The following is a 576716-nucleotide window of genomic DNA, read 5'->3' on the forward strand; positions in this document are numbered from 1 at the left end:
TGGACCTGACTTTGTAACGGGCCATCTCTTGATCCCTCTCCTAGCCACTGGGGACCAATATACTGGAAGAAATGAATGAAACAAACCATGCCTCTGGAGTAGGCATAGTCAGGAAGCAAGAGTGGGGTGGTTTCTCCTTGAGAGAGGCAGTGTTTGCCCACCACCTTCCTTGCCCATGCTCAGCTCTCAAGGCCTTCCACTGAGTGGTTCTGGTCCAACTTTCCAGTTTATTGCCCATCCCACCCCATGCATGGAGTTAGGGTCATTACTACATGGACACAAAGTTCTGCCCACTAACACTCCTTCAAGTCTCTCATCACTGCCTCCTTTCCACCTGCTCCCCTGTCTGTTATCTCCTGCTCAGTATTCACTGACTTCCTGTTTCCTGTGGCTAAACGGATCCCTTTGTCATGTGTGTAAAGCCCCTGTCCTACCACACAGCCTCAACTCCTCTCTGTCATGTGGAGCTACTTGCAGTTCTCCAGTCTCTGCTTTCTCAAGTGCTGAGCCTTTTTTCAGTGAGTCTTTTCTGCCTGGACCTCTTTCTCCACCTGGAGAACCCCCATTCAGTTTCATGCACCTCTGCTCCCTTCGGAAGCCTTTGCCTCTCCAACTACCTCCCTGGCTTGGCTCCCTGTCCCTCCCACATGTGCCTGTTCCCTGGGGCTTCCCTGACCTTTCTTTCTCACCACATGGTAAATAGATGCAGTCCTGGGGCACAGTGGCCTTTGAGGGTGGAGGCCACTGGGTTCCCCAGGACAGCACTTGGTGAAGTTCCCTATAATGCTGGCGGGGTGGACAAAAGCTCTCATCTCATGTCTCCCTTCATTGTCATTCACACACAATTGAAAGATGATCATACTGAAGACTGGATACTCATTTCTCAGTGTCCCTTGCTGTAAGGTGAGGCAGAGACAGAGTTTTAGTCAAGGGAATGTGTGTAAAAATAAGATGTTCTGCTTCCAGGCTTGGACCATAAAACTCCCACATTAGCTCCTCTTTGTTCTTTTCTGCTCCCAATGTGTGCAGATGACAAGGCCTGATGGAATGGCCAGGCCACTAGGTGGAAGGGCACTGAGTCCCTAAATGACCACATGGAGGATAATAGCTTCTCAGGCCTGAAATCCACCCAAGACAGCTAATCTGTAAAAAACAATCTTCTTGTTAACCCCTGACTTAACAGAGGTTAAGTCTCAGCTATCAAGCTATCACCAGCCACTGCGGCCTGAGTTTGATCCCCCACCAGGGAGGTGACCCACACAGTACAGCAGACCTCTCTTGTCTTGCCTGCTGCTCCCCTTAGTGGTGTATTTCAGTCAGTCTGCCTGTTGTACTCCCCACTCTGTCTCTGGTGAATCCTCTCACTCCATGCACCTCTGGCCTACACCCCAGTTCTTGTATGCATAAATAAATTAAAAATAAATCTTAAAAAAAAAATCTATTAGGTGCCATAGTATAACCCACCTTGCCTGACACTGACATTCCTCTGGTGCAAACCTGAGAGCAGGTGGAAGAATAATTAAGGTGCATTTGTGCCTCAATGGTGGATTGGATAAGGGGAGGTGAGCAGGGCATCAGGTAGACCTACCAGTTTCCTGGCCTGCCACAGGTGATGTAGAGGCATTCTCTTTGGCCAAGGGGCTGGGTTCAGGGGACCCAGGAGTAAGGGGGTAAGTCAGCTCTTGCCTGTTATGGTTGCATCCAACAATTTCCAAAGTAACTCGAAATAAAACATTTTGTGGAAATGTCATTCTTTGTACCTGTTGGCAATAATGCTTTGAGATATTCAGAACATGGCATAGGGCAAGAAAGCACATAGGAGAGTCAGATCAGCCCACAAAGAACCAGTTTGTAATCCCAGATTATATAGTCATCCTGCAGGTATTGAAGGGCCCAGTGGGGTTGTTGGGGTGGAGGATCTCATTGAGCTTATGGTCAATGTCAGTATTGTGTTGTCTGTGCTTTAAGAGGCACCCTTCTTTGGGGCATGACAGAGGACCTCCTGGTGAAATGGGAATCTAATGGGCTTTGTGTTAGTCAGCTAGGACTGCTGTAACAAGTTACCACAAGGCGGACATTGTGCAGCAACAGAAATGTATTGTCTCACAGCTCTGGAGGCTAGAAGTCCAAGATCCAGGTGTTGGCAGGACCACATGCGCTCTGAAGGCTCCAGGGAGAGGAGCCTCCCTTGTTTTTCATGGTATCAGCAATCTTAGTCTACTTTGATGCTTTTGGGCCTCCAAGTTCAGAAGTTGAAAGCCTAATCCCAAATATGTAGGTATTTGGAAATGGGACCTTAGGGAGGCAATTACGTTTAGATGATGTCATGAGAGCGGGGTTCTCATGAATGAATTAGTGACTTTGTAAGAAGAGACCAGCTATCTGCAAACTAGGAAGCAGGCCTTCACCATACACCAGATCTCCCAATACCTTGATCTTGGGCTTCACAGCTCTAGAACTGTGAGAAATAAATGCTTGTTGCTTAAGCTCTCCAGTATATGGTATTTGTTATTGAAGCTGGAACTAAGAACTGGGCTTAGTGATGTGTAGGCACATCACTGCAATCTCTGCTTTCGTTATCATATGGCTTTTTCTTGTGCCTCTGTGTTTTCTCTTATAAGAAAATTATACAACCTATAAACCATCATATTGAATTAAGGGCCCACCCTATTCCAATTTGACCTCATTTTAGCTTCGTTATATCTGCAAAGAACCTATTTCCAAAAAAGGTCGCATATGCAGATACCAAGGGATAGGACTCGAGCAGATTTAGGGGGTAGGGGTGGTGGGAGATAGAATTCAACCCTCAACAGATATGTAGAGTTAGGGGGATACAATTTTGGTGAAAATATTCTGGATAGAGGGGACAGAATTTGCAAGGGCATCTCCAGAGGCAGGAGGGTGTGGGTTCAAGGAAACAGGAGAATGTGCTTCTCTGATGAGGGTGAACAGTTCTTAGAATGTAACTCAGCCAGGCAGAACACACAGTCTCCAGAGGATAGGCAGAGGAGGACCTCAGGCCTGGAAACGACCCCTCCACACATCCAGGGTGGCAGGTGTGGGCCATGGTTTGTGTGAGCCCCAACAGTCTCCCTCTTCATGTCTAGGACTTCTCTCTCAGAACACTGGGAAGCCAGCCAGGGTTCTCCCACAGTGAGAACTACTATGACTGACTACTGTTTTAGAAAGTTTTTTCCAGCTTGACCAGAGTCAGTCCTAAAATGGGGAGCTGAAGTCTAAGGAGCTGTGGGAAGTAGTCAAAGCAGGTCTTGCCACAGTAGTCACAACCTATTTGCACTTAACTCTTGCAACTTACACCTTGCAGGTGCAGCCACAAAGGGGAGGATGTGAGAAAATTAATTCATGTCACTTAAAAAACAATCAAAATGCATTTTGTGTCTGACCTCTCTATTCTTGATTGGTGATTGTGTATACTCTTACACATCTATTGCCTGGCAGCTTGTATCCCCTAAACTAGGGTTCTGTATTCTATGGGCCTCTTAAGGAATTTTGGGGGGGGGGCAAATGGTTCTTTACCAATCTGAGAACCTCATTTTCATGGAAGTTACCCTCTATAGAATCTATAATGGAGCCCAATAACAAGAATATCAAAGGGACTTCCTACTGCTTCCAAATAGCCTACTGCCCTCTCTCCCTCAGAAACAGACTTGGGTGCAATATTACAGCATTCTGTGCTGAGGCTGACCCCCATTTGTCTTCAGTCTAATAAAGTATTTTCTAAGCCATCACTTCATTTGAGTCTCAGGATAATTTCATTTGATATGAGACCCTCATGCCCTACAGTAGGCAGGAACCCTGGGAAAAGTCCCCATTGTGGACTTGGAGGTGCTGACTTTGTGGCCTATCTTTACCTATGTGCTTTCAGTGTCATTGTGTGTGTGTGTGTGTGTGTGTTTAAAGATTTATTTATTTATGCATACAAGAACTAGGATACAGGCCAGAGGTGTGGGGGGTGAGAGGATTCACCGGACACAGAGTGGGGAACAGAACAGGCAGATTATTGAAATATACTGCTGACGGAGCAGTGGGAGGGACAGGAGAGGTCTGCTGCGCCATGTGGGTAGTTCTTTGGCGTCTGGGGATTGAACTCATGCTGCAGAGGCTGTGGATAGCTGTGCTTAACCCCCTATTGTGTTTTTTTTTTTTAAGATTTTTTTTTCCCATTTATTTTTACGCATACAAGATCTGGGGTATAGATCAGAGGCGTGTGTGTGGGGTTGACCGAGAGATTCACCAGAGACAGATTGGGGAGCAGAACAGGCAGATCTACTGAAATACACTGCTGAGGGGAGCAGCGGGGGAGACAGGAGAGGTCTGCTGTGCCATGTGGGGGAGAGGTCTGGTGTGGGTCAGCTCCCTGGCAGGGAGGTGGTGGGGGAGGGTCCGAACTCATGTTTCAGTGGCTGGTGATAGCTTGATAGCCCTGTGACTTTAACCCCTGAGCCACCAAGGAGGCCCTGCTTTCAGTGTTTTTGTGTATAAACTCTAGGTAAGCTCACAAAACTATTTTGAAGTTTCATTAATGTTGGTGAAAGCATTTTGCAAACTGTGCAGCACTGTCCAAATGTTATCCAATATATCCAATGACATATCGGTCTTGATATGTCATTGAGAAGGGTTCCCAAGTTCTGCTAATGAAATCCATGAGGACAAGAGCAGGAGATACAGTGAATTTATGCCCTCAGAGGCAGATGGGGCAGAACAAGGCCTCAGAGGCAGAAAAAGGATAGAAGATAGTAGTGTGTTTACAATAATTGTTAATTGTATGTTAATTATTCTTTCTCATTGGCATGGGTGGTTTGGTGAAGGGTGAATGAAACATATGCACATATGGAAAACAAAATTGTAACCCTGCCCAAAATTAAAAAAAAAATCATAAATGAAAAGAAAAAAAAAGGAATTTATGTCCAGTGGCTACACTTAGGCTATTTGACTTTGAATTTAATTGCCTGAATTACCTTCAGTGCTTGCCATCAACTCCTCTGAGCTGCATCTCTTGCCCTTATTTCCAGTAGGTGGGTGAGGGCTGGTGGATGGGGGTGTGGTATTTCTTAGGGACTTCTCTGCAAGCTTTATAGCCAGATTTCAGTGACATGACCAAGATTATAGGGAGATATGTGAATTCCAGTTTTGGACGGTAGCCTGGAAATGAACCAGAGGACATCTGCGTGTGGATACCATACCTCTAGCTGACTGATACCTTGGGGGGGGGGGGGAGGAGGGAGGAGGGGGACGGGTGTGGTGCAGTTTGGCGAAATCTTCATATTTTCTGAAGTTTATTTTTCCCCCAAATGTGAAACTGTCACATATTCATTCACATGGCTGCTCTACTGGCGAGCTGGACTAGGGAGGCAGCCTTGGGTGGTAGCTCTGGGCTTCCATTTTCTCATTTCTAAACTGATGATGGTACCACCTTCCAGAGGGCTGTGAGGAGAAAACGGAGTGCCCAACCCCCGAACGGACCTGGCTGCAGAAATATAGCAGGGAAACATCAGCCGCTTGTGATCTGTTGCTATTTGGTCATCTCCAGGTACTCAGATTAAATGGAATTACGGGATTAAGCAGGCCTTTCAAGTTTGGTGGTCAAGAAAATATTAAAGGGTTTTGTATCAGAAAAAAAGGAACTAGCCCACTCCCCAACACCTCATGGCGACACATCTTTTTAAAAATAAGTTTCAGGGGCTTCCTTGGTGGCGCAAGGGGTTAACACTCAATCTATGAAGCTATCCGCAGCCACTGCAGCACGAGTTCTATCCCCAGCCAGGGAGCTACCCAGTGGCGCAGCAGACATCTCCTGTCTCGCCCGTTGCTCCCCTCAGCAGTGTATTTCAGTCCATCTGCCTCTTCTGCTCCCCACTCTGTGTCTGGTGAATCCTCTTACCCCGCAACACCTCTGCCCTGTACCCCAGTTCTTGTATGCGTAAATAAAATCTTTAAAAAGAGTTTCAGCAAAAATTAATGAACTAAATGTAAAAACGAGTACTCGAAAGTATAATGCGATTTTAATTATCAAGATGGTGCCAGACAACCGAAGATTGGGGAACACCGTAATGGCATAGCTCTTCCCGTCACATCCAGGCCCAGCCAGGTCCGTACCAGACACACCTGCGGACTCCGCCGCGCTACGCTTCCGGGGGTGGGGGCGGGGCGGCAGAAAGGGCGGGAGCGCGGGGCCCTGCGGGCACCAACATTAATTAAGGGCTAGGCGGGCTTCGCCCGAATCTCTCCGGGCCGAGCCTTGCCGAGGGCCTCGCAGGACCCTCGGCGCCCAATCTCCACGGCTGGCTTCGGCACTTGGAGCCAGCGACTTTGTTTTGCAAGACTTCCGAGAGCGTTTCCTCTTTTGGGAAACGTAATGGTTGACACTGCCCACGCCGGGCGGACGCGCACTGGGGAGAAAGACTTCGGCCTCAGAGGGCGGAAGGTGCGCCTGCAGCTCCTCAGCCGCTGTGCTTCGGCTGCCGGCAGCTCGAGAGGAGGCCTCGATCAGGCCCGGCCCCGGGTAGCCACGATAAAGGACCCTACTCGCGCCGGTTCTAAAATGAGGACAAAGCCCGCCCGCTTCTAGCATGCGCGAGACCCTGCGGCCAATAGGACGCCGGTGCAGGGTTGAATGATGTGAGGACGCAGCCAATAAGCATGCATCTTGTTGCGAGGTGGGCTTGGCTCCGGCGTTATAAAGAGCGCCACGAGTCGGCATTGTCAGGCAGCGGCACCGCGCGGGCCCGAGCCAGCTTTTGGGTTAGTGGGTTCGGCGCGGCGGCCGAGGAGGAGGGCGCGAGGTCTCGGCGGCTCCGTCAGCGGGCGGAGGCGAGGCCCGACAGCGCGAGCGTGAGCGCGGCCAAGTCGCGGCGCCTTCCCGGCGGGTGGGGACGAGCGGGCCCCGCGGCGTCATCGGCGGCGAGGTGAGTGAGCGGCCGGGCCCGCGGGCGGCGGGCGGCCGCCGGGGCGGGAACCGTGCGGGCCTGACCGCATGTGGCCGCTCATTGCAGGAGCCGCCGCCTCCCGGCCTAGCATGTCGGAAGCGGGTGAAGAGCAGCCCATGGAGACTACGGGCGCCACCGAGAACGGGCACGAGGCCGCCCCCGAAGGCGAGTCACCGGCCGGGGCCGGCTCGGGGGCCGCGACGGGCGCTGGAGGCGGGAGTGCGGCGCCCCCGACGGGCAACCAGAACGGCGCCGAGGGCGACCAGATAAACGCCAGCAAGAACGAGGAAGACGCGGGGTAGGTGCGGCCGCAGGCCGACGGGGCCGCCGCCTTTGTTCCGGGGCCGCCTTTTGTTGGCGCCACGCGGCGGGGGGAGGGGCGGGTGGCCGGGGCCTGCTTGCGGCCCTCCGCCCGGCTCCGCGGCGCCCGCCAGCCGCCCGCGCTGGAGTTTGCAGGAGTTTGTTGCGGGGACTTTGGCGCCGCCCCGGGGCCGGTCGCGTGGGGCTGGGGGTGGCGGCCGGGAACGGCCCCGCGCTCGGACCCGGGCGGACCGGGTGTCAGGCGGCGCGGGGCTGCGTGGGCGGAGTTGGCGTGCACCCGGTCGCGCCCTCCCTCCTCCGCCTCCTGCCGAGGGCGGAGTCACGGGCTGAACGCGGTCTCGGCCCCCGGAAATCTCGAGTTCCTTGAGAACTCCGAGTTCGCGGAGGTGGTGAAGACTGCAGGGACCGTAGGCTTTTGATACGTGGTTTGCTAGGCAAACTGCTGCTATTAGTGTGCGCTCAGGTCTTAGACCCCTGGAGAGGTTACCTTTCCTTTTCCTCCAAGTCGTGGGCTGCAAAGTCTCATGAAGCTACTTGAATTTGGGAGGGTATTGGAGAGCTAACATCTTCCAAAGGTGGAACTCTTAGGACCTTTGTTCCCGATGGTGACTTTATTACTGTTTAGGGAAAGTTGGCCGGTGCCAGCCCTTCCAAAGCCACAGCTTTCTTACAAGACTTGTTGCCATGTGTCTCACCCTGTCATTTCAGAAAAATGTTCGTTGGTGGCCTGAGCTGGGATACCAGCAAAAAGGACCTAAAGGATTATTTTACCAAATTTGGAGAGGTCGTTGACTGTACAATAAAAATGGATCCCAACACTGGCCGGTCAAGAGGGTTTGGGTTTATCCTTTTCAAAGACGCAGCCAGTGTGGAGAAGGTAAGCCAGACTACTTTCTACCAGTGGTCTCTGTGCCTAAGAGGTGACATTCTTAGAACTTGATAAGTTTGTGTTCTGCATGTGGGGAGTTCTTTGGGAAAAGTAGAGGTTCGGAATTTTCCTGTTTTTGGAGGGATTATGAATACAGATTAATTGGAGTGAGGATGGGCTGGTGATAGTTCATATATGTTATCTCATTGTGTCTATTCTGGATACTGTTTTACTTAATCTAGGACTGCCTGCCCAGGAAGAGAGCCTACAGCATGGGGCCAAGGGCTGGGTGGGGGGTGGTTATTGGCATTTGCAAATACCAGCTCTATTTAAAGTTTGCAGAAAATTGGATTGATAGTTCAGGGTGGTGCAAGATTTGAAAGGTTTCTTTCTGTGTACCTGTGTTAGAGGTTGTGGATCCAAAAGAAGGGCTTTATTCCAGGGTGGTTCTGCTGAGTTAGAATCCAACTTCCTGCTGTTGCTATAGGTACTGGACCAGAAGGAGCACAGATTGGATGGCCGAGTCATTGACCCTAAAAAGGCCATGGCTATGAAGAAGGATCCGGTAAAGAAAATTTTTGTGGGGGGTCTGAATCCTGAAGCCACTGAGGAGAAGATTAGAGAATATTTTGGCGAGTTTGGGGAGGTGAGTGACCCTTCACCTGAGGTCCGTCTGGTCCTTGGCAGTTCTGACTGATTGGCGCCTTCAGCAAGGTTTCTTTTTCACCCTCTCAGGTTCTGGGTTTTTTCCTCTGTGGGTTCCTTTTAAGCCATAGGTAGGGGGTGGGCGCTGGTACTGAGCTTTTCCTGTGTTTACAGATCGAGGCCATTGAACTTCCAATGGATCCTAAGTCAAATAAGAGACGGGGTTTTGTCTTCATCACCTTCAAAGAAGAGGAACCTGTGAAAAAAGTTCTGGAGAAAAAGTTCCATACCATCAGTGGAAGCAAGGTAATGTCCTTGGCTCTGATGCCTGGCCAACTGGTGGAGAGCTGGCACTTGAAAGTGTGGGTTTGGGGTGGGGCTGCCTGCAAGAGCTCTCCAGCATAGCCTGTGTGATGCAGAGATTGTTGCTCTGATTAGGGGAAATGGCCCTATCCTTTCAGGAACTCCTTGCTTGGTAGGAATGACAGTAGATACAGATGTGAGGCAGGAGAGAGCGTAGTATGTTTGATCTGTTTTAGAGCATGTTTAACAGCCTCTTTGAGTCCTCACTTAAAGCTAGCGGTCACAGTGTCCTAGAATTAGAGCCCAAGGTGTATAAGGCCTGCAGTTAAGATTTCAGAAGATTCTAGAACTAATGTCATTTACTGATTGCTGTATTTGTCTTCTATGGACAATGTTGCATATTTTCCTGTCTCTGTTTGCCACAACATCTTTATTTCCAACTTCTTTGGGTACTTGTTTAATAAACCCACATCCAGACAGAGATCCTTCCCAAAGAACTCCCACAGCCCTGGGCAGTTTAAATCAAGGGGTGGTTTTGCTTTGAAGTGAGTAGAGCGAGAGGTTGGTATCTCCTCTCTGAACTCTAGAAGAAAGTAGTTCATGTAGATCACCAGGTGGCCAAGAGGCAGTTGGGAGTTGAGGGTGGGGCCATTGCAGGGTGTGGCAGACCCTGTCTGAGCAGGAGTGGCAGTCAGATAAGGTGGGATAGGTAGGGTGAGACTCCTGGAAGCCTCAGTCCTGCTGAGAATTAAGATTTGGATTCAGGGTAGGACCCTTTTTAATTTGGGGGGGGGGTAAGATGGTGATCTGTTGTTAACCTTAGTGTACACTTTGCTGTGCTATAACATGAAAAGGGCGCAGAGAGAGCCTATGGGGTAGTTTTGGTTAATCTGCTGGTAGTAGATCTTAGTGTGTGTCTGGCTGGCTGTAGTCAGCATTTTAATTCAACAAGAGAGAAAATGTTTTCTGTTTTTTTATAGGAGTAAGCCAGTATGTTTCACTGCAGTCCTTAATGGGGGTAGATAGCTGTTGAGGAATTTCTTGGAAAATACATTTCTGGTTTATAGAAGTAGGAGCTCTGGCAAGGTTCCTCAGCCTACACCCACTCATAGAAGGCAGATTTTTGAGCAAAAGAATAATTGATTCTGGACCCTGAGGGGACAGATAGCTGGCCCATCCCAACAGTGATCAGTGTTGAAAGAGGATGGGGTTGCAGCATGGCCCCAGGCAAGCCCTGCTTGGGCTGACTTGATGGAGGTCAGGGTCAGCAGAGGTGGATTTACTGGGTGGTGGGATGCTTCATTTCTTCTATAAAAGAAAAAAAAAAAAAGAGTTAGAAAGCCTCCTTATCCCATAAGGCTTTTTCATCCAGAAAACCATCTGATTCCCTTGTCCAGTAGGACAATGTAGCATCAGTCTTGCCACTTGGTGCGGTCTAAATACAATGGACTGGGTGTCATTGGTCGTCTTCCACTTTGACATGTCACCTGCCCACAGCAGAAAGGCCCTAGTGTGAGGCTTGTCCATCTAGGTTTCGGTTGTGCTGAGAGTTGCTAGCCTGATGTGACTTCCCACCCCAGCATATTTTGGTTTTGAAGTGATGGGCCAGATCTGCCATCTGAATGTTCATCAGTGAGGGTTGTTCATCAGTGAGGGTCTGTGCATGGTCCCTGACCCACTGTCCTCTTGACTTTTCAGTGTGAAATCAAGGTGGCCCAGCCCAAAGAGGTCTATCAGCAGCAGCAGTATGGTTCTGGGGGTCGCGGTAACCGCAACCGAGGAAACCGTGGCAGTGGTGGCGGTGGCGGAAGTGGAGGTGAGTAGAACCCAGATGAACATGGGTCTTGTTGCCCTGCCTGCATGGAGCTGCTCTGCCTGTCTTGGGGGCTCTCTGGCCCCTGGTGCTTGATGGATCAGGTGGGCAGGAGCCACAATGGTTCTCTTGGGCTGAGGTGCTGTTGCTGCTTGGAATGGAAGAGCCAGTTTCTTGTGTGGCTTGGGGTCATGGGGCAGAGGGGTCCTTTGCGCTACACGCTCAAGGTTGGGAGGTACAACGGGTTGTGCTTGGCTCTATGGCAGTCCTGAGTCTTGGTACACCCGTGGGTGGGGTGGGCACAATGTAGGGCTGTGCCAGGCGCTTTACCTCCTTTGGTCCCAGGCCCCTCTGACTCCAAAGCCTGAACTCCATCCTTATCAAGGCCAAGCTGCCAGGGAAAGGGGGTGGTGGTGATCAGGGTGATTCCAGTGAGTGAGCTGCTGCCTCGTTGGTCTGGAGCAAAGTTAGTGTTCTGTCCTATTCTGTCTGACCTCTGATCCCTTGCTCGGGTCTCAGGTACAGAGCTGGACCCAGGCCCTCTATACTATGATAGCAATTCCTTGATTTCTACCTCAGTTGCCATAGTAACCCCGCCACCCAAAGGGCAGGATTTCCTCCATCCTAGCTCCTGCGTGTGCTAAATGGTCCATGGGCCCCTGTGCCCTGCTCCCCCCACAGGTCAGAGTCAGAGTTGGAATCAGGGCTACGGCAACTACTGGAACCAGGGCTACGGCTACCAGCAGGGCTACGGGCCCGGCTATGGCGGCTACGACTACTCGCCCTATGGCTATTACGGCTACGGCCCCGGCTACGACTACAGTAAGTAGGAGAGAGGGAGGCCCCATCCGCTCACCCACCCGGGAGGCAGGACAGACAGCGCAGGGGCCATTGGCAGCAGGGGCTTTGGAGTCTGACAGGCTGGGCTTTGTGGCCTGGCTCGGTCACTGGAGCTATGAAATTTGACCTCTTGAGCTTACGGGTATCAGAAGGTGGGGAAAGTATCTTGGCTCCGACGAGGATGCATGTCAAGCGCCTGGCACAGGGGTAAATATTCAGTAAGTTGTAGCTGCTATCATCATTGTTCTTGTCCCTAGGTCAGGGTAGTACAAATTACGGGAAGAGCCAGCGACGCGGTGGCCACCAGAATAACTACAAGCCATACTGAGGCTTCTGCAGGAGTGCCCAGCTGACCGCACACGCTTTGTTTGGATATCAAGTGAACACAAACAATTATGTACCAAATTTAACTTGGCAAACTTTCTATGGCCTATCCCATGTGCATCTTATTTAAAATTTTCCCCTTGGAAATCACTCTCCTGTTTACTATTTCCAGAGCTCTAGTTTTAGGCAGCGTGTGGGTCTCAGTCCCGAGCGGCAATATGGGCTAATTTTAGTAACAGGTTACCCAGAACCAGATTGGAGGGTCTGCTTCCCGCTGCCGCTCTGCAGCCTGGACCTGTGGACCCTGGTTGTAAAGAGTAAAACTGTATCTTAGGAAACCAGTGTCACCTTTTTTTCACCATTTAATTTTATATTATTTGTGTCATACATTTCCTGTAATGGAAGTGTTAATTTTACTGTACTTTTTGGTACCTTTTGGGAATCTAATGTATTGTAAGGTATTTTACACGTGTCCTGATTTTGCCACGACCTGGATATTGAAGCTATCCAAGCTTTTGAAATAAAAATTTAAAAACCCCCAAACCTGGGTGAGTGTGGGGTATGCTATGAACAGGGGGTGTTAGGTGCCTCCGGGTGCTGGGGCCACCTCCTGCATCAAGCTTTTACTCAGCTTGGCCCGGTCGGGGCTGAACTGAGGCTGCTGATCATTTTGGAAAGCCCTCCAGTACCTTCCATGACCTTCTTGACTCTGCTCTGCCCAGGACTTTTAATTTTTTTAGAGAAAATGCTGGAGGTGTCAGGCAGCTATGCAGGAAGTAAACTGAGGGTTACTGTCCCCGGGGCAGTGTGACTATGGGGTGCTTGGGAAAACCTGATTTGGCCTAGGGAAATGAGATTGTTGATCCCAGCAAGGTGGGGCAATGTCATAGGGGCCATTCCTTGCGGTCCATTTGCAAGTATTTCTGATGGGGATGAGCCCTGGGGCTAGCTAGAGCCAGTATTGAACAAGCTGGCTTATGGGAGAGGGAAGCTTGAGTTGCAGAGGAGTAAAGAGCCATGTTGATGGCAAGGGTCTCAAGAGCAAGAGGCATAGGCCCACTCACCTAAAGGACCAGGGCTGCCTCCTGGCTCTAGCCTCAGCGTCTCACAACTTTTCACCTTTTCTTCCATGTCTGAAAAAAGATAATTAGATTTCAACCTTTTTGCCTCTGCTGAAGACCTCAAGCCCCCCTAGTTCTTTCCTCCCCCAGGCTCACTGAAAATTCATTCCTTTCCCCAAGCAGGTCTTGTGCCAACTCCAATTGTTAACAGGGACTGGGCCCCTCTTATCTCCAGTGAGCTGGGATGAGAGAGAGAGAGTGTGTGTGTGGGGGGGGGGGGCGGGCTTCTCTGATCTCTACCATGAGAAGGGGTTTGGCCTATTTAGGGCCCCCCCACTGAGCAGTCTGTTAGTGCACAGGCAAGTTGAATTGGGTTGACTTAAGCTTTCTCTGGGGGATTGGAAATGTGAAGAGCACTCATTTTGCATGTCAACAGTCCTGGATGCAAAACTCATTTTAGTAGCTAAAGATCCTACTTTCAAATATAGCCATGAGGGTCCTGCCACCTTTCAAGGGAGGGTTAAGAACACAGGGGTCTCCATACTCACAATACATTTGGGACTTACTTGACTTAGGAAGCTTTTCCCAGGTACAGGCAAGAACAGAAAGGAGGATTCTCTTCATTTGCTGCTCCCTACACTGTCCAGGGCATACTCTGGGTGGGCTCCAGAGATAAATGAACTACTTAACTGTCAGGATGTTATCCAGCTTTGCCACCACGTGTCTTGCGTTGTCCAGGCTGAAGCACATTGGGGGCTTAAACTTCAGCACGTTCTTCCCGGGGCCATCAGTGCTCAACAAAATAAAGTTCTCCTTCAGCCTGTAAGTACCACCAAGGACCCTTCACATGACCTTGGCCTCATGGTTGGAGCTTCAGCCACACTGCCCTCAAAGCCGATCATAGGCCAGTTCATACCAGGACACACCATTGTACCTCTCATGCCTACACAATCCTCTTGCGGCCCCAGCCTGAGGTGCCTAGTACCCGGTGCTAAGCCTGTTGCACCTGAGGTGGGGCCTTGCCTCATCTCGAGCCACATGGGGGCACCAATGTGGATAGTAAGGGTTCCTGCATTTCTCACTTAAGTCTGGCTCATGTGACACCTACGGTTTACTCTGGGTGGAAGATGCCTACCATTTGCACATGTAGAGCAGTAACTTCCCTGTCAACCTGATTCTGCACCTTACCCTTAGGTTATTTTGTAATCTCAGGTGGCACTAACCAGTTTTAATTTCAAGTTCTTTTTGGGAAGACTACCCTACTCACCATTATCATTGTCGGAGGCTCATTGGCACTTCAGGAAGTTACTTTGTCCTTGGGGTGGTGGTGGTGGGGCTTCTGATAAGACTTTACACACTAATGACCACACATGCCTCCCAATTTGGGGCATGTCCTTAGCTTGCCTTGTGCTCCCTTTCTGCCTGGCACTGGCCACTGCTAGAACAAGGTCTGGACTTTACATCCAGCTAGCTCTGCCACTGCCTAGCAGTGTGATTGGCGGGACATCTCCAGCTTGGTTTCTGTAAGTCCCTAGTGGATTACTGAGTCCGTGACTTGCAAGCTTTTGGAAAGGAGGGTGAGGTGGTGGCTGTGCCTAACTAGTAGAGGCCATGGAGACTGAGGGCCACTTAGGGTTAGTCTCAAATAACATGTCTGGGGTTTTTTTTTTTTTAAACTGAATTCAGAACAGTCCACTTTACAATCTGAGCAAGAATATATACATCTTAGAAGTTGAGGTAGAAGAGGAGGGGAGTAACAGGCGTTAGGAAAGAAGACAAAAAAGAAATCATGCCAGGAGGGGAAGGCCCCAAGGCTCGGGTCCTGCCAAGTGAGAATAAGCAAAACAGGAAAAGTGCTGGGGCATCTGAGTCTTGGCCACCCCTAAAACCCATTGCTTTGGGAATGGGGGTGGGGAGTGCTACATATAGACCCCAGTGAGGCTCTGGAGAAGTGCTTCTCTTAGGCAGCCTGGGTCTGATTGGTGCTGCTGGGGATCCAGGCCTGGTGGGCCATTTTCTCCATGTGCAGAGTGGTTGGGATGCACAATTAAGCTGTTCCCACCACCCCGTCCCCCCAGAGGCTCTGAAGCCCACCCCCTTTGGGCGCAATGCCTGGTAACAGCGAAAGGAGAGGTACTGCAAAGACATGTTTCAAGAAAAAAGTACCTGGATACCAAGTAGGCGGCCTCTTCAGTTGCTGGTGTTCTTGTTGCCTTGTCTTTAATCAGATCCACACCAACGAAGAGCCCAGCGCCCCTGGAACAGAAGGTGGCATCTCAGGCCAGGCCTGAGGACCATAGTCCTTGGTCTTAGCCAAACACCCATTGAAAAGTTCACTGGGAATTGTTACCTCGGCCTCCTAGGGAGGCTGAGAGTAGTAGGGACCCCTGGAGGGTGGGAAACAGTTTCAGAAAGTAACTGTGATGAGGAAGTGGAGGAGGGGGGCCGTTGAAAGTTAAGTTTGAAGGCTGGCTTTTGCCCTTTCTGGAGCAATTATCTTGGCGCTGTCACAGTGCAGTGTTTCAGTTCCTCCGTGGAGATAAAAACTCCCGCCAATGAGGGGGTGAGGAGGTGAAGGAAGATACCACTCCAGAGCCCAGCAGGTGCTGGGTTGGCAGTGGTGACTGTTGGCTCAGAGCCTCACCTGATGTCCCCGATGATGGGATGTTTGGCTTTCTGCTGCCCGAGGAGCTTCATCAGGAAGCTGCCGACACAGGCAGCGTGAGCCTGCAGCTGCTCCTTCTCCAGGACGTCCAAGACAGCGAGGCCCACAGCACAGGACACTGGGTTCCCCCCGAACTGAGCCAGGGGACAAGGCATGTCAGGTGCCCAGCAGAGCATCCCCAGGGAGGGTGAAGGCAGCAAGTGCCACACATCCTAGGGGCACTTTAAGAGCATTGGCCTGAACCCTTCAGTGCTCAGCTGTAAATGGGGATCCCCTGAGGCCCTGTGGGCTGTCCTGCTTTTCCAGGTGCTACTGTGACTGTAATCCACGTTAGGAATTCCAGGGGCCACAAAGAGAGCTGGAGAGAGGGTGTGCTGTGCATTCCCGCAACTGGTGTATTGTCAAGTAATTTAGGGCCCATGGTACAGAGTCATAGCATCAGACTGGTTTCTACCACCCCCTTCAAGGAGGGTCAAGAGCAGCATGCCAAAGCCACACCCAAGAAAAGCCACTGATTCACACAGTTCATGGCTCAACTTTCTGAGCCTGTGGCACATTTTAGGGTGCATGCAGCTTTGGATTCATTTTGCTTAGCTTGTGTGGCATGTTAAAAGGTTTATTTTTTTGAACATTTTTAAATGACAGGTTTATTAGCAAAAGGAGAAAGGAAAAAAGACTGCTGCATAGTCACAGGTGGGCAGGGAGGAGAGCTGCCCATTATAAGTTTTGGATTAGGTGCTAACATTTTAAAATAAGAGAATCCACACGAAACCATATTTCTCACAAACCCAGCTTATCTGGCCGCTTGGGCTTGGGCTGTGCCCACAAGGCACTCTCAATGCTTTGACTCATTTGCCCTTACCTGGCCCTGCCGGTGTCCATAGGGGAACCTGTGTTTAGAGTCACCATCAAGGGTGGCTCTTGTAGACCTTTTTAACTGTTTTTTAAAAAATCAATTTTACTGAAGTATAATACAATCAGCTGCATATTTTAAAAATGTCATTCAAAAGCAGCAGTGGACCTGCTTTTGTCACTATATAATTTTGCCTCTTCCAGACTGTCATATAAATGGAATCACAGAATATGGGCCTTTTGGTGCCTGGCTTCTGCTCAGCATGTTTTGGAAATGTATCAATATTGTGTATTTCAGTAGTTTTATTGCTGCATAGTATTCCATTGTATGGGCATACCACAGATTCACCCAGTCTCCTGTTGATGGAACCTTGGGTTATTTTGATTTTTGGCTGTGATGAATAAAGCACTTACGAACATTTATTGACAAGTCTTTTCGTAACCATACATTCTCATTTGGTGTGGAACTACTGGGTTGTATGATAAAAGTATGGCTAACTTTTGTGAAACTGCTTTCTGTGAGACTGCTTTCCAAAGTGGTAGAGACATTACAAACACACCATTAGATTATGAAATTCCAATTCCACACTCTCAAAAACATTTGGAATTGTGAGTCTTTTTAATTGCAGCCATTATAATGGGTGAGTACTGGCATCCTGTAGACCATCTTGAAAATCTCATACCTGAGATCACACGACGCTTCCTAGGTGTTTCTACTATAAGACAGCTTTCTGATATGTCCAAAATAAATTGTGTGTGATGGACACAGGCTGGTTTGAGGCTGCTTATTGTTTACTATCAATAACTGTGAACTCCTTAAAATGTGAGTATCTACCTACTAATAACATCTTTGGTTTAGAATCATGACTTAGCCAAGATGCCAAACAAGCATAATAGAAAGGTCTTCCCTCAAGATGACTCCAGAGGAACAAAAGAAAGGAAATGAAAAAAAGCATTATCCTGGGAATCTAGAAAGCCATGCATATGCATAGGGCTATGCTCATGCCCAGTGCTATGTACATATTTAGGAAAGGCCCAGAAAACCCTGAGCTCTCACCATTGGCTACCTTGAAGCTCTGAAGAAGGAGGAAGTAAGGGTTGAGATGGAGGTGTAAACCATGTGGCTGAGAGTTGAAGGCATGCCCCAACGTGCACCCAGTACCCCTTGTCAAAGGCTGAGAGATTTCTCACTTCCAGACAGTTGAGATTTCTGTCTAATCATCAGATGACCACTAAGCAACTAGGCTAATACAGTGACACATGACAAAGAACACAAGATTTTACAGAATTAGTTCAGAAAAAAAAAACAATACAAATAGGCAACAACAACAATAAACCATGGGGAGGGAATATGATTTCTAAAGTTGCCACATTATTTATCTACTTATTAGTTTTTATTTATTTTCGTGTAGAGGGTGAGAGGATACACCAGAGCCAGAGTAGGGAGCAGAACAGGTGGCTCTACTGAAATATACTGCTGAGGGGAACAGCGGGCAAGACAGGAGCAGTGTGCTGTGCAATGTGGGTAGCTCCCTGGCTGGAGATTGAACTCAGGCTGAAGTGGTGATAGTGCTGAGACTTAACTCCTAGGCCACCAGGGAGGTCCATTATATTATTTAAATTGTACAATTTTTAAAAAAAGATTTATTTATGGATACAAGAGCTGGGGTACAGGCCAGAGGTGTGGAGGTGAGAGGATTCACCAGAGACAGCAGGGAACAGAATAGGCAGAGTGACTGAAATACACTGCTGAGGGGAGCAGCAGGTGAGACAGGAGAGGTCGGCTGCGCCATGTGGGTAGCTCCCTGGCCGGTGATCGAACTCGTGCTGTAGTGGCCGTGGATAGCTTCATAGGTTGCGTCTTAACCCCCTGCACCACCAGGGAGGCCCCTAAATTGTACAATTTTCAACAGAAAATTATGCAATGTACAGAGAAAGGAGAAACTATGGTCCATATATAGGGGTGGAGTGTGGGAGAAGCAATCCCCAAGGAAACCCTATCTAAAGTCCTTACATAAGGATTTAAATCAGCTGTTATAAATATGTCAAAAGAACTAAAGGAAACCATATCATCTAAAGAACTAAAAAGCAAATTATGAAAATGATGTATCACCTAATACAGAATATCAAACAAGAGACAGAAATGATAAAAACCAAATAGAAATTCTGGAGTTAAAAGTAGAACTATAATGAAAAAATCACTAGAGGAGGCTTTACTCCAGATTTGGGCAGGCAGAGGAAGAATGAGCAAAACTTGAAGATACGTCATTGAGAAAAGAAAACAAAAAACTGAACACAGCGTCAGAGGTCTGTGGGGCACAACAGTGGATGTGAACATATACCAAATGGGAGTCCCAGAAAAAGGGGAGAAAGAATAGAAGAAACAATGATCAAAACTTCCCAAATTTGGGCCTCCCCGGTGGCGCAGCGGTTGAGCATTGGGTTGTGAAGCTGCCCGCGGCCTCTGCGGCGCCGGTTCGATCCCCAGCTGCTCCCCGGCCACCGGAGGAGGATCCCACGTGGCGCGCAGACCTCTCCTGCCGCCCGCTGCTCCCCTCAGCAGTGTGCTTCGGTCCTTCTGCCTGCTCTGCTCCCCGCTCTGGCTCTGGTGAATTCTCTCACCCTCCCGCGCTTCTGACTGTACCCAGTGCATGTATAAACAAACAAATAAAATAAATAAAAAAAAAAAAAAAAAAAAAAAAACTTCCCAAATTTGATTTAGCGAAAAAAATCCAAGAACAATTTACATATCCAATTGGCTCAATGAACTCCAATAGAATAAACTAATGAGTTCCATACCTAGACTTAACAAGCCATCAAAAGACAGGAAGGTGGGTGAAATGCGTGAAGGTGATCAAAGATACAAACTTCTAGTTATTAAAAAAATAAGACACAGGGCCTCCCCGGTGGCGCAGCGGTTGAGCGCTGGGTTGCGAAGCTGCCCGCAGCCTCTGCAGGGCCAGTTCGATCCCCGGCTGCTCCCCGGCCACTGGAGGAGGGTCCCGCATGGCGCGCAGACCTCTCCTGCCGCCCGCTGCTCCCCTCAGCAGTGTACTTCGGTCCTTCTGCCTGCTCTGCTCCCCGCTCTGGCTCTGGTGAATTCTCTCACCCTCCCGCGCTTCTGACTGTACTCAGTGCTTGTATAAATAAATAAATCTTAAAAAAAAAAAAAAGACACGGGTGAAATGTACAGCATGGGGACTATTGTCAGTAACAACTATCATGTACATTGCTGAGAGCAGGCCTTAAAAATTCTTATTACAAGAAAAAAAATAACTAGTGATGGATGTAAGACTTATTGTAGTGATCAGTTCACAATACACAAGCATTTCTCACTTTTTGGGACTCACGTCCTGATTTCAAAACATTGCAAAGCTGTAACAGTCTAGACTGCCCAGGGGCCTCCCTGGTGGCTTAAGGGTTAAGCCTCAGTGCTATCACTATTCATGCCGGAGTTCAATCTCCAGCCAGGGAGCTAAACCCACATGGCGCGCAGACCTCTCCTGTCTCACCCACTGCTCCCCTCAGCAGTGTACTTCAGTCAGTCTGCCTGTTCTGTTCTCCTCTCTGTCTCTGGTGAATCCTCTCAATCCCTGCACCTCTGGCCTGCACCCCCATTCTTCTATGCAAAAATAAATAATATCTTAATAAAATAGACTGTGCAGCTGAGGAAAGATCAACTAATCAATGGAACAAAATCAAGAGTACACAAAATGCATACATTTATGATCAATTGATTCTTGAAAAGGGTGCCAAGACCACTCAATAAGAGAACATTTTTCAGCAAATGGTATTGGGACAACAGGATAGCCATGTGCAAAAGACTCCAGTTACCTTACCTGCTACTTCATACCTGACACAAAAAGGGGTTAAAATGGATCAAAGACCTTAATGTAAGAGCTAAAACTGTATAATTTTAGAAGAAAACAAAATGAAATCTTCATGTTGTTTGATCAGGCAATGGTTAGATATGAGTCCAAAGCACAAATAACCAAAGAAAAATAAACTGAACTTTATCAAAATTAAAAACTTGTGCTTCAACGAAACATTGGCAATGTTCACAACATCAGTGATACACATGTTTTTGAATACTCAACCTCTATGGCAAGGAAAATAAACAATTGGGATGATCTCATTAAAAAGCTTTTACATAGTGAAAGAAAATATAAATAGATTAAAAGGACTGCTGAATGGGAGAAAATATTTACACATTACATGACTGACAAGGAGCTAATACCCAAGATTTTAATTTTTTTAAGATTTATTTTATTTATGCATACAAGAGCTGGGGTGTAGGTCAGAGGTGGGAGGTGAGGTTGGGGGATTCACCAGAGACAGAGTGGGGAGCAGAACAGGCAGATGTACTGAAATAGTCTGCTGAGGGGAACAGCGGGCGAGACAGGAGAGGTCTGCTGTGCCATGTGGGTCACCTCCTTGGCCAGGGATCGAACTGCTGATAGCTTCATAGTGCTGCGATTTAACCCCTTGCCACACCAGGGAGGCCCTAAACCCCATGATTTATAAAAAACAACCCAATTAATAAATGGGCAGCATATCTGGCCAATTCACCAAAGAGGATATCCAAAAGGCCAATAGATATGGAAAAATGTTGATCTTTATTTTTAATAAGGGAGATGCAGGTTAAAACCACAATGAGATATACCATTGAGAATGGCACATATTAAAAAAAAAACAACAAAAACAACAACAACCAGGAAGTGCTGGAGAGGAAGTGGAGAAAAAAGAACCACACAATACTGTGGGTAGGAATGTAAACTGGTGTAACCATTCTGGAAATCGATCTGGATTAAAAAACAAAAAATGGTGTATGGCTCAGCAATCCCACTCTTGGACATCTGTCCAAATATTGAAACTCTCCACTCAAAAAACTACATGCTCTAGTGTTTACTGCAGTTAGGACATGGAGGCCACCTAAGTGCTGATTGACAGAGGACTGGTTCAAGAAATATCCACACAATGAAATACTGTTCAGGCATAAGGAAAGATGAAATGCAGCCATTTACAGCAAAATGGAAGGAGTTGAAGGGAATTACGTGTAGTTAAGCAATGACAGACAAATATTGTCTGTCTTTGTCAGAATGACAAAGACAAATATTGGACATTTACATAACGGACAATTTGGCAAAGTGAAACACTTAAAAAACAAGTGGCCATAGGGCCTCCCTGGTGGCGCAGGCAGTTGAGCGCCGCACCGTGAAGCTGTCCGCAGCCTCTGCAGTGTGGGCTTGATCCTGGCCGGCCAGCGAGAATTCCACATGGCGCGGCAGATCTCTCCTGTCTCGCCCGCTGCTCTCCTCAGCAGACTATTTCAGTACATCTGCCTGTCCTGTTCCCTACTCTGTCTCTGGTGAATCCTCTCACCCCCCGCACCTCTGGCCTGTACCCCAGTTCTTGTGTGCATAAATAAATAAATAAATCTTTGAAAAAAAAAAAAAAAGAAGTGAAGGAGAGGGGAGAGAAAAACAGTCAAAGGGCTATATGGGGTGGTGGTGGGAAAAACAAACTTCAGGGCCTCCTTGGTGGTGCAGGGGTTACAGACAGTGCTGTCAAGCTATGGCCAGCCACTGCAGCACCAGTTAGATGAGTTCGATCCCTGGCTGGCCAGGGAGCCACCCCCATGGCGCTGCAGACCTCTCCTGTCTTGCCTGCTGCTCTCTTCAGCAGTGTGTTTCAGTGGATCTGCCTGTTCCTCTCCCTACTCTTTTTGGTGAATCCTCTCTCCCTCTGCACCTCTGGCTTACATCCCAGTTCTTGTATGTATAAATAAATCAATCTTTAAAGACATCGAGAAAGTGAAAAGACAATCCAGATAGAATGGAGGAAAATATTTACAAATTATGTATTTGAGAAGGATCTGGTATTTAAGACATAAAGAATTCTTACAATTTCACACTAAAAATATAATCCAATTTAAAAAAATGGGTAAATGATTTGAATGGACATTTCTCCAAAGAATACAACCCAGTGGTCAACAGCAGATGAAAAGAAGCTTAACATCCATCATTAGCCATGAGGGAAATGCAAATTAAAAATGAGATGCAACTTCACACTCACTAGGATGGCTGTGAGGACAGAAATTAACAGGTACTGGAGAGAATATAGCGAAATTGGAATCCTTATATATTGCTGGTGGGCATGGGTTGGTCTTGGAAACAGCTATTTGGAAACAGTCTGTCATTCCTCAAAAGGTCAAACAGAGTTGCCACATGACCCCGCAATTCCACTAATAGGTATATTCTCAATAGAACTGAAAATCTATTATAAAAACATATATACACACACACAGCCATGTACACAAATGTTCACTGCAGCATTATTTGTAATAGCCAAGATGTGGAAACAATCCAAATTTTCATTCATTGAAGAATGGATAAATAAAACAGGATATATTCATGAGTAAAATATTACCCATAAAAAGGAATTAAGTGCTGCTTCATGCCATAACATGAACAAACTTTGAAAATATAGTATGTGGGCCTCCCTGGTGGCACAAGGGGTTAAGCACAGTACTGTGAAGCTGCTTGCAGCCTCTACAGCATGAGTTCGATCCCCAGCCAGGGAGATACCCACATGGTGCAGGAGACCTCTCTTGTCTTGCTTGCTGCTCCCCTCAGCAGTGTATTTGAGTCAGTCCACCTGTTCTGTTCCCCACTCTGTCTCTGGTGAATCCCCTCACCTCCCACACCTCTGGCCCGTACCCCAGTTCTTGTATACATAAATAAATAAATCTTAAAAAAAAAGAGAAAGCATTATACTATGTGATAGAAGTTGGATACAAAAGGTCATGTCTTGAAGGATTCCATTTATATGAAATGGCAAGACAGGCAAATCTGTGGAGACAGAAAGCTAAATGCCAGGGCCTGCACAGAGGTCAGCGTGGAGCCGCTGCTAGTGGGTGTAGGGTTTGCTTTTTGGTGATGCAAATGTTCTGGAATTACAACAGCAGTGATGGTTATACAACTTGTTTGAGTATACTAAAAATGACTGAATTGTACTTGAATTTGAATCCACTGAACTGGTATTGGAAAGAGTAAATTTTATGGCATATGAAGTTCATAACTAAAACACAATCAGTGACTTCAGTTTTTTCAATAGCAACACTGCGTACAAAGCAACAATGGAATATACTTTTGAAGGTATTGAAGGAAATAGGGGCCTCCCTGGTGGCACAAGGAGTTAAGACGCAACCTATGAAGCTATATGCAGCCACTGCAGTACTAGTTCAATCCCCAGCCAGGGAGGTGACCCACATGGCACAGCAGACCTCTCCTGTCTCACCCGCTGCTCCCCTCAGCAGTGTATTTCAGTAGATCTGCCTGTTCTGTTCCCTGCTCTGTCTCTGGTGAATCCTTTCACCCCACACCTCTGGCTTATACCCCAGTTCTTGTACACATAAATAAATCTTAAAAGAAAAATAAAGTTATTGAAGAAAATAACATAGATTTTATATTAAGCTAAAATATTTAAACATGAGAGTGCAATATAATTATTTGTAGGCATACAAGATCTTAGAAAGTTTGCCACGTGAAAACTGGTATTGAAAATAATTTGGGGTGAAGTATTTGTAAGATCCTTAAAACAGGAAGGACTAAAAGAGACAGAAGAGTATGAGAAACCGAAATGATAATGAAGATGTTAGTTACATTAATTAATTATTATTTTTAAAGATTTCATTTATTTTTGTTTAGAAGACCGGGCAGGGGGTGAGAAGATTCACCAGAGACAGAGTGGGGAGCAGAACAGGCAAATTTACTGAAAGATACTACTAAGGGGAGCAGCAGGCAAAACAGGCGAGGTCTGCTGCGCCATGTGGTTTAGCTCCCTGGCTGGTGGAACTCAGACCACCACGGTGGGCTGTTGTGGTGGTAGTGGTGAGACTTAAACCCTAGGCCATCACAGAGGGCCAGATGTTAGTTACATTTAAATTGTCTAAAGTCATCACTTTAAAGTCAAATATAACAGATATAGGTAGAAAATAACAACTTCTACATAAAAACAGGTTAAAAGAAATACACAAAACATGAGCACACACAAAGTCTGAGGGTAGAAAAATACATTATAAGGAATATTTTAGCCAAAAGAAAGCTGGAATAGGTTTGTAAAAGCAGATAAAATAAAATTTAAGACACAAATCATTATTAGGAATGGAAAATCTTATTTCACGTGATGAAAGATCGAATTCCACGAAAATTGGACAGTCACATGCAAAAGAATGAAACTGAACCACTGTCTTACACTATACGAAAATGTTAACTCAAAATGGATTAAAGACCTGAATGTAAGACTTGGAACCATAAGATTCCTAGAAGAAAACACAGGTGGTAAGCTCCTTGATATCAACTTGGCAATAATTTTCTTTGATTTGATATGAAAGGCAAAGGCAACAAAAGCAAAAATAAACAAGCAGGGATATATCAAACTAAAAAAAAACTTCGACACAGCAAAGGAAAACATCAACAACAAAAAAAGGATCAACCAAGTGGGAGAAAATATTTGCAAATCATGTGTCTGATAAGGGGCTAATATCCAAAATATTTAAAGAATTCCTACAACTCAACAATAACAATAAAAACAAATCCAGATCATATGATTAAAAAATGGGCAAAGGATCTGAATAGACACTTTTCTAAAGACATATGAATGTCCAACAGGTACATGAAAGGTGCTCAACATTAGTCATTGGGAAAATACAAATAAAACCCACAGCATGATCACCTTGCAGCCTGAGAGTGGCTATCTTCAAAACAAGAAATAAGCACAGGCAAGGGTGTGGGACAAAGGGAACCCTCATGCCCTGTTGGTAGGAATGCACACTGACCACAGCCCCTATGGAAAACAGCATGGAGTTTGTCAAAATTAAAAAAAATAAACAAACCAACCATATGATCCAGCAATTTTACTTTGAGTATTTTCCAAATGAAATGAAAACACTAACTCAAAAAGATGTATATGCACTCCCATGTCCACTGCAGCATTATTTATAGCAGCCAAGACCCGGGAACAACTTAAGTGTGCACTGTTGGGTGAAGGAATAAAGGAAAAGTGTATACATGTACACATGTGCACACAATGGAATATTATTCAGTCATAAAAAGAAAGGAATGTCGTCATTTGTGACAACATGCCTAAATATCTTGTCAGAGAAAGACAAATATCATATGATCTCACTTATGTGTAGAATCTAAAACAAACAAAAACCTGGACTCTATAAATATGGAGAACCCACTGGTGATTGCTAGAGACTGGATGTGATAGGATAGAGGTGGGGCCAAAATGAGTGAAGGTGGTCAAAAGGCACAAACTTGCAGTTATAAAGAAGTCAGCTCTGGGGGAGTAACATACAACTAGAATAATTAATGAACATGGGAGTCAGAGTGATGGTTACCTGGGGTGGGAGGACAGCCAAATGGATAGGTTATTGTCAAGGTCCTAACTTTCATTTGGGATGATGGTTTCTTAGATGCTTAAAATATTGGTGAAATCGATGAGGGCTTTGCAGGGACACAGAAGGAGTCGTTCTGAACCAAGGATGGAACAATCTAACTATGCGCACTTCAAGAGTGATAAAGCAACAAGAATTAGCATCCTGCTTCATCAGGCTGTTTGTCTTTCACCTAATACAACACACTCCATGCTCCTCACAGGAATAATTCCTCCTTATCCTCTAGAACTAGCTCCCAGGACTTAGCCTCCACAGCGTGTCCTGCACCCCTCCTCTACCTCCTGCCTGGTATCCCGTCTTCAGCTGTGAACACGCTAAACTGGCTCAGCCCTTTTCCATGCTACTGTGGCCATGTCTATAAGGCTGCCTTCCCTGAAAGTGAACCTGTCCAGGACAGAGGCTCTGTCACCTGAGCCTAGCGTGACAGGTCGCTGAGGCACAGCCTTCACCCCTTATGACCTTCTCGGCCAAATCTTGGCCACCTTGCAAATCCTGACATGTTCCAGTCCCCAGTTCAAGCTGGCTCTTTTTTGGGAAGTCCCAGTGAGTTCTGCCCCACAAAACTCTGTTCCTTCCTTTTCTTCCCCACACCCAGATTTAGACCTCCCCCTCTCCTGCGTGGAACAGTCTGTCTTCCAGTTCTTTCTCCATACTAATTGCTGGAGGTCCTTCCCAAATGTGTTTCAGGTCTTGTCACTCCAGATTAAAGCCCTTCCATGGTTCCTCACTGCACTCAGGAGCAGTCCAGACCCTCAGCTCTTTACAGAGACGCCCCCGGTGACCACATTGCTCCCCTCACCCACCCATTCAACATGCCAACACAGGGACCCTCACTTAGGGAAGCCCTCAGCTCTATGCCCAGGACAGGGAGCCATGCCTCCTCTGGCTCTTTGGAGTCAGCACCCAGCACAGTGGGCAGCTTCTGCTGGGAGGGAGAAGGGGAAGTTTGTGTTCTTTCTACATATTTCATAAGACATGATTTCTTGTGGCAGCTTTTGGATTAGTGCTACTTTCGGAAGAGGCTTTGTTTTTTTTTCCCTCTGACCTGCTGCACCCCACCCTGGACAGCACCTTAGGAGTCTGTGGGGGCTCAGTGCTCCCAGCTTCGGAGGCTTCACTCACCGTGTTGAAGTACTCGACGCCAGTGGCTTCAAATGCTTTTGCCACAGCTTGGGTTGTGGCCACGCAGGCAACAGGGTGACCATTGCCAATGGACTTGCCCATGGTGACAATGTCTGGGACAAAGTCGTTCCCCTGCAGCTGGAAGGCCCAGAAGTGCTTGCCCACTCTGCCAAAGCCCACTTGAATCTCGTCCGCAACAAAGAGCCCTCCGGCCCTGCGGATGTGCCTGTGCAGAGGACAGACAGCTGACGGAGAATGGCAGTGAGGGATTAGCCCCGGAGTCTGGACTGAATCCTCACTCTGCCGAAGGAAGGTGGGCCCACTATTTCTTCAGGGGCAAACAGGTTAGGCTGAGGTTGGAATTTGGAACATAGGTTGGGAAGCCCCTCCAGTCCTGCTTTCCCTGGGGCATCCTCTCCCACCTACTCACTTTGCCACTTCTGGGAAGTAGCCTGCAGGGGGAATGATCTGCCCGCCCACACTGGGCAGAGACTCAGCGAAGAAGGCGGCAATCTGTGGATGAGATGGGACAGATGGGATGTCGGGAACACCATGGTGGGGGTGCTGAGTGGCAAGTGTTCTGCCAGTGCTGCCTCAGAACTGGTGCCAAACAGGATGAGTCACTGCCATCGCTTTGGCCTCTCTCTGGCTCACATAGCATCTGAAGTCTGTGACTCAGTTTTCTTTCAGGCCTCAAACCAGATCTCACCACCTGGATCCCTCCAGACCCCTTGTACTTAGCAGGCCTCAGATGGGCCCAGTGTTTTTTTTCCCCCCCCCAAGTCTGTTCCTTCCCTGTCCCTCCATCTGGTGACCTGCACCACTCCTGTGCCTTCTTCCTAGGACAGAAATCTGGCTCCTGCTTCTATCAGCACAGCATTGGACCCCACTCTGTAACATCTCTGTACCCCCTTCCCTCCACCCAACACTGCTGCATCCACCTTCAGCCTCGGCCACCTGCAGAGGCCATCTAGCCTTTCAGTCCACGCTCCACTGCCTGCCAGGGTGACGCCTGCATCCAAACGGCTGGTCACTGTCCCGCTAAAACTCTTCAAGGATGCTTTTCATTTACGGCTGTGACTTCCAAGCTGAGTTCTGCCTTGGGGCTACTTCAGAGGCCACTACTGCCACAAGGGGAGGGTGATAGGGTAGGAAACGGTCCCCCACCCCTGCTGCCACCAGAGCAGTCTTATGTAAGGAAGGTTGGTAAGTGCTGCTGAAAAACATAGGCCAAGCTGCCCTTGTCTGACTTGGCCGACCTCATCAGCCTTGGAAGCCTGCCTGTCTACGATATCCTGGCCACCAGTCCCTCAGGAAGGCCTTCTGGGGGCCTCACACCAAAAGCTTATTGCCTTCCCTCTATTGTCACCATGGCCGCTGCTCTCCCAGGGTTCACACGGCACCTGTCTGCTGTTCCCCATCTCCCCTGCATGCTCTGGGTCCAACCTCACATCACCTGCCCTCATTTGAGTGCACCCCCTGGTCTTTCTACCCTCCCTCTGAAAACCCTTGAGAGGCTCCCATGATCGGAGGGACGTCAGCACAGCACCAGCTGTTCTCAGCACACAGGTCCTGCCTGCTGGGAGGTTCATCCCCTGCAAGCTCGGCCTGACCCACACACAGCGGCTCCTCACCTCAATGCGGGCCGCACCCATGTGGTATGTCCTTCCTTTTGCACTCCCCACCCCACCCCACCTGTGGTGGCTAACTCCTACTCTCCTATGACTGAAATCAGGCAGCACCTCCTCCACAGCCCCTCCTTCACAGCCACACCCTCACAGTCTGGGCCTGGGATCCCTGCCGTGCTCAGGACATAGCCCCTTACTGGCTTCCCAAGGAGGAGGGGGCTGCCTAGCATTAGCACTGGGTGGCAACAGAGGAAGTGACAGTTACTGTTCGCTGGACTGGACACGTGTGGATGCAGTTACCTTCCTGCCCTTCTCCTGCACACTGCTGACCATGCGTTTCACCTCGTTGGCATAGGCCATAGCTGGATTGGGGTGGTCCTCCTGGTAGGGACCCCGGTAGGTGTCTGGGAGGGGTGCCTGAAGGGAGAGACAGCATTTGTCACAAAGGCTGGGGGGCGGGCACCGACCTGTTGCTCACTTGGGCAGTGCATACCACATGGACCCACTCCTTTTGGCCATCCAGGTCCCGGAACTTGTAGGGACTGATGTCGATCAGGGAGCTCAGGTGACCGTGATAAGCACTGGGGAGGAGAAAGGGGCTGGGTTCAGGCCAGGGCTGCATATTCCCTGCCTGGCCCAGATGACAGCCTCCTCACCTCAGGAGGCACACTGGGAAGATCAGCTTTTCTGACACAGCTCCCAAGTCTGAGGTACTCAAATCTGGGAGCTCCCAAATCTAGGGCTGGGGACTCACATGGTGGCTAGTCATTCACCCTCTCTGGGTTAGTTCTCTCTTCTCTCCTTCAGGGTTGTAATGGATTTTTTAAATTGAAGTAACACTAGCTTATTATAATGTTATATAGCTCTACAGACTCACGTCAACATCTGTGTACTTTATGCTTGTCACCAGAGTCTAGCTGCCATGATCACTATACAGTCAACCCCTTTGACCCAAGCTTTCTGAATCGTACTTGGCATATGCTCTAGCCCCTGGGCCTGGGTCTTGTGCAGAGCAGATGCTCAATATGTGGGAGCTATAGTGGGGAGAGTTTTAATATCAAAAAATGTTGTGGGGCCAACTCTCAATCCTTACAAAGCATTTCTGTTCCCTATATGCTGCTCTCCCAGAAGGCAGGACCAGGGGAAAGGGACCCTTGGTATATGTGGGGTGCCTCAGTGGCCAGTCCACTGCCTCATGCTTCCCTCAGCAGTCCAGGCCCCTCCACCCTCCTGTCTAGTGCATCCAAGGTCAGAGCCTCACAGATCTCCAACACATGGTGGGCCCAAGCTTCTGGAGGAGCTAAGTTGGTGAGGGGCACTCACTTACTGGTCTAATACCACCACATCCCAGTGTCCTGTGTACCGGCGGGCCAGCCTCAGGGCCAGGTCATTGGCTTCTGATCTACAACAGAGAAGGTGAGCACTGCAGGGATGGCCACCCAAGGGACTCCTCTCCTGGCTACCTGCTTCCCACAGAGAAACCCAAAAGGAAGGAGGGGCCCTCCTAGCAGCAAGAACGTTCTCTGGAGACTATACGTTAGTCATTCAAATCCATGTAGTAAGTATTTATCAAATGCCTCCTCTGCGCTAAGGGCTGGGGAAAGCATAGTGAGTAAAACAGGCAAGTCCTGACCTTCTAGTGTGTGCCATGAAAGCCAAAAAACAAAGCAAAGACATCACTGGGATAATGGAAACGGGGTGCCAAAAGAGGACCAGACGAGTTCTACTATGGGTAATGGGGTGTCATGGGCTGAATTGTGCCCCCAAAATTCAAATGTTGAAGCTCCAACCCTCCAGTACCTCAGAATGGGACTGTGAAGACAGAGCCTTCAAAGATATGAGTTAAAATGGGCCCCAATCCAATCATATTGATGTCCTGATAACAAGGGGAGTTTGGGACACAGAGAGGGACACCGGGGGTGTGTATGCACAGAGGAAAGGCTGTGTGGAGACACAGTAAGAAGTTGGCCACCTGTAAACCAAGGAGAGAGTCCTCAAAGAAACCAAACCTGTGGGCACCTTGGCTGTCCAGCCTCCAGAACGATGAGGAAATACATTTCTGTTGTTTGACCTCTACAATCCCAATGCCACAACCTATGATTTGTTGAAGTGTTCTCTCCGGGTTCTGTGAACTAGCATCCTTGCCATTTCTGTCTCCACTGCTATTCCTAATATGAGCTACCACCACCTGTCACCTGGCTGAACTGGCCCCTAGGGTGTGCATGCCTGCCCTGCTGACTCACTTGCTTGATTAAAATCTTCCGATGATAAAAACAGATTCCTCACTTGGCAGATAAGATTCTGTGTGATGGACACTGTCTCCCTCTCCAGTGTGGGTTTGCACCGTCTCTCCAGCTTTGCTGGCTTCTTTTGGTTCCTCACATGTGCTGGGGTGCCATGCTGCAGGACCTTTGCACAGGCTGTTTTGTGTGGTGACCAACCTTGACAAGAACAATTCCGACGGACAGGGCAGCATCCTTCTTTACTCCTCATTTAGTTATCTCCTAGAGAGCTCATGGTCTAATGCCATGTTTTTAAGGAAGCCCTCCCTCACCCTCACAGAGCATGCCAGTCCGTGCTACTGCTTCTGTGCTTCATTACACCCTATACATCCCCCCCAGACAAAGGCCCCTTTTAGTAATCTTGTATTTCTTCGAAAAATGACTTCATGTTTCTGTCCTTACTCAACCAGCTGAGGGTAGGGATTTTGGCTGTAGCCCCCAGCCAGGTGCTTTTGTGTACATAAAGCAGAAATAAAGCAACAGGCTGTCTCAGGGAGGGAGTTAATGGCATTCCTTACTAAAAGGCCAGGGAACTAGATCCAACAGAGTAAGCACTAGGGTCTACAGCAAGTTTGCACAGTCACCTAGCCCAGCGAGGGCTGCCTCTCTAGAGTAAACACTCATTTGGCTACATTATACTACACCCACATCTTCGTCTCAGTTCTTGTGATGGGGCTGGCCGCAGTCCACTTACCCAGAATTGAGGAAATAAAACACACAGAGCTTCTCTGGCAGGGTCTTGGACAGCCTCTGTGCGTAATCCACGATGTTGTCGTGTAGGAATCGGCAGTTGGTGTTGAGCTCTTGGTTCTGATCATGTGCTGCTTGGACCACGAGAGGGTGGCAGTGCCCAACTGGAAGAGGCCCCCCTCCATCACACATTAGCTCTGCTCAGCCAGTCCCACCCTGCCTCCCCCTGGCCCCATCTGTGAACCTGGAGGGAGAGGTGGAGAGGAAAGGGAATCTGAAGATGGGGGTAGGGAAAAGAGATGCTGGTTCTAGAAAGGGAGATCTAGAAAAGAGATTTTGGCAGAAGGCAAAAGCTCTCTGGTAGAAATCCTAGGTAGAAAACCCATTTTTTTTTAAAGGAAGTTTCATAAGGCCTTTCCCTTGAGAGAAACAGGGTCGGGGGGAGAGGGGATGGCATGGGATTTGGGGTACAGAGCACTTGTTGATGGGTTTAATTCACTAATCAGGGATGCCTGTGGTAATGTTGCTCACACTGGCCGATCAATGGGTCGGTATGATGACAACAGCGAACATTTATTAAGACACTATATGCCAAGCACATTCAAAGCAAGATACACAAATTAACTCACTACTCACTTAATCCTCCAAAATACTTTGAGGTGCATACCTAGTATTATATCTGTTTTGCAGATGCACAGAGAATTAAGTAACTTGCCCAAGATCACAAAGTCCCTAAAGTGGGGTGAGGAGGGGCAAGGATATGAACCTAGCCAGGATTAGAGTTCCTGCTTTTAACCTCCAAATTGCCTGCTGAGTCATGAAATCCCTTTTTTTCAGCTCTGGTGGGCCCCATCTGGATAACTGAATTCCTGCTTTAGTTCCTTCGTCTGGCATGTGAGACGGCACTGGGGCTTGACCCTTGGCTTTTGCCTATGGTCCTGCTCTGTTGCTGGTCATGGCTGGGAACTGGACCCCAGATTTCCAAGTCTTGCCCAATTTTTTGACTTCTGCCCAATTTAGCATAGTTACCACTTAGAAACATCTAACGCTACACCCAAAAGACTGGGCCTCTTCTGCACACAGATGCTGGTTCAGCCCCACCCAAGTTGTCTCCACAGCTCTGCAACCTAAGGATCACCCTTGGACCAGGTTCCCAGACTTGGGGCTCTTCTCCTGCCCCACCAGACTGGGACATGATACTGACCGTGAGCCACATTGTTGATGCAATCGATGTATTCTTTCCCCTGTTCATCATACATGTACTGCCCTTGGCCCCGGACAATCTTAATAGGATCCTCAGGAAAAAAGAGTCTGCAGGAGGAGCTGTGGGGACAGGCAAGGAGTAGACAGCCACAACTGAAGACTTAAGGGAGAAGGCCTTCCCCACCCTTTCTGGAAAGGACAAAAGCTTGAAGGGCAAGATAGTGCTTCCCTGCCTCACCCTCCCATTCCACAGGCGACTGGAGAGGAGGAAAAGGATAGGGCAAGAAAACCGCTAAAACGTAAGTAATTTTAGCCTAATTTCCATATGTGGACACATTGGTCCCTTGGGTGGGGGGTGAGGGGGGGCGAGTAGGGGCAAGGTGACCAAGCCAGACCCACTGGCTTAGGGGGGGCTCCCTAAGGCAGTGTCTCTTTGCTGGGATGGGTGTGAGGGAGGGCACCCCTATTAGCTGGGGACTTTTAGCCCTAAATGGCCCTTGCCAGCCAGGTGGACCTGCTGCTACGTGAGACCCACGGTCCAGCCAGCTGCGGCCTCACGTGCCCCTTGTACGGAGACCCCTCCTCACAGGTCAAGGGCGGGCTTTCTCTAAGGTTGCCTGTGAAACGACCCCCAACCCCACCCTGAAATGAACTTTCGGTTCCTTCCAGGGTCATTCTCGGGCCAAGTCCAGGCCTTGCTGGCGGGTCGCCACTGGGCGAGGTGCTCCGGACTGCGGGGGCAAAGGCTGCCAAGAGCTCGAGAGCAGCTGCTTGCGAGCAGGCTGGCGGCCCAGCGAGGACGCGGTGGGGGAAGCGGCCGGGCTGACCAGGGCTCTGCCGGGTCGGCGCGGGGGCGGCGGAGGACCTGGGGCCGGGGAGGTCGGGCGGGGCTGGAGTCTGCTGGCTCCGCGTTGGCCGTGCGTGGGCGCGCCGCCTCGCCACCGTCTCGGTACCTGAGCAGCCGCTGCCTCAGGGCCAGAGTCTCGGCCTTGGAGCGCCGATCCGCGGCCATGGTGTCTGGCAGTCGCGCGGGGGAACTCAGCGCCGAGAGGTCTCCCGCGCTGGCTCGGCCTCCCAGGCCCCGCCCCGTCCAGGCCCCGCCCCGTCCAGGCCCCGCCCCGTCCAGGCCCCGCCCAGGCCCCGCCCCGCCCAGGCCCCGCCCCGCCCAGGCCCCGCCCCGCCCAGGCCCCGCCCCAGTGCGCCTTGGCTCTGCCCCCCGCAGATCGCTCCGCTGGTCCGGTGTCCCAGTGGTTTATTTCACTTTTGGGATCTCATTCATTCCGCGGACCAGGCTGACGCCTTCCCCACCACCGCTTAGGTCTTTGGGAATCTCTGCCCGGGAGTCGGGTTTGTGCTCGCCTCGCCGAATGCTGCCGTAGCCCTGCTCCCCAGACGCACCTCATGCCTCGCGCTCCTTTTCCCGCGGATCCTTCTCTGGGAAGTGTCCTCGGGTGACCCTGCCAATGTTTCCAGCTCCCAAGCAGGGCTTTGAGCTCTAACGGTTCTCGCTCCGGGGAGCCTCGGGCTCAATCTCTGAGTCGCTTTCATTGTGCATAAAATGGCATGCACTGTAATACCTGGCGCGTGTGATGACTGGGAATGTGTTAGGGGCACCCAGTATGGTCCACAGCTGGAGGCTCAGGATAGGTGAAGCACTGGAGCAGGATCTGGTATTTGAGCAGCAGGAAGGATCAGCAGGAAGAGTAGAGGGCGGGCACAGGGCTTCTGCAAGGGCTGACCAAGGAGGTCTCGGGCACTGCCTTCAGGGAAGCACCGTTCCTGCTAGAATCCAGGCAGGGAAAAACAGATCTATCTGCACCATGCCGTGTTAAAATACAAAGAGATGGTTTCACTTATAGGAGGACTATAGGGGAAACAAATAAGGGATCAGGAAAAAAAAACAATAAAAATAACAATAAAAAACAACACAACAAAACAAAAATAAACAGACAACTAAAATCAGAGGCATTCTGCAGGGGAGGAAGAGGGAGAGGGATCAAAACGAGGGCGGGAAGAGCACAAGGGACTATGGTGATGGTGCACGGGTGAATTTGTGGTGGGAATTCTATGGGGACTACATCTGAGAAAAGAAAGCAAACATTGTAAAAAAAAAAAAAGAACAATGATGTAAAATATAAATAAATTATTAAAAAAAAAAAGGAGGTCTCATGAACCTGGAGCCCAGAAAGAGAAAGGTCGTTGCTCTCAGAAACACAGCAAATATGCAACAGAGGCTGAAGTCCAGCTCTGGTCTGCCTGACACCCAGTACAGGGAGTGAGAGGGAAATGCCCCCAAGGGCCTGGGAAGCTGGGATAGCAGAGCGATTTGCCTTCCTGGTGTCGGGCACTGGGACTTTCTGCCTCCATGAACCCTAGAACTAGAACCTGGGGCTGCAATCTGAGGGTAAGGGGTGTCCTGGGTGAACAGGGAAAGGGGAGGCCCCTGTTTGGCTCTCCTGTCTACCTCTTCACACTCCCAACTTAGACTTTGCTTCCTTTTTGCTGATATCATTTTCACCCCATAAAACTGTAAAATGCTCAAGATATTTATTAAAGAGCAGTTGACATTTAAGAAAATCGTGGTAACAAACATAACATGGAACTTTTCATCTTAAGTATTTTAAGTGTACAATTCAGGGACTTTGCAACTATTACCTCCCAAACTTTTTCAAATTCCCAAACTGAATGGAATTTCTCTTTTCATTGCAGAGTTGAATTGAACCCTATGTGTGATTCTTGAAAAAAATTTCTCCCAAATTAACCAAGAGAGGTTGCTTGTGGCCTATACTTTTCTGGGGCTCCTCCCCCACCCCTGTAGGTGACAGATAAGTGGGACTGAGGGGTCAGTGGGTATTTCAATGGATCTGTTCCTCTTTGGTGGAGAAACCCATGGGTGCCTCTATGTCCTGTGGTTTCAGCTTTTAGTGGAATGTGTGCATGAGGGATGTCTCATTTGGTTCCTATCATTGGCCCTATCTTGCAGCCCAAACACAGGTCTGTCTTATTATAGGTCCAGGAAAGCTCAGATAAGTCAAGTTGAATCAGAGGTTTTTCCAATCTCAGAGAAGGGAGTGAGGAGACTACAGCCTGGCCTGGCCCATATCTCATAAGCTCGGGGGATGTGCAGGGTCTGGAGGCCATGCAATCGGATGTCAGACCAGTTGGCCAAGAGTATCTACAACAGGGGGCAGGACACCAGCGGTAATCCTCTCCTATTTTCCTGTTCATAAAAGCTCACTCCTTCCTGGCCCTGACCCCTTGCTAAGCATTCCTCTGTCTGTTATCTCATGTCCTGCATTTGGGGGTGCCATTGGAGGCCAAAAACAGGGGAAGGGGGAGATGTGACTAGTCAAGATTTGAATCCAGGGCATGGTGTTTCTCAAAGCAGGCAGCACTGGTGTTCTTGGTGAGATGAGTTATCATTGGGCAGGACTGTCTCATATGTTTCCAATGTTTGATATCTTTAGCTCTGCCTGCTGAATGCTAGGAATGTCCCTGAATTATTGAGACAACTATAAGCATCCCTTTCATCTCTAGCAATACCCACAGATCAGGAAGAAGGAGACCTAGGTGAGCCCAATGCTCCTAAGCCTCACATTCATCTGCAAAAGTGAAATGCTTGTGATCAGTTTAGCCACCATGGAACAGAGTGGGGTTCAATAAACAAGCTTTTCTTTCAAATGGGAGTGTGAGGCAGAGCTACCTTTCTTAGCAACAGATGAGACCCTACCGTTCTCAGGGCTCAGCTGGAAGGCAGGGTGCTCCAGACCTTGATCAAGTCATTTACTCTTCTGTGATCTCTTGCTTCTACTCCAAATTCTTGGAGGGCTCAGTAGGTTCTAGGTTGTTTGCCAACCTGAGGATATGTGGTATGATGCCACAAGAGGGCAGCGTTTAGCCATGAATGGCCTCCTCCTGGGGGAAGGGGAACACATGACTTCACCCCAGGGAGATCTGCCCATTAATTATACCCCATCTTTGGCGCTGCCTAGCAAACTCCATGCCTTCCAGGCAATTTCAGAAAGACGAATTGGAGGACATCTGAAGGCCAGGCACAAGTCTGCCACCACCTCCTGGCTTTGCATCCCAGGGTAGGCGACTCTCCCTGTGGAGCCTCAGTCTTACCACATGTCACGGACTTGGTGACACCTACCACACAGCTTCTGCCCTTCAAAAGGCTGATGAGGTACCCGGGAGGTACCTGGGTGGAGGAAGGAGTGGATGACAAGCTGTGGGGTGCAGTTGATTTGTGAGATGTGGTGCTAGTGCTCCAAAGACTCTTGGAAGCCCAGTGGCCTCCATCAGTCATCACAGCCCCAAGGACCTGGATGACTGGTAAGCTGCGTGGTTTGCCATTACCAGCGGCGACTTAGGGAGACAGAGGTGGGGACTTGACGAGTTCCTCCTTCTTTGCCATCGTGGCTGGGCCTCTCCTGCTTATCAAGGGAGTCATGTAGCAATGTGCATGTCGTGGTGGGGGGACTACCCATTCTGTGACCCTCCGTAGGCCTCAGTGCTTGGGGAAGGATAAGTCTGGAGACACTGTCTCGTCTATACCACCCTGCATGTGTCTGGTGTTGTCATCTGTGAACCAGGGACACATTCCCTGGGTCCCTCTCAGGGTTGTTGTAGGACCAGCTGGGATGAGAGGCACAGACATGCTGTTCGACTATGTCAGACTTGTTTGGTCTTGTGTCAGGAGGAGAGAGGGAACTGAGTCATGGGTGCTTCCAGGCACCTGACCTGTTCTAGGTTCTTCAAGTATTCCACATAATTGTTCTCACTTGACCACAATCTGGTGTGAGCATCACTGTCAAATGAGGTGGCAAGTTGAATTTTCTAAGAGCATAGCAAAAAGATCTGTAACTCAACATTTACTTCTTAAAATAGGGACTGGTGGCACAAGGGGTTAAGACACAACCTATGAAGCTATGAGCAGCCACTGCAGCACGAGTTCGATGCCCAGCCAGGGAGGAGGCCCACATAGCGCAGCAGACCTCTCCTGTCTCATCCGCTGCTCCCCTCAGCAGTGTATTTCAGTCAATCTGCCTGTTTGGTTCCCTACTCTGTCTCTGGTGAATCCTCTCACCCTCCACACCTCTGTCCTGTACCCCAGCTCTTGTGTGCATAAATAAATCAATCCTTTAAAGAAAAATAGGAGACTGACACTTTTCCCTTGAATTGGGATAAACTTCTAATTCTGGCAGGAAATGAAACCATGTGACTTTTAAGGCTTGGCCATACAAGCTGACCTCACTTTCACCGGGTCCACCCAGGACATTTACCCTTGGAATCCAGTGCCATGTTTCGAGGAAGCCCAGATTAAAGGGAGGCCCGGTGTTCTGGACTCCTGCCCTCTCAGCTGAGAGTCAGCATTGCCCACTAGGTGTGGGAGAACTTGAGCAACCACCACCTGCTGAGCCCATTAACCCTTTAACCCCCTGCAAGCCAGAAATAGAGGGGCCCATTGCTTCAGGGCAACACATTTAGAGGTGATTTGTTATAGAGCAGTCACTGGTCAGTGGACTCCTCAAAGGCCCAGTGAGGCATGCAACTGGTCAGAGGGCTCAGATAGTAACGGCAGGTCCTGGCCTCTAGTCCGTGTCTTCCTCCTTCTAAACGCCATCTTTCCCTGACCTGAACTGCTTCCTCTGGTTTCCAGGGCCGCCTGGGCCCAGGGAAAGTCCCTTTATCTCTGACCACCCATCAAAGGACACACTGAAACCTGTTAAAAAAGAGGTCCAGGATGGAGGCACTTGTTAAGCCCACAAAGACTTAAGACCTAGCTTAACTGTGATTTTAAACCCTCTGTGGTTTCAGCCTCCCCAGGGTTGGATTCCTACCTGGTGAGCATGGAATTTTCTGACTGGCACCAATGAGATCATCTTTTCCAATTCCCCAAGGAAGATGAGATCATGCTAGGGACCTGTTTGCATTCCCCAAATGCAGGCTGCCTAAGCCTGAAATAATTCCTTCATCCCTAATCTTGCTTCTTCCTGCTTATAAAAGCAGGCGGGATACTACCCAATTCAAGGATCATTTAACAAAGGAAGTTTGATCTTTAAAGGAATGGGGTTGGTTTTTTTTGTTATTTGTCAAACCTTTCCCAGGGGTACCCCAGTGAGGGGCAGTCTGCAAGGACAGACACACCCAGACACACCTTGGCAGTTTATTAACACAGCGATATCCATCTATACAGAGAGGAGAAGCAAGTAGCTGGGCCAGAGTGGTGGCTGAAGGAGGGAAGCTTCTTCTCCCAACGGCCCCCTGGTCAGGTGGCTGGGAACCAGCCCTGAGGCTCTTTTCCTGTATCCAAAATGGTCCAGGAGGACCATTTTGGCTGGCTGACCAGAGTTCTCCTGCGTGGGAGACTTGGGGCCAGTGAAATCCGAGCTCTGAGCCGGAGGCCCGTCTCCTCAGGCCAGCTAAGTCCCTGTTTTGGGTGGCGTGGAGACAAATAGGAAGTAGCAGCCACTGCAGCCTGTGCCCCATTGTCCTCTGCACTTGGGCATCATGGGGGTCCCTCCATTTGGGTCCACCAGCTGGGTCCACATGATGGCGATCACAGTGCTTGGTCTCTACTTGGGATCAGAGGACGTAGGCTGGCTTCCTGAGGTCTACTGAACTGGACGGCAGCTAGATCTGTCCAGGCTGCTTGCCACAGCTTCTAGCATCCAACTTCAAGTGCTGGGCCAGAGTCTTGTCCTGCCCTGGTGAGCCCAGGGCCTAGGGGGACCCCAAAGAGTGGGCAAGCTGGCTCTGACTGAGGCCAGAGAGGCTGGGAGCATCTTCAGTGTTAGTCCAAGTTCTGACCTTTTTGAATGGGGTCAGGCCCGGGGGCTCCAGAGCTTCAGGGGACAGGGGGCAGCTGGAGTCTCTCTGCTGATCAGGACCGAAGGCCCAACCTGGTGTCTTTGCAGGCTCACCTGAGCCAGGCACTTTCGCCTTCGTTTCCTTCCAAGAAAGCCATGGGTACACCATTCCTGGCGACTGGCCTAGCCACTTTCCTGCAGCCTTACACGCTGGTCATTCCCGTGCCGGGGTGGGCATCTTCTTAGATGTTAAAAGGCCACAGGTGGGACATCCCATAAAAAAATCAATATATTACTGTTTTTTTTTTTTTTTACAAACATTAAAAAAGTCCACATGGATCTGTACAGGTTGTGACCTGGGTCCTGGGGATCACTGGAAGCGGAGGGAAAGACTGAAGGTGAGGAGGGGTCATGAGGCATCCACCCTGGCCTGGGCACCTGTCTTGATATATCTGTGGAGCAGGTGCGCCCCCAAACCACTTGGATCTTGGCCCCTACACCCTCATGGTGGGGCAGTTGGACAAAGTCCCAGGGGTGCTGATGTTTTGCACTAGTGGGGCCTGGATGACCAACAGGATGGGTTGAACACAATCACCCGGGACCACAGATCACACGATGGGAGAGTTGAAACTAGGGTGGTGAAGGGAAACCATTATTCACTCTGATTGTATGGGAGGCCACTGACACCCAACCTTGGGACCCCTCATTGTTCCCCCTACCTTCGCCCAGTCTGGGGGGAGACCCTTTTTTGCAAGGTACCTTATGCCAGCAGCCAGGCACGGGCAGCCCGTCGGGGCCCTAGAAAGGAAGGAGGCTTCAGTGATGGGGTTCTCTATATTCCACACACCCCTGCCATTTTACAGGGAGGTGCAGTCTAGGAGCTTCCACCTGAGGCTGCCGGATGCCACCAAGGCAAGGCTCGAATGCCTGACCCCTGGGTAGCCAGTCTCAGGATACAAGACCCCTGACTGCTTGTCCCAAGTGTGCTTTCAAAGGACTGTGCAGACCAGGAGGACACTGTGGGCTACCAGGCAGTGGGCTGGACATTTGAGGCCAGGAGAAGGCATGGGCTGGCCCTGCTGAGGGAGAGGGGCTGCATAGCTTCCTGCCTGGTGGTCTTGACAGTGGCCCTGGTCCCTCTCACTGGGGGTCTGAGAGCTTTCTCCATGAGTGAATAAATGGCATCCCTCTCAGGTCTGTCTGGGTAGCAGACAGAGTGAGGCAGGTGAAGGCCATCAGGGCACAAACTAGACAAGGGTGTGGCCACCACACCCTTGTCTAGGGGCACCAGCTGGGCAACTCAGCCATCCTACATGAGCAGTGGATGGGTTTCTTGTACTGGGGGAACTAGAAAGGGACAAAGGCTGACCTTCAGCCTAGAGTCCCTGGGACTCTTATGGTGAACGCACACTCTATTCTGAGACACATGCACAGGCCTAGGACATGTGGGAGTACAGGCTGGGGCCTGAAAGGAAGTGGGGAGGAAGGGAGAATGCAAAGGCAGGTGGCGAGGAAATGCAGGGCAGAGCCGCAGGCACAGGCGACCCAGAGGGCTGGCTCAGCAGAACACAGCACAGCATACAGCAGACCAGACCGTATAGCACAGGCCAGGGCCCACTGCCCCTCGTTAGGACCCTGGACCCCAGGGCCCCTTGTTTGCTTCTGCATTTAGGATTCTCCTGTTTCAAAGACACACACTTATGACTTAGAGGGAAGTCCTGGCCCAGGGCATGAGGTATGGGGCCACCTGTCCCCTGCTGTCCCTGGCATTTCTGTGTGTGTACTTTTGCTCTGTTCATGTCTTTACTTAATAGATTCCTCAAAACCAACAGAGGAAGGAATTGGTGTCCCACTATATGGATGAGACTAAGGGACAAAGGATGTCAGAGGTCTGGGTCCCTGGCTCTGGTACCCCTTTGGAAGGCGACCTGTACACATCATAGCTGGAGGCCCCTCTCCATGCTCTGGGGGCTGCAGCAGAGCTGGGTCTGAACATGTGGTCATATGGAAACTCAGTTGTGTTTTTCTGGTCTTTTCTGAGTTCCTCTGGAAGAGTCCAACATGTAAACCCTCCTCCCTTCTGGAAAGAGGAAACTGAATTGGTTATTTCAGAAACCAGGCTGGGGGCTGTGGGAGAAAATGGAAAGGAAAAAGATTGGGGGTGTGCAAAGGAAAAGAAGGGGCTCTAGGGCATATGGAGATTCAGGGGGAGAGGTAGAACCACCCCAGACCAAAAAAACCTTTTTCAGGGGTGGAGAGGAAAGACTCAGAGGCAAGGTAGTTTCCACTCCCCCTATGGCCCTGGACGCTGAGGGGACTCTGCCTCTGGCCAGGCTTTCATCTCTGTAGAGGGGTTGGATCCCCTGTGCCTGGGAACAGAGTGAGAGGAGCTTGACAGCAGTGCTAGCAATGGCGGCCTGTCAGCATGGGCACCCCAGGCAGAGCCAGTTTGACTTCTGGGATGTGCAGCTGAGCTCTGAGAACTGGGAAGATGTTGGACCCAGCCTAGGGCAGCAAAGAATGGGTTGAGGTGCCTAAACTGCTCTGACACGTACCACAGGACATGGCTGGTCCAGGCCTGGTGGTCCCGGTTCACCCTTCTGGCCCTTCACTCCTTTCCGTCCTGGGACACCTCGCTCCCCCTGTACAAAGAGGAGATGGGGTCATGGCTATGGCTGGCCTCCAACACTTACCAGAGAGATGAGCCTGGGTCTGCAGCCTGCCCTGTGCCCCCTCCCAGCCTCCATCTGCCTCTGTTTTCTCTCCACCTGCCCCCACCTTTTCTCCACGTTCACTCCGGTCACCTTTCTCCCCGCGGGGTCCAGGGAAACCCTGACAAAAGGATCGAAGATTAAAGTTGAAAATAAGATCTGAGGTTTGCTGCTGTCATCCGTTCATTTCTGCTCCCCTCCAGTCCATCACTGCCCCCTCCCTCCATGCATATTCATGGCACAAGTTAGCCAGCCCCAGCTCCTAGGTGACTACGTTGTGTTTATGGAAGAAAGAGCTCAGTAGTGCCACTAGCAAGGGATCTTCTCTCATATAATGGTCAGATTTAGTTGGTATTAGCCCTGGCTTCGATGGAGATAGAGAGCCAGGAAACCCATGAAAGTGTGTCACCATCTTCAACTGACTGAGAATTGGTGATTGTACTCTCTGCCTTTGACTCAGTCCTTTCATACATTTCTCCTCCTCCCCATCCATTCAAACATTTCCAAGCATCTACTGGGAACTGAGCTTTCAGATAAATTCATCCACTATCCATCCATCTTCTATTCATCATTATTCATCTATTGTCCATTCATCATCCAGATCTGATATGTTCCTTCTTTATTAATTATGTTTTTTTATTTTCTGCCTCTTATAGTCTGTTTCAACTTGTTAAAAGTCCTGTTGCTCCAATGGCAAGGGAAACAAAAACAAAAATGAACAAATGAGACTACATCAAACTAAAAAGCTCCTGCACAATGAAAGAAACTTGCATCAAAATGAAAAGACAGAGAGGGGGGATCTAGCCACCATCTGGGCATACCGTGGGTGCAGGGAAGTACCCTCTTGAATCGCCATTTTAGACCAGGTATCTTTGTGTCCAGAATCTGCCTAGACTGCGTGGAACTGGGAAAGGGCTGCCCCCACAGCCAGAGGTGAGCTGAAAAGCCCCCACAAGCCAGGCCCTGTCTGGCCACCAGTTGGAGCCCAGAGGGGGATCCAGCAATTTGGAGCCCAGCAGGTGATCCAGCCATGGACAGGGCAGTCTGTGGGACCGCAAGACCCACCTCTGGAATTAAACAAATACAGAAGGAGATTTTCTGTGACAGCGAACACTACATATTCATAGTATCACTGCCCTACTGGACTTTTGGCATAACAGTTTTTGACTCGATTGGACCACCAGTTTCTGACATCCCAAAAAGAGCACACCAAAAAGATGCCAGTCAATACCAGTGACACAGTGTCCCAATAGGACAAATTAGAAAACAAGCAGCAGGGAGAAGAAAAACTGCAAGCAAGCAAGCAAGTCCTCAAGGAAAAGACACATCACAAAAAGAAAATAACCCACCAGAATGCAAGAACAGTGACTTGGAAGAACTTCTGAGCCTTCCTGATAGAGAATTTAAAATCGCCATGATTAAAAAACTGAAAGAAGTCAAAAATGATATGGGAAAAATAATCAATGATCAGAAGAATGACACTGAGTCCCTAAAGAGGGAAGTGAAGGAAATGCAGGAGATCAAAGGATTTATGGAGGAGCTAAAGAACTCTGGGAAAAGCAGAATAGAAATATTCTGAAAACAGAATAGATGAAATGGAAGAATGAATAAACACTCTTGAAGACACAGAAATAAAACGAACCAAAACAGAAAAGGAAAGAGAAATATGAAGGAAAAAGAATGAAGAAAGACTTCGGGAATTGTCTGACTCCATGAGGAAAGGAAATATAAGAGTTATAGGAATCCCAGAAGGAGTGGAGAGACATAGGAACAGAGAAAATATCCAAGGAAATAATTGAAGAGAACTTCCCAAACATGAAGAAGTTGCTGAAAATGACATACAAGAAGCAAGAAGAACAGCAAACTTCCATGATGAAAGGAAAAATACAGCATGACACATAATAGTAAAGCTCCCAAGATCCAAGACAAGGAGAAATAATGAAGCTGACAAGAGGGAAGAAACAGATAACATACAAAGGAAAAACCAATCAGGCTGACCTCAGACTTCTCTGAAGAAATACTATGGGCAAGGAGAGAGTGGAGGGAAATAGTCAATAAACTCCAAGACAACAAATGCCAACCAAGAATACTCTATCCTGCAAAGCTTTCCTTCCTCTATGAAGAAAGAATTAGGACCTTCCCAGACAAACAGAAACTCCGGAATTTCATTATGACTAAACCCCTACTCTAAAAAATACTACAAGGAGTCCTAAAGCTAGAACCAACAGAGGGATGAATAAGAACGAAACAAGACAAAAAATTAAAACAAACAAACAAATAAATAAAACCAGAAAAAAGACAACAAAATGGCAAATACAGAGGCTAACATATCAATATTAGCTCTAAATGTAAATGGACTAAACCCTTCAATAAAAAGACACAGAATCTCAGGCTGGAAAAGAAAAAAACCCAACTTTTGGCTGTCTCCAGGAAACACATTTAACTACAAAAGATAAAAATAGACTGAAAGCAAAAGGATGGAAAACACTCCTACAAGCAAATGGACCAAAAAAGAAGGAAGGAACAGCAATACTTATATTAGATAAAACAGATTTCAAACTCAAAAAGGTAAAAAAGAGACCCAGATGGTCACTACATCATGATCAAGGGGACAATACTTCAAGAAGAAATAACACTCATTAACATATACTCACCAAATGAAGGAGCATCAAAATATATCAGACAACTATTATCATTTCTGGAAACAGACATCAGAGAAAACACATGTAGTAGGAGACTTCAACACACCATTATCAACAACAGATAGATCAATGAGACAAAAAATAAGTAAGGACACCAAAGCTCTAAATAAGGATCTAGAGCTTATGGGCTTAACAGACATCTATAGAACACTAAAGCCAAAAAGTCTGAGTACACATTTTTCTCAAGCACACACGGATCATTCTCTAGGATCAATCACATACTGGGACACAAGACAAACATCAACAGATACACCAAGATTGAAATCATACCAACCATCTTCTCTGACTGTGAAGGCATCAAGCTAGAAATGAACCATAAAAAGAGGCAAGGAATCCTCCTACCTCATGGACATTGAAACCCACACTAATGGAAGACCAATGGACTAATGAGGAGATCAAAGAAGAAATTTAAAAATACTTTGAGTTGAATGACAAGGAGGACACCAATTTCCTAAATGTATGGGATGCAGCAAAAGCAGTAATAAGAGGAAAATACATTTTAATACAGGCTCACACCAACAAACAAGAAAGAACTCAAAGAGGGACTCCCCGGTGGTGCAGCGGTTGCGCGCTGGGTTGCAAAGATGCCCACAGCCTCTGCAGCACAGGTTCGATCCCCGGCTGCTCCCCGGCCACCAGAAGAGGGTCCCACATGGCGCGCAGACCTCTCCTGCCGCCCGCTGCTCCCCTCAGCAGTGTACTTCGGTCCTTCTGCCTGCTCTGCTCCCCGCTCTGGCTCTGGTGAATTCTCTCACCCTCCTGCACTTCTGACTGTGCCCAGTGCTTGTATAAATAAATAAATAAATCTTTAAAAAAAAAAAAAAAAAGAAAGAACTGAAAGAAACAACCTAATCACCCATCTCAAAGAACTAGAAAAAGAATAACAAAAAAACCCTAAAACCAGTAGAAGAAAGGGAATAATAAAAATCAAATCAGAAATAAATGAAATAGAAACTAAAAAACAATCTAAAAGATCAATGAAACCAAAAGTTGGTTCTTTGAAAAAATAAATAAAATAGACAAACCCCTAGTCAGGTTCACAAAGGAAAAATGGGAGAAAGCACAAATAAATAGGATCACAAATGAAAAAGGAGAAATCACAACGGACACAGCAGAAATCAAAAGAATAATCAGAAACTACTATGAACAGTTGTATGCAAACAAGCGCAACAATCTAGAAGAGATGGACAAATTCCTACAACTCTACAATCACCCAAAGCTAGATAAAGAAGAAATAGAACACCTAAACAGACCAATTACAAGCAGTGAAATTGAAATGGTAATTAAAACCCTCCCCAAAAACAAAAGCCCAGGACCAGATGGATTTACGAATGATTTCTACCAAACATTCGGAAATGAATTAGTGCCTATCCTTCATAAACTCTTTCAAAAAATTGAGAAGATAGGGATAATACCAAACACATTCTATGAAGCCAACATTACACTAATACCAAAACTGAACAAGGACAACACAAAAAAAGAAAACTACAAGCCGATCTCTCTAATGAACACTGATGCAAAAATTCTCAATAAAATCTTAGCTATCAGAATCCAACAATGTATCCATAAGACAATTCACCACGACCAAGTAGGATTTATTCCAGGGACACAAGGATGGCTCAACATCCAAAAATCAATCAATGTAATCCAAAACATCAACGAAAAGAAATATAAAAACCATATGATAGTATCAATAGATGCTGAGAAAGCTTTTGACAAAGCACAACACCCATTTATGATAAAGGCCCTTGAAATTCTCAGGATACAAGTAACATATCTCAACATCATAAAGGCCATCTATGACAAGCCCATACCCAATATCATTCTCAATGGTGAAAAGCTGAAAGCATTTTCATTAAGATCTGAACAAGACAAGGATGTCCATTCTCACCACTGCTTTTCAATATAATACTGGAATTCCATAGCCAGAGCAATAAGACAAGAGAAAGACATACGAGGAATCCAAATAGGAAAAGAAGTCAAACTATCACTATTTGCAGATGATATGATAATATACATAGAGAACCCCAAAAACTCCACAGAAAAAGTAATTCAACTCATCAATCAGTTCAGTAAAGTGGCAGGATACAAAATCAACACACGGAAATCAGTAGACTTTCTATACACAAACAATAAATCTGAAGAAGAAGAAATCAAGAAAACCATCCTTTTTATTATAAAAAAAAATCAAATACTTGGAAATAAATCTAACAAAAGCGGTAAAGGACCTATACAAAGAAAACTATAAAACACTGTTAAAGAAATAGCAGAAAACACAAAGAAATGGAAAGACATCCCCTGCTCATGGATTGGAAAAATTAAAATTATCAAAATGTCCATCCTACTAAAAGCAATTTATAGATTCAATGCTATTCCAATAAAAATTTCAATGTCATTCTTCAAAGAAATAGAAAAAATATTGATGAAATTCATATGGAGTCACCAAAAACCCTGAATAGCCAAAGCTCTCCTGAAAAAAAAAAAAAGAAGGGAATGGAGGCATCACACTCCCAGATTTCAAACTATACTACAAAGCCATAATAAACAAAACTGCATGGTATTGGCGCAAGAACAGACACACGGACCAATGGAACCTAACAGAAAATCCAGAAATGAACCCACAGATTTACCGTCATTTACGGTCATTTACAGTCTTTGACAAAGGAGCAAAGAATATGCAATGGAGCAAAGAAAGCTTGTTCAATAAATGGTGCTGGGAAAACTGGGTCACTACATGCAAAAGAGTGAAACTTGACTACTACCTCACACCACGCACAAAAACCAACTCAAAATGGATTAAAGAACTAGACATAAGACCTGAAACCATAAAATATATAGAAGGACATATAGGCAAAACACTACATGACATACACCTCAGCAACATCTTTAAAGACTCATCACCCAAAGCAGTGATAGTGAAGGCAAAGATAAACAGCTGGGACTACATCAAATTAAAGAGCTTCTGTACAGCAAAAGAGACAGTAACCAAAACAAAGAGACACCCTACCGACTGGGAGAAAATTTTTGCACACAGCACTAATGATAAAGGACTGATTTCAATAATCTACAAAGAGGTGAAGAAACTCAGCAAAAACAAAGTAAATAATCCAGTCAAAAAATGGGCAGAAGAACTAAAAAGAAACTTCTCCAAAGAGGAAATGCAAATGGCGAACAGGCATATGAAAAATTGTTCAGCATCACTTGTAATCAGGGAAATGCAAATCAAAACTACAATGAGATACCATCTTACACCAGTGAGATTGGCACATATTAAAAAAAACTAGCTACAACAAATGTTGGCGAGAATGTGGAGAAAAAGGAACTCTCCTGCACTGCTGGTGGGAGTGCAAACTGGTCCAACCACTATGGAAAGCTGTGTGGAGATTCCTCAACCTGCTAAAGATGGAGCTTCCATATGATCCAGCAATTCCACTCCTAAGTATTTACCCAAAGGACACAGAATAATTAATTCAAGCGCACCTGCACCCCTATGTCTATTGCAGCACTATTTACAATAGGTAAACTATGGAAACAACCCAAATGCCCAAAAATAGATGACTGGATCAAGAAGATGTGGTACATATACACAATGGAATATTACTCAGCAATCAAAAAAGATAAACTCATGTAATTTGCAGCAACATGGATGGAGCTAGAAGGGATCATGCTCAGCGAAATAAACCAGAAAAAAAATACTGGATGGTCTCATTCATAGCAGGAATTTAGTAAACCTAAATAAGGGACCAGGAAAAAGACTAATTATAATAAAGTAAAAATCAAAATCAACAAGTAACTATAATCCAGAAACACACTCTGGGGGGCAGGGAGAGGAGGCGGGATTAGGGTCAAAATAAGGGGAGGTGGGAATTGTATGGGGAATATAACCAAGATGAAAATGCAGACATTGTGAAAAAATGAAAAATGATGTAAAAAAATATAAAAGAAAAAAAAACAAAATGAAAAGACATCCTACTGAATAGGAGAAGATATTTGCTCAATATATGTCCAACAAAGGGCTAATATTCAAAATAAACAAAGGACTTATGAAACTCAACAAAAAAAAAAACAATAAAAAAATGGGTAGGGGATCAGAACAGACATTTCTCCAACGAAGACATACATATTGCCAATAGGCACATGAAATGATGTTCATCATCTTTATTCTTAGAGAAATGCAAATCAAAATGAGATACCACCTAATATCTGTGAGGATGGCTATTATCCAAAAGACAAGAGATACCAAGTATTGGAGAGGATGTGGAGAGAAGGGGACCCTTGTACACTGTTGGTGGGACTGTAAATTGCAGTCATTATGGAAAGCTGTATGAAGATTCCTAAAAAATAAAAAAGAAATTCCATAAAAACCAGCCATTCCACTTCTGGATATTTACCAAAAAAATACAAAAATGCTAATTCAAGGGGATGTATGCACACCCATGTTTGTTGTAACACTCTTTGTAATAGCCAAGAACTGGAAACAAACTTAGTGCCAATCAACTGACAAGTGGATAAAGAAAATGTAGTTGATACATACAATGGAAAACCATTGTTCAGCTATAAAAAATGATGAATTCCTGCCATCTGTAACAACGTGGATAAACTTAAAGAGAATTATCCTTGGTGAAATAGCCAGATAGAAAAATCTCTGTATGATTTCATTCACATGAGGTATATAGAAAAACAAGCAATGACCTAAATGAAACAAAAATGAACATTTGGATATAAGACCAACAAGTAGTTGCCAGAAGGCAAAGGGGAGGGGAGGAGTGGGGACATTGGGAAGAAGGGAATAATGGTAAGATGAAGGGTAGAATTGTACTCTTAGTAGTGACCTTAAGGGAGTTTTTACACATGTTGACTCTCAGTGATGAACACCTGGGATTTACATGATGTGATGCAACCTTACTTGAAAAAAAAAAGAGGAAAAAACGTCTAGCTGGCCAGGGAGAGACAGCCTCCCCAGTGCTTGCTCACCAGCGCTGAGAGAGCAAAGGGAGCATGCCTTTCACGTGCAGACCAACTAAGTCCCAACTATCCTCTTTACCTAACTCTCACACACCAAGCCAGCATTTCCTCTGCCTGAAGTCACCCCCGGGCCAGGTGACAGGCAACTAGAGATCATGTCTATAGCCCAGGGCCCACAGGAACTATTCCAACTGGCCAGTCTGAAGATATTCGCTCTGTCCTGCCTTGTCTTTCTAAGGGAAAGCCCTCAAAAGCTCTGGCCAAGGCTTTCCCAACTCCTTTCTGGCTCCTGACCAAACCTGGTGCCTCCCCATGTGGCCCTATGTAGTGTGGTATGCCCTTCACTAGGGGAATGAAAGAAATACATTCTTCTTTCAAGGATTTTTTTTCCTTCTCTTTTCTTTTCTTTTTTGTATTTAAAGCTATTTTTATTTTTTATATTAATTTTTAAATTTTTTACATCATTGTTCATTTTTAAACAATATTTGCTCCCCCCACCCCCTCAGGTGTAGTTCCCATAGAGTTTCCTTCACCAATGCACCCGTGCACCATCACCTCAGTCCCCTGTGCTCCGCCCTCCCTCCTTCCTTCTCCTCCCCTGCAGTATGTCTCTAATTTAGAATTGTCCGTTTTTGCTTTGTTGTGTTTTGTACTGTTACCATTTTTTTTTAAAGATTTATTTATTTATGGATACAAGAGCTGGGGTACAGGCCAAAGATGTGGGGGTGAGAGGATTCACCAGAGACAGAATGGGGAGCAGAATAGGCAGGTTGACCGAAATACACAGCTGAGGGGAACAGTGGGCGAATCAGGAGAGGTCTGCTGCGCCATGTGGGTCAGGTCCCTGGCTGGGGATCGAACTCATGCTGTAGTGGCTGTGGATAGCTTCATAGGTTGTGTCTTAACCCCTTGTGCCACCAGGGAGGCTCCCTGTTATTATTTTTTTACACTGATGTCTTATTTGGTTCTCCTATATTCCTGCTATAAATGAAACCATTTTGATATTTTTGTTTTTCCTTCTGGCTTATTTCTCTGAGCATAATTTCCTCTAGCTCCATCCATGTTGCTGTGAATGGCATGAGCTTATCTTTTTTGATTGTTGAATAATATTCCATTGTGTATATATGCCGCATCTTCTTGATCCAATCGTCTATTTATGGGCATTTGTGTTGTTTCCAGGTTTTACCTATTGTAAAAATAGTGCTGCAATAAACATAGGGGTGCAGGTGTTCTTTTGAATCAATGTTTTTGTGTCCTTTGGGTAGATCCCAGGAGTGGAGTTGCCGGGTCATATGGTCACTCCATTTTTAGTAGACTGAGGAACTTTCAGACAGTTTTCCATAGTGGTTGCACCAGCTTGCACTCCCTCCAGCAATGTAGGAGAGTTGCTTTTTCACCACATCCTCGCCAACATTTATTGTTGCTTGTGTTTTTGGTATGTGCCATTCCTACTGGTGTAAGGTGGTATCTCAGTGTGGTTTTTTTTTTTTTTTAAGACATAGCTTTTATTTATTTATTTATTTATTTATTTTTATTTATTTATTTATTTATACAAGCACTGGGTACAGTCAGAAGCGCAGGAGGGTGAGAGAATTCACCAGAGCCAGAGCGGGGAACAGAGCAGGCAGAAGGACCGAAGTACACTGCTGAGGGGAGCAGCGGGTGGCAGGAGAGGTCTGCGCGCCATGTGGGACCCTCCTTCGGTGGCCAGGGAGCAGCCGGGGATCGAACTGGCGCTGCAGAGGCTGCGGGCAGCTTTGCAACCCAGCACTCAACCGCTGCACCACTGGGGAGGCCCTCTCAGTGTGGTTTTGATTTGCATTTCCTTGATTATAAGGGATGTTGAACATTTTTTCATATGCCTGTTGACCATTTGCATTTCCTCTTTGGAGAAATGTCCGCCCATTTCTTGACTGGATTGTTTATTTTGTTTTTGTATATCTTTGTGTTCAGTCCCTTATCAGTTGACTGGAGTGCAAAGATTTTTTCCCAGTCAGTGGGGTGTCTCTCTGTTTTGGTTAATGTCTCTTGCTGTGCAGAAGCTTTTCAGTTTGATGTAATCCCAGATGTTTTTCTTTTCCTTGGCTTTTTTTTTTTTTAAAGATTTATTTATTTATGCATTCAAGAACTGGGGCACAGGCCAGAAATGTGGGGTGTGAGAGGATTCATCAGAGACAGAGTGGGGAACAGAACAGGCAGACTGACTGAAATACACTGCTAAGGCAGGCAAGACAGGAGAGGTCTGCTTCACCATGTGGTTTCTCCCTGGCCGGCCGGAGATCGAACTTGTGCTACAGAGGCTGCGGATTGCTTCATAGTGTGGTACTTAACCCCTTGCACCACCAGGGAGGCCTCTTCCTTGACTTTCTTTGTTTTGGGTGATAAGTCTTTAAAGATGTTATTACAATGTATGTCTTGCAGTGTTTTACCTATATTTTCTTCTATATATTTTATGGTTTCAGGTCTTATGTCCAGTTCTTTTATTCATTTTGAGTTGATTTTTGTGCACGATGAGAGGTAGTGGTCTAGTTTCATTCTTTTGCATGTGGTGGTCCAGTTTTCCCAGCACCATTTATTGAACAAACTGTCCGTGTTCCATTGCATAGTCTTTGCTCCTTTGTCAAAGATCAGTTGTCCATATAAGTGTGGTTGTATTTCTGGGCTTTCTATTTGGTTCCATTGGTCTGTGTGTTTGTTTTTGTTTCATTGCCAAACTGTTTTAATTATTATGGCTTTGTAGTATAGCTTGAAGTTTGGAAGTGTGATACCTCCTTTCGCCTTTGTTGTCATCAATAGGGTTTTGGCTCTTCGTGGTTTTTTGTGGTTCCATATGAATTTCATCAGTATCTGTTCTATTTCTCTTTCAAAGATTTTTGAATGAGTCATCTTAATGTTATCACTCAGTCACGTCCATAAATTAACTCATCCCCTTCCCCCGTACATTCATGCCACACTGCACAATCTAACAGGGCAGGCCGTGGGGCACGGAAGGTGATGAACAAAATTCAGTGACAGATATATGAACTAAGATACCACAGGTCACAGGGAGAGGGACTGTTCTGTCCAGGTGAGAGGCAGGGAAGGTTTCTGAGCAGACTCCCCATTTCAGCTGAGCTTGATGGAACAGATGCGGGGCCAGGAGTCTCCAGGTAGATAAGGTTACCTGGATTTGGGAAGCTTCTTTGAGCTCCAGGCCTCCTAGAAGGCAACTGTGGCCATGTGGCTGGGGGTAGGGAGTCTTGCTAGCTTCGCCCCTAATGTCAGAGGAACATGGTCCTCCCAGTCAGAAACAGGTGAGAGTTCTCTCTCATGTCCACAATTGCTCTCCAAGTTGGTGTTTTCTCCTTAAACTTTAGGGGGACACCAAGACCTTGTAGCATAGCTGACATTTTCCTTGCAATAGTTACCTGATTTTATTGGGTAGCACCCTCCCTTCTCTCAGCCCATGACTCCACCCCAGCTTCAGGGTGAAGCATGTGATCAGGGTGAAGTATGGCATTCCTATGGCCACATGATGTATCACCAGGCACCTAATAGGGCCAATGAAACTTAAGACTTTTAAGGCAGTCAGTGAAATAAGACAGAAAGAAAAAGAAAAACATCAGATGGTTTCACTTATAGGAGGAATACAGGGGAACCAAATAAGGGATCAGGAAAAAGAATAAATGAAAAAACAAAATTAACAGGCAACTATTAATTAGAGACATTCTGCAGGGGAGGGGGAGGCAGAGGGATCAAAACAGAGGAGGGGAGAACACAAGGGACTATGGTGATGGTGCAAGAGTGATGTGGTGGTGGGAATTTTACAGGGACTACACCTGAGAGGAGAAACTATACATTGTATAAAAATGAACAATGATGTTAAATACAAATAAACAAATAAATAAATAAATAAATTAAAAAAAGACTTTTAAGAGTAGAGAGTGAGGCAAGTTGCTATTCTCTGGAATTTGGGCCTGGAAGGATGTGGGTCTGGGTTCCATCCCATTACAATGTGGAACTTGGAATGATGCCCATCCAGAGGAAGCAGAGATAAGAGAAAGGGAGAGGCTGGGCTGTGAAGACACAGTTGAATTCTGGATTAGAATGCTGCATCTCTGAATTTAAGTTTAAGTTGTGCTTTCTGACTCTTGCAAATGAAAGAGACTGGTATCCTTTCCAAAAAACTGCCATAACTGAAGGTTATGGCATCATTCACCAGGATATTGCAATAGGCTTCTCATTGCTCTTCCCATGTCCCTGTTCCAATGCATTATTCATTCTTCCATCACCTTTCACCTATCCAAGCATTCATCATCCATGCATCCACCTACCCACCCATCTATCCATTCATCATCCGTTAATCTATTATTTATCAATTCATTCATTCATCCACCATCCATCCGTCATCTATTCATCCATCCATCCATCCATCATCCACCCATCTATCCCTTCATCATCCATCAGTTATCCATTCATTCATTTATCCATCACCCATCCATCTTCCATCCATCATCTACTCATCGATAATTTATTCAACATCCATTTAGCCACCATTCATCTCTAGTCATCTGTCACTATCCATCCACTTACCCATCATCTGTCCCTTGTTCATTCATCCATCCTCCACCCACCTAGTCATCTTGCTCATCCATTTATTACCCATCCCTTCATATCACTTATTTATCAATCTTCCATACATCTGTTTATCCATCCATCCATCCATCCATCCATCCATCCATCCATCCATCCAATATCTACCCTGGGCTGTGAACTGGACTTGGTGCTGGGGACTCAGGGAGAACCAGTCAGTTGCAGGCTAAGCCCAGTCAATCAAATCAGGTTATTCCATGGTCAGCAGGAGGACAGAAACTATACATACTTGGTACCTGATCACTGTGAAAGGTGAATACTTACATCTAGTCCTGGCTCCCCGGGCCTGCCCTGAGGAGAAACAAATAAGAGGCTTAAAGGGGTTAGGGAAGGGACATTGGAAGCACAGGTCCTGGGAAGTTCAGTCTTATAAGTTGTCCACAAGCCTAAACTCTGGCCCCAGAACCAGTGAGGTGCAGGAGTTGACACATGGTGGGGGTGGGGGTGTGCCTAAAGGAAGGTGATTACCTTCTCTCCTTTGGTTCCTGGCAGCCCAATAAGGCCTGGTGGGCCAGCTGGCCCCTGGATGGAAAAGGAAGGGGTCAAGAGGCATGCTGATTGTAGGAATTATGGCTGGGGCAAACAAGGCTCATGAACTCACAGGCAACCCGGCGGGGCCTCTATCTCCTGTCTCGCCCTTCTCTCCTTTTGCTCCATCCAAACCCTGGAATTGAAGGGGCCACATGAGTCAGGGGTAGGGGGCCAGAGAGATGGCAGGACAGGACAGTTTGCAGCATGAATGAAGCTGGGGGACAGACTCCAGGCTCCAACAGGCCTGGCCTGGGCTTCCCCTCCTGTGTGAATAATCAGATGGCGCTGTGGGGGAGCACATTTTGCCTTTTCCCACACGGACTCCTTCGGTAATCATGGAATATGGTTAGGGTCACATTCACTTCACAGATGAGGGTGGGGACCACCTTTTTCTGTCACACAGCCAGGAAGTAGCAGGGCTGAGGACTAATCAGACTACTGAGTCCCAGCCTTGGATGCAGTCCCTGATGGCAGCTGCCTATTCTAAACATGATGTGGGGGGACAGTGACAAAACAGAACCAGAAGCAGTACATCTGGTTGGGCCATGTGCTCAGTTGGGTAAATGAGTAGAGACGCCGGGGGCGTGGCAAGCAGTGGGGCCAGCTGGCCTCCCCTGCTGTGTGGGCCTGCAGGGGCTGGGACACAGGCAGGCCACACTCATGGTTTTAATTTCAGAGTGGAGACATGACATTATATAATATACTCTGAGCACAAGACTTCATGTCCAGGCTGTGGGCTGTTGACAGATGCGCAGGGGAGTGGAATCGGGTAGAGGAAGGGTACAAGGAAGAGGGCGTGCAAGGACTACAGGCAGAGGGAGAAAGTGAATGAACAGACCCCCCCCCCAAGTATATGGAGTGGTCGGGGGGTGGGGGTCACCGTTCTGAGGGTATCAGGGAGATCTGTGCCAGGGAATGGGGTATATTCAGGCCCTGGGAAGACGCTGGACTGGTTTGGGAGGTGGAGCCCTTACTTTGCCCATTAGCAAGGTCTTCTGAAACTGTCCAGGCTGTGGATCTGTAGCAAGTAAGAGGAGTTTCTACCCATCCCTCAGAACTCACCTTGGGACCCTGGATTCCCTGAAGGCCCTGGAGGAGAGAGGACAGCATATCAGAAGGGTGTACAGATGGATCCAGACCTCAGGGCCTGAGCCCTCTTACAGCGGCCACATAGGCTTGCAGACCACTCCTGATCCCTGTGGCTCTGATTTCTGCAGCCTTTGCCCTCCCTGCCTGACATGCCCTTTCCCCAGGGGACCCTCTAGGGTCACTGCTCCTGGGCCTGGGTTCACCATGCTTCCAGTCAAACATTCTTACCACAGGGCCTGGGGGACCAGGAGGGCCGGGAGGTCCTGGTTCCACTATGATCTGGGCCTAGGAAGGAGTCAGAGGTGGGTTAGTCCCCATCACCCCACCCACTCGTGGTCTTGAGCTCAGTGGACACTGGTAGAGCAATGGGCTCCCAGGTCCCCCCGGGTCCAGGCTCCTTCCTGCCCGGAGATGGGCACTGTCTGGTGGCGGGCCAGCATCTGGCCTTTGGGCTCTCAGATGGCCCTCAGGCAGATGACACAGTCCAACATTCCCTTACTCTCCACTGCCCTGGGCTTGGTCAGGCCAAGTGGCCCTTCTGTCCCCAGGCTTGGGGCTCCAGATGGTCTGGGCTGGGCATTGTGGGGAGCCTCTGGCCCTTAGGAGCCTCCTTACCAGACTCTCCCTTAGCTTGTCCGATGCTGGCTCTCCCTTCTCCCCCTTGGGGCCGTCGGAGCCCTGCAGGACAGGATGGCCTTGAGCCCTTTCTGTCCATCACCCAAGCTACCACCCACAGCTCAGCACCTGCCTTCTTCCCCATAAGACTCTGGGAAGTAGAATAAGTTGGACTTTGCAGCTTAGAATAGTTTCCCCCTAAATCACTGTGACACACCCTTGGTGCCCAGCAGAGGTGTGTTTAGGGAGTATATCTGCCAGGCGAGGGAAAGGATCATGCTCAGCGAAATAAGCCAGAAAGAAAAAGAAAAATACCAGATGGTCTCACTCATAGCAGGAATCTAGAAAACTTAAATAAGGGACCAGGAAAATGAATAACTATAAGAAAGTGAAAATCAAAATCAACAAAAAACTATGAACCAGAGACACTCTATGGGGGGTAGGGGGCGGGAGGGGAGGGATTGGTGTCAAAATAAGGGGTTGCAATTGTATGGGGAATATAAAAATAAAATTTATTATATATATAAAAAAAGAATGCTTCCTAAACTTTGTTCTTGAGGTATGAATGATTTCCTGTGGGGCAGGGGTGGCCAGGTATTCAGGAAGGGAAGGCCAGGTTCTCTAGCTGAGTGGGCCTCCCAGGGGACAGAGGGGTACAGTGGTGACACAGTGACTGCAGCAACCCGGCAGCTCTTTCAAGGCAGCCTTGACAAGAGCAAGAGGCCAGAGGACCCTGACTGATGCAGGTACCAATTGCCATTCTCAGCCCTGACTGTGCATTCCCTGTGGGAGTGGAAATGTTCATCCCCATTTTTGAGTTAAAAATGGAGGCTCTAAGGTAGGGTTCTAGGGCAGGATGTGACCTTGGCAGTCAGAGCCTGTGGTGTAACCACCCACTGACTCCCTTCTACAAGGGGGAGTGCATCTCATTTCACCTATATGGAGGCCTCTGCGTGGGAGGCGCCAGAGGCTCAGAGAGTCAGAGTAGCTGACTGGGAGCCCAGAGCCTCCTTTCAAAGGCTCAGTACCCCCAGGTTGAGCTGAGATTGCAGGTCCTAGCCCTCAGCAGCTTCCCCAGTAGATACACATTCATCTCCCCTCCCCCCACCAGGGCCCTTCACATACCGGAAGACCGGACAGGCCCATTTCACCTGCTTCTCCTTTGGGCCCGGTTGACCCAGGCTCTCCTGGGTCTCCTTTTGGTCCTTTGGGCCCCTGGAAATGCAAGAACAAAGTTTAGGAGGTATTCTCCTTTCCCTCACCTGGAGGTCCCCCGAGCTTAGTCCAGGCCAGACCCCTACTTCCTCATCATGGGTGCCTGCCTCTGGCCTGAGTGATGAAGGTACCAAGGAGCCTGGAAGGGGCCCAGGAGCATCCCCAAGCCTCCTTAACTGTAACAGAGTCACAGGGGGCAGAGAGGGTGGGACTGGCAACTGAGGTGGCAATTAGAGGGGGCTCGGGGTCAATCCTTATCTCTCAGGATATAGTGGTGGGAGCCCCCAAGCTCCACATACAATCAACCATCCCTCCAACCCCCTTCTACCCACAGCATCCTCACTCAACAATGTGTAATGTCCACTAGGGACCCAATGCAAGACATGCCCACAAATGTCAAGTGACACCATGGACACAGTGTCTCCACAGCATCACACGTGTGTATTTACAAAACTAACACTGTGATGGTGTCTGCTAACATTTGAAGGCTCTTTGCCTCTATGCGCCAGGCACTGCCCTCAGTATTTTCCATTCATCTGTTTAATCCTCACACCAAGGCTGCCAAAAAGTAGGCAACCTGCCCCAGTCACAGGGCAGAACCAGGATGTGTTCTGTGGTCTTTTACTAGTCCTGAATACGAGTGTGTGCGTACACACACACACGCACACGCACATACACATACACATGCACACACACACAAGTGCGCACACATGCACACACAAACACACACACTCAGAGCTTGACACCAGGGACCAGCATCACCAAGGAAATGAAAAGCCCAGAGACCTTCTCCCCATCGATTCCTGGGGCACCGGGTAATCCAAGTTCACCCTAGGAAGGAGCAGACGGCAAGAGGGGTTACAATGGCTGGAGGTTCCCCTCCAAGAGATTGGTGGCCCGAAGGCTGGGTTGGGCTGGCTTTGCCCCACCTCACCCAGCACTCCCACCCTTGCTGCCTGTCCCAGGGCACCATGTAGGCTGGATGTTATAGCTTTGGAAGCTGGGCTGGAAGGCCCAGTGGTTTGCTCCTGGCAACACAAGCCAGGAACTAGGGTCACCCCTGCCAGGGGTCACAGTTTTGAGCTCCCCCAAGAGCTGAGGAGACAAGGTGTAAATGATGCATATCCATAGAAATGGCCATGCAATCTACAGAGACTTTGGGGTGTCATGAGGGAAGGTGAGGATGAAACTTCCCAGGGAGTAGCTAAGCCTGGGAAGAGGGCACCAACTTGATTAGAAAGGAGCAGGGCCCTTTCTCTGACCCCCAGAGCCCATGCTGGGAGAGAAGCAGAGGGTCATGGCAGTGAGGAGGGCTCTGCAGACAAAAGGGGGTCATGCAGCTGCATCTGCACTGACCTTGGCTCCAGGGATCCCTGGTGGTCCTGGGGGCCCCTGTGGCCCGGGAGGACCCTGTGTGAAAGTCAAGTCGATCAGTGTCCAGGCAGGGGCTCCCTGTATTTGCCCGCCCATCCCCTCTACCCTGGGGCCATGTCTCTTCCAGTCAAGGTGCACAGCCTGCTTCCCACCCAGTCACGTCAGGCTGCTGACTTGGGGAAGGTCAGGAAGATGCTGTAGTGCCCAGCTATGGAGGGCCCATAATCTTTCAGCCCTCAGAGAAAGTGCTCTATAGTTTTCTTCACAGAAATTCAGACCCAGATCCTGAGATGGACACCTATTGCCTCTGAGAGCAACCATAAATCCCCACTGGTGTTTAAGGCCAGCCCAAAAACGCATCCCCAGCAACCGCCCTGCCTTTTGGCCTGTCCTGTGGGCTCTGACTGTTGGCATCATTGCCTGCTGTGTGTGGTCCCCGGGAAGTTCCTGGGTAGGGAATGTTGTTTCTAGGTCTGACCCAACTCCCAGCTCCCTCCCCATTACAGGCTTCTTTCATGCCACCTGCCCACTGTGGCTTGTCAACCCTTGGGTATTAGCTACTCCCTCAGCCCAATAATCTATAGTGTCCCCCACCTCTACCAGCCTACCCCTTCTTGTTGAGATGTCCCTGGCCTTACTATTGTCCTCCATCCCACTTACCAGGCCCTGGGTCCAGTGTCAACCTCCCTGTGCATCCCCACTGCCTCCAGCTGGCCCCACACATACATTCTTATACTTACCATCTCATCCCTAGCTAGTCTCCCCCCAACACGTGATTTTTTTAATGTCACCCATCTGCTCAAGAAACAAGTATGGCTGCTGCTGCCCATCCAGTGGAGCCATCCTCCTTGTCTGGCATCCCAAACCTTCCCACCTCCCAGTTCTCATCAAGCTTCTCCCAAGGAGATACCATGCAGGTGCATGCCCTGGGGCTACATCACACCATGCCACACCATGCAGGCCTGGGGGCCACTGTTACCATCAGCTTGTACTTCCCTGAGGCCTGTGGGAGATAACTGGAATTGAGGCTCAGGAGTTATTAGGTGCCTGTGAGCTGCTAGCACCCAGCTTCTCTCGCCACTGGAGATTGGTCCCAAGTTGCTGTGTTGTGGGCATTCCTGAGGCTCCTGGAGGCAGGACTTGCCACTCTCATCCTCCCCCAATGATGACTGGAAAACCCAGTCCTCTAGCCTGTGTTCCCTGGGAAGGCCCCAGGAGAGCCTACTGGGACCAGCCACTACCCCTTTTTGCCTTGTCCTTTGGGGAACTCGGGGCCACATGGACCATATTCACAGCTGCTCTCTCAGCACCTATGGGTCTCAACACAGCACTAATTTCCTTATCAGGTACCTGATGAAGTTGGAGTGTTTGTGCTAAACTGCCCCTGACCCTTTGTGTGAAGAGAAGGACATATGTGGTCCAACCAGGAACATTACCTTAAGGGCATCCAAGATCCTGCCATCGTAGTCAATTACTACTGTGTCTCCTTGCTCACCTTTGAGGCCTGGGAGACCCTGAGGCAGGAAAAAGAGGAATAAGTCAGGGAAGAGCCACCTGTCTGTCACCCAGCAAACCTTGTGTCTTGAGCCCATAACCTGGTGGCACCCCAGCACATCTAGTCTTCCACATCCACACCAACAGTGGCTCCCCAGCGCACGGAGAAAACCCTCCACAGGGCAGGCAGGAGTGCACACAAGGGGAGCCAGCTGAGGAGCATGCCCCTGTCTGGGCTAGGGCTGGCTGCGAGTCACCCACTGAGCTGGATCCCTGTGTTCTGGAGGGAAAATGGGAAATCTCATGTTGACGTGAAGTTCCTCAGACTTTCAGATGCTGGCAAACAAATGCAAATATCCAAACCCTCCAAAACACTGTGGAGACCAATAAAGGACATGCTGACTGGACCTTGTCCTTGCGCTCCGGTTTCCAACTTCTGGCGACGAATGCATTCACCATGCGTTAACTTTCCCACCCAGGTCACTAGCACACATGTGCCCACATCTGTACATGCATGTGTGCATAAATCCAAACCCCCTCGCCTAAGTCTACATGCCCATACCCTCACAGCCACACAGGCACTCAAGCATGGCCAGCTGCTCTACCCTTCCCCTCTGAACCTTGCTGCCCCACTGGGTACCTCTCAGTGAGGGGAGTTATCCCTTTGATTCAGGCCCTGTGACCAGCCCCTTGCACAGGGCAGAGAGACCCGGGCCAGAACCTTATTTGCTTGCAGCCTGCACAGCACTGTACAGTTTACACTGAATTCTTGTACCCAGTGCCTAATCCAGTCCCTCTACCACCTGAACAAACAGGCTTCCAGCTTTAACAATCCTTTTTTTTCCCCTCAGGAGGAAACCAGTCTCTGGGAGGACGAGGGGATGTGACTGCCCAAGGTCACAGAGCCGAGAACAGGATCTGTCTTGTCAACTTGAAGGCTGATGAGGCTGGGTCACAAAAGATTTGGGAACAGCAGGGTGGCTGTGCTCTTGGTCACAGGGATGAGCATGAGCCCCAACTTAGGGCAGTGCCTCCCACAGGGTAGGGTGATGTGATGTGTAACAAATTGAGGGTCTGTGTTGACTAGACCAATATGAGAGTTTAGGAAAAGACCCACAGGTAAAGGGGGGAGCAGGGAGAAGAGGGGAGAGATCAGGTCTCTACCTATCCGTATTTCAGCATTTTTACCAAGAGTATATATTATGAAATTAAACAAACAAACCCAGAGAATGAATTATTATATATAAAAAAAGCAACTTCTGGTTGTGGCTTTGCTCCTCTGCGGTCTGTGGGGGACAAGGAGCTTCTGAAGCAACTGGGCAGTTGGATCCCAGGGGAAATGGCTTACCCTTAGCCCTGTAGCTCCGTCGGCACCTCGAGGGCCGGGCTCCCCCTGTGGAGATACGTGGTTGCAGCCACGTGTGTGGAGGTAAAGCCAGAGGCCCCTGTCCCTGTCCACCCCTTTGTCCCCAAAAGGCACAGGGACCATGTGCTGGAGCCCTAAGGGTCTATGTAAGTGACTTGAAACCTTAGAAATGGGATTGCTGCATGGCGGACCTAAGGGACCCTCCTCCGGCCCCACGTCGTGTAAGGATGGGTGGACTGCCAGGAGCCCAAGGCTACACAGTGACCTGGTCACATAGCTGGGCCTTGGTGGAGACCTGGCATCTCTTCAGACCCTCTGCCACCCACCCTCTGGTCAGCCTCTGATTGCCAGTCCAGTCAGACTCCTAAGTCCAGATCTCCCGGAGACGTCCAACAAAAAGGAAATCACAGTAGGTCTCCCCATGATAGGAGTGCTGGGGCCCCGAGGGAGCTGGAGCTGTGTAGTGATATCACCTTTGGTCCTGGAGCACCGTCCACACCATTTTCTCCCTGAGTCCCCGTGCTGCCTGGCTCGCCCTGTAATAGGACATTCGTGGGTGAGGGCTGCTGGCTTTGAGACTAGTTCTGGGGTGTGCTTGAGCCCATGGGGGTTTGTGGATGGACTTCAGGCTCTCCCCAGCCCTGGGGACTCAGGGCCAAGAAATCCTTCCAGGCTGGGTCTTAACATATTCATAGCAGCTCAGGGGCTCAAAAGATATTTTGGAGGCAGGCTGGGCAGGATCTGGTGACCATCTTGAGGGGTTGGGGAAGCCACTTGATATCCAGTTCTGGACTTGTGGATAGGGCAGAGGTGTCCAGCTACGGTGGGACTTGAGGAGGTGAGGGGAGGCACATGGCCAGATGAGCTGCCAGCCTCGTTGAGGAAGGCCCAGGACCTTCCTGCTGCCTCTCTGGCCAGCCTTGGGCTCCAGCCCATGCCCCCATGATTGGTCAGGGACAAAAAACCAGGCAGGGACTTCACCGGGCTGATGGGGACCAAGAGAGGGGGGAGGCAGAGGACTTTCTGGGGGAGGGTCTGGCATACCTACCTTGGGCCCCGGGGGTCCTGGGAGCCCTGGCTGGCTTGGTGTCCCATCATCCCCCTGAGGAGAGAACAGCTGGGTCAGACCTGGACACAGGCCTGCCTGACTGTGGTCCATTAGGCTTCCTCCTGGCATTCCCCAGCACACCAGTTACTTGTGCTGCCAGGCTGGTCACACTGGACGGGGCAGTGCCTATGTCCCATTCTCGCCTCTGTCCCCTGGCCCCAGCACCCAGGGCTGGTCCAGTGCATGCCTCAGCAACAGTGTACAGAGGAACAGCGGGGTGGTGAAGGCGAGGGAATTCATTCAGGCAGCAAACACCTTGTAAGCATACTCTGCGGGCCAGGCAGATGTGTCCCTGTGAAATGGCTCAGAGGAGGCAGAGGGCAAAGAAATATCCAGAAAAATACACAGCGTCATGCAGGGAAGAGGACGTAAGAGAAGGGAAGGATGGGTGGTTGGGGAGGTCCTGCTTCATCTGGTGCTGAGGATGGTGTCCAGAGGGGAGAGCTGTGCTGAGACCACTATAGGGAGGAGCCCCAGGCAGGGGAGGGGGAAGAGGGAAATCACAGAAGGTCAGTGGTTCCCAAAGGGGCTGCTTCCACAGAGCATGGCCCATGCACAGCAAGTAGGTGGGCCCCACAATGAGCATGTCAGACAAGCCCCTAGTGATACTGACACTGTGGGTCCAAGGCCCACCCTTGGAGAACTACAGTCCTGGAAACAAACTTGATGTGCAGTATGAGGAAGGGGCCGAGTAAGTGACTGAGTGAATGAGATCCTGGCTTCAGAGACTTACCCACAGGGAGGCCGCCAGTCTGCTGTGTGAAGGGCATCTTCGTGCAGGGTGGTCCCCAGCCCCGCCCCAGTCCCAACCCTTCTTTCCAGCTACTTCCCATACCCCCACGAAAAGACCCCTCCAGGGATCCCCCTCACCTTTTTGCCAGGAACTCCGGGCTCACCCTGAGGGGGAAGGGGTGCAAGAGAGAGGTCAGAGCCACCAGGCCACCTGCTCTTCTGGTCAAATCAGCTCCACTGAGCCCAGTGACCCCAGCTCCACAGAGAGGCACACACGGTGGGTGGGGCCAGAAGCTTGGGACTCCACTCCCCACCCGGTTCCCTCCAAGATGAATTACTCCAGGCAAATCACTGCTCATGGAACTGGGGATGAGATACCTAGTCTTGAGGATCGCTGTGAAGTTAGAGAGAAGGTGTTGAGAGCTAACATGTTTAATTATTTGAGCCTCACAAGCCAGTGTGGCGGTATAGCAGTAAATGTTTGTCATATTTTTTCAGCCTTATTGAGGCATAACTGACAGGTGAAATGGTAAATCTTTAAAGCATATATGATGAGTTGATGCACATATACAGTGTGCAAAGACTTCCCTTGATTTAATTAAGGCATTGTCACCTTCAATATTTTACCCTTTTTTGGTGTTGAGAAAATTCAAACTCTACTTGCTTAGCTTGTCATTCCCCCATTTAACAGATGAGTAAACAGAGGCACTAAGTAACTTGTCCAGGCCTGGGGAGGAGGATGGGGATTGAGAAGCACTCACCTTGGCTCCGGGAGGTCCTTTGGGGCCCTGGAACATGAAACGAGGTATGAAACACGATGTGGAGGGGCAGGGTGCAGGGCTGTGTACCTACAGTCACAAAGCCCAGTGCGGGTGTGTGTGGGAGTCTCCAGGCCTGGAACCCACCAGCCTAGGCCTCTGAAATGCCCTGGGTACTGACCATCTCGCCACCTTGTCCAGTTTCTCCTTTGGGACCCTGAGAGATGCAAGAAGATGAACGTGAGGGAATGCAGGGATGTCAGAGCTCACTGAGCTCACATCTCGTACCATACCCCTGAAAAGGAGGAATCACTGCCCCCCTTCACAGATAGGGAAGTGGAAGCTCAGGGACTTATGTCCCCAACATGACAAAGAATGGATGAGTCAGCTGAGTAGCTGTCCTGAGAGGGGACCCAGGTGGAGTCTGATGGGGGTGTCAGCTCTGCAGGGGAGAGGAAGGACAGGCTGGAGTCCCTGGTCTGGGAGAGGGACCGTATAGTGAGGTCTGGTTTCTGGAGTTCAGGTTAGGACTATGGGGGAGGAGGGCATCTGAAGCTGACTAGTTAGTACTAGAGACTAGTGGGGAGGGGAAGGGAAAGAGAAACAGAAATTGTTAAAGATCTGTCCCCGTGCAGGTGTGAAGGCTGGCACTGAGATTGAGCTAAGGCTAGGGTCAGGGTGTATGTAGGATTAGAGGGTGGGATAGTTGGGTTTGGAGTCAGGGTCAGATTTCAGGGTCTGGACATTAGTCCAAATTGGGGGTATGCATCATTATTTGGGAATGAGTCAGGATCTCATTAGTCTGGACTAGAGACTCAGTTAATGTTAGATGGAAGGTTTCACTAGGGTAAAGGTCTAGGTTGGGCTAGGGTCTGGGCTGAGCTGGAATTGGTTCTGGGACCAGGGCCTGGTGGGCCTCCCTTACCGCTGGGCCTTGTGCTCCCCTTGGGCCATCTTTCCCAGTGTCTCCAGGAGGGCCCCGGACCCCAGGGGGTCCAGGGGGTCCTGGAGGCCCAGCAGCTCCATCTTGTCCTTGGTCTCCCTGAAAGAGATGGGGTGTGGCATGACTCTGAGGGGGAGGGAAGGGGATGGGTAGCCCTGATGCCTTCCCCTCTCCCAGTCCCCTTAGGCTCAGAGGGAGGGAAGGGCTTTGTGATTCTTGCTGCTTCTTGACAGTCACATGAAGGGACAGGTCTCTCTCCCTCAGCATGAGGCTAACAGGTTAACTTTTTACACTGCAAACAATGCACATCTCTAGCCCCTGCACCTGAAGCCCACCTCTGGAGCTCAGGTGAGAGGTGAGAGACCCGGGTGTGGGAGAAACACCTGTCCCACGGCCCCCTCTTTCTGGAAGGGGGACTGCACATCTCCTGACAGACCTTCCTGCTTGGCCAACTCCTGCTTTATTAAGTGATGGTGGTGCATTCTTAGGTTTGGGTTCCAGAGAAATGAAACTTAATGTTCACACAAAAACCTGTACACAGATGTTCATAGCAGCTTTATTTGTAAGAGCCCCAAACTGGAAAAATCTAAATGCCTTTCAGTGGGTGAATGGTTAACCCACTGGGGTGTACCCATATCATGAAACACTGCTCAGCAAGAAATGAAAAGGAGCATAGTATGAAGACATGCAGGAACTTGAGTGCATCTGAGGGCCAATTATGCTGGGAGGAGCGAGCCAGTTTCGAAGGCTGCATGCCCTATGATTCCATGTACTGGCCACTCACACAATGGCAGAATGACAGAGCTGGAGCACAGATTAGTGCGGGCTAGGAGTTAGGCGTGGGGAAGGGAGGGCAGCAACTATAGCTGTGAAAGAGAAGTGGGAGGGATCTTTGTGTGATGGTTATGCTAATCTACCCATGTGACAAAATCACAGAGAAGTAAACAGACACAAAAATGAGTAAAATGGATAAAATCCGATAAAGGTTGGTGGATTGCAGCAATGTCAATTTCCTGGTTGTGAGATTGCATTAGTGTGATGTAAATGTAACTTCATCCAGGGAAACTGGATGAAGGTCCATGGGGTATTATTAATTACAACTGCATGTGTAATAAACAAACTGCACTCAAAATAAAAATTTAAAAAAGGGTGACAAAGAGCCACACAGTCATGCAGCCTCCAAGTCCCAGCCCTTGGATCTGGTGTTAGTGCCAGGTCAGACCTCAGGCAGCCAGAGCCCTCATCTCAAAGCACCCCCTGCCAGGAGGGAAGCCCACAGCACCAGGGTGGGACTTCCAGCTGCCCCTGTGGTACCCGCCAGCACTGACACCACGTGCACTGTGCCAGCGCTCCTAAGCTCCTTGCTATGAGTGGAGCTGACCCTGGCAGTGTCTCACCCAAGCTTGCAACCTCCTGGCCAGGGTACTGCTATTGTCCCATCTTACAGATGGGGTGGCTGGGTATCAGAGCAGGTAATAGATTAGTCAGGGTGACAAAGTGAGGATAGACAGTGCCTCATCTAACCACTGAAGTCTGTGGTCTCTTTCAAACCCTTTTTCAAGTGTGGACCCCATGACGTGGAAGAGCGCACTTCTCTAGCAAACTGTTCCTAAGACAGTTCACGAGTTTTCCCAATTAAAAAAATCCTGAGATTCTCAACATCCATCATGCAGACTGGTCTGACCTGGTCTGGGTGCTGACCAAGAGGACCTAATCCCAGCCAAGAATAGAGAAAGGGGTATGTGGCTAGGTCACCCAGCCATGGGTGGAGATGGTGGTGGGCAACTCGTTTCATTTTGTGCTGTACTGGGAAGAACCTGAAGACATTCCAGGAACCATTTGCCTGGACACTACTTACTTGAGCAGCAAATGCATTTAGACATTTGAGTAGGTTCCTGAAGAGGTTTTTAGGATCTCCCTGAGTTACTCGGGAATCCTGCAGGGATCTGATGGCTGAGGTCTAACCCAGGAGCGTGGGGCGAGTTGAGGGGGGGAACACATCAGCAGGCCCAGACACAGCACTCGGCCTGTCTACCTTGAGCACGTGACGATGGTACATGTGATGGTCTCTGCTTATAAAGCCCGGGTGGAGCCATGGGAAGACCATCTAGTCAACAAACAGGTTATGTGGACAGAAGGCAGGGGGTGATTTAGAAAACCACAAGGCTATTTCTGGAGGCAAAGCCACATCACCCAGCCCAGAGAAAGGCAGTTCGGTGATTGGAGGCAGGGGAGATACGCCCCGGTCTGAGGGACCTAGTCCAGCCAGAGGGTTAAGCACCCCTCTCTCACCTTCCCCTTTTCATTCCTAGATATACAGTGTCCTCCTCTGGGCTCTCAGGACCTTGCTCCATTCCTGTCTCTAGCCTCCAGGCTTGTAGATGCTCACAGTGGGTGACCAGACCACCAGCTCCAGCGCCCACCCCTCGACCTCACTGAGAGCAGCAGGGATTACGTCCCTCTCGTGCCTTTCTCTGGGCAGTTGATGCCCACCTCTCAGGCTCTGAGTCAGGATGCGGTGGAAATGGCACGTGCTAGGGCTGCTTAAGTGACACTCCACCATGACCCAGTTTGCAGGACCCACCTGGGGTCTCTGCTCAGCTGCAGCTTCTGCTGAGGAGCTCCCGGGCTGGGCACCAGGCTCTTCAGAGCCCCTGGGCCCAGAGAGGACACTGAGGGTCAGTGTGGTCCGGGTGGAGATTCCATCTACTGTTCCCACTTGGGGAGGGAACACCTTTATAATTGCAATGAGTCTGTCATAGCGTTGGAGTGGGGCCTGTCACCACTGCCCAGCTGGAACAACTGAGTTGTGGAAGGGTATGTTCAAAGTCACTCTGCTGGTGAGTGGTAGAGCTGAGATTTGGGTTCAGAGCTGCTGACCCTACAGCCTTCTCTTCTCCTGGGTTGCTAGGTGGGACTAGGGTCAGCCCCGTATGCCCCCATCCATGGTAAGAAATGAGACCTGGACATCTCCCAGGGATACCTGTGTATGGGTGGGGGTGTAGCCTCTGCCAGATCAAGGTGCTTGGGGCTTCCTCCCACCCAGTGACCATTTAAGTGAAAACAGGTAGCAGGACAGATCATCGGGCAGGAGGTGGGCTGCCTGGCCCTGCTTTCTGTGGTAAGTTACAGGGACCCAGAAGCAGCGCTAGATATGCCTAATTATAATAGGGAAAAAAACATGTTTGTTGGGGAAGGGCTGGTGAGAGGGTCTCACTCAGTTCTTACCTGGGGGCCAAAGTCTCCTGGTGCACCCTAGGAACAAAACACAGGGAGACAGAGCTGCACTATTTTATTACTGCTTCACATGCTTGGTCTCATTTAGTTTCAAGAAAAATGACACACGGGCTCTATTTTTATCTACATTTCCAACAAGGAAACTGAAGCATAGGGCGGTTGAGGAACCTGCCCAAGGTCACACAGCTGCAGATGAAGGGCTTGCAACCACGTCTGTTGCCACCTGCCCTCAGATGTGATGGAGCAGAGATAGCTGCTCCCACTGTGTCCCTGAACCACAGAATGGTGAGGGAGGATCATAATTACTTTACGGATTGTCTTAAGTCACTGAGTTTCTGGGTAGTGGTTTAGGCAGCAATAGATGCTGAGATACCAATTTCTCTGTGGTTTTAAAGGCCCTGGTGTAAAAATTGGAAGATATTCCATTTCTACAGCTTGGTGGCATCAACCTGTACTGGTGGGCATGTGCTTGCCATGTGCACCAGTGTCTCATCATCTACAAAGAACCCTCAGACATCTACCTCAGGCAGTTGTCCCCAAGGTGCTGTGGTATTGGTTTTAATGTCCACATAAAGAAACTGAGGGCCATCCAAGGCCACACAGTTGTGATGGAGCTGAAGGCCAAGCTGAGGCCCTGAACAGTAGATTCTGTGCCTTGTATCCACCACTCACCCCTAGGTGGGCTCTGGGCATTCCATGCCCCCGAACGTGCTGTGGACACAGAGGTAAGCTAAAGAGGTCTCCCCTCTCTGCTGCTCCCTTACAAGATATTTGTGGTCCCAGCCCTCCAGGGGCCTGTCTGTGACATTTAGTGCCAGATGCCAGTGAAGCCCTTCTCACAAGGATCTACAAAGATCCCGTCATGTGGAGGTGGAGGTGCCCTCTCCACAAAGAATGACATTAATGGTCACCGTTCAATCCCCCAGGCTTTGCTGACACCCCTTTTGTGATCAATTACTTTGGAAATTTGTCATTCTGGGCAGACGGTGCTTGGAGTTTTACTGTACTCTGGGGCCAGGAGAACTCAGATTCAGCTCTGCAGGCACTTTACTATGTCAAATATCAGCCTTGTGGCCATTTTAGGAGGTGGCACTGACAGCCCCCAGTTCACACATGAAGGAACTGAGGTTCTAGGAGGAGATGTGATGCACTCAAGGTCCACACTCTGGAAGTGGGGTTTGGAAACTGTTTCTGGCATTCTTCATCAACTACTGCACCTGGACAACTTCCAGTGTCACTTACTTTTTCTCCCTTGGGGCCTGGAAGTCCCTGGAGAAGGAAGGTGGAGAAAGAGCAGATGTGAGAGAGCAGGACCAGAAGAGCCCCCCTTCTGATTCCCTATGGCTTTGAGGGCAGAAGGCCTGTGAGCCTGAGCAGAGCTGTTTGGCAGTCTGTCAGCCCTTATGACAGACTGGCCACAAGGAGCTAGTCTGGCCACAAGGAGCTCCACTTCTCAGTCCTCAGCAACCCAGAGATGGGGACTTGGGAGTCAGCAGTGAGGGCCTCTTGTGTCCTCTCAGCAGGGATGGGGATACACATGCTAGTCAGTCCCCCCAAAGAGCAGGGTCCTCCGTGCTCAGCAACCACTGTGTCCCGAGGGCTGCTGAGACGGCTGCTGCCCCTAAGCTGCCTGCTGGGAGTCTGCGAGGCAGGCAGTGGACTGAGATCCTGTCCCCTGGTGCTTTCTCTTCTTCAAGGGAAGCAGTCTCTTGAAGTCTCTTGGGAGGGGCGCATATGTTTTAAAGGCTGACTAGATGCCAGTAATGGTGGTGTCCACACCCGCAGCAGCCTGTATGATTAATAGAAGCTGCAGGCTCAGGAAGTGAAGAGGCCTCCCCAAGGTCACACCTTCAGCATGTGGTGGAACTGGACTTGAACTCAAGTCTGACAACAAATGTCTTCTCCCTGCACTGAGCCAGGTTCTCAGTGACACTTTACTCTGGTGCCCCAATGATGTCCTGTCTCAGGATCAATTAAAACCACCATGTCATCACTTACTGGCTTGCCATCCAGACCCAGTGGTCCCTGGAAAACAAGAGAGAGCAGAAGTTACACATGGAAAGACATTTCCCCTATTTCACTCCAAGTGACGAGAGACCAGAGCCTGACTGCAGACTGTGGTCTGGGTACATGTCACATGGACTGGTGTGTTGTTTGCTCCCCAGAATCCCTTCCTCTGATGACAGAACCCCATTTCTTTTCCAAACCCACCCCCAACTTCACCCACGGGTCTTAGGCATGTGACCACCTTCCCTCTCTGGGGTGACTGGCTCAAGGGTGTAAGCCCAGTAATTTGAACAGTACTCTTGGGGAAAGAGGGCTCCTTTCTCCAGATGGGGCTAAGCCCAGAGCTCTTGGGGTCACCACATGGGTCAAGAAAGAGCCAACAGAGAGGAAAGCAGAGCTGAGGCAGAGAGAAATACAGGGTGAAGGACCTGAAGCTGACACTAGCCCTGTAACTTCCCACTGTCTGTTAATACATCTGGACCCCCTAAGACAGCGTGGATTGAGTAAGGACTGAATGTTTGTATTCCGCTCTCCAATTTATATGCTGAAACCTAACCCCCAAAGTGATGGCATTTGGAGGTGGTGCCTTTGGGAGATAATTAGGAGGTGAGGGTGGGGCCCACATGAATGGGATTAGTGTTCTTATAGAAGGGACCCTGAGAACTTTCCAGTTGCCTCTCCACCATGTGAGGGCACAGCAAGAAGTCAGTTGTGCAACCTCATGGAGACTCTTGCCAGAGCCCAAACCTGATCTTAGACTTCCAGCCTCCAGAACTGTGAGAAATCAAAGTTGTTTATAGGCCACCTGGGCTCTGGTATTCTGTTATAGCAGCCCAAGCAGACTAAGATCTAACTGGAAGAGCCCTGAGGCAGCTTTAGTTTCCTTTGCAGGCAAATGTCAAGGTTGAGAGAAGCCAAATAACCCAAAGGTGAGTTCTAAGAGCTGGGGCATCTCCAGGGCTCCAGGGGTTTTGTGGTGTCTGCAGAGGGCAACATCAACGCACAGCAGTTCCCACTGGGCCCTTCCACCTGCTTACCCACTCACCCATCTACTCAGCAAGTCTTGCTGAGCTCCATCTTCATGTGGGGCTGTAGAGGAATCCAGTGGCAGTGCCACACGCCGCTCCTGGTCTCTGCCAATCCCCTCCTGACTCCTCCCACTCCTTCCTCACATTCCCAAATACACACCCCCCTAGGTATGCAACTCTACCTTCCCAAGCCTTTACACACACTTTGTCAGCCTGCCTGGCACACGCTCCCTGCATCATCTACAGCTCAGTTACCTCCTCTTCCACAAAGCCCTCCAGGTTTCTCCACTTCTCAGAGTCAGGCAATCTTTCCTGAGCCCAGCATATCTTTAACCATCCCATGTGACATCACATATTACTCATGTGTAAGCTACTCAAGTCTTTCAGTAGTCCAGGCAAGGGGTCTGATCCCTGTGCTCCAGAGCTCAAATGAGGCCAGGCATGGAGCATGTGCCCTGAGTCAAAGCAAGGAAAGGCGGCAAGATGGATGAACACCGTGCAAATAACACAAGGAGGAAAGGGAAGGGGTGGGACAGACCAGGGGTTCTGCCAGTTCTGAGAAGGGAGATGGCGCTTAAGCTTTGGGGGGAACTGGACAAGATTAGGGAGCACTACCTTGAGGAAGTAACATTTGGAGATTTGGACACAGCAAGTATGTGTGTGTGGGAGGGCACAGTGGGCAGAGAGAATAGCCCAGCAAAGCCAGGAAGGGGGTAGTGTGTGGGTTGCTGGTGCAGAGGTGCAGGCATGGACCTACAGCCCGGTCTCACTCATAGGCGCACAGGTTTGGCCCTCATCTCTGTCTATGCCGCCACAGGGGGCCAGCATCTGGTCCTCTGCAGCCAGGGATAGCTGCTGCCACTTGTCTCCCTGAGCTCTCAAGCTTCTTTCCCATCTTCATGCCTTTGTTTGGGCTGATCCCTCTGCCTAGAATATCCTTCCATGCCTTCTCACCCAGTGGGAATGTCTCATCCACAGAAACATTCTCTTGCTCTGGGTAGATGGTTTCTTTAGGGTCTGACTCCAGCCTAAGAGTTGAAGACCCCATCTGCTGGATCCAGTGTTAAAAAGCTGGCTCTCCTGGGTGGCGCTCCAGGCTCCCTTGCATGGAGACAGTCAATCTGCCAATTCCCTAGATGTGTGACAGTGGCTACTCCTTGGTATGCACATGCCAGGCCTTGCTCCAGGTAGGGAACCTGTACAATTCTGAAAATTGGTCTCCTAAGTGATTCCGGCCAGTCTGGACTTGTGGTGATAGCCTAGAGTCAGCTGGAATTATGGGAGAAAGGAAGCAGGTCATTCCAAAGTCTTGTGGGTCCAGTTCTAGGTGCCTCTGGTCAGGCACAGTTCTGGTCCCCATCACCATCAGGATCTGACCTAGCTGGCTAGTTCCTGACTCCTGGATCCACATGCCTAGCCTTCTTCCTTCAGCAGGCCACTGAAATTGGGCCCTGCCCCTCCACTCCCTGCTGCAGCCCCCAGGCTCAGGCTCTGCCAAACCACCTCAGGGCCACACCCCCCTGGGTATCTCTGCTCTGGATTCCTCACACACCCTCATCCTCTCAGCGGCAACACACACAGGGCTCCATCCCATCCTGAATCTCTTCTGGAATCTTCTGTGCCCTGCCCCCCTCCATTACCATAGTAACCTGAGAGGCAGGTGTTATCATCCTGATTTTATGGAAGAGGACACCGAGTCTAGAGAGGCTAATTCCTTGCCCAAGGCCCTGCAGCTGGTAACAGGCAACAACTGGGGCTGCAGGCCAGTAGCCCTTGGTACTATAGTCTGGAGATGCGCTTCTCTGGCTTCCGGCCACTCTCCCCTCCACTCCACTCTCACTCGGCTCTGTTCAAACCTTTTCTGCTCCACCCCACTGTCCCCTGGACCTTGCCTACCCAGAGGCTCCTGCCCACCTCCTCTGGTATGTCTGCCACAGCAGACTTGGGCCAGGCCTGTGTGGAAGGGTGTGTCCTGCTGAACTAAGTCCAAACGCAGCACAAACTTTGTCCCTCTATCAGTCTGCATGGATTAAAAACATCCACAATGCAAACTGAAATGCAAAAGAGACTAAGGGGCATTCTGCAGCTAAATAAAGCCCTTTTCCATTCGTGTGCCAGGAGAAAGGACACAGTGGGCCTCACGGCTGTCACCACAGCAGCTGGGGACAAGACCTGGCCACAGGGCCTGGACAGGAAAGCATGATGAATTCAAAGTGCCCTGAGAATAGCCATGGCAGAGAGCAGGGCCAGGTCTGAGGAAGCAGGACAAGAGGCAGAGACTCCCTGGGGCGTGACTGTGAAGGTTGGGTCCTTTGGACTCCACCCAGCCCTGCTGTGTCCTTCATGGTGTCAGGATGATGCCAGGACTGAGCCAGTGGGCTGTCCTCAGCCTGGAATAGGCCCCCTCCACACAGAATGTTCCTCTTCCCATAGCAGGATGACGTGGTCATTCTAGGGGGACTGGGGTGTACCTCACAGGCCTTGCCTTCCTCTGGGGATTCCTGGTACCTCTGTCTCCCCAACTGAGCACATCCTTTGTGGGCAGGCTCTTTGGACCCTCTTTCATTCTAACCTTCTGCCAGAGACTGTGTGACCAGAGAGAGTTCACCAACTTCTCTGAGCCTGAGCATCCTCATCACCTCTGTTCCCAGCAGGGCTGATTCTCCAGTTTTCCCCTAAAATCTGCTGGGGTCTCATCATTCTTTAGGATTTGGAAAGAACTGCTCCAGTGGTCTCATAGGTACATCTTGAGGTCCCATGCTCTGTCATCAAGCAGGTCCCATCATGCAATTTACTGAACTTGTTTAATCTCCCTCTGCCTCCACCTGTTGAATACTGACTCATTTTTCATGGCCCAGCTCAAATGATTCCTCTTTTGGGATCCTCCCGGGCTGAAGCAACACCCGCCCAGTCTGTGTGCTGCTTTGCTGGGTCCCCACCCTCTGGAAGGAAGACTTGATGCCTACCTCTGGCAGGAGGCTCTGGATCCAGCATACCTGGGCCTGGGGAACCTGGGCCTCCCGGGCTTACTGACCCACATTCGCACGTGTGGGGTCTACAGCAAAGGTGCTATGGGCACCAGGTGGAATGTGCCAACTGCAGACAGACGGGACCAGGCAAACCTCCTCTCCTTCCCCAGCTCCTGTCCCAGGGGCAGTGTCTGCACCAGTCTTCAGGAAGCAGGTTGCAGCTACAGCAGCTCCTATTGAGTCCTTCTTATTTTTTTTTTCACCTTGTTTATTTATTTTTATTTTTAAAAAGATTTATTTATTTATTTATAGAAGCACTGGGTATAGTCAAAATTGTGGCAGAGTGAGAGAATTCATCAGGGCCAGAGCAGGGAACAGAACAGGCAGAGTGATGAAATACACTGCTGAGGGGAGCAGTGGGCACAGCAGGAGAGGTCTGTTGCACCATGTGGGACCCTTGCCAGAGGCCGGGGATCGAACCAGTGCTGCAGAGGCTGCGGGCAGCTTCGCAGCCCAGTGCTCAACCGCTGCGCCACCAGGGGAGGCCCTCCTTTCTTACTTTTAAAGTCCTTTTTCAGGGGGCCTCCCCGATGGCGCAGCGGTTGAGCGCTGGGTTGCGAAGCTGCCCGCAGCCTCTGAGGCGCCGGTTCGATCCCCGGCTGCTCCCCGGCCACCGGATGAGGGTCCCACATGGTGCGCAGACCTCTCCTGCCGCCCGCTGCTCCCCTCAGCAGTGTACTTCGGTCCTTCTGCCTGCTCTGCTCCCCGCTCTGGCTCTGGTGAATTCTCTCACCCTCCCGCGCTTCTGACTGTACCCAGTGCATGTATAAACAAAAAAAAAAAAAAAAAAAAAAGTCCTGTTTCAGCCAAACAGTATAAATCTGCTGGCAAGTTGCAGGAGAATCTGGGTTCTGGCCCTTCAAGGCACCTCACAGTCCTCTCTAGGGTTCAAAAAAAAAATAAAGTCCTGTTTCAGCCAAACAGTATAAATCTGCTGGCAAGTTGCAGGAGAATCTGGTTTCTGGCCCTTCAAGGCACCTCACAGTCCTCTCTAGGGTTCTAGGAATCCCCCACCACACATGTGAGACCCCAGGCATCATCCCCGTGGCCCTTCCCTGAACCAATTCCTTCAGTATCCACACTGTTAATGCGAAATTTCTAGGATGCAAATTTGACCACTCAGCTTTCCTATTTGATCCCCTTTTGGAAGCCCCACTCCTGAAGGATGAGGTCCAGATCTCCCCATCTGGTGCCTCGGGGTCCCTCCCCCTCTGGTGCCTCTGGCCCATCACTGAGTTCTCAGGCTCAGTTCTGGGGTGTCAGCTGGGTTGAAGCATGCAGAGCCATAGGTGCCTACTTTTCTACAAGTTTCTGGGTAAAACAGAGGAAGGAAATGGCCTGTTTTGGAATCAGGAGGCAGCCTGGAATATCCCCCCAGTTTTGGCACCAAAAGAGGAATCTCACTGCCTCCCATGGTCTCACACGTGTCCAATGGGCTGCCCCTCCTTAAAAGTGAGCACAGGCCTCTTATCTCCTAGGAGGGATGCTATCTTCTCCCAAAGCCCAAGACTGTCCCTGGCGGGTCACCTGTGGTGCAGGCCTTTTTCTGGTTCAGGACAAGACCCATAAGTGGCAGAAAACGACCTTTTCCACCAAGGGCCCTGTCTATATTTGTATATAACACAGCTCTTGGCTCCCAGCACTTGGGTTTCAAAAGAGTGAAAGAAGTTTGCAGATTCTGAATAAAGGCAGAGGGTGGGGCATGATTAGTGCCTTTGGAAACGCCCACCATGGAAGGAAAGTCATTTCCAATTCCCTGGGAACCCAAGATCAGATCTGTGTGTGATTGGATCTGATGTTGAACTGATTCCAGCAGCAAACACAGTAACCCCAAATGCAAATATTTACAAAGCAAAGGGTGATGTCTGGTCTTAGGGATAGAGTTGACTCATAGGTATGGCCTTGGTCGGTGGAGGTGGCTCTGGGCTCTTCTTGGATAACACCTGAGCAAGAAAGCTGTGCCCAGGACCCTGAACTCCTCATTGGGTAAACAGCTGATCCCTGGAGAGGCAGCCGGGTGACAGGAGTAACTGGGAGTCTCTGAGGAGGGACCTCAGGGATTAGGGAAGGGAGCAAGGGGGAGAGTCCGAAGAAACTGCCTGGCTCGAGGGCATGATTCCTTCTATCCTGGGGGAGTCTGGACCCTGGACTATGGACCCAAGAGGATAGACCAGCCCGCAGTTACCTTCTCCCAAACTGGTGTCCCATGCAACACTCTCCTGTGGGATGCTGCCAGGCTTTTCTGAGGAAAGGGATTCCTTAGCCAATTAAGTTTGAGAAACACTGTGTTCCACCCCATGAAATAGGTTTCCTTCCTGAAAGACTTGTCCAAGCTGTCATCTTTCTTGTGGGTCATTGAGAGGGCAGTGTTTCCAGCCTCACGGGACCCCTCATGTGAAAGTTTGACTGAGTCTTAGCAAAGCAAGTGCAGTGGATCATCCATGAACCAGGCACTTTCATGAACTGGAGGGAAACTTGAGTCTGGCCCTGGGTGCTCTGAGAGGAGGAGAAACACCCCAGGGAAGGGCCAGGGGCTGGTCTGAAGGGACCCATGGAGTGGGTGGTGAGGTCAGGTTGAACCAAGGTGGGGCAGGTCCAGGCTGAGTATCCAACAGCAAGCTGTTGCTGAGCAGAATCGGCTGTTCTGGAAGCCGGCAGCCTGCAGGAGCAGAGCAGAGCAGAGGTGTGCCCTGGTGGACAGGGGCTGCCATCTCATCCAGGAAGCTTCCCTGGCTCTGACCTCTGCCTGCCCCTCTCACTGCATCTTCCACAAGAGGAGTGGGAAGGAAAGGTGCCATGAGCAGTCCACGGAGTGAAGGCAGGCTTGGGCCTGGGTTCAAATCCTCTCTGTATCTCAGCTTCCCTCTAGCGGTGATCCCCAGGGCCAGATGCCTCAGCACTTGGCCTGGCCTTGCTCGGGTGCCAGTGCTCTCTGCCTGATCAAAGCCATGTGATTCACCAGAGCTTTTCAATGCCTCGCCCCTTCACGAAATCCCACAGCTGTTCACAAGCTTCGTTTCTGCTTTAAATCACCAGTTCCCGTGCACATCAGCTGAGCTCCAGGAATGTGAGAAGCAGACAAAGCCCTGGTCTTCACATGAGGAGGGCCCCAGGGACACCAGGCAGGTGAAGCTCCTCCCCCACCCTGACCCCAGTTCCCTCAGCCCCTTGCCTGGCTTGGGTACCTGGGTCCCCCGAGCCTCAGTTTCCCCATCTGTAAATAGCAGCCATGCTCTACTCTCAAATGACAAGTGTGAAATGGGTATGTCTCCTTTGTCTCCTCCTCTCCTAGACCAACTGAATGACACTAGACCTACAAGCGCTCCCCTCACTGAATATTTCTTAAGCAGGATACCACAGAGCCATCTTTGGAGAAATTTTAGCAAGACAGGCGAGAAGAGAAGTTTCTTGGTGAAATAATTGGGGAGCTGGAGCAGGCTGACTCTTAATGTGCAGCAGTGCACGGAGGAGACTATGCCGACTGCTCCCTCCAGTCTGCTGGCGCGGTCTGCCCTGTTACTGTGACTCAGTCCTCCCATGGTTCAGGCGCCCCTGGTCAGTGAGAGTATCTGAGGAACTGAACCAAATCAATAAACTGGCTGGGTTTAGGTGCAGACAGGAGTAAATGCCCAGACAGGCCAGAGCTGGGTGGCTGTCTTGCTTTCTGGTTGTAATTAATGCTGACGGCTCCTGTCGAGGGATGGAGCCCTCTGAATGCAGGGGGATGAGGCCCCTAGATGAGGGGCTTACCAGGATTATCAGTCCAGGGCCCAGTAATTATGGCCCAGATGTTGACAATTCATCAAATTACAAGGCTGTTGGGGCCTGGGGTCCCAGCCTGGGACGTGTACATTCCTGTGTGAAGGCTCCCTCATTAAGGCTGCCCAGTAGGCGAGGGGGTGGGTGGGCAGCCCCCTCAGGGCAGGTCAGCTCCATGTGTTTCTGATTTCTCAGGCCAGGCTGTTTGCACACACAGGGGCCTGTGGCAAGGGTGTCAGGGCTGAGCAATTTCCCAGACCTGAATTCCACCCTAGGAAAAGGCAAGAGAAGACCATCATTTTTTGGGTCCAGCCAGGCCACAGCTCATGGTGGCTGGTTCCTCTCAGACCTCCTTTGGTGGTCTGTGGCACTCTGCAGGGTGGGCTCTGCAGGTACCTACTGCACCCCAACTTATAGCAAGCCCTGGGACCTTCAGCTGGGTGAGGTCCTGGGACCTAGGAGCCAAGGTCAGGGACTTGCCCTTTTTCACTTGCAATGTGGCCTATCATGCTGCAACTTCCTTGCCTGTAAAGTCAAGGGCTGGACTGGTGCCAGATTTGGTTTGGTCTGTATATTAAATAAATAAATATATATATGTATATATATACAAAACTAACCAAATTTATTGTAACATTCAAAAAAATTGCGACATTTCACATATACATCAAGGTTTGGACTTTTCTTGAAAAGTTGGAAGATTGGGCACCCTGAGACCCACATGCCTAGCAATACTTGTGGGGTTAAGTGCTCCTTGAACTGGCTCTGCCCCAGAGCCATAGGCTCCACCCCTCCCTACTGCATCATACCTGGTCCATTGCCCTGACTCTATAGGGGTATCTGGGTTTATAATCCTCAGTCCAGAAAATATCCTAAGTTCCTTTTAGTTCTATTCTGTGAAGCCGGGAAGCCAGGTGGCTTCTATTTTGGGGTGAGGGAATACTCAGCAACTATCCCGCCTGCACAAGAAGCAATTACACATATGTTCACATTATACATCATGGCTGTAAGAGGTGGTGCTATGTCTTTGAACTGATCCCCAAATTCCTGTGCAAATTACACATTTGCCTTTTACATGATTACCATGTCAGGTATCAAGAGAAATTGTTCCTAGATGATGGAGGGGAATGATGCCTCCCACTGGGTGTGGAGAGTGGCGGATGGGTCAGTGAGTCGGGCTGGATCCATCTGAGCCACTTCTGGTCCTGTGCCTCCACCTGAGGCAAGTGGGAGTTGGTGTGGTGGAAAGCACTAGAAGCAACCAACAGACCAGGGTGGAAATCTAGTAGCATGGAGCAGCAGGTGACCAGAGGGGATAGTCCCAGCGTGGAGACTGTCTAAAGGGAGGCAACCTGCTGGGTACTCAGAAGGTGCAACCCAAAGCCAGCATTGCAGGGATACCAGTGGACAGAGTGACCAGGATAGTTCTCGGTGGACACAGGCTGCAGGTGCACTGCAGGGACCCCTGCTGCCCTGACTATGCCCAGGTCACCCCACTGCTCTGCCTTCCTGCCCAGCCTTATTCTGTGGGGCCATTTACCTGCTGCTCCTGGCCTCACTCAAGTTCCATTTCCAGCCTCTCTGAAAGTCACCACCTGGGTGGCAGGGCGTGCCTCCTTGAATTCCACTGACAACACAGTTGTCACCCATTGGCAATGAATGGGTTGAACACTTAAGAACTCAAAGATTCTGTGTAAATTTTGGATTTCTAGTTTCTCTTGGGATATTGGAAGATGTGGTCATGATTGACCTGCATGGGTTGAGCTGTGGGGTCCCCTTTTGAGTGGGGGCTTGTGCATAAGCCCTCTACACCCAAGTTTGGCCCAGGCCTCACAGTCCCCTGTGCTCTCCTGCAGCCCCACCTATTTCCTCATCTGGCTGCCCCTGTGAGGCATCGATGAGCCTGAGAGTCTGCAATTTCAGTCCTGATCCATCTGTCCAAATTGTGGTCCTCTCTCAGGTCCCCCTAGACTTGGCCTTTCTCTTAGACTGGCTTCCATCAGCCTCCCTGCCACTGCCTGTCCTTCCTGTACAGGGAAACCTTCTGCCCTATAGACCTTGTAATGAGCTGTTTAACTTCCCTGGAGCCAGCTTTCTTTTGGAAAGTGGGTGTGGTGTGCGTGGAATGGCCCCCCACAGGTGGCAGTGTCGGGTTGGGAGCTTGGCACCCAGTGGGCTGAAGGGTTGTGACTGGGATGCTCTGGGCCAGTTCTGGAGTGGAGCTAAGAGACATACCCTGTTTTCCTGTCTGGACAATTTTGACCCAAGCACAGTCCTGCCAGGCAGGCACTATTATTGTTCCCATTTTCCAGAGGGAAATGGGAAATGGCCTCCAGGAGAAACTGGAGCTGGGAAAGGCATGGCCAGTGGGCCTGAATCTCATGCCTGGCCCCAGAGGAATGGGGTCACCATTCCTCTCTGGATTCAGCAGCTCCTAGGAGGCCCTCACTCACTGCCCTCAGAGCAAAGCTGCCATGCCCTTGGCCTGGCATTCAAACATCCCTTCTCTGCCTTCTTGCAGACTTACAGGTCCCTCTGAGAAACCCTCTTCAAAGCAAAATTTCTCAGTTGCTCTATCTTCTGTCATCTCTCTTCCCTACATGCCCCCCACGGGCATGTCTGAGAGATGCCTGCTGATCTTCAAAGTGCCCCCTCTTCTGGCCTCCCAAACTGAGCCTCTACTACCCTGCCCGATTGAATCTGAGCCTGACTAGCCTTAAAGTGAGTGGAATGACTCACTCTCATACATGGGAGCTGACCTAGTAGGGCCAGTCTCTCCCTAGATGACCTTCCTGACAGGTGGGTGGGGAGTCCCACCTTGCACACCTCCAGGGATGGGAAACTCACTGCATCTGTGGCAGTCTGACGGGTTAGTTTAAGCCTGGCCTTTCCCAGTTTGTACACCACTGCAAATGCCTTCCACCTTGTAACTCCCCAGGGATGCTTGGTGAGGTTGTGACCCAGTGTTCTCTCCTGCCCCGCTCCCACGCTCTCCTGTTCCTGCTCCAGCCTGGCGTGTCTTGGGTGTAGCCTCTGTCTGGATGCAGCTCCCACTTACCAGCATCTACTCCAGTTTTGGCTCATACCTCCTTTCTTTGGGTGGAGGCCCTGATCCCCATTAGGCTTGGCCTGGGTTATAGACAACCCATTTCCAGCCCTGTCTACAGTGCTTAGAGAGACTGGAATTCTCTCCTGAATTTTGACTCTCTCCCACTCAGCAATTTCCGTCCTGATCCATCTCTCCAAACTGTAGTCCTCTCTCCAGTCCCCCTAGACTTGGCCTTTCTCCTAGACTGGCCTCCATCAGCCTCCCTGATGGAGGCCTCAGCTACAGCCCCCATGGGGGTCTGGACCCTGGGGTGCATTTCTTGCTATTGTATCCTAAAGGCCAAGCAAGGTCCCTCCTACTTAGTGAGTGAATAAATCAGCTGTCAAGTGAGCCCTTTCATGAATGAAGTTCTAGGGGATCATGTGCCTGGCCTGGGAACACCAGAGGGCGCTCTTGACCCGCTGAAGACTCTGGGTGCCTGGTGATTCCAGTCCTTGGCCACAGCCTGGGAGATCAGCCAGGACACTGGGCACTTGGGACATGGGCTGGAGAGGGACTCCTTCAGTCTCAAGGGCTCCACCTGCTGGGCTCAGTGACCACTGAGGAACTGTCCCTGAACCCAGCCTTTGTGCCCATTTCTAGAGCTCCCTGGGGTCATCTTCCTGGCTTTCCTGACTGCTGAAGAGCAATTGGAGACATGCCTGAGGTCATACAGTCTACAGAGCTACAAAGCCCATTCTCCCTCCATGGAGAAGGACATGGTGCCAGTCCCTGATTTCAGGAAAGAAGTGTTCTGTCTCTCCGGTGTATTCACTCGGAAGACCTGAGCTTGCCTCAATGACTGCTGCAGATGCTGAACATACTCTTCCATGCCATGGGGTGAGGGTACTTTGATGTCTGGGAAGCAGGAAGAGCTTCAGTGAGCAACTGGCCTGCAAAGGTGTTGTTACAGGTACACCACAGGGCAGTACAAGCCTTCCTGCTAAGTGCTCTCCAGAGTTTGTCTTGGGTGGGGAGGTGACTTGGAGGCTGTTATTCCAGGCTGGGGCTCCCCAGCCTCCTCCAGAAAGATGCAAAAAACACAAAGGGTGAGCGAGGCATCTGGGAGTTGCGGGCAGGAGCAGCAGCTTGGGCCTCCTGTCCTTTGGCTGCCCCACATGTGACCCATGAGGGGACGCTGAGGGCACAGCATGAGCCCAAGGCAAGGGGGGCCTGACTGGGGCTGGTGCTGGATGCTGGGGAGGAAAGGCCAGCCCTATGGGCCTTTCCCTTGGGCTCAGCTGTATCCCTCTAAGGTTTCAATCTGGGGTCCATTAGCAAGGGGCTCAGGAAATCTGGGGAGCATCCCTGCAGGGGTCAGATGAAAATAAGATGTAGGATGCTGAAATCGAAAAACAGATGAATTTGGGATATTACAGATGAATCATTTAACTAATTACATTTTTACAATCAAAGCTGTTTTTGAACTATGGGAGTGCAAGAAAGCATATGAATGTGTGTTGCTCTGTGGTCCTTTTTTATTCAGCTGACTAATTCTAAACAGTTCAACTGAGCTATTCATTTCCAAATTGGTCCCAGGTTGAGACCCTGTCTCTTAGACCTCATTCAGCTCAGAGCCTAGTCTCTGTCCCCGGCCTAGGCTGTTGGTGCTCCCATTATTGATATGGAGCTGGTAGGCAGGCTCCTCCCTCTCCCCACCAGTGTAATTAGCCAGATGGGTAAGGAGTGCTGGGTGCTGCCGAGCTCAAAGAGCTCTGTTCTGGTCAGAGCCCACCTGCCATTCCTGCCAGCTCTCATTTCTCAAGTCTGCCCCTTTTCACTCCATCCTCACTAGATACGCTTTATTCAGGCATCACCTGCGAATTATTGCAACTTCCCCCTACCTGGATGGCCTTCCTTCAGTCTCTGGCCTGCAGCCAGGGAGGCCACGCATCACTTAATGATGTTCATTGACCACATATATACGACAGAGGTCCCAGTAGCAATGCCCTGAGGCATTGGTGTGTGGCAGGCCAGCCCCTTTAGGTTTATGTCATTAAACTCTATGATATTAGCACAATGACAAACTTGATGAATGGCGCATTTCTCAGAATGTACCCTCAGTGTTAAGTGATGCACAACTGTATCACCTATCTATGTCACTCAGGGGTGTCTGTGGCCTCCACACTCTTCTGCTGGGGCCTGGTGGGGCATCCCTCACACAGCATCATCATCTCTGAGGCTTGCCCTCAGAGCCATTGGCCCCAGGAATATAGAACCACATCACACCCCCTGCCTTGTTCAGGGTGCCTGGGATGCACAGACCTCCTACTGACCTCCTGATTATCCCTAAAGATAGCCCTCAAGTGTCACCCTTTCTATGAGGCCTCCTCTGGTTCCTGGCAGAGTCAGCCACTCCTTCCTTCTTGGAGGTGAGAGGCCCTACCTGCATGCATTCAGCCCTACCTAAGGTCTGGTAAAGACCTCTGTCTGGGAGGGTCTCAAGCTGAAGAAGGGTGTCGTGGTGGGATATGTGGGGGGCAGGCCTCCATCTGTGGTCAGGATGCCAATGGATGTGGCCAGGCCCAGAAAGCTGCTGAAGCAGCTGTGAACCCAAGTTGGTAGGGACGCCGGAGCACGTACTGTGTGGGATTCCAAGGATTTTGTGGCTGTTCCTGCAAATGACTCAGTATGAGACTGAGCCCCCAGCTCCGTGTTGTGGCTGGGGAAAATGAGATGCACAGGGTTGGTTAACACAGGGCTTTGGAACTGGTGCCACCTGCAGGCAGGAGAATTGAGGGGATTCCACAGGTAAGCGTGGTGGAAGGTCAGGCTACTGACTGGGTGCTGGGAGCCGCATGGTCACTCAAGCCTCAGGTTTTTAATCTACAAAATGGGCAGGAATCATGGCATATAGGGATGGGTGTGCTCTGAAATCATGACACACTGCTCTGACCCAATTCCTAATGTTTTCATCCAAGCCTTACACTTTGCAAATGTGAACACAGAGGGTTAAGGGACAGCCAAGGGTATGCGTGGGGTATTGCTGGAGACTGACTGTGGTTCCTTGGCCAGCCTTGCTCCATCAGCTGCTCCTTAACAGTGTGGGGACCCTGGTCAGGGAACCAGAATTGGACATTTCATCATGAGGGGGATGTTTTCTTTCTTAATTTCTAATAATGGCTGTGATGCAGATGTATACCTGAGGAATAGAAAAATGGACTTCTCTGTTTGTTAGAGTTGGTTTTTGCTATTGTGTTTTGGAAAGCAGGCAAGGATCTTAATTCAGATAACAGAGGTAGAATGCAGTGCTTGGGGGAGAGAGAACTTCAGAGCCAGATAGAAACAGGGATAAGGAGTAGAAATGGAACATTTGTTCTAAATGTTTCTCTGGGAGGAGAGAGAAGGGTCCTCCTGCCAGCACACAGTCAGCCCTGAGCCTTTGTCTGCTGCTACAACTAGCTTACTGAAGGGGGACTGGAATGATGGAGAGGCTGCTGCCAAGATGTAAATCTGAGCCTTGTCCTACCACACTCCAAACTCAGTTTCCTCATCTGTCAAGTAGGGCAGAAACCATTGACCTTCTAGGGTGACACAGCATATGTGAGTATGCATCCAACAAGCACTCAATTCTAGCTCCCCTGGCACAGTGGAAGGGTTTTGAGGAGGGTGGGTGGGAGGGGACAATTCTTTCTTCCACTGTGCCATCTCTGGGAATAGTGGTCTCCATAAACACCAAGAAAAACAAACTTTCCATAAACTCCAGGAAAACAAGCTTTCCTGACCTCCCACCTTCTCATGTGGCCTCTGATATTCTGCTCAGTGCAGCCCTGGAGACTTCTCTGACTTCACCTTGTATTATTTCCCCTGTGAAGGTGTCCACTGGACTACCCAAGATTCTCAGAGCTGGTATCCTTAGGAACCCTGCTCTGGCGTGCAGATTGCATTAAGATTGTGTCAATCCAAGCCCCAAAGGTTAAAGAGAAGCTTAGCCCCCCAATTGAAGAAGTGATCACAGTTCCCTTTACTACCTAAAAGAATGAAGATTTGGGAGTATTTCTCAGGTGTAGGATAATCTTTAGAAATATCTTCTTTAGGGCCTCCCCTGGTGGTGCAGCGGTTGAAAGCTGGGCTGCGAAGCTGCCCACAGCCTCTGCAGCGCCGGTTCGATCCTCGGCCGCTGGCGAGAGTCCCACATGGCTCGCAGACCTCTCCTGCCATGCCCACTGCTCCCCTCAGCAGTGTATTTCGTCAGTCTGCCTGCTCTGTTCCCTGCTCTGGCTCTGGTGAATTCTCTCACGCATTTCTGACTGTACCCAGTGCTTGTATAAATAAATAAATAAATCTTAATAAAAAAAAGAAATATCTTCTTTATCTGAGAAACCCAATTTTACATGTTTACTTTCAGAGTAAACATGAAGTCATCCCCTTCTCATCATGTGATGCCCCCACCTCTCTTTGGTACCCCAGGTCCCTATTTTGTTTTTCTGTTTAGGATTTAAACCCTGCTCTCCAGATTGAAATCAGCAAGGGCATAATCATGTGCATAATCCTCCATGCACATATTTAAAAATTGACCTTTTCCTTCTGCCAATCTATCTGATGTTGTTTTTTTTTTTTTAAGATTTATTTATTTATTTATTTATACAAGAACTGGGGTACAGGCCAGATGTGCAGGAGGGTGAGAAGATTGACCAGAGACAGAGTGGGGAACAGAACAGGCAGACTGACAAAATACACTGCTGAGGGGTGCAGCGGGCACGACAGGAGAGGTCTGCTGAGCCATGTGGGATCCTCGCCGGCTGGCCAGGATGGAACCGGTGCTTCAGAGGCTGCAGATAGCTTCAGAGCGCTGCGCTCAACCGCCTGTGCCACCAGGAGAGGCCCTATCTGATGCTGTTTTGATTATTCAACCAGCCTGAGAAGAACCCAGAGGGATGGGAAAATTTCCCCTTGCACCTTGATATTGGTCACCTGCTGGCTCACTCCAGCCACGCTATCCTCTCCTATACCTTGGGCACATATACCATCCAACCTCATCACCTTTGTGATTTAGTATCACAACCCTTTCATTCCCCTTCAAATTGTGGCTTCTAAGATGAAAACATTTGTCTCATCTGCGAGGCTAAGTCTTGCCTACACCTAGACTTTTACTCTTCCTTCCAGAAATATTTCCCATCCCTGCCCAGATCCTGCATAAGTTTCTAAAACTTTCATAAGTTTTAGCTCAAATGTCATCTTCCACAAGGGCATTCTGATTGTTGAATACCAATTATTCCCAGTTATCCAGTCAGACAGACAGGACTCTCATTACATACCAGTTTTATTCTCTTTCTAGCACATTTCACAACGTTTCTGGTTCAACTATTTACTTGTTTATTGTTGTCTCTTTCCCACTACAGGAAGAGCTTTGTCTCTGTTGGGTGCTGGTACAAAGGTCCAGAAAAAGATTCTGACAGAGTCAATGACCAATGGTTAGGGTATGCTAACCAACCCCAGTGCCTTTGCATTGCTGGCACTTGGTGGGTTTCGTAATCTCCATGTGCCTTACAACCTAACACTTCTCATATGTTCACACATGGAAATTGCAAGCCCTTGGAAGAAGGGCTTGTTCAAGAAATGTTTAAGTTATATTCTGAAGGCAAGGCATTAAACATACTGGAAAGCCACCTGAGTTCAACAATAAGAGTTCAGAAAGTCAAAATACCAAAGATGAGGAAAAATGAGGGTTTTGATGTACATCAGAGATGATGAGTGGGTGTAATAATTTCTGTACAAAAGTCAAGTCAAGATGTAGGCAAGACTGAGCCTTGCATGTGAAACAAGTCTTTTCATTATGGACAAAAGACACAATTTGAAGGGGGAATAAAAAGGTTGTGGTTAGAAACCTCCAGGAAGGTCACAGTGACACACAGTTATTTCTCTTTCTTCTAGCCCATGGCAAAGTGACTGTGTTGGTCCCCCTCCCTGTATCTCCCCAAAGACCAACTGGGTTTGATCCATCTTTGTGGCACCCAGTAAGCAGTACAGGACATGGCATATTCCTGATGTGTTGCACAGAGCCCAGTATTCCATTTATGAGATGGGAAATAACTTTATCAACAGAAATTCTGATTACTATTCAAAAATTCAGGAGTGCTATGTCCAAGGCTCCTCTGCATGTCCCATTTGAAAATGAAAAAAAAAAAACAAACAAACACACACACACACACACACACACACAGAAAAACCAAAACCTTTTTGGTATTGGTTTTAGTTTTGAAATATTTTTTAAAAATTACATCTGCAGATAAATTCTGATAAATTCTGATAAATTCTGATAAATAAATATACTTTATTCCCTTTTTATTCACAATATTCTGAGCTCAAAATTCCCTCTATATTAGTGATATCATGAGATCTGCTTGTTCCTGGATCAACTAAAACTCTCAAACTGGCAACTCTTTACCTACAATTCCACACTCTACCACCAGGTGGCAGTGAGGTCCACACAAACGTTATCAAAACTATTTTCATCTCTACATGTCTAATTAAGATACACCCTAAATTAAAACAATATATATATATATATATACACACATATACTTTTAGCTTATCATATTGGCATAGATACAAAAGTCTGATAACACCCACAATTGGCCAGGGATTGGGGAAACATGCGGTGTTCATACGCTGTTGGTGGGAATGTAAATTACTACAGACTCCTGGAGGGCAATTTGGCAATACACATCAAAAGCCTTAAACATGTGCAAACTCTTTGGTCCAGCAATTCAACTTCTAGACATTTATTTTAAGGAGATAACCATGGAAATAAGCCTACATTTATTCCCAAGATGTTGATTATATGGGTGAAAGACTGTCAATATAAATAATATATAACTTGAAGACTGGTTAAATAAATTATACATGATATATATGATAAAAACTATGTAGCTATTACATCCTATAAGAATTTTTTTTAAGATTTACTTATTTATACAAGAACAGGGGTACAGGCCAGATGTGCAGGAGAGTGAGAGGCTTCTCCAGAGACAGAGTGGGGAGCAGAACAGGCAGACTGACTGAAATACACTGACTGAGGGGAGCAGTGGGCGAGACAGGAGAGGTCTGCTGCATTATGCGAGATTCTTGCCTGCCGGTTGGGATCGAATCCGCGCTGCAGAGGCTGCAGACAGCTTCACAGTGCAGCGCTCAACCGCCTGTGCCACCAGGGAGGCCCTCTCCTATAAGAATTCTTAATGATGTGGAACAATCTCATGATATTAGTAAGTGAAAAAAAAAAGGCTACAAAAAAGTATATTTACTGTAATCTCAGTTTTAGATAATAAATATAAAAACAAACTTGCACATAAAAATGCTGGGAGAACAAATATCAAAACATTTGAGCGGACATGTCTGTGGGTGGTAGGATTATGGATGGTTGCATTTTTCCTTTTTGTGCTTTTCTCTATTTGGGGAAGGCTTTAAATAAACCTTTTTTTTTTTGCTTTTGCTTTTGCTTTTGTTATCAGAAGAGAGCTATTAATGATTCCCCTTGCAGCAGAAAGGACAAGGAGGCTGTGGACAAGTTAATTCCCAACATTTTCAGTGCACAACCTACTCCACGGACATGGACTCCTATGCCCCTATACCTCCAACCCCTACTGGATCCACATATGGACCTGGTTTTTAGCTGGTCTTGCTTAGAGGAGGGGCCAGCCGGGATTAATCCAGAAAAGGAAGCTGGCACAGTTTCTGCCACTGTCCTGCTTCACTTTTTTTTTACTCTAATTTCCCTTTAGAAAATGACATGCTTTTAGAACAAAGGAAAAACGTCTTCCCTGAGGTTGAAGCTCCCTAAGCTGCAGAAAAACCTTTCCGGACAACTGACCATTCTCAAAGCCATTTTCCTGTCCAATGTGTGTGGGCAGGACAGACTGATAAGCAAAGAGAGTGACTGATCCATGGACTCCCACATTTGCCCTGGACTTGGACTTAGTGTGCGTAAGCCCACCTAACCCTCAACTTTGTAGGTGTGCTCTGGCCAGGTTCCCAGAGGCCAAGGAGCCTGATGGAGCCCACACAGCAGAGCCAGGATTCTGCGTGAAACTCAATATATGAGTACTTTGTAGATGGCCAGGGCCCCTCAGTTGCCATAATTGTCCTAAACTCTGGGGTGAGCACAGGGAATCGCCTATAAATAGACCCAAGGCTGGGAGTCAGGGCTTCCACAAGCCAATAGATCTGGATTTCAGTTCAAAGCATATGGGTCCCATGAATCTCTCCCACACTCAGTACTTGAGTGGCCTGCTTTCCCTCCTTCAGGGGACAATAGCAGGGTGTCACCCCCATCTATGCACCTAATGGAAGGAAGGGTGGCAGTGCTTGAGTGAGGGTGTTTGGAGGCAGGCAGTGGGACAAGCCAGCTGGCTCCTTGTTCTTCAGGCTTGAACCACTCGAGCCTGGCACCAGGCTGGGCCAGCCCAGTCAGGGAAGATGCCCAGATCTGTGTGGAAAGAAGGGAGTGCATGCAACCTGAGTAACTTCAGAAAAAGGGGTGATCTGGGTAATCGGGGTGTGATACCAGCTTTTCCTCAACCCCTTGCCCGGCCAGACCTGTTCAGGGCTTCCCAGTGGTGAGAAGCTTGAGGGGTCAAGGGCAAACAGGCAATGGGAAAGGCTTGCTGGATCCTAATCTGCTTCTTTCCCCAGAAGCTTCTAACTCCACACCCAGTGGACACTCCACATGCCCACCCAACCCTTGGCCTCCCCGCCCCAACATTCACAGAGCCCCACCTCTGGGTGGGGCACCTCACACATGCTGAATCTCTGCAATGGCCCCACTAGCTGTGACGCTCAGGGTTTGGGCTTTTAGGGCACGATCGCACTTCACCTGAACCCCAACTCTCTTCACAGGGAAGGAAATGGAGACTTAGGGCAGGCGGGGCTTGCCTATGACCTAACAGTTAGTGGATGGTGAAAATGGGACTCAGCCCCTAACCCCCTAGCCACACAACCAGATGCCTGCTTGCTCACAGAGCCTACTGGCCACCCTCGGCCTGCCCCTGTCCTGGGAGGAAGGGTTGGGTGATGGCTGAGGGAGAAGTGGCCTCTGTGGGAGGTGGACCTCTGCCTGGCCCCAGGAAAATGATTCTTGCATCAGCCAACAAACAGCCTGATGCTCCCAGCTAAGAAGAAAGAACACGTGGTCACTGTGGGATTAGAGGAGACGCAAACAGGGGAAGAGAAGAATCCTGCCCACTCTCCCTTGGGCATGTCATACGCAGTCCAGAGTAACCTGAGTGCAAATGTTAACCAGGTAATCCCAGGAGAGGTGCTGTTAGGAAGTGCCCACTCCTCCTGGGCTGGTGAAATGGACGATCCCGAGACACGGGGCCAAAATAGTCTAGCAAGTGCTGGTGGCCCTGATTAGGATTCCCTGACCCCCCTTGTCAAGAAAACTGCTGGAGAGGTAGTGCCTCCCACTGGGGGAATGGCCCTGATGGCTTGGGGGACCCCAAACTCTACTCCATACCCAGCCTTTGACATGAGGTAAATGCCCCCCAAACATTCCAAGTAGCCCTGGAGAGCCTGATTTTGCGTAGCCGTCACCTCCTAAGTCTCCTTGAATCCTCGCTCCAATGCTGTGAAGGAGGCCTTTGGCACTCTACAGAGCAGGAAACTGACCTTTTCTGAGGTCTCGCAGGCAGCAGTGTTGGAATCCAAGCCTAGGTCTCACTGAGGGGTATGACTGCCCCCTCCACAGAACCACAGAAGCCGGCTCTGGCAGGACCGGGCGGCGCCTCACCCTCCACTAATGCAGCCTGTTCTGCCTCTGTACATATCTGGCCAAAAGAAAGACCTTTGAATCAACTAATAATTCTCTCCCTGCATCTTCCTGGCCTGAGCACAGAACAAATTTGTTCCCCAGCAAAACAGTGTCGCCACACTCTCCTTCCACCAGGCTGTTCTGAGGCATCAGGACTTCTAGATGTCTCAGTTGGGGTCCTCACCTCTGTGCAGGACTCCACATTTTCACAACCACATTTCATACAGCTTCTTATGGAGTGGTCACTCAACCTAGTATAAGCTAAGTTTTAGTTTTGGTTGTAAAAGATCTGAGGCATGACGACACTACAATGCTGAACCAACAGGCGGCCCTTGTTTCCAAGCAATGACACTAGCCACTTGGAATGACACTAGCCACTTGGTCCAGCAGCCAAGGGCTGGACCATGGGGCTTGGGCTGACGCGCTGGACAGATTGGTGTTGGGTGCATTCAAATGCCAAGGAGACTCCTTCTCAAAGCCTCTCTGCTTTACCTGCAGGCTGCAGACAGTGCCTGTTAGGCCCTGGCCCTGCAGAACTGCTGTCCTGTGCCTTCATAAAGCTAATGCTAATCCTCCCCACAGAGATGGCAGCCACTGTGGAGGAAAAAGAGGAGGAAAAAGGAGCACAGACAGTTAATAAAAGCTTAGAGGGAGAATATTGGTTTGAGAGAGAGGGCAAAGAAAACAAACAAAAAAGACAAATTACCGGGTAGCCATCTCGTCCCGATTGCCCCTGTGGTAATTAATACGTCATTAATAATCAGACTTTCGGCAGAAAACCATATAGCAACACTTAGAATTCAGCCAGGGTCTCAGATCCCCCCTCAACCTCCCTGGTCTGCAGCAGAGACTGCTGATGGGTAAGTGACTTCTTCAGGGGGATAATTTGGGGTTCCAAGGGATCTGGGGGATGGAGCTCCCATTTCCAGCCTCACAGGACCAGGTTGCATGGGCCACCAGGGCATGCACCCACAAGTGTGATCCTCGCATCAGCAGGGACATATGGTGAGGGCCACGTGGGGATGTAGGGTTCCTGAAGGTGGCATCACAGCCATTGCTGAAAATGTTCCCTTGATGTGGCACTGAGGGACTATAAGAGGAGACACAGGTTTCCTGCCTGTTGTGTGTGAGATGAGGTGACTGGGAAGACAGCCTTGGCAGCCAGAGACACAGCACAGGCCGGGGGGCCCTTATGACTATTGGCTGCTTCTCTGCAATCACCATGTGCCAGGAGCAGTGGCTACCTGGCCACCATGCCACACGTGAGTGTCCATTGCAGGTTGCAGCTTGAGAATTCTGCATTTGCTTAATAGACTTGAGTTTAACAGTCAAGTACAAAAAAAAAAACAAAAAAACACAAAAACTCTCCATATCCCTCTGCATTACACACTGCAGCAAGTTCACACAGGCCAGCTTCCAAATGACAGCCAGATATGACTCAACAGTCAGAAACTGCTCGTGGCCTGTAAATCTACACATTTTTATGGGCTGGTTCCTTGGCTCGTTGTGGCACTACTAAGGCATGGAGAAGCCCAGGTCCCATAGGGTGCTGATGGGAAATGAATCATGGTAGGTGGAAGTCAAAAGTACAAGCATTCATCTGAAAGGAATTCCTCTGGAAGGTTCACTTTGATTCACAAGGACTGTCCATGTGCTTCTTGCATTGATTCGTTAGGATTTATCAGGCTCTGAAAGGCTGCCAAGATGAATCAGAGGCAGACTCGTCCTGTGTCTTGGAGAAGACAGGATTTCCGGGGCCCCGACCATGCTCTGCATGCATTGCTTATTCCCATTTCCTCACTGGAGGAAGGCAAATGAACCCCAGGACCTAGTGATCAAGCCCAAGCCCTGGCATAACTGCCTGACTCCTGAGCCCCTTTCTGTCAAAGCACATGAGTCAAAAATATTTAGACCCAGCAACAGTTTTGGGTACTTAGGAAATGTGGGCATGGTGCAAGCATTCCCCTACACAAAGCTGACCCAAAGGTTTGACAAGGAGCAGCCAGGCTTGTGCCAGCCGTCTGGGGAGGAAAACAGTCACAGAATGCTTTGCTTCACAGGGCAAGGCAAGCCCTTGCAGCTCTGTGCTGGCATTAATCCTCAAATTGAAAAAAATATGACCTCTGGCAGGGACTGACTGAGATTTATTTTTTTTTTTTATTTTTCATTTTTTGAGACACCTCTTTAACCAAGCATTATTTTCATGGAAACGAGAGAGAGAGAGAGAGAGAGAGAGAGAGAGAGACAGAGACAGAGAGAGAGAGAGAGAATAAAATGTCTTATCTTTCAGGAGCAGAGAGCATAATCCAGGGCACTTACTGGAGGACCTGCAAAACACAGAGAAACCACAGTCAGGATCAGAGGGAGAGGGGTCCCCTCACCCCGGCAGGCCTGTCCTCTTACAGCTCTTGGTCATCCCTCTGTTCAAGGCTTTGAAGGGTGAAGTGGCAGGGCAGAGGGGGCACCTTTACACTCTGTGGGGCCAAGGCAGGCGGGAATAACAGTCCCATACGTCTAGGCTCAGTAGGCTGCTGCTGCTCCTGCAGGCATTCAGCAGTGTGGGGTTGGGCAAGCCAGGTGGGAACAGGACTTTGTTCCTGCACGGAGAACAAATTTTGGTGCTTATCAGGGGCCAGTTCATTTCTATGGAAGGAAAGAGATTTAGGGGAGAAAATGGGTTTCTGGGGGAGGGAAGAATGCTCCCAAGGGCACTGGAGGGCATGTGGCCCCGCATGTGGTGGGGCTGCCCCGCAGAGAACACGCAGAGGAAACTCTCAGGCTTCTCACCTCACAGCTCGCAAAGCACACTGCATATCCACTACTTCCCAGCAATCTGTGTGAGGGGTGAGGAACATCCCATTTGACAGATGACCACTCAGAGGCTCCGAGGGAAAGAAGAGACTTCTCCAAGGTCACATAGTTGGTTAGGACAGAGCTCATCCCCGAAGGTCTCAAAACCCTGCACATGCTTCCCACTAAGCCATACCACCTCCAGTCCAGCAGCTCCTCCTCAGTCTGGACAGAGGTGGATACACAGAGGCGCATGTGGGCCAGTGGGTGCAATATTGTGATTTATGGAAAAAAAGTGTATTTTTTTAGTGTATATCTAGATGACCAAAATTTATTTCTCATACATATTGGGTCTTCCTGCACTAACTCACAGTCCCCAAAAGTCTTGGAATATTCTAAGTGTTAAGAATGATGAAGGTGTTACTTGTTATGTGAATCAGGTGCCTTTTGGGGAAGCATCTAAGGAGTGGAGCTGGGTAACCTATTAGATTAGAAGGTTGGAACTTCCAGTCCCACTACCCCCTCCCTCCTGAGAGGGGAGAGGGGCTGCCGACTGAGTTCAATGACCAATGACCAATGAGTTAATCAATTATACCTGTGAAAGGGAGCCTCTATAAAATCCCAAAATGGGGCACTGGAGTGATTTTGGGTTGGTGAACAAGTGAAGACTTGGGGAGAATGATGTGCCTGGATAGGGCCTGGAAGCTCCCCTTTTACGACCCTCTCCATCTGCCTGTTCCTGAATAATATCCTTAAATGGGTTTCCTGAGTTCTGTGAGCAGCTCCAGCAAATTAATCAAACATGAGGAGGGGGTCCTGGGAGACGCTGATCTATAGCCAACAGGTCAGAAGCACAGGTGAACGTGAGTTTACAGGTGACATTGAGGTGGCGGGCAGTCAGTCAGTAGAATCTGACGTCTCTCCAGGTATTGTCAGAATTGAGCGAAGGGGCCTCCCTGGTGGCCTAGGGATTAAGTCTTAGTGCTACCACCGTGACGGCATGAGTTTGATCCCCGGCCAGGGAGTTAGCCACATGGTGCAGCAGACCTCTCCTGTCTTGCCCACTGCTCCCCCCTCAGCAGTGTATTTCAGTAGATCTGCCTGTTCTGCTCCACACTCTGTCTTTGGTGAATCCTCTCACTCCCCTCACCTCTGGCCTGCACCTCAGTTCTTTTACACAAAATTAAATAAATAAAATCTTAAAAAAAGAAAAAAAAGAATTGTGCTGAGATACTCTCCTGGTGTCTGAGAACTGCTCGCGGTCATGGGGAGCCCCCACCAAACCCACATAGAACTGGATCCAGGAACCCTATTTAGTTGGCCAACACATACAGAGTTTTGAGAGTTCAACTTAGGATTTTTCAACTTTACCAAGGTGTGAAAGTGACAAGCATTCAGCTTGAATTTTGATCTTCCCCTGGGCTGTTGAGCTGGGGTGTGTTATCCTTGGGACACTGGGTAGTGGCAGGGAGGGCAGCTCCCAGTCAGCCTGGTGATCATGCAGGTGAACAAGCCACACCCTTCTGTTACTGCGTTGCTAGTGATTTTGGGATTTGTTTTCACATGCTGTCATGTCTACAAAATGCCCATCTGTGTCTAAGACATTCAACATTTTATTATAAATTAGGCTTTGTGTTGGATGATCTTGCCCAAGCGCGGGCTAACGGGAGGTTCTGCGTGTGTCTCGGGCTGTGGTGTTCCATGGGGTAGGTGTATGCAATGCATTCTGACTTAGGATATTTTAAACTTCTAATGGGTTTATCAGGACATAACCCTGTGGTAAACTGAGGAAGATATGTATTTATGGATTGCCTCTCAGAGCCAGGGGCCTCTGGAGCAAGCAGTGGGACGAAGAAGTAAACAGAAGAGGCAAGATCTCTGACTCACTGAATTGTCCTTGAATGGATAGATACCTGAGAAAACAATGACAGAGGGAAGCACACATGAAGAGACAGAGGCCAGCACTGCCACAAGGGCCCCAGGCAGGCTGGGCCCACTCAGGACAGGAGGCCAGTCTCAGCCCAGAGGGTGAGGGATGATTACCTGGGGCAGGAAGGAGGAGGGAGAAGCATGGCAGAGATGCAAAAGTTCAGAGCATGCAGAGATCACTGGGTTGGGGGACAAGGAGAAGCCAAGGAGGATACTGTAGGGTGGGCCAGAACTCAGGGCCTTGTTTCTACATCATGGCTTAGGGGCAGGGGGTGTGGGCCCTGATTTGAAGGGCAGCAGGGTGCTCTGAAGTGTGAGGAGTGATGTGAGGGGTAGTGAAAGGTGCCCAGGCACACTGCAGCTGTCCCCGTGTGGGTGATGGTAGCTGGGCCCTAGGTGGTAGCAGTGAAGATGGAGAGAAGCAAGGGGCAGGAGACACTTGTCAGTGAGGACAGACGGGACTTGCTTGTGGACTGAAGGGTGAGGAGCAGGCATGCACGGGATACAGAAGAAGGGCAGACAGAGATGAGACAAAGGTTTTTGGCTTAAGATACTGGTGTCTGATGTTGCTGATAATCAAGAATGGTATTTCAATGAGGAGGTTCCCAATGTTTAGACTGAGGGTGGGCAGAGTACAGGCAGCCTGGACACAACAGTTCTTATTTTCAAGGTCCACCAATGACCTGGCTCTGGTTTTGCATAGAAAGGTTGCCAAGCATACTTGCTAGCACTTTTTCGATGCCCCACGCACACACAGCTACCTGCACCGTGCCTGCGACCAGCCTCTTTTGCCTAGTCGGCAGGTTAAGTCAGAGGCACTGACCTGCTCCCACCTTCCCCAGACCCTGCTGCACCTGCCGCTTATCTCTCTGCCCACTGCCATTGTCATGGTGGCCTCTCAAGCAGATCTTTCTCTAAGCTTTGAAACAAGTTCCAAATCCTTGCTCCCACCCCTCCGCTATTCTGCCCCAGCTCTCCCCCTCACAGCTATGTGGCTGGAGAGAGGGCACTCCTCTCACCGTCTCTAATGTCTCGTCTTCTTCCTAGCTTCCAATCTGCTGGTTTGGATTCCATCCCTGTCACTCCACCAACGCAGCTCTCAACAATTCTCCAGTGACCTGCCTTCACATGAATAAAACTGACAAATATTTCTCCTTCTCACTGGACTCAACTTCCACGCTGCTGACTGAGCCCACCTTCTGGAAGTGCCCCTTTCCTTGCTTTCCATAATGTCCTTTCCACCCTGGTTATTTAGCTGACTTAGTTTCCTCCCCCTACCTCACATATGGAGGCTCCTGAAGGTTCTAGTCTAGGTCTGTTCAATTCTTTGCTCACCTACCTCCTCTCTCCCATCATTCCCAAGATTCTCAGCCCAGCTTATGACCACACCAGGCAGAAGTGTCCTAAATGCATATCTCCAGGTAGGATTGTACCTTAGAAGCCTAGAATCCATTTCTGAGCTGACTGCTGGACATTTCCCCTCAAATAATCCCAAGATTTCTCAAGCAAACGCACACAGCTGTGCTCACGGACTTTTGTCCAGAAACATGCTCCTCTTCCAGTTTTTGGTCTTTGTGAGTGACACCCCCTTCATGCAGTTACCGTATCAGCAAGTGGGAGGGTACCTTCCCAAACCTGCTCCCTTTCCAATCCATTGGCATACGTATTGCTGCTCTGGAATTTATCTACTGAAGTGTCTCCCAAACAACAGCTAATCCATGCCACATAGCTTCTAGGGGCTGTTGCAACAACGTCCCCCTTGATTTTCCCTTTCACTCATCCTATAGACATTCACTGAGTACCCATTGTTCGAGACAGTGTTCTAGGCATGTGAGAAACAGTAGTGATGGTGATGAAGGTCCCTGTCCTAAGAGGCTTCCCTTCTAGTGACTAGGGGCAGCCAAAATCCAGTGAGTATGGTAACAAGCACATCACCTAGAAGGCAGTATGTGTCATGCAGAGAGAGGCAGCGAAGCATGGTAAGGGAGATATGTCAGTGCTGGGGTGCAGGCAGATTGGAGCTTTTCATGGGGTGGTCCATTCTAAGGTGAAATTTGAGCGAAGATTTGAAAGAAGTGTAGGCATTGGCTGTGCTGATCCCTGGGAAGATATGTTCCAGGCAGAAGGAACCACCTGTGCAGGGATGTCCTGAACAGAGACCCAAGAGCTGAAATGCACAAGCAATGAGGGGGATATGTCTGGGATCAGAGTTGGCCTCAAATGTGCTGACCAATCACCCCTGCAGTCTCCATTCTGTGGTGAGAGTGATGTTTTCAAGATGCAGATCTAATCTTGAGACCCTCCCTCTGTTCTTAGGACAATGGCACCATCTCTTCCATGCTGTGATCTGCTCAGCCCTGGACTGTGGGAGGAGAGGTGGTCTGAGCAGAGGGAAAAAGGGAAAAAGTGGCACTGGTTCCACACCTTAGCATGGACTGGGAAAAATTCCAAAGGGACCAAAGATTTACATGTTGAAAATAAACCATAAAATTCCTTGAGGATAATGAGGGGAAATTCCTCTCCAATTTTGGAGAGGGGCAGCTTTTTCTAACTACAGTTCATAATCCAGAAGCCATAAAATAAATGTCTCATCCAATCATATAAAAACAAAAATGTCTGCAAGGCAGAAAGCAAAGCCAAAAGCCAAACTGGGAAAAATATTTCTAACGCATGTCACAAAGGCTAGATACCTTGATATCAAAATGCTCCTATAAATCAACTCTAAAATATCAACAACCTAGTATAAAACTGATCAAAAGATACAAGTGGAAAATTCACAGAAAACATAAATGGCCCTTAAATAGTCATGCATCATTAATGATGCTTTGTGAATGATGGACCACACGTGAGTCTCAATTGGCTAGACACCTAACACAGGTGTGTCAGAGGCTAGGCTTGTGTGACTACACTCTGTGACTTTCACACAACAACAAAACCTCTAGCAATGACTTTCTTAGAATGTATCTCCATCATTAGGTGTCACATGACTATATATGATATAGATCAAGTCCTCACTCATAATTGAAAAAATGAAGATGTAAAACCACAATCACATAAGATTAGAAAAGTGAAAAATATGAAATAACCTATTGTGTTAAGGCAAATGAGGGTAGTCACCTCACACATTAGTGGAGAGCGGAAAAATCAGCATATTTTCCATAGAGTGATTTGGCAATACTAATTAATATTTAAAATGCATATGCCACAACACTAATGATAAAGGACTGATTACAAAAATCTACAAAGAGCTGATGAGACTCAACAAAAACAAAGTAAATAACTCAGTCAAAAAATGGGCAAAAGAGCTAAAAAGAAACTTCTCTGAAGAGGAAATGCAAATGGCCAACAGGCATATGAAAAAATGTTCAACATCACTTGTAATCAGGGAAATGCAAATCAAAACTACAATGAGATACCATCTCACACCAGTGAGAATGGCACATATTAAAAAAACTAGCTATAACAAATGTTGGCGAGGATGTGGAGAAAAAGGAATTCTCCTGCACTGCTGGTGGGAGTGCAAACTGGTCCAACCACTATGGAGAGCTGTGTGGAGATTCCTCAACCTACTAAAGATAGAGCTTCCATATGATCCAGCAATTCCGCTCCTAGGTATTTACCCAAAGGACACAGAAACATTAATTCAAAAGGGCACCTGCACCCCTATGTTTATAGCAGCACTGTTTACAATAGGTAAGCTCTGGAAACAACTCAAATGCCCAAAAATAGATAACTGAATCAAGAAGATGTGGTACATATATGCAATGGAATATTACTCAGCAATCAAAAAGATAAACTCATGCCATTTGCAGCAACATGGATGGAGCTGGAAGGTATCATGCTCAGCGAAGTAAGCCAGAAAGAAAAAGAAAAATACCAGATGGTCTCACTCATAGCAGGAATCTAGAAAACCTAAATAAGGGACCAGGAAAAAGACTAATTATAATAAAGTAAAAATCAAAATCAACAAGCAACTATAAACCAGAGACACACTAAGGAGTGGGGGGAGAAGGGAGTAGGATCAAAACAAGGGGGATGAGAAGTTATGGGGATTATAACTAAGAAGAAAATGCATACATTGTGCAAAAATGAAATAATGATGTAAAAAAATATAAAAGAAAAAAAAAAGAAAAAGAAAAAAAAATGCATGTGCCAATTGCCACAAAAAATCCTTCAAGAAATTTATTCTGCAGATACATTAACATATATGTAAAAGGAGAGGTGTATAAGACTATTCATTGCAGAGTTTGTTGACAGAGCAAATAATTAGAAATAGCATACAAGGACTAACTTAAAGAAAGTATGGGACATCTCTAAGTGGAATATCATGCAACCATGGAAAAGGTGAAAGCAGTTCTGTATGTTGTGGTATTGAACAAGTGACACACATTGTAAGCGTTTTCATTTTAGTGTGAATGTCATAGAGTATAATTACACAAACCTAGATGGTCTAGCCCACAATACACATAGGGTGCATGGGATGGCCTAGTGGGACCACCATTGTATATGCAGTCTGTCATTAATGATGAATGACTGTAATTACTTAAAAAAAAAAGTGTGGACAGTAAGTTAATATGCAGCCATCTGTGCTTAAAACAGTCTCTGAGTAGGGGAGCCCAGTTGGGTGGGGGCAGGGAGCCCAGTTGGGTGAGTGGCAGGGAGACGGCCTTTCCGCCATGGGCTCTTTGATGTCGTTGTGGTTAGTGTACCAAGTGAGGGAAGGCAATAAGCTAACTTAGAAAAGGCTGGAGAGAGTTCTGTGTCTTTGGTGAGTCCTTCCAACTTTTGCTGCCTTTCCTCTCACCTCCAAGGTCCTTTCAAGAAAACTCAGACTAGGCTTGTTACTACGAGATAGAGAGCCCTGAGACCAGGCATGAGGTGTGGCCTAGAGGAGACCAGGAGCAGTTGCAGGAGTAAATATTATAAGCTTCCAGAACTCCATTCTTTGCTTTTCCCAACCATCTCATGGAACTCCTGCTGCAACCTCATTGGGCCCATTTTACAGGTAAGGAAACTAAGGCTCAGAAAAGTTACCAGTCGCAGGGATACATCCTGTCCATGATGCGGGCAGTCTGACTTGGAGCCTAAGAAAGGGGTTGAATTTTGGCAGGAAGCCCTGTTATTTACTGATCAACCCCCACCAGGTGCTGATCTCATCTGAGATCACCCAGCTAGGGAGGGCAGTCCAGGTCCGAAGGGTCCCAACCCTAGGGCACCCTCTCACCCCAGAGGCGAGACCAGAGTGAGAAGGCAGAATTCTGGACACTGATTCTGTAACTATTCAGACAGGTCAAATCTGGCCCCCCTGAGAGATTCCAAAACATACCAAGTCACCATCTCTCCAGGCCACAGGCTCCTAATCACCCAACCCAGTTCCTTCTGGGCACCCCAGGCTTATCAGCCTGGCCATTTCAGGGCTTCTCACTGCACCTGGGATAACTTGCAAACTCCCTGCATAGCGTTCCTGCCTGGGGCTGCTCCTTGCCAATATTCTGCTCCCTTGGCCATGTCTACTCCACTCTTCTCTCTCAATTTCCCAAGGGTCACCTCTCAGCCTCAGAACATTCATATCTGTTGTGTTCCCCTGGATGGTAGGTCACAGCTTCATTACCCCCACCTTGAAAAGCCCCCTATAGCTGTGAAATCTGGAGATGGCTCCGTGATCTCCCCTTCTCCTGATGGTTTCTGTCTCAGTCTCCTGGTTATTTCCTTCCAATCATTCACCACAATCTAGTTCTTAAATCCATTAGCTTGTTGTCATGGACTGCCAGTCAGTCCCTCCAACACGATAGCTCACTGAGAACTGGGACCCTGTCTGCTGGGCTTCCTGCCATCTTCCTGCTGCCCAGGGCAGGGCTTGGCAGGCATGAGCACCCAGGAAACATGTGCTGAGTGGATGAGGGGCAGGAAGGGCAGGGGCCCCAAGCCTATTACCTCTGCACCCGACTTCATTGCACACCCTGCCATAGCCAACAGAGACAGGATCTGTGGGCTGCAGCAAGCTGGACGCCTGAGTGGTGGATGGCGTGGGGGGTCTTCACTCAAGCTGTCCAGGGCTCCCTACTTGGAAAGTCAGGCTGGTTGCAGGGCCTCCAGCCACCCACGTGGTGGTCCTTCCACAGCCTGACCCCATTCTGCACACAGCTTTTAAACATGTGTTCCAGGCATTGGTGGGATCTGCTGACTTTGCTGTTAGGAATGTGGGGGCAATTAAGTAAGAGTCAGATGACTTGGGAAATAAATAAAATGGGTCTGAGGGGGTAGAAGGTTCAACGACTCCATGGTTTCTTTAGAGATGTGGCCCCACAGGGATCCCCAACCTGGAGGCACGCCCACTCATCCAGGCTGGGAGAGAGAACCTGTTGTTGACAGGCAGCCAGAGGTGGGTGGAGTATCTGGAGGCTCACAATGCCCACCTTGAGCTTTTAGCCCAATTCCTGAGTGTTTGGGGTTGACCACTTCCTGAGTGTTTTCCAAAGGACATGTTACTGGAAAAGCAAACTGGGAAGACTATTTTTCACAGGCTGGCATGTGCCCAGCCCAAATGCTAGAAGGTGGGAACTGACTTGGTGCCTGAGGTCACTGACCCCAATGTCAGGGTCACTGTCCCTGCTCACTGCCCACACCTGCTCCTGTGTTTGCCTGTACTCCTGATTCCTGCTTTGCCAGGTCCCTGTTTTGCCCAGTAGGCTCTGGCTGGGCCCCAGTCCTCTGCCTCTTACCACGCAGTTAGTTCCAGTTATGAGGTCCTAGTTCTAGTCTCTTGGAAAACTAAACCTATTCCACAGGAGGACGAGACCTTCTGCCATGCTTCTCCAGTGCTTTCCCCAATGAAGCAGAGTGGAATAAGAGGTTTTAAACCACATTTGCAGGTGGAAGAACGAGGCTTTGGGTTAGCAAATCCAGAGCCAATAATGCGTGAATGAGTCAGGGTGTTAGCTCTTGCTTCCTGCCCTGGCTTTAATTAGGCCAATATTGTCAAGAATTGTAGACACCTAGAACCCTGCCTCTCCAGCCCTGAGCCTGGAATTCTGAGCAAGTGCTGGGGGTCTTTTGTAGTGCTTTTACTAAGTTGTGGAAGTTCCCTTTTATTTTTAATTTGTTGAGTGTTTTTTCAATCATGAAAGGCAGTGTCCTTTTATCAAACGCTCTTCTTTATATTTATTCACATGATCAATGTTTTTGTCCTTTATTTGATCATATGGTATATTACCTTGAATGCTTTTGAATGTTAAAACAATCTTGTGTTCCTGGGATGAATCTCACTTGGTCATGGTATATATAATCTTTTTGCTATATTGCTGGATTCATTTGCAAGGATTTTGATGTCTATATTCATTAGAGATCTCAGTCTGTGGTTTTCTTGTTTTGGTATCAGCATAAATTTGGCCTATGGAATGAGTTGGAACATGTTCCCTTCTCTTCTATTTTTGGGAAGAGTTTGTGATAGAGTGCTATTAATTTCTCTCTCTCGTTTGCTGTCCAGATTTTGTTCATTTATTATTGACGGAACATTGGTCTGCAACTCTGTGGATCATTTGGAAGTATAGGATCACACCTCTTCAGATATATTTCACCAAACCGTGTAGAGTGCCCACCACTAAAGCACTGAAAGAAGAGTATCCTGGGCTCCCTTCATCCTTTGCTAGTACCCCCACCCCTGTTTGATTTCTCTATATTCCACAGATAAATGAAACCATCTATATTTGTCTTTCTCCTTCAAGCTTAGCGTGATCCCCTCCAGTCGTAGGAATTTCTCTAAAGTTTGTTAGAATCAATCAATGAAGTCACCTACTCTAGGCTTTTCTTGTAGAGTTTTTTATTACTTATTTTATCTCTACCTGTTATAGTTCTATTCAGATTTTCCATTTTCTCATGTGTCACTTTTGGCAGTTCTGTCATTCTGGGATTTTGTCTTTTTCATTGAGATAATCTGTTCTTTACAATTGTTCCTTTATACTATTTCTTTATACTTGTTTTGTAAGGTCTCCATTTTCACTCCTAATTTTGGTAATTTGAATGCCTACTCTTTTCTTAGTCTAGGTAAAGTTGCTTTCAAATAATTAACTTTACTCTTGTTGATTATCCTTTTTTTATCTTCTATTTCATCTTTTCATTATGATTTTATGATTTTTTCGACTTCTGCTTGCTTTGGTGTAAGTTTGCTCTTTCTTTTCTGTTATAGTTTGCTAAGGTGGTAATTAGGTTATTGGTTTGACCTTTTTTTTTGTTTTAAACATTGGTTTTTATACATTTCCTTCTAAGTACTAATTTCACCACATTTCATGACTTTTGGTATATTGTGTTTTCATTTTCTTTATGTAACAATATTTTTTTATTTCTCTTGTGATTTATTCTATGAGTCATTGGTTATTTAGGAGTATAATATTTATCCATATTTGTGAATTTCTCAACTTTCCTTTTGTTATTGATTTCTAATTTAATTCCTTTGTAGTCAAAGGATGTATTTTATATGATTTCAAGCTTTTTGATATGTTGAGTCTTGTTTTACAGCCTAAAATGTGGTCTGTACTGAAGAATGTCCCACATTCACTTGAAAAAAAATGTATATTTTACTGTTGTGATTATAATATTCTATACATGTCTATTAGAGTTAGTTGTCTTATAGTGTCATCCAAATCTTTTTTGTTATTTTTTTTGTCTATTTGTTCAACCTGTTTTTCAAAGCAAGGTCTTGAGGTCTAAAACCATTATTATTATTTTTTTAAATAATAAATTTTATTTTTATATTCCCCATACAATTGCAACCCCCCCCCATTCTGACCCCAATCCCTCCCTGTGTATGGTGTGAGGTAGTGGTCAAGCTTCATTCTTTTGCATGTAGCAACACAGTTTTCCCAGCACCATTTATTGAACAAACTTTCTTTGTTTGCTCCAATGCATAGCCTTTGCTCCTTTGTCAAAGATTAGTTGACCATAAATCTGTGGGTTTCTATTGGATTCCATTGGTCTGTATGGCTGTTCTTGTTCCAGTACCATGCAGTTTTGATGATTATGGCTTTGTAGTATAGTTTGAAGTCTGGGCGTGTGATGCCTCCATTCCCTTCTTTTTTTTTCAGGAGAGCGTTGGCTATTCGGGGTTTTTTGTGATTCCATATGAATTTCATCAATAATTGTTCTATTTCTTTGAAGAATGACATTGAAATTTTGATTGGAATAGCATTGAATCTGTATATTGCTTTTGGTAGGATGACCATTTTAATAATGTTTAATCTTCCAATCCATGAGCAGGGGATGTCTTTCCATTTCTTTGTGTCATCTTCTATTTCTTTTAACAGTGTTTTATAGTTTTCTTTGTATAGGTCCTTTACCTCTTTTGTTAGATTTATTCCCAAATATTTGATTTTTTTTGTTTTGATAATAAAAGGGATGTTTTTTTTTATTTCTTCTTCTTCAGATTTATTGTTTGTGTATAGGAAGGCTACTGACTTTTGCGTGTTGATTTTGTATTCTGCCACTTTACTGAACTGATTGATGAGTTGAATTAGTTTTTCTGTGGAGTTTTTGGGGTTCTCTATGTATATTATCATATCATCTGCAAATAGTGATAGTTTGACTTCTTCTTTTCCTATTTGGATTCCTTGTATGCCTTTCTCTTGTCTTATTGCTCTGGCTAGGACTTCCAGTATTATATTGAAAAGCAGTGGTGAGACTGGACATCCTTGTCTTCTTCCAGATCTTAATGGAATTGCTTTCAGCTTTTCACCATTGAGAATGATACTGGCTGTTGGCTTGTCATTTATGGCCTTTATGATGTTGAGTCCAACCATTATTGTTGAGCAGTGTATTTCTTCCTTCAATTTTTAGTTTTTGCTTCCAGCATTTTGAGGCTCTATTGTTAGGTACATATAAATTTACATTTGTTATGTTCTTTTATCATTATAAAATGTCCTTCTTTATCGCTAACATTTTTTTGTCTTATTGTCTGTTTTATCTGACATTAGCACAGCCATTCTAGCTTTCTTTTGGTAATTTGCATGATATATCTTTTCCCAGCATTTTATTTTCAACCCATTATACTTTTTTTTATTTTTTTGTGGGACCCTTGCCGGCGTCTGGGGAACGAACTGGCACTGCAGAGGCTGCGGGCAGCCTCGCAGCCCAGCGCTCAACCGCTGTGCCACCAGGGGCGGCCCTCAACCCATTATACTTTGAATCTAAAATTTATTATAGACAGCATATAATTGTATGATGTCTTTAAAATATAATTTAAAAAACTGAATGTGTCAATATACAAATAACATAAAACATGACCACAAACATTGTTAGTGTACACTTTAGTAGTGTTAAGTATATTCACACTGTTATGCATTTCAATCTCCAGAATTTTTCCTTTTTGAAAAAATGAAACTCTGTACTCATTAAACAACATGTTCCCATTCCCTCTCCTCTCAGTCTCTGGCAACCACAATTCCACCTTCTGTTTCTATGAGTTGACTACTTCAAGTATCTCAAATAAATGAAATTGTACAATATTTGTGTTTTTTTGGTGATTGGCTTAACTCACTTAGCCTTATGTTATCAATGTTCATCCACATTGTAGCATGTTTCAGAATCTCCTTCCTTTTACATAAAATAATATTCTGTTTCCCCATTTATCTATTGATGCATATTGGGTTATTTATATATTTTGGCTATTGTGAATATGAAAATGTGGTATGAAATGTTTGTTTGAGACCTGCTTTAAATACTGTGGTTATATACCCAAAAGTGGTATTAATGGATCATATGGTAAATCTAGTTTTAATTTTAAAATTCTAGTTTTTAATTTTCTGAGTACCCATTGTACTGTGTTTGAGAGTGATTGCACCATTTTGCATTTCCACCAATAGTGCACAAGGGTTCCAATATCTCCACTTACTTGCCAACACTTATTTTCTGACTTTTTTTATTATAGGCGTCATCCTTATCTGTGTGAGGTGTTATCGCACTTACTTTTGATTTGCACTTCCTTAATGATCAATTAAGTTGAGTGTCTTTTGGATCATGACATTTATGTATGCATTTATTCATCACGTCTGCTAATTTTTGACTCAGGGCATTTAATCCATTTATATTTAATACATTTGCTCATAAGTTAGGATTTATGTGGGCCATTTTGCTATGCTATTTAATTTCTATATATTGTATGTCTTTTTTATTCCTCTATTACTCATTACTGCTTCATTCCTATTAAATAGATATTGCACCATTTTAATTCCTTTGTTTCTTTTACTCTAGCTTCTGGAGTTATTTTCCTAATGGTTACCCTGAGGATTATAATTAATACCTTAATTTAAAATAATCTGGTTTGGATTAAAAATGTTTACTCTCAATTGTATACAACTACTTTGTTCCAATACAGGTATGTTTGTTATCCCCTTATTTGTACCATTATTGTCATAAAATTGCAGCTTTATGTTTATTAACCTATCAATACAGTTTTGTCCTTATTACTTTATGTTTAATTGTCTTTTAAATAAGAATAGAGAGAAGAGTAAAATATGTATTTATATTATCTTTCATATTTGGCAATACACTTACCTTTACTAAAGTTTTTTATTTTTGTGCGTGGATTTAAATTACTGTCTAGTTTTCTTTCAGTTCAATTTGAAGGTATCCCTTCAGTATTTCTCATAGGTATGGTCTATTAGTGATAAATGTTCTCAGTTGTTTATTTGGACATGTCTTAATTTCTCCTTTATTTATCAAGGATAGCCTTGAGAGCTGTATATTTCTTTGTTAATATTTTTCATTACTTTGAATATATCATCCCACTGCCTTTTGCTTTCATGGTTTCTAATGGGAAACCAGCAATTAATCTTATCAAGGATCCCTTTCTATGTGAGGCAATAATCTCTTTTTACTTTCAAGATTCTCTTCATTTTTCATGTTTAGTTGTGAATCTCTTTGAGTTTATCCTGTTGAAGTGTGTTGACCTTATTTCATGTGTAGTTAACATTTGTCTTTAAATCTGGGGACGTTTTGGGATCATTTCTTGATATATTTCTTCTGCCTCTTTCTGTCTCTATTCCCATTCTGGGATGACATTATGTGTGTGGACCCCAGTGTTTGCACACTTGATAGTATCCCACAGGTTTCTTCATTCTTTTTCCTTTTTCCTCAGACTGGATAATCTCAATTGATTTAGCTTCTACCAGCCCAAATCTACTGTTGAGATGCCCTAGTGAATTTTTCATTTCAATTATTGCACCTCACATCTTCAGAATTTTTATTTTTTTACCTTTTTTTTGACATTTTCTATATCTCTACTGATATTCTTTATTTTGTAGTACATAATTCTTGTGCCTTCCTTCCTTTAATTCTTTAGACATGGCTTTCTTTAGTCCTTTGAACATATTTAAAAATAGCAAATATAGGGCCTCCCCGGTGGTGCTGCGGTTGAGCATGGGGTTGCGAAGCTGCCCGCAGCCTCTGCAGTGCCAGCTCGATCCCTGGCTGCTCCCCGGCCACTGGAGGAGAGTCCCACATGGTGCGCAGACCTCTCCTGCCACCCGCTGCTCCCCTCAGCAGTGTACTTTGGTCCTTCTGCCTGTTCTGCTCCCCGCTCTTGCTCTGGTGGGTTCTCTCACCCTCCTGCGCTTCTGACTGTACCCAGTGCTTGTATAAATAAATAAATAAAATCTTAAAAAAAATAGCAAATATAAAATCTTTATCTAGTAAGTCCACTGGATTTGCCAGGGACTGTTTCTATTGATTGTTCCTTCCCCTTTATTGCTGTACTTTCTTGTATCTTTGTCTTTTTATTTGTTTGTTTAAAACTGGGCATTTAATGATTTAGTGTGACTACTATGGATATTAGATTTTGCTCTTCCTTTTCAGAATTAGTTGTTGTTATTGTTGCTCTTTGCTTAGGGATTTTCCTGGACTGATTCTTTAAAGTATGTATTCTCTTCATGAATCCTCTGCTTGATTAACGTAATGGTAAGTTTAGATAGAGATTTCCTTTAATACCTTGATCTAAAAATTCTCCCATTCTCTGCCAAGGGGTTCTTTATGTGTGCTGGAATACAAGTGCAATGCTCTGCCAAGTTATAACTCTCCCATCATTCCCTATTTGAGCAAGTCAGGCAGAAGTGAGAGATGGAATCTCCTTCAGGTCTTTCCTGGACCTGAGTCCAGGACACAGTCCTGAATATGCATGAAACTTCTAGGTCCCCAGGAGCATGTTGGAAATTTACAAAGCCCTGTTGGATATCTCATTCCCTAGATTTTCACTTAAGTTTCTGTGCCAGCTTCTTGTTTGGTTCAACTGGTATCGCCACCTTAGGCAGCTGTGATGTTAAACAATTGCTGCTGAGTGTTTTTGGCAAGTACTCTGGGGATAGGACTTTTCCCAGTGAGTAAGTGCTGCATCAAGTAAGATTAAGACAAGACCTGTGTACAAGATTTTCCAGGGAGCTGCCAGACAGGTCAAACAGTGACAATTCTCTGGGGATGAGCATCTGAAGAGCTTTGAAACTGTTCTAATGCTTATTTCTTTTCACAGGTACTGTGGTTATAAAGTTTTATAACCTTATATGGTTATAAGGCATTATAAACTTACACAAATATATAAAGATACATTCAAAGTGACAAAAGAAAACTACTAACAAAGAAATAGACAGCTTTCAAAGCTATTCTTGGTAAATAGCAAGTCCTTCAGTCTGAAATGACAGAACACTAGACAATAATTTAAATCCAGGTTGACTGGTCTTAGGGTTACCATGGGGCTCGGGAGACTTAGCAAGATTCACACATTTTTCTTAAATAAACATTTCTTGGGTTGTTGCAAGTTTTTCATTAATTTCCAGAGTTCTGAAAAGGTCATTTCCCTCCTAGTGTTCTTTTTTTTTTTTTTTAAGATTTATTTATTTATTATTTATACAAGCACTGGGTACAGTCAGAAGTGCAGGAGGGTGAGAGAATTCACCAAAGCCAGAGCGGGGAGCAGAGCAGGCAGAAGGACTGCTGAGGGGAGCAGCGGGCTGCAGGAGAGGTCTGCGTGCCATGTGGGACCCTCCTCTGGTGGCCAGGGAGCAGCCGGGGATGGAACCTGCGCTGCAGAGGCTGCGGGCAGCTTCGCAACCCAGCGCTCAAACGCTGCACCACTGGGGAGGCCCTCCCTCCTAGTGTTCTTGCTGCTTTTATGGAGGAGCAGATTTTCAAAGGGCCTTACTCTCCCATTGCAGAAGTGCTTCTTCTACTGGGTTTTTAGAAAGGATTTCTTAGTGCCAGAGTAGATTAAAAAATAAAACAAAAAAAAATCTTAGCACTATAAATGCAATCTAAGGCTGGCAGCTGCAGAGATCTGGTGAGGACCTCCATTTGTCTTTCAGCTTGGTAAAGGCACTGGCCAAACCACATTTGATTATTGTGTCTTTCTGCACCCTAGCCCTTTATTCACCATTTTTCATGGTTCCTCTTTCTCCCTCCTCCCCTTCTTCCCATCAAGAAACAATCAGTCCATCTCCTGAGTGCCTGGGAGATGCCTCAGTGCCTCTGGCCCCAACCTGGAGGAATCCATGCTTTGGTGGAGGAGAGAAACACGGTTGTAGGGCAGACAAGCACAACCAAGTGTGGAAAAGCCAGGACAGAGGAAGGTAACTGGGAGGCAGGTGAGAGCGATGAATACACTTGAGGAAAGGAAGGTCTAGAAGGAGACCCCAATGTCCGTAGAAAGAGGACAACAGAGAGCAGTGCTTGGCTTCCCCCAGATGAGCAATGGGCCACTGGCAAGGTGAGAATTCATTCATTATGGATAGAGACTCATAAACACTGCAGGGCCAAGGAGGTCTCTTCTAGGCAAAGGATTCCACTGGGAACTAGAGAGAACCCCCACAGGCAGCAGGGGCAGTTCTGTCTGGAGGTATGTAGCAGCATCAGAAGGCATGTCAGTCAGACATGGTCTCACTGGGCAAAAAGAGCTTTCCTTCCTGGGTCACAGGAAAGGGCTTGGTTTGTGCAAGGGGAAGCATGTGTGTGAATCTATCTAGAAATAAACAGCAGGTCAAGTCAAGGCTAATCAGAGAGGGACATCTGCTCTTTGCTGCTCACACTATTCTCAACAGCCAGAGTTGGCCACGTGTGAAAGGGCAGCCAAGGGAGGTGATGCTGCCACCCTTGCCTGGCAGCTGATCGTAGATACGACTCTTCTCAGTTTCCTTAACTGCAAAATGGAGATAATTACATATGTTTATCTTGCAGGTCTCTATAAAGGTCCCCTGAGAGGAAGGACTTGAGAGGACCCAGTGCACGTCTGGAGTCCAGGAACTCGTCTTTCTTTGATGTTAGAGTGTTGTAGATTGGAGTCGTAATTCTAAATGTGTTTTTAAGAAAGTTGATTAATATTTTTACTCCTTTACACTTTGTCCTAAAAAAAGTCACGATGTATTCCTCATCTCCATCCAAAAAGTACATTACAATAAAAGGCAATAAAACCTTTTACGAAGGCACAGACAAGGACTGAGTGATGAGGTGTGTATCTGATGGGCCACTGGCGCAAGGGGGTGATGACACACCATATCCAGAGTAAAGGGAGGCAGAACCATCAAATGCAGACAGCCTCCAGCTTCTGAAGTCAAAGCAAACACGATGGGCATTTCCTGCCCAGAACTCTAGGGCATCTATCTGGAGGGCCGTTACAGCAGGAAGTAGGCAACACACGCACACAGTGGAATGAGTCGGAAGGAAGGAGCAAGGAGGCCCTGCCCAGTGCCTGGAAGAAGAGTATGAGGTTTAGGGAGAAGCTGTCAGTTTCCTTCCCCCTGGGCCTGGCTGGCCTAGGTCCCGTTGGTGGTGGGCACCACAGGCATCCCACCACACCTGCCCTCCTTGTGAGGTTGATTAAGGATTGAGCATTCATTCATTCACTGTTAAGTGCATTTGCATTGATCAATCTTCTCTGTGCTGGGTGCTGAAAACATAGGCAATTGCCCTGGTCAGAAGGGTTAGAAAAGGCATTTTGGATAGAGGGGGCGGAGCAACATGGCGGCGAGGAGACGCTGCGAGTAAGATCTCCCATTAAAAAAAGTTAATAGGGAGGAAAAGCGGCAGGTCCCAGTGAGAACTGGGACACGGAAGATAAACGGGTGACTCCAGCAAACTGCCGGAAGAAGAAAGTGGCCATAAAAGAGGACCAGAAGGGAGGAAAGCACAGAACCCTGCTCTCCTCCCCTGCCCACAGAGTCGGCACTCTCCGACCAGCAGAGAGGAGGGAAACAACAAACTAAAACGACCAACAAGAACAAACGACGCAGCAAGCGGGACTGTGAGTGGAAAGGAACTATTGCAGCCACCACACCCCGTGAACGGGAGCTGTGGAGAACCCTGCAGGATTCGCCGCGGCGGTGAGCGAACGGCTCCGGGCGCCATTGGAGAACAAAGAGACTCTGGAGGAGACCTGCACTCAGCCCGGGGCCGGCCGGTAAGCTTGTGCGGAAAAGCGGCGCACTTGGCGCGCTTGAAAAGCAAATGCGGATTGGGATCGCGGCTGCCCAGGTCCCCGCGCCTGCGACCTAGGCTTGCGGGGAGATGCGCGGAGGCCCTCACTGGGGTGAAAGTCACTCACTGAGTAAGCAGGAACCAGGCGCCCAGGCACGGGAGCGGTGCAAAAGGCGCCATTCCCGCGCCACTGAACTGGGCTACAGCCCGCGTCCTGGACCTGAGGGCTTTGGAACTGAGACCCGGGGCACGAAATTCGGGGCGTGGGTTCTCCACGACGGTGGGGCACAAGGCAGACACAGCACCCCAAAGCCGTTGAGGTTTACCCTACAATTCTTGCTCTGTTCCCTGTCCCACGGAGCGGGGTGGGGCGTTGAAAAGCAGCCCCCCAAGGACAATAGGAGAGATTTCTGGCGCCACCTAGTGACCAGAAAAAAAAAGTCACTAACACCCCATAGAACAGGGAAATTTCTTAAGAAAAGACTTCTTGAAAAGGGCAGAAGGCTTCTGGAGGACCCAGTGGCCAGCTGGGAAGTTAGCCCACGCCAGGCCCCTTCCAACCAGCAGTCTGAGCCCACAGAGGGAGAAGGCACCCACGTCCGGGGCAGACCGGGTGCGCAGAAGAGTGTGCCTGAGACCGGATGCACAGGGACTGTGTCCCGCTTCGCCATTTTAGATCAGGGACATTTCTTCAGTAAAGACTGCCTAAAACCAGCAGAAAGCTCCCCCAGAAGCCAGAGATGGCTCCTGGAGGAGCCAGAGGGGAGCGGAGAAGTTCACCCAAGATGCTGGCCAGTCCGAGCAACACAGTGTCCCAATGCATACGACAAATTAGAAAACAGACAGTAGGGAGTAGAAGAACCACACGCAACCTAACAACTCCTCAGGAAAGAAGCACCCCACAAAAGAAAACCACCCCCCAGATTGCAACGACAGTAACTTGGAAGAACTTCTGAGCCTTCCAGAAAGAGAATTTAAAATTGCCATGATTAAAAAAGTGACAGAAGTCATAAAGGAAAACAGTGATCAGAAGAAGGAAATTGAGTCCCTAAAGAGGGAAAACAATGGTCAGAAGAATGAAATTGAGTCCCTAAAGAGGGAAGTAAAAGAAATGCAGGCGATCAAAGAATTAATGGAGGAACTAAAGAACTCTGGGAAAAGCAATGAAAGCAGAATAGATGAAATGGAAGAACGAATAAGTTCTCTTGAAGACACAGAAATAAAAAGAACCAAAACAGAAAAGGAAAGAGAAGTACGAAGGAAAAAGAATGAAGAAAGACTTCGGGAACTATCTGACTCCACGAGGAAAGGAAATATAAGAAATTCCAGAAGGAGAGGAGAGAGATGTAGGAACAGAGAAAATATTCCAGGAGATAATTGAAGAGAACTTCCCAAATGCGAAGAAGGAGCTGAAAATTGATATACAAGAAGCAAGAAGAACACCAAACTTCCACGACGAAAGGAAAAATACAGCAAGACACATAATAGTAAAGCTCCCAAGAATCCAGGACAAGGAAAAAATAATGAAGCTGACAAGAGGGAAGAAACAGATAACATTCAAAGGAAAACCAATCAGGCTGACATCAGACTTCTCTGAAGAAACACTACGGGCAAGGAGAGAGCGGAGGGACATAGTCAACAGACTCCAAGAAAACAGATGCCAACCAAGAATACTCTATCCCGCAAAGCTCTCCTTCCTCTATGAAGAAAGAATAAGGACCTTCCCAGACAAACAGAAACTCCAGAATTTCATTATGACTAAACCCCCACTCCAAAAAAAAAAAATACTACAAGGAATCCTAAAGCCAGAACCTCAGAGGGACGAATAACAATGAAAGAAGACCAAAAAAAAAAGTTATTAAAAGAATAAATAAATAAAATCAAAGGAAAGACAAACATAATGGCAAATACAGATGCTAACATATCAATATTAACTCTAAATGTAAATGGACTAAACTCTTCAATAAAAAGACACAGAGTTGCAGCCTGGATTAAGAAACAAAACCCAACCTTTTGCTGTCTCCAGGAAACACATTTAGCTGCAAAAGATAAAAATAGACTCAAAGTTAAAGGATGGAAAACAATCCTACAAGCAAATGGACCAAAAAAGAAAGCAGGAACAGCTATACTTATATCAGATAAAACAGACTTCAAACTCAAAAAAATAAAAAGAGACCCCAATGGTCACTACATTATGATCAAGGGGACAATACTTCAAGAAGAAATAACACTCATTAACATATACTCACCAAACGAAGGAGCACCAAAATATATCAGACAACTGTTGTCCTCTCTGAAAACAGACATCAGGGAAAACACATACGTAGTGGGAGACTTCAACACACCACTATCAACAATGGATAGATTAACAAGACAAAAAATAAGTAAAGAAACTAAAGCTCTAAATAAGTACCTAGAGCATTTGGGCTTAAAAGACATCTATAGAACACTAAACCCAAAAAAAACGGAGTACACATTTTTCTCAAGCGCACATGGATCATTCTCCAGGATCGAACACATACTGGGGCACAAGACAAACATCAACAGATACACCAAGATTGAAATCATACCAACCATCTTTTCTGACCATGAAGGCATCAAACTAGAAATAAACCATAAAAAGAAGGCAAGGAACTATCCTACCTCATGGAGATTAAAAACCACACTACTGGAAGACCACTGGACTAACGAGGAGATCAAAGAAGAAATTAAAAAATTCTTTGAATTGAATGACAAGGAGGACACCAATATCCTAAATGTATGGGATGCAGCAAAAGCAGTAATAAGAGGAAAATATATAGCAATAGAAGCTCACATCAAAAAACAAGAAAGAACTCAAAGAAACAACCTAATCTCGAAACTCAGAGATCTAGAAAAAGAACAACAAAAAACCCCCAAAACCAGTAGAAGAAAAGAAATAATAAAAACCAAAGCAGAAATAAATGAAATTGAAACTAAAAAAAAATCCAAAAGATCAATGAAACCAAGAGCTGGTTCTTTGAAAAAATCAATAAAATAGACAAACCCCTAGCCAGGCTCACAAAGGAAAAAAGGGAGAAAGCACAAATAAATAAGATCATAAATGAAAGAGGAGAAATCACAACGGACGCAGCAGAAATCAAAAGAATAATCAGTAACTACTATGAACAGTTGTATGGAAACAAGTTCAACAATCTAGAGGAGATGGACAAATTCCTACAACTCTACAATCACCCAAAGCTAGATAAAGAAGAAATAGAACACCTAAACAGACCAATTACAATTAGCAAAATTGAAATGGTAATCAAAAACTTCCCCAAAAACAAAAGCCCAGGACCTGATGGATTTACAAATGAATTCTACCAAAGATTCAGAGACGAATTAGTGCCTATCCTTCACAAACTCTTCCAAAAAATTGAGAAGGAAGGGACAATACCAAACACGTTCTATGAAGCCAACATTACACTAATACCAAAACCGAATAAGGACAACACAAAAAAGGAAAACTACAGGCCAATCTCCCTAATGAACACTGATGCAAAAATCCTCAATAAAATTTTAGCTATCAGAATCCAACAATGTATCCATAAGATAATTCACCACGACCAATTAGGATTCATTCCAAGGACACAAGGATGGTTTAACATCTGAAAATCAATCAACGTTATCCAACACATCAACAAAAAGAAATATAAAAACCATATGATAATATCAATAGATGCTGAGAAAGCTTTCGACAAAGTGCAACACCCATTCATGATAAAAGCCCTTGAAATTCTTGGGATACAAGGAACATACCTCAACATCATAAAGGCCATAAATGACAAGCCAACAGCCAGTATCATTCTCAATAGTGAAAAGCTGAAAGCAATTCCATTAATATCTGGAACAAGACAAAGATGTCCACTCTCACCACTGCTTTTCAATATAATACTGGAAGTCCTAGCCAAAGCACTAAGACAAGAGAAAGACATACAAGGAATCCAAATAGGAAAAGAAGAAGTCAAACTATCACTATTTGCAGATGATATGATAATATACATAGAGAACCCCAAAAACTCCACAGAAAAACTAATTCAACTCATCAATCAGTTCAGTAAAGTGGCAGGATACAAAACCAACATGCAAAAGTCAGTAGCCTTCCTATACACAAACAATAAATCTGAAGAAGAAGAAATAAAAAAAAATCCCTTTTATTATCGAAACAAAAAAAATCAAATATTTGGGAATAAATCTAACAAAAGAGGTAAAGGACCTATACAAAGAAAACTATAAAACACTGTTAAAAGAAATAGAAGATGACACAAAGAAATGGAAAGACATCCCCTGCTCATGGATTGGAAGATTAAACATTATTAAAATGGCCATCCTACCAAAAGCAATATACAGATTCAATGCTATTCCAATCAAAATTTCAATGTCATTCTTCAAAGAAATAGAACAATTATTGATGAAATTCATATGGAATCACAAAAAACCCCGAATAGCCAAAGCTCTCCTGAAAAAAAAAGAAGGAAATGGAGGCATCACACTCCCAGACTTCAAACTATACTACAAAGCCATAATCATCAACACTGCATGGTATTGGAACAAGAACAGACATACAGACCAATGGAATCGAATAGAAAATCCAGAAATAAACCCACAGATTTATGGTCAACTAATATTTGACAAAGGAGCAAAGAATATGCATTGGAGCAAAGAAATTCTGTTCAATAAATGTTGCTGGGAAAACTGGGTTGCTACATGCAAAAGAATGAAGCTTGACCACTACCTCACACCATACACAAAATCAACTCAAAATGGATTAAAGAACTAGACATAAGACCTGAAACCATAAAATACATAGAAGGAAATAAAGGGGAAACACTACGTTATTTGCATATCAAAGACATCTTTACAGACACATCACCCAAAGCAGTGATAGTGAAGGCAAAGATCAACAGCTGGGACTACATCAAATTAAAGAGCTCTGCACAGCAAAAGAGACAATAACAAAAACAAAGAGAAACCCCACCAACTGGGAGAACATTTTTGCACATGACACTAATAATAAAGGACTGATCACAAAAATCTGCAAAGAGCTGATGAGACTCAGCAACAAAAAAGAAAATAATCCAGTAAAAAAATGGGCAGAAGAGCTAAAAAGAAACTTCTCTAAAGAGGAAATGCAAATGGCCAACAGACATATGAAAAAATGTTCAACATCACTTGTAATCAGGGAAATGCAAATCAAAACTACCATGAGATACCATCTTACACCAGTGAGAATGGCACATATTAAAAAAACTAGCAACAGCAAATGTTGGCGAGGTTGTGGAGAAAAAGGAACTCTCCTGCACTGCTGGTGGGAGTGCAAACTGGTCCAACCACTATGGAGAGCTGTGTGGAGATTTCTGGACCTACTAAACTTAGAGCTTCCATATGATCCAGCAATTCCACTCCTAGGTATTTACCCAAAGGACACAGAAACATCAATTCCAAAGAACACCTGCACCCCTATGTTTATAGCAGCACTATTTACAATAGCTAAGCTTTGGAAACAGCCCAAATGCCCAAAAATAGATGACTGGATCAAGAAGATGTGGTACATATATACCATGGAATATTACTCAGCATTCAAAAAAGATAAACACATGCAATTTGCAGCAACATGGATGGCGCTGGAAGGGATCATGCTCAGCGAAATAAGCCAAAAAGAAAAAGAAAAATACCGGATGGTCTCACTTGTAGCAGGAATCTAGAAAACTTAAATAAGGGACCAGGAAAAAGAATAACTATAAGAAAGTGAAAATCAAAATCAACAAAAAACTATGAACCAGAGACACTTTTTGGGGGTGGGGGGCGGGAGGGGAGGGATTGGGGTCAGAATGGGGGTTTGCAATTGTATGGGGGAATATAAAAATAAATTTATTATTTAAAAAAAAAAGAAAAGGCATTTTGGAGGTGTTTGAAATAGACATAAAGGACAAAGAGTAATGAACTTGGGGTAAAATTCCAGGTAGAAGATGAGATATTCTGAGCAGGGGAAGACGCAAGGATAGGCTCAGAGTGGGAGAGTTCTGGACACTCATGGTGAGGATGGAGGCAGTGGCACCATGGGAGGATAGGGAAGGGGGCTGGGTCCAACCTGCCCTGAGGAGGAGACTGACCCAGGACTTGTTGGGGTGGAGTGGGAGGGGAGGGGTCAGGATGATTCTTGGGTGTCTACACAGAGAAGCAGGAGCCAGAAGTTGCCTCCCTGCCATGGGGAGTGCAGGACAGCAGATCAGGGTGGTGCTTGGATTTGGCTGGAGGTAAGGAAGGGGGAGACTTTAACATCACAGGGGAGTGAAGCTATGGTGGTTGGAGACCATGGAGCGAGAGGAGAGGAAAGGGCCAAGGGCAGAGTCAGTTAAGAGGCAGGTGGAGTCCTGTGGAAAATGCAGAGGGGTTGGAGATATGGGAGGAACATGGATCAGAGGGGAGCCAGGAATACTGATACTGGGAGTCAAGGAAGATGGAGGTCAGTGATGACTTTGGTCGAACTGATCATGTTGGTGGTGTGACTGTGAAAAGAGACTAGAGGGGCTGGGGAGAATCAAAGGCAAGGGGAAGCACTTGATGGGGGATGGTGGGGGCACCTCTTAGGCAAGCTCTACTGGGATATGAAGACTGTGTGCATTTTGGGTGACATGGAGATGGCAGGACAGAAAGTGACAGGTGAGTCTGAAGGTTGAAGGCTCTGAGAAGGGATGGATAGCCCAAGTCTGGGAAGGAACGGAGTGAATGGAGAAGGGCACCCTGTCCAGAGGGGCCCATGATGGAGCCCATGGGCTGTGGAATCATCATCAAGCCCCATATGAGGAGGTTGTTTGGAGTGGGAGTCAGGGCTTAGAGTTCTGAGGCTGATTTGTGGGGTGTGGGAAGGGCATCAAGGGGGCAGTCTCTGGAATTGTGGGTGTCAATCCTGGCACTGTTGTTTCTATGGGCAGTGGGTGGAAGTGGCAGGGCGAGGACGACCTAGTGTTTTGAGAGGTTTGGGGACTGGCTGCGCTGCCCTGTAGTCAAAGGCAGATTCAGATTTAAATTTAGGACCTAAGAAAACAAAGGACTCACCGGGATCACCTCTTCTTCCAGGCTTGCCACGTCGTCCAGGGGGGCCTAGACCAGAAAACAAGGAGGAACTCGTTGAGAGAGTTGGTGGGCTTGGCACATGCTGCCTGCCTATACACCCAGCCCAGTAACCACATCCTGGGGGCAGCCTATTGGCTGGTACAGGGCAATCTCCTGCCCTCCCTCACCCTTGCTCTCCAGGCCTCTGCTGATAGCTCATCCTCACCCTCCTCACCCACTCATTCAGTTATTCACTTATCTGTTCATTTATTTATTCACAAGTCCTTCCCCAATCAATAGGCATTACTACCTAGAAACTCAGAAGAGTTGGCAGCTGAGAAACTTCAGACTTGTGAGAAAAATTAGGTGTCAGGTGGGACTTAAGTTACCTTATCGAAAGCCTAGAGGAATACTTGCTAATACTCACTAAACGAAACCAGAGACAACACGCTACATAGGACACTCCCTGGCGTGTCAGATGCTTAAGCTCAGTAGTCACCAGTACTAGCCTGTCCATCTGCTGTTTTTCCTTTGTTTGCTAGAGCCTTCTGTACATCTCTCCCCCATGTCTCCAGGCCAGGGAGATGCTATAAATTTCTCATGATTTATTACAGAGAACTTGCACACCAAAGCACATTCTTTTTGGTTTCCAGCCCTCTGTCCGCACATTTTTGTCTTGCTGATTTTATGGTGCACACTGGGATGCCTCTGCCTTTGACCACCTGCCCTGTCTGCCCCTGAGACCCGAGTGACAGTGCCGCTGAAGGAGAGAGTCCTGGGTAATGGAAAGACAGGAGTCAGGTCTGGTACTCTCCCTGCTCTGGACCTAGCCTTCAGCTCACAGTGGGACCTGGGAGTAGGGGTTGAGGCCTCACTTGGGTCCCTTCTCCAGGAGCTTGTGGACATCCTGATGTCCCTTTGCTTCCTCCTTCTGCCTCTGTCTTCACTCTCTCTGTCTCTTACCCCTCATCTTCCCTCATGTTTTCCCAGGTGCCAAAAGAGACAGTAAGAAGAAATGAAGTGTATACACTGAGTAGCAACTTTCTTTTAAAGATTTATTTTTATTTTTATTTATTTATTTATGCATACAAGAACTGGGGTGTAGGCCAGAGGTGTGGGGGGTGAGAGGATTCACCAGAGACAGAGTGGGAAGCAGAACAGGCAGACTGACTGAAATGCATTGCTGAGGGGAGCAGCGGGCGAGACAGGAGAGGTCTGCTGCACCAAGTGGGTCAGCTCCCTAGCCAGGATTGAACTTGTGCTGCAGGGGCCAGGTGACAGCTTGATAGCTGAGACTTTTAACTCTTGCACCATCTGGGAGGCCCTCAGTTGCAATTTAAAGTATATTTGACACCTTGTCTCTGATTTCACTCTCCCACTGCGCCAGGCCCTGGGCTTTGTCCTAAGGCAGCAGAAAGGCTGTGGCTGTATTATAGGCATTGGTCTTTGCTGTATAAGTTAACCTGAAATCCCCTCAAAAATTCCCAGAACAACCACAGAGGAGAGGCCATGACTCAGGTCCGAGGCAGATGGTTTACTGAAAAATTAGAGTGGACGTGTTTCCCTTTTCCCGTAGTCTTTTTTTCAAGCAATAGGCAGATCCATTATGCGCCCTTGAGCTGGGGACTGGGACAGGATAGAGAAGCAGCAGCAGCCCAGGGGGGAGATTTCTGAATTTATTGTTAAAGGGGTGTCCCAGAAGGGGAGGAGGGAGAGACTCAAAAAAAGAGAAGAAACTTCTCTGGGTGGGGAGGGGGGTCTTCTTGGTGCTGTTAGACCACAAAATCTTTGCAAGTCTGGAGATGAGGTGAGAATGAATAGCCAGCCTTGTGGACCTGGGGCTTGAGGTCAGGGCAGTTAAACAAAACGAAAACATTATGAACATGCTATTTACTACACCCCTGTATTTATAATTAAAACTTAAAAAAAAATTAGCCATTTTTAAATACTGCAGTGTTAGTTATATGTATACTGTCTTACAGTGGATTTCTAGAACTTTTTCACCTGACAAAATTTGAAATGTTTTTTCCATTGAACATTTCCTCCCCCTCCCCCATTCCCTGGCAACCACGATGCTACTTTCTAAGAGTCTATTTTAGATATGTCACAGAAGTGAAATCACACAGCATTTGTTTTAGTGTGTTTGGCTTACTTCACTTAGTATAATGTACTCAGAGTTCATCCACACTGCAGCACATGTCAGAATTTTCTTCTTTTTTAAGGTTGAATAATATTCCATTATATGAAGAGATTACAGTTTCTTCATCCATTCATCTGCTGATGGACCCTTGAGCTGCTTATAATCTCTTGGCTGTTGTGAAAATTGCTGCAAGGACATGGGCGTGCAAATATCTGTCAAGATTTTGTCTTCAGCTCTTTTGGGTCTATACTCACAGTGGGACTGGTGGGTCATATGATAATCCCATTTTAATATTTTGAGGAACCGTTGTACTGTCTTCAATACTCACTATTTTATATTCCTGCTAATGGGGGGCATAAGGGTTTTAATTTCTCCACATCTTCATCAACATTTGTAATTTTCTGTTTTTTTCCTTTTGATGGTGGTCATCCTACTGGGTATGAGGTGAAATCTCATGGTTTTGTTTGTATTTCCCTAATGATGAGCAATGTTGAGCATCTTTTCAAATAGTGGTTGGCAATTTGTATATCTTCTTTGGAGAAATGTCTATTCAAGTTTTCTTAATTGGGTTGTTTGTTTTGTTGTTGATTTGTAGGAGTTCTTTATATATTCTGAACATTAACCTTTTATCAGCTAAATAGTCTGCAAACACTGTTGAGTGTTTTCTTTGCTGCACAGAAGTTAAATTTGATGTAGTCCAATCTATTTTTGCTTTTGTCACCTTTTTAACTTTTTGATTTAATTTTAACCTTTGGGTTACTGCTGTACAAGTTGGGTAAGGGCCCAACTTCATTCCTTTGCTCATGGATATCTCATTTTTCCAGAACATTTTGCCAAAAAGACTGTCTTGTCGCTATTCTGTAATTTTGGCACTTCATTGAAGATGGTTTGACAATATGAAGTGATGTACCCAGAATTTTGAGAGCAGAGCTCCCCACTCTCTCCAGTTACAGAACCCCTGATTTCTCCTCATACTAGATTCAGACCTGGAGTTCTGTGCTGGAATCACCCAGGAACCCCACTATGTTGACCTGGGGAGGCCAAGGTGCTGGCACCCCATAGTAGATGATTCCTCCTTACATTATTGTGGGATTTAAAACTTATGAAGTACCTCTGGGCCCATGATCTCAGCTGAGCCACTTGGCCATCTGCCTCCAGACAACCCCACAAGGTGTTTTACCAACATCTGAGGCCTATTGTGGCCAAAATGCACGCCTGATTTGCTGGCTGCTGAGTGGACTGACAGTGTCTGAGAACTGTGTGGGGCTGGCCTGGTGTTTGGCCTTTTCACCTCTTGGTGCACACGTGTTTTCAGGGTCCGGAACCCCACGGGCACCACTGGCATCATGCTCTTTCAGTTGAGGGAGGAAGAAGGCCTAGCTTCTATTCACAAGGCCCAGCAAACCAGTCCTGGCTTCTGGGCTCTTGCCAGGCCACACAACTTGTTCTCAGCTGAGCAAGGCCACTTGCCTGGGACCCCAGGCTGTGGTGTGGGTCCCAGCAGGAAAGGAACCCTCAAGTGGGAGACTAAGTCAGGCTCCTCCTGGATCTGAACCTAAGGCATCACCCTGGTGTTCTGATGGTCATTACTGGGGATGATATAAAATTCTCCATCTGGGCAACTGAAGCCAGATGAAGATAATTGCCACTGCTGAGGTGGCTGAACAAACGGATGTGTCTGGGTGGTTTTCCTGGGTGGCATGTTCAGGAAGAAAGCCCAATGAGGAGGAGGCTGGCAGGATGGGCAGTTGTCTACGGCCTTTGGGGGAGCTCACAGCAGGCATGAAGCGGATCCCCACTGTCGCTGAGTGCACAGGGCCTGCGGGGCTGCAGTCCGAGCAGGCTGAAGAGGACTCCCAGATGGAAGGGACATATGGAGAAAGAGAGTGAGGCTGCTGCTCATGAACCCTCTCCAGCGCCAATCCAAACCAAATACTGGAGACTCTGTGTGAGCAACTCACAGACCGGTAGCTGGTCAGCTGCTTATTCTGAGACCCACATGCAAGTGTTCAACTGTCTCTAGGACAATTCCATTGGAAGGCAACATGTCCAAACCCAAGCTTCCCTGCCAGTTCCCCACATGCTCCCCCTGTGTGTCACCTACGTGCAGGTACCACCTGTACTCACAAAGCCAGACTGGCACCACCTGGGAGTTATCCCTTTGCACCCACCCCACCTACACCCCAACTGAGACCCCTTCTTTTTCAGCATCAGGCACTCTCCCCACACCCAGTCTCCCCCTCTCCAGCCACGCCTGATTTCCTCTTCCTAACAGAAGGTGCGGCAGGACCTGGTGATGCTTGCTGAGGGAAGGAGGTAGGGAGGGAGGGCATGGATGGGTAAGGAACCGTATCCCTCTTCACCATCTCTTCACCATCTCCCGGTGTCCAGCTGGAATGGCCGCCGCCCGCTGCAAGGATCTTCACCATTTTCCCCTTTGCCCCACAACAAACCACTGACCTCGGTGTAAAATTCCCATGGGAAAGTCCCATGTTTCTGATGATGAACTTTTGAAATTTCCTTTGAGCAAATTCTAGGTTAGTTGGTTTTTTTCTTTTCGGTTGTGTTTAGGGAAGAGGATAATCCACATTTTCCCACTTTGCCATGTTGTAGGCCAGCGGGCCGCCATTCTCTTTAAATGTCCACTTGAACAAGATCCAGGGCTTCCAAGAGACACAGGGCTACCTGGTTTGATGGGCACAGGCAACTCAGATTGGGGTGCTTTCTGCCCTCCTTTCTCTTTCACGGAGAGGACAGAGGTGGTAAGAGCAAAGGGAGGCCCTGGAGGAGGGGAAGTGCCATGGCTGAGCTTCATGGTGACCGTGGGGTTCTCCCGCCGCTGCTTTCACACATGGAGAGGTTGGGCACACCTGAGGCCTGGCCTGGAGGACCTGTAGGTGGGGAAGGGAGGAAGTATGGGCTGACACAAGTTTCCAAATCATCACATACTGAGGGTCGGCCACGGGTAGCAACCTTGTTTCAACATCTAGCAGGCACTGGGCGGGCTACTCATCTAGCAAACATGAACTTGGGAGCCTTGTGCTCCAGGCTGTTCATCCAATGAGCTTGTCTACCACCCTGATAGCCCTGTGAAGAAGGTGCTGGATATAGAAGGCCTAGCAGGCAGGTCTTGGGGAGTCCTTAATGATATGTTTGTGGCTCCTAAGTTGTCAGAATCACCGACAGGCAGCCTTGACAGAGAGAGAGGTGGTCCCTCTGGGTCAAACAGCAGAGCAGACAGGGCTGGGTCAAACAGCAGAGTAGACAATTCTCTACCTAGGCTGGCTCTGCCCAGGGCATCTGGGCCAGCCCTGCAGCAGATTGCCCTGGCCTCCTGGGGCTAGCCAGGCCCTGGCTTAAGCTAAGATTATGTCTCCAAACAAACAAAACAAGACCAACCCCCCAGCTCAGCGGTTTGCTCTGGAGCTTTCTCCTGGTTCGATCCATGTTTTCTTCTTCTTCCTTTCTATATTGGGAAAACCCTTCTGCCACTCACTTAGACACTCAGCTTGTCTTAAGAGGCACCTAGGAGTCTGTCCTCATCACCCGCTCACATATAGACAGGAACACTGAAGCTGTGAGAGTGAGGGTAGTTTTTGCCTAGGATGCAGCTAGAAAAATGGCCCCAGTAGAGAGTCAGCAGAGGGTGAAGACCAGCTCTAGCCATTCTCCCCACCTCTGCCAGGCCTCCCACAGTGCTGGGTCAGGGGCTGGCAGCTGCAGGATCTGGTGCTTCATAGCGGGTGTGCCAAGGTAGAATCTGTGAAGCTTTCTTCCAGAGGCTGTGGGCAGCAGATACCAACAAGGTGATGCCGGTGCAGGAAGAGAAAAGACAACTGATATAGAAGCTGCTTACTTAGAATGACTTACTTAACCTCTCTGAACTTTAGGTTTCCAACCCATGAGGGTAAATGTTTAGGGGTGGTGGCAACTGCATATGCTGATAGAATTGTTTAAGCAGATGAACCAGCAGCTTGGGGGCACAGAAGAGGTGTCTACTTAGGATTCCAAGAAGTGGCTGGCTGGAGGGTCCTCTGGGCCATCAAAATCTGGGGCTTTGAGGTAAATAAGTTGCTTGCCCCCAAGGTGGGGAAAGTCTGAGAAACTTGGCAGCAGGACCACTTCAGAAACTGGGTAAAGTGTGAGTTGTCAATTACACCCTGATCTTGGGCCTACAAGGGCAAGGCCAGGCTTTAAAATAGTTCTGTCTGTGGGGCCTCCATGGTGGTGCAGGCGGTTGAGTGCCGCACTGTGAAGCTGTCCACAGCCTCTGCAGCGTGGGTTCGATCCTGGCCGGCTGGCGATAATCCCACATGGCGAGGCAGACCTCTCCTGTCTCTCGCCCACTGCTCCCCTCAGCAGTGTATTTCTTCAGTCTGCCTGTTCTGTTCCTGCTCTGTCTCTGGTGAATCCTCTCACTCTCCTGTGCATCTGGCCTGTACCTGGGTTCTTGTATAACAATAAATAAATCTTTAAAAAAAAAAATGTTCTGTCTGTGGACCTGGGGATCACGATGCAGAGTTTTGAGTAGTCTGGGAACAGGAATTCTCAATGAAATCCTGAGGTTTGAGGCACAGCATGTGCTGGAGAGGGCTCTGGCTTGCTGCTAAATGACCCTGGATGCCTTCAACAACCATCTGCAAATTAAATAGCTCCAGGGAGGATGGTTTTCTCAAGCACTTTTTGAAGCCAGACAAAATGGAACCATATCTAACTCATAAAAATCTCATCTCTGGTTAGGATAGAGAACTTGTACCACTAGCTCCAAAGGGGGACCCCAAACCCCAACAGACTCTGTTGGACACCTCCTCTAATACCTGCCTTATCAGTGTCTTCTCACAAGCCAAGAGACACCTGTCCAGCTGGCCTGTGTAGGGGCCAGCCTGCCCAAACTCCTTCCTCTATCTCTTCTCCTGGGTGCCATCGATCACTCATCCATGGGTCCCTCTCTATTCCTTCCTTCTGTCAGTCCCTAAGGCCAGGGGCTTTTGTGCAGTTTATCTCGTGGAACCTACATACAGTTGTGGAAAATAGTTAAATCCTCTTCATTCTTTTCTCCTTTAGAGACTGGGGAAACTGAGGCCAAGAGAAGTCAAGAAATGCTTCCTGGCCTAACAGCTAAAAGGTGGGAACAACCCAAGTGTCCACCAACAGGTGACTGGATAAACAAAGCATGGTATAGCCACACAGTGGCATATTACTCAACCTTTAGAAAGGAAGACAATTCTGACACATGCTCTGTTATGGATGAACCATGACAGTATTATGCTCAGTGAGATAAGGTAGACGCAAATAACAAATATGGTATGAGTCCCTGCACAGGGGGTACGGAGAGTAAGAAATTCACAGAGATAGGAAGTAGGATGGTGGCTGCAGGGGGCTGGGGGCAGGGGAAATAGAGAATTGTTGTTTAATGAGGATTATTTCAGTTTTACAAGATGGAAATGTTGTGGAGATGGATGGTGGCGCGATGGCTGCTTGATGAAGTGAACACACTCAAAGCCCTGACTCACTTAAGAATGGTTAAATTGGAAAATTTGAAGTTAAGTGGATTTTACTATAATTAAAAAAAGAATAAGAGAAATGCTCCCAGGGTTCCAGTTAGCAAGCCCTGGCCTCAGGGTGACCTGACAGAGACCATGGTGGTGCTGCCACCACAGCCCAGGACTGCAGCTGGAAGTTTGTTGAGAACCTGGCACTGTGTAATCACAGGGACAGAAGTGTTTGGGGCCACACAGTCAGGAGATGGCAGAACAGGGATTTGAATCCAGGACTGGTGATTCCAGAACTCCTCTTCTAGTGTCCTCAAATGCTGTAACCAAGGCCAAGCCCTTGCCACCATCCCGGATGTGTCCAGAGGCTTCTGTGGCCCTCAGACCTGGTCCTTCTAGTGGATGTTGGTGGTCCCTATATCTGACCCTCTTTCCAGAATTTTGGGGAGGGAGTGTGGGTGAGGTGGTTTGAACCCTCCCAGATCCTTAGCCTGGAGCTCCTTGAGGCTGTTCTTGTCCCAGGGTCATTGCGGAGGTACGCCTCCAGTGGAGGAGGCAGGGGAGGTGCTTGGATTTGAGCTTCCAAGACCAGATCATTAAACCATCTTCCCAGATCATTTTAGGTTTACAAGTTTCAAACCAACCTCAGAGATGGAGAATGCCTCCAGGGCAGGGAGGCACTGTCCTTCCCCCACCCCCTTGCCTGCAATCTGGCCTAACAAAGCCCTCTGTCTCTCGGAGAATGGGGGGCAGGGTGGCTGCCTCTAGGTGGGCCTGGGGCACATGGTGCTCTTGGAGGGGCTGGCCAGCCCCGAGGGTTGCCTGGGTCCAACCAGCACTGGGGGCCATGTTGTCTCCGGGAATTAGAATCAGTCTCTTGCTCAGCAAATGGAACTCATTCCAAAGGGATTTATATCCCCACAGGCTTGTCCTCTGCCATCCACTGCACTGCAGGGCGCCACATGGCTGAGCCCTATTGCTTATTGGAAGGTACTGAAATACTTTGGAAAACTCAAGGCACAAACAAGTTGCTGGGGTTGTAGGGGAAATGTCTGGAACTGAGGTTGTCATCTGGGCCAGTGACAGTCCCCTACTGTCCCAATGCCCAGACCTGGAGAGCCACTTGGACAGCATGCCTTTGGTGACCAAATGAATAGGGTATGTGTCAGGGGGATATGGGGTAGACTGACAGGTGGTCCCACTCACAGACAGGGTCTTAGCAGGGAGACTGGCCTTTTTCCCAAAGGCACTGACAGTACTAGACAGTTGCAGATGCCCTGACAGTGCTAAATAAAATCAAGTTACTTATTCATCTATTCAGCGTTTATTTATGCTTGGCGCTAATCTCATTTCATGGTATTCATATGTCCCCCACAACACACCTTTGAGGAAAGCTTCTAATACTCTCTTCATGTTGTTGATGGCGAACTGAGGCAGACATGTTAACTAGCCTGTGGGTCTTATTACTGCTAGTGGGTGGGGCCATGTTGAAGGCAAGCCTGTAAACCAGTCCATGAGTTTTTCACTATGTCTTGGCATTTGTCATTACTTTTTAATATACCAAGTACCACACAAAATGGAAGGGGCCCGGAAAGGCTCTCAGTTCTGTGAATTCAACACTGAATTAAAAGGCCACATGTTGCCACCAGCCTGGAGGTCTGGAGTGACTTGGCCCTCTGGTGTGCCCTGATCACGCCATCCCAGATGACTCTGCTTTCACGCTGGGCCCTCCCCCTACATCAGGAGTGGCCATAAGAGAGTGTCTAAAACGAGACTCATTAGCCATGCCAGGGGCTCCACGGACTGAGCCATCTCTCAAGGGTCCTGGAAGGAGACCCTCAGGCCAGAGGTGTCCTTTGAGTCCTGGGGGTGTACCCACCTACACATGCTGAGTCTTTCAGGCCACATTCTGGGAGTTTCTGGAATCTTTTTTACTCCTGGTAGGAACTCTGAGATGTGGCTATGATTGGCCCCATATACATAAAAGAAGCTGAGGCCCAAAGGTGGGGTCACTGTCCAGGTTGAAGAGTCAGGAGTCAGGAGTCAGGCCAGGCCTAGTAGGGTCTGCCTGCCCCAACACTGCCCTTGTCCTTGCCTCCTTTTGGGGAAACTGAACTCAAAGACGGACCATCTCATCCAGAGGTGACCTGGATAGAGCAGAATGTGGGTGGCAGGGATCTGGGAGGATGGACGGTTTCTGGATTTGAGTGACTGAGTTCATGGAGGGGCTTCTGGTCAAGGGTAAGTGAAGGGTTGCCCAGGGCCTCATGTCTCAGAGTGGAGATGTCCGGAGGCTACTTTAATCAAAATGGATTAAAGAAATAGACATAAGACCTGAAACCATAAAATATATAGAAGAAAATATAGGCGAAACACTATATTACATACATCTCAGTAACATCTTTAAAAGCACATCACCCAAAGCAAAGATAGTGAAGGAAAAGAAACAGCTGAGACTACATCAGATTAAAGAGCTTCTGTACAGCAAAAGAGACATTAATCAAAACAAAGAGATGCCCCACTGACTGGGAGAAAATTTTTGCACAGTACTAATGATAAGAGACTGATCACAAAAACCTACAAAGAGCTGACGAAACTGAACAAAAACAAAATAAACAACCCAGTCAAAAAATGGGCAAAAGAGCTAAAAAGACACTTCTCCAAAGAGGAAATGCAAATGGCCAACAGACATATGAAAAAATGATCAACATCATTGGTAATCAGGGAAATGCAAATCAAAACCATAATGAGATACCATCTTATACCAGTGAGAATGGCACACATTAAAAAAAAAAAAAAAAAAAACAGGAAACAGGGCCTCCCTGGTGGTGCAGGCAGTTAAGCCGCAGCACCGTGAAGCTGTCCGTGGCCTCTGTAGTGAGGGTTCGATCCCAGCCAGCTGGGGAGATACCCACATGGCACGGCAGACCTCTCCTGCCTCGCCCGCTGCTCCCCTCAGCAGTGTATTTCACTCAGTCTGCCTGTTCTGTTCCCCACCTGTCTCTGGTGAATCCTCTCACCCTCCCACACACCTGGCCTATACCCGGGTTCTTGTATAAAAAAAAGATAAAAACATAGGAAACAACAAATGTTGGCGAGGTTGCAGAGAAAAAGGAACTCTCCTACACTGCTGGTGGGAGCACAAACTGGTCCAACCACTATGGAAAGCTGTGTGGAGATTCCTCAAGCTGCTGAAGATGGAGCTTCCATATGATCCAGCAATTCCACTCCTAGGTATTTACCCAAAGGACACAAAAACAGTAATTCAAAAGGATACCTGCATCCTTATGTTTATTGCAGCACTATTTACAATCTGTTAGCTATGGAAACAGCCCAAATGCCCAAAAATAGATGATTGGATCAAGAAGATGTGGTATATATATACAATGGAATATTACTCAGGAATCAAAAAAGATAAACTCATGCCATTCACTGAAACATGGATGGAGCTGGAAGAGATCATGCTCAGCAAAATAAGCCAGAAAGAAAAGGAAAAATACCGGATGGTTTCACTTATAGGAGGAACATAGAGGTTCCAAATAAGGGATCAGGAAAAAAAGTAATTATAATAAAGTAAAAAGCAAAATCAACAGAGACATTCTGCAGGGAGGGAGGAGGGAGCAGAATCAAAACAGGGGAGGGAAGAGCTTAAGGGACTATGGTGGTGGTGCACAGGTGAATTTGTGGTGGGAATTTCATGGGGACTATACCCAAGATGATAAAGCATACATTGCACAAAAATGAAGAATGATGTAAAAAATATATAATATAAAAAAAGATATGATTCGTAGATCACTCAAGGCACCCAGTGGTTTATTGAACATTACATTATGTTTTTAAATTCTTAAACTGTTTTATAAAATAAATTGTTTTGTAAAATAAAGCTTACATTCACCATCTTCACCATTTTGAAGTGCACAGTTCAGTGGACAAGGCACCCCCACATTGGGCACAGCCGCCACAGCTGCCCCACTGAGGAGCTCTTTCCATCTGGCAAACTGAAATTCTCTCCCCATCAAACACTGACTCCCCCACCATTCTCCTTTCTCTCTAAGAATTTGCCTACTTCAAGAACCTCATATGAGTGGAATTGAAAATATCCATCTTTTGGTATCAGGTTTGTTTCACTCAGCATAATGTCCTTAAGGTTCATCTATGTTGTATGATGTGTCAGAATTGCCTTCCCCTTTAAGGCTAAATAATATTCTATTGTATGTATATAGCAAATTCTGTTATTGTATTATTTTTTAAATGCTGCTAATATATATAAAACAATTATGCATAATTTTATAACATGCTGGCAAAACACATAGAACCCAAGATTTACCATTTTAACCACTTGTCAGTATATAGTTTAGCAGAATTAAGTACATTTACAACATTGTACAATCTTCACCAATAGCTAGTTCCAAACTTTACCATTCATCCCTAAAGGAAACTGTCCTATTAAGCATTCATTATTCATTCTCCCTCCCTTCTAACCTTAGTAACTACTAATCTACTTTCTGTCTATGACTTGCCTGGTTTAGATATTTCACAAAAGTGGAATCACATAGTATCTATCCTTTTGTAACTGGCTTATTTTACTTAGCATAGTGCCCTCAAAGTTCATCCATGTTGTAGCACTGTTATGGTTTGAATGTTTATGTCCCTACCTCACCAATTCATGTATTGAAATCCTATCCCCCTACTATGATGGTATTGGGGAGTGGGCTTTTGGGAGGTGATTAGGTCATGAGGAATGGTGTCCTCATGAATGTGATTAGTGTCCTCATAAAGGAGATACCAGACAGATCAAGAGACCCTTGCATCTGTCATGTGAAGACACAGGAAGAAAACAGGTTTATAAGCCAGGAATTGGCTCCCACAAGATATATAATCTGCCAGAGCCTTAATCTTGGACTTTCCAGCCCCTAGAAGTATAAGAAACAAGTAGTTGTTGTATAAACATGTACAAACAACATGCCAATCAGTCTATGGTGTTTTTGTTACAGACTAAAACAAGCATGCTCCCCATTCCTTATTAGGGATGAAAAGTGTTCGATTGTAAGTGTATTTTGTTTATCCAAAGAGCCCATCACTTGGACTGTTTTCACCTTTGCTAATGTTTCAGTGAACATGGTTGTACAAATATCTCTTTGAGTCTCCTCTTGCAGTTCTTTTGGGTAGCTTCCTAGGAGTGGAATTGTTGGGTCACAGGGTAACTGTTCAGCTAGGTGGCATTTTTATTTCTAACAAAAAAGTGGCTTATCCATACATATACTGACAACTAATCTTTAACGAACATTAGTTTCATATGCAATGGAACAAGGATAGTCTGTTCAATAAATGGTGCTGGAAAAACTGGACCACCACATGCAAAAGAACAAAGCTAGGTTACTACCTCATACTATGTACAAAACCCAACTCAAAATGGATTAAAGAACTAGACATAAGACCTGAAACCATAAAATATATAGAAGAAAACAGGTAAAACACTACATGACATACACCTCAGTAACATCTTTAAGGACACATCACCCAAAGTAAAGAAAGTGAAAGAAAAGATAAACAGCTGGGACTACATCAAATTAAAAAGCTTCTGTACAGCAAAAGAGACAGTAACCAAAACAAAGAGACACCCCACTGACTGGGAGAAAATTTTTGCACTCTATACAACTGATAAGGGACTGATCACAAAGATCAACAAAGAGCTCACATGACTCAACAAAAACAAAGCAATCTACAGATTCAAAGCTATTCCAATAAAAATTTCAGTGTCATTCTTCAAAGAAATAGAAAAAAATATTGATGAAATTCATATGGTGCCACCAAAAACCCAGAATAGCCAAAACCCTCCTGAAAAAAAAGAAGGGAATGGAGGCATCACACTCCCAGACTTCAAACTATACTACAAAGCCATAATAATCAAAACTGCATGGTATTGGAACAAGAACAGACACACGGACCAATGGAACCTAATAGAAAACCCAGAAATAAACCCACAGATTTATGGTCAACTAATCTTTGACAAAGGAGCAAAGAATATGCACTGGAGCAAAGGAAGTTTTTTCAATAAATGGTGCTGGGAAAACTGGGTTGCTACATGCAAAAGAATGAAACTTGACTACTACCTCACACCATGTACAAAAACCAACTCAAAATGGATTAAAGAACTAGACATAAGACCTGCAACCATAAAATATATAGAAGGAAATATAGGCAAAACACTACATAACATGCACCTCAAAGACATCTTTATAGACACATCACCCAAAGCAGTGATAGTGAAGGCAAAAATCAACAGCCGGGACTACATCAAATTAAAGAGCTTCTGCACAGCAAAAGAGACAATAAGCAAAACAAAGAGAAACCCCACCAACTGGGAGAAAATTTTTGCACATGACACTAATGATAAAGGACTGATCACAAAAATCTACAAATAGCTGATGAGACTCAACAAAAACAAAGAAAACAATCCAGTCAAAAAATGGGCAGAAGAGCTAAAAAGAAACTTCTCTGAAGAAGAAATGCAAATGGCCAACAGGTATATGAAAAAATGTTCAACATCACTTGTAATCAGGGAAATGCAAATCAAAACTACAATGAGATACCATCTTACACCAGTGAGAATGGCACATATTAAAAAAACTAGCTACAACAAATGTTGGCAAGGATGTGGAGAAAAAGGAACTCTCCTGCACTGCTGGTGGGAGTGCAAACTGGTCCAACCACTATGGAGAGCTGTGTGGTGATTCCTCAGCCTACTAAAGATAGAGCTTCCATATGATCCAGCAATTCCACTCCTAGGTATTTACCCAAAGGACACAGAAACATTAATTCAAAAGGGCACCTGGACCCCTATGTTTATAGCAGCACTATTTACAATAGCTAAGCTTTGGAAACAACTCAAATGCCCAAAAATAGATGATTGGATCAAGAAGATGTGGTCCATATATATGCAATGGATTATTACTCAGCAATCAGAACAGATAAACTCATGCCATTTGCAACAACATGGATGGAGCTGGAAAGGATCATGCTCAGCAAAGTAAGCCAGAAAGAAAAAGAAATATACTGGATGGTCTCACTCATAGAAGGAATCTAGGAAACCTAAATAAGAGACCAGGAAAAAGAATAACTATAATAAAGAAAAAATCAAAATCAACAAGCAACTATAAACCAGAGACACACTATGGGGGTGGCAAGGAGAGAAGGGATTGGGGTCAAAATAAGGGGGGGTGCAATTGTATGGGGAATATAAAAAAATAAATCTTTTAAAAAAAACAAACAACCCACTCAAAAAATGGGCAGAAGAGCTAAAAAGACACATTTCCAAAGAGGAAATGCAAATGGCCAATAGGAATATGAAAAAATGTTCAACATCCCTTATAATCAGGGAAATGCAAATCAAAACCAGAATGAGATACTACCTCACAGCAGTGAGAATGGCCCATATTAAAAAAAAACTGGCAACAACAAATGTTGGCGAGAATGTGGAGAAAAAGGAACTCTCCTACGCTGCTGTTGGGAATGCAAACTGGTCCATTCACTATGGAAAGCTGTGTGGAGGTTCCTCAAATTACTAAAAATGGAGTTACCGTATGACCCAGCAATTTCACTCCTAGGAATCTACCTAAAGGATACAAAAACAGTAATTCAAAAGGATACCTGTACCCCTATCTTTATTGCAGCACTATTTACAATAGCTAAACTATGGAAACAATCCAAATGCCCAAAAAATAGATGACTGGATCAATAAGATGTGGTATATATACACAATGGAATACTATTCAGCAATCAAAAAAGATAAACTCGTACCATTTGCAGCAACATGGATGGAGTTGAAGGGATCATGCTCAGTGAAATCAGTCAGAAGGAAAAAGAAAAATATCAGATGGTTTCACTTATAGGAGGAATATATGGGAGTCAAATAAGGGATCCGGAGGGAAAAAAAAGACAAAGCAAGCAGGCAACTATAAATTGGAGACATTCAGCAGGGCAGGGTGAGGGAGAGGGATTAAAACAAGGGCGGGAAGAGCACAAGTGACTATGGTGATGGTTCACAGGTGACCTGGTGGTGTGCATTTTTTGCGGGGACTAGCCTGAGAGGAGAAATCAAACATTGCACAAAAATGAACAATGATGTAAAAATATATATGTAAAATATATAGATATCTATCTATATGTATCTATATATATAAAAAACCAAGTGGCTCTTCCTGTGCCTCTTATCCCTCTCTTAGCCCCTTTGGAAAAGCTGGTCCTCCTCCCCATCTCAATCTTTCTGGAATCATGGGTTCCTTGTACTGCTGATCATTCCCCCTGAGTGGCTATGGAAAGGCATAAAACTCCAAAGATTACTTTTATAGGTACCTTTATAAACAGAACATGCTGCTTTCCCTAAGCATGGGCCTGAAGCAAGCTGTTTCCTGACCTGGAGCTTCTGTCTCCTTACTTGCAGAATGGAGATACTGATCCCAGATCTCCAGGTTGTTTGAAATGAGCAACACTTGATGCTGAACACAGTTTCCCGAACCTCAAGTGGAATTTGAATACCCAACTCTGGGTCTATCACTCAGGTAGTCATTCCAGAAACATTTGCTAGAGACCCTGAAGGAACTGGGATCCCCTGGATAGACCTGGCATGGGTCCTTTCTCTGCACACAGCTCCAGGTCAGGTTTCTGCAATGGTACATCATGGCCACTCCAGCCATCCCTGGGGTTCTGGGGCGGGTGCCAGAATCTGTCTTGAGGTACTCAAAGGGATCCTGTCTGTAGATCTGCCGTGCGCCGGGCACCTACCTTACTCTGCAGATGAAGCAAAAGAGGCTCAAAGAGAAGGACTTGTCCCAAGTTACAAAGTTCTATGTGGCAGAGTTGGGAGTCAAACCCAGCTGTGTCCAATTTCAAATCACTTATTTAAATAAAAGAAAAAGAAAAAGAGAAAGGGAAAGAAATCGTGGCTGCCCGGGGTCTCCCCCAGCTATTCAGATGCCATCATCTGGCCAATAATCTGGGGCATCCCAGACACAAGCAGCAACTCTCCCACCTGAGTTCTGAGGTCAGGCACTGGTCAGTGGGGGTGGCAAGGCTGTGGTCACTCTGGAAATTGCTCAGGGATGTCGAGTCCCACCACCAGTTTCGGATTTAGTGGGGCTGGAATGACCTGAGAATTTGCATTTTTAAGTTCCCAGGGTGCGCCGTGGCCGATGGGCCAGGAGACACAGTTGGGAAAACAATGGTTTCTTCTCTCTCAATATTATTTTTTCTGTTATGTAACATTTCAAGCCTGTGTACTATTCAGGTGCCATGTTGCTTTTTATGTGCTCAGGGGATGGGAGGTTTGTGTGTTTACAAAGTGCAGGAACCCCAGTTCTGGGTTCATAAACCACCAGCTAGTATTTCTACTGTCACTACCAGGACTGTTGCTGTGTAGATGTATCACATGCAGAAGCTGCTCTGAGCTCAGTGATGTCAGTCCCCATCATTCTCAGTCTCCTGCTATCTCATTCTACCACAGAGGTGCAAGGCTGCTACCCCAAGTGGGTGATGGTGCGACAGCCTTGTTGCACAGTTGATGGGTATGACTGTGAACCTCACAGCAGCCCCACGAGGCAGGCATGATTATTTTACAGAAGTGGAACTGCAGCACCAAGAGGTTGAGTAACTCACTCCAAGTCACAGAGCCAGAAGAGAGAAAACCAGAGGCCAGGCCCCTCCATCTGCAATAAATGGGTGCCATCCACAGGGCAATGAGCACGGCCTCTTCTTTGGCTCCCGTTTTCTCTCATCCCCTACGTGGTGTTAGGGCAGCCTTCTAAAGCACAAATCCACCATGCCGCCTCTTTTTACAGTCATCCACAACCTCCTCTCTGTTCTCAGGACACAGTTCCTTGGCCAAGGCCCTTCCAGGCTGAGTGAGACTTCCCTCTCTGGCCTGCTCTGCCCTCCCCTACATCACTCCTGCTCCATCTTTTGCCAGGACACCTGCCTGTAACACACCGTGGCCCCTGAGTGGTGTTGCCTATATCACCAATGACCTTTCTCCAAATTCTTGCCAAGAAAATTCCCTTTCATCCTTTAACGCGCAGCTAAGATAGGAACCCTCCCTTGGGAAGACTTCCTGGCTGCCCACTCAGTGTAGGGACATTTACTTGCTCATCTGTCTCCTAGGTAGATCATTAGCCCCATAAACAGGGACCGTGTCTGATATGCCTTAGTCCTCCGACAGTCTGGCCCAGGTTCAGGCTGAATCCAGCTAAACTGAACCAAGGTGGGGGTCACTCATGGTCATGCAAGGAGTGACCTGGATTGCAGGTACTGTTAATGGCTTGTGTCTGTTCTTTGCTGGACACTGGGAAGATGTGATCTTTTCATTTTTTTGTTGTTTCACACCTGTGCCCATCCCCTTGTACCCCCCAAAATGCCAGTTCATGAACCAAGGGCAGGTCTCATGGTCTTTCTAGCCAGGGCTGTTGGAATCTACTTGGGGCAGATCTTCTCTCAGTAAACTGCTCTTTACCACTCTCCAGGGAGAGTCCTGAGCCCCCAGATAATTAGCTGCATGTGTATGGGAGACAGGCCTGTTTTTTTTTCCCCCAAGGATTTATGAGAAGGGAGAGAATTCTCATTGACATCCATGCAGGAAAGGCCTCTTTCTGGAACTCTTGCTGAGTATTCCATCAACAGTAAAAGCACACATGCTCGCGGTAAGCCTGTTTGACATAGTAGTGCCCGGCATATGTTTCTTGTCTCATGCGCATTTTAGCACTCGTTTGGGGGAGTGCACGCATTTCTGAAGGTCCCCAAAGACAGCTCCGAATGAGGCACTTACAATTTACTCTTCATGAAAGCCGGCACTGCTCTTTCCAAACATACTTGGAAGTGGATCCAAAGTTTACTTAGAAAAAAAAATTTAATAGCCCAAAAGAGAGTGTTTGTGAATTCCTTCTCCCAGCTCCGCCTCCTTGGGACCTTGGGAACATCTCAGCTCACAAACAAGGACATCCTTACAGAAGAGCATGAAGGTGAAAATGCTGGTCGGCTGGCCACTCAGGCATTTCTCCAGTTCTTCCTGCATCTTCACCGGCTACATGCCTTCTCCCTCCATCTACCTTCTCTTTTTTCTATGGATGTACTCTTACCTGGCCATTATTCACCCATCCGCTTATCCTGCTGCAGAAGACCTACTTGATGCGTAGTTTTGGGTGAATGAATGACTATCCATCTGGGCAACCAAATATCCCATTCCTCCATCTAGTAAAATGTCATTTTTGTTCATTCATCCTTTTGCTCAGCTATCCTCCATCCATCCAGTGTTAACCCATTCTACACCAGGCACTGGGGAGACTCAAATGAGTATATCAGGCTCCTGCCCTTGAGCAGCTCACAGGCAGCAGGGAGATGATGCAAAGAGCCAATTACAGCACAGCTCAGGGAAATGATCTTAGAGCCATGTACAGGCACCACAGGGCTAAGGAAGGGGCATGAATGCCTGACAACAGTTCCAGTGCAGAAGCTGTCCACCTATGCAAACCCTGCCCATCCTCACAGTCTCCCAGAGTCAATGCAGCCTTGTGGGGCTGAATGGGATCAACAGTAACTTCAAGACCTGACATTCCACCTGTGCCTTGCAGACATTTTCTGTGAGAAACAACCATTGTGACTGGGCCTGCTCAGATTTACCATTAGGAGTGATCCTTACAGCAATGCGGGGAGGCCTGTAATATCAACTCCATTCTGCCAGGGCAGAAACCAGGGCTCAGGAGGATAGGGGACAGTAAGAAGTGGCAGAGCCCACTGATCAGATTTTGAGGACCTGTGATACAATGTAGCCACCACTGTCTAGTGGGTGACCCTCAGGATGGCATCGGTCACTGGCCCACCTCTCCTACTCTGAAGGTCCTAGGATATTTGGGATTCAGGCCTCATTGCTTGGGGCAATGAGAACCCTCCTGGAGGGTTCTCCCTGTACCCTGCATTTCCTAGAACTAATTGGACACCCTGGCAGATAAGTTACAATTCCTCTATGGAAACCTGAGCACCAAAGGACCCTAAAGAGCCCCTCCCTTCTGGCCCCAGCTCAAGTAGCTGAGCAGGAGGACCTTGCCGGTGGAACAGGGACCAGGTGCCAATTTTCAGGCTCTGGGCAGGCTTTGAACTCTCAACCCTGCAGTGAGTGGGCCTGGCTATAGAAGGATCCTGGAAATGGCCTGGTTTACACTGCCCTGCCTGGGTGAGAATGGCTGGGTAGCCTCTGCGCCCTTCTAGCCGAGGCTTCCTTCTTCATTATAGGGTGGGGCTGGGTCCCTCTTTCTTGCTTCCTTCTCCCACATAGTCCCAGCCAATGATAAATCCTGTCCACAGTCTCTGAAATTCCTGTCAAATGGGCCTTCCTCTCAGCCTGCTGCCTTTAATCATTGACAACAGCCTCCTGGAGGGCTTTCCTTTCTCTAGAATCTGTTCCTCCCATGCAATCTCTCCCCTGAGCCACCCCAAAGCACTTTTCTAAATCTGGCCAGGCTACTCTCCCCTAAAAGAATATGATCTAAGGCCAAGGTCACCTCATCAGCACAGAAGCAAGATAACGAAGAGTTCTAGGTTAAGATGCTATTCTCTCACATGTGATCTACAGGAACTCAGGAAACTCAATGGCTCCCAGCTTTCCCCATCTGTAAAATGGGCATGTTAAAACTTATCTTATGAAGCAGTTGCTGTTAGAATTATGCATGGAATATAAAGTAAAGCTTTTCTCCAAATCTATGCCTCAGAAAATAAGAAAGGAGTCATCTTACATTTGTCTTTTCAGAAGTCTTTCCTCTTTTGTGGTACACATTCAATTTATTTATTTATTTTTAAAGATTTATTTATTTTTATACAAGAACCGGGTACAGGCCATTTGCGTGGGAGGGTGAGAGGATTCACCTGAGACAGAGCGGGGAACAGAACAGGCAGACTGATGAAATACACTGCTGAGGGGAGCAGTGGGCGAGACAGGAGAGGTCTGCTTTGCTATGTGGGATTCTCGCCGGCCGGCCAGGATCGAACCCACGCTGCAGAGGCTGCAGACAGCTTCACAGTGTGGTGCTCAACTGCCTGTGCCACCAGGGAGACCCATCAATTAATTTATTAAAAAGAACTGTTTGGTAAAGACATACAAACTGAACCAACCTTAAGCAATGTTCTAGATACTTATAGAGGTAACCCAAGGGATCCATCAAAGAAAAAGAAGGAGCTTGGTAGTAAAGAAGATTAAATATATATTTATCTCTACTACCCCTAGAAACTTGAGCTCCAAAGGCAAAGAAGAGAGGAGGAAACACCAGCAACAATATTTAGGAAACTGAGAAGTACACAGAAATGGGACAGTCATAATTTTTAAGGCAGCAACCAAATGCTTAATGCAGAACATGCAAAGCTCAGGAGCTGGCAGTACCATGTATCTGATGAGCTAGAATCTAGACCAGAGGTTTCAAACTATGGCCCATGGGCCACATCTGGCCCACCAGAAATTTTTATAAAGTTTTATTAGGACACAGCCATGTCCATTCATTTATGAACTGATAATGGTTGTTTTGGTGGTACAGAGATTGTATAGGTCCTTCTGCTAGACAGCTGCTCTTTCCAGGCAGAAGCCTAGTGGTTTATTTTCTGGAGGGAGGAACTGGAGCGTCTTCAGCCTGTGGGATGCTCAGTTGAGGGAGTAATAACATAAGTGAAAGTTAACACATGGAATGTGGATGCCCTTCTTCAATGTGTTTCCCAGCATGCGGGCAGTTGAGTCTTTGCTTCCAGGCAAGAGATGGGAAGGCTTTTCCTGGGGAATATGATAAGCCCAGAAGAAAAGACCCCATCAGCTCACATTCTTACAAAGTCATAGCAAGCATCCCCAACTGTGTCCGAGGAGTTGTCAGTGGACTTTAAAATTTTCACTCTGAAAAATGAGCCAAAGGCACCAGGCATTTGAGGGAGCCTATTGCATGAAAGATACATGGCAAACAGATGGAGAAAGGTAACTCAGAAAAGACAGGCTTTTGAAAAAATTAAACTGTAAGAAGCCCATAATGAGTATGTTCAGAGATAAATGGAATGTTTATTCTTGAAACAAGTTGAGGATGCTATTAAAAAGGAATATTCAGAGAAGATTTGCACAAAATTTCTGAAAGATTAAAAACATAATAGCAAAGATTATAATTTCATTAGAAATAAGAGTATTGAGACAAAGTTTGGAGGAAGTCACCAAGACAGTAGAACAAGACAAACAGATGCAGATTTCAGGGAAGATGCAAAATAAGGTATCAGGATGTCCCTCCTCTCCCACCCAATAGTGAAAACTTCAAAAAGAACGAACTGAGAAATCTGAAGGGGGGTGGGCACAGGAAATCATTAAAAAAAAGTCAAGAAACTTGGTTTTCTTGTAGTCCAGCTCTGTGAAAGAAAACAGGCCTTGCAAAGGTACTTCATCTTGAAATTTCAGAACAGAGGTTAAGAGGAAGATTCCAAAAGCTTCCAGAGAGAAAAATAACAGGTTTCATGCTACAAGGAGTGCAGAAAAAAAAAAAAAGAATAAGAAGAAGGGACTTGGACTGTTAATAGAGAATGCCTAAAATGTAAAAATCAAGAAGTTACAGGATATTCATGTTTTTTAGAGGAAGGTAATGAGTACCAGCAGAACTCCCACTATTTTTCACATGCTGTGCTAGGGGCTGGGCATGAAATGGGAGAAAGACAGTACCAAAATATCATAAAGGCTGTGGGCAGGTCACTGTGGGTTCTCACCCCACACTTAAAATTGCAAGACACCACTCAGTCTGAGGGTACAACAATGGGATTTATTAACAAGGGGAGGTTGGGAAAAAGGAAAGAGTTGCTGAGGTCAGACAGTGCCTGCAATGTTTAGTAGTCCTAACTAAAGGTGGCTTGTGCTAGATGGCATTGTCCCTTTGACGAGAGCTGGTGGCACACCAAGAAGTGGTGTACCAAGATCCAACTCACGGTATCAGATGGAGGTGATCACAGGTGGTGCTGCTGAGGTAGCACCACAGGAGCCAGTATAACCTACCAGAAGGCTAGGCTGGCCAGTGCCAGATTCTAGACCAGACAGTGCCAGAGGCAACAGCACCAGAGGGCTGTGGTGGAGGATGAGAAGTTGGGGGCTGTTCTCAGAGGTATCTGGACACAGGTCAGCAGTGATGATCATTGCGGGTCAGCAGATGATGGTGTCAGAGAACAGGCACCAATGTTACAGCCCTTTCTGAGAAATGTTGGCATAAGCAACAATAGACAGCCCTTATAGAGTCCCAGGGCACAGTCTGAAAATACCACTCTATAGATGATGTCAGAGGCTGGGCTGGATGCAAGAGCAATGGTCAGGCTGCAGCATGAAGCAGAGATCCAATGCCAAGGTCTGTGAAGGTCTGAGTCCTGACAAATCTATGGCGGTTTTTTCAGGAGAAGGTCCCAACGTGTCTGATGAATGGTCCCAAACTCTTCGAAAACTGCTTCTATTCCCTTCAGGGTACCTCCCCTTTAAGCCTGATTGATCTGTTTACAATTCCAGCTATTCAACTGGTGCTGATCTAGCTTGAGCCTGATTTATCCATTTACAATTCTGAGGTGGTATTTAAAAGTAAAACCTCAATCTGCAACCAATTCTTCCGCTGCCACTGTCAGAACCTGCCAGGCTGGCCACAGTGAAGCTGAGGCCAAGGAGGCCAGAGCACAGAATGGCCCATGACTGCTTGTGCCATGGGTCTCTGTCTTTCCATGGCTCCTGCCAGGCCCAGCCCTCAAACCTGGCTGGCTCAGTATAGCCCCTAGCATTACTGTAGTCAGCTTGGGGAGACAGACCTTGGCACAATGATGTACCAAATAACAAACTATAAGTGGTAAGGAAAAGTACAGGGAGCTCTAACAGTATGTGACAGGTGAACATGACCTTTTCTGGAGGGTCGGGATTTTACTGTAAAACTTATGCTGGCGATGAAGCCAGATGCCTGGGGCAGACTGGGGAATAGAGGGGGTGTTATTCGAGGCGAGAGGACTGGCAGGTACAAAGGCTCTCCAGTGAGAGGGAGCAGGCCTCAACTTTGTACCTCATCCAAATCACCAGAAAAGACCTAAGAATAGTTGACTAGGCCTCACCGCCAGAGTCTCTAATTTAAGTAAGTTTTCAGTGGAGTTTCAGAATTTGCAATTCTAATAATTCTCAGATGATGCTGATGCTGCTGATCCAGAACCATGGTTTGAGCACTGATCTAAAGGTCTGCAGAGCCCAATGCTAAGGAATTTGTATTATATCCTTCAAGCCAGTGGTTCTCAAACAGGTGAATCACCTGGTGGGACATGCAAAATTCCAGGCCATACCTAATAGAATATTAGGTCCTTGGGCTGGTCAGGGCCCATGTACTGATTGGGATAACATGTACTGACTGGGATGCCTGGAGTGCAGGGATGGGCAGGCACCTCTTGCAAAGTAATGTAGGAGGAAAATGAAGGGATCTCAGCAGCCAGGCAAGGGGCTAGAGGTGGAGGGCACAGGACCAGTGGTGGCTTGAGGACAATGAAACCAAAGGGTGTAGGAAGATGGCCACCCCAGTAACTCTGGGTTGGGGTTTCAAAGAAGACTTCAGGCTCAACAGTCAACAAGCACTGTCAGTTTCAGTGCCTCAAAGCCCCTTTGTCAGGCAGCAGGACCTCTTCCAGGCGGCCCATTTCAGGTGTCAGCTGGATTTTCTGCTCACTACCCTCTCAAACCTGACTGAAAGTCTGCTGCCAAACTGATTTCCAAATTTTGTGAAACAAATTTATTCCCAGGTGGAAACAATTGTATCTAACTTCTTTTGTGCGTGACCCAGTGTAAGGACAGGACACTGTACATGGTGCAGGTTTTCTGATCCCATGCAGACTGGGTAAAGGAGGAGTCAGAGTCCTCAGTGGCTTTTTGCAGGTCTTTTATTGGGGTTCACTAGGCATATGGCAGGCAGGGGTGCTGGGAGGCTGGTAGGCCTCCCAGCCCCCAACAGGTCTTCACTCTAGGCTCTCCGGCCTTCTCTCAGCTTCTGCTTCTCTTGCTGCTTCTCCTTGGCTTCTTGGCTTCTTGGCTTCTTCTGGCGTCCCCATGACGCCGACCTTAAAAGCCCGGTCTCAGCCCAGGTGAATCCCATCTACCTATGCCCACACCCTATTCCAGATGCCCGCCATCAGGCATGCATTCAGGACCGCAAGGATCCATCATCTATCCTGATGGCGGGAGGGCAGAAAAGCCTGACATTTTTCCTTACCCTACACCCAGCCAAGAGGGAAATCTGCTGTGTCTGACTTTAGAATGCACCAGAGTCAGCTCCCGTTTCTAAAGCAACTTGATGAAACCTCAATTCCAACTGTGTCCCATCAGATGGAGAGGGCAAATCCGTGGGCCCCACCTGTCAGCCCTGGCCTCTCTGGGCCCAGGCCCCAGGCTCCTCTACCTGGGGAGTCAACTACAGAGCCTGCCCAGCACTCAGGCCTCCCTACCCCCAGCAGGAGAGACCTCCTGTTTCTTGGTCAGAACAAGAGCCAACAAAAAAATCCAAAAAGGCTCTTACAGACCTGGGGCCCTCTGCCCATGTGACATGGAGCCATCAGTAGGAAGTTCCAGAAATCAAAGGCTGTTGCAGCTTCCCTGGTTGGTTGGTCCCAGGAGGGCATGTATTCAAGGGACAGGCAGTCTCTACAGGCTTCTCAGGGACCCCTATACTGCTGCCTCCTACCTTCCTGCCATTCTCAAAGTCCACCCCTCCTGCCTTCATTTGTGAAGCCCACTGCACCCCACACAGTATTTCTGTGGATTTGATCTAAAGTTTCTTGCATCCTCAATGCTCCTTCCTCTGTTCCTCAGGGCCTCTCCTTCTCCTGCTCAAGCCCTCCAAGCCTTCGTGTACATGCAGGTAAAGACCTGCCCTCTTACCCAGGGCTGCTCCTCCACAGCAGCTTTATCATGTCGTGTGGAGTTGTGTGTCGTCATCCTGCTAGAATATCAATTTCTTAATGGGACAGATGTGGCAGATAGTAGGACCTCAGATATATTTGTGGAAGGGATGAAGCAAGAAGACCAAGGTGCAGAGACGAGTGCTTGCTTCAAATCAAAAGCCAGGCTGGCTGCTGTGCTGTGTTCCTTGCTGCTGCCCTCCTCCTGCCGAGGTACTGGACGGGCAGCTGGGGTGGCTCTGAGTAGCCATTTACTCTGATGACTGCCTTATGGTCAAAGGAACTTCCTGAGTGGCAAAAATGCTGCTTCTGGGTTTCTCTTGCAGAGACAGCTGGGGAGACTGCAAACGAGGTAGCAAAGCAGCTGTGAGCAGAGGCTTTGAAGTGCACCTGACCTGGGTTGACTCCTACTTCTGCCTCACCCAGCAGCCCTGGGCAATCCCCACATTTCCTGAGGCTCAGTTTCCTGGCTGGAAACCTGGGGCTAGTCTCTGGGGTTGTTGGAAATCCTGGTCTATCAAGCACCCAGAGCAGGCTTGGCATTTGGTAACAGGGCCACAAAAATCAAAGTGGCCACTCTTCCTGCCACGGTCTGAGGCTCAGAGCTGACAATCCACATGAGCCTCTGCTCCTAGCCCTGTGCCCCCAGGGCTCTGTAAATGCTCCCAGAGAATCAGTGGCCCTCAGGGCAGGTGGCTGTGCAGAGTTAGGGGGATGGGGTTCTGAGTACAGAGGCAACCACCATCAGCAGGGTGGGGCGGTCACAAACGCCATAGGGCATGGCATTTTGGACAAGACACTTGGCTTCTTGATTTTGGGCACGCTTTTTCATCTTTTAATCCCAGCTGTTATCAGCTACTGGGAAATAGCCGAGACCAGTCTCCAAGCTGGCAGAGATTTTCTCTGAATTCCACGAAGAGAACAAAGAGTTCCGAAATAGGGACACAGCTCCCCAAACTGGCAGCCTGGCCAGGAGGAAGGCAAGTGCAAGCCCAGCAAAGACGCCTGGCCAGGAGGGTGGGCACAGCTGCTGGAGGCCTGCTGAGACCTGGCCTACCAGGGACCACCCCTGGCTCTAGGGCATGGGGGTAGTGGTGTGGGTTGGAGGGCATTTTCTTTTTGAGTAGGGTGCCTCCTGGTGGTGAGAAGTTCCTGGTCCAAGGCCATGCCAATAGCAAGGCCTCCCTTCTCTAAACCTAAGAGTGGTCAAGGTTTGACCCACAACCTTTGTGGTTGCCTCGAACCTTTGGTCAATCCTCTTCACAGCTGGATGCTTCCCCATAGCATATACCTAATCTGCCAACACTGACTCAAATATCCTTGCTTTCTTGCAGCTGGGGCATAGATGTAGTTTCCAGTTTACCTTATCAGACACATCTGATTGAGAGCGGAGTTAGGTGGTGACAGAGGTGGGGCTCAGGGCCTCCATTTTGCAGGCAGAGACAGCATGATTCTGAGTCAGGAAGCAGTGTGGCGAAGCTGCCTGATCTGGCACAGAGCTCTTGGCCAGCTGGCTCACAGGTGTGGTGTGAAAGCCATTCCTCGAAGATCCAACATCCTAGGCTTTATATCCCTTACTAAACGGTTTTTCTTTTTCTTAAACTAACTGGAGTAGATTCTGTTGTTTCAACTATGAATACTGACAAATTCCTCCAATGATTCCCTGGCAGAGTTTCAAATTCTACCATGTATAGGAATAAGCGGGCTACACAGATAAAGGAAAGAGATTCATTTAATAAACCACAAGGAGCCCTCTTAGTATATATATATTTATTTTTTTTTGGCACAACGTGGTTCAGAGAAGTCTTTCTTTACCAGGAGAAAAGAAAGCACAAGCCCAGGAAGAAATGGAGACTGACATCCAATTTCCAGGCTACAGAGCAATAAGGAATAGTGGGGTCTGTGGCACACTAAGGATAATACATAATATTAATCCCAACTAAAGAGGCAGTTACTTTATAGTTACAATAGACTATTTCCAAATCCTTCCATTTTTTAAGTGAAACCAGACATCAGGACTTTTATGTGAAATGTTCATACTTCTAATTACTAACTCATGTTTTAAAAACATGATGCAGGCCAAAAAAAACCCCAGAAGTTCAGTACCTTCAAGTCTGGGTTTGCCCTGTGGTTGCTCCTTTGTGACCACAGCCTACAGGATCAAGTTCCAGCTCCGTATTGTGACATTTAAAGTCCTTGGCACAAATCCAGCCTTGTTTCCTACCACCCTTCCCTTCCTCCCCTGCCTCAGCCCTCAGCCCTGCACGCACAGACTCTTATCTGCTGCCCCCTATCCAGGCTGCCTCCCTGCCTAGCTGCATCCTTTCCTCATTTCCCTGCCCGACAAAATGCCTATACACCATTAAGATCACCCCAATGATCAAGTCCTATGTGAAATTTGTCCCCATCTCCTGGATCTTAGGCATCCAGCCTTGGTTCCCACAGTCCCCTATATGTGTCCCTTCATCTGGGTGCTCTCACCCTGTGTCATAACCACCCTCAGCCTAGGGACAGGAGGACATCATCTTTAGGGGAAGCCTGGGTGGTGGGCCAGGCCTCTGAGGAGATAGTTGCTTCTAGGGTCTCAGAGGTTGTCCGTCTAGTGGAATGGAGGTGGGGGGTTTGGGGCAATTTTAGAGAACCCAGCAAAGGGGAAGGCAGACTCACCCTACTTTTCCCTGCTTCAGTGACATAGGGATCCCCAAATCTAGACAAGGGTGGTAGGGGTAGCCACAGGGTAGCTGAACGGTCCAGTGAGGGAGTACAGACAGCCCTCCTTCTGGAGCTTAGGCCATGAGGTTGGGGAGACATTGTGAACTTGCAGGAAGAGGTGGACCTTTCTCCTTAGAGGAGTAGTAGGGCAAGCGGCAGCCTTGTCCCCCATCCTCCACCCTGTGCCCTGGGGGATGTAGGGGCTTCGGACTGCAAACTCAACTGCTTTCCCAATCTCCATCTTTAACTGTAGATCTGGAGTGGTGATGCATTTTAGGTCTGCCTGACTTCAATCAGGCTCCCTCACAATGATGAAGCCCCACTGTATAACTGGCAGAGAGATGGGTGTGCCTCTTTTTATGGGAAGCTCATGCTAGTTCTCTAATGTTGCTCTCATGTCTGTTTTATAGACAGGGAAAGCAATGCTCAGAGCAGCGAAGAGACGTGCCTACCACACCTGCCTGAACCGAGACACTGCCCCATGCCAATGCTGCCCTCTTTCCAAAAGAATCGATTCTTATCTTTGGGCCAGAGAGGGAGCCACGGGAGGCACTGGCCAACCTCTCCACTCCTCCTGCCTCCAAACTGAACTGAGCTCACGGTAACATGCCTTGTTAGAGACTCAGAGCAACTGGCATTTACAGCTCCCACACGCGACAGCACCTCTGGTTTGCTTTTCTTACACACGGGAAATGTGAAGGGAAAAATGCTTGCCTAGAAGTCACTACTGGTCTAGGCTCTACCTTCTTCTGTGCTCAGATAAGGAGAAGCCACCAGAGGACACCGACCAAGCACCTACTGCAGTCGGGGTGTTTTCAATAACCTCTCCCATGCTGTCCTTCCAAGTCTGAAGAGGTGGGGCTGAATCAGTCACTAATTTTACAGATGGTGACAGAGCAAAAAGAGGTAACTTCTGGAGGCCACACATTCAGTGAAACACAGTGCAGAGGCTCAGGGCAGCGGGCCTCAAAGTCTGCATCGTCTCCACACTCTGGATCTGCATCGGCTGGGCATGTTCCCACACTTTCCTCAAGGCAGAAAGAACTCCCTCAATAAATGGAGATGACCTCTAAGGCAAGGAAGGAGCCAGGTGGGTGGGAGGTCCTCCCAGACCTGGAGCCACTCACGCTAAAGACCACAGAGCAAGATTGGAAGGTGAGGTTGCCGTTTCCCTGAGGGTCAGCCATTGACCCTCCAGCAGGGATTATCAGAGACAAAAAGGTTTTTAATTACATGAAAGGTGGGATGTGACAGAAATGCCATGGTTTTGATATTCTGCTCACTCAGACTTTTGAATGAAATGTTCAAATTGTTTGGAAGTAGACAACATCATGTTCAAGTCAAAATTGTTTTGTGACTCAAAGCGATGGGCAGACTCTTTGTCACCTCTTGGCAACCTTTCATGGGGCTTAACCGAGTTTTCATCCAGATCTGTGGGAGAAGCACCCCCTGAGCACAAGTAAGATGGCGCTGCTTAGGTCACGTGACTCCCACTTACTCCAAGAACTGGACACCTGGGCACACACTGATAGCACCCCCACCCCCCGCCTCCACCCCCCCACCCCGAGGCTCTGAGCTGGGGCAGGTGGCCTGCCTTCCATATACATACGTACTGTGTTTTACTGCATTTTGCTTTTTGGTGCTTCCCAGACACAGCATTGTTTACCAATGGGAGGTGGTGACCCTGCGTCTGGCCAGTCTATGTGAGCCATTTTTTCTAACAGCTTGTGCTCACTTCATATCTGTGTCATTTACTTTATTTTTTTTTTCAATTTAAAAATTTTTTTTTTATTTTTTATTTAAAAATTTTTTCTAACATTTTTAAAAATTTTTATATTCACCATACAATTGCACCTCCCTTATTTTGACCCCAATCCCTCCTTTTCCTGCCACCCCACAGTGTGCCTCTAGTTTATAGTTGTTGTTATTTAATTATTTTAAAAAACACAATGTGGTCACACACTCAATAGACTACAATAGAGAGTAAATAATTTTTATATGCACCAGTATTTTTGGAATCCATTAACTTGCTTTATTGTGATAGTCACTTTAGTGCAGTGGTTTAGAACCGAAACTGCAATGTGGCTGAAGTGCAGTATCTGGCCTGGAGTATCTGAAGACCCACACACTGGAATTTGCCAAACCTTCCAGTCACATATGAGATAGCCGTTTCAGTCTCTTTCTATGTAAAAGGGATGGCAAAAAGGAATTTCTGCCTAGCCTGTTTTCAGTACAGACTGGCAAACTGGGGCTGGAAGGTATGTGTAAGAAGTGTGGTTTAGACACTATAATAATTTGCAACTGTTAAATGCCTTTGCTCACATATTTGAGCCATATTTTTGCAAAGAATTCCTAATGGTATGCAAGTAACTGCTTTATTACCAATATTTTGGGTGGCTGTGGTTGGTGTCTGGTTCTGAGCTTTGACTTGCCCTGTACAGGGGTGCAGGACAATGGGAATAAAGAAGGCCTCTGTGACATGAGGAGAAAAAGCCAAGAGAGGTATAGAGAGGTATAGAGACAGACCCAACATAATTGAAAAAAGGCATTCAAACTACCTGCACACAAATGGTACAGCAGCACCATTCACAGCAGCCAAAAGGCAGGAACAACCCAAACAAATGGCACCACAGCAGACGAACGGATCCAATGTGGCTGAGCCATGCAGTGGGATATTATTCAGCAACAGAAAGAAATGATACTCACTAGGACACAGATGAACCCTGAAGACATTACACTAGGTGGAAGAAGCCACATGTTGTATGGTGCCACTTAAGGGAAATGCCCAGACTAGGTAAATCCATAGTTAGGAAGTAGATTACTTGTTGCCAGGGGCTGGGGGTGGCAGGGGTGGGGTGGGGGAGTGACTGTTAATGGGTATGGGGTTTCCTTATGTTTTTGAACTAGAAATGTTTTTGAACTAGAGAGGGGTGAGAGTTCCCCAACACCTATATTATTATCCTTGAATTGTTCACTTCAACCGGTTGATTTTGTGTTATGTGAATTTCACCTTAAGAATTAAAAAGAGAATTCAGTTAATAGTTCATGTTGCTCCTGGTAGCGAGGCTTCTGTTTCATTTCTGACTTTATGATGCTTCCAAAAATAAAAAATTAAAATGGGAAATTCACTATTGTAAAAGGGTAGAAAGATGAAAAAAGTGAAGCAGAAACAAGTACAGCTTTAATGCAGCTGCTTTTCTAAGCCCTCTGTTTTACAGAGGGATGGTTATTCACTTGTAAAGAATAAAAATGATTCTCCAGCAAAGCCAGTGGTTCAGAGCAGCAGAAACAGGAACCAAATGGATCTGTCCCCTCTGTCTTCCTTCCAGTGGAATTCAATTTCCCTTGGGAGGGAGGGAGGCCCAGAGGACATCAGGAAATCGGCAGCCTGGAGGGAGCAGTCTGTCAAGGGGCTGCCTTTATTTTAGCCGCCAGAGTGTGGACAACTGGAGTGTGGGGAGAAGGGGCTTCCAGCCGCCTTCCTGGAGAAGACAAACTCACCTAGCCCAGGGAAGGAGTTGGTGCATTTTGTACTCGAACAGGTTTTGTCCACTCTTTCCCCTTGGAGGCAGGCACTAAAGGAAAAGTCCAGCCATCACTTCTCTTCAGTTTTCAAATTAGTTCCATAAGTAGAGTGAATTCAAACACATGAGCCCCTTCCGCAAGTTGGGCACGTTGCCAGGCTCTTTAGAGCTCCAGAGCCAGAGGGAGTGGGGGAGTCAGGAGGAGGCCTCTTCCTAGGTCCATTACCCCTGCCCCACTTTGAGACATGTGGGCTCTGCAGGTTGGGAGTGCTCTGCAGGGGCTGGGTTGTGGGGGTTTCTTGAGTTGGAGGGCTGCAGGGGCAGAAGATGGGGGGCACAGCAGGGGTGGGATGAGGGGAGGAGCAGGGGGGCACTTTCACCTCCCTCTGGCACTTCCACCCGAGAATTAGAGGCTTCTTCTCCAACCAGAGAATGGAGCTGCTCACACACCCCTTTGTTCTGGGCACAAAAGTATCAGTCACTGTCCACTATGAGTGTTTGGAGATGAAAATGGGGCCATGGGGTTACCGTGAATAATGATGAAGCCAGACACGTGTGGAACTGTTACCCTGAGCTGGCACTGTGCTAAGGGCTTGGTCTGGATCATCACATCCAAGCAAGCCATGAACCAATTTGTGAAATGAGAACCACCACCTGCACATTGTCACTGAGGAAACCGAGGTTTGGGGAGGTTAAATAATGTATAGGGGCCCGTACCTGGGGAGCATGGGGGTATGTGTGGTTTCACCTGAGCTCTCAAGCCAGGGGCCCGCTCTTCACTGTGAATTTCTACATCCTGGACCTCACTTTTGGGGCAGGTGCTCCTGAAGCTTCTTTGCGCCCCACTGCACAGAGAACACAGGCAGGGAAGGGAGACCCATCTCAGAATCAGCCTACCCCAAGGGACACCTCAGGTGGCCACTATGAGCAAGATTTCCATGCCATCGGGAGGGCACAGGGAAAACACAGAGGCAACTCGAGTATCCAGAACACGTGCCAGGCACAGAGGAGCTGTCCCCTCCCCAGCCTGTGTGATGTCTACCAAGGAGGGCTTTCCCCGACAGGGTGGTGCCGCAGCTCAGGCCCGAAGGCAGTGTCAGCAAAGTTGTGCACGGCTGAGACTTCCTTGATGAGTGGGAGGAAGGTGCAAGCAGCAGCCCCAGGCCCTCAGTGAGAGTGCTGCTCCCAGAGTGGGCCACTCCCTGTCCGCACCAGGCAAAGCAGTTGCTGTGTCTAGTGGAAACCACGTATTTAAACCCTAGATGCTCTTTTGGAACCATATACTCATAGACGCGCCTAAGAAATGGGTAACCCCAGTTCCCAGCAACAGCCCTGTGATATGTGTGTTCGTCATCCTGGAAGTCTCCTCTCACCCTGCTGTATCTTGTACGTTCCTTCCCTCTACAGCATGGTTCCCAGAATTGAGTCATCAGGGCAAGCATCCTAGCGAAGAAGATTATTGCCTCCTTTGTTAAAGATGTTACAGTCCTGTTATTACAGCTTCAGAGTCTATACTGACATGCAGGCAGTGGAAGCCATGTCGGCTTTCTCACCCAAGTGTTTATGCTGCTTCCTTCTGGATCTCAACCCTTCACATGTAAAGGGCTCACAGAGAGAGGTCTGATCTGTTTCTGGTATGAACAGGAAAGCACTGGATGTGGGAGTGAGTCCCTAGGCATCCCTTGGAAATGGAGTGGAAATACATTCTCACTGACTCACAGTCAACTATACTTGTTTGGGAAAATGAGAGATAAATGATTCAACTGTCCACTTGTGTGCTGGAGTAAACATGACATAGGTTTGTGAATCCTACAGTTCCTTAGTAGGCCTCTGTTCCCCAGGGCCTTGGGGGAGGGGGGCGGGGAATGGGAATGACAGCCTCCAACTGAGCTTGAGGAATTTGGTGGTTTAGAACTTTCTGGTACTGAAGGACTCCTGACTCAAGCCCAGCTGTCTGCCCCTCTAGCATTGGAGCAAACGCTGAAGGAGCTTCAGAGAGGAGGGCACATTCCTACACTTGAGGGATTTTCACAAACAATTTGGATCAGGAAAGATTTTTGCCTTGTGTAATTATACCTCAGATATGACTTTGCAACAATCATGTCATTTGCATTGGCCTTCTGGGCTCTCAGAAGGCAGGGGTCACGCATTTGGTTATGCATGTCTCCACAGTGCAGGGAATCTTCACTGGAACATCACAGGAGAAGGGTGAAGGGACTGGTCCATAATGTGTGAAGAGATGGTGGGGGAATGAGTGGGCAGAGGGTGGCAAGATGGGGGGAAGCCAGGTGGGTGGATGAATGATGAATGGTGAGGTGGGGACGATGGAATTCTGGTGTTGCCTGTCATTACCTGCTTGACCTTGGGCACATTACACCTTTGACTGCAAAATGGGGCCTCTATTCTTTCCTTGGGGGTGATTGTGAGCAATGAAAGTTCCGAAGGATGGGGCCTGCAGCAAGGATGGCTGCTGAGAATCTGGGCAGCTCTCTGACCAGCATCACCACAAAAAATACTCACAGTAATAAAATCTGAGGGTCTCAGCAGCAAACTTCCATTCTTGCCATTGCCTCAGAGGCAGCAAGTACCCCCTTAAGTTGACTTTTAAGGCCACTGCTGGAGCTGCTCCAGCTCTCCTTCCCCGTCCTCTAGGTCAGGACTTCTTAGAACGATGCAGGACTATCTGGGGATCTGTTTAAAATACAGGGCCTGGGGCATGGCCTGATTTCTCCCAGGAGGAGATGAGGCTGTGACACACAGGCACATGTGGACTATCTGCCGAGGCTTATGTGTGCTTTCTGAGGGCAAACTGAATGCCAGGGCTGCAGTCCCCCAGCTTCCCAGCTGAATCTGCGAGCCTGGTCACGAGAACACAGCGCTGGGGCAAGGGCCAGTACTTCTTAAATCATGCTCCCACCTTCCATGCAGAAAATCACTCCACCTTTTTTCTTTTTTTGGAGTGTGACTGTGACATAGTGCACCGGATACTGGCAAAACTGAGGAGTGTCCAGGGACCCCAAACTGTTAAGGAGAAAAAGACATGTTGCTCATTTTATGGGCTCAAGCCCAACCATGCGCATAAAAGCAAAGTAATCAAACTCTAATGTGTGAAAAGATTTTTAATCTGTGAGAGGTTCAAAGGGCTAGAGAAGAGAAGATGGGAGAGAAGTATTTCAAAATGCAGATTCCACATCAAACTCTGAAATTATCTATTCCCTGTGGGCACCAATTCAGTCAAACAGGCTGGGCCCAGAGTGGAGTGGCCAAGGCCCAAGAGCAGAGTCACCAGGAGAATGAGCCCACAGGCAAGAAGTTATGCAGGAACCAAAGGGCTGGGAGAGAAGGAGAGAATCAAAGTTCAAAATGTACAACCCAAGCTGAATCCACCATAAGGTCCAAATGGCAACTGCCACAGTCTCTTACAGTAGTGGGATTGCCCTACCTGGTGAAGCAAAACAGCTGGGAAAGTGAAGAAAGACCAGAAGAGTCCACCACAGGGCTTCTAGGGCTCAGTCAGAGAGGGACTAGCTCCTTCCTTTTTCCCAGCAGACCCCTGTTCAGGAAGTTCAGTTCACGGGGTGCCAGGAGGTGCAATGCAAGGGGCCTGAGATGTTGGTGACATGGAGATGGGGGATGGGGAAGATGGTGCTTGTTCCTGTGGCCTTGGTGAGTGCTTTTCCTCACCTGCTGTGATGCAGTGATTCCTCCTGCACCTACCAACTGCGATGTACAGATTGGGGCGGAAAAGACCTCCTACCAGCCACACCAACTAGCTCTGTTTCTCCATTATGACCTTGAGGAAACTGAATCCTATGAGCTGAGATGCCTGCACTGACCTCCCCCAGGCCACTGACGGCGAGCAGAGCCTGATCCACCTCTCTACTCCCTGTCCTGTGCCCTCCCTGCTAGGTCTTTACAGAAGAATGAAAACCTTAGCTGGAACTAAATTCAATTTCTGCTTCCTTTGGAAAGCAGCCCCCAACCACCCTGTGCAGAGACCTCCTGGAGAGGGCGCAGTGGCTTGGCGTCAGGGTTGGGATCCTTCTCCCAGACTCCTGTTCAAATTGGCGTCACAGAACACTTAGGAGCCTCTTCCTCCTTGAGTGACAGGGTCCACATTTTGTTTTCAAAGTCTACAAGTAAACATGGGCAGCTGGCAAGGACAAGGATGGGGAAACAAATGTTTTTTCCATGTAAGGTTGTGCCTCGCGTTTCGAATTAGGCCCTGGATGGTGCAGGCTGGGGGAAGACTAGAGCGTGGACACTGTGCCTGTCTGATCCCATCTAGTCCCTCTCTGACTGAGCCCTAGAGTGATCTGCCTATTATTCTTTGACCTCATCTGCCACCACCCCCCTGGCCCTCCACTGCTCCAGCCACTTAGTCTCTGTGATACTCCTCCAACACCAGGCACCCTTCCTACCTCAGGATGTTTATACTGGTCTTCCTGGTGCCTGAAATATTCTTCCTCCAGTGGTCACCTGGTAAACTCCCTTACTTATTCACTTTTTTGTTCAAATGTCCTTCTAATTTTTAAAACTGCCACCTCCAGTCACACACTCCCAGTTGCCCTCACTTGCTTGATTTTTTCTCATAATACAGGAACGTTCTGACATATTGAAACCATATTTACTGCTTACCTTCCCTAACCTGAATATCAGTTGCATAAGGGTTAGGACAGCTGTTTTCTTATTCTCTCCGCAGCACAAGCCTGTACTAGGCATACTATAGTTTTGATGTTAAAAAAGTTAAACGTGCAATTACATTTGTGTCTTCCCTTATTGAAGCCTAAATGATTGAAGTTGCCAAATCCTGCAGGGAGCTCCAATGCGCCATCCAGTGGGACACAGAAAGTGGCGCATCGCTCACCCTTCAACAATGCCCTATTGTCTCTGTCCAGAGTATGTGCAGACCTGGTGGGAGTCTGTGAGCCCCAGCTTGGGCTTCCCCTGCATGGCTGTATGGATAGGGACTGGTAAATAGGACCTCTGGACCCAATCCCTAGTGGAGGATCCCCTACACCAGCAAGCAATTCTCAGAAACCAGCAGGGTGTCTGAGAATTCAACTCATCTCTGTTCAGTTCTGATAGTATCTACCTGGAGATAGGGTTGGATTCCACAGGTAAAGGGCTCATTCTTCTGAGACCATCTTTTTTTTTTTTTTAAATTGTATTCAAACTTGAGTTTTTATTTTTTTAATTTTTTAAAAGATTTATTTATTTATTTATACAAGCACTGGGTACAGTCAGAAGCGCGGGAGGGTGAGAGAATTCACCAGAGCCAGAGCGGGGAGCAGAGCAGGCAGAAGGACCGAAGTACACTGCTGAGGGGAGCAGCGGGCGGCAGGAGAGGTCTGCGCGCCATGTGGGACCCTCCTTTGGTGGCCGGGGAGCAGCCTGGGATGGAACCGGTGCTGCAGAGGCTGCGGGCAGCTTTGCAACCCAGCGCTCAACCACTGTGCCACCTGGGAGGCCCTGAGACCATCTTTTACTTCAGATGTCAATTGCAAGGCCAGGCTGTTACCTGTGCTTCTGACGAAGCAACTACAAATCACACAACTCCCTCTTCAAGTTTGATTAATTTGCTAGAGCAGCTCCCAGAACTCAGAATTCCAATCACTCTCTAGATTACTGGTTTGTTACAAAGGATATTATTATTCAGGAAAAGTCAGGAAAAAGAAATGATAGGATTAGGTATTGGGAAAGGGCGTGGAGCTTCGATGATCTCTCCAAGCATGTCATTCTCTCCAACTCTTCATAATGTCCACTAATCCCAAAGGTTTCCATAACTCCTCCTTTTGGGGCTTATGGTGGCTTCATTACTTAGGTATGATTAACTCACAGGCCTTTTATTAACTCATAACCTCTCTGGCCTCCCTGGAGGTTTGAGGATGGGATTAGTAGTTCGAACCCTTTAATTACATGATTGTTCCTCCTGGAAACTAGCCCCCATCCTTAAGTACTTCCAAGAGTCACCACATTCACATATCAAGAGATACTTTATCTCAACACTTAGGAAACTCCAAGGATTTTGGGATCTGTGAACCAGGAACTGTACATGAAGACCAAATATGTATGTGAAATATATTTGGGCCATCTGAATGACCAAATGTATATTTCTTATAAATCATAATACTGCAACTGGCAAGGCTAGGAATTTGGCAGTGACCTGTAGTATCCTGTGAGTCCACCTGCACACCAGTAGGGACCTCATATAAGCCAGCACAGGACAAGGACAGAGCAAGCTCTTGGAATATTTATTTATTTAAAAAAAAAAAGATGGATGTGATATGACAATACAGGGTTCACCACTCTTCAGACGTTTGTATTACACTACTTCACCTTTACAAAATACCTACACTGGTACCTTTTGATACTCAAAAGAAATAAAAAAGGAATTTAACTTTTGCAGCAAAGGGTGAAAGTGGAAATAGCATTCAATTTTGGTTTTGCAGCAGCCCTGTTAGAGGCAGTGGCAGCCCAAGCAGCAAGAGTGGCATCTCTGAGTATTACTACTTACACAGGTATGAATTTATCACAGCATGTCTGCTTTTACTCTGTGTCAGTATGGTTTTAGGTTTTATGTGTTACTTAGTAGATTATTTTTTGAGCCTGGGAACACTCAAAAATATTTCCATATAAATTAATGATAGGGCCTCACTGGTGGTGCAAGGGGTTGAGTCTCAGCACTATGAAGCTATCTGCAGCCTCTGCAGTGCGAGTTTGATTTCCCCAGCCTGCCTCGGAGGTGACCCACGTGGTGCAGCAGACCTCTCCTGTCTCGCCCGCTGCTCCCCTCAGCGGTGTATTTCAGTCAGTCTGCCTGTTCTGCTCCTCTCTCTGTCTCTGGTGAATCTTCTCACCCCCCCACACCTCTAGTCTACACCCTTGTTCTTGTATAAGTAAATTTTTAAAAAAATTAATGACAACTGCTTCTTCACTTTACACCATTTCAACTTACAAAAATTTTCATAGGAACAACCAGCATTCGGGTATTGGGGGAACCCTGTAATTCTCAATGCTTTCTTTCATGACACTTTCTTGGTATTAATATGTATTGTTATTAAATAAGATCAGACCTTATTAACATTTAATATGTATACAGTAATATTTGTGGGAGAAAATGACAAAATGGAGGGGAAATCTTAGATACAGATTTCTGGAATTAAAGAAAGATGAAAGCTCTCAGATTGAGAAGGATGAAAGAACATCAAATAGAGTTAAGAAATAAAACCCACCCTGAAACATATAAATTAATGATAGGGCCTCACTGGTGGTGCAAGTGAAATCTAAGTTTATTGGAGATAGAGGTCTGAAATCACATAACCTAGCAGCAAAGCTCAGCTTGACACCATGCTTTCCAATAGCACCATTGACTACAGGATACAAGCAACTCATGTTTTGAGAACCAATGCAAGCACTGAAGTTTCAAATACTTGACTTGGACCCCTTAAGTGTGCATTATCCCTTAAGTGTACATTATGCCCACGGTCACCCAAGTGAGAGAGAATGACCAAATTTCTCAGACTCAGAAGGGCACCGAAGGTCTGCCATACAAAGACCTATGCAGGAAACAGTGCTGAAGGAAGAACTCAGATGGGAGGAGAAACAAACCCAGGAAGATGCTCCAAGACACAGGATCAAGGGGACGGCCAGTTTCTCAAGCGAGGACTAGTGCCCTCACCCCCAAAATAGCTAAGACCAAGAAAGGAAACAGAAGCAGCATATCCACAATAATATGATGTGGACTGGTGGGACACTGGGGACTTAAGGGCACAGAAAGCCCTTGTCTTGACAGAGGGACATATGCATAATAGTTTTGTTTACAAAAAGAAAGGATCAACAGAGAAGCACAGAAAAAAACAAGGGATAAGTTGAAACTATAAATTCACTGAAAAGGCTGACACTGTTGACTGGATAAAACCCAAGCCTGGCTATAGGCTTTTTATAAGAAAGGCAACTGGTTTTAAATTTACTATAATTAGGTTTTTTCTTGGTCCCTTATTTAGGCTTTCTAAATTCCTGCTATGAATGAGACCATCCAGTATTTTTCTTTTTCCTTCTGGCTTATTTTGTTGAGCATGATCCCTTCCAGCTCCATCCATGTTGCTGCAAATGGCATGAATTTATCTTTTTTGATTGCTGAGTAATATTCCATTGCGTATATGAACCACATCTTAAATCAAAATCAACAACAAGCAACAATAAACCAGAGACACACTACAGGCGGGAAGGAGGGAGTAGGATCAAAACAAGGGGGGTGGGAATTGCATGGGGACTATAACCAAGATGAAAATGCATACATTGTACAAAAATGAAAAATGATGTAAAAAATGTATAAAATTAAAAAAAATAATGCATCTAAAAAATAGAAAGACAACTGAGTTATAAATCGAAGTAATGAAGGGGAAGAGGAAATGTGGATGGGGTACAGCTGAAATTTGTTGGAGCTGGATTTGAGTTCATTATGTTATTCTGTCTACTTTTGTAGATGTCTGGATTTTTCCATTATAAAATTGCTTTTTAAAACAGCATGTTTTTGATCAGGATTTCCCTCTTCTCCAAAAGTAAAAGACAACTGTAAAATCACTAATTTTAATACTTTTCCCATCACTTGAACTTTCAAAAATGGCCAAGTAGGCATGAGCTTGTGGGAACTGGTTTTATTGGGTAGTGACAGAAGTATGGCCACTGCTTTTGGGAATGACCCGAATCTCTCCTTTGAAAAGATCTTTTTGGAAAGATTAATGTAAATTTTCAGGGATGAAAAGAAAATTGTGAGGTTAAACTGAAATTTTAAAGTGAGACACAATATAGACACACATTTAAATGTTACATATATGCATACATGTCCAGGTGTGTACACTCCCCAAAATCTTAATCTTGAGTCTGTCAACAAGAATGCTAATAATGGTTGCCTCTAGGTGGTGAAATTGTACAGTATTTCAGTATTTTTCATCCTCCCTGAAAAGATCATTTGTCCCAAGCTGCATTTATGTAGTAATAGCTCATTTATTTTCCATTATTATTAATCAGAGTCATATGCAGCGGCCGGTAGGCAGTGATCATGCACCGGGCTCATATAACTGCAGCAGAAAGCCAAGGAACCCGACATTAAGTTGGCCTGCAGGGCTGATCCCTTGGCAGGAGTGATTTTTATCAGTTTCTGAAGTAACAAGAATTGTTGGTGGATCCCACCCTTGGGGCCCTGAGAAGGAGACCATGAGTCCACAACCATCTGGTGGGCAGCGGTGGGTCCCAGTAGGGAGCTCGGTACCATGGCTCTGCTCAAGTCTCCTCTTTCTCCCTGGGGATGGAGGGCAGTCTGGAGAAGTGCTGTCCCAGAGGCGTTTCTGGAAAAGTTGTTATCCCATCAACTTTTCCATCAGCGATGAAATAGCCACTGAATTGTCCCATGTGCAAGCTAAAAGTCACGAGACCACTGAGCACCTAAAATGTGATCAGTGTAGCTGAAGAACTGAATTTTTAATTTCACTGAACTTTAATTTAAATATAAATAGCCATGAACTCAAATGTCCCCAAACAGATGAATGGGTCAAAAGTTGTGGTATGCATCTCACACCAGTGAGAATGGCACATATTAAAAAAACTAGAAACAACAAATGTTGGCGAGGGTGTGGAGAAAAAGGAACTCTTCTGCACTGTTGGTGGGAGTGCAAACTGGTCCAACCACTATGGAGAGCTGTGTGGAGATTTCTGGACCTACTAATCATAGAGCTTCCATATGATCCAGCAATTCCACTCCTAGGTATTTACCCAAAGGACACAGAAACATTCATTCCAAAGAACACCTGCACCCCTATGTCTATAGCAGCACTGTTTACAATAGCTAAGCTTTGGAAACAACCCAAATGCCCCAAAATAGATGACTGGATCAAGAAGATGTGGTACATATACACAATGGAATATTACTCAGCATTCAAAAAAGATAAACACATGCAATTTGCAGCAACATGGATGGCGCTGGAAGGGATCATGCTCAGCGAAATAAGCCAAAAAGAAAAAGAAAAATACCGGATGGTCTCACTCCTAGCAGGAATCTAGAAAACTTAAATAAGGGACCAGGAAAATGAATATAAGAAAGTGAAAATCAAAATCAACAAAAAACTATGAACCAGAGACACTTTTTGGGGGGTGGGGGCGGGAGGGGAAGGATTGGGGTCAGAATGGGGCGTTTGCAATTGTATGTGGGAATATAAAAATAAAATTTATTATTTAAAAAAAAAAGTTGTGGTATGGAATACCACATAATGGAATACTATTCGGCAATCAAAAATCACATCATTTGTGGCAATAAGAGTGGAACTGGAAGGCATAACGCTAAGTGAATTAAGTCAGAAGAAAAAAGATAAATATTGGATAGTTTCATTTATATGTGGAATATAGAGAAACTGAACAAAGGGTCAGGAAAGACAAAACTTGCAGGCTGACCACAGATCTGAAGCACACAGCAGGGGAGGGGGAGGGAGGGTATCAAAATGGGAGGGAAGAGCACAAGAGACTGTGGTGATGGATCACAGGTGCTGTGGTGGTGGGAGAACTACAGACTATACCTGAGGGGAGAAATCAAATACTGTCCAAAAATTAACAATGATGTAAGAAAATAAACAGATTTAATATGGGGAGATTAAAATAAAAAAAATTAAATAGTCATGGATGAACCCTGAAAAGTTTATGAAAGAAGTCAGGTGCAAAGGCCAAGTACTGAATGATTCCCTTTACATGAAGGGCAAGTCCACAGAGACAGAAAGTAGACTAGTTATTGCCAGGCGGAGTGAGGAAGAGGGAATTGGAATGGTCTTTTTTTGAGTGATGGAAATGTTCCGGACAGACAGCGGAGATGGGTGTGCAGCACTGCAAATATACTGAAAACTACTACTGTATGTGATTTTTCTGTTATGTAAACTATATCTCAGTTTAAAAATTACCAAAATATGTTATATAGTCACATGGGCTAGTGGTTACCAGTGGACAGTACATTTCTAGAAGCTTCTGAGGTGTCCAGGTCTTTGATCATCCTTCCCTGCCCCACATTCATGCCTCCCAAACCCATTCCAGTGGTGCCCCTTGCAGGTCTTCCCTGGTCTCTATAGGTTCCCCACAACTTCTTACTGCCCAAGCCTCCTCGTCCCCACCCCAGCTCCAGCTGCTCTGGCCTCTGTCCCCCATCATTCCCTCGTGCCCTTAACCTGCTGCCCTGGGTCTGGGAAGGCTTCTCCCACCTTCAAACTTTATTCCAGGAACAGGTATCGGCTCTGCTCCTACCACATCTGGTACAATAACCTTTAGGTACCACCACCTGCCTCACCCTATTGTTTTGCTCAGAACACCCCCACCCAATCCAGTTTCCCTTTGAGCTTAATGAGAAGGGGAGACTCAAGTTATAAAGTCACCCCAAACTAGACTTGGCTGGGTAAAGGCCGACTCTGACTCCCCTACTTCACTGCACTCAGGCAGGCCTTGCAGACCTGACCTAGGAACCTCACCATCAGGAAGGGCTGGGTAGGTGGGCATTGACATAGGTTTGCTGAATGGACAGTGTGAGGCAATGACCATACTTCATGGCTGGTAAAGGATCATGGGTACCTTTGTGCCCATTCATGACTTGGCTTCTGGTCTGGATCCAGCTCTTTGCCTGTCACTGCACATTCTGCGTTGTGGAGTAAGAGAGAGGGTCTGCAAGGCTGCTTTCCAAAACTAGCTCCCCATGGGTGCCTGAGGAGTAGGGCTTCTAAGAGGTCTGGGTCCTGCTCACCAGTTGCTCCAACTCCAGAGTTTCCGAGCTGAGAACCTCAGCCATGTCTTGCACATGGTCTAGGGGGGTTGTAGGGGCCCCCTGACTCCTGGTGGGAGAGAGGTCAGGATCAGGGCTGTAGCTCTCCCATTGCAGAGGGGCAGTTTCCCTTGCCACCAGCACCAGCAGGACAGGCCCATACCCCAGTCCTCCCCAAATCCGTGCAGTAAGCACACTTCTCTAAATGCACAGAAGGCGGCATTGTTTCCTTGCATCCAGTCAAAGTCTGGAAGGGATTCTTGGTAGGAGCACCAACGAGGGCTTACCAAATTCTCAGCACAGCGAGAACCGGGTGATTGATGCGGAGAAAAACATTTTCACCAGCCCCCTCATCTGGTTTGTATTAAGAGTTTTCCATGCCTGGATTTTTTTCCCCAAGGTAAAAACCAAGGAGTTGGGAGAGGAGAAAGAGCAGAGGGACAGGCAGCTGGGGAGCGAGAGTGGGGGCTGAGGGGAGCCTGGCTGAAAGATGTGACTGAGGTAGAAGGAAGAAGCCCCTCACCCTTTTGGGCTAGCAGAAGACAAAGGCCCAGGGGGCTGGTGGCCCAGCGATGAGGGAGGCACTGTGAGTGGTCTCCTTTCTCATTTTATTCAAGTTACAATGGATTTGGCTGCAGAAAATGTCCCCAGCTGCCCTTCCCCTATGGTAGTGCCATCTTACCCCCAAAGCCCCACCACCTGGCCTGCCACTGCCTTTCCTCTTCCTGCCTTTTCTTTCTCTCCAGCACTCTCAGCATGTGAGAGGGTTACTTTTTAGTTTGTCTTCTGGCTCCTGCCAGAGCAGGGAAGCCCCCAAAGGGAGGAGGGATTTCTGACTCCTGTCTTTTCCAGCCCCTACCTGGACCCCAGGCTCCTCCTCACCTGGATGACGTATCTGTAGGAGTGGCCCTGCTGGGGGTGAACTTCTGGTTTCCTCCTGGGTTCTTCTTTCCCTCCCAGGCTCAGAGGGGACCCAAGGAAGCCAGGGCACACCCACATAGGGGCCAGGCACTAATAGTGTTTCTGGCCTTCTAAGCCCTCCAGCTCTCTGACATCCTGTGCAGGTACCCTATGATCAGGTTACAAGGCAGAGCTGGCTTGGCCCACAGACACAAGGCCTGGGACATGCTGAACTCTTGCCTAGATGACCCTGAGCACTTTTCCATTTAGCAAGCTCCTATGCATGTCTCAGAGCTGAGTGTACACATCACCTCCTCCAAGTTTTCCTGGTCCTGTTCCTCTGCTCTTCCTTGTTTCCAGCCCCACCTTGCTCCATACAGTCCTTGGTACTTGAATACCATTAGCTCATCCAGTGAGAGATTTGTTTGGGTGCCAGTAACCATCACAGCACACGTAACAAGTGCTTGCTGAGGGTGGATGCGTGAAGACAGGAGTGACCAGCAGAGGCCCAGCACCCAGCATGAGTACCCAAAAAGAGTGAGCTGAATGAATGGAGGGAGGGGTGGGTAGGCCAGGTACCCAGAAGAATCTAATACAGGCAGCTCCGGCTGTCCCGGGGTCTCCACATGGAGAGGGGAGACAGCCCATTCCACAATGGCAATGCAGGGCTCCAGGAGCCACCGGGATGTATGGACACACTGCAATGCCAGTGTTGAGTATGGAGTGATCACTTTTACCAGAAGGTCAACTGTTATGGAATGTGATGCCTTAGACCTGGAGCAGTCAGGCCAAATGGCCTCCCCTCTGCACACCCTTCCCTCCAGACCGTCTGCAGAGCTTGCACAACTCTGCTCCCCAACCTTGACTGAAGACAGCCTTCTCCCCATCTATGGGCATCTGCCCAGGGCTAGGCCTTTCCCCAGCTCAAACTTCTCTTTTTGACTATGGGCTGGGTTGTGTTAAGCCCCCCTTTTAACAAACAAGGCCCAGAGGCACAGCTCTAGCTACCCCACAATCATCCTGCAAGGCCAGGAGGCTCCTAATTCCTGACTGGCGCTGAAGAGGAAAAAGCTAGCTGGGGGTCTCTCCTGGGGCCAGGAGGTTCTGCTCACCCTGAGAAGACCAAAGTCTCCTGGAGGCTGTTCCTCCAACCCACCACTGCCTTGGCAGCTCAGCGCAGGACTAGCTCAGGTCAAGGGGTAGCTCAGTAACTGGCCAAGTGGTGTAGTCTTGCTCACCTTGAACCAGGAGGTGGGGCAAGGAGGAAAGGGAGAGTGAGATAAGGGCTGAAGGAGCTTATATCTTGGCTCTGGTGCCAGCAGTTAAGCAGCCTGTTGAGACGAGGAGGGGAGAACTACATTTTCTGAGATCCTGGAAGCAACCTTTGAATGAGCAATAGTGTGTATGCACAGCCTGGGTGGTTGGTCAGCCAGCGTAGCCTGAGCACCCAATTTGTGCCAGTCCACGTGGGTGCTAGGGACACATCAGTGGGCCTCTGCCCAGGGCACTCAGAGCTCAGTGGAAAGACACCCCAAGTGGGACAGGGGGTGCCCAGAAGGACGTGCATGGGATGAGGGGATGAATGACCAGGGCAGGTCAGGAAGTCAGGTGGGGCTGGGATGAGTAGGGGACATGCTGGCTGAGGGGCATGTGGGGAGTGAGGGGAGGGGGGACTGAGGCAGGGGAGGGTATGACCTGAGGGCAGATCTGAAAGACAGCGTGCATCTGGAGTATGGGGCATTTGGCTGGCAGATATTCATGGGTCAGACTTAGGGTCATAACAGGGATTTGGGATTTTTCCCTGCTGGGAGCCGTACTGACTTCACCATGCTCAGTCTCTGGGCTGCATTCTGTGTCCCAGGCTGTTAGGGACAGAATGGTGTGTCTACTCCACCAATCTACCCTAATTCATAGGTTGAAGCTTTAACCCCCGCAATGTGACTGTATTTGGAGATAGGGCCTTTAGGGAGATAATTAGGGTGAAGTGAATTCATAAGGATGAGGCTCTAAACTGAAGGGATTAGTGTCCTTATAAGCAGAGGAAGAGGCCAGACAGATCTCCCTCTTACTCTACCTTGTGAGTGAGAGACAAGCCAGGAAGAGGGGCCTCATCAGAACCATGCTGGCACTGTGATCTCAGACTTCCAGTGTCCAAATTGGTGAGAAAATAATTTTCTGTTGTTAAAGTCTCCCAGTCCATGGTATTATGTGATGGCAGCCTGAGCAGATGGACACATGCTAGACATGGTCAGTCATCCTTTCACTCAACTTCCACCTTCCACGTGATTTGATCAAGTTCATGTTGTTGGTGGTGCGGCTGTAAGAGCACCTAGTGATTTAGGCCTTTTCTTACCTATGGAAGAGCAAGATGCATGGCTACCTTTAAAGTGAGCAAGATGAAAAGACTATCAAAATTTCACAGATAGGGTAGACGATAGCTAATGGGGTGAGAACTTCTGCTAAGGAACTTGAAGATGAGAGAGGAGGGAAATGAGAGAAACCTCAATGCCTCAGGTGTTTGGCATGATTACCCTTAAGATGTTTATAAAGAACAATAATTCACTATAAAGAAGATTTTGAGTTAATAGATAAAATAGGAAAGCATAGACCTTTCAGATGCCTGTCTTTTTCTCACACATAATGAAGATAAACCTCTTCACTTTCTCCTTGAAAGAGAGGATTGTAACACCCCAGCTAAGAGAGAGGGGTGATCGCTATCATTGTTACCTGATAGACATTCATGCTAAGTCTCTCAGACACATTATATGTATATTTTGGAGGCTGTCGCAGTGAGTGCAGTGGCTGGATGCTCAGCAGCTGTCAGGATGAGATAAACAAAATCATTACCTCAGCCTGTTGAGGGGGGGTCCCCATCCCAAACACCCTGACATGTCTACTTGCCTGTCCTCCCCACCCTGAATATTTTGAAGATAAAAAAAAGGAAGATGTTTCCCATCTTTTTGGATAAAAAAGACGAGCATGGCTGAGAGGCAAGGTGTTCTCGTATTCCACTGAAAGGAGAAATAAAGGACAAACTCTTTAGAAAATAATTTGGCAATACATTTCAAAATCTAAAATGCACATATGCTTTGATCTAGCAATTCCACTTTTAGGAATTTGTCCTTAGATGTACTTCCACATGTGCACAAAAGTACGATGTATGAGAGGATTCACCACAGCATTACATTTAATAGGAAAAGACCGGAAATAACCCAAATATCCATTAATGGGAGTTGGCCAAGTAAATTATGACATATTCATGCAATGAAATTCTATGCAGCATTTAAAAGAATGAGGCAAAATGAAGTCATAAAGGTACTAAAAGGAGCCATAAATTTCCTTTATAATCTCTGATATGATAAAATCCTTCTATAGATGACAAACTTCAGAAGTCATAAAACAGAAGACTAACTACATTAAAAAAACTTTTCTTTTTTGTATGACCCCAAATAAAAACAAAGAAATGCCAAAAACAGTCAAAGGAAACATATAAAACTGTGAGAAAATATTTCCAACTCACATGACAATTTCCAGAAAGCAGTCCTGCAAACCAATGAGAAAAACATGAACCCAACAGAAGAAAAGGCCAAAGATACGATTTAGCCATTCACAGAAAGGGAAATAGTAGATTTCTCTGAAACCTTGAAAAAAATGCTCAGCCAATCAAAATTTAACTTCATGGGGAAGGTATTGAGGAGAAGCTGTATAAGTTAGCTTCAGGGAGAGTGGCAAGGAGGTCAGGAATCTCAGGCAGGTGAACCTTCACAGCCTTTTTTAACTCAACTTCCCACCAGTCCTGGAGGTGTGTCCACCCAACCACGCACCCAACAACCCACCCATCTGCTGGTTGTCTCCATGGTGTCCCCATCTCTTGGAGGTGGAACTCCACCAGACCACAAGCCCAGCTTCCTCACCTGGCAATCTGGACTCTAACACAGAGCCCACAGTGAGATTGTCCCTGCTAAAGCCCCCTTAGCCTGTTTCCAAACTAGGATACTTGTGGCCACCTCTTCAGATGATCTGAGATACTGTGTGTAAAAAAGATTTACCATAAAGCCTGACAGAGCAAATGCTCCAAAGTGAGTTGGGTTTTTTCAAAAAATTGCTTTGATTCAAATCAAAGTATTGTTGAATTCTGCAAAAAGGGACAGTGAAGGAAGCTAAAGATTTCAGTCCCTGTACAGGATGCTGACTGTTTCCCTTTTCCCCTCTGCTCTTTTAACCCCTAATTGCATTAAACTCACAGTTCCCTCCCTGCTGACCCCAGGCTGCCCAGCAGGAAGTGACCTTGAGGCCAGCCTGCCTAGAGATCAACTCTCTGAAGTCCCCGGGGATGTATCCCTTCAGATGAAACCTTCCCTTCTCACGGGCTTCCTGGTTTGGCAGGGGCGCACCGGAGAATGCATTTTCTGTGTTTTTATAAAAGACTGACCACTTCTGAGTTTGAAGGGGGCAGAGGCAGGCCCATGCTCCCATTGCTGGTCAGCTTGGTAGCAGGGCTGGCGGGAGGGTGGGTTGGGGGGGGTGGGGTGGGAGGGGCAGCCTCACTGAGCACTGACAACCAGATGAGGTTAGGCAGGGTCAGGCCAGCCAGAGATGCTGGGTCCTGCTGGGAAAACACACTGGGGAATTGTGTGCCTTTGAGGTTTTAACTATCCACTGGGGTAACTCTTTAGTGAGTTCTTTGAAGGGAAACATATTTTGGAATTTGGGCTGAATGATACCACAAGTGTGAGCAGCCTTCAGGGGCTAGCCCTCGGCTCTAGGCTAGAGTTATGCTAACGATGACTAGCCCCCTCAATTTCAAAATGTTTGCCCCAAACATTAAGGAATTTACTTGTCAACTGAATTTTCAGTTGTAATTTTTCTTAATGTCATATCAAATTTAAAATGTCAGTGAGTATGGGTATGTTTAAACATGATACACCCATGTCAATTTTAATATATGGGTATAAACCTCCCCCCCCCCACACATATAAAATATTGTATGTGTATGGTATATTATATATATATGTATGATATATTTAAAAATGTTTCTGTGTATACGTTCCAGTGGGAAAAACTTTAAAATAATGGGAGAAAATGACCCATGTTTTCATAGTCTTTACATGACGATGGTTAGGATTTAGTGCATTTTCTGTCAGGTCAGATGTCACCTTGGTCTCTCGGGTGGGAGTCTTCTAACTTGGTTTGGAAGAACAGACAGCGATATGTCGGGGAAAGGTAGGGAGGGCGCAGCTGAGTGTGGAGTGGAAAGGGCCTGGGTTTTCTAGGACGTCTAACATGGCTTTGAGGCCAGCACATTACTAGTGTGATTGGGCAGGTTATGTAACCCCTGCGAGTCTCAGTTTCTAGCGCCCACCCAGGTGGGAGAAGACGGAGCAGGGCTGTGATGGTTTCCAGAAACCAAACTTCCTCCTCAATGGCTGGAGAGAGGAGGAGGTAGGGAAGCGAGACGGAGAGAGCAGGGGCTGTGGGAACAGGGATGCAGTGAAGGGGCAGTTTAGGGAAGCAGAAAAGTTTTCCTGAGGCCAAGGTCTCCTGTGAGACATTTAGTCACACCCGTCCTACCCCCAGAGTCACAGGACTCTGGCTCCTGCTCCACAATGCTCTTCTTTGGTCCCCATAAATTGTCCCAATGTCCTGGGACGTTGGCTCTGATAGGCAAGCCACGTCTCTCAGAGACAGTCCCTCCTGCCCAGAAATGACCCAAAATTCCTTGTCAGACCAAGAGGAGGTATTTCTGGTTGGGAAGATGTAGTCACTGAATGTCAAGGAAGATGGAACAAAAATAGAAATTGCTAACGATTTTCGAGGAAAAGTATATTTCTTGATCAGGTTGCAGACTCTTTCTCCGCTGGGGACATGCTAATTTAAAGTGACAGCATCGGGGTTCTCCTACCTGTGGAGATGACACTCCCTGGAAGCCTGGTTGGACCTCAGGTGGGAAGGGTGGGGTCCTGCCTGAGAGCTAACCTCCTGCTCAGGAAGAAGCACTAAGTATGTAAAAATGGATGGCATGCAGCCTGGGTTCAAATCCCTGCCACAGAAAGCTAGCAGCGTGACTCTCGGTAAACATCTTTGTGAGCCTCAGTTTACCTAACTTAACAGTGAGAATCATATTTTACCTCCCTAGATCCAAAGAGAAACATATAAAAATAACAGGGACTCCCTGGTGGTACAAGGGGTTGAGATGCAACCTATGAAGCTGACAGCAGACACTGCAGCATGAGTTCAATCCTTGACCAGGGAGCTACCCACATGGTGCAGTAGACCTCTCTCGACTCACCCGCTGCTTCACTCAGCAGTGCATTTCAGTCAATCTGACTGTTCTGTTCCCCACTCTGTCTCTGTCTCTGGTGAATCCTCTCACCCACCCCGCCCCGCACCTCTGGTCTGTACCCAGCTCTTGTATGCATAAAAATAAAATAAATCTTAAAAAAAAATTAAAAATAGCAGAAGCTCACAAGTAATGCCTGGTTCAAGGAGGAGTTCAGGAAGGGGTGTCCTGTCATTCTCAGCACTGGCATTCCCACCTGGGCAGTGTTTCAGAAGTGAAATCCTTTGGGGAACCAGTAACCTCAAAGAGCATCGAATGCTCTAGGTCTCTGGGCTTGAAATTGGCCACCACAGCAAACGGGATGGGAGAGAAAATGTTATGTGAGGACTTAAACAAGAACAAGTCCTGTGGTTTTTATTAGGTCAGCAGGATAGTGAAGGATGATGGAAGTAGATTTTGATGCTCAGCTTGGAGTGGGTGGCTAGGACTGAATCAGATCTCTCCAGTTGGGTGCCACCTTTGCCACATCCAGGCAAAGGCTGCTTGGAGCTGCTGTAAGTCTGCTTCTCAATCTTTAATCATTCTTGTGGCAGCCATACCATTTTTTTTTATAATAAATTTTATTTTTATATTCCCCATACAATTTCAACCCCCCCATTTTGACCCCAATCCCTCCCCTCCCTCCACCCACCCCCCCAAAAGTGTCTCTGGTTCATAGATTTTTGTTGATTTTGATTTTCACTTTCTTATAGTTATTCATTTTCCTGGTCCCTTATTTAAGTTTTCTAGATTCCTGCTATGAGTGAGACCATCCGGTATTTTTCTTTTTCTTTCTGGCTTATTTCGCTGAGCATGATCCCTTCCAGCGCCATCCATGTTGGGCAGCCATACCATTTTTAAAATTTAATTTCTTTTCAAACTAGTCTTTTTTAGTTAAGCAAATAAATTTGGAAATCAAACCTCTATCATTACAGCAGAAGGAAAACTATTTTCAAGTGCCAGAAGATGGTTACAGTCAAAAATGACACAATGAAAGTGCAAGGTAAGGCAACAAAGTGCTGGCTCAGAAACTTGCCTGAGAGCACCGAGCTGAACGTCTGTTCTCTGTGGAAAAAAGGAGATTAGCAAGTACTAAAGGGTGTTACAGACACAGAAGGACCAAATCTAGATGAACTCTGGACCAACTGAAAGGACTGGAAGAGATTTGAAAATCTTTCTTATGTGGAGTCGTTGTCATTTGATATTGAATTCATGCTCTTGTGCCCTCACTCTGAGAACTGCCCTGGGCATAAATGTGATTACATGTGGGGTTCTCATTCATCCCGTCACCCCCTTGCCACCTCTCCACAAGCTCCACCTCCTTCCTACATGGTTCTTCTCACCTCCACCCCTCAATCCAAACCTGGGTCCCTCCTCCTTGTCTCTGCACACCCTCCTTGTCTCTCCTTCTGAACCCCCACTGGGCATATCCTTTTTCCTTCATATCACCAGCCCTGAAGCTCTCTACTCCACTCCTGGGGCCACCCACCTCATGTGGAGCCCTCATCCCCTTCAGGAACCACAGTCACCTCAAAAGCAGGTGTTTTCACATATGTGCTCACCCCCTTGCTTACTGTTCCTTTCTACAGATGTGAAAAATGAGGTTCAGTGAGATTAGATGACAGGCACACTGTGGTTGGTGAGCAGGTGGGCTTGGCAGCCTGACTCCTGCCTTCCTTCCACCTGGATCTGGAAATTTCTCTGCAGAAATAACATAGGGAGCTACAGGCACTGCCTGGGAAATACTTACTGCAGTAAAGGAGTTTTGATATTTATATAAAGGTTTCCCTCTTCCTCCCCTGAGAATATGGGGCCATTATCCCTGGAAGCCAGGAAACTTCCCAGATCCAGCATCTCTGAATGAATACAATGTGGGTATTATAGGAGCCTGGAAGTAGGAAGCACACTGGGGCATGCCTTTCTCCAATATGCAGTCAACTGGCTCAGGATGAGTCCTTAGGGCTGCTCTACTGTCTCTGCCTGGTGCTGACAGTGGAGACACCAGCCCCACTGTGGATGGAGGGAGTCTGAGCAGACAGCTGGAAGAGGGCTTGGAGCCCAGCTTTACCATCTACCTGAGGAGTCAGCTCAGGAATGACAGGAGCCTCTAGAACGGAATCCCTTTTTGATGGAGGATATGACCCACTGAATTGTGGGCTGTGCACCTCTGGGACTGACACAGAATCCATGCTAAGCTGCACCAACCTCACCTAGAAGTATCTGTGGGTGCCTCTTCCTTTGCCATCAGCTCTGTCACTTTCCTTTGGAGTTTTATCCCTCTCTACTCTCAGTTCAGGGCATTTGGTTAAGTCTGGACCATCATGTCCACCCTGGCTTCTGCCATGTGACTTTGGCCTGGCTTTCGAACACATTTGTTTTTCTTAGTGATTGGCTAAGAGATGGACAGCCTCCCAGGTGGTTCAGTCATGGGATTCTGCTGGAACTATAAGAAAAGAGAGGTTCTGTCTGTTGAGTGACAAGAAAGGCATGAGGCTAGATCTTTGAAGGCCCTACTTCCTGAAGATGCAACACGCATGGAGTGAGGTAGATGCAAGTGTGGGAGACATGGGCTCCCAATGCCACCAGAGGAGCAATAAGTCAAATCAATTGATCCACCTTTTCTTTAAAAGAAAATTAAAATTTAAAATTAATTAATCAATTTTTACCTCAGGTGACATTGGGGTCTCCCCATCAGGTATTACTACCATAGTGTGTCTACCAACAACTCACCCAGACTCTACCCCCTACAGAACATTACGCCTCCCTCCCTTTTCTTTTTCTATTGGCTTAGGCCAGTTGAGGTTGTTTCTTGTCACAGGCAAAAATAAAATGTCCTAACAGATACAGATGGCAATTTGGGGAACTTTTATGACAGCTGTTCCGTGCTAGGGTTAGAGATCATCAAGGTTTTATTAAATTTTAATTCTATCATCTAATATAGTTAATATTAGCCTCTTGTCATCTGTAAATGTGATCACTAGACACATTTGATGTCCTCAAGTTGTTAAAAATAACTCCCAGAGTAGATGTAAGTATAGAACCTATAGTTCAAAAGAAGAAAGGTACCTCCTGGTTGACAGCTGCTCATTCATTCATTCATTCCATGTTTATTGTGTCCTATCCTGGGCCTTTCTGTGTTCTGATCGAGCTGCTGTGACAAGCCAGCTGCACGTCCCTCAAGACACTGGTTCACTTGCCTCCTTCTCAGACAAAACAGTTGGGACGTTTGGTCAATCCACCTGAAGTCCACTAGGATTAGATACTTGACCCACAGCCATGCAGGAGGCCCGACTGGGGGACGGCTTGCACTTGGTCCCAGAGCCCTTCGGCCCTCTGCCACCTCACCGGCTCTAGACAGGTCCACAGGTCCCTATGCAGCTCACCCACCTGGAGGTCCTAGAACCCCTCCTTCTGAATGTGGGGTCTATTGTGGTGTTACTTCCCATCCTCTATTCTTCCTCAAAGAGATAGTATAATTGTATGTCTATACCCACACAACTGAGTTCTTTTCACACTCAGGGATAGTTCCCTGGATCCAGAGATGCAAATGTGTGAAACGGAGTTCATCAAATGCCCTCTGTACCTGCTTTGTGAAAGAGGCTTTTAACAACTTCCTCACACCTTGCTTCACATCCCTCCTCACTGCTCTCTACCTGGAGCAGAGGGGAAACAAGGTCTCCAACCAACTGCTGTCATCACTGCTGCCTGTTAATCCTATGTCTTGGGCCCCCTAGCCACATACCTGCTCTTCTTTCTTTTCTTTGTGCCAAACAGACTTCGAAAAGCCAAGTGCACTCTTCTGTATATTGTCACCATCCCTTGGCCTTTCTCTCCCAGGACACTGCTGCCCCTCCCATCCGCACATGCGCCCCTCCCATCCGCACATGCGCCCCTTCTGAGTCTGAGAAGAGGTCCAAGAGCAGGCCCTCCCACCTCCACCCTGGGGAAGAGCCCTTCTTCCCCCTTCAAATCCTTACATCTGTTTTCTTAACTTCCAACATATGAATCTTTTGGTTTATGGGGTGGCAGCTCAGGTCCCCAGGAGATGACCTGAGGGTGGAGTGAGCCCACCCTCACTTGTTTACTTAAGAGGAAGGGGCCCAACCTGGGCCCTGAGGTGCTTGTTCACCTGGTAGCCCTTCCTCACCAGTTATGAGGTCTCCTCAGTCTTGCTCCATCCATCTTCAATGCCCAGAGTCACTTGATAATGATTCCAGAAGGGGAGAGAGGCCCCGGCAAGTGCCTGGTTCACAGTTCACAGTTGCACCTCCCATTAACAGAATTACCCACAGTGTTTTCCCTGTTTCTACCCCAGAAACTGAGTATGAGGTCTGGGGTAGGCTTAGGCACTTGGATCTATGAAAAGCATGCTGCTGCTGAATGCTGTCGGGAGCCCCTTACCTGTGGGACAGGTGACCCCTAGTGTGTGGGTTGACACAGCCTACCTAGGACCCTGGCTCCTGAGTGTCTAGACCCTTATGTATTCCCGTTACCTCATGTTGACTGGGGGCTTGGAAAGCTGTGCTGGGAGCTGCTTACTTCCACAACCTCGTAATACAGCTTGCGCTTATAAAGCAGAAGGGACCATCCAGTTAGAACAATAAACAGATGTACAAACAGATAAGTCCATGAGGCCCTAACAATCTCTGTGCAATTTCTCTTTGGGGGTGGGCTTTGCAATGTTGCTGTGTGTGTGTGTGTGTGTATGTGTGTGTTTAAAATAAGCAAAATTGTTTTCTTGGGATCATGTCCAAGAACATTAGATAAATAAGTGTGATCCAGCCCCAGCTGCTCACAGGAAAGCCCGTTCAGGCAGACAGTGTGGGAGAGAGAGGCTGAGCTTTGATGTGTGGGGCGGGGTTCCCTGGGGGCTCCAAGGCCTTTGTAAAAGCTGGGGGCTCTGTTATTTCTGGCAAAGCTTCCCCACAGGCCACCTCCTTCCCCCCATACTAGCTCACACACAGTTCCTTGCTCTACCTGCACCCTTCTGAGTCCTCTCAATACCCGAGGGTCAGGTACGAGCCACTTGGCAGGCATCAGGCCTGCCTAGGCCCACTTCATTGCTTCCAGTCTCTATTGTATGGCCTGGGCTCTGCTGCTGCTGCTGCTCACTATCCACCGGCTGTGTAGTGCCCCTTATACCTCCTCAACAGCTTGTGCTCTCTGATCTTTCAGGGATACCCTTGTGTTTCCCACTCTCTTCCTGGAAAGCCATAGCCCCTATTCTCCCAGCCGAGCTCTGATGTCACCAACCCCCACCCACAGGTCCTCCCTGATCCCAGGCCCCAGGGTCCAGGCTCTTCTGGGGTCTGCTCCCCTGCTCTCAGCACTTGGCATTGCCTGGCAATGACACCCTGCCACACTGGAAGGGCAGAGCCTGGGTCTTCTCAGGCTTAGGCGGGAAGGATAGCAGGCAGGGCAGCAGGGCCTTTGAAGGCAGACCCTCCCCAGCAGGGTCATTCTTTACAACATCCAAGTTCCCCTTTCTGAGCTCAGAAGACCCCCTCACATGCTGTCGTGGATCCTCTGCTCCCATCTCTCCCTCAATCAGAACAGGTTTCCCATCTTTGAAAACCCAGTCCCCTATCAGCCTGTGGGTCCCCAAAGCAGGGTTGATTCCTCTCTTGTTCCTCAGCACCCAGCACCAGCAGGGGTCAGAGGGTCACTCAGGAAATCTTTACTGGTTGCAGGGACTGCTTCCAGCCCAGCTCTGCTGTCCAGTGCAGAGGTGAGTGCCTGCCCAGGCCCAGGGCTTCACACTACCTCCAGATGTACACTGCCTCCTATGTTGTCTCAGGCATGAGGTCACCTTTACTCTGAGCCCCTGCTGGGTCAGTGCCACCCAGTTGCCTTAGTCTACCGTCCCACACCTCTTCTGCCCCTCCTCACTGTCCCGTGTACCAGTCATGATTGGTCCTATCATCTCAGTCCCCTCTGAGTCCATACCCTCTTTGACCCTCCCACTCTGGCTGTGCCCCAGGAGAGTGCTTTCAGGCCACCTCCCTCCTCAAAAATCCATCACTGCAGTGAGAACAAGTCCTATGTCTCTCTCTCTCTCTGACACTAACCCACTTCCAGCATCATCTAAAACTAAAACATGACCCACTGAGTCATTAAAACTTCCCCCTTTGTTGCCTGTCCCTGTGTTTGTCAACATCACACCTATCACTGAGGCCCAGGCCTATGTGACTCCTATAAAGACTTTTCCCACTGCCCCCTGTACCCAGGGAGAGGAGTCACGCCCTCCTCTCAGGGCCCTGTGTTATTTGCATCAGTAGATGGTGTGTGAACCTTCTAGACCATTCCAGCCAGGCTGTGCTTTCTTTACCATGAGTTCCAAGCATCTTCAGGGACGGGGTGAGCATTTGGTGAGTGTTTGATGAAATTGAATTTTGCATGATAATGCATTTAAAACCTTTCTCTGAATGGGCTCTGGCCTGACTGTTAAGCAGTCCATTTACTATCAGAAAAAATTCAGTTGTGGTCAGGTCAAAATTTTTCCTCTGGCCAAATCATTATCTGAGGGTATTGTTGGAATATAAATCAGCCCTATTTTGATCTGCTTGGAAACGACTGATGGCATTTGCTCCAAATTGTCTGATGATGTCCAGATGTGTGCGGCTGCGCTCAAGTGTATTTTCTGTCATTAAGCTGACAGGAGCCCCAAGTCAAGTCTGAGCAGGGGGCTTGCTCAGCTCGAGCAGGTCACCCTCTCCACTATGTGTGCCTCCTTCTCTCCTCTGTAGCAGGAAGGGAGCACCAGCAGGCTCATCAGCAAGTGCACATGAAAGGTGGAATGATCCCCACTTTTTGGAAGCAGTCTATACTTTGAGATTGAGTACTCTGCACGCGCATACAGTGTTCCAAGCCCACTTTAGACTGGGCTTGCTCCGTTGTGGGCTAGGGCACTGGCCTAGCCCAATGTTGAAGGGAGGAGACCCAGAGGCTGATGATAGACCCTCCTGTATAAGGCAGGAGCTGTAGAGTAGAAGGGAGGCTTGGGGCCAAACCCATGGGTGAGCAGGCTCCAGGGGGCTTATCTTGTTCTATTTTTGAACGAACGCAGGCTGCCCTCCTACAAGTGTGTGGCTGTATTCTCTTACTAGTACTTTGTTCACTTTGGGAGACTTCTTGCTTACAAATCCACAAATTGTTGTGTGGCACCTGTAGGCCCAGGCTCCCCAGGGATACACGACCACACTCCAGGACCCACCCCTCTGGGTACGGTGGGAGTGGAGAGTGACAAGAGCCAGCCATGGTTCCTGGAAGTTTACGGCCAGGCCAGGTGGCAGGAAAACCTCTCTACGGGATACCCATAATGCTCTACAGAACCTCATGGGGCTGGGAGCTGTTTTCACACAAGGAAGGCTTTGCCAGGAGGTATTTGAGAAGGGTCTTAAGGGTGAGAAGGATTTAGACATGTTGAGAGAGCAGGTAACAAACAGCTACAGGATGATCTGGGATGAGATATGGAAGCAAGTAAGTCTGGACAAACTGGTTTTGGTCTCCAACTTGCATATGTGAAGGCATGATGGGAAATAAGGCCCCTACAGCCAGGACAGGAGGTTAGGGGGAGAGGCCCCCCGTGGTGCACTGAGCAGTAGAACAGCAGGGTCAGGCAGGGCGTCAGCAGCCACACTCCAGAGCAGCGCAGCCAGCAAGCTTCACAGCAGCGTTCTTCCAGGATGACCCAGGAAACTGGCGTCACTCCAAGCCAAGTACGGCTGTTTACTTAAGACACCAAGTTCTTTTTTATTGTTCCTGGTCTCTAAGGCCACAAAGTTTTCCCCTGACATGGACTTGCCTGCTGATTCCCACTGGCAGACACACATACCCCTCCTTCCACCAGCACCCCATAACTGCTCCTCACAGCAGCAAAACCTGATTGATGCAAACTGAAAGGGAGAATGGGAACACAGATGGGGGTGGGGAGGGGAGGAGAAAGAGAAACAATGAATGGCTCATGTGTGAGTGACCCTCAAGGTTTAAGAGACCAGACCCTCTCACCTCCACCGCCTTGCCAGGTCTAGAGGTAAGGACTATGGGTTTCATCCAGGTACCTTCTGCCCTATTCACCCCCAGCCCCAGGGTGGGGTTGCCAGATCTCCTCAGCCCAGGCTAGGGGGGCAGAGCGTGGGCTGCAGTAACACAACCAGACAGGGTTCAGAGAAACTGACTAGGTGGGTGTGCAGCTGGTTCTGTCAAGGGTTAGGTGGCAGATTTAGGGGCCCTGAGCACCCTGACTGCTGGAGACATAAAACATCCCCCCCTGACACTGTCCACTCCTTCTTGTGTAGACGCCTGGCTCTCCAATTTCAGCTCCATAGCAACTGGACACCAGGGAGGAAGTGTCCAGAGGTAGAGGCAGTATCCACTGGAAAGTGGAAGGGGATCCCCCATCGCAGACCAGAAGTTCTATCTTAATTTCTTTTCTATTGTCCATAAAGGCTTTTAGACAAATGACAAAAATGCATTTAGTTCAACAGGGAGGAACTAAAAGATGGATTATTAACAGGGGCAGGAAATAGATGACTACGTCAGGGACAAGTAATTATTTGGGATGCAAAACACAAGGTTCCCTGCCTTTCTAGACATAGGCCCCAAATTTTCTGAGTCAAGTGCATGTGGAAACCCCGCTACCCAAGCCATTTTATAACACATGTAGGTCAAAAACCAACTGGCAGCTCAGGAAAAGCATAGCTAGTTCCACAACTAAGACCAGACCCAAGTTGGCTCAAATGTTCCCAAGGCAGGACCCTAAACCAATGTCCCTGTGATGAGCACAGCAGCTCTTCTGTGTGGTCTTCAAGAGATGAGTGGTGCCGAGTCAGAGGAATCAAAGATGGTGTGAGGGGTGCCTGCCTGGAGAAGCATGCCCAGCAAGACTGCTGACCTGAAGACCTGAGCAGGCTTTTCCTCCTGTCCTCAGAGTATGGAAGAGAACACTGCAGAACTGATGAGCCAGAACCTGAAACTCACACACAAATATCTGCACTTCCCTATTCTAAATGGGTGCAAGCAGCAACACCAGGCAGAGGCCTCTGAATTGAGCCAGGCACCCGTAACCCTGGTTTACAGCCAAGAGGGGTGAAGAGAGGAGCTTGGGTTTACACAACTGGACCATTTTAGTCTAAGATCTTTGCATGAAGGAATGTGGGGGCAGGGAGGATAGTGAAAGGGGGGCTAGATGGGGGCCTTGTTTTTCTAATTGAAGGTGATAGATCCGTTGGGCTCTGAGACTAAGCTTCAGCTGACACTCCCCCCATTCTTGCCTCAAAATCCCCTACTTCCCCTGACCTCAGGCAACCAGGACCTGAGCAGCGTGTCTCCCTTTGGGGTACCATCACCAGGTCCCTGGGCTGACGGACCCCAGCCCACAGTGTCCCAGCTCATAGTTCTCCCGTGCCACATGACCCCCAAGGGGAGCCCTGATTCAGTGGTTCCATCTGGAGGATGGCTTTCCTACCAATGAAACCTCTTCTTCTCCTATCTCTGAGCCTACCATCTTCTGGTCCCCAAGTCTGACTTTGCTGCCCTCTCCATACAAAGCCACCCGGCACACCAGGGGGTTGCAATAAATCTGTGACTCTGAGACTGGAATCACATTTCCAAGCATGCATTTTATACTATTACCAGCCAGAGTTAAATCCTTCTGGTTTAGCTTGGACTCTAGAAGTACAGTTCTGAAGGTCTAATAAGTTGGTTAAGAATTATTTTAGAAAAAAAAAAATTAAACCTGACCAATTCTATGCTAGGAAACCCAGTATAATTTTTAGATTAGAGCTTGCACGGTGATTAGCTGGGGGCAGAGTTGACCCACAGACATGGTTGGTCTGGCCTCTAGAGTGTTTTTAAAAACATGAATGAATTGCCCAGAGTGAAAAGTCAGGCGATTTTACACACAGTTCCAGATTTCTGGTTCTGCTTTAAGAAATAGGGTGAGTGGGCAGCAAAGCCTAACCTTTCTAAGATGGAGAATGGATTGGAAGATGAAGGTGGGTGCTAGAGACGTGGGTGGTGAGGTGGCCCCTGAGTGGGAGAGCTCTGCTCAGGACAGAAGTGCCTCGTCCCCATGCAGACCTGGCTTGGCGGCCAGACCTGGCATGATTTACGGACTTGGCAGGAGAGCCATTTCTTCCAGGTTTTCTGTTTCATGTTAAGGCTTTTAGGCGAAGGGTTGGGTTGCTGATTCTGGTGCTGGAGTTACCCGGGCCTTATTAAACTGATATATACAGCCAAGAGGAAATGAAGGAGGAAGGGCAAATGGTGCCAAAGGGGGAAAATGGGACTAAAACCCAGAGCAGCATCTCTGAGAGTGAAATACTGGGGGATGGGGTAGAAGGGGGAAAATGGATAGGCAGGGGCAGCTATAATGATAGCAAGAGTTGAGGAATTAACACAGCTTTAGATGTCATAGAACTGACAGGTACAGGGGAGCAAGGAGTCAGCTCTGTTGGAAAAAAAAATAAAACAACAGTTCAAAAACTCTCCCAAATTTCTGGCTGGGCAGTCACCCACCAGCTGGCTTTGTACCCTTTGGCACTGGTGAATTCAGGTCACAGGAGACAAGTTTAGTCATAGAGACCAATCTGGCCAAAGCCCATTTGCAGGCACCATCCAATATTCCCTCCCATCTAGTCCTGCTGGCATTGCCTCCCACAAGAGGGGTGAGTGCCCAAGTACCCCCTGAGCTCAAAGCAGAGCAGCCAGGGGCACCTTTAAATACACCTGAGCAGCATAGGTGGGGAGATGCCTGGCCAGGGTGGGGGCTAATCCACTGCTAGGGAGGGAATAAACCCTCTCTTCTTCCTCCCTCACTGCAGGGGGTGCTTTGGGGCTGGAGGGCAGGTGGAATGCCAGTGCTAGATAAACCGTTGCTTTACTTTCTGTCAGTTGCATATGGAATAGTTTGCATAGGTTATATGTGTGTATGAGTCCTCCATCTGCCAGGAGGTTGCCAAATAACTCACTTATTTTTAATCACGCTGAACCCCGGAGGGTTTAATTCTCAGTACACACTGGTTTCTACCCGCATTGAAATATTTGATCTAAAAATACTCTGTTGAAGTGGGTAATGACTAGTAAATACTTGAACAAGGAATTGGCAAGGGTTCGGCCACCTCCACTGTGATCCACCAAACCAGTCTCCTGTCCTTTCCAGCCTCTTCTACCCAACATCTTCTACCCAAAGTATCCTGTCTACCTCCCTCTCTCTTCTTGACACACTTCTTCCAGCCCAGTTCTGCCCCTTTTCCTTGACACCTCAGAGCGACCATAGCCATTTTTGTACACCCTGGCTGTCACTCCTATTGAGTTATATGGTGGACAGCAGTCACGGGCCTGTCTCCCACTCCTTTGTAAGGTGTTTTTTTTTAAATTAATTAATTAATTTACACAAGCACTGGGTACAGTCAGAAGCATGGGAGGGTGAGAGAATTCACCAGAGCCAGGGCGGGGAACAGAACAGGCAGACTGATGAAGTACACTGCTGTGGGGAGCAGTGGGCGTGGCAGGAGAGGTCTGTGCAACATGTGGGACCCTCACCGGTGGCCGGGGATTGAACCGGCACTGCAGAGGCTGTGGGCAGCTTTGCAGCCCAGCGCTCAACTGCTGCGCCACCGGGGAAGCCCCTCTTTTGTAAGGTTTTTGAGCACAAGGTCAACATCATGGACTCAGGAGCCAGACTGCCTAGATTTGCATGCCAACACTGCCACTTCTTTGTGCCTCAGTTTCCTCATCTGTAAAGCAAGGATGAGAGTGGCAGCTACCTCACAGGGCTGCCATGAGGACTGGCGGCATCCATGCAAGTGAAGATGTTGACCAGAACTGCAACCCCCTCAGCTGGAACCACAGTGGGATACCATCTCGCACACTTGATGGCTAGAATCGAAAAGTCAGATGATAGCAAGTGTTGACAAGATGTAGAGAAATCAGAAACTTCATTCACTGTTATTGGGGATGGTAATGGTGCACCCCCTTAGGAAAACAATCTGGCAGCTTTTCAACTGGTTAAACAGTTATTCTATGACCTGTAAATTCCTAGAGCAAGCAGGGATCAAATAACCTAACAATTCAAAGAACCAACAGACCATAGTCAAAGAACCAAACAGAAATGAAAACATATTCATATAAAAATGTGTACATACATGTGCATAGCAGCATTGTTCACAATAGCCAAACAGTAGAAACAACCCAAATGTCCATCAGCACATGAGTGGATGAAGAAAGTGTGGTCTATCCAGATAGTGGAATATTATTCAGTCACAAAAAGCAATGAATGCTGACACCTGCTAAAACATGGTTGATCTTGTAAACATTATGCAAAGTGAAAGAACCCAGGCCAAGAAGGCTATATATTGCATGGTTCCATTCATATGAAATGTAAAAACCAGGCAAATCTATAGAGGCAAAAATCAGATTAGAGAAGTTGCTTAGGGCTGAGGGAAGCAGTGGGGACTGAAAGAATTTCTTGATAAAAATATTCTAAAATTCCCCATGGTGTAGTCACCCATATGTATGTATTTATTAAAGCCACTGAACTGTACACTATCAACAGGTCAATTTAAAAAAAATTAATGAAGTACTATTGTTTTACATCCTTGTTAATATCTGACAGTACAGGATTTCACCCCTCAGGTGTGGTCACTCTTCCTCTCCCACCACTAAAGCAATCACAGCCTTCCACAGTAGTGCACTGTGCTCCCCTCTCCTTTCACCCCTCTCCATCCCTCGCTGGATGCTTCAGATCTTGGTCAGCTTTCCAGGGTTGGTTTTAATATTTGTCTTTGACTCAATGGGTCAATTTTATGTAGTAAGTGATTTATATCTTAATAAAGCTGTTTTTCTTCTAATTTAAAAAATAGCTAACAGAAAAAAGAAAACCCATTAGCTGCTATGCTCAGGATCTTCTTTGTACAGGGTCTAACCCAGAGCAAGTCCTTGGTAAAGCCTGGGAAAAGAATGTGTTCAATCAAATAATCGGTACCAATAATGTGTCCACTGAATATTTTCACAAAGCTTCTCATTTAGCCTTGGATGAGCTTGGAGTCATTCTCTATTTATTCCTCTTTCTCTTACCACTTGCAGCCAATATGTTAGCAAATCCTGTAGACTTTACTTTCCAAATACATCCAGAATCTGATCTTTTTTTAAATTTTTTTAAAAAAAGATTTATTTATTTATTTATACAAGCACTGGGTACAGTCAGAAGCGCAGGAGGGTGAGAGAAGCCACCAGAGCCAGAGCAGGGAGCAGAACAGGCAGACTGACGATGTACACTGCTAAGGGGAGCAGCGGGTGCAGAAGGAGAGGTCCGTGCGCCATGTGGAACCCTCACTGGCGGCCGGGGATGGAACCTGTGCTGCAGAGGCTGTGGGCAGCTTTGCAGCCCAGCGCACAACTGCTGCACCACCAGGGAGGCCCCTAGAATCTGATCTTGTCTCACCATGTCTACTGCTACCACCCAGTCCAAGCCACCATCCTCTCCCCTGGGTTGGACAATACCCAACTAGCTGCCTCCAACTTCCAGCTCACCCCCTTCAGTCCCTCTTCAACATAGTAACTTTAAGTACCGTGGACCTTTAAAACCCCGTCAGATGACTTCCCATCTGGCTCAGCATGAAAGCCCAAGTTCCTCCATCCCAAAAGGCAAACTCCTGCCTAAGGGTATTTGTTGAGGTAGCCTCTCTGCCTGGACCCCAATTCTCCCAGAAATCTGCTTGACTCACTCCCTGTTCTATGTTAAGTCTTACCTCTATGTCCCCTTCCCAGAGGAGGCTCCCAGGCCTCCTCTCTACCCCTGCACATTCCATGTCTCAATGGACTTATCGCTTTCCTATACTATCTTCTAAAATACTGTACAATTTACTTAGTATAGCCATTATTTGTTGTCTGTCTCCTCTGCTAAATGGCAAGCCCATCAGGTGGGAGATTTTCATCTGTGTCCTTGGCTTATATCCCTTTGTTATTTTGGTAGGCAAAATAGACACTTGCTGAGAACTTTGTCTTCATAACATCTCTGAGAAACAGGCTTTCTCAGATGAGGAAACGAAGGCTCAGAGTGGTCAAGTAACCCGTGGAGGGTCTCACGGCTGGCAGAGTCAAACATGAAGCCCAGGACTGCCCGGTGCCAGGCGATGGCAGCTGCTGTTCATGAAGCAGGCACTGCACTGGGCACTTTACTATACTGCCTCTACTTCTTGCGCAATCCTACTAATTAGGCCTTTAATTTCCATTTAATGGAAGAAGCGGAAGCTCAGAAAAGTTCTGGGACTTGATGAAGGCCACGCAGCTGGTAGATGGGTGACAGAGCTGATGCTTATTTGTAGAAAGGGGTTTCGAATCTCCTTAGCTGCAACTGAGCCACTTTCTCTACTCCCAATGTGTAAGTTATGTCCTGTTTATTTTCATGAGATAAGCACCTTTGGATGAAAGGAGTGCTCAGGAAGCTAAATTAGGACTTAGCAGGACGGGGAGTGGAAGGGAAATGTCAACAGGGCACCTCTCATGACATCCTCAAAGCAAACGCTGCTGCTTTTATCTCCCTCTGGGGAGGTCGGCACACTGCACCAGGGCCCTGGTGGCCTCGCACACTGAGAAGTGCAGTAACTCGACTTTAATTGTAACTGGAGAGCAACTGTAACTCGAGAGCAGTCGCCCACTGGAAGATGCAAGGACAGTCCTGCAGCCTGTTTTATGGGGTCTGGCAGGAAGCTGCACGAGAATAATGGCAAGACAGAGACATTCACAGGGAGACAGTCTGAACCAGCGGTAGGGGTGGGAATGGCCGCCTATCAGCTGAGTGGAGCTACTCTTAACGTAATTTGAACAAACAGGATCCCCTAATGGGCTGAAGTTTCACAATTGTCAGACTTGAACTGCCTCCCCCAAACATGGAATGCCTTTCCTTCCCCCGTGCCAAGGGAGCGCATTCCTCCTTGCTTCTGGTGAAGGAGGGATGGATTGTGTGGTGATTAAGAAGCAGATTCTGGTCCCTCCAACTCCCCTTCAAGGGACTGAGTTACCTCATGCTGCTGAAGAATGAACCTCAAAGCATTGAATCCTGGAACAGGTTTAACCAAACTTGCCCAAGTCAAGTCACAGTTAAGCCAGAAACCTCAGTTGTCTTGGGTTCTCTTTTCACCCACCATGACCAATCTGTGATACTACTGTGATTCTACTGTGATTCTACTGCTTAGCTTCTCCCCATTGTACCCCATCTCCATGGTGGTCTCAACTCCTGGGCCAGGCCACCAGCCTCCTGCCTGCAGAGTTCCCAACATTCTTCATTTCCCACTGGGGCAGAGTTCATTCTGTGGTGCTGATAGTCTTTGGAGATGCTGTAAGTCACTGAGTTTCCAAAGGGGAGTGGCATGAGAGGTATGTGTGCATGTGCACAAAGTCATAATTACAGTTCAGTCAGCTCTCACAAGAGGTATAGAGAGGCAGACAGGTAGACCCAGGCAGAGGAAACCATATAGGCAAAGGCAGAGAACAGAGGATGGTTATAGAGGGGCAGGACTTGGTCCAGGGCCAAAGGGCTGAGAAGATGCTAGAGAAGCAGTCAGAGCCAGCAATGTTAACCCACCAGAAGCTCTTAGAAAGCACACATGTGCCCCAACAGCCAGTCTGTTCCAACCTCAGGGTATTCCTATATGCACCCCCACCCCCAAGCCTGTTGTCCCTACCCCATGGCAAGTTGGCATCAGTGAATAGGAAAATACCACCATGGCACCTGTGCTTCAGAAGATTGTAGAAGAATACTGAATGGAAGGAGAGAACAAGAAGGATGGATCTATAAAACAACCTGCACTCTGCAAAGATCTTTGGTAAATTTAGCACGATCAAGTGGTTAAAACAGTGCCAGGGTGAGAGTCTGAGCTGGGGGAAAGGTAGCTGTGGAGATGGGAGAAGCTGTGATGGTGAGACTAAGCAGTGAGATTCCCCACAGGCAAATCTGCCAGGTGGCAGTGGGCAGGGAGGAACCTCAAGGATGCTCATAGGCTGGAGCAGCTTCAAAGCCCTGGAAAAGTTTGCTACCTCAGGGGACAGACTGTTCCTCCCAGACCCCTACCTTATAGCCAACTCTCAGAGGGCAAGAGGATGGAGAGCATGAGCAGCAGAAAGACCAGGGACACAAAGCAACACTATGTCTCAACAACATTTACTTCAGCAGAGGCCCATGCTCCTTGTCTTCTTCTGAATCCTCAAAGCTCTAAGCAGAGTCATCTTCAGTTGTGGGTTCTTAGAGAGGCAAGTCAGCCCTGAATTGAAGCTGTTGACAGAACCTTATCTATTCCATGCAGCAAGATGAAGTCTAAATGGTTAAACTGGTCTCAGACTCTAAAGTGCAAGGGAGAAGAAACACTTACCTACCTTCCTAACTTCTGTATTCACAGACACAGTCTATCTGATATAGGCCAAGCAAGTAGAAGCAAAGAACCTTGAGCTGAGCACCAAGGTTGGCTGGAGATTGAGAATGCTGAGGAGGAGGGGGACTAGCCAGACATGGGGCACACTGACAGAAATTCACAACTCCAGTGATCTGAAGAAAAACTTCATACTTTCTGTACGAAGTGCTCTGGGACCAAACAATGACCTTTAGTCAAGTCCACATTTTTGCCCCAACCTGCTCTTAGCCAAGAAAATTTAACACCTTTGTTCTCAACCTAACCCCAAGCCCTATATAACCTCATTTCCTTTCTTAATTTGAGTAGATTTGAGTTTATCGCCTACCTCTTTGCCAATTGGTTTGCAAATAAAGCAGATACCTGATATGATTATCTGCTCTATGGGGGTAGAGACCTCCTCCTTGTCTGGTAATGGTAGTGGGAAATTAATACATCTCCATGCAAATACGTTAGCATGTGTGGTTATGGGGACTGACCTGCATGTGGATGATATGACTGTTCCAAAATGAAATGATTTCAAATTCTGCACAGTTCAAGCCCAAAGAGGTTGGGGAACAGATAGTGAATCTGCACTAGGGAAGGTCTGATTGAATTATTGCACATCTATGAAGCAGTTAAAAACAAGACACAGAAAGACCTCCAAGGCAGAGGGTTAAGTTTTCAAAATTTATTAACTATGTGACAAAAATTTTGCAAATTACCTACAGAGTTAGGTGCTGTCCTAGGCACTGGTATTAGAAAAGTAACAAAAGTAAAAAATGTGAAACAACACTGCTAGTGTGCTGTGCACATATGCATGTCAAGTGAGCAGAAAACCTCGATGGACCCACACAAATTTGGTAATTATGGGACTCTCAGGTGGAGAGGAGAGGGATCCCCTAGAGATGGAGATGGAGTTTATTTTTTATTCATTACCCTATGGTATTGTTGATACTATTTAATAATAAGTTCTACAGACTGAATGTTTGCATCCTCCTAAATTCACGTTTTGGAACCTAACTCCCAGTGCAATGATATGAGGAGTTGGGGCCTTTGGGAGGTGATTAGGTGATGAGGGTAGAACCCTCACAAATGGGATTAGGGTCCTTATAACAGGGATCACAGAGAGCTTCCTCACTCCCTCCTGCCAGGTGAGGCCATAGGGAGCAGATGGCCATCTATGAACCAGGAGGCAGATTCTCATTAGACCCCAAGTCTGCTAGCAACTTAATTCTGGACTTCAAGCTGCCAGAACCATGAAAAATTTCTGTTGTTTATGAGTCCCCTATGCTATGATATTCTGTATATAGTGACTTGAACAGACCATGACAATGAGTAAGAAACCATCTTTAATAGAGGGGGAAAAAAAAAACCTATAACAATAAAAACAACAAAGTAAAAAGAAAAGAAACCATCTCTGGGGACCAACTTGTTAATTTCACAGATGGGGAAACTGAAGCTCAGGGAGGGCCCCAGCCTCAGGCTGCAGTTGGAACACGGACTCTCATCCAGGGTTCTCCCGAACCTATGCCACCTCTCCATGACCCCCAAATAATGCAACTGATGAAAAGTGCTTTGTGAATTGTGATGGACGACACACATGTGCCACGCTTTTGTGGCTAGAAAATTCTGTATTTGACTTTTTTTGGTCAAAGGACCCATTCTATTTGTTATTTGTAGCAGCCAAAGAAAGCTGCCTTTCAGATCAGGGGAGGGTCAACAGGTCAGATGCTGCCCAGAGCCAGAGTCAGATGAGGACTGTCACTTGCTGGTGGGACTGTGATCCTAGGTGAAGGGACTCTGGTGTGGGCACCACAGCAGTGGGAGTGGACATTCCAGTGTATCGAGAGAACACACAAATCCTTGGATTTCCAGTGTCTGCACAATTTTTGTGGGTTCCTTTTCTCTGCTTTTGTGTATTTTTCCTATTTTCTTTCTTTCCTCCTAAAGTGGAAAAAACATTGCCACCCACAGCAACTGACCGTAAGTTCCAAGTTTTGGTTTTGCAATTGCAGTTGATTTCATTCATTATTCATTTTTTAAATGTCATATATTAATTTTGTACATCAAAAGTTTCCCTCAACAGTTTGAAAACCAGAAGGAGTGAATGAAGAGGGTCATTTAAGCCAGTTTTTAAAGAAAGTGCTGGGAGAGGAGGGTGTAGGCCCTGACCCAGGGGACAGGCTGACAGCACAGAGGTCCAAGTCTGTGACAAATTCAGGGACCAGACCTCATGGGAGGGGGGATATATGAGGGCCGGGCCCAAGGCTGCAGGCACAGAGTTGTGGACGCCATCTGTCCTTGAATGTTCTGCTAAGGATATATAAAAAGTGCTTGAGGCAGGCGTCCCCCAGGCCCATAGGGGAGCAGGAAGAGGTTAAGGCTGCATGGGTACCCTGAGGATGTCAGGCATGTTGGGCTAGGCCCACTCCAACTGTGGCCAAAGCTATAAAATGGGGCAATTTCATATTATAGCTCTAATTTCTCATGTGAAAATCAGAGAATCCGGTCTCCCTGGGCCCTCAGTGACTGGTCATAGTCACTAAAGTGGATTGGGGTTCCTCCCAGCCCATCACTCATGAACTCGACCCATCAGACCTGGATGTACTATCTTCAAGAGATAATTAGGAAGTGGCTTTTACAGGCCCTTCAACTTGAGAAGGGAAGTGTGGATGCTACATGAGATGGGTCGGGGCTGCCAGTTCGCCCCATTATTGCCCTCCAATAGAAAGGTGTGCAGGGCATACAATAGGCTCTCCTAGTTGCCCCAGACAGACATGGTGAAGTCTTCCCACTGAAAGATTAGGACTTAACACGTCATGTGAAGGGGTTGCCCAGATTAACAATGACCCGGAAAGTCCCTTATGCCGCCCAGTAAATGCAGTAGTTGCGGGTATTGCATCTCACTGACCCCAGTACTGATCAAACAAAGGGCTCTTTGGCCTGTATTTCTTTGCTTAAGCTGGCACATTCCCTCTCCCATGGGGAACTGAGGAGCTTCCTGAGAGCAGCTTCTGAGAGCAGCGTGGCCTTGACCATGAAATGGTCTGAGCAACACAATGGCGACTATTTTGGAGTTTCACACTATCCTGGAGGCTTCCTGGAGGAGATCAGGGATCCGGCACACTCCCTTGGGGCTGGTGCTTCTAAGTAGAGAGAGGTTGAATCACCTGGCCCATGGCACAAGGCCCATGGGAGAGAGCACAAGCACAAGTCCAACTTTTTGGGTCCAGCGAGCAACATGACTCCTGATCAGAGTCATTCAAACTGCCTGGTGGGAAGCTGGATTGTTAGGGAGGGCATGAGGATTTTTTTTTGTTTTCCCATTGGTTTATTTGAGGACCCTACCTAGGAACCACATCTATTCCCTTCTCATGTGAACTGGGCAACCCGGGAAGGCTGAGCTGGGGAAGATGTGACCTTGAGGGGGTGGGACCTGAGGCGAGGCATGCATTTTCCCCTGGGGACCCCACCAGTTCAAATGTGGTGGGGAGGAGTTGTGCCAGCTTGTGTCCTGACATCTTAAAAGACCTCAGTGAACTGTCCCCTCCCCCATATATGTTTTAAGCTCCCTCCACTACCAGGAAGTGGGAAATTGGGGCTTGACCCTCAGAGTTGTGAGCCATGGGAAAGAGAGCCTCGGACCCAGGACCTGGGGGACTGTAGTGGACAAGCCGGCTGCATAGGTTTGGACCCGCCTCTACCATTGGGACTCTGCTCCCCTCCCCACCTCCTCAGAGGCCTCTCTGGCAAGAGGGCCCCACCCCCAGGGAGAGTCATAAAACTGAATGTCAACTGTGATTCAGGGAGGCCTGGCTCCTTGGCTGGAAGTAAATGAATCCAGCTGGTTATCAGGGCCTGTAAGGAGGGTGGAGAGGGAAGGGCATGAGTGCAGACCTGGAGGGGAGAGTCCTCCTAGATGGCTGGTCTTGTCCTCTGGCCTTCCCCCTGAAAAAGTGGACAGGAGTCGGGGTTCTATGTAATAGGGCTGCTTGCCGCCTGTGCACTGGTTCTCACACTTGAGATACAGCAGAATTACCAGGCAGACTTTGATAACACACAGATTGCTGACCCCCCAGGCCCCATCCTCAGAAGTTAGGTCTGGGTAGAGTGCAATAATTTGCAGTTCTCCTTTTGGAAGCTCCCCGGTGCTGCTGCTGCTGCTGTTCTGGGGACCATACTTTGAGAACCACTGCCCTGGGCCAAATGCTCCCTCCCACAGGGGTAGTCCTGCCTCACCCAATCAGAATTCTGCAGATGAATGTGCAGCCCTGATCCCATCTGTGTCAGGAGGGTTAGGACATAGTTCCTCGAAGCCTCAAGTCTGGCTGGTTCCCTTCCCCATGTCCTTTGGCCAGAACCTGGGCTCTGGTATCTAGCCCTCCAGGAACTCTGAGAATCCCAGAAGAGAGCCCCCCCCCCATTGTCTTGGGGGACAGTAGGCTGAGGCTTGGTGATATCACCGCTTGGTTGTCCCTTTGTTCTAGCACTTTCGGTGGAAGCCTGGGCCTTCAGCTTGCAGGCAGAGCATCACTTTCTCCTTAAAGCCTGCGTGAGAGTGAGGATGGGGGCGCATGAGCTCTCCCTTGAGGCTTCTCCAGGAGGAATCTGGTAGGGTCTTCCACACCTCCTGGCTTCTCCTCCAGACCATGTTTGGACAGGACTGTCTGCTGGGGACACATTCTTCTCTGGGCTCAGTCATGCTCTTAGCATGACTTGGAGGCAACCCACCAGTTCTTGACATACTGGAGCCATGAATAAAAGGCCTGTGAGGTAGGATGAACCTCATCTCAGTATCGACTTTGGTAAGACTGTGGCTTCTACTCATCAGCCATGTGACCTGGGGCAACTTAATTTATTTGTGCCTCAGTTTCCTCATCTGTACCATGGAGATCAGCCTGACAAAATCTGTGTAAATACACACAGGGCTCAATAAAGGTTAAAATTTTAAAAATAAGCCAAGAACATAATCTCACAGAAGTAGAAACGATCTGAATGTTCCTCAGAAGATGAGTGGATAAAAAAATATCCAATATCTATGTTTAGAGCCACATAACATTATTCTTCTGAATTCTCTCTCTATAGATTTACTCAGCCATGAGAAGGAATGAGGTGCTGATGCCTGCTACACTGTGGATGAGCCCCCAAAACATGATGCATGGTGAAAGACGACAAACATAAGGTCACATTGTGGAGATCCATTCACACGAAAGGTCGAGAATTGGTAAATATAGAGAGATAGAAGGCAGATTACTGGTTGCCGGGGCTGGGGGAGGGTATGTAGGGAGTGAGTACTAATGGTTGTCGATTTTCCCTTTAAATAAGCCACATAGATGTAGTTATGATTGTACAGCACTATGAATGTAGACATGCCACTGAATCACACACTTTAAAATGTCCCCGGGTGGATCTCACCTCTCAGCAGAGGCCCTTCGTCTTTAAGAGGAGTGACTAAAAAAAGGCTGATGGGGACAAGACCCAGATGCAGGGTGGGGGCAAGGTGTTTTCAGAAATAACAATTGTTATTTGTGATGAGGGTGGCATCAACCCAGACACATCAAAAGACCCTGAGCCAGTGACTCCAGGTCTACAGCGTTAATCAGTTAGCGCCCTTGCAAACCCAGTCCCCAGTCCGGGCCTCACCTGGATGGGCCATTTTCTCATATAACAATTTTCACAAGGTGTCAGCTCTTTGGTCTTAACATGAGAGGAAGCCTCAGGAAATCCTAGGGATGTTCATTTGGGTTGTAAACAAGCCCACAGCTTTTCAAAGGCCGATCCCCTCCCCTGTACTGCCCTGAGCTCTTGGCATCACCGAGACAGCATGGAGAGAAGCAGGTCACTCTCAGTCAGGCACTGTGGGGGCCAGCATGCCCTTAACTCCCTCCTGTATCATGAGCTGAGCTGAGTCAGGGTTTGCAGAAGGAGAAACCAACGCTCAGTGGGGAAGTGCCAACTGGACAGTGGAAGCAGAGCTGGGATCGCCCTCTGCTGTGTCTGATTTCAGAGCCAGAAGTCACACAGAGTGGCTGCTCATGGGGCTCACCCTGTGCCCTGTGATGGGCCTTGTCCCGCATCATTAGGGGAGCCCCTAACAGAAAACCTGGCGAAGTTGGATAGGAGAAAGAGACTGGCCAGAGACCAGTACTCCTGAGGTGTGTCTAACCTTCCCTGCCAGCCCCCATCAGCACCAGGCTAACCCCAGTGCCCCCTGTACCCCCACACCCCCTTGCCAGGGTGCAACCCTGGAGTTTGAGCAGGTTCTGAGAGGGGCTGGCCTCTGTGGCAGTCTGCTGGTGACTGAACTTGCACCCACAGCACAAGTGTGGGTCTTACTGGAACCCAAGAACCTAGCCACAGCCCTCTATATTCCTGGAGTCCAAGGCTTTCCTCAGAAATGAATGTCCCAAAATAGAAATACGTGTGCTAGCATGCCTCAGTGTCCTGGTTTCTTACTCCTCTTGGAGCATGAGCCCAGCCTGCCCCAGGTCCCTGGGGCCTTGCCCACTCCTTTCACAGGGTAGGTGGGCACGGAGCCTAGATGGCGACATTCTTCCTCCCTCCTGAGAGCAGCATGGACCCAGCCCACAACATTCACATTGGGGGCTACTTTGGTTCCCTTCCTCTGGAACATTTCACAGATGGCTGATTGGGTCTGTATGGATTCTGTCCAAGTAAGCTTCTGCATCTTTTTGGTTGGATGTTGACTCTCACACCTGTGTTCACTGAGGGAAATGATTTACGAAGCAGTAAACCCAATGTGGCTGCTCCCCAGAGTCCAGAGCCAGCCTCGCCCACATGCACCTTCAAAGGCACACCATGATAAATTCAGAACTCAGGATCAGAAAGTGCCTGCATCATGGGGGGCCTCCCTGGTGGCACAGCAGGTTGAGTGCAGCGCTGTGAAGCTGCAGCCTCTGCAGTGCAGGTTCAATTCTCAGCCTGCCAGGGAGATTCCCACATGGTGCCCCAGACCTCTCCTGTAGTGCCCCCAGACCTCTCCTGTAGCGCCCACAGCTCCTCTCAGCAGTGCTTTCGGTCCGTCTGCTGTGTTCTTCTCCCCACTCTGTCTCTGGTGAAGCCTCTCACCCTCCTGCGCCTCTAGACTGCACCCCAGCTATTGTATAAATAAAAAAAATAAATCTTAAAAAAAAAAAATAGTGCCCGCATCAGCTGCTAGGATTTTCAAGAGATGCGGAGAACCCACTGCATATAGTAGGCTGGATTGCTATATAATATTTTAGCTATTTTCCTTACATTTATAATAAAGTTGATATTTTTTGGGAAATGAGAATCTGTGTGTCCTGTATCAAAGCATGTAATTTACAAGTTTATAGCAGCATTAATGGTAACTAGAAAATGAAAGCCTGTGTGGCAGGCTGGATAATGCGGCACTTGTACCCATCCAGGGCTTTTGGTGGGTGTGTAGTTTTCAGTATTGTTATTAAAAAGGCAATATGCTATTCCAGGAAATTTTAGGACTAAGACTTACCCACAATCCCACCAGCCTAGCACAAACATTGCCATTTTTGGACATTGGCTTCCAGCTTGTTGACATAAAGATGTGTGGACATGTGTGGAGGGATGGCAGTTAATGAAGGGAGGGTCTGTTTCCCTTCCTGACCTTCCTGCCCTGAAGTATCAGCATGGTGCAATGGCATTCCCCCACCTCCCACCCCTGCCCCATCAGAAGATGCTGAGAGCAGAAGCAGAAGGGGCTGCAGCTCAGCTCCTTGGAAAAGGGCGCCCAGGAGATGGTGAGCCACACACTCCAGGTGGCTGTGTACGAGACAACCTTCTTTCACTGTAACAGTCCTCAGCCTGGTGATCAAAACTCCCCATTCCCCACACTGTGCCTTATATTTTACTTTCCTTATTATCAGACATTTAAATGACTTTCATTGTTTACCATTAAGATGGGTGCCCACAATGTCCACACATGTACCTTGGTTTGGCCATTCGACTTTGGCTCTAGTTCAATTCCTCCTTTCACCATCGAGGCCTCTTCTCACCCTCTCTGGAACTGACCTTTCCCCAGTCCCTCTCTTCTCTTTCATTTTCTCCATCATGGTGCTGACAGGAAATCAGCTACTGTCTCTTGGAAAAAAGCCATACTCCTGAGGCTTGGTGATCAAGCCCCAGTCCCTGGGTCTGCATTCCTACCCCCTCTATCTCATCCCCTTCCACACACCTTTCGAATTTCAGACTCTGATCACAGCCAAGCATATAGTGTTCCTAAGACACAGAGCTCAGCACAGGTTCCCCCACCAGGAGCACCTCATCCTCAACCAGCCCACCCCAGTTTCTATTTCTCTGCTCAAATCTTAGCTTATGCATGGGCCCTGCTCTGCCTCCTGCCCATGACATCTCCTGGAGAGGTCAGGGGTCCTCTGCCACATCACAGCAATCTGTGGACACCACCCATCATGCTGCTTCTCATACAGCTGTGTTTTGGGGTTTGCTTACCAGCCTCTCCTCCTGGAGGCCCAAGAGTGCTCATCTTTTATTCCCAACACAAACACAAAGATCAGGTTACAAAATAACACATGATGAATGAATGAAGAGGTGAATGAATGAGTGAGGAGTGAGTCCTAATTTTCCCTACAGTGTGGGACCATCCTAGCTCTGCAGTGTGCCAGCTGTGCCCTGCCTCTCTCCCTCCTCTCCCGATCCTCCCTCTTTTTTTTACCCCAGGAGAGAAAGTCCTCTGTGGTGGCCCTTCGCAGCTTCAGAGGAAACAACAAGCTGTAAGTGGTCTCTCTTAGGTCTTCTGAGGCTTTATAGCAGGAGCAGTAGCAGCAAGAAATGGCATGATTAAGAACAGAAAACAGTGTGGGAGCAAAGTGAAACAGAAAGTCTCCCTGCTGCCTCGGCACCCACACCAATACCTTTTCTTTGGGCATTTCTACCCAGACTTGTTCTCTTCACAGTTTGTTTCTTCCACGAAGCTTGCCTGGGAGTCTGAGAGTTCCAGCTGGATATGTAGTTCCCTGTTTTGGAGTTTCATGTGTTCACTGGCTTGAAATACACTTTACAGACAGTTATTCTGAGGCTTCTGAAAGGTAAGCCTCCTGCAACAGGAGAGCGTTCAAATGAAAGAAGAGCTCTTAGAGCTGGGTCTGAGAGCCCCCTGGGAGACACATTTTTCCACTCTGCTAGAGAAATGGGGGGCTGGGTGGCATGGCATATATTGGATTCAAATGTATGTTTTCCTTCTTCTGAAAAGGTGAAGAAAGGCAAGATGTGGCCTGTTGGAACCTTCAGGAGAACAGCAGGACATGGGACCCATGCTTATGGAATGTGAACACAGGCGGGCAGGAAGTGGCCCCTCAGCTGCTCTTCCAAGACCTCAGAAAATCCCAGGAGATCATTCAGCTGACATTTGTGCCGGGAAGGAGGCTCTGGGATGGAGCACGCACAGAGCTCAGCGGCAGCATGGCCTTCTCTCTGGTCTCTTCCACATTCTGTGTCCATTCCATCCCCTCTGGTGACTTTGCTGGGCTCTTCCCAGGCATCCAGGTAGCTATTGAGATGGACCCTCTAACTTAGCCAGTGACCAGGCACTCACTGGTCTTTCTGCCTCCAGCACAGCCCAGCCATCCCACCCCCAACCATGGTTGACTGATCCCATTACTCTCTTGCACTATCACTTGCAAGTGCTCCCTATTGCCTGATCTGGCTTTCCTGCTGAACACAGAGGCTACAGGATGCTTAAGGGCAGCCCTGAGTAACCAGTGAAAAAGGTGTTTGCAGCAGGGCTTCTTGGGGACAAAATCTCTTGCAACATTCCAAGGTGGGGGTTAGGGGTGGTGGAATGTTTATATGTGAGATTCCCCATACCTTTGTGACAGTGGAACCCTTTGTCCAAGGAACATCTCAGAGGCAGGTGTTCCAGGGACACATGGGCTTTGGAATTACTGACTAAAGGCTAGAATTCCATTCCTTACCAAGGTGATCAGAACATTTACAGCACAGCCTCACCTCACTGTCCCCAGGCCCACTGTCACAGGGCTTACTTACCAGGTTTCTGCTGCCTGGAAGCTCCATCCCTCTTCCTCTACTCTGCTAGTACACTACTCCTCTCAACCCAGGACCTGTCTCCTTCTCTGGGAAGCCCTCTCTTGCTCCCCTTCTGCACAGGAACTTGTCGGCACTCTCCCTCTGTATGGGAGTCACACAGAGTCACTCATATATGCACACTCCACAGATGCTAACAGGAGCTGATGCCTATGGTGGTGGGGGAGGCCGTGGGGACTCATCTTCTCCAGGGGGTACCTGTTGGCACCCTCTCTTTTTTTCTCTATGCTACCTGAAATTTATTACAGTTTTTGCACCAGTTAAATGTCTCTGCAACACTATTCTGGGGGTGGGGATGGGGCAAAATGGGTCAAGTATGTCAAAAGGTACAAGCACCCAGTTATAAATATGCTTTGGGGAGGTCATGTCCAGCATGGGGATGACAGTTAATGACATTGTACTGTACCCTTGGAAGTTGCTAAGTGAGTACATCTTAAAAGTTCTCATCAGAAGAAAAACATTGTTTTGGTTACTGTGAAGATGGATGTTAAATACACTTGTGACAGCTGTTTTGCAATACATGAATATATCAGATCTGCATGTCATTCATCGAAACTAAATCAATGTTATATGTCAATTATATCCCAATTTAAAAATGCATTAAGGAAATCAAAGTGATAAAAGATTTGGTCCTGGTGAAGAAAAAAATCACAAGAACCTAAGAATCATTATCCCCTCATGTATGTGAAAGTACCACTCCCCTCTCATCAAGGCTCCCTCCAGTGGGGCTTTATTCATCCCTTACTGACATGAGTGGCAGGACAGGTGCATACAGGTAGTAAGGGCAGTGACAGCCACATCAGTCCTGACTGACCTTTTCTGAAGTAGAGTCAGGTCCAGGATGCTGGTAAGCTCTCCATCAAGCCTATCTCAAAGGCTTCACAGCTGCAGGGGCCTGAAGAGTCTTGTCAACCACTGTTTTCATGGTGGATTTGTGGGATCCAGCCCACATCAGCTCAGGCCTTGAGAACTTTCAAGTCCAAGTTCAGTTATCCTCTCATCGTGACCAGAGAGCACAATGGCCGGCCCTGGATTCTAGGTTTGTGGTTTGGGGCCTGTGGATATTCTTACCCTGGCCCTTGCTCTGTGACTAGGTAACTGTATAATTTATCATCCAAATCAAGACATTTTAAGAGAGTATGGGACTGGTTAAAAAGTGTGTGTGAAAGAGAGTATGGGACTGGTTAATAAATTTATACCTAAATTGAGCATTGGGTCTGTCCCAATATTACAGGACAAATGATAATTTTAGCTATAACCATCTTGGGGAGGGCAGTGAGGAACACCAAGGCACACACTCTGCAGCAGGTCTCCTGTCTGTGACTTCAGGCATTTCCTGGCCAGAGACATTTCCTTCCAAGGCACAAAGGTGTAACCATATAAAGGAAGAGATGATACCATCCATGCTAACCAACTGCCCTCTCAAGGGTCTTTCAGCACAGATCCCTACCCTATTTCCACCCCAAAGTGTAAAGGGTGTCATCATGGGGCAGAGACAGCTCAACAGAGAACACTAAAGTCCTCCTAGATATTTCTCCAAAGAAGATATACACACAGATCACCAATAAACACATAAAAAGATATTCAACATCATGAGGCATTTAGGAAATACAAATCAAAAGCCACAATGAGATACTACTTCAAACCCACCAGGATGGTGAGAATCAAAATGAAACAGGTGATAACAAATGATAACAATGATAACAGATGATAACAAATGTTGGTGAAAAGTGGAGAAATCGGGGCTCTTATATACTGCTTGTGCAATGTAAAATGATGCAGCAGCTTTGGAAAACAATCTAGCCATTGCAAATGGTTCAACAGAGTATTGCTGGACCAATTCCACTCCTAGGCATGTACCCAAGAGAAATTAAACAAAAGTTCACACAAAACCAGGCACACAACTGCTCACGGCAACATTATTCATCAGAGCCAAAAAAAGTAGGATCAACCAAAAGTCTATCAACTGATAAATGACCAAATAAAAGGTGATCTATCTATATTATTGAGTATTATTTGGTGATGAAAAGGAAATGAAGTACATAACATGCCATAACAAGGATGAACCTTGAAAATATGCTAAGTGATAGAAGTCAGACACCAAAGACCACACATTGTATCATTCCATTCATATGAAAGCCCAGAGCAGAGAGATCATAGAGACAGAAAGGAGCTTGGTAGTTGCCTAGGGGTAGGGGCTTCAGGGGAAATGGAGGGTGAGTTTCGTTTTGGGTTGATGAATTGTTCTAAAATTGATTGTGGTGATGGATGCACACTAAATATACTAAAATATATACTAAAAACGACTGAAATACATGCTCAAAACGTGTTAACTGTATAGCATGTGAATTGTACCTCAATAAGGCTGTTGCAAAACTAAACCCATTTGGAAGGTTGAGTAAGTGTTTGTAGTACGTAACCCTTTGACTCTGAAGAGTCTCAGGGTACATCCATCTCATATCTTTCCAACAATACACCCAACGCATTTCCATCTTTTCTGTAAAACAAAGAAATTGCATGTATTGGACAAAAAGAAACACCTGAACAAGATGCTCACAGGCCAACATTACCAGCAAAACTGCCCGATGATTAACTGTGAGAACAGGAGCAAGTTTGGGTATGTGTGTATCTATCTTTACTCCACTGTGCCTTGACTATGTTTATTGAGGTAACGTTGGTTTATATTGTGGTATCTGCTTTTGGGGTTATAGATTCAAACCTCTATAAATGTATGTTTTCACACTATGCCCACCACTAGTGCTCCAATAATCCTCCACCATGTTCCATTAGGCCCTCTCCCTGCCCTTCCTCCCCATCTGATTGCCTCCATTTTGCAGTCAGATGTCAAGGGTTTATTATTGGTTTGGTTTTGACTGATCCTTTTTCCCCCCTCTATATTCCACATATAAGTGAGACTTATTGCACTTAGCATTATCCCCTTCAGCTTCATGCATGTTGGAGGAATACTCTTAAATTCAGGCAGAAGCACAAACAAATGGAAACTTGCTGCACCTCCCCCTGCAGTGACCTTCAGGACTAATGGCTGTTGCCATGGTCCCTGAGGTCCGGCGTGGGCAAGGAACCATGCGCTTCGGGAGAACAGCAAACTCCCTAAAGCTTAGATAGGCTGGATGCCTGTTAAGAGATAATGACCACCAGAAGCCGCCACGAAGATTGTTAAAAGGAATACTGAACACACGAAACCTTATCTCGCTTTCTCAAGGCCCACAAACTTTATTCTGCTACAACTGTCTTTCTAAAATCTTTCCTTTTTCTGGTCATTGATTGCTAATTAAAAAACATACGTAATTTAATAACTGGACTAACTCAAATGAAACATTACTAAACTCTGTGTAATAATAGACTTGTTAGTTTTTTGATTTCTCTGTTGTGTCCTTGGCTTTGTTAGCTTTGATCTTAATGAAAAAAATATTACTTTGTGAAAAGTATATTCACCCATGCTAATTAATAAACAAGTTAGTGGTAGTGAGTAGTTATTAAAACAAAAAAGTAATTACATAGAACAAAAGAAAAATTATTAGCCTGACTACTTAAGAAAATGACTAGGTCCAGATGTAACTTCGGACATAGATCACTGCCCTGTCAATGATAAGCTAAACCTATGAGCCAGCTGGCTTAATTCACTGATAACCGATCCTATGCCTTTAGAAAAACATATATATATACTGACCACTGACTCAAATAAAATTACACTGAGATTTTCACTCTCTTAAAGTGTATCTGTGTGTCATTTATTCGCCGACTCCCTGACCACCCCGCGCAATCTCTCAACCCTGAGACAGCCTCATCATCCACTGCTGTGCTGGTCTGCAGCAGAAACTACAAATTCTCTGCTTTCTCCTAGCAATACAAAGCCAGAAGCTGTCGGAACACAAGCAGATGGCATAAATGCCCACACAGAGCTGTCTGCTGGCCTTCCTGATATAAGTGGGGAGAAGACAAGTCATCCCTCTCAAGTCCCATGCATTTGATGGGTCAGGTCACATGTCTCTCCCACCTGCTCCTAGAACCAAATAATGCATCCAGTAAGAATTTGACTGCCAAACTAATCTTTGACAAAGGAGCAAAGGCTATGCATTGGAGAAAAGAAAGTTTGTTCAATAAATGGTGCTGGGAAAACTGGGTCGCTACATGCAAAAGAATGAAGCTTGACCACTACCTCACATCATACACAAAAATCAACTCAAAATGAATTAAAGAACTAGACATAAGACCTGAAACCATAAAATATATAGAAGGAAATATAGGCGAAACACTACGTGATTTGCACATCAAAGACATCTTTACAGACACATCACCCAAAGCAGTGATAGTGAAGGCAAAGATCAACAGCTGGGACTACATCAAATTAAAGAGCTTCTGCACAGCAAAAGAGACAATAACAAAAACAAAGAGAAACCCCACCAAATGGGAGAACATTTTTGCACACAACACTAATGATAAAGGACTGATCACAAAAATCTGCAAAGAGCTGATGAGACTCAACAACAACAAAGAAAATAATCCAGTCAAAAAATGGACAGAGGAGCTAAAAAGAAACTTCTCTGAAGAGGAAATGCGAATGGCCAACAGGCATATGAAAAAATGTTCAACATCACTTGCAATCAGGGAAATGCAAATCAAAACTACCATGAGATACCATCTTACACCAGTGAGAATGGCACATATTAAAAAAACTAGCAACAACAAATGTTGGCGAGGTTGTGGAGAAAAAGGAACTCTTCTGCACTGTTGGTGGGAGTGCAAACTGGTCCAACCACTATGGAGAGCTGTGTGGAGATTTCTGGACCTACTAAACATAGAGCTTCCATATGATCCAGTAATTCCACTCCTAGGTATTTACCCAAAGGACACAGAAACATCAATTCCAAAGAACACCTGCACCCCTATGTTTATAGCAGCACTGTTTACAATAGCTAAGCTTTGGAAACAGCCCAAATGCCCAAAAATAGATGACTGGATCAAGAAGATGTGGTACATATATACCATGGAATATTACTCAGCATTCAAAAAAGATAAACACATGCAATTTGCAGCAACATGGATGGCGCTGGAAGGGATCATGCTCAGTGAAATAAGCCAAAAAGAAAAAGAAAAATACCGGATGGTCTCACTCATAGCAGGAATCTAGAATACTTAAATAAGGGACCAGGAAAATGAATAACTATAAGAAAGTGAAAATCAAAATCAACAAAAACTATGAACCAGAGACACTTTTTGGGGGGTGGGGGGCAGGAGGGGAGGGATTGGGGTCAGAATGGGGGGATTGCAATTGTATGGGGAATATAAAAATAAAATTTATTAATTTAAAATAAAAAAAAATGGGCAGAAGAGCTAAAAAGAAACTTCTCCGAAGAAGAAATGCAAATGGCCAACAGACATATGAAAAAATGTTCAACATCACTTGTAATCAGGGAAATGCAAATCAAAACTACCATGAGATACCATCTTACACCAGTGAGAATGGCACATATTAAAAAAACTAGCAACAACAAATGTTGGCAAGGATGTGGAGAAAAAGGAACTCTTCTGCACTGTTGGTGGGAGTGCAAACTGGTCCAACCACTATGGAGAGCTGTGTGGAGATTTCTGGACCTACTAAACATAGAGCTTCCATATGATCCAGCAATTCCACTCCTAGGTATTTACCCAAAGGACACAGAAACATCAATTCCAAAGAGCACCTGCACCCCTATGTCTATAGCAGCACTATTTACAATAGCTAAGCTTTGGAAACAGCCCAAATGCCCAAAAATAGATGACTGGATCAAGAAGATGTGATACATATACACCATGGAATATTACTCAGCATTCAAAAAAGATAAACACATGCAATTTGCAGCAACATGGATGGCGTTGGAAGGGATCATGCTCAGCGAAATAAGCCAAAAAGAAAAAGAAAAATACCGGATGGTCTCACTCAAAATCAACAAAAAACTATGAACCAGAGACACTTTTGGGGGGGTGGGTGGCGAGAGGGGAGGGGTTGGGTTCAGAATGAGGGGGTTGCAATTGTATGGGGAATATAAAAATAAAATTTATTATTTAAAAAAAAAAAGAATTTGACTGCCAAGATGTGGCCCTGAGCAGGACTAAGGAGCCACTGTCCTTATGGGAGGTGTGCAGTCCAGGGGCACCTCCCTGATTGCATGAGGATTGGGGACTGAGCTCTTGAGCTTGGTCATTTGACTTCTCATTTATTATAGGAAGACCATCCTGAATGTAAATAATTTTTAGAATGTTTTCAGCTCCAGGTGAGCAAGTTTTAGAAAAAAAAAAGTTGATCTTGGAGATCTTTAGTTTCAAAAAACTACTCAAATATTGATTTGGCAATCTGAAGCCCAGCTGGACACAAAGCAGTGTGTTCTCAGCATGCTTTAAATCTAAGAGTTGCAATCAGAAGTCAGACAGCTACAAGAGGGCAAAACATGAGATTGACCATGAGCTGCAGGGAAGAGCTGGCAACAGTATATCAGCCCAGGGGAGCTGGAGCAAACAACTAGGACACATGGAGTACATCCCAGCAGAACTCCAGCCTGATTCAGGATGGCAGCAGGCTGGGGGCTCATCATCCTCTAACCTGCTGTAACTCTCAGTCTAAAAGCAGCACCCAGGATGGGGCATAGTCACATAGTGGCTTTCTATTGTTTGAACACGTGTTAGACCCTGCTCACACACAGCTGTGTTGGCAGTTCAGCAGACGGTGCCATGATAGAATAGGAGGTCCCATGGAAGAGCAAGACCCAACAATGTGTTCAACCAAGAAAGGGAAACAAAGAAGTCAGTTAAGAGTACATATACCACGACAGCCAAGAGCAGGAACCAACCCCCAGGCCCATCAGTGGCTGAAAGGGTAAAGAAGATATATCTATATATAAAATGGAATACTACTCAGCAATAAAAAAGATGAAATCCTGCCATTTGCAACAACATGGATGGACCATAGAGGGTATGATGCTGAGTGAAATAAGTTAAGTGAAGAAAGGCAAGTACTGAATGATTCCACTCATATGTAGTAGATAAAAAAACAAAGCAACAAGTAAAACAACACAGACTACAAGAACAAAATAGTGGTTACTAAAAGAATTCGGGAAGGAGGAAAAGCAGGGAGGGTAAATTGGGTTAAAAGGGTTAATTGCATGGCAAAGGAGGGAAATTAGACCTTTGGTGGGAAGGATAATGTAGTACATATAGATGTTCAAATGTAAGTCCTTACACCTGAGATCTATATAATGTTATAAACCAATGATACTTCAATTGGAAAACAAGTGTGCCAGCAGTGTCTGGGCACAAGAAGACCATTTCTGGGAGTCCAAGCAAAATGCTGCAATTATCACAGCAACTCATACTGAACAGCATGTTTTCTAGAATGCATGGATGTAGAGAGCATCTCACTGCATGCTGGGAGTCACCTGCTGATGCATCTGTGTGCTGCAGAAGAAACAGGCTCAGAGAGGAGAAGGGAACTCACAGAAGGCAAGTGACAGAAAACCACTCAAGCTCAGGTTTTCTCCCTCTACATGATGCATTGATTTATTGGTTAGGTGAGTTATCGAATGTGCATAACACATTTGGCTCAGGATGCCCCGGTCCCCAGGAGAGGATGTGGGCTAGTGCCAGGGCACAGGGAGTGAGGTGATCACTGCAGGACTGCCCTCATTTTCAACTACAGCTAGTGTTTGAACACAGATTTGAACTGCACGGGTCCACTTAAGTGTGGATTTTCTTGTGAACAGACGTTATAAACTTAAGGTACCAATAAGCCCAGTACAATACTGTAAATGTAGTTTCTCCTTATTATCTTTAAATAGCGTTTCTTTCTCTGGCTGACTTTATTGTAAGAATATGTAACAGAAAATACGTGCTAATCCACTGCTTATGTTTTTGTTAAGATTCCCAGGTTAACAGCAGAATATTGTGGGTTGAGTTTTCCTGGAGAGTCAAAAGTCATACTCAGATTTTGGAGTGTGCAGATCAGTGCCCAACCCCGAGTTGTTCAAGAGTGACTGTACCATCTCCAGGGTGCCAAGGAGTGGGAATCCAGGGGTAGCACTTAACTCTTTTGTCCCAAGGCAGTGGGAGCATAGTGTGGCTGCAGATGTCAACATTTGGAGTGAAAGACACGGGAGAGTGAGAGGGAGGGAGGGGGTGCTTATGGGGGAAGCAGAGAGGAGCTGGTCCTGTCTGAAAGATAAGGACAGGCAAGGAGGAGACCCAAACAGACCCCAACAGAGCCCACAGTCACGATCTGTCCCTGGAGGCTTGGGACTTCCTGAGGGCTGGCCCCATGCAGGGCTCATCTGGACCTACTCAGCCTGGGGCTGGCATAGACAGGTACCCAGCACTAGCTGCTGAGGGGCAGTGGGGCAGGGGCAGCCTCCTCCAGCCACTTTCCCCAGGTCACTTCCCAAAGATCTCTGACTAGTCAAACTGTTTTTACAGGGCTAGTTACTATTCTATTCCAGTGAGTTAGTTCATTTCAGAAACCCTGGTGTTCTGGCCTCAAAGTGGTGTTTGGGTCATATCTCTGAAGAAACAGGAAGGAAGCCGAACTGTTTTTCAAACCTCAGCAGCTCCGGTGCCTCAGCCTATTTTGCCAGGGAGGGAATGTTGGCAGCTTTACCCTTTCAGGCGACAAACAGGGTAACTGAGACTGGATAGATGGAGTGACATCAAAGGTTCCACACTGGAATTACAGGCCCTCAGTCCTGGACAAGGGTGAGGGAATCAGCTGAGCTGCACTGGTCTCCCAGCTCTGTCCATCCAGCTTCAGTGTCCCCAAGAGGCTTGCTCCCCTCCCTGGCCGACACTCTGGGGTCCCGCTCAGTGCTGTTTGGCATGAACTTCAAAGGAGCAGGACAGCTGAGCATCTGGGACTTCTCTGGTGTCCAGTGAGCAAATGTCAAAGACGTGTCAATGAGGGCCACCTGCTGCACAGGTGGAGGCTTTCTGTGTCACTGCCTGCCCGGGAGTTGGTGTCAGCTGAACCACCCTGTCCTGTGTCAGGCTGTGCAAACAGTCCCAGGGAAGGGGTAGGAAGAGCTTCATTGACACAAGACCAGTCTGGCAGGACCATCAAGGGGCCCAGGTTTGGATCCCAATAGACTGGAATTCCAGTCCAGATTTGGCCATTTATAAACAAGAAGCCTGGGCAGGTCAATCTCTGCACCTCAGTTTCCTCATCTGTAAAATGGGGCTAATAATAATGACACTTCAGGACTGTTTGTAGGAATTAAATCAGAATTCAATGAAATTTAATGAAATAAAGGAGGATTCAGAAAATAAGTGTCACTTCCCTCACCCCAGTCTGCCTTTGGGCATTTGGGCCATTGTTGCCTTCTGTGCCTGTTGGTGTAATCTTAAGACATGAGCTTTGTGCTGAGCTAAGATCTGGAAGGGACAGCAGGAAGGGAGGACAGGGGCATACAAGGGGCCCTGCAGTGAGGAGGGGTTTAGAACCAAGTAAGGCTCTTAAACTGAGCTCTGAGGAACACAGCTGTACAGGAGTACAGGCCTTAGTGTCTGAAAACCTGGGTTCCAGTCCCAGCTCTGCTCCTGATCAGCTGTGTGACTTTAGACAAGTCAGGTGCCCTCTCTAGGCCTTGGTTTCCTGCCTATGAAGTGGAGGTAACTGTACCTGCCTCATCTAATTGCTGAGAGGATTAATGTGACAGACAGGCACCCCCCAAAAAGACATCCATGTCCCAGTACCCTGAACCTGGCAATATATTACCTCTTGTGATGTACTAGGTTATAGTGTCCCTGCAAAATTCATGTCCACCCAGAACCTTAAAAAGTGACCTTATCCTCCAACAAGAAAGGGGGAAGGGAAGTAGATACATTGGACAAAGATCAGATTGCTTCTTTTGAGGATCATCACGACAAGGAATAGTAAGGTGAAAGGTAGATTTGGGCTCTTAGTGGTGACCTTGTAGTGGCTACACATGTTGATTCTCAGTGCTGAGCACCTGAAACTTAAATAATGTTATAATACAATGTTACATTGAAAAATAATAAGAAAAAATAAGAAAGAAATAAGAGTGGCCAGGCAGGGCTGCTCAGGAAGAGGGGATGGGCTTTGCCAGGAGCTTGGACTTCACCTTGAGGGTCTCACTGAAGGGTCTCAGGGCGATTGTGCAGGGGTGTAAGGACCTAAAGCAGCAATAGAGCAGACTTATGTGTCAGGAGAAAAAACATTTTTGGGCACCATCAATGGGGGGAGATCCTCATGTGACCATTTAATGCCTTAGTCATCACAACACAAAATACAAAATTGCGATGATCAAGTGGACCCTGTATAAAATCAGGCCCCCATTAGGCCACCTGCTAGTCAGGGCACCAGGGCTGTGTCCGCTCTGCCTTCCCAGGCCCTTGTGTGTTGCAGATGCACTTGCTGTTTGAGAAAGTTATTCGTGACAGTAAACAATAGGATGCAAATCCATGGCAAGAGAAATTGCAAACCTATGTGCTTTCATATAACATACTGGTAAAATTCAAGCAAACATGAAAAACAAAAAAGGAAAAATCATTCTTTTTTCATTAAAAAAATTCTCGCCAAGTTATAGTGACAACTTACATGTTGTGAAATATAAGATAATAAAAGTGAGTTTATTTTTGGTCCCTATTTTCAAGATTTAGAACCAATGAAACCTACTTAGATCAAGAAATTGAAAGGCCTTTTCCTGGGTCCCATTGTTTTTACACGATAGGACCTTCTGAGTGTGCCTTTCCTGCAAATGTCTCTCTTCATAGACAGGGCAGAGAGTAACATCTTCATCATTGTATCCCGAACCCAAAGGCCTGGGCATGGAGCTGCTATCTCGACAGCACCTGTTAAGCAGATCAACAAAGAAGAAATGGAGAAATGATTGCATTTTGCATCACTCCCTGGCATGTTTGTTCAGTCGGAGTCTAAGGCAGTGGGCTCAGAGGGCCCCCATGAGGTATGGGGAGCATAAGCAGTGGGTAAGGTCACCCAGGGACGGAGGCCCTTGAACCATGGAGGGTATACCCAGGAAGGGCGGGCAGAAGGGGCCTGTGTCCATGCCACGTGCATGGATGCCACCTTCTAAAGGAAACCCTGGCAAACTGCTTCTTTCAAGGATGATCATAACAAGGAATGACTGACATAGCTCAGTGTTTCTTAGCAGGAGGTGGGAGGAGCTGAGGAACTGAAACTTTGAGCACAGAGGAAGGGGTTGTTGGGAGGCAAAGGGAGGACCAGGCCCCTGAGGAGAGAAAGATAAGCAGAGATACAGAGACAGAGGGTCCTGAGGACACTAGTTAGCCAATGGATCCAGCCAAGCCTGAAGCCAGGGGAGCCTGGGGCTTTTAAGTTTTGTGAGCCTATACCTGCCCCAACATACTCTATTGTTGTGGTTGAAGTCAGTCTCTCTCACTTGGAACTCTATTGACTCTTTTAGTTGATCTCTGGGAACAGGGGAGGGAGTAGCTGATAGCAGGTTGGGTTGACCGCAGTGGCTTGAGGCATGGAGGACCCTACAGTGCCTGGGGGAGGCTGGGGAAACACACTGAAAGCCCCCCAACAGGGAGCTGTTTTCAAACACCCGTGCTCAAGTGGTGGGGGTGGGACAATGAAACACAAACAACAGGCAAAACCAGAGATGGTTTTTAAAACCAGAGCATAAAGGAAAGCAGACAAAGGGAGATGTGGAGAGCTGCTGTACAAACACATATAGCTAGAAACCAGCAAGAAGGTATTCAGACATGCAGGGCCACCACAATGCAGAGCCATCCCCAAGGGGAAATTTGCTGACATGATTTATATCAAGATCAAACTAAAATGGCCATGTTGCTCTTTTCTCCTTCTGCTCATGTGTCGTGGGAGGCACCCACATCCACCCCTGAGGTTGCTGGGGATGCTGGTTCCTAGGGCTGAGCCGAGCGCATAGCGGAGTTAACAAATGCTTGTTGGCTAAATGAATGAACCAGGAAGAAGAGTCAGAGCCCAGCTGGAAACGCCTCTATCTTTAAAAAAATAATAGTTTTAAATGTACATGGATGAAAATTCATTCTTCTTGGTCTGCAGGTGTTTGTTATGGCTGCCACCACTTTAGTCAAAGGAATCAAACAGTTGCATCATCTCTGACCTCTCACCCTTAATCACTGGCATGCACTCTCTGTTCTCTGACCCCAAAGTTTTTGAAAAAATTGTGGCAAAATATGCAAACATAAAGTTACCCTCTCAACCGTTTTCAACAATACAATTCAATAATACTAAGTATGTTTGTGATGTGCAACCAACATCACAATTTCTTGACCTTTCTCATCCTCCCAAACAGAAATCGTACCTACTAAACATTGCCTCCCTTCCTGACTCCTTACTCCCCGGTTCCTGTCAACCACCATTCTACTTTCTGTCTCTAAGAGTTAACTTAGGAGCATCATGTGAGTGGAATCACACAGTATTTACCCTCTTGTGTCTGTCTGACTTGTTCCACTTTACACTGAGTAACACTTTCTTAACACCCTGTAACAACAATATCTTCAAGGTTCATCCATGTTGTGACCTGGGTCAGAATTCCATTCTTTTTCAAGGCTGAATAATATTCCATACGTATACAGACCACATTTTGTTTATCTTGTTGCTGACAGATATTTGGGCTGGCACCCTGTGGCTACGTGAATAATGCTGCTATGAGCACACGTGTACCAGTATGTTTGAAGCCCTGCTTGCAGTAACTGTACCTGTAGCTTTGCCTTTTCCAGAATGTCACATAGCAGCCATGCATCATTTACTGACAGAGTATATTGTGGGAAATGCATCACTAGATCATTTGGGCCATTGTGCACATGTCATAGAGAGCAATACGCAAACCTAGATGGTCTAGCCTTCTACATACCTAAGCTGTATGGTAGGGCCTATGGACCACCATTATATATATGGTCCATTGTTGACCAAAATGTCATTGACTAGAATGTTAAACCAAGAATGACTGCAAATGCAAGCATATATACGGAGTGTTTCTGTATTTTTTTTTAGTTCAGGTTGAAATTCACACACACTCTTTTGTGTATCAATAGTTAGTTCCTTTTTATTGCTGAATAGTATTTTGTTGTATGCATGTATCATAGCTTCTTTTTCCATTTCCATTGCTGGACGTTTGAGTAATTGGGTCTAATTTTTGGTAACTATGAATAATGTGCTACAAACTTTTGCATACAGTTTTTTATGCAAAACAAGCTTTAATTCTTCTAGGGTAAATACCTAAGAATGGGACTCACCTTTGTAAGACACTGCCAGATTTTTTGCATTCCAGTTAGCAGTGTATGGGAGCTCTTGGTGCTCTGCACCCCTGCTATTGAACACTTGGTATTGTCACCCACCTTTGCATCTTTCAAACCCTAAGGTATCCATTATTTGCCAAATCTATGTAATAGGATTGCAATAGTAGTAAGAAGCGAATGGGGGTAAATGAATGAATGAAAACTATAACTTACTGAGCTATTCTGTAAATCAGACACACATAAAACTATAGATCTTTCTTGACTTATGATATGGTTATGTCCCGACAAACCCACTGGAAGCTGAAAATATTCTAAGTTGAAAATGCATAAAATACACCAACCCTACTAAACATCGTAGCTTAGCCTGGCTCACCTTAAATGTGCTCAGAACCCTTACATTGGTCTATAAGTTGGGCAAAATCACCTAACACAAAGCCTATTTCATAATAAAATGTTGCATAGCTCATGTAATTTATTGAGTATGGTACTGAAGGTGAAAACCAGAAAGCCCTAATTCAAAATTTGAAGTACAGTGTCCATGGAATGTACACTGCTTTTACAATAATGTAAAGTTGAAAAACTAAGTCAAACTGTTGTTTAGGGACCATTAATACTACTGTGTGCCAATGTGATCCTTACAGCTTTTCAAGCATTGTCTCACTTGATCTTTGTGTTGTCCTCAATTCATTGAAGAGGAGACTTAGACTTTGAGAGGAGAAAGAACTTGCCAGAGTCACTCAGCAAGCAAAGGCTGAGCCAGACATGAACCCACGCTCTGATCCATCAAGTTTTGCGCCTCCCTCCCATAAGGCAGATGCTAGAAATGCTGCTTCTCCACCCTCTTCTTGGAGATCTGAAAGGGATTGTTTCAATTGTGGCAACACCCCCAGAGTCACACTCAGCCAGTGACAGCCAAAGGTCCTTCAGCCTGGGGGCACCTCCCAAGTCCCAGGCCCTTTCCATGACACATCGGGTTCACAATGTGCAAACTACTGCTTTCTGACACCATGTCTATCCTAGGACAGGTCTAAATGGGCTGGGACCCTGCAGATGTCTGAAGTATAGAGCCCTGAGTTGCCCCTGTAGTTCCAGATAGGGATGGCTCACAAGAGCACAGTTATTGTTTGAAGCACTTCCCTGTGTGTTAACTTTGCCTGACATCTGCAATGCTTTCCAAGAAAGACAATATGAGGCCAAGGAAAAGAAAAGAACAAATGTTTCTGTGAAAAAAACAAGAATCTGATGGCGCCTTCCAGCCTCCTGCGGGAACCCAGAAAGTGACAGATGGGGGAGGCCACCCCCAAGGAGGCTTCAAAACCACAGACCCGTCCAACTTCTGAAAAATTGTTTTTAAAAGAGATTATTAAAGGGAACTTCCAGGAGTCTTTTCTTGTCCTCAGTGAGATTCCTAGAAATAATACAAATAAAATAGGCTCAGATCGGAGTGTCATGTACCCCATGTCTCCCCATGGCCTTCTACTTGCCCTGCCTCTATTCCGGCAGTGAAGTCAAAACTGCAGGATAAAGCCACTCACCGAGCGCCACCCCAGATCCCCCAAGAGATACCATGGCCATCAGTAGGAGGTGCCATACCACTGGATGCTGGCACCTTAGTCACGGGCTCGATCATCACAACCACCTTCATTGTTCAAACAGTCTTTCTGTACCAGTGGCTGAAACCAAAGACTGTTACAGGTGGTGCTCTCTGGGGGGTGGGGTGGGGGTGGGGGTGTTTGCTGGTGAGGATGGATAGCCCCAGGCGGAATGCGAATAAAGTATTGGTGGGGGTGGAGACTGATAAGAAATATAAGGGACAGGAGAAACAGCTCCCAGGATTCAGAGTTTAGGATTCAGCTTTTGGGATTTCAGTGTTTCCGGATCTTCAGGAATCCTGGGGTCAGCGATTTCTGCCCCCACCACGCCGATCTTCCAGAAGGCTGTTGCGGGCCTCTAAAGGACATGGAGAGGACTCCAGAGGCCAAGCTCAGAGAGGGAAAGTTCGGAGGCTTTGCAAGTAGCTGAGAGACTGAAACTGTTCCCAGCTTTGCTGCTCTTCCAGGGAAGGTGGAGACCCAGACCAGGTGCCTCCCGGAGCTGTCTGAGTGTGGCTGTTTGTTGGGTAGGTCAGCCTCTGCAGCTGCTGTTTTGAGTGCCTCTTGTCTGGTGCTGTGCTGGGGCATCTTGGCAGTTCTGGGAGCATCTCCTGTTGTGTCTTCTGCTGTCTTCCTGAGTTAGATCCGGCCTACTGTCTGGCTGCCATGTGCTCTGCCTTGCTCAGAGACGGGAAGATGCCATCTTGGGAGTGTTTGTGTTTAGGGCTTTAAAACATGTGACACACAATGGGCCTCCCTGATGGTGCAGGGGTTAAAGTCTCAGCACTATCAAGCTATCACCAGCCACTGCGGCTTGAGTCCGATCCCTGGCCAGGGAGCTGAACCACGTGGCACAGCAGACCTTTCCTGCTTTGCCTGATGCTCCCCTTGGCAGTGTATTTCAGTATCTCCGCCTTTTCTGCTCCCCACTCTGTCTCTGTTGAATCCTCTCAGCCCCCTGACCTCTGGCCTAAATCTCAGTTCTTCTATGCATAAATAAATAAAAACAAATCTTTTTTTTTAAAATATTTATTTATTTATTTATACAAGCACTGGGTACAGTCAGAAGCACGGGAGGGTGAGAGAATTCACCAGAGCCAGAGCGGAGAGTAGAACAGGCAGAGTGACGAAGTACACTGCTGAGGGGAGCAGCGGGCGAGACAGGAGAGGTCTGCGCGCCATGTGGGCCCCTCACCCGGTGGCCGGGGATCGAACCGGCGCTGCAGAGGCTGCGGGCAGCTTTGCAACCCAGCGCTCAACCACTGAGTCACCGGGGAGGCCCCTAAAAACAAATCTTTTAAGGAAAATAAATTAAAAAAAAACCACTGGGCACTGCTTCAAGTGAGGTAAATGGCCATTTTTGGCCTCATTAACTCTTTGTTTTTCCCTGGTTTGTTAAATAAATCCCATTATTGTTGTTCTCTGAACTGGAGTAGTCTTGCAATTGTGTGCTCAGGTGAAGAAATCACATGGTGATCAGTAAACTATTTGGGCAGTGTCCTTGGCCAGTTTTAGTGCCCCTTGCTGCCCTGTATCAATTCCATTGAACAATGAAGGACCAGAGCCCAGAAAGGACATGGATATGGTCAATGAGGACAGGCAGGTACGAGGTCTGTGATGGTACCAGAAGGGAGGAGTCAACTCTGCCAACAAGGCACAGTGCATGGAAGAAGAGACTTCTGAGCTGTGTCTGCAGCAGGAGGAGTTTGCCAGGAAGAAAAAGAGCATTCCAGGCAAAAAGACATTTGCAAAAGCACTGAGCTCCATTGGCCTTGACCCCAACCCTTCCACTGCATGCTGTCATCCCTCAATAAACCTGTGCTGCTGGACAAAGAGCAGTGGCCCATCAGGCTCACAGAGACCACTGATAACCAGATCCCTTGTTTCCTCCATCTCTCAGCCATGCAGATGCTCACACCATATTGAGGATGGGAGGCCCCTAGGGTGGTCAGCACTCATGAAAAAATATCAGAACATCAGTATGAGAATGAGGTCAGTATGAGTTGCTAAGCTTGATTTTGGCTCTTTTGCTATTACTGATACCACATTACCAGTGGTGCTCCCACACCAAGGACCCAACCACCCCTTTATACCTTCCCCTCCCCAAAGGCAACCCTGGATTACTGAGGACTGTCTGGTCTACAGTGTGTCCAGTTCTGCATTTACTTTGGAAAATGATGAAGGATGGACCACAACACAGCCCGGCTGAGGCCACCTGCTTCTTTATGCTTCTGCTGCTTGTTTTCTGAGTCAAGAATTCTCCTTTTTACTTAAGTTGTTTTATGTTTCAAGACTTCTGATGAATACAGTCTGTTTTTCTTTAGATTATTCTCTAAACATACTGTGGCTCAATTTTTATATTTTATTTCTGACCCAACATTTGTTTTAAATTGTCCAGATGGCAAAGTTTTGTGTATGTTTAAGTAATGCTTACAGAAAAAATGTTTGTTTTCATGCCTGGTTGGTTAAATTGTGACAAAAGGATGGTGACTCTTCTCCCCTTCATCATTAAAAATAAATATCACTATGCACAATCCAACATGCTATCAACCTCATGTGGAAACAAAAGAAAGCATCCCCATAAAAGTGAAGGAAAGATGAGAATGCAAAGGACACAAATATGGAACGGTTTCTGGAAGCCACAAGAAAGGAAAGCTAATGTCGGAAGGGAACTTGGAAAACATAACTATTTACATACAATATATATACCTCACATCCATGAGAACAAGCTCAAGATCACTAGAAATAATGAGAGAAGATACCAAAGCTGATAGAGGAAAATTTCGTATGTAAAAATACATGGCGAGCCCATAGTTTAATAATGGCCAGTTAGAAGGCATAGTGGAAAACTAATTCATATATAATAGCAGCAGAAAAAGGATAAAACACAACATTAAATCAGCAGGGTCTATCGGAACAAAACTTAACACAGCTCTACTGAGGGGCAGTGAGAAGGCAAACACTGGATGGGATGGCACCCTTGCTCTGGAAGAAGAAGATGAATGTTCAACTTTCAAAAGATGCTTATTCTCCATCTATTAAGTTGATGAGATACCAACAACCTTATATACACCTTTACTTTGGAATTTAAAATAACATAAGATTTCACCTAGAGGAAACACCTAGAACATCTCCGATGATTCTGAAGAAGAGTCATGAGTGACAACTAGCTAGACTAGAAATTTAAAATACGTGATAAAGTTACAGTAAGGCTGGCCTACTCTTCTTGCTCAGAGCAGATGAGGGCCTTGAATGTTATATGTACTCACATGGAAGACGCTAAAAGGAAGAGCAATAAACCAGGCTGCCTGGAACTTTGGAATGGGAGAGATGATAGCAGGTGAGTGCACACGCATGCCTCACGTAGCTTAAATTGGGTGCTGAAGAAGCTGGCTTTTCAGAAACACCAAGGAAGGCATTAAAGTCCCCAAGACAAGGTGGCTCTCTCTAGTGAAAGGGCGAGAAAGGGGTAGTCTAAAAGGACAGAACACTTTCAGAGAATAACTGCTTTTCAACAGGCTTGTAACACAGGAAAAACCGAGGCCCACCCCTACTTCTGATGCGATAGTGGTTACTTCTGGAAGAAAATCTAGAGGCAGGAGGGAGAGGAAACCTAGATTTCATTTCATATTTTTGTCTGTTTAATTTTCTTTTCATGCAAACAAACCTACATTTCTCTGATTCTCAGTCAAGAATAATTTCTAATGTTGACTCCACACGTAATGGTTTTATTTTAGCATTCTATATACCTTTATTTTCCCTGTGCCACCCTTAATTGTTGGGTCTTTGTTAATTTCACCTGTATTGTAGAGTTCATATGGCCATACAGTCCTTTACTTACTTATGGATTTATTAATTTTTATTAGACTTTATTTTTAGAGCCTTAACCCAGTGTGCCCTCTCCGAGGACAGGGACTGTGGTCTATACCACCACTACCTAGCATGGGGCCCAGAAGCATGCCCAGCCTCTGGCATTAACTACAATTAATCTTAAAAAAATTTCCTCTTCCACTTCCTACCGCCTCCAAAGGCAGGTAAATGTCTGTGTGGGAAAGAGAACCAGAAAGCAGAATTCCCTGGGTCCACTTCTCAGGTCCCCTCCCCGCCTCTTCCCCACCTAGCTAAAGCAGATGGAACCCACAACCCTGCTGGAAGGGAAAGCAAGACCACCAGGCCCACTAGGTGCTGGCGGTGTGTGTGGGCAAGGGCCAGGGTTCTGGCAGCCAAAATGCAGCTCAGGTGTCTTGCCTCTCTGCTCGCAAAAAAGGAGAGAGCATGTTGTCAAGGAGCCAGTGCCTCAGTTTCTTCGCAAGTAGCCAGGACAATGCGAATGCTAATTCCTTCTCCCCTAGCAAGCATGGGTACTTGGGTTCCGACTCCAGCCCTCCCAAGGAGGAGATAAAACCCAGTCAATGACCCTGACACCTGCTTAATACCTGTATACTTTCTATTTCCTGACTAGGGTCCTCATCAAATTGGTTACATGGTATGTGGGGATGGCCCTGCCTTGCTGGGTGAGTGAGGAGATGCTGCTGTGGGTGGGCTGCAGACACCAAGCTCACCATGCTTAGTTCACACTGGATTCAAACTAGCCCCATGTCTAAAAGCAACCATGTGCCCCCACAGGGTGCAGGGGGCAGGATCTGTGAGTTTCTTCGTTCCAGGGCCAGCCCTGCTCAAGTACCATGTTGCACTAATGCCAAGTTCCTTCTCTACTTGGATCTCACCTCCCGGAACATTCCTATTCTGTTGAACTCTCCGAAGGCGGAAGGATACACAGACACACTTCAAATGAATTCACTCTTGCATGTATTTATATGCTGCCAGGAGGGTCACAAGGCCAGAGGCCCTCTTTGTCTCCACAAAGAGTATGGGGACCTCGTGGACAAGCAGTGAGGTGGACATTAACAGACGCTGCGATTCTTGGTCTGTACCAGACCGGGGCACTGAGGAGAGAGGGCACGGTTCTTGCCCTCAAAGAACTCCCAGCCCAGTGGAGAAAAAGAGGCGAACAACTAGATTGTGAGCTCCTCGAGGGCACCACCACAAGAGGCTGCGGATGGGCAGGGTGTCTCAGAACAGCCTTGCAGAGGGAAGCTGGGCGGGGCCAGAGGTAACTTCCGGGGAGGAGCTGTCAGGGCTTGGTGGGTGAACCTGCCAGGCGGAGGAGGTAGGTGTAGATCTGTACCCTGAAGGAAGGCAGGCAAAATAGGGCATACCAGGGTACCTCTGGGTACAGACCAGGGACAGAGGGTCAGATTAAAAAAAAAAAAATCACAAAATCCTTAAACATCATGTGACTGGATGTCATTCTCCTTACTCAGTCCAGACCCTCCCATTTACTAGTTAAATATATTTTACTAGTAACTACTATTTGCCAGGGACCAGATACAGAGAGGAGAATGAACTTCCTTTCCTGGAGAGAATTATAATTTAAGAGATGGGCAAAGAAACAGACACTTAACAGCCTCTGCCTCATTCAGGAGGCCCACAGGGTGTTGGGTTGCCCTGCAGGGGTCTGAGTCACTGCTTCCAACTGCTGGCTGGCAACTGGTGATCAGCACCTGTCTCCTCTGCCTGGATCAGGGAGGACCCCTCTGGTGGCAGGGCTGGTGTTCTGGCTGGAGGGTATACATCTGGAAGGGAAGAGCTCATGGAGGAGCTATTGCCTGGACCAGGATAATGTAGTATGGTAAAGAGATATGGGTGTGTTCCTTATGTCTATAACCTCATATAAATTTTTAAAACATGGGCCTCCCCGGTGGCGCAGCGGTTGAGCGCTGGGTTGCGAAGCTGCCCGTAGCCTCTGCAGCGCCGGTTCGATCCCCGGCCACTTGGTGAGGGTCCCACATGGCGCGCAGACCTCTCCTGCTGCCCGCTGCTCCCCTCAGCAGTGTACTTCGGTCCTTCTGCCTGTTCTGCTCTCCACTCTGGCTCTGGTGGATTCTCTCACCCTCCCGCGCTTCTGACTGTACCCAGTGCTTGTATAAATAAATAAATAAATCTTAAAAAAAAAAAAAATTATAAAAAAAAAAAAATAAATTTTTAAAACTTTCAAATAATTCTCACCACTGATACTAGTATCATTCACATTTTATAAATGAGAAAACTAGGGCTCTAAGAAATTAAATAACTGGTTCAAAATCACACAACTAAGTAGGCAACCAATGGAATCTGGCATGGGAGTTTCTGAGGATGCTCTGGGTATCCAGATACCCAGAGGGGGCTGATTACTGAGATGGGGAGCACAGAGGGTGAGAGGAGACCAGGGACATCCAGGACCATCACATCCTGACCCCAATCCAAAGTCTGGCCTCATTTCAGTCACCTCCTACCCCTTGTGGAGGTGTGCATCTTGCCCATCAGAGTGGATTTTCCAGAAGTAAGGGGACTTTATGTGGTTAAGAACTAGCACATAGATCCTGCTGACAAATAATATTGAAAGAATTGTGACCTGGCAAAAACACTCCTAACACCCTATTGGTAGCATTTTATCTTGAAATGAGGCTTGTGCTTACTAGAATTCGGGGCAAGGCAGAACCACTCCTCCCTGATGGACAGCCGTTCTGGTTGCACACATGTGCACAAGCACACAACACATGCATAGGACACACATGCACACAAACACCCAAACATACACCTACACGTACACTAGTACAACATACAAACGCAAACAGATGTATGCACACACATGCACACAAGACACTCATGGACACAACAGGCAAGGCTTGACTCTGCTCACCTTTGCCTTCAGATTAATGTCAGAGAACCCTGCCCTCCTTGTTGTATCTACCTTTTAGGTATTGCCAATATTTTTACAGGTAAAGAATCTGACCTCTGTCCAGTAGCAGAACTGTGCTTACAATCATTGCCCAAGGAGGGAAGTCAGGCCTGCAATATTCTGGATTCTCTGTCTGGGAGAAAACCACAGCACTGCCTCCTCAGGCATCCTACATTCCCCCAGCGAGATATCATTATACAGCAGAAAACCACGGGCTCTATATCAGAAGGAAATCCAACCCTTGACGATAAAGAGACATTTGAAAGAATGCCCAGGAACACCAACATCTGATTAGATGGTTTTTATAGGTAGTTATGCCCTTACCTCCTAGCTGCTCCCCTTCATCCAAGCCAAGGAGACTGGGTTCATTAGCAGAACAGATGTGGCCTGTCTCTACCATTAGGATAAAGATCACAAAATACCCACAGAAATGAGGACAGTCTGAACCAGGGCTGCAGCAATAACATCTGACCTGGCCTAAAGAAAATTGCAATTTTTTCTTCAAGTTCAATTAACAAACATTTATTCAGGGCCTATTATTTATTCAGCTTCATGTTTTAGTTCTGGACTTCTCTGTCAAGGCCTTCCCCTAGTCCTAGGATCAGCCCCAAGAAAGTAGCTTCGGGTTGCCAGCAGGAAGTCAGTCCTGTGCAGAGGACCTGGTAAAAGTAGGACCCTGCACCCATGTGCTCTATCGGTTCAACTCTTGCCTCTGCCACTTAGTTGAGGTGTGACTTCGGATAAGTTACTTAACCTCTGTGTCTTGGTTTCATAGTTTGTAAACTGTGGCCAATAATAGCACCTAACTCAGAGTTGCAGTGATTAAATGAGATCATATGCATTAAGTAGGAGACAAAGCACTCAGTAAAGGTTAGTTACGATTATAATTACAAATACTGGGCCTCCCCTGGTGGCGCAGCAGTTGAGCGCTGGGCTGCGAAGCTGGGGGCAGCCTCTGCAGCACTGGTTCGATCCCTGGCCGCTGGCGAGGGTCCCACATGGCGTGCAGACCTCTCCTGCCGCGCCCGCTGCTCCCCTCAGCAGTGTATCTCATTGGTCTGCCTGTTCTGCTCCCTGCTCTGGCTCTGGTGAATTCTCTCACCCTCCCGTGCTTCTGACTGTACCCAGTGCTTGTATAAATAAATAAATCTTTCAAAAAAAAAAAAAAAAACAAATACCATAATTTTTATCAAGGTAGCTCAGTCTTCTTGTCTGTACTCCGGCCTCAATCCTTGCCCTCTTAGACTTAGACTGATAGCTCCCCCGTGGAATGCAGCCCTTATCTAAATTTCAACCCTGAATCTGTTATTCCCTTTTTAACAAGAATCTGGAAACAGCCTCTGTGTGCTCGTCTCAGCCAGGGGTCTCAGCCACGTCTGCAGGCATGTCCCAGGATGCTTGCTCCTGGCTGCCCAGTCTGGCCTGCTGCCCTAAGGCTGAGCCTCCTACTTCATCCCTCATTTAAACCCAGGGCAGCCAGGCCTTCAGCCAGTCCTTCAGCTTTACAGCAACCATGCTGCTGAGTTTAACCTTATATCACACGGAAGCCCTTTGGTGGGTGGAGACAGAAGGTCAGAGGGACATAATCTGAAAACAAGCCTTAGGTACACACGTGGTCCTAGTTTGCCTGGGTCTTGCACTAAATCCTTGCTATTCCTCATGGTCTCGGTTTTAGCAGGACTGCAGAGATTCAGGTATTATGCAAAGACTAGCAAGTAATTACAGATTTAATGTCTACCTCCCTGCCCCCACTAGAATGTAAGCTCAAGAACGGCAGGGACCCTGCCTGCCTTATTCATTCCTTAGTTCTCTGAATGAGTCTGATCCAGAGCACAGGAAACACTTGCAGACCTGCTGAAATACAGTTGCACCCTACTGCCTGCTGCCACCCCCTTTCATCCAGGTTTTAGGAAAGTGGCATTGCCTGCTGTGCCCAATTTGGCCATAGCCATGTGCTGGATCACTGCCCCATGACAAGGGGAGAACAGCAGAGCTGAGGCAAGAATCCAACTCTTCAGTGTCAGGCTGACGTCATTAATAATGAAACTGAAATATTTACTAAAAATCTGTTTTGTGCCAGGCACCTCAATCACTTCCTTTAATCAGCCTACCATGGTCATCCCCCTTCTGTAGATGAAGAAAGAAACCAAGATGGTGGGGCTAAGAAACAGTCCCACATCACAGGTTCTAAGGGGAAGAACTGGACTTGTACCCAGGCAGTGGGGTCCAGACTGGGTACCCCTCTCTCTGGTGACTTTTGTGTACCCCTGCCCCAATCTTCAGTGCTGGAGAGTTTCAATCTGTTCTCCCTGCCCTGCTTACAATTTCAGGAGAAGGCTGGTAAAAGAATTCTGTTATCTTGCCACATTCCTCAGTTTCCTGCTCCCTAAAATGGGGATAAGTAAGAGAAGCGCGTCTCTAAGGCTGCTGTATAGATCGGCAAAACAGGGACTGATTCTTTCCTCCCTATTCTGAAATGTAACTTCCCCTCCCTTTTGGCTACAACACAAGGGGAATATGGGCTTTGGGCCTTGAAAGGGCAAAAAACATCCCAAACAATGGGAAACACTGAGCTCTAAAGTCCTGGGCTTGGGAGGCCATCACAGGGAAGGCTGAGGGGAGGCTGACCTGGTAGCAGCCTTTGTTGTTTTCATTTTATTTCAGAACATGAAACAGAATTCCATTCCCAAGGAAAACCATCATGGAAGCAGAAATAAAAACAGAATGCTCCCCTCTCCCAAAGGGGGGCACAGAATCCCAACCCAGTAGGGGAGGGCTAGTGTTCTTTGTTAATTGGAAGCTGAAAGCACTATTTGCTCTCTTTTCCATTTTCTCTTAATAAGTAGATTAGTCTGGGACAAAAGGTTCCATACGTGTTAAAAATTCCCACAGTGTAACCCAGGCCATTGTTGAAGTGTGTTATCAATACTGACAGCCATGTCACTTGTGGAGCCTAAAGGGTAGGTTCCATAAGGAGAATGTTTTTCTACTGGAGAAGAACAAACATGTTGGAGGTGTGCGGAATGGATGCTGAACTCTGCTGGAAGAGACTGAATGTCTGGGCAGATTCTGCCCATAATCGCTGTGTGATCTTGATTGAACCACCTACCTCTCTGTGCTGGGAGCTGAGTTTGGTGATGGGTTAAGGTCTCAACAAAAGGGTGCATCTCCTCTCATGTCACTTTTGCCCAAGGCCCTGCCCTGCTGGCCTTATCAGCAGGACCCAAGACTCCCCTTTAATGGGACAGGTATGATTGGTTTGCTATGATTTCAAATCCATGTTTTGAAAACTTGTTTTGGACAATTGTTTGTGGTTTGAACTTGTAATGAGTAAACCACTTGTTTAGAAATTGTTTTGAAGTTGGATATTAGGACCTTCTTATTGAACTATTGAACCTACACAAATGCACCTGGAGCAGAGAGGTCTAGCACGTCACTGGCACCACAGTAACAGCAGCAGTGTGGTCCCTTTTAAACTTTTAAGAAGATTGCAATCTGAGTGTTCACCTATGACTGCTCTTTGTTGCTCTAAGCAGCTCTCTGAAGATCTGGGGCACTTACTTGCGGCTGCTGTGGCTAGCAGGTTGACAGTGGTGTCAAACCATGCAGCAGTCTTAGGAAGAGGTGGGACATCTGCTCCTGCTGTGGAAGGGTGCTCCTTGCAGGTGATGTAATGGCCTCTGGAGTAATAACTTTGAAAACAGTCCACACTGCCTGCCACTGCCGGCGCCATGGCCCGCCAGAGTCATGCCCCAGTACTGAGGGTTCTGAGCCGGCAGCTGACACCTGGCTTTAAGCTGGAAGGACGACTCTACCAAGGGTGGACCTGTAGAAGGTAGATCTCATCTAAATTTGAACTTTACTTCTTTCATCTCCCCTTTGCTTGAAGTGACAGTGTGATTAACCTCTCATTAATGCTATTAATATTAGCAGTACTATGCTGTATGCTTTTGGCTTAATATTATTATAAATAATTCCTGCAGTGAATCTGTATTAAATAAATTATTGGCAAAGACAAGCTCAACCTCTGAGTGCAATTTACTGCAGACAAAAAAGAGACAGAAAGGTCAGGCTGAGGCAGAGTGTGCAGTGGGGAGGAGGCACAGGCGGGAGAGGGGCCAGCAGGGCTTGTCTTAGTGCTAACAGCTCCTCACTGGGTGACCCTGGACATGCCTGGTCCCTGGAGATTCAGTCTCTCCCTCAGTAAAATGAGGACTTGGGCTTGATTTCAGGTTCCTCCGAGAGCCACAGTCCTGGTTAATCCCACACAGGGTTTAGGAGCCCCTTACACTCCTCTGCTCAGTGCCAGGAGAATGCTGAGAGGAATCACAAGCACTTACTGGATACCTCCCAGGTACAAAGGTTTTCCGCACCCCCCTCCATGTGCTCCTTGGAATTTCAAAACTTCTTATAGGCAGCTGCATTTGTCCCGAAGTTCCATTCCAACTGGAGCTTCTGCTAAACTAGACAAAAAGCCAGGCCTGACAGAAACAGAGATCCCAAGCAACTGGGAGCCAAAACCAATTCGGAGAAGATGTTTGGCTCTAGGGACCGTGGGATAGAAGCAATAGTAGGTAGCAGCTAGGTGGGTGGCTCAGACAAAGGCAGGTTGCAGGCTGTGCCCAAATGTGGCTCACTAGGAGATGGCTGGACTAGGACCTCTCAGCCCCCACCCTCTGACCACCCCTCTGTCACGCTCAATCATCCATCGTCCCCCAAATGGTTACAGAGATGCTGAGAGTATGGGCATTCTGTATTTGCATGTTAGGCCAGGGGACTGCCAATGAAGACCCCAAATTTTCCTTTGTCCTTCAGCAATATAGTTGGAATAAATGCCAAGAAAAGCACTTACTTGAACATGTCATCAGAACTGCATTGATTATACCATGTGCAGAACTGCACTTGCAGTACTGAGGATTAAATCACGATTCTATATAAATGCAACCCCAAACATACACAAGCTCTGGCATATGCCCTCTCTTCACTGCATGGCAGTCCTGGAGAGAGATTTTGCATCCTGTGCCAGAAGGAAACTGAGGCTCAGTGAAGCAGGCCTCACGGCGGGAACCTGGCACTGTGCTTTGCAATCATGCGCCACGTTAATGTCAGGAGGTTCACCCATTCCAGGCAGAGGTGTCTGTGAGTGGCAGAGGTGGGGGGAGGTAGACAGGTGTGCCCCCTATCCTCCATCTAGTAGATAACCCCTCCTGCAGAGGAATAAAAAAGCCCATTTTACAGATGAGGAAACTGACTGTTGGCCAAGTGAAATGACTTTCTTAATGTTACGCAACAATAAAGTATCAGAACCCAGGGCCTTCTTCCTCCTTGACTGGGGCTCTTTCGGGGATGGCAACAGAGGGGTCAGAGGAAGTGCCAGTTCACTCCCTACTTGAGGCTGCAGGTAGGGACTAAATCAGGCAGCCTCCCTTGCAGGCAAGTTTATATTCATTCATGCAGTCATTCATCACTCACAGTGACTTCCGGTGTCAGGTGCCAACACAATTCTATAATCCTTTCCGGGACAAAGGCTATAAAAACATTTGTTAAAGCAGCTTCACTGCCTTAGGCTGGGAATGTCCTGTGGGTCTGCCCCGCCCAGGAATCAAGGGTAAGTGCTCACTCTACAGGATGGAGTGAGACTTCAGGGGAAACCATTTGATCTGGATTCTGGTCATGTCCTCTGCTTTGTTGCTGCTGGGGGAGAGGCAGTAAAATGTGCATGTTTGACGTTCTATTGGAGACAGAACATTTAATACTTTTCTCTGGAGCTGAACAGAGGAAGGGTAGCGCTAGGGCCAGGCCACTATATTCCGACAGCTCTCAGAACTGAACTGTCTGGGCAGCTGTAGTCACTCAGTAATCTTGTGTAGGTTGGGACTAAGTGTCCTCCACTTTCTTTAAAATAACAATTCCTCAATTAAACCCAACAGTCACAATTTCTGGCTCTGGCCTCCTAATACTGCTCTCTGGGCCATGATGGCTGGTTATTTATCCTCTGCTTTCAGACACCACATCCATAACAGGCAGGTCATCATCTCTTCCCACAACTCTCCCAGGCCATCTCAAGAATTAAGTGAGCTCACCAGTGTAAAAATGGCACACAGTGGGGGTTCAGTAAATGATCTTGGTCTAAAAAACTACAGAAGGTCCTATCTCTGACCTCCTTTTCAGAAGGCAGAGTCAGGGTAGAAAGGGCAGAACTGGGGCCTCCCTGGTGGCGCAGGCGGTTGAGAGCAGTGCTGTGAAGCTGTCCACAGTGTCTGCAGTGCCGGTTCAATCCCCGCTGGCCACGGAGCAATCCACATGGCGCGGTAGACCTCTCCTGTGTTGCCCGCTGCTCCCCTCAGCAGTGTATTTCAGTCCGTCTGCCTGTTCTGTTCCCTGCTCTGTCTCTGGTGAATCCTCTCACCCTCCCACGCATTTCACCTGTACCCTGGTTTCTTGTATAAATAAAATAAATCTTAAAAAAAAAAAAGGGCAGAACTGAACATGATCCCTTCCAGCTCTATCCATGTTGCTGCAAATTGCATGAATTTATCTTTTTTAATTGCTGAGTAATATACCATTGTGTATATGTACCACATCTTCTTGATCCAGTCATCTATTTTTGGGCATTTGGGCTGTTTCCATAGCTTACCTATTGTAAATAGTGCTGCTTATAAGACAGAAAGAAAAAGAAAAATACCGGATGGTCTCACTCATAGCAGGAATTTAGAAAACCTAAATAAGGGACCAAGAAAAAGACTAACTATATTAAAGTAAAAATCAAAACCAACAAGCAACTATAAACCAGAGACACACTATGGGGGGAGGGAGAAGGGAATAGGATCAAAACAAGGTGGGTGGGAATTGTATGGGGATATAACCAAGATGAAAATGCATATATTGTGCAAAAATGAAAAAAGATATAAAAAATAAAAAATTAAAATAATAATAATAATAAATAAAAATAAAAATTATTGTACAGCAAAAAAGAAAGAAAATGCATACATTGTGCAAAAATGAAAAATGACGTAAAAATACACAAAATTAAAAAAATTAAAAAAAAAGAAAGGGCTGAACTGAAATCCAGTTGGAAGGTTTGATTCTTCTTCCATTTATGACTTATATACTGTGGGGCAGGTTATTCTTTCTGCTGTGAATTTCCTCCTCTGCAGAACAGAGATTCTCTTGGATACCTGGCAGCACTACTGAGAAAATCAGAGGAGAAAAAATGCAAAGCAACTCTTAAAGTCTAAAGCACTGTGTAAAAGGGTTGCTGTTTTCCAGTCTCATGGCTTGCCTCAGTTTCCCCATCTGCTTTTGTGATGTTGATATTGACACCACAGGGCTCTTTTGAGATGGGCGAAAATCAAGTGGGGTGACAGTTATGTGCTTCCATAGCATGGCTGACATGCAGTGGATGCTCAATTAATGTAGAGTTTGGGCTGGCACCTGCCTCTGATTATAGTCCCATCTGTTGTCTAGTCTTGTCTTTTATTTTGAAAGATGCTTTGATGTCAGCCACCTGGGAAAGCATGCCAGATTGTGTCTGACAACAGTGGGATTGGTGATGGAGGGCAGGGATTCAGCATCCCAGGTGCTTTCTGCTCTTGGGAACACATCCTAAGGAAGGTCCTACATGGGGTCTGGAGTTCTGCTCAGGGTCGAACCTCTGCCGTTCTTTCCATGGCTTTGGGGGTAAAATTGAGGGGGCTCACATTCTGGGCCCTTGCATCAAAGCCACTATAGAACTCAGAGTTTAGCATGGTTAGGATTGGCAGCAGAGCTTTATAAATCAATTGGTTGTTTTTTTTTTAAATAATTATCTTTATGAACATAGATCAATATGAACATTATCCATGCTCTGAAAAATGGAAAGGAGAAAAATCCACACCGAAGTCCATCAATTCAACAGAACTCAAGGTGTTAAGTGAATTCCTCTCTTGTCTATGATCTCATGCACGTATACTTCTCTGGTTTTCATCTGAGAGTGTGACTTCCTATGTCCTGGCTCCCTGACTTCATCATCCAGTGACTTGCCAATTGCCTCCTCAACTTTGTTGCCTCCTCATCTTCTTAAATACCATATCTAATGGCTATGCCATGAGGCATAACTAAGTGCTGGTGTTTTCATGCACCCCTGAGCCTCCCACCCTACCCTACACCCTGGATGGGGATTGCATGGACACAGGCCCTCATTGCATCTGCCATCATGCTCAGTGCTGAAACGAGCACAGATTCTGTTCCTGCTCAGAGGCCTCTCCTTATGGACTGTCAAAGGTAGCTCAAATTACATATCACCCCTTGCATCATGCAACTCTACCATCTTCCCAACTAGGCAGGATCTAAATCAATCACTTAAAAATGGGCTATACAACAAGCCACAGACAGGCAGAAAATGTCTGCAAAAGTTGCATCTCATAAAGGAGTTTATCCAAAATATACAAAGAAGTCTTAAAACTCAAAATTAAGAAAATAATGCAATTTAAAAACAGGCCAAAGACCTTAATAGACACCCACTAAAAAAACAAAGATGGCAAATAAGCATACGAAGAGTTTTCATATCATGTGTCATCACGGAAATGCAAATTAAAACAATGAAATGCCACTGCATGCCTATTAGAATGACCCAAATCCTGACAACAGACAACAGCAAGTGCTCGCAAGGATATGGAGCCACAGGAAAGCTCATTCATTTCCGGTGGGAATGCAAACTAGTATAGCCACTTTGGAGGACAGTTTTAACAGTTTTCCAAAAAATGATACACAGTCTTACTACATGATCTAGCAGCCTCCTTGGTATTTACCCAAATTAGTTAAAAACTTAGGTACACAACAAAACCTTGCACACAGATGTTTACAGCAGCTCCCAAACCTGGAAGCAGTCAAGATGCTCTTCAGGAGATGAATGGACAAACAAGCCATTATCCATCCAGACAATGCTATTACTCAGTGCTAAAATGAGATGAGTTTCAAGTCATGAAAAGACATGAAGCAACCTTAAATAAATCTCACTAAGTAAAAGAAGCTTGTCTGAAAAGGCTACAAACTATACAATTCCAATTATGGAACCTTCTGGAAAAGGCAAAACAATGGAGACAGTAAAAAGGTCAGGGATGTGGGGGGGATGACAATGCTGAGTGAGTTGTAGGATAGGATACCACAATGTGGACACGTCATTATACATGTGTCCAAACCACAGAATGTTCAACAGCCTAATGTGAACTCTTAGGTGTACTATGGACTCTGGGCAACAAAATGATGAGTCAGTGTATGTTCAAATTGTAACAAATGTATCCTTATTGTGCAGCATGTTGACCATGGGGGATATCATGCATGTGTGGGGCTGGGGATGAGGTACTGCTAAGCAGTACTATTAAAAATAGAACATAATTATAGATTGACAGTTTAAGGAGGAACTATTTTCTTTCCTGAGTCCTAAGCCATGATTTGGCAATACCCACAGTGGTCATGAGGGGCTGCATCCACAGTGTAAGCCACCTCTGGGCTTTGGTGGGATGGACAGTTGAGGACACAGCTACTAGCCAGCCTGGTCCCTAGGACTTGAGACCCCCTGGACACATCCTCTTTCTTTCCATAGCTCCTCAGCCAAGTTCTCTGGGTCCACCTGAGCTGTCTCATCCCAGTGCTAGGTCACTTCTGCAAGGGATGGTGATGACCTGCAGCCTGCCTGCCTGCCAGGATCATCCATGTCATGAAGCGGCAGCACCAGGTACCCTGGATCTGTCACTACCTCATGTGCATGGCACCAAACAGGAGACCCACTCTGGCCTCTGGTCCTGCCTTGGAACTCCAGGGAGAAAACTTTGCTTATTACAAAATCTGGAGGATCTGCACTAATAATCCACATAGTGGGCAAGGTAACTTTTGACTCCTTAAACAGAGCTTTCCATGAGGGACAGTGGGGCAGACCCCACAAACTGCACTCACCATTTACATTGTCACTCTTGCCTGCACACTGGGTAGGACAACTCATAGGTCTTACAGCGTTATATCAGTAACCACGCAGATAAGCCTGTCCCAGACTCTTCTTGCATGCTCACTTCTACCATGTTTCCTCTGGAGTTTGCCCTGGAATCAGAGCCAAAGTCGCAAAGTGAGTCCTGTTGTACCAGTGACAAGAGGTCACTTGGCAGAGGAAACAGCACCTGCATTTTTTGGAAATCATTTGTTTGCTCTACCTGCCTCCCAGAGCCATATCAGCAAGTCCATTTTTTAGGTGAAGAGACTAAGGGCTGGGGTTAATGACTTTCATCAAGTGAGACAGCAGATGATGCCAGAACTGAATTCAGACCTTATGAGTTCAATCAAGGGCCCTTTCCTCATGACCCCAGGACTGGAGAGATAGGTAGTGCCTCCATCAGAACCAGTCACAAGGAGTCCATGGTAAGGGCCTTTGACCTAGAATTTAGGAGGAATGGACTCAGTAAGGGGGGAGAGTGAGTTATTGCAAAACCTGTCAATCAATCGCAACAAATTCCTTAAGTGAGCAAGGCTGACTGGCATTATGCAACAGGGAGTGGTGGAGACTGTGACAAGAGAGGAAAGAGAGTCCTGATAAAGGGGAAGAGAAGCCCTGCTCCAGTCACTGCCACTTGCAGATGTGGATCTAGAAATTCCGGAGCTCTTGATTTTTAGATTAAAGTCAGAAACTCATATTTTAATCGAATTTTACCTGATTAAAGATAATTAATTATGAGTGGGCCACATAATGTATGTGTTTCAGGCAAAGGCTGAGCCAAGCAGGTCTCCAGATATCCTGGAGCTGTCTTCCTTCCAGGTACTAATGATGCTAATGGCTATCATTTCCTAAATTCCAAACATGACATATCTGTTCATGGGTGCAAAGATCTTCATCTTTTTCTTTTCACCCGGAGACCAAGCACGCAAGGTGACTATTCCCCCCATTTTATAGATTTGAAAACTAAAGTTCAGAGAGAATAAGTAAATTGCCTGAGGTTTAACAGACATAAAATTAGCAGAGCTGAGACTGAAATTCAGGTTACTCAAACAGAAGCTTTCTGCTTTTTCTACTTCTAGTCTATATAAGTGATCTGCCATATGTAAAAGGTGCTATAATAGAAATGTCTGTTTCTTGATTCTGCCAAGTTCCTATTCTGGCATCAACTTCAACTACTTAGTCAACATGTATCCTACAGGAGAAAATATTTCCAAATTACATATCTGATAAGGAGTTAACGTCCAAAATATATAAAGAATTGATACTATTAAAAAAAATCTGACTAAAAATGGGCAGAGGATCTAATCAGATATTTTTCCAAAGAAGACATGATGTATAGCAGATATATGAAGAGGTGTTGAACATCATTAATTTTCAGGGAAATGCAAATCAAACCCACAATAAGATATTGCCTCATACCTGTGAGAATGGCTTCTATCAAAAAGCAAGAAATAACGTGTTGGTGAGGATGTGGAGAAAAGGAAACTTTTATTCACTGTTGACAGGAGTGTAAATTGGTGCAGTTGCTGTGGAAAACAGTATGGAGATTCCTCAAATATGAACAATAAGACTACCATATAGTCCAGCAGTTCAACTTCTGCTTTGGGTATTTGCCCAAAGAAAATAAAAAACACTTAACTCAAAAAGATAAATGCACCCCCCCATGTTCACTGCAGCATTTATTTACAACAACCAAAATATGAAAGCAACCCAAGTGTCCATCAATAAAAGAGTAAACAAAATATGCCATATATATTTGTGCACACACAGAGTATACACAGAGTGGAATATAACTTATATACAAAAAAAGGAAATCCCACCATTTGTGACAGCACAGATGGGCCATTGCACTAATTCAAATAAGCCAGACTGAGAAAGACAAGTACCGCATAGTCTCACTTATGTGGAATCTAGAAAACAAAACAAAACAAAGGTAATTAACATCCCCTCCCCTCAGTAAACTCAAAAACAGAGAATAGATTTGTGGTTTCCAGAGGTGGGAAGTGGGGGAAATGGTGAAGGGATTCAAAAGATATAAACTTTCAGATATAAAATGAGTAAGTTCTGTGGAGTGTATGTGCAGCCTGATGACTACAGTCATCGTGTCTGGGTGTCACCCTTCGGGGCCCCACTACTGAGAGAAGATCTTAAAAATTCTCACAAGAGGGCCTCCCCAGTGGTGTGGTGGGTTGAACGCAGCACTGTGAAGATGTCTGCAACCTCTGCAGTATGGATTTGATTCCCGGCTGGCCAGGGAGATACCCACATGGCGTGGCAGACCTCTCCTGTCTCGCCCACGGCTCCCCTCACCAGTGTATTTCAATCAATCTGCCTGTTCTGTTCCCCACTCTGTCTATGGTGAGTCCTCTTGCCCTCCCAGCTCTTGTATAAATAAAAAAAAATAAATTTTTTAAGAATTAAAAAAAAATTCTCACAAGAAAAAAAACTGTTATGATGTGAGGTAATGGATATTAACTATGCCTTATTGTGGTGATCACAATATATTAAAATATGGAATCATTTACACTGTCAAACTGAAGTGAACATACTATTTTATGTCAATTAGATCTCATGTTAAAACCCTCCAAGTATCCTAAGAATTACAGGGAGACCCTACTCTGCCCCTGCCTGTTTCTCTACCTTGGCCCTGACCACAAGTTTACTGTCAACTGTTTTCTACCTCCACCCAGGGGCACCTCCCCACCCCCAGTCCAGCCCCTCCAGGCAGCAACAGGAATGATGGCTATGGCCAGTGGCAGGCGCAGGATTTGACCAGCATTGCCTATGTCTCTCCATCGGGTGGGCATGAGGGTCCTCTAGGAGACGTGGGCAGGGCAGGTGCTGTGTGTCACCCTCCAAGACCCCACAGCCTTAACTCAAGTTTCAGGATGCCCCTTTGGTTTTGTGTCTAAGCCCTTCTCTCCATTCTTTCCAGTCTTTCCAGCCATGAAGGGGCATCATAAGCCTGGTTCTATTGCATTGTCCCAGATCTTAGCCAGCAGGGTAAAGGAGTAAGTCCCAGATGGACACTACAGTGCTGCCTGGGGCGAGCAAACCTTCTGCTGGCACCTTGAGACATTTCCTGGGAGGGAGGCATCTGTACCCCTCCAACCAGGAAGGTGCCCGGGCAGCTTCTGAGGCTGGCTACTCCTGCCAGTTGCTGAGGGGCCCCTGAGTAAACTCTTCTGCTTCTTAAACAGAAGAAGGAAATAAGGAGAAGTCATCTTGCATACAAAAAATATTCAAGATGCTTTTCTTTTTAAAAGTACCAACCAGTCAGACACTGTGGGGCCAAGGATGAGCCCTATAAGCTTACATGTTTCTTGTTACTTTTCCAGAACTACAAAGTTGAACACAAACTTCAATAGTTTTTGAACAGAAACCGGAGAATACAAACTGTTTCTCAGGAGGGACAAGTGGCTTCACCCTTCCAGAGGCTGAACTCGTGCAGGCCAAGCTCAGTGTGGGGCTGCCGATGTCCAGCCACTCTGGCAGTGAACCAGGGCCAGCCTCTGGGGCCTCTGTCTCATTCTAATCCTCAGAACTCTTTGTGAAGAGGACTGAGTGAATGTTCTGGACATGCTGCCCAGGTGGCCTGGCTCTGTATTTAGGAGCTGCCGCAGGGCACCACCACCCTGCCTGCTGACTGGCAGCATCTGTCCAGCATGCAGGCCTTTTCAGCCCTGAACAGGACAGCAGCCAGTTCTCCTGACCTCATTATGTCAGTGTCCAGATTGTGAGTTGGGAATGGGCTGGGGACAGGATGTCTCCTGCTCCTCCAGGACACTGTCACTCTCTTAGACCATGGCAAAATTTATTTCAGCACCACATTTTGTTCTTAAAGTGTGTCCAGCATCCAAACCTTAATCTTTCCGTTGCCCAGATGGGGACTGTGGAAAAAGAGGTACCAGCCCTTCAGCTCCAGGCCTCAGATGTTCCAGTGGAGGTAGAGTGGCTGCTGCTACTTCTGTGCGACCACCCAGAAACCCCTCTTCCCACACCCAGGGGTTCCCAGTGTCAGCGTAGAGGTGGGGATGCCAAGTGAGCACCTGAGACCCCACCTTGCTCCAGTATTTTACAGGCCCAGCATCCTTCTTGTCTGTTTGGCAGAGGCCCATAAGCTTGTTCTCTAGGCTGGGTGCCAGAGGGAAGAAGGGGAGAAGGGGCAGTCAATGTGGAGGAACATGAGCCCTGTGCTGAGCTTCCTCTCTCAGGCTTGGGAGGTGGGAATCATCCCCATTCCACAGGTAGGGGCTGTGGACCTCAGAAGGTGCAATGACTCACCCCAGGAACCCAAGGGCAGAGCTGGGGCTCATCAGGCCTGCCTGCCCCAAGCCCATTACTTCTGCCACCAAACACAGCTCTCCCCTGTGACGCCCTAAAGTCTAGCACCTCTCCTCTACTTTCTTCTGAAGAAAATGGCTCCATTCCCTGGACCTGAACTTCATGGTAATACAGGACCATGGGGCAAGCATGCAAGGGGTGCCCCACAGTTATAGTCTAACCCCTCCTCCTGGTGGGGCTGCATGGGCTCTGCAAAGCCTCCCCACGCTCATTTCCACACTGGTGCCAGAAGGGTCTTCTGAACACATGGCTCTGATTGTGTTCTTCCTTCCCTGCTGCACTTCCCATGGCTCCCTGTGGCCATAGGCAGTGTGTCCAAATGTCTGTGTCTCCCCTGGATCTAACCCCACCACCCTCTTTTCCATCCCAGGCACAACTAGAGCTCAGGTTGAGACTGTGCCCTTTCCTCTGTGGGCTGCCCTTCTATTCTCTTTGTCCAACAGGCTTTTGAGTCAGTTGTCCCTAGCAGGCCCTGTGTGTGATGGTCGGCCAGGGAGGTCAGCCAGGTGCTCCCTCTCCTTAGTTCAGGCAAAAGACATGCAAGCAATTATTTGCCATGATGCTGAATTGTAAGACTGATGGGCAATACTGTCACTTACAGAGCTTCAGCCTGAATGTTGGGTCTTAATCCAAAGTATACTGCATTATCTCGACTGTACATTCATCTCCTCTCTCCTGAGAGCTGGTGTCTTAATTTTCCTCCCACTGGGGTGGGGGTGGGGGATCACACCCAGTGAGGAATTTTGTCTATGCAAGTGGATGACAAAGACACACATGTGACCTCACCAGCGCCTCAAGTTCCAGGGCCTCTGCCCACTGGAATTCTGCCACTTCTTGCTAAGAATTCCAGAGTTCCGATCTCCCAAGAATGGGAGCAGCACTGGTTGCACAATTCCATCCCTGAGGCTCATAGTCCCTTGGGAAGGACAAAATGGGACCAGGAAATAAAGGGAAGGAAAGGTAGTCTTGTTTTTATGGAAGGTGACTTTATCTACTCCTATGCGCTGTCAGACCCCTGGCTTGTCTGCCCAAGGGAAAGGTCTATGTGTTTTTGTGTACCCATGCGTGGGTGTGCAGAGAATACTGGGATTTATTCCCAATTTTCAGGCAGAAAGTTGAGAAAGGAAACCAACAGTACTACATAGTTCCTTTAAATGGCAACTCAGGAAACAGGGCATTATAGTAAAAAGAGAACACTATTCACATTTTCCAAGAACCTGCTCTATACCTGGCCCTGAGATACAGGCTGTTAATCTTTACTCACATTCATGCACATCGGGGTTGTGTCAGCCAGGCAGGTGAGTACAGAGAGGAGTGAGTAGGTTCCTACCCAGGGAGTCAGGCAGCAACAACTCATATATCTGTTAATGCTGGAGACATGAGCAGCAAGCTGCAGGAGACTGGGCCATCAGAGAAAGTGACCTGGACCTGGACAGCAGGTCCAGAATGAGCACAGACACAGCAGGTGAGTGAAACATTACTTAAGGGAATGACAAGGGGGTGAGCTGAGGGTGCTGGATGGCAGTGGAAGAGCTGTGAGAAGGGAACCCAGAGGCCAGTGCCACCGACTGCAGAATGGGAGCTGGACTTGGGTCTTTAAATCCCAGGAACCACCCTAGAGTTATATGCGGGGTATGTCTTGGTCAGAGTTGGCTTTGAAGAATCTCTCCTGGGGGCAGAAATCTACTTGCACAGAAAAAGATTACAGCTACCAAGACGGAGTTGCAAAAGATACTATGGTTGGCTGAATAGTAGCCCCAGGATAGATCCAGGATATTCATGTCCTCATCTCCAGAACCTGTGAATGACACCTTATATAGTAAAAAGGGATTGCTTCGATGTAATTAAATTACAGATCTTGAGATGGGAGGTGATCTTGGGTTCTCTAAGTAAGCCCTATATAATCACAAACATCCTTATAAGAGGGAGAAGAGAGATTGCAGGGTAAGGAAAAATGTCAGGCTTTTCTGCCCTCCCACATTCAGGATAGATGATGGATCCTTGCGGTCCTGAATGCATGCCTGATGGCGGGCACGTGGAGTAGGGTGTGGGCATAGGTAGATGGGATTCACCTGGGCCGAGACTGGGCTTTTAAGGGTGGCGTCACAGGGACGCCAGCAGCAGCAGCAGAAGCCAAGAACGAATAGAAGCCGAGAAGAAGCCAAAAGAGAAGCTGAGAGAAGGCCGGAGAGCCCATAGAGTGAAGACCTGCTGGGGGCTTGGAGGCCCAGCACCCCTGCCTGCCATATGCCTGGTGAACCCCAATAAAAGACCTGCAAAAAACCACTGAGGACTCTGACTCCTCCTTTACTCGGTCTGCATGGGATCAGAAAACCTGCACCATGTCCATTCCTGCCATTACAGAGACACAGAAGAGGAAAAGGCCTTGTGGCTACAGAAGCTGAGAATGGAGTGATGGGGCTACAAGCCAAAGGCCACCAGCCCTAGAAACTGGAAAAGGTAAGGAATGAATTTCCCCTACAGTCTCCAGAAGGAATTAGCCCTTCTGGTACCTTGCTTTTTAACCCTCCTAAGGCTCATTCTGCCTTCTGGCCTCCAAAACTTTAAGAGAATGTACGTTGCTTTAAGCATGCAAGTTTGTGACAAATCACTGTAGTTGTTACGGGAACCCAGCTGCCTTAGTGGTAGGAGCCACAGGAGCAGTGATATTTTCAACCTGCTGCTCCACTACAAGTCAGTTGTGGCAGTTGCTCCTCTGTAGGGTAAGGTAAAAAGTATCAGGCTTTTCTGCCCTCCCACCATTAGGATAGATGACGGAACCCTGTGGTCCCGAATGCATGCCTGATGGAGGGCACCTGGAGTAGGGCGTGGGCCTATGTAGATGGGATTCACTGGGGCTAAGACAGGGCTTTTAGGGCAGCATCACGGGGATGCCAGGAGGAGCAGAGAAGCTAAGAGAGAAGCAGAGCCGTGAAGCAGAAGTAGAGAGAACATGAGAGAAGGCCATAGAGCCCAGAGTGAAGACTTACTAGGGGCTGGGAGGCCTGCCAGCCTCCGGCCTCCCAGCACCCCTGCCTGCTGTGTACTAGTAAATCTAATAAAAGCCTGCAAAAGCCTCTGAGGGTTCCAGGACTCCTCCTTTACCCGGTCTGGTAGATCAGAAAACCTGCTCAGTGGCCTGTCCTGCCCTTACATCCTCGGAGACCTTTTATGTAACAGCGTACTTCCTGGATTGTGGAATGGACCAGTCAGGAGCAAGCTATGAGCTGATATGTGCTAAATGGTTCAATCAGCTACAGGATTGAAAAATGGTCCAGTCAGACTTGTGGGTGGGGCACCTTGAAAGATGATCTATGTGAGGGTTGGAGGGAGCTGGGAGAGCCCCTGAATAGAAGAACAGGCATCTCCAAAGAAAGAGAGATGACGCCAGCCCCCGAAGGGAGAACAAAGTAGGGAAGACTCCATTTCTGGTTTGTCTCAGCGTTATCTGTGATTATTTCAGTTTAGTACGCAAAGCTGGGGAGAAACATCTTTTACCAAAGCTTGCTATGGTGGGAAACAAATCCATGCTAAATTCTGATTGCAAATTTAAGAAGTTGGCCTTCCTGGTGGTGCAAGGGGTTAAGCACAGCACTGTGAAGCTATCTGTGGCCTCTGCAGCACGAGTTCGATCCCCGGTCAGGGAGCTACCCACATGGCAAAGCAAACCTGTCTCGCCCATTGCTCCCCTCAGCAGTGCATTTCAGTCCATCTGTCTCTTCTGCCCCCCACTCTGTCTCTGGTGAATCCTCTTATCCCCCACACCTCTGGCCTGTACCCCAGCTCTTGTACGTATAAATAATTAAATCAATAATAAAAGGAAAAATACCTGTTTAAAAAAAAAGAAATTTAAGAAGTTGAAAGTCCTGCTGACAAAGCAACTTTTTCAACATGATTTTAAGATATAGGATAAAGAACTGGCATTGCTTTAAGTGTTTTAGGACTCTGGCTGCCATTAATCACTGTAGAGCCTTTCAAAGCAAGTTCTAGAGCATGTTCCTTTTATTTTGAAGACTTCAGAAAAAACACTTTGTCTTTAGTTATGAAGGACATGACTAAGAAAAGAAAAACCATTTCAGGTATTTACAACAGAGTTTGTTAGCCAGATGTTGGAGGTTGTTGAAAAACCAGAGGACATTTAGATACAAACATGTCAATTAATGAGGTTTTAGTCAACAATGGGCCGGGTATAGGATGGTGGTCCCCACAGGCTTCACACACAGCCCAGGTGTGTAGGAGGCAAGATCACTGAGGTTTGTGTGATCACACTCTATGATATTCACACAATGATGAAATGGCCTAATAGCACATTTCTTAGAATGTACCCTTGTAATTAAGAAATGCATGACTATTACCCAAAGTTTAGCAACAGTAGGAAGCTAGCTAGGCTGGAGTGACAAACAAAAGGAGTCTGTTACTGGAGTATAGGGACTGGGCCACCAACAAACGCAGGACATTGTGGCCATGGCAGAGAGGGGAGGGGAAGCACCCTGGGTTCTCTCCCTCTGACCTTCTGATCTTCCTCCTGGGCTCCCACTGGTTGAACCAACAGGAAGTCAGGAGACCCCACAGCCTACAGTTTCAGTGGCCCTGTGACACGGAGTAGACCGGGAAAGAAGCAGCCATTCCCTCATACTCCGAGCACCCAGAGCTGGACAGTAGGTCTGTACCCAGGATGCCTATCACTCTCCCACTAAAAAGATTTGTGTCAGCAAGCGGGGAGAGAATCCTGGGCAGAAGTGGAAGAAAGAAGAGCAAAGGCAAGTGAAGAAACTCTGAACCAGTGTCCTGAGGGCAGGAGGCAATGAAAGCCTAGGCACCACCAGCACGGTCACAGCCTGAGTGTGTGCTAGGCTTCCCTTCTGCTCTGCCAATGCACAGAGCAGACTTTCATTTCAGCTGATGGGCTGCCCTGTCGTCCAAGCTCTAGTCACTAGTGCCCAATCATCAGCCAAGTCAAAGCTCAGCCAACTCTGTCTACTTAAATCCTAAGGACCATTATGACCCTCCTCCCTAGGGCTTCTGAGACCATCAAAGCTCAAGTTCACTGGGTTTTTTTACTCCCTAAGAGATTTTGTTTCTTCCTGACACCAAAAAGGTAGCTTAATTTCCCACCCCACTTCTCTGATTCTCCATCAATTGGGTGCCATTCAGCTCAACTCAACTCAGCTGATACTAACTGTCTGAGTTAGCACAGACCCCACAGATTTAAAGGCTCAGTCCTACAAGACTGTCCCCATTTCAGACACTGGTCACAAGTGACCATGAATCAGGAGCTTCTATAATCATCAGGTTCAATGATTTGCTAGAATGGCTCACAAATGCAGAAAATCACTTATATTTACTGGTTTATTATAAAGGATACGGATGAACAGACAGATGAAGAGGCACAGAGTATCAAATTCAGAATGGTCCCAAATGCTCCAGTCCCTGTGGAATTGGGGACATTCACCCTATATGTGGATGTGTTCACCAACCTGGAAACTCTCTGAACCTAACAGTCTAGGGTCTTTATGGAGTTCCATTACTAGGTAAAGTTGATTAAATCATTGGTGACTGGTGGTTATACTCACTCTCCAGCCATTGTCCACTCCCTGGAAGTGGTGGTGGGGAGAAGAAAATCTTGATCTGTAATCAGGATCACTCTTTCCAGCAACAAGCCCACAACTACCTTGAAAGACACTTTGGAAATTTCAAGGTTTTTAGGAGTTCTGCATCAGAAACCAGGGACCAAATATTTACTTTTTATTATGCAACACTCTCATTCATTTAGCCCTCTGTTATGGACTGAACTGTGTCTCACAACATTCATATGTTTAAGTCCTAACTCCCAGTACCTCAGAATGTGACTGTATTTAGAGATAAGGTCTTTTAAGAGATAACTATAAAAATAAGTCTTTAGATTGGGCCCTTATCCCCTAATTGGTATCCTTCTAAGAGGAATCAGGACACAGACAGGCACAGAGAGAAGACCATGTGAGGACATAGGGGGAAGGTGGCTGACTATGGGCCATGGAGAGAAGTCTCAGAAGAAACCAAATCTGCTGAGTCAGTCTTGATCCTGAATTTCGAGCCTCCAGAACTGTGAAGAAATAAATTTCTGCTGTTTAAGTCACCCAGTCTGTGGTACTTTGCTGTGCAGCCTCAACAGACTAATATACTCTCCCAACAACCCCTGGAGGTAGGTGCTATTATCATCTCTGCTTTACAATGGGGAAATCAAGGCTTATACAGGGTAAGTAGCATAATCAAGGTTATAGACCAATACCCATGGTATTTGTCATAATACAGGAAAGTTGTGGGCCACACGCTTTCCTGATCTTTAGCTTCCTTGTCGCATGCTCCCTGGTCCAATGTTTCCCCTATCCAGTACAAATGCCATCTCCACACCTGATCCCACTAACACAGACCCCCCAGAGTATAGTGGGTAGGGGGCAATGCCTATGCTTGGATTCCAGAGGTTGAGTTCTGCCCCAAGGTGGCTGCATGATTGGTAGGGACTCCCACCTCTGAACCTCACTCATTATCTGTAAAGTGGGTGATGATCAAAGACAAGATGGCAGCAGAGGCTGCTCAGCCCAGACATAGGGCTTAGCCAGCACCACTCAGGCTGAACCTTAGCCAGAAACAAGTCTCCTGTGAGGGGGCAGCTCCCTGGGGCCCTGCCTAGAGACTTCACCTTGGACCTCACGTGGGCAATTGGGGCCAGGGGCCTCTGAACGGACACTAACTGTGTCCCAGAAGCCTAGTGCCTTATCCACAGGTCCATTTCACAGCTGAGGAATCTGAGGCCTGGGAGATGGGTTAGGAGGGGACATTTTTCTTGAGGCCACAGGGTTGGAACTTAGCAGAGGTGAGATTCACAGCCAGTCTGATTTCAAAACTTCTGGCCTTTTCTAAAAGGCAGCTATTCCCCTCTGAACTACAGTGGATCCCCTTTGGCTGGCATGACACATGCAGAGCACCCCAGCACTGACCCTAGCTGCCGGAGGACCCCGAGTTTCTCAGGAGCCTCTGCCATCTAGGGAGGGGGTACCAATCCAGGGCAGCTTGCTTGATTCTGAAGGCTGTTTGCCCAGCGGTGTAAGCAATAATCTTTTTTTCGTCTATTCCTGGCTCCTGGCAATTTGCCTGCCTCTGGGGAAATTACTTCAGGGTCACAGCGAAATTTCTGTGACAGCTAATAAAGTAACCTTTCTGTTTTTGGAACTAGATCTTGTAGCCCTGAACCCCTGGGGGATGTGTGTATTATATTTTTTCTCCTCTCTTTTGATCACCAGATGAGGCGGGAAGGGGTGAGCCCAGTGAAGGTGAGAACTCTAAGCTAAATTATCTCCTTTGCCAAAGTTCATTCTGACTTTGTCATTTGCAGACATGGAGCCCAGGGAACAGGCTGTCTCCAGGGAGGTCTGTTCTCAGTGCAACTTTATGTGGGTTGATTCAGGGGTCCCAAGATTAACCCTGAGTTGGCAAAACTAAGCTGGGTGCCAAGTCCAGAGCTGTGCATAAAGGGAGGCCTGGGAATTCAGATCCTGGGCTTATGGCAGCTGACACTGGGTTTATTTCAACTATCTCAGACTCACTGTTCTCATCTGTAAAACTGAGTATTAACAATATCCATCTCTGAGGCTTCCTTGGGCAGAGAAAGTACAGGGGAAGGGAGTGAGGGGAGAAGTTGCTTTTCAAGACACGGGTGCATAGCAGGCATTGTTTTTATTAGATGGCATGTTTTGGAGGTGCTCCTGGGGGAAGCTCCTTCAGCCCCCTCCAACTTCCTGGCCCTGCCACTGAGAAAAGACCCTGAGCAACAGATCAACTGTGTAGAAGACTCACCTAGCACGCCTGCCACCTGGTGAGAGTGGATGGTGCTGAGTGCCATTCTTCCATTGTTGGCTGGCTAACAACTGTATATGATGGTTGCCCCATGTGGTCACAGGCCAGCAAGGGAGGCAGCCCTTCAGCAGGCCATTGTGAACAGCTAAACAAAACATGCCAGGCGGCATGGCGGCACACACAGCCTGCTTCATTCTGCCCGGCACCCAGGGCTGACTTCACCAGGGTCTCAGAGGATGCACCTGGGCTCAGGGCAGGGCTGGGCCCTTTGAAAGGTCAGCATGAGTGAAAAGGGAGAGGGCACAAGGAAAGCCCCATAAAGGCAGGCATTTTGGGGTTTCTTTCAACTCTCAGTTCAGCAGAACTGGGATGAGGCAGCCAAGGGCCCCAAACACCATCGTAGGAAGGGGACTCTGAATCCCAACTCTGAATCCCAGTTGCAGTGACAGAGGTGGGAAGGGCAGGAGGAGCAGGGGTGGAGTGAAGGGGTGGGTGGCGAGGCTGTATTTCACAGAAAGAAGCACAGAACACCTTACAGGGGCAAAACCACCTGGCAATGCCCTATTTGCTTTTCCCAAAATATACCATAATCAAGGACTCACCAGGGATGCCTCAGAACAAAGGAAAAGTGACTGCTTCTCCTGTGGTGGCATTATAAGGCCTGTGATTTGGTCCTCATTGAGCAAAGGGGCGGGGGCACAAAAAATGAACTGTATTCATTCCACAGCCCACCTGTCTGGCACAGAACCCATGGCTAACATTAAATGCTTACCTGTGTAGAAATTGTGCCAAGTTCCAAGGCTGCACTCAGTCTTTGAGGGGTGATACCCCTATCTTGTGAAGGAAGACTCTAAGGGTCAGAGAGGTTCTGTCTATCAGTCCAAATTGCAAAGTGGTAGGTGGTGGAGCCAGGTCTGCCTGGCCTGCACAGCTGACAGACTTTCAGCGTCTTGCCTCCTCGTCTCCCTCCCTCAGATCATTTACGTTGAACCTAGGCTGTCTCCAAGTTCTTATGCCCCTGCCCTCCACTTCAAGGGAGTACAATCCCGCCTCTTCATCTCATTCCTGGTGGGATGAGAGCAAGGTACCTGGGTAGAATCATCCTCCGGACCTTTATGCTCTACCTTGCAGGAGTATTAACATGAGTATTATGTTGCAGAAGTATTAACGAGCATTAACAATGTCAATATTAACATTGTTAATACTCATATTACATTGTTAATACTCATGTTAATATTCATGTTAATACTCCTTTATGCTCTACCTGGGCAGGTGATATAGGCAGGATCTGAGCAGAGTTCCAGAACAGGTGGGCCCCAAGATCTGCCCACTTCTACAGATCCTTACACAGCACGAGGCTCAGGCTTGATGTTTTCTAGTGCATGAATGGATATGTGGTGGGGCAAGGTTGGGACTCCTGATCCCTGCTTCAATGTACAATAGTGGGGATGCAGTTGGGCCCCAGCCTCTGCATGCCGGTGTGATCTGTGACCTGTCTCCTGCTGCCCTGCCCATGGATGAATCCTATCTCTGAACCTATGTCCCTGGTCCTGCTCTGAATTCACTGACCCATCTGGGTCCCCTCAGCCATGGCTCCATGCTTCCTACTACCTCCCACCCCAAGGCCAGCCCTGTATCACCATCAGCTCCAGTACTAGCTCCGCAATCATTTTTATCAGCCAAGATGCAGAAATCAAGAGGCTGATCCATTTCTGGGGGTGCTGGGGGATTGGATCCAGCAAGGAGCTCTGGGGGAAGCTAAGCACCTGGGCTGTTCATGCCTGAGAGACCTGGACTAAGTCCCTGTTATGGGCTCAGAGGTCCCTGGTGACTGAAGTTAATAAACTTGAAGTTGATCCCCAAGACTCAGGTCATGAAAATTCTCAGCCAACGTGTCGTAGTCCCCTGAAGAAAGACCAGGACCAAAGACAAGCAACAATGAAGCTCTGGTGTGGCACCTGTCTCCACCCCAAGCCCCTGTGCTCTGGTCCACACCAAAGGATTAAAGCATTAAGTGCAAGTACCTAGAGAACTTAATACACAAGGTCACTTGGTAAAATAGTCTAATTTTAAAAAATAAAGCCAGCCCTGGCCTCCTCAAGTAACTGCTATAAGAGTTAAAAGATACTTGGTTTCATAGGCAGGAATGTACAAATGCTAAACACCTGGAAGAACAAAAAGGTACAAGACATCATTTTGTTTATTGAATTTACCATCTGAAAATATCTGGGCAGGAAAAGCATGTATAAATGAGCTTTCCAGGATGATCTTGGGTCCTGGTGAAACAAACTGTTTTACCTATAGGTATTCAGTTCATCATGGGTTTCTGGCCTGTGTTTATGCATACATGCGCTGTGGAGACCACAGAGTCGGCAACGTACAGCTAAATGCTGGTTCTTTACCCACGAATATCTTTAAATTCCTTCTGGATTCGTATTTGTAAATACTTTATGTAAACCAGATGGATTTAGAGAACATGTGCACAGCAGTATGGTTTTATTTTTTAACAACATGTTCTGTGAAATGCTTTGGAAAAATGATCTGTGCATTTGAAAGGAAAAATAGTATCTTGCTCTACTTCTGAAATGGCAAGAGAATCAAGAACACACAGAGGAAATGCTGGCTGTAAGGGCAGGACTGGATACAGTGCAGGTTTTCTGATCCCATGCAGACCGGGTAAAGGAGGAGTCAGAGTCCTCAGTGGTTTTGCAGGTCTTTTATTGGGGTTCACCAGGCATATGGCAGGCAGGGGTGCTGGCTGGGGGGCTGGGAGGCTGGCAGGCCTCCCAGCCCCCAGCAAGTCTTTACTCTATCTGGGCTATCTGGCGTTCTCTGCTTCTGCGTCGGCTTCTCCTTCAGGTTCTGCTGCTGCTGGCTGGGGCTGCTGGCGTCCCCCCGTGACGCCGCCCTTAAAAGCACAGTCTTAGCTCAGCTGAATCCCATCTACCTATGCCCACACCCTATTCCAGATGCCCACCATCAGGCATGCATTCAGGACAAGGATCCATCATCTATCCTGATGGCGGAAGGGCAGAAAAGCCTGATATTTTCTTTACCCTACACTGGCACTGCAAGCATCTGCTCAGAATTGACTCTTAGGACAAATAATTTGCCCGGAGAGGTGGCTTTCAAACTTGCCTGTATATTATAATCACCTGGGGGAGATTTTAAAAGTTCTCCTGGTCAGACCTTGCCCATTACTAATTATACCAAAAGTTCAGGGTGAGACCCAGGCATCCACAGCGTATCAAACTCTTGGAGCAAGTGATTCTCTTCCCAGGTACACAATGAGATTACCTGGAGTCTTTACACCCTTCCATGTTCAGGCTGTGCCCCAGACTGATTATACTGGAGCCATGCAGCCAGGTGATTCAAATGTGCAACAGGGCTGGAAACCACTTCCCTCAAAGGATATGGAAACCATCCCTCAGACTGCTGAGCTGGCCTTGATAGATGGGAGCCATGAAGAGTCAGTGGCTTCTGCACTAGTGTCTTGGTCCAAATGCAAGATTCATTCCCAGGTCACCTCCATCTTCTCTTTTTCTATGACAAATGGCCCAAAAACATATACTGGAACAAGGATAGCCTCTTCAGTAAATGGGGCTGGGAAAAGTGGACATCTGCATGCAAAATAATGAAACTAGACCACCACCATACACCAAAATCAACTCAAATGTATCAAAGACTTGGGTGTAAAACCTGAAACCATAAAATACATAGAAGAAAACATAGATAAAACATTTCATGACATAAGTTTTAGTGATGCCTTTAGGGATTCATCCCCAACAGCAAGGAAAACAAAAGAGAACATAAACAGCTGGGACTACATCAAACTAAAAAGCTTCTACACAGCAAAAGAAACCATAACTAAAATGAAAAGACATCCTACTGAATGGGAGAAAATACTTGCATGCCATATATCTGACAAAGGACTGATATCAAAGATCTACAAAGAACTCACAAAATTCTACAAAAACAAAACAAATAACACAATCAAAAATGGGCAAAAGAACTAAACAGGGACTTCTCCAAAGAAGACACTGAAATGGCCAGCAGGCACATGAAATAATATTCACAATCATTTATTATTAGAGAAAAGAAAATCAAGACCACAATGAGATACCATCTCACACCTGTGACAGTGGCCCACATCAAAAAAGACCAGAAACAACAAGTGCTGGCAAGGATGTGGAGAGCAGGGAGCCCTCCTACACTGTCGGTGGGAATGCAAACTGGTCCAGCCTTTCTGGAAAGCTGTGTGGAGGGAGTCTCAAAACATTCAACATGGATCTGCATTTGACTCAATAATCCCACTCCTAGGCATCATGCAAAAGTTTAAAAACACTAATTTGAAAGGAAACTTGCACTTCCATGTTTATTTCAGTACTATTGTATAGCTTAACTATGGAAACAACTTAAATGCCTGAGAACAGATGAGTGGATCAAGAAGATGCAGTATATATACACAATAGAATATTACTCAGTGATCAAAAAAAGGCAAATCATGCCATTCGTGGCAATATGGATGGAGCTTGAAAGGATGCTGAGTGAAATGTCAGGAGAAAGAGAAATATCAGACAGTGTCATTAATATGTGGAATACAAAATAACTAACTTAATAGTCAGATAAAGATAAGCTGAAAAATAAACCTTTAATAGTGGACTACAGAACTGAAGCACCAAGTAGGGGAGGGGGTGAAAGGGATGGAAGGAGACTGGAAGGAGGATGGGGGTAGAAGGGAGGTGGTGTTGAGAATAATGAGGAAAGGAAGCACAAAGGTCCATGGTGGTGGAATATGGGTGTGTTGTTGGTGGGTGCGATACTTGATGGGGGTACCCTAACATTATCTCAGTTAAAAATTAGTTTAAAAAAATCTTTGCAATGTTAAAAAAAAAGGTTAATTCATGTTGTAACACATCTGAGAACTTCATTCCTAATTGCTGAGGAATATTCCTTGTGGACAGATATACGAAATTTTATCTATTCATCATCAGCGACAGATGTTTGTGTGTATCTCCACACTTTGGTTATTATGTACATGTGTGTACATCTTTTTGTGTGGATGTGTTTTTATTTCTCTTCAGTGTACACACAGGAGTAGAATTGCTGGGTCATGGTAACAACATTTAACATTTTGAGGAACTGCTAAGCTCTTTTCCAAAGTACAAGAATTTCTAAAATGCATTGTTGGGCCTCCCTGGTGGCACAGGCAGTTGAGTGCCATACTGTGAAGCTGTCTGCAGCCTCTGCAGCGTGGGTTCAATCCCCACTGGCCGGTGAGAATCCCACATGGCGCGGCAGACCTCTCCTGTCTCGCCTGATGCTCCCCTCAGCAGTGTACTTCGGTCCTTTTGCCTGTTTTGTTCCCTGCCCTATCTCTGGTGAATCCTCTCACCCTCCTGCGCATCTGGCCTGTACCCTGGTTCTTGTATAAATAAATACATCTTTAAATAAAATAAATAAAAAAAATGTGCTGTTAAAAAAAAACAAAAATGAAGAGTTTTGCTTCAAATCTGCATTCTGAATAAGTTGGCCAATAGTTGTGGACAAGGTTTTGGTGGTAAGAAGCAAGCATTGTACATCATGTAACATGCATAAAACATCTTCTTTTAAAGCCCACTTCTAAAATAAATGTCTTGCTTTCAATAAAAAAAGATTTAGCAAATAACACTTCATCTGAGGAGTCCGCACCACCTCTACTTAACATCACATATCAAAATATTATTTTAAAGTTGCACATCAGTCTCTCCTCAAAGAACAGGGCTTAGGGCTTTTAAAAATAGGCTAATGGGTAAAGAAATAAACTTTGTGCGCTGTAACCAGCATTAAAAAAAAAAAAAAGAGAGGGCCTACCTGATGGCACAAGGGGTTAAGACTCAACCCATGAAACTATCCGCAACCTCTGCAGAATGAGCTCGATCCCCAGCCAGCCAGGGAGCTTCCCACATGGTGTAGCAGACCTCTCCTGACTTGCCTGCTGCTCCTATCAGCTGTGTACTTCGGTCAGTCTGCCTGTTCTGTTCCCCACTCTGTCTCTGGTGAATCTTCTCACTGCCCCCCCGCACCTCTGGCCTGTACCCCAGCTCTTGTATGCATAAATAAATAAATCTTTTTTAAAAAGAGAGAAAAAGAAATAGAACAGAAAAATAGAATTCACTGCACCTGGTAAGCACACTGTTCCATGAAACTATTCACTTTCCATATACGTATATTTTTTATGTGTGAGTTGCCTATTTCAGGATGAGGTTTGAAGACCCCCTCATTAGACTGAGTTATGCTGAGCTTCTCTCAGTATCCCTGTGGTCAGCACCAGATTTAGCGCCCAGCTGTCATCCAATAATGGGGTCTGCTCAATGGAAGGGAGGGTCTGTGTGCCTGTGAAGCTCTGACAACTCATCCTTCCCTTATGTTTTCTGTTTTCCTCCCCTACAATGTGCACATGGTTTTTAAAGAGTTGTTTAATGTGGCGATAGCCACATTCCCCTACAGTTAGGAGTGGCAGCAAACTCCTAAGAAGTTCAATTAATTGCTGTAAATCTGAATTGTAAGACTAAATACAAATGTTAAGATACATGAGAGTTAAGATATACAACACAAAATTAATGCATTAGCAATTCAAACCTAAATTCCAGACAGGACTGGTTACATAATTTGTGGGCCCAGTGCAAAATGAAAATGTGGGGCCCCTGTTCAAAAACTATAAAGAAAGCAAGAAGGTGACAGTAAAGCATTAAACCAAAGGAAGGGGCCTCCTAATGTGGGGACACAATTTGCTCCCCCAGGAAGCCCAGCCCTAACCATAGATCACAGTGACAAAGACCTGGCAGGGAATTTAAAGTCCTACCTTTTGGTTCTACTGGGTGGAGCAGGAAGGATGTCCTATAGCTCCTCAGGTTTAGAGAAACAAGACTTTTAAGATGCTGATAAGAATGTGGAGAAAAGGAAATCCTCATGCACTGTTGGTGTGGATGAAAATTGGTGCAGCCACTGTGGAAACTAGTATGCTGGTTCCTCAAAAAATTAAAAAATGGACCTACCCTATGGTCCAGCAATTGCATTTCTGGGTATTTATCAAAAGAATATGAAAACACTCATTCAAAAAGACAAAGGAAGCTCTACCATCACTGGAGCACTATTCACAATAGTCAAGAGGTAGAAACAACCTGAAAGTCCAGATGAGTGGGTAAAGGAGATGTGCTCTGTATACACAATGGAATACTACACAGCTATTAAAAATAATCTTTTTTCACACAAATCTTGCCATTTGTGACAATGTGGGTGGAACGGAGAGGACTAGGCTAAGTGAAATAAAGAGAAAGACAAACATCGTATGGTTTCTCTCATATGAGGAAGATAAACAGAACAAATGAACAAACAAAATAGAACAAAAACAAACCCTTAGATTCTCACAATAGAGTGGTGGTTACCAGAGGGGAAGGGGGTACAGGGTGAGGGGAAGGGTGCAGGGGTTGACTGGATGGCGGTGGGTGGAAAATAGACCTCTGGTGGTGGGCATGGTGTGGTCTAGACATTTGTTTGGGTGGAATGGTACATTGCTAGAAACAAATTTATCTCAATAAAAAAATAAAATAAATAAATGCTTTTGAAACAAACCAATAAAAGGAGCTGGACAAAGATCCTCTAACCAGTGACACAGGGCTGGAGATTCTGCATGTGACTCCTCCACGAACTCTGCCTGCTAATCTTTTGGTTTAACACTGTGCCATTTGCCCATATCATGGGAGCCCATCCACCCTGATGTGACACCAGCAGCGAAGGAAACCCATAAAATATCCGACAGGGACCCGAAATCACCCCTAGCAGAAGGATCTGGGCACAAACTAAGCATGAGCATGCAGGCGGCTATCAGTCAGCCCCTGACTCAGCTGCATTGCCCTGAAACCCCATCTGATTGGCCAAGGCCTTGACTTTCACCCTCCACCCACCAGCCTGACTTTCTGGCACATCCAATAGATGCTACGTCCTGCAGATGGTCAGGCACCTACCTGGCCCTTGCCTTCTTTTCTTCTTGGTCAAGATCCCCAATGTTACGGGAAAAGTCTGAACTTGGTCTCTGTAGGGTAAGGTAAAAGTATCAGGCTTTTCTGTCCTCCCGCCATTAGGATAGATGAGGGAACCCTGTGGTCCTGAATGCAAGCCTGATGGTGGGCACCTGAAGTGGGTACACCTGGGCTGAGAGATGAAGTTTATAAGGGCGGCATCATGGGGATGCCAGCAGAAGCCGAGAATGAACAGAAACCGAGAGAAGAAGAGAAGCAGAGAGAACGCCAGAGAGAGCCCAGAGAGAGTGAAGATTTGCTGGGGCTGGGAGGACTGCCAGCCTCCTGGCCCCCCAGCACCCCTGCCTTCCATATGCCTGGTAAATCTAAATAAAAGACCTGCAAAAGCCCCTGAGGGCTCCAGCACTCCTGCTTTACCCGTTCTGCCGGATCAGACAACCTGCCCTGTGTCATTCCTGCCCCTATATTCTCTCCATGTGTGATGAAAGCAGGAGGTGAGAAATGCGTGATCAGGACAAAGGGAGAGGTATAGTTCAAGTACAAAAATGCAATGCAAGGTCCTACATGCTGGTAAATCATGAAGAAAATTGCCTTTGACTTGTCTGTACATACAGGTTTGCAGATTTAGCCATGAACATTTTTAAAGATCATCCTCCCCTCTGCAAGACTTAAAATGCCATCATTTAAATTATCTGGAGCTTCTTTTGAGAAACTTTCTACCCCTTAAGTATATCAAAAGCAATTTCCCAGAGTGAAGCCTCTATGAATTCAGTATGACGGGTGTAGTGTTCCCCTCTGGGGGTCAGAGTCCACCTCTGGGGAACGACAGCTTGCTTCTTGTTGACTCAGAATCAAGGGGTGCCTAAGGAACCTTACAGATCTTCTGGTTCCATGGTGATACAACCTTGTCTAAAGCAGCTGAAGGTACTCTTTAAATAGAAAGCTTGCTGCAGGGGCCCAGTCTATAATAGCATCAGAGTAGAAGCACTTGGGATGCTGCACAAGGAACCAGTATCCCTGTCCTCACCTTCCACATACCCTCTAATCTCTAGAACATCTCTAGAACAACTGGGTTGTGCCCAGTTTGTGAAAACCTGGTTTATTCAGGTCCCCCACTCACCTCCCAAACACACATCTATCCCATTTTACAAGCAGAGAAGGGCATGCCATCATCAAAGTGGCCTCCTGCCATCACACAGAACCTTCCCCATTCCCAGACCAGTGATGTTTCCAGCACCCCAGACTGCCACTCTGTTTCCTTTTAGTTGGCAGGCATTTCAGGGCCCTGAAAGATTTGAAGCAGCTTGTGCATCTGTGTGGTCCCAGTGGATCTTGTTTGTGCCACTGATTCACTTGGGCCTGTGTGGCCTGGAGTCCTTCATTGGAGGAAGCGTGTATGCATGTCTGCACCCCAACCCCACCTACAGCGTTTCCCTGAAACTCATTAGAGTCACAGAAGTGGTGCCCGTGTGAAAACACTTACCATGTGCCACTTTGGTTCAAGGCAGAAAAAGAACCCCACATTTAAAGGGAGCTGAAACTTGAGAGGCTCAGGATTCTACCAACCAACCCCAAACCCCCTGCTTTAGAAGGTGATTCAATACCAGACACGCAGAGAAGAAATGCCCTTTGGCCATGGAGTTGCTTTGTATAGATTTAGAGTTTTTAAAATTTAAAGCAATGAAATTCTTTTTCTTTTTTTCTAGTGTACAGTTCTATGAGTGTTATGACATGCAAAGATTCTTTTAACTGACAAACTTATAGGAAAAAAGGACAATTCTACATCCCATAACTTTTCTCATGTAATCTCTTTGTAACCATATATAGGGTAAGTGAAAAATTGCCAGGATTTCCTGCCCTCCCACCATTAGCATTAATGATAGATCCCTGCGGTCCTACATGTGTGCCTGGTGGCAGACACCTGGAGTAGGGTGTGGGCATGTGTAAGTGGGTGCACCTGGGCTGAGAGACTGGGCTTATAAGGGCGGCATCATGGGGACGCCAGGAGTAGGAGAAGAAATAACAATGGCAGCAGAAGCAGAATCAGAGAAGTCCACGAGAGAACTCTAGAGAGCCCAGAAAAAGTGAAGATTTGCTGGGAGCTGGGAGGCCTGCCAGCCTCTTGTTCCCCCCCACCCCCTGCCTGCTGTGTACCTGATTGCCGTACTACATGTGGTATAAAAAGCACTAGATAAAAGCCTGAAAAGCCACTGAGGGCTCCAGAACTCTCCTTTACCTATCTGCCTGGATCATAGAGATTCTGCTCTGTGCCCTGCTGGCATTACACCAGACCATCTGCCTACCCCTGACTCCTGGTGACCATGGATCTGTTCCTCATCACTGTAGATTTGCCTTTTCCAGAATGTTATAGAAATGCAATCACAGAGTACATAACCTTTGAAACTGCTTTCTTTCACTTAGCACATTACAGTTGACCTTTAAGAACATGGGTATGAACTGCATGAGTTGGATTATGTGTGGATTTTCTTATGAGCAGACAATATGCATTTCTGGAATTGATAAATCCAGTACAGTACTATAGATATATTTTATCTTCCTTATGATTATGTTGTGATTACATAACAATATCTTCTTTATAGCTTAATTTTATTGTAAGAATAAACTGTATAACATATAGTATACAAAATATGTGTTAATCAACTGTTATTGATAAGGCTTTGGGTTAACAGCAGGCTATTACAGATTAAGTTTTGGGGGAATCAAACGTTATACTTGGATTGCCCAGTGCATGGGGGTGGGGGCAGGTGAGTCAATGTTCCTATGCCATGCATTATTCAAGAGTCAATGGTACATTTAAGATTCATCCAAATTGTTGCATGCATTAGCCAGCCATTCCTTTTTGGTTGCCAAGTAATATTCTACCATCTAGCTATGCAACAATTTGTTTATCCCTCCACCCATTAAGAGAAATTTGGTTCTTTTACAGTTTTTGTTGATTTTGAACAATGCTTTTATGAACATTCACATACAGGTTGTGTGTGTTTATGTGTGTGTGTGTGTGTGTTTTCATTTCTCTGGAATAAACGCCCAGAAGTAGAATTGCTGGGTCTCTCGTTAAGAGTGTGTTTACCTTTCTAATAAACTGCAACTGTTCCCAGAGTACTTACACCATTTTGCATTCTCTCCAGCAAAATATAAGCATTCCACTGACATTGCTGGTGGGGATGTAAACTGGCCCTGCCACATGAAAAGCTGTGTGCAGATTCCCCAAAACACTAAAAATGGATCTACCATATGATCCAGTGATTCCACTTCTAGGAATCTACCCAAAGACACAAAAACACTAATTTGAAAGGAAACCTGCACTACAATGTTTATTGCAGCACTACTTATAATGGCAAAGATATGGGAATACCCCAAATGCCCTAAACAGATAAATGGATCAAGAATATGTGGTGCATATACACATTGGAATACTCAGTGATCAAAAATGATAAACTGATGTCATTTGCAGCAGCATAGATGGAGCTGGAAGGGATTATGCTAAACGAAGTAAGTCAGAAGGAAAAAGATAAATATAGGGTGGTTTCACTGTTATGTGGAATATAGAGAAACCAAACAAAGGGTCAATAAAAAGACAACACTTGCAAGCTGACCATAGATTTGAGGCACACAGCAGGGGAGGGGGGCAGAATAGGGGTCAGAACAGGGGACAGAAGAGCACAAGGAAATGTGGTGATGGATCATGGGAGCTATTCTGGTAGGAGAACTACAGGTACTACATCTGAGGAGTGAAATCAAATACTGTACAAAAATTAACAACAATGTAATAAAATAAATTTTAATTAAAAAATGCCAGAAGGCTCCCAGTGGAGCCAGAGGTGAGCTGGGAAGTTCACCCACACCAGGCCCTTCTGGCCAGCAGTCCGAGCCCAGAGCGGGAGCAGGTACCCACGGCCAGGGCAGACCAGGCGCACAGGGGAGTGCATCTCCACATGGCCATTTTAGAACAGGGAACTTTCTTCAATAAAGACTGCTTGAAACTGGTAGGAAGCTCCCCACAGAGCCAGAGGGAGAAGGTTCCCTGCGCAGTCAGAGGTGAGCTGAAGGCCCCCATAAGGCTAGTCCCACCTGGCAGGAAGTCGGAGCCCAGAGGGGGATGCAGCAATTTGGAACCCAGAGTGCAATCCAGCTGCCCCACCTCCAGGGAAGTCTGTGGGACTTCAAGACACACCTTTGGAATTAAACACAGAAGGAGGAGATATTCTATGACAGTGACCATCAACATACTCAAAGTACCACTGCCTCACTAGACTTCTAGCATAACAGTATTTGACTCATTTGGACCACCAGTTTCTGAAACCCCACAAAGAGCACACCATAAAGATACCGTCCAGTACCAGCGACACAGTGTCCCAACGCATATGGGAAATTAGAAGACAGGCAGCAGGAGAAGAAAAACTACATGCAACCTAGCAACTCCTCAGGAAAAAGACACACCACAAAGAGACAACCAGGAGAGACTGATCAACATGGTGGCGAGGAAATGCTGCGAGTAAGACCTCCCATAAAAAAAAAAGTTAATAGGGAGGAAAAGCGGCAGGTCCCTGAGAGAACTGGGACACAGATGATAAAGAGGCAACTCTGGCAAACTGCCCAAAGAAGAAAGTTGCCATAAAAGAGGACTAGAAGGGAGGAAAGCTCAGAACCCTGCTACCCTCTCCCACCCACAAAGTCGGCACTCTCTGACCAACAGAAAGGAGGAAAAAAAAAAAAACTAAAACAACCAACAAGAACAAACTATGCATCAAGCAGGACTGTGAGTGGAAAGGAACTATTTCAGTGTGAACTGGAACTGTGGAGAACCATGCAGGATTCACTGCGGAGGTGAGCAAACGGCCCTGGGAGCCACTTGAGAAAAATAAAGACTCCCAGGAGACCTACAAATAGCCCAAGGCCAGCCAGTAAGCTTATGCAGAAAAGTGGAGCGCTTGAAAAGCGTACACTTATCTGGGCTGCCCAGGTCCCTACGCCTGCGACCTAGGCTTGTAGGGAGATGCACGGGGGGCCCTCACTGAGGTGAATGTCCCTCATTGAGTAATCAGAAACCAGGCCCCCAGACACTGGAGCTGGGTGCAAAAGGCACCATTTCTGCGGACACTGAACTGGGCTACAGCCTGCATCCTGGACCTGAGGGCTTTGGGAACTGAGACACGGGGCACGAAATTTGGGGCGTGGGATCCCCACGATGGTGGGGCACAAGGCAGACACAGCACCCCCGAAGCCGTTGAGGCTCTCCACGCCACTCCCACTCTGTTCCCCGGGACCCACGGGGTTAAAACAGTTCCAAAGGACACTAGGGAAGATTTCTGGCGCCACCTAGTTGACCAGAAAAAAAATCACCAACACCCTATAGTTGGAAACCAGGGATCACAAAAACACCCTCAGTCTCTGAGAGAAGGTGGGCCACATAAACGGGGTAAGGAGGGAAATAAGGTGTGGAGCAAGACTCCATCCTGGAACTGAGAGGTAGGCACAGGATCCGGGGCGTGGGACGTGCCATAGCAGCGGGCACTGCACAGGGTGACAGCCAACATTTTGGATCTGATAGCCCTGGAACTGAGACCTAGAGTGCAGACTTCAGGGTGTGGGATCAATACAGCTGCGGGAACAATACCTGGTGAACACAGGGCAGACACAGCACCTGGCTTGAATAAGAGCCTCTGTGTTGAGGTGCCCCCCTCCGCTCCCAGAGAACTACTGGGAAAAAGCACAGGTCAGCAAGTATGGGTCTCTGGAGCTACCTCATGACCAGAACTAAATCACCAACTAGCTGATTCCCTGTTGGTACTGAGCAAGTACAGAGGGAGGGAACTGTAGGGGACAGAGCCCAGCAACACAGCATCAACAACCTGGTGGAGTTGTGGCCTACCAGTGCTGGTTTCAGTCTGGCAAACAGTTTCCAACACTCCTAAAGAAGCACTCCAAAGAGATGCCCGCCAACACCAGTGGCACAACGTCCCAACACATAGAACTAGTTAGAAAGCAAACAACAGGGAGAAGAAAAAATATAAATAACCAAGCAAGCCAGCAGGAGGACACACCACAAAAAAAAAACACAGTCACTAGAGCTCAACGATGACATGGAAGAACTTCTCGGCCTATCAGGTAGAGAATTAATAATCATCATGATTAAAAAGCAGAAAGAAAACAAAAAGGAAAAAAATGATTTGAGACAAATAATCACTGAACTGAAGAATGAAATTGAGACCTTAAGAAAGGAAAGAAAAGAAACACAGGAGATAAAAAGATTACTAGAAGAGATAAAGAACTCTGGCAAAAGCAATGAAAACAGGATCGATGAAATGGAAGAACGGATCAGTACTATCGAAGATACAGAACTAAAAAGACCCAAAAGAGAAAAGGAGAGAGAAGTACAAATAAAGCAGTATGAGGAGACTCTTAGACAATTATCAGACTCCATGAAGAGAGGAAATGTAAGAGTTATGGGCATTCCAGAAGGTGAGGAGAGAGACAAAGGAACTGAGAAATTATTCAAGGAGATAATTGAAGAAAACTTCCCAAGCATGATAAAGGAGATGAATAGAGACATACAGGAAGCAAAAAGAACTCCCAATTACCATAATATAAAGAAAACTACAGCAAGACACCTAATAGTAAAGCTTGCAAGAGTCCAAGACAAGGACAAAATAATGAAACTGGCAAGAGGGAAGAAACAGATAACTTACAAGGGAAAACCAATCAGGTTAACTTCTGACTTCTCTGAATAAACATTAGGGGCAAGAAGAGAATGGAGTAACATATTCAGCAAACTTCAAGACAGCAAATGCCAACCAAGAATATTTTACTCTGCAAAGCTCTCCTTCCTCTATGAAGAAAAAATATGGACCTCAGACAAACAGAAACTCCAGAAATTCATTACAACCCCCACTCCAAAAAATTCTACAAGAAGTCCTAAAGCCAAAACAAACAGAGTAATGAACAAGAAGAACAGAATAAAGCAAGGCATAAAATCACAAAAAGACAAACAAAATGGCAAACACAGATGCCAACATATCAATATTAACTCTAAATATACATGGACTAAACTCATCAGTAAAAAGACACAGAGGAGCAAGCTGGATTAAAAAACAAAATCCAACCTTCTGCTGTCTCCAGGAAACACATTTAACACAAAAGATAAACACAGACTGAAAGTAAAAGGTTGGAAAACATCCTACAAATAAATGGACCAAAAAGAAGGCAGGAACAGCCATACTTATATCAGATGAAATAGACTTCATTAAAAAAGTAAAAAGAGACATAGATGGACACTACATTATGATCAAGGGGACAATACATCAGGAAGATATAACACTCAACAACATATACTCACCAAATAAAGAGGCACCAAAATATATTAGACATTTATTATCAGCTCTGAAAACAGATATTAAAGAAAATACATATTAGTGGGAGACTTCAACACCCCACTCTCACCAATGGACAGATCAACGAGAAAAAAAATAAACAAAGACACTAGAGCCCTAAATAAAGACATAGAACTCATGGATTTAACAGACATCTATAGGACACTGCACCCAAAAAAATCCGAGTACACATTTTTCTCAAGGGCACATGGATCACTCTCCAGAATCGATCACATACTGGGCCACAAGACAAACATCAACAGATACATGAAAATCAAAATCATTCCAAGTATCTTCTCTGATCACAAAGGCATCAAGCTAGAAATAAATCATGAAAAGAAAACAAGGAACCTTCCCACATCATGGAGATTGAAATCCACACTACTGGAAGACCACTGGACTAATGAGGAGATCAAAGAATGACAAGGAGAACACCACTTTCCAGAATGTATGGGATGCAGTAAAAGCAGTAATAAGAGGAAAATATATAGCAATACAGGCTCACATAAACAAACAAGAAAGAACTCAAAGAAACAACTTAATCTCACATCTCAAAGAGCTAGAAAAAGAACAACAAAAAACCCTAAAGCCAGTAGAAGAAAGGAAATAGTAAAAATCAAAGCAGAAATAAATGAATTAGAAATTAAAAAAACAATCCAAAAGATTAATGAAACCAAAAGTTGGTTCTTTGAAAAAATAAACAAAATAGACAAACCTCTAGCAAGGCTCACAAAGAAAAAACGGGAGTAAACACGTATAAATAGGATTATAAATGAAAGAGGAGAAATCACAACAGACTCAGTAGAAATCAAAAGAATAATAAGAGATTACTATGAACACATATACACAGACAAATTTAACAACCTAGAAGAGATGGACAAATTCCTAGAACGATAATAATCATCCAAAGCTGGACAAAGAAGAAATAGAACAACTAAACAGACCATTACAAGCAGCAAAACTGAAGCAGTAATCAAAGCACTCCCCAAAAACAAAAGCCCAGGCCCAGATGGCTTCACAAATGAATTCTACCAAACGTTCAGCAGTGAATTAGTGCCCATCCTACGCAAACTCTATCAAAAAATTGAAAAAGAATGAATACTACCAAATATGTTCTACGAAGCCAACATTACACTAATACCAAAACCCACAAAGACAGCACAAAAAAAGAAAATTATCTCTCCCTAATGAACACTGATGCAAAAATCTTCAACAAAATTCTTGCCAACAGAATCCACAATGCATCCCTAAGATAATTCACCACGACCAAGTAGGATTTATTCCAGGGACACAACGATGGGTCAACATGCGAAAATCAATCAATGTAATCCAACACATCAACAAAAAGAAATATAGAAACCATATGATAATATCCATAGATGCTGAGAAAGCATTTGACAAAGTTCAACATCCATTTATGATAAAGGCCCTTGAAATTCCCGGGATACAAGGAACATACCTCAACATCATAAAGGCCATCTATGACAAGCCCACAGCCAATATCATTCTCAACGGTGAAAAGCTGAAAGCATTCCCATTAAGATCTGGAACAAGACAAGGAGGTCCACTCACCATTGCTTTTCAACATAATATTGGAAGTCCTAGCCAGAGCAATAAGACAAGAGAAAGACATACAAGGAATCCAAATAGGCAAGGAAGAAGTCAAACTATCACTATTTACAGACAATATGATAATATACATAGAGAACCCAAAAACTCCACAGAAAAACTAATTCAACTCATCAATCAGTTCAGTAAAGTGGCAGGATACAAAATCAACACACAAAAATCAGTCGCCTTTCTATACACAAACAATAAATCTGAAGAAGATATCAAGAAAACCATTCCTTTTACTATTGAAACAAAAAATTAAATACTTGGAATAAACCTAACAAAAGAGGTAAAGGACCTATACAAGAAAACTATAAAACACTCTAAAAGAAATAGAAGTAGACACAAAGAAATGGAAAGAACCCCATGGATCAGAAGAATTAAATTATCAAAATGGCCATCCTACCTAAAGCAATCTACAGATTCAATGCTATTCCAATAAAAAATTTCAATGTCATTCTTCAAAGAAATAGAAAAATAATGATGAAATTCATATGGAGCTACCAAAAACTGCGAATAGCCAAACCTCCTGAAAAAAAAAGAAGGGAATGGAGGCATCACTTGCCCAGATTTCAAACTATACTACAAAGCCATAATAATCAAAACTGAATGGTATTGGAACCAGAACAGACACATAGACCAATGGAACTGAATAGAAAACTCAGAAATAAACCCACAGATCTATGTTCAACTAATCTTTGACAAAGGAGCAAAGAATATGCACTGGAGCAAAGAAAGTTTGCTCAATAAATGGCGCTGGGAAACTGGGCTGCTACATGCAAAGAATGAAACTACTCTCACACCATGCACAAAAACCAACTCAAAATGGATTAAAGAACTAGACATAAGACCTGAAACTATAAAATATATAGAAGGAAATATAGGCGAAACACACATGCACCTCAAAGACATCTTTACAGACGCATCATCCAAAGCATAGTGAAGACAAAGATCAACAGCTGGGACTACATCAAATTAAAGAGTTTCTGCACAGCAAAAGAGACAATAACAAAAACAAAGAGAAACCCCACCAAATGGGAGAACATTTTTGCACATGACACTAATGATAAAGGACTGATCACAAAAATCTACAAAGAGCTGATGAGACTCAACAACAACAAGAAAAATAATCCAGTCAAAAAATGGGCAAGAGCTAAAAAGAAACTTCTCCAAAGAGGAAATACAAATGGCCAACATATGAAAAAATGTTCAACGTTACTTGCAATCAAGGAAATGCAAATCAAAACTACCATGAGATACCATCTCACACCAGTGAGAATGGCACATATTAAAAAAACTAGCAACAACAAATGTTGGCAAGGATGTGGAGAAAAAGGAACTCTCTTGCACTGCTGGTGGGAGTACAAACTGGTCCAACCACTCTGGAGAGCTGTGTGGAGATTTCTTGACCTACTAAAGATAGAGCTTCCATATGATCCAGCAATTCCACTCCTAGGTATTTACCCAAAGGACACAGAAACATTAATTCCAAAGAGCACCTGCTCCCCTATGTTTATAGCAGCACAATTTACAATAGCTAAGCTTTGGAAACAACCCAAATGCCCAAAAATAGATGACTGGATCAAGAAGATGTGGTACATATAAACAATGGAATATTACTCAGCATTCAAAAAAGATAAACACATGCAGTTTGCAGCAACATGGGTGGAGTGGAAGGGATCATGCTCAGCGAAATAAGCCAGAAAGAAAAAGAAAAATACCAGATGGTCTCACTCATAACAGGAATAGAGAAAACCTAAATAAGGCACCAGGAAAAAGAACAACTATAAGAAAGAAAAAAATCAAAATCAACAAACAACTAAGAACCAGAGACACACTTTGGGAGGGCCAGGAAAAGGAGGGAAGGGTCAAAATCAGGGGTTGCAATTGAATGGGGAATATAAAAAAACATAAAAAAATTAAAAAAAAGACAGAGTGGGAAACAACAACAACAACAGAGAAATCCACCCACCAGATTGCAAGAACAGTGAATTGGAAGAACTTCTGAGCCTTCCAGAAAGAGAATTTAAAATGGCCATGATTAAAAATCTGAAGGTAGTCAAAAATGACATGGGAAAAATAATCAACGATCAGAAGAATGAAATTGAGTCCCTAATGAGGGAAAGTAAAAGAAATGCAAGAGATCAAGGAATTAATGGAGGCACTAAAGAACTCTGGGAAAAGCAGCAAAAGCAGAATAGATGAAGTGGAAGAGCGAATAAGTACTCTTGAAGACACAGAAATAAAAAGAAACAAAATAGAAAAGGAAAGAGAAGTACGAAGGAAAAAGACCGAAGAAAGACTTCGGGAACTATCTGACTCTATGAGGAAAGGAAATATAAGAGTTATAGGAATCCCAGAAGGAGAGGAGAGAGACGTAGGAACTGAGAAAATATTCGAGAAAATTATTGAAGAGAACTTCCCAAACATGAAGGAGCTGAAACAGACATACAAGAAGCAAGAACACCAAATTTCATGACGAAAGGAAAAATACAGCAAGACACATAATAGTAAAGCTCCCAAGAATCCAAGGCAAGGAAAAAATAATGAAGCTGACAAGAAGGAAGAAACAGTTAACATACAAAGGAAAACCATCAGACTGACATCAGACTTCTCCGAAGAAACACTACGGCAAGGAGAGAGTGGAGGTACATAGTCAACAGACTCCAAGACAACAAGTGCCAACCAAGAATACACTATCCCACAAAACTTTCCTTCCTCTATGAAGAAAGAATAAGGACCGTCCCAGACAAACAGAAACTCTGGAATTTCGTTATGACTAAACCCCCACTCCAGAAAATACTACAAGGAGTGCTAAAGTCAGAACCAACAGCGGGATGAATAAAAATGAAAGAAGGCCAAAAAAAAAGTTATTAAAAGAATAAATGAATAAAACCAGAGGAAAGACAAACACAATGGCAATACAGATGTTAAAATAGCAATATTAACTCTAAATGTAAATGGACTAAACTCTTCAATAAAAAGACACAGAGTCACAGGCTGGATTAAGAAACAAAACCCAACCTTTTGCTGTCCAAGAAACATATTAACTACAAAAGATAAAAATAGGCTCAAAGTTAAAGGATGGAAAACAATCCTACAAGCAAATGGACAAAAAAAAAAGAAAGCAGGAACAGCTATACTTATATCAGATAAAAAAGATTTCAAACTCAAAAAGGTAAAAAGAGACCCCAATGGTCACTACATTATGATTAAGGGGACAATACTTCAAGAAGAAATAACACTTATTAACATATACTCACCAAATGAAGGAGCACCAAAATAAATCAGACAACTATTATCATCTTTGAAAACAGAGACCAGAGAAAACAATATGTAGTAGGAGACTTCAACACACCACTATCAACAATGGATAGATGAATGAGACAAAAAATAAGTAAAGACACTAAAGCTCTAAATAAGGATCTAGAGCGCTTGGGCTTAACAGACATCTATAGAACACTAACCCCCAAAAAATCTGAGTACACATTTTTCTCAAGCGCACACGGATCATTCTCCAGGATCGATAACATATTGGGACACAAGACAAACATCAACAGATACACCAAGATTGAAATCATACCAACCATCTTCTCTGACCATGAAGACATGCAGCTAGAAATAAATCATAAAAGAAGGCAAGGAACTTTACTACCTCACGGAGATTGAAACCCACACTACTGGAAGACCACTGGACTAATGAGGAGATCAAAGAAGAAATTAAGAAATTCTTTGAGTTGATGACAAGGAGGAAACCAATTCCTAAATGTATGAGATGCAGAAAAAGCAGTAATAAGAGGAAAATATATAGCAATAGAGGCTCACATCAAGAAATAAGAAAGAACTCAAAGAAACAACCTAATCTCAATGCTCAAAGAACTAGAAAAAGAACAACAAAAAAACCCCTAAAACCAGTGGAAGAAAAGAAATAATAAAAAACCAAAGCAGAAATAAACGAAATCAAAACTAAAAAAACAATCCAAAAGATCAATGAACCAAAAGCTGGTTTTTGAAAAAATAAATAAAATTGACAAACCCCTAGCCAGGCTCACAAAGAAAAACGTTAGAAAGCACAAATAAACAGGATCACAAATGAAAGAGGAGAAATCACAACGGACACAGCAGAAAGCAAAAGAATAATCAGAAACTACTATGAACAGTTATATGCAAACAAGTTCAACAATCCAGAAGAGATGGACAAATTCCTACAACTCCACAATCACCCAAAGCTAGATAAAGAAGAAATAGAACACCTGAACAGATTAATTACAAGCAGCGAAATTGAAATGGTAATCAAAAACCTCCCCAAAAACAAAAGCCCAGGACCTGATGGATTTACAAATGAATTCTACCAAACATTCAGAGACGAATGTTAGTGCCTATTCTTCACAAACTCTTCCAAAAAATTGAGAAGGAAGGGATATTACCAAACACGTTCTATGAAGCCAACATTACAAAACCGAACAAGGACAACACAAAAAAGACAACTACAGGCCAATCTCTCTAATGAACACTGATGCAAAAATCCTCAACAAAATTTTAGCTATCAGAATCCAACAATGTATCCATAAGATAATTCACCACGACCAAGTAGGATTCATTCCAGGGACATAAGGATGGTTCAACATCTTGAAAATTAATCAACGTCATCCAACACATCAACAAAAAAAATAAAAAAAACCATATGATAATATCCATAGATGCTGAGAAAGCTTTCAACAAAGTACAACACCCATTCATGATAAAAGCCCTTGAAATTCTTGGGTTACAAGGAACATACCTCAACATCATAAAGGCCATATATGACAAGCCAACAGCCAGTATCATTCTCAATGGCGAAAAGCTAAAAGCATTTCCATTGAGATCTGGAACAAGACAAGGATGTCCACTCTCACCACTGCTTTTCAATATAATACTGGAAGTCCTAGCCAGAGCAATAAGACAAGAGAAAGACATACAAGGAATCCAAATAGGAAAGGAAGAAGTCAAACTATCACAGGGAATAGTTCAGGCTAATGGGAGAGAAAGGGGTGTCTGCTGGGAAGATCACTTTCCGGAATGAAATGACAAAAATCTAGCAGAAGCCCTTTTGCCACAACCCTTTCTTTCTTCTTGATATAAAGACATTTAGGCTTTGGACCATGGCAATACAAATGTGAGATCAAAAGCTTCCTGTGTGGGGGGACAGGAAGCCTGGGAGCCTGATGGTACTGTCAGGCAACTGTGTCAAATGCAACAAGCACTTACTTCCAGAATTGTGGTCATAAGAAAGAGAAAATAAATGCCTTTTTGTTTAAGGAATTATAAGTCAGGTTTTCCAATATTTTGGCCAAAGCATTCCATGTACACTTATAGAGCTAGTTGCATCATACCCTTCTGGCCCTGATACCTCAGTACTAGTCAGCACATGTCCCTCAGTATCCCTAGGAATTCTGGGTCCCAGGCCCATGAGGTTCCTGCTCTTAACTTGGAAGCAAGGGCACCAGCCAAGTGATGTCTCCTTCTCAGAGACAAATTTACTGAGCAGTATGATGTGCCAGGGACTGTGCTAAATAAAGTGTACACATCACCTCCCTCTCTGCTGTGTGTGTGTGTGTGTTTTTTTTTTTTTTTTTGGTGGTGGGGGTGGGGGGCCGGGAATGAATAAACATTTACAAAGAGAAGGAGAGAGAGAGAGAGAGAGAGAGAGAGAGAGAGAAGAGAGAAGAGAGAGGGGGAGGAGAGAGAGAGAGAGAGAGAGGAAGGGGGGAGGGGGGAGGAAGAGAGGAAGAGAGAGAGAGAGAGAGAGAGAGAGAGAGAGAGAGAGAGAGGTAGACAGACAGAAAGATAGAGAGGAATGGTTAGATGCCTACCAGCAATACTGGGTGCAAGGCAGAGCTGAAAATGCAAGAGGCCATATTACCTCCTGTAGCCTTCACAGGGGCATTACACAGTTGGGAAAACTGAAGCAGAAAGAGATTATATAATTTGCTTTCTGTATTGCCACTAAACTGTACCATCTCACCATCCCATCCCATCTGCTCTCATTTAAAAAAAAAAGAGACTTGGAGGGAAAAACATAATACACACCCACATATATTCAAAGTAGGAATTTAAGAAGGAGCAAACAGAGGAGATAACGATGACAGACTCAACAGACTTCCTGGAATCTTAAGCTCAAAAGGTCTTGTCACTGAGCGCCAGGTGAAATTAATAAAAAGAGACCTAGCTGGATGCTTGGAGGGATTTATTGATATTTTCTTTATATCTTAATGTATTTTATAGCTGGTCATATATTAAGTAACAATATAGTTCCAAAATCAGAAAATACACAGGCTGACCACTAGGTTAAACAACTAGAAATAATTAAAACGTAAATGCAAAAAATAGCTGAGAAATTAAAAGACTTCCATTTTAAAAAATGCTTATATCCAAAAAATATATAAAAGCTTCAACTCCAGGAAAAACATGTATTTTGGGAAAGCCTAATGAAAAATAAACAGAGCAAAATCACTACACTTAACAGCAGAGTTTAAAGGTATGAGAGACCGGAAAATGTGGTAGGGGGATAGTACATACAGCTCAAAACAATTTTTAAGAAAAACAGGAATTACTAAAATTGACTAGCCCTGGGTTCAACTGGTGTTGTAAGCATGTTATTTGAGTTATTTAAGGAACAGACAATTTTGCATTATTTTAAACCTTTTCATGCTGTAAGAAATATAAAAAGCTTCCCAGTTCCATTTGGACAGCTATAGTCATGCTTTTTATTTTGGTTAGATATTTATAAACCATTTATCAAGTGTGACTCCTGTTAAGGACACTTGGTCAGGCACTTAGCTTTTAGTTTTTATGGTACTAACCACCATGGTACCAATAGTCAGTCTATAGGGGAGACAGGAGTAAAATAGAAAGTCATGCCAGCAATTAGTTATAATAGAGGTCACTGCTATACAGGCAAAGTTCAAAGTACTATGAGAGAGAACCGAAATCAGAGGGAACCTAAACTACTATATATATAGGTTGGTGGTTCAGACAAGGGTGCTGAAGGAATGAGTCACACTTAGGGGGAAAATTGCAATAAGAAATCTGAAAGGCAGAGGAAAGAATATGTGCAAAGGCCCTGGGGCAGTTTTAAAGAGCTTGATGGGTCAGAGAGAGTAAAGGGGTATCAGGTTTCCCTCCAGTTGAGAATCACTGAGATGAGAACTGTGGGCCAATGTGGGTGTAGCAGAGCAGGAAATGAGAAGCAAGCAAAGTCAGGGTCTACTGAACAATGTTAGGAATTCTGATGAGAAATCAGGCCAGGTTTTAAAGCCGACATATGCTTTTAAAAGATCATTACGTAACACCAGTCCTTATCAAACTTCCAAACTATATTGATAGAAGAGGGGAGAATACTTATTTCATTCTATTCAGAGAGCATTACTCTGAGCATTAGCCAGATAAACACAAGAAAACTACAAACTGATAAATTTTGTAAGTGTAGCTACAAAAGTTCTTTACAAAATACTAACAAAAAGTTCTTTACAAAATATGAAGGTGGTTCAATATACATAAATCAGCCAAGGTAACACAACACAACAGTAGAATGAAAGAAAAACAAAACTGATCATATTGATTGATAGAAAAAAAGAATTTAACCAAATCCCAAACCCTTTCATGATAAAACTACTTAGTAAACTAAGAATAGAACTTTTTAACAGGATAAACAGCATAGATGAGATCATCAGTTAACATCATACTCTATGATGAAAGACTGAACGTTTTTCACCTAAATCAGGGACAAGATCATGCCAGATTTTGCCATTTGTAATCAATGTAGCACTGACATTTCTAAACAGAGGAATTAGCCAAGAAAAAAGGAAAAAGCATCCAAATTAGAAAAGGAGTAAAATTATTTTTGTTTGTAGATTACATGATCACACATATAGAAATCCTAAAACACCCACATAAAACTGTTAGAACTAATAAATTTTGTGAAGTTTCAGGATATAAGATCAACATATAATTATCAGTTGTATTTCTATACACTAGCAATGAAAAATATAAATAGGAAATGAACAAACTAATTCTATTCATTACAGTAGAATAAAAAAGTATAAAATACTTACAAATAAACTTTGCTAAGGAGAGGCAAAGCTTGTACACTGAAAACCACAAATCATTACTAAAAGAAATTAAGAAGACCTAAATAAACAGAAAGATCCTGTGTTCAGGGATTAAAAGACTTAATATTGTTATAATCATTCCCTAAAGTGATTTACAAATTTAATTCAATCCCTATTAAAACCCCAATGGTCATTTTTTTTTTTTGCAGAAATAAAAAAGATGATCCTAAAATTCATATAGAGTTGCAAGGAACCCTAAATAACAAACAATCTGAAAAATAAAGAATAAACTTGAAGGACTCATTTTTCTAAATTTCAGAACTTATTAGAAAGCTACAGTAATTGAGCAATGTGGCACTGGCATAAGGATAAATACAGAAATCGAAGGAACAGAACTGAGAGTCCTGAAATAAACCCATCCATCTATGGTTAATTCACTTTCAATACGGGTGCTAAGCCTATTCAATGGGGAAAGAACAGTCTCTTCAACAAATGATGGTGGGAGAAGTGAAATATGCATAAAAGAATGAAGCGGGACCTTTACCTCCTACCACACATAAAAATTAATACAAAACAGATAAAATACCTAAATTAAAGAACTAAATTTAGCTATGATTTTAGCTATGTTTTCTTAGCAGAAAGTTAAGAGTAAATTTTTTATGACCTTGGATATGGAAGTGGTTTCTTAAATATAACACCAAAAGTAAAGGCAACCAAAAAAATGATAAATTGCACTAGAAACTTATGTCCATCAAAAGACACTATCAGGAGAGTGAAAACACAACACACAAAATGAAAGAAAATACTTGCAAATCATATGTGTTATAAGGGCCTAATATTCAAAATATATAAAGAACTCTTACAACTAAACAACAGAAAGAAACCAGGCCAATTTTAAAAATGTTAAGGTTTTAATAGACATTTCTCCACAAACACATACAAATTAGTCAATAAGGACATAAGAAGATGCTCAACACTATTAGTCACTTTAAAATGCAAATCCAAACAATTAGATACTTCTTTACAACAATTAGGATGGTCATGATTTTTCTTAAAGAGGAAAAGGATGCAGAGTAAATCAAAACCCTCATACATTGCTGGTGGGAATGAAAAAAATGGTTAAGCTGGCAGACAGTTTGGCAGTTCTTGAATAAATTAAATATACAATCACCATATGACTCACCAATTCCATTTCTCCATTGAAAACACGTCTACAAACAAACATTTGTACACAAATGTTCATAACAGCTCTAGTCACAGCAGCCAAACATGGAATTAATCCAAATGTCCCACTGATGGATGAATAAACAAAACATGGTATATTCAATTAATTGAATGTCGTTAAGTCAGAAGAGGAGCAAGGTTCTACATGCTACAACACGTATGAACCTTGAGAACATTATGCTAAGTAAAATAAGTCATATACAAAAGACCATACACTGTGTGATCTCATTTATATGAAATGTCCAGATTTGGCAAATTCATAGGGACAGAAAGTGGATTAGTGGCTGCCAAGGGCTGGAGGTATGGCAAAATGTAGAGTGACCATCTATTAGGGGTGGCACTTCCATTTGGGATAATAAAAAAGTTCTGGAACTAGACTAGACAGATGGCTGCATAATGTTGTGAATGTGCTTAATGACAGTGAATTGTACAGTTTAAAATACGTACAATAGTAAGTTTTATGTTATGTGTATTTTATCACAACAATCAAGAAATACAAATACAAAACACCAACTAATAAAGCAACTTACCCTGTATTCACTAATTATGAAACTCAATAAATAGACATTTTATGTAAAAAAAAATTCCTGTGCCATTCTGAGTACAATGGATGGAACAGCCTAAGAGGAGATGGGAGATTAGGGAAGTGCAGCACAGAGGGAGACTGGAAGAAGATTCTGGATTTCTGGCAAAAAACTGGTAGGGGGAGGAGGAGAGTTGGGGGCATTAGGTCACAAATTCAGGACTCACACCCAACCTTTACAGCTATATGGATAAATGTTAGTTATTATTTGTAAGTACCTAACATCATAGGTGCCTAATGTCACTAGATAAAACACCAGCAAATACAATTTAAATATAGAATAGTATTTATTCTAGAACTGTAAGGGAGGATCAATATAATTTTTTAAGTTTTTATTTTAAGTTTTACTTACTTGTTTATTTATACAAGAACCAGGGTACAGGCCAGATTTGCGGGAGGGTGACAGGATTCACCAGAGACAGAGCAGGGAACAGAACAGGCAGACTGATGAAATACACTGCTGAGGGGAGCAGCGGGCACAACAGGAGAGGTCTGCCATGTCCCTCATGGCCGGCCAGGATCGAACCCACACTGCAGAAGCTGCAGACAGCTTCACAGCGTGGCGCTCAATCGCCTGCACCACCAGGGGAGGCCCAAGGATCAATATTTTAAAAATTATTAATGTATAATGTAACTCATAACATAAATGTCAAATGCATTCATTTATCAATCCTTTTTCTCCTGCTCTGAAATATTTTATTCTAGTAGTATGTGGTACACAATTATTTTATCTTTGAATGTGTTTCAGAAACTTCTATTGTTTCATTGATTTGTCTGTTTCTATACTTAGAACCAGCTATTTTTATTTTCATTACTATAGCTTTATATTTTAAAATTTGACAACCTGAGTTCCTCCTTTTTAAGATCAGGCAGATTGACTGAAATACACTGCAGAGGGGAGCAGTGGGCTAGACAAGAGAGGTCTGCTGTGCCATGTTGGTAGCTCCCTGGCCGGGGATTGAACTCGTGCTTCAGTGGCTGTGGATAGCGTCATAGGTTGCGTCTTAACCCCTTGTACCACCAGAGAGGCCCTCCTTGGCAATTCTTTAAATGTTTATTCTCCCATACGAAATTACAAATTTGGAGATAGGTAGTCATCCTAGCTGAAATATGACATTACCATTTTGAAGTATTTGCTACCTATCTGGGATAGGGAAAGCAAATCAGAATTCACATTTACCATGTAATAAGATGAAGTATAGAGAATTTAATAATTTAAGTGTAGAAAATTAAAACTTAGAAGTACTAGAAGAAAATATTTGTGATGTTGAGAAAACAGACATAGGAAAAAACACATTTGTGGTAGGAGACTTCAACATCCCACTCTCACCAAAGGGCATATCAACTAGACATAAAATAAATAGGAATATAACAGCCTTAAACAAAGAGTTAGAGTACAGGGCCTAATAACTTATATAGGGCACTAAAAAGTTGAATATATATTCTTCTCAAATACACACTGGACATTCTCCAGGATTGACAATATATCAGGTCACATGGAAAATATCAACACATTCATAAAGACTGAAATCTTACCAAGTATCTTCTCTGACCACAAAGGTATCAAACCAGAACTCAACTACAAAAAGAGTGGGGACAGAAAATATTTATGATGTTGGGAAAGCAAAAGACCCTTCCAGGATTTGACAAAAGAGCAGGTGCCATGAAGAAGACTGAGAATCAAAAAACAGAACCAAAGCCAAGTCAGGGTAAATAAAATTGGACAATAGTTGAAAATTGAAAAATATTTTGCCAAATAGAAAAATAATTAAAATAAGTGATGGAAAAGAAAAATAAACAATTGACACAGAAAGAGTATAGTGGTCCATGCATATAAGAAAGCCATTCATTTCTTCAATTACATGCATTCCTAGTTAAACAAAAAGACAGTATTTTACCTAAAATTTTCCCAGTATATTTCTTTTTAAACATTTTAACAAATATCTTGAGCTGAAGACATAGGTTGGGGGTATTCTCACAAACAGAACCTTAAAAAACTGTTACAAATGTGTAAAAATTAATACAAATACAGTTATACAATAATATTTAAGATAGCAGAAAACTAATTAATCTATATTTCAAAAAGTGGGGAACTTTGTGAAAAGAATAATATCTTAAGAAGATGTCCATACCATGTAAGATTATTATGTGTAAAAAAGGAAATAAAAAGGATGAAAGGGAAAGAAATTATTTATACTCATCTTTAAAAACCAGATAGGATGCAAACAATATTACCAGTATTTATAGTGCACTGAAGCAAGATTATAGATGCTTTTAATTTTCTCTTGGCTTCTCTAAATTTTATATAGCAAGCATATATTACTTTTTCCACTATGGAGAAAACAATTATTTCCATATATCCTTTTTAACTTTTCAAAACAGGAAAAAATTAGAAAAGTCATGACACTCACTGCTGTCATAGACACAATGAAACTGCCATTTTCAAGTGTTTATGGCATTATAAATTGGTATACAACTTCAGAAGATCAATTTCACATTATCAAAGGCTATAAAGCTTCATTTCCTTTGATCTTATGAATCTATCCGAAAGAAACAGTTTAAGATATTGAAAATGTTATGCACACGAAAATGAAAATGTTCACTGCTATCCTATTTTTATAAAGGTGAAACATTAGAAGTCTATTGTGTCTTATAATAGGAAATTGGTAAAATAAAACATGACATATCTACTTAAGAACTAAATAGAATTTTTAAAAGGTTTACAACATCGAGAGAAAACCATGATAAAAAGCTTTCTATAAACTATAATTATGACAATTATGCTTATGATTAAAAAACACTAGAAAGAAATACATAAAAATTAATAATGGCTGTTAGGATGGATAATTACACATGATTATTTCTTCCTTTTTTTTGTCTTCCAAGTGTAGTTAAATTACATTTGGTCTTAAATGTCTATGTACATATAAAGACACATATAGAAGAGAAAACAAAAAAAAGATAAGTTAGGTGCAAAGATGGGAAATATGATGGAAGGGGGAGAGAATATGAAGGGCCTGAAGTGAGACAGAAAGAATATTGCCTGGTTTGGTGGAGATTCTTGGAATGTGGGGCTGGTGGGGTTAAAGAGATGGACTCAGGTTTCTAGTTGGGGGCAATGAACTGATGGTGATGCCTTAACCTGGACTGAGGACACAGCTCACATGGCATTTCATTAAGAAGCTGAGGAAATGCCAGGCTCTCAGAGGCTGAACCTGCCTGCCCTGCATTCAGCACTATTTTCCTATGTGCCTGTAGTGGTCATAGGAAGAAGGGGACCAGACCAGTCAGAATGTCAAAATCTGATAACAACTGGCTGTTCACCTTCTGGTCAAGACTCTGACATGAGGTTTCTGGCTCAGAATTGCTACAGACCCAATAGTGATGACTCTGTTTCAAGCTTAGTGAATAAAGCTGTTTAATATGCTTGCATGCAAAAAGTACTCCCCCTCCCACCAACTCCCCCCTCACTCCCCCATCTTGAAATGAAGACATTAAAAATAACGCTCATTAAAGTCAACTCAGACAGGATAATTAAAGGCACAATTGTCTCAGCCTAAACACAGTTTCAAACTTGAAAGATGCCATACTTCTCTTAACCCACTCCATCTCTTACTATTTTTCCTAATTAGAGAAGTATCCTGAGAGACAGGAAAGCTTTGTTGTCTGGTCTTAATAAGTTGCTAAGAAGATTTTACATAAAGTGTCCTCTTTCACAACTATGAGATAAAAGCACTGGCACATGGTCATATCCAGTGCTGTAAAGCAAGTGATATGAACTGAACTTTGTTGTCTGTACCCAAATGACATTTTCATTAGAATCAATCAACATTAATGGGCACCTACTGCATGTCTGGCACTACACAGGCACTGTATGGTGATACAGAAGATCAAGGTTTGACCTCTACCAGCAGTGTCTGCCACACCTCAGCATAAGATTCACTCATTATGAAACAGTAGCCTCCCCAAACAAGCCTCAGTGAATGAGCAAGCTGATCTGGATGTGCTAATTTTATATCCTCATGACCCTACAGTGAAAAAAGACATAATACAGACATACCACAGAGACATAGTGGGTTCAGTTCCAGACTGCTAGTAGTTCCAATGTTCATTTCCCCCTTCTATACTAAACATTTTAGAAGTGCAAAAATTTAGAAGTTCAAAAATTCTAACATAGATTTTAGAACAGCGACCTTTCTTCAACCTTTCTTTCAACTGCTTGAAACCGGCAGAAGGCTCCTGGCAGAGCCAGAGGTGAGCTGGTAAGTTTGACCACGCCAGGCCCATTCTGGCCAGCAGTTCAAGCCCAGAGAGAGAGAGCAGGCACCCATGGCCGTGCAGACCTGGGCGCGCAGGAGAGTGCGTCTCTGCATTGCCATTTTAGAACAGGGACCTTTCTTCAATAAAGACTGCTTGAAACTGGCAGAAGGCTCCCTAGCAGAGCCATAGGTGAACTGGGAAGTTCACCCACACCAGGCCCCTTCTGGCCAGCAGTCCGAGCCCAGATGGGGCGCAGGCACCCATGGCCGGGGCAGACCGGGCGCGCAGGGGAGTGCATCTCCACATCGCCATTTTAGAACAGGGAATTTTCTTCAATAATGACTGCTTGAAACTGGCAGGAGGCTCCCCACAGAGCCAGAGGAAGAAGATTCCCTGTGCAGTCAGAGGTGAGCTGAAGGCCCCCACAAGCCTGGTCCCACCTGGAAGAAAGTCAGAGCCCAGAGGGGGATGCAGCAATTTAGAACCCAGAGTGCAATCCAGCTGCCCCACCTCCAGGGAAGTCTGTGGGACTTCAAGACACACCTTTGGAATTAAACACAGAAGGAGGAGATATTCTGTGACAGTGACCATCAACATACTCAAAGTACCACTTCCTCAGTAGACATCTGGCATAACAGTATTTGACTCATTTGGACTGCCAGCTTCTGAAACCCCCAAAAGAGCACACCAAAAAGATGCCGGCCAGTAGCAGCTGCACAGTGTCCCCACACATAAGGCAAATTAGAAGACAGGCAGCAAGGAGAAGAAAAACTACATGCAACGTAGCAACTCCTCAGGAAAAAGACACACCACAAAAAGAAAACCACCAATCAGCTTGCAACAACAGTGACTTGGAAGAACTTCTGAACCTTCCAGAAAAAGAATTTAAAATTGCCATAATGAAAAAACTGACAGAAGTCATTAAGGAAAACAACGCTCAGAAGAATGAATTTGAGTCCCTAAAGAGGGAAATGAAGGAAATACAGGAGATCAAAGGATTAACAGAAGAGCTAAAGAATGATGGGAAAAGCAGTGAAAACAGAATAGAGGAAATGGAAAAATGAATAAGCACTCTCGAAGACACAGAAATAAAAAGAACCAGAACAGAAAAGGAAAGAGAAGTATGAATGAAAAATACTGATGAAAGACTTTGGGAACTATCTGACTCTATGAGGAAAGGAAATATAAGTGTTATAGGAATCCCAGAGGAGAGGAGAGAGACCTAGGAACAGAGAAAATATTCAAGGAAATAATTGAAGAGAACTTCCCAAACATGAAGAAGGAGCTGAAAATAGACATACAAGAAGCAAGAAGAACACAAAATTTCCATGATGAAAGGAAAAATACAGCAAGACACATAATAGTAAAGCTCCCAAGATCCAAGAAAAGGAGAAATAATGAAGCTGACAAGAAGGAAGAAACAGTTAACATACAAAGGAAAACTTATCAGACTGACATCAGACTTCTCCAAAGAAACACTACAGACAAGGAGAGAGTGGAGGGACATAGTCAACAGACTCCAAGACAACAGATGCCAACCAAGAACACACTATCCCACAAAGATATCCTTCCTCTATGAAGAAAGAACAAGGACCATCCCAGACAAACAGAAACTCTGGAATTTCATTACGACTAAACCCCCCACTCCAAAAAATACAAGGTGTCCTAAAGCCAGAACCTCAGAGGAATGAATAACAACGGAAGAAGGCCAAAAAAAAAGTTATTAAAAGAATAAATGATGGAATCACAAAAAACCCAAATAGCCAAAGCTCTCCTGAAAAAAAAGAAGGGAATGGAGGTATCACACTCCCAGACTTCAAACTATACTACAAAGCCATAATCATCAAAACTGCATGGTATTGGAACAAGAACAGACATACAGACCAATGGAATAGAATAGAAAATCCAGAAATAAACCCACAGATTTATGGTCAACTAATCTTTGACAAAGGAGCAAAGACTATACATTGGAGCAAAGAAAGTTTGTTCAATAAAAGGTGCTGGGAAAACTGGGTTGCTACATGCAAAAGAATGAAGCTTGACCACTACCTCACACCATATGCAAAAATCAACTCAAAATGGATTAAAGAACTAGACATAAGACCTGAAACCATAAAATATATATAAGGAAATATAGGCGAAACACTACGTAATTTGCACATCAAAGACATCTTTACAGACACATCACCCAAAGCAGTGATAGTGAAGGCAAAGATCAACAGCTGGGACTACATCAAATTAAAGAGCTTCTGCACAGCAAAAGAGACAATAAGAAAAACAAAGAGAAACCCCACCAACTGGGAGAACATTTTTGCACATGACACTAATGATAAAGGACTGATCACAAAAATCTACAAAGAGCTGATGAGACTCAACAACAACAAAGAAAATAATCCAGTCAAAAAATGGGCAGTAGAGCTAAAAAGAAACTTCTCTGAAGAGGAAATGCAAATAGCCAACAGGCATATGAAAAAAATGTTCAACATCACTTGTAATCAGGGAAATGCAAATCAAAACTACCATGAGATACCATCTTAGTGAGAATGGCACATATTAGAAAAACTAGCAACAACAAATGTTGGCGAGGGTGTGGAGAAAAAGGAACTCTTCTGCACTGTTGGTGGGAGTGCAAACTGGTCCAACCACTATGGAGAGCTGTGTGGAGATTTCTGGACCTACTAAACATAGAGCTTCCATAGGATCCAGCAATTCCACTCCTAGGTATTTACCCAAAGGACACAGAAACATCAATTCCAAAGAACACCTGCACCCCTATGTTTATAGTAGCACTGTTTACAATAGCTAAGCTTTGGAAACAGCCCAAATGCCCAAAAATATATGACTGGATCAAGAAGATGTGGTACATATATACCATGGAATATTACTCAGCATTCAAAAAAGATAAACACATGCAATTTGCAGCAACATGGATGGCGCTGGAAGGGATCATGCTCAGCGAAATAAGCCAAAAAGAAAAAGAAAAATACCGGATGGTCTCACTCATAGCAGGAATCTAGAAAACTTAAATAAGGGACCAGGAAAATGAATAACTATAAGAAAGTGAAAATCAAAATCAACAAAAAACTATGAACCAGAGACACTTTTTGGGGAGTGGGGGGCGGAGGGGAGGGATTGGGGTCAGAATGGGGGGGTTGCAATTGTATGGGGAATATAAAAATAAAATTTATAAAAAAAATAATTAAACAGGCAGTTCATCTAATGGACAACTCAAAAAAAAATAAAAAAAATAAAAGAATAAATGAATAAAACCAGAGGAAAGACTAACACAATGGCAAATACAGATGCTAAAATAGCAATATTAACTCTAAATGTAAATGGACTAAACTCTTCAATAAAAAGACACAGAGTCACAGGCTGGATTAAGAAACAAAACCCAACCTTTTGCTGTCCCCAGGAAACATATTAACTACAAAAGATAAAAATAGGCTCAAAGTTAAAGGATGGAAAACAATCCTACAAGCAAATGGACCAAAAAAGAAAGCAGGAACAGCTATACTTATATCAGATAAAAAAGATTTCAAACTCAAAAAGGTAAAAAGAGACCCCAATGGTCACTACATTATGATCAAGGGGACAATACTTCAAGAAGAAATAACACTCATTAACATATACTCACCAAATGAAGGAGCACCAAAATAAATCAGACAACTATTATCATCTTTGAAAACAGAGACCAGAGAAAACACATATGTAGTAGGAGACTTCAACACATCACTATCAACAATGGATAGATGAATGAGACAAAAAATAAGTAAAGACACTAAAGCTCTAAATAAGGATCTAGAGCGCTTGGGCTTAACAGACATCTATAGAACACTAACCCCCAAAAAATCTGAGTACACATTTTTCTCAAGCGCACATGGATCATTCTCCAGGATCTATAACATACTGGGACACAAGACAGACATCAACAGATACACCAAGATTGAAATCATACCAACCATCTTCTCTGACCATGAAGACATGCAGCTAGAAATAAACCATAAAAAGAAGGTAAGGAACTGTACTACCTCATGGAGATTGAAACCCACACTACTGGAAGACCACTGGACTAATGAGGAGATCAAAGAAGAAATTAAAAAATTCTTTCAGTTGAATGACAAGGAGGAAACCAATTTCCTAAATGTATGGGATGTAGCAAAAGCAGTAATAAGAGGAAAATATATAGCAATAGAGGTTCACATCAAGAAATAAGAAAGAACTCAAAGAAACAACCTAATCTCAAAGCTCAAAGAACTAGAAAAAGAACAACAAAAAAACCCAAAACCAGTAGAAGAAAAGTAATAATAAAAACTAAAGCAGAAATAAATGAAATCAAAACTATAAAAACAATCCAAAAGATCAATGAAACAAAAAGCTGGTTCTTTGAAAAAATAAATAAAATAGACAAACCCCTAGCCAGGCTCACAAAGGAAAAACGTTAGAAAGCACAAATAAACAGGATCACAAATGAAAGAGGGGGTAATCACAACGGACACAGAAGAAATCAAAAGAATAATCAGAAACTACTATGAAAAGTTATATGGAAACAAGTTCAACAATCTAGAGGAGATAGACAAATTCCTACAACTCCACAATCACCCAAAGCTAGATAAAGAAGAAATAGAACACCTAAACAGATCAATTACAATCAGCGAAATTGAAATGGTAATCAAAAACCTCCCCCAAAACAAAAGCCCAGGACCTGATGGATTTACAAATGAATTCTACCAAACATTCAGAGACGAATGTTTAGTGCCTATCCTTCACAAACTCTTTCAAAAAATTGAGAAGGAAGGGATAATACCAAACACGTTCTATGAAGCCAACATTACACTAATACCAAAACCGAACAAGGACAACACAAAAAAAGAAAACTACAGGCCAATCTCTCTAATGAACACTGATGCAAAAATCCTCAATAAAATTTTAGCTATCATACTTATTTCACTGAGCCTGATCCCTTCTAGCTCCATCCATGTTGCTGCAAACTGCATGTGTTTATCTTTTTTGATTGCTGAGTAATATTCCATTGTATATATGGACCACATCTTCTTGATCTCACTCATAGCAGGAATTTAGAAAACCTAAATAAGAGACCAGGAAAAAGACGAATCAATACAAAGTAAAAATCAAAATCAACAAGCAACCATAAACCAGAGACACACTATGGGGAGGGGGAGAAGGAGGAGTGGAGAAAGGAAGGACTAGAGTCAAACGAAGGGTGGGGGTGCAATTGTATGGGTAATATAACCAAAATGCAAATTCATACATTGTGCAAAGATGAAAAAAGATGTAAGAATTATATAAAATAAAATATTTAAATAAAAAAATAGACAAAAAATAAATAAATAAAATTTTAGCTATCAGAATCCAACAATGTATCCATAAGGTAATTCACCACAACCAAGTAGGATTCATTCCAGGGACACAAGGATGGCTCAACATCTGAAAATCAATCAATGTCATCCAACACATCAACAAAAATAAATATAAAAACCATATGATAATATCCATAGATGCTGAGAAAGCTTTTGACAAAGTGCAACACCCATTCATGATAAAAGCCCTTGAAATTCTTTGGATACAAGGACCATACCTCAACTTCATAAAGGCCATATATGACAAGCCAACAGCCAGTATCATTCTCAATGGTGAAAAGCTGAAAGCAATTCCATTAAGATCTGGAACAAGACAAGGATGTCCACTCTCACCACTGCTTTTCAATATAATACTGGAAGTCCTAGCCAGAGCACTAAGACAAGAGAAAGACATACAAGGAATCCAAATAGGAAAAGAAGAAGTCAAACTATCACTATTTGCAGATGATATGATAATATACATAGAGAACCCCAAAAACTCCACAGAAAAACTAATTCAACTCATCAATCAGTTCAGTAAAGTGGCAGGATACAAAATCAACACGCGAAAGTCAGTAGCCTTCCTATACACAAACAAAAAATCTGAAGAAGAAGAAATCAAAAGAAACATCCCTTTCATTATTGAAATAAAAAAAATCAAATACTTGGGACTAAATCTAACAAAAGAGGTAAAGGAGGTATACAAAGAAAACTATAAAACACTGTTAAAAGAAATAGAAGAAGACACACAGAAATGGAACGACATCCCCCTACTCATGGATTGGAAGATTTAACATTATCAAAATGGCCATCCTACCAAAAGCAATATACATTCAATGCTATTCCAATAAAAATTTCAATGACATTCTTCAAAGAAATAGATCAATTACTGATGAAATTCATATGGAATCACCAAAAACCCCGAATAGCCAAAGCTCTTATGAAAAAAAAAAAAAAAAAAGAAGGGAATTGAGGCATCACACGCCCAGACTTCAAAGTATACTACAAAGCCATTATCATCAAAACTGCATGACACTGGAACAAGAACAGACACACAGACCAAAGGAATTGAATAGAAAATCCAGAAATAAACCCACAGATTTACGGTCAACTAATCTTTGAGAAAGGAGCAAAGAATATGCACTGGAGCAAAGGAAGTTTTTTCAATAAATGGTGCTGGGAAAACTGGGTCATTACATGCAAAAGAATGAAGCTTGACTACTACTTCACACCACGCACAAAAACCAACTCAAAATGGATTAAAGAACTAGACATAAGACCTGAAACCATAAAATACATAGAAAGAAATATAGGCGAAACACTACATGACATGCACCTCAAAGACATCTTTACAGACACATCACCCAAAGCAGTGATAGTGAAGGCAAAGATAAACAGCTGGGACTACATCGAATTAAAGAGCTTCTGCACAGCAAAAGAGACAATAAGAAAAACAAAGAGAAACCCCACCGACTGGGAGAACATTTTTGCACCCAACACTAATGATAAAGGACTGATCACAAAAATCTACAAAGAGCTGCTGAGACTCAAGAATAACAAAGAAAATAATCCAGTCAAAAAATGGGCAGAAGAGATAAAAAGAAACTTCTCTGAAGAAGAAATGCAAATGGCCAACAGGCATATGAAAAAAATGTTCAACATCACTTGTAATCAGGGAAATGCAAATCAAAACTACCATGAGATACCATCTTACACCAGTGAGAATGGCACATATTAAAAAAACTAGCAACAGCAAATGTTGGCGAGGTTGTGGAGAAAAAGGAACTCTCCTGCACTGCTGGTGGAAGTGCAAACTGGTCCAACCACTATGGAGAGCTGTGTGGAGATTTCTTGACCTACTAAAGATAGAGCTTCCATATGATCCAGCAATTCCACTCCTAGATATTTACCCAAAGGACACAGAAACAGTAATTCCAAAGGGCACCTGCACGCCTATGTTTATAGCAGCACTATTTACAATAGCTAAGATATGGAAACAACCCAAATGCCCAAAAATAGATGACTAGATCAAGAAGATGTGGTACATATACACCATGGAATATTACTCAGCATTCAAAAAAGATAAGCACGTGCAGTTTGCAGCAGCGTGGATGGAGCTAGAAGGGATCATGTTCAGCGAAATAAGTCAGAAAGAAAAAGAAAAATATCGGATGGTCTCACTCATAGCAGGAATTTAGAAAATCTAAATAAGAGACCTGGATAAAGACTAATCAATGCAAAGTAATAATGAAAATCAAGAAGCAACTGTAAACCAGAGACACACTATGGGGGGGGGGAATTAGGGAAAGGCAGGGAAAGGAAGAACTAGTCAAAATAAGGGGGGTATGCAATTGTATGGGGAATATAACTAAAATGAAAATGCATACATTGTACAAAGATGAAAAATGATGTAAGAATTATATAAAATAAAATATTAAAAAAATTCTAACATAATCTTACTTGATACCTCGCAACATCCCAACCTACTCTGTCTCCGGTGCATCCTCTCACTCCCTGCACCTTTGGCCTAGACCCCAGTTCTTGTATGCATAGATAAACAAAATAAATCCTTAAAAAAATGAAGTGAAATAGAATAGGAAATAGAATGCACCATGCATAGTAAGCAGGTATGGTAGTTCTCATTAGTCCTGCTAGGTAGTTCTAGGTGGGTAGTTCTCATTAGTCCTATTTTGTAGATGAAGAAGGTGAGACACCAGGAGGCAGGCTACATTATAATGAATTGGTGCCAGAACCAGGGCTTAAAATCAAGTCTATGAACTCTCAGTTCAGGGCTTCTCCCATAACTCTGTGCTGAGTACTTGCTCTCAGTTAGGTACTTTTACTTCCTATCAGGTGAATTTTGAGAACACACCATTTCTTAAGTTAGTTAATTCTGAGCACAAATTGCATAAGGAATTACAGTTATCTATTTAATTAAAGTTAAATCCCATCAGAATTGAACTTTTAACTTCTAGTATACAGACCCTACTTTCAAAACAAGCTTTTTAGTATTATTATTAAAAGAGGTGGGAAGCTTTAACTACTCACATGTGAAAAACTGATGTTTTTAAGATACAATCCTCCCAAAGGAGAAACATTAAAAAAATTCACCTAATCCCCAATTTTCTTGTTAATGAATACAATTATCTATTTTCTTTTACTACATAAATTTTATATCAAAACACTCTGACCTTCAATATAATTGATTACACAGAAATCTCAAGAATATCAGAAACAATAAGAATTCAATAATAAGGTAATGTGTAAAACCAATGTAGAAATCAGTAGCTTTCCTATATAAAAGCATTAACTAAGTTATAAGATATAGTGGAAGGAGAGATTCTGATTCTATCCTATTTTATTCTATCCTACCCTATTCTGAAATACAAGATACCCAGAAATAAATGTAATAAGAAATTTACAATATTATATTTCAAAAAGCTTAGCTTTTCCAAGAGATGCAAAAGCAGTCATGTACCATGGAGAAGCATGTCATGTTCTTGGGCAGAAAAACATATTATCATACTGATATCGTTCCTCCCTATGTTAATATATAAATTCAACATCATTCTCTGTCTCTCTGTCTCTCTGTCTCTCTCTCTCCCCCCACCCTCTCTCTCACACACACATATACACACCACAACAGGATGTTTCCTTGAAGTAGGTAAACATTCTAAAGCTCCTATGTAAAGTTAAACATGAAAGATTAACCAGGAAAATTTTAAAGAGCAACAAGACAGGATTAGTCCCATAATAAACATTAAAACCTACAAAGTCTTGGTCATGGAGTGTGACAGTGAAACAATAGAAAGATCAATGAAACAAAATAAAAAAAAGTCCAAAAAGCAGAGAAAACTGTTACAAGAATTTAATTCATGAGAAAGATGATGTTCCCAAACCAATAGGGAAAAGACTGTGCATTCAATGAAGAGGTGGAAAAACTGGATAACCATCTTGAGGGGGAAAAAGCTGAATTCACATCTGAAACTTAATTCAGAACAAATTCCAAATAAATCAAATAAATTAAACATTAAAAGGTAAGCATGAGACCATAAAAATGGAAATTACTTTGAGGACCTTCCTAATCCAGGAAAAAGATGGATAAAATAGATTATATAGAAAAAAGAATATTTACATATCTAAAAATTATTATAAGCAAAATCAAAAGATGAATGATACACAGGGCAGGAATATATTCTACTCATTTCCAAAAAGTCCTACTTCCCTCATACACAAAGAACCCCTACGAAGTGTTGGAAAGCCTAACAACCTAACAGAAATAAAAACTAGGATAAAACAGTTTACAGAGAAGGAAAAAATGTCCAACCCGCTCATAACAGTTTAATTCATAAATTAAAACTTCTCTGAGCTACCACTTTTTTACTCAAGAGAATGTCCTTGGCTTAACACCTGATTACACACATTGAGGGGAGGGTAAAACTGGGAGGATGCAATGGTTGGTAATGGCAATTTGTCAGCGTCCATCGAAATAAGCAACATCCGGTGCTCTGACCCACAATTTCCACTAGGAACTGATCAGATGGATGATGAACAACAGTGTTGTGGGGGGAGTTTCACACACACATAAATCTACTCTTTCACTGATCAGAGATGGTCATGTTGGAAGACTTCTGGGTACTAAGCCCTGTGTTGGCCATGAAGATACCAAGAGAAGTACAGCACAGCTCTGGGCCTCAAGGTATCCTTGTCTAATGAAGAGTTTTTCAGACTTAAAAGCCTCAACCCATAGTAAGAAATAAGCACTCAGTACCCACACAAATATGTATATGTAGAAAGGTGAAAACAATACTCCCATGGAGCAATGTGCTTACTATGTATGGTGCATTCTATTTCCTATTTTATTTCACCTCATTTTTTTTAATATTCTTTTTTTTTTAAAGATTTACTTATTTATTTATACAAGCACTGGGTACAGTCAGAAGCGCGGCAGGGTGAGAGAACCCACCATAGCCAGAGCGGGGAGAAGAGCAGGCAGAAGGACCGAAGTACACCACTGAGGGGAACAGCGGGCCGCAGGAGAGGTCTGCGTGCCATGTGGGACCCTCCTCCTGTGGCTGGGGAGCAGATGGGGATTGAACCGGTGCTGCAGAGGCCGCGGGCAGCCTCGCAACCCAGCGCTCAACCACTGTGCCACCGGGGAGGCCTTTCACTTCATTTTTTTAAAGGATTTATTTTATTTATCTATGAATATAAGAACTGGGATCTAAGCCAAAGGTGCAGGGGTTGAGAGGATGCATCAGAGACAGAGTGGGTTGCAGAACAGGAGGATCTACTGAAATACACTGCTGAGGGGAGCCGTGGGAGAGACAGAAGAGATCTGCTGCGCCATGTGGGTTAGCTTTCTGGCTGGGGATTGAACTCGTGCTACAGTGGCTGGTGACAGCTTTATAGTGCTCAGATTTTAACCCCTATGCCACAAGGAAGGCCCTCACTTCATGTTTGAAAAAAGTGCTGATCATGGCACAAAAAGATGGTTTTACAACGCATTAACCTGCTTTGAAAAGCACTGTCCTCCCACAAGAGACTGATGTGTGCTATTTTGTTGCACTTTTCAGATGTCAAATTTTTTTTACAAATTGAAGATTTTAACAACCCTGCATGTGCTCACTTTACATCTAATTAATATGCATTATTTTTTAAGATATACTGCTATTGCACACTTAATGGATTTAGTATAATGTCAACATAGCTTTTACATGCACTGGGATACCAAAAAATTGTGTGACTCAATTTATTGTGATACTCACTCTACTGTAGTTTTCTGGAACAAAACCCCAGTATTGTCAAGGTGTACCTATAAGGCAGCACTTCCATGTATGGGAAATGAAGGATACATAAATTTATTCTATGGTATTGTTTATAATGTTAAGAGAGAGGACACAACCTAAATTTCTATGGACCCAGGGTCGGGCCTCCCTGGTGGCACAGGGGTTAAGACTCAACCTATGAGGCTATCTGCAGCCACTGCAGCATGAGTTCGATCCCCGGCTAGGGAGCTACCTACATGGCACAGCAGACTTCTCTTGACTCACCAGCTGGTCCCCTCAGCAGTGTATTTCAGTCAATCCACCTGTCTGTTCTCCACTCTGTCTCTGGTGAATCCTCTCACCCCCCAAATCTCTGGCCTGTACCCCAATTCTTGTATGCATAAATAAATAAATCTTTTAAAAAAAGAATACTATGCAGCAAGAAAATGGAATGAGGAAGTTCTTTTACCAACTATTAGGAAAAGACCTTCAACAGACATTGTTAGGTAAAAGGAAACATGGAGAACAGTGTGTGGCTGTATGCTTACATGTTGTAAAAAAAAGTGGGGAAAACAGATATACTAAATGTAAATATACTAAATATATACATCTATATATTAATAAAATATTTCTAGAGAGATAATGAATAAAACCAAAGCCCTTGTGTTTAATGGGGAAGATTATTGGACATCTGGAAGACATTCCACATAGTATACCCTACATATTTCAACATTTTTCAACCATGTGAATGGATTACCTATTAAAATTTTTTTAGCCATTAAAGAAAAACACATGTTGAAGAACTTTTGTTTTTATGAACCATTCATTAGCTGTCTTTTCCCTGTGTATGTGGACTTGAAATTTTCTTTAATTCTCACTGTTAATTGCACTTTTTCACTCCCAAGCATCCAAGATTCAGCTGGACACCTGCACTTTAAAAAAAGAACTTTTAAAAAATAACTTTTTTAAAATATATGCACACCTTTCAATGTTCACAGAATCCCCGAGTACAGAACATACAGGATTCTTTAGATGGGCCCTTAGTATATATTTATGTGGGGCCAGTTCATTGCTTCAACTAAGTCACCATGATGAAGATGAAGGCAAAGATGATCGTGATATTGATAGATGTTATTCTCATTTTGTAGATGATGAAAATAAGGCTCAATAAAGGGAAAGGACTTGCCCACAGTCACCTGCTTTTTCTGTAGTATCTCTAGTAGTAGAGAAACTACTTTTTCTCTAGTAGTTCAGAGTAGGGAGTCAAACTGAGATGTCTACCTTTCACCTTGATTCCATACCAGCTCTCATAGCCTCTTTTATGCCATGACAGTGCTGGACTCAAGATATTAAAATAAAAGAAAAAAAAAAAGAGTCCCTAATCTTCCAGGAGCTCAAGTGTAAGAGAGAAGGGATATAGGTATTATGGCCAGGTAATTACAGATGATAAAGCCATTTCATAGAGTTCAAATATAACACTCAGAATAGAAAGACGTCTTTGTCTTTGGAAACACACATTCCCTATTTATATAGTGGAGAATAACAATTATTACACACAAACACAACATTTGGATACTTAAGTAGCAGCCCAGAAAAGTGATCACAGATGAAGTTGAAAGAACTTTTAAAAAAATATGTTCACCCCCCCCCCACTACTCCTCATATCCTCCAGCTCCCACCCCTTTCTATGTCAAATACCAGATTAAAAAATTCAGGCAATGTTTGAGAGATTTGTTGACATGAAATTTAAAAAGCTCATTATGGTACTTTATTCAAACCAGTTTCTAAATTTAAAAGTCTACAAATAGCAGCTCAGATCAAAAAGTGAACAAATGGCCACTTATGGTTATCAAACGTACTAACAACCCCAGCCCGCAGGCTTACATGTTGTCAGTCAAAACATGGGTCAGAAAGCAGGATCTTCACAACCTCTGAGCAAGATCAAACAGGCAGGGGCACACCCAACTCAGCTGGGGACAGCCCCTTCTCTTCAGTCAGAGTCTGCACTCTTTGTGTCAGGCACTTAATGTCTATAGGCCTTGTGAAATGGGGATAAGAAAGTCCTTTGCAGAACTGTGAGGTTCAGGTGAGCAAAACTGTTGAGGATTAAGAAGTCTGGCTCCTAGGACGGGCTCAGTGTATGGCATTCCTTCTCCTTCCCAATTCACGGGATAACCATAGGCCTCTGGGCACAACACAGTCTCCAACCTATGAGAATGAGACCTACCAGAATGGGAGAAAAGTCTGAATTTCACACTGGTTCACAGAAACTTTTGCCAGTCTTTTACAGAGGATGTTAATCTCCTAGGACTGCCATATATAACAAAATATTCAAACTGGTAACTTCAAACACCAGAAATTCACAGTTCTGGAGGGTAGAAGTCCGCAGACAAGGTATCAGCAGGGCCGTGTTCTTTCTGGGTAGAATCCTTCCTTGTTCCTTCTTAGCCTCCTGGAGGTGGCTTGCAGCAGCATTACTCCAGTCATGTCTCTGTCGTCACATGGCCTTCTCCTTGTTCACAATGTCATCCCTCTTCTTCAAAGGACACCAGTCATTGGATTCAGGGCCCACACTACTCCAATAGGACCTCATCTTACCTAATTACATTGGCAATGACCCTGTTTCCAAATAAGGTCATATTCTGAATTCCTGGAGGTAGGACTTCAAAAAATCTTTTGGGGGAATGGAGTTTAACCTATAACACTAAGCAATCCTTTACTGCATCCACCAGTGTAAGGGTGATAAAGGGGACCAAGGACTCACATGCAACCTTTTCTGCTTGGGGTGTCTTTGGGGAGAAGAGGGGCTGGCACAGAGTGAGGGCAGGAAGAGCCAGACTGTGGGCACCATGTGTTATCAGGGCAGGTTGCTCACCAATGGGAGTCTCAGTTCCTCCCATGTAAGAGAAGAAGAATAACACCTCTCCACCTGGGTAAACACCAGCATATACACATACACAGAGCACAGAGTACATTTTTTAAGTCACAGAAACATAGAACCTTAGAGCCATTAATCCTGGTGCTGGTGAAAAGCACACCTACCTACCCAACTGACCAAAGCGGGGAGGTCTCAGGGGTCATCTTAGATTCTATTTTGCTCCTGTTTCTTTACCTAAGCATGTCATCCTCCCCACCCCCATCATCTCTTTAACATGTGTCCTCTGTGCCATTCCAGCCAGGGCTCAACATCTTCCTCCTGGACTTCACTACCCATGTACCACATGGCTGTCAGATTGGAGGAACAGGGACCCATATCCCCTGTCTGAAACTTGCCTCTGCTCAGCACAGTCTCCTATCAGGAGAAAGTCCAAACTCATTTAAAGCCATTCCAATCAATGGATCATTTGGATGGTTTAACTTGACAAAATAATTCTCATATGTATTTAGAAAAATAAATAGACAAGAATAGCTAAGACATTCTGGAAAAAGAAAAATAACAAGAAAGTGACTTGAATTGTTAAGGAGCATTACATAACTACACAAATTAAAAAAATGGGCACTGGTACAAATTTTAAATAAAAGACACTTGTGTACCAAACAATTTCATGCACAATACAGGAGAAAAGCAGATTGCTCAGCACAGTACTGAGCTGGGATAAATAGTTATTTGGAAGATTCTCAAATCAGATCTCTCACTGTATACCATAATACACTACAGATTTTTTTTAAAGCTAAGTATAAAAATAAGATGTCTATATTTTCCCTAAGCTTTTATAATTCTACAGCAAACATATCTCCCTTTTGCAGTAAGAGGAAATAAAAAAGAGAGGTGGAAAAAAATTAATGAAGTCTTGGGCCTCCCCTGGTGGCACAGCGATTGAGCGCTGGGCTGCGAAGCTGCCCGCAGCCTCTGCAGCGCTGGTTCGATCCCCGGCTGCCGGTGAGGGTCCCACATGGCGCACAGACCTCTCCTGCTGCCCGCTGCTCCCCTCAGCAGTGTACTTCGGTCCTTCTGCCTGTTCTGCTCCCCGCTCTGGCTCTGGTGAATTCTCTCACTCTCCCGCGCTTCTGACTGTACCCAGTGCTTGTATAAATAAATAAATAAATAAACAAACAAACAAATAAATAAATAAATAAATAAATATTTAAAAGAAAAAATTAATGAAGTCTTATGTAAACCATAAGATGTTCTATAAAAATTAGAAGGAAAGAATGGTAAATAGTTAAATAAAGTCAGGTTGAATTGGACTTTGAAAGCACAAAACTAATGAAAGAAACAGCTTAACAAATTTTTCAAATTTCTGCATTAAAAAACCCACTAAAAATTGAAAGACAAAGTGAAGACAACATTTGCAACAAAGATTATTGTCCTTAAGATATTAAAAATATCTTGGAGATCAGTATGAAAAACACTAAAATGCCATGATTCCTCACCCCAAAGAGAGTTCAAAATAAGAACTGCAACTGTCTAATAAAGATATGGCTGAAAATAATAACAAAACCCACAGAGGTAAAACTGAAACCGGATCTCCTGCGGCACAAACCATGGGACAAAACCAGCTCTTTTCTAAATGAGCAGCTTTGCTGGTGCCACAGGCCACTCTAAAAGCCACCGCAGCAGCATGTTGCCTGTCAGCAGCCCTTCCCCCAACACCAGTCATAAGAGCATGGGAGCCCCCCTTCCTTGGGGCTCCTGCAGTTGGCCCCAGAAAAAACCAGCAGCAGGTAGCCCTAGTGGGGCTCTGGCTTTCGGGAGAGGCCGGCAGAGGCAGTGGGTGGCAAGTGGTTCCTGCCATGTCACTCCAGGGCAATGGTAGAAAAACTGTCAAAACAAATATATAGTATTAGCTCAATCTTCTTATACATACAAGAATCTTGAGGCCAAAAGAAGAAAATTCAACATATTGTTAATAACTGTTATCTTCTGATGGTGGTATAATGGGTGATTTTTATTTCATTCTTCATTTTCTGTTTTCTATAATTAGTAGGCCTTACTTTATAGTTACAGAAATACATATTTTTAGAGGATTTAATTTGGAACTTGTCATGGAAAGCCAAGTTGGTATGTTCATATAGTGTTTATTTTTGCTTTGGTCTAATCACTTCCAACAGTCTCTGGATTGCTATGAACCCAGAGTTTTTCTCCCTGCGAAGAAGTCTCAGACTTAATAAAATAAACAATGGATGGCAGACCTAATACAGAAGCACCTTTCTCAGGCCAAGATGGCTTTACAGAGCCCACAGTTCTTTATCCCAAGGGAAGCATAACCAAACAGAAAATATTCTGTTGCAAAGATGAGCACAACAGTGGTCCTCCTGGTAGGGGAGAAATGGCCCCAGCGTAGGCCCAGTCTAGGCCCAACAGGGGTCCCTAGCCCACAGGAGCAGTGCAGTACAGGTGGTGGCCCCTGACCATTAGCCATGACAGGCATTTGGACTGCCAGCACACATAAAACCTGGAAGGAAAGTTCTATCAAGTGAAAGAAAACAACGACAAAACACAAGATAATCCTAGTAACCTGCTAATCCATCCCAAATAAGGAAGAAAATTTGGGCAATCAGAAGAGGTTAAGTGGGATTTAAGGATGTTCACAGGAGTGGCCACATGTCTCCATGTAAGATTCAGCTTTAATTTTCAAATTGTTGAGAAAGGCCTAGCCTCCAAAACATTTTGCCCTCTGGTCTGACAAATATTTAGCCCCAACCTAACTGCTTTATGTTCTGTTGGAACTGGACATACCTACGAGCCTGTTTCCTTTCTTTGGCTTGCCTTGTACCTACTCCCCTAGGGGAAAATGTACATTTTTTTGTCCTTCATGTTTTATAAAAGGTCTTACCAACTTTACATGCCATTAGGATCTGTGAGGAAAAAGAGTTCAGTGGTGGGGGAGACAGATAACTGTGACCTTTCTTGAAACTATCCTGACCTCCTGATCCCACTTTATGACATTCAAGTCTTTTTTTTTTTTTAAGTACTGTATTTATTTAATCCAACATATCAAAGAATATCATTTCAACATATAACCAATATGAAAATAATTAATCTGATAACTTTCTTTCCTTCATTAACTTCTAAAACTTGAAGATGACAGTCAAGTTTTGGGGCCTAGTGAATAGGGTGTCTCAGTTTGTACCAGTGTTTTTTTTAACATAAGGAAATAAACAGGAGAAATTCCCATGGGAAAGTCTAGAAGGCACTACCTTGAACTGAGACTGGCGAGCAGAAATAAACCACTTCATGGTTTTGGCAGCAAGACCAGGTACTTCCATGCGATTATGGGGAAATGGGAACTGGCTGCAGCCCAGGAGCTGAATTCCTGGTGCTGCCTCACCCCTCTGGAGAGGGTCAGTGGCCCTGACCTTACAGGCAGAAGTACTCTCCAGAGCTGTAGTTCATGTTCCCAGGTGGGCGTTTCTGAAGAATCAGGCCAGGCCAACTTGGCCAGCTCTCCTGACTGAAATGCTTATTTTCATCACAAGGGGCAGCAGCAGCAAAGCTGGCCCATCATTCAGAAGCTCAGGGTGGGGCAGTGGGGGCCAAGGGACCACTACACCCTCGTGCCTGCTGCTTTTACAAACTGGGCTTGAGCTGGCACAGGTCTGATCCCAAGGAGACCCCACCCAGGGATGGGCTGCTTGGTGGCATGGTGAACAGGTAATACCCTTTGAAGAAAGCCACTTTTTAATAGCTTGGACAACTATGGGAATGCCTTTGTGTATTTTAAACCGTCTCTCTACTTGGGAGAGACCAGGGTAGCCAACATACAACTGTTTATGCAAAGGTGCCACATCCAGAAGTTCCTGCAAGCTCTGTGATCCTGAGTAATTTCCCCCACCTCTCTGGACCTGAGTTTCTTCTTCTGGAACACAAGGAAGATAACAGATCTCATGGTAGTCTGTGAGAGGACATAAGTTCACAGCATGAGGCAGGTTAGAGAACATGCACAGTGAATTCCAACATTTCTGCCCAAGTAACCAGACAGCATGCTACAAATTTGGCTTAGACTTTGTGACATTACTCATGGCATTCTTAGCCCTGGGCACAGCTCCTGGCACACAGTAGGAACTTGTTCAATATTTTGGAAGGGGGGAAGGAATTATGATAGAGCAGCCATGCAGTCAACAGCTTACTCTTTGCTATGCTTGGTAAACATTTCCTCATAATTTAACTCTTGTTTTATTACCACCATTTCACAGATGGCATTGAGGCTCTCAGAGGTTAAATCAGAGGTTTTTTTTCCCAGCAGTCAGGCCCAATCCCAGAATAGCTTTTAAACAAAAGCAGCTGAGGCATTTACCCTGGTCAGTAATGAAAATTCAACATTCTTCTGTCATTGATATAACTTATAGAGAGCTTTTCATATTGATTCCTTTTATCTTTCCATTTGAGGCTAAGATAAACCTGTATGTATTTAACTTATTTCAGTCATTTAAAGAAATAAAGAACAAAAGAGAAAAATCTGTATTAAATCAGGTACAGTAAGAGGAAACATTTTTAACAAAATATTATGTTAAGAGCTTCAGATTTCTATAAATCATCCCCATTGAGCTCTGAAATCCTTAAATTACTATTGTTGTGCTATTCAATCTTTCCCATCCATAACGGCTGATGAAAATACAAAACCAGGCCAAACACAAAGTTGGAAAATTTTTAAACTTAATTTTGACTTTGCATCACTGAAACAACAAAAGCAAAACCAAAAAAAAAAATCAAAACCTTCCAGGATTTAACAAATTTAACTACAAATTGCAAGTCGGACTCTTTCAACAATTAAATGCTTGTGTAAAGACACCATTTCCCAAATCAAATTTCCCAGATTTCTCATTAACAAATGGCCCCGTGGCTCTCGCTTCAGAACTAGAGCCAAAATGGAAATTGGTGTGAAAATTAGTGAACATTTATGAAGAGCAGATGACTGCAGAGAAAGGAGACAAATGGGAAGGCGCATTTGCTATTTATTTGGAATAATTAGCAAAGCAGAACCAGCTGAAGGCTGGCACCACATACCTTGCCCAAATGTTGTGGAGGACCAAATGTTCAAAGGGCCCGAGTAAGTGGATGGTTAGGTGCAATTTCATGCCTCACTGCATAGCTAAATAAAGGGAAATAGTTTTTAAGTGTAATTGAACTTTAATGGCCCTGATAGGCCTTTTTGCTCTGCGATTCCCAAAATGCTGAGAGTCACACACATTTTAGCCACAGCAAGGGTTTTTATATCAGGCTAGGTAACATGTGAGTGAAAATAAGATTTCCTTTGGCTATCACCAGAGAATCAATAAGCATTCCAAATTCTAATTTTTTGTGCAAACTCTGCTTCTAATGCTTCATCTGTGTGGAGATGAATTTATATCTCAGAAAGCCCAAGACGTCTGTGTGGATTTGGTCTTCTTTAACTGAGCTGATGCTGTGAGGCAGAGTAAAAGGGTTATTGAGTCTGGAAAGTAGCAAATGGGAAAGAAGGGCAGAAAGGGGTGAGGGGGTGTAATAAACACGCACCCAGCCCCCCGAAGTGCTGGCATTTCTCTGGGTGCCATGGAAACATGCTCCAAGATGAGGCCTTCCCCTGGTGGGCATTATTAGGATCTCTGTCTTACAGATGAGGAAACTGAGGTTGGAGGAGTTAATTAACTCCTGAAGGCCCCACAGCTAGGAAGCCAGCCCAAGCACTGCAAGCAGCTCCCCCAGGGATACTTTCCAAGCTTGTAGAGCTACCCCCAACTCCCTGGCCCTTCCATTATGTAAACACAAAGGGGTCTGGTTGGAAACAGACATTTCGTTTATAAACAAGGAAGAGCTCAAACATCTGGTCCTGGCTTTGCAGCTGTGGACACTGTGCAGGTATGGGCCCTGGAGGCCATGGGGAGTAAATACCAGCAGCCGTCGTCTTCCTCCTTCAGGGAACTGAGCCTGGTTCAGAATGCTCAGGGAGAGGAGCATGTCTCTTGTTCTAAGGACTGGTGTGCAAGGATGCAGGCTGAGGGCCGTAGTCTGACAGGCCCCCAGTCTATGCCGCCAACTAGCAAATTATGTTCAAGTATACACAACCCAATTTTTTTCTGTGGCAACATGAATAACATAAAACACTGATCATATTAACCATTTTAAGTGTATATCTCAGTGGCACCAAGTACATTTCTGCCATTGTGTTTTCACACCCCTCCCCTACCGAAACATCTATCTTTGGAACTTTCTCATCTTCCCAAACTGAAACTCTGTATCTACTAAACACCATCTTCCCATTTCCCCTCTACCAGTGCCTGGGGACCACCAAACAGAACACTTTCTGCTTATTTGACAATGCCAGGTACCTCATATAAGTGGGATCATAAAATGTCTGTCTTTGTGTGGCTGGCTTATTTCACATACAAAGCCCTAAGGTTCATCTGTGTTGTTGCATGTGTCAAAGTTTCCTTCTTTTTAAGACTGAATAACATTCCATTGCATGTATCCATATACCTGTGATGGCACTTGGGTTGCTTCTGCCTTCATGTACCCTTTGTCACCCCAGTATCTTTTCCCTGGTATAACACCTGTGGCATCTTGGTTACCTCCTCCCTAGGGAACAGCGAAAAGCTTGCGACAAGCCTGCAGCTGTAACTTGGCTCTGACTCCAAAAATATAGGAGTGCCAGCTATAACTTCTCTTTTGATAAAGAACATGGAAAGTGGACATCCCCTATATTTTCAAATGGTTAATTCAAATGCTTTTTTTTTTTTTTAAATATTTATTTATACAAGCACTGGGTACAGTCAGAAGTGCGGGAGGGTGAGAGAATTCACCAGAGCCAGAGCGGCGAACAGAACAGGCAGAAGGACTGAAGTGCACTGCTAAGGGGAGCAGCGGGCGGCAGGAGAGGTCTGCGCGCCATGTGGGACCCTCGCCGGCGGCCGGGGATCGAACCAGCAATGCAGAGGCTGTGGCCAGCTTCGCAGCCCAGCGTTCAACCGCGCGCCACCAGGGAGGCCCAATTCAAATGCTTTAAAAAAAACTCTGCTGGCCAAACAAAACTGGCCTAGAGTTGGGTTTGGCCTGAGATCTCCAGTGTGACCAATGTCGTACAGTAACTCCATGCAGCAGGATTTTGGAGACAGTGAAGCACAGCTCAAGAGAGAGAAGGGGCTGTCCATGGTCACCCAGCAGAGACTGTATCTGAGCAGCCAAGCTTTGGCTCTAACCTCAGTCTCCTTCAGAACACCACTGTGTAGAGTTTTCACATTGTAAAGTAATTGCAGTCTTACATGACATACTGTATGACATAAATGTCCTGAAGAACAACATGGGTGTAAAGGGCCGGACAGGCCACAGTGCAGGTTTTCTGATCCAATGCAGACCGGGTAAAGGAGGAGTCAGAGTCCTCAGTAGTTTTGCAGGTTTATTATTGGGGTTCACCAGGCATATGGCAGGCAGGGGTGCTGGCTGGGGGGCTGGGAGGCTGGCGGGCTGGCAGGCCTCCCAGCCCCCAGCAAGTCTTCACTCTATCTGAGCTCTCTGGAGTTCGTTCTGCTGCTTCTCGGCTTCTCTTTCGGCTTCGGCTTCGGCTTCTACTGCTGCTGCTGCTGCTGCCGCTGGCGTCCCCGTGACGCCGCCCTTGAAAGCACAGTCTTAGCTCAGCTGAATCCCATCTACCTATGCCCACACCCTATTCCAGGTGCCCGCCATCAGGCATGCATTCAGGACAAGGATCCATCATCTATCCTGATGGCCGAAGGGGAGAAAAGCCTGACATTTTTCCTTACCCTACAATGGGCCATGCATTGAATGCATTATTGCTAACGTGAGTGAAGAAGTGGCTCTGAGTAGAGCCCTAAAAGGAATTAATTAGATTTAAAAAGTATCTCTACAGCCTAATCAGGTGGGTGACCCAGGTCTTATGAAGTGCTCCTGACCTCCCAGTGGCGAATGAAAACAGCACCTCCACCTTTACCACCCGCACCATGAACCCTTTGAAAGAGCAAGCTGGACTTCCAGTTGTTTAACAGGACCCTGGCAGGTGGCGGGCTTCTGAGGTCGGGTTCAGAGATCCTGCCGCGAGTTCTGGGGCTGACAGGATTCGGGTCCTGGGAACACCAGACTCTCATTAACCCTTAGGGTCCAAAGGCCAGAAATTCTTTAGCAAGACCTGACTCCCTGAACCCTGAGAAATTGGGCTCTGCCTATGGTAAGAAAGGGTTAAATAATGCATCTGTTTTCTCTCTCACGAGGTCAGAGACCCAGGCAAGGTTTAAAGCATTCTTCACACAGCTGCAGATAACCCCTAATGGAGCCCAAAGAGCAGGACTGCTGCATGCTGCAGTGGAGCCTGGCCCAGCAGCACCAGGGCCAACAGGGTCCACCTGAGGGCAGAAGAGGAGGTCTTGTGAGGCTTGGGTGTGCTTTCTGGGTCTCTCTGGCACATTCCACCATGTTCTGGGCTCACTGGTGTTGGCAATGATCAGAAGTGCGAACATCCTGCCCTCATGGAATCCACATTCTAGCTGGATGGGGGAGGGCAATGTGATATTGCTAAACACAGTAAATAGGTAAATTATCTAGTACCTTAAGAGACAGTAATATGAGGGGTTTGCAGTGCTAAGAGTAGGAATTTTTGTGGTAGTAAATGTATTTTTAAGTCACGTTATTATAAAATTCACATACAAAAAGTTCTGCATGTGTAACATACAACTTGATTTTGGAGATGAGTATATATCTATGAAGCCATCACCCCAATCTATGGTATAACCATATCAGCGCCTCCAAAAGTTTCCTCTTGTCCTCCTTATTTATTTGCGTGCATGTATGTAAGAACACTGGACAGAAGATCTACCCTCTTAGCAAGTTTTAAGAGGCACTGTGCTGCAGCACAGATCTCCAGAACTAGTCATCCCCATACCTGGAGCGCCGCACTCCCAGTCCTTTTCCCTTGCAGCCCTGTTAACCATGCTCTGCTCTCAGCTTCTATTAGCTTGACTATTTTGGATTTTCATATAACTGGGATCCCATAGTATTTGTCTCTGTGTGATATTAACTATCAACCAGTGACTGATGCAGGGACACTGGTGTCCACTCAGTCTGTTTCCTGTCCAGCTTCCTAGTCAACCACAGACCTCCATGTACAGGACACACACCAGAAATCCCTTACAAAAGCCTCCTTAATGCCCAACCTGCTCCCCAAGTCTCTCTACCATTCCTCCTCCGTCCGGCGGCCCATTTGAATGAATGATGGATGACACTCATCTGCCTCCCAAGCAATGAACCTCTGAGGCATCTTAACACACTCCTCAAAGTGCAAGCCATCATCAGTGGTCCCTAAGGGCCACTGACTCCCTTCTAAATACCTCTCCAGCTCCTCCCCATGATGCCTCACATCTTTAAAAAGGGAACACTGACAGGACTCAAGGGGCTGTTGGGAGGACTAGATGCACCTGCGAGCTATCAGCTGTTGGCACTGTTATCACCATATTAGCTATTTTTAAAAACTAGAGTTTCATCATTCTTTTTCTTCTGTCACACAAAAATTGCTGATCTTCCTTTGTGTGATCATTGTGAGGTTCCCCAAGCTGGAGGGCATCAGCACTTTTAAACACAGCTGCAGATGAACTGAAACAGGTCTGTGCACCCCCTGCCCTGCCCCTGCTTTCCAGGGGCTATGGTGCACATGGTAGGGCAGCACCTCATCCCTAGTCCCAGGTATTGGTTCCCCACTTCAAGGTTTCACCAATGAATGGGCCAAGCACAGGTGCTTGTTCCCGGATCTGTGCAGCTGGGAGTGGGGTGGTCCTGTGCCTGCTGTCTCCTGGCCACCCTGGAAATCACAGGCATGTGTCATGGTCCATCTGGAGCTGTGGGTGTCTGTGTGGGTCACGCAACATTTCCCGCCCACTCAAGAGGGGCTATCAGAGCCCCATCAGGCAGGACCAGTGGCGGACAGCCATGTCTGAGGTGTAGCTGGTGACACAGCAGGGTGAGTAGAGCAGCAGACTGGGTGCTGGAATCAGAGGTGGTGGCATGTGGCCCTATTCTAACTGCATGTCCATGGGGCAAGCTACAGCCTTGGTTTCCCAGGCTGTACAATGGGGATAATACTCCCTCCATTGGGCATTTATTTAGAAAAAAAAATAGTAAAATAATACACTCAAAAAAGATTTAAAATGTGGGCCTCCCCTGCTGGTGCAGGTGGTTGAGCGCAGCACTGTGAAGCTGTCTGCAGCCTCTACAGCGCTGGTTTGATCCCGGCCGGCTGGCGAGGGGTCCCACATGGCACTACAGACTTCTCCTGTCATACCCGCTGCTTCCCTCACCAGTGTATTTCATCAGTCTGCCTGTTCTGTTCCCCACTCTGTCCCTGGTGAATCCTCTCATCCTCCTGTGCATCTGGCCTGTACCCCAGTTCTTTGTATAAATAAATAAATAAATAAATCTTTAAAAAAAGTTTTAAAATGCAAAATGCCATGGTTATGCACGGCTCTTACTATTACAAGGTTGGAGAAGTTGGAGAAGTCCAGTAAGAGGTAAACTGAGACACATATTTAATTCATGTGATTCAGGGGCTGAGCTGGAGCCCATTATTATTATTATTTTTTAATGCTACCTCAGAGAGTTCATGGTTCTGACCTGGAATTGAGGTCTTTAGAGTTACAAACAGGCACAACTACTGCCTTGACCTATGGGGTCTTGGGAAAGAGAGGCTGGGAATACTGGCCTCTCCTTATAGAAACACAAGGGGCTTGCAGGTCCCTGTCCCTGGAAGGAGACTCTTCCACGCCTTAGTCATCAGTCTCTAATGTCTTCTCTGGGCCAGATCTGAGCTGGGGGTGTGGACCCGGAGTTGGCCCCACTCTGCTCCCTATCTCATAATGTCTTTTTTTAGACCTACTAAGGGATAATTTCTGTGGAGTGTGAAGATGGGCTGCTAGTTGCTGGCTAGTCTTGGCAGGGGAGAGGTGTGTGTGTGTCAGAAATCAGGGGAAATTACAGAGAAGAGGTAACATCTGGACTAGTGACTAGAGGCCTAGGAACTCTAGGGTGGTCGCTCCAAATGTCTAACCAGTGTTGCCAAATCCATACCCCAAAACACACTCCCTCTGTAAGTTCCCCCAGAGCCACATATTGCTTCTCCTGTTACTGATTTAATATTTCTCTTTAAATTGATTCACGTTTTTGGGCTCAAAATTATTTTGAAAGTAAATGTTATACACTAAGGTAAATAGAAAACCAGTTCCATTTGCCAAAAATAGAAACTCTAAAAATAAATACAAGGAAAGGAAGTTATTAATTATAACCAGGCACTGAAGTTTGCTGGAGTCTTGGAGTCTGAGGCCTGTGCTCCTCATTTGCAAAAATGTTAAAAAGGGTAATCAGCAAGAGTTAGAGAGGTGTTAAAGACACCCCAACCCCAACATAAGACTGCCTCTGTCACACTGCCCAGAAGGACCCAGAAGGGGGCCACATTCTCCCAGGCGGGGTGATGTTACTTAATATACCTCACAATTCTGGGGGGTACACAACCCTCACAATTCTGGGGGTACACAACCCTCACTTTGCTATTGTTGAAAAAGGTGTGGTGATTCAGGTGTACTTGGGGAAGTAGAAGGTAATGGACAGAGCTCTGAGCATGAGGGGGAGACCACTGAAGTGATGGTATAGGCAACAGAAACACTCACATTTACTGAGGCTTCCGGCTCAGGCACTGCCCAGGCACCATTTCATCTCATCCTCTCGTGAGGGGGATGCAAGGTGTTAAAAGGAATACAGCAGGTCCCCAAATAACATCGTTTTGTTGTAACACTGATGAGGGAAAAAAAATTCATTCCCAGTGGGGCCATGAGGAGGGAGTCTGCATGTTCTTTCCATAGTTGCATGGGTTTTCTGTGGGGACAGATGTGCTCCCACATCACACCGATATGCACATCAGGCCCATGGCGTGTCTTAACTATCTCAGTCAGAGTGAGTGTGAGAGTGTGTGAGTGTGTGTGTGTGTAAGAGAGAGTGTATACATCTGCACTGAAAGGCATTCTGTCCCAGTTTGGGTGTAGCCTTGTGTTCTGAGCTGACAGATCCACCACCCTGAACTGGAATAAGGGGGTTGGAAATGGAATGAGGAATGAATAGAAATGATAGTTGAATATCAGAAATGTTTTGGGTCTTTATTTAGAAATGTGGTGATGTTTTTGTGACCTAGAAATACGCCATAGCAAATTAGTTTTTGTTTATATCAATTAGCCTAAGGTCAAATTGGTTTTGTTTTATCTTGTTTCGCTTTAAGTTACAGTTTCCAATAACCCATTGATGACATTAAGTGAGAACTATTATTATCTGACTGTGACAGATCTTGACGTTCCTGGCATTGAACTTGGAAAGTCATCCCCAATGCTACCTCCTTTCTCTATGAGAGCCTCCAAAAGCCTGCCCACACCTCACTCACCCCCCTACCCCCCATGAATCACCCACCCATCCCTTGGAGCTGGCTGAGCACAAGTGAAGGATGAGGGAGGCACTGGGCCAGGAGAAGAGGCTGCCATGGGACTGCCCACTGTGGACCAGCACAGAGCTGAGCCTTTACTGGCACGAACACTCACCCTCCCTCAGCTCACAGCATCTCTGCAGCCCCTACAAGACACTGCCCTCCTGCCCAAATCACGGTGAAGCTGGTAGTACCTGGTGATAAGCACAGTCCATGCAGGAAGAGGTAGGACATTCACTAGAACCCTAAAATGGGCAAGTAGGGCTGGGGCACTACAGAGGCCCAACAGGAGCTTTCATTGCACTAACATGTTTTGTTTCATTTTCTTAGCCATCTCTCCTCCCTAGTTGTTCTTGTGGCAACTGTCATGATATGGTTGATTTATTTTAAAATGTTTCCTCCCAGTTTATCTAATGGTGCAAGCAGTCACCCCAGGCAGCTGAATCAGTCCCTTTAAAATGCTACCCTTCTCATTCCAAGTACTTCTTCCCCTCCATATCCAGTGACTGGGAGGATCAACATTTGGACATCTGCCTGACAAACAGAGCAGCTATTGGTCCAAACTCATAAGTTAATGGAAAGTCCTGGTTTGATCAACATCTGATTCAGTCCTTCCTAAGGCCTCTCCTTGGGACTGGTAGCTTGCTATAAGCTGATGATGCACACTTTGTGTCTTTCTTCTCAGGGTCAGCTCTACCACGCTTATAGCTCCCACCTGGCCTCACCCTCCCTGCCCCTGGGTTCCTGCCAGGAGCCTGGAGCCAGTGCCCGCTGGAGCAGCAGTCCTGGGCTCCTATGATTATGTAGCCCTCAAACCCAGCCTGCCCATAAATACTGTCTTCCTCACTTTAGAGACTGCTTAGGAGAATCATCCAAAACCACAGAGCTGGGCAGCAACCCCTGAACTGTGAAGATCCTGCTCCCTCCCACCCAGACCTGGAGACACCCTCCATATGGTGAGCAGGGAGAGCCCAGTGTGTGGAGCAGCAGAGGATAGAGGCAGGATGACGGCAAAGGTCTAATCTAAGCTAGTTAACAGGTGAGGGTAGAAAAGAACAGAAACAAGACAAGGAAAGGGATGGAAACCCTACTATGTATCAAAGGCGAGGCCATGGGGAAATGCCAGGCTTATGCTAAACAAGCATCCTGCATGGCTGGAAATCTAGCAATCTAGAAAAGTTCCTGATGTTCCTGGCAACCTGCTGCCTGGAATTGCCAGGAATCTCATAGAACACAGTGGCTTTTAATCCCGGGGTCCTGGATCTGGACATATTCTGTGCCAGGAAGTTGATCCTCCTCCTGGACCCTATTGAGCACCTGCCCCCCAAAAAAAGCCCTCCTGGGAGAAGTCCGTCTAAGGTCTGGGAAGCCTCAGGAGCCCCTCCTCGGCACGGCGCCCCTCCAAGCCCATGTCTTCATCCATTTCTGGCTGTCCCACACAACCACTGTTCTCAAAGTTTTCCTTCCACACTGACTTATGAGCAGGCTTTGCAAGCTGTCAGTTCCACACACACACACACGAGGTGGTTCTGAAAACCACCTATTCCAGGGACGAGGTGCATTAGGATTGCCTAGAGAATGAGAAAAATACCTCAATCTCTTGTGTGTGGGTCGTATCCCTGGCAGGAAACACAGAGCACTCTCCCTGGTTAGCTTGAAGAGAGTTTACGAAAGAGACTTGCAAAGCAGCAGGCAAGAGATGGTGCTGTTCCTGGGGGCAGTAGGCACATTCCATCCAGTATTAATCATGTTTTTTATCTTTTATGATGCTCTGACATCTTGGGATCCTTATTGGCCGGGAAGAGTCTGCCCCTCCCAGAGCTAGCTAATTCTAGAGCTAGCAAATCATTAGCTATGAGCAGTTGTAACTCCCCTGTACAAGCCTGTATGCCCAACCACATCCTCTATCAAACTCACACACAAAGCTAAAATTCACATGCTTTAAATCACCCCAGGGCCAGTTAGTTACTGGATAACTAGGGACCATTTAGCCTTTAGCCCAAAGTCTACTGAAATTACTCAAAGTATGCAATCCTACCCTGATACTCCCTTCCTTCCCATGAAAACCACAACACGGGGTCCGGCCATGCAGTGACTTCTGCCTTCTGTCAACCCTGATGCTCCTCTGTGTGCCCTGTGTAGCATGCCACGCCCCTTCCTCATGGGAACTGTGAGTAATAAACTTTCCTTTCAAGTAAGTGGTCTCTCGGTCTGTCATCTTACCACCTCTGATTAAACTAAAACCCCAGATACATTTTTTTTTAAATAATAAATTTTATTTTTATATTCCCCATACAATTGCAACCCCCCCCATTCTGACCCCAATCCCTCCCCTCCCGCCCCCCACCCTCCCAAAAGTGTCTCTGGTTCATAGTTTTTTGTTGATTTTGATTTTCACTTTCTTATAGTTATTCATTTTCCTGGTCCCTTATTTAAGTTTTCTAGATTCCTGCTATGAGTGAGACCATCCGGTATTTTTCTTTTTCTTTCTGGCTTATTTCTCTGAGCATGATCCCTTCCAGATCCATCCAGGCTGCTGTAAATTGCATGTGTTTATCTTTTTTGAATGCTGAGTAATATTCCATGGTATATATGTACCACATCTTCTTGATCCAGTCATCTATTTTTGGGCATTTGGGCTGTTTGCAAAGCTTGTCATTGCGGAACAGCTGTGCATGCAAAGACATGTCCCTCAAGCCTCTACCACACGGCGTTTACACATGACTTTTTCTCTTTCCTCAGATTCAGGTAGCTGTCCCCTCTTCCAGCCTCGTTTAGTCTGTGGGATTGTTTAAAAATGTATCTGGGACCTGAAACCATAAAATATAAGACCCAGATACATTTTTAAACAATCCCACAGACTAAACGAGGCTGGAAGAGGGGACAGCTACCTGAATCTGAGGAAAGAGAAAAAGTCATGTGTAAACGCCGTGTGGTAGAGGCTTGAGGGACATGTCTTTGCATGCACAGCTGGTCCACAATGACCTTAGAAAGGTCAACTGAGACCCAACTAGAAGCCACAAGTCATGTCAATCAGACTCCCATGGCTCACAGCAGGTTATGGGATGGTCTGGAAGAGCAAATAGCAGATGCCTGGGATACTTGAGCCCTACTACAAGACAGTCTGATTCAATAATGTGTGGGTGGGGCTCAGGAACTTTTCTTAAATGTTTCCCAGATATTTCTGGTGTATAGCAGATACAGGTTATACACTATGACGTGTGTGGCACTGTGAATATTAACGTGTGTGGCACTGTGAATATTAACAATGGCAAAAGCAGCAATAACTGGCATTTACACAACACTTTCGTGCCTGGTGCGTATAATGCATGATTCCTCATTTGCACAACCCGTGAAGGGAAGTGTTATTATTCTCATCTTACATAGATGGAAACCCTGAGGTTCAAACTCGTCAAGTAACTCGCCCAAGGTCACATAGCTTGTCAGTGAGAGAGCTGGGATTTCCAAACTGACCCAAAAGTTGTTATAGTTTCTCCTGTTCCTTCTGACATACACCTTTGAACAGTCAATGCTAGAGGCTGAATAACAGTATCCCTGCAATCCCCCAAGCCTTCTTGAGTGGGCCTCTCACAATTCTTACACTATACCCAGCATCCCTATGGAGTTTTGTTTATGGTTGCTTAAAGAAAGAAAGGAAAATGCCTGAGAGCTTTGAAAGAAAGATGTTGAACAACCACACAAGGTTATTCATTTTGCATTAAAACGACTCCATTTCCCTTAATAAGATGTGACCTAAAGAGATGGTGCTCAGCTTTAATCTGTAAAACCCATCTCAACCCTGACGAAAGGAAAGTGTCCTTCAGCAGGAGGATGGGTCAGTCCCAGCCAGGCATTCTTCAGAACAAGAATCCTTAATCCTGGGCCTCAGCAAATCCTCAAAACCCTGAAATTACATGTGAGATTTCGAATGAATGGGCACTTTTGTCTAAGTCGTTAGCTTTCATCACACTCTCAAAGGAGCCCCTCAAAAGTCAGAATTTTATATCAATTTCTTTTCTAATTAACTTTAAGGGTTATTTCTTTTTTCCCTTGTTTTCAGTGAAATAATGACCTGTTTTAAAACTAAGCAGTCAGTGGAATTTAGTTACAAACATTTCATAATATAGTAGTAGGTTCCTTAAAAAAATAAATTTTAGATGGTTCTATATTCCTTTGCCTCATTTATAACTAAATAATTATTTTACTGAACTTCATGTCTGGGTCTTCATGAAAAAAATTTTTTTCCCTAAAAATTAAGTATCTTCTCCTCTGAGATACACAAAATTCATATTGAAACAGAGCAGTGGAACTTATATTTCTTTTTTTTTTAAAAAAGATTTATTTATTATGCATACAAGAACTGGGGTATAGGCCAGAGGTGTGGGGGAGTGAAAGGATTCACCAGAGACAGAGTGGGGAACTGAACAGGCAGACTGACTCAAACATACTGCTGAGGGGAGCAGCGGGCGAGTCAGGAGAGGTCTGCTGTGCCATGTGAGTAGCTCCCTGGCCGGGGATCGAACTCATGCTGCAGTGGCTGCAGTGGCTGCAGATAGCTTCATAGTGCTATGTCTTAACCCCCTGCGCCACCAAGGAGGCTCTGGAACTTATATTACTTAATAACCTTTCTAACTGTAGAGAAATGTTGCCTATAGAGAATTTGAATTGATGACACTTTTACTAGTCAGTATTTATCAATTCACTCAACTCAATTTTGTGTTTATGCTATTTCCAAACACTGATTACATATAAGGGTTTATACTAGGGACAGAAGCAAGTTAGCTGCTCCCAAGAAATTTACATGCCAGTGGGAAACATAGACAAAAGCCATAAACTGTAATAAGATAGATAGATAGATAGATAGATAGATAGATAGATAGATAGATAGATAGATAACAGATAATGATAAGCCCTGTGTAAGTATTCTGTGACTGCTGTAACAAATACTTTTTTCACAAAGTGGGCTAAAATCATAGAAATTTATTGTGTCACAATAAATTCTGGAGGTCAGAAGTACAAAATCAAGGTGTCAGCAGGGCCATGCTCTCTCTGAAATCTCAAGAGGAGAATCCTTCCTTTCCTTTCTCCTAGCATCTGGGGCTTGCCAACAATCCTTGGTATTACTTGGCTGGTAGATGCATTACTTCAATCTCTGCCTCCATCATCACATGGTTTCCCTGTTGGTGTCAGCTGAGTGTCTAAATTTCCCTCATATTATATGGGCACCAGGCATTAGACTAGGATGTACGTCAATTTATTGTGATTTTATATTAACTTGATTACATCTGCAAATATCTATTTCCAATGAAGATATAATTGGACATTCATATGTAGTAGTGGTTAGGCCTTCAACAGATCTTTTGAGGGGGGCACAATTTAACCCACAAGTATCATGAAAAAATTAAGTGTCCCCATGGGAGTCAGAGAGCAATGGATATTAGCATGTCTCTTGGAAAGGTCCCCAAGTGAGGTGAACGATAAACCCCAAGGACAGGGTGAAGAGGGTTCCTGGTGTAGGGGCTCCAGGCCGAGATCCTGAGGTAGAGGCACCTTGTTGAAGCACACCTGCATTCCTCACAGAAGCCATGAGAGAATACATTTATGTTGTTTAAGCCATTGTGGTAATTTGCTTGCAGCAATAGACAATAGGGCCACCTGCAGTGGCTTTGTGTGTTGTGTCAGTTTTATATTGCTACAAACTGATTACCACATACTGACAGTTTAGAGCTTAATTTACAGCTTCTGTAAGTCAGAAGTCTGGGCTCTCTGCTCAGTGGCTGTGAAGCTTGTGAAGGCTGAAGTCATGGTAAAATCACACTGTTTTTTGGAGCTGAGAGACTTCCTCAAGTTCTCATGGTTGTCAGCAGAATTCGGTTCCTTGCAGTTATAGGACTGAGGCCTGTTTTCTTGCTTGCTGTTGCCTGGGGGCACCTTAGCTCCTAGAGGCTGTCTACAGTTCTTGGCCTCTCATGCTTCAATCCTTCTGACCTTTTTTTTTCCAGCTTGAATAACCTTTTTATTAATTTTTTTATTTTTTACATCATTGTTCATTTCTTTCCAGCTTTAATACTTTTTTATTTTTTTAAAGATTTATTTATTTATGCATACAAGAACTGAGGTACAGGCCAGAGGTGTGGGGGGTGAGAGGATTCACCAGAGACAGCGTGGGGAACAGAACAGGCAGACTGACTGAAATACACTGCTGAGGGGAGCAGCGGGTGAGTCAGGAGAGGTCTGCTGTGCCATGTGGGTAGCTCCCTGGCCGGGAATCAAACTCAAGCTGCAGTGGCTGCAGATAGCTTCATAGGTTGCGTTTTAACCCCTTGTGCTACCAGGGAGGCCCTTTAATATTTTTTTTTAGTATTTTTTTTTTTTATTTTTCACATCATTGTTCATTTTCTTTTCCATTTCAATCCCTCTGACTTCTGCCCCTGTCTTCTAGATTTAAAGTACTTATGAGATTAAGTAAGGCTCATCCCAATAATCTTCTTTTTGATTAACACAAAGTCAATTGATTACTAACCTTAATTATGACAAGGGACATATATAAAATCCCTTGTCATATAATGTGACATGATCCTGAGAGTAACATTCTACCATATTCACAGGGTCTGTACTCAGTCAAGGGAGAAGCATACAGACTTACACACCTGGGGAGCAGGTTATTTTAGGGGCTATTTTAGGATCCTGCCTGCCACGCCTGTCTTCCACTTGCAGTGCTGTAACTGCCTGGTGTGTGCCTGTGTTGGCAGGGCTGTGTGAGCACCTTCCTCTCTTCCACAGACTTAGCAAGAATAAAGGCCGAGGGACAGGGCCCATGTGCACATGTCAGTTACCATTCCAAGGACTTCACCAGAACAGCTTCATCAATCCCCCCACCCCCCCACCTTGCCTTAAGGACAGGTGTTATTAACCTCTCTTGTATAGATTAGGAAACCAGAACTCAAGTGACTTAAATTACGTCTCTAAATGGTAGGGTCAGGATCTGAACCTGAGGTATCAGAAAGTCAGGATTCCAGTTCTAGCTTTAGTCTCATCCAATTCCCCTAAACCTCATTTTGCCCATCCATATAGTAGGGTTAACAGAATATTCGCACTTGCTCACGGGGGCTTGCTTGGGTCCACTAAGCAATAATGGCTGGACCACATTTTTAAACAGCAAAGGGTCATTAAAGGCTGGGAGATCATGGCTGTTGACATTACTTTTAAGCACTTTTATTTCCATTTACTGGAAGAAGCTGTTTTCTAGGCAACCCAAGAATTCTGAAAACAACCAAACAATTAAGTCATTTTGAGGATCATAAAGCCCTGAGCAGGAGAAAACAGTGGCTGGGATTTGGGGGAAGGCATCAATCCTTGAACAGAGGCAGAGGGGCTAGGGTGGGTGGGCTTAAATCAGAGACACGTGTGAGCAGAATCTTCCAGTGCAGGGCACTGAGTCACCCATGCAACCTACCAATCCATCTTGCCTGCAAACAAATGACTTGTTTAAATGAAAAGCAGACAGTGTAAGCAGAGTTGTCCCCAGAAGAGTGTCTTTCATTCCTCCTTATTAGGCACCACCAGTCCTTTTAGACATTTTGGCCCAAAGGGAGGACTGGTTAATCACCGCATGTGTTGCCTAATCAGGAAGCAAGGACCTCAAAGGACACGTCTGAAGTTTCCTCTCAGAAATGCAAATCAGCCTGACCACTCTTCAAGTAAGAACATGTATGTTTACAGCAGTCTTCCCTCTCTCCCCAAGAAAACATAAAGAAGAAAAATTCCTGAAGTATAGCAGGCAATTCACTTGTTCTACAGAGCAGGATATTTGAGTTTTTAAAAAAATATTTATTTATTTATGCGTACAAGAACTGGGGTGTAGGCCAGAAGTGCGGGGTGGAGGCTCTGGTGAGAGGATTCACCAGAGACAGAGTGGGGAACAGAACAGCAGACTGACTCAAATATACTGCTGAGGGGAGCAGCGGGCAAGTCAGGAGAGGGGTCACCATGTGGGTCACCTCCCTGGCCCGGGATGGAACACATGTTGCAGTGGCTGTGGATGGCTTCATAGGGCTGTGTCTTAACCACTTGTGCCACCGGGGAGGCCCCATTGAGCAGAATATTTGAATATCCTTTAATTCTAAAGGGTGAAGTTGATTTGATAGTTGATTCTAAAGGGTGAAGTTCACTGCCCCGAAGCTCACAACAGTTCTATGAGATTACCCCCTTTCACAGACAATGAAACTGAGACCCAGAGGGAACTAAACATGAGAAGGTAGATGACAGTTATCAGAGGAGCAGCCTTTCAGGACCCTCATTTGGGTTGGGGGAAATCTCAGGGTCTGGACTGGACCTAGCTGGACACAGAGATGAAGTGGGGGTGGGGAGAAGGTACTCTAGTCATGTGGGAGAAGGCAGGAAGACAACTAAAGCTGGGGATCAACCCAGCTGGCCCAGAAGGTGCTGGCAGGCCCCACTGAATCCTAATGGGGCATTAGATAGGAAAGGTCTTTCTGAGCTGTGTTCAGGAGATTTACATGGGAAATGAGGATATACCAGGATTTAGCCAGAAGAACCAATAGGTTGGCCAAGATGCCTGGGGGGTGGGGGAGTTAGGAAAATTCAGTGAGGATTTGGGACACAATGGAAATATACCAGAATTATTCTGGGCTAACTGGAACAACTGTTCCCATGGGCTATGGGTCTGACTTCTGCAGAAGGAACCAACTTCAGACTCAGAACAATAGCTGTCACTAACTACCCAAATGATGTGGGTTTTTCTATCTCTGTTCCTTTTTATTTGGAAGTTGCTCTTTTCTTCCAGCGTTCTCCCTACCAGAATTGCAGCCCCAACCCCTGCCGGAGGAACATTTGGGTGGGCTCCCCAGAATGGGTCCCATCTGGGAAGCAAACATTTCTTGTGCAAACTCCCTCCCCTCCTGTGTCCACAGAGAGAGTATCTGGAGGAATCAAATTAATGTTCTTAATTAATATTAGGGGGAAATAGCCAAGACCAGTTGTTTTATCTTTGAAGCAAGATAGACTTGGATTTGAGAGAAGTAACTATTAAAGAAGCAGATGTGGGGACCACCCTGGTGGCACAAGGGGGTAAGTAAGTGTCAGCACTATGAAGTTATCTACAGCCACTGCAGCACAGAGTTTGAGCTCCTGCCAGGAAGCTACCCACATGGTACAACAGACCTCTCCAATCTTACCCGCTGCTCCCCTCAGCAGTGTATTTCAGTCAGTCTGCCTGTTCTGTTCCCCACTCTTGTCCTTGGTGAATCCTCTCACCCCCTGAATCTCTGGCCTATTGTATATATAAATAACTTTAAAAAAAAAACACAAAGAAACAGATGTGGCCTTTTGAGGGTATCAGAGCCTTCTGCTAGTGTCCTTGATTCAAAGATGTTGTCAAAATACTTTCCACAGAGAACAAAGATGAGAGATCCCACTTTCATTAAGTGCAAACTGGCAAAGAGACTTTGCCAGAATTTCTGGACTTCAGTCCCATACAAAGGCCACAGGTGTTCCAAGACAGACCACTCTCCAAAACATTCCCTGTAACCCTGACTTCCCTGGGCCAGGATTGCCCCTGGGTGACGGCCAGGAGTTAGGGCACCAGTCTCTGTAGCCTGTGATCTTTACCAAGATAATTATAATCACCACAATAATAATTATGGTGATGATGTTGTTGATGACAACAGCCAACCTTCACTGAATACTTAATGACGTTGTCAGCTCCTGATGTGCACTGTTTAATATGAAGTAGGTACCCTTATTACTCCCATTTTATGATTGAAGAAATGGAGAGGTAAAGCCACCTGCCCAAGGCTGCAGTCACTGGGGACAGGACCCAGGGCCTGAATACAGGCTGTCTCACCTCAAACCTGTGCTCCCCACCATGGACATACATGGCCACCAGCCGCTGGCTCCCCTTCTGTTTTGACTCCTCCACAGACAGTCCCAGTTAACTTGTCACTGGGATGCCAGCTCATCCCTTGGCCACACTTCCCCACAAGTGTTTGTAACTCTTTATTACACTCCAGAAAGAATTATGGCTCCTTCAAGTCAGGTGATGTGGGACCAGTTCTCAGGAAGTGGGCATAGAGAGTCTAGAAGTTACCGGAGAGTATTATACTTAGCTGAGATGATATAATTTGGGATAAGTGAAGAAATCTGAATTTGAACTGAAATGATATGATATTCATAACTCATATTAATCTTAGATGTGACAATGACACTTTGGTTACAAGGGGGAAAATGCCCTAATCCTTGAGAGTCACACATGAAATATTAGCAAGTGAAATACAGGGTGTCTAGGATTTGTTTTAAAATACCCCTGGAGAATATAAGAAGACAGATGAAGCCAGATTAGCAAACTGATGATAACTGTTGAAGCTGGAGAATAGTTTCAGGGTGCGTGGGTGGGAAATCATAAGATTATTCTCCAAACTAAACTAAACTATGTCCCTTAGATATGGCAGGTTCCATATCTAGTCTCTGCTCAGGCCCTATTTCTCTAGTCTCCTAGGTCCATTGGCTGCCCCACAGTCCTCACTACTATTTCTCTGGGAGGCAGAGAGAGTTAATCAACCAACTGAATCCTGATGTACCCCCAATTTCCCAGGGCTCCTCACCTGATGAAGCCCCTTACCCCCCATCCCAAATACCCTGACACATCATTTAAAAGTACCAGGCCCTGAGCATTTTTCTATTAAAAACAATTTAAAATAACCCCACATGTATTTGTCAACCTCCTGCTTTGAATGGCATGTTTTTGTATTATCTCAAATGCAGTCAGCTGCAGTATCTCAGCTATTCTGCATTCAACACAGCCCCAAACCCCCAAAGGACACTTCTTAGTGGATATTCCCAAAGAAGTCAGTCTAATTGTCAGAGAGAATATCCAGATATCTAGTCTACAACAATATGAAAAGTCTGCTTTCCACAGGCTTAATTAAGCAGGTTTGACCATGTGAGTCCATTTTGGTTTGAGATCTCTGGGATATTCATAAACATCTTTAGTAACATAGAGTATATAAAAATGAACTCAGAATGGATCAAAGCCCTACACTTAAGAGCTAAAACTATAAAACTCTTAGAAAATGTAGGGGATATTCTCATGACATTGGATTTGGCAATGATTTTTTGATATGGTGCCAAAAGCACACATAACAAAGAGAAAAACAGATAAGCTAGACTTCATTAAAATTAAAAATTTTACTGCATCAAGGGGCACAATCAATAGAGTGAAAGGTAACCTACAGAATGGGAGAAAATGTGTTCAAATAATATATTTGATAAGTTACTAATATCCAGAATGTATAAAAAGCTCAGAAACAAGAAGAACTGCTGAAAATATGCAAAGGAAAGGGAAGTGGTCCAAGATTGTGGAATAGGAAGAACTGTATTTACCTCTTTTCAGAACCTAACAAATGCACACCTGAAACAGGATTAACCTACACAAAAGCATACCTGGAACCTGCATGAATAGAGACTCCACCACAATGGATAAAATGGTAGCATCCAGATAGACAGGAAAGACAGAATCTCTCACCAAGGAGAAACCCTAAAAAAGATCCCTAAGGTGCAGAACCTTTACCTGGGGAGTAGAGGTGGGGCAAAGGGTTGTGCCTAATCCACAGCACCCCAACTTTATGATTCAGCTTAGTGCAGAAGGGCCCCTATAACCCTGCATTGAAGACTAGAGCAAAGTGAGCACAGGGAAGCTGAGGAAAATGTAGAGACTAAGAACCAGCCCTTAATAGGTCTATGAGCAGCCTCACTTGCCTTGGAGCTCAAAGTAAATAATACTGATTTGAACAGTATCTCAGATGCTATCCTTATAGCTTTAGGAAGAATCTCAGATGCGATCCTTATAGCTTTAGGAATAAACTGGGGTTGGAATCACCAGCAGGAACCTTCTTGGCAACTTCTCACAACACTGCCAATAACAGCAGGTGGGGGCCATATTGGAACCCATTTTCTATACTATCTGACCCTGCTGGTGAATCTCTGATGAGTACTCTACCCACCCTGGGGAAGTAGATGTGATATCTGAGGGACCAAAAGACAGTAATCAAGAGGGTTTACCTCTGGTAGACAAATACACCCTGCCCCTGCTAGTCAACACTGATCTATATAACAATCACCGATATATAAGTACTCAACATAGGAGCACCAAAATATTTAAAACACAATATTAATAGAGCTGAAGGGAGATAATGACTTCAATACAATAATAAGAGCAACTTCAATACCCCACTTACATCAATTGATCAGAAAATCAGATCAGAAAATCAGAAAATCAACAGGAAACATCAGTCTTAAATGATACATTAGACAAGACAGACATAGTAGATACATACAAAACATTCAATTCAAAAGCAGAAGAACAGACATTCTTCTCAAGTGCACATGGAACATTCTGAAGAATAGATCACATGTTGGGACACAAAACAAATCTCAATAAATCTAAGGCTATCAAAATCATACGAGGCATTTTTCCAACAAAATGGCATGAGGTTAGAAGTAAACTACAAAAAGAAAACTGTTAAACCCTCAACCACATGAAGATTAAATAACATGCTACTGAAAAACTACTGGATGACTGAAGAAATGCAAAAAATCTGAAGACAAATAATAATGGAAATATTATATACCATAATCTTTGGGATACAGCAAAAGCAGTGCTAAGAGGGAAATTTATAGCAATACAGACTTATCTAAATAAGAAAAATCTTGGGGCCTCCCTGGTGCCATAGGGGTTAAGTCTCAGGACTATCTCTGTGATGGCCTGAGTTCAAACCCTGGCCAGGGAGCTGCTCCACATATTGTGCAGCAGACCTCTCCTGTCTCACATGCTGTTCCCTTTACCAGTGTGTTTTAATAAATCTGCCTGTTCTGCTCCCCACTCTGTCTCTGGTGAAACCTCTCACCACCCATGCCTATGGCCTACACCCCAGCTCTTCTGTGCAAAAATAAATAAATAATTCTTTAAAAAAATTAAGAAAAATCTCAAACAAATAATACAAGTTTACCCCTAAAAAGAATTGAAAATGTAAGAACACAAAAAGCCCAAAGAAGTAAGGGAATATGAAAAATTGGTGGAGATAAACAAAATAGATAACAAAACAAAACATACAAAAGATCAATAAAACAAAGATGTTTTTTTAAGAAAACAGTCTGACAGACTCGTTAAGACAAGACTCAAAGAGGGCCTCCCTGATGGCACAGGTGGTTGAGCACAGTGCTGTGAAGCTGTTTGCAGCCTCTGCAGTGCGGGTTCGATCCCAGCTGGCCAGGGAGAATCCCACATGGCGAAGCAGACGTCTCCGGTCTCGCCCGCTGCTCCCCTCAGCAGCGTATTTTGTCAGTCTGCCTGTTCTGTTCCCTGCTCTGTCTCTGGTGAATACTCTCACCCTCCCGTGCATCTAGACTATATCCCTGTTCTTATATAAAAAAAAAGACTCAAAGAAAATCACAACAAATACCACAGAAATACAAGGGATCACAAGTGACATCTATGAATGCCTATAGACAACAAATTGGACAATTTAGAAGAAATCATTAAGAAACAGAAAATTTAAACAGACTGGTTACAAGAAACTGAAAGAGTAATCAAAAATCTCCCCAAAAAACAAAAGACCAGAACCAGATTTTCATTATGGATTCCATTAAATATTCAATAAAGATCTAATATACTTCCTTTTTAAAGTCTTTAAAAAAAAAGGAGGAAATAGTTCCTAACTCTTTCTACGAGACCAACATAATACTGATATCAAAATAACTAGACAAGGAAAAACAAAAAGAAAATTAGATCCCAGTATCTCTGACTAACACAAAAGCAAAAATCCTCAACAAAATATTAACAAACCAAATTCAATAATACCACAACCAAGTTGGACTTATTCTAGGGATGCAGGTATGGTTCAACATATGCAAATCTATCAATGTGACACATTAAATCAACAAAATGAAAGATTAAAAACCATACTATCCGTGTCAATAGGTGCAGAAAAAGTATTTGATAAGATACTCTCAATAAAATGACAACACTCTCAAGGATAAAAACTCTCAATAAAACAGGCATAGAAGAAATATCTCTCAATATAATAACAGCCATATATGACAACCCCATATTGAACAGTTTATTCAGTAGGAGAAAACTGAAGACTTTTCCTCTACAATCAGGAACAAGACAAGTAGGTCCATTATCATAGTATTGACAGTCTAGCCAGAGCACTTGGGCAAAAGAAAAGAAGTTAAAGGTATACACACTGGAAAGGAAGAAGTAAAACTGTCAGTATATGTGAATGACATGATATTATATATAGAAAATGCTAAAAACACTATACAAAAAAGTATTAGAAATTATAAACAAGAATGGTAAATTCTCAGGCTATAAAATCAATATACAAAAACTACTGCATTTCCATACAGAAACAATGAACAAGCAGAAAGAGAAATGAAGAAAACAATACCATTCATTTATTTATTTATTTATTTAAGTTTTCACAACTTTTATTAGAACCTACTCTAAGTTAACAGTATCTGATTTTATAGACATCATCCCATGGTGAACATGTTTGATAAATGAAAGCAAATTGGACATCTAAGTCATTATTTTTGCAGACTAAGCATTAAGGTAGCTACTTAGAACACTACAGATAATGAATGACAAACACTAACTTGCTGAGAGTTTTCATATAAGCCATGTTGTTTATCTCCTAATATCTAAAACAGTAGAATTAGTGACTGTAGTTCTCATGTATTTTAATTACAAATACCTTACTGAAATAACTAAGGTTTGGACAGTTTTACCGACTTTCCAAATTAGTATAATATATGGAAAGAAAAAGCAAAACATGAAAACAGAACATGGTAAGTTATTAAAGGAAAATGAAATAAAGAAAAAAGGAGGGAAGTAAAGTTTCTCCATGGTAGGGCAATCAAACAAGTCTCTAGACATTTGGTTGGAAGAAAACATAGCTATGAATTTCACAAACAAAAACTTGATAAATTCAAAGCAATACAAATGCTTTTAAATATAAAGGCTGAGTTGAAACTAAAAAGGTCTATATACTGTTACTTTGGGCCTTAAGCAGTACCAATTCTTCTGATCAAAGAAGGCCACAACAGTTAAGGTTGTGTTACTTGCTTTTATTTTACACTAGGTGGCGGGCACAAAGCAAATCTCCTTAATAAAGTTGACAATTAGCTTCACTCAGAACATTTTTAATAATGCACATTAAAAAAAAGTATTCATCTTACAAACTGTTCTGTATCCAAATATACAACAGCTTGGAAAACAACATTTAGAAAACAAAAGCCAATGTAAAAAGACAGATTAAAACAACGAGAACAGTACAGGTTTTATATGGCTCTGGTTTTACAGTTTTCTTACTGTATCATCAATGTCAGAAATCTGTTTCTTCAGCTGGCTCCACTGCTTGGGGTTTAAAGAAATACCTTTCTTCCTGGTTTCATTTCACCTTCTGGATCCATCCAATATTCTCTAATATCAGTTAGGACCCTCCCTTTAAAGTCCCGAACACTAACGTACTGCATTTTCCCAATCTGAAACATGTTGTCATCCCTGCTGCTGCTGCTCTGCTTGGATGACAACAGAGCTCTCGAAGTCTCACTAGTTTTCTGCTTCTTCATGGGTTTCTCTGGAGTAACCTGCTTTTTCCTCTTTAACTTTTTGTCAACTTCACTGTCAGAATCACTGCCAGAAGAGCTTGAAGAAACAAGTTCCTTTGACTTAGGCATTGCTCCGCTCAGTCCCGAATAGCTCTCCACTCACTCGCTCTAGACTCAACAATACCATTTATAATCACATCAAAAAAGAGTAAAATACCTAGGAATAAATTTAACCAAGAAAGTGAAGGATCTGTGTACTTATTCTAAACAACATATGAACCCCAATTCAGCACTATTCACTATAGCCAAGATATGAAAACAATCCAAATTGGCTCTGATAATCTGACCTTCTAAAACATTACTGCACTATATAAAAATGTACTCCTGAAATTTCAACAATATGTAATCAGCCAATTTACACTTTTATTTACCAACTCTTTCCAATAATATGAAATTGGTATAATTTCATTCATAAAGAAATTCCAGGATAAGTAAGCTAAACGCAGATATAAAAGTTGACATTAAAAAGGAAATCTGCCAGCAACCTGAGTTGGTAAGTAGGACCTTCACTCCCAAGTGTCTGTTACAGGAGTGGGGGTGAGAGGAATTTTATTAGAACCTAGTGTAAAGGAATCCCATCAGCAAGGAACCCAAACTGCACATTTCTAGGCCTTTTGAAAGATGGCAAAAACTGCTCTCAATTGATGCCTCAGGTAGCTAAAACTGTTTGAAATGACCTGATTATGTATACTTTAAGTATGCCTACAGAATACCAATTAAATAGATGCATAATGTGGTACAAAATTTCACTATTAAAAATGCTAACCATGAAATTTTAAAAATACTCTTGAAGCTATGGGTAACCTTTGGGGTTATGAGGATGTGGGAAGATGCAGGAAGATGCAGGGAACTGCCAAAATAGGTAGTTATACTCAGGTGACACATATAGGTTGCCAGGACTCCTCACCTGGAGGATTAGAAAGGTCAGGGTTTTGGAGGGGCCCCTCCCATGCCACCCACAGGATCCAGTGCAGAAAATACCTGAGGGTGAGCCATGATGAAGAGTCACGGAAGTCCAAAGTACAATTACCAAGTTTTCAAAGTTAAATGTTGACAAAACATGGTCATTAGTTAGGCAATGGCCAAACGAATAGTTAAGAGACTAAACAAGGGAAAAAACTTTGAGGCCTGGAGAAATGAATAATTGCAATTCAAAGTGGCTATTTCAGGGAGAGACAGAAGGTTTTGTCAAAGTGGAGATAAGTGCAAAGTCATAGAGTGAAGTCCACTGAGATGGAGACAGGAAAGCTAAAATCTAAACAGGACCCCCAAAAGTATTTTAAACACATGACTACAAAGATAGCCTTTGTGTGAAAAGGGGCAGAGGTTAGTAGGGTCAGTTGAGGATATGAAGAAGAGTCACAGAAACCTAACGTATCTTGCCTGAAGAAGGCTGTCATCAACAGGCATTTCACATCCCACACAGAGAACCCAGGGATCTGGTGGAAGGCGATAAAATTAAAAACCTCATCTTTGGCTCCCCATTCCAACTTCTATTTTTCAATTTGAATCTATTTAACACCAGTGAGTCAGGAGGCTCATAAGTTATAGAAAATAACTTAGACATAACCTTCTGCTCCCCTAGAGCCTCACATCTCTGGCAACACTCCTACTATCTGGATGTCCCAGGGTGGTGGTGTGTCTGATTCTCAATTTATATTTGGCCTCCAATATAAGGCAGGGCTTGTCTGTTCACAATCAGTTTCTGAAGGTATCCATACAAACAGGCTCAGTTTTATATTTAAAAGCTTTTAGAGGAACTTGGAGTGTAAGTGTGGATCTTCCCCACCGTGGCCAGGCACCTGTGCTTGCTCTGGGAGCGACTCTGGAGAGTCCTGGCACCTGACTGCTTTGGAGACTGACATCTCTCTGGGGGTCCTGGAAGGCTGCTGAGTTAGTAAATGATGGTGAAGGAAGTGGTTTCAGTTCAGCTCATGAGCATTCCCTCTCTTTTATGATAATCACGGACCTGGATTCCAGCCAAATTTGGAAGAGGGTGCCGAGACCAACCGAAAACCCTTATCACTGGGCCAGAGAGACATGAGCCACATTTAAAACCACCTCCGCCCTAGGGCATAAAATTTTTAAATTGAAATATAATTGACATAACTTTGTGTAAATTGAAGGTGTACAGCATGTTGATTGGTACTTAACTTATTGCAATATGATTACCAGATCAGCACTAGCTAACACCCTTATCACATAATCACTTCTTTTTGTGATAAGAACAACTAAGATCTAGTCTCTTAGCTACTCAGAAGTTTACAGGACAGTCTTGTGTCTATAATGACTCTGCTGTGCTGCAGATCTCCACAACTTCATTGTTGACCAGATGCAAGTTTGTAGCCTTAAACAACTTGTCCCTAGTTTCCCCATGCCCCACCCCCATGCCCCACCCCACACCATTCTGTTTTTATAAGTTTGGTGTTTTTTCAATTCCACACATAAGTGACATCCTACAATATGTGTCATTCTCTCACTTAGCACAATGCCCTTGAGATTCATCCATGTTGTCACAAATGGCAGGATTTCCTTCTTTCTCATGGCTGAGTTATATTCTGTTGTATGTTAGGTCTTAAATGTTGAGAGATTATTTAATGCCCTTGCCCCATCATCTCTGTGCAGAAGAGGCTCCTTGAGGGCATTGGGCTCACTGAGGGATAAGAACAAAATAGACATTTCTAGCTGTGCGACCCCAGGCAGGTTCTAACAAGCGTTGGCAAGGATGTAGCTAGAGGGGACCCTTGTGCATTGTTGGTGGGAATGCAAAATGTAACTAGACACAGTATAATGGTTTCTCAAAAAAAATTAGGCATAGCATTACCATAGCAGTACTACTCCCAGGCATATGCCCCAAAGAAGTGGAAGCAGGGATGCAAATAGTATTTGTCATGTCCATAGCTCATGTCCATAACAGCACTATTCCCAATATCTTAAAGGTGGAAACAACTTGTGTCCATTGGCAGGACAATAAACAAGATGTGGCACATATATACATTGGAATATCAGTCTTTTTAAGAAAGGAAGGAAATTCCAACACATGGGTGAACTGAAGGAAGCTGTGCTAAGAGAAATCAGTCAGGTGAAAGGACACACTGTATGATTCCACTTACATAAGGTAGCGAGAATAGGTAAATTCACAGAAACAGAAGGTCAAATAGAGCTTATCAGCCACTGGCGGATGGGAAAATGGAGAATTACTGTTGCAGAATTTCATTTAGGAAAGATGAAAAAGTTCTGCAGGTGAATGTGGTGATGGTTGCACAACAGTGTGAGGTACTTAAGACCACTCCACTTAAAATAGTTAGATACACCCAGCATATGTGGCAAATTTTATGTCATATGTATTTTAATACAATAAAACAAAAGTTCATAGACTGAACATCTACCTGGGTGTGTTTTGCTGTATGTAAATTATACTCAATGAGCTTGACTTTATAAAAAAAAATCCTCGGCAATACTTTTTGGAAAAGTTAGATATAATAATCCATCCTTTCCCTCTCCCTTATGCCTCACTAAGTTTGTCTGCTTAAACCGAGACAGTGGGAGTGAGAGATTACTAAAAGACAAAGTGATATTTCCCTGAACTCAAAGACTGGTTCCTCATCTTCATATCTTTCTTTTCCCCTCTTCTCCAGCCCCACCCAGGTCAATCCATTCCAGGCCCCAGGAGGGAGAAGGCTTATTTCTTGGTCTCAAGTACAAACCCTCTCAGAAGGGCAGCTCCACGTGCATGTGATCCTCCCAGGGAGAGTCAGCTGGGGTCCATGGCAGAGTGACCTGGCACAGACATATTCTACCAAGGAGGAGGGCAGATTGCACCTGGGCAGCCGCCTGCCACCTACAGACAGAGGCAAACCCTCAGAATCACATGCAAGGATATGAGCAGTCTGGCCAAATGCTTCTGTCTGTCCCAAAGCTGGAAAGAGAAAAGCAGGCAGATGACATCAGTGCTGTGGCAGCAGGGAGTAGGGTCACAGAAGATGATAGTGATGGGGGAAAGTGGGGAGTCTGTGGTCCCCCAAAAGTTAATCTCATTCAAATAAACATTTTAACTATTCAGCCATAAAAGGGATATAGTACAGACACAGGCTAAGCTGCTCACAAAAGTTCATACACATTGTATGACTACTTAAGACTGAACAGGTAAATTTATATTCAGAATAGACAAATTTATACAAAAAGAAGCAGGTGAGTGGTTGTCAGGGGCTGGGGGGAGGAGAAAATGGGGAGAAACTGCTGAAAGGCTACAGGGTTTCCTTTTGGAGTAGTGAAAATGTTTTAGATCTGAACAGAGATAATGTTTGCCCCATATGGTAAATGTTATCAATATCACTGAATTGTACACTCCAAAATGGATAAAAGAGTAAATTTTATGTTATGTGTATTTTGCCACAATATCAATTTTGTAACACTGAGCAAGCCAAGAAAAGTCCACAATTGGATGCCTGTTTTCGGCCTCCATCTCCGCTCACTGGCGCAAGGGCCCTGGCCACACGCTCATCCCAGTCATGCCAGATCATTCCCCACCCAACAGGCCCTCCCCCATAGAATGGCTTCCATCCTATTCTCCACCTGACAACCTCCTTTGTCTCAGCTCAGGTGTTATCTCCTGGCCATTGTCAGTCTCAGAGGTCCCAACTCAGTCCAGGGTCTGCTCAGAGGTGTGAACATGGGGGTTCAGAGCAGGGACCTGGGGCCAGGTTATCTCCAACAAACACCAGTTCCCACATTTATCATCCTGATTCCTTGGTTAATTTACTAATCTTCTCTGTGCTTCAGTTCCCTCCTCTGTACAATGGTGATAATAGCAGTGCTTATCTTGCAGTGAAAAGATGAAATTACTTAATTCATGTACAGTTTGGAACAGGGGCTGGCACTTCGTGCCACATAAGTGTTATCCAAAGGTAAACCTTTAACTGTAGGTCTTTCACTTTCAAAATGCACATTTCTTGAGGGTGGAGACTCTGGTTGGGGGTCCCATTTTCCAATGTTGACCAGAGACATGGACAAATACTCTTATCCTGTGAAGGAGATAGAATGATCTCCAGGGGCCCTTAGGCTCAGTGTCCTGTGATTCTTGGAGCACATGAGCTTTAGAAATATTGTCCAGGCCAGAAATCCTCCCGACCCATCTACGGACACAGCACCAACAGAACCACTTGTCCCGGTTCAACTGGCAAGGAGTTCACCAGGCCTCCAACTTTTCTTGGAAAAGAACACATACTCTGTAGTAGATTCAGGGCTATCCAAATCTAGTAAATTCAGACCCTGACAAGGGAGCTCTAGGTAGGCCGAGTCTTCTCTGCACAGTCAGAGAGCCTCTTCCACAGAGTTCCAGCCACCAGCACGTGACCTTATGCCAGCTGAAAGCACCTTTATGGAGTAGTTTCTATAGACCAAACCTGGGGCCCCATGGTCCTGTGACACTTTGAGTCTCAGAGGATCTCAAAGAAGTTAGTCCAAAGAACTTTCTCTACTGGCCCATCTGAACCCGGGTGAGCCAGAGGCAGTGGGTAAATCTGACTCTAGGAGTCACAGGCATTGCTGACCAGGAGAGAACTGCAGGGTCCCAGGCCTTTCCAAAACAGCCATCGACTCACGGGACCCATATTACAGAGGGTGGTGGGCTGAGCATTGGCAATACTTGGCAGGGTCCTCTCTTAAGGGGAAACCAAATCCCACTGCAGGCCAAAGCCTGCAGTCACACCAGGCCACACATTACTGCCAATCTAAAACCTGTTCCTTTCACATGTCCCAGAAGAGACTTCATTTGATAGGAGCCACCAGTATGAATATAACTACCTCTACTTAAGAGAGTGTAACTTAAGCCATCCTTTTGTGTGTGTGGAAATGCAAGGATTCATTTTGCCAATGCGGTCTGTTTCCAATTCAGCTATCAGAGAAACCACAGCAGGGCAGGGGTGAAAGGTAGATAGGAGTGTGGATAGGGCTAGTTTTGCAATACCCCAGGGTGTCTCAATTATATCAAGAGGGGGTTGTGAAAATCTTAAAAATTCTCCAAATAAAATTAGCTTTAATTTACCTAGTAGGACACATTCAGTTTTCATTCAGTAGACATTCATGGAGGGCCAACCAAGTCAGATGCAACCTTTGAGAAGAGTGGTTGGGGGTAGGGGTTGTAAAAGGAGGCTGGCTTAACAATGGCCAGTGACATGCCATGAAAGTGAAGTGCCAGGAGGCGAGTGGGTGATATAGACTAAATTATGTCCCCTCTGATTTCATATGTTGAAGCCCTCAATCCCAATGCAACTGTATTTGTAGACAGTGCCTTTAAGGAAAGAGATGAGGTTAAATGAGGTCATAAGGACAGGTTCTACTCTGAAAGAACTGTGGCCTTAAAAGAAGAGACACAGAAGTTCTTGCATTCTTTATTTCTTTCCTCCTCCCCCAACCTAGCCAGTGTACAAAAGCCATGAGTGGACACAGTGAGAAGGTGGCTATTTGCAATCCAAGAAGAGACTGCTCATCAGACACCAAACCTGATGACACTTTGAACTTGGATTTCCAGCCTCCATAACTGTGAGAAAATAAATTTTGGTTGTTTAAGCCCCCCAGCCCTTGGTATTTGGTTATGACTTTCCCAGCAGAATAATACAACGGGTTGCCAAGCCAATGGAAGCAAGTGGTCAAACTCTGAGGTCATCTATGTTTCAAAGGCACTGGGTGAGGGGCACAGTATTGAACACAATGACTTGCTTCCCACTGGTTCTCCAAACAAGAAGCACCAACACCTCCTAGATGTCTCCAATATTCAGTGCCCCTCTTCTTAGGTACAATGGTTACTACCTGAGCCAGGCCCTGGGAGATCCCTGTCCTCATCATCAGGCTGGATCACAAGGAAGAAAGCAAACTTCCCCTCAACTAAACATGAATATTTGTCTCTGGCTTCTAGTATATCTGGAGTACTGGTGGATGGTATCAGATGCCAGGTGGGGCTACTGAGTCTTGGACACCAGTAATGGTGTGTCTATAACATTTTTGGGGGGATTTGAGGATTGGGTCCTCAAAAAATGGAGTCACCAAAGACACTCCCAGTGTACTGTCCTGGCCTCCCCCTGGCCCTGCCAGGTTTGAAGTGAGATTTGCTCCGACCCCAGCACTCACTCACATGGGCAGCCCCTGAAACTTCCCCAGGCATGAGACCATGATTTTTGCACCACAGGCTCCCTGGGCCCATCAGTCATCATCAGAGTCCTTAGCATTGCCAAGATGTCAGAGGTACCCTCTGCACAAACTTGGATAAGACTGGCAGGGCCACACTGAACTATAATTCGGACAAGATGGAATTTGGATTAAATGTGCTAAATAGTTTACTCATGGGGAGAACCATGGCGGCCCAAGCCAAGGGTGCAGAGGATGGTTTGACACAATCCCAGATGTCGGGGCCAATCAAGAATCTCAGAGGGGGTTGGAGGCTCAGGCACTACTCAGATGAATTCAGGAATGGATGAATGAATATGAAGTTTCAGCTTAGCACTTTGAATTCTGTGAAAGAATTCTGGATACCACTCGGAGATGGGGACGAAGGGTGGTGAGTTTGAGGAAAGCAGAGGAAAGACTCGGAAGGAATATGCAACCATCAGATTATGAGAGGTATTAGAATGAGGACGGACAGATTTGTCAAGCAGAATGGAAAAGGGAAGGAGAGAGAGACAGGGACCATGAGAGCAGCAAGTTGCAATGAGAAGGTAGTGGGTATGAACCAGAGAGACCCATGAGACAAGTTCGGTACAAATGGGGAAGTCTAGGAAGCAAAGCATAGCTCAAATAGGATAAATAAAAAAAATCCACCCCTAAGTTCACTGAAACTATACAACAAAGACAAAGAGAATATATCAAAAGTATCCACAGAAAAAAAGACTGTTTACCTTTAAAGGAATTACTAACAGAATGACAGTAGACTTCTCAATGCAAACACTGGAAGCCAGCAAACTGTGGGAAGATCTTCAAAGTGTAAAGGAAAAATAAATGATGGCCTAAAACTATGTGTCCAGCGAAACTATCAAGTTATACACTTACATCTGTGTATCTTACCATTAATTAAATTTATTTTGATAAAAATGAGAAAAGTGGTTGTGTGTGTATATCAGACAAATAAAACAAGAGAAGAAACAAATGAAAAAGGAGAATATGAACAATAAAGTAAGATAATCAAATAAAACAAAGATAAAAAGAAATTTTTCTTTCAACCAAAGATGAAAAAGAAAAAGATTTAAAAGAAATCTATTAAAAAGTCACAAACTGAGAAATAATATTTCCAGTAAGTGTAACACTACCCCCTAACTAAGGATTAGTATTAAGAATACATAAAAAACCCTTGCAAGTAAATAAGGAAGATGGATTAGATAGACATTCCCTCACTGCTCCAACTAAGCCCAATGAAAAGCCCAGGGTGTTAATATAAATTAATTCTATATAAAACATAGAAAGACTTTATAGTGAAGAGAAGAAGGCAGACCAACTAGGGACCTTGGGAACAAAGGGATGACATGATCGTGAGTTCCTTAAGTTCCTTTTTGCTTCATATATCCCAGATTTGGAGTCAAAAAAGCCAGTAACTTGGAAACACCAATGGATGCCCATCAAAAGAGCCCCAAGAACAGCCTGCACTCTATGGCCAAACACCTGGAAATGGGTATCTTGGCATGACAGAGAACTTTTGGACAGTCACCTCTGCTCCTGCCATTCACCACAGAAAACTGATTCCATTCTCACTCTGCCATCAAAGGCTAAGGTACCAAGATGTAGCCTTACAAGGCTACACATAATGAGGTACCCTAACACCCTTCCAGAGTGATGTCAGAGAAGCTAAGTAGGGAGCTGGAACTTTCACCTGAGTGGGCATGAGGCCCCACATGGGGTTTTGCTGCAGACAATTTGGGGGCTGGAACATCCACCCTGCCAAATAGTAATGGGGAACTCCCTTTGTGTCAACAGTGTCAACAGAGGCAGAGTGAGTACCTGGACTTCCCCTCCACTGGCAGTGAGGTGACATCCTGTCATCCCCTGCAGGGAAGTGTCAGGGAAAGCCAGCTAAAAAACAGACTGTGTAAAAAAGTCAAGAAGAAAAATAATCTGATGGGAAAATGGGCAAAATGCATGGCTAGAAAAGAGGATAGTAACATTACCTTAGGCTGTCGTTTAAGAATATGATGGGTGTGTTTACAGTAGTTGCTGACCCATAGAAGCTGTAGACAAGAGGTGGTATTATTACTACTACTATTTCACAGGAAATGACACACATGTGCTCAAAAACCACGGAGAGATGCTCAACAAATCAAGAGAAATGCTAAACAAAACCACACTGGGATAATTCACACACACTATGCACTAGACTGCTCCAAAATAAGAAGTCTAACAATAGCAAGTGCTGGAGACGATGTGGACTAATAAGAAATCTTGTATGTGGCTAGTGAAAACAATTTAGAATTCTCTTGAAATGTCAAACATTTGCAAACAGGCATACCTTGGAGATATTAGGGGTCAGTTCCAGACCACAGCAATAAAACTAGTACCTCAATAAAATGAGTCACATGAATTTTGTTTACCATTGCGTGTAAAAGTTATATCAGCCTTATTCTATGGTCTATTAAGTATGCAATTGCATTATGTCTAAAAAGCTGCACATACCTTAATTAAAAATAGTTTACTGTTAAAAAATGTTAACAATCATCTGAGCTGTTGGAAAAATGCTGTTAACATAACTGTTAAATGCAAGAGCTGACACAAACCTTCAATTTATAAAAAGTGCAATATCTGCAAAGCACAATAAAATAAGGTGTGCCTATAGTCAATGACCTAACAGTGCCACTTCCAGATAAACTCCAAGAAACTCACCTATAGGCCAATAGTCATGCACTGGGATTTCCTGGCAGCCCTATTCACACTAAAGAAAAATTGGAAACACCCTACTATTCAACAACATGCAAATAAATGGTAGCAGATGAACCCAGGAGACAGCACCAACAATGAATGAAATGCAGAAACAGGCAACATGGGTGAGCCTTAAAAGCATACTGTGAAGTCACAAAAGAGAACATTCAGAAACAGGAGAGAGATACAGCTCAAACTCAAAGTAAGGAGTAGTTTTTAAAAAGGGGGAAATGGGAAGTAGAGATGAATTCAGAAAATATCACCGCTATGAAAGACAAAGCCTGTGCAAGTGCCCCAGATTCGATGATGCTGAGGAAACACAGTTGGACCTGGCAAAAGGGAGAAAAAAAATCACTATTAGGTTAATTTACTGAAATTAAAAACTAATATGATTAAGTAAAGGAATATTGCTATCACTAGAATAAATACACATTCAAGTATTGGGGTTGACCTGTGTAATAGATTCAAATGGTTCTGAACAAATTGTGCGTTTGTGTGGGTACTGGAGCTGCAAAGTATGAGAGGCAGGGAGAGAATGAGATTAAATGTTAAAGAAAATGGGGTAAAATGTTAACGGGAGAACCAAAGTAAAGACTATATATGTCTTTTTTGTACTATTTTTACTTTTGCAATTTTTCTGTGAATTTGGAGTTATTTCCTAATAAAGAATTCAAAAGAAAAGGGGAAAGGGGAATGATAAAATCAAAGTTAGGCTAAAGATGACCTGAGGCAGGGTGGGCAGAACAGGCTAAGTCAGAGGGACACTGGTGCAAGGTCTCCTTTCTTGATTGGTGTTAGATCCTCCAGTGTTGGTTATATTATTGTGCCTCAGAACTTAGATGTTGATATCTGTATGTTACAAGTGATTCTTGAAAAGATAAAGTTTCACCTCAGGAAAGATGCTTCAGGCTGGGACTGACTGGAGCTCTGAATATCCTACAATCTCTTCATGGGAAGGATGCAATAGTTGACATTTTTTCTGTTTTGCACATTATACAACTCCCTGTTGTATAGATGGACAGATAGGTCAGTTCACTGATCCTGAGTTTTCAAATAATTTTTAAAAATCTAGCTTCCTTGGGCCTCCCCTGGTGGCACAGTGGTTGAGCGCTGGGCTGCGAAGCTGCCCGCAGCCTCTGCAGCACCGGTTTGATCCCTGGCCGCCGGGCGAGGATCCCACATGGCGTGCAGACCTCTCCTGCTGAGCCTGCTGCTCCCCTCAGCAGTGTATCTCATCAGTCTGCCTGTTCTGTTCCCTGCTCTGGCTCTGGTGAATTCTCTCACCCTCCCGCACTTCTGACTATACCCAGTGCTTGTATAAATAAATAAATAAATCTTTAAAAAAAAAAAATCTAGCTTCCTTTGGTGAAAGGGTCAACTGATGGGTGGGTGGAATCACAGAAGGCAGTGGGTCAGGTCAGGAGGGCTAGCCTGAGAGAGAAGGAATGCAGGAGCTGGGGAGGACAATGGGCAATGGTTGGGGAAAGGGAAAAGGGAGTTAAATCTGGCTTTTTTTCTGCCTTCCTGTCACTGGCCTCTATGGCTGGCACCTGTGGTCTTGCGCTTCTCCTAGGTTGTAGACACTTGGGGCTGAGAGGTGTGGGTGCAGTGTACTCCAGCCTACGATTACAAGCCCAGAGAGCAAGGGGCATGTGCATATATAAATACGGGCACCTGTGCCCAGAAGTGAGGACTAAAGGGGTTCCTCAGTTCTGGTGTTCTTGAGAGTGGCATCACTCTGAGGCTAGGGAGCTCAGTTGCTTTCGTCCTGCCTGCTGGTCTATCTCCTGATTCAGCATTATAGGCCTGTAAAAGGTACCAGAAGCTCCAAAATTCAATAGTGAACCTGCCCAGCCTGGGATGGTTGCATAACAGTGGGGCCAGCAAGGTCCATGCAGGGAGAAGAGCTGCCCCCCTGATGGAAAGCAAGATACAGGGTCCAGTAGTGTGGGCACAGGCAACAGGCCGGAATCTCAGTGGGTGGTGGTGACAACTGATGTTGGGGATGGCTGGGGTGGATGTGGGAAAAGGAGAGGTGCCTCCCCAAACTGGAGGAATTGGAGCAAAGATCACAAATCCAGATGCCTCTGGGCCAGGCAGGTCCCCAGCTTAGTGAAGTAAATGCCTGTGTGGGGCACAGTACTCCTCTCTGGTACACATGTGCCTCCACATGCATTGACTTGGATGTAGGATCTGTGGCCAATGAAGGGACAGCCACAATTCTGCTTCAGCCACCTGTGGCCAAGCAGGAATGGTTCTGGGTAGGCAGATATCTTGCTTTTTCAAAGGAAACTAGAAATCTGAGTTTTATGTGAGGTCTATGAAGTCATGTGATAACTCAAAGATTTTTAAAACATGAGGTGGACCTGACAGGTATATGATGGTCACCTCTTTACTTCGTGTATTCATTATCTTAGGTAACAGGAACAAAATACCAGAGTAGGCAGCTTCCACAATTTATTCTATCACTGTTTTGGAAACTGGGAGTGAGAAATCCAAGTGTCAGCTGGGTTGTTTTCTTAGGGCTGTGAGGGAGAATCTGCCCTATGCCTCTTGCCTAGCTTCTGCTGGCTTGCTGCAGTCTTTGGTGCTCTTTGACTTACACACAGAGCCTTTATCTTCATATGGCATTTTCCATGGGTATCTCTGCCTCTGTATCCAAATTCCCCCTTTTTATAAGGACACAGTCATATTGAATTGGGGTCCAGCCTAATATATTCATCTTGATCATCTGCAAAGACCCTCATTTCCAAATAAGGTCCCACTCAAAGGTCCTGGGGTTTGGGGCTTCAACATCTTTTGGAGGTAAAACTAAAGGTAACTAGCAGACAATCAAGGTAGAGACTGAGGCCCAGCAGGATCATGATGGGGACCAGGCTGGAGTTCACAGTGGGAACCAGACTCAGGCACAGGGTGTCCAGTCATTGGACATAGACACACAGAAGAACCTGCACCAGGGTGATCTTGTCGATGGGGATCTAGCTACTTCCTGAGGCAGCAGCCCCACAAAGAATGGGCCAGGAAGTCCAGCAGGCTGAGGCCCTACACAAAGTCTCTCAGCCGCCCAGGACCACAGCTAAGTCAGAACCTTAAATCATGGCTGTTCAGGCTTTTGATGGGACTTGCCTACCCACCACTGCATGCAGAGCCTGCAAAGCACATGTGAGGCCAAACTGGCTGCAGGATTTGAGAAGTTGAGCTGAAGAAATAAACAAAGAAAAAAAAAAAAGAGGGCCGAGTTTCTTGAGCAGGACTGACCATGCCTCTCCCTAAGATTGAAGCCTGTGCTGGCAGTCAGGGCTCAGCCTGGGGGCTTTTCAGGACTTGTGAGGATGGTTCTCAGCACATCATGATGACAGCTCTTTGAGATCTTGGGCTTCCTAGGTGCCCCACATCACTGCTGCCTGTACACATGAGCAGCAGTGGGTGCCTGCACTTGAGGACTTGATCAGGAAAACCAAGGGAGCTTAGGGTACATGTTCCAAGCAGACTGGGGTCACAGAAGCCATGGAAATATTCACCCCCATCCAACCAGCAAATATCTGCCTGGACTATGGTGCTCAAAGTCTGGGCTAGAGGGGGAAATTTCCAAGATTTTATGTTTGTGTCTCGCCTCTTACAATGAAACCTTGGTTCCCAAAGACATTAATGTAATTACTTATGGTTAAATATGTACATCTGTCTATATAATAGTTTCAAAACAACAATGCCATTTTTATTACCAACAATAAGACTACTGAATGCAGCTTGTTTTATGTGTGGTTCTTTTTGTCTTTTTGTCCACTTGGAATGCTCAAATTATGTGTTTCAAAGTCACTTGAAACAAGTCTCTGTAAGATTATGCCATCAGTTTTGTACACAGGACCTTTTGTTCCATTTGTTTTCAATGCTAAGAAATGACTTTTATTCTTTTTGCTTTAATTTTGGGTTTCAGTTATGTAAAATGTTTACACGGTTCCAAAGCCAACTTATGAAACAAGGTACATTGATTTGTAAACCTGTGGTTTATTCTATTGTTTCTTTTCCACTATATATAAACACATATGTGTATACATTCCTATTTTCCCCTTATGCCATATAAAAAGCAGTGTGCTACACAGCAGGCCTGTACCTGGCCTTCTGCAGCCAGCAATGTGCCCTGTAGTAACTTTACTGTGACATATAGAGACCTTCCTCATTCCCTCTTACAGCTCCACACCACACCAAATGTGGTGTAAATGTGCCACAGTTTGTCCAACCAGCCCCCTCTTAATGGATCCTGGGAGATTTCCTTTGTTTGGCTTTGCAAAATCATGCTAAAAGCTATAGCTCTGCTCATGTGTAACTTCATTCTTTTTAAAGGACTCCCCTACTTGAATCCTCTCTCTCTCATCATGAAACCTTTGGTTGGTTACTCAACTGTTCCAAACCTCAAGCTCCTCATCTGTAAAATGGGTCTAATAATAGCATCCAGCCCACAGTTCACATTTAAAAATACCTAGCACAGGGCCTGGCAAGCAGCAGAGTCAGTAAATACTTCCTATTGCTTTTTGTTTTCCACTTTGTTGTAACAGTTCACACAATGTAAAAATAAAATGACTGATGGAGGTCTGAGTCAGAATAGCTAAGAAATCTGCTTCAAAGGTACCCTACATCAGGGCCTTCCTGGTGGCGCAAGGGGTTAAGGCACAGCACTATGAAGCTACCCTTAGCCTCTGGAGCATGAGTTCAATCCCCCATCCTGGCTGGCCAGGGAGCTACCCACATGGTGCAGCAGACCTCTCCTGTCGCACCCGCTGCTCCCCTCAGCAGTGTATTTCAGCCAATCCACCTGTTCTGTTCCCCACTCACTCTGGTGACTCCTCTCATCCCTCCCCCAAACCTCTGGCCTGTACCTCAGTTCTTGTATGCATAAATAAATCTTTAAAAAAATAAAATAAATAAAGGTACCCTACATCCAGTTTTATACCTTGTCACAGCACTGAACATAAACGATGCTTTAAAGAGATCAGAGCCCACAGCTCCTGCCTGGTTGAAAACAAGGACATTTCCCTTATGACAAACTTTATTTCTTCAGTTCTTGCCTTCCTCACAGACAGACTGCATCTGCCACAGAGATAATGACCCCATGTGTAAGTAAGTATGTATATTTTATTCTGCCAGGATTTAAAAATCATCACATGCCCTCAAAATGCTTTGTTATTCTAATAGGCTTGCCTTAATGTGACTTTTATTTTTCACTGAGAACAGCCCACCTACCCTAATGTTATATAAGCTGGATCCTACCTCTTAGGCGGGTGAAGAAAGCAGCTAGCCAGGACATACTTCCTTTGACTCTAAATTTTGACTGAAAACAAAAATCTTTCTTTCCTTCACAGAGTGGTAATTATTTTTCATTCTACGTACTTTAAACAGTCATTACTTTGAAGAAGGTTCTTACATATGTATATGTAGATACATACATACATATACGTGTGTACATGTATTTATATATATATTAAATATATACACATATAATTTTGTTTTTTTTAGTTGCATGATGGGGTGTTAAGTGCTATCAGAGGTATAGGAATCAATGCTGTTGAACACACAGTGGCAATTTATCTGCTTTACCTAGGGATCAGGGAGGCTATAGGGAATGTCTCTTTATTTTTCCACCCTATGGTAATCATGCCCCAGTTTTCCATTCTCAACAGAGAGAGCTTCATGTATTCCCTACCCTCAAGGTGAGCAAAAGATTCGGCCTGACCTCCCAGGGTCTCAGAGATTGACTCAGGATGGTCACATGCTCAGAACTCTCAGGGTCTCAATGACTGGCTTGGAGTTGGGCACATGAACCAGGCCTAACCTCTCAGGGTTTCAATGAATGATTCAAGGATGGGCACGTGACCTGATGCAACCAATGACAATCAGTCCAGGATTTCACTAAGAAATAACAGAAACTATTAGAAGCTATTAGGAAACTATTGTTTTTCACTAGGATGCTAATCTCACTGTATGCAAGCTGGGAGCTTCCAGGTGGCCAACACATGGCAAAGGAGAGCATGAAGAAATCAGAGCTAAGCAATGGAGGACAGACTCCCAACACTGTCACTTCAACACTAGGGACTTCAGTTGGTGATCTGGAAAAAGAAAATCCCTTTTGTAATTAAACTGGGTTGAACTGGATTCTCATTAGCATCAAGGGCGGCCAAGACAGACAAAAGTGTCCCGGGGCTTAATTACTAGCAGGAAAATAAAGGGAAAGTCTCCATTAAAAAGACAAACATGTGTGACAAAGTCCTTTGACTTTGATTAAAACAAGACCTGTGGAGTTTACACCTTGCTTCTCAACTAGAAGCCTGGGCTCCAGATCCTGGAGAAGAGTAGGGACTTCTCACCCAGACAATCATCAGTCAGTTGACACCAGAGTCAGATAAATGCATACAAATGAGTTGGAGGTGGAGTCAGAGGTGCAGTCTTCCCAAAACAGTTGGGGACCCATCAAATTAACCGGTGCCACTGCCCACGCCCCCTACAGTCTGTTAGATGACCTTACCTGCGTTTTCTCTACCTTCATGTACAGCCTTAACCAGCATCTGCATATTACCCCAGGGGCCTCTACTTCTCTCCATGGTTCCGGCTGTAACCATCCCTTTGGTTTTTGAAGATTCCCATGCTCTGAAAGACGTTCATGTTCCCATATTTTGCTCAATGACACTTTTCATGAAGAATCAGTTAATAAAGTTTTATTGGATGTCAGAATTGACATTAAATGTACCATATAACAAATTGTGCTGAGGAGGGCAAAAGTGCCAGGCTCTCTGTGCCTTTGGTTAAGAGCTGGTGATGGGTGGGTTGGTGGGGGAGGGAGTTACTACCTGGAGTCTTTTTCTTAACTTTTTATTTTGAAATTACAGGTTCACAGGAAGTTACAGATCATATAGAGATGTCTCTGGTATCCTTTGCACAGTTTCTCCCATGGTTGCATCATATCTAATTGCAGCACAATATCAAAACCACGAACTTGACACTGGCACGCTGTGTTGTGTACACTTCTTTATAACTTTATCACAGATGTAAATTAACCACTATCGCAATCACAATACAGAACTACTGCATCACCACAGATATTCCTATGCCATCCTTCAACAACAGTAATTGAGGGTTTGTCTAGCTCTCCTTCAGTTCTTTTGGTTTTTGCTTTATATATTTTGCAGCTATATTGTTTGGAGTACACAAATTTAGGATTTTTATCTCTTCTTGATGGACAGACCCTCTCATCATTACATAATATTCCTCTCTGTCCCTAGTAATTTTCTTGGTTCTGAACTCTACTTTATCTGATAGTAATAAAGCCATACCTGCTTTTGTTTGACCAATGTTTGTATGATAAATCTTTTCTCATCGTTTTATGTTCAACCTACCAACATTCTTATATTTGAGGTTTTTTTACAAAGTTTATAGTTGGGTCATTATTTTTCTAATCCACTCTACTAATACCTTAAGTGACACACTCCTCAATAGTGCTGCTGGGAGGCCTGTCTTCCCACTAGGCCTCCATACTGATCCAGTCCTGGCTAGGAGGGGCTGCTCTTTGGTTGGTCTCCACTGATACCATGGTAGAGGGTGGGTGTTTGACTGCAGTAAAGTGGGTATTATCTAAAAGTCTTGCTGGATTTCCTTTATTGGCCCTCTGGCTAGAGGAATCAACCTCCATTGGGTCTTTCCTTGGGTCTTGAGGTCCCTCGGTAGTCTGTGTCTTCATTCCATCATAAGAGTCCTCTAATATTTGTTTTATATATAATGGCCATGCTTTCAGTTCTGTTGAGCAGGAGGAATAGGGAACAGTATCTCTCTTCCATCTTTCAAGAGGTTATTTGGAGTTTAAAAGTATGTTTCAGACACAAATATGTGTCCAATGACAATGTCAGAGTGCTTGAGACAAATACTTTAACATCTTAGGTGGCACTGACGGTAGTAGGGGTCATGTGGTGAAAAGGCAGAGTGTCGTGTTGGAATTACCTTAGAGGCAATATGGACTTAACCTTGGGTAAGCTGCTTTGGCCATCAGAGGATCAATTTTTCTGGAAAATAAAAAACCAAACCACTTACCCTATATGGGTGTCCTGAGGAATAAGTGATATGAAGTACATCAAGTACCTGGGAATGCACATCATAAAAATTACTTTCCTCAAAGAGTTCCAACCTTATATTCTAATATGTACTAAATAAACCCTGAATTGTTGTTTATAATCCTGCCAAGCTCCATGTCATTGCATGAGTAACCTTCCCTTGCTGTGACTTTAACAGGAGAGGATTGGCCAAGATCACTGTTACTCAATGGTGGGCTGAGATATGTTAGAAATGCAGAATCCCAGTGTTATTCCAATAAAAATTTCAATGACATTCTTCAAAGAAATAGAACAGATATTGATGAAATTCATATGGAGACACAAAAAAACCTCAAATAGCCAAAGCTCTCCTGACTAAAAAGAAGGGGAATGGAGGTATTACAATCCTGGACTTCAAATGATAACACAAAACCATAATAATTAAAACTGCATGGTACTGGAACAAAAATAGACACAAAGACCAATGGAATAAATAGAAAACCCAGAAATAAGCCCACAGATTTATGGATAACTAATTTTTGACAAAGGAACAAAAAATATGCAATGGAACAAAGACAGTTTGTTCAATAAAAGGTGCTGGGGCAACTGGACTGTTACATGCAAAAGAAAGAAGCTAGACTACTACCTCACACATGCACAAAAACAAATTCAAAATGGATCAAAGAATTAGACATAAGACCCGAAATCATAAAATACATAAGAAAATACAGGCAAAACACTACATGACATACATCTCAGTAACATCTTTAAAGACACATCACCTAAAGCAAAGAAAGTGAAGGGAAAGATAAACAGCTGGGACTACATCAAATTAAAGAGCTTCTGTACAGCAAAAGAGACATTAACCCAAACAAAGAGACACCCCACTGACTGGGAGAAAATCTTTGCACTCCAGTTGACTGATAAGGGACTGATCACAAAGATTACAAAGAACTCACACAACTCAACAAAAACAAAGTAAACAATCCAGTCAAAACATGAGCAGAAGAACTTAAAAGACACTTCTCCAAAGAGGAAATGCAAATCGCCAACAGGCATATGAAAAAATGTTCAACATCCTTCATAATCAGGGAAATGCAAATTAAAATCACAATGAAATGCCACCTCAGAACAGTGAGAATGGCACATATTAAAAAAAACTACCTACTACAAATGTTGGCAGGGATGTGGTGAAAAAGGAACTCTCCTACACTGCTGTTAGAATGCAAACTGGTCCAACCACTATGGAAAGCTGTATGGAGGTTCCTTAGTCTACTAAAAATGGAGCTACCATATGACCCAGCAATTCCACTCCTACCCAAAGGACACAAAAACATTAATTCTAAAGAATACATGCACCCTTATATTTATTGCAGCACTACTTATAATAGGAAAGACTTGGAATCAACCCAAATGCCCAAAAATAGATGACTGGATCAAGAAGATGTGGTATATATACACAATGGAAACTATTCAGCATTCAAAAAAGATAAACTCATGCCATTTGCAGCAACATGGGTGGAGCTTGAAGGGATTATGCTCAGTGAAATAAATCAGAAGGAAAAAGAAATATAGGAGCCTCCCTGGTGGCACAAAGGGTTAAGCTACCTGTAGCCACTGCAGCATGAGTTCAAGTTCAATTCCCCAGCCTAGGGCCAGGGAGGTGACCGACATGTGTAGCAGACCTCTCCTGTCTTGCCCACTGCTCCCCTCAGAACTGCTTTTCAGTACATCTGCCTGTTCTGCTCCCCACTCTGTCTCTGGTGAATCCGCTCACCCATCGCATCTCTGGCCTGCACCCCAGCTCCTGAATGCATAAATAAACAAATCTTTAAAAAAGAAAAGAAAAAGAAAAATACGGATGGTTTCACTTATAGCGGGAATATAGGGGCTCAAGGAAAAAAAATAATAACAACAAAACCACAACAAAACAAAAATAAACAGACAACTCTAAATCAGAGATATTCTGCAGGGAAGGGGGGAAAGGGATCAAAATGAGGACAGGAAGAGCACAGGGGAATATGGTGATGGTGCACGGGTAAAATGGTGATAGAAATTCTATGGGGACTACACCTGAGAAAAGAAAGCAAACATTGTAAGAAAAGAAACAGATTTTTTAAAAAAAGTTTTTATTCACTGGTCCAAGAAAACATTAAAAAAAAAGAAAAAGAAAAAATGCAGAATCGTAGACACTACACCACACCTACTGGATCTGAACTTGCATTTTAACAACACCTGCAGCTGCTTTTGGCACAGTGAAGTTCAAGAAGAGATGCTGTAGGTGATCTCTAAGGCCATGTCCAGCTCTGATGTCACCTAACTTGGGCCTTCCCACCTCCACACCACTGTCAAGATGCCCTGGTCTTTCCATCTAGCCCATTGTGCTAACCACCAATTAGAGCTCAGGACAATCCCACCTACATGGCCCCAGACCTGACCACCTGTCCTGAAGTGATGCTCTAGGTTTCTTAAAAGACCATTAATCAGATGAATGATCACATACTTAGTGACAGCTTGTTTGTTTTATCTTGTGCTACTATTTAAACCATTTATCATGTATTCCTATTAAACCTTCAACAGCTTATCAGAGAATGTAGACAGCTCCTGGAAAATTCTTGGGGAGCGGAGACCAAGACCTCCACTTGCCTTAATGATCACCATTTGGTTCCCTATGCATAGGAGACACTCAGATACATAGTCATTTACACTGACATGTTTAAACACAAGTTTTCAAGTTTCTGCAATTAATAGAGAAAATGCTTTGGTTATGAACCTTTAAAATCAGCATCAGGGCCTCCCTGGTGGCGCAGGCAGTTAAACGCAGCACTGTGCAGCTGTCCACAGCCTCTGCAGTGTGGGTTCGATCCTGGCCAGCTGCGGAGATACCCACATGGCATGGCAGACCTCTCCTGTCTTGCCCGCTGCTCCCCTCACCAGTGTATTTCAGTCAGTCTGCCTGTTCTGTTTCCCACTCTGTCTCTGGTGAATCCTCTCACTCTCCTGCACATCTGACCTGTAACCTCGTTCTTGTATGTATAAAAATAAAAAACAACATAACATAACATAAAATAAAATAAAAATAAAATGAGGATCAGCAAATCTATGTATTGTGTTCACTGAGATATTAAAAAGCATTTTTTTCTTCTTAATGACAATATCCAATGCTGGAGAGATTGTCCTAAAACTGATACTTACTGCAGTGTAAATTCACAAACTTATTTGTAAAACATATTGTCAATACACAATATGGACCAAACAGTTCTCCCAGAAAATCCACTCCTGCAACACTATCTTAATTTAGCAAAAAGCAAGAGATGATTTGTATGAGGAGCTATAGCTGTATCTATATTATCCTAATTCTATATCTGTACATATATGAAAGAGCAAAAATTTGGACATTTGGACATAATCTAAATGCTAAACAATGAACTGGGGTATATCCATTTGATGTACCATGGAAACATTTAAAGTAATTAGGGAGACTGTATTCAAACATAGAAAAATGTTTATTCAATATTAAGAAACCAGAATATACATAACATATGCTATTTATCATAACTAATATATGTAAATAAGAACTAAAAAGGAAAGAACAAAAGTCTTCCTGTAGTCATATTTTTCCAAAATGTTTCATTTTGCCAACTTGTCATTAAATTAAAACAAAAACACCTTTTATTATGGACACCAAAAGTAAATTTGGACATTACCTTTGGATGATAACTTAGGGACAGATCAAAGTCCATTATCTTTGTAGGTCTACCCCTAATGCTATTATGTGTGGGGTCTGACATTTGAATCAAAAACTAAGGCCCAGCCCCTAGCAACTCCTATTCTATTTTCTGTCTCTATAAATGTGATAATTCCAGGAACCTCATATAAATGGAATCATACAATATTTGTTCTTTAGCAATGGGCTTATTCTACTTAGTATAATGTCTTCAAGGTTCATCCATGCTGTGATGTGTCAGAATTACCTTCCTTTTTAAGGCTGAGTAATATTTCATTATACAGACAGAACACATCTATTCATCCACTGATTGGCTACTTGGATTGCTTCTACCTTCCACCTTTTGGCTATTGTCAATAATGCTGCTGTGAACAAATATTTCTTCCAGACCCTGCTTTTGATTTCAAGTTTGTACCCAGAAGTAGAATTACTGGATTACGTGGAATTCAATTTTCAGTTTTTTGAGGAGCTACATACCGCTTTCCATAACATCTGTACCATTTAACATTGTGAACCCAGCTGTGCTTCTAATTCTATGCTGTTTGGGGAAGGTGCTGTAGGTACAAGGACCAAGGAGTAAAGGTGTAGAAGCAGGGTGATCAAGTATGTTTGGAGCAATGAAGGCCCCAGGGGTGTGCCAGGAAGAGGCACTTAGACTAGATGCTCAAGAAAAAGAACCACTGAAGGTTCTGAGAAAAGGCAGGGGAAGAGGATGTCTTGAAAACGGAGTTTCACTGAGAAGATTGTTCTGGTCCTCACACATGGCTTGGATTGAGAGGGTGAGTTGGTATGAAATGTTCCCTGCAGCCCAGAGTTCTGTGAGGAGCTGAGAGACTACCTCTTCATGAGTTCCTTAGTTTAACCAGCAGTCCATGGATCCCATCACTATGCTTGGTACCACATCCTGGGACCAGGGCTGGGACTACAGATATGAATTGATCTGAATGACACTCCTGACACAACAACCTGCTGCCCCGTAACTAGCCAAGGGGATGCTTTGGGAATTCAGGGACGAGGGCCAGCAGAGGAACATCAGTGTTTGTAACTGACATGTATGAGAGTAAAACTGTACCTGTCCAGAGAAACTGGTCACATTTTCCAGCTTCAGAACCCCAATACCTCATAGGGCACAGATTACTTTCACCCACAAATGCATAACACTGCCTGTCAATTCAGATTATGACACAACATTTAGAGCTCGGTTTAATAATTAGGAACAAATCTGGGTAAAGAGTCCAGTCCCATTAGGATTTTCTATGGAGAGTTCTCATTTTTAGAGCTATTCACCCCCACCACCCCCCACCTGGGTCCAATAAAAATAAAACCACTCTCTCTGAAGCAGAACTTTTCCATATAGAAGAAAGTTGCTGGCTGTTCTAAAGGACACCTAAAAGCCATGTGCTGGGCCAGCTTCTTGGAGCAGCAGTGAGGAGGGTGGACCAGACACAGCTCTCACCCAGCCCTCCTAGGACGTCTGGTAAGGAGGGGGACTCTTCTGCTCCTGTTGGCCCTATCCATAGCAACCCCATCCATCCAGCCTCCTGGCTCACACAGGCCACACAGGCTCCTTCTGTAATCTGTCCACCTTGGTAAGTTCGGGGTGGGAGCAAATCAATAGAAGGCCAAGGACTGAAACTACCAAGTAACTGCTGTGAGCCTGTCCCCGAGTTGGGCAGGGCCAGCCCAGGAGTGGGCCAGGTCCCAAATCAGTGCAGAATATCCAGTTTGGGGGGTGCTAACCAGTCAGAGCGAATAGGGTGTTGGCAAGGGGAGGAAAGGCCAGGTCCACAGACCCTGTGTGTCCTCTACCACCAGGAATCCCTCCTCCTCTTGTCCATTTAGCTTCAGTCTCCTCAAAGCCCTGATGCTTTGAGGCCCTCATCGCGCCTCCCCCTTCACTCAGTAAGCAGAAGCCACAGGGGCAACTTTCTCAGTCTCCCAACATCCACCTGTCCTTTCCTGAGGGATTGGATACCACCTCCTGGTACCTCTTCAAGATCCCCTCTTTCCTGCCCTCGGGCTGCACACTGTGCAGCTATCACACACCTCACACCTCCCATCACCCCACACCCATTCAGGGGATGCCCACTCGGTTTCATCTCTTCCACATTTTCTACCATTTCTCAACCCACTCCTCCCAAATAATATTCACTGAGTTTTAAGGTGACCTCTCTGCTGCCAAATCCAGAGAACATGTTTCAGTGCTTGGTGTCACCTGACCCTGCTGACTCCCTCACCAGGGCCTCCATCCCACTGACATGGACGATTTCCCTCTGTGGGCCCTTCTTCCTGTACCTTTCCTTAAATGTGGTTCCCTTTGTGTGTGTGTGCACATGTGTTCATGTCTTTTTCTCTCTCTCTCTCTGCTGAACCCTCTTGAGAGACCTTCTTCCTGGCTTCGCACACTGTTGATCCTGGCCTTCAAACCATATACCTGGGTTGCATCCCTCACTGTGATGCTCTACTTTGACTGTCCTCCTGACCTGCCTCTGCTGTTCCTTACCACCACCCCACCCAGAACAGAAAGTCTAGAGACCTCCTATTCCCTTCCTGCTCTCCATCCTCATAGCAGATGAAGTCCAAGCCCTAAGCAATTTGACCCCTAAATACCTATAGAAGAATTAGCCAACACATACTCCTCTCACCCCTGACTGCTCAGCAGCCTCCTAACTCACCCCTAAGCCCCTGTGTATGGTCCCTCAAATCCACCCTTTGTCCAACTAAATGCCAAAGTGCTCAACACTCCTGACTCAAATGCCCTCCCTCCCCCAAAGGATCTTCCTGGCTTTTAGGGTAAGTTCAAATTTCCTCATGGTATATAAGAACTAAATGATCTACATGCCCATCATTCCACATTCCAATCTCATTCCTTTCCAGCATCACTGCTCCTGCCTCCAGCTTCTCTCTGTCCCCCACACTTTCACGGACAAATGCTACTTTCTAATCATAGTGTCTAAGCTCTAGGCTCCAGGTCCCTCTTCCCACCCAGCTTTCTCTGACTACAAAAGACTTTGCTCCTCCTCTCCCCAGATGCTACCTCTCCTTAGCTTGGGTGTCACTTCCCTTCAGAAGTACCTGATTCCTCAGGCCTGAAATGGGTGTCCCTCCCAATCTCCTCCAGATGCTCCATGAGGGTAAGGATTGTGTCTGCCTCACCAAACCATGACATCCTTGCACCCTCGATTTATCCAAATGCTGGAAAATTAGCAGTAAAATAAAAGGAGAGCATGTGATGCACCGTGTGCACTACAAGTAAGTGGGGAAGCAGTTTTTCACTCAAAGCTGAAATATCCATACATAGTCATACTTGCCTGGGGAAAGGTAAGTCCCTTCATAGCTATCAGTCTTATTCCACTATTGTATCCCCAATGTCTAGAACATTGGCAAATAGGTGCTTCATAGACATTTGTTGTATAGATGAATGATAAAATTAAACCTGTACCCCTAAATGGTGGGGGAGGAGTGAAAAATGCCAACATCCCAGCATCAAAGACACTGAAGGAGGGGTCAGAACATTTCCTGAGTCAGTCTATACAAGGGCACTGGCAGGAGATACAGGCCCAAGTGCCCAACATTAAGCATAGTGCAGAATGGATGCCAATGAGTGGCTCACCCAACTAACAGAAGAGCTACTAGCTGCATCCTAAACCCAGGCTTTCAAAAAACTCTCCCCGCTGCCCCTCTCCCCATTCCCCCCACCAGTGGCTTGGGCTCTCAGCAATAGCAGTCCCTCCTTTTGAGCAGCACACTATACTCTGCAGATCTTTTTCAGCTACTTTGTCATCCATCCCCATCCCTCCTTGCAGCTGAGGAAACTGCAAACCTGGGGCAGAACATGTTAGAACAAGGCGAGACCTTGGGCTGCGGGCAGAGAGTGAGGCCAGACAAATTATGAAATGAAGACTTTATAGGAATAAAGTTTATTCCAACTAAACTCTTCAAGACCAAAATTCATGAGTGGAGAGGTTCCAACGTCCATCAACTGATAAATGGTTATATAGAATGGGATACATATATACAATGGAATATTATTCAGCCACAAAGAATGAAGTACTGATTTGTACTCTATATCATTCCAAGAATGAACCTTGGAAACGTTGCACTAAGTAAAATAAACTACTCACAAAGGCCACATACCTGATTCACATACATGATTCCATTTATATGAAATGTCTAAACTAGACAAAGTCAGAGAGAAAAAGTAGCTTAGTAGTTACCAGGGCTGGGGGTTGGGGGAAAATGGGGAGTGATTGCTTTATGATTACAAAGATTACCAAACTACTTGGGACTAGCTGGTGATGGTTGCACAATATTATGACTATAATTAATGCCAGTGAATTGTACACTTAAAAAACGGTTAACATGAAAATATATTTTACCGCAATAAAAGATTTTTTAATAAAGAGGAAGTCTTCACAAAGTTACAATTCTACTTTGCCTAGAAAAGGAAAGAGCAACATGACTTCCTGTTTTATAAACATTAAAAATGTTCAGAGTTAACTAGATGAAGGTGTCTTTTTCCCTTTGAGACCTAAAATATGTTTTCAGTTTATGAAATGAAATTTGGAAACATGACCTGGATGTTTTGCTTTCTGTAATTTGGGGGTAGGAGAGAGGAGAAATAGAAAAACTAACCAGGCAAGTTACTGCCTCTGGAAGACAACCAACCATGGAATAGGTTTGTTCACTTCTCAAATTAAGATATATTTATTTAGCCCAAAGAATTCCAGTAGGACATATTTTAACAGGGACAATAGCTTGGCCTCAGCAGTCTACCCAGGCTAGGAAAGGTCTGGTTACCTTTCCTCTGCAGCCGGGAGACTGAAAGCTGCACAAACCCTGCCCCAGGGGTCAGCAAGGGACACTGAGGCCACTCCCAGCCTTTTTCAGGCCACAAGCTGGGTCTACAAGTCTTTTGAGAAAGATTACACCCTAGGGCAGGTGACAAGTTTCATTTGAGGACAACAGGGCCATGCTGGCAAGCAGGATGGGTGCTGTGATCTTTGGGCAGTCTGCTGATAGGGTATGGCCAACACTATAAATTGTTATCTTGGCAGACACCGAGAATCCAGACATGGGAACTGTTCAGGGATCTAAGTCAGTTTGCAGGGGCTGAGATTTCTGCATCTTCCCACTTATTTTGTAATTTCCTGCCTGTCTAAGAATGAGAGAGTCCATTTTGAGCCCTTGAACACCAAGTGGTTTTCACAGACTAATTCTGTGCACCTCCTACCCTAGATTATATATCCCTACACCTCCTACCCTGGACTAGAACTGAATTTGAAAAACTCCATGATATGGACAAATTCTGAGCAATCCAAGAGACCCGGAGTTAAAGATGTGTCACAGGAACCCACCAATTCCTGTTTAACCATGGACAGAAATGTTCCTCCTCTGGGTCCATGGAAGCAGTAGGGTGGGTACTTTTATAACATTTTCTTTCATTTATCGCCATGATTTGTCAGTGCATGTAATTATTTCCATTACCAAATCAATAGTGTGTGTGAAATGTGAACTGACACGCTCAGAGAAAATAAATGAAACCTTGAATGCTGAACAATGGGAAGAAAATTCTCAATTTGGTCAACACACGTTCTAGATTCTTACATCCCTAGGACTGAGCTATAACATAACAATATGCTGTTATAAAGGGTGAGACAAGTTCCAAAAAATGGACTTTGAACACAGATGCCACTCACTGTGATAATGAGTTCCTGAGAACCCCTCCAACAGGGCAGTTCATCAATGTGACCTCCAACAAGAGCCTCAAAAATGCAAACACCCATGGGAATGAGCATCAATAAGGAAATTGATTTTGTGTCATATGATTAGAATCTCTGGAGAAAACAGTATATTGAAACTGCCTAGTGGACTTTTATCTTCAATGGTCAGAACCAGGTCAAATTAACTTTAAAAACAAAGAATGCATTGCCTCTCTTGACTAAAAAAAGCCTGATACAATCAGGTACAGCTGGATCCAGGCACTCCAATAATATCATCAGGACTCTTCTTATCTCCCAGATCTGGTTTTTGTGTTGGCTTCATCCATAGCATCCATACTGTGGCACCCAGCAGCTCAAGGCCTACATTTGATCAGATCTGCTATCCCAATATCTTTTCTATTTCAAAAATTCCAGGAAAAGCCTAAAATCTGCCTCTTTGGGGGACTGGATCATGTGTTTATCATGATGATGGGATCAGTCAACCCCAGGTAATAGCCTAGGGGAGAAGGTTTACCCAAAGGAAAATTAGGGTGCTGTCATCAAAGGGATGGGGAATATGTCCAGTATAATATGCAAACATCCCAGTAATACTTGGGTCATGAACTGACCAGCTCCTAGTCTTTACTGGCCTCCTCCTCCTGCCAGATGGGGCTGCCTGACCATACCTGATGATTATCTGCAGTCTTGCCCCAGATTCTAGACCAGCCTGGCATAAAGGCCGGCTCATGCTCTACTGTATATGCTGAGGTCTCTTCCACTCCATGACACAGGCTTTGTTTTCATAGAGTTCCTTATCTAGAGTCATACAGGCCACGTGATTCAAAACTGACTGACTGATTCATCCCTTCATTCAACCAACAGTTCTTTGTGAGTCTAGTGCATGGCTAGACTCCATTTACATATACACAGCCTATAACTCTTTATTTCTTCCCATTTTATTATTTATCTCTCCAATTAAAAAAGTAGCTTTATTAAGTCTTCAAAAGCATCTTTATCATTGATGTCATGAAATAGATTGCCAATATTTTCACCTATATATTATATTGTTTCACTTATATAATATATTGACAATATATTATATTGTCACCTATATATTATTTTGAGTTTATATTTGTGCATAGAGTTAGAGAGTGACCCAACTTCATTCTTTTAGATGTTTTCAAATTACCCCAGCACCGTTTGTTAGAGAATATCTTTTCCCCATTATATGATTATAGCTGCTTAATTTTCCTGCTTTCATTTCAAATTTTGCTCATTAATTTTTTGGACTTCTGTTTTAATTTCCTCTCTTATCTAATAGCTGCTAAACAGAATGTTGTTTAGTATCCATTTAATTATAGTTTTTCTTTTTTGTTGTTATTATAGCTTATTTCTAGCTTTATGGCATTACAGTAAAAAAGAGTACTTGGGGGGTGGCACAAGAGGTTAAGCACCTCACTATGAAGCAGTCCGCAGACTCTGCAGCACAAGTTCGATCAGTGGCCGGCCAGGGAGCTACCCACATGGAGCAGCAGACCTCTCCTAACTCACCTGCTGCTCCCCTCAGCAGTGTACGTCGGTCAATCTGCCTGTTCTGTTCCCCATTCTGTCTCTGATGAATCCTCTCACCCTCCATCTCTGGCCTGTACCCCAGCTCTGGTAGGCATAAATAATCTTTTTTTTTTTTTTAAAAAGAGTACTTGGTATTATTTTGATCTTTGTAGTTTTATTGACAGTTGCTTTGTGTCCCAACATATGGTCTACTCCTGAAAATGTTCCAAAACTTTGAAAAAAAATTGTATGCAGCAATTTTTGGGTATAGTGTTCTGTAGATACATGTTAAGTCTATTTGGGGTAGCTCCCCAATTTGAGGTTATTGTTTCCTTATTCATTTTCTGTCTTGTTGCTCTGTCCATAGTTGTAAGTGGAATATTAAAATCTCCCCTGTGTTATTATTTTCAATATCCCTCTTTAGTTGTATTAATAACTGTCCTCCATATCTTGGTGCACCATTATATGGTGCTTATATAATTATTTGTTCATGCTGTATTAGGCCCTTAATCATAATGTAATAGTCCTATTCCCTTTTCAATAATTGGAAATCTACCTTATCTGATATAAGTATAGTTGTTCCTAACATTTTTCTGACTACCATTTGGTTGTAGGATTATTTTCCAGCCTTTAATTCTAAGTCTATGCTTGTCTTTGTTGGTAAAATGGGTTTTCGATAGACAGCGGAGAGTTGGAATTTTGTTTTGAAACCCACTCTATACCTTTTAACTGAATTCACATTTACACTGAAGGTGATTATTGAGACAGAGTACTTATTTGCCATTTTGTTAGTTTGTTTTTCTCTTTTAATTTTTTAGGTTTTCCTTTTGTATTTTGTTTAGGTTCCATTTCCATTTTCTTATGTATTATTTCTATTAACTTTTGCTGGAAGGTTCTGCTGAGGTTAGTATATAATGGATTATTTTTGTGTCCTGTTAGATGGTCAGATTGCAAAACATTCTGATGGGCAACATTTTACTCTTTTTCCTGTTGTATAATGTAGGTGTCTGTTACCTCTGAATTTGTTTTTCTGTTGCTTTAAAATAATTCTTTAGTACTCTTTCATGTCTGGCTTGGTATTGATAAATTATTTTAATTTTTACCTTTCAGTTACATCCTTATTCTTCCTTCTGTCTCGAATGATAATCTTGTAGGGTAAAAGATTCTCACCTAGAAATTTTTTGAGTAACTATTTCCTACCATTCCCTTCTTGCCTATAGAATTTCTACTGAGAAGTCTATGGACAGTCTATAGGTTACTTTTATTCTCAATTCTTTTAATGTTCTCTGATTTTCAACTGTTTTATTAAAATGCATCATAAAGTATCAGGCTGACATTATTTTGTCTAGAACTCTTTTGGCTTCTTGGATCAGAATGTCTGGTTCAACTCCTAGACTGAGAGGGTTCTCAGCAATTCTTTCTTTCTTTTTTTTTAAAGATTTATTTATTTGTGCATACAAGAACTGGGGTATAGGCCAGAGGTATGCGGGTGAGAGGATTCAACAGAGATAGAGTGGGGAGCAGAACAGGCAGATCTACTGAAATACACTGCTGAGGGGAGCAGTGGACGAGACGGGAGGTCCACTGCATCATTTGGGTCACCTCCCTGGCTGGGGATCAAACTTGTGCTGCAGTGGCTGTGGATTGCTTCACAGTGCTGCGTCTCAACCCCTTGCACCACCAGGGAGGTCCCAGCAATTATTTCTTTAAATAAACTTTCTATGCCTTTCTCTCTCTCTTCTCCTTCCTGGAATTCAAAGATATGGATTTTATTTCTCTTTAGGTTGTCCCAAAGAGCTCTTACACTGCTTGCATTTTTTCATTTTTTTTTCTTTGTTGTTCTGTTTATGTGTTCTCTGCCACTGTGCTTTTGAGCTCACTAATTCTATTACTTGCATATGCCTATTGTTGAGGGTCTCTATTGTATTTTTTAATTTGGTTGTAGTATTTTTTAGATCCATTAGTTCTAGTTGTAGCAGTCTCATATTTTCTCCATCTTTGTTGTGATCCTATTTTACATCATCTATAGTTTTTCTTAATTCAGCAAGCATGGTTATAACTGTTACCTTAAACTCCTCTTCAGGCATAGTCTGCAGCTCTGCTGGATTGAGACTTCTCTTAGGGTTTATTTGCTCCATCATTTGTGATATGTTCTGTCTCTTAATTTTTAGCTTTTAAGGGTGTAATAGGGACTATTAAAACTCCCTATTACATTTTCTTAGTAAATTTGTGTTACACCTCTCCTACAAGAATATGGGTACAATCCTAGGGTTTTTTTTTTTTAAGATTTATTTTTATATGAGAACTGGGGTACAGGCCAGAGGCACGGGAAGTAAGAGAATTCACCAGAGACAGAGCAGGGAGCAAGAACAGATGAACCGAAACACTGGACTGAAAACACTGCTGAGGGGAGTAGTGGGTGAGAAAGGAGAGGTCTGCCATGCCATGTGGGTATCTCCCTGGCTGACCGGAAATAAAAACTGCACTGCAGAGGCTGCAGACAGCTTCACAGCGCTGTGCTCAACTCGCTGTACCACCAGGAAGGCCCTAACCATAGGTTTTTACTCAGGAACTTCAGGTGTCTATTATTTCATAAACTCTGCCTTTGCACCTGTTTAGATGGCTAAAACACTGTGCCTACAATGGGCAAAGTAGATGGGTATAGTAGGACACTTAAAGGTCACCTCTAGTGGGAATCAAGTGTTCAAGCTTCCTACTATGCTTTGTGTACCTGCGTTGTGTGGTGGGGATCCACACTGATGGATCAACTTAGACCAACTACTTGGCAAAAATATCTTATATAGTCCCATGCCAGCCTCAAACTCTACACTGTGGTTGGGCACTAGATGTAGCACTGGATGAGGATTATAGTTAAGACAGGGCCACAAATGGGAATTATTCTCTTTGCTTTTGGAGTACAGAGCCTTGTTGCTGTTGTTAAGATCTAGGTGCTTAAGCTCTTGTTAATGAGAGCATTCAGTGGTTGCCTTGATTTTTGCCCTGGGTGGGGTAAGACAGGTATTTCGCATATCACAGGTTCAAGCTACAAGTAGCCTCTTCTATGAGTTGACACAGGTTGATCCAACCTGGTTCTCCCCCTACATGGCTCAGACTCAAATGTTCTAGATTGGGAGCCTCAGGCTCAAGCAACAGGAGATTGAATAACTTGGCTAAGCTCACATTATGAGTAAGGACAGGTACAACAATGGTAAAAACCCTAAGGTTTAAGGTTTGTTTAAGGCTTTGCCCAAAAACAAATCAGCACAAAATGGAGAAAGTGTCCAAGTTTCCCAGAAACCTTGAAGACACTAAAAGTCTGAGGTAACATGCAAGCATTGAATAGGCAGACTGAATGAAGGTGGGTATCCAGGGAGTTTGGTGTGGGGTGGGGGTGAGGGAGGGAAGTAGAGAGAAAGCACAGAGAATTGAAGTTATCAGAGATGGTCTCTGGAATAAATGAGCTTGGGTTAGAGGACAGATGTTGATTCTGAGCTGGGGGAAGAGACAGAAAGGCATGTAATTGTATGTGGGCATTGGAGTCAATAACTGTGAGTTTCACCTTTCCAGAGCCCCTCCCCATTCTTTTACTACTATTCTAAGTTCTGTAGGAAAGTTACCACTTTGCCATGCTCAGCCCACTTGGGTTTGGGTGGGGTTGATCCTATGTCCTGGCAGCCGCCGGATATGAGACTCAAACCTAGCCTGGCCAACCAAAGCTCCACATCTACTCAGCTGCCTAACAGGTCTGGGGGACATGTAGTTGTGGCTGGACTAGTGGAAGCTCTTTGCAGAACCCTGCTGGGACCACTGGGGTTGCACAGCTGATGAGAAGTGGGTGGGAGGTGGTGGGGCCTGTCACTGCCCTCACATGGGAAGAGACTGCCTGAGAATGTAGCCAACAGAGGAAAGCAGAGAAGAAACAGGTACACCACCAGGAGGATGTCAACTGTCCCAAATCTAGAATTCCCCGGAGTCTAACACATTTCCTTTGATGCTTAAGCAGTTTGAGTTGTGTTCTGTCACTTGCAATCCAAGGAGTCTTGTCAGGTGTTGAGCTTTTGCCAGGCAGTGAGGGGCATGCCAGCGGGCATGCAGTGGGGTGTTTTCATTCCTGAGCTTGACAGTCAATGATACACAGGGGAATCAGGGAATGTCACAAAGGGCTTGAACCTCTGAAATATGGCTTCAGATGCAGAGCTGCAGCCCCTCAGTCACATACGTCTGTTGCCCAGACATCTGGGCCTACAATCACATTTTGAAGGTTAAAGCATGAGTAAGTCATTCGTCCTAGTCCCCAGGATGCAGTTGTAGGCCAGAGGTGGTCTCAGCCATTTAGAGCCAGGCAGGGGAGGGAGGGACAGAGTCCAGAAGCTAATCTACACTCTGTAGGGCCTCTAGGACCCTAAGGCTTTGCCTAAAAAAAAAAAAATCAGTGTAAAATGGAAAAAGATTAAGTGTACAAGGTTCCCAGGAACCTTGAAGATGTGAACAGTCTGAGGTAATACGCAAACATTGCATAGGCAGACTGACTGAAGGTATGTGTGGACAAGCAGGGGTGTGGACAAGCAGGGTCTGGAAGGGGACAACAGAGAAAAGAAGGTAAGTTGGGCAATGAGCCATCCAGAGGATGCTGTGCAAGGCCTGGGGCTGGTCTGAACCCTGAATCGCACCCATTCCAGGAGCATGTCCTGTGCCAGACTGAAGGAGCAGGAGAAGTATCCTTCAGGAGAAAGCCTGTGCCAGACAGCTGTCTAAATGTTTTTACAAAAACCAACCCCTCTCAACCTCCTGACCTTGGCCTTTTCTGCTTTGCCATCTGTCTGTTCTGAGATAAGCAGCCTACCCCCTCATCTCCTATTTGTTCTGTGGGGACTGGTTGATCTCATTACGTCCTCAAGGCTCATCCCCATCATAGCATGTGTCAGGATTTCCTTCCTTTTAAAGGTTGAATAGTATTCCATCATTTGTCTAGACCACCTTTTGCTTGTCCATTCATTTGTGTTAGAATTTATGATTATCATTGGTGCAGAAGAACTAAAGGTGACAAGTTCCTTTCTCCTCACAAACCAGTCCCGAATAGCTTGTTCACCTTCCACCAAGTACTCCTCTAAGAACAATTCCTACAGGGCCTCCCCGGTGGCACAGTTGTTGAGCGCTGGGCTGCAAAGCTGCCCGCAGCCTCTGCAGCACAGGTTGATACCCAGCCGCCAGCGAGCATCCCACATGGCATGCAGACCTCTTCTGCCATGCCCACTGCTCCCCTCAGCAGTGTACTTCGGTCCTTCTGTCTGTTCTGTTCCCTACTCTGGCTCTGGTGAATTCTCTCACCCTCCCGCGCTTCTGACTGTACCCTGTGCTTGTATAAATAAATAAATAAATCTTTAAAAAAAATTCCTACAGAAAGATATATGAACAAGTAGGTACACTACTATCTATGGTGGAAATTTTTTACTTCCTGTCTTTCAGAGGTCAATGTTTCTGTGAAATGCAATAAAATGCAACAGAAGATGGATAAAAACTATGAAAGTATTAGTCTGTTTTTTCAACAGACAAAATTATGAGTTAAAATGCTAGAAAAGTTTCCAAATTCATTTAGTTTCTTTTCTAATCTTGCTACAGAACTGTAACAGACAGCTGGAGAGCCAGCATCCATTCACAAACCACATTTTGAGTAGCCCAGCCTGGAGCAGATTTCACAGCAAAAATGAAAACATCTAAATGACCACCAATAATGAAGTTGTTAAACACACACACTTTGGCATATCAATGTTATGGGTTAGTAATAAAAAATAATGAAGTGTATGAGTCAGCAATTCCACTCCTAAGTATATACCCAAGAGAAACAAAAACATGTTCCCACAAAACTTACACATGAATGTTCACGGCTACTTTTTTTTTTATAATTGCCAAACAGTGAAAACCCAAATGCTGATCAATGGATGAATAAGCAAAATGTGGCATATATGCCCAATGGAATATCATTCAGCCATAAAAAGGAATAAAGTAATGGTACATGCTCCAACAAGGATGAACCTCGAACACATTACGCAAAGTGAAAAATCCAGACACAAAAGGTAACATGAATTGCTTCCATTTATATTAAATTCCTTGAATAGGAAAATCTAGAGAGACAAAAGTAGACTAGTAATTGCTAAGGACTGGGAGTTTTATAGAGGGGGTTGAGATGGTGGTTAAAAGGCTGAGGGTCTCTGTGTAGGTTGATGAAAATGTTCAAAAAATGACTATGGCGATGGTTGTATAATTCTGTGTTTACAGAATAATCCTTGAATTGTAAAAAATGAATTCTATCTTTTTTAAAGATTTATTTATTTATGCATACAAGAACTGGGGTACAGGCCAGAGGTGTGGGGGATGAGAGGGTTCACCAGAGACAGTGGGGAACAGAACAGGCAGACTGACTGAAATACACTGCTAAGGGGAGCAGCGGGCGAGACAGGAGATGTCTGCTGTGCCATGTGGGTAGCTCGCTGGCCGGCTAGGGATCAAACTTGTACTGTAGAGGCTATGGATAGCTTCACAGTGTTGTGCGTAAGCCCTTGTGCCACCAGGGAGGCCCATGGATTCTATCTTAATAAAGCTGTTATTGGAAAAAAAAGATACAGTCCTATAGCTATTAAAGCAATTATTAAAAACTTTTTAAAAATCTGAGGTCTAGAAAGGCTCCCGGAGGAGGAGGCTTGCCCATGCCAGGCCCTTTCTGGCATGCAGTCCGAGCCCGGAGGGAAATGACAACCACCGCCAGGGCAGACCAGGCACGCAGGGGAGCGTGTCCTGCATCGGCATTTTAGAACAGGGCCCTTTCTTCAGTAAAGACTGCTTGAAACTGGCAGAAGGCTACCGGAGGAGCCAGAGGTAAGCTGGGAAGTTCGCCCATGCCAGGCCCCTTCTGACCTGCAGTCCAAGCCCAGAGAGGAGCAGCACCCACCCCCGGGGCAGACCGGGTGTGCAGGGGAGCACATTCCCCACATTGCCATTTTAGAACAGGGACCTTTCTTCAGTAGAGACTGCTTGAAACTGGCAGAAGTCTCCCAGAGGAGCCAGAGGTGAGCTGGGAAGTTCACCCAAGATGACGGCCAGTACCAGCAACATAGTGTCCCAAGGATATGGCAAATTAGAAAACAGGCAGTAGGGAGTAAAGAAACCACATGCAACCCAGCAACTCCTCAGGAAAAAAGCACACCACAAAAAGAAAACCACCCCCCAGATTGCAACGACAGTAACTTGGAAGAACTTCTGAGCCTTCCAGAAAGAGAATTTAAAATTGCCGTGATTGGGGGGGGCGGAGCAACATGGTGGCGAGGAGACGCTGCGAGTAAGATCTCCCATTAAAAAAAGTTAATAGGGAGGAAAAGCGGCAGGTCCCAGTGAGAACTGGGACACGGAAGATAAACGGACGACTCCAGCAAACTACCCGAAGAAGAAAGTTGCCATAAAAGAGGACTAGAAGGGAGGAAAGCGCAGAACCCTGCTCCCCTCCCCCACCCACAGAGGCGGCACTCTCCGACCGGCAGAGAGGAGGAAACAACAAACCAAAACGGCCAACAAGAACAAACTACGCAGCAAGCAGGACTGTGAGTGGAAAGGAACTATTGCAGCCACCACACCCTGTGAACGGGAGCTGTGGAGAACCCTGCAGGATTCACCGCGGCGGTGAGCGAACGGCTCCGGGCGCCATTAGAGAAGAACAAAGACCCCAGGAGACGCGCACACAGCCCGGGCTGCCGGTAAGCTTGCACTGGAAAGCGGGGCTCTTGGCGGAGCGCTTGAAAAGCAAATGCAGACCGGGATCACCGCTGCCCAGGTCCCCACGCCTGCGACCTAGGCTTGCTGCGACCTAGGCTTGCGGGGAGACGCGTGGAGGCCCTCCTCACTGAGGTGAAAGTCCCTCACTGAGTGAGCAGGAACCAGGCGCCCAGGCACGGGAGCGGGGTGCAAAAGGCGCCATTCCCGCACCACTGAACTGGGCTACAGCCCGCGTCCTGGACCTGAGGGCTTTGGAACTGAGACCCGGGGCACGAAATTTGGGGCGTGGGTACTCCACGACGGTGGGGCACAAGGCAGACACAGCACCCCAAAGCTGTTGAGGTTTACCCTACCATTCCCGCTCTGTTCCCTGTCCCACGGGGTGGGGGGAGGCGAAAAACAGCCCCCCAAGGACAATAGGAGAGATCTCTGGCGCCACCTAGCGACCAGAAAAAAAAAGTCACTAACACCCCATAGAACAGGAAATTTCTTAAGACTGCTTGAAAAGGGCAGAAGGCTTCTGGAGGACCCAGTGGCCAGCCGGGAAGTTAGCCCATGCCAGGCCCCTTCCGACCAGCAGTCTGAGCCCACAGAGGGAGCAGGCACCCACGTCCGGGGCAGACCGGGTACGCAGAAGAGTGTGCCTGAAACCGGAGGCGCAGGGACTGCATCCCGCTTCGCCATTTTAGAACAGGGACATTTCTTCAGTAAAAACTGCCTAAAACCAGCAGAAAGCTCCCCCAGAAGCCAGAGATGGCTCCTGGAGGAGCCAGAGGGGAGCGGAGAAGTTCACCCAAGATGCCACCCAGTCCGAGCAACACAGTGTCCCAATGCATACGACAAATTAGAAAACAGACAGTAGGGAGTAGAAGAACCACACGCAACCTAACAACTCTTCAGGAAAGAAGCACACCACAAAAAGAAAACCACTCCCCAGATTGCAACGACAGCAAATTGGAAGAACTTCTGAGCCTTTCAGAAAGACAATTTAAAATTGCCATGATTAAAAAAGTGATAGATCAGAAGAAGGAAATTGAGTCCCTAAAGAGGGAAACCAATGGTCAGAAGAATGAAATTGAGTCCCTAAAGAGGGAAGTAAAAGAAATGCAGGAGATCAAAGAATTAATGGAGGAACTAATGAACTCTGGGAAAAGCAATGAAAGCAGAATAGATGAAATGGAAGAACGAATAAGTACTCTTGAGGAGACAGAAATAAAAAGAACCAAAAAAGAAAAGGAAAGAGAAGTACGAAGGAAAAAGAATGAAGAAAGACTTCGGGAACTATCTGACTCCATGAGGAAAGGAAATATAAGAGTTATAGGAATTCCAGAAGGAGAGGAGAGAGATGTAGGAACAGAGAAAATATTCCAGGAGATAATTGAAGAGAACTTCCCAAATGCGAAGAAGGAGCTGAAAATTGATATACAAGAAGCAAGAAGAACACCAAACTTCCATGACGAAAGGAAAAACACAGTAAAAAAATAGTAAAGCTCCTAAGAATCCAGGACAAGGAAAAAAAAAATGAAGCTGCCAAGAGGGAAGAAACAGATAACATTCAAAGGAAAACCAATCAGGCTGACATCAGACTTCTCTGAAGAAACACTACGGGCAAGGAGAGAGTGGAGGGACATAGTCAACAGACTCCAAGAAAACAGATGCCAACCAAGAATACTCTATCCCGCAAAGCTCTCTTTCCTCCATGAAGAAAGAATATGGACCTTCCCAGACAAAGAGAAACTCCGGAATTTCATTACGACTAAACCCCCACTCCAAAAAATACTACAAGGAATCCTAAAGCCAGAACCTCAGAGGGACGAATAACAACGAAAGAAGACCAAAAAAAAAAGTTATTAAAAGAATAAATAAATAAAATCAAAGGAAAGACAAACACAATGGCAAATACAGATGCTAACATATCAATATTAACTCTAAATGTAAATGGACTAAACTCTTCAATAAAAAGACACAGAGTTGCAGCCTGGATTAAGAAACAAAACCCAACCTTTTGCTGTCTCCAGGAAACACTTTTAGCTACAAAAGATAAAAATAGGCTCAAAGTCAAAGGATGGAAAACAATCCTACAAGCAAATGGGCCAAAAAAGAAAGCAGGAACAGCTATACTTATATCAGATAAAACAGACTTCAAACTCAAAAAAATAAAAAGAGACCCCAATGGTCACTACATTATGATCAAGGGGACTATACTTCAAGAAGAAATAACACTCATTAACATATACTCACCAAACGAAAGAGCACCAAAATATATCAGACAACTGTTGTCCTCTCTGAAAACAGACATCAGAGAAAACACATACGTAGTGGGAGACTTCAACACACCACTATCAACAATGGATAGATCAACAAGACAAAAAAATAAGTAAAGAAACTAAAGCTCTAAATAAGGACCTAGAGCATTTGGGCTTAACAGACATCTATAGAACACTAAACCCCAAAAAAACCGGAGTACACATTTTTCTCAAGCGCACACGGATCATTCTCCAGGATCGATCACATACTGGGGCACAAGACAAACATCAACAGATACACCAAGATTGAAATCATACCAACCATCTTTTATGATCACGAAGGCATAAAACTAGATATAAACCATAAAAAGAAGGCAAGGAACTATCCTACCTCATGGAGATTAAAAACCACACTACTGGAAGACCACTGGACTAACGAGGAGATCAAAGAAGAAATTAAAAAATTCTTTGAATTGAATGACAAGGAGGACACCAATATCCTAAATGTATGGGATGCAGCAAAAGCAGTAATAAGAGGAAAATATATAGCAATAGAAGCTCACATCAAAAAACAAGAAAGAACTCAAAGAAACAACCTAATCTCGAAGCTCAAAGGTCTAGAAAAAGAACAACAAAAAACCCCCAAAACCAGCAGAAGAAAAGAAATAATAAAAACCAAAGCAGAAATAAATGAAATTGAAACTAAAAAACAATCCAAAAGATCAATGAAACCAAGAGCTGGTTCTTTGAAAAAATCAATAAAATAGACAAACCCCTAGCCAGGCTCACAAAAGAAAAAAGGGAGAAAGCACAAATACACAGGATCATAAATGAAAGAGGAGAAATCACAACGGACACAGCAGAAATCAAAAGAATAATCAGTAACTACTATGAACAGTTATATGGAAACAAGTTTAACAATCTAGAGGAGATGGACAAATTCCTACAACTCTACAATCACCCAAAGCTAGATAAAGAAGAAATAGAACACCTAAACAGACCAATTACAATTAGCGAAATTGAAATGGTAATCAAAAACCTCCCCAAAAACAAAAGCCCAGGACCTGATGGATTTACAAATGAATTCTACCAAACATTCAGAGACAAATTAGTGCCTATCCTTCACAAACTCTTCCAAAAAATTGAGAAGGAAGGGACAATACCAAACACGTTCTATGAAGCCAATATTACACTAATACCAAAACCGAACAAGGACAACACAAAAAAGGAAAACTACAGGCCAATCTCCCTAATGAACACTGATGCAAAAATCCTCAATAAAATTTTAGCTATCAGAATCCAACAATGTATCCATAAGATAATTCACCACGACCAAGTTGGATTCATTCCAGGGACACAAGGATGGTTTAACATCTGAAAATCAATCAACGTTATCCAACACATCAACAAAAAGAAATATAAAAACCATATGATAATATCAATAGATGCTGAGAAAGCTTTCGACAAAGTGCAACACCCATTCATGATAAAAGCCCTTGAAATTCTTGGGATACAAGGAACATACCTCCACATCATAAAGGCCATCTATGACAAGCCAACAGCCAGTATCATTCTCAATGGTGAAAAGCTGAAAGCAATTCCATTAAGATCTGGAACAAGACAAGGATGTCCACTCTCACCACTAATTTTCAATATAATACTGGAAGTCCTAGCCAGAGCAATAAGACAAGAGAAAGACATCCAAGGAATCCAAATAGGAAAAGAAGAAGTCAAACTATCACTATTTGCAGATGATATGATAATATACATAGAGAACCCCAAAATCTCCACAGAAAAACTAATTCAACTCATCAATCAATTCAGTAAAGTGGCAGGATACAAAATCAACACGCAAAAGTCAGTAGCCTTCCTATACACAAACAACAAATCTGAAGAAGAAGAAATCAAAAAAAACCATCCCTTTTATTATCGAAACAAAAAAAATCAAATATTTGGGAATAAATCTAACAAAAGAGGTAAAGGGCCTATACAAAGAAAACTATAAAACACTGTTAAAAGAAATAGAAGAAGACACAAAGAAATGGAAAGACATCCCCTGCTCATGGACTGGAAGAATAAACATTATTAAAATGGCCATCCTACCAAAAGCAATATACAGATTCAATGCTATTCCAATCAAAATTTCAATGTCATTCTTCAAAGAAATAGAACAATTATTGATGAAATTCATATGGAATCACCAAAAACCCCGAATAGCCAAAGCTCTACTGAAAAAAAAAAAGAAGGAAATGGAGGCATCACACTCCCAGACTTCAAACTATACTACAAAGCCATAATCATCAAAATTGCATGGTATTGGAACAAGAACAGACATACAGACCAATGGAATCGAATAGAAAATCCAGAAATAAACCCACAGATTTATGGTCAACTAATCTTTGACAAAGGAGCAAAGACTATGCATTGGAGCAAAGAAAGTTTGTTCAATAAATGGTGCTGGGAAAACTGGGTCGCTACATGCAAAAGAATGAAGCTTGACCACTACCTCACACCATACACAAAAATCAACTCAAAATGGATTAAAGAACTAGACATAAGACCTGAAACCATAAAATACATAGAAGAAAATATAGGCGAAACACTACGGGATTTGCACATCAAAGACATCTTTACAGACACATCACCCAAAGCAGTGATAATGAAGGCAAAGATCAACAGCTGGGACTACATCAAATTAAAGAGCTTCTGCACAGCAAAAGAGACAATAACAAAAACAAAGAGAAACCCCACCAACTGGGAGAACATTTTTGCACCCAACACTAATGATAAAGGACTGATCACAAAAATCTGCAAAGAGCTGATGAGACTCAGCAACAACAAAGAAAATAATCCAGTCAAAAAATGGGCAGAAGAGCTAAAAAGAAACTTCTTTGAAGAGGAAATGCAAATGGCCAACAGACATATGAAAAAATGTTCAACATCACTTGTAATCAGGGAAATGCAAATCAAAACTACCATGAGATACCATCTCACACCAGTGAGAATGGCACATATTAAAAAAAACTAGCAACAACAAATGTTGGCGAGGGTGTGGAGAAAAAGGAACTCTTCTGCACTGTTGGTGGGAGTGCAAACTGGTCCAACCACTATGGAGAGCTGTGTGGAGATTTCTGGACCTACTAAACATAGAGCTTCCATAGGATCCAGCAATTCCACTCCTAGGTATTTACCCAAAGGACACAGAAACATCCATTCCAAAGAACACCTGCACACCTATGTTTATAGCAGCACTGTTTACAATAGCTAAGCTTTGGAAACAACCCAAATGCCCAAAAATAGATGACTGGATCAAGAAGATGTGGTACATATATACCATGGAATATTACTCAGCATTCAAAAAAGATAAACACATGCAATTTGCAGCAACATGGATGGCGCTGGAAGGGATCATGCTCAGCGAAATAAGCCAAAAAGAAAAAGAAAAATACCGGATGGTCTCACTCATAGCAGGAATCTAGAAAACTTAAATAAGGGACCAGGAAAATGAATAACTATAAGAAAGTGACAATCAAAATCAACAAACAACTATGAACCAGAGACACTCTATGGGGGTTGGGGGTGGGGAGAGGAGGGGTTGGGGTCAAAATAAGGGGGTCGCAATTTTATGGGGAATATAAAAATAAAATTTATTTAAATAAATAAGTAAATAAAAGAAATCTGAGGTCTAGATGTTTTCACCAGTGAATTTTCCAAACACTTAAGAAAGAAGCAGCACTAAATCTTACACAAATTCTTCCAGGGACAGAAATGGAGGTACTTTGCGCAACTCATTTTATGAGACTAGCACAACCTTGATGCCAAAATGTGACTATAGAATAAAGGAAAATCTCAGGCCATCTCTACATGAAGACAAATGTGAAATCCCTTAAATAAAGGATAGCTAATAGATACCAGCAACGTATTAAAATAATATGTGCCATTTGAGTGTAGTTTATTTCAGAAATGCAACAGTGGTTATCATCCTAAAATCGGTGAGTGTTTTGGCAGAACAATGGAAAATTATCATACAGAATCATTTGACATTGATTGCATTTATATGCAATCATAAAATTAGAAAACATTTCAAACCTGTGGAAAGAGAACTTCTTTAACTAGCTAATATTTATAAAACTCTGAATTCATTTACGAAACCAATTGCAGACTGTCACCAATTCTATTTAACACTATAGAAGGTCCAAGCCAAAGTAATGTGTCAAGTACAGACATACCTCACTTTATTGTGCTCTGTTTTACTCTATTTTGCAGATACTGTGTTTTTCACATATTGAAGGTTTAGGGAAACGCTACATCATGCAAGTCTACAGGCACCATTTTTCCAACATTCTGTGTTCACTTCATGTCTCTGTCACATCTAAGTAGGGTGTGTACAATTTTTTTTCAGATATAATGTTATTGCACATTTAATAGACCACAATATAGCACAAACACAACTTTTATATCAACCAGGAAATAAAAAATCTGTGGCTCAGTTTAGTGTGACATTTGCTTTATTGAGATATTTGCTGTATTGTGGTGTTCTGAAACCAAACTCACAATATATCCCTGATAAGCCTATAAAATAAATAAAAGGCATAAGATAGGAAGCAAAACTTTATCTGTAGGTTATAGCAGAAAATTCCCAGAATATCTAGAAAACTAATAAACTATGAAAATGAAGAAGAGGACAACAAAATCATCAGCCATAAACAGAAAAGCAAATTTTAAAGACAATATCAAAACTCACTAGATTCTTAGGAATAAATATAATAAAATATGTGCATGATCTCTACACTCAAAACTATAAACTATTATCAAATAAAATTAAATAGGACCCAAATACATGATGTAGTACACCAAGTTCATAAATTAAGGTCTTAATGTTGTAAAAATGTCACTTTCCCGTAAATTAAACTATATTCAATGAATCTAATTCAAAATATCAGCAAACTTTTTTTTAAACAGAAATGGGCAAACTAATTGCAAAACTTACCTGGAAAAGCAAATGCCCAAGAATAGCTAGGGCAAGTCCAGAGAACAAGACATAACCTGATATCAACATTACAGCTCTGGAAATTAAAATAATGTGGTAATGGCCCAGTGGCAAACAGAACAAGAGAACAAAAAAGAGGGTCAAACATGCAGACAGACCTGCACAGCCACCAGAAAGGCAGAAAAAAATAAAACAGAAAATGATGGGGGGCCTCCCCTGGTGGTGCAGGCGGTTGAACGCAGCACTGTGAAGCTGTCCGCAGCCTCTGCAGCGCCGGTTCCATCCCGGCAGGCCAGTAAGGGTCCCACATGGCACAGCAGACCTCTCCTGTCGCTCCCGCTGCTCCCCTGAGCAGTGTATTTCATCAATCTGCCTGTTCTGTTCCCCACTTTGTCTCTGGTGAATCCTCTCACCCTCCCACGCATCTGGCCTGTACCCCGGTTCTTGTATAAATAGATAAATAAATCTTTAAAAAAGGAAAAAGAAAATGTTGGGGAGGATGTGGAGCACTTAGAATCCTGGGATTCTCATACAGCTGGAACTGGGATTCTCTATCACCTCTGGAAAACAGCTTGGCACTATTTACTACAACTGAACATCTGTATTCCTTATGTCCCGCAATTCCACATGGTATGGTATGTGGTATAAACACAACAGAAATGCATACACATGTTCACCAAAATGCATACAAGACTGCTCATAGTAGCACCACTCATAATAGTCCCAAACCTGGAAATTAACCATAGGCCTAACAATAGTAAAATTAATAAGTAAATGAATAATCCGCAACCACATGGAACCACATGGATAAAATCTCATAATGCTGAACTAAAGGACACAAAGAAATCTAGTTTGTGATTCCATTTATGGAAATCCCAAAAGCCAGTGGAGCTAGTGTAGTGGGTGAGAAAGGGTGGACAGTGGTTACCCTTGAGGCAGTGTGAGTGATCTCTGGGGAGCATGTCAGGTGCTGTTTCTTGACCTGGACAGAGGTGTGATCTATCTCCAGGCACTCTTGCCCCTAAGATCTATTTTGACAAAAAGTTAAATAATGAGGTGGATATCAGAGGTACCGATGAGTTGAAGCCATAGAGACAAAAGGTATTAATGGCTGCAGAGAACAGAATATTAAAGGTGTATGTGCTACCTTTCTCTCCCTTCCTAAGGAAATGATTGTGCTTGCCCACACAGCGCTTTGCTCTCAGAAAGGCAGACTAGGAGAAAGAACTGAAAGACCAGAATCAATCAGAACTGGGAACAAACCAGGAGACTTGGACTGGACAGCATGAAAACCACCACTGGTGTGGAGGGAGACATGGGAATATTCGGTCCAGGAAGGCAAGGGGAGAGCAAGGCGAGAACTCTCCATGAGAAGAGTGGGGAGAGTGGGCTGAAGTGCTTTAGAAACCACTCCTGCTGACAGACTGGAGTCACATTCTGGTGTTTACTTGAGGGTATCCATGAAAGCATGGCCAATGGTCTCTGGAGTCATTTCAGGTTGAGTCCAAGAGAACATACCCTTCTATTCAGAAAAATAAAGTGCAGAATACCACATTATAACAATTGGTCCTCCATATCCCTGAGGTCTGCATCCTCACATTCAACCAGCCCAGGACTGCAAATGGGTCCATTGGTTTAGTTTGCGAATACACAACTGTGGATATGGAGGCCCAACTATGGACCATTCAAAGACTCTGGTGCAGGGGTGGGGGTGCCCGGAGTGAATCCACAGTGGATCCTGAGGGACAACCATATTTAATCTAAGATTGTAAATGTGTGTTTGTTTAAGCACAGAAAAAGGTTTGGCAAAATGCAAACTAATGGATAAAATAGTTGCAGCTAGGCATGCGGTTGGATATGGTGGTGAGAGAAGGATTCAGGGAGACTTTTTTAACTTCAGAGCTAGTTTGTTGTTTGACAAGGGAGACTATAGGCTAATTTTCAAAAGCACAGTTGGATCTCATATAACAATTTTATAAAAATGAAAGGCATACAGCCTGCCAAGACAGTTGGAAAGGGGGCCCTGGAAGCTGGGAACCTTCAGGAAGAAGAAAATGGCCTGTGCTAGTAGGAAACAAGCAGACAGAGATAATCCTAAGTGAGGCCCTGGAGACCAGTTGAGTCAGCTTCCCCTACCCACCTCCCAATCCGGTCAGAGGGTTTAAAATCCCTCCCACAGCAGGCCTGAGGGGCTTAGAGCAGGCCCAGAGGGGACAGGGCAGATACTCCTAGATTTCTGTATCACTCCCTCACCCCTACTCACCCTTCTTTCACCAAAATACACATATACCTTCCCTCCCCTCTTAACCCCTCCTCCCCACAGTAAAAGGCCCAGTGCCCAGGTGGCAGAACTTGACCCTCACACAGCCCTCCACCACCTGCAGCCAATGATGGATCCCAAGGGCGGAGGAGGCCAGAGGGAAGGGTATAGACTTTAGGGAGCACACAGGCTGGTTCTGGGCAGCTGCTCCTGGCCTGCCTCGGCATGTGGCCCCGTGTCATCTCAGAGCCCTGACTCCACACATGCCCCGGACCAAAACTGCTGAGACCAGCAGCAGACATCCCTCAACACTGCTCATTACATAGTCACGCTGATACGTATGCCGCTTCTGAGCTTTTAGCAAGTACTTCAGCCAGCACAGACAGACTTTATTCCCACCTGTGTGACAAGCAGTGTCACTTGGGGTGTAATGTCACTATGCAGTCTTCCCATAGGTGGCACAGCTCAGGGGCACTGCCTGTTATGCCTCCATTGCCTGTTGCCCTCACCCACCCACGGGCACACATGAAATGTCTCTATATCTTTAGATGCACTTTCCAGAAGGCACTGCAAAGACAGATGGCCGAGGCCGTCCTCCACATGGCACAGCCAGTTATCCTTTGTTCACTGGACTTTTCTTGCCTAATGAGTCCCCATTCCCTCCAGAGCCTCAGCCTCCAATGCTTTGAACTTCTTTCTGTGCTGGCCTGTAAGTGGGCCATAAGGGGTTACATCTAAAGAAATAGCCAAACAACAGGGCACTTCAAGCCCATTTGTGTCAGGAAAATCACGACCTCACAGGGAAAGCAGCTCTGCTGGCATTCAGTACCATTTCTAAAGACAGGGCTGAAAAAAAGAACAGAGGGGGTAGGGATCTGGATCTGGTGGATCTGGAAGGAAACCCTGTGCCACCCAAAAGAAAAGGGTCTTAAAACTCTGCCTACTGAGAATCCACAAGGCAGCAGCAGGAATTGCAAATTCAAGGGCTCCCCAGGGAGCCAGGAGTGGCTCTTTCCCCATCTTTGAGCAAAACATTCACTAAGGGATTCTGACACCAAAGGAACCAAGAGTCTAAGCAGAAAGGACATTCTTTTTTGCAGATAAGGCAACAAAAGTACCCCCCCAAGTTTTCTCCCTAAGTTCACCCCCCACACACACATGCACTGTAATAATGATCTGTGTCCAGCTCTCTTCCCATTCTTGAGGGATAAAAGAGCAGACATCATTAGATCACTACTGTCTGCCAAGCACTTCTACATGCACTTTGCCTCAGCATACAGATCTTCCTTGACTTGTAAAGGGGTTAGTCCCTATAAACCAGTGTAAGTTGAAAATACATTGACCACACCTACCTTAGGAAACATTACAATCTCGCCTTGCCTGCCTTAGACTTGCTCATGACCCTTGCATTAGTCTGCAGTTGGGCAAAATCATCCAACACAAAGCCTATTTTATAATATAGTGTAGATTATATCATATAATTTATTGAATACTGTACACTGCAGCGTATCAGATATTTACCTCGTGATCACAGGGAAGATTGTGACCTGGGACTTGCTGCCTCTGCTCAGCATCCCAGAATATAGCACTACATATCTCAGGCCTTAGAAAACATAAAAATTCAAAAACAGTATTTCTCTTGAATGTGTATTGCTTTTGCGTTATCCTAAAGTTGAAAAATCTTAAGTTGAACCATCATATATCAGAACCAACTGAATCCTCAAACCCTTGAGGCACATGATGTCATCTCATTTTAAGCACAGGAAGGTAAGAGTATAAAGAGCAAGATAATTTGCTTATCATCACAGAGCTGATTCACTGCAGTGTCCACCTACATGCAAACATAGACTACCCCTCCCCAAACCACTGGACATCTGGGCAGCCTGGTGAAGGTGCGCCCCCTGCCTCTCAGCTCTGGGAGTCCCTGGTGGAGATACGGACATAGAATCTAGGTCTGCCTCATTGGGCTGTCTCCTGAGACCCCAAATCTCAAGCAGAGTGGCATACTTATAAAAAACAGTGGGTGTGGGTCTCTCTGGTGGAGCAAGAGGCTAAGTCTCAGCACTATGAAGGTATTAGCAGCCATTGCAGCACCAGTTCGATCTCTGGCCAGGGAGCTGACCCACATGGTGCAGCAGACCTTTCCTGTCTTGCCCTCTGCTCCCCTCAGCAGTGTATTTCAGTCGATCCGCCTGTTCTGCTCCCCACTCTGTCTCTGGTGAATCCTCTCACACACATAAACCCCACACACCTCTAGCCTACACCTCAGTTCTTGTATGCATAAATAAATAAAATAAATCTTTTTAAAAAAGGGGGTGTGTGGACACATTTAAGAGGTCTTGACTCCTGGGGGGCCTGCCCATCCATCCTGCCGCCTAGGTCCCTGTCTTTGCCAACCCTCTTCTTCATTATGCATTTTGATTTTGTGACTACTGCATTTCTCCCCTTTTTGTCTCAATCTGCCTATGTTGATATCTGTCACTAGTGACCAAGGATTTCTAACTCATTCACCATTCATCAAGACGCCCTTCTTAAGTAGATTCCCTTCCTCCTCTTTGCTCCCCAGAACAACAGCACCAAGCCTTCAAGGATGGGTATTTGCCCTAAAGCTGCTTCTTCCACAGGTCTAGGGGCTCACCCCTGACCCTGGCTCCTGTGACATGTTGTTAAACACATCCCGGATAATAAAGTGAGAGAAATGAGGATTTGGGAGGGCAGAGTGGGACAAAGCAAGCCAATGAACAGACAAAGGGGAAAGGGAAGGCATTTCTGAGTGTGTTCCTGCCCCAAGTAATCCCATCTGTACAACTAAGCAAGGGCGACTCTTTCTGTCAGTGTCATCCACTTCAATCAGTCCCACATGGATGGAAGGCAAGTGGAGGTCACCCCATACCAAGGATGAGGTCTCAGTAGGTTCATGCAAATGTGATTGCCTGCACAACCTCTGTCAGGCTGCAGACAGCCCAGTGGTGAGGGTTTAAATAGACCCTGGGCAAGACTAAAGGAGGAAAAGGGAGAGGACAGAGATGGCACAGAGGGAGACCTGTGTGCAGAGGCAAGGCCTTCTAACCCAGGGAGTGCCTGGGTCTACACAGCTGTCAAACTCTGCTCCATTTAGGCAATTTGGAAGTTAGAATAGAACAAACACACAGGAAATGTTAACTGCAAAAGGTATCCTTTTCAGTAAGACTATTTCTAAACTGTTCCTAGTAGGGAATACATTTCCCAACAGAGAGGCAAGTACCCCCAAGGCAAGCTGGCAAGACCGGATCTGATGGGTATGATTCACAGGGACGGACCATGGCCAGTCACAAACCAAATGCAAATGACGTCCAATCATCAACCCCTAGGGCCAACTCAGAAGGTAGCAGAGCCAAGCCCCAATCAGAGTTAAGTATAAGATGAGCAAAGAGAAAAAAAAATACAAATGGAGAAAACATTGGAAAGAACTGTGTCAGGATAAAGTCTAAAATCAAAAAGTGGCTGATGCTCCATGAATTTGAGAAGCCGCCTTGTACAGGCCAGACCAGTTTATGGAAAGTGTGGAATTCAAGGACAATGTCAGCCATGGCAGATTTATTTAAAGACTTTATAACTCCTGTATAACAATCCTCTAACAGACTTGTCACCATCACTCTACAAATCACCCAAATGTAATTATTAAATGAGCTGACTTCCATGTGCTCCTTTAGTAATGTATAAACATGTCCTTTCTGCCCCCATTCTCCCCATCTGACACCCACTGGGGGCCTGTGATGAGCCAGCCCCTACACAAGCAGTTAGGAAACATGGCGCCTGTCTTTCAGGGTTTCAGGAGGTGGCAGGGGTGGTGATAAACAAGAGAATTAACAATATTACAAGTACAATATGGAACTGCTGTTGGTATGCAAAGTGTGGTGGGGTCAGGTCAGAGGAGGGAAAATTAATTCTGCCTGGAAAAAGAGGAAGGTCCTTAGAAGAGGTGGGGTTTAAGCTGGGCCTTGAAGAATAAACACAGATTCTTCAAGTAAATATGGAGTGGGATGGGGAAGGGTCATTTTAAGCAAAGGAATGACATGCAGTTTCTGTGTGGATGGTATGATTGAGGAACAAAGTCATTCCATTCCACAGGGCACAAGAGGGTGAAAGGATTTGAGAGATGGGTCCAGAGAGGGGGCAGGAATCAGGTTGAGAATGCCAGTTAACACACTGCATACTTCATCCTAAAGATCATGGGCTTTTATTTTAAACCTAACATAACTTTGCCCTAAGTGAAGATCCTGAGAAAGGTTTGGAAGGGGCAAAGGGGAAAAGGTCAGAAGAATATTGTGGTAGTGGGGATTGGGTAGGAATGACTTCAGTCAACACATGGAAAGCAAAGTAAAAGAAGGGACTGGAGGGATAAGGAAGCATAAGGAGAATCATAAAGGCAGAAACAGAAGACAGTAAGTTTGATAGTTAATTTCATGTGTCTATTTGACTGGGCCACTGTGTGCAGGTATATGGAGTAAGGCATTCAAACAGGAGTAAACAGATCGCCCTCCATATTATGGGTGGGTTTCATCCAATCAGTTTAAGATAAAAAAGAGAAAATTCCAGAACAAGAGAGATTCTCCAGCAGACTGTCCTTGAACTACATCTATACCACAGTCTCTTCCTGGCTTTCAGCAAGTGGCCTTAGAACTCAAGATGGGACAGTGCTTCTCCTGGGTGTCTGGTTTGCTGACTTACTCTGAAGACTTGGGATTTGCTAGATTCTGTAATCATGTGTATCAAATACTTAAATCTCTGTATATATGTGCACACCCTATTGGTTTTGTTTTTCTCAGAAGCCTTGATTAATACAATTAGGAATATAGAGGTGTGCCAGGCTCCACACTAAGGAAGAAGACACCACCATAGCCCACTGCTGTCTTCCCACCACTACCACCAACATACATGTATTCAGAGTTAACACAGGCCAGACCCTATGTTGCTGCCTCCACCTTTGTTGTCTCATTTAGTCTAGACTGGGTATTTCCTTTTAGGTGTTTCAAAGTCATTGCAAATCAAACAGGTGCAAACTCCCCATCCTGTCCTCCACTTCCAACACGGCAAAAGGCACCCCTGAGTTGCCCAAATCAAATATTTGGGTGTCATCCAAAAACTGGCCATCATCCAATATTCTTGCTCCTTCATCCTGCTTTAAATCTGCAATCACCCCAAGTTCCATCAGCGCAATCTCTAAAAAACTTATCAACCTGTCTGTGCCTCCAGTCCAAGCTCCTGTAACATCTGGTAGACCACTGTGATAACCTCCTAACTGGATTCCTCACTTCTTTTCCCATACTTTCCTTCCCGGAAATACCTCCAAGTCCATTCTCCATCCTGCATCACCCTGTATTTTTAATTTTATTATTTTTTAAAGATTTACTTATTTATTTATACAAGAACTGGGGTATAGGCCAGAGGTGCAAGGGGTGAAATGACTCATCAGAGATAGAATGGGGAGCAGAACAGGGAGACTGACTGAAATACACTGCTGAGGGGAACAGCAGGCGAGATAGGAGAGGTCTGCTGTGCCATGTGGGTTAGGTCCCTGGCCGGAGATCGAACTCTGTGCTGAAATGGCTGCGGATAGCTTCACAGTGCTGAGACTTAAACCCTTGTACCACCAGGGAGGTCCCAGCCTGTATTTTTAAAAACACAAACCTGACAATGTTACTTTTCTATTTTCAACCCAGAAATTTTTTCCCACTGCTTTCTGAATGAAATACAAATTCTTCATAGCTGAAAGGACTGAGCCAGGTGGACACATCTCCTTTCCCGCATTGTCTCATCATGCCCCACACTGCTTGCTTTAGACATTGAGCCCTCCCAGGGCACAGAAGATGCTCCAACCTCTTGCTGCCTAAGAACCAACTTGCTGTTCTTGGGGCCCCGGAATATTTTGGGATGCCTGGCTCCTCATCATACCTATCTTGACATCAATATATCAGCCCTCAGAGAATCCCCTCACCTCCTTTTCTAAAGTAGTACATCTCGGGCCTACCTGGTGGCGCAAGCAGTTGAGCACCACAGGCAGTTGAGCGCCGCACTTTGAAGCTGTCCGCAGCCTCTGCAGTGTGGGTTCGATTCCGGCCAGCCAGTGAGGGTCCCACATGGCGAAGCAGACCTCTCCTGTCTCACCCGCTGCTCCCCTCGGCAGTGTATTTCGTCAGTCTGCCTGATCTGTTCCCCGCTCTGTCTCTGGTGAATTCTCTCACCCTCCCGCACCTCTGGCCTGTACCCCTGTTCTTGTATAAATAAATAAATCTTAAAAAAAAAGGTAGTAAATCTCAACACCTATACCTCCCCGCACCTCACCCTCTGCCAAAGAACCCTCTCTGTACCTCCACAGCTTCTCATCACATTTCAGACTTATTTCATTCATTTGTTGGTTTATCTGTTTTAGTTCTTCTCCTTTACCCTACCCCCAACACCTGAGATGTAAATCCCATGAGGGCAAAAGCTGTCTTGTTCATCATTGTACCCCAGAAACTAATGATAAATGTTTTTGAATGAAAAATAATGAATTTAAAACCTCTTAAGTTTGGGATTATGATTCCATTCATAAAGGGTAATTAATTGAAGCCCAGAGAGGTCAAGTAACATACCCAAATTATACAGCTCTAAAGTGAAGATCTAGGACTCAAGTCCTGTCTTATTCCATAAGACATATTTTCTATCATTCCCCATGTACTTTTATATTAACCAACATCTGCTGTGTACTTTTCAGCTTTAAAAGATCATGTAGAAGCACAGTATATATTATATACAAATGTGGAGGAGGGGGAGACACCTGTAATGTGCTCAGGCTCAGGTGTCCTGTTGAGAAGACAGTGGACATCAAGTTGGATGATGCTACCCACCACAGTCTGAGGTGGATGGTATGGGTATGTCATCCAAAAGAACACTTGGACAGGTCTGTGGCCATCCAGGTCCAGAAACAGAAACTCTCTCTTTTATTTTTCCACTACATACCTTTTAGCCATTTTGCTGTTATTCCTGATTAGGCTGGCAATGCCTATTCACTATAAACAAACTCAGAAAATGCGAAAAAAAAAAAAGTAAAAAATGAAGGGTATTTATAATCTAATCATTTGGGGATAAACATTTCTCACAATTTGCTATTATCAGTTTTCTCCCAGTATTGAAATATTGTGGCTATCTTCCCTTACAAAGGGCTGTCAATGTTATTCTCTACATTTCTGCTATAATAAATGATGCTCTGATGAACATCACATACACTTTTGCACAGTTGTCAGATTATATACTGAACCTAGGAGTGGAAATGCAGGGAGAAAGATTGTACTTTTAAAAAGTTTGTTTATATGTCAAACTGCTCTCCAGAAAGACTAAAATGACTGACACTCTATCTGACTGCTGGAAACTGGTATCCCAGTTGTAGTATGTATCTCAGTTGGTCACAGGTAGAATACCTCTTCAAGTGCCTAGAGCATACTGGCACAGAATGAGAGCTCCTAAAGTAGTCACGGAAGGAAAGTGTCACCTTTTGTATTTTTCATACTGGGGACTCCATGCCCATATCCTCTGCCCCTACTTTCACTAAAGGATTTTACTTTTTCTTATTTTTTTTTTTTTTTGCAAAAACACTTTTTAGCTCATTAATATTAACCATGTATTTTCTATATGTGTTAAAATTTTTTTGTTTGTCATTTATCTTTAAAGTTTATTAAGATTTTCTTTCTACTACAGAAATTTAAGCTTTAGTCAATCATATTTAAGAAAACATTTTCTTCTAAGGCAGGGTTTCTCAGCCTCGGCACCAGTGACACTGGGGCAAGCCATGATGTGCATTGTAGGATGTTTAGCAGATCCCTGCCCTCTATCCACTGGCTGATAGCACCCCCCCCCCACTCCTAAGATGAGACAAACCAAAAAAAAGTATCCAAAAACTGCCAACTAGCCTATGGGAGCAAATTGCCCTTGATTGAGATGTGATGCTTCATGGTTTCTGACTTGAGTGCCAAGCCTCTAAAGTTTATCTCTATCTCTTAATTTTGAAAAGTGATCTTTTTGTCTTGCCCTCCATAGTATTATTTTTCACATTTGAACCTCCAATCCACATATACTTTAGCATAAGCAGTAAAGGAAGAAGCCCTTATTATGACTTCACTGAACTTGCCTCTGAGAAAAGACAACCCACTGTGGGAGAAGCCCCTGGTATGTGGAACATTTAATAATCCAAATGTACAAAGTTACACGACACCTCATGGAATGAATAGTTGCACTTGTTGCTAATAGCTGGCACCGAGTTGGACAAGCTGGGGTCAAGATATGCTAGTCTAATTTCCCCACAGCTTTGGGACTCCTCTGCTGGGACTAAACCAGACAGTGCTCAGTAACTGTTGGGTGAGTGGGAAGATGTTCTAGAAAATGTGTTTGCTGGTAGATGTTTTACTTGTTTTCATATGATCATCATGACCTTCCCAAACCAACAGCATACCACTTGATTCAATGCACAGGAAGCTCCCCCCAGCCCCACATTCTGTAGAAAAATCTGAAGGACATTCCATTTTAGTAGAAAAATACACCAGGGTGGGTGGTTAAAATGTGTTTTGCTGCTTTCTAGTAAATTTTAAAAATATATTAATTGGGCTTCCCTGGTGGCGCAGCGGTTGAGCGCTGTGTTGAGAAGCTGCCCGCAGCCTCTGCAGCACGAGTTCGATCCCCCGCTGAGGGTCCCACATGGCGCGCAGACCTGTCCTGCCACCCGCTGCTCCCCTCAGCAGTGTACTTCGGTCCTTCTGCCTGCTCTGCTCCCAGCTCTGGCTCTGGTGAATTCTCTCACCCTCCTGTGCTTCTGACTGTACCCAGTGCTTGTATAAATAAATAAATCTTTAAAAAAATAAAAATAAATAAAAATATATTAATTACCCTTTTAAATTCCTGTTACATTTCTATGGAATTTAATGAATATAGTGGGCTCCCTCTGGTGGTCACAAGAAAATCTCCAAATCTCTAGAGGTCAGTTAAACCTCAAGACCTTTATTTATAGGACATACTAAATTTTATAATTGATAGATTCAGAGTGGCTAGAGTATACCTTAAGAGAAGACTTCTAATTATTTTCTTCCAGCCATAAGCAAGTCTACAAATTCATTTGTAAAGCCACTGTCCAAAACCACACTCACCATCTTTCCTTCCAAATCTCTTTTTGGGGATTTCCTGTTTCTGTTCAGGTATCACTCTTCCCCTAGCTTGCAACTTTGGGCACCTCTGTCCCCTCCAGTGCTCATCCATCCTGTTTGTGAGCTTTGTCCACCACATGGCCCACTGCCTCTCACAGCTGTTCCCTGCTATCACTTCTCATGGCCTCATTCAAGTTCTTATGACCTGTATTCCAGCGTAGTCATTCAGCAGATATTCATCAACTCTCCTCCACATGTCCTGCACTATTCTAGGCTCAGGGGACCTAGCAGGGGGCATTATAAGACCATCCTGGCCCAGGAAAGAGGGGCGGAGCAACATGGCGGCGAGGAGACGCTGCGAGTAAGATCTCCCATTAACAAAAGTTAATAGGGAGGAAAAGCGGCAGGTCCCAGTGAGAACCGGGACACGGAAGATAAACGGACGACTCCAGCAAACTGCCCGAAGAAGAAAGTGGCCATAAAAGAGGACCAGAAGGGAGGGAAGCGCAGAACCCTGCTCCCCTCCCCCACCCACAGAGGCGGCACTCTCCGACTGGCAGAGAGGAGAAAAACAAACTAAAACTGCCAACAAGAACAAAGGACGCAGCAAGCGGGACTGTGAGTGGAAAGGAACTATTGCAGCCACCACACCCCGTGAACGGGAGCTGTGGAGAACCCTGCAGGATCCACTGCGGAGGTGAGCTCTGGGCGCCATTGAAGAGAGCCCCGCCCAGGAGGAGACCAGCCCCAGCACACAGCCCCGGCCGCCCGGTAAGCCTGCGCAGAAGCAGCGCGCCGGAAAAACAGACGCGGAGCGGGATTGCGCGGGGAAAGCGGCGCGGATTGCGCGGATTGGATCGCAGCTGCCCAGGTCCCCGCGCCTGCGACCTAGGCTTGCGGGGAGACGACCTAGGCTTGCGGGGAGACGCGCGGAGGCCCTCCCGGAGTGAGCAGGAACCAGGCGCCCAGGCAGGGGAGCAGGATTCAAAAGGCGCCATTCCCGCGCCACTGATCTGGGCTACAGCCCTCGTCCTGGAACTGAGGGCTTTGGAACCGAGACCCGGGGCACGAAATTAGGGGCGTGGGTTCCCCACGACGGTGGGGCACAAGGCAGACACAGCACCCCAAAGCCGTTGAGGTGTACCCTACCATCCCCGCTCTGCTCCCTGTCCCACGGGGTGGAAAATCAGCTCCCCAAGGGCTCTAGGAGAGATCTCTGGCGCCACCTAGCGACTTGAAGCCAGCAGAGGCTCCTGAAGGAGATAGTGGCCAGCTGGGGAGTTAGCCCACGCCGGGCCCCTTCCGACCAGTAGTCTGAGCCCACAGGGGGAGCGAGCACCCACAGCCGGGGCAGACCAGGCACGCAGAAGAGTGTGCCTGACACCGTACGCGCAGGGAGTGTGTCCCACATCACCATTTTAGAACAGGGACATTTCTTCAGTAAAGACTACCTGCAGAAGGCTTCCTCAGGAGCCAGAGGTGAGCGGGGGAAGTTCGCCCATGCCAGACCCCCTCTGGCCTGCAGTCCAAGCCCAGAGGGGGAGCAGGAACCCACCGCCGGGGCAGACCAGGCGCACAGGGGAGTGTGTCCCCACATCGGCATTTTAGAACAGGGACCTTTCTCCAATAAAGACTGCTTGAAACTGACAGATGACTCCTGGAGGAACCAGGGGGGAGCAGAGAAGCCCACCCAAGATGCCGGCCAGTCCCAACTACACAGTGTCCCAACGCATACGGCAAATTAGAAAACAGACTGTAGGGAGGAGAAGAACCACACGCAACCTAGCAACTCTCCAGAGAAAAAGCACACCACAAAAAGAAAACCAGCCCCCAGATGGCAACGACAGTAACTTGGAAGAACTTCTGAGCCTTCCAGAAAGAGAATTTAAAATTGCCGTGATTAAAAAACTGACAGAAGTCATAAAGGAAAACAATGATAAGGGAAAAATAATCAACGATCAGAAGAATGAAATTGAGTCCCTAAAGAGGGAAGTAAAAGAAATGCAGGAGATCAAAGAATTAATGGAAGAACTAAAGAATTCTGGGAAAAGCAATGAAAGCAGAATTGATGAAATGGAAGAACGAATAAGTACTCTTGAAGACACAGAAATAAAAAGAACCAAAACAGAAAAGGAAAGAGAAGTACGAAGGAAAAAGAATGAAGAAAGACTTCGGGAACTATCTGACTCCATGAGGAAAGGAAATATAAGAGTTATAGGAATACCAGAAGGAGAGGAGAGAGAAGTAGGAACAGAGAAAATATTCAAAGAGATAATTGAAGAGAACTTCCCAAATGTGAAGGAGGAGCTGAAAATTGATATACAAGAAGCAAGAAGAACACCAAACTTCCACGACGAAAGGAAAAATACAGCAAGACACATAATAGTAAAGCTCCCAAGAATCCAGGACAAGGAAAAAATAATGAAGCTGGCAAGAGGGAAGAAACAGATAACATTCAAAGGAAAGCCAATCAGGCTGACATCAGACTTCTCCGAAGAAACACTACGGGCAAGGAGAGAGTGGAGGGACATAGTCAACAGACTCCAAGAAAACAGATGCCAACCAAGAATACTCTATCCTGCAAAGCTCTCCTTCCTCTTTGAAGAAAGAATATGGACTTTCCCAGACAAACAGAAACTCCGGAATTTCATTGCAACTAAACCCCCACTCCAAAAAATACTACAAGGAGTCCTAAAGCCAGAACCTCAGAGGGACGAATAACAATGAAAGAAGGCCAAAAAAAAAAAAAGTTATTAAAAGAATAAATAAATAAAATCAAAGGAAAGACAAACACAATGGCAAATACAGATGCTAACATATCAATATTAACTCTAAATGTAAATGGACTAAACTCTTCAATAAAAAGACACAGAGTTGCAGCCTGGATTAAGAAACAAAACCCAACCTTTTGCTGTCTCCAGGAAACACATTTAGCTACAAAAGATAAAAATAGGCTCAACGTTAAAGGATGGAAAACAATCCTACAAGCAAATGGACCAAAAAAGAAAGCAGGAACAGCTATACTTATATCAGATAAAACAGACTTCAAACTCAAAAAGATAAAAAGAGACCCCAATGGTCACTACATTATGATCAAGGGGACAATACTTCAAGAAGAAATAACACTCATTAACATATACTCACCAAACGAAGGAGCACCAAAATATATCAGACAACTGTTGTCCTCTCTGAAAACAGACATCAGAGAAAACACATACGTAGTGGGAGACTTCAACACACCACTATCAACAATGGATAGATCAACAAGACAAAAAATAAGTAAAGAAACCAAAGCTCTAAATAAGGACCTAGAGCAATTGGGCTTAACAGACATCTATAGAACACTAAACCCCAAAAAAACGGAGTACACATTTTTCTCAAGCGCACACGGATCATTCTCCAGGATCGATCACATACTGGGGCACAAGACAAACATCAACAGATACACCAAGATTGAAATCATATCAACCATCTTTTCTGACCATGAAGGCATCAAACTAGAAATAAACCATAAAAAGAAGGCAAGGAACTTTCCTACCTCATGGAGATTAAAAACCACACTACTGGAAGACCATTGGACTAATGAGGAGATCAAAGAAGAAATTAAAAAATTTTTTGAATTGAACGACAAGGAGGACACCAATATCCTAAATGTATGGGATGCAGCAAAAGCAGTAATAAGAGGAAAATATATAGCAATAGAAGCTCACATCAAGAAACAAGAAAGAACTCAAAGAAACAACCTAATCTCGAAGCTCAAAGATCTAGAAAAAGAACAACAAAAAAACCCAAAACCAGCAGAAGAAAGAAATAATAAAAACCAAAGCAGAAATAAATGAAATTGAAACTAAAAAAACAATCCAAAAGATCAATGAAACCAAGAGCTGGTTCTTTGAAAAAATCAATAAAATAGACAAACCCCTAGCCAGGCTCACAAAAGAAAAAGGGAGAAAGCACAAATAAACAGGATCATCAATGAAAGAGGAGAAATCACAACGGACACAGCAGAAATCAAAAGAATAATCAGTAACTACTATGAACAGTTATATGGAAACAAGTTTAACAATCTAGAGGAGATGGACAAATTCCTACAACTCTACAATCACCCAAAGCTAGATAAAGAAGAAATAGAACACCTAAACAGACCAATTACAATTAGCGAAATTGAAATGGTAATCAAAAACCTCCCCAAAAACAAAAGCCCAGGACCTGATGGATTTACAAATGAATTCTACCAAACATTCAGAGACGAATTAGTGCCTATCCTTCACAAACTCTTCCAAAAAATTGAGAAGGAAGGGACAATACCAAACACGTTCTATGAAGCCAACATTACACTAATACCAAAACCGAACAAGGACAACACAAAAAAGGAAAACTACAGGCCAATGTCCCTAATGAACACTGATGCAAAAATCCTCAATAAAATTTTAGCCATCAGAATCCAACAATGTATCCATAAGATAATTCACCACGACCAAGTAGGATTCATTCCAGGGACACAAGGATGGTTTAACATCCGAAAGTCAATCAACGTTATCCAACACATCAACAAAAAGAAATATAAAAACCATATGATAATATCAATAGATGCTGAGAAAGCTTTCGACAAAGTGCAACACCTATTCATGATAAAAGCCCTTGAAATTCTTGGGATACAAGGAACATACCTTAACATCATAAAGGCCATCTATGACAAGCCAACAGCCAGTATCATTCTCAATGGTGAAAAGCTGAAAGCAATTCCATTAAGATCTGGAACAAGACAAGGATGTCCACTCTCACCACTGCTTTTCAATATAATACTGGAAGTCCTAGCCAGGGCAATAAGACAAGAGAAAGACATCCAAGGAATCCAAATAGGAAAAGAAGAAGTCAAACTATCACTATTTGCAGACGATATGATATTATACATAGAGAACCCCAAAAACTCCACAGAAAAGCTAATTCAACTCATCAATCAGTTCAGTAAAGTGGCAGGATACAAAATCAACACGCAAAAGTCAGTAGCCTTCCTATACACAAACAATAAATCTGAAGAAGAAGAAATCAAAAAAACCATCCCTTTCGTTATTGAAGCAAAAAAAATCAAATATTTGGGAATAAATCTAACAAAAGAGGTAAAGGACCTATACAAAGAAAACTATAAAACACTGTTAAAAGAAATAGAAGAAGACACAAAGAAATGGAGAGATATCCCCTGCTCATGGATTGGAAGAATAAACATTATTAAAATGGCCATCCTTCCAAAAGCAATATACAGATTCAATGCTATTCCAATCAAAATTTCAATGTCATTCTTCAAAGAAATAGAACAATTATTGATGAAATTCATATGGAATCACAAAAAACCCCGAATAGCCAAAGCTCTCCTGAAAAAAAAAGAAGGGAATGGAGGCATCACACTCCCAGACTTCAAACTATACTACAAAGCCATAATCATCAAAACTGCATGGTATTGGAACAAGAACAGACATACAGACCAATGGAATCGAATAGAAAATCCAGAGATAAACCCACAGATTTATGGTCAACTAATCTTCGACAAAGGAGCAAAGACTATGCATTGGAGCAAAGAAAGTTTGTTCAATAAATGGTGCTGGGAAAACTGGGTCGCTACATGCAAAAGAATGAAGCTTGACCACTACCTCACACCATACACAAAAATCAACTCAAAATGGATTAAAGAACTAGACATAAGACCTGAAACCATAAAATACATAGAAGGAAATATAGGCGAAACACTACGTGATTTGCACATCAAAGACATCTTTACAGACACATCACCCAAAGCAGTGATAGTGAAGGCGAAGATAAACAGCTGGGACTACATCAAATTAAAGAGCTTCTGCACAGCAAAAGAGACAATAACAAAAACAAAGAGAAACCCCACCAACTGGGAGAACATTTTTGCACCCAACACTAATGATAAAGGACTGATCACAAAATCTGCAAAGAGCTGATGAGACTCAACAACAACAAAGAAAATAATCCAGTCAAAAAATGGGCAGAAGAGCTAAAAAGAAACTTCTCTGAAGAGGAAATGCAAATGGCCAACAGGCATATGAAAAAATGTTCAACATCACTTGTCATCAGGGAAATGCAAATCAAAACTACCATGAGATACCATCTTACACCAGTGAGAATGGCACATATTAAAAAAACTAGCAACAACAAATGTTGGCGAGGGTGTGGAGAAAAAGGAACTCTTCTGCACTGTTGGTGGGAGTGCAAACTGGTCCAACCACTGTGGAAAGCTGTGTGGAGATTTCTGGACCTACTAAACATAGAGCTTCCATATGATCCAGCAATTCCACTCCTAGGTATTTACCCAAAGGACACAGAAACATCAATTCCAAAGAACACCTGCACCCCTATGTTTATAGCAGCACTGTTTACAATAGCTAAGCTTTGGAAACAGCCCAAATGCCCAAAAATAGATGACTGGATCAAGAAGATGTGGTACATATATACCATGGAATATTACACAGCATTCAAAAAAGATAAACACATGCAATTTGCAGCAACATGGATGGCGCTGGAAGGGATCATGCTCAGCGAAATAAGCCAAAAAGAAAAAGAAAAATACCGGATGGTCTCACTCATAGCAGGAATCTAGAAAACTTAAATAAGGGACCAGGAGAATGAATAACTATAAGAAAGTGAAAATCAAAATCAACAAAAAACTATGAACCAGAGACACTTTTAGGGGGGCAGGGGCGGGAGGGGAGGGATTGGGGTCAGAATGGGGGCTCTGCAATTGTATGGGGAATATAACAATAAAATTTATTATCTAATAAAAAAAAATAAAAAAATAAAAAGTCAGTGAAAAACAAAAAAAAAAACAAAAAAAAAAAAAAAAAGACCATCCTGGCCCAGAGCACCCTCTCAGTGGGTTTCTGTGACAGAACCAGATCCAGTCTATCTTCTGAGTTGTTTCTACAGTATTCCTCTTAAAGATAAGTTCTATTCAGACTCCTTCAACTGGTTGCTATGGAATACAGTCCACACCCCTCCCTAACTAACACTCTCCTAACATCCCATTACTGCCTTTCAACCAGTGTACCTCATCACACCTGGAACTACCCCCTTTGCCTCTACTCAGGACGCTGGTTTCATGGATTAAGTCTCCAACTCAGCTGGCAAAAATGCCAATCAGTCTTCAAAACCCTACCCAGATATTAAACTATTACCTCTCCCTGTCCAGGTCCTCTTAACCCTCCTCCTCTAAATTTCTGTACAACTTTTTCTTAGGACTCTTTTCTCAGTCTCAGTATATCAGGGTTCTTGGACCTGTGCCATCATCTTCCAATCACTGGCTCTGCATTACCTCTAACAGTTCTAGGCACTATTGCCCACAGAACAAGCATAAGAGAGGTCAGGGAGAGATGAATGAATGAGTAAATGAATGAATTAATTAATTTTGCAGACAAGTATGGCCAAAAAAATAAATCAGACAGATTATCTCCTTCTACTTTGTATAGTCTGATACAAACTGCCATTAATTACATTACTTAATTTTACCACAAACATTACATTACTTAATTTTACCAAGACAACTAGAACTAAAATTCTACAAATAATTCAAAAGGGCAACAGTTTCTGATTTTAAAGTACAAGAAGCCCCCCTTTTCACTAAGCTCTTTTCTGGGCCAACAAATACAGTAGACAAGCTGAATATGGTAACTTTTACCACTTCTATTCCACCCTGTAACATTTCCCATAAACTATGGATGAAATGTATCAGGTTCTGTATCATTTCCGCACTGCGCTCCATGCTCTTCTCTGTAAAGTTTCACTCCCCTGCTCAAACTTCCAAACATTTTCACAGAGCAGAAAATTTCTAACACTGATTAATCTGTTTATTAATTTCTGGAAAGTCATTCTACACTGCAAGCATAGTTCACATCCTTTGGAAACCACATGCAATGCCACTAGAACATTATGCAAGGAAACAAAAAAGGCATAAAAAGGAAATGAAAAGTATGACCAGTTTTCTGAAAAGTTAATAGTAATTTCCAGAGCCAGTAGAGCCCAGTTAGAAACCAGTGTGAACTGTGTGAAGGGGCAGAGGCTCCAAGCTTTGCACCAAGACTTCTGGATGCCATTAGTGCCTGACAAAAGCACCCAAGCTCAACCCAAGCCTTTCCAGTTTTCTAACTTGTGGACTCTGTTGCCAGCATTTTCTCACCCATTTCCCGAAAGAACATGCCAATAAAGACTGCCAAATCATTGTTCTTTCCCTCCGGAATATTCCCAGCCACTCACCAACTCTGAATCTCTTCTTTCTACCTCTCTGCCAGTGCAAGTGGGTATGGACTGGCTTGGAGTAATGGGTGAGTGAATGTAACCAGACTGTCAGGAAGGAAGCAGTACCAGGCCATGCTCTAAACTCTGTGTATTAACTTATTTAATCCTCCAACAATCCTAGGAAGTAGGAGCCATTAGAAACTCCATTTACTGATGAGAAACTGAGGGTCAGGGAGTCTCAGTACTCATCTGAGATCATGAAGTTGGGAAATGACAGAGACTGAATCAAGCAGTGTGGACCCAGAGTCCACATGTTTTATCACTGACCACAACACTTGTTGGATAAGTTTAGCAGAGAGAAAAGACTGCCCTTATGTGCTTAAAGTGAGACAAAACATGGTCAAACTAAACTCCATCTACAGTCCCCAGTTAAGGACTGCCTAGATGTGACAGGCCAGTTGTCCCTGGAGCAGGCCTAAAGGGGTCATCTACTATTTGAATCAGCCCATCTGTTACTGGAACCCAGCTGTCTCAGTGGTAGGAGCTGGGAAGAGCAGTGATATTTTCAACCTGCTGCTCTACCACAAGTCGGTTATGGCAGTTGCTCCTCAGAGCCCAGTAACTGCCTATCTGTCAGTTGTGGCGGTTGCTCCTCAGAGCCCTTTTATGTAAAGCCCACTTCCTAGATTGTGGAAAGAACCAATCAGGTGCTATAGGCTGATTGGTAAATGGTCCAATCAGCCACAGGATTGAAAAATGGTCCAATCAGACTTGTGGGTGGGGCACCCTGAAAGAGGATATAAGCCAGGGTTGAAGGGAGCTGAGGGAGAGACAAAGTCAGCCCCTGGAGAGAGTGAGGACACCAGCCCCCAGAGGAGAGAAGATGCCAGCACCAAAGAAAAGAAGACAGTTTCAGCCTCCAAAGAAAGAAAAGAAGCATCAGCAGCCAACCTCTGAGAAGGGAAGAGAAGCCAAGGGACTCTGCCACATACTGGGTCTTGGTCCTGTCTCTGACATTGTCTTAGAGGAGCACCAAAGGCCATGGGCCTGGAGTCTCAAAGAGCCATTTGTTGTTGGTATAACCCAACAACTCACAAGGAGCTGTTAACATTGGGTGTTTCTGCTGCTGCCTCTGAAGGACCAGTAGTGGCCATCACTACTGGCCACTGCTATCCAGCACTCCTGGTGACCGGTGGCGACCATCACTGACGCTATCTGGGTAAGGCAATCACCACTTGTGGATACCGTGAGCTCCTTGTTTCCCCTGTTTGTAAAATAAACCCCATGGTTATTGTTCTTGGAGTCCAGGGTCTCTTGCAATTGTGTGCGCGGGTGAGAACCCACAGTGACCTATCTTCTTCTTATCAGGCACTGTCCTTTGTTAGTCTATGGCTCTTGGTTTTGGCTTTTGGCCTTTTGGGGCTTTCTGGTGGCTCTCTTGTCTCAGAGCCTGGGCAGGTGGGTGGCAGTTCCATCCTTTTACCCGGCCTCCTGCCCTGTTGCCCTTTCTTTGCCCCTGTTTCAGTATCTACATTCATTCTCTCTTCTTCTGAGACAGGCACCCTAATTTTCCTTGGGATAACCATTCTTTACCATTCTTAACCCACCTGGTTCTGGTAGCATCAATCCTCCCTGAGTCCCAAGGTCACATGACCCAGACCTGGCCAATCAGGTCAGGTTTGGTCATGGCCAATCATGATCCAGACCTGGCACAATCTGAGAACACAGGATGGAAACTCAACAACAGCAGAAAATACAAAGTGATTAAAAAATGGGCAGAAGGTCTAAACAGACATTTCACCATTGTCCAGGCAAGGGCACCTGCCCCAAGCCAGACAAATCTCCAATTGGAATATATTAGGACCCCACTCCAAGAGCCTTGTTTTATCTTAATTACCTCTTTAGAGACCCTATCTTCAAGTTCAGTCACATTCTGAGGTACTGAAGGTAAGGACTTCAACGTAAAAACTGGGGTAAAGGAGACACAGTTCAGCCCATAACACTCCCCGGGACTTTTCCTGAGGTTGCTGAGAAGGCATGACCCATCACTGGAGATGCTGGTGGCCACATTACCAGCTCAAGGAGAGAAGGTCTCAGATTACGCAGACAAGAGCTGAGAGATGGACAGAGAGCCTCTGAGCCCAGTCAGACCTGATTCCAACTCTACCCCAGACCTTTCCATTTCCAGTTACATGTGCTAGTAACTTTCCTTTTTGTGCTTTATTAATATAGCTAAAAGAGTGAACACAAGGACTTTTCACACCAGATGGCCCACATCTCAGGACATACAGCACGGGACCACACAGTGACTGCTCAAGTGGCAGAGTCAAGTTCAAATCCTGGCCTCGGGGTTCTTGAGTCCCTCAGGACCGTCTGACTAATGAGTTGTTGGTACAGTGAGGGCCGTATTGTGCTGGCATCTCCAAGAGTGCAGGCTTTGGGGCCAAGCCCTGTCAGAGTTCTTCCTGCAACATTCTAGAATTACTAGTCTGTGGTCAACCTCGCCCAATAGATCGAGAGTTCCCGTCTTTCCAGCCCAGTGGTCACAGGCTCTGCAGCAGTGTCTGGATCAGAGAGGTTTCAGCACAAAGCACAAGAAGGCAGAGAGCTGACCAAGGTAGCAGGCCTCCTTCCCTCTGACGCTGCCCTAAAGCATGCTCTGAGAACACAGGATGGAAACTCAACAACAACAAAAAATACAATGTGATTAAAAAATGGGCAGAAGATCTAAACAGACACTTCACAAGACACACAGATGGCCAACAGACACATGAAAACATGTTCATCGTCACTTGGTATTAGGGAAATACAAATCAAAACCAGAATGAGAGCTCACCTCTTACCTGTTTCAACAAAACCCAAGAAACCACAAGTGTTGGCAAGGATATGGAGAAAAGAAAACGCCTGTATACTGCTGGTAGGAATGAGAATCAGTGCAGCCAAGGTATGGAAACAGCTTAAGTGACTACCAACAGACCAGTGGCTAAAGAAGATGTGGTCTACATACACAATGGCATACTACTCAGTTGCAAAACCAAAAAAAGGTGACATCTTGCCTTTTGTGACAACATGGATGGACCTAAAAGAACTGTGCTAACAGATCATTCACTCAGGAGAAAAGACAAGCAATGTATGATTTCACTCATACAGATATAGAAGATAAAGAAAACAAATGAAAAAACAAAACAAAACTAAAAACAAACCCTTAGATTCTGACAACAAAATGGTGGTTACCAGAAGGGGGGCGAGAGGTGAGAAGAACAGGTAGGGGGTCAACTGTATGGATGGTACTAGATGCTTGGTGGTGATCATGATGTAATATATAAAAATCTGGAAATGTAAAGCTGTACATGTGATGCCTATAGAAAGGGGGAGGGGTAGAATAAAGAGGATAGTAAACAAGGTAAAAGATGTCCTTTGGAGGGGTAGGCTGGCTACCTCACAGGATACTCCAACAGCTTGACAGTATTCCTATATCACCCCCAAAACGAGGAGGCGCACCTGCTCTCTGGCACACAGGCTGATTCAATCCATCTCAAAGGCAAACAAACAAACAAACAAAAGTCACATAAGGACAATATAAGATACCATTTGTGTAAAACAAGAGGGGAGTTGCTTCCTGAAATGTATTCAAACTGCCTCCAGACGGGGCTGTCTGATAACATAGCCACAAGTGGTGATTTAAAATTAAATACAAATGTAAAACCTAGTTCCTCAGTCACACAGCCACACAAGGGCTCCTCAGCCATAGCAGCTGGTAGTGGCAGCACTATTAGCATAGACAACGAACATTTTCATCATCACAGAACGTTCTATCAACCAGCATACTCTAGAAAGACATTGGCAAACTAGGAAAGGCGCCCTCTGGAAGGGGGAACAGAAGAAGGGCAAGAATTTATTTTTTATGTGTAATATATAGCACTTAAATTTTTTTCTATCACATCATACATTATTTCCAATTCAAAAACAAACATTTGTAAACTGTGAACAGTAACCTGAGAACAGAGGAATATGGATTAGCTGCATGTGTGGGAAGCCCATATTAGCACTGGAGAACAGATATCTTTTGGGGGGCAGGTATGTGAGGAAGCCTCAGACAGCAACCCCGAACATCTGAGTCACCCTTTGTGGCACAGGCAACTCCTATGTCCCCCATATTTCCAGAGTCTCAACAACCTTCTAAGAGGTCCTTGGAGTTATGTTCTCATTTGCTTTGGACTCTTGAGGCTGCTGCAACAAACTCCCACAAAGGTAACCTTACAGTGACAGAAATTTATTCTCTCTATTCTGGAGAGTCTAGTTGCAAAATATAGTTGCCAGTAGGGCTGGTTCCTTCTGGAGGCTGTGAGGGATTATCCAGTTCATGCCCCCCTCCTGCTTCTGGTGGCTACTCGCAATCTGGCGTTCCTGGGTTTGTGGACATGTCATTCTGATCTTTCCCTCTATCTTCCCTGGTGGGTCTTTTCTAAGGACACTCATCATTGGGTTTAGGACCCATTCTAAATCCTGGGTTATCTCATCTTGAGATCCTTAATTATACCTGCAAAAGATCTTGCTTCCAAAAGATCTTGTTTACAAACATGGAGGTGAGGGCAGTCAGAACTGGGACACAATTCAACCTACTATACCATTTTATAGACAAGAGGTGCAAGGATGAGGTTCCCTCACTCACCTGTAAACTGAGGTTACAGTGATAGCTTAAGTAACAGACCTGCCAGTCTTGCTCTCCTGATTGGGGCAAAAGAAGAATCTTGACCTTCCAGTTCAAAGCCCACCCTCCTTTGAGTACCTAGCTCCCATTGAGTACCCATTTCACAATGGGTGACATGTACAGAAGTCTCCCCTTTTCAGGCTTCACTTTTCTCTCTGCTGTACCCTAGGATCTAACAAAAGATTACACTGTCCCCTAGACATGGGAAGAACCGGGCTAGGGGGATCTGAAGGTATTCAATCAGACAGGGATCCAAGCTACATAGGGTGGTCTGTGTGTACAGAATCCAAAAGTCTGCAGGGAAGATCAGAACTGGGAAGAAGGAATGAATCAAGGCTTCTCATGTTGGAGGCAAAGGCATCTGTCCTTTTTATGATAAGGGAGAATGTGCCAGACAAGAGGGTTTTTATCACCAAAGGGCTCTGGTCCACAGGGTTGGAGAGATTTCTCCAGCTCCAGGTGACAGGAGAGAAAAGCCTGTGGGTACAGATGTGTGTTGGGGCCTGGCAGAAGCCATCCTGCTGCACCCCTGGTCACAACTGCAGGGATAGCCTGATGGTTGACACAAGCCCTTCAGACAACAACACTGCACTTGATTGCTGGGCACCCCCAGAGAACAGGGCAGATCACTGCCTTCTTGTTAAGGGTTCTGGGAGTTTTACCAGTCTTTCTGCCTCCATTGTCTTCTCTGAAACACTCTTGATACCTCTCTCAGAGGTTCAGGACCCCCAGGGGAAGGTAGGCACAGGACTGTCTCCAGTTCCTGGACCTTGACCTGTACTTCCTCCATGCCCTCAAAAAATCCTACAGAGTGTACCCCAACATTATTATTATTTATTGTTAAAGTTCCTCATACTTAGTAGGTGGTAGAACAAGACTTGGACCTGGTTCAGAATAATTCAGGAGCTCCATGCCACCTCACCTCACTTCCCATGTATCATCGATTTGGAGACTTTGAAATGTTCGGTCAGCAAACCTACAGTAAGAAACCCATTTCATCTCACTATGTAGATCACACTACAAATATAAATAGCCTAAACAAAAACTTTATGCCAATATTTTTTATTCTAATCTATGCTAATTCGAAATTTCAAAATGCTCTGCAACCCACTGAACAGATTTCCAATCTCATGAATGCATGGTGACCCCTGGCTTAAAAAACACTTTATCTACATAACTCACACAAATTACATCCACACAACACTCAGTAGGGGAAATTATTCTCGCTTCATACATTTTGCAGATAATCCAAAATTTCACTTGTGGGTCAGAAGATTTTCCCCCACTGAATGGAAATTTCTGATTTGCTAATCTGTTGATGATGTCATTACTTGTCATGTCCTTGTTCCTCCTATTAAAACCTTGGAAAGGCTCACTCAAGCTTGACCATAAAATTCTCTCCCACTGGCCATTCACAGACTGAATTTTCACATGAGGTGCACCTTTGCAGAAAATCTTTGTTAGGCACCTCCTAGCACTGAGATGTTCATTCTCAGTGAGCTTGGTTTCTGAACCAGCTGAAATGTATTGGGATATGCCGAACAAATTGGCTAGTGGAAGCCAGGACAGAGCCACTGGGTTCGGCTCTGGTTTCCTCTCACCCTGTCTGCCATAGTGGGACGTCTGAGAAGTTTTACAGCCTTCCACTCATTCACTGGTATGACATACCATTCTATCCAAACATCAGTTTAACTTGGGAAATACCAGGGCTGAGGCAGCACACCTGTATTCTCAACCATGGTCTGTGCACATGAGGACAACTGTTAGACCTGAAGCACATGGATTAGGAAGCAACATGTCCTGGTTCACGGTCATCCCATCTATACCACCAACACCCAGAGACACACAATTATTTGAAAAATTCAGATCATGTTTCTTTCATCCTTTCTCTCCCTCCACCAAAAGAAATAAAAACAACAACAGCAAACTATATCAGCACATTATTTATCTCTCGCACCATGTTTGAAATAGAGCTAGGGTGACAATGACAACATTAATGTTGCGAGCACCCATCCACCCCTCTTTTCCGGTCTTTAGAATGAGATGGCTGCTATTTCCCGAGGATCTAAACCTTTATTATAAGTCATTGTAGCTCCTCACCAATACTACCATCCTCACCAAACCAAGTCAGTGAGTTAGTTTTGCTGGAATCTTTGACTAATAAGCTTGCCAGGGAATATGTAAGAGGAGAGGCTGAGGAAAGTCGACAAGGCGCCAATAGCTGGAAACCTAGGCGATCCTCTTCACCAGGTCATCGGCAGTTTTGAGCAGACAGGTGAGAGAAGGTCAGGCCTATAGTTGTCAAGCATCCAATGTCCACTTACCTGGGGGGCAGACGCACTCAGCTGGTGCTTCTCGAACTGTCCGCAGTTTGACGAGTCCATCTAACTTCTGAACCAGGAAGAAGAAAACAAAAAATGAAGATGAGTTTGACAGCAGAGAGAGGTAAAAGTGGATAAATCAGCAAAAACTAATATATGGAAAAGATCTACAATGGTGGTGGTGGTTTCGAGAACATTTTTTTAAAGATTTATTTATTTATTTATTTATTTATTTATTTATTTATTTATTTATTTATTTATACAAGCACCAGGTACAGTCAGAAGCGCGGAAGGGTGAGAGAATTCACCAGAGCCAGAGTGGGGAGCAGAACAGGCAGAAGGACCGAAGTACACTGCTGAGGGGAGCAGCGGGCGGCAGGAGAGGTCTGTGCACTATGTGGGTCCCTTGCCCATCGCCCGGGGATTGAACTGGCGCTGCAGAGGCTGCGAGCAGCTTTGCAACCCAGCGCTCAATCGCTGCGCCACCAGGGGAGGCCCTTCGAGAACATTTTTTAAAGGGTCATTAAGTTCTACAAGCAGTTTTAGAGAGAAAATTAAACATTGAGTAATTAATTACTTGGGAGTACCTGAAAAGAAGGTGGCAGGTGTCTGCGGGGTTGTAACACTTTCAAACACAAATCTAGAAGAGTCAAAGGGCCTGCGTGGCCACCCTCACTCGGAAGAAGACAGGGCAGAGGGCAGCTCACCCCCCATTCGAACCCCGGAAGTCCCACGGCACCCTGGTTGCGGCCTCTCCCTGATTGCCTCATACTGCAAGAGCCCAGGACTCAATCACCCTGATATTTTCCTTTCATCTTCCCAATGGGGACCCTTGACCTAGGAATTTTGGTTCAAGTACAGATTGACAATAATCTCTGCACATGCCCAGCCCTGTGCTGAATTTGGGTGAAAGGGAAAATAATTACCACAGAAATAGAGTCCAAAGTCACAGAGCTGATGAGCATAATCCATGGTACAGCTCTGGTACAACCATCACCTGACTTGACCCTCAGGGTAACCTCTAGGCCCCCAATTACTGTGCCTGCATCACAGATAGAGAACATAAGCTTGAAAAGGGGGAAGAAACTGACTCCAAATCTCAAATCTAGGTTCAGTGGAGTGAAGTGATTGGCTCATAATTACCAAACTAGCCAAGACTTGAATCCTGACAAGAATATACATTTAATCTTTCTCTAAAAAACAAAAACCCTTACTTAGAAGCAAAACAAAGCAAACTCTGAGTGTGCTAACTTGAGTGAAAAATGCAATAGTATCACCGGAAGTGGTACTTCTGTTTCAAATATTAAAAATATTTCTAAAGCACAGCTTTAGAGGAACAAGAGCACCCCTCCACCACCCCCAACTTGACCCCTGGACCACCAAGCTGGAATTCTCACAGAAGACAGGCCTGCAGCCAAGCCCTTTCTGCCCTTGGCTAAAGCAGCACAGGATCCGGAGTCTGAGACCAAAGGAAGGAGAAGGGGGAGGAGAGGAGAGAACAAGGGTAGCTCAGGTCACCTGCAAAGCACTTCAACTTCTACCCCAATCTCATCTTGTAGATCAGCAACCAGCAACAGATAGAATTAAGGCCAAGTTTTGAGAGAAGGTGCAGATGTGCAGTGCTAAAGGTGGTAAAAGAAGTACCATTGTTAGGGGGAAAAGGATGTCCTGAGCTAATTCCATACAGGCTTTGTGGACTCTACCCCTACTCCAGACCAAAGCCATCAGGATATTGGGAAAAACAAATCCCATCATCACCAAAGCGAAGGTTGCTGGGACCTGAGGGTGGAGTTAAGCAGCCAGGTTTGGTATAAAACCAGACATATGGGTCTTGCACATTTTTTGACTTCATGGCTCTTGGCTCGCGGCCAGCTCTCAGAGTGCCATTGGGTTTCCAGGTTGGCGGAAGGGGCAGGATGCATTTAAGACTTTATCTCCCTCTTTTCTCCCTGAGTTGTACATTTCCTCATTTTCCCTTCCCTTGTAAATAAACCTTTTATTAACCTTTTGTGTGTGCCTGCAGAGGAGTATTAATAAGTCCCTTATAAGCGAGCAGGTGAGGACCCACAGCCAGGCAACCTGTTTCATATCAGGGCTGCCCTGTAACACCATGACACACTGAGGGCATAAGGGTGCTGATGCCTTTGGGTGCACGGACTTCATCTTCACTGCACTTCTCCAGCCCCATGAGGTCTTGACTTGCCCAAGAGATAGAGAACTGGCTAGACCAGCCTCTCATCACCCAGCTGGACCTCCATCTGCCTGACTCCTCAGGTCTGCAGTGCACTCCTTAGAGCTCCCACCTGGCTCAGAGCTTCCCACCTAGTCTAGAGTGAAGCTTTGAGCAGCACAGGCTGGTGCCACCTGCAGCTGCTACAGGTCCCCACTAGCTGGATGACACCAACTCCACAAGACAGCAGCAGACACCACTCCCAGCTGGCTAGCCTTGTGTATCTTTTACCCTTCAGGGAGAGGGGTACATCAGGATCCCCAATCAGCCTGCTTTAATAAGGTTCTGCCATCTGCTGTATCAAGACAAAACATACTCTTGTGTGTAACACTTTTAATGGAAAGGAACTTTAATATAATTAGTATGCAAGGAACTTTAATATAATTAGTGTGCAATAATAAATTAGTGTGCAATAATAAAATCAATGTGCAATAAGGAAGAAAAGGGAAAGAAACAGATGAAATAGTTTTTACATGAAACACCCAAAAGTTACCCATTCCCTTGTGGGTAAATGCCCAGCCAAACAGGGCTGGCTCAAACCAGGGCTGCTGAGGCCTAGAGCATAACAGCCAAGCCCACCCTCGCTGAACCAGAATGCTGCAAAAACTGCCTGCAGATGCAGGCATGAGTGGGACCTGGGCACTCACCATTGTATTTGCAGATACTACTACAGATTTCAAAATTTACTTGGAAAAAGAATTCAGTCTTCTAGTTTAGGCCAGTCAATTTGTGAGATGCTTTCATCTGTTTTTATCATTGCTAGACAGGTTGGAAGCAACACTAATTTCCTTTTTTTAACAAAAGCATTGAATGCTAAAAAGCAATCTCTTTTAACAACTGCTATCACATCTGGGCCACTGTCCTAAAAAGGGAGGGAGTTTATCAAATACTGATAGGAAACACAATTACTTCTGAGCTACTCTTATCTTAAAATAAAAGCTAAATAGTCAACTATTGATGAGAAGGGAAAAAACTTACTGTTAATGCTAGTAAATCAGATCATAAATTACTGAGACAGAGTTTTTGTTTTGTCATTCATCCTAACTCCTTTTATGCATTTGTTTTTCTAGATTAGGTGGTGAATCTGCAGGGGTTTATCTCCCAATCCTCTATCCTCCCCCACCATCAGACCCCTAAACTCTCTGGGTTTGTGACATCAATACTATGAACACCAAGTGAAATGTTGGAATTGGAAACCCAATCCCACAATCTTTATTTCCATGCTTTTTTTTTTAATTCTAAGAAAATAATTTTCTACGTCAGGTTTGTAAAAATGACTTAAATGCCTTAATTTTTTACTTTCAATTATCTGGCAGCACCCCTCACATCTGCAAACAATATGGCCCTGGTCTTACATATGCAAACAAGTCCTGACTCCAAAAATGAATAAAGGATGCAACTCTGGGAGGGAGACTTTGGGAGTTGAAAGGTTCAGCATGGTAAAGAAGAGCCAAGCCAAGCTTTCTCAAAAGCAGGGAGAGTGTTCCTTCCAGAAGTACTGAGGAGGAGAACTTGAAATTTGGAGGGAGGGGGTGACAAAAACCAAGGGAAAACTAACCAGAGAAAATCATGGTTTTCAAAAAAGCTTTATATGGTTAGATGATAAATTTATTAATGGTCTACTGGGGCATTAATCTCAAACACTTTATCAAATGTTTGAACAGTTGTGTTTTAAAAGTATATAGATTAACATGTAAAAATGATTTATCCTGTAAAATGCTACAAATTAAAACCACAATTGTAATGGTGCTGGGAAAACTGGGTTGCTACATGCAAAAGAATGAAGCTTGACCACTACCTCACACCATACACAAAAATCAACTCAAAATGGGTTAAAGAACTAGACATAAGACCTGAAACCATAAAATACATAGAAGGAAATATAGGCGAAACACTACGTGATTTGCATATCAAAGACATCTTTACAGACACATCACCCAAAGCAGTGATAGTGAAGGCAAAGATCAACAGCTGGGACTACATCAAATTAAAGAGCTTCTGCACAGCAAAAGAGACAATAACAAAAACAAAGAGAAACCCCACCAACTGGGAGAACATTTTTGCACACAACACTAATGATAAAGGACTGATCACAAAAATCTGCAAAGAGCTGATGAGACTCAACAACAACAAAGAAAATAATCCAGTCAAAAAATGGGCAGAAGAGCTAAAAAGAAACTTCTCTGAAGAGGAAATGCAAATGGCCAACAGGCATATGAAAAAATGTTCAACATCACTTGTCATCAGGGAAATGCAAATCAAAACTACCATGAGATACCATCTTACACCAGTGAGAATGGCACATATTAAAAAAACTAGCAACAGCAAATGTTGGCGAGGTTGTGGAGAAAAAGGAACTCTTCTACACTGTTGGTGGGAGTGCAAACTGGTCCAACCACTTTGGAGAGCTGCGTGGAGATTTCTGGACCTACTAAACATAGAGCTTCCATAGGATCCAGCAATTCCACTCCTAGGTATTTACCCAAAGGACACAGAAACATCAATTCCAAAGAACACCTGCACCCCTATGTTTATAGCAGCACTGTTTACAATAGCTAAGCTTTGGAAACAGCCCAAATGCCCAAAAATAGATGGCTGGATCAAGAAGATGTGGTACATATATACCATGGAATATTACTCAGCATTCAAAAAAGATAAATACATGCAATTTGCAGCAACATGGATGGCGCTGGAAGGGATCATGCTCAGCGAAATAAGCCAAAAAGAAAAAGAAAAATACCGGATGGTCTCACTCATAGCAGGAATCTAGAATACTTAAATAAGGGACCAGGAAAATGAATAACTATAAGAAAGTGAAAATCAAAATCAACAAAAAACTATGAACCAGAGACACTTTTTGGGGGGTTGGGGGCGGGAGGGAGGGATTGGGTCAGAATGGGGGGTTTGCAATTGTATGGGGGAATATAAAAATAAAATTTATTATTTAAAAAAAAATAAAAAATAAAACCACAATTGTAACAGGTTGGTACCCAGGAAGAGGAGAGGTTCCAGGTTTCCTGCCCCATCCAAAAGGAGGGTGGAGCTGAGCAGGGAGGAGAAGAGGCTGCAGAGGAGACTGAGGAAGGAAGGAAGCAGGATGGAGCCAGAAGGAGACCTGGAGGATGCACATGGAACTGAGAGACACGTGAAGAAACTATACTTGCCTTTTGGTCATGGACTGGGTGACACAGATGTGGGTGAGACCCGCGGGGAGGTGACAATGGTGGTTTTTGTCTTGATTTTTATTTTGCTCTTTTCCTTCCAGACTTGTCTGGTTGTTTCTGATCCTTTTCTGTGGGTCCCCACTGGAAGATGCTTAAGGCTTGTGGCAGGCTTTGGGGCCTTGCTCTGGGCCAATCCTGCCTGGGTGGACTTTTACCCACTAGGGGACGGGTAACTTTGGGTGATTGATTTAGAAACTATATTCTTTGCCTTTTCTGTATTGTTTTTCTAATTGATTAAAGTTCCTTCCCATTAAAGTCTCACATGTTTTGTGCTGATGCAGCGGATGGCAGAACCTATTTAGGGCTGACAGGTTTGTGGGGACTGGGCTACCCCTCTCCCTGCCCTGTAACACAATGACATTCCTATTCTTTGACAGAACATTCTACGTTAGGAACATATCCCAAGGAAATAAATCAACAGAAGCAAAAAATTAAATTCATGAAGAAGCTGCACCATAAAACAGTAGAAATGATTTAATTAAAGACTGAATTTATTTGATAAAACTGCCATATCTCCATAAAATACTGTTTTTTTGGACTATTTTTTGAAGGCAACATCAGTTTACAACACTCTGTTTCAAGCATACAGCTTCACACTTTGATTTCTGTATATATAACATTATAACAACTGATTCCCTCTGCCCATATTTGCTTTGATGATTTATCTTCCACAAATGAATGAAATCATAAGACATTTGTCTTTCTCCTTCTGACCTTTTATTTAGCATAATCAATCCCCTCAAGGTCTATGCAAGTTATTGATGGAGGACTGGAATAGAAAAAAACTAAAAAAGGAGGAGACCAGAAACCTGGCTCCCACAAGAAGGTAGGGGCAGAAGAGATTAGCATAACCATCAACACAGTTGTGGAAACTAGTATCCAGAGGCAAACCAGTATCCTAAGGCTCAGATAACACTAATATCCTTAGGTGCAGTCTATAGATAAGGAGACTTAGCCCATTGTAGAATCTCCAGTCCCATTCAAATTCTACATAGTTAACCAAAATTAGTAACCAACTGACAGCTCACAAGGAGTGAGCCCCTCCCTACCAAAAGAAGCCCATAAAACCTAATGCAGCCCTCACAGAGGGGCAGCTCTTCCTGCACCCTTGTGTCTATGCAGGTATACTTTAATTTCCTGACCCTTTTCCTAATAAACCTGCCCTTTAAATATAATGACCGTCTCCGTCTCGTGGAGAAACTGGCCGCGTGCCGCTGAAAGGGAAGCTCTGGTGAAACTTTTCCCAGAGTGAACCCAAGGACCCCGCACTAACTCAAACCACATCATTATCATAAGAAATGGCAAAATTTCATCTTTTTTTATATCTACACAGTACTCCATTGTGTACACATACCACATCTTCTTTATCCACTCATCCTTTGATGGACATTTAGGTTGTTTCCATAGCTTCGCTATTGTAAATGATGACACAATGAACATAGGGTGCATTATATTTTCAAATTAGTGTTTCCTTATTTTTTTAGATAAATGCCTAGAAGTGGAATTGCTGGATCATATGGTATTTCTATTTTTAATTGTTTGAGAAACCTCCATATTGTTTTCCTTAATGGCTGTATCAATTTACATTGATGCGGCATTAATCTCAAACATTTTATCAAATGTTTGATCACATCCTTGAACAGTTGCATTTCAAAAGTATGTAGATATAAAACATAAAAATGGGGCCTCCCCTGGTGGCACAGGCAGTTGAACGCAGTGCTGTGAAGCTGTCCGCAGCCTCTGCAGCACCGGTTCAATCCCGGCCGGCTGGCAAGGGTCCCACATGGAATGGCAGACCTTTCTTGTTGCGCCCACTGCTCCCCTCAGCAGTGTTTCATCAGTCTGCCTGTTCTGTTCCCTGCTCTGTCTCTGGTGAATCCTCTCACCTTCCCCTGCATCTGGCCTGTACCCTGGTTCTTGTATAAATAAATAAAAAATAAATCTTTAAAAAAAACATAAAAATGATTTATTTCTGTAAAATGCTACAAATAAAACCAAATGTGTGATAACAATGTGTGAGGGTTCTTTTCCCTCCCCATCCTAGCCAACACTGTTTTCTCAAATGTGCTTTTAAATTCTTGTATTTGTCTTTGCCTCTCTGACTAATTTTGCTTAACATAATCCTCTCCTAGGTTATTACAAATAACAAGATTTCATCTTTTTTTTCTTTTTGGCTGAGAAATATCATTATGAAGACTATGTAGCAACAAGGAGAAGTGTTTACAATACACTAAATAAATGGTCTATACCTATATAAAAATTCAGGCATGGGGGGGGCAGCAAATTATCAAAATATCAATCCACTTGGGTGCTGGAATTATGCTGATTTACTTCTTTAAAAGTACTTTCTGTGTTGTATTATCAACTCAGTTAAAAAAAAAAATCCTGGAAGGTGAAGAGCCTGAATAAGGTCCCGAAATCTCCCTGCAAGGACAATTTTAGAATTTTGAACTGATGAGTCTGTCTCCTCAGAAAGATCCAATTCCAGGACTAATCCTGCACACATGTGCACCACAAAAATGAGGAAAGGTTTGCAGAAATCTAACCCTCTCTGCTCCATTCACATCCCCTCTACCCTCCTCCTTCAGAGAGGGGCCTGTGTATGCATTCTCGCTGCCACCAGCAAGCCAGGAGGGTAGACTTTCCTGGCCTCTCTTAACATTCTTTTAACTACCCCACCACAGTGATGATGATCATGCAAATATAAAGGAGTATTATCAAGATTATTTACTACTTACTATGTGTTGGCACTGTACCAAGAGCTGTTATCTCATGAAGTCTTCCTAAAAGCTCCCATGAAGCTGGAACTATTATGATATCCCTTAACAGATGAGAGGGTAATATAAATGACCCTCTGAGAGGGTAATATAAATGCCAGGTCAGGACTTGAATCTTGGTATAAACTAACTTAAACTAACTCCAATTGCAAAGCAAGACAACCTCTGCATACAAGGAATTTTCATGTCTATAAACAGAGAAAGCTGCTATGAAAAGTGAGGTCATTAAAAAAACTATACAGTCAGAAATCAAATCATTGGTTGCAAAAGGTTAGGGGACTACAAGAACAAATGAAGTATAGGGAGATGCCTGGAAGAAATTTGAGGGTGATGGAACAGATCTGTATGGTATTGGGGTGGTAGATACATGACTACCTATAGTCTTCATAAACTATTGGACTGTATATCACAAAGAATGAACACTGATGAACAGAAATTTTTTGAAAAGCCAACCAGAATGTTAGGGAAATCTGATGAACATAGGTTGAGACAAATGAGTCTAACTATATTAAAATTGTATGAGGGACAGAGCAAGATGGTGGACAGACAGAATCCTTGAGTCATTGCCCCCTTCTTGAGGGACATGATGGGTCATCTTCTGGAGGGAGCAGCTATATCTGAAGTAGAGCTGAGGAAGTAAGTACTAGTGGCCCCATTAGGAAGGAGAGACAGAGATCACTGGAAAGGGTAGGACTGAGACATAGCAGTCAGGAACTGTGCCAGTATACCAGGAGAGAGTCCTGCTCTTCCCTCAGCAGGTCCCCAGGCTTTCCTGTGGCCCCAGGTGGGGCCAAAGAGTGCACATTTCTTGGAGAAAGCATAGCTTGCTCAGAAAAGGGCCTGGTGGCCTGTGCATAGGAAGAACAACTTGCCTATCCACCCCTTTTCCGGCAATCTCTAAGCTCTAAGGGTTATCTGTGCTTGGTCTGGGGAGTTGCAAAAGATGCCTGCCTACCCTCAATATTATCTCCAGCATTCCCTACAATAACTGGAGAATGTAGGCCCCTGGGTACTTCTCAATCTCCTGAACAAGAGGCTCCTGGACTAGCTTTGGAGAGCAGTTAAGGCATTTGACCCTCCCCCTGCACAACATCTAATCCAGCAGAGCCAGCTGACAAAAGGGCATCCAGGTTGCTTATAGCTAGTGCAGGGAGTCAGAAAAGGTACGTGTCTCTTCCCAGTGTGTTCTTGCAGGTGTCCTAGGGAGAAAATCTAAAACAGCAAAATGGGCAAACAAAAACAAACAAACAAACAAAATACAGCACACGGCAACTTGAGACCTGAAGGGAATATAAAACCACAAGGAGAAAACAACTCTCCAAAATATCAGGTCTTTAGAACTTCCTACCAAAGTTCAAAATTCCCATAATAAAGAAATTCAAAGAGTTGGAAGAAAATGCAGAAAAGCAAGTTAGAGTGATACAAGAGAACACTGAAAAGCTAATCAAAGAGATATAACAAAACTCAGAAAAATAAATGTAATGAGAAATATAATTCAGCAGAAAATAGGAATTGAAGATTTAAATAAGGTAACAAGAGAGTTGCAGGATATAAAGAGATCAGTAGAAGAAATTTAAAAATTCCACAGAATAACTATGAAAGCAGACTAGACTGGAGGATTAAATCAGTGATCTTGATAATAATGCACAAAAGACATAGATGGAAGAAGGAAGAGAAAGATTTTTTTTTTTAAAAGAAGAAACATTTCAAAAACTGTGCAACTGCTTTAAAAAAGGCAACATAAGGATTATGGGTATCCCAGTAGAGGACTAGAGAATTAAGTAAAACAGAGAACATATTCAAAGAAATAATAGAAGAAAATTTGCCAAATTATGGAAGGTACTAAACATACAAGCCTATGAAGTTAAAAGAACACCTGATGGGCCTCCCTGGTGGTGCAGGAGTTGAGTCTTAGTACCATCAAGCTATCAGTAGCCACAGAAGCATGGGTTCAATCCCCAGCTAGGGAGTTAGCCCACATGGTGCAGCAGACCTCTCTTGTCTTGCCCGTTCCTCCCCTCAGCAGTGTACTTCAGTAGATCTGCCTATTCTGCTCCCTACTCTGTCTCTGGTGAATCCTCTCATCCCCTACTCCTCTGGCCTACATCCCAGTTCTTGTATGCATAAATAAATAAAAATAAATCATTAAAAAAAAGAACATCTGGTTATCTAAATGTCATGGAGACCAGAACACAAAGTCATGAAACTTCCAAGATGTCAAGATAAACAAAGAATACTGAAAGTGGCAAGATAACTTATAAAGGTGTTCCATCAGGCTTATAATGTGTTTCTCTGAGAAAACTCTATAGGCAAGGGGAGAATAGAATGACATATTTGAAATACTTAAAGACAAAAATTACCAGTCAAGAATATTATATCCTGAAAGCTTTTCCTTGAGATATAAGGGAGAAATAAAGGCCCTCCCAGATAAGCAGAATTTGAGTAAGTTTGCCAACACTAGAATCCCCTGTAAGAAATGGGGGCACTTCTATCTAAGTCAAAGAGAAGAAAACTCATTATAAGCTGAACAAGAAATAGAACCAGAAAACTAAAGGCAAAATGGCAGTAGCAAATTCTTACATATCAATTATCACCCTAAATGTAAATGGACTCAACACATCACTCAAAAGGCAAAGAGTAGTCAGTTGGATTAGAAACCAGACCCCAACTTTCTCCTGTATCCAGAAGACCCATCTAAAATCCAAAGATGAACATAGTCTCAAAGTAAAAGTTTGGAAAATAATCCTACAACAAATGTAATTCAAAAAAAAGCAGGGAGGACATACTTTTATAAATAGACTTCCAGCTAACAACAGGGTAACAAGAGACAATGATGGATATTATATATAACAAGGGATCAATACATTAGGAAGATATACTACTCATATCCAATGACAAGAAAAATAAAAACATATGGGACTATTCAACTAAAAAGCTTTTTCACAGCAAAAGAAATTATTAGTAAAACAGAGACCCTACTGAATTGGAGAAAATAATAGATGTACATCATGCATCTGTTGAGGGACTGATATCCAAGATCTATAAAGAACTCATACAACTTAACAAAAAAGAAAACAAATAGTCCAATCAACAAACAGGCAGAAGAGCTAAAATAGACACTCCTCCAAAAATGACATACAGATGCCCAACAAGCATCTCACTTATCATCAGGGAAATGATAAGCTCATCACTTATCATCAGGGAAATGCAAATCAAAACCATAATAAGATACCATCGCACACAGAAACAACAAATATTAGTGATGGTGTGGACAAAAAGGAACCCTCTTACACTGTTGGTGGGAATGTGAACTTTGTGGAAATTTCTGCCCTTGTGGATGGAAAAAATATGGAGGCTTCTCAAATATTAAAAATAGATCCAGCAATTCCACTCCTAGGTATCTACCCAAATAATGCAAAAACACTAATTAGAAGGCATATATACACTCCCTTGTTCATTGCACTGCTATTTACAATAGCCAAGTTATGGGAACCAAAATGCCCAAGAACAGATGAGTGCATTAAGATGATATAGTATACATGCATAATAGAATACTACTCAACTAGGGCCTCCCCTGGTGGCGCAGCGGTTGAGCGCTGGGCTGCTCGGCTGCTCACAGCCTCTGCAGGGCCGGTTCGTTCCGCAGCCACCGGTGAGGGTCCCACAAAAAAAAAAAAAAAGAATACTCAACTATAAAGAAGATAAATGGTTGCCACGTACAACAATATGGATAGAACTGCTGCAGATAATATTAAACAAAGTAAGTCAGAAGAAGAAAGACAAATAACAGATGGTTTGACTTCTGTATGGAATATAGAGAAACAAAACAAAGGGTCCTACAAATCCAAACTAATAATAAACTTTAGAAATTTTTCTATAGAATTGAGGTAACCGGAGGGGAAGAGGGAGGGTGGAAAACAAAGTGTGCAGGGTCCCCAGTGGACTATGGTGGAGGACTATGGGAACATAGGTGATGAGTGTGGTATGGTGACATGTATCTGTACTTATGAATGACATACGGTGTTGTAAACCAATGTTGTCTCAATAAAAACTAACTAAATAAATGAAATTGCAGTATAAATAAAATTATATGATACAACCTCATTGAAAGTGGTGGGGGAAATAATGTAGCTGACATAAGTGACATTGTAAAATAGTGTTTCAATTGAGAAATGTAAGGCTGAAGACCAAAAGAACTGTATATGAGTGTTATAAGTAAAGTTGTTTGTCATACAGATACAGATTAGAAATTTTGAAACTACTATGCATAAATAGTAGTTGAACATAGTTCAACTATGTTCAACTAGGGTTGAACATAGTCATAATAAACTATGGGTAATGATAACCAAGTTTCTCACTGTATAAGAAAGACATTATAAATAGGCAAAGGGGAGCAACTAGAATTACCCTGCAGGGCTGGAATAGTCAGAGGCATCCCTATGAGGTCCTGTTTAGAGGCATACAGAAATGATTATAGGTATGCACAGAGGGGTAACAATACATGCATAGGCATTGTAGCTGTCTGCAGAGAAGGCCACTTACAGCCAGTGACACCTGAGTTACAGTAAGTACACCCAGCTACCCAGATCTTGATTTCTAAATATCATTCTCCAATAAAAAGAAACTAGGATTCCTTGGGGAAATGCCTGATTCTAGGGTCAGTGTAGCAAAAATACACAATAAGCCTAGAGTATCTTGTCGTGAAATAAAGCAAGTGCTGCAAAAAGGGGACGGGTATTAAAAAAATAGAAAACTGGCCTGAAAGAGCTCAGAATAGCCCAAGATGAAACAATTTAAGTAACAAAATAAAAATTTAGTGTTGGATTATAATGCAAATAATTATTCTCTATACTATATTCATATAAATGATTGAACAAATAAGTAAATGGGAGAAGAGATAAATCTTCCTTACAGAAGAAGTCCAAATAATATGTGTAGCTGCTTCCCTCTCCAGGGTTGAAACTAAGTTCTTCTCTCCTTGAGTGTAGGCTGGATTTAGTGACTCACTTACAAAAGGGAGGGAGTATCTTTGTTGTGGAAGAATCTGGCAGACACCACTTTAACCAAGTGACCAAGGTTAATGTCACCAGTGACAGGTCATGTTGACATCATGGAGTCCTGACATGACAGCATGATGATGGCATTCACCTTAATGGTATTTCTCCCAAACACTCATAACCAGCCTAATGATGAGAATCATCAGACTGAGGGACATTCCCAATATCTGACCAGTGTGTGTTAAAATTGTCATGGTCATAAAAGCAAGGAAAAGGCTGAGAAAGTATTAGAGGTCTGAGGAGATGTCACAACTAAATGCAATGTGGGATCCTGGAATAGAAAAGGCAAAGGAGGAAAAAGTCTAGTTCACTTTAAAAAAAATGGGTAACAGGATGACAAAGTTGCTTACCACCAACTGACAAAAAACTTATTTTCTAAAACATATCTATTCTTTTTTAAAAAATCAAGATAAAATTCACAGTGCTGCTGTGAACAGAATTCATTTATAATGCTATGTAACCACCTTCTTTATCTAGTTACCCCTATCTAGGTCCAAAACATTACCACTATCCCCAAAGGAAATCCTGTACCCATTAAGCAGTTGTTTCTTATTCCTCCTTCCTCCTAGCCAGCAGTCTGGTAGCAACCTCTAATCTGCTTTCTGTCTCTATGGATTGACCTAGTCTGGACATTTTATATAAAAAAGAACCACACAACATGTGACCTTTTGTGTCTGATTTCTTTCACTCAGCACAAAGCCTTTTGAGATTCAACTACTTTGTAGCATATATCAGTACTTCATTCCTCTTTGTGACTAGCATTAACTGAACGCCTATCAACAATTTGATTTGATGATCCATAAATACATTGATTATCATCAACATATTTTGGTTAATGTATGGAGCTGTTGTGAACATGAGTGTCTGTTCATGTATTTGTCTGAGGACCTGTTTTCAATATTTTGGGGGTATATAACTAGGAGTGGAATTGCTGGGTTATATGATAATTCCATATTTAACTTTCTGAGGACCAACAAATTGTTTTCCACAGTGCATGAGCCATTTATATTGCCACCAACGATGTCCAAAGACTCCAGTTTCTCCACATCTTTACCAACAGATCCTATAGGGCATGAAGTTGTATCTCATTATAGTTTTGATTTGCAGCTCTGTAATGATGTCAAGCATCTCTTCAAGTATTTGCTATTTGCATATCCTGTTTGAAGAAATGCCTGTCCAAGTCCCTCGACCATGTTTAAATTGGATTGTTTGTCTTTTTTGTTGTTGAGTTGTAAGAGTTTTTGTTTTTTTTCTGGACACTACATCATCACATATATGATTTATGAATATTTTCTCATTTCACAGATCTATTCTTTTCTTTTTTGCGAACAAACATTTCACTTTTATTCTTTTTTTAATATAATTTTTTTATTTTTATATTCCCCATACAATTGCGACCCCCTTATTTTGACCCCAATCCCTCCCCTCCCCACCCCCACCCCCAATAGTGTCTCTGGTTCATAGTTGTTTGTTGATTTTGATTTTCACTTTCTTATAGTTATTCATTTTCCTGGTGCCTTACAGTTTTCTAGATTCCTGCTATGAGTGAGACCATCCGGTATTTTTCTTTTTCTTTCTGGCTTTTTTCGTTGAGCATGATCCCTTCCAGCACCATCCATGTTGCTGCAAATTGCATGTGCTTATCTTTTTTGAATGCTGAGTAATATTCCATGGTGTATATGTACCACATCTTCTTGATCCAGTCATCTATTTTTGGGCATTTGGGTTGTTTCCAAAGCTTAGCTATTGTAAACAGTGCTGCTATAAACATAGCGGTGCAGGTGCTCTTTGGAATTGATGTTTCTGTGTCCTTTGGGTAAATACCTAGGAGTGGAATTGCTGGATCCTATGGAAGCTCTATGTTTAGTAGGTCCAGAAATCTCCACACAGCTCTCCATAGTGGTTGGACCAGTTTGCACTCCCACCAACAGTGCAGGAGAGTTCCTCTGTCCCCACATCCTTGCCAACATTTGTTGTTGCTAGTTTTTTTAACATGTGCCAGTCTCACTGGTGTAAGATGGTATCTCATGGTAGTTTTGATTTGCATTTCCCTCATTACAAGTGATGTTGAACATTTTTTCATATGCCTGTTGGCCATTTGCATTTCCTCTTCAGAGAAGTTTCTTTTTAGCTCTTCTGCCCATTTTTTTGACAGGATTATTTTCTTTGCTGTTGTTAAGTCTCATCAGCTCTTTGCAGATTTTTGTGATCAGTCCTTTATCATTTGTGTTGTGTGCAAATATGTTCTCCCAGTCGGTGGGGATTCTCTTTGTTTTTGTTATTGTCTCTTTTGCTGTGCAGAAGCTCTTTAATTTGATGTAGTCCCAGCTGTTTATCTTTGCCTTCACTATCACTGCTTTGGGTGATGTGTCTGTAAAGATGTCTTTGATGTTGCATCGCCATTTTAGAACAGGGACATTTCTTCAGTAAAGACTGCTTGAAAATGGCAGAAGGCTCCCGGAGGAGCCAGAGGTGAGCTGGGAAGTTCGCCCACGCCAGGCCCCTTCTGGCCTGCAGTCCCAGCCCAGAGGGGGAGCAGGAACCCACTGCCGGGGCAGACTGGGTGCACAGGGAGTGTGTCCCTGCATCGCCATTTTAGAACAGGGCCCTTTCTTCAGTAAAGACTGCTTGAAATCAGCAGAAGGCTACTGGAGGAGCCAGAGGTGAGCTGGGAAGTTCGCCCATGCCAGGCCCCTTCTGGCCTGCAGTCCGAGCCCAGAAGGGGAGCAGGTACCCAAGACCAGGGCAGACCGGGCACGCAGAGGAGAGCGAACCCACATCGCCTTTTTAGAACAGGGACTTTTCTTCAGTAAAGCCTGCTGGAAATGGCAGATGGCTCCGGGAAGAGCCAGAGGTGAGCAGAGAAGTTCGCCCAAGATGCCAGCCAGTACCAGCAACACAGTGTCCCAATGCATATGGCAAATTGGAAAACAGACAGTAGGGAGTAGAAAAACCACACGCAACCCAACAACTCCTCAGGAAAAAAGCACACCACAAAAAGAAAACCACCTACCAAATTGCAACGACAGTAATTTGGAAGAACTTCTGAGCCTTCCAGAAAGAGAATTTAAAATTGCCATGATTAAAAAACTGACAGAAGTCATAAAGGAAAACAATGACAAGGGGAAAAAAAATCAATGATCAGGAGAATGAAAGTGAGCCCCTAAAGAGGGAAGTAAAAGAAATGCAGGAGATCAAAGAATTAATGGAGGTGCTAAAAACTCTGTGAAAAGCAATGAAAGCAGAATAGATGAAATGGAAGAACGAATAAGTACTCTTGAGGAGACAGAAATAAAAAGAACCAAATCAGAAAAGGAAAGAGAAGTACGAAGGAAAAAGACCGAAGAAAGACTTCGGGAATTATCTGACTCCATGAGGAAAGGAAATATAAGAGTTATAGGAATCCCAGAAGGAGAGGAGAGAGATGTGGGAACAGAGAAAATATTCAAGGAGATAATTGAAGAGAACTTCCCAAACATGAAGAAGGAGCTGAAAATTGATATACAAGAAGCAAGAAGAACACCAAACTTCCATGACAAAAGGAAAAATACAGCAAGACATTTAATAGTAAAGCTCCCAAGAATCCAAGACAAGGAAAAAATAATGAAGCTGACAAGAGGGAAGAAACAGATAACATTCAAAGGAAAACCAATCAGGCTGACATCGGACTTCTCCGAAGAAACACTACGGGCAAGGAGAGAGTGGAGGGACATAGTCAACAGACTCCAAGAAAACAGATGCCAACCAAGAATACTCTCTCCCGCAAAGCTCTCTTTCCTCTATGAAGAAAGAATAAGGACCTTTCCAGACAAACAGAAACTCCGGAATTTCATTACGACTAAACCCCCACTCCAAAAAATACTACAAGGTGTCCTAAAGCAGAACCTCAGAGGGGTGAATAACAACAAAAGAAGGACAAAAAAAATTATTAAAAGAATAAATAAAATCAAAGGAAAGACAAACACAATGGCAAATACAGATGCTAACATATCAGTATTAACTCTAAATATAAATGGACTAAACTCTTCAATAAAAAGACACAGAGTGGCAGGCTGGATTAAGAAACAAAACCTAGGGCCTCCCCGGTGGCGCAGCGGTTGAGCGCTGGGTTGCAAAGCTGCCTGCAGCCTCTGCAGCCGGTTCGATCCCCGGCTGCTCCCCGGCCACCGGAGGAGGGTCCCACATGGCGAGCAGACCTCTCCTGCCGCCCGCTGCTCCCCTCAGCAGTGTACTTCGGTCCTTCTGCCTGCTCTGCTCCCCGCTCTGGCTCTGGTGAATTCTCTCACCCTCCCGCGCTTCTGACTGTACCCAGTGCATGTATAAACCAAACAAACAAACAAATAATAAATAAATAAATAAATAAATAAATAAGACATGCCTCTAGAAAATTTAAAAAAAAAAAAAAAAAAAACAAAACCTAACCTTTTGCTGTCTCCAGGAAACACATTTAGCTACAAAAGATAAAAATAGACTCAAATTTAAAGGATGGAAAACAATCCTACAAGCAAATGGACCAAAAAAGAAAGAAGGAAAAGCTATACTTATATCAGATAAAACAGATTTCAAACTCAAAAGATAAAAAGAGACCCCAATGATCACTACATTATGATCAAGGGGGCAATACTTCAAGAAGAAATAACATTCATTAACATATATTCACCAAACGAAGGAGCACCAAAACATATCAGACAACTATTGTCATCTCTGAAAACAGACAACAGAGAAAACACGTAAGTAGTGGGAGATTTCAACACACCACAATCAACAATGGATAGATCAATGAGACAAAAAATAAGTAAAGACACTAAAGCTCTAAATAAGGATCTAGAGAGCTTGGGCTTAACAGACATCTATAGAACACTAAACCCCAAAAAATCTGAGTAAACATTTTTCTCAAGCACACATGGATCATTCTCCAGGATCGATCACATACTGGGACACAAGACAAACATCAACAGATAAACCAAGATTGAAATCATACCAACCATCTTTTCTGACCATGGAGGCATCAAACTAGATATAAACCATAAAAAGAAGGCAAGGAACTCTTCTACCTTGTGGAGATTGAAAACCACACTTCTGGAAGAACACTGGACTAATGAGATCAAAGAAGAAATTAAAAAATTCTTTGAATTGAATGACAAGGAGGACACCAATTTCCTAAAAGTATGGGATGCAGCAAAAGAAGTAATAAGAGGAAATATATAGCAATAGAGGCTCACATCAAGAAACAAGAAAGAACTCAAAGAAACAACCTAATCTCAAAGCTCAAAGATCTAGAAAAAGAACAACAAAAAAACCCCAAAACCAGTAGAAGAAAAGAAATAATAAAAACCAAAGCAGAAATAAATGAAATAGAAACTAAAAAAACAATCCAAAAGATCAATGAAACCAAGAGCTGGTTCTTTGAAAAAATAAATAAAATAGGCAAACCCCTAACCAGGCTCACAAAGAAAAAAGGGAGAAAGCATAAATAAACAGGATAATAAATGAAAGAGGAGAAATCACAACGGACACAGCAGAAATCAAAAGAATAATGAGTAACTACTATGAACAGTTATATGGAAACAAGTTCAACAATCTAAAAGAGATGGACAAATTCCTACAACTCTACAATCACCCAAAGCTAGATAAAGAAGAAATAGCACATCTAAACAGACAAATTACAAGCAGCAAAATTGAAATGGTAATCAAAAATCTCCCCAAAAACAAAAGCCCAGGACCTGATGGATTTACAAATGAATTCTACCAAACATTCAGAGATGAATTAGTGCCTATCCTTCACAAACTCTTCCAAAAAATTAAGAAGGAAGGGATAATACCAAACACGTTCTATGAAGCCAACATTACGTTAACACCAAAACCGAACAAGGACAAGACAACACCAAAAAAGAAAACTACAGGCCAATCTCCCTAATGAACACTGATGCAAAAATCCTCAATAAAATTTTAGCTATCAGAATCCAACAATGTATCCATAAGATAATTCACCACGACCAAGTAGGATTCATGCCAGGGACACAAGAATGGTTCAACATCCGAAAATCAATCAAATCATCCAACACATCAACAAAAAGAAATATAAAAACCATATGATAATATCAATAGATGCTGAGAAAGCTTTTGACAAAGTGCAACATCCATTCATGATAAAAACCCTTGAAATTCTTGGGATACAAGGAACAAACCTCAACATCATAAAGGTCATATATGATAAGCCAAAAGCCAGTATCATTCTCAATGGTGAAAAGCTGAAGCATTTCCATTAAGATCTGGAACAAGACAAGGATGTCCACTCTCACCACTGCTTTTCAATATAATACTGGAAGTCCTAGCCAGAGCAATAAGACAAGAGAAAGACATCCAAGGAATCCAAATAGGAAAAGAAGAAGTCAAACTATCACTATTTGCAGATGATATGATAATATACATAGAGAACCCCAAAAACTCCATAGAAAAACTAATTCAACTCATCAATCAGTTCAGTAAAGTGGCAGGATACAAAATCAACACGCAAAAGTCAGTAGCCTTCCTATACACAAACAAAAAATCTGAAGAAGAAGAAATCAAAAGAAACATCCCTTTTATTATCGAAACAAAAAAAATCAAATACTTGGGAATAAATCTAACAAAAGAGGTAAAGGACCTATACAAAGAAAACTATAAAACACTGTTAAAAGAAATAGAAGAAAACGCAAAAAAAATGGAAAGACATGCCCTGCTCATGGATTGGAAGAATAAACATTATCAAAATGGCTAACCTACCAAAAGCAATTTACAGATTCAATGCTATTCCAATCAAAATTTCAATGTCATTCTTCAAAGAAATAGAACAATTATTGATGAAATTCATATGAAATCACCAAAAAACCCGAATAGCCAAAGCTCTCCTGAAAAAAAAAAGAAGGGAATGGAGGCATCACACTCCCAGACTTCAAACTATACTACAAAGCCATAATCATCAAAACGGCATGGTATTGGAACAAGAACAGACACACAGACCAATGGAATTGAATAGAAAATCCAGAAATAAACCCACAGATTTATGGTCAACTAATCTTTGACAAAGGAGCAAAGAGTATGCATTGGAGCAAAGAAAGTTTGTTCAACAAATGGTGCTGGGAAAACTAGGTCGCTACATGCAAAAGAATGAAGCTTGACTACTACTTAACATCATGCACAAAAAACAACTCAAAATGGATTAAAGAACTAGACATAAGACCTGAAACCATAAAATACATAGAAGGAAATACAGGCGAAACACTACATGATTTGCACATCAAAGACATCTTTACAGACACATCACCCAAAGCAGTGATAGTGAAGGCAATGATTAACATCTGGGACGACATCAAATTAAAGAGCTTCTGCACAGCAAAAGAGACAATAACAAAAACAAAGAGAAACCCCACCAAATGGGAGAACATTTTTGCACACAACACAAATGATAAAGTACTGATCACAAAAATCTGCAAAGAGCTGATGAGACTCAATAACAACAAAGAAAATAATCCTGTCAAAAAAATGGGCAGAAGAGCTAAAAAGAAACTTGTCTGAAGAGGAAATGCAAATGGCCAACAGGCATATGAAAAAATGTTCAACATCACTTGTAATGAGGGAAATGCAAATCAAAACTACCATGAGATACCATCTTACACCAGTGAGACTGGCACATATTAAAAAAACTAGCAACAACAAATATTGGTGAGGATGTGGAGACAAAGTAACTCTCCTGCACTGCTGGTGGGAGTGCAAACTGGTCCAACCACTATGGAGAGCTGTGTGGAGATTTCTGGACCTACTAAACATAGAGCTTCCATAGGATCCAGCAATTCCACTCCTAGATATTTACCCAAAGGACACAGAAACATCAATTCCAAAGAGCACCTGCACCGCTATGTTTATAGCAGCACTATTTACAATAGCTAAGCTTTGGAAACAACCCAAATGCCCAAAAATAGATGACTGGATCAAGAAGATGTGGTACATATACACCATGGAATATTACTCAGCATTCAAAAAAGATAAACACATGCAATTTGCAGCAACATGGATGGAGCTGGAAGGGATCATGCTCAACGAAATAAGCCAAAAAGAAAAAGAAAAATACCGGATGGTCTCACTCATAGCAGGAATCTAGAAAACTTAAATAAGGGACCAGGAAAATGAATAACTATAAAAAAGTGAAAATCAAAATCAAGAAACAACTATGAACCAGAGACACTCTATGGGAGGTGGGGGGGCAGGGAGGGGAGGGATTGGGGTCAAAATAAGGGGGTTGCAATTGTATGGGGAATATCAAAATAAAATTTATTAAAAAAGAAAAAAGAAAACTCGGACCTCTGTGGTGGCGCAAGGGTGGCGCAAGTCAGCACTACGAATCAGCCACTGCAGCACGGAGTTTAACCTCTGGCCAGGGAGCTGACCCAAATGGTGCAGCAAACCTCTCCGGTCTCATCTTCTATTCCCCTCAGCAGTGTATTTCAGTCAATTTGCCTGTTCTGTTCCCCACTCTGTCTCTGGTGAATCCTCTCATCCCCTGTACCTCTGGCCTGTACCCCAGTTTCCATATGCATAAATAAATAAATCTTTTTTAAAAAACAAAGAAAATTAATCAATAGTTACAGAATCAGTGATTCCTGGGTAGCAGGTGAGTAGGGCTGGAAGGAAGAGGAGTCAAGGAGTTTGGATGATATTTTGAGGTTATGGATGTATTCACTATGTCAAACGGGGAAATGGTTTCAGAGATACAGACATATGCCAAAATATATCAAATTGTACATGTAAAATATGTGGAACTCACTGTATGTTAAATATTACCTGAAAAAAGAAAATAAGAGAATCACTCAGCCTTGGCTCCCACAGGCTCACAGGGGTAAGGAGCAGGTGTCCCGGGATCAGAAGACATTGGTTCACCACAGCAAGCCTTAGGTTCCACCTCGGTGCCAGGGTAAACTTCCCCAACAAAGACAAACAGTGAGAGCCAAGCTTGGCATTTGGCAGGAGCTTGGAACTTTTCTCTCAGGAATGTGGGTTTTATCAGTGACTCCCATTGGCAAGCTGAATGACTCTTTCAAAACCACATTGCAAACATTTCCTTAAGGGTCCCAGCTCAGTCCCAAAATACATTAGCATGTTTTGAAAGGTTTGGTCTGCAAACAAATGCGATTCTTCAGTAATCCTTAATTTGTGTTCCCATTCATTATTTTTTCAGACACACATCACTTCCAGTCAGAACCTGCCTTTTACAGTTCACCACACTGACCCGACAGAAAGAAATTCCATCCACAGCCCATTGCAGGGGATGGACAGTTTCCATGACATGTTAAAGAGAGCCTTCCACCTGCTTGGGTGTACAGTCTCCCATCCTTCTCCACACCATGGCCAGAATCTTCAGGGGTCCAGTGGCCATATCAATCCCTGTTTAAATCCTGCCCCCCTCCCTCGGAGCTCCTCCAGCTGCCTGCTGACCCCAGTCCTCTTGATCCTGTCATGGTGAACATGGACTAGAGTTTCCCCTCATGTGTCAAGTGTGAATAGATGGTGTTATGGGCTGAATCATGTATCTCCCTGCCCCCAAATTCAAAGGTTGAAGTGCTAACCTCCAGTGTTTCATAATGTGATTATAATTGGAAATAGGGTCATTAAAGGAGAAATTAAGTTAAAATGGGGTCATTTAGGTGGGCTTTATTCAATCTGACTGGTATCCTTATAAGAAGAGGTGATTAGGACACAGATACAAACAGTAGAAAGATCACATGAGGACACAGGACGAAGTGGCCATCTGTAGGCAAAGGAGAGAAACCTCAGAAGAAACCCACCCGGTCAACACCTTGATCTTCCACCTCTACCCTGCACAACTGTGAGGAAAGAAAGTACTAAGCCACCAGCCTGCAGCACTTTGTTATTGATACAGGGTAGCAGGGGGCACTAAAATTGACCAAATACACTGCCCAAATAGTTTGTCAGTCAGAGTTTTTTACCCATGCGCACAAAAGCAAAACCACTCAGGTTCAAAGAACAACAGTAATGGGATTTATTTAACAAACCAGGAAAAACAAAGAGTTACTAAAGCAAAAAAAAAAAATGACCATTTACCTCACCCAAACAGAGTCCAGTGTTTTATTTTTTTTTAAAAGATTTATTTTATTTATGCATACAAGAGCTGGGGTGTAGGCAGAGGTGTGTATGTTGGCGGGATTCACCAGAGACAGAGTGGGGAGCAGAACAGGCAGATTGAATGAAATACATTGCTGAGGGGAGCAGCGGGTGAGACAGGAGAGGTCTGCGGTGACATGGGGCCAGCTCCCTGGCAGGAGATTGAACTCATGCTTTGGTGGCTACAGACTTCTTCATAGTGCTGAGAATTAACCCCTTGCACCACCAGGGAGGCCCTGTCCAGTGTTTTAAAGTCCTAAACATAAATGCTCCCAGATACCATCTTCCTACCACTGAGGACCTGGAGCACATGGCAGCCAGACTATAGGTTAGGATCCAATTCATGAAAACAACAGAAGACACAACAGGGCATGCTCCCCAGAGCTGCCAAGATGCCCCAGCACAGCACCAGACAGGTGACACTCAAAACAGCAGCTGCAGCAACTGTACGACCCTACAAGGGGCCACACACGCAGCTCAGTGAGATGCCTGGCTCCAGGTCTTCACCTTCTCTGCCAGGCTGTAACAGCAGCAAAACCAGGAACAGTTTCAGTTACTCTGTAACCAGTGGCTGAAGCCAAAGACTGTTACAGGTGGTGCCCCCTGGAGGGGGGTGCTGGGGATGATGGCTAGCCCCAGCAGAAACATGAACAAAGTATTGCATTTGGGGTGGAGACTCTGATAAGAGATCTAAGGGACTGCAGAAGCAGCCCCTAGCATTTGGTGTTGAGGATTCAGCATTTTTGGATCTTCAGCAATTCCAGAGTCAGCAATTTCTGCCCCCACCAGAAGGCCGAAATTGTTGAAATTATTGAAGCCCTCTAGAAGGCTGTTGCGGACCTCTAAAGGACATGGAGAGGCATCCAGAAGCCAACCTCAGAGAGAAAAAGTTCGGAGGCTTTGCAAGTAGCCAAATGACTGAAACTGTTCCCAGCTTTGATGCTGTTACAGCCTGGCAGGGAAGGTGAAGACCCGGAGGTGGGTGCCTTGCCGCCCTGTGAGAATGTGCCCGTTTGTCAGGTGGTTCAGTTGCTGCAACTGCTGTTTTGAGTGTTGCTTGTCTGGTGCTGTGCTGGGGCATCTCTGCAGCTCCAGGGAGCATCTCCTATTGTGTCTTCTATTGCCTTCATGAGTCAGACCCCAGCCTATAGTCTGGCTGCTGCATACTTAAGGTCCACAGTGGCAGGAAGATGTCATCTTGGGAGCACTTGTGTTTAGGACTTTAAAACACTGAACACTGCTTTGAGTGAGGTATATGGCCATTTTTGGCCTCAGTAACCCTTTGTTTTTCCCTGGTTTGTTAAATAAATCCCATTACTGTTTTTCTCTGAACCTGAGCACTCTTGCAATTACGCATACCAGTGAAGAACTTAAGACAGTGACAAACTACTTGGGCAGTGTCCTTGGCCAGTTTTAGTGCCCCCTGCTGCCCTGTATCAGCTCGGTTACTTGCAAAGCCGCAGAAATTTTCCTCTCTAAGATTGGCTTCTAGTAGCCTCTCTACATCCTTCAGAGGCCCCCAACAGCCTTCTGGAAGATCAACATGGAAGGGGCAGAAATCTCTGACCCTAGAATTGCTTAACATCCCAAAATACTGAATCCCAAATACCAAATGCTGGGGGCTGCTTCTGCAGTCCCTTAGATCTCTTATCAGTCTCCACCCCAAATGCAATACTTTGTTCACATTTCCCCCGGGCTATCCATTTTCACCAGCACCCTCCTCCAGGGGGCACCACCTGTAACAGTCTTTGGCTTCAGCTACTGGTTACATTATGACAGTTTGAGCAAACTAACATGGAAGAGGGATCCCAGACACTCTATCCCACACCTATATTGTGCCTCATTCAGATTCCCCAGTGGTCCCTTTGGGGACTGAAGTGAGAGGAGGGAGTCAGGAGGCTGAGGGGCCTGCAGCCTTGGATGCTGGGGTGGAGGCCGCATTTTCCCCTTACTGGCCCACTGGTCATGGGAAGAATTGAGCAGTGATGGGGCCAAGGAGAAGGAGACACCATTGAGAATATTTAGGAAGATGAATGAGAAGAAAGAACAATGGCCAGCCATGCCTGGGGCATGAAAAGGAAGGACTCAGGAAGGCAAAGAAATCACAATTTCAAGGACTGTGCTAATGGGAGTGGAATAAGAAAGCCCATAAATAAATCATGCAGGAGGACAGGTGGCTGGGAAAGGAAATCCCTCTTTCCAGCCCATCTCATTCAAAGCCAAGCGTAAGGTGGCAGATCACAGGAGCAGAGGAGGAGAAACTACCCTGGAGCTGATGTTAGCCAAATGGGAAGTGGGTAACCAGGAGTCTTTCTCCCTCATTACCCAGCTGACCTGGGAAATAAGTGTCACTTCATCTTCAGAGAAACAGAGAAGCAGATACTGTCACCTTCTTTCCAAAGAAGTTGAGGCTTGGAAAAGTTGACTAATTTGTCCCAGGATACTAGAGCATGTTTACAGGCAGCCCCAAACTCAAACCCCGGCTTCCCAATTCTAGAGTCCAGGCAGGAGCTGCAGGTAGAGGGGCTCAAGGGAGGATGGGAGTGGACAGCTTCCATGGTGAGGTCACAAGGCCAGGCTGGCTTCCCCCTTCCCACTTCCTTAATAGCTCCCTGTGCGCACGTACACACCTATGAATATACTTAAGAACATGCACTCACATGGGTGAGCATTCCTCCCATACATATGTACTCACATACACATAAGTGCTCACACATGTCTGCACAGCCAAGCACATACACTCACACGGGTACACATACTAGCTCCCAAACATGTAGGCACTCACACTCATATACACACTTTTACATATGTGCACACATGAATGAACACTCCAGCACATAGATTCATGCTGTGCACACACTACATGTGCACACACACATGCAGATACTCTTATGGACACACATGCATTTGCTTTCACATTCATACATTCATACATACTCATGTACCCAACACTTTCATACATCTATGTGTATGTACACTCATACATCCACTTTCACATCCATGTACTCACATAAATGCATACATGTATTTGCACTCCCTTTCACATACTCACACACCCACACTCACATACATTCACTTGTACACACACATTTGCACACATTTCCATGCACATTCTCCACTCACACACATGCATACTCACATGCTTGGACACAATCTCACATGCACACTTACATGATGGACACACTTGCTCTAACACAAACACACATTCTCTCATGCATGCACATTCACACAAATGCTTTCTCACATCCTTCCAGCCCATATACCAACTCTTCCTCACATGTTTTTTTCCCTCATTGTATTACTAAGTGAAACTGTCCTTCATTTGACTGGCCCACAGCACAAGTCTGAAATCAGATGCCATAAACAATACTAGCTCATATGAAGACTGCTTGGAATTGGGAGAGGGCTGCGCCCAGAGCCAGAGGTGAGCTGGGAAGCCCCCTCACCACCAGTTGGAACCCAGAGGGGGATCAGGCTGCCACCAGAGCAGAAGGAGGGCGCACTGAAGTGCCCTTCCAACTTGCAATTTTAGAATAGGGATCTTCAACCAAGACTGCTTGGAACTGGGAGAGGGCTGCCCCCACAGCCAGAGGTGAGCTGAAGGCCCTACAAGCCAGGCCCCACCTGGCAGGGAGTTTGAGCTCAGAGGGGGATCCAGTGATTTGGTGCTCAGTGAGCAATCTAGCCACCCCACCTCCAGGGCAGTCTGTGGGATTTCAAGACACATCTTTGGAATTAAACAAATACAGAAGGAGGAGATATTCTGTGACAGTGACCATTAACATATTCATAGTACAACTGCCCTACTGGACTTCTGACATAACAGTATTTGACTTGATTGGACCACCAGTTTACGACATCCCAGAAAGAGCACACTAAAAAGATGCCGGCCAGTACCAGTGACGCAATGTCCCAATGCATAGGACAAATTAGAAAACAAGCAGCAGGGAGAAGAAAAACTACAAACAACCAAGCAAATCCTCAGGGAAAAGACACACCAAAAATGAAAATCACCCACCAGATTGCAACATCAGTAATTTGGAACAACTTCTGAGCCTTCCAGAAAGAGAACTTAAAACTACCATAATTAAACAACTGACAGAAGTCATAAAGGAAAACAATGAGAAGGGGAAAATAATCAATGGATCAGAAGAATGAAATTGAGTTCCTCAAGAGGGAAGTGAAAGAAATGCAGGAGATCAAAGGATTAATGAGGAGCTAAAGAACTCTGGGAAAAGCAGTGACAGCAAAATAGATGAAATGGAAGAACGAATAAGTACTCTCAAAGTCACAGAAATAAAAAGAACCAAAAACAGAGAAGTATGAATGAAAAAGAATGAAGAAAGACTTCTGAAACTATCTGACTCCATGAGGAAAGGAAATATAAGAGTTATCGGAATCCCAGAAGGATAGGAGGGAGACATAGGAACAGAGAAATTTTCAAGGAAATAATTGGAGAGAACTTCCCAAACATGGAGAAGGAGCTGAAAATAGACATACAAGAAGCAAGAACACGAAACTTCCATGATGAAAGGAAAAATACAGCAAGACACATAATAGTAAAGCTCCCAAAAATCCAAGACAAGGAAAAAATAATGAAGATCACAAGAGGGAAGAAACAGATAACACACAGAGGAAAACCAATCAGGCTGACATTAGATTTCTCTGAAGAAACACTACGGGCAAGGAGAGAATGGAGGGACATAGTCAACAGACTCGATGACAACAAATGCCAACCAAGAATACTCTATCCCACAAAGCTTTCCTTCCTCTATGAAGAAAGAATAAGGACCTTCCCAGACAAACAGAAACTCTGGAATTACATTACGACTAAACCCCCACTCCAAAAATACTACAAGGAGTCCTAAAGCCAGAACCAACAGAGGGATGAATAACAACGAAACAAGACCAAAAAAAAAAAAAATTAAATAAATGAGAGAAAAGACAGACAAAATGGCAAATACAGGCACTAACATATCAATATTAACTCTAAATGTAAATGGACTAAACTCTTCAATAAAAAGACACAGGGTCACAGGCCGGATTAAGAAACAAAACCTAACCTTTTGTTGTCTCCAGGAAACTCACTTAACTACAAAAGATGAAAACAGACTGAAAGTAAAAGGATGGAAAACAATCCTACAAGCAAATGGACCAAAAAAGAAAGCAGGAACAGCTATACTTATATCAGATAAAACATATTTCAAACTCAAAAAGGTAAAAAGACACCCAGACGGTCACTACATCATGATCAAGGGGAAACAACACAAATGTCAGCAGATACAACAAGTTTGAAATCATACCAACCATCTTCTCTAACCATGCAGGCATCAAACAAGAAATGAACCTAAAAAGAAGGCAAGGAACCCTCCCACTTCATGGAGATTGAAATGCACACTACTGGAAGACCACAGGACTAATGAGGAGATCAAAGAAGAAATTCTTTCAATTGAATGACAAGGAGGAAACCAATTTCCTAAATGTATGGGATGCAGCAAAAGCAGTAGTGAGAGGAAAATATATAGACATACAGGCTCACATCAAGAAACAACCTAATCTCACAGCTCAAGAACTAGAAAAAGAACATACAACCAAAAAACCCTAAAACCAGTAGAAGAAAGGAAATAATAAAAACCAAAGCAGAAATAAATGAAATAGAAGCTAAAAAAAAAATCCAAAAGATCAATGAAACCAAAAGTTAGTTGTTCAAAAAAATAAATAAAATAGACCAACCCCCAGCTAGGTTCACAAAGGAAAAATTGGAGAAAGCACAAATAAATAGGATCACAAATGAAAGAGGAGAAATCACAACAGACACAGCAGAAATCAAAAGAATAATCAGAAACTACTATGAACAATTATATGTAAATAAGCCAAACGATATACAAGAGATGGAAAAACTCCTACAACTCTACAATCACCCAAAGCTAGATAAAGAAATGGAACACCTAAACAGACCAATTACAAGCAGTGAAACTGAAATGCTAATTAAAACCCTCCCCAAAAACAAAAGCCCAGGACCCAATGGATTTACAAATGAATTCTACCAAACTTTCAGAAATGAATTAGTGCCTATCCTTCACAAACTCTTTCAAAAAATTGAGAAGGAAGGGATGATACCAAACATGTTCTATGAAGCCAACATTACACTAAAACCAACACCGAACAAGGACAACACAAAAAAAGAAAACTACAGGCCAGTCTCTCTAATGAACACTGATGCAAAAATCCTCAATAAGGGCCTCCTTGGTGGCACAGCAGTTGAGCGCTGGGCTGCAAGGCTGCCCGCAGCCTCTGTAGCACCGTTCGTTCCCCAGCCAGCGGCAAGGGTCCCACAAAAAAAAAAAAATCCTCAATAAAATTTTAGCTATCAGAATCCAACAATGTATCCATAACATAATTCACCACAACCAGGTAGAATTTATTCCAGGGACACAAAGATGGTCCAACATCTGAAAATCAATCAATGTAATCCAACACATCAACAAAAAAGAAATATAAAAAAGACCCATATGATAATATCAATAGATGCTGAGAAAGCTTTCAACAAAGTACAACACCCATTTATGATAAAGGCCCTTGAAATTCTCAGGATACAAAGAACATACCTCAACATCATTAAGGCCATATATGACAAGCCCACAGCCAATATCATTCTAAATGGTGAAAAGCTGAAAGCATTTCCATTAAGATCTGGAAGAAGACAAGGATGTCCAGTCTCACCACTGCTTTTCAATATAATACTGGAAGTCCTAGCCAGAGCAATAAGACAAGAGAAAGTCATACAAGGAATCCAAATAGGCAAGGAAGGAGTCAAACTATCACTATTTGCAGATGATAATATACATAGAGAACTCCAAAAACTCCACAGAAAAACTAATCAAATTAATCAATTAATCAATCAGTTTATTAAAGTGGCAGGATACAAAATCAATACACAAAAAATCAGTAGCCTTCCTATACACAAACAATAAATCTGAAGAAGAAATCAAGAAAAATCATCCCTTTTATTATTGAAACAAAAAAAATCAAATACTTGGGAATAAACCTAACAAAAGAGGTAAAGAACCTATACAAAGAAAACTATAAAACACTGTTAAAAGAAATAGAAGAAGACACAAAGAAATGGAAAGACATTCCCTGCTCATGGATTGGAAGAATTAAAATTATCAAAATGGCCATCCTATCAAAAGCAATTTACAGATTCAAAGCTATTCCAATAAAAATTTCAATGACATTCCTCAAAGAAATAGAACAAATACTGATGAAATTCACATGGAGCCACAAAAAACCCTGAATAGCCTAAGCGCTCCTGAAAAAAAAAAAAGAAGGGAATTGAGGCATCACACTCCTGGATTCCAAACTGTACTACAAAGCCATAATAATCAAAACTGCATGGTATTGGAACAAGAACAGACACATGGACCAATGGAACCAAACAGAAAACCCAGAAATAAATGCACAGATTTACAGTCAACTAATCTTTGATAAAGGAGGAAAGAGTATGCAATGGAGCAAAGAAAGTTTAATAAATGGAGCTGGGAAAACTCGGTCGCTACATACAAAAGAATGAAGCTTGACTACTACCTCACACCATGCACAAAAACCAACTCAAAATGGATTAAAGAACTAGACATAAGACCTGAAACCATAAAATACATAGAAGGAAATATAGGCGAAACACTACATGACATGCACCTCAAAACATCTTTACATACACATCACCCAAAGCAGTGATAGTGAAGGCAAAGATAAACAACTGGGACTACCTCAAAGAGCTTCTGCAAAGCAAAAGAGACAATAACAAAAACAAAGAGAAACCCACCAACTGGGAGAACATTTTTGCACACAACACTAACGATAAAGGACTGATCACAAAAATCTACTAAAAGCTGATGAGATTCAACAGAAACAAAGAAAATAATCCAATCAAAAATGGGCAGAAGAGCTAAAAAGAAACTTGTCTGAAGAGGGAATGCAAATGGCCAACAGACATATGAAAAAATGTTCAACATCACTTGTAATCAGGGAAATGCAAATCAAAACTACCATGAGATACCATCTTACACCAGTGAGACTGGCACATACTAAAAAAAATTAGCAACAACAAATGTTGGCGAGGACATGGAAAAAAAGGAACTCTCCTGCACTGCTGGTGGGAGTGCAAACTGGTCCAAACTATGGAAAGCTGTGTGGAGATTCCTCAACCTACTAAAGATAGAGCTTCCATATGATCCAGCCATTTCACTTCTAGGTATTTACCCAAAGGACACAAGAACAGTAATTCAAAAGGACACCTGCACCCCTATGTTTATAGCAGCACTATTTACAATAGGTAAGCTATGGAAACAACCCAAGTGCCCAAAAATAGATGACTGGATCAAGAAGATGTGGTACATATACACAATGGAATATTACTCAGCAATTAAAAAAGATAACTCATGCGATTTATAGCAACATGGATGGAGCTGGAAGGTATCATGCTCAGCAAAATAAGTCATAAAGAAAAAGAAAAATACTGGGTGGTTTCTCACTCATAGCAGGAATTTAGAAAACCTAAATAAGGGACCAGGAAAAAGACTAATTATAATAAAGTAAAAATCAAAATCAACAATCAAGTATAAACATACTATGGGATGAAGGGGAGAGAATAGGAAGGATTAGGGTCAAAATAAGGGGGGTGGAATTGTATGGGGAATATAACCAAAATGAAAATGCATACATTGTGCAAAAATGAAAAATGATGTAAGAATTAAATAAAATATATGAAATTAAAAAATTGAAAAAAGAGGAAAGATGAAAAAGAGGAAAAAAAAGTACTAGCTCATAGGTCCCACAAAAAAGCACCATTAAATAAATGGACAGGATCTGTTTTTTGGTGTGATAGTCCTCCATAGAGGCCCAAAGTTGAGTAGATTTTATTTAAATTGTCTTTTAAAAACACCAGAACGCATTCTAATTGCTTTATGATTTGTTTCACAATTCAGAGTTGGGAGCAAATTCCATTTTAGAAGTTAACACTACCCATTTGAAAGTACTTCCCTCCCCAACCTGAGATTTTGAGGCTACTTCAAAAAACAAAGATCTTCTCATTTCCCATTGTGAGTTGAAGCAGATGTTTATGAGTTCTCCAATTCATCAGGTTAATCAAGAACATTTGGGGGTGTTTATACCCTATTTCATGACCACCAAAACAGACCAGCTTATTTATTAAAGCAAATTTATTAGGTGTTTGGGTGCCCTTTCACAAAGAAAAAATCCTAGAATGATTTTCAAATATAATCAGATTTTCATTTTGGTCATATATGTGCAATTTTTTAAGTGGAAAAATCTCATTCTGCTCAAATGAGAGATGGACAAAAATGGAGTTATGAAACTAATTCGAGTCTCTGCTTTTCTTCAACCACCAAGTCACATTTCTCCATCACTGACCCAGAGACAGAACATGTGTTAATACCATTTTTGCTTCTATATGGCCTTAATAGGATGGTGGGATCCCATTGTTAAAAGGATCTTAAAGTCAGCCACAGAACCATAGAACCTCCTCTCCAGTGAGCAAACAGATACAGATATTCCTTTGAGTTCAATTAAGAAAGCGTTCCAGGGCCTCCCTGGTGGCGCAGCGGTTGAGCGCTGGGTTGCAAAGCTGCCTGCAGCCTCTGCAGTGCCGGTTCGATCCCCGGTTACTCCCCGGCCACCGGAGGAGGGTCCCGCATGGCGTGCAGACCTCTCCTGCCGCCCGCTGCTCCCCTCAGCAGTGTACTTCGGTCCTTCTGCCTGCTCTGCTCCCCGCTCTGGCTCTGGTGAATTCTCTCACCCTCCCGCGCTTCTGACTGTACCCAGTGCTTGTATAAATAAATAAATAAAAATAAATCTTTAAAAAAAAAAGAGAAGAAAGCGTTCCAGTAACAACCACTTTCAGGATGGCTACATCTTTATGAGCTCATTGGCCATCATAACTTGTTTAATCTCCACAGAAACCATAGGAAGCAAGTACTGTAATGCCGTGTAACAGATGGGCAAACAAAGTGGGAAATGCAGTCACTACTGGAGCTGGGACATGGCAGTCAGGGTGTGAACTTGGGTCTGCTCTCAGGCTCACGTCTTACTACTCTCTCCACAACCACCACCTACCAATGATACCCCACTGCAAGGAAAAGCTGCTGTTGTTTGGGCCTCTCTGGTGGTACAGGGTTTAAAGTCTCAACACTATCAATCTATCACCAGCCACTGTGGCATGAGTTCAATACTTGGGTAGGAGCTGACCCACATGGCAACATGAGTTCGATCCCCAGCCAGGGAGCTGACCTATATGGCTCAACAGACCTCTCCTGTCTCACCCACTGCTCCCCTCAGCAGTATATTTCAGTAGATCTGCCTGTTCTGCTCCCCACTCTATCTCTGGTGATTCCTCTCAACCTTCCACCTCTGTACCTCTGGCATACACCGCAGTAAATAAAAAGTAAATAAAGTAAATAAGTAAATAAAAATAAATCTTAAAAAAAATTGCTGCTGTTGCTTAAGCTAAATTGTTGCTTCCATGGGGTGGGCCGCGATGCTGTAGGAAGACCCAGGTGACCGGAATCAGGTCACTCAGTTCAAGTACAGGCTGCCCATCTCGAGGTGACTGGGGTGGAGGCTGTGAGGAAGCTCAAGGACACACATGTGAGCCCTTCGGCCCAGGGCAGCACCAGGGAGGCCCTCCAAGGTCTCCCCATGGCCTCCAGGAGTACACTGACAGGCCTTTCTGCAAAACTACATCTGCAAACTCCTTTGTTTCCCCCAATGATTTGTGCTTAGTCATGAAATATGCTTCTGGACATGGTGGAGGGATGTTTTCTGAATGCCGGTGCCAACAATTAAAGATTAATCCTGATCCTACACATGGAGACAACTGAATGGGGAAGGAGCCTGGGCCATGTGTGGCTTCCAGAGAATGCTCCAGAAGTGAGTTCCTTCTGAACTGGAAGTCCCAGTGTGGACTACCGGCATTCAACCAACAAGAGGGCCTCATTCTGAGGTGAAGACTTCAGAGTTTTTCCAAATCTTCATTTAAGGCTTTCCTTATTATCAGTAGCATTTTGTTTTCAACAATAACAACAAATACAATTGAAATTTTAAAAATTAACTAAAAGATAAACTGAATCCACTTTGCCCATCATAAAACTCAAAGCTTGACTTCACAACCTGCAACAGTTCTGGAGTAGCACAGGAGGAAAGACATACATCATGGACACACTTGGGTGTACTAAGCTCAAGACCAAAAACAAGGCCCTCAAGATGCTCCTCTTTAAGCAGTGACTCTACATCCTAAAAAAATAACAGAAGTATGAAAGAACAGAAAATGAATATTAGTCTGTGCTCTGGGTTCCTGACACCATGGTGATTTCCTAAATGATGAGAGCACTAGGACCATATTTTATTGTAATAATTGATCTTTGACCCCTGCTTCTAATACAGGCTTCGGAAAACCTTTTCACTTCCTGGGTGATGGGCAAATCTTTAGCCCTAATATGGTGACTCTGGGTGGGTTCCTGAATGGGGGCTCATCACCAAAAAGATCAAGTCATGATCAGAATCTTGGAATTTTCATTCCACCCCCCATTATCTTGAGAAGGGAGAAGTGCTTAAAGTGGAGATAATGATCAATCATGCCTATGTGATAAAGCCTCCATAAAAAAATACCAAAAATATAGGATTCCAAGAGTTTCTGGGTTAGTGAACAAGTGAAGGTTTGGGGAGGCTGGTGCTCCTGAGCAGACAATGAAGTTTTATGCCTCTTCCCACCTACCATGTCCTAGTCATCTCTTCCACCTTAATATTGATCTGTATTCTTATCATCTCCTGTTATAATAAACTAATAAACCTTCAATAAGCACTTCCCTGAGTTCTGTGAGACACTCTAGCAAGTTAGTTGAAGCCAAAAAGGGTTTAATTCACTGGAATTTTCCATTTATAGTTGGTTGGTTGGAAATACATGTGATGGGATTACATTAAACTGAGAAGCAAAAGAGACATTAACCAAAACAAAGAGACAAAAGAGACATTAGCAAAACAAAGAAACGCCCCACTGATTGGGAAAAAAAATCTTTGCATTCCATACAACCAACAAAGGACTGATCTTAAAGATATATAAGGAACTCATACAACTCAACAAAAACAAAGTAAACAATCCAGTGAAGAAATGGGCAGAAGAACTTAAAAGACACTTCTCCAAAGAGGAAATTCAAATGGCCAACAGGCATATGAAAAAATGTTTAACATCCCTTATCATCAGGGAAATGCAAATCAAAACCACACTGAGATACCATCTTACACTAGTAAGAATGGCTCATATAAAAAAAAATTAGCAACGGGCCTCCCCGGTGGCGCAGCGGTTGAGCGCCGGGTTGCGAAGCTGCCCGCGGCCTCTGCAACGCCGGTTCGATCCCCGGCTGCTCCCCGGCCACCGGAGGAGGGTCCCACATGGCGCGCAGACCTCTCCTGCCGCCCGCTGCTCCCCTCAGCAGTGTCCTTCGGTCCTTCTGCCTGCTCTGCTCCCCACTCTGGCTCTGGTGAATTCTCTCACCCTCCCGCGCTTCTGACTGTACCCAGTGCATGTATAAACAAACAAACAAACAAATAAATAAATAAATAAAAAACTTTAAAAAAAAAAAAATTTAGCAACAACTAATGTTGGCAAGGATGTGGTGGAAAAGGAACTCTCCTACATTGCTGGTGGGAGTGCAAACTGGTCCAGCCACTTTGGAAATCTGTCTGGAGTTTCCTCAGTCTACTAAAAATGGAGCTACCAAATGACCCAGCAATTCCACTCCTAGGGATCTACCCAAAGGACACAGAAACACTGATTCAAAAAAAATACCTGTAGCTCTATGTTTATTGCAGCACTATTTATAAATAGTAAAACCTGGAAACAACCCAAATGCCCAAAAATAGATGACTGGATCAAGAAGATGTGGGTATACACATATGAAATACTATTCAGCAATCAAAAAAGATAAACTCATGCTATTCACAGAAATATGGATGGAACTAGAAGGAATCATACTCAGAGAAATAAGTCAGAAGGAAAAAGAAAAATATCGGATGGTTTCACTTATAGGAGGAATATAGGGGACCCAAATAAGACATCAAGTGAAAAAAATAATAACAGTGCAAAACACAACAACACGAAAACAAACAGACAATTATAAATCAAAGACATCCTGCAGGGAAGAGGGATCAGAGGGAGGGAGGGAAGAGCACAGGGGACTGAGGTGATGGTGCACGGGTGCATTGGTGAAGGAAATTCTACAGGGACTACACCTGAAAGGGATTTGGGGGAAGCAAACATTGTTTAAAAATGAACAATGATGTAAAAATTATATTTAAAAAAATTTCAATTAAAAAAATGACAATATGGGCTGACAATATGAGAGACAACATGGGCTTTAGAAGCCCATACACACATCTGAAGTGTGTATGCATGTGTGTTGAGGATCTGAGGCACTCCAGAAAGACAATGCCAGAATTGGGTTAATTTGTAGGACACCCAGTTAATGTCACAGAGAATTGCTTGGTGTGTGGGTGAAAAATCTCCACATATTTGCTGACCAGCAATAGGTGTCCTGGGTGGAGGAAAAGGAGATATGTAGGTAGGGTGTAAAGAAACCCACAGTAGGGAAGAATTGGGTTTTTCCCTGCACAGAAGGAAAAGCTGAAAAAAGGGAAAAGTTTTTCCTTTACAAGAAGAAACTTGCCCTACAAAATCACTGGCTGCACCATTATGTGCTAACAAAAATGTGGTGGAGGCCTAACTGTTGACAAAGGGAGGCAGATGCCATTGATGGGATCCTATGCAGTCATGAACATGAGCACAAAGACTGCAGCATCTGGAAAGACACTTTTTATGTAAGGTTGAAATTCTATATGCAAGCCTGCACATGTGCACTCCATGCCATAAATCTCTGCATGGGTTAAGGATTGGAAAGGATTAGGGAAACCATTAAATAGTCCTTGTTTTAAGGTGGTAACTTTTTTTTTTTTTAAAGATTTATTTATTTATGCATACAAGAGCTGGGGTACAGGCCAAAGGTACAGTGGTGGGGCGGGGGCGAAAGGATTCACCGAAGACAGTGGGGAACAGAACAGGCAGACCGAGTGAAATACACTGCTGAGGGGAGCAATGGGCAAGATAGAAGAGGTCTGCTGCGCCATGTGGGTTGCTCCCTGGCCTGCAGGGGATTGAACTTGTGCTGCAGAGGCTTCGGATTGCTTCATAGTGTGGTGCTTAACCCCTTGCGCCACCAAGGAGGCCCCATGGTGGTAACTTTTTAAAAAAAAGCAAGAAGGGGAAGAATCTCAAACTGGGTCTGAAATCCCAGACATGGGAACTGGCCACACCTCAGCAGCAATGGGAACTGGAGAGATGAGTGTGTTAAGTGGCAGAGATGTTAAGCATCTACACTGGCCCTACAAAAAGTGGGTCTGACATTATCATCTGTCAATGCCTGGTGATAGGGGATTAGAATTATTTAGAAAAAAGGGAGAAATGTGTGAAAGAAAGGTTATCTCTGAGGGTGAAGGGTTATGCCTACATTCTGGAGGACCCTGAAACTGAAGGACATCAGGACCCAGTGCCCAGCACTGTTCCTTCACTGCACAGGCTATTGCATCTAGACTTACCATTTCTAACCTGCTACTCAACTCCTTCCAACAAGCCTGACAGTAGTCCTAGACCACCTCACGTCCAGAAGGCCAGGAGGCTTTGTGGGCTGTATGAACAGGCTGGCTGTCATGTACTGATGTTGTGTCCCCCCAAATTCATGTGTTGAAATGGTATCTAATCCCCTATGTGATGGTTCTAGAGGTAGGCTTTTGGGAGGTGAGTAGGGTGGAGCCCTCATGAGTGGGATCAGTGCCCTTGTAAGAGGCCCCAGAGAGAACTCTCACATGAGGACAGGGTAAGAAAGATGGCTATCTATGAACCAGAAAGAGGGTCCTCACCACACTCCAGGTCTGCTGGCATCTTCATTTTGGACTTCCCAGTGTCCAGATTGTGAGAAACAAATTTCTGTTACTGAAGTCACCCATCTAAGGTATTTTGATATAGCAGCTGAAATGGACTAAGACAGCAGCCTCTGATATTGATATTGATCTGAAGAACTGGGTTTTTCCAATTCTCAGAGCATTTCCCCTCCACCCTGAGCATTTTCTTCTTCCAAACTTAGATTCCCCCAAAGCCACGACATATACACCTCACTGCTCCAGCTAAAAGGAACTCAGGGTACCCCACAGACTCTTTAACCAGACTCTTCCTCATGAGAACATTCCTGGGAGAGTTGATGAAGGCAGGCAGTGGATCATGGGCCCCAGCTGGAGGTGGTCCTGACCCAGGGTTATGTCCATACTGCCTGAGACTGGCTAAACACATACAAGGGGGGAGAGGACATGCCCATCCTTCTCACTCCTCTCTTCTGTGGTATCCTGCAAACCCAGGAGAGCCCAGGCCTGATTCTATGTGATCCAAGCAGGTCTTTGCCTCCATCTCAGTAACATTTCTGTCCATCTCTATAAAACAAAGGCAATAACTGCCACCTGCCATATAATGTGAGGTTGCTGTGGAAAAGTTATAAAATTTTAGGGCCTCCCCAGTGCTGCAGCGGTTGAGCGCTGGGTTGCAAAGCTGCCCACAGCCTCTGCAGCGCCGGTTCGATCCCCGGCTGTCGGGGAGGGTCCCACATGGCGCGCAGACCTCTCCTGCCGCCTGCTGCTCCCCTCAGCAGTGTACTTTGTCAGTCTGCCTGCTCTGCTCTCCCCTCTGGCTCTGGTGAATTCTCTCACCCTCCTGCGCTTCTGACTGTACCCAGCGCTTGTATAAATAAATAAATAAATCTTTAAAATTTTTTTTTTAACTTATCCTAGACCCTGTGAAGTTCACATTTTATAAGTTCACTATATTCAGAGAGAAATACAGATCTTGATACTGCCTCAGATGATCCTAATTTATCAATATACATACATAAATGCCTATAGAACAAGTGCCTCCGACCTCCTGCCCATCCCATAGGGCCAAAAATCCTTTAGCTGGATCCCGAGCCACCAATGATCTCTCTAGAACTTGACTCAGCCCTCTCTCATTATCCCTGGGATGATCCTCTACTGGGTTTTACTGTCCTTGTGTCCTCTCACCTTCTTTAGATAACCTTTGGGAACCACCCTCCACTCTTGGCTATTTCTATGCTGGGGGGTTGACCCTATACATGGGCACACATACATACACCTGAGCCCGGCCCACTGGAGAGGCTGCTCCATTGTCTCAGTGACAGAGGTTGGCGCAGGTAATCCATACTGACCACAGCAGCTAATCCAGAATGGTTGGTTAGGGTATTCCATATTGACCTGGGCAAATAACCTATATTGTTGGTCAGAGTGAATCAGGGTGCTTCAGCTCAGATTGCTGTGACCAAGCAACTCTAAAGCTGAGGTTGTGAGCTGAGAACTGCTGGCAGTCACCATGCCATTTCATGGAAGAATGACGGCAACCTTGAGAAATATGGAGCCAATACCAAGAAACACACAGCCCCGGCACCTCCAGCTGCTCCCAGGACACATTTCCCTGGAGTTCTTGGTTACTCAAGCCAAGCCATTCTCTTTAGTTTAGGCTAATCTGAGTAGGGGTCCTATCACATTATTAATGGCATATAGAAAGGCTGGCTCTAATGAGCTGATTCTTGGTGAGGTTTGAAGGGTTGTCTCATTCTGAGGACTGTGTTCTAACTGCATGCCCTGGAAGGGGACTTGAAGGCCAAGTGAAAGGTGGTTGCTGAGAAAGACAAGAGGGCCTATGGCTGGGAGGAAGGGTGACAAGGGAGAGCAGAACACCTGGGCACACCTATGGGTTCCAGACCACTGCACACAATTTTTGGAGTAATGATCTCCTTGGTCCTCGGAACAGCTGGGCCAGCTGCCTATAGCCCAGCAGCCTCTTCCATGTGCTGGAGCAGGATGAATAACTGCTATGACTCCCTATGCACACTGCAGCATGGGAAAATTTGAAAGCAGGGCCCTTGAGTGCCATCCCCAGCATGGAGGCCACAGCAGCCAATCACTTCATGATCAAAACAGCATCTAAAGGGTCAAAGACCATAAACTGCAGAGAATGGAACTGTGCCAGAGAGAATCCCAAACACATCAATCTTGCCTTTGACTGAGGCTGGGTGCAGTGCTGAAGAGCACGACCATGAAGGGAACACAAATGTTGTGGCTGAAAACGTCCCCACAGCATGGGGCTGGGAAACCCTACAATGGAAAGAGGTATGGGGATGAAGGCTGTGGAAGGTCAATGCCTGTTATTCCCTGGGATAACATTCTTAGAGCACCTGGCTGACACTGTGGTTGCTGACTACAGGCTTCCAGGCTTCCTTCCCCTCAAAGCCACAGTTCTGTTGCAGTGGCAACATACCCAACCTCTAAGGATGAATTAAGATTTGCCAGAGCCTCCTGTGGCAACCCCATAAGTCTTGCCAGAGACAGGGTGATGGTGACAGTGGCCCTGGGTCTGGTTGGTGGCTACAAGGGAAGTCTCCTAAGAAGTGGTAGGAGTTTCCCCTTGTCTGAAACAACAAAATTTCTCAAGACAATGGCTCTTCCCTTCTACGTTGACAACTCTTATACGAAGATACATATTTGGAGCTGTGGCAGCCATCTTGAGGAAAGGCCAAGAGAATGGCTGACACTGTCCCACTTGTGACCAAGTCACTGAACTAACCCAGGACCTGCTGCCTGGCTTCCAGGCTTCTCTGGTTATACAAGCTAATTCAATGACTGTATTGTGTTTTTTGGTGTGTCTTTTAACATGTCTATTTTTTTTTTTTGAGATTTTAAGACAGCGTCTCTTGATTTTAAAAACATTTTAAAGGTTTTTTTTCCCTCTAAACATCATCCCTTGTCTTCCCTTAATCCGTTCTCTCTTGCCCCTCTCTCTTAAAATCTTACTTCGTGTATTCATTTCTGTAGTTTTATAAGCAATTTACTTTGTCAAATCCTCCACTATGTAAATATCCAATGTTTGTCTTTGTCATTCTGACTTGCTTTATTACATATACCTTCCTCAAACTCCTTCCATTTTGCTGTAAATGACTGCATTTCATCTTTCCTTTGCTGTAAATGGCTAAAGAGTATTCCACACTGTGGATCAACCACATCTTCTTGGTCCACTGTTCCACCAATGACTGTAATGTTCATGGTCATTGTAAACAGCAACAACTCAGCAGCAATTCACAGCAGCAGTGACTGTATATTGTTCAAGTGACCACACTCAGGAATTCCGTTACTTGCCATCCAAAGCACACTTACTGACCAATCAATACATTATATTATTTGCTCGTCACCACATGGGTGGCTGTGACCACCCCATGAGGGAAGAGAAGTGGACACTGAGGAGGTCAGGTGACAGGGCTAGTAAGTGGTGGGCCAAAGCCCCAGGCTTCATCTACGCTTTTCTGGTATAAATTCATTCCATTCACAGATTCCTCAACTTCAGGAGCAGGGTTGTAAATCTGCAAAGCCAATAATGTAAAAAATCCAACTCAACAATTCCAAAATATGTTTGTGAAAGGAACACCCGATTGCTGGCTAGTTCTGCTATTATTTTTTTTTCTTTTAGATTTATTTATTTATACGAGCACTGGGTACAGTCAGAAGCGCAGGAGGGTGAGAGAATTCACCAGAGCCAGAGCAGGGAGAACAGAACAGGCAGACTGACGAAACACACTGCTGAGGGGAACAGAGGGCGCGGCAGGTATGCACACCAAGTGGGACTCTCACCCGGTGGCCGGGGATTGAACCGGTGCTGCAGAGGCTGCAGGCAGCTTTGCAGTCCAGTGCTCAACCACTGCGCCACCAGGGGAGGCCCTAGTTCTGCTATTATTACAGTGCTTTCCCTAACTCTCATCAGAAAGAGTAGAGAGAAAAGGAGTGTGCCAGGAAGTAAGTGGAAAGAAAGTTTTTGGTTTGGGAGCCAAGAATGTCAAGTTAAGATGTAGTTAGGATCCACACTCTCTCTCGGGTATGCCTCAGGACTCAACAACTGGCATCTTCATTAAAATGGACACCATTGCTCAGTCCTGACAAATGACAGACTATCACAGAGGTCGAAAAGGCTACGTTTGATTCTAGGTTTTAGAGTAACTTAACCATTACACAGAGTTGACAGAAGAGGAGAGAAGAGCTTGAAACTTACCGTCTCTGGGCTCTTCTTGTTTTCAAACTGATTGGTCTGGGCAATGGAAGACCAACAGCCAACAATAAACCCTCTGTACACTGGAAATGGTCTCTGAATACAATTAAACATTTCTTTAATCCTTACATTATTTTTTTACTGTACTAAGAAAACTATATACTGTAAAATGTAAGCTTTTGTAATAGTATAACTACAGGTATTTGTAATCAGTACTGTAACTAATCAGGGGCTAATGAACACTGAGACCACCTATTAAAAACACTTAATTAAAGCATAACATCAGATGCATATTTGTCTTTTACAGTTTCAAATAATATTGAAGATACTATCTTTAATGACTGGTTCAGAACTCTTGTTTTTATGTTTAGAAAACTACTTCTTTCATTTTGTACTTTAGGAAGGGTCTTTAATAATCACAAGTTAACATGAATATTCCTTTTTTGTAGCCTCTGTATCTACATTATCAGGCAGATCTACCAGTCCCAAAAAAGTTATTTCACAGTTCTGTTCCCAAGGGAACAAAGACAGTGGGCTCCACATTAACAGTGGCTTTTGTTGGTTTTTAAAAAGACTTTTTTTTAAAAATTTATTTCTGACATTAATGCTATGTGTAGTTGGCAAGAATTTCTCTTCTTCAATTTGGATGTGGTTTCTGCCTCCAAAACTTGAAAACAAGCTTGTTGGTAAAAGTACAAGCTACAGGCACCCTCACATAACTCCTTCAACTCTGAATTTAAAAACCCATCACTGAGAACAAATTAGAACTGAAAAAAAGACATTTGAGTACTTGTGTTCTTTCTTTTTTTTTTTTTAATTTTTTTTTTTATAGAGGCATGTTTATTTCTTTATTTATTTGTTTTGTTTGTTTGTTCTGTTTACACATGCACTGGGTACAGTCAGAAGCACGGAAGGGTGAGAGAATTCACCAGAGCCAGAGCGGGGAGCAGAGCAGGCAGAAGGATCGAAGTACACTGCTGAGGGGAGCAGCGGGCGGCAGGAGAGGTCTGCGCGCCATGTGGGACCCTCCTCAGGTGGCCGGGGAGCAGCAGGGGATCGAACCGGCGCCGCAGAGGCCACGGGCAGCTTCGCAACCCAGCGCTCAACCGCTGTGCCACCGGGGAGGCCCACTTGTGTTCTTTCTTTAAGAGATCTTCAATTCAATATCTGTCCTTCTTACCTAATAGTTTTTAGAAAGTATCTTCCTATCGATGTCCACTCTCACCACTGCTTTTCAATATAATACTGAAGTCCTAGCCAGAGCAATAAGACAAGAGAAAGACATACAAGGAATCCAAATAGGAAAAGAAGAGGTCAAACTATCACTATTTGCAGATGATAGGATAATATACATAAAGAACCCCTAAAACTCCACAGAAAAACTAATTCAACTAATCAATCAATTCAGTAAAGTGGCAGGATACAAAATCAACACGCAAAAGTCAGTAGCCTTCCTATACACAAACAATAAATCTGAAGAAGAAGAAATCAAAACAACCATCCCTTTTATTATCGAAACAAAAAAATCAAATACTTGGGAATAAATATAACAAAAGAGGTAAAGGACCTATACAAAGAAAACTATAAAACACTGTTAAAAGAAATAGAAGAAAACACAAAGAAATGGAAAGACATGCCCTGCTCATGGATTGGAAGAATAAACATTATTAAAATGGTGATCCTACCAAAAGCAATTTACAGATTCAATGCTATTCCAATCAAAATTTCAATGTCATTCTTCAAAGAAATAGAACAATTATTGATGAAATTCATATGGAATCACCAAAAACCCTGAATAGCCAAAGCTCTCCTGAAAAAAAAAAGAAGGGAATGGAGGCATCACACTCCCAGACTTCAAACTATACTTCAAAGCCATAATCATCAAAACTGCATGGTATTGGAACAAGAACAGACACACGGACCAATGGAATCGAATAGAAAATCCAGAAATAAACCCACAGATTTATGGTCAACTAATCTTTGACAAAGGAGCAAAGAATATGCATTGGAGCAAAGAAAGTTTGTTCAATAAATGGTGCTGGGAAAACTGGGTCACTACATGCAAAAAAATGAAGCTTGACTACTACCTCACAACATGCACAAAAAACAACTCAAAATGGATTAAAGAACTAGACATAAGAACTGAAACCATAAAATACGTAGAAGGAAATATAGGCGAAACACTACATGACATGCACCTCAAAACATCTTTACATACACATCACCCAAAGCAGTGATAGTGAAGGCAAAGATAAACAGCCGGGAGTACATCAAATTAAAGAGCTTCTGCACAGCAAAAGAGACAATAACAAAAACAAAGAGAAACCCCACCAACTGGGAGAACATTTTTGCACCCAACACTAATGATAAAGGACTGATCACAAAAATCTGCAAAGAGCTGATGAGACTCAACAACAACAAAGAAAATAATCCAGTCAAAAAATGGGCAGAAGAGCTAAAAAGAAACTTCTCTGAAGAGGAAAAATGCAAATGGCCAACAGGCATATGAAAAAATGTTCAACATCACTTGTAATCAGGGAAATGCAAATCAAAACTACCATGAGATACTATCTTACACCAGTGAGACTGGCACATATTAAAAAAACTAGCAACAACAAATGTTGGTGAGGTTGTGGAGAAAAAGGAACTCTTCTGCACTGCTGGTGGGAGTGCAAAATGGTTCCACCACTATGGAGAGCTGTGTGGAGATTTCTTGACCTACTAAACATAGAGCTTCCATAGGATCCAGCAATTCCACTCCTAGGTATTTACCCAAAGGACACAGAAACATCAATTCCAAAAAGCACCTGCACCCCTATGTTTATAGCAGCACTGTTTACAATAGCTAAGCTTTGGAAATAGCCCAAATGCCCAAAAATAGATGACTGGATCAAGAAGATGTGGTACATATACATCATGGAATATTACTCAGTATTCAAAAAAGATAAACACATGCAATTTGCAGCAACATGGATGGCGCTGGAAGGGATCATGCTCAGCTAAATAAGCCAGAAAGAAAAAGAAAAATACCGGATGGTCTCACTCATAGCAGGACTCTAGAAAACTTAAATAAGGGACCAGGAAAAAGAATAACTATAAGAAAGTGAAAATCAAAATCAACAAACAACTATGAATCAGAGACACTCTATGGGGGGGTGGGGGGGAGAGGAGGGATTGGGGTCAAAATAAGGGGGTTGTAATTGTATGGGGAATATAAAAATAAAATTTCAATAAAAAAAAGAAAGTATTTTCCTATCTATCTAAAGCCGATTTACCTGCGCTCCTCTCCACACTTCTCACAGCAGCCTCCTTCCTCCCAGCCAGTTCTCAGTGCTACTAGCCAGGCTGGCATTTCCCATCCAGTGACATCCTGGAGAAGAATAGCTACAAGCAGGAACAGACTGGTGCCCCAGGGGAGAGGAGAGACGCCTTCTCACCAGGTTAACCCAAACAGCCAGCTCAACCCCAACTGCGTTCATCCCACTCATGCCCTTGCAGCTAGGTGGGTCCGCTCACAGGGAAAAGGGGCTATGAGAGCTCCAGTTCAGGCTCCGCACACTGCACTTGGTTAGTTAGTAGCACCTGTGTCCTGTGCTAACAGCTGCCTGCTGACTGGTATACAGGATTTCAAGTGTGACTCCCAGGATTCTAAATGTCCCCTTTGCCTTTGTAGCTAAGGGAGGGAGAGAGAACAGTAGGAGAGAGTGGGGGAAGGAAAGAGGGAGAGAATAAGAGGGTAGGGGAGGGAGGGAGGGAGGGAGAGAGAGAGAGAGAGACAGAGAGAGACAGAGAGAGACAGAGAGAGACAGAGAGAGACAGAGAGAGACAGAGAGAGACAGAGAGAGACAGAGAGAGAGAGAACACAGCCCCAAAAACTCACTGAAGCACCACAAATCACCCAAGTCAAGTCAGAACCACAGGAAAAGGCATGATAAAGCCACAGTAGTGTCTGCCTCAGGACTTGAGGATCAATACTTATCAGCAATAGCTGCTTGCCCAGCACTGCTTCCTCAACCCCCACCATCCTAGCCCACCTCCACTCCACCTAATAGAATGGAGACAATTTCTAAGTTCCTTGTAAAAGGTTTTACATGGATTCCTGATTTACTCAATCAAGGCCTGTGGTTTATTTTTACTAAGTAATAGGGGCCTCCTATTAAAAAGAACACCCACAGTTAAAGCACAAACAGGTAGAAATTTTACTGCCCTTCCATAAATCAATTCAACATCCTGGTCTCTAGGCACTTGCCAAAAGATAATGGGCCACAATTACCAAACAAACCATCACCACCAGGTGCCAGCAGGTTTTTGGAGAAATTTCTGAAGTCCATAGGCACTTTCATGGGGAAAATGAAGCCGTAATTAAACCCAAAGCGAGACACAAAAAGAGATGTAATGCTGGTTTAAATTAAAGTGACTAAAAAATAGGTCTGGGGAACAAGAAGGCATGATGCAGTCTCTCTTCTCATTCCCCAAAAGATTCCAGGGTAACTCAACAATGGACCCACAACACAAAATATTGATAAACATCACAGCTTGGCACAATTTTGGAGAACTGATGGTACCAGGTCTGCCCTCCTTCTCCTCTGCCTCAAAGCACTGGCACTTTCCAATACAGCAGGTGAGGCTGGAAAGTCACCTTTCCCAGCAGGTGAGAAGGATTGCTGGGCTAGGGAGGCCCACAGCAAGGGAAGCTCTGTTTTAGTTCAATGGGAAGGAGCACACACTTGAAGGCTTTGAGGTCCTAAAGGCGGCGCCTGCTTCGAAGACACAGAAGCAACTTAAAAGAAGTGTCAGTCTCAAATAACACTTGCAACAAGCACAAGAAAAGTCAGGATGTCTGCACATCCTGAAAACAAAATCCGGGTTTTTGATCCGGCTGTGCTTTCTCCCCCTCAGCTTCCCCAGGCTCTGCGAGGATCCCCTCAGGTTCGGGTCTCGGTCACTGGGCAGCAGCCCTAGAGTACATTATCTCCAGGACGGCGCTGCTCTGAAACGAATGTTCTAGGGTAGAGGTTAAACAGATCCATCCTGGGGCCTTGGCCCACCGATCTGTAAGAGGTTTCCCTCCAACCTAGCCGCCTCCGGGGGCCCTCGGCCTCCCCAGGTATACCCGCTGGCGAATCACCAGCCGCTTCCCGCAGGAACCTCGTCGGGATCCCGGCACGGCACTGATGGAGCGCCGGGAGCGCACCGCAGGCGCGAAGCGGCCGGTCAGGGCACACACCCGGGGCAGTTGGCCTCTGAAGCTGTTATTTCTAAGTCTGAAATCTCCCCTCTCCCTCCCCGAGTTCGTTCCAGAGACGGCCTTTTTAAACTGGCGTCTCCCGCGGCCGACGGCTTTGGAACGCGACCCCAAGGGTGGGGCGGGACTGCTGGACACTCCCGGAGGCTGACCCGCCGCCTCCACCTCCTGGGCAGGCCGCGGGGAAGGGCTCGCGCGCGCAGAGCCGGCGGGCGACCCCGTCTCAAAGGCAGGGCCTCACTGCCCCGGCTCTTCGCGCCCGACGACCCCCAACTCGCCGCCCTCTCCGCCCGGGAGCCGCCCGCGCCTCACCTCACGCAGCAGGCGCTCCAGGTGCGGCTCGGCCCAGGCGGCCAGGGCGTCCGGCGGCCCCGCGCGCCGCAGCAGCTCCCGCTCCTCCTCGAGCGCCGCCACCCGGCCCCGCAGCGCGGCCGCCTGGGCGCCCAGCAGCAGGCAGGCGACCGCCGAGCCCACGGAGAGCAGCAGGCACAGCGCGCTCACGGCCCAGGCCCCGGGCGCCGTCGCGGGGCGCTCCTGGCTGCCGCCCGCCGCCGAGCCGCCTTTGCGCGCGTCGCCTCCCGCCAGCTCTCCCCGGCTCATGGCGCGCTCGTCGCGCGTGGGTTCTCCGAGGGGGCGGTACCCAGCTGGGGCCGCAGACTGAGAGCGCGAGGAGCCGAAGGCAGAGCCCGGGGCGCGCGGTCAGGCGGGCGCGAGGTTTGGCCTCCGGGCAGTAGCGGATTGCGGCGCACGCCCCCTCCGCCGCAGGCAGCTCCGCCGCCGCGGCCACTTTGGGCAGTTTCCTCTATGCAAATAGACCCTACCAGAAAAGGAGCCGGGACCCACCCAGGGGAGGAGCGGCCCGGCCGGCCCCGCGCGGCAAGGGGGCGGGTCGGGAAAGGCATCGGCTCCTCCAAGCACCAGCGAGCGCCCAGCGGCCCCGAGCGCAGCGCACACCTCGCCCTCACCTGCCCCCTGCGCGCGGCTGCACGCAGCACCGCGCGCACCCCTGCGACTCCCCAGTCCCCGTACCCACTGCAACCCAAAAAGGTCCGAGGCAAGCCCAAGGATTCTAAGCGCCTCCTGCAGCCCAGCCCTGGGTCGAGCATCATTCGAGCCACGGGAAAGTTCCCCTAAATGTGTGAATTAACTTTTCTGTCACTTCTTAAAAAGTTGAGAACTCCCAACGCTGTGGAATTTAGTAAATCCGAGATAGATGGTGCCTTAGCGCCACTTGGTGGCCGAAAGCGACCTCTGCGCATCACGTTTAGAACGATAATCTGCGTAGAGATTGAACCAAGCAGAAAGATGCCTCTTTTTTGTTTTTTCATTTTGTCTTTATTTGCGACCAAATATATTCAAAATAAATAATGCTGTTCGGTTTAAGAAAACATGCAGGTGAGCTCTGGAGACGCCGTTCTGGCTGCACAGTTGCTATGAAGAAAACACCAGGCCCTGAGGCACCACTGCAACTCCTTAGGCCCTGCACCCTCCAGAGCTGGAGGAAGGATTTGGGGGCCCGTGGGGCTGCGGGACAGGTGCGCTCAGAGGTTTACCCAGATACCCCTGGAATGTGCACGCCAGCATGCCTCTTAGAATCTTAATTGTTTAGTATGTGCCAGACATACGGTGCTGGCAAACAGAAATTGTAAGAACTTGTTCCTGACCTAGAGAGGGCTTTCGTTGCGGAAAATTAACTATAACAAATGGAAATCATGGGGGAAAGAATGCCAGATTTTGTTGATAGCTTAATTCTGTAGTAGAAACACAACTTGGCCAAAATTAAAAAACCGTTATGCACCAAATTTAAGCTGTACTGTGTTTCTTCTTTAGCTTCCCACCACGGGGTTAAGGTGGGAAAATTGTGAGTGAAGCGGCTCTAACAGTCTTGGCAAGAAAGGGGAGAAGACCGGCAGTCAATGGGTTTTTCTACTGCTCACAGATTCCTTGCAGGCATATTTTTGTCCTACCGAAAAAGGATACTGTGCAAGAGTTTCCACCTGTTCCTGTAATAGATAAAAGATTACGCTAGCTTAAATCGTTATAATTTGGGCATCCCCACTACCTTTTTTTTAAAAAAGATTTATTTACTTATGCGTACAAGAACTGGGATACAGAACAGAGGCAAGGGTTGGGGGCGGGGGTAAGAGGATTCACCAGAAACAGAGTGGGGAACAGAACAGGCAGATTGACTGAAATACACTGCTGAGGGGAACAGCGGGTTGAGACAGAGAGGTCTGCTGTGCCATGTGGGTCACCTCCTTGGCCTGGGTTCGAATTTGCACTGCATTAGTTGCCTACAGCCTCCTAGTGCTGAGGCTTCACCCCTTGAGGCACCAGGAAGGCCCCCCACCACCGTTTTTGAGAAAAAGACCTGATATCTTCCCTCTCACTGTCTATTTTTGGATTATCTTCTGAGGCTAGGTTCTCTCTTAAAGCTGTTCAGACTCTTCAGCTGACATGTACAGGAGCCTGTACCTGCTGCTTCAGCTGGGGAAAATACCTCAGAAAGTGGAATAAAACAGAACATTGGCATTCTCCCCTCTGCCATTGTGTAGCTGTGAGCTTAAGTAAATCAGTGTTAGGATTAGGTGATGAGGCTTGGTGCTGTGCTAAGATCTAGGGTATGCCCGAGACATAGTCTGAAAAGTAGTTTGATCCTTGAGTAAGTGGGGAGTTAAGGGTGCTGACTCTGGAACATCAAAAATCCATATAAAACTTTAATTCCCCAGAAACTACCAGTAGCTTACTGCTGACCAATAGCTTGTTAGATAACAGAGCTGCTGACCAATAGCTTGTTAGATAACAAAGAGCTGATACACATTTTATATACAGTATTCTTACAATAAAGCTAGAGAAAAAAATGTTAAGAAAACCATAAGAGAAAATACATTTATAGCACTGTACTAGATTTATCAATACATCAGTTTACATCCTCTGTTAACAAGAAAATCTGCAGTTAAGTGTATTGGAGGAACAAATGTACTTGCTAAGCAAATGTACTTGCTAAGACAAAGTGATTGTCTACTTTGAAAAAAGGACACCATATTACAAGATATCACTTCCTTCTTACCTTAAATTTGAAATTGTCCATGACCAACCTGTTACCTCATGTGTGGTTCATTGTGTCCCTGAAGCGTCGGTAAATTGAACAAGCCAAGCTCATTTACCCCTTAAGCCTTTGCCCTTGACTACTACCTCACTATCTGGAATACTATGTACTCAGATCTTTGAACAGCAAGTTCTTCCTTATCCTTCAAGTCAAGGTCCCCCAGGTCATCAAACCTCACTGCCTCCCAGATTGTCCCAACTAAGGTGATCCCACTCATAGCCTCCTCCAGATTATTCAGGGTATCAGGCTAATTATTATTTGAAGTACCTTACAACTAATCCCTTGTCTTATTTGCCACTTTTCTAAAGAACAGAACAGTATCTGGCACATAACTGGTGTTCAATAATTATTTGTCAAGTGAATTAGGAAAGGTGAAAATGTTTACTTTTTACAATTCATTTTAAAAGCCAAAGGAGATACTGTATCTCATGTCATTTGGATTTCTGGCAGGAGCAGATGACATCCTCATGCTGAGGTTTGTTTCAATGTAGAGGTTCTTTACAAAGTGGGGCAGATTAAGGCAAGGCAACAGGGCATGCTAAAGAAGCACCTGGGGTGTCCCACCATCCCAGGCTGAAGGGGTGAGGGGAAGAACTTTCATGGGAACTATGAGAATGAATGCTTGGGGTGGTAAAAAGCTCTGCTCAACAGGAGTTGTGACCTTTGGTTCTACAAAACCTGAACCTCTCTGACCTCCTTCTGCTCTCTGACCTCCTGCTGGGGCCTCCCACTGACCAAACCCACAGGGCAAAGAAGCCTGGATGATGTTGGTGCAAAGAGGTCAGCCTCCTAAGGGTTCAATGAGAGGAGTGAAGAACAAATCTGGAGAAGGGGAGAAAAAGAATACTCATTGTATTACCTACATAACAAGCACATAGAATTTACTAAGGTCAATCTAGCTGCTGCTGCCTCGAAATGGCTAACCTGTCAACAATAGGCACTAATCCTCTGGGAGACCAGCTGGCCACCTGGTGGATTCCCCCCAGCCTGGAGGAAGGACCAGCGGTTTAGCCAGGTATAGGTACTTGAGGCCTGGGCTTTTTCCTGTCTGCGAAGTCTCAGCCAACAACACTATCCTTACAGAGTGCCCAGTCCACAGGTCTGGACTCCTGTACAACATAGCAGCCAGGCAAGAGGCCCACTCTTTAGCAAAGGAGGTGAGCCTAATGTCATGGACTTCACTGGCAGCAACCAGAAGCAGCCTGTCTCAGAATACTGGAGGTGCCATTTTGTAACAGGGTGGTCCCCAAGAAAGGGGGAGGTTCCCTGCCCTACCCAAGGGAGGGTGGAGCTGAGCAGGAAGAGGAGAAGCAGAAGAAGAGACGGAGGAAGGAAGCAGGATGGAGCCAGGAGACCTGGAGGAGGCGCATGGAGCCTAGAGACACGTGAAGAAACTGCGCTTGTCTTTTGGTCGTGGACTGGGTGACACAGATGTGGGTGAGACCCGTGGGGAGGTAACAATGGCAGCTTTTATCTTGATGTTGATTTTGCTCTTTTCCTTCCAGGCTTGTCCAGTTGTTTGTGACCCTTTTCTGTGGGTCCCCACTGGAAGATGCTTTAGACTTGTAGCAGGCTTTGGGGCCTTGCTCTGGGCCGATCCCATATGGATGGAGTTTTACCCACGAGGGGACGGGTAACTTTGGGTGCTTCATTTAGAAACTAGACTCTTTGCCTTACCTGTATTGTTTCCTAGTTTTTATTAAAGTTCCTTCCCATTAAAGTGTCATATGTTTTGTGTTGATGCGGCGGATGGCAGAACCCATTTAGAATAGGCAGGTTTGCGGGGTTTGGGCTGCCCCTCTCCCTGTCCTATAACAATTTGAAGGCACAGTGAAGCATCAGCCTGGATATTCAGTTATACTCTGAAAGACAGCAGTGCCATCTCTCAGAGTGTATATGCATTAAATCAGGAGCTGCTACATGATGCTGTGTTCCCAGTAATACATAGGTCCAGTAGAAACCAGAGGGAACTCCACTTATTATTGCTCCCCTGTGACTCTCTTGGAAGATTTGGGTCTTGCTGTCCCCACAACACTGGGCTCTGCAGGGTTGGAGGTCCTAGTTCCCCAGGGGCTTACACTCTTGCCTGGAGATAGCGATAAGCTATGACTGCCACCCAGAGTACTGACCGGATCAGTAGGAAGAGTTAGCTGATATGGTAGGGTCAGGGACAAATATCCAAGGAACCATGTGATACTGCTTTGCCTCATTCTGTGAACAGAAATGTTTAGCAATTGGCCCGAGGATGATGCCTGATAAGGACTGTTCAGGATAAAAGGGACATTATATTTTATGAAAGGAGGGATTGAGTCAGATAATATTAATAACCACTGCAGAAGATCATAAGTAATATTGATAATGAAAGGTTGAGATATGTTCAAAATGCTGTTTAAGGTGTCAGGGAAATAATTTTTATTTCCAGCAAAAATAGTTTAATTTGAGGCTTAACGGGATGAGCTTCAGTTACCTGAGAAAACTTACCTGGAAAAGACAGTGGGATATGGTGGGGAAAGCACCAGGTCTTGTCATGCCTACACTCCAGTCCAGCTACCGCTAATAGCTTACTATTTCAGACCCCCAGTTGTTTAGTTTCTAAAATGGAGATATATAGACAAGGACTAGATTTACTTTCTTATCTGAAATGACAGAAAATGAGATAAACTTTATGATATGGCAGTTTTCAAGACACTGGTTATCAGGCAGTTAAGGACAGTGGTCCTTGGGAGATGGGAAACAAATATAAGTGAGCCCAAGGAGTTCCCACTTTATGTGCTGGAGTTTCCCAGGGTACAATGCAGGGAGGAGAAGCCAGCAGAACCACCTCTGAGATGATCAGAAAGTTGTCTTTTCTAAGAGACCAAGGTAATGAGAATTTTCAAGGTAGAACTGGAGGGGAGAGAGCTGCAGAGAGAATTCTTCACCTGAGACCATCACTGTAGTGAGGAAAGAACAACCCAATGGGATGAGATTCTAAATCATTAGAGGAAACAATCCCCACAACTCACAAGAGGACAGAGATAGTCTTTCCCACCAACCAGCGTGGAAAACCTGATAGTTCAGTGGGCACTGGCTAGAGTACTCACAAGATTTTGTCTCAGTAGTGAGGAAAAACTAATCCTTAGATACAATGTTGTTTTAGTCCAAACAAAGCTTAAAACCCAAATCTGAAAAGACTGAATTGATTTCAAGTAATTTAATCATGTCCCATACTAAAATTCAAGTATATAGGAATATAAAAATATCTAGTATACAAAAAAGGTAAAACAAAGCAAGAAAAGATGACTATGAGAAAAAGTGACTAAAACCCACCAAGAGATGAGATAATATCAACAGACAAGGATAATAAAAGCTGTGACTGTATCCCCATACATTCAAGGAACTAAGAGGAAAGACTGAACGTGTTAAGTAGAGACATGGAAGTTTAAAAACAAAAACAAAAAATCTAAACCAAAATACCAGAATTAAAAATGACAATGTTTGAGGTTAAAAACACACTGGGTGAGATTAAAGACAGGTTAGAAACTGCGGAAGATAAATGACTTTGAAAATAGGAACTATCCAAGTGTTTCTTTGGAAGCACATATATTAAACTTGGAACTACACAGAGATCAGCACGGCTTCTGTGCAAGGATGCCACACAAATTTGTGTAGTGTTCCACACCAGATAGAAATAAGGATTTGAATAAAGGATTGAAGAGCAATGGAAACAATAACTATGTGGGTAAAAATAAGATTTCATATTATTTACATCTCTTTAAAAGATAATTAATTTAAAGCACAAATAACAATGTTTTATGGGATTTTAACATATACTACTACAAAGTCCAAATGGGAGAAATGGTAGTCTTTAAGATTCATTCACCACATTTGAAGAAGTATAATGTCACTTAAAGACTTACTGTGATAAAGATGTTTACTACTAACTCTAAAGCAACTGCCACACATTCTGTTTCTCTCACGTAAGTACAGTTATAGATGAAGTCATCAAGTGATCTAATAGTATAAAAAAATCCAAACCAAAGGAAAATAGGAATAAGGACAAAAGATACAGGATATAGGAAGACTGTAGATTTAAACCAAGCCCTACCAATAATCACATTAAATCTAAGTGATTTAAACACACAATAGGCAGATTGTCAAAATAGATTAATAAAAGCAAGACTAAACTATATACTTTCTACATAAAACTTTACAGATCAAAAAAAAAATCAAAACATTGGAAAAAGATATTCTATCATTAGAATGGAGATATTTCTGCTCACTTCACAGGGTTCCTATAGGATTAAAACCAAAAGTACAGAAACGTAAGTTGTAGACTATAGAACACTATATAAGGAATATAGGGACTGTATCAAGAAACAGTGAGAATAGCTACCATTTATTAGCATTTTATAATATAACTTAATCCTCACAACAATCCTTGGGAAATTATTTCTACTCATAGATGAGACCAGAAACTTGTTCATCTGCACAAGGAATTTTGTTATAATGTGTGCAATTTTGAGAACACACATTTTAGGTTACTGTGCAGGGGGGTGCTGGGAGACAATAATCCCTTGGCCCCCATCTACAATTACTCTTTAATTCATTACATGTGATAATAGTATCTGAAAGAATTAGACCTATGAGATGCCTTCCTCCAAGGCTATTTAAAGTGGTTTTAAGTCATCATAACAAAATCTATATATTTTAATTGTGTCTCTCTCAAGAATTATTATAAAAGCAAACTAAAACCAGGGAAGGAGTAGATAGAAGAAAACAGAGCTGAATAGTAGAATTTAATTGTAAACCAGTTTCTAGTTTCAGTGAAATAAAAACTACATTAGTCAAAAACAACTGAATTTAGTAATTCTTGCTGTCATAAACAATAGTGTGAAGTAGTCATCAGGGTTAAAGCAGTTATAGAAGACAAAGTAAATGCTATTAGTAGTAATACTATAAGCCCCAGGTTATCTGCTAGATGCTTTAAATCACTCTGTAATGTAGATGTTACACCTAAGAAACCAAGCAACAAGTCACTTGAAAATAACACTCCCCTGAACAGAGAGAAGACCTAGGACTAAAGTTGAAATTATTCTTATAAATGTGAATTCCTTCAATTCACTGAACTGCTACCCAAGGAATGAGATGATAGGTAAAAAATGAACGATTTCACACTAGAGGCTTGATTAGGTCCAGAATTGTTTTTTTTCTCCCAAAGTCAGTATTTTGTCACGGTGCTGTGTATTTCCTCTTGCATCACCTCAGAAGCACATCAGGACATCACCTGGTTGTCAATCTGAGGTTTTGATATTATTAACCTGATGCCTACCTTATAAAGTCCTCCATCAATGGCTGGGATCAGTGAAATAAGCCACTGGTGCCTGTAACCACTATTAAAGAGTTGCAACATAGTATATTTTTAATATCCTCTCTGTATATTATTAGAAGGTATTAAAAAGTCCCTTCATTAACAATCAGTTTACAGGATAAAAGGGGGACTATGAGATATGGACACCGTTCTTAACTATCAATTTTTAACATGGGAAAGTTTAACACAAATGACCCAGTGTTTAAGACATGATATTCATGTATTAGCATTGTGTGGACCCCGGTAAGGTTGAGACTCAAAATAAACCAACTACAAAATGACATTTCGAGACAATTACGAAATTTTAAATGTGGACTCAATAATAGATATCATTGTCAGGTGTGGTAAGGCCCATTTTTATTTAAATAAATTTAAGGGCCATTTGTATTCAAATGGCAAATTTAAATTTGTATTTAAATACAAGAAAATAAGTTGAAGACTAGATGAAATAAAACTTGCAAAATATTAATTTTTGAAACTGGATTAATGTATTTAGAGTTTCATTGTTCTATTTTACTTTTCATTGTACTTTTTAGAACAGATCATTCATACAGAATTAGCCAGCTTCCAAAGATTTCTTCTTTTACATATATATCTCAAAAGACTGAACTGATTGAAGTGTAAAACAGGACTTTTGAACTTTACATTCCTTCTACCTTAAAAAAGACAAAAAACAAAAGCAACCAACCAAATAAAACTTTACCTTAAGAATTTAGCTGGACAATTCTACTCCTCGGACTCTACCCAAAAAAACATAAAAACCTGGTTTTACAGGTTTTTGCATTATTTACAATAGGTAAGATCCGGAACCCAAATGCCCAAATATAGATGACTGGATCAAGATGTGGTATATATACACGATAGAATACTATTTAGCAATCAAAAAGATAAACTCATGCCATTTGCAGCAACATGGATGGAGCTGGAAGGGATTATGCTCAGTGAAATAAGCCCGAAGGAAAAAGAAAAATAATGAATGGAATGTAGGAGGAATGTAGAGGAACCATATAAGGGATCAGGAAAAAAAAAAAAAAGAATTAGCAGGTAACTATAACTATAAATCAGAGACATTCTGCAAGGGAGGGGGAAGCAGAAGGATCAAAACAGGGAAGGGAAGAGCACAAGAAACTATGGTGATGGTGGTGGGAATTTTATGGGGATTACACCTGAGAGGAGAAATCATAAAATTGCACAAAAATGAACAATGATGTAAATTATATTTATAAATATTAAGAGAAAAAAAGGTTTCATCTTCACTCCATGGACCGCCCTCATTTTATTATCTGCATCTGCTTAAGCCTACATCCCATGAAGATAACCATCACCCTGAATAGTGCATTTACTCCTGTTTTTGAAAGTAATATATACTTTTAACTTTTTTTTGCCTTGAAGGTTTATAAAAATGGTAACATATTAAAGACTGTCTAGCAGTTTGTTTTTATTCACTCAGTATAACTTTTTAAAATTGAATTTTTCCAGTGTAGCTTTATTTCATTTTCTGTTATGTTCTATTTCACTATTTAAAATACACAATATTTTATCCTTTTTCTTATCAATGACCCTTTATGTTGATTTTTTATTGAAAACAATGTTGTAAAGAGAACTTGTATATACATTTAACACGAATTTCTCTAGAAGGTGTTCTAAGTATGGAATGACTTCACTCTAGTGTGGTATCTAGATAAAACAAACAGATGAAATAAATAAAACAAAAATAAACTTTTGGACTAGTTCTATTAGTGATTACCAGAAAGTAAGAGGAAAGAAGGGTGGGTAAATTGGGACAAAGAGGGCAATGGTATGATGGATAGAATTGAACTTCTGGCAGTTAAAAGTAATGTAGTACATACACATTGAGTCTCATCAATGAACATTTGAGACATATAATGCAATGTTACTTCAATAAAAAGGAATTCTTCCTTATTTTAAAATGCAAAGGAATTTCTATTTGCAAACACATAACCTAATAATCGAACAATTACTGATTCACAATGAAATTTGAAAATGTAGCTTGCTAATTAGCACTGGATAAATTTAAAATATTTAACTTCCATCAAATTTTGAGGGAATCAGAAATCCCAATCTGAAGAATTAGAAACTCAAGTCACCTGACACTTTATTCCAGAATGTCATTTTAAGTATTAGTACCTGTCTGCCTACTTAATGTTCTGAACGACCATACCATTTAATGATTGCAACTACAGTTCAATTAAGAGTAGTGAAGTGTGAATAAATAGAATTCATGTAATAACACTATTAGCCATTACTTTCCACTTCATCCCACTTCACAGCAAAGTGGTTTTTGACTCAAAGAGGTACATTATTACAGGAAAGCACAATGCTAGAATCTAGGAAACTTAAGTAACAGTTAAGTCACAATTATTGGGAGAAGTGGACAAGTCATTTCCAATTTCTCTACCATCTAATCCTTCCAAGATTACTCAGAGGAAGTTTTCAATTTTTAAAAACTGATCATGCATCACCTGATGATGGAACATGTTCTGAGAAACACGTTAGGCAATTTCTCCTTGTGTGAATGTCAGCAGCAATTACACAAACCTACAATGGTATAGTCTATTGGGAAAACCATTGTATATGCGATCTGCCTTTGATCAAAACCTCACTAGGCCATACATGCCTGTATAAAACTTCATAGGGTAGTTGACAACTATCACCCAAGTAATAAGATTGCAGGATTCAATTTTATGTACTCTGAAAACTTTGATGAATGCATGAAGAATGAGAATAGCTAATAAGTAGGAGCAAGAAAGTACTAGAAATAACCTAAGATCATGTTTAAAAATGCCTCATAAAAACCAACTTTGTAAAGGAATTTCCAGAAAATATTATAAGGCATCAAATTATTAAGAAAAATACCCAATTACAAATTACCAATATTTATAACTTTCTCACTCAGTGCTGAAGCTCCTGGCATTGTCAAGTAAAAACCTGGCACTTTCATAAAGTTAAGTTCAGAAGTACAAGGAAAAAGGCAGTGTGCAAAGGAGGAAGGTCACTAAAACCCACTAAACATTTCCTGCCTTATTATTGAAGTTTCTTTTTAATTCCTAAAATTCCATGAATTAGGTCTAGTAATTAGCAAATACCTTTGTGAAGAATGTAAATACTTTTTAGAAAGGAAAAGGATGTGAGCAATCATTAACTGCTTAGAAATGTGGGTATTTGCCTTTCTTCCTATATCCTGAGAGCAGCTACTCAGGTAATGAATTTCTCCTCTAGGGGAAAAAATAATCAATTTGGGAACTTGATAGACTTGTAGGGAAAGGATGGGAAGTTTAGGTAATACAGTAGTAACCTGTAGAATGGAAATGGAGGAGAAAATAAAGGATGCCAGACATTTTAATCTGATAGCAACATTGCTAAATCTATTGACAACCTTTTCTTTACATCAAATGCTTTCCAAAAAATCCTCATTACATTAATATAGTTCATCTATTCTGAAAGTAAATTCACTACATGTGGATGCTTAAAGGTCTAAGCATATTTTATGCAGTGATTCTATGGTAAAAGTTCAGCTTTCTTAAATTCCTAGTCAACTTTTCAAATACAGTATTCACTGGCAAATGCCGCCAGTGAATAATGTAGGAAATCAACCCTGGTTTCATCATGTCATACAAAAAAGTCCCATACATTTTGTTTACAATACACAGATAAAACTCAAATCATTTGTGAAATTCATTTTAAAACTGGGGATACTTTTTAAACAAAAGTATCTGCACTTGAATAAACAATTATGAATTCTATGACAAAAAATATCTCTACCTGGCAGCTATCAAGAGTTTTTGTTTCTTACGTAAATAAAATAACATTTACCATGTAGTTTTTAATGTGAAAACAGGTAACAGTAAGAAAAAAATACAGGCAAAGAAAAATGTCCAGCCAACCAATCAATGTTTGGAAATTTCTGCAGGTTTTTTCCCCACAAAGTATATCCTAATCAAATCACTCTTCGGGAAAGATTAACACAAATATAAACTGTTTTAGTAATTTAATTCTCATAGGCTGAGGTTTAAGTATTTCCTTCATTTGCTAAGGAAATAGCATTAGACAATTTCAGGACTCCAGATTTGACATCAAAAACTAAAAAGCTAAGTGTCTCCAAGAAACAACAAATTCCTCTTTCTATGTGACCTACCACATAAAGTAGCTCTTGGAAAATATGACTTTCCAATTAGATTTTATTCTTAAATGAAGTGTATACGTGGTTTGATTAAACAGCTATCACAACAGACAAACTAGATGTCTTTTGATGAATACTTGTTGCCGTTTACATCAACCCAATGAGTATACAACACTTGATTTAATGAAATTCCAACAATAAACATTTCCTATGTGTTTTAGTTACTAATATCTGCCTACCTACAGTTAATAATACTACCTGCTCAACAATGATTAAAAAATTTTTTTAAAGTTAAAAAATTTTGAACTTGAGGGCATATAAAGAATATTCACTTAAGAATAAAGTAGTCAAGATTTCCTTTTACTCAAATTACTTCAAAGAGTTGACCTCCATGTACAAAAGACAAGATCAATTACATTTATCACTGGACACACAGAATATTCCAAAGGTCTTTAAAAATGGTAATTAATCTCAAAAAGGAAAATTAACAACTTTTAACTTTTATATTTCATTATCAGGAACATACTTGCTCAACAAGATAATTATGATAGATACAAAACATACAATATGTACACTTAACTGTACAAAATAATTTAATGTTTACAAAAATATTAGAATGTTTAGAGTTGACTGACGCAGTCTTAAGTAAAATCTCTTTATAGAAGTGTGTGTGTGTGTGTGTGTGTGTGTATATATATATATATATATAGACCACTGATTTCCATTTCATTTCTGTTTTAATAAATCAAAGAAAGGATGCTGCAATGCTTCATCCAAAGTAATTCTTTTCACTGGATCATATTCTAACATTCTTCGTACCAGGTCAAATAGTTTCTCATGTTCTTCATCATGACAAAGCATAAATTCCTGGGGGAAAAATGTTTTTGTTTTGAGAATTTAAAAAATAGTTAAAAGGCCTCCATGGTGACCTAGGGTTATGTCTCAGCACTATCACTGCTATGGCCTGAGCTGGATCCCCAGCAGCAGACCTGTCTCGCCCACCGCTCCACTCAGCAATATATTTAAGTAAATCCACCTGTTCTGCTCCTCACTCTGTCTCTGGTGAATCCTCTCACCCCAAGTACCTCTACCCTACACCCCAGCTCTTCTATGCAAAAAAAAGCATTGAAAGTGCTTTTTAAATCTTTAAAACTTTTTTTTTACCTTTAATGGTTTGCAGCGCCTTCTAACATATCTACCAGCAGAACTATGTTCATCCCAATCTAGCTGGTTATGGTGAAAATACTTGCGTTTTCTATAGGAAAAAGAAGTTTAGGTTAGTATAAATAACACCCACGTTTACCCTGCTCCCACCAGATAGAAGCATAAGTATCTCTAGATAGACATATAAACATACATAGAATTTTAAAAAATCTCAGCAACAATTATATATCAGACACATTCTATATTATCTTCCTTAATCTTACACACTCTGAGGCAGCATATCCCATTTAAGTTGTCCCCAAATACCATATATGAAACAATGCCAGCTGCAAAGAGAGGCTCCTGGAACCATTCCAGTAAATTCTGATTTCACCAGATGGGGCAGTTGGAAATTTATGGAATATTTAAAGAAGTAACTCCCTACTGGCTTTTGTGGTGAATCTCTTCGGAAATCACTATAGTTACCTTGTTCAACGACATACATATAACTGGTCAGCAATAGTATGAAATTCAAATTTACATTTAGAGTCCAAATCAAATTCCTTTGAAAAACATTTCACTTGAAAGTAAAAAAAAAAAAAAAAAATACTGTTTACTAGATTACAAGGCAAGTATTACATTACTTTCAAATATGCAGCCTTTCAAACAAGAAATAATGAAGTTGGGTTTTCTGTCATTTGAATATAGGGCACTGTATGTCTGTAATAACAAAGGGCTTTATTCTTAAGGCATACCTTGTTTTCTGAATCATGTGTGTTGGTATGGGTCCTAATATTCGTTCCATCATTGCCAGGTGCTCTTTACTATCATGGGTCTAAGAAACAGGAAAAGGAAATTTAACACATTACATTTCTCTACATGTACAATATACTGACAAAAAGGACAGCAACACAACTTATATTACACTCCACTTCAAAGATCAAACAATTACTGAGTGAGCTTACATTGTCTTGTACAAACCCAATAAACCTAAAAGTCTTTCTAAAAATGATCAAAAAGGTTCTTAGCAGATGAGGTAACACATATATTTAATTGAAAAATGAAGTGTTTATTTTGTAGTTCTTGCACTGTTTAACCTAGGAAAGAATGGGGAAGGTTACCAGAAAAAACGTTTTCCTCATTTTTAACCAAAATTAATTTCAATTACCCAATGAGTAACAATACAGTAACATTTACTAACCCTAGGCAATACACTTCCAGTAATTCTCACATTAATCCTAAATGAATTAAGTGGGAACAGGAGTTTCATAGCTTAAGGTCATATAGCTCATTAATGAGGAAAAGCTGAGCTTTGAACCCTAGTCAAAACTTACACTCTAAAACTGTATCATAATAGAGACCTTTGGCTAACAGAGAACAGAGAAAAACTGTCAAAACTTACACTAGAAATGCTACACTCCTAGAGCAGAGGTTAGCAAGCTTTTTCTGTAAAGGATCAGATAGTAAATGGTTTATTTAGGTTTGGCTGGTCACAAGTACTTTCTGTGTCATGTTTTTTTAACATATATATCCAAAAGGGCAGGTTTATTATGAAAAAGGTAGAGAAGGATAAAGGACAGTGGCATAAACACAAGCAGCAGAAAGAGCTGCTCCAAAAGGGACAGGTTTTGCTAAAAGAGAGGCCTGCAAAGTCACAGGTGAGCAGGCTTGGGAGGAGAGCTGCCTCTGCTGCTTTGCAAAGAGGTCAGTGAAGAGACATACCGGCTAAGTCACAGGTCATAGGCAGGGAGAAGGTGCACTGCTCCTACTCTAGAAAAGGAAAAGGTTGGTGAAAAGCACCGGCATAGTCACAGGTGGGCAGAAGGACTGCTGCCTGTCATGGTCATTTTTTTAAGTGATGTGTCAGGTAGGGTAGTTTGCCAATCCTTGTTCTGGAGAGGAAAGGCTATGTGTTTACTTTTATCAACTACTGTGCTGTCAAAATTTATAACAAGAATAATACTAGCCCACATTTAAACAGTTCCTTAGCAGAAGAATTTATTTATTTATTTATTTATTTATTGCTTGCATGGAAGAACTGGGGTGTAGGCCAGAGGTGTGGGGGGAGGGTAGGGTGAGAGGATTCACTAGAGATAGAGTGGAAGCAGAACAGAAGGCAGAAGGATCTACTAAAATACACTGCTAAGGGGAGCAGCGGGCAAGAGGAGAGGTCTGCTGTGGATGTGGGTTAGCTCCCTGGCTAGGGATCCAACTCATGCCGTAGTGGTGAGACTTAACCCCTAGGCCACCAAGGAGGCCCAAAATACTTAGTATTTTGAACAGGATTGCTAGAGATTAGATAGAAGCAGAAGTCTGGTGAAAGTGCCCCACAAGTAATGAACACATACATTCTGCAACAGCGATCTTAATGACTTTTGGCACACTGTAGCTTCCTCCCCATCCAGCATTGCTGTAACCTCAAATCCACCTCAACAGTATAAGCAAGGATCTCCAGAATCCCACCCTCTCCCCAACCACAAAACCTTGATCATATCAAATAATCCTAATGAAAAGTCCTTCAATGGTGGCACTACCGAAAGCTTTCTAGACTTTGTTTTCAGGTGGAAGTAAAATTATGAAAAATTGGAGACTTAAATAAGATTTCCTACTTTTTGTTTTGTTAAATAAGGGCTTTTATTTAAAAACCCCAAGAAAGGGATATTATTATTCCCCCCAAAACAGGAAGGACAATCTCTACTTAAAGTCAGAATGGCAACTGTACAAAAATAATTTTCATTGTAGACCAGTCTACATTTGGAAACCACTGATTTGACAAAACAAATACTTTTCTTTAACAAACAAGTCCTTGTGTATTGCTGCAATTTTTCCATTTATGCTCTATTCTGTACATTGTTTTACACTTTTATGCCTTTACCAATATGATTTCTTCAATCTGATGTGACCATCGTGCTCTCTAGTTTTCTGAGAAACTGCTACTCTTCCTTCCAGCAATGGTTTAAACCTAACTCCTCCTGTTTACCCTTCCTGGCTCCTCTCTAAACTTTCTATTTTATTCCATTATAGCAAATACCACATTATACTATAATACTGTTCCCATGTTTTTCTTTTGCATGACATTCTTGAGGATGAAGATGTTATCTTTTCATCTTTAGATACTTAGTGCTTAGAAATGTGCCTAGGGGATCACAGATGTTTCAGAGTAAGATACAAGTTATTTTTCTTAAATTCTTTTATAAAAGGGAGTGACAGTCAAAATAACTAGAACTGGCCACAGAAATCCTAATGTAAATTTATGAAGGAGCTCCAAAATAAGAAATGGAAACATGAGAGCGACACACATGCAAAATGAACAGTGACTATTCACTGAGTAACTTCATTCAACTATGGTTTTAGAAAATAATGACCACAACACTGTGGCCACTTTCCAACATGGAAGCCAAAAAATTAACACGCCTGGAACATTTGAAGTTCATTAAGAATTATTAAATGTTATTTACTAAATACATACCTGAAAGACTGTGAAACCAAGGTAATATTCGATAAGAATACAACCTATGCTCCACACATCACATGGTTGAGACCAACCTAAAGCTATTCAAAAACAAAAACACTTATTATACACCAATTTTTAATTACTAAGAACCAAGTTATTGCCTATGAGTGTTCTCTTTAAAGTGCCCATTTATGAGAATACAGCAGTAAATTCAATGTGCACATTTTCAATTGAATATCAAAAGTTAATGAGTATGCTGTCATAGTCCTTCAGACACTGGTATCAAATTAGTGTTTTAACTTGGAGAAGGGTACATTTTACACAAAATAAGAGAGGCCCTACCAAATACTTTCTAAGTATAACCACCAAATATTACAGTCTAAACTTGCACAATGGGAAATACTGTTATAACCCACTTTAAGGTTGTTCCAGCAAATTTTACATTTTGTTAGTGCAAATATGAACTAACAATTAGCCTCAGAATGCAATTACTAGCCCTTTACCAATTATCATCAGCTTGATGACTGAGTTTTACTATTTCCAAAAGAAAAATACTATAGTCTTACATAAATTATTTAAGAATTAATGGATATTAAGCACCTATAACTAGAATTTTTGGAGTCATTTAAAGTTCACACAGAGAGGGTTCTAGCTCTCCCATTTTCAGGCTGTCTACATGCAATCACTTAGACTGTCTCCTTCAGAATTCTCAATGGCAACATTATTCAGGACAAAACTAAACAACTAGCCTTAAAACTCTACTCACTGGAAAGGCAAAGAATAAACGTGATATTTTAATCTGTAAATTTTAAGAGTAAATGTTTAGTAGAGCGATAATGCATAAATAAAACCTACTCTAAATTACTTTCACTAATTACTTTCAATTACTCAATTACTTCACTAATGTCACTAAATTCAAAGGCAGAAACAATATACTCAATAGCCTTGACTCTGATTTAATCCTTTGTTAGGCTTTACAGTGTCTATCATTTCAACAAATGGAGCCCAGTTTTTACTTACAGTAACATACACAAAATGTGCAAATGGTAAGGGTTTTGCTTGAAATTTCCACTTGAACCCCCCAGTCTAGCTTTGTCCTCAGGTGACTGAAACCATCTACAGCACACCATTCTAAATACATCACATTTTCTGATGAGTCAATTTTCATGTTCATAGTAAAGACTTTACATCAATCCCTTTCAACATACCCTCTCCCCAACTATTGCACCTGGCATGTTCCTCACATCCTAGTTCTGCCTTAGTCCTTAGGAATATTCCATGAACAAGGGACCCTCCTAATCTAGTTTCTTTTCCACAAGACCAGCAACCCCAATTTCAGATTCATATCAACTATCCCAAGACTGGCCACACTTGGAACTTTATTATACTTTACCCAATTTAAAAGGTAATTAACCATAAGATGTGCCACTGTCCTATGTAAAATAACAAAGAAAAAAGGCTAATTGTCTTGTACTATGTCTTCATGTTATAGCATAGGGGGAAATCTGCATGTTAACACGGATGCAACACAGGAAGTTACCTCCTTTCAAGTTCTAAAAATACTTGCCCACAACCTCTTACTATATTCCTTTCTTGTACTTCATTGCAGCCTTCAGTCTGCAACTATGAATATACTCTAAATATTACTTAAGAGTAGCACGCTAAGCTACTAAAACACAGCAGCTCCTTTCAGACCACACTACATAGAAATCCTGTATGATCACTTCAAAGACAAGTTCTTTGTAGCCCAGTATGTAGCCTCTAGCACATGCAGTTATTTCAATCTAAAGTTTTATTTAATAAAAATTTTAAAATTCAGTTCCTCAGTCACACTAACTACATTCCAAGTGCACAGTATGGCATGTGGCTAATGGCAACCACAGTGGACAGTACGTAGAACATTTCCATCATCACAGAAAATTCTACTTGATTTCCTTACCCTTTTATAAATCATCTACTACTCTACGCAGACATCTTTAGTTTGCTTTCACATTTATTCTGAATTACTAAGTGCCACTGGACAAAAATAATGGTAGAAGATAGAAACTAATTCCTTAAAAATGTTTTACTATCCAACATTAGTTGGAACTTACTTTTGATTGTTTATTTACTTTTTAAAAAGATTTATTTATTTATTTATACATGCACTGGGTACAGTCAGAGGTGTGGGAGGGTGAGAGAATTCACCAGAGCCAGAGTGAAGAGTAGAACAGGCAGAGTGACGAAGTACACTGCTCAGGGGAGCAGAGGGTGGCAGGAGAGGTCTGTGCGCCATGTGGGACCCTTGCCGGCGGCCGGGGATCGAACCGGCACCGCAGAGGCTACAGGCAGCTTTGCAACCCAGCGCTCAACCGCTGTGCCACCAGGGAGGCCCTGATTGTTTATTTTTTTAAACTATATCCCAGCTGCATCTCACCTGAAATTTTCCCACTATTGCCAAACCCCCAGTTCCAGCCTAACTTCCCTGCTTTAATAACATGACCACTCAACTTTTAAATTTTGAGATAAAATGCATACCACCTTACTGAGTTCTCACATTTCAAGAATGTGAGATTATTTAACTTACTTTCTTTTCCAGTCTTTCTCACGTGAAGGATTATCAAAGTGTTCCTTTTAGACTAGCCTTTCTTCTATTCACCTCCATCCACCCTGTATTTAGATATCTGACAACTAAACCTTTACATCTTTCACAAGTACCACTGCTTTTGTGATGACACAAAAATAGAAATACATGCCACTTCAAAATCTCATTGCTGTGATGTCCTTAGTCACTCTTATGATTTTATAAGATTAGTTTGTTCAAACATCACCACCTAGAATATCTTTACAGATGGTATCACATTTTTCCTACTCAAGTATTTACAGATACATCTAGTTTTAATGAAAGTAGAAAATACTTTCTGTCCACTAAGAAAATCACACCCGTCTTGCCACATACCCTCAAGCTCTCCCCACCCCCCAAAAAGTTGTAGAGAATAAAATCTTTTCTTCAATCACAGTATCAGGAAGTCTGGTGTCTACTGACCCAAAATGACCTCTGGAGCTCTATAATGCCGTGTAGACACTAAAGTGCTATGATGTTCATCATCGTATGTTGCACTTCCAAAGTCAACAACTTTGATGTCTGTGTTTTTCAGCGTTCGTTCATCACGTTTCTACAGAGGCATGGTTGGGTAAAAATAAAGGTGAATAAAGATAAATAATTTATAGCACTATTCAAAAAGGTTTGCACAGAATTACCTTTCTAATTTTCAACATAACCCCACAAGTAAGGAAAGGTGGTTATCTTTTTTTTGGTTAAACAGCAGGATACAATGAACCTCAGAATGACAGTCCTCATCCAAGGATCATTAACCTAAATTAATTTTAAAGACAACTGCCAAAACTAAAATAAGTATGTAACTTACCATTTTAGAATTATATTTGACTACATAGTCAGACTTCACAAATAAAATATTTTCAGGCTTCAGATCTGTATGGGTTAATTTATTATGATGCAAAACTACAAGAGAACAAAAACACTAATTATTAGTTTCACTTTAATCTGTACTGGGGGAGGAGGAGGGAAGATTAGCAGTGATATAGGGGTCAAGTGAAATTTCACTTCTAGCTCTATTTTCAGGGACAATATTCTAATATATTGCGTGCATAATAAAAACTTTTTTGTGTGTGTTTAAAGTTATCAAGTATACTCACAATTTATTGACTGGCAGATCTGATATGCCATCTGCCTGATGTGGTCAATCTGAAATGGCAGAAAGCTATTTTCTTTAATGAAATCATAGGTACTAAGTCCCAGCAGTTCAAACACAATACAAACATGGCCATGATGATCAAACCATTCAAGCATCTGGACACATCGACTAAAAGAGACCAAAATGAAAATAATTCAGTTGCTAGAATTCAGATTATTTCATGTAACATGAAAGGATCATAGTTCAAGTTTATACTTACAAGACACTATTGGGGTCAGTACTATTCAAGTGCTCCAATACTTGGATTTCTGAACGAGCTGCTTCACGGTATCGCCCTACATTTTTTACAATTTTCACTGCTACATGTATGCCATCCCTTAAAAACAAAATTAAAGTGAAAATGGTAAATGTACAGGGAGGGAGCTGATTATCCTCTAACACATAATCTTTTTTTTTTTTTTTTTTAAATAGAGGCATGTTTATTTATTTATTTATTTGTTTGTTTGTTTGTTTGTTTTGTTTTGTTTATACATGCACTGGGTACAGTCAGAAGCGCGGGAGGGTGAGAGAATTCACCAGAGCCAGAGCGGGGAGCAGAGCAGGCAGAAGGACCGAAGTACACTGCTGAGGGGAGCAGCGGGCGGCAGGAGAGGTCTGCGCGCCATGTGGGAACCTCCTCCAGTGGCCGGGGAGCAGCCGGGGATCGAACCGGCACCGCAGAGGCCGCGGGCAGCTTCGCAACCCAGTGCTCAACCGCTGCGCCACCGGGGAGGCCCTAACACATAATCTTATTAATTATCAATTACTCTACGCTATTTTTCTAAAACAATCTTTTAGGGTATATTATAATAAATTCATATAAACAATCTTTTAGGATATATTATACTAAATTCATATAATTTATTTCTAGAATCTTTTGACAAAATACACTTTATATGAAGTGATGGCTCCCTTAATACTTATGAATTGTTTAAAATATTTATTTACGCATACCAGAACTGGGGTACAGGCCAGAGGTCTGGTGGGTGAGAGGATTCACCAGAGAAAGACTGGGGACCAGGAAAATTGAAACACACTGCTGAAGGGAGCAGCAGGCGAGTCAGGAGAGGTCTGTTGTACCATGTAGGTTGCTCCCTGGCCGGGGATCGAACACATGCAGCAGTGGCTGCAGATAGCTTCATAGGTTGCGTCTTAACCCCTTGTGCCACCAGGGAAGCCCAATACTTATGAATTTTAATGTTATTTTCCAGAATTTTAAATTTAACTAGATTTTATACAAAAGTTAAAATACACACACACCCTTGACTAGAATATTGCTGAAATTTTCAACATAACCCCTAGACCTACCCTGTGCCAGATAGAGCAGAGGTGTCAATGATAAAAAGATAGGGCTTATTCCTGTGTATTCAGCCTGATGGAAAAGTGAACAACTTATAATAAGGTCAGAAGTGCTTGGTGTGAGGTACTAGGGAGTAGGAGAGGGAAAGCCTAATCATTAGGGGGTTATGGAAATTCAGACTTCTTCAAAGAAGTGACACACAACTATTAGGTCCTGAAAAACAGCTGTAGTTTGCCAGATTTGGGAGGAAGAGGAACATTTAGGCATAGGAGACACCATCAATTAAGTCATAAAGCTAAGAAAATGCTGAGTACATTCACTGATGCAAGTAGGTATAAATAGCTACTGTATGTGGCATGGAGCCATGACCCAAGGGCTGGGGAAGCTGTGACACTTCCTCGGAAATACATCGCCATGAATGATTTTGAATCAGTGGGTTTCAAATCTTCAGCTTCCCGTCCTCCTCTTTGAAATCTGATCTTCCTGAAGATAAGCCAGCATACAAACCTCTTTTTTTACTATGGTCCTCCCATTTTATGAAAGAAAATATCATCTATTAGTATGTCAAGACTATGCTCCAGGTGCTAATAAATAAGAAGCAAACAAATTGTTCTAGTGGCTGAAGAGCAACTTTTTTGCTAATCTGATGCTTTCCAAATCATTGCTCTCAACCACTGGAAATAATCAATCATTAAAGATTTGTTTTAGTGACAACCTTATAGTGTTTGACTTAAAAAAAACTTTTAAAATTGCTATGACAAAAATCCTTCTAGTTTCATCTATTTACTTATATGACACAAAGTGTTCTTGTGTATAGCTATAAAAATAAAAAAAATAGAAAGACTTAATGCTAAAGCACTAAGAGGCATTTACTTATGGATACATGTATTCATTTTTTTAAAAGCCCAACCATCCCAATCAAAGATAACATGTTCAATTAAATTTTATATTTTAGGTCTAACAAATATAAAATTTGTAGTAATTTGTATTTAACTGAATAACACTAATTGAAACATCTTGATTAAATACTTGATCTTGGAATCTTAAGAAATTTTAAAAGGATATACATTTAAAATTCATGAAATTCAAATACGCTCCACAGATTAGCTAGCAAAATTTGAAAATGTAACATATGTATGTATAGTTAATGATACAGTGAATGCCATGAAATATTAGTATTTGGGGAATCTGGGTGAAGGGTAAATTGGAATTATTTGAACTATTTTAGTAACTTTGCTGTAAGTCTGAAAGTATTTCTAACTATTTTAACATTCCAATTTATGTTTCTATTTTTGCTGCAGAGAAGATAGGGTGATAAAGATACTTAGAATAACATTCTCTCTGGAAAATGGAACAAAAACAAATTTTAGAATGAAACATTTCTAATTATTCAAGTAGAGTTTGTTCCTGGATGATGTTAATCTAAGAAGCTATAATATTTACAGTCCCTCAAAGACATTTAAAGAGAGGCTTTTACTTTAAGCTGGAAATTACATCCTCCCAACTATTTTATGATGAAAGATTTTAGGTGTCAATTTAGAGCTAATATAGCTCACTGAATTGTTTTAAAAAGTTCAGTTACCAAAGGTCTGCAAACCACAAAATAGAGGTCCTAGAGGAAAATGTCAAAGTCAGGCAGAGAAGTCAAATTATAAAGAATCTTGACTCTATCCTGTAGGTCTTTCCAACTCTCTTACAGGGATAATAGCCTAAATTTTGTGAAACTTCTTCATGAGAACATCCACTTTATTTTTTTTTAAAGATTTATTTATTTACGCATACAAGAACTGGGGTACAGGCCAGAGGTCTGGTGGGTGAGAGGATTCACCAGAGACAGGCTGGGGAACAGAACAGATGGAATGACTGAAATACACTGCTGAGGGGAGCAGCGGGTGAGTCAGGAGAGGTCTGCTGCACCATGTGGGTCACCTCCTTGGTAGGGGATTGAACTCGTACTGCAGTGGCTGCAGATAGCTTCATAGGTTGCATCTTAACCCCTTATGCCACCATGGAGGCCCTGAACACTCACTTTAAACAGTTGAACACCACCTGATCAAAATTTGTACTCTAAGTAAAGAAATTAGACACAGGGCCTCCCTGGTGGTGCAAGGGGTTTAGACATGACTTATGAAGCAATCTGCAGCCACTGCAGCATGAGTTCGATCCCCGGCCAGGGAGCAACCCACATGGCACAGCAGACCTCACCTGCTGCTCCCCTCAGCAGTGTATTTCAGTCAATCTGCCTGTTCTGTTCCCCACTCTGTCTCTGGTGGATCTTCCCACCCCCCATGCCTCTGGCCTATACCCCAGTTCTTGTATGCATAAATAAGGAAATCTTAAAAAAAAAATTAGACACAATTCAAAAAGTGTTGATTATTTATACCTCTCGGGAACCAAGTGGCTACCACTTAAAATAACATTTCTTCTAACTTATGGCTCCTTCTCTACCCAAAATACCAGTGTTCATAAAAGGATAAGAAAAAAAACAAAGACAACAAACTTACATGCCATGATCAATGCATTCTACAACTTTGCCAAAGGCCCCTTCACCCAAAGTATCCACGATTTCATCTAAAGTGAAGGGGAGGGAGAAAGAGGTGTAAGTACTTGAGTACAATTTATATAGTTAATCAAACATGAATGCTTAAGTGTGGAATATTGCCAAATGATTCTCTATCAAAGCATAACTAAAGTTTCAGCACTCAAATTATTTTATTTTCAGCTGCTACAAAAACAATTAGATAGAGCTATCTTTCTTGCTCTAATCTCAAATTCCATTATTTTGGAATTTTAGAAATACTTAAATTCTACAGAAAAGAAGAAATACAAAAGAACAACAAACAAACCCACAAAAAACAAAACAAAAAAGCAATGAAGAGTTCTTTAGCCCCCCGCTGACAAACTATTCTGTAAAAGATTATTCTGTCTGCAAAGTTTAAAAAGTGTTGAAAAATATTCTATACATCTTGCTCTTAGAACGTCTCCACTTTGACAGATCAGGTGACCCTCCTCATCATCCTCTATACTCCTCGATCTTTTCCTTCGGTGGCTCTTCTGGAACGGCAAGTGGGCAGCACCAAGATCGTCCAGCCAATCAATATATCAGAGTGAATTCAGGGCAGAATACGCAATTCATTCAGCGGGGAGATATTCAGGCATTCAGATAAGCACCAGGCCACGAACAGTTGGCAGGAGCAATTTCAAATTCAGTCCCCAGAAATTCACAGGGCACAGTTTATGTTACAGAAGAAAAACATGGCAAGGAACAGATTTTCAGATAAGATACTTAAAGTGGCAATAGAAAAAAACAACACAATTGTCTCTTTAAAATACTGATTTAATTGAAGTCTGAAATTTAAGGAATGCAATGTCATGATCTAGTAACTCCTGCTATAAAATAGCATTATGCTGGGGGGTTGAGATGTCTAGTTTGTCAGAAGAATGTTTTAAAATGTCAAAATTAGTTGAAATTTATTTAGCAATATTTAAAAATATACATAATTCAAATAAAAAGAAAACAAAGGCTAGTTAATTTCAAATGTCCAATCTAATTAAAGCTAATTCTACTAAAAATTTAGGGGGGAAACAACAATTCAGAATTTACTGATATTACAGGTGAAGATAGCTGGTATTAAAAAAGGGGCAGGTCTCTTAGGATAGTTTCCCATTCAGCACCCTTTTTCAGAACTTCAGTGCAACTATAGTTGCAGACAACAATGCACCAGGCTATGGGACGATGCCATATACAGACTAACTAGCCTTCAGTGCAACGTTCTACATTTGTTTCCAAGTATCAGGAAAGGATTCTTTTAAGTAAAAATATGCTGAAGATGTATGATAGGTTCTTTATTTTTTCAAAAGATATTACAAACAAACAAAACTAAAATCATGTGGTCTGCAGAAAATTAGTATATGTGGCAATTGGGGGCTAGCTAATACAGATCTGCTATAAGAATATGAAAGTTTCCTTTAAGGATTCAAGTTATGTAAACACAATCATAATGCATCCAAATAGTATATATAAACTTTTCCAAACTTAACAGCTCATTAAGAGCTTTTACACACAAGTAAGTATCCACCCAAAACAAAATCAATCATACCGAATGTGACTGATGACTTGAACAATGTCTATTACGCTTCCTTTTAGGACTGCTTCTTCTGCTTCGGACTGAAGATTTACTGCAGTGGATTCGATAACTGTTTTCAATGTCTCTGTGATAATGTCTAGTGACATATCCTTCACAGTAGTCATTTCTGTATTCATCAATGTATCTCCGGTCCCGATAATCTCTCTCGTTCAAGGACCTTGCTTCTAAATAATGACTGCAAACACATTAAAGGATTTCAAATTATTCTTTTCATTATAGAATAATGTGGCTCAAACCAAACATTCACTTAAGAATTCGTGGTTTAGACAGCTAACCCAATAAAAGAAAACAATTTAAATTGATGAATTAGAATACTTATCTCACAAAACTTAAGAAAATTTTACTTTAACCAACAAGCAAATGGTTCATATTTCTCTATCATATAGACAGTTGTCAAGCCTTCACGTCAAGGAACAAAGCTTGAATCAAATCATTCAATTATGTTCAGTGTTTATTTAAGTGTCCTTTACCTTCTGGAGAAAGTTAAAAACCAAAAATTCACAAAATCATTCTTTCTGAAGTTCTTAGCCCTATGACAAGCACCTGTAACTAAATTTTCTTTCTTTTCTCACAGAGCCACACAGAATCAGAGGCAGACAAAACAGGATTCCTTTCTCTTTTACTGTAAGTCAATTTTAGATATCCCTGGCACACAAAGAATTCTTTCATGAAAGGTATATTAAAGCTAGATGGTATCTTGATTGTATTCATTCCAGCCTTTTTATTTGCGAGGACTAAATTAAGATAGTTTGAAGGAAAATGATGTCATGATGGTAGAGCACAAATTAACTTCTATTATATGGGCCAATTTTGTTACACACATCACCTACCCCAATTCCTCTCCTCTTTGTATTTCTAGTTTCCTGTTTTCTCCTCGTCGAGAAATAGACAACATAACTTTTGAAGGTTGACTCATGTGCCAAAGACATCTAAAATACATCCCCTTCAAATGAGAAAGGGATCTTATAATAGCTTGCCTAGGATTACAATAGTCCCACCACCCTGTTACCCTCTACAGTGCTAATTTCCTGTCATTCCTGCTTGCAAAATACACAAGAATTCTACATGGAAAACAGCATCATCTAGTGCCATAGTGCTTAAGTTCTGAATCAACAGATCCCTTTGAAAACCTGATGAAAGACATGGACCCTTGCCCCAAGAAATGCAAATGCATAAAAACAAAACTTGGAAAGTAATTTTATAGAGGTCACGGACCTCAGGAAGTCAATGGATCCCAGTAATCTTGATCTGATGGAAAGAAAAGGACATAGATTCAATTGGCCCAGTTTCCCGTCCCCCTTTCTACCTGGGATGAGTGTCCTCTTCAACAGAGTGCGAAGCTTCAAGAGGGATGCACATGGAGCACTGAGGGAGAGAGGGGACACCTGCCCAGTCAGACAAATCAGCTAAAAGAATCCTGACAAGCAATGGAGTGACAGATGTTGACTAGAATGCCCTCATCAACCCCTTGCTTTGCCCCAGAATATGCTGTTACCCTTGTTCCCAGGAGGCTAGTTTAGATAGAAATAAAGGAGAAGCATCTCTAAAGCTGCTGCTCAACAGGGCTGTCATGAAATTGAGATTGGGAGATGAAGGAACCCCCTTTTCCCTTTCCCTAGTGTCACTCTTAAGTCCTACTTATTGGAGAAATAGTTCAGATTAGGGTAAGACTGTAAGTCTAGGTAAGGGATCTGATCAGCTGGCTTAGAAATGTCGGGGAAATATACACTATAAATTACCATTCTCTTAAGAGCATCCTGTTTAATTCTGTGAGACAGTCTTCCCTTAAAAAATCCAAAATCTACTAGAAAAAACTAACACTAGTAATCTTTAGCTGTAATAGTGCATGAAATTAGAGTTGCTGTTAATCCATGAAACAATCTACAGAATAACAAACATGGGGTGAATACCATGAGGATAAACTAAAAAAGATGAGGATCCCTTAAGCCTATACCAACCAAGCTTAGAGAGTATATGAACAAAATCTGTAGAATTACAAGGCTATGGACAGAGTAGACAGAATGAACAGATTGATTTAATTTCTAAAAATATTCACTGAATATTAGTGAATATTTCACTGTCGTTCTTTCAAAATAGCCAAGACTAACGAGGGTATGTGCATTCGTTTTTATTTCCACACAGGTCCTGTGGAAGATAAAAAAATATATAAGGCAAAATTCCTACCAACAAATAATGAACAATTGAGATTAGTCACATAAAAATAAAACAAAATTCAACAACGCAGTGCTTAGAAGGGTCATAGAAGGTAAAAAATTAAAACTGCTTAAAACGGTCAGGAAAGACTCCATGAAAAAAAAAAAGTTGCATCTTAAAAGGAAGTCAGGATTGAGACAAAGTGGAGAAGAACGGCATATTACCAGCTCACACTACAGAGCATTTTAAGCACAAAGGCTTAGAGATGGGTTTGTCTAAGCATTACTCAGGAAATAAGTAGATAATTTCAGCAAGAGCAATTTTCATAGAGGAACACAGGCAAATAAACAAGCTGGGACCAATCATCCAAAGTCTTGCATGCCAGGCTGAAGAGTTCTAAAAAGTTTTTCTTAAAGGGTGGTTGGTTTATTAATAATATCAAAATATGGAACCATTAAAAATAAAGATCCCTAGACCCCAGGTTACAGTGACTTTAACCGTGGTAATAAATAGGGTTGTCATAAAGTGATGACACATTTTTTTCTGTTTTCAAAGAAAAAATACTACATGACTTTTTTGACAGCCCAAAACATATTAAACATACCCTGAGGTAATTCTATTCACACTAAAATTTAAGAACCACTGGTTTAAGACTAGATATTTTGTCATAGGAAGATATTTAAGAATTTTTACCACAATATGTGGTATTTATAGTCACATCAGCCTTCCTAATGTACTATGCAGAATTAAGCCTATAGAAAAGACAATTTAGACTGCAGTGAAGATACTCTGCAATATATATAAAAAAAAGTAAAATAACTGACATACAATAAAACTCATATATATCAGTAAGAAAAACACACTTTAAAATAAGCTAAGAATATGAAAATAATGTTCAAGTGATCAATAAAAAATGACTGCAATTTTAAAATTAAAACAAAAAACATGATTCTCAGAATTTCAAAATAACCAAGACTGCTGAGAGCGTGTTATTTGGTATAAAGTTTAGAGAATGAGGTAAATATGTAGCAAGAGAGTTACAAGGTTTATACCCTTTGCCTTGAAAATAAATGTCTAAGCTCAGAATCTATTTTCAGGAAATAATCAAAGGCAAAGATTTGTATACAAAGATACTTTTAAGAATAATTAGAAATAACTTTATATCCTAATAATGAGGCACTGGCATCCTACCAACATTACCCTTTTTATACTTTTCTGCAATTTTCATTTTTTTTCAATGTTTTTATTTTAAAAAAAAAACAATCTGGTACTTTTTAATCTTCAAAAAATTAGAATATTCCAGATAATGGGGAGCAATGACCACCACACATCTCTGGTGCTAATGTCAAAGAAGCAGCTATTGCTTGGTGGTCAACTGGCCTTACTTAGTATCATGTTCATGTGATTATGAAACATGAATGAACTATTTTCTATACACAAAAAGTATAATAAAACTATGAAATGATTAGTACTATGTTAAGCCTTACTATTTTGTATTTACTAATAATATCACATGTTTTTCATCAGTACATTCATCAGCCCAGGTGTCAATGAAATCCTGGCATAAATCCTCCCCCTTTCCCCTGTATAACAGTATATGATGAGGAATGATTACTCTGCAATGAATACCAACAAGCTCTCTCTTCTGCAGAACAAGTCTGTTTAGCATGGAGAAGGAAAAAAATTACATACTGTTTTTTAAAGTAACCCCAGCTGGCTAATTTAGAAAGCAATCTGGCAAACAGTCCCAATGGAACATCTGCACAAAACAAGGAGAAAACATAGAACCAACAAAACAAATGAGAAAGCGAAATTAATGGGAAACAGTGAAAGAAACTATGCACCTAACTTTAAAAAAAAAAAAAAATCATTTAGGAACTTTAAAATTCCTTTATTTATCAATGTATTACCTCAGAATTTTATACTGGTAAGAATACAATAAAACAGGACACACACTATTAGAAATTTTTATTGAAGTTCTTTCCTAAATTAGCAGCAAAGGAATGGTTTTTACAATAACCAAGGTTCTAAAAATCCCAAATATATCCAACAGCCTTATCTCAATTATAACCTGTGGAATATGGCATGACTAATCCCCAACATACTTTATCATTCCCAAATAGCACATGCTGTTTTTCTTAGCTGGAGTAAATCTCCCCCCTCCTCATTATCTCTCATTTATGGAACACTAAATGAGCACCCCAACATCTGTATCTTCCTCTTACATACAACTTCTAGGTGCTCGCTGGGAATCCTACCATCACTATTATTTAACAGTGTTGTCTCAGCGCCCCAACTACATTACTAGCATCTGGGACTCAATGAACTATCTCCCACCCTTCCCAGTAGAGAGATGTACAAGGGGCAGGAACTTTGTCTTATTCATGGCTGCAGCCTTAGAACCTAAAGTCCAGCCTAAAATAGGCACTCAATAAATATTTCCTTTATGTTTAAATATTTGACTCAATTATAAAGTAATTTGACAGATGAAAGCTATAAGCTACTGAAATCTATGAGCGTTAAAATGCTACTAGATCAAGAGTAATTTACCAATCAGATTCTTTAAAATGATGATGTGGTTTACAATGTCTGTTCTCTTGCGTGCTACTGTGAGATCTCCTCTTCCGTTTGTGACTTCCACTGTAGCTTTCATGTCCCCAGCTTTCTCTGCTATCCCAATCAGGGCAGTGAGTTCGTTTGGAATGCCGCATCTGTTAAGAAAAAAGGAGCAGTGAGTTGTGGGCATTACAGAGTTACCTTTAGGAGGAAAAAAAAAAAAAACACTATTTAAATATAAACAACCAGCACAAAGGGTCATACAAGTTCTAAAATCTTTGTTGGCAATATTTCCCAGACCACAGGCACTATTCTACTGGTCAGCTAATTTTCAGTGGCACACGGATCAAATACCAAATGCCAGAAAAACACTGAGTCCTTAATACATTTTCTTCAAGTTTTCTGGATAAATTCTCAGCTTTGTGCTTGTCTTCAAGTGATGCTCGCTGACATTTTATTTTTTTTTTAAAGATTTATTTATTTATTTATACACGCACTGGGTACAGTCAGAAGCGCGGGAGGGTGAGAGAATTCACCAGAGCCAGAGCGGGGTGTAGAGCAGGCAGAAGGACCGAAGTACACTGCTGAGGGGAGCAGCGGGCGGCAGGAGAGGTCTGTGCGACATGTGGGACCCTCCTCCGGTGGCCGGGGAGCAGCCGGAGCGAATCGGCGCTGCAGAGGCTGCGGGCAGCTTCGCAACCCAGCGTTCAACCGCTGCGCCACCGGGGAGGCCCATCGCTGACATTTTAAAAATAAAGAACCAGAATCAAGCTTATAATGTTCAGTAGACAAAAATAGCTAGCTAGAAAATGGTAAATTTTTAATTTTTTTATCAGTAACTCTTTTCTATGGTAAAAATTAACATCCTGATTAAGTTACTACTTCTTTTTAAAAAGAAATTTAACAATGTGAGTTGATTTAAAGAGAAATTTCCATAATACCATATAGCTTTAGTAAAATACTGTAATACAAGTAACAAGTCAGAGAAACACACAAGGATACTAAATGAAAGATGACTTTTATATTTTTTACATTTTAAAAAGACAGGTTTAATAGGAAAAATAGAACGAGAGGCACCTGCATAGTCATAGGTGTGTGGAAAGCTGCCGCTACCGTTTTGCAAAGGGAAAAAAAGGTTTGTAAAAAGAAACACATGCATAGTCACAGGCTGTTTTAAAGGTAAAAAACCATTACTGAAACTTCCTTTTCTCAAACACTGGCAAGTTCCTTTCTTTAAATCTTAGAATAACTTCAAGTATTGAACAAGAAGAAACAAAAACTAGGAGGTGAATAAGATGCAGAAGTCCACAGTGAAACTGAAGTGTAAAGAAAGAATTCTTTTATGAGCTCATTTTCTCTCATCCTACATTTATTAAAAATTAAAACGTGCTGTAGATCTTGGGTGACTCTGAAGAAACCAACATACAAGGATGAAAACAGAAGCATGACCACAATGAAATCAGATAATGGTGACAATTTCCTGACTCCACCTACAACATTGTAACTTTCCTTCTAGGCTTAGCACCTGCCTTCAAATAATATAATCCCTATCTGCCCCTCCACAACTTAATTCTTTTCCAAAGCAGTTATGTTTGAGGATTATCTCTTTAAATTTTTTTTTAAAGATTTATTTTTTATTTACACAAGAGCCTGGGTACAGGCCAGATGCGCGGGAGGGTGACAGGATTCACCAGAGACAGAGTGGGGAACAGAAAAGTCAGATCTACTGAAATACACTGCTGAGGGGAGCAGCGGGCAAGACAGGAGAGGTCTGCTCGCCATGTAGGTTGCTCTGAGGCCAGCAGGGATCCAACCAGCACTGCAAAGGCTGTGGACAGCTTCACAGCGCTGCGCTCAACCACCTGAGCCACCAGGGAGGCCCCTCTTTAAAATTTTAAGTCTTTTTTTTAAGTTGAGGGAACAGTTTACAACACTGTGTGGGTTTCAGGTGTACAGCTTCTCACCCAAGCAACAGTACATATCACACCAAGTCCACTACCAAATGTCCAACTACCGTTCACCACCCACCAACTGGTCCCCTATCTTATCTACTCCTGGCCCATCTTCTCTGGTAACTGCCATTCTGTTGTTAGAGTCTAAGGGTTTGTTTTTATTTTGTATGTTTGCTTCCCTGGTCCCCTTATATCCCAGGAATGAAATGTTTCACAACTCAGAAAAATGCTGGGGAAAAAAAGGAAAAATGAACTCAGATAACCTCCTTCAACTTGCCCAAATGAGTTAGTGACAGAGAAAGAGAAGGCAATGGCCAAGAATACAAAAATCCTAAAGCTCTTGTTAGGCTTCTCACTGGAAATAATTAATAAATAAACTTATTATTTAATACAGAGTCCTCTGACATCCAAGTTACCTTCCCCGCTCAGGGCACCTTGCCAGGGTGTCTGGCACACTACCTGGATCAAATGTTTGACTCTGGAATACCTATCTATTTAATAAATAACTTATTAAAAAATTTAAAAATTTTTATTTAAAAAATAACTATTAAAATAACTATTAATTTTCTATTTAAAAAATAACTTATTAGCTTAAATACTTTCTCACTGGAAATTAATTAGTGATTCTGAAGAGTCGCTTCAATATGGGAAGCTGAAATGAATGACATTACAAATAAACATGACCAAAAGGTCATTAGACAACCTATCAAAAAATGTTATATATTTTTAGGGAAATTCTTGACTCTTCAATTACCAAAATTGTATTTTAAACATATTAGGAACTCTTGAAAGTAGCTTAGTTAAGCATTCATAAATAGCAACAACCAATGACTGAGGATTACTATGACCATCATTATACAAAAGTTTTTGTAAAGAATCTACCTTAGCTTAGTCTGATTCTACTGTCAGTCTGCCACAGGCAGCTCACCTCTAACAAGGCAGAATTCTACAATACGGGCCTGGGCCTCCCCAGTGGCGCAGCGGTTGAGCACTGGGTAGCGAAGCTGCCCGCAGCCTCTGCAGCGCCGGTTTGATCCCGGCTGCTCCCCGACCACGGGAGGAGGGTCCCGCATGGCGCGCAGACCTCTCCTGCCACCCGCTGCTCCCCTCAGCAGTGTACTTCGGTCCTTCTGCCTGCTCTGCTCCCCGCTCTGGCTCTGGTGAATTCTCTCACCCTCCCGCGCTTCTGACTGTACCCAGTGCGTGCGTGTATGTATGTATGTATAAATAAACAAACAAATAAATATTTAAAAAAAAAAAAGAATCCTACAATACAACAGCCAATTATCGCTATGCAAATATTAAAATAAGATTAAATTCCTTGGGAGAGCCCAAAACTTTGATTTTCTAGTTCTTTAAATTTACTCCAGCCATTAGGGAAATTTCCCCCCAAGTAATATTCAGAAGTATTTTCTCAGGAGGCAAAAGAGTACCAGATAGTCCGCGTAAGAGTCCTTCACACACATAATATCTCCTAGAATTATTACACTACCACTAATTAATAAAGAATCCTCCATGCTAGAATTGCCAGATGTCTTTCAATAAAAATATCAGAGTGGGTTATCCTATGTATATATCTGTATTAGAAATCTGATTCGCCACCGCTCTCAACACCTACCAATGGCTTAAAAATGTAAAAATTATGATTATATGTCTTCAGAAGGACTGCATTTGGTGGCTAGCAAGACCACTGTGGGTATGCGTAGGAGGCACAAGCATAACAAGGACAGCTATGAAACAAGAGCAGGTGGCAACCAAGGCGGGCGTAAGCATATTGAAGCTCCTTAAAAGCCAAACAAAAAAGGAAGAAAGTAACCAAAGGTAAAATGATGCAACGAAAAGTATCAGAAATGCAGATCTGCCTTAACAAGCGGTGCGCTCCACCTTAGGGGAAAAGACAGTGCCACACAGAGGATGAAGCTTTCCGTTTTCTTCCTCACCAAGACTTAATTCCAGCACCTGAACTCGCAGTTCCTCCCGCCACCCAACCCCCTCCCAGCCCTGGCACCCCGCCAAGGTCTTCCGCACAGTGACAGGCGCAAGCGTTCCGTTCTGGCAGGCTCCCTCTCAAGCGGACTCCCCAAATGCTGTGAACGGCCGAGGCCCAGAATCCCGGGCAGCTCTCGACCGCCGACGACACCAACTCGAGGGGCGGCTCTCAAACCCGACAGGTCCTCGGCTCACGCCAGCCGGACAAGCCCTGGGAAGCGAGCGGCTGAGGCCTTCAGTGACGCCCTTCCGCCCCAAGACTTTAAACCTACTAAGGCACCTGGGCAATGTAGGTATTAAAGGCCACTGTCGAAGCTGTGCCCCCGAAGGAATCCCAGTTGCTGAGGCCCGGGGCCCGGTCGTTTCTCCGACAAGGGGCTTCCGGCCCTCAAAGACTGGGAAATCGCCCAGCTTACCCTAAACCTTACCTCCGCAAAAGCAAAAGGCCTTCGGGCCCAGAAATGTCGCCAAACCGCCGTCTTCTCTCTCCAGCCGCTGCGACAAACACCTCACAAAATGGCGGCAGCGCCGTCTCCCTACCTCTCCCCAAGCGGCCTGTAGCTCCACCCACGCCGCGCGAACGCGCCCGCTTGACAGAGCCTCGCGCGCCCCCGATCCTCTCCTGGAGGAGCGCAGCTTTGTTTGACGTCAGGGGCGGCCCTCCCCTCCCCATAGCGGCTGCGCGGCCCCGGCAGTCCCCGCCCACTCTGGCCCTTGGGGAGGTCGAGGCTGGCCACGGCTGCTCTAGTGGAAGAGCCTGGGCGCAAACCTCTGTTTCCTGCTCGAAGCCTGTGGCACGTTGTCTGCTACGTTAGGTGGAAATACCTCGGCAGCCGCCTGTAGCTTCGTTTCTTGATCTCTGCCTCAAGTGGGACGCTCCCAGGGCATTTAGGCTGCGGGCCTTCCACCATCCGCAAAGGACCTCAACTCCAGACTCCTGGAGCTGCAGATACCATCCCCACCACTCCCCCCAGCCGCCGGTGCCAGACCCTGACAGTTCACTGAACAGGATAAGCGTACTTCAGACCGCTTGGAACTGCCAGCCTAAAATAGATTTGGAAAAATAAGAGGATTTCTCAGAAAATGAGAACAGGGTTGCTTATCTGTTTAAGGCCTCTGCTTCTAACTGAACTTGACCCCCCAAAATGAGCAAGTTCCCTCATTAATTAAAATTAAGACTTCACAAGGGTTTTTTTCTCAATATGGTTCCTGACTCCTAGGCAGTGAAGTTTTCCTAACGCAGTTCTACTCACTATTTGTGTAGATCGGTTTTTACTCAAGACAGACTGAGAGCTAGTGAGCACCATTAAGGGACTTAAGAGTTTTAGGAATCCCTAGACATTACTCAGTGTGAGCGCATAAACTGAGAAGAGAGTCAAAGGCTTGGGGAACAGTTAAAAGGACAGGGAAAGAACTTGAGAAGAGATGAGGAGAACCAAGAGTATGGTGTCAGAAAGAAAGGAAGGGAAGAGCTAAAACGAGGGAAATGTTGACAGTGCCAAATACTGAGACTGGTACGGTGGTGGTGCTGAAAAATGTCTGTATTCTAATAAGGATTACTGGATTAAAGCAAGGCAGAAATCAAATTTAGAAGAGCAAAGTTGGATTGTGTGGCCTCATACCCAACAGCATGGGAGAAGCCTGAATTCTGATACCCTGTTAGGTAAGAGGATGGCACTGTAATGTAATAATCCAAGGTCACAGAAACTTGTGCCACCTGCTTTGGATAAATTGCATTGTTATGGAGATTGTGTCCGCTTCTAGAAGTGAGGAAGTGAAGTCGGAAAACCAATTAGAAAATTGAAAGCGAAAATTAGTAAATTGAAAGTGCTACAGGATGAAACAATGTTAATCCCTTCACCTGGGATAGCCACCATTCCTGCATCTAGAAATCTCAGTCTTACTTATCCTGTTTTAGAGGCTGACCCCAACCTCAGTAGCTCCTATACATCTCCTGGCCCTTGAATACTGCATTTAGAAATGTCTTCAAATAGTTGGCCAAGGCATACTGGTGTGCCTGGATATGCCAACCAATTTTGCCTAGGGTGAAATTATTTTTACAATTATTTCAGGGACCTCTATTCAATGGAATACGAAGCAGAATGGACTGCGCTTTCTTGCAAGGTAAAATGGGCCTTAGCTTGCTACACAGATACATAAATTCAAGACGACACCAAAAAAATGTTCCCTTTTTGCTGGCATATGAGAGTGTTTTGTCTCATGAGGATATAAAGAGAATGTAATCAGAACTGTGTACTGTTTGCTCAAACAGCAAAAAGTTAAAAGAACCAAGTGAAAAGGCTACTTACAGGGACATTTATAGACATCATAAAACAGTGTTCCTCAACTAGCTGAACTGCTGCTATCTTGTTATTTTGAGTATTTTAAATGTGCCACCAAGAGGAATAATATTTGAAAGTGTAACCATCAGAAGGAAGTTAGAACAAGTATGTTCTCAAAACACTAAGATTAGCGTTTCTGTTATGTGCAGTACAGCACTGTGGTCCTCCTAATTGCTCTCTGTGGCTCAGAGACTAGAGACATGTAGCTAATTTATATTGTCTTTGGTATCTAAGTGCTCACAATCCAGTACATATATGTAGGTTGTTTGCATAAGCTGCTTTGGGCCATTTTGCTCAGTTGGTTTAAATTCCAAAGTGATTAAATCAAAGGTAGTCATTTACTCCCAGAATCCCTGTGCCAGTTAGCTTAACAATCTTACTTGGCAGTCTCAACTCTTTTAAGTCTGTTGTTTAGAAGATTAACATATTTGATTAGAAGACTTAAAAAGTTCTGTCTAAATTTCTGAGAATCCACTAGCACCAGAAAAACTGCCTAGTCCAGTATCTCCAACTCTACGAGAGAACAGGTATATTCACAAAACTGTCAGTTAAATGGTGTTTAGAGAAAATCTTATTTTTAAGAGCAACCAGAGAAATATTCTTACCATATCTAACACAGATTCTTAAACATATCAACAATTATCTGTTAAAGCAGAGTTCCAGAGTAAGTCTAAATTGTTTAAATTAACGTTGACAAAGGGTTATTATCTTTATACAGCAACTCTTATAAAGCTGTAAATAAACCTTTACAGAAGTATAACCATTGCTATAAGTTTATTATTAACCTGTTAATAATCTGTAATCTATTGTTTTGTTAGCAACTAAATACTTATGTCCTATGATACTCATTTAATAATCTAAATAACCCTATAAATTGATCATTGGTTTCTTAGGCTACATCTCAGTTATCAAATATCAGAACCAAAATTCAATTGCCATCTGAATTGCTCAAGAACACTTGCTTTTAACCAACCCTTCCAACTGTGTCAACTCATACAGCAAAAGCAGATAGCAACTTACTTTACTTAGTTATTAGGGGAAAACATGCTGACTCCATCTTTCAGCAAGACCAAAAACTTTGTCATTAAAAACCATTTTACAAGGTGATGCATCATCACAGGCTCCTCATGATGAAACAATGGGTCAGTTTATCTCCAGCACACCAGGGTGAGCAAGTATCATGGTGTGCCTTATTCACTTTTTTTTTTTTTAAAGATTTATTTATTTATTGATACAAGAACCGGGGTACAGTTAGAAGTGCTGGAGAGTGAGAGAATTCACCAGAGCCAGAGTGGGGAACAGAACAGGCAGACTGATAAAGTACACTGCTGAGGGGAGCAGCAGGCAGCAGGAGAGGTCTGCGAGCCATGTGGGACCCTCGCCGGTGGCGGGGATCGAACCGGCACTGCAGAGGCTGTGGGCAGCTTCACCGCTCAGCACTCAACCACTGAACCACCTGGGAGGCCCGCCTTATTCACTCTTTAACAGCAAGTCACCAAAGGTCGCCCAGGCATCCTGGCTCTCTGAGATCAGTTACATTCCAGATTTTTTTGGTGTTTCCTGACATTGGTTGTGAGGAGACTCACACAACACACTGTTAAGCAGTCCCACCAAACATTGCTAGATGCATTCCCTGATACACAGCGCATATGGATGTAAAGTTTGGAGAGGGCTGCCTGGAGTGATTTAATTCAGAGGTTAGACTAGGCTGGACTTTCCAATCTTGTTGATTTCCATTGCCTCCAATGAAAGGGCTTCGGACTCATTTGTAAATTAGACTTTCTCAACCCTCACTGCCAATAGCCTCAACTATCAACCATTCAATGAAACCACTGAAGGGAAATTTTTTTTTTTTTTTTTTTTGGGTGGGACCCTCGCCGGTGGCTGGGGACCGAACTGGCGCTGCAGGGGCAGCCTCACACCCGCAGCCCAGCGCTCAACAGCTGCACCACCAGGGGAGGCCTGGGAAAATATTCTTTTTTTAAAAAAAAATTATGTATGCATAGAAGAACTGGGGTGTAGGCCAGAGGTGCAGGGGGTGAGAGGATTCACCAGAGTGAGTGGGGAACAGAACAGGTGGATTGACTGAAATACACTGCTGAGGTGTGACAGTAGAGGTCTGCTGTGCCATGTGGGTAGTTCCCTGGCCTGGGATTGAACTCAGGCAGTAGTGGCTGGTGATAGCTTGATAGCACTGAGACTTAACCCTTGTGCCACCAGGGAGGCCCTGAAGGGAAAATATTCTAAATTCTTAATTTTTTTGTGATTATTATATAACACTACATAAAAGTATGCAAGTATATAATATATGTATTTCCAGATCCTCTGGAAAATGAAGGGGTTACCCTTTCTTTTAATGTATAAATATCAAATTCCTATTTCATGTAATTGTAGGAAGTACAATATCCTTTAGAGTATTCTGATGATTTCTGGAGAGTGTTACCTTTTCTGATGGTTTCCCGTTACCTCTCCCGCTAAATTCCCATTCTTGGTATTATCCTTCTGCTCCCTTATACCATCTCATCTGTATTTGCTGTCCATACTTCATAATATTTTATACCAACAAAAATCTCTTCCTCTTTCTTCTTCAAAGCTTACTAATGTCAGAGGAACCCATGAAACCAGCATGAAATTGAAAATGGGTGGAAAACTGACCAATCTGATTAAAGCTCCTGTGGGCACCAATCAAGTTCAAGCTTGCACCAGTGTCAAAGGGACTCCTGGTGACAAGATTTGAAACCCAACCTCAGTATAGGCTAGGTTGGACACAATGGTGCAGTGTCAGTTTTGAAACAACCAGTGTGAGACTGAAAATGGACCAGCATGGTATTGAAGAAGGGATTGAAAATGAACCAATTTTAATTAATGTTTTTGTGTCCTTAAAACATGAATTCAAAAGGATATCTGCACCCCTACATTTATTGCAGCACCATTTATAATAGGTAAATATGGAAACAACCCAAATGCCTGAAAATAGATGGTGGAATCAGATCAAGAAGATGTGGTATATATATGCACAATGGAATACTATTCAGCAATCAAAAAAGATAAACTCATGCCATTTGCAGCAACATGGATGGAGCTAGAAGGGATTATACTCAGTGAAATGTCAGAAGGAAAAAGAAAAATATTGGATGGTTTCACTTAGTAGAACCAAATATGGAACCAGGGAACAATAATAATAACAAAACAAAAAAACAAACAAATTTAACAGGCAACTATAAATCAGAGGCATTTTGCAGGGGAAGGGGAGGGAAAGAGATCAAAATGGGAGGGAAGAGGACAAGGGACAATGGCAATGTGCAAGGGTGAATTGGTAGTGGGAATTTATGGGGACTACACCTAAGAGGAGGAAGCAAATATTGTACAAAAATGAACAATGATGTAAAATAAAATATATATAAATAAATAAATTATATATATAAAAAAGAAAAATGAACCAATTTGATTGGAGCTTGACCAGCACCAGTGAAACATCTAGGATTGGATGCCCTCTTGCTCCCTACCCACTACATCCAGTTTTAGTTTTGAAGCCCAACCTTACGATAGGTCAGGTAGGGCACAATGATGCAGTTCTACTGGGACCAATAAAATAGCTGGGGTTGTAAACAGACCAACCTGATTGAAGCTCCCACAAGTGCCAATCAAATAAAATGGACCAATCAGATTTGAAAGAGGGGCACCTGGAGAGTATTTAAGTCAGGCACCAGCCAGTTTCCACTTTAGATTCCTCCCAACTCTCTCCTGGCAGCAGAGAGAACTGTAACACTGATCCTTGTCCTCGGGCACCACAGCTTCACAGGCCTGACTTCTGACTCTGCCTCGGACATTGTCTGCTGAAAAACACTATTGGCCCTATGCTAGGGCCAAAAGAGCTGTTTGCTATTGGCTTTATGCAGAACATCTCTATGAGCAATAACACTGGTCTCTGCTTCGACATGTCTGGCACCAACTCCTGGTGCTGTTGCCTTTGATGCTGACTAGTCTGGTGTCCAGTCCTGCTTTATTCAGTCTTCAGATTGCTGTTGATGATTGCTGTGGTGCCACCTGTAGAGAGATCTTCCCAGAGACCTTTGAGACCTATTCATCTGTTCTCTGCCTCAAACTGCTGCCTGCTTATTGCTCTTCCCTCTCTCCTAACTTCTCTCTCTCTCTCTTTCTCCTTTTTGTAAATAAAGGATTGCTATTGAAGCCTAAGCCTGAGTTGTGTCTTGCAATTGCAGTTGTAAGTGCATAGCTGAGAACCCACCAACTGTGACATTGTGTCTCCCCACCCACTAACACATAACTTTCATGAGGAATAGGCTTAAAATTTTGAGACTCTTAGGAGGTAAGTATGGTACAGGAATTAAAAACAACTTAAAATTTAGAATCAGAATTCATGATTCCTAAGATTCTCAGTCATTTCCCATTACCAATCATTTTTTAACTGGTCTTTTGTCGTGATTCAATCTGTCTACTTGTCTGGGCCCATCCTTAAAATTCTTTCAAGAGTTCCTTTGCTATTCACCCATTCCTTCATTTAAAAAGTACTTATTGGGCACCTACTTATGCCACATGCTCTCAAGTGCTAAAGACAGAAAAGTATACAAGATGGGTAAATTGTCCTCAGGAAGAATTGGTTCTAGTGGGGGAGAAAAACATGAAAATAAAGGAGTTCAACTTTTTATATGTGAAGAAGACAAAATAGGAATTGAAAGAACATCTGATGAGGAACTTTTTCAGTTAGGATGATAAAAAAAGTTCTTTGGCAGACACTGCATTTTAGTTCGACTCTGGGCTTCCCAAGGGCACAGGCTTTCAGTCATACATCTGGTTGGTTTATGCCAGAAGGGGTTGCTGATGTGGCATGAGCCCATTCTGAGCAATAGATCCGGAGACCATAGTGGTGAATTCAAGGTGGCATCTTTCTGCTAAAAGTACTAGTGTGGAACCAGGCATAAGTATTCTTAGCCATTGCCTTGTTATTTTGCGTGTAACTGCCATTTTAGAATTTTAGGTTTTGCTGTGCCGGAATGACGACTGCATTCCAGAGATAGTTTAGACAGTTTCGACTCTCACTCCACCCTCGCCCTCCAGTCACCAATGAGGGCGAACTTGCCATAATTGGAGCTGCATCTCGGCTGGACCAATCAGCTTATAGCCGCGCAAAGTTGAAGAATGCATCCGTGTAGCCAATGAGTAACTGCCAGCATGATTTAATTTTTAAACTGGCTTGTAACCCTATAAAAAACTTCTGCTTCCTTTGTTCAGGGCTCTCGATATCTGCTGCTGCGTCGGTAGGTGCCTTGAGCCCGGACTCGAGTCTGGATTAAACTCCCTTTTGTGTTTGCACCAGCTGTCTTTGGGTTCTTGGAGGCTATGCCAATCTTGGGCACAACACTAGTTGGGTCTCACAATGATTGGCACATATTACAAGACTGAGTGGGATGACAATGTCCCCAAACTCTATGAGCAGCTACCTGGGAAGTTGAGGGAAGCTTGGAAATGGAAACAGTCCCAGAAGCCCCAGTGTTCTCAAGTTCAATAATGCATGTAGATTTCTTCCCTTCCCTGCTCCCACACTAACAGGCAAGCCCTGAGAGTGGTTTAGGTGATTTTACCTTTTGTCTATATCTTTTATAAGTCTAGAGGTTCGTTCACCAGGTTTATGTGTTGATCAAATTTAAACTCTATTTTGAGGAATATTTTGAAATTATGATAGGATCATCAAATTGTTACTTTAAGAGTGGCAACTCAGGTTTTCTTTTTTTCCTTTTTTTTTTTAAAGATTTATTTATCTATTTATACAAGAGCTGGGGTACATGTCAGAGGCACGGGAGGATGAGAGAATTCATGAGAGTGTGGTGCAGACCAGGCAGACGGACCAAGGACACTGCTGAGGGGAATAGCGGGCGAGGCAGGAGAAGTCTGCTGCGCCAGGTGGGAATCTCCTTAGCCGGCCAGGAATTCAACCTGCACTGCAGAGGCTGCGCACAGCTTCACAGTGCGTTGCTCAACCTGCTGCGCCGCCGGGGAGGCTCAGCAACCAGATTTTAAAGAAGAGAAAATTCAGATAAAAAGCACACGTCTAGAGTAATAGAGAATCCAAAAATTCTTTAAAGGAGGTTATAAAAGCAAAAAGATTCCTTGCATTTGCCTTAGTGAGCCCAAGTCCAGAATGCTGTATGAGGCACTGTCAGATCAGTTTTTGTTGCCCCATCTGTCAGGAAGACAACCAGCAGCTGCCATGTCTGCTAACCACTAATATGCTACATCTCAGTCTGGTTATTAAGTGTCAGCATCCCACTCTGGCTTCTTAAAGGAGAAATACTGGAAAAAGCAATAGGGAGGGTGACTTTTTCATCTTCTAGATGAGCGGCAGGATTGAGTGAGAGGTTATCAGAAATCCCTAAGCCCATGCCTGTTAAATTTATCATTTTTCATTGGTCTAAGAAAAGCTGACCTGGAGTTACAGAATGCTGTGTTAATCCTGCTTATAGTTAAATAAAAATTTTAAAAAAGTATTGAATAAAAATGAAAAGGTGATTTATAATCCAATATAGTTTGTGTAAATTTTTAAAACCACAGCTATATATTTTCAAGGATGCATATATATTTAAATAAGTAACTTGAGGGTAAATTGGAAAGACAACATATTAAATACACAAGAAATGCGTTTCTCAGATTTCTGAGCTTTGCCATAGGAGACCATTAAGGTTATGCATTCAGTTTCCTTGGTAGCTTTGCCACAATTAAGTTAAAAAGTGTATCCTGGATCAGATTTTCAATATGTTTTCCCCTGTGTGCCTGCAAGGGCCCACTGACTCTACAATGTGCTTTAAGTTGGCAGTTGGCTGACCTGAGTTTGTCATTTTCTTTCTTCAAGGCTTTTAAAGTAAAATCAGAGTTTTAAGGAAAGTCAGACAACTCATCAATTCTTATCATTTCTTTTGCTCCCATGCTATTCAAGTATTATAGCTGCTACACAGTCCTTTGCTTCCCCTCCACTTGAATCTCATCTCAACAAGCCTCCAGTAAGAGTTTTTTCTATATTCTTTTTTCTTGTTCACCATCTTGTGTCCCTTAGAAGTAGTGACAAGGGATATCCTTGCCTTATTCCTGTTTCTAAAATTTCACATTGTAATTTTTCTTCTCAATATATTATGGAAATATATTCATACCAATAAATATTCTATACAGCCAATCTTCAGTAATGGTGGATTCTGTATTTACAAATTCTTCTACCCATTACAATTCATTGGCAACCCACGAACAAATAAAATGGACCAATCAGATTTGAAAGGAGGGCACCTGGAGAGTATTTAAGTCAGACACCAGCCAGTTTCCACTTTAGATTCCTCCCAACTCTCTCCTGGCAGCAGAGAGAACTGTAACACTGATCTCTGTCCTCTGGCACCAAAGCTTTACAGGCCTGACCTCTGGAAATGAGCAGAAAAGCAAAAAAAAAAAAAAAAAAAAAAAAAAAAAAAAAGGCACTCAATGCTTTAAGGAAAGCAAAGCAGCACTCTGCCTTCTTGTTCCAGTAGTCACACTGTAAGCAAGTGCCCTTTCACTTTATTTCATGCCATGTTTTTTCCATGTTTGTGGTTTTTGGCGGTGATTTCACTGTTTAAGGTATTCTGAAATGCGTGGTGTGTTCCTAAGACTGGGATGTGCTTGATGGACAAGATAGGAGAGTACATAAGCTTCATTTGGACATGAGTTGTGATGCTTTTGGTCATCAGTTGAATGTTAATGATTCAACAATCTATGTCAAATATGGTGTCATTAAACAGAAACACTTATTTCAAAGAGTATGTACTGATCAGTGGATGAAACTCTTGTGACCTGAGGCTCACAAGAATCTAGCCTTGTTCCACCATGGGGCAATGATGAAGTACTCACTAGTTCTGTGTTCTCAGAAACTTTATAGAACCAGAGTGCTGCAAATATTGAGAATCAACTACATACATTAAGAAAAACTGGAAGGAATCATGCTCAGCGAAATAAGCCAGAAAGAAAAAGAAAAATACCCGATGGTCTCACTCATAGCAGGAATCTAGAAAACTTACATAAGGGACCAGGAAAAAGAACAACTATAGAAAGAAAATATCAAAATCAACAAACAACTATGAACCAGAGACACTCTATGGGGGGTGGGGGGTGGGGAAAGGAGGGATTGGGGTCAAAATAAGGGGGTTGCAATTGTATGGGGAATATAAAAATAAAATAAAAAAAAAAAAGAAAAACACTGCATGAGACATCTACTAAAAAAGTATTCATTGGTGATCTGAAATCAATTCTAAGTATCTAAGTTACACTTCTTTCATATTTCCCTTGTGATTTGGATTTCTGTCATGGTTCTTTATAGTTTGGACATAAAATTTCTTTGCATTAATAATTGATATTCCATTCACATTGTTACATAGCTCTTACAGTGGTCACAACTATTCATTCTTCTCTTCACTGAAATTTACTAATGGAAAAATACGCTCAGCATTAGCATTGAGAGCCAAGATACTGAATCTGCATTGGCATAAGATTAATGACTCTCAGAACTGATCCTCCAGTAAGATTTGTGAAAGCACGTGATACCAACTTTCATAACTATCTTTTCCATTCTTCTGCATCACTTGCAGCTCTTCATCAATATCCATGTCAAAGAATCAACGTCTTCAAGGAATGAAAACCATTTCAAGAGATAGCCATGGCAATTGTCATAAAAATTACCCACTTCAAATCAGAATTTCTTTTTCATTTTTGTAAGTTTACCCTTACTAAGAACTGTCTTGAAGCAGAAGCAAGTAATGGCAAAGGTGTAGGGAAAAAGGAACCCTCATACACTGTCGGTGGGAATGTAACCTGGTGCAGCCTTTATGGAAGACAGTACGAGACTTCTCAAAAGATTAACATTAGACCTACCATATGATCCAGCATCTTCACTCTTAGGTATCTATCTGAAGAACAAAAGGGAATTTGTTGAAAAGGATATACGCACTCTTCTATTCACAGCAGCTATGACTATGTAAATAGTCAAGCTATGAAACAACTTACCTGCTCAACTTCCAAGCGATTGGATAAAGAGATCTATATAGACATTGGACTACCACTCAACTTTTAAAAAAATGAAATCTTGCTCTTTGTGACAATATGGATGGAACTGAAGGGGATTATGCTAAGTGAATTAAGTCTGAAAAAGAAAGACAAAAGCAAGATGATTTCACCGACATGTGGAATATAAAGGAACAGAGCAAAGGAACAGACAAAACAAAACCAAACAACCCCTTGGATCCTGACTGCAGAACTGAGGCTACCAGAGGGGTGGGGGAGGGTGGGAGTGCAGGGTGGAGGGGGTCCTATGAGCTGTGGTGGAGTTCCTGGTACTTTGGTGATGGGTATGGTACGGTAACACACATTTGAAGAGGTGTGAATCTATGCTCTTAAAGCATACAGTATTGTAAACCCATGTCATTACCTTAATAAACAAACAAATAAAAAATTTTAAAAAAGGAATTGTCGGGCCTCCCTGGTGATGCAAGGGTTGAGATGCAACCTATGAAGATATCCACAGCCACTGCAGCACAAGTTTGATTCCTGGCCAGCCAGGGAGGAACCCACATGGCGCAGCAGACCTCTCCTGACTCATTCTGCTGCTCCCCTCAGCAGTGTACTTTGGTCAATCTGCCTGTTCTGTTCCCCACTCTGTCTCTGGTGAATCCCTGCACCCCCCACACGTCTGGCCTGTACTCCAGCTCTTGTATGCATAAATAAATAAATATTTTCTTAAAAAAAAGATATTGTCATGATACTTAATGGGATAAACTTTAAACAATAGAGTGCTTCAGTGACTACTTTTTCTCAGTTTGCATAAGCCTCTTGATGAAAAGCTAAAAACTATAAATAGGAAATAAATAGGCTTCATTACTTAAGTGGATTACTTAAACAGTCAACAAATTTTGGAGACTTTTTCTTCAGAATTAAAGCATGATTTCCATGCTTTAAGTAAACCAAAGATTTTCCCAATTACATTTGTTAGAGAGTCAATGGGCTTAATTTTTAAATCAAGAGAATTGAAGACTACTAAATGCCAAGAAAATCACAAAGATATTTTTGACACCTATCACCTTGCAGTAACAAATTCTTTTTCTTGTGATGAGGGTGATACATCATACTAAAATATTGTCATCCTCCTGGGCATTACACCTTCTGGACTTATTTTAAAACTGAGTTGTACCTTTTACCCTCTTCACCCATTTCTCTCCCCCCTCCCCACCCCACCTCCTGGGCAACCTCCAATCTGTTCTTGGAGTCAGTGATTTGGTTTTATTTAGAATCCACATGTGGATGTCTGCTGGTAGCAGAGAGAGACCAAGGAACCCATTTGACAAATACCCAAGTGCAACAGTGAGCCAAGGACATGGCGTTGAATAGAAGTTCCATGTGCCCTATAATCCCAAGGCTGCAGGGATCCTAGAGCACTACAGTGGTCTGCTGAAGCAAGGACTGAGAGCTGCAGCTGCACTCTACACTGGCTGGGCGGAGCGGACGTCTGTGGAAAGTGCTGCGGACACTGAATGGGAGGAGAAGGAAAGGCAGCCTGTTTCCTGTGGAGGCGTTGTTACAGGGCAGCCCGATATAAAATGGATTGCCTGACTGTGGGTCCTCACCCATGCACTTAAAAGGACTTATTCATACTCTACTGCAGGCACACACAAAAGATTAATAAAAGGGAAGGGGAAATGAGGAAATGTACAACTCAGGGAGAAAAGAGGGAAATAAAGTCTTAAATGAATCCTACCCTTTCCGCTGCCCTGGAATCCCAATGGCACTCTGAGAACTGGCAGAGAGCCATGAGCCAAGAGGAGAGAGAGAGACCCCAAGGCCCACAGGTCTGGTTTTTATACCAAACCTGGCTGCTTAACTCCACCCTCAGGTTCCAGCAACCTTCCTTTTGGTGGTGATGGGATTTGTCTTTCCCAATGTCTTGATGGCTTTGGTCTGGAGTCGGGGTGGAGCCCACAAAGCCTGTATGGAATTAGCTCAGGACATCATTTCCCCCTAACAATTCCCCCCTTTCACTTTTTTCCCACCATTTCCATGGTGATGAAGATCAAATACATGGATGCTGGGATACAGTCTCATATGAAAATTTTTCAGGATTCCAGTGTGAAAGAAAACCAGTCTCTCCAGGTATTGTCCATTGTGGAAAGCAAAAGTCCTCCATTCCTGGAAAAATAGTTCATCAGTCCAGGCCAAAAATAACATCTGGAGGCATTAACCAAAACAAGACAGCAAATAGGTCAAAATCACAGGGAAAAAATCTAAAAATTGGTTCAACTTATGTAAAAAACAAGTTCTCTCAAACTTGATCCCAAACTTTTTTAACAACATAGCAAAAGTTTGCTAACTAAATCTACTTTTAAACCATATTACCTATTTTTGCATAAAATCATAGAGCAGAATACCTAAACAGCAATTTTAGCTGGCTTTGTTGGAATACTTCATAGAGGATCAGAGTGAACTGTTGACATCTGGTCCATGTAGGCTTCAGGAACAAAATTGGTCTCATCAGACTCCACCTGGGCTTTCCTCTTCTCTAGGGTACCAGGACTTTTTCGTTTGCTGGGTCGTTCAGTTCTGCCAATGGAGGTAAGCTTCCTCACCTTCTTTGGAGGTCTCTGGAACACTATGAACAAAGCAACAGGTTTTTCTCTTCTCAGTTAAGCTCTGTTTCAACTTCCCGGAAAGTCTCCACTCAAAGCCACACAATGGGACCTCCCCGGTGGCACAGCGGTTGAGCACTGGGCTGCGAAGCTGCCCACAGCCTCTGCAGCTCCGGCTCGATCCCTGACTGCTGGGTGAGGGTCCCACATGGTGTGCAGACCTCTCCTGCTGCACCCGCTGCTCCCCTCAGCAGTGTACTTTGTCAGTCTGCCTGTTCTGCTCCCCGCTCTGGCTCTGGTGAATTCTCTCACCCTCCCACGCTTCTGACTGTACCCAGTGCTTGTATAAATAAATAAATCAATCTTTAAAAAAATAAATAATTAAAAGTTTACAAGAGAAAGTCAGTCCTTCTTTAAAAAAAAAAAGCCACACAATGAAACTAAAGTCAATTTTTTTTTTTTTTTTAGTTTAAGCAGACAAAATCCCTATGAAAGTTATGCAAAAACAGACTCTGAGATAATTAGTAAAAGATTACTACCAGTATTTTTGTGCTGTGTTGGTATCAAGGGGTGAGAAAATGCAAACACTAGTTCGCTTTGCTGGGAAAAAAAAAATGCAAACTTGCTGCAGATCCTGGTCACCAAAACAAGAAAACTTCGTGGTTTCAGAACAAAATGCAAAGAAAAAAAAAACCACCCAGTATTATGTCAAAGAAAACAGTAAATATTAGGTGTATTTCCAGGTCTATTCAGTCCTTTGTAAGAAATTTTTACTCTCAACAGTTCCATCAATAGGAATCTGTTGAGGACTTTTCTCCTTATTTTTCCAGAAACAATTTCTTTAGATATTAAACAATTAAAGTATACAATATCACAAGGCGAAAATCACCATTGACAATTTACATACATATCAGGTCAAGGTTTACCCGTTTTCCCAAGTGACAATGCTTCCATTCTAGTTTTACTCTACTAGGTAAGCCAAATAGAACAAATTCATCTAATGCCTTTCCCAGGAGGAAAGGGAGAAACTTTGTGGAAAGTCTCTGGAGCTCTTCTGCATTTCCATAAAATTTCCTTGCATCAGCCAAATGACAGGCTACCAAATTTTTACTTCAATTTAGATTTCTGGGAAGCTTTGCCATAAATATCAGAAAAACAGCAGAAACACAGTATTCAATCTCTATGAAGGCACCGGCTTAGTTCAGTAGTGCAATGTTGACAATGAAACCATAACCTTTAGTTTTTTCTCATAACTGGAGACTCTTTTTTTTTTCCCAATGTCTATAGGCACAATGTATGCCAACCTGTCAACCACTAGAGGCCAAGACAAAGACACAAGGAAAAGACATACAGACATACAACATATTGAGACAAAGAGCTCTTTAGTTACCATTTATCACACGCGGTATATCTCATACAACTGCAGTTTCACTCACAGGCCAAAGTAACAAAAACAAGCAGAGGAAAAAAAAAAAAAACACCTCAAAGTTAAAGAAAAAAAAAAAAGTAAAAGGAAATACCAAAATCAAGACTGAAAGCCTTTCTGTGTTAAAAAAAAAAAAAATACTGCCAGCATACGCGTGATCCTAGATGGTATTTCACGTCTCCTAAACTTTGACAGGAAGAAGTTTGGTTAGACCATCTTAGTTTTCTCAGGGATTCTTCAGAAAAGTGAATCCTTGGGTATCCTGTGACAATAACTGGAAAAGAAGTAACGTTCAAGTTTTTGTCTGTTTCTTAAACAAATATCTCAAGTCCTCAATGGGTTCACAAGACCAGTGGGACTTTGTCTCTGGGTCAGTTCCTGCAGGGGCTTTTTTAACTCTGGAATGATGGACCCAAGGTTTTATGCCTGCAAGTATCAGAGAAGTATGTGTGATCAGCAAAACGTCATAGGGACCAGTCCATTTTTCTGACAGCTGGTTTTGGGCATCCCCACTCTGCCAAGTCTTCAGTAAGACCTGATCTCCAGGTCTGAAGGGATGTAATGGTTGATCAGGAGGCATAGAGATCCTCAAGGTTACAAAGTTATGAATTACTGCCAGAACCTCCTGGATGTGTTTCACATATTGTGTGATCCAGCAATCTTGTGCTATTTCCGGACTGGCTTTCAGAACTGAGGCCTGGAAGGGTCTTCCAAACACAATTTCAAAGGGGCTTAATTGTAGCCCACTTCTAGGTGCCACTCTTACCCAGAGGAGGGCAAGGGATAGTGCCTGGTCCTAACACAGTTGTGTTTCTTGGCACAGATTTGCCAAGGTTTTCTTTAAGGTGTGGTTCAATTTTTCCGTTTGTCCGGAAGACTGCAGTCTTCATGCAGCATGCAATTTCCAGTTGATCTGTAATGCACTGCTTACTGCATGAGTAACGTCAGAGACGAATGCAGGCCCATTATCACTCTGGATGGAGTCGGGCAACCCAAAGCAAGGGATTATCTCCTTCAGCAGCTGTTTTGCAACCTCATAAGCTTTTTCCGTCTTTGTGGGAAATGCTTGCACCCGAGAACGTGTCCACAAAAATTAATAGGTATTTGAAATTGCCTGTTGTTCTAGGCATTGTGTAAAGTCTACCTGCCAGTCCTCAAAAGGGCACTTGTCCCAATATTGAACCCCAATGGCTTTAGGGTGGGAGTCAGTCTTGGGGTTATTCCTGGCACCTAGTTCAGGACATTCTTTCCCCCTAACAGCATCGCTGCATTGTGTGGCTGCTCCCATCCAAATACAGACTTCAGATACTCTGCTAAAGCCTGACTTCAGGCGGCAAAGCAGTATTTTATTGCCAGTTCTAACTGAGTTGGACCCAGGGCAGACTATGGACTGGGTATGGCCTTGTACAGTAAAGCCTCCCCACTTGTGCTGGATAACCCTGATAGCCCCTTGGGCACGCGGCCTGGAGGCCGATCTACAAATAACATCATGGGTAACTGGGCAATAGACCCCATGTTACCTGCCCTGGGGTGGCAGATCAGAGGGCAATCCAAAAGGGAACATTTGTGTTGACTTTGTGTCTATTATGAGCTCTCCTCTCTTCTTACATGTAGTGCCTTCTGATGCCTCTTTGCTGGCAAAGCATGTATGTTACTCAACAAAACATGGAAGGTCACTGTTGCCTGTTAAGGTGTCATCCTCTGACAAAAAATTGGCTTGTATACTGCCAGATGGCAGAATCTCCCTTGCTGATGCCAATAGTTTCTTTGTCCTATTGTAACAGGGTGGTGCCTAGGAAAAGGGGAAATTCCAGGTTCCCTGCCCCACCCAAAGGAGAGTGGAGCTAAAGAGAAGAAAAGAAGTTGGAGAAGAGAAGAAAGGAAGAAAGGAAGCAGGATGGAGAGCGAGGAGACCTGGAAGAGGCACATGGGGCTGAGAGACATGTGAAGAAACTGTTAGGGGGAAAGGATGTCCTGAGCAAACTCCATATAGGCTTTGTGGACTCCACCCCCACTCCATCAAGACACTGGGAACTGTAAATCCCATGATCCCCAAAGGGAAGTTGCAAGGACCTGAGGGCAGAGCTAAACAGCCATTTTCTCTGTTTGTGTATTTAGCAAGCCATGTGAGTGGGGGGTCTCTCTCTTGGCCAGGCAGTGCTTGGTCTCGCGGGTCATTTGGGATAACAGGTCAGCGCAACGGGTAGGACGCTTTTAAGAATTTATCTCCCTGTTTTTCTCCCTGAATTGTTTATTTCCTCATTTCCCCTTTGCTTGTAAATAAACTTAGATTAACCTTTTGTGTGTGCCTGCAATTTAAGACCCTTTTAGTGCACGGGTGAGGCCCCACAGTCCAGCAACCCGTTTTATATTGGGGTTGCTCTATAACAGCTTGGCGCCCAGCATGGTTTCCAAGTTACACCCATGGTTGACCAGCCTAAAGTAGCTTTCCTTGTGCTGGTCACCATAAGTGCACTAGATCTGCAGGACACGTGGTGAAAATCTTTGTCTCAGGTCTTGAACAGATTGCACAGATATGTAAAAAACAGTGACATATTTGGGGTTTGAAATTAAGAAAGGCAAATGGAGCCTGATGATGAAAAGAAAAAAGGTAATTTCAGCCCTTAAAGTCCCTAGAAACTGGTGATAGTTGCACAGATTTTTGGATATGGTTGGGTTTTGCAGGATTTGGATTCCTAACTTTGGACTAATAGCAAAACCCTTATATGACGCTCTCAAAGTCCTGGACTCTGAACCTTTGTCTTAGACTCCAGAATGTCAAAAAGCCTTTGATGAAATAAAAGTAAAGTTGATCTCAGCACCAGCATTGGGGCTTCCTAATCTTAGGAAGCCATTTTGACTTTATGTACATCATAGACAGGGGGTTGGCCTAAGAGTGCAATTCCAATTGTTGGGACCAGAAATGCAGCCCATTGCATATCTGCCCAAACAACTGGACCACATCACTAAGGGATGGCCTCCATGTTTGCATGCTGTAGCTACCACTTGTGACCTACACGAGGCAGAGAAGTTTACATGGGGTCAGTCCATTACTGTGTGTGTGCCACATCAGGTCTTGACATTGCTGGAGCAGAAGGGTAGACTTTGGTTGACTGCTGGGCAAATGGGAAAATATCAAGCAGCTCTGTTGGACAATCTTAATGTGAAACTGCAGGTTTCCAATTCCCTGAATTCTGCCACACTGCTCCCAAGCAATGTAGACAGACCTGAGGATGAAAATTTAATCCATAACTGTTTAGAAACCATCGACACAGTGTATGACAGCTGGCCAGATCTGATTGACCAGCCTTTGCCAGATCCAGAGTGGGAACTATTTACAGATGGCAGCAGCTTCATGGAGCAAGGCCGTCATTGCACAGGATACGAAGTGGTGACACTCCAGAACACTGTAGAAGCCAAGGCTCTTCGGGTAGGTACATCAGCACAGAAAGCTGAATTAACAGCCCTGACCCATGCTTTGGAACACTCAAAAGGTAAAAGAGTCAATATATTCACTGACTCAAAGTACTCTTTCATGATTCTCTACATGCACGGGGCCATTTGGAAGGAGTGAGGACTCCTTACCTCCAGTAACAATGATGTTAAACACTAATTAGAAATCTTGGCCTTGCTAAAGGCAGTAGCTTTGCCATCAGCCGTTGCCATGATGCATTGTCCTGGCCACCAAAAGGGTGGGTCTGACATGGCAAAGGGCAACAAGGCAGCTGTTTGTGTGGCTAAGGCCACTGCCTGTTCTGCTCTCCAGGGTGCACTCATCCCTCTGTGGGCCTAACTCGGTATGTTCCTGAATACACTGAGCAGGATGAGGAGAGAGTTTGTGCATGGGGATTTACTGAGTTTGACACCAGCTCTACTTGGAGAGTAAACTCCCAAGGGTCGATACTCCTCCCGGAGGCCCTGGTATATCCGGTGTTAAAACATCTGCAAGAGGGATCTTACTATGGGAGAGATGCCTTATTAGAAACAGTGCGCCCATATTTGAAGGGCCCATATTTTCATAAAATAGCACAACGAATCACCCGAAGTTGTCAACTATGTGCCAGAAATAACCCCAAGACTGACTCCCACCCTAAAGCCATTGGGGTTCATTATCGGGGCAAGTGCCCTTTTGAGGACTGGCAAGTGGGCTTTACACAAATGCCTAGAACAATAGGCAATTTCAAATACCTACTGGTTTTTGTGGACACGTTCCTGGGATGAGTGCAAGAATTTCCCACCAAGACAGAAAAAGCTTCTGAGGTTGCAAAACAGCTGCTGAAGAAGATAATCCCTTGCTTTGGGTTGCCCGACTCCATCCAGAGTGATAATGGGCCAGCATTCTTCTCTAATATTACTCATGCAGTAAGCAGTGTGTTATAGATCAACTGGAAATTGCATGCTGCGTGGCGACCACTGTCTTCTGGACAAACTGAAAAAATGAATCACACCTTCAAGAAAACCTTGATGAAACTGTGCCAAGAAACACAACTGTGTTAGGACCAGGTACTATCCCTTGCCCTCCTCTGGGTAAGAGTGGCGCCTAGAAGTGGGCTACAATTAAGCCCCTTTGTAATTGTGTTTGGAAGACCCTTCCAGGCCTCAGTTCTGAAAACCAGTCTGGAAATAGCACAGGATTGCCGGATCACACAATATGTGAAAACATATCCAGGATGTACTGGCAGTAATCCACAACTTTGCAATCTTGAGAATCTCCATGCCTCCTGATCAACCATTACATTCCTTCAGACCTGGAGATCAGGTCTTACTGAAAACTTGGCAGAGTGAGGATGCCCAAACCCAACTGTGAGAAAAATGGACTGGTCCCTATGACATTTTGCTGAGTACACATATTTCTTTAAAACTTGCAGGCATAAAACCCTGGGTACACCATTCCAGAGTTAAGAAAGCCCCAGGAAAAACTGACCCAGAGATGAAATCCCACTGGTCTTGTGAACCCATTGAGGCCTTGAGATGTTTATTTAAGGTAAAGACAAAAATTTAAATGTTATTGACTTCTTTTCCAACTATTACAGCAGGATACCCAAGAATTCAGTTTTCTGAAGAAACCCTGAGATGACTAACATGCTCTAACCAATCTTTTTCCTTTCAAAGTGTAGGAGATGTGAAATAACATCTAGAATCACGCATATGATGGTAGTATTTTTTTTTTTCTTACACAGAAAGGCTTTCAATCTTGATTTTGGTATTTCCTTTTAACTTTATTTTGGCCTGTGAATGAAACTGCAGTTGTATAAGATATCCCATGCATGACAGATGATAACTAAAGAACTCTTTGTGTCTATATGTTGTATGCCTGTGTGTTCTTTCCTTGTGTCCTTGTCTTGGCCTCTAGAGGTTGACAAATTGGTATGCATGGTGCCTATAGAAGTAGGAAACAAAAGAGTCTCCAGTTATGAGGAAAAAACCTAAAGGCTATGGTTTCATTGTCAACATTGTACTACTGAACTAAGCCGGTGCCTTCATAGACATTGAATACTTTTGTTGCTGCTGTTTTCTAATATTTATGGCAAAGCTTCCCAGAAATCTAAATTGAAGTAAAATTTGGTAGCCTGTCATTTGGATGATAGAAGGAAATTTTGTGGAACCTCTGAAGAGCTCCTGAGACACTCCACAAAATTTCTCCCTTTCCTCCTGGGAAAGGCATTAGATGAATTTGTCCTGTTTGGCTCACCTAGTAAAGTAAAACTAAAATGGAAGCATTGTTACTCGGAAAATGGTAAAACTTTGGCATGTACAGAAATGTTAACATTGGTTTTCTAAAATGTGTATACAACCTCTCAGTACCTAATATGTATGTAAATTGTCAATGTTGATTGTTGCCTTGCAATATTGTATACTACAGAACTTGTTTCTGGAGAAACTGGGGGGGAAAAGTCCTCAACAGATTCCTATTGATGGAACTTTTGAGACTAAAACTTTCCTACAAAAGACTGAATAGACCTGGAAATACACCTGATTTTTTACTAAGTTTTGTTTGATGTAATACTGGTAATTTTTTTTTTTTTTTGCATTTTATTCTGATTCAACAAAGTTTTCTTGTTTTGACTGACCAGGACCTGCAGCAATGTTGCATTTTTTTTTTTCCAGTAGAGCTAACTTGTGTTTGCATTTTCTCTCCCCTTGATACCAACACAGCATGAAAATAGTGGTAGTAATTTTTTACTACTCATGTCAGTGTCTGTTTTTGCTTAACTTCCATGGGGATTTTATCTGATTAAACTAAAAAAAAATTGGACATGAGTTTCATTGTGTGGCTGTGAGTGGAATTCTTACAGGAAGGTGAGATAGAGCTGGACCAAGAAAAGGCAAACCCGCTGCTTTGTCCATAGGCTCAAGAGACCCCCCAGGGAAGGTGGGGAAGCTGCCTCCATGGGCAGGACTGGACAACCCGGCGAACAAAAAAGTCCTGGTACTTTTGAGAAGAGGAAAGCCCAGATGGAGTCTGATAAGACCAACTTTGTTCTTGAAGCCCACGTGGACTGGATGTCAAGAGTGTGCTCTGATGCTATATGGTATGTCCAACAAAGCAGCTAAAATTGCTGTTTGGTTATTCTGTCCTGTGATTTTATGCAAAAATAGGTAATATGGTTTAAAAGTAGATTTAGTTTGTAAATTTTTGCTATGCTGTTGAAACAATTTGGGATTAAGGTGGAGAGAACTTGTTTTTAGACAAGTTGAACCAATTTAAAGATTTTTTTTCCCCCATGATTTTGATATATTTGCTGTCTTGTTTGGGCTAATGCCTCCAGATTTTTTTGGCTTTGACTGATGAACTATTTTCCAGGAATGGAGGACTTTTGCTTTCCACAATGGACAATACCTGGGGAGACTGGTTTTCTTTCAAACTGGAACCCTGGAAAATTTTCATCTGAGGCTACACCCCAGCATCCACACATTTGATCTTCATCACCATGAAAATGGTGACAAAGTGAAAGGGGGGAACTGTTAGGGGGAAAGGATGTCCTGAGCAAACTCTACACAGGCTTTGTGGACTCCACCCCCATTCCATCAAGACACTGGGAACTATAAATCCCATGATCCCCAAAGGGAGGCTGCAAGGACCTGAGGGCAGAGCTAAATAGCCATTTTCTCTGTTTGTGTATTTAACCAGCCATGTGAGTGGGGGGTCTCTCTCTTGGCCAGGCAGTGCTTGGTCTCGGTGGGTCATTTGGGATGCCAGGTCATCTCTGTACCTTTAATATATCATTTTCTGCATGTATATTTCCTCACAATTTAAAGAGAAAATAAATCCTTTCATATATTTAGAATGTATATAATAATTGCTCATATGCATTATTAAGCCTTCATAGAAACAAACCTTTATTTGAATAAGACCAATCTGATTATTTATGAATCATTTTCATGGTGGAGGTTTCATACACTGGCCTATGATTTGGACTTGAAAATTAGTATTTAGTCACACTATGAAAAACTTGGAGCTCACTAATTTCACCTCTTTGTCTTCTTTTGCATTTATGTGGCTCTAGGATTACTCATTGGTCCAAGGAACCCCATTTGACTGTGTGGAGTCATCAAAGGTGATCTAAAAAGTCCTCTTTTGGCAGCACTCCCTCTGCCAACCTGTGACTATGCAGGTGCCTCTTCACCAACTCTCTCTATCTGCAGGGCAGCAGCCTCCTAACTGTCCGTGACCTGTCAAGGTCGCCTGCCTGCAACCATGCAGGCCTCTCTCAGCAAAACTATCCCTTTTAAGGCAGCTCTTCCTGCCTGCTGTGTCTATACAAGTATTCTTTAGTCCTCTGTCCCTTTCCCTAATAAACCTGCTCTTAAAATATATTAAAAAATAATAAAAAGTCCTCTTCTGTATTTGAGACATCTTGCACTTAGAGCAATGGCGGGGATGTCAGAGGTAACTGGTTCAGAAGAAGGGTGAAATCAAGATGTGAATATGTTTACTATTTGTGGGCATAATAACATTTATAACAACAGCCATCGGAGTTAGTTACAAGGCATATGAAAGAGCAGATATCTTCCCAGAGAGCTTTCCTTCTGTAGACCGGAGATCAGATCTGTGTGTGCAAATGTATTCATTTGCGGCAAGACTTTGACTGTGGGTCCTTTGTAGAGTGCTGAAGAGTCTGTGATAGCAGAATTCCATTTGGGAACCAGGAAGCACTCAGAGTGGAGGAGAAAAGATCTTTATTTATGCTGGCAGGCCCAGAGGAGAGCTTTCTTCAAAGTCTGAGTTTTGAACAATTAGGTAACAGAGTATTTATTGTTTTAGTAGGAGTCTAAGACAAGAGACTTCCAAGTGGTTATCTGGGATGCATGAGTCAGGTATGTGGCCTTGAGACCCTGAATTTCAATCAAAGCCACACAATGAAATGTGTTTTAATTCTCTGGTTTAAGCAGACAAAATTCTCTATTGAAGGGCCTCCCTGGTGGTGCAGGGGTTAAGACACAACCTATGAAGTAATCTGCAGCCACTGCTGCATGAATTCGATTCCCAGCTGGCCAGGAAGAAACCCACATGGTGGGACAGACCTCTCCTGTCTCGCCTGCTGCTCCCCTCAGCAGTGTACTTCGGTCTGTCTGCCTGTTCTGTTCCCCATTCTGTGTCCGGTGACTCCTCTCACCCCCCGCATCTCTGGCCTGTACCCCAATTCTTGTATAAAAATAAATTTAAAAAAATTTCTATTGAAATTATGCAAAAAAAAAAGACCCATTGCCATGAGTAGTTAAAATTACTGCTACTCTTTTCCATACAACATTGGTATCAAGGGGAGAGAAAATGAAAACATAAGTTAGTTCTGTTTACAAAAAGTGCTACGTTGCTGCAAATCCTGGTCAGCCAAATCATGAAAACTTTCTTTGAGTCAAAGCAAAATGCAAAAAATCACCAGTATTTTTTAAAATTATTTTTAAAGATTTATTTATTTATTTATACAAGCACTGGGTACAGTCAGAAGCACGGGAGAATTCACCAGAGCCACAGTGGGGGGAACAGAACAGGCAGACAGACAAAATACACTGCTGAGGGGAGCAGCAGGCACGGCAGGAGAGGTCTGTGCACCATGTGGACCCTCGCTGGTGGTGGGGGATCAAACTGGTGCTGCAGAGGCTGCAGGCAGTTTTGCAGCCCAGCGCTCAACCGCTGCGCCACCAGGGGAGGCCCCACCAATATTTTTTAACAAAATTATTAAAAAAATCAGCTTTATCGCCAACAGTCTATTCAGTTCTTTGTAGGAAATTTTTACTGTCACAATTTCCCTGATACAGGGCAGGGAGAAGGGCACCATAGAGCCCCCAAAGCTGGTGGCTCTAAATAGGGTGTGCCATTTGCTGCATCAAGACAAAATATATAAGACCTTTATAGGAAAGGAACTTGAACACAATTAGTGTGCAATACAGACAAGACAAAAAATACAGTTTTCAATGAAACATCCAAAGTTACCCATCATCTCATGGGTAAATGTCCAGCCAAACAGGATTGGCCCAAAGCAAAGCCAAAAGTCTGCCACAAGTCTAAACCACCTTCTGGCAAGGACCCATAAAAAAGGGTCAGAAACAGCCAGACAAGTCTGGGAGGAAAAGAGCAAAATCAAAATCAAGATAAAAGCTGCCATTGCTAACATCCCATGGGTTTCTCACCCACATCTGTTCTAATTAGTTGAGGACAAAGAAGTAAGTGCTGTTTCTTCACATGTCTCTCTGTTCCACATGCTGCCTCCAGGTCTCCTTCTGTCTCTCCATACGCCTTCCTTTTTTCTGCAGTTTCCTTTCCAGCTTCTTCCTCCTCTTTGCCACTCCTCGTACCTCCACTCAGCTCCACTTTCCTTTGGTTGGGGCAGGGAACCTGGAAACTCCCTTTTTCTTGGGGACCACCCTGTTACAGTTCTACCAGTTGGAATCAGGTGAGGTCTTTTCTCCGTTAATTTTACAGAAACAATTTCTGTAGGTATCAAATCATTGAAGTATACAATATGGCAGGACAACAATCAAAATTGACAATTTACATATTTATCAGGCTTGAAAGGCTTTATAAAAGTTTTAGAAAACCAATATAAACATTTCTGTACATGCCAAAGTTTTACTTTTTTTCCAAGTGACAACGTTTTTCTTTCACTTCTACTTTAATAGGTTAACCAAATTAAATTTCTGGGAATCTTTGCTATAAATATTAGAAAACAGCAGTTAACAACAATAATTAATTTATAGGAAAGCTCCAGCTCAGTTTAGTAGTACAATGTTGATGGTCAAACCATAACCTTCAGTTTTTACCTCACAACTGGAGCCCTCTATTTTTTTTGAAAAACCTGAAATTTTTATGCTCCCATTTTTCTGACTCTTGAAAGACATTATGTACCCAATATCAATAACCTAGACAACAGATAAAATTAGATGCAATATAACCTTCTAAGTACATGTTTTAAAACAATCTAATAGATCACAAATTACTATTAATGAAAAATTACCCCAGATCACATGTTTTCAAAACACATGTACATTTGCCATTACATTTTTCCACAATGTCTATAGGCATTAACTATACCAACTTTACAGCATCTAGAGGACAAGACAGACACAAGGGAAGGATATACAGACATACAACATATAGACACAGAGTTGTTTTATTTATCATGCATGCCATGTGGAGGGCATGCCCAATATGAAATGGGTTGCCTGACTGTGTCCTCACAGTACTTAAAAGGGACTTATAATAATACTCAACTGCAGGTGCACACAAAAAGATTAATAAAGGGTTTATTTACAAAAGAAGGGGAAATGAAGAAATAAATAACTCAGGGAGAAAGAGGAGGAGATAAATTTGTGAATGTGTCCTACCAGTTCTGCTGACCTGGAATCCCAATGGCATGCTGAGAACTGGTAAAAAGCCAAGAGTCAAGAAGTCAAGAGCCAAGAGGCCAATGGGACCCCTGAGACCCACATGTCAGGTCCCAGCAGCCCTCCCTTCAGTGATGATGGGACTTGTAGTTCCTGGTGTCTTGATTGCTTTGGTCTGGAGTGAGGTCCACAAAACCTGTATGGAGTTTGCTCAGGACATCCTTTCCCCTTAACAGAATATCTCATACAACTGCAGTTTTATACCACAGGCTCAGAAAAAATCTTAATTCAAAAAAAAAGTGGAGTGTTGCTGGCAGAAAGCACAGGTTTCTATTGTCATCCTTCAAAACTAATACTTTAGAAACAGGAAGAAAAATTTTTATTAATTACAAAAGAGTTACATGATCTTGGTTATGAAAGGTTCAGCACAGTAAGGAAAAGGGGAGTCAGGCTAAACTTTCTCAAAGGAAGGGAAAATTTATTGCACCCCTGGGCGAGCTTCTTGGACCCAAGGCGGGGATCCATGAAGTCATGCCTGTTGGGGGGGGGGGTGATGTCCTTTTACAGGGTGAGGAGAGGTTAGGCAGGAAAACTGGGTTGGCGGGGGTGGAGGGCAGAGGGGAACAGGTTTAGGCGGAACAAAATTGTTTTTCATGGAGCAGAGTTGTTTTTCTCCTGTTTATGATGATTCAGTTTCGGTTTGATGCTATCAGTGGTAATAGTGTCAGGGCCATCTTGTTTTTTCTATGTGGGCTCCTCATTCCTGGCCCCTGCATCGACTTTTCATACCAGCCTTTTGTTGATAGGAAGAGGGGCGACGGGTCTTTCTTTGGCTACTTCTTGCCGGAAGGTTGTGAAGACCAGGGTGGGGCTCAGGCCTGATTATGACAGTCTTCTGCAGGGACGCAAGAATATGGGTGGAGAAGGAGTTGGTTAAAGGTGGTACGGGACATTTCTTGGATCTGGTGTTGGATGAAATGGAGTAAGCATAGGGCAAAAAGAAAAAATAAGGAGATTAGGATCAGAGGCGCTACTAGTGGTAATACCTCGCCCAAGGCTGCGCTGATCTGGAATTGCCCGGCATAGACAGAAGAATGGGAAGTGGCTTTAAGAGATGGGATTAGAAACAGAGGAGGGATTAGAAACAGAGGGCCTCTACTCTGAGGCTGAGTGGAACCTGGACCGGAGGCCGCAGTGATGCGTACCTGAGTTGGGCCCAAGCGCTCGTATACATACTGCTTGTCAACAGGTACCTGTTTGACCCTGGTCAGGTGATGCCTGGATGTATTGCCCAAGACCTTGACAGTCGTTGGTGTAGTCAGGATGATTGTGTGTGGACCCATCCACCTTGGCTGAAGTGGTTTTGGAGAGATGGCTTTCAGAAGAACCTGGTCTCCAGGATACAGCAGGTTGACGGGTGTGTCAGGTGGCATAGGCACAGGTTGCAGCAGATAGCGGTCTGCGTGTTCTCAGAGCAGCTGTCTGAGCAAAGAGAAGTATGGGAAATATCCAGCCAATGGTATAGGTTGGACTGGGAGTTCATGGTTAGTAAGAAGAGGTCTGCCATACATCAGTTCAAAGGGGTTCAGGAACAAGGGGCACCTGCACCCCTATGTTTATAGCAGCACTATTTACAATAGCTAAGCTATGTAAATGCCCAAAAATAGATGACTGGATCAAGAATATGTGGTACATATACACAATAGAATATTAAAGGACGGAATCAACATGGTGGCGGGGAAACACTGTGAGTAAGACCTCCCATTAAAAAAAAAAAGTGAATAGGGAGGAAAAGCGGCAGGTTCCTGCGAGAACTGGGACACGGGAGATAAAAGGGCGAATCTGGCAAACTGCCCGAAGAAGAAAGTTTCCATAAAAGAGGACTGGAAGGGAGGAAAGTTCAGAACCCTGCTACCCTCCCCCTCCCACAAAGTCGGCACTCTTCGACCAACAGAAAGGAGGAAAACAACAACAAAAACAACACCAAAACTAAAATAACCAACAAGAACAAACTGCATTCAAGTGGGACTGTGAGTGGAAAGGAACCATTTCATTCACCGCACCCTGTGAACTGGAACGGTGGAGAACCGTGCAGGAATTGCTGCGGAGGTGAGCGAAGGGCACCAGGTGCCATTAGAGGAGAACAAAGCCTCTTGGAGACCTACAAATAGCCCAAGGCCAGCCGGTAAATTGTGCTGAAAAGCAGTGCGCTGGAAAATCATACGCAGATCTTGGATCGCGGCTGCCCAGTTCCCTGCACCTGTGACCTAGGCTTGCGGGGAGAAGCGTGGGAGCTCTCATTGAGGTGAATGTCCCTCACTGAGTAATCAGAAACCAGGCGCAGGGATTTGGGAGCTGGGTGCAAAAGGCGCCAGTTCTGTGGACACTGAACAGGCTACAGCCCATGTCCTGGATCTGAGGGCTTTGGAACTGAGACCCAGGGCATGAAATTCAGGGTGTGGGATCCCCACGATGGTGGGGCACAAGGCAGACACAGCACCCCAAAGCCGTTGAGACTCTACGCGCCACTCCCACTCTGTTTCCCTGGACCCATGGGGGGTGGGGGGGAGGGGGGAAACAGTTCTGGAAGGACACTAACAAAGCTCTCTGGCGCTACCTAGTGACCGAGAAAAAAATCACCATATCCTGATAGTTGGAAGCCAGGGATCCCAAAAACACCCTCAGTCTCTGAGAGAGGGTGGGCCACGCAAACAGGGGTAAGGAGGGAAATAAGGCATGGAGCAAGATCCCATCCTGGAACTGAGAGCCAGGCGCAGGATCCGGGGTGTGGGATGCGCCATAGCAGCGGGCACTGCATGGGGTGACAGCCAGCGTCTTGGATCTGATAGCCCTGGAACTGAGACCTAGAGTGCAGAATTCAGGGCACGGAAACCATATAGCTTCAGGCACAGCATCCGGTGAACATGGGGCAGACACAGCACCCAGCTTGAATAAGAGTCCCTGTGTTCAGGTGCTCCCCTCCAATCCCCCCTCCATTACTCAGAGAGAGCCACTGGGAAAAAGCACAGGTCAGCAAGTATGGGTCTCTGGCCCCACCTCGTGACCAGAACAAAATCACCAACTAGTCGATTCCCTGCTGGAACTGAGTAAATACAGAAGGAGGGAACCATAAGGGACAGTGCCCAGCAATACAGCATCAACACCCTGGTGGAGTTTTGGCCTACCAGTGCTGATCTCAGTCTGGTAAACAGTTTCCAACACCCCTAAAGCAGCACTCCAAAGAGATGCCCGCCAATACCAGTGGCACAACGTCCCAACACATAGAACTAATTAGAAGGCAAACAACAGGGAGAAGAAAAATATAAATAACCAAGCAAGCCAGCAGGAGGACACACCACAAAAAGAAATACAGTCACCAGAGCTCAAAAATGACATGGAAGAACTTCTTGGCCTATCAGATAGAGAATTAATAGTCATAATGATTAAAAAGCAGAAAGAAAATGAAAAGGAAAAAAATGATTTGAGACAAATAATCACTGAACTGAAGAATGAAATTAAGACCTTAAGAAAGGAAAGAAAAGAAACACAGATTAAAAGATTACTAGAGGAGATAAAGAACTCTGGGAAAAGCAATGAAAACAGAATCGATGAAATGGAAGAACGGATCAGTACTATTGAAGATACAGAAATAAAAAGAGCCAAAAGAGAAAAGGAGAGAGAAGTGCAAATGAGGCAGTATGAGGAGACTCGTAGACAATTATCAGACTCCATGAAGAGAGGAAATGTAAGAGTTATAGGAATTCCAGAAGGTGAGGAGAGAGACAAAGGAACTGAGAAATTATTCAAGGAGATAATTGAAGAAAACTTCCCAAGCATGAAAAAGGAGAGGAATATAGACATACAAGAAGTGAGAAGAACTCCCAATTATCACAATGAAAAGAAAACTACAGTGAGACACCTAATTGTAAAGCTTGCAAGAGTCCAAAACAAGGACAAAATAATGAAATTGGCAAGGGGAAGAAACAGATAACTTATGAGGGAAAACCAATCAGGTTAACTTCAGACTTCTCCAAAGAAACATTATGGGCAAGAAGAGAATGGAGTAGCATATTCAGCAAACTTCAAGACAGCAAATGCCAACCAAGAATACTTTACCCTGCAAAGCTCTCTTTCCTCTACGAAGAAAAAATATGGACCTTCTCAGACAAACAGAAACTCCAGAAATTCATTACAACTAAACCCCCACTCCAAAAAATTCTACAAGAAGTCTTAAAGCCAAAGCCAACAGAGGAATGAACAAGAACAGAATAAAGCAATGAATTAATCACAAAAAAAGACAAACAAAATAGCAAACACAGATGCCAACATATCAATATTAACTCTAAATGTAAATGGATTAAACTCATCAATAAAAAGACACAGAGTAGCAGGCTGGATTAAAAAACAAAATCCAAACTTCTGCTGTCTCCAGGAAACACATTTAACCACAAAAGATAAACACAGACTGAAAGTAAAAGGTTGGAAAACAATCCTACAAGCAAATGGACCGAAAAAGAGGGCAGGAACAGCCATACTTATATCAGATGAAATAGACTTCAAATTAAAAAAGGTAAAAAGAGACATAGACGGACACTACATTATGATCAAAGGGACAATACATCAGGAAGATATAACACTCATCACATATACTCATCAAATGAAGGGGCACCAAAATATATTAGACAATTATTATTAGCTCTGAAAACAGACATTAAAGAAAATACATATATAGTGGGAGACTTCAACACCCCTCTCTCACCAGTGGACAGATCAATGAGACAAAAAATAAACAAAGACACTAGAGCCCTAAATAAAGACATAGAACTCATGGACTTAACAGACATCTATAGGACACTGAACCCCAAAAAATTCGAGTATACATTTTTCTCAAGTGTGCATGGATCATGCTCCAGAAACAATCACATACTGGGCCACAAGACAAACATTAACAGATACATGAAGATCAAAATCATTCCAACTATCTTCTCTGATCATAAAGGCATAAAGCTAGAAATAAATCATGAAAAGAAAACAAGGAACACTCCCATTTCACAGAGATTGAAATCCACACTATTGGAAGACCACTGGACTAATGAGGGGATCAAAGAAGAAATTAAAAAATACTTTGAGTTGAATGACAAGGAAGACACCACTTTCCAGAATGTATGGGATGCAGCAAAAGCAGCAATAAGAGGAAATAATATAGCAACACAGGCTCACATTAACAAACAAGAAAGAAACAAACAACCTAATCTCACTTCTCAAAGAGCTAGAAAACGAACAACAAAAAAAACCCCTAAAGCCAGTAGAAGAAAGGAAATAATAAAAATCAAAGCAGAAATTAATGAATTGGAAATTAAAAAAACAACCCAAAAGATCAATGAAACCAAAAGCTGGCTCTTTGAAAAAATAAACAAATTAGACAAACCTTTAGCCAGGCTCGCAAAGAAAAAATGGTAGAAAACACAATGGAATATTACTCAGCAATAATAAAAGATAAACACATGCAGTTTGCAGCAACATGGATGGAGCTGGAAGGGATCATGCTCAGCAAAATAAGTCAGAAAGAAAAAGAAAAATACCAGATGGTCTCACTCATAGCAGGAATTTAGAAAACCTAAATAAGGGACCAGGAAAAAGACTAATTGATACAAAGTAAAAATCAAAATCAACAAGCAACCATGGACCAGAGACACACTTTGGGTGAGGAATGGGGAGGGGCGGGGAGAGGAAGAATTAGGTCAAAATAAGGGGGGGGTTGCAATTGTATGGGGAATATAACCAAAATGAAAATGCATACATTGTGCAAAAATGAAAAATGATGTAAGAATTATATAAAATAAAATATTTTTTTAAAAAAAGCCTGAAAAGCTCCAGGACTCTTCCTTTAGCCTGTCTGCTCGGGTCATAGAGATCCTGCTCAGTGTCCTCCTGCCGCTACATTTGGCATAAGTTGGCAAGATATTCCAATGCAGATGGGTGTGGAGACCTCTGAAGACCTCTGGAGGGACTGAAGGGTAGCAGACTGAGAGCCTGTCACAATGCTGGAGGTGTCATGGTGGCACAGAAGGTGGACAAGGTCTGGGAGTTACAGGACGAGACTTCGCATGAAGGAGACAGCCCAAAAGGACCAGCGCACGACCCCTGAAGCAGCAGAATCGTTGGGGAAGAAAGGACCATGGTTCGGAGCTTGCCAGTGCTGACAGAAGGAAGAAGCTATGGACTTGGGACTAATGGGCTTGGACTGACAATCCTACCAGAAGGCAGAGGAACCTTGGCAGGTTGTTACATTTGGGGGACACTGAGGGTGCATGGTATTGTTTGTACACCCCAGGAGATGGGAATATGGAGGTGGCCAGGGGGCCTTGATGGCCAAAAGCAGCCTGTATACTGCCTAGCAGCCAGGCAGAGGGAAAAAGCAAACTTAGAAAGGCAAAAGCTGGTGCTGAAATTGTGAAGTCCTGAGTGGCTGTTAAGCAGCTTAAATATGTTGAAGGCCAGTGAGTCTCTTAAAATCACCTGTGGGTGATGCCTTGTTCATTGTCAAGTAAGGGTGAGGATCTGAGGAGCCCATTCTTGGGGGACTGGAAGGGAAGCCAAAGAGGGGACCCAAGAGAGGTCGCATGTGAAGCTCATATCCATGGATCCCCAACCCATGTGCTTGTGCAGTGGGTTGGCCTGAGTGCAGGGGTCTGCGTGTCGCATTGGTGGCTATGACAGCCGAGTGTTGGAGCGACTGCAGACAGAAAACCCTGAGGATTGGGCGATTACCCCCAAAGAGTACAGAATTGCCAATCCAAGGGTGAATGCATCCTGGGGGTGGATGCAGTGTGTGGCTGTGGCTTACACTACAGCCAGAGAAGGCCAGGAAGCCCGATGGCTCCTGGCATATGATGGCAGATGCCTGAGTGGTTCCCTTCCCTCATATGAGCAGTGCCTTTGGCAGCAGAAGTGGTGGCTCATCTGCTGGTGCCAGTAATCTTGTCTTTTGCCACTAAGTTGGTGTCACGCAGAGAAGGCTTTTGTCTTGATGGGTTTAAGGTGTCTAGTAAATGATAACCCTCCTCTTCTAACTCTGCCCTCTTGCAGTCCTCATGGAAAGGAGAAGATTTTATCCCTTCTCTGTGCCACCAGCTGAGCCTCTGCCATATCCAATTTATGGAGGGCGGCCTGTATCTGGTCCTGCATACTTTTGAAAGCTGGCTCAAAAGCAGTAGGATTCTCATCCCTCATACTCTTAATAGCTAAATTAAGAGCCTGAGTTTGTCGTTGCACATTCTCAGTAGGTGAAGTAGAACATCCATCTCTTATAGAACCAAGAATGTAGCAAATGACACTTAAACACATTACCAAAAAGACGCACAGAAGCACAGATTGTAAAGTAGGGATGGCTTGTAAGCCACCCATGGATATGTGTATAAAAGCAAAATCATGTGCTATATATCAGGTTTTACCAAATTATTTATGTTTATAAAACTGGTGCCAATATTTAAAGGAAAAGGGGTACTTAAACTCAAGTCGGGAAGAAAACTGAAAGAACTCAAGCTAGGGATAAAACTGCTTAAACTCATGTTTGAGGCCATTTTTGGGCCAAAAACACACCCACAAAAGAGAGCTATACACAAGGAAAAAGCAAACTTCTCAAGACTTGAGACAGAGTATTCCACGTGTCCTGCAGACCTAGTGCACTTATGGTGACCAAAGTTACTCCGGGCCGGTCAACCACAGTGTAACTTGGTTAACTGCCGGGGACCAGCCTCCGGCAAAATGTCGTGTCAGGGTTCCTGAAAGAATGAGACGGCGTCAGCGAATACGAATGATCTGAAACTTAGGGACTGGGGGGAGGGGAATGAGAAGACACCGACACTTTGTGAGGTGTTAGTATCTTCTGCCCGAAAGGCTCAGCAGGTTCTTTATTTATACGTTTTTTGCAAGCATTGAGATTACATTATCAAGTTTATAGAAACAAAGCAGAAACAATTAGCGCATCTCTTTTTTGTGCTCTCAGCAAGAAGGCAATAAAAAACTAAGTCTTACACTAAAATTCATTGTTTCAGCTAAACAATAACCTAACACAATTGATAGTCACCAGAACATTCCCATCAGCTAAAGCTTAAGCAAAGAAAGAACTTTTCTTATTCTCATGGCCTTCACACCAGGGGCTGGCTGCTACTCAGCTATCAGAACTTTCTCTACCTAGAAACTTCTTAACTCAAATAGTTTCATTTAAAAACTTTCCCAAGAAACTGCAAGGGAAGGCAAAAAAGATCTTACAATAATAGTTGTATTGTAATGCTTGTCAGGCATGTTTAATAAACCATCTCCCATTGTCAAGTGGGCCAAATTGTTTAATAATTTGTTTTTAAGAGATAATTTTCCATGCCATTTATTTACTGTATATTGATGTATATAATGTAGTGCCTGATGTACCTTTTGGGAAATTTTTCTCCTTTTATGACCAAGAACAAAAAGTGAAGGGATGTTAGATCTTCAGCCCCACGGTGTGAGGCACAAGGAATCTTCGGCCCCACGGTGTGAGGCCCTTTAACTTCAGCCCCACGGTGTGAGGCCCTTTGACTTCACTGCTTGCCAGTAGTTTATCTGGCTGGGGCTACAAGGCCTCCTGCAGCAGTTAACCACATTGGGTGCCAAACTGTCACAGGGCAACCCTGATATGAAATGGGTTTCCTGACTGTGGGTCCTCACCCGCGTGCTTAAAGAGACTTATAATAAGATTCAACTGCATGGCACACACAAAAAGATTAATAAAGGTGTAATGCAACCATCCCAAACTGGGTAGGTTCATCACTGATTCAAGCAGCCGTGTTGGTGTTTTAGCTGTTTTCATGTTCTCCGCTGTACTTCACCATACTCCACACCATGCCAATTCACACCCTGCCATCCTCTGCTGCCCTGGACTCTGCTTCTTACAACCACAGAAGGCCCCCACATCAAAGAAGATGGGCCCTGTTGAAACTAGGTTCCTACCAACACCAACTTCACTCTAAGTCTTGGGCTGGGATGCTCTGTCTTGGAGAGTAGAGAGCGATGAGGCTTGGCTGAGTGCAGTGAGAGGGAGGAAAAGCCTGATAACTTTTTACTTACCCTACAAAAGGGTTTATCTACAAAAGAAGGGAAAATGAAGAAATTAATAACTCAGGGAGAAAGAGGAGGGAGATAAATTCGTGACTGTGTCCTACCATTTCCGCTGACCTGTAATCCCAATGGCACACTGAGAACTGACAAAAAGCCAAGAGTCAAGAAGCCAAGAGCCAAGAGGCCAATGGGACCCCCGAGACCCACATGTCTGGTTTTATTTCAAACCTGGCTGCTTAACTCCACCCTCAGGTCCCAGCAGCCCTCCCTTCAGTGATGATGGGACTTGTTCCTGGTGTCTTGATGGCTTTGGTCTGGAGTCAGGGTGGAGTCCACAAAACCTGTATGGAGTTTGCTCAGGACATCCTTTCCCCCTAACATCACTATCTTGCTAATATCAGTTGAGCCACCATTCCCTCTTTACCTCAGGAAAAGAACTGGCTCCTGAGTTCTGTCATCAAACCAAGTCTTGTTCTCACTGCTAAAAGTAGTGGGCACAGGACCTCCCCTGGTGGCGCAGTGGTTTAGTGCTTGGCTGTGAGGCTGCCCACAGCCTCTGCAGCACCAGTTCATTCCCTGGTCGCCGGTGAGGGTCCCACAAAAAAAAAAAATAGTGGGCAAAGGTCAGCCATGTGAGATATCATTAGTACGGCTGCCACTTTCTAGAAGAATCCCATGACAGGATACTTTGGTTAGCTCTACTTCTGCCAACTGCAAGACACAGGGTACAGCAACACAGGAACTCATACTAATCATCCTACATGTCCAAGAATTAGTTCTCTAACTCTTCTTCTTTTTTTTTTAACATTAAAATTATTTTTATTTATTTATTTATTTTTTTATTATAAATTTTATTTTTATATTCCCCATACAATTGCGATGCCCTTTTTTTGACCCCAATACCTCCCCTCCCTGCCCCCCACCCCCCATAGAGTGTCTCTGGTCATAGTTGTTTGTTGTCATAGTTGTTGACATAGTTGTTGGTCATAGTTGTTGTGTCATAGTTGTTTGTTGATTTTCACTTTCTTATAGTTATTCTTTTTCCTGGTCCCTTATTTAAGTTTTCTAGAGTCCTGCTATGAGTGAGACCATCCGGTATTTTTCTTTTTCTTTCTGGCTTATTTCGCTGAGCATGATCCCTTCCAGCGCCATCCATGCTGCTGCAAATTGCATGTGTTTATCTCTTTTGAATGCTGAGTAATATTCCATGGTATATATGTACCACATCTTCTTGATCCAGTCATCTATTTTTGGGCATTTGGGTTGTTTCCAAAGTTTAGCTATTGAAAACAGTGCTGCTATAAACATAGTGGTGCAGGTGCTCTTTGGAATTGATGTTTCTGTGTCCTTTGGGTAAATGCCTAGGAGTGGAATTGCTGCATCATATGGAAGCTCTATGTTTAGTAGGTCCAGAAATCTCCACACAGCTCTCCATACTGGTTGGACCAGTTTGCACTCCCACCAGCAGTGCAGGAGAGTTCCTTTTTCTCCACACCCTCGCCAACATTTGTTGTTGCTAGTTTTTTTAACATGTGCCATTCTCACTGGTGTAAGATGGTATCTCATGGTAGTTTTGATTTGCATTTCCCTGATTACAAGTGATGTTGAACATTTTTTCATATGCCTGTTGGCCATTTGCATTTCCTCTTCAGAGAAGTTTCTTTTTACCTCTTCTGCCCATTTTTTGACTGGATTATTATCTTTGATTTTGTTGAGTCACATCAGCTCATTGTAGATTTTTGTGATCAGTCCTTTATCATTAGTGTTGTGTGCAAAAATGTTCTCCCAGTTGGTGGGGTTTCTCTTTGTTTTTGTTATTGTCTCTTTTGCTGTGCAGAAGCTCTTTAATTTGATGTAGTCCCAGCTTTTGAAATCTTTAATAATAGGGACCAAAATGAAGGTTTAGAGAAGGAAAGGAAGTGTAGGGTAATGTAAAAAAGCATCAGGCTTTTCTGCCTTCCCGCCATTAGGATTGAAGATGGAATCCTGTGGTCCTGAATGCATGCCTGATGGCAGTCACCTGGAGTGGGGTGTGGGCCTACATAAGTGGGTATACCTGGGCTGAGAGACTGGGCTTATAAGGGCAGCATCGTGGGGACACCAGCAGAGAGCACAGAAGAGCAGACCAGAAAGAGTGAAAGGAGCAGAGAGGCAAAGGCCGTGAGAGAACACCAGAGAGCCCAGAAAGAGTAAAGATTCGCCGGGGTTGGGAGGCCTGCTAGCCTCCTGGCCCTCCGGCACCCCTGCCTGCCATATACCTGGTAAACATGCAATAAAAGCCTGAAAAAGCCACCGAGGGCCCCAGGACTCCTTTGCCCCATCTGCTCAGATCATAGAGATCCTGCTCTGGCCCTTCCTGCCACTACAGGAAGGCTGTGGTGAATGAGAAAAGACAGGTTCAATAAATAGGCACCACCACTGCCAGTGCCCTGCAGAACCAGGCTTACCCAGGCTCAGAAAAACAGAAGACTGACCTAGCTGGACGGAGAAATGGAGGAGCCCCAATGGCCCCATGCTACAGGTGCAACAAGTCTGGCACGAATTGCACACAACCCAGAGGAGGGACCAGTCCCTCAGCTGCCACCACTCCTCCAGGATGATGAGTCATGGGGTCCAAAGACAATGCCTGCTCTTCCACTGACCATCTGCATGCCTGAGTCTAGGGTAACCCTGGATGTTGCAGGTTAGAATATTAATTTTCTGATTGATACAGGGGCCACTTACTCTGTACTCACCCAGTATTCTGGACCCACCTTCCTTTCTTCACAAAACATAGTAGGAATAGATGGAAAACCACAAAAATACAATTCCACTCATTCTCTGTTCTTATTCCAACTCTATATTCTCTCACTCCTTCCTTATTATACCCAGCTGTCTAACTCCCTTATTAGGAAGAGGTTTAATGACAAAACTGGGAACTCAGTAGTCTTTCATTGAGACTCCAGTCCTCTATAGACTTTGTACCTCAGCCACAGTAGAAACAAATTAGTTTCGTTCCATACCCAGAGAAATAGAGGACAAAGTAGACCCCTTGGTTTGGGATCAGGGTGTACTTGGAAAGGCTATACATGAAATTCCAGTAAAAATCCAACTAAAGAAACCTGAAATATACCCAAACAGAAACAATACCTTATCACACCTGAGGCTTGCTTAGGACTTCAGCTCCTAAAACATGGACTGTTAAGCCTTGTCAATCTCCATGTACACTCCCAAACTTCCTGTAAGGAAACCTAATGGTGAATACTGATTGGTACAGGACCTATACCTTTTAAATGAGGCAGTGGTTTCCCTCCATCCTATAGTCCCCAATCCATACAGTCTTCTCACTCAATCCCTGGGGACACCAAGTAGTTTACTGTCCTTTATTTAAAAGATGCATTCTTCTGCATCCTCTTCCACCCAGAGTCACAGTAACTTTTTGCCTTTGAGTTGAGGGCTCCTGACACAAAACTTTCTTGCCAATACACTTGGACTGTTCTTCCCCAGGGGTTCAGGGACAGCCTCCCATCTATTTGGAAATGCCTTAGGAAGGGATTTGAGGGACTTAACTCTATCAGGTGGAGCTGTGTAGAGGCAGGAATGGGCACGGTGCAGGTTTTCTGATCCCATGCAGACCGGGTAAAGGAGGAGTCAGAGTCCTCAGTGGTTTTTGCAGGTCTTTTATTGGGATTTTACCTGGTACACAACAGGCAGGGGTGCTGTGGGGCCGGGAGGCTGGCAGGCCTCCCAGACCCCAGCAAGTCTTTACTCTTTCTGGGCTCTCTGGAGTTTTCTCTGCTTCTCTGCTCTAGGCTTCTCTTTCAGCTTTTCTTTTGGCTTCTGCTGGCGTCCCTGTAACGCTGCCCTTAAAAGCACAGTCTCAGCCCAGGTGAATCCCATTTACGTAGGCCCACACCCTATTCCAGGCGCCCGCCATCAGGCATGCATTCAGGACCGCAAGTATCCATCATCTATCCTGATGGCAGGAGGGCAGAAAAAACTGACATTTTTTCCTTACCCTACAAGCTGTCATCCACATATTGGATGACCTTCCAAGATGCTTCAGACCATTCAAGTACTGAATTTCCGAGGGCAGAGAGGATACTGAGTGTCTCAATCAAAAGCTCAGATTTCCTCCCCAAAGGTTAAATATCTAGGATTTATTCTTATCCCAGGAAAAAGAATTCTGCCCACGAGAGGAAAGAAGATATCCTCAACCTTAGCCCTCCAGCCACTTGGAAACAGCTGAGGACTTTCTGGGAATTGCGGGGTTCTGCAGACTTTGATATCCAACTTTGGAGTCATAACACAGGCCCTATACAAAGCATTAAAGGGAGATGGCTCTGAAACTTTAGAGTGGAATGAAGACTGTCAGCAGGCATTTTCTACACTTAAAGCCTATCTGACCTCTGCCCCTGCCTTAGCCTTACCTGATCTAGAAAAGCCATTCCTACTTTATGCATCAGAAAGAAGAGGAAATGCCTTGGGAGTCCTACCCAGATGTTAGGACCTGCCACTCATCCTGTTGCTTATTTCTCCAAACAACTGGACCAAGTAGCAGAGGGATGGCCAGCCTGTCTCCAAGCTGAGGCAGCTACTTCTCTCATGACTGAGGAAGTCTCAAAGTTGACACTGGAACAGCCCATTGAAGATCAGACTCCCCACCAGGTTCAGGAAGTACGAGATGTAAAGGGCCATCACTATTTTACAGGTAGTCTCGCCTTGCCAAATATCGGGTACTTCTCAATTCTCCTGAAATCACCCTTAAAATCTGTAAAACTTTAAACCCTGCTACTCTCTTGCCTGACTCTGATACAGACTCCTTACTCCATTCCTGCATTGATACTATGGATTTGGTGTATTCTAGCAGGCCTGATTTAAAGGATACGCCTTTGGATAACTCTGATGAAACTTGGTTCACTGATGGGAGTAGAAAAATGGATAATGATCCTAGGAAACCTGGCTATGCAATAGTTAGCCTAAACCATACCACAGAGGCAAAAAGCTTGCCGCTCATCCCTTCAGCCCAAAAGGCAGAAATTCTTGCCCTAACTCGAGCACTCCACTTTGGAAAGGGTTTAAGATTAAATGTGTTTATAAATTCCAAATATGTATTTTTAATTTTACATGCCCATGCAGCTATATGGAGAAAGAAAGAGCTCCTCTCAATCTGTAATTCTCTGATCAGACATTGTAAAAAGATCTTACAGCTCCTAGAGGCAGCCCAACTCCCATAATAACTAGCTGTAATGTACTGCAAAGGGCATCAAAAAGATAACTCCTTAATAACACAAGGAAACTCATTGGCTGATCAGTCTGCCAAACAGGCAGCCAAGAGAGAGAACCTTAATAATGGGACTCCTCCTGGCACCTGAAATGTAAAAGAGTGGGCACCCCATCCACTATCAGGAAGAACAAAAACAGGCTACTACCAAGGGATTCAGCTAATCCTCGGAAAATTGGCATGCTGTCCAAAGGGAACAGTATCTTGTTCCCAAAGACTTACAGTGGAAGTTGGCACAAGGACTTCACCAAGCCACCCATTTAGGGCATAATGTCCTCTGGAACTTAACAAAGTCTAAGTTCACAGGAATAGTGCTCCTGAAGGCAGTAAAGGAAGCCTCTAGGACCTGTGAATTATGTGCTAAAAATAATCCTGAAGGGTCTCAATACCCACCCCTTTTGATACAGCCTGTGCAGAGAAAGGGAACATATCCAGGAGAAGATGGGCAGTTAGATTTTATTCAGATGCCTCCCTGCCAGGGATATAAGTACTTCCTAGTATTCATTGATTTCTTCATGAGATAGATTGAAGGCTTCCCTACCAGGTCAGAAAGAGACCAGGATTCCACAATGGGCCCAAACTCCATGTCTTTACTCTCAGGTCTGTGTTCCTGACACTCCCCACAGCAGTCTGATATCTGCTTGGGTCTTATGCCTGTGATAAGGCACTGGCACCTAAGGATCTTGATTTCTATAGCTGGGTTAATGGTCACATTAATCCCCTCTACCCCCACCTCCTTGTGTGAGTCAGTCTTGTGATGCCTAGTCTTGTGATGCCTCCCTTAGGTTTCCTATTCTTTCCTCCATCAAAACCATGGCGGGTCTGGTCCCCTAATTCTCCCCTCTGCTTAGGACAGTGTGATGCACATGACCAGTCCGTGTCAGTCACTTCATAGCGTAAAGTTCAATATAGAAAAGACATACCTGAGGAGATGAGTTTATTCCAGTTCTGGCCCAGAGCCTGCTGTAGGGCTTTTCTATAAGGAAGCCAGGGTTCACCTATTGACCTCATACATATTTCAGTATAAGTTCTGCCAACTTGTGAGATTCTGGGGACATGTTGCCAACTATTGTTTATGGCCCAGCACACTTGAGACCCCAAGGGAATAAATTTCTGTACAGGATTATTCTTTTTTTTTTTTTTTTTTTTTTTTTTTTACTCAAGATGAGTATTGTTTCCAAGAAATCTTCATTCTGAAAGGCTAGGGAAGAAGGGACAGGCACCTATACCTGGTATAGGAAGCTGCACATACACATTATATAACTAATGACCTGTTTTCTTTAAACTAAAACACTTGTGGATATCCCTGCCCCAGTGATGCCTGAATGAGTGCTGGACATTGACACCATCAGAAATTAACCAAGCTCTGCAGACCAGAATGTACCAAGGTCAAGATTACCAGGAGACTGATAAGAAACCAGTTAAAGCCAGTTAAAAATGAGATGTTAGAATAGTTTCTTCAGGGTGATAGGCCCACCATTCTCAGATCACTGGTCAACTGTCTAAATAAAAACTCTTACAGATTTAATTGCTGTCTCTGCTCATTGGCATCTATAGTGATAGGCAGAAGGATCTACCCATTTCCAGTAATAATTCTTGTAGCAGGTCTGGCTTCCATGATCTCTCCAAGGACTGACCTGGAAGTGACAGAAAAATGGATGGAGCTTATCATGCCTCCTTCTGTGTATTTCTTGATTTTCAGAGAACTTCCATATACGTTGCCTTATGTCTGTTGTTGGGAAATGATAAAACCCTAAATGAGAAGGTCAAGCACCATCATATAGGAAATGTCCAAATCCTATACTCACTGACATGTTGAGAAGCATCTTTATGTACATATTGTTCAAATGAAATAATGAATAACAGAATCTGAACATTGATAGAATTGAAGGACATTGTCTAAATATTTCCTGGTCAGGAAGGTCTCTCCCTTTGTTATGGGAAATGTGAATTGGTGGTAGAAATTCCGTGGAGACTATACCCGAGATGATAAAGCATACATTATATAAAAATGAAGAATGATGTAAAAATATATAAAATAATTATAAAAAAGGAAGTTGCTCTTCTATGTGTCTTCTCAGAATTTTATAGAATCAGGCCATATGTTTATACTTTTGTCCACTTTCAGTTAATTTTTGTGAGCAGTGCAATGAAGGTTCCAATTCATTTTTCTACATGTGGTTAGCAAATTTTTTCCAACATCATTTTTTGAAGAGACTGTCCTTTCCCTATTAATTATTCTTGGCTCTCTTGTCAATAATAGCTGACCATATTTGCATTGGTTTATTTCTGGGATCTCTATAGGTCCACTGGTTTTTCCCATTGATCTATGTGTTTATTTTTATACTAGCATGATACATTTTAGTTTCTGAAGTAGCATAGTTTGAAATCAGAATGTGTGATGCCTCTGGCACTGTTCTTCTTTCTCAAGATTGTTTGGCAGTTGAGCGCTGGGTTGCAAAGCTGCCCGCAGGCTCTGCAGCACCGGTTCGATCCCCAGCCACTGGATGAGGGTCCCACATGGCGCGCAGACCTCTCCTGCTGCCCACTGCTCCCCTCAGCAGTGTTTCATCAGTCTGTCTGTTCTGCTCCCTGCTCTGGCTCTGGTGAATTCTCTCACCCTTCCAAGCTTCTGACTGTACCCAGTGCTTGTATAAATAAATAAATAAATCTTTAAAAAAAAAAAAAACTAATAGCGAATCCAAGTACCAAGTCAATACCAAACATTTACTTCAAAATCCTTTCAGAGCTCTCTCTTTTGCCTCTGATTGAATAACAAAAACCAACTTTGCTCCAATATCGACTGAGTAAAGATTCATTCATCTAAATGATTTAGCTGCTGGATAGAGGACATAGGACAGTCTCTGGAGGCAGGCACCAACTGAAGGGAACTCCACAAGTGCCCCAGCTCACAGCCTGCAGAGAGCTTTCAGGTCACAAAGAGGAGGGCTCCAGATAGAGCATGGGATGCCCTGAGTTAAGAAAATGGGGATGAGAACTTGAGAGAAAGGCTGCTGGAAATCATAAAGTGCCTCTATATGCAAGCCTATCATCATGTTTCCATCTATTTTTTGTATCTTAGAATAAATTCCCCACAAGTTGGTCAAAATGAACTTTGTATTTTGATATATATTATAAAATATGCATATGACTAATCTTATATGTTTGCATCCTCCTCCTTTGTTTTCTGTTTCTCCACACCCTTTATGCCCTCCATTGCTATTTGTTTATGTGATTTTTTTTTTAACTTAAAAGCAACGGAAACAGGGGATATTGTCATATGGATCAAAGAGCAAAAATGATGGTTCTAGAGCACTGCCATGGAGCAGCAGGACAAGGTCAATGATAAGAAAAAAGGGGATGGGTCTGCCCTGAGGTTAAGTCCAGGGGCCCTGCTCCAGCTGAGACTCCACTGCAGGGGTGTCCTCATTTCATAGCCATGAGGGCCATGGCTGCTGGTAGGATCCACATAGTGGAAATATAGGTACAATCTAGAGATGGATAACTGCAACTATTGACAAGAATGGGGTAGATCTACTTGTTGAAATGGAGAATGTCTCCAAAACAAATTTGGTTTCAATTATGATCACTATTTTGTGCAGTATATCTCTTTCAGTTGCAAGTTTGCATTCTTAACCAACATCTCTCCAATTCACCCACCTACCAGCTCCTGGGTAACACACATTCAATTGTTTCTATAGAGGGTGTTTTTTTGTCTGTTTGTTTACAAAGTTACATCATACAGAAATTGTTTTTCACTCTTTTTCACTTTGTAAAATGCCTTCAAGTTCTATCCATATTGCTGCAAATGACAGAATTTCTTTGTTTCTCATGGCTGAAGAATAATCCATTGTGAATATATACTACATCTTCTTTATTTATTTTTATTTTTTTATTTTATATTCGCCAAACAATTGCAACCCTGATTTCGACCCCAATCCCTCCCCCCCCCCAAAGATTGTCTCTGGTTCATAGGTGTTTGTTGATTTTGATTTTTTTCTTTCTTATAGTTATTCTTTTTCCTGGTCCATATTTAGGTTTTCTAGATTCCTGTTATGAGTGAGACCATCTGGTATTTTTCTTTTCTTTCTGGCTTATTTCGCTGAGCATGATCCCTTCCAGCTTCATCCATGTTGCTGCAAATTGCATGTGTTTATCTCTTTTGAATGCTGAGTAATATTCCATTGTGTATATGTACCACATCTTCTTGATCCAGTCATCTATTTTTGGGCATTTGGGCTGTTTCCAAAGCTTAGCTATTGTAAACAGTGCTGCTATAAACATAGCGGTGCAGGTGCTCTTTGGAATTGATGTTTCTGTGTCCTTTGGGTAAATACCTAGGAGTGGAATTGCTGGATCGTAAGGAAGCTCTATCTCTAGTAGGTTGAGGACTCTCCACACAGCTCTCCATAGTGGTTGGACCAGTTTGCACTCTCACCAGCAGTGCAGAAGAGTTCCTTTCTCTCCACATCATCCCCAACATTTGTTGTTGCTATTTTCTCTGTGCTCAACAGTTTCCATGCCTTGTCCTGCATGTATTTTGCTGCAGGAAAAATGCGGGTATAGATTTTTTAAAAAAAGATTTTACTCATTTATTTTCGCATAGAGGAACTGGGGTGTAGGCCAGAGGTGCGGGGGCAGTGAGAGGATTCACCAGAGACAGAGTGGGGAGCAGAACAGTTGGATCTACTGAAATAGTCTGCTGAGGGGAGCAGCGGGCATGACAGGAGAGGTCTGCTGTGCCATGTGGGTCAGCTTCCTGGCCAGGGATTGAACTCATGCTGGAGTGGCTGGTGATAGCTTGTAGCACTGAGACTTTAACCCTTGCACCACCAGGGAGGTGCATTATATAGACTTTTTGATGTCAGGTTTCATTTCCTACCCAGAAGTGAGAGTGCAGAATCATGGTAGTTGAGGAAAATTTTGAGGAATTTTCATACTGTATTCCAGAGTGAATACAAATTTATATTCCTTTCATAAACACACTAATATGTGTTATCTCTTGTCTATTGATAATAGTCATTTTAACACTGGTGAGATGGTATCTCAATGTGGTTTTGATTTATATCTCTGACAAATAGTGATATTGTGTGACTTTTCATGAGCCTGTTGGTCATTTAGATACTTTTTTTGAAAAATGTATAATCAGTTCCCCTCTGCCCATTTTTAATCATGTTTTTTCTTGCTAATAAGTTATATACATGAGCTATATACTTTGAATAGTAACCTCTTATCTGATATATGGTTGGCAAATATTTCCCCCATTCTACAGCTGCCTTTTCAACTTGATGGTTGCTTTGTTGTGCAGAGGCTTTTTAGTGATGTAGTCACATCTGTCCATTATTGCTTTTGTTACTTGTGCTTTAGGGGTCATATAAGAAAAAAATATTGCTAAGAACAATATAAAGAATTTACTCTTCTAACATGGATGGAGCTGGAAGGGATCATGCTCAATGAAATAAGCCAGAAAGAAAAAGAAAAATACCGATGGTTTTTTTTTAAAGGAGGAATGTAGGGTTTCCCAATAAGGGATCAGGAAAAAAAAAGTAATTATAATAAAGTAAAAATCAAAATCAACAAGCAACTATAAACCAGAGAATTTCTCCAGAGGGGGAGGAGGGCATTGGATCAAAACAGGAGTGGGCAAGATCCCTTCCAGCTCCCAAGAAAAAGGAAAATACTGGATGTTCTCACTCATAGCAGGAATTTAGAAAACTTAAACAAGGGACCAGGAAAAAGACTAATTATAATAAAGTAAAAATCAAAATTAACAAGCAACTATAAACCAGAGACACACTGTAGGGGGGGGAGGGATTATCAAAATAAGGGGTGGTGAGAATTGTATGGGGAATATAACCAAGATGAAAATGCATACATTGTGCAAAAATGAAAAATGATGTATAAAATATATATAAAAAAAAAAACGAGTGGGAAGAGCACAAGGGACTATGGTGATGGTGCACAGGTGAATTGGTGGTAGAAATTCCGTGGAGACTATACCCGAGATGATAAAGCATACATTATATAAAAATGAAGAATGATGTAAAAAATATATAAAATAATCATAAAAAAGGAAGTTGCTCTTCTATGTGTCTTCTCAGAATTTTATAGAATCAGGACATATGTTTAAACTTTTGTCCACTTTCAGTTAATTTTTGTGAGCAGTGCAATGAAGGTTCCAATTCATTTTTCTACATGTGGTTAGCAAATTTTTTCCAACATCATTTTTTGAAGAGACTGTCCTTTCCCTATTAATAATTCTTGGCTCTCTTGTCAATAATAGCTGACCATATTTGCATTGGTTTATTTCTGGGATCTCTATAGGTCCACTGGTTTTTCCCATTGATCTATGTGTTTATTTTTATACTAGCATGATACATTTTAGTTTCTGAAGTTTTGTAGCATAGTTTGAAATCAGAATGTGTGATGCCTCTGGCACTGTTCTTTCTCAAGATTGTTTGGCTGTTGGGTGTTTTCTTACAACTTTTAAGATTGTTTTTTCTGTTTTTGTGAAAGACACCATTAGAGTTTTGATAAGGATTGCATTGAATCTATACCTGGGCAATACAGACATTGTAAAAGTTATTTTTCATGATCCAAGAGATCACAAGCAAATCATTTACTTCCGTTTCTCAATATCTTTCATGAACATTTTATAGTGTTCACTGTACTGAACTTTCACTTCTTTGGTTAAATTTATTCCTAGGCATTGTTCTGGCCACTATTATAAATGGGATTGTTCTTTCTTTTTTGGCATATGTCATTGTCAGTATACAGAAACAAAACTGTTTTTTTATATTCTGGGTGCACAATTATTTGCAATTGTTTTATTTCTTGATGAAGTTACTGCTTTGTCATTATACAGTGACCTTCTTTGTGTCTTTTGACTATTTTTAATTAAAGTCTATTTTTTCTAATACAGGCATAGTCAACCCTGCTGTCTTTTTGTTACTCTTTGCTTAGAATATTTTTTTCTATTGTCTTAATAAATATATATCATTAAATCTAAAATTAATCTGGTTTGCATTTCCCTAATAAGAGATGATGATAACCTTTTCATGTGCCTTTAAGCTATTTGTATATCTTCTTTGGGTAGTAGCTACTGAGATCCTCTGCCCAAGTTTTAATCAGATTGTGTGTTTTGTTGTTATTTATTTTCTTGTTTTTGAGTTTCAGGGTTCTTCATGTATATTGGATATTAACCCCTTATTGGATGTAAGATTTGCAAATATCTTTTCCCTCTAAATAGGATGTCTTTTCATTTCTTGTCATTATAATATTTAAGATTACTAAGACATAACTCATGCATTCTAATTTATTTTTCACATATTGTGATACAAAGAGAGAAACTCCAAACATTATAGACCTTAATGATACAAAAATCTTATCTTAGGTACATGGAGGTTTAAATTTCTAACATAAATTTAGTGTACCATAATGTGGGATAGTTAATGTATACCTCTTTCACCACAATTATGTTTATTGAAGGTAAGTTGGTTTACATCACTATTTGTTTTAGGGATTATAAATTCAGACTTCTACAGATGTATTTTTTTATACCATGCCCACCACCAAAGCTCCAGCAATCTTCCAAAACGCCCTATTGGGCCTTTTCTCTCACCCACGTCCACCCTCACACCCCCGCCCCTTCTGGTTGCCTCAGTTTTACAATCAGATAGCAAGGGTTTATTATTGGTTTGGTATTGTCTAACCCTCTGTTTTGTTCTTCTATATTCCATGTAAAAGTGAAACTATCCAGCATTTCTCTTTTTCCCTTCTGATTTACTTTGCTTAGCATTTTGCTCTGTGGTTACATTAATTTTGTCACAAATGGCAAAAGTTCATCTACTTTAATCACTAAGTAGTAGTCCATTGTTAAATAGACCACATCATCTTAAACCACACATCTGTCCTTGATCACTCAGGTGGCTTCCACAACTTGGCTATTGTAAATGGTGCGGCAGTGAAAATAGGAAGGATTCATCCCTTCAAATTAGCATTTTTGCATTCTTTTGAGTAAATACCCAGAAGTGGAATTGCTGACTTATATGGTAGATCCGTTTTTAGTATTTTGAGAAACCTCCACATTGTTTCCCATGTGGGCTGGACCAGTTTGCATTCCTACCATTAGTGTACAAGGGCTCCTTTTCCCCACGTCCTCACCAACACCTGCTGGATGAAGATGGTATTGCATTGTGGTATTGATTTGCATTTCCCTGATGATAAGTGATGAGCATCTTTTAATTTGCCTATTGGTCATCTGTATATCTTCTTTGGAGAAGTGTCTATTTAGCTCTTCTATCCATTTTTTTTCTTGTCTGAATTTTTATTTATTTTAATTTTTAATTTTATATATTTTGACATCATTTTTCATTTTTGCAAAATGTATGCATTTTCATCTTGATTATAGTAGTCCCCATGCAATTCCTACCCCCCCTTATTTTGACCAAAATCCCTCCTACCACCTCCCCCCCCAATGTGTGTCTCTGGTTTATAGTTGCTTGTTGATTTTGATTTTTACTTTATTATAATTAGTCTTTTTCCTGGGCCCTTATTTAGGTTTTCTAAATTCCTGCTATGAGTGAGATCATCCAATATTTTTCTTTTTCTTTCTGGCTTATTTTGCTGAGCATAATCCCTTCCAGTTCCATCCATCTTGCTGCAATTGCATGAGTTTATCTTTTTTGATTGCTGAATAATATTGATTGTGTATATGTACCACATCTTCTTGAGCCAGTCATCTATTTTTGGGCATTTGGGTTATTTCCATCGCTAAGCTATTGTAAATAGTGCTGCTGTAAACATAGGGGTACAGGTGCCCTTTTGAATTAATGTTTCTGTGTCCTCTGGGTAAATATCTAGGAGTGGAATTGCTAGATCATATGGAAGCTCTATCTTTAGTAGGTTGAGGAATCTCCACACAGCTCTCCATAGTGGTTGGACCACCAGCAGTGCAGGAGAGTTCCTTTTTCTCCACACCCTCGCCAACATTTGTTGTTGCTAGTTTTTTTAATATGTGCCATTCTCACTGGTGTAAGATGGTATCTCATGGTAGTTTTGATTTGCATTTCCCTGATTACAAGTGATGTTGAACATTTTTTCATATGCCTGTTGGCCATTTGCATTTCCTCTTCAGACAAGTTTCTTGTTAGCTCTTCTGCCCAGTTTTTGACTGGATTATTTTCTTTTTGTTGAGTCTCATCAGTTCTTTGTAGATTTTTGTGACCAGTCCTTTGTCATTAGTGTTGTGTGCAAAAATTTTCTCCCAGTCAGTGAGGTTTCTCTTTGTTTTTGTTATTGTCTCTTTTGCTGTGCAGAAGCTCTTTAATTTGATGTAATCCCAGCTGTTGATCTTTGTCTTCACTATCACTGCTTTGGGCGATGTGTCTGTAAAGATGTCCTTGAGGTGCATGTCATGTAGTGTTTCGCCTATATTTCCTTCTATATATTTTATGGTTTCAGGTCTTATGTCTAGTTCATTAATCCATTTTGAGTTGGTTTTTGTACATGGTGTGAGGTAGTAGTCAAGTTTCATTCTTTTGCATGTAGTGACCCAGTTTTCCCAGCACCATTTATTGAACAAACTTTCTTTGCTCCAGTGCATATTCTTTGCTCCTTTATCAAAGATTAGTTGACCATAAATCTGTGGATTTATTTCTGAGTTTTCTATTTGTTTCCATTGGTCCGTGTGTCTGTTCTTGTTCCACTACCATGCAGTTTTGATTATTATGGCTTTGTAGTATAGTTTGAAGTCTGGGAGTGTGATGACTCCATTCCCTTTTTTTTTTTTCTTTCAGGAGGGTTTTGGCTATTCAGGGTTTTTGGTGGCTCCATCTGAATTTCATCAATATTTGTTCTATTTCTTTGAAGAATGACATTGAAATTTTGATTGGAATAGCACTGAATCTGTAGATTGCTTTTGGTAGGATGGCCATTTTGATAATGTTAATTTTTCCAATCCATGAACAGGGGATGTCTTTCCATTTCTTTGTGTCTTCTTCTATTTCTTTTAACAGTGTTCTATAGTTTTCTTTGTATAGGTCCTTTTCTTCTTTTGTTAGGTTTATTCCCAAGTATTGGATTTTTTTTTGTTTCAATAATAAAAGGGATGGTTTTCTTGATTTCTTCTTCTTCAGATTTTTTGTTTGTGTATAGGAAGGCTACTGATTTTTGTGTGTTGATTTTGTATCCTGCCACTTTACTAAACTGATTGATTAGTTTAATTTGTTTTTCTGTGGAGTTTTTGGTGTTCTCTTTGTATGTTATCATATCATCTGCAAATAGTGATGGTTTGAATTCTTTCTTGCCTACTTGGATTGCTTGTGTGTCCTTCTCTTGTCTTATTGCTCTGGCTAGGACTTCCAAGTGGGCATCCTTATCTTGTTCCAGATCGTAATGGGAATGCTTTCAGCTTTTCGCCATTGAGAATGATTTTGGCTATGGGCTTGTCATATATGGCCTTAATGATGTTGAGGTATGTTCCTTGTATCCCGAGAATTTCAAGGGCCTTTGTCATAAATGGATGTTGTATTTTGTCAGAAACGTTCTCAGCATCTATTGATATTATTGTTAGGGAGAAATGATGTCAACCCCTACAACATTATCATATGGTTTTTATATTTATTTTTGTTAATGTGTTGGATAACATTGATTGATTTTCAGATGTTGAACCATCTTTGTGTCCCTGGAATAAATCCTGTTTGGTTGTGGTGAATTACCTTGTGCATACATTATTGGATTCTGATAGCTAAAATTTTATTGAGGATTTTGCATCATTTTTCATTAAAGAGATTGGCCTGTAGTTTTCTTTTTTAGTGTTGTCCTTGTTTGGTTTTGGTATTAGTGTAATGTTGGCTTCATAGAATGTGTTTGATATCATCCCTTCCTCCTCAATTTTTTGAAAGATTTTGTGAAGGACAGGAACTAATTTGTTTCTGAATGTTTGGGAAGTTCTCTTCAATTATTTCTTTGAATATTTTCTCTGTTCCTATGTCTCTCTCCTCTCCTTCTGGGATTCCTGTAACTCTTATATTTGTTTTCCTCAGGGAGTCAGATAGTTCCCGAAGTCTTTCTTCAGTCTTTTTCATTTGTACTTCTCTTTCCTTTTCTCTTTTGGTTCTTTTTATTTCTGTGTCTTTGAGAGTGCTTATTTGTTCTTCCATTTCATCTATTCTGTTATCACTGCTTTTTCCAGAGTTCTTTGGCTCTTCCTTTAATCCTTTGATCTCCTGCATTTCCTTTACTTCCCTCTTTAGGGAATCAACTTCATTCTTCTGATCCTTGTTTTCCTTAATGACTTCTGTCAGTTTTTTAATCACAGCAGTTTTAAATTCTCTTTCTGGAAAGCTCAGAAGTTCTTCCAAGTCACTGTTGTTGCAATCTTGTGGGTGGTTTTCTTTTTGTGGTGCGTCTTTGTCCTGAGGACTTACTTGGTTGCATGTAGTTTTTCTTCTCCCTGCTGCTTGTTTTCTTATTTGTCCTATGTGTTGGGACACTGTGTTGCTGGTACTGGCCGGCATTTTTTTGGTGTTCTCTTTCTGGGATTTCGAAAACGGTGGTGCAATTGAGTCAAATACTGTTATGCCAGAAGTCCGGTAAGGCGTTGGTACTATGAGCATGCTAATGGTTGCTGTCACAGAATATCTCCTCCTTCTGTGTTTGTTTAATTCCAAAGGTGTGTCTTGAAGTCCCACAGGCTGCCCTGGAGGTGGGGTGGCTGGATTGCTCTCTGGGCTCCAAATCACTGGATCCCCCTGTGGGCTTGAACTCCCTGCCAGGCGGGACCTGGCTTGTGGGGGCCTTCAGCTCACCTCTGGCTGTGGGAACAGTCCTCTCCCAGTTCTAAGCAGCCTTGATGGAAGTAAAGGTCCCTATTCTAAAATGGTGAGTCAGAAGCACCCTTTCCTGCACCTGGGGTCTGCCCCTGCAGTGGCTGCTTGCTTCCCCTCTGGGCTTGGACTGCTGGCAGATGGGGGCCTGTAGTGGGGGCTTCCCAGCTCACCACTGGCTGTGGGGGTGGGCAGGTGGGAGGTGGGGGTGGGAGGTGTGGAGAGAGGGGGTTGGGGGGGTGGGGGTTATGGAAGCTTCTCCCAGGTTCAAGTAGTCTTTGTTGAAGCTAATTTCCATATTCTAAAATGGCAAGTGGGAAGTGCACTTTCCTGAGCCTGCGGTCTGCCCCTGTGGTGGCTTCCTGCTTCCCCTCTGGGCATGTAGTTTTCTTTTTCAGTGTTGTCCTTTTTGGTTTTGGTATTAGTGTAATGTTGGCTTCATAGAACATGTTTGGTATTATCCCTTCCTTCTCAATTTTTTGAGAGTTTGTGAAGGATAGACACTAATTCGTTTCTGAATGTTTGGTAGAATTCATTTGTACATCCATCTGGTCCTGGGCTTTTGTTTTTGGGGAGGGTTTTGATTTCAATTTCACTGCTTGTAATTGGTCTGTTTAGGTGTTCCATTTCTTCTTTATCTAGCTTTGGGTGATTGTAGACTTGTAGTAATTTGTCCATCTCTTCTAGATTGTTGAGCTTGTTTGCATATAACTGTTCATGGTAGTTTCTGATTATTCCTTTGATTTCTGCTGTGTCTGTTGTTATTTCTCCTCTGTCATTTGTGATCCTATTTATTTGTGCTTTCCCCCATTTTTCCTTTGTGAGCCTGACTAGGGGTTTGTATATTTTATTTATTTTTTCAAAGAACAAACTTTTGGCTTCATTGATCCTTTGGTTTATTTTTTTTTTGTTTCGATTTTATTTATTTCTGCTTTGATTTTTATTTTTTCCTTTCTCTACTGGTTTTTGGGTTTGTTGTGCTTTTTCTAGTTTTTTGAGATGTGTGATTAAGTTGTTTCTTTGAGTTCTGTCTTGTTTGTTGATGTGAGCCTGTATTGCAATATATTTTCCTCTTATTACTGCTTTTGCTGTGTCCCATTCATTTAGGATATTGGTATCCTCCTTGTCATTCAACTCAAAGTATTTTAAATTTCCCCTTTGATTTCCTCATTAGTTCAGTGGTCTTCCAGTAGTGTGGGTTTCAATCTCCATGAAGTAGGAGGATTCCTTGCCTTCTTTTTATGGTTTATTTCTAGTTTGATGCCTTCATGGTCAGAGAAGATGGTTGGTATGATTTCAATCTTGGTGTATCTGTTGATGTCTGTCTTGTGTCCCAGTATGTGATCGATCCTGGAGAATGATCCATGTGCGCTTGAGAAAAATGTGTACTAAGATTTTTTTGGGTTTAGTGTTCTATAAATGTCTGTTAAGACCTTGAGGTCTAGATTCTATTTAAAGTTTTAATGTCCTTACTTATTTTTTGTCTCACTGATCTATCCATTGTTGATAGTGGTGTGTTGAAGTCTCCTACTACATATGTGTTTTCTCTGAAGTCTGTTTTCAGAGATGATAATAGTTGTCTGATATATTTTGGTGCTCCTTCATTTGGTGAGTATATGTTAATGAGTGATATTTCTTTTTGAAGTATTGTCCCCTTGATCATAATGTAGTGACCATCTGGGTCTCCTTTTACCTTTTTGAGTTTGAAGCCTGTTTTATCTGATATAAGAAGAGCAGTTTCTGCCTTCTTTTTTTGTCAATTTTCTTGTAGAATTGTTTTCCATCCTTTTACTTTCAGTCTATTTTTATCCTTTGTAGTTAAGTGAATGATATAATTTTTATATTTTCTTTTGTTGATTTGATGAATTACATTGATTGAGTTTTGGAAGTTGAATGATTCCTGTATCTCTGGAATAAATTCCACATGGTCATGGTACATGACCTTTTGAGTATTGTGAAGTAAGTTTGCTAAAATTTTGTTGAGGATTTTTGTATCTATGCCCACCAGGGATATTGTTCTACAAATCCCTTTTATTGTGATGTCTTTGTCAGGTTTTGGTAGCAGAGTGATGTTGGCTTCATAAACTGCGCTTGGAAGCTTTCTGTCTTTCTCTGTTTTAGAAAGACTTTGAGAAGGATAGTTATTACTTCCTCTTTCAAGGTTTGATAGAACTCACTAATGAAACTGTCTTTGCCTGGGATTTTGTGTTTTGGAGATCTTGGCTACTGTTTCAGTTTCCTTACTTGTGATTTCTTTTTTTTTGGTTCTGGTTTACTATTTGTTCCTGGCTCAGTCTTACTGTCTTATACATTTCTAAGATTTTTTTTCATTTCATCTAAGTTTTTCAATTTGCTGGCATATAGATTTTCATAGTAATGCCTGCATTTCTAAAATGTCTATTGTAATTTATCCTCTCTTAATTCTAATTCTATTTAGAACCCCCCCCCGCCCAATTTATTTTTCATAGTAAGATTAGCAGAGTTTTGCCTATCTTGTTGATTTTTTCAAAGAGCCAGATTTTGGTTTCATTGATCCTAAATGTCTTTTTGATTTGCATTTTTTAAATTTCTCCTCTAATTATTAGTATTGTTTCCTTCTACTGACTTCTGATTTTGTTTATTCTACTTTTTCTAATATCTTGAGTGAGAGATAAAATTGTTTACTTGGATTCTTTCTTATTTATTGATGTGGGTTTGTATTGTATACTCTTCTTGTTATATTGTTTTTGCTGTATCCTGTAGGTTCTGGGACATTGTGTCTTCATTTGTTTTTATGTCTCCAGGTATTTTAAACATTTCTTCTTTGATTTCCTCATTTATCCAATGGTTGCTCTATAGTTTGTGTTTTAATCTCCAGATATTAAAGATTTTACTGCTTTCTTTTTGTGTTTGATTTCTTCTTTGATACCATTATCATCAGAGAATTGATCCTAATCTTCATGAATTTATTGGCATTTGTTTGGTGATCCAGCATGTGGTCTATCCAGGGAATGTTCTCTGTGTACTTGAGAAGAATCTGTGTTCCAGCTTTTTTTTTTTTTTAAGATTTATTTATTTATTTATACAAGCACTGGGTACAGTCAGAAGCATGGGAGGGTGTGAGAATTCACCGAGCCAGACCCGGGAGCAGAACAGGCAGAAGGACCGAAGTACACTGCTGAGGGGAGCAGCGGGTGGCAGGAGAGGTCTGCATGCCATGTGGGACCCTCGCCCGGCAGCCGGGGATCGAACTGGTGCTGCAGAGGCTGCAGGCAGCTTTGCAACCCAGCACTCAACCGCTGCACCACCAGGGAGGCCCTCCAGCTTTTTTTTTTTTTTGGCTAAAATTTTGTTCAAATGTCTATTGAGCCCATCGCATTTAATCCCTCATTTAAGACTATTGTTTCTTAGTTTATTTTCCATCTTGCTGATCTGTCCATTGTGAATGTGGGGTGATGAAGTCCCCAACTACTACTGTGTGGCTTCCAATGTGAATTCCAAATCTGAATTCAGTTTTAATGATAGTTTCCTCATGTATTTTGATGCTTCTTTGATTTATGTATTGATGATATGTGTTCCTGATATATTGATTCCTTAATCATTATATAGTGTTCATCTTTGTCTATTTTTACCTTATTAGGCTGGAAGTCTTTTTAACCTAATATGAATGTCCCTGCATTTTTCTGGGCCCCAACTCTTCGTAGGATTGTTTGTTCTTTGTTATCTTTGGAACCCAGGAGAGTCTTCTGGAGACAATAGAAAGTTGAGTTTTGTTTATTGGTACAATTGGCCAGTCTAGGCCTTTTGGTTGATAAATTCAGTCTACTTCCATTTAGGATGATTTTTTTTATAAATTATTTTAGTTTATATAATTCTTACATCATTTTTCATTTTTGCATAATGTATGCATTTTCAATTTGGTTATATTTCCCATACAATTCTCACCCCCCTCTTCTGACCCCAATCCCTCCTCTCCTCCCCCCATCCCCTACTATAGTGTGTCTCTGGTCTATATTTGCTTGTTGATTTTGATTTTTACTTTATTGCAATTAGTTCCTGGTCCCTTATTTAGGTTTTCTAAATTCGTGCTATGAGTGAGACCATCTGGTATTTTTATTTTTCTTTCTGGCTTATTTCACTGAGCATGATCCCTTCCAACTCCATCCATGTTGCTGCAAATTGCATGAGTTTATCTTTTTTGATTGCTGAGTGATATTCCATTGTGTATATGTATCACATCTTCTTGATCCAGTCATCTATTTTTGGGCATTTGCTAATTAAACTAATCAATCAGTTTAGTAAAGTGGCAGGATACAAAATCAACATGCAAAAATCAGTAGCCTTCCTATACACAAAAAATAAATCTGACGAAGTAATAAAAAAAAAATCCCTTTTATTATTGAAACAAAAAAAAATGAAATACTTGGGAATAAACCTAACAAAAGAGGTAAAGGACCTATACAAAGAAAACTATAAAACACTGTTAAAAGAAATAGAAGACACAAAAAATGGAAAGACATCCCCTGCCCATGGATTAGAAAAATTAACATTATCAAAATGGCCATCCTACCAAAAGCAATCTACAGATTCAATGCTATTCCAATCAAAATTTCAATGACATTCTTCAAAGAAATAGAACAATTAATTATTGATGAAATTCTTATGGAATCACCAAAAACCCCGAATAGCCAAAGTTCTCCTGAAAAAAAAAAGAAGGGAATGGAGGCATCACACTCCCAGACTTCAAACTATACTACAAAGCCATAATAATCAAAACTGCATGGTATTGGAACAAAAACAGACACACGGACCAATGGAACTGAATAGAAAAACCCATAGATTTATGGTCAACTAATCTGACAACGGAGCAAAGAATATGCAAAGAAAGTTTGTTCATATAGGGTGGTTACTAATAGATAAGGATTTATTATTGATATTTTGTTTTTAGTTTTCTGCTTCTAATTCATTGTCTATCTTTGTGGATTTTCCTTTCTTCAATTAGATAGCTGAGTCCCTTTAGATTTTTCTGGTGTTGGCAAACTCCTTCCATTTCTGTTTGTCTGAGAAGACTTTGTTTTCCCTTATATTTGAAAGGGAATCTTGCAGGATATAATATTCTTGGCTGGAAGTCTTATCATTGAATATTTTGAATATGCTGTTCTGTTTTCTCCTTGCCCCTTAGGGTTTCCTTTGAGAAGTGTTATGTCAGCCTTATGGGATTTCCTTTATAGATTATCTATCCCTCTCCCCACCACACACCTTCAATATTATTTTTCTGTCTTGAACTCTTGGTAGTTTCACAACTATGTAAATAGTTGAAGGTCTTGTTGAAGGTCTTATATTTAGACACCTGGTGTTGAAGGTCTTATATTGAAGGTCTTATATTTAGACACCTGGTGTTATTTTAGTTTCATGAACTTTTTTTATTTTCTTCCCTCCCCAACACCACATTTGGGAAATTTTCCCTCTATTATTTCTTTGAATAAACTCTGTTCTCTCTCTCTTTCTCTCCCCCTCCCTCCTGGAATACCATTATCCTTATGTTGTCTTTCCTAATGGAGTCAAATAGATCTAAGAGTGTTTCTTCATTTTTTTTAAATTTCTTATTTTTCTTCCACTTAGATATTTTATGATTTTTACTAATTTGGTCCTCAATTTGGTTTAGTCTGCTTGCATAGTGTTTTTACAGAATTTAAAAAAATGCTCTATTGGTCTTTTTGCATCCTACAACTCTTTTATTGTTTGAATCTTCAGTTTATAATTTCTGTTCATTCATCATATTTCTCAAGTCCTTTTTTCCCCCGTATTTGCTACACTTTCTTCCATTTCTTTGTATTTCTTTATCATGGAAATTCTGAGCTCTATATCTGATAGAAAGATAATATCTTCTATATCTTTGTGGTTGGGCTCTGTGTGTCACCCTCCTCATGGTGACATACAAATATCCTTGAGGTCTCAAGTTGCTGTGTATTGTGTTTATATGCCTGCCCATTTTGCTATATTAGGTCTTCCCTGTAATTCTGTACTCTCTAGCAGTAGCAAATTGGAATATCCAGGCAAAACCTAAGACAGCATGCTGCAGGAGGGGGGAGGCAGGTATCACTTATGATTCCCCCCAGTGCACCACCAAGCAAGAAGTACTTTCTTTGCAGGCTCTGTTCATGTTGACACTTGTAGTTTCTGACTACACACTCTGAATGCAAGTCCAAACGTAGTGTAGGGGTCAGAGGTGGGTGTGTACCAAGTCTTCCAAAGCCCGTGGTCTAGAAGCCCACTGCTAAAAGGTTATGCATGCAAAATGTAGGAGGTACTGTGCTCTCCCCCACTATGCAGTGATGTAGGCATAAAGACTAGCATCAGTTCCAGGTTAGCCCTTGGGTTGCCTCCCCAAAGTGGTCACAGAAAAAGCCACTAGGAATACTGAGTTCTGCAAGTGTACACTTGCAGTCTTTTCTAGGTCCAGGCTGTTGGCCACGTGATGGGGGATGGGTGTATTCTTTTTTTTTATTTATTTATGCATACAAGAACTGGGATATAGGCCAGAGGTGTGGGGGGTGAAAGGATTCACCAGAGACAGAGTGGGGAGCAGAACAGATGGATTCACTGAAATATACTGCTGAGGGGAGCAGTGGATAAGACAGGAGAGGACTGCTGCACCATGTGGGTTGCTCCCTGGCTGGCCGGGGATCGAACTTGTGCTGCAGTGTCTGTGAACAGCTTCATAGGTTGCATCCTAACCTCTTGTGCCACTAGGGAGGCCCCAAGGATGGGTGTATTCTTTCCAAACTCATTCTTTCTAAAACCTATGGTCTAAAGCTCCCTGCCTAAAAGGTTATGCATACAATATGCCCAGAAGAGCTATGTTCTCCACTACTATTCAGTAAGGCAGGCACTAGGAATAGTGTTGGTTCCAGGCAAGCCCTTTGGTTTCCTCCTTAAGGTGGGACAGAACAATTCACTAGGAAAACTGAATTCAATATAGATTCTCAAAGTTTCTAGGAGCATTCCAGATGTCTCATTGGGGAGAGGGGAGCAATAGGTGACTTCATGGCACCCCAGAGTAGGGAAACAGAGCTAAACATGGGAAACCATAGAGTGCACTGTGGACAACCATGTATCTTTCTCCACTGCCACACTCTGTCCTTGACCACCTAGGTGTCCTTCATTGAATTATTGAATAGAGTGTGCTCTCACTAAGAATAATGCACTATCCTTCACAGGCCAGATCTGTGAGAATGCTTGGGAGATGGGTCTGGGAAGGGCCAGGATATTTTTCAGTGAACTGGCACCATTCCTGACTTACTAATTCTCAGTCATCTGTACTCTTTCCAATTATTACTGGTTCTCCTCCTTGCTAAAACTCTGATCCTTACAACCCCAGCTTTGTTCCAGATTTGGCTGCTACCTCCAGACTCTTATCCTCAGTATTCCTGAAGGAAGAAATGACTCAAGGATCCTGTCAATCTGAGATCTTCCAATCTCTACCTTTCTGCATTTTAATTCAGCTTTCTCTTGCTGTGCAGAACTTTTAAATTTTGAGGTAGTCCCATTTGTTTATTTTGGCTTTTGTTTTCATTGCTTTTGGAGTTGAGTCACCAAAGACATCTGGATGTTGAGGATGTTGAGGAGCATAAGCCTATGTTGTCTTCTATGTATTTTATGGTTTATGTTTTATGTACAAGTCTTTAATCCTTTTTGAATTGAAATTTTTTGGTCTGTGTATTGTGTTTGATAATGATGTAGTTTCATTTTTGCATGTATCTCTCCAGTTTTCCTAGTGCCATTTGTTTAAGAGACTTTCCTTGTTCCATTGTATGTTCTTGTTTCCTTTGTTGTAAATTAGTTGTCTTTATATGTTTAGATTTATTTTTGGGCTCTCAGTCTGGCCCCATTGATCTATGTGTCTATTCTTATTCCAATACCATGCTGTTTTGATTATGATCTCCTTATGATATAGATTGATGTCAGAGATACCTCTATTTTTGTTCCTTTTTCCTCAGGATTGTTTTTATTATTTGGGTTCTTTCATAAATACAAATAAATTAGATGATTTTTTTTCTATTTATTTGAACAGTGCCATTGGGATTTTGATAGTGGTTGCATTAGATCTGTAAATTGATTTGGTAGTATAGCCATTTTAAGGATTTTTTTCTTCTAATAGATGATCACAGAATATCTCTGCATTTCTTTGTGTCTTCTATTCCTTTCAATGATTATTTATAATTTTTAGTGTACAGGGCTTACATCTCTTTAGTTAAATTTATTCTTTTTGATTAAAATCTTTGATGTGATTAAAAGTGTGGTTGTTTGCCTATTCCTATTAAAAGTGTGGTTGTTTGTTTCTGCAAATTGGTTACCTGAGTATAAGCCCAACAGATTTATGTACATCAATATTGTAACCTGACATTTTATTGCATTCTTTCAATATTTCTAATAGCTCTTCACTGGTGTTTTAGAGGTTTTATATGTATATTATCATGCCATATGCAAATAGCGATAGATTTCCTTCTACCTTTCTGATTTGGATAGCTTTTATACACTTTTCTTGTCTAATTGCTGTTCCTATGACTACCACCACTATATTGAATAATGGTGGCAAGAATAGACATTCTTGTATTGTACCTTATCTTAGAGGAAAACTTTCAGTATGATGTTGGCTGTGGGTTTCTTATATGTTGCCTCTTATCTATAGGTATATTTCATCTATATGCAATTTGTTGACTTTTTTAATCATAAATGGATGTTGACTCATGTCAAATACTTTCTCTGTGTCAATGGAGATATCTATGATTTTGTCTTTTCTTTTACTGATATGGTATACCATGTTTATTGATATGCATTATATTGAACATTCTGGAACAAATCCCACACAATCATCACAAATGTGTTGAATGATTTCCCCCTTCAATTTACATAGAGAACCCATTTAGTTTTATTTATGACAAACATTAAATAAATCTTTTATTATACTATAAAAAACTCAGCTAGAGGTCTGAAAACTGTACTGAAACCACACATGCAATGTGGAAACTTTTTCTGTTAATGTTTGGGGATAAATGCATGCCCCAGTCTGATCTGTGCAGGGATCTCCTAACAGCAGCAACCCTCAGCCACCCTCCAGCCAGTGCTCTGGACCAGTGTGGGAGGGGCAAAGACATGGCAGTCAGAAACCAAATCCACAGCAGTGAAGTTTTGAAAGCAATGGAGAAACAGAACAACACAATAAATGGCCACAGGAGTCTTCAGGGGAATAGTACATCACAGAGGAAGAACAGATCTCCAGAACCAATTACAAAGACATGGAAAATCTGTTCCTCAAATATGATAGAGAATTCAAGCTTGCTATCATAAAGAAATATGAAGAACCCTGAGAAGATATAGAAAAGCAGATCAAAGATATGTAAGAAAACTCAGAAAAACAAATGAATATGCTGAGAAACAAAATCTATGAACAGAAGATTAAAAATGATATTCTAAAGGAGGAAGTAATGGAGTTGCAGAGTGAGAAAAAATTAAAAGAGGAGATGAAAAATACTATAAAAATCTATAGAAGTAGAATAAAACAAATGAATAAATACTTTATTAACTACCTGATATCATGAGGAAATGCAATATAAGAATAATGGATATCCAAGAATGGGAAGAGAGACAAAAGGAAATAGATAACACATTTAAGGCAGTAATAGAAGGAAATCCCAAACCTGGAAAAGAAAATAAATATACAAAACCAGGAAGCTAAAAGGAGACAGTGGAATGATGTGATCATAAAACTTAAAGATAAAAACTGCCAAGAATACTATATCCTGCAAGGCTCTTCTTTATATATGAGGGAGGAATAAAGTTCTCAGACAAACAAAAACTGAGGAATTTGGAAAATCTGACTCTCTTCCAAGAAATAATGAAAGGAACACTAGTATCTAACTTAAATAGAGAGATAAATAAAAAGAGCTGTGAAAGGAAATAGATACAATCAAAAAACTAAAGACAAAATGGCAGAAACAGAGTTTCATATGTTAGCAGACTGTTCTCATCAATTAAAAGACACAGAGTAAGGATGATATCATTAACATGGTGGTGAAGGGATGCTAGGATTAATTTCTCTCATAAAAACAACTAATAAAAAGGACTAATAATGAGCTCTTAGTATGACCCAGATGCTTTGGGCCAGCTTGAGGACATTGGTGATCACCAGAACACAGAAGAGTGATAAGGGGATACAGGAAGGGAGGAAATCAGGATTGTGGGCTCCTGGCCAATCCAGGGCTCCTGGCTGACCCAGGACGCCCTGCCCACTAAGCCAGCCTGCATCATACAGTCCGGACTGGAGCCCAGTTTGGAACCCACAGCACCCCACCCTGCTACATCTCCAACACCCAGAAACCCACAGATGGGAAACCAAAGTCTGGGTGTAGGTCACCAACTCCACAGATGCAATCTCTTAATTCGTCTTTTCCTCCCTTCCTCCTCCTATCCACTCAGGAGGGGACCAAGCTCAGGAGTCAGGAAGGGACCAAGCTCAGGAGTAAACTCCTGCTAGGAAGCACATTATACTCAACTCTATGGTGCCTCCTAACGATCAGGACAAAAACATCAGTCACCTCCAACTGGAGCATCAAGTTTGCCATACCCTGCAACGGGGACACACAGCTGTGCACGGTAACACCAGAAAGTGCATCCTACTTAGCTGGCTGCACCCAGCAGCAGATGGCAGCTACTGGAACCTTACAGTGCTGGACCCTAAATCAGGGGCCTCTTGAAATCCCAAGCCCTCTGGTTGAAGGAAACCACAGTAGCCCCCACAACCTCCCAGCTACCTCAGTGGCCCAGACAGAGTGCAGATCCACCCATTCTCCCAGCTGCATTGGAGATCATCAGAGACTTCTTGACACCCCACAGCTCTTCCTTTTCTTTGTTTTTCCCTTTTTGTATTTGGTTTTATTTTCCCTAAGTACACCTCAGAGAAGACAGCAGACCCTGGGAAGACTATCCCATCCAGCTTTACGGTGCCCTGCAGTGGACCAGACTAAAACAAAAACTACTAGCTCCCTAGGAGCCAACAAGTCCTGAGTTGTAATTCTCTCCACAACTGTTTTTTTTTTTCCTTTCATTTTTCCCTGTTTTCATTTTTTTCTATTTTTCTTCTTTCTCACCTTTATCATTATTATGATTAATTTTTCTTTTATGTTCCTTCTTCTTTCTCCTCCTCCTTCCTCTGTATCTTGCCTCTTTCTTTTCTTCTCTTACCTTTTTATCTTTTTTATTTCCTTTTCTTCTTCTTCTTTTTTAATATTTCTTCTTTCACTCTTTATTTCCTTCTGCTCTCCTGAGCCACAACCTAGAGGTACCTAGCAGTACAAGATAGAAGTACATCTCACTAAGCCTGCAGGCACCTCCCAGTGGATTGGGCTTTAGCCTGTGCCTGTTAGTGTAGTGCTCAATACCAGACTCTCGATAACCCAGGCTGAGACATTGGATCCCACTTTACAGTGTGGGTGCTGGAAAAGCAGGGGCTCCTGGAGCAAATCACAGCTCACAACATCTGCCACAATAGAAATGTGTCCAGATGGGAGCTATGACAAGACCCCATCCCTAAGCTCCACCCACACCAGTATTCCCAGACACTAAGTGGGAGAACCTGGAAGAGCCACCACTGACATCAACTACCTGGCAGACATGTACCAAGGTGGGGACTGCAGGAACCCCCTTATTCCCAAGCCCAGTAGTCCCCAATGCTCTGGGAAAAGTGACTGGAATTACCAACTACCTTCAGTAGTGGTCCAGGTTAAGAGAGCAGAAGGGGAAGCTGCAAGAACACCCACTCCTACCTCAACTCACCAGCCACAGCAGGCCAAGCACTAGGCAGATACACCCATGCCCCAGCAAGAGAAATTAAAAGGCATTCCCACCAGCACCAGTGGTACTGGGGCATTACAAATAGAGCAAAGCTGAAGGCAAACAATGGTAAGAAAGAAAAATACAAGTGATAAAGCAGGCCCTCTTGGGAACAGTATATACCACAGAAAGAAAGTCAACCTCTTTCTAAAGTCAACAATACACCACAGAAAGAAAGGACCAAAGAATAAGGACACAGAAGAATATCTCTGCCTGACAGAAAAATAATTCAGAATTGCCATAATGAAAACAAAGAGCCAAGAGAATACACATAAAGGGAAAATAATCCAATCAATGAACTGAGGAATGAGAAAACAATCCTTAAAGAAGAAATTACAAGAGGGGCCTCCCTGGTGGCACAGAGGTTGAGCGCTGGGTTGCGAAGCTGCCCTGCCGTGCCTGCTGCTCCCCTCAGCAGTGTAGTTCAGTCCTTCTGCCTGCTCTACACCCCGCTCTGGCTCTGGTGAGTTCTCTCACCCTCCCGTGCTTCTGACTGTGCCCAGTGCTTGCATAAATAAATAAATAAATTTTAAAAAAGAAGAAATTACAAGAAATGGAGGATGTTCAAAGTTTAGTGAAGGAAATAAAGAATGCTAAGAAAAGCCACAAAATAGAGTAGAAGAAATGGAAGACTGTATCAGTACCCTCAAAGATGTAGAAATAAAAGAACCAAAAAAGAAAAGAGAGATACAAAGGAAAAAGAATGAAGAAACACTTCAAGAACTATCTGACACCATGAGGAAAGGAAATATGAGTCAGAGGAGTCCCAGAAGGTGAGAAGAATGACAAAGAAACTGAGAAACTATTGAAGGAAATAATTGAAGAGAACTTCCCAAACATGAAGAAAGAAATGAAAATGTTGTAGAGCAACCCTGATACAAAACGGGGTGCCTGATTGTGGGTCCTCACCCACGCGCTTAAAAGGACTTATCAGTGCTCTACTGCAGGCACACGCGAAAGGTTAATAAAAGGTTTATTTACAAGGGAAGGGAAATGAGGAAATGTACAGCTCAGGGAGAAAAGTGGGAGACAAAGTTTTAAATGAGTCCTACCCGATCCGCCGATCAGGAATCCCAAAATGGTGCTCTGAGAGCTGGCTGCAAGCCAGGAGCTGTGTAACCAGGAGGTCAGCGACAGCGAGCCCCCCAAGGCCCATGTGTTTGGTTTTTATATCCAACCTGGCTGCCCAACTCCACCCTCAGGTCCCAGCCACCCTCCCTTTGGTGGTGATGGGATTTGTCTTTCCCAATGTCTTGATGGCTTTAGTCTAGAGTGGGGGTGGGGTCCACAAAGCCTATATGGGATTAACTCAGGACATCATTTCCCCCTAACAATTATAGACATACAGGAAGCTAGAACACCAAATAACCATAATGAAAGAAAAACTATTGCAAGACATACAATAGTAAGTTTCCAAGACTCCCAGATAAGGAAATAGTAATGGAAAATGTTGAGGGGAAAGAAAAAGATAACCAATAAAGGGAAAACAATTAGGATGATATCAGACTTCTCTGAAGAAACACTAAAAGAATGGAGTGACATATTAAATAAATTCCAAGACAAAAAATGCCAACCAAGAATACTTTACCCTGCAAAGTTCTACTTTTTCTATGAGGGAAAAATAAGGACCTTCTTGGACAAATAAAATCTTCAGAAATTCATTACCACTAAACTCCCACTCAAAAAAACTATTATAAGAAACTGTAAAGCCAACGCTACCTGAAGAATGAATAGCAAGAATAGAATAAGGAGGCCTCCCCGGTGGCTCAGAGGTTGAGCGCTGGGTTGCAAAGCTGCCCGCAGTCTCTGCAGTGCCGGTTCTATCCCCAGCTGCCGGGCAAGGGTCCCACATGATGTGCAGACCTCTCCTGCCACCTGCTGCTCCCCTCAGCAGTGTACTTCATCACTCTGCCTGTTCTACTCTCCGCTCTGGCTCTGGTGAATTCTCTCACCCTCCTGTGCCTCTGACTGTACCCAGTGCTTGGATAAATAAATAAATAAATCTTTAGGAGGGAAAAAAAGAGAACAGAATAAGGTAAGGAATAGAACCACAAAAATGATGAACATAATGGCAAGTATAGACTCCAATGTATCAATAACCCTAAATGTAAATGGACTAAACTCATCAATAAAAAGACAGAATCAATAAAAAGCAGAATCCAATCTTCTGCTATCTCCAGGAAACACATCTAACTGCAGAAGATAAATACAGATTGAAAGTAAAGAATCAGAAAACAATTCTACAAGCAAATGGACCCAAAAAGAAGGCAGGAGCAGCCATACTTATATCAGATAAAAGAGACTTCAAACTAAACAATGTAAAAAGTAACACAGATGGTCACTATGTTACGATTAAGGGGACAATACACTAGGAACAAAAGATACTCATGAATATATACTCACCAAATGAAGGAGCACCAAAATATATTGGACAAATTTGTTATTTCTGAAAATAGACATATGTGGTAGGAGACTTCAACACCCTACTCTCACCAAAGGACAGATCAACAAGACAAAAAAACAAACAAGGATACTATAGCCCTAAATAAAGACCTAGACCTCATGGGCCTAACAGACATTTATAGGACACTCCACACCCCCCCAAAAAAAAAATCTGAATACACATTTTACTCAAGGGCACATGGATCATTCTCCAGGATTGATCACATACTGGGCTACAAGACAAACATCAACAGATATGTGAAGATTGAAATCATACCAACTATCTTTTCTTATCATAAAGGCATCAAAATAGAAATAGACAATGAAAAGAAAGAAAGTAATCCTCCCATTCAGAGGAGATTGAACCCCAAACTACTGGAAGACCATTGGATTAATGTGGAGATCGAAGAAAAAATTAAAAAATACCTTGAGATGAATGACAACTTTTGTATGGGACACATTAACAGCAGTAATAAGAAGGAAGTGTATAGCAATATAGGCCTACATCAAGAAACAATAAAGAAGCCAAATAAATAATCTAATCTCCCAACTCAAAGAACTAGAAAAAGAACAACAAAAAAACTCAAAGGCCAGTAGACAAAATGAAATAATAAAATTTCAAGCAGAAATAAATGAAAATAGAAATAAAAGAGACAATCCAAAAAATCAATGAACCCAAAAGCTGATTCTTCGAAAAAATAAACAAAAAAGAGATAAACCTCTAGCCAGGCTCAAAGAAAAAAATGGGAAAAAAACACAAATAAATAAGATCATGAATGAAGAGGAGAAATGAAAACAAACATAGCAGAAACCCAGAGACTAATCAGAGATTACTATGAATATTTATATGCAAACATGTTCAACAATCTGGAAGAGATGGACAAATCCCTAGAACTTTACAATCATCCAAGCTGGATAAAGAAGAAACAGAAAACCTAAATAAACCAATTATAAGCAATGAAATTGAAACATTAATTGAAACCCTCTCCAAAAATAAAAGCCCAGGACCAGATGGTTCCACAAATTAATTCTACCAAACATTTAAAAATGAATTAGTGCCTATCCTACAAAAACTCTTTCAAAAAATTGAGAATGAAGGAGGTCCTCCTTGGTGATGCTGGTGGTTGAGTGCTGCACTGTGAAGCTATTTGCAGCCTCTGCAGTGCGGGTTTGATCCTGGCCGGCCAGTGAGAATCCCACATGGTGAAGCAGACCTCTCCTGTCTCGTCCGCTGCTCCCCTCAGCAATGTATTTCATCAGTCTGCCTGTTCTGTTCCCAGCTCTGTCTCTTGTGAATCCTCTCACACTCCTGCACATCTGGCCTATACCCCAGTTCTTGTATAAATAAATAAATCTTAAAAAAAGAGAGAAAAGAGTAATATTTTAAAAAAATTGAGAAAGAAGGAATACTACCAAATATGTTTTATGAAGACATTACACTAATACCAAAACCAAACAAAGACAACACAATAAAAGAAAATCACAAATCAATCTCCCTAATGAACACAGGTACAAAATCCTCAATATTGCATCAAAAGGATAATACACCATGGCCAAGTGAGATTAATTCCACGGGCACAAGATTGGTTCAACATTAAAAAATTAATTAGTGTAATTCAACATATCAACAAAAAGAAAAATAAAAACCATATGATCATATCATTAGATATTGAGAAAGCATTTGACAAAGTTCAGCATCCATTTATGATGAAGGCCCTCAAAATTCTTAGAATAGAAGGAATATACATTAACATAATAAAAACCATATATGACAAACCCACAGCCAACATCATTCTCAATGGTGAAAAGCTGAAAGACTTTCCTTTAAGATCTGGAACAAAACAAGGATGTCCACTCTCACCACTGCTTTTCAATATAATTCCTGGCTAGAGCAATAAGAGAAAGACATACAAGGAATCCAAATAGGGAAAGAAGAAGTAAAACTATCACTATTTGCAGATGATATGATAGTATACATAGAGAACCCTAAAAACTCAACAGAAAAACTAATTAAAACAATAAACCTGTTTAGCAAAGTAGCGGGATACAAAATCAACACACAAAAATCATATAGGAAGTATCCTTCCTATATGCAAACAATCAGTCTGAAGAAGAAATTAAAAAAAACATCCCATTTATAATTGTACCAAAAATATTATATCCCTGGGAATAAACCTAACAAAGGAGGTGGGTGACTTATGCAAAAAAAAACTATAAACACTGTTAAAAGAAATAGAAGAAGGTGCAAAGAAATGGAAAGATATTCTCTGCTCATGGTTTGGAAGAATTAACATTATCAAAATGGCCTTACAACCAAAAGTAATTTACAGATTCAATGCAATTCCAATAAAAAACTCAATGGCATTCTAAAAGAAATAGAACAAATATTGATGAAATTCATATGAAGCACAAACACCTCAAATATCCAAAGCTCTCCTGACTAGAAAGGAGGAGAATGAAGGTATCAAACGCTCAGACTTCCAACTATACTACAAAGCCATAATAATTAAAACAGTAGGGTCCTGGGGGAAAAAAAAACAGACATACGACCCATGGAATTGAATTGAAATGACTAATCTATGACAAAGGAGCAAAGAATATGCAATGGAACAAGGACAGTCTGTTCAATAAATGGTGCTGGGAAAACTGGACCACCACATGCAAAAGAATGAAACTAGATTACTACCTCACGTCATGCAAAATGGATAAAAGACTTGAACATAAGACCTGAAACCATAATATATATATAGAAAAAAACAGGCAAAACACTCCAAGATATACATTTCAGAAACATCTTTAAAGACTCACCCCCTCCCAAAGCAAAGAAAGTGAAGGAAAAGATGAGCAGCTGGGATTACATCAAACTAAAAAGCTTCTGAAAGAAAAGGAGACAATAACCAAAACAAAGAGACACCCTACTGATGGGAAGAAGATATTTACACTTCACACAATTGATAAGGGACTGATTTCAAAGATATACAAAGAGCTCATCTGACTGAACGAAAACAAACAATCCAGTCAAAAAATGGGCAGAACTAAAAAGACACTTCTCCAAAGAGGAAATGTAAATGGCCAATAAGTAGATGAAAAAATGTTCAACATCACTTATAATCAGGGAAATGCAAATCAAAACCACAATGAGAAACCACCTCATGCCAGTGAGAATGGCACATACTGAAAATACTGGCAACAACAAATACTGGTGAAGTTGTAGAGAAAAAGGAACTCTCTTACACCATTGGTGGGAATGCAAAATGGTTCAACCACTATGAAAAGCTGTGTGGAGGATCCAAACTAATAAAAATGGAGCAATTCCACTTATAGGAATCTACCCAAAGGTCACAAAAACATTCATTTGTAAGGACCTGCACTCCTATGTTTATTGCAGCACTATTTACAATAGCTAAGATATGGAAACAACTTAAATGCCTAAGAATAGATGACTGGATCAAGAAGATGTAGTATGTATACACAATGGAATACTATTCACCAATCAAAAAGATAAACTCATGCCATTTGCAGCAACATGGATGGAATTCAGTGAAATAAGTCAGAAGGAAAGAGAAAACATTGGATGGTTTCACTTTTATGAGGAACATAGGGACAACAAACAAGGGATCAGGAAAAAAAAAGCCAAAATTATCAGGCAAACTATAAAACAGTGACATTCAGCTAGGGAGGGGGAGGGAGAGGGGTCAAAACATGGGAGGGAAGAGCACAAGAGACTATGGTGACAGTTCACAGGTGTCTTGGTGGTGGCATTTTATGGTGATTACACCTGAGAGAATGAAGGACAATGTAGAAAGTGTGTATACATATACATAATATACATATACATACATATATATGCACACACACACATCTATGTATATAGATACGTGTGTGTGCTTATATATATATATATATATATATATGTATGTATGTATAAGTATATGACGCAGAATATCAGGGTGTATTAGGAAATAAAATCCAACTTTCTGCTATCTCCAGGAAACAAATCTGAGCTCCAAATATAAACATGGGTGGAAGGTAAAGGGTTAGAAAACAATCTCACAAGTGAATGTGTTACAGAGTGGTGCCCAGGAAAAGGAGGGTTTCCAAGTTCCCTGCCACAACCAAAGGAGGGTGGAGCTGATCAGGGAGGAGAAGAAGCTGGAGAGGAGACTGAGGAAGGAAGGAAGCAGGATAGAGAGCAAGAAGGAGACCTGGAAGAGGCACTTGGAGCAGAAAGTCACGTGAAACTGCGCTTGCCTTTTGGTCCTGGACTGGTTTGAACAGATGTGGGTGAGAGACCCATGGTGAAGTTAACAATGGCAGATTTTATCTTGATTTTGATTTTATTCTTTTCCTTCTAGACTTCTCTGGCTGATTCTGATCCTTTCCCATGGGTCCCTGCCAGAAGGTGCTTTAGACTTGTTATAGGCTTTCAGGCCTTGCTCTGGGCCAATCCTGTTTGGGTGGAATTTTCCCCACAAGGGGATGGGTGACTTTGGGTGTTTGATTTAGAAACTATATTCTTTGTCTTTTCTGTATTGTTCATTAATTGTATTAAAGTTCCTTTCCATTAAAGGGCTTATATGTTTTGTCTTGATGTGGTAGATGGCAGAACTATTTAGAGTGGGCAGGTCTGGGGGTTCTGAGATGCCCCTCTCTCTGCGCTGTAACAAATGGAACCCAAAGAAAGGCAGGGACAGCCATCCATATATCTCTCATTATAGATTTCCAGTTAATAAAAGTAACAAAGAGACAGGGATGGTCACTATATAATGATTAAGGGGAACAATACATCAGGAGAACATAACACTCATCTACATATTCAGAAGATGAAGGAGTCCCAAAATACATTAATCAACTACTATCAACTCAGTAAACAAACATTGAAAAAAACACATTTATGGTAGGAGACTTCAACACCTGACTCTTGCCAATGGAAAAATCAATGGGGGGGCCTCCCTGGTGGCACAGGCGGTTGAGTGCCACACTGTGAAGCTGTCCACCGTAGCCTCTGCAGCGCAGGTTCAATCCCTGCCGGCCTGCGAGGGTCCCACATGGCACAGCAAACCTCTCCTGTCTTGCCCACTGCTCCCCTCAGCAGTGTATTTCATCAGTCTGCCTGTTCTGTTCCCCACTCTGTCTCTGGTGGATCCTCTCACCCTTCCATGCATCTGGCCTGTACCTGGGTTCTTGTATAAATAAATAAATCTTTAAAAAAAATAAGAAAAATCAATGGGACAAAAAAATGAATGACATTGTTGGAGTCCCCCTCCAGTGAACAGGGTTGAGAGAGGAATCCAATTGAGCCACAGAAATTACCAAGAAATGATAGACACAAAATAGAGTTTAAGCAGGAGCCAGGGAACGCAAGGCCTCTCATTTGTGCTCAAGTGTCCTGAGTGCCCAGTGCAACTCATTTTTATTTTATTTTTTTAAGATTTATTTTTTATTATTATTTATTTATTTATTTATTTAATTTATACAAACACTGGGTACAGTCAGAAGCGCGGGAGGGTGAGAGAATTCACCAGAGCCAGAGCGGGAAGCAGAACAGGCAGAAGGACCAAAGTACACTGCTGAGGGGAGCAACGGGCGGCAGGAGAGGTCTGCACGCCATGTGGGACCCTCCTCCGGTGGCTGGGGAGCAACCAGGGATCGAACCGGTGCCGCAGAGGCTGCGGGCCGCTTTGCCACCCAGCACTCAACCTCTGTGCCACCGGGGAGGCCCTATTTTTATTGATACAAGCAGCCTCCTCCACCCCTCAGGTTAGTTACTAGACAATGAAGTATTCTTTTAGCATTTGGCCTTGTCTAGGCATATACTCACTGCCAAGGTTCTGCGCCATCAGGTCATTCTGTTTCTCTTTCTAATCTAGTTTGTTCCTTAGACATAGCTTCACAGACACAAGAAAGAACACCCTGATCTGTACATGGGGCAGTCCTCTGACCTGGGCTGATCAGTTTTTTAGCCATGACATTGTTGTTTTCCTTTTCTCAGCATTGCATGCCTTATGGGTCTCCAACAGGACATAATAGCTTTATTTTTATTTATTTATTTTTAACAATTTATTCTTTCAATTGTGGTAGTATTAAAGTTCTCTCCATTAGGTTTTTACCACTGTCAGGTACCCGCCATCAATTCACCTGTAGTCCACCATTGTGCTTCCTTCCTTCTTGTTGTTCCTAACCAACCCCCAACTCCACCCCACCCCTTTGGATGCTTCAGTTCTATAGTCAATTTTCAAGGGTGAGCTTTTAAGGTCATTCTCTGGTTCTTAGTTTGGTTTCTCTATACGCCACATAATAGTGATATCAGAATTTATTTTCCTCCTTTTGACTGATTTCACTCACTGTTATCTCTTCCAATTCCATCTAGGTTGCTACAAATGGCCTGAGTTTATCTTGATTACTGAGTAATATTCCATTTGTGTATATATACCACACCTTCTTGATCCACTCATCTGTTTTGATGATTGGGCTTTTAGATTGTTTCCATATCTGGCTAGTGTTAAGTAGTGCTGCTATAAACATAGGAATGCAGTTTTCTTTTGAATTAGTGGTTTCTTTTTTTTCCCATAGATATGTAGGAGTGGAACTGATGAGTTATATGGCAGATCTATTTTAAATCTTTTGAGAAATCGCCACAGTACTTGTGATAGAGGCTGGAACAGTTTACATTCCCACCAGCAATGTAAGTGTTCCTATTTCTTCAAATCCATGCCGGCACTTGTTGGTTTTGGTCATTTTGATGTGGGTAATTTTCACTTTCGTGAGGTGGTTTTTGTGTTTCCTGATGATAACTGATGATGAACATTTTTTCATGTGACTATTGGCCATACCTGGTTGTTTTCCTTGGAGAAGTGCCTATTTAGCTCTCTGCACCCCCCCCCAACTGAATAGAGGCATAATAGCTATAAGCAAAAAAAATTAGATAATATGGACATAATAAACGTATGTAGGATGCTGTCCCCCCAAAAAAAAACAAAATACACATTTTTCCCAAGTGCAACATAGACATTTTCCAGAATTAACCACATATTTGGCTACAAGACAAATATCAACAAATTCATGGAGATTGAAATGTCAACTATATTCTCTTACCATAAGGGTATCAAACTAGAAATCAACTATAAAAAAAGAGCAAGGAAAAAAATCTAACACATGGAGACTGAATAACATAGTACTGAAAGACCATTGTGTCAATGAAGAAATCAGAGAAGAAAAAAAATTGCCTCAAGACTAATGAAAGTGAGGACACAACCTTCCAGAACATATGGGATATAGTAATATATATATAGGAAGTATAGCAATACAGGACCAGATGAAGAAACAATAAAGAGTCCAAGGAAAGAACCTTGTCTTTTACCTGGAGAAACTAGAAAAAGAATAAATAAAAAGCCAGTAGAAGGAAGGAAATAAAGAACATATAGCATAAATAAATGAATAGTAATAAAAAGACAGTCCAAAAGACCAATGAAATCAAAAGCTCCTTTCCTGAAAAATAAATGAAATGGACAAATATCTAGCTATGTTCACTAAGAAAAAAGGGGAGAAAACTCAAATAAAAAGGACAAAATTAAAAGAGAAGTTACAATAGACACTGTAGAGATCCAAAGGGAAATGTTGGAAAAATTCTTAGAATACTACAATCATCCAAAATGAAATAGGGAAGAAATAGAAAACCTGAACAAGTTAATCACAAGCACGAAAATTGAAACGGTAATCAAACTCTCCACAAAAAACAACCAGGTGGCTTCACAGATGAGTTCTACCAAACTTTCAAAGACTAATACCTATCCATAAAAGCTCTTTCAAAAAAAATTGAGAATGAAGGAATAGTTCTAAACACATTCCATGAGGCTTATGTTACTCTAATACCAAAACCAAATCAAACACACACAAAGAAAACTATAAACCCATTTCCCTAATGAACACAGATGTAAAAATCCTCAATAAAATTTTAGCAAACTGAATCCAATAATGCATTAAAATACATTAAAGTACATCAAGACCAAGTGAGATTTATACAAGCAACACAGGATCATTCAACACAGAAAATCAATCAATGTAAATCACTACATCAACAAAAAGGAAGGTAAAAACCATATAATCATATCAATAGATGCTAAGCAAACATGTGATAACATAAAGCATTCATTTATGTTGAAAAACCATTAAAAAACTGGAGATAAATGCAATATATTTTAACAAAATAAAAGTCACGTAAGACAACCCCATAGCTAGTATCATTCTCAATGTTGAAAACTGAATATCATGGTACAAGACAAGGCTGTCCACACTCACCACTATGATTCAACATAGTATTAGAAGTCTTAATATAGCAATTAGGAAAGAGAAAGCTATAAAAAGAACCTAAATTGGGAAAGAAGTAAAGCTATCATTATTTGCAGATGATATGATAATAGAGAACCCTAAAGACTCCACAGAAAACTAATGGAAACAATAACCTAGTTCAGTAAAGAGGTAGGATACAAAATCAACACACAAAAATCAGTTGCCTTACTATATGCAAACAATGTGCTAGAAGAAGAAATAAGAAAGCCATCCCATTTACAATTTCAACAAAATTAAGAACCTCAGGAAAAAGTAACAAAGGAGGTAAAGGACCTATAAAAGGAAAACTATAAAACATTATTAAAAGAAATAGAAGACACAAAGAAATGGAGAGCTATTTTCTGCTCATGGATGGGAAAAATCAACATTGTCAAAATGGCTATTCTAGCCAAAGCAAAGAAATTTACAGATTCAAAGCTATCCCAATAAAAATCTCAGTGGCATTGGGCCTCCCTGGTGGCACAGCCAGTTGAGCGCTGTGCTGTGAAGCTGTCTGCAGCCTCTGCAGTGAGGGTTTGATCCCAGCTAGCAGGGAAGGTGTGGCAGACCTATCCTGCCTCTCCTGCTGCTCCCCTCAGCAGTGTATCTCTGTTGTCTGCCTGTTCTGCTCCCTGCTCTGCCTCTGGTGAATCCTCTCACCCTCCCATGCCTCTGGCCTGTACCCCAGCTCCTGTATAAAAATAAATAAATCTTTAAAAAAATTTCAGTGGCATTCTTCATAGAAATGGAACAAATATCACTGAAATTCATATGGAACCACAAAAGACCCCAAATAACCTAAGCTCTCCTGACAAAGAGGGGTAAAATGGTGGTAGTATACTTTTCTATACTACAATGCCTTAATAAGAAAACAGCATGATACTGGAACAAAAACAGACACACAGATCAATGGAATAGAATTGAGAGTCCCAAAATAAAACCACACATATATGGACAGCTAATATGACAAAGTGGCAAAGAATATACTCTGGAACAAGGAAAGCCTCTTCAGTAATGGTGCTGGGAAAATTGGACTCTGCATGCAAAAGAATGAAACTAGCCCACTACCTCACATCATAAACAAAAATTAAGTCAAAATGGATAAAATACCTGAAGCCATAAATACACATAAGAAAACATAAAACTAAGATGCTTCTGTGAAAGAGACTAACTAAAAGAAAGACATACTCTACTAAATGGGAGAAATATTTGCACAATATACATCTGACAAGATAGTGATATCAAAGATTTTGAGTTTATACAATTCACCAAAAAGGTAATAAATAATCAAAAAATGGGAAGAAGAGCTTCTTCAAAGACATACAGATGGCCAACTGGCATATGAAAAAAAATTCATCATGACTTTTCATCACCAATGAGAATGGCCCATATAAAAAAGATAAGAAACAAGTGCTGCTGGTGAGGGTGTGGAGAAAAAGAGAACACTCTTACACTGTTGGTAGTAATGTGACTGGTCCAGCCCCCATGGAAAATAGTGTGGAGTTTCCTCAAAAGAATAAAAATGGATTTGCCATATGACTCAGCAATCCCATGCCTAGGAATCTACTCAAAGAACACAAAAACACTAATTCAGAAGAAAATCTGCACTCTTGTTTATTGCAGGGTTGTTGACAATAGCTGTGATTTGGAAACAACTTACATATCCAGAAATAGATGAGCGGCTCAAGAAGATGTGGTGTATATATAAGCAATGGAATACTACCCAGATCAAATAAGATAAACTCATACTAGAAGAAATATGGAGTTATTAGGGTTTATGCTTAGCAAAATGAGTCAGAAAGAGAAAGATAAATACTCCATGGTTTCACTTACATGTGAACTATACAGAAAACAAAGGATTAGACAAAAATAAACATTAAAAGGAACCCTTGAAAGCTGCCCATAGATCTAAGGTGGGGGACTGTGGGAAGGAGTGATGATGGGGTAGAGGAAGAACACCATAGACTATGGGTGCTTTTGTTTTGGGAGAGTAAAGGTAACCACACCTGAGAGAAATCCTGTATTGTCAAAACATTAACAAGGATGTAAAACAATGGTACTTCATAAAAATTAAAAAGTATTCTGCTAATACAATTGATTTGCTACTGTATTTGTCTACTGTTTGTCTAATGCTAACAGTTTTAACCACAGCAATGCAACTAGTGTTTAGAACAATACTTACAGTGTTACAGTGTCAGGAACAGCATTTCACTTCTCTTCACACCACTGGTTCTGCTTCTTCTTCAATGGTCATATATTGAATGTCTTGCAAATCTCCTGAGTTTTCCCCTCAATTATATATATGGGCAACACTCTTGCATGTAATAGCAAGCAAACCTTTGATTATCTAAATAGTTTGCAGTGACAGTAAACTCATTAAAAACTATCTTCTTTCTTCTTGCATGTGGATTTTTAGTCATCTCTCTTCAAGTTCACTGACTCATTGCTTACTATTTTTCCTACTCTTTAGACTCCCAGATATGGAATTTAGTAATCTACTTGATATTGTATACTTCACAATGCCAGTACAAATCCCAAGGGTTGGGGAAGGGTAGTTTAGAGGACTTGTTTTGTGTCTTTTTTTGCTGCCAGTCCATGTAGAATACCTCAGCTTCTCTGCTTTGGGTTGAGGGCATGGGCCTCCACATTGTCTCTGCTTTCCCCATCTGAGGGCCTTTGTTTAGGTTGGCATCTTTGTCATATTCATTCTCCTCCCATCCAAGACTACTACCTCTGTGTATCATTACAACAATGCATGAATCTCCTCAGTATTCCTTCTAAAATAAGGTCTGTGTTGGTTTCTGAGGTCCAGAGGGTGCTTCACCCTCACTACTGTGGTGGTAAGATTCTCTCAGTAGTGTCCTGTTAGTACCTAATCGTTCCTCTTGTAAGCAAAGCAAGGGATGTCTTCTGTTGCCATTTTGGTGATATCTCTTGCAATTGTTATCTGAATTTCTTTTCACCAGAAAATTTATCACTTTATTCACTTGCAATCATCACTTAGATTTAGTTGTTAGCATATGCTGGTTTATATCTGACTTTCCATCATTTTTAATACTGAATGAACAATTTCATAGTGCAGAAGGCTTCAAAGTGACATTTAACTTAATAGATAGCCAACGTCTGAAAATTAATCATTGTATTTGGAATTGTATTTGAAATTCAAGTACACACATAAAAGAATAATTTGAATCATTGAGAATATTGAATTTATAGTATCAGGGCCTCACTAGTCAATTTGTCACTGGAGCTCTAACAGTAAATTGGGCTTGTTAAAATCATTGCAAACTAATAATAAATTGAACTTAATATGTGAACTTTAAGTATGTCAGCAAGGGAGAACTGTCTTCTAGTAACCAGAGCAGATCACACGAAAGGTTTTTTTTTTAAAACTTAGTGTCAAGTTTGTTGGATTTTTAGAAACAGGAGAATTTATGGATTGACAGATTTTCAAATATATTTGTATGATCACTTGAATACAATTGTAATTGACTGGCATACTTTCAGAAGCAAGTCACTGGAATGAGGCATTCACTGGTTGGTGTCTGGAGACACTGGGCTGTCTGCTTTCAGCTGACCTGTAATTAACAGATCAGCTTGAGTGATTTTCATCTAGTGTTGTCATTTAGGTAATTTAGTTAACAATGCTGAAATAGAAAAACAGCACTGCCTGCTGAATTTTTGCTATGGGTGGTGGTGGTGGGGAATTAAGGTTCACCAGAGAAATAGTTACAGGACAACACATTAATGCTGGGCATGTCCTATTAAAGACACCTGCTAACCTTCCCTGAGTCAGCTGCCTTCTCACTCACCAACCTCATCTGTTTCTAAAAATCATGTCATTTTTCTAATACATTATCTTCTATTCTCCATCCATTCGGACTCATCTATATTTGAATTAGAATTGTTCAGACTTCTAGGAATCATTTTATACAGCTTTGTTCAACTCTCTAAATTCACCCTTTACAGTTGCCCTAACAATTTTCCTTTTTGACCCCCATCAATTTTAGGATAAAATCCAAACTTCTTACAATGGCAAATAGGCCTTTTGTTATCTGGTTTCTGTCTTCTAACACCTGTCATTTGTAGGCTCACTTGAAAACACTCGAGCTTTCACAAACATGTCAGGATATTCCCCACCAGCCTCTATACACATACATTTTCTATTTTTATTTTTTGTTGTTGTTTTTGGCGTGCTTATCTCCAGACTTTTTAATATTATTTCAAAACCTGGCCCTGGAAAGTTTTTAATCTCTCAGGTTTCTTCGATTACATTCAATCTTCTATTCATCCTGTGTAAACCTGTACATTCGTGCACTGCAACATATTATCACATCTGTTATTACCACATTTAACATACTGTGACATGACTTGCTTACTTATCTGCTAGTCCCCCAGCTTCATCTTCTTTGTCCCAGTTTGTGGTTGGGGCCATTCTTGAAATTTCAGTATGTAGTACAGTGCCTGCCCTACAGCTTGTATTTAAAAAAAAAATTCTGAATTGTTTATATTCCTTTCATCTTCTTAAAGTTACTAAAGAGTGAAAGAGCACCAAGCTAGGGAAAGTTGGGAAAGTTTTTTTTCCCCCGTAAAATGACATGCCTTTCAAGATTTGGGTACAACTGTTAGTCATTAAATTTTTGATAGCCTCTTTTGCAAATACACATTAATATGTATGTATAAGCTTTTTTTTAAAAAGATTTATTTATTTATACAATCACTGGGGTACAGGCCAGAGGTGTGGGAGGGCAAGAGAATTCACCCGAGACAGAGTAGGGAGCAGAACAGGCAGAAGGACTGAAACACTGCTGAGGGGAGCAGTGGGCACGACAGAAGTCTGCCATGCCATCTGGTAATCTCCCTGGCCAGCTGGAAATTGAACCGGCTCCACAGCGCAGTGCTCAACTGGCTGCACCACCAGGTAGGCCCTGTATGTGTAAACTTTAAACTTGAAATAATTGCTCAGTTTTCCATTTAATTTTTTCTAAGATGACAACTGACATTATATAGCCAGTATCTTTTCATAACAAATGCAGAGAAAAAAAATTCTAAGATTAGGAATTAGGTAGAACACTCCTAGTTTACAGCAACTACAAAAGATCAAAGGAAGAGACTTTTATTTCTATTTTTAAGTGAAATGCATGCACAAAGTTTGACAGTGGGTCAGGAAAAAAACTAACCCCAGAAACTAAGAGGTAGTAACAGTTCATTTTTAATCTTTTTATTTGATCCTTTTCTCTAAAAATGTATATTTTCTCAGACCAAACCTTATATACATTAAAATGTTATAAAACTTATTCATTTAAAAATGAGAAATTTAATACACAGCTCCCCCTGCCCAGATGTTTTGAGTATCACACAAGATACCTATTGTACATTGGTTTAGAAAGAAGACATATTATTTTACAAATTCCCAAAGTCAATGCCTTCATTTGTGAATTATTCATTTCACATTATCTTAGAAAGGGTATGACAGTAATGAACACCTCACTTTCCTCTTATTCTATTATATAGTAAAGGGGTATCTTTGGAATTAGTATCTATGAGAACTAAATTATAGGATGCTTTTTCATAACCATTATACTTACTATATATCATTCTTAGTGTATTCTGATGAGCTTCAGTTTAAGGCCTTCAAACATGCAAATCTACTTCTAGGAGTTCTCTTCAATATGAATTTTATAATGATTAGTTAGGGACGACCTGTGGTTGAAAAGTTTCCCACATGTATTACATTCATAAGGCTTCTCTCCAGTATGAATTCTCTGATGGGCAATGCGTGATGAGCTTTGTCTGAAAGTTTTCCCACATGTATTACATTTAAAGGGTTTCTCTCCTGTATGAATCCTTCGATGTTGAATAAGAGCTGAACTTTGGCCAAAGGAGATCCCACATTCCTCACAACGATACGGTTTTTCTCCAGTATGAATTCTCTGATGATTACTGAGGGATGAATTACACCTGAATGTTTTCCCACACTCATTACACTTATAGGGTCTTTCTCCAGTATGCATTCTCTGATGTTGAATGAGAGCTGAACTTTGTCTGAAAGCTTTCCCACACACTTTACATTTACATGGTTTCTCTCCAGTATGAATTCTTTCATGAATAATAAGTGTTGAGTGGGAACTTAAGGCTTTACCACATTCATTACAATTATAAAACTTCTCACCAGTATGAATTATACGGTGTCTATTAAGTCGTGAAATAGAAGTGAAACCTTTTCCACATTCATTACATCTATAGGGCTTTTCTCCAGTGTGTATTCTTTCATGTTGAATTAGAGATGCACTCTGACTGAAGGCTCTCCCACATTCACTACATTTAAAAGGCTTTTCTCCAGTATGTATTCTCTGGTGATAACGAAGGGATGAGCTAGATTTAAAGGTATTGCCACATTCATTACATAAATAGGACTTCTTTCTGGAATGAATTCTCTGACATCCAGGAAGAGATGACTTCCTACCTGGATTGTATTTATAGGGATTTTCTCCAGCATGGATCTTCTGATGTATAAAAAGGCCTGACCTTCGGCCAAAGGATTTACCACATTCTTTACATCTATAGGATTTCTCCACAGTATGTGTTCTTAAATGTTTATAAAGGGATGTACTAAGAGTGAAGGCTTTCCCACATTCTTTACATATGTAGGGTTTCTCTCCAGTATGAGTTATTTGATGTTGAATTAGAGCTGAACTTTGGTTAAAGGCTTTTGAACATTCTTTACATTTAAATAATTTCTCTCCACTATGGTTTTTCTCATGTTTACGAAGGGACGATGTATTAGTGAAGGTCTTCTCACAAATACTACATTTATAGCGTTTCTCTGCTATGTTGATTTTTGGTTGAATAAGCAAATTTGAATTTTGCTTGAAACTGTTTCCGTGTAGTAGTGTTTTTTGTCTAGGAACCATCTGTTGCCTAACAAGATCGGACTTTGGGCTGAAGTTCTGGCCAACTTCATTATTTTTATGTCTTCTTTCTACAGCGAGAAATTTTTTATTGGTGACTGAAACTATCTGGACACTTTCTTTTTTCTCTAATCTGTCTTCATATATGTAGAGTTTTTCTGATTTGTTGTAGTCCCAGGGTCCATTCCTATTGGAGCTTTTCATTATCAACTCCTGAAGTGAAGAATCTTTTGTTTGTGTTGACTTTGTGGTTTTATGACTGCTCTTCCATTCTGGAGGGGGAAATATTGAAAACATGCTTTGTTAATCTTCTTTAAATACTTACATATTTCTAGTTTGAACAATGGCAAATATTCTCACTTACATATTAATTTTACACACACATTCACAATTCACTTACAGAAATTGCTTTCTAGGACAGCACATTACACGGGTAATGTAAGAATTTCAGACTAGTTCATCCAGAAAGATTACTGAATTAATCCACAGAATGCTGATAGAATGAATCCACAGAATCCATAGAATTGTTCATAGGGAGGCATGAAGCCAAAAGGTGCAAGTTAGCAAGGCAGCCTTGTTCATATATCAAGCTAGAGGTTATGCAGGCAGGGTAGAAAAAAGTCAGAGACCAACAATAAACAGAAGTAAATATAAAGAAGGTGAATAAATGGTTAACATGATAAGAGTGGTAAAGAACTGAATCTAAAAAAAAAAAAATGTAAAGGACAGAAATCACTGAATATTACATTTTGCCAGAGGAATGGCTTTGCATCTAGTTTCACATTTCCTCTGGGGCTAGAGCTTACCATTTAAAGGACTCCTTTACATTTCATTGTATTTGAGATTGGTCTTTCTCACATGCGTACACATTCCCTCTGCTTGGAGAACATAATATATTCTTTTTCTCTTCTACCAGTGCACACTTATCAGTTTTCTTCATGGATAACTTTTCCTGTACCTTCTTTAAAAAGTGGTATTCCCTATGGTTTAGGATTTCTCTTTTTCACTCTATACCACCTCCTTGACTAGTTTTATATGCATTTATAAGTTCACTATTCATTGAAAGGTAAGTTTTTAACTTTCTGCCCAACTCCTTCCTGCTTTCTTAGCCATTTTAAGTCTTGTTAAATAAATGATGAAGTTTCAATACATTATTTGGACCAAATGGGTGAAAGCTTGTCACAAAAATGGAGTACTTTCCCTTGTTTCTATTACTCATTGGCTCTAGGTTTAGTACAGGTATGCCAAAGTACATGCAGTTTCTGAAGCACTCCATGTTTATTTTTTTCCTCCTCATTTCTTTATCTTTGCTCATGTTGGAGAAAGCTTTCCACTCCCAAATATTTATTATGTAAATATTGTAGGCCATGTAATGTTTTAGACATGTAAATAATGTGATGAGTCCAAGCCTTTAAAGAGCATTATACTTGGATATGTATGTATAAATGCTAGGTATAGGGAAGGGAATTAGGTGACAAATAATAAAGCAGCTATATGGCTATTTGGAGAAAAAGCTTCCCAGAAAAGTAAACAGCAAACACAAGTGCAACCTCTGAGGTATAGCAAAGAGACTCTGTAGCTGAAGTGCAGTGAGAAAGTGGTAAATAAGACTGCAGCAAGAGATGGGGATAAATTGTATCAGGCCTCATAGATCATGGAAAGGATTCTGGAATTTTATTTTAAACATGGTGAAGCCACAAGAAATTATATACTCAATTTGGCTACTGTATGGAGAATAGACTGGTGGGCACTAAATGGAAGTAAGTAGGGAGAAACAATTTAAGAAGCTACTCCAGTTATCTAGGTGAGAAAGTGGATGGAAGTATCCATGACTGCATTAGTATTAACATGACTAGACTAGCTGATGAACTATATGTGGGGTACTGGGAGGGGAAAAATGGGGCTCCCTCTTAGTTTTTAGCTGCACAAGTTATTGAGAAGGGGAAGACCAGAAAAAGGGCAAGTTAGGGGTAGTGGTGGTTATTCTATTTCAGGGGTTTGTTATGGCTGAGATTCCTTAATAAGATACTGAAGGATGATGCTGAAACAATAAGCTTTATGTATTATTTTAGAGACTTGGGGAAAGCACAGAACTACAGGTAGGTATTTGGAGTAATCAGTAGATAGGTTTTATTTTAGGTTGAAGAACAGAAAGAAACCACTTAGGCACTGTGACTTTAGTGGTCAAAAAAATTAGAAGGGCATGATGGTGTTCTAGAAGCCAAAGGAATAAAGTCTCCAAGGAGGAGTCAAATTTGGCAAATAATTTGACGATTAAAAACTAAAAACTTAATTATAATTGTGACAATATGGAGACTGAGATTTAGTTACTGTTTATCATGGAATACTAAGGAAGAAAGATCCACTGGAGTTCACAGAAGAAACAAGAAAAAGTGAGCAAACAGAAACATCAACTATAGAAATGTTTTTGAAAAGTTTTGTTTAAAGGAGAACAGAGAAATGTCACATAGGGATTTTTTATCTTTATGGAAGTGACTACAGCTACAAGGTTCTCTATCAAAACCAGGAAACTCATTTCCCACTGAAGCCATGAGTCCTGGACGTGGACACTCGAATTGTTCCTTATGATCTACTTAGTTTTCTTCAGGTCTACAGATCTGTCTTCTGAAATGCAGTTCAACTTTTGCTTCTTCCCAGAATCAAGCCCGAGCTACTATATGAAAAAGATTATGATTATGGTCAGAAATTTAGAGACCAGAATAAACTTGCTAATGACACCCATCTGAATGATTTCTGTCAGTAGGTCTAGATTCTCCTCCCTTGGCTCTTAAAACACCCTGAGTCTCCAACATTCTCTCTAGGTGATTCTGTCTACTCCCACACCTCCTATGTGAATGGCTATTTTGAGTCTTCTCAAAATACTTTATTGTGGTATTTCCAACTGCCTACTACACTTTCCATTTGAATATTGTTCTTTTAAAATTCAGAGTGTCCAAATGTGAGCCCAGCACATTCCTTCTTAAATCTTCTAATCAGTTTTTCAGGTTAGAATCCAGTATAACATTTTCAATTACTTTGCCATAAATTCTTACTGAATCCTCTCAGAATCTTCTTTTTCCAGTATTTCAAGTCTAGTCTCTTAAATATCATCACTAGATGTCTCTAACGATCATCATTAATACATTCAACTTCTGGATAGTCTTTCACTCAAGAACATTCAAAAGAAAAGTTACATAAAGCAAGGTATGGAGTAAAAGGCATGAGGCTTCCATGCTTTCTCCAATCGGGTGTGCCACTCTCCCAGCACTGCCAGTTATTCACCAACCTGGGTGCTCTGGGCTTTATGAAAGCTTCATTACATAGAAATATGATCATTAAATTATTGGTCACTGATAATTTATTCCACCTCCAGTCTCTCTCCCTCCCCTAGGTTAGAGGGTAGGGGCCATAAATTCCAAAGCTCCAATCAAAAGGTAGGGTCCCCTGGCACCAGCCTCCATCCTTAGGTCACCTCATTAACATAACAAAAGACAGCTTGGTCACTCTTAACACTTAGGAAATTTCATGGGTTTTAGAAGCTCAATGCCAGACAGAAAATGGAACAAAGATCAAAGTGTATTTCTTAGTATAGGTCACAATATCACAGGAATAATTCACTAAGATCTTATTTAAACTGCTGTGATACAAGGGTATTTGAAAAAATTCTCTATGAGACTAAAACACCAACTTGAAATGCAGTAGGATCATTTGTTTCATTTTTGTTTCAGATTTATGGAATGCTTTTCTATTTTCATTTAATCTTATAATTTTATTATAGCATTTTTATAGTTCCAAAGTCAAAATGATAAAAACAAAATAATTTAAAAAATTCTAGATTCTATCCCTGTTTTCTACATCATTTTTCTTTTCTTTCTTCACCTTGTAGGTAACTATTTTTACTGATGTGCTTTTGTCCTTTTTTTAATTATTATTTTAATACAAGCAAATAAGATTTATTTATTTGTTGGTATATTCTTTCTTAGATGAAAGTATTATTTTCACTCTTGTGTTCTGCACCTTCCCCCACTTAATACTCAATAGGGGAATACCTCATAGGGGAATTTACTGAGATCTTCCTCTTTCCTTTTCAGAAATGCAAAGAATTCAACTGTAAGACGGTATCTATGAATATTCAACCAGATTCCTTTGATGGGGCATTTGCGTTAACTCTAACATATTAGAGATTTAATACATTAGGGATTTAATTGATACATGATAAAGGTATAGCTTTACACCAATGTCCATACTGTTAGTTAGCTATTGCATCACTTTTAAAATCCTAGCCCAAAGCTAAGTGATATCAGCTGGGTTAACATCATACAAAAGTCACCTTTTTCCCCAGCCAAGAGTCAGCCTAAGGCATTAAAACTACTCTGTAGAGTAAGGAAGCTCTCTGTTTACTGGTAGGGAAAGTGTAATTATTTATCAAGTTAAAAGGGCAGAATAATATGTGCTATATACTAATATGGGAGTAAAGAAAGGAAAAATATATATATAGAAATATTTGTTTACATATGTATAGAAGCGTTCTTTCAGCTGCTGCCTCTTCTTCATATACAATTGTCTATAGCATCCTATACTTGCACATTTCTTCCCTCTCACCCCTCATTAGCTTCAGTCTGACTCCTGCTTCACCACTACCCTTGTTAAGTAACCATGACATCCATGTAGCTAAGATGGACACTTTCTTCAGTTCTCAGCTAACTTGCCTCTCAGCAAATGACAGTGAATTCCTTTTCCTGGAGACATACTCTAAGATACAGTGGTCCTGTACTTTCCTCCAGATTCTTTTCATTTTCCACCAGCCTCAATCTCCTTTGCACACTCATTTTCTACTACTCCATCTTTAATTCTTGGAGTGCCTTAGGGCTTAGTCCTAGGTGCCCAATTCTTCTTACTCTGATCTTTCCACCGGCCAGCTTCAATTACCAAAATATTCTAGAAAGATTTCTCTATTTTCCATACCCAATTGTAGATACAGCATCCCACTCACAACAGCAATTTAGATGCCTCAAAGACACCTCAAAATCAATGTGTCTAAGCTGAATTCATTATTATTCCCTTCAACCTGTATAACCCCTTTGTCTTTCTAACGGGCACTAGTTCTGAATCAAAATGCTAATTACCAAGATTTATTTATTCTGTATCTAAATATGTCTCAAATTCATCTACTTCTCACCTCTACTGACACCATCCTATTGAACTTTGACTTCAGTGACACCAGACTCCCCTTATCTTCTATAGCATACCTGCACTTATTTTTCCTATGGGTTCATTTCTCTCACCTTGCCATAAAATGCAGAGTTCCTCAAGACTGAGCCCTAAACTCTTTCTTCTATCACGGTACTCTAAACCCAGTCCACAGGCTAGCTCAAACTCAACCATCATTCTAATTATCCTACATTGGAAGGAGGGGGAGTCTCCCAAATTTACATTTTATGCCCATTCGATAATATGGAGTGGTACTTCAAACCAACAGGCTAGTAACACGCTATTAACATCTCCACTTGGATAAGTGGATCAACCAAAGATTTTTTAATTCATCCCAAACCACTTATAACCCCTCCTCAGTTCACCCCCAACGCAGGGGGGTGATCTGATCACCCCAACCTGATCTGATCTCCATCAACTGTCACTGTCTCAGTGAATGAACTCACTGTTCATTCCGGAAAATGCCACAAGCCATTCTTTTTTTTTTTTAAAGATTTATTTATTTTTATTTTTATTTATACAAGCACTGGGTACAGTCAGAAGCGCGGGAGGGTGAGAGAATTCACCAGAGCCAGAGCGGGGAGCAGAGCAGGCAGAAGGACCGAAGTACACTGCTGAGGGGAACAGGGGGTGGCAGGAGAGGTCTGCGCGCCATGTGGGACCCTCCTCCGGTGGCCAGGGAGCAGCCGGGACTCGAACCGGCGCTGCAAAGGCTGTGGGCAGCTTCGCAAACCAGCGCTCAACTGCTGTGCCACCGGAGAGCCCAACAAACCATTCTTGATAACACCATTGCCTTTACTTTCCACATTCAATTCACCTCTAAGTCCTACTTCTTTTCTCTCCCAATATCCTTGAAATGTCTTTCTGCTCCATCACCACCTAACCTAGCCATATCATTCATTAACTGCAATAACCAAGCTGTTAGATACTGGGGAAATGGGAACAAATGAAAACCCAGCAAAAAGGAGCTTACAATCTAGAGGAAGAGACAGATGATGAATGAATATTTCTACTATGCAGCAGCAAGCACTGAGGGAAATAAAGCACACTGAGGGGTTAAAGAACATAGAGGATAGAGTGCTGTGCTTTTGATATGCTGTGTCTATTGGAGAAAGTGCTATCTGAGTAGAAACCTACACATATCATGAGAAGGTAACTCACGGTGGCTCACGGCTATCAGGAAGAATGGTCCAGGAGAGGAAAAAGCAAGTGCAGAGGCCCTGGGTAGGGGTCTGACTGACAAAACACAAGGTGGCCTATTGACTAAAGTGCTCAGATAAAGGGCAGAGTGGAAATGGGGGAAGGTGAAGAGGTAGCTGGGACCGATCATGCAGTCCTTGGAAAGCAATGCTGGGGACACTGAATTGTGCTCTATGTGATAGAAGCCTCTATAGGTTTTGAGCCTGGGAGTGAGATGATCTGATTTACCTTTCAAATACAAGAAACAACCAATGTTGGTGGAAGAGAACTGCAGGGCTTGGAGAGGGCAGGGTTACAAGAACAAGTCTGACTCATACATGTTAAACAGGACTGGGGGCATATTTGGACCCTGCTTTTCACCTTCTATTAAATCACTCTTTAAAGCCATTGTATGCTATTTCACTAGGCTACTGCTAACACCTATAGCACCTTACACAAGACAGAAAAAAAGCTTGCCCTCCTTAGAGATGCAGCCTCCGTAAATCTTAGTGGAAGGCAGTCTCCAAGTAACTCCTCAGCTGGCCACCCTGTACAGGTTCCGTCTAGCCTCCATGGCTTCTTGCCTTAAGATAAAAATGGAAGACAAAAGACCAGGAAAGAAAAACACCTACCCATTGGGGGTAACTGTTTCCACAAAACTAGTGTATTTTTCCCAATTGAGAGTTAAAAATACAGACAGGCAAATGTGGTTCCCACATTAACTATCTCAACTTATAATGGGAAGAAAGCTCTCCTGGCACAAGGGTTTTGAGCCTGGCAGCAACTCTGCAGGACCCATGTTGTAAGGTGCTGTCACTGATTTGTCTGGATCTAACAGGCTCTGACAAGTCCTTAAATGTCCATGCCAACAGGCTCTACATTGGCTGCAGGTTGATTTTTGTATAAGTTAAACCTGGGCCTGTAGCCAGGCTACATCCAGTTCACCTGGTCTGCGGCTGGCAGAGGGATCTGGTCCCAGCACCTCTCTCCTCACTCCCATTGGTACATGCAGGCTTCCTTCTTTTGGACTCTCACAGCTGCCCTTACCTGTGCATGGAACACTTCATGTCTCAGATGGGGCCCCTCGTCAGCTAAGCCCCTGCCACTTCGTCTACATTCTTCAGGGCTCTTTGTCTTTCCTATGAGGTCATGACCAGAATTTGTCATCCTACAGCTTGGACTGTTCAAAAAATACTTGTCTTCTCTCCCAGCAGGGAGCTCCCCTAGTGCATCTCCCTGGTGAGTGCTGCACCCCCAGTACAAGCATGGAGCTCACTCACCAGGCATCAGAGCACAGGACAGCAGTGGGTGAGGGCTTATCCATGGATTATCTAAAGGCCAAGCTTCCCCTTCCTAACAGCTCAGTCCCTACCTTCCACATCTGTTTCACCTGTTTCCTCTGATGACTTCTCAGGCTCAGCCAGATTCCTTATTATTAACCTACCTCATCAGTGTTTCCTGGGATTCTCAAGGCTTCAAATGCCACCTTTGTACCAACTGCTCCCTGACCGCTGATCACTCTTAAGTCAAATGAAACTCATTCCACGCTGAACTTGTCCAACACCCTCAACAAAACAGCCCATTCTCTTCCCTCACAAACCCCACTGCATGGCCTTCATACAGGCCCTAGCAATGTCTTGCCTATATTATGCAACAATCTCTAGGTTTCCAATCTAATTTTGCCTCACTTTCACAATTTATTCCCAACATTGCTTCTAAGGTGACCAAGCTTATTTAATTCAAATTACGTAAGGACTTCATGATTATAGTCTCTGTGAGAAATGAAGACATTACAAGTAAATCAAGTTCCCTTTCATCACACCTGTTGTCAATTGCACTGGAAATGTAACCATTGTTTTTTTTTATTTTTATACAAGAACTGAAGTATAGGCTAGAGGCACTGGAGGGTAAGAGGATTCACCAGAGACAGAGCGGGTAACAGAACAGGCAGATGGACTGAAGCACATTACTGAGGGGAGCAGCGGGCAAGACAGGAGAGGTCTGTCCCGCCATGTGGGTTTCTCCCTGGCTGACCAGGAATCAAACTGGCGCTGCAGACAGTTTCACAGCGCTGCACTCAACCCACTGCACCACTGGGGAGGCCCTCAAAATGTAACTATTGCTACCAGCTAAGATGTGTCCCCCTAATCTTACTCTGTATTTAGATGCATATTATACAACTACCCACATAATTTTCTTTAAACATAAATGATAACGTATCATAATAATGTTCTGTAACTTGTTTTAGTCCTCAATGTACCTTGGAGCTCTATCCACATTAGTGCATTCTTTCTGTCTTTCTGGGATGCTGTAAATCGGAATAGGGACATACTACAACTTTTATAGTTCTGCCCTTATTAAAGAATATTTAACTTGTTTTTAATTCAAATCAATTTTTCTAAAATATTAAGGTCCATATAATTCTTCTATTAAAAATCCTTTATATCCAGTCACCCTTGTTTCTAAATCAAAACCATTTTTCCCCCTAAAATATCAAGGACCATATAATGCGTCTATTCAAAATTCTTTAATTCTTTTAATAATTTCTAGTCACTCATTGGATAGTTCAACATCTAAGAATTGTACCAAAGTACTTTATAATGTGGCCCCACTCAGGTCACTAATCTCATTCCCTTTCCCCATATGCAGAGTGACAACCTGAATGATTAGCAATGTTTAAAATTACTGTTTGCGAAATGAGTGCATGGAAATATAGCCCTTCTCTGAAATGACAGGAGAGAATGGGAAGGGAGATGATTAGAGAGTCACTTGTAAAGCGATTAACCAGAAATAAGAGGAGGTTGTGTTGGGTGTCTCAGTATCCCTTCTCTTCCTCTTCTTAGAACTTAGAGCCCTGGAGACACTCTCCTGACCAACATCTCCCAGGTGTACTGTCTACTTATTAAGCAGACTGTTATTTGCAGCAATTCCCAGGTACCTCAGTCCCAGCCACTCACCTAGACAGGTATCTCCAGGAATTTCTTTCTCTACCTTCCAGGGATCTTCTCCTTGCTGCAACAGGGAGATCACTTTTGGTTTAGAAAATGGGAGTCCTGCTCGTAAATAGGGGAGGGGAAAAAAAGAGATGGTTTTATTTTGACTGTTGATGTATGGCCCTTTAGCAAAGGATAGCTGGAGAAAAAAAGAAACAGAATATGTTACAGACATCGTATGTAGCCCACAAAGTCTAAAGTATTTACTACATAGTCCTTTACAGAAAAAGTTTGCTAACTTCTGGAAAAGACCAGTGGGAAAGGCAAGTGGTGGGACTAGAGGTTGAACCAAGTCCTCTGTTGAGAGTTGTACAAACAAGCCCTAGAATAATTGTGGGAGAAAAACAATGTCTGTATTTATAGAAACATCTCAAATATAGTTACACGGAGAGAGAAGCAAATGATCATCAATACTACCACCTCCATTCCCATACATAGCAATTCCATGCCTATAAGGGGAAACATGCCTTTACTGTTTGCTTCGAGATCCTAGGAGGACAATCACACAGCAAAACTCAGCAAAAATTTATTAGATGACCTGCAACTCTGATCCTGGGAAAGGCAAGAGGTAGGTCAATGAAGGTAGTTAAGGGAAGCTCTCTGCTGAGAGACGAGCAAACACTACAAAACTATCACAGTAGGAAAATGTTGCCTGAACCATAAGGGTATTTAATGTGTAACTGTGTAGATTAGGCAAATTCATACCTATAATGGGGAAAAAGGCTTTAGTATTTATTTATGGAGATCCAATTATACAATCCAAAGGCAAAACTGCAAGAATTCAGCTAAAGGTTTTGATAACCCTTGGCTTTTATCCAGGGAACCAGGTGCTCAGTTATACAAATCTCTGAATCCTGTATCCATAGTGAAAATGTCCTTACCCAATGAGACCAGGTTATTGTAGTTCTCCAGCATCACATCCTGGTACAAATTTCTCTGAGAAGAACCCAGCTTTCTCCATTCATCCCGTGTAAAGAGCACAGCCACATCCTCGAATGTCACTGATACCTGTAAGACAAACCATCCCGGCTCACCAAGGACTACCCTTCACACAGAGTAAAGGTGATAGCAGGGAGGTAGACTGGTTACTGTGAAATGCTTCTGATATTATCAGGTCATTTGTTTGATCCAACAAGTGACTAGTGACAAATTTGTACTGAGCAGCATAAAGCAGATTCTGTGTTAACCACTAGAAGAGTATATGGAGATATTAAGGCCATTAGTGGTAGTTTAACTAGAATAATTTCTCTGATTATACATGCAAAATCTCTGATTATATACATGAAAGGTTTTAAAATGTATACATTCTTTAACTCACAAGTTACTATATTTGTTTTACAATGAACAATGTACAAAATGCATACTCAAGGGTATTTATAAAGCTGTTAGTAACAGCAAAAAGAATTGAAACCTAATAATCACTGATAGAGACTAGTTAAATATTTGAGGGCACTGTGTGCCCACTGAAGCTAAGGATTGTAATAATGGGAGTTGAAATAGCTCTTTTATTGAATGCTTTACATGAGCCAAGTATGTTCTTAGAGATTTACATTATCTTTGTTTAAATATAATTGGTATATTTAGTAAAACCTTTTTTAAAATTCACAACCCTATACAGAAGATATGATTATTGCCCCCACTTTACATAAGGAAAATACAAAGAGAGATAAATCCAAGCCACACAGATGATATAAAGGAAAAACTATCTCCTCTAACTCCTTACTCCAGATGTGTGGGTTTTCCACATTTCAAACAGTTATACAACACCAGCTAGGTGTCCTGCAATTTAACCTAATTCTGAGGACATCTACAGGAGATTGTGAGTGCCCACTCTCCCTTAAGGATGTTAACTGCAAGTCCAGGCTGTTAACTGAGCTTCTCATTGACCAGCTACGAATCGAGATTCCCACGATCCCTTCCTAATGTTTGATTAATTTGCTGGAGTAGTACACAAAACTCAGGAGAATATTCACTCACTAGATTACAGATTTATTATAAAGAAATATAACTCAGGAAGGCAGATGGAATAGCTGCACAGGGCAAGGGATGTAGGGACGGTACAGAGCCTCCACAGCCTCTGGGACACACTACTCTCCCAGCATCGCCACTTGTTCACCATCCTGGAAGCTCTTGAAACCTCATCCTTTTGGGTTTCATTACATAAGCATGATTGATTAAATCATTACATAGGCATGGTTGATTCAACCAACCTCCAGTCCCTGCATCTAGGGGTGGGGTTGAAAGTTCCAACCCTCTAATCAGGGTTGGTTCTTCTACAATCAGCTCCAATTCTTAGGGGCTGTTCATAACTCACTCATTAATATAAAGTCTGGAGGGCCTCCCTGGTGGCGCAAGGGGTTAAGCATCGCTCTGTGAGGCGACCTGCAGCTTCTGCAGCGCGAGTTATATCCCCAGCCTGCCAGGGAACAACCCGCATGGCACAGCAGACCTCTCCTGACTCGCCCACTGCTCCTCTCAGCAGTGTATTTCAGTCAGTCTGCCTGTTCTGTTCCCACTCTGTCTCTGGTGAATCCTCTCACTCCCCCCGCCCCCCATCTCTGGCCTGTGCCCCAGCTCTTATATGCATAGGTAGATAAATCTTTAAAAAAATAAAATAAAGTCTGGCATGGTTTTAAGAGTTCATTATGAATAACAAAACACACTTGTTTTACCTTTATTGCTCTGAAGTTATTTCAAGAATAAAAGCCAAATATTATTAATCACTTAAATGACAAGGGTTTTGGAAGCTATGGTGGCAGGAACAGGGATGAAACCCAAATACATATTTCATATTATAAATCACAATAACAAAGCTGGTCAATGGTAGTGGTGGGATTCCAATCCAGGGTGGGGGTCCAAGGCTACGTTCTTAACCACTACAAAACTGCCCCTCAATGCCTACCTCAGAAGGCTAAAAAATAAATGAGATAATTCACAGAATGGAGATGGTTGCACAACAGCATAAATACAGTACCACTGAATTATATCCTCAAAGGTTAAAGTGATAAATTTTGTTATGTATATTTTATCACAATAAAAAAGTTAAAATGGTAAAATATGTGCTCAGATACATATACGCACATAAATCATCAGTAAAGGTACCCAGAAAATGATTCTGCGGGATGAATAGTAAAGGGGTGACAATGATTAACTCTAGATGTTGGGGGTAAGAATGAACTTAATATGTAATTTTTACTCTTGGGAACATTTAACATGAGCATACAAAACATGTATGATGAGAAAGATAATTTATTGGCACATGGAGGGGGTGTGGAATATAAGAAACGATCTTTGCCTTCAAAAGAATTTATAATCCAACTAGCAGGCAAGAAAAACACAAAAATAATTTGAACAATACAGAAAAAAGTGGTAGCTAGACCGGACCATACAACATCTCTTGTAACAATCTTCATTTTAAAGATGAGAAACATAAAGCTCAGGAAAGTCAAGACCCAGGTCATGTACTATGTTTTTTAGCTTTTAACCCAGCACACTCTGGTTTTCAATGTCCTGTCACTGGATGAAGTGCACACAAGTCTCAGTATTGGTATGAGCAGCAGGCGAGGCTAGCGGGAATGCCATGCAGATTTTCACATGAAGGCATGGACAAGATTCTGGATAAGGGAGTAACATGACTTTATGGAAGGAATTGGGAAAACCTTAGAAAAAAACAGCCCAAGTATGCAATGGCAGATTCATCCCACTGTCTCAGAGAGCAAACACCAATGCATTTTATGGGTCCAGGAGAACATCACATTGCAGAAGAGCTCTGGTAACATGTAGTCTGGATCTGCCCTGTGATGTGAAAGACTCAGTAAAGGAATGGTTAGATGATAATGAGCATGAACTTAGAGGTCAGACTCTGGGGTTTGAATCCAGGTTATTAGGCTGCTTTGAGTCTCAATTTCCTCATATGAGGATAATAACCACTACACCATGTGCGGAGGTTTCTCAAAAGACTAAAAGTGGATCTGCCAAATGACCCACCAGTTCCACTCTTAGGATTATTTACCTCCAAAATACAAAAACACTAATTTGAAAGGAAATCTGCACTTCTATATTTATGGCAGCACTATTTACAATAGCCAAGATATGGAAACAACATAAATGCCCCAAACTGATGAGTGGATCAAGAAGATGTAGTTAATGGAAAACTACTCAGCAATCGGAAAAAAACCCACACCAAACCAAACAAAAAACAAAATAAAATTCATGCCATCTGCAGCAATATGGATGAAGCTGGAAGGGATTTATGCTAAGTGAGACAAGCCAAAAAAAGAAAGATAAATACTGAACAGTTACAAATATATACGGAGTATAGAGAAATCCAACAAAGGATCAGACAAACTTCAAAACCAATTTGAAGGTTGATTATATATCTATGGCTTTCAGTGGAGGAAGGGGAGGGATGAGAGTGGAGGATGGTGTGGGAGACTTTGGCAGAGGACTAGGGGTACTTCATTGGTGGGCTATGGTCACTACGCTGAGGGGGATATCCTATACTGTCAAAACACTAGCAACGATGTGGAACAATGGTACTTCAATAACAATAACAATAAATAAATAAATAATTGCTGCACTATTATTTTAAAATTAAGAGTGAGAAAAAATGTAAAGTCTTATTATAGTCGGATGAAGATGAGTAAAAGAAAGGACAATTATTTTCTGGGTTCTAGTTACACTGCATAGCAGTTTCTATCTAACAACTTTATTATCTAACAATTTTAATAGTATTATAACTCTAATAACGTTCAGCTTCCACGACCACCACACAGTGAACATCTGCCTGTGCTTCGCCCTGACCTAAACACTTTCTGTGCACTAACTCATGCAATCCTCTTACCCTCCTGATGAGGTCCTAAGGCAGTGTTGTTATTCCCATTTACAAGTGAGAAAATTGTGGCACAGAAAGGTAGAAATACCCAAGTCAAATACCCAAATAAATGGAAACAGAGAATATGGTTTAAACCTGTTGTCTGGCCCGAGAACCCCACTTCCTAACCACCTGTATACACTGCCTCTTCACTACCCATATCCTATGAAACCTTCTCCGTTGCTTCCCAAGGAGTTTTTTCTCTGCCTCTGGAAACAAGAGACTCTCCAACTGAGTCCCCTTCAACATGGCCATCCTTTGTTTACACACTGGCTCATGTGAATGGGGTTACACCCTCATTCCTACATATAAATATGAAAATGGCAGGTCAAAATTAGTTTCCAAGAGAGTGGTAGAAGCAAGGCACATGATCCACAAGTCGAGAGAGAAAAAATCTGAAAAATATGGTTTGGGAAGGCAGCATGAGGATTCTCAAGGGTGGAAAGAAAAAGAAAAACATTCTTGTTGAGGTTAAGGAGTGGGACATGGATGAGCAAAGGAGGCAGCACCAGAAAGGAACTCTGCCAAGTTTGCATGTTTGTGCTGTCCTCAAATAACAGAAGACATGTAATATCTCACCTGTCAAATTAGTAATCATACAGCGGGTTGAGATTAATAAATAAAAGTGTCTACTAGAAAAAGAAAAGGAATCATAGATTTGGGGAGAGGAGGCAAGCATTCCCTACAGAATCCACCATCCACCAGGGTAAACAAACTTTTCAAAGGGAAAAGTCCTGGGGCTTCAACTCTTGAAGATTGTTCAGTTAAAGGGGGAAAAACATCTGACCGTAAGACCTAAGATAGCAATGAACTCACCTGAGACTTTGTTTCCCTATGTTTAGTAGCCATGTTTTCTTTCTGGGCTCTTCTTCCTGAGCATGGGCAGTCTACAGAAGGCTGATCTGAGAGAAGAAAAAAAGAGAGGCAGGAGGAAGCCACTTTTTGCTCATCGCCCCTCATGTCACCAACTCTGAAATCCATAGACCACCTGAGAATGACCCCATGTCAGGGCTAAGACAGGAGCAGACAGGAATAGAGAGAAGGGCTGGGCCATCCTGGTATATTGGCCCAGGTCCAACTCTTTCCTCAGGTCAGAGAAAAAGGCCACAGAACTCTATCAGTAGCTGCAGCAGGAGGCACTGAGTGCCAGGCCCCACCTACATCACTGAGTCCCGCAATACACTTGGCCTTGCCAGCTCTCCCATTTCATGGCTTAGGAAACTGAGAACAGACTGGAAGTAACATGCTCTAGTTTCTAAGGCCTGTGAAGGTGGCACCAGGATTCCAAGCACAGGGAGTCGACAGTATCCCTTATAACCTTACTGCAAGCTTTTCCCATACAATACCTCCCCCTTCTGTAGGAAATCAATAACCAGGTTTTCACAGAAAACTGCTTCGTGAAAGGAAAACGTCAGTTTTCCTATGGAGTGGAGAGGGGCCTGCCATTTTCAATAGAGAGCACTTAAACCAAAGATCTGGGTTCCAGTCCTGGCTCTGCCGCTGGGGAAGCCGGCAATTCAGTGGTAGGGTAGAAGATTACGCCAGCCACCCGGAAAGACGGCGGCGATGGTTAGGGGAAATTTACTTTCTCACTTTCGTGATGACCAGTAGCAAATTCAAACACCGCCAGGCAGGCTGCACCCAGGGACCGGCTGGGAGGAAGCTGGAAAGGGGCCTGAGGCCAAAGGGGATCAAAGGCCCGACAAGAAGGTTCAGCGGAGCTTCTGGGGAGCGCGAGTGGGGGCGGGGCGACAGACTTGGGGACGCCCGGCCCTAGGCTCATCCGCGCCCACAAGGGCCCTTCCAACCCCTCGGCGGCTGAAGGCCCGGCCGGAGCCTCTCCGGCCTGTAGCCCGCATCCTCCCGGGCCCGGCCCGCTTCCCGCACCTAGCCGACCCGCCTCCGCTCACCTCGCCCAGGCCTCTGGAGTTTCGGGGGTCGTGCCTCCTCCGGTCGCGCTCCGCCGGCGGGAGGCTCCAGAACTGCCTCGCCGGACAGCAACCTCGGCTGGGGATCCTCCTCCTGCGAAACCTGGATGCCCTCAGGCCGCCGAGCCGACAGCACCGGAGGCAAACACCCCGCGCCTCACGTAGGTGCCGGAGGGGCGGGGCAGGGCCCGGGTGTGGGTAGGCCGCGCATGCCTCCGGGAAATGTAGTCCTCGCGAGAGCCCAAGGATTCTGGGAAGTGTAGTTTTTCAGCGGCAGTGGCTACCGTGACTCAGCGCTTGCATATGTGGGCTGGCGGACACATTCCAGGGCTGCATAGCCCTACCTACCTGTTTCTGCGGTAAGGAGAGGGAAGTGGTCCAGGGCAGTATCTGGTAGCAGTCTGCATCTGTGTGACGGTAAGACACGATCCAATTTCCCCTCATCCAACAAAAGTGTACTGAGCCCAGCTGTGTTCCCAGCCCCTTTTAAAACGGTTTGAAGCAAATCACTGAACCATAGATTATTGCTTTAGGAAATTTGGGAGGATAGGAGCAGACATTAACATTTTAGAATATAGCTTATGGGAAAAGGCAAAATAGGAGCAGGGTCATGGGGATCTGCAGCCCTTTGGGAGAGTTCATAGGGTGGTAGGTAGGCCTCACTAGGAAGGGGAGAATGCAGGAGAGAAGCCATGCAATTTTTTTTTACAAAAGGACCAACTGTCCCACTTAGAAGATTTGGCTTTTGGGACAGAGCTGTTTCAGTGACAATGATTCTATTGGTACAAATTTGTTGTCTTTCCAAACCTCCCTAATTTTTTTCATTGACTTAGCTCTGGATTTTGCTCCAGGAAATGTCTAACATGAATTATAACCAAGCCATCATTTTACTCTCTTGGATTGGTAAAAGAAATTATTGCCATTTGGTGATAGAATTTTTACGTTGTACTAATAAGGCAAAAAATTCTCTGGCCGGTGGTGACCAAAGATTGTATTTTTTGGATTTGACCATTATCTGATCCTTTTCACTTATCAAAGGTCTGTGATATCAGTTTGGAACTGAACTTGCTACGCCAACTAAAACAGTGCTAAAGGACATGCCAAGATCAGGAATCAGGTCACCACTGTCTGTGGGTTCTCTCTCTACTGTATGACAGCAATTGCAAGACCACTTAGGCTCAGGGTGTAACTACAACGGTATTTTTTTTTGCTTGTTTTAACAAAAAGGAAGCTGGGGAAACAAAGAATTTCTTTTCTTGCTTTTTTTTATTTGCTAAGTATATATTTAGCGTTTTTTATTTTATATATTTTTTACATCATTTTTCATTTTTGCACAATGTATGCATTTTCGTCATGGTTATAGTCCCCATACAATTCCCACCCCCCTTGTTTTCATCCTACTCCTTCCTGCCCCCTCCATTGTGTGTGTGGTTTATAGTTGCTTGTTGCGTGTTGATTTTTACTTTATTATAATTAGTCTTTTCCTAGTCCCTTATTTAGGTTTTCTAAATTCCTGCTATAAGTGAGATTATCGGGTATTTTTCTTTTTCTTTCTGGCTTATTTCGCTTAGCATAATCCCTTCCAGTTCCATCCATGTTGCCGCAAATGACAGGAGTTGATCTTTTTCGATTGCTGAGTAATATTCCATTGTGTATATGTACCATATCTTCTTGATCCAGTCATCTATTTTTGGGGACATGGGTTGTTTCCATAGCTTAGCTATAGTAAATAGTACTTCTATAAACATAGGGGTGTGGGTGGTTGAATTAATGTTTCTGTGTCCTTTGGGTAAATACCCAGGAGTGTAATTGCTGGGTCATATGGCAGCGCCATCTTCAGTAGGTTGAGGAATCTCCACACAGCTTTCCATAGTGGTTGGACCAGTTTGCACTCCCACCAGCAGTGCAAGAGAGTTCCTTTTTCTCCACATCCTTGCCAACATTTGTTGTTGCTAGTTTTTTAAATATGTGTCATTCTCACTGGTGTAAGATGGTATCTCATTGTAGTTTTGATTTGTATTTCCCTGATTACAAGTGATGTTGAACAATTTTTCGTATGCCTGTTGGCCATTTGCATTTCCTCTTTGGAGAAGTTTCTTTTTAGCTCTTCTGCCCATTTTTGACTGCATTATTTACTTTGTTTTCATTGAGTCTCATCAGCTCTTCGTAGATGTTTGTAATCAGTCCTTTATCATTAATGTCATGTGCAAAATTTTTCTCCCAGTTGGTGGAGTGTCTCTTTGTTTTGGTTACTGTGTATTTTGCTGTACAGAAGCTCTTTAATTTGATGTAGTCCAAGCTATTTGTCTTTGCCTTCACTATCACTGCTTTGGGTAATGTGTCTTTAAAGATGTTACTGAGGTGTATGTCATGTAGTGTTTTGACTATATTCCCTTCTGTATATTTTATGGTTTCAGGTTTTATGTCTAGTTCTTTAATCCATTTTGAGTTGGTTTTTGTGCACGGTGTGAGTCAGTAGTCAAGCTTCAGTCTTTTGCATGTAGAGACCCATTTTTCCTAGCAAAATTTATTGAACAAACTTTCTTTGCTCCATTGCATATTCTTTGCCCCTTTGTCAAAGATTAGTTGACTGTAAATCTGTGGGTCTATTTCTGGATTTTCTATTTAGTTCCATTGGTCTGTGTGTCTGTTCTTATTCCAATACCATGCAGTTTGATTATTATGGCTTTGTAGTATAGTTTGCAGTCTGAGAGTGTGATACCTCCTTTCCCTTCTTTTTTTTTTCTGGAGAGCTTTGGCTATTTGGGTTTTTTATTTATTTATTTTTATTTATACAAGAGCTGGGGTACAGGCCAGAATCTTGGGAGGGTATGGGAGCAGAACAGGCAGGCAGACCGAAAGCACCACTAAGGGTAGCAGCAGGCGAGACAGGAGAGGCCTGCCTTGCAATGTGGGATTCTCCCTCACTGGCCGGGAATCAAACCAGCGCTGTGGAGGCTGTGGACAGCTTCACAGCACTGCACTCAACCCGCTGCGCCACCGGGGAGGCCCCTATTCAGGGTTTTTGGTGGCTCCATATGAATTTCATCAATATTCGTTCTATTTCTTTGAAGAATGTCATTGAAATTTTTATTGGAATAGCATTGAATCTGTAAATTGCTTTTGATAGGATGGCCATTTTGATAATGTTAATTCTTCCAACCCATGAGCAGGAGATGTCTTTCCATTTCTTTGTGTCTTCTATTTCTTTTAACAGTGTTTTATAGTTTTCTTTGTATAGGTTCTTTACGTCTTTTGTTAGGTTATACCCAAGTATTTGATTTTTTTTTTGTTTCAATAATGAAAGGGATAGTTTTCTTGATTTCTTCTTCAGATTTATTGTTTGTGTATACAAAGGCTACTGATTTTTTGTGTTGATTTTGTATTCCTGCTACTTTACTAAACTGATATATTAGTTTGATTAGTTTTTCTGTAGAGTTTTTGGGGTTCTCTATGTATATTATCATATCATCTGTGAATAGTGATAGTTTGACTTCTTCCTTCCCTAATTGGATTCCTTGTATGTCTCTCTCTTTTCTTATTGCTCTGGATAGGTCTTTCAGTATTATATTGAAAAGCAGTGGTGAGACTGGACATCCTTGTCTTCTTCCAGATCTTATTGGAAATGCTTTTAACTTTTCACCATTGAGAATGATATTGATACCGGAATTGTCAGGTCTAGTCTCCCAGCCAGGAACAGATCCCAGGCTGCAGGGGCAGCGCTGAGTCCCGGCCGCTAGACCCCCATGGGTTGGTGTCTCACGAAGCCACAGCAGGAACTTCGCAGATGCTCAGGCAAGCAAGCAAGAAGAGCAGGTTTGTTTAGAGAAAGAAAAAGTTTATTGAGGAGAAAAAGAACAGAAATAAAGTGGGACTCCCAGGCCAGGAAACCAGGCCTGGGAGGGGCAAGGAAGCCAAAGTGGAGTCGTGTCTCAGGGAATATATACCTTCTTTCCCTCATTATTCTAAAGCTCCACCAGTCTCTTTGTGATTAGTTAGTTCTCGGCTGTCTCACTTAATTTGCTAATGAGTGGGGGATCTTCACATTCCTTATCTAGCAGGTCTGTCTTTCCCCATTTGTTGCATCTTTATCTTTATGGCCCAGTCCTCTGGATGGGCATCCCTGCATTGAAGTTAAACAGCTGCCCTTCTAAGTTGTCCATAAATTAAACCATTCTCCCATTTCTCCAATCTCCGCCTCCCTTTACCACCTGAAGGGAAATAGGACCAGCGTTAACAATGTTGTCCTTGGTCCTGAGATGTTTGTTATTCCAGGTGGAATTGGTTACATTCCCTTGGTTGTCCTTATCTCTGAAGCCTCCCTAAATTCTTCAAGGTCCCCTCCTGCACTGTCCCTAAAACTGCGTAATTCCTAGCTTGCCCTGTGTCTCAATATTGGCTATGGGCTTGTCATATATGGCCTTAATGATGTTGAGGTATGTTCCTTGTATCCTGAGAATTTCAAGGGCCTTTATCATAAATGGTTGTTGTACTTTGTTGAAAGTTTTCTCAGCATCTATTGATATTATCATATGGTTTTTATATTTCTTTTTGTTGATGTGTTGGATTATATTGATTGATTTTTGGATGTTGAACCATTCTTTTGTCCCTGGAATAAATCCTACTTGGTTATGGTGAATTGTCTTATGGATACATTGTTGGATTCTCTTAGCTAAAATTTTATTGAAGATTTTTGCATCAGTGTTCATTAGAGAGATTGGCCTGTAGTTTTCTTTTTTAGTGTTGTCCTTGTTTGGTTTTGGTATTAGTGTAATGTTGGCTTCATAGAACATGTTTGGTATTATCCCTTCTTTGTCAATGTTTTGAAAGTCATGAAGGATAGGCACTAGTTTGTTTCTGAATGTTTGGTGGAATTCATTTGTAAATCCATCTCATCCTGGGCTTTTGTTTTTGGAAGGGTTTTGATTACCATTTCAATTTCACTGCTGTAATTGGTCTGTTTAGGTGTTCTTTTTCTTTTTTATCTAGCTTTGGGTGATTGTAAAGTTGTAGCAATTTGCCCATCTCTTCTAGATTGTTGCACTTGTTTGCATATAACAGTTCATAGTAGTTTCTGATTATTCTTTTGATTTCTGCTGTGTCTGTTGAGATTTCTCCTCTTTCATTTGTGATCCTATTTATTTGTGCTTTCTCCCGTTTTTCCTCTGTGAACCTGACTAGGGGTTTGTCTATTTTATTTATTTTTTTGAAGAACCAACTTTTGGTTTCATTGATCTTTATGTTATAGGACAGGGAGAGGGGCAGCCCAAGCCCCGCAAACCTGCCTATTCTAAATGGGTTCTGCCATCCGCCGCATCAACACAAAACATATGAGACTTTAATGGGAAGGAACTTTAATAAAACTAGGAAACAATACAGGTAAGGCAAAGAGTCTAGTTTCTAAATGAAGCACCCAAAGTTACCCGTCCCCTCGTGGGTAAAACTCCATCCAAATGGGATCGGCCCAGAACAAGGCCCCAAAGCCTGCTACAAGTCTAAAGCATCTTCCAGTGGGGACCCACAGAAAAGGGTCACAAACAACCGGACAAGCCCGGAAGGAAAAGAGCAAAATCAACATCAAGATAAAAGCTGCCATTGTCACCTCCCCATGGGTCTCACCCACATCTGTGTCACCCAGTCCACGACCAAAAGACAAGCGCAGTTTCTTTACGTGTCTCTAGGCTCCATGCGCCTCCTCCAGGTCTCCTGGCTCCATCCTGCTTCCTTCCTTAGTCTCTTCTGCAGCTTCTTCTCTTCCTGCTCAGCTCCACCCTCAGGTCCCAGCCACCCTCCCTTGGTGGTGATGGGATTTGTCTTTCCCAGAGTCTTGATGGCTTTAGTCTGGAGTGGGGGTGGAGTCCACAAAGCCTGTATGGGATTAACTCAGGACATCACTTCCCCCTAACATTTAGATTGTTTTTTCCATTTCTGTTTCATTCATTTCTGCTTTGATTTTTATTATTTCCTTTCTTCTACTGGTTTTAGGTTTTTTTGTGAAACAAAGAATTTCTAAGGCCACAAGTAGCTGGTTGTTTCACTCCAGATAGTGTCTGCAGTGTCCAATAGTCTCAAATAAAGGCTGCTCATGATAGATGGTGCTGTCCTGTCAATGAGAGCCTGGAGCTGGTGGCACATTGGTTGGCAGTAGATTGGGATTCAACTTAGGGTGCAGCTGATAGGGTTGCTGAGGTGATACTGTTATAGGGCAACCCCGATATTGAATGGGTTGCCTGGCTGTGAGTCCTCACCCGCGCACTTAAAAGGGACTTATTAATACTCCATTACAGGCATACACAAAAGGTTAATAAAAGGTTTATTTATAAGGGAAAAAGGAAATAAGGAAAATGTACAACTCAGGGAGAAAATAGGGAAATAAATTCTTTAATGCGTCCTACCCGATCCGATGACCTGGAAACCCAAAAAGCACTCTCAGAGCTGGCTGGATGCTGTGAGCTGGCGGAGAGCCAAAATGGGGGGACCCCCTCCAAAGCTCACATGTCTGGCTTTATACCAACCTGGCTGCTTAACCCCACTCTCAGGTCCCCGCCACCTTCCCTTTGATGGTGATGGGATTTGGAGTTCCCAGTGTCTTTGGCTTTGGCCTGGGGAGGGGGAGGTGGGTGGAGTCCACAAAGCCTGTATGGAATTAGCTTTAGGACATCCTTTTCCCCCTAACAATACCACAGCAGTCCACACCAATAGTCTGAAGGCAGGGCTGGATAGCAATGGAGGCAACGCACCAGGAAGATGATCAGAAGTGGTGGACAGCTCTTAAAGCAGGACACAGAGTGATGGTCAGCAGTTAGTAGTGCTAGTCAGCAGTGCCAGTCAGCACTAATCACCAGGAAGCAGTTTCAGACACTAGTGTTGCAGTTCTTAGAGAGCTGTTGGTATGAATCAATGGCTAATAGCTTTTTGAGACACTGGGCTGAAATTCACAGTGCTCCTTGTGTGGAATATCAGAGGCAGGGCCAAAAACATGTCTCTGCAGGTCTGAAGGTCTATAGAAGTCTGAAGTTCTATGATGTCTTGAGGTCTATGGAGGTCTTGAAGTCTATGGAGGCCTTATAGTCTACAGAGGTCTCAGTGTCCCATGGAGGCTGTCTGCTTGATGCTTTTTCCTTGGAGACCATCTGCTGAATCCTCCTCTCTTTAGAGGCTGGCTGTTGAGTGGATGCCAAGCTGACTCCTATTCTTTTCAGGGTCCCTCACCTTACAAGCTGGATTGGACCATCCTAACCATTAGATTAGTGCTGCTAAACACTGATCAGCTCACTGTGTTTTTGATCTGCATAATGAGTTCAAGCCCTTGGCTGACATCTGGAGATCTTAAACCCGATTGGTCCATTTCCAAACCTGGTGCCAGATTTAAGCTGGGCGGGGGGGGGGGGGGGGGGGGGGGGGGAGGGGGGTGGGGTATGTGGAGGGGAAGCCTGGGGCTTGCCCTGAGGTCAGAGCACGTCCTAAGCTGGAACTGGCCTCAGTGGGGCCAGAAGCACACTACATCTGGCTCTTCTCAGAGGGGCTGGGTTTAATAATTCAGGGGGCTCTGAAGCAGTGCTGGGGCCTTGTTCCCAGCAACTGCAGAGCAGGCTGCCACTGGGAGCCTGCCAATTTGGTTTCTCATGCATGTGCCTCTCTGCCTGTGGCTGCGGGGAGCTGCGGGACTGGAACTGCCCCAGTGGGGCCCATTACTCCACCCCCTTGCCTTGAACTAGAAGTCATGGGGCTTAGGGGTTTGCTTTCACTATAGTAGCCCCAGGGCTGGCCAGCACTTGGGTGGGGCAACCACCACTTGCTGCTGCTAGAGCAGTCTGGGCACTGTCATCAGGCAGCAGACTTTGATGGCCAGTGGGTAAAACTGCAGCTTAGGCAGACACTGCTTATGCTGGGCCTGGTGGGCAGTGAGAAAGTCACTACTACTGGTTTCAGAGCGGCCTGTGCTGTCTGGCCCTCAGGCTATACACTCTGGGGCCAGTGGAGCCAACAAAGCTAGCATGCCTCCCGCTCAGGCATTTGGAAAATCAGGTCATGTCCCATGGCAAATCCCCATGCCAGCTCAGAGTGGGACCCAGACCAGAACCAAACTGCCCTACAACGAAAGTCTTTTGCCCATTTTTATTGAGTTGCTTGTGTAGTATCACCATGCACAGGGCAGGTTTATTGTTGGTTCAAGCAGACAGAGAAAGAGAGTCCTGGAGCCCTTGATAGATTGTACAGGCCTTTTAAAAGGAAACCAGATACATAGGCACACCAGGCAGGGAGGCTGGCATGCAAGGCGGTTGGTATGGGCCAGGCAGTTGGGACTGGGAGGCAGGCAGGCAACCGCGTCTCCTAGCCCCCCATGAATCTTTGCACCCTCTCTGGTTAAAAATTACTACATACTTCTTAGAATTTCACAGGCCAATAAAACCTGGAAATATCAAATGTTGATACATGTGTAAATCAACAAAAAATGCTCATTAACTGCTGATAGGAATGAAAATGAGGTAGTCATTTAGAAGAGAGTTTCAGTTTAATAAAGTTAATCATACTCTTACCATATCATACAGCAATTAGGTCAAGATATTTGTCCAAGTGTACTGCAAACTTATGTTCACACAAAAACATGTATGTGAATCTTTAATAATTTTTGTTCATTATTGCCCCCAAACAAAACAACTAAGGTTTCCTTCAATAGGTAACTAGATTAACGATGACACATTCATACAATGAAAACTCTAAACAATAAAAAGTCCTAATTCCCAGCATTTCAGAATGTGAATATACTTGGACATAAGGTCTTTAAGAAGTTATCAAGGTAAAAATGAGGTTCTGTGAGTGGGCCCTAATCCAATATGACTGGTGTCCTCATGGACAAGGAAATTGGGGCACAAATGTATTCATACACAGAAGAAAGACCATGCAAAGGTAAAGGGGGATGCTGGACATCTACATGCCTTGGAAGAGAGGCCTCAGAATGAAATTAACCCTGCTGACATTTTGATCTCAGATTTCTAGCTTTCAGATCTGTGTGAAAATAATTTTTTGCAGTTTAAACCACCTATTTTGTAGTATTAATTATGACAACCCTAATACACATGTGGAACACATATTAGCATACATGTAAATATATACATATGCATATATATACATATAGAGAATTTTTGAGTTTTAAGATATATAACAGATTTAACATCATGAATGAAATCGTAATTAGAAATATGGTTCTTAGAAAAATTGTTATTTTATGAAATAACTTTCAATAAAACAGACCTAGGAATAAGAAAATTTATAAAATCAAGATGGAAAATATAATCAGCAGAAGTAGCAGAAATTATTTAACAAAGATCCTAATCAAAATTGGGTAAACTTTTATAAAATAAGTGAAGTAAATTTTTACATCACTTCTATAAAAAGAAATTTAAGATTAATTGAAGACTTAAGAGTTAAACAAATAGAGAAATACTAGAATAAAATTTAGTTGGATCATTTTACCATCTAGAATAGAAGAGACTTTTTTTTTTAGGATAGACATTTTTAAGCATGACCTAATATTATCTAAATATTATGAAGAAAATAGTTTTGGTGATACAAATATTAAAATATATGAAAGCAACATAATTTTTAGTACTTATGTGCTAGATATTGTTTTAAGTGCTTTATAAACATAGTTCCATGCCATTATTTCTCTATAGAGCTTTATTATGAAAGAAAAATTGACTTAGAATACACTGCACATTGCAATGTGATCAGTTTAGACATAGCTATACACCCATGAATCTATCACAATCAAGATAATGAATGTATCTGTCATCTTCCAAATAGTCTTTATATCTCCCTCAGCAGTATCCCAGGCAACTGCTTGTTTGATTTCAATGTCCACAGCTTATGTTGAATTTCATAGAATTTTATATAACTGAAGTATAAGTAATGAATTATTTAATTACTCTTCTTTCTCTTAATATAATTCTTTTGCAGTTCATTCATGTTGTAGCATGAGGCAATGGTAATTTCTTCTTATTTCTGAGTAGCATTCTGTTGTATGGATATGCCATAGTTTGTTTATCCATTCCTTTGTTGATGGATATCTGAGTTCTTTCTAGCTCTTGGCTATCACAAAGAAAGCTGTTCTGAACGTATATGTACAGGTCTTTACATGGATATATGTTTGAGTCAATATCAAGGGAATGGGGAGACTGGATCATGAGGTATAGCTGTGTATGTTTATAAGAAACAGATACATAGTTTCCTCATGAGAGAGTTCCAGTTGCTCTACATCCTAGCTGGAACTTGGTTTTTTCTTTCTTTTTTTTGGACATGGTAACTCATTAT

General features: G+C 43.6%; 5 protein-coding genes, 1 long non-coding RNA gene, 1 other non-coding gene and 1 pseudogene across 16 annotated transcripts; 2 read left to right on the forward strand and 6 right to left on the reverse strand.

The window, feature by feature from the left end:
* The first annotated feature begins 6704 nt into the window (after positions 1-6704).
* On the forward strand, positions 6705-12604 carry HNRNPAB (heterogeneous nuclear ribonucleoprotein A/B). 2 transcript variants are annotated; one of them, XM_037501221.2, is made up of 8 exons: positions 6705-6926; positions 7014-7245; positions 7977-8145; positions 8624-8782; positions 8956-9087; positions 10783-10900; positions 11579-11719; positions 11995-12604. In XM_037501221.2, exons 2-8 carry the CDS (start codon positions 7037-7039, stop codon positions 12063-12065), a joined length of 999 nt encoding a protein of 332 aa, XP_037357118.1. In that variant the 5' UTR covers positions 6705-6926; positions 7014-7036; the 3' UTR covers positions 12066-12604. The 2 variants fall into 2 exon arrangements, with proteins under 2 accessions (XP_037357118.1, XP_037357119.1); XM_037501222.2 differs by lacking the exon at positions 11579-11719 and having other exon boundaries at positions 6725-6926.
* Positions 9486-34456, reverse strand: PHYKPL (5-phosphohydroxy-L-lysine phospho-lyase). Of its 3 annotated transcripts, XM_054690812.1 has the most exons (12): positions 33981-34079; positions 33029-33147; positions 31829-31988; positions 30180-30254; positions 29346-29433; positions 29153-29269; positions 27655-27737; positions 27225-27450; positions 15767-15921; positions 15289-15378; positions 13126-13194; positions 9486-10392 (listed from the first exon to the last, which is right to left on the reverse strand). In XM_054690812.1, the coding sequence occupies exons 1-11, from the start codon at positions 34037-34039 to the stop codon at positions 13167-13169; spliced, it is 1200 nt and encodes a 399-aa protein (XP_054546787.1). In that variant the 5' UTR covers positions 34040-34079; the 3' UTR covers positions 9486-10392; positions 13126-13166. The 3 variants fall into 3 exon arrangements, with proteins under 3 accessions (XP_054546787.1, XP_037357117.2, XP_054546786.1); XM_037501220.2 differs by lacking the exons at positions 9486-10392; positions 13126-13194; positions 33981-34079 and adding exons at positions 13403-13942; positions 34426-34456; XM_054690811.1 differs by lacking the exons at positions 9486-10392; positions 13126-13194 and adding an exon at positions 13403-13942.
* A 3998-nt stretch (positions 34457-38454) lies between these two features.
* On the reverse strand, positions 38455-433953 carry COL23A1 (collagen type XXIII alpha 1 chain). Its single transcript, XM_054690972.1, has 29 exons — positions 433522-433953; positions 385303-385369; positions 120207-120251; positions 94287-94294; positions 92674-92700; positions 71310-71336; positions 70554-70580; positions 69303-69329; positions 66057-66173; positions 65313-65348; positions 65135-65161; positions 64512-64538; positions 63582-63635; positions 63007-63069; positions 62516-62560; positions 61110-61187; positions 59656-59709; positions 59086-59130; positions 58210-58299; positions 57085-57147; positions 56698-56754; positions 56443-56469; positions 55451-55513; positions 55318-55371; positions 55114-55140; positions 42618-42671; positions 42395-42481; positions 40599-40637; positions 38455-40080 (listed from the first exon to the last, which is right to left on the reverse strand). The coding sequence occupies exons 1-29, from the start codon at positions 433807-433809 to the stop codon at positions 40054-40056; spliced, it is 1650 nt and encodes a 549-aa protein (XP_054546947.1). The 5' UTR covers positions 433810-433953; the 3' UTR covers positions 38455-40053.
* Positions 228713-235333, reverse strand: LOC129145101 (uncharacterized). The gene is made up of 3 exons (XR_008550162.1): positions 234045-235333; positions 230922-231011; positions 228713-229211 (listed from the first exon to the last, which is right to left on the reverse strand). It is a non-coding gene; the product is annotated as an uncharacterized LOC129145101 (long non-coding RNA).
* On the reverse strand, positions 313807-314773 carry LOC119237186 (activated RNA polymerase II transcriptional coactivator p15-like; annotated as a pseudogene). The gene has a single exon (XR_005123212.2). The product of XR_005123212.2 is annotated as an activated RNA polymerase II transcriptional coactivator p15-like (transcript).
* Positions 433954-439880: 5927 nt separating the features above from the next.
* LOC119237314 (U6 spliceosomal RNA) lies at positions 439881-439983 on the forward strand. The gene has a single exon (XR_005123259.1). It is a non-coding gene; the product is annotated as a U6 spliceosomal RNA (small nuclear RNA).
* Positions 439984-442109: 2126 nt separating this feature from the next.
* CLK4 (CDC like kinase 4) lies at positions 442110-471680 on the reverse strand. Of its 5 annotated transcripts, XM_054690926.1 has the most exons (14): positions 468668-468829; positions 464293-464453; positions 463435-463501; positions 459541-459763; positions 458404-458494; positions 457945-458011; positions 454361-454477; positions 454103-454269; positions 453814-453908; positions 453432-453561; positions 450422-450504; positions 447708-447787; positions 446974-447064; positions 442116-446676 (listed from the first exon to the last, which is right to left on the reverse strand). In XM_054690926.1, the coding sequence occupies exons 2-14, from the start codon at positions 464393-464395 to the stop codon at positions 446536-446538; spliced, it is 1455 nt and encodes a 484-aa protein (XP_054546901.1). In that variant the 5' UTR covers positions 464396-464453; positions 468668-468829; the 3' UTR covers positions 442116-446535. The 5 variants fall into 5 exon arrangements, with proteins under 5 accessions (XP_037354249.1, XP_054546903.1, XP_054546901.1 ...); XM_037498352.2 differs by lacking the exons at positions 463435-463501; positions 468668-468829 and adding an exon at positions 460895-460953 and having other exon boundaries at positions 442110-446676; positions 464293-464329; XM_054690928.1 differs by lacking the exons at positions 464293-464453; positions 468668-468829 and adding an exon at positions 460895-460953 and having other exon boundaries at positions 442110-446676; positions 463435-463453.
* A 73803-nt stretch (positions 471681-545483) lies between these two features.
* Positions 545484-566581, reverse strand: ZNF354A (zinc finger protein 354A). 2 transcript variants are annotated; one of them, XM_037499054.2, is made up of 5 exons: positions 566385-566581; positions 565291-565376; positions 560483-560609; positions 559566-559661; positions 545484-550490 (listed from the first exon to the last, which is right to left on the reverse strand). In XM_037499054.2, the coding sequence occupies exons 2-5, from the start codon at positions 565321-565323 to the stop codon at positions 548962-548964; spliced, it is 1785 nt and encodes a 594-aa protein (XP_037354951.1). In that variant the 5' UTR covers positions 565324-565376; positions 566385-566581; the 3' UTR covers positions 545484-548961. The 2 variants fall into 2 exon arrangements, with proteins under 2 accessions (XP_037354951.1, XP_037354950.1); XM_037499053.2 differs by lacking the exon at positions 566385-566581 and having other exon boundaries at positions 565291-566313.
* Positions 566582-576716: the final 10135 nt, after the last annotated feature.

Source organism: Talpa occidentalis, unplaced genomic scaffold, assembly GCF_014898055.3.
Source record: "Talpa occidentalis isolate TD23 unplaced genomic scaffold, MPIMG_talOcc4v2.1 talOcc4.9, whole genome shotgun sequence".
Lineage (NCBI taxonomy): Eukaryota > Metazoa > Chordata > Mammalia > Eulipotyphla > Talpidae > Talpa > Talpa occidentalis.

Coding starts and splice junctions, on each gene's coding strand:
- HNRNPAB (XM_037501221.2), top strand. CDS start 7,037: ATGTCGGAAGCGGGTGAAGAGCAGCCCATGGAGACTACGGGCGCCACC. Junction 7,246..7,976: donor AAGAACGAGGAAGACGCGGG/GTAGGTGCGGCC, acceptor CTGTCATTTCAG/AAAAATGTTCGTTGGTGGCC. Junction 8,146..8,623: donor ACGCAGCCAGTGTGGAGAAG/GTAAGCCAGACT, acceptor CTGTTGCTATAG/GTACTGGACCAGAAGGAGCA.
- CLK4 (XM_054690926.1), bottom strand. CDS start 464,395: ATGAAAGCTACAGTGGAAGTCACAAACGGAAGAGGAGATCTCACAGTA. Junction 450,505..453,431: donor AGCTCCAGAGGTCATTTTGG/GTCAGTAGACAC, acceptor GTTTTTGAATAG/CTTTAGGTTGGTCTCAACCA. Junction 447,065..447,707: donor CACATGATTCAGAAAACAAG/GTATGCCTTAAG, acceptor TTTTTCCTATAG/AAAACGCAAGTATTTTCACC.
- PHYKPL (XM_054690811.1), bottom strand. CDS start 34,039: ATGGCCGCGGATCGGCGCTCCAAGGCCGAGACTCTGGCCCTGAGGCAG. Junction 29,434..30,179: donor GATGTGGTGGTATTAGACCA/GTAAGTGAGTGC, acceptor TCTCCTCCCCAG/TGCTTATCACGGTCACCTGA. Junction 27,451..27,654: donor TACTTCCCAGAAGTGGCAAA/GTGAGTAGGTGG, acceptor TCCTCTGCACAG/GCACATCCGCAGGGCCGGAG.
- ZNF354A (XM_037499053.2), bottom strand. CDS start 565,455: ATGGATTTCAGAGTTGGTGACATGAGGGGCGATGAGCAAAAAGTGGCT. Junction 559,662..560,482: donor CAATAACCTGGTCTCATTGG/GTAAGGACATTT, acceptor ATTTACGAGCAG/GACTCCCATTTTCTAAACCA. Junction 550,491..559,565: donor TCCTGGAGATACCTGTCTAG/GTGAGTGGCTGG, acceptor TTCCCCCTCCAG/AATGGAAGAGCAGTCATAAA.
- COL23A1 (XM_054690972.1), bottom strand. CDS start 433,809: ATGAGCCGGGGAGAGCTGGCGGGAGGCGACGCGCGCAAAGGCGGCTCG. Junction 385,370..433,521: donor TGGAGCGCCTGCTGCGTGAG/GTGAGGCGCGGG, acceptor TTCCTGGTTCAG/AAGTTAGATGGACTCGTCAA. Junction 57,148..58,209: donor TGGGCCTGTCCGGTCTTCCG/GTATGTGAAGGG, acceptor CCTGTCCTGCAG/GGCTCCGACGGCCCCAAGGG.